Consider the following 576,716-nt stretch of genomic DNA (forward strand, 5'->3'; position numbering starts at 1 on the left):
CTCTGGCAGTATGGCCTGAGATCTGTCTGAGCCAGCCAGGAAGGAATCCCAGTCATTATCAGAATCTAATGTAACTGTAAAATATGACCTAATTAAGAGGTGTGTCAGCAACGGATTGAGAGTGTTCCCTCATACTTCTTTTAGAGCAATAAACAGAAATAGCAACTACATTCTAATGTAAGGGTAAAAATAGTAACCACCTTTTAAAATTATTACAAATTAATTGATGCACTCTCAGGACTCTCCCTGGAAAGTAGCATGCACCAAATAAGTGGCCACTATTGGTATTATTGATTGGATTTTGATTCCCAAAGTAGGTTTTCTCATTTTGGAAATCTTTTTTCTTGGGACGCCTGGTTGGCTCAGTGGTTGAGTTGTCTGCCTTTGGCATGATTCTGGGGTGTTGGTATAAGTTCCACATCGGGCTCCCTGCAGGGAGCCTGCTTCTCAGTGTGTGTGTGTCTCTCATGAAGAAATAAATAAAATCTTAAACAAAAAAAAGGAAATATTTTTTTCTTTTTCACAGGTGAAAGTCTCTCCACAGAAAGTCTTGGGAGGGAAATGATTTTTTTTCTCCTAAATCTTCAATTAATTTACACTTTTTTTTCAAAAGCATTTTATAAAATCCTCATACTTTCAATTATTATAGTCTAATGAGTGAAAGGCATTTTTCAAATGTCTTACTGTAAATAAATCTTATGTTAATAGCCAGAAGTAAAGGATCCCTGAAAAATAAGTTTCTCCAAAAAATTTTTATTCTATACCTGTGTCAGGCAAATTTATTGCCCTCGTGCAGCACACAGATGAGCAGCTGGAAAGGCATTGAAAATTTCTGCAGATATAATGGTAATAGTGAGAGGGAGCACAAACTGTCTCCTAAGGGTCCAGAGGGTTGGTTCACAAAGCCTTTTTTGAGAATGGGTTATTTACACTAAAAGCTAAAGAATAGGGTAACTATGTTGAGCGTTGGGTTGGGAGGGTCTGGAGAATTGTGAGAGATGACAGAGAAAGAACAGAGCAGTAGGGGCCTGAACATTAAGCTAAGATATTCCAGGCAAAGTCCCAAGGTAAGAAGGAGTGGGACATTTCCATGTCTGGAATGGAAAGCTTGAGGGACAGAATGACATGCGATGAACCTTTCCAACATAGCAGAAGGAAGATCACACACAACCTTGTGGCTCTTAAGGACTCAAGCTTTTATCCTAAGACCAATGGGAATTCACTGAAGAGTGTAAGGGGAGAAGAGACATAATCACATGTGCTTTAGTGGCAGGGTAAAAGATTGTCACAGAATACAAATGAAAGATGATGATACCTTGGACTTAGCAGCATTCTGTGGTGGTGACAGTGACAACTTAAGTAAGTAAATGGATTGAAGAAGTGTGTAGGAGATAGATGGGAAAGTCCTGATGGTTAATAAATCAGAAGAGGGAGCATGGTAAGGAAGAGGTAGGTAAAGGATAAATCAATGACTTAAGCAACTGAGTGGATGGTGGTGGCCTTTACTAAAACAGAGAACACTTGAGAAAGTAAATATTTGGAAGTAGGAAGACAATGGGTTCCGTTTTAGAAAACATTGAGCTTTGCATGCCTATTATGAAAAAGACTTTAGACGTATCCATTTGACCACTAGATAGATAGGAAGTTCTGGGAAAAGCCTTTACCAAAAAAATGGATTTGAGAATCACCAGCATGAAGATGGAAATGGGAACACCAACAGCTTATGAAATCCCCTAAGGAGAGCTTTTAAAGATTTTAAAGCAAAGGAACTCAGGATAGAGTCCTTAGGAACTCCCGAATTACATGAAGAACAGAGGAGAAAGAGCCATCAGAGGAAACAGAAAGGGCAACCAAAGTAGGTGGGCACCAGGAGACTGTAACGTCACAAAACCAGCAAAAGAGAAGGTGTCACAAAGGGGTGATCAGTTGCCTCAAACACACTAAGGAGTTGAGAATTAAGTCTAGATTTAAGAACATGTTAGATTTAGCAACATGGAACTCTTTATCGACCTTAATAAGAATATACTCAGACAAGCAGAGGCAACAATCTCCTAGGGAGAAGGTGAAAGGCCTCTTGAAGCCAGAGTAGTTGTTTTTGTAGCAGGCTATGATTTATCTCTAGAGTGAACCAAAACGTCACTGTGGGAGCTGTGACTACAAGAAACCTACTGACAGGGGAAATGGAAGCATGTGGACAATTTATGTAGTGGTACTGCAGGCAAATTTTATATATTTCTTTTTTTTTTAATTTTACATATTGGTTTAAATATTTTTTAAAGATTTATTTATTTATGATAGACAGAGAGAGAGAGAGAGGGAGAGAGAAGCAGGCTCCAAGCCAGGAGCCCGACTTGGGACTTGATCCCAGGGCTCCAGGATCGTGCCCTGGGCCAAAGGCAGGCGCCAAACTGCTGAGCCACCCAGGGATCCCTTAATTTTACATATTTGAGAGAGAGCATGCACATGAGCAGGAGGAGGGGCAGAGGGAGAAGCAGACTCCCAGAGAGCCCAATGTGGGGCTTGATTCCAGGACCCTGAGATCATGACCTGAGCTGAAGGCAGACATTTAACTGCCTAAGCCACCCAGGTGCCCTATGTATTTCTTTTATTGTACTATTTGTGTAATATTTTATAAAAATTTCTGTGGATATACCTTGAGGGAAAATAGTATTCCTGGAGAAAAAGAGAATGTGGACATTTGGGAGGTGAGGAATGCAGAGGACGAAATAGGTCATTAGAAATGGAGCTCTTTGGCCATGTCTGATATAAGGGATAGAGCATCAGAGCAGTGCTACATGGGAACCTGCAGTTGGGGAAAGCGTGAGTGTGTTTAATATTGATGTGAAGAAGCCGCAGAGGGCAAGAGTAGAGTCCCAGGGAGAAGAGAAGACCTGGAGAGTGCAAAGTTCCAATAAAGAGTCGGATGCTTCAAAACAGAAAGGAGGTCCAGGGAGAAGAGGAAGGCTGTTGTCATGGTAGTTTGGCGACAGGAAGTTGATAGTGATCTAGTCAAACCACCCTAGTTTCCCTGGGAGGCTACAGTGAGAATAAGAGGGGACAGCAGGTGGTTAAAGGAGGTGAAGAGAGTAGACAAGGGCTGGAATATGTTTCAAAGAGCTTTTTATTAAAGTAAGCATGGTTTGGGTCTTAGGAGCTTGTAGTCTTGTCTGTTCCTACACTTAGCAATTAAGTACCTACTCAGGAGCTTTGACATGGTTTACATTATACTCTAGAGATCAATTAAGAAAATGATATTAGTCTCAGAAAATTCATGATTGCAGTGGAATATACAAAACATTAATTACCGTTAACATATCTTTTGATTCGTTAGGTATATGTGATTACATTTTGACACTTGAAGTTATATTTTTAAAACTTCACATTGGCTTGCCACAGTTGTATGTTGGGCCTCTGTAAGAATGTTCTTTTCATCAAAGTGAATTTAAGTGGATTTTGCCCCTGTCCTTTTGCAGTATTTTATTAGTTTTCTGCCATTTTCTAACCCGTGTCATAGTACATTGTTGTATATCCAATCCTTAAGTGGTTTCTACTCTCCTACCCTTCTGAATAAACTGCCCACACTAATACTGCTTTCTTCTCTTAACTCACTAATTTCCCCTTTATTTAACAGCAATAACTAATATATATTGGGTGACAAAAATGCATTTTTCATGACCTTCATAATCACTGAAAGATGAGCAAAAAAATGGGCTACTCTCCCAGTGAGGGGATGTGACCTCAGCTAGGGTAACAGAGGTGTGTCTGGCTTTAACAAAACCTGATACTTAAACCCAATTGCCTCTCCTCTAAAAAAAAAAAAAATCAACTGAAGGGGAAATTATATTATAAAATGACCTTTTCGGAGTGCCAGGGTGACTCAGTCAATTGAACGTCTGCTTCTGGCTCCAGTCATGATCCCAGAGCCTTGGGATTGAGCCCCACATCAGGCTCCCTAGTCAGCAGGGAGTCTGCTTCTCCCTTTCCTTCTGCTTTCTGCTCTGTCTCTTTATGCTCATTCTCTCTCTCTCTCTCTGTCAAATAAAATCTTAAAAAAAAATTTTAAACCCAAAATAAACTTTCATTATGAAGATCTTTAATAATTATTGATAACAGCTCTTCCACAGGAGGCCTGCATGCCGCCACTGGGGCCACCGCCATGTCTCTAGTGATCCCTGAGAAGTTCTAGCACATTTTGTGAGTAATCAACACCAATATGGATGGGCGGCAGAAAATGGGCTTTGCCATCACAGCAATTAAGGGCGTGGGGCGAAGATATGCTCATGTGGTGTTGAGAAAAGCAGACATCTAGCTCACCAAGAGAGCCAGAGAGCTCACTGAGGATGAAATGGAACGTGTGATCACCATTATGCAGAGTCCATGCCAGTATAAGATCCCAGGCTGGTTTTTGAACAGACAAAAGGATGTGAAGGATGGAAAGTACAGCCAGGTCCTGGCCAATGGTCTGGACAACAAACTTCGTGAAGACCTGGAGAGACTGAAGAAGATTCGAGCCCACAGGGGGCTGCACCACTTCTGGGGACTTCATGTCCAAGGCCAGCACACCAAGACCACAGAGTGCTGTGTTCGCACCATGGGTGTATCCAAGAAGAAATAAGGTTATAGGCCTTGTCTGTTAATAAATCATTTATACACCTAAAAAAAATTATAGATGACATTTATGTTCCTGGTGCTTTACTCTCAATTCTCATAGGCATTAGCTCATGTGACCATTCTACCATCTTGTGAGATAAATACATTTATTAAGCTATTTTTTAAAAATTATTTTTATTTATTATTTATTTGACAGAGAGTGTGCACACAATCAGGGGGAGCAGCAGAAGGAAAGGGAGAAGCAGACTCCCCACTGAGCAGAAAGCCTTATATATGGCTTGATTCCAGGAATTTGGGGTCATGACATGAGCCAAAGGCAGACACTTAACCAACTGAGCCACCCAGGTGCCCCAGGAGACCCAGATTCTAACCCTGCTTCTATCTATCACTAGCTGAGTCACAATCCTTAGACAAATCACTTAAATTCTAGGCCTTGTTTTTCCACATCTATTAAAAAAAAAAAGTAGAATTTTACCATTCTTAATGTCCTCTTTATTTCTAAACTTTTACCCTTCAAGTTATTAATAATATTTCTATGTGTCATGTCAGGAATACATCGATTGCATAAATTGGATGTATTGCTGAGGACCTAAAGCTAAAATCAAAAATTGTTTCCAATTGTTCTGATAGAGCACCAGCCTTATAATTCCTATCACTTGTCCTAAAAGAAAGAAACTGGGTTAACTGACCTATTTCAAGTAATAGGATTGGAGCAGTTATTAATACGTAGCACTTGAAGTGATAACCCAGAAAACGAACAAACATTTCTGGAGCAAGCATTCTAGCAGGACATTCTGGGGGACCCAAAGAGATAGTTTTGTCCTTAATAATAAACTCATGGACAATTGAGGAAACAAGATCAAACCCATGAAAATTTAAATTCCTGATCGAAGTATAGAGTTGGAAAGGCCCTTTCACCTCATCTAGTCACAGATTCACAGAATGGGAGATCTGGAAAAGGATCTTCCATCTTCCGATGGGCCCACCTCTTCCCCTCCCTGTACCACCCCTCATTTGTGGCTGAGAAGACCCGGGGCAGAAGGGTAAGATCACCTGTCCACAGCCAGGCAGTGAGTTAATGAAAGAGCAGGGATTAGCCATTCAAGAGCCACAGTAGGTCAGTTTAATTGGAGTGGAGAACTCAGGCCAAAGAATGGTTGCCGATTGGGTTGTGTTATGGAGGCCTTTCTGTATCATACCTGCACACTGAGAAGACCCAAAAAGGTCTTCCTGGTGGAGAAGGGTTCACTGAACAGTGTAGACATTATTGCATGGAAAAGAGCCATTAACAATTACATTAAGCACGTCTCTGTGAGCTGATGTGGAGCAATCAGCATGCACTGTTTTTTTTTTTTTTAAAAAAAAAGCAAGGTGTACAACAGTGTGTGTGTGCACACGTGTGTATAAATGCATAAAAACTCTCTGGACAGATAAGTAAAAACATGCTTATTGTGTTTGCAGGGAAGGAAATTGGACGTCTAAAGTACAGGTGTAAGAGTTGGATATAGTTTTCATTGTATGTTCTTTTGAACATTTTATTTTGGGATCTTTTCCCTAAATTACATAAAATTATCACTTTTTAAGAAGGTATTTTTGTCCGGTCTGAAAAGCTCTTTTTTTTAATTAGATTAATTTTTTTTTTTTTTTTTTTTTTTTTTTTTTTGCAATAGATACTACCTTTTGGTAAAATAGTTGTCTGACTACAGAGTGTTAAGATCAAGGTTAATTGTACTGTTACTGCCTCATTCATATTCAAAAATGTTAGAAAGGGTGTGATATGCTGACATTAAAAGTTGACTTCTTTTCCGCTGTGCTCAGTCTCCAAGCAATGACTACAGTTGTTGAAAGGGTGCCAGATACTGTCACACACAACTCAGATGGGAATCTAAACGTAGCCATATCCTCCCACAGCTGGCTGAGGACTTAGTGTGTGCTATAAATAGCAAGGACAAGTACAATCAATCCTGCTTTCAAAATGCAGTTCATGAGATATTTGTAGAAAAGTGAACTTGATAACATACTGGAATCTTTCTGTAATGGAATTGAACTAGTTGTCTAGTTTTAAGAACACAGTTGAACCCAGAGCTCATCCAAATCTACTTCGCAAGCCCAGTTCTAACAGGCTTAGATAGAGTCTACAAACATGTGGTTCTGTTCCTCCAGAGAAAGACCTTCCCAGCTGTTTTGGTTATGGAGGAGCATCTGCTCCCTCTGAGATAATGGTTTCAGGGCTTTTGTGAATGCATCCTCAGCCTCATAATTGCATATTTTGGCTAGCTTTAGATTTTCTAGAAAGTAAAAAAGCACCTACCCAGTGGATTTATTTTTTTAAATATTTATTTATTTATTTATTTATTTATTTATTTATTTACCCAGTGGATTTAAACCTTTTTTGAGTAGCAGAGGTAGCAGCAGTGACCTGCTCCTCTAGAAATTCTGCCCAGTGACTTGCCATTTGGGAAATTTTCCTGGCCTGCTTTGTAAACCAGAGTCAGATCCTGATGCTTACAGGTTCAAACTGATCATAAGGAACAAGTTTCAGATTGGCTCTACCTTGACTCCAGTTGCTTTCAAACACGGTGGTGGTTTCAGAACGACCTAAGGAATTTTAGGGAAAAGTGGGTACCTGGGTCTTCCCTGTCTCTAATCTCCTGAGCTGTGAGGAACCCCAGGGAGAGTAGGGCAGTGGAGAGGATGGGGGAATAGTGTTGTGGGGTATAGGAGCATACTGAAGAGTGGAGCAGGGGCCTGCTCTTTCATGGCTTCCAGGCCATGGTGTGGATTTTGATCTTTAGTCTAAGAGCAGCAGGGAAACCATTGGAGTCTTAAGGAGAAGGATTGCTCAGGTTTATGCTTGCTTGTTTTAATCCACCTGGCCATAGTACAGGGACTTGGTAGAGGGGACTAAGTACATGGATGTAGCCCATTTGGAAAATCCAGGCATTCCCAATAGTGCATAAGTGTTCCTTTTACACCACATCCTCGCTAACACCTGTTGTTTCTTGTGTTGTTGATTTTAGCCATTCTGACTGGTGTGAGGCAGTATCTCATTGTAGCTTTGATTTGTATTTCCTTGATGGTAAGTGGGGATGATGAACATCCTTTCGTGTGTCTATTGGCTATCTGATTGACTCCTTTGGAGAAATGTCTGTTTACGTCTTCTGCCCTTTTTTTAATTGGATTATTTGTTTTGGGAGTGTTGGATTTTATAAGTTCTTTACAGATTTTGGATACTAGCCTTTTATTGGATATGTTATTTGCAAGTAACTTCTCTCATTCGTGGTTGCTTTTAAGTTCTGTTTATGGTTTCCTTCACTGTGCAGAAGCTTTTTATTTTGATGAAGTCCAAATAGTTTATTTTTACTTTTGTTTCCCTTGCCTCAGGAGATGCGTCCAGAAAAGAGTTGCTATAGCCAATGTCAGAGAAATTACTGCCTGTGTGCTCTTCTAGGATTTTTATGGTTTCAGGTCATAACATTTAGGTCTTTAATTCATTTTGAATTTGTTTTTGCATGTGGTGTAAGAAACTGGTCCAGTTTCATTCTTTTGCATGTGGCTGTCCAGTTTTCCCAACACCATTTGTTGAAGACATTGTTTTTTTCCCACTGGATATTCTTTCCTGCGTTGTTGAAGATTAATTGACCATATAGTGGTGGGTTTATTCTGGGTTTTCTATTCTGTTGCATTGATCTATGTGTCTGTTTTTGTGACAGTACCATACTATTTTGATGACTACAAAAGGAGGGGTGTGGGAGGATGGGTTAAATAGGTGATGGGGATTAAGGAATGCACTTGTCAGGATGAGCACCAGGTGATGTATGAAAGTATGTATGATGATGATGAATCACTATATTGTACACCTGAAACTAATATAACACTGTATGTTAACTAACTGAAATGAAAATAAAACCTTAAAAAAATCCAACCAACATGGCCTAGGAAAGAAGCAATAGAGTTAAAGAGGAGCAGATAGTTGGAGAGGTATCTAGAAGGTAGAACCAGTTCAGAGCCAGTGGTGATTGATTGGATATAAGAAGGAGGAAAAAGGGAGGAATTGAGAATAGTTCCCAGATTCCTAGGATTCTGACAAAGACAGGAAGTTCTATGTCTGACTAGTCCTTCCTGGCCTGGCCGTGCACTGGTGCTGGCTGAACTTGCCCGGGGGCCTGGCTGAAGGCCACTCCTGGCAGTGTTTCATGAATCAATGGTTCACCAACCTGTTGTGTCCTAAAGGGCTGAGTGCCCACATAACCACAACCCTGGCTCCAAAGAATAATACAGTCACCGAATCTTTTGTGCTTTTTTTAAGCTAGAGAATGCAGTTTACAAGTGTTAGAAAGACATTTAATATTTAGAGACTCAATCACCAAGTGATATTTGGGGAAGTTTGTACTACATAGAAATAAAATTGAAAGTACAAAATTTCTAGAAAATTTTTTCAAATGGTTAAAAAAATAAAAGCTATTCAGAATTCTATCTTAATTCAGTTATTTTACCTTTAGGTGTGTGTAGGTATGTGTGTCAGACAGTTTTGAAAATATGGTTGATCTTTCATATTTTTTTCTTAATCCCTGAGAAGCAACATATCACCATGATGTGTATGGTTAAGAAAATAATTCTGTCTTGATAGAGTAAGTTTGATTTTTAAGGTGCAAATCAATAGTCAACAATTAGTTGAGTCTAGACAGATTGGTACTGGCCTCTCTTCTCTTGATTCCAAGGCTGAAAAAAAAGGTTCTAAGAGATTTAGCAGCTCAGTGATGATCTTTTATAGTAAGAGTAAAGAGACCAAATCCCAGAGACTCCCCTTTGAGCTCCTACTTATTCTCACCCAGTGTTGGATAAATGCACACGTGCCCTCTCAACCAAGCCACGAAGAGATCATTCCCTTTGCAGAGGAGACTGTTTTATAAAAGAACTTAACAGCAGGCATTTTGAGTCCTCCATTTTACCTCTCTTTGTTGAAATAGCTTATACCAGTAAACTGCGGCTAATGAGGTGGTTTATCTGGTTTTATTGTCCTTAATTTTATTACCTGCCCAATATAATCTTGGCCCAAGCTTTCCCTGCTTAGAGGCATGGTAAAACCTTTATGTCTAGGAAAGCCCCACCCAAGAGGAGATTTTGCTTTCTTGAGTGTGGGCTCTGAGCCAGGCCTGTAGGCTGAGGTGCTGGTTTCTGTAACAGACTAATTTAGAAACTCTAAGCCATTCTGTAATCTTATTTTCTGGCCCAGGTGGAGGTAGAAACAATCCAGAGAACAAAGATTAAGTGAATAAGCCAAAAGAAAGAGGCAAAGATCTATTTCTCCATCCCCCAAGGTTATCAGAATCTCTGTTTTAGATTTTTACTTTTGCCTTAGCATTCAACCCCTGAGAAGGGTTCACAATCAGAAGGAGACATCAGTCATCTTAGAGTCATGACTGGGGGCTGAGCGCAAGCAAAGCCTGTCACAGAAGTCAAATAAAGCAATTGGGCTAAGAACAGTGAGGTGGGAAAAGACACAAGCAGGTAGAAAATGGAGGAAGTGAAGTCTAATTTTCAGTGAAGAAGTCCAGAGCATTCCCTCCTCTCCTTCATCTGTCACCAGGCCCAACCTTGATGTCCTGCTGTTCCCCTTCTCTGAGGGGATCTCTCTCCAACACCACCCCCCCATGTCCCCCGGACTTCTGGGGAGCAGGTTTGTCCACAGGGACCCCAAGTCCCTTCTTACTCCTCATACCCACAGACTGAGCTTTCATATGCAGCTGCAGTTACCACTTTAAGGAGCCTGGTGTTCCTGAACCCACTGCCTTTTGAACCCTTATAGAACATTCTTCCCGATACCTTTTATTTAAACACATGTAATAAAACACTTTTGGGTGCTAGCCTCTTATGTCAATTTGATTTGACTCTTGTCACTCTTTCCCAACTACTCATGGGAAATTTGTTTTCTCTTCCTTCTTTGCTACCCTCAGCCACACCCCTGCTCTCTGGGGCTGGTTTGACCACAGCCGGCCACAGGCCAAGAAAACATGGGTGGGCGGGTGCCAGTCTCTGGCTGCTAGAAGCTGCTGAGGATAAGATGGGGGAGTTCCAGGGGTGGAGAGCCAAGGACGGTGCAGCCCACAAACTTTCTCAAAAAGCTGAAGGGAGGTTTTTTTTTTTTAGTTTTTTTTTAATTGTGTCAAGAATATTATGAAGTACTCATTCTGAATAAGAACAATATAGGTTGCTCTTGGAAAACTAATGCTAATAACCAATTAATAGTATCTAATTTCATTTGCTGTTTGTTTCCAAACAAAAAGGATATGCATATATATACTTTATAAGCACAAGATTATGGCGGGAAGGGCAAACAATTGTTTACAGTGATTACTTCTGAAGAAAGGAAGTGATTACTTCTGAAGAAAGGATCAGGAGGGCACCTTTTTATTTTACATGCTTTTGTACTCTGAATTTTTTTTTACTCCAACGCATGTATTGTCACTATAATAAGCAAGTTTAAATATTTTTTAAAAGAAATGTTCATTTTCTGTCCCTTAGTGATTTGCTGAAAACCATTAATAAGATACTAAGTGGAAGTTGAGGCTGAAATATAATACCATTTTAAAAAATGTTTTTAAGAATTTATTTATTTGGGATACCTGGGTGGCTCAGCTGGTTAAGTGCCTGCCTTCAGCTCAGGTCATGATCCTGGGATGGAGCCCTGCATCCGTCTCCCTGCTCAGCGGATCCCACTCCCACTGCCTGCTGCTCCTTCTGCTTGTGCTCTCTTTCTTTCTGTCTGTCAAATAAATTCTAAAAATCTTAAAAAAAAAAAAAAATTTATTTATTTTAAGGGGGGAGGGGCAGAAAGAGAGAAGGAGTCTCAAGCAGACTCCACACTGAGCACATAGCCTGTTGGGGAGCTCAATACTACAACCCCCAAGATCATGACCTGAGCTGAACTAAGAATTGGGTGCTTAACCAACTGTACCACCCAGGCACCCCTGATGCCACTTTGAACACTTTGCATAGCTGTTATCATTGCTTTAGGTAATTAATACTTAATCAAGATCAAATAAGGTAGTACTTTACAATCCTCAGTTTATGAATGAGGAAAATAGGCTCAGAGAGGTTATATAATATTCACAAGGTCACTCTTGGGAGCTGACCATTTCAGAAGGGCAAGCTAAATAAACATATGTCTTGTCTGCCAACGGAATCCCCAAATCCTAGCAAAGTGCCTGGTACATGGCAAGTGGCATAAATATGTTTATTGAATAAATTAATGTCTAATACAAAGTTTATGCCATTAGCTAATACATCAAATTCCCCTCCAAAGTTATACTCATGTAGGCAAAAGGCGCTTTATCAGCATAGTCACAGCTTCAGGCGCAGGTTCTGAATCAGAATTGTATAAAAAAAGACCCAAAACTTAAGATAGCCCATACCTCCTAGCACTGTACTCAGGTTTGTTCTTTAAAACTTTTGCTCTATACTCTCCACCTACTCAAGCAATAAAAGACATTTTTGTTTTTCCTATTTACTACCCTAGTATTTCTTTCATTCATTCCCTCATGAAATATTTATTGAGTACCTACCACCTGCAGGGAATTGTAGATAGAGCAATGAAAAACACCTTTAAGGAGCTGAAGGAGTTTCAGCACCACTAGATTGACTTTACAAGAAAAAACTTGTTAACATTTTATTTATTTATTTATGAGAGATACAGAGAAAGAGAGAGAGGCAGAGACACAGGCAGAGAGAGAAGCAGGCTCCTCACAGAGAGCCCTATGTGGAACTCGATCCTAGAACTCCAGGATCACCTGAGCCACAGGCAGACGCTTAACTGCTGGTCCCACAAGAAATGTTAAAGGGACTTCTCTAAGCTAAGATGAAAGGATACTATTTAGTAAAAGGAAAACATATGAAAATATTAATCTCACTGTAGAAGATCCCTGGGTGGCTCAGTGGTTTAGCACCTGCCTTCGGCCCAGGGTGTGATCCTGGAGTCCTGGGATTGAGTCCCACATTGGGCTCCCTGCATGGAGCCTGCTTCTTCTCTGCCTGTGTCTCTGCCTCTCTCTCTGTGTCTCTCATGAATAAATAAATAAAATCTTAAAAAAAAATCTCCCTGTAAAGGTCAATATGTAGTTAAATTCAGAATGCTCTAATGTTGTAGTGATGGTAGATAAATAACTTATAAATTTAGTATGAAAATAGCAAAGCATTAAAAATAACTATAATTATATAGCTATAATAATTTGTTAACAGATACAAAAGATAAAAAGAGATTGTGACATCAAAAACATAAAGGGGAGAGTAGAAATGTAATGCTTTAGTATGTGTTCTAAGTTAAGTTGTTATCAGCTTAAAACAGACTATTTTAAGATGTTTTATGTAAGCCTCATGGTATCCACAAAGCAAAAATGTACAGTAGATACATAAAAGATAAAGAGAATGGAATCTAAGCATGCCACTATAGAAAGTTATGAATTTGCAAAGAGAGGAAGACAGAAACAAAGGAATTATAAAACAGTCAAAAACAATGAAAACATGGTAATAAGTCCATACCTACCAATTATAATTTTAAGCGTAAATGGGCTAAATTCTCCAATCAAAAGACATAGAATGGCTCAATGGGTTAAAAACAAAAACAAAAAACAAGATCCAACTATATGCTGCCTATAAAAGACTCACCAGCTTTAAGGACACATATAGACTGAAAATAAAGGGTTGGAAAAAGATATTCCATGCAAATGGAAGCCAAAAGAAAGCAGAAGTGACTGACTTATATCAGACAAAATAGATTTTAAGCCAGAGACTGTAATAAGAGACAAAAAAGATCATTATATAACAATAAAGGGATTAATCTGGCAAAGGGAACAGACTCAAAGGGAGAAATAGCAATATAATCGTGGGGGGACTTTACTACTCCATTTGAACGAAGGATATATCATCCACACAGAAAATTAACAAGAAAAAAATGGACTTATACTACATGTAGACTATTTGAACTTAATGGATATTTACAGAACATTCTATCCAATAGCAGCAGAATATATATTCTTCTAAAGCATACATGGAACATTCTCCATGATAGATCAAATGTTAGGCAAAAATACAAGTCTTAATACATTTACAAAGACCGAGATCAGATCAAGCATCTTTTCTGACCACAATAGTATGAAACTAGAAACACAATTATAAGAAGAAAACTGGGAAATTTACAAATATGTGGAAATTAAACAGCATACTACTGAACAGCCAATGGGTCAACAAAGAAATCAAAAGAGAAAACAAGGGGCACCTGACTGACTCAGTCGGAAAAGTATGTGACTCTTGATCTCAGGGTCATGAGTTTGAACCCCATGCTGGGGGTAGAGATTACTTAAATAAACAAGAAAGTCTTTAAAAAGAAATTTAAAAAGGGGCACCTGGGTGGTTCAGTGGTTGAGTGTCTGCCTTTGGCTCATGTTGTGATCCCGGGGTCCTGGGATGGAGTTCCACATCAGGCTCCTTGCAAGGAGCCTGCTTCTTCCTCTGCTTATTTCTGCCTCTCTGTGTCTCTCATGAGTAAATAAATAAAATCTTTAAAAAAATAATTTAAAAAATAACTTGAGAGAAAATAAACTGTAAATATATAAAACTTACCTAATAAAACAGATCCCTAAAAGAGGGATATTCATAGCAACAAATGCCTAGATTATTATAAAAAAAAAAAAAAAAAGTCTCAGGGCACCTGGCTGGCTCCATAGAGCATGTGACTCTTGATCTTAGGGTTATAATTTCAAGCCCCACATTTGGTATAGAGATTCCTTTAAAAAACAAAAATAATAGTAATAAAAGATCTCAAATCAGCAACCTAACTTTATACTTTTAAGGAACTAGAAAAAGAATAAACTAAGTGCAAAGTTAGTAGAAAGAAGGAAATGAAAATACTTTCGTTTCTCTTTGGATCATATAAATCTTTTATCTTTTACTAACAAAAAAAAAGGAAATAAATGAAAGTTAAAAAGACAATAGAAAAGTTCAATAAAACTAAGAACTGTGGGTTTGTTTAAAAAGACAAACTTTGGCCAGATTTACTAAGAAAAAAAGGACTCAAAATCAGAAATGAAAAAGACATTACAACTGATAGCACACAAATGCAATGCATCATAAGAGACTACTATGAACAACTGACACCAACAAATTAGACAACCTAGAAGAAATGGATACATTTCTAGAAACACATAGCCTACCAAGGCAGTCAGGAAGAAATAGAAAATATGAACGGACCAATTACTAGTAAGGACATTGAGTCGGTAATCAAAAATCTCCCAATAAACAAAAGTCCAAATAGATGACTTCAATGATAAACTCCTCTAAACACAGAAAAATTAATACCAATTCTTCTCAACAAAAAATTAAAGAGGAGAGGCATGTGGCTGGCTCAGTTAAGTGGAACATAGGACTCTTAATCTTGGGGTTGTGAGTTTGAGGCACATACTGGGTATTAGAGATTACTTTAAAAAATAAAATATTTACAAAAACATTTACAGAGGTAGGAACACTTCCTAATTCACCTTAAGAAGCCAGCATTACTCTAAATATGAAAACCAGAAAAGAACGTTCCAAGAAAAGTAAATTGTGGGCCAATATCCCTGATGAATATGGATGCAAAAATCTTCAACAAAATATTAGCACACTGAATTCAACAATACATTAAAAGAATCATATACCATAATCAAATGGGATTTATTCCAGGCATGCAAGAATGGTTCAATATCCACAAACAATGTGATACATCACATTAACAAAATGAAGGATAAAAATTTCTAATCATCTCAATAGATGCAGAAAAGCATGTGATGAAATTCAATATCCATTAATGATTAAAAAAAAAAAAAAAAAACCCACAACCCTTCAACTGGCTAAGAGGGAAAATACCTTAACATAATAAAGGCCATGTATGACAAGCCCACAGGGAAACTCAGACTGAATGGTGAAAAGCTAAAAGCCTTTCCTCTAAAATCAGTAACAAGATGAGAATGCCTATTCTTGCCACTTATATTCAACATGATGCTGGAAATTCTAGCACAGCAATTAGGCAAGAAAAATATAAGATACTCAAATTTGAAAGGAAGAAGTAAACTATTCACGCTATATTATATAGAGAAAACTCTAAAAACTCCACCAAAGCTCTGTTAGGGATCTAATCAACTAATTCAGGTATAGAATGCAAAATCAAGACATAAAAATCAGTTATATTTCTATACACTAGTTATGAACTATTGGAAGAAGAAATTAGGATAATAATCCCATTTGCAACAGCATCAAAAGGAATAAAATTTAACCAAGGAAGTGAATGACCTGTACAGTGAAAGCCATAAGACATTGATGAAAGGAATTGAAAAAGATACAAATAAATGGAGATATTCCATGCTCATGGATTGGAAGAGACCTCTGTACTCCATGTTTATTGCAATATTTACAGAGGCCAAGATATAGAAATGACCTAAGTATCTGTCAAAAGGTGGCTGGATAAATAAAATCACACACACACACACACAAACACAGAGGATTATTTTTCAGCCATGAGAAAGAAGGAAATCCTGCCATTTGCAACAAATGGATGGTTCTTAAGAGCATTATGCTAAGTGACATAAATCAGACAGAGGACAAATAGTACATCTCATCCCTTACATGTATAATATTAAAAAAAAAAAAAAGTCAAACTCATAGAACCAAAGTAGAAAAGTAGTTGCCAGCATCTGAAGGGTGGTAGAAATAGGATGGAATTGGTAAAAAGATACAAATTTTCAGCTAGAAGATGAATAAGATCTGAGACTCTGTAGTTGGTATGATTGTATTGTGTAATCGAAATTTGCTAATAAAATAGAATTTAAATATTCTCATAAAAGAAAAAAATGAGGTGGGTGCCTGGCTGGGTTAGTCAAAAGAACATGTGACTCCTGATCTCCGAGTTGTGAGTTTGAGCCCCATGTTGAGTGTGAAGATAAATAAATAAAAACTTAGAAAAAAAGTGAGATGATAGATGTGTTAGTTAAGTAGATGAAAGAATCCTTTCAAAACGTCTACATATGTATCAAATCACCATAATGTACACTTTAAATATCTTACAATTTTATGTCAATTACGTCTCAATAAAGTTGAAAATTTATAAATAAAAGTATCGAAATAAAAGAGACAATAACATAAGTTGACAAGAATATGAAGATGAGGAGCTATATTGTTCTGCCTTCTTGTCGGTGAGAATGTAAAATGGTGCAGCCACTTTGAAAAATCATGGCAGTTTCTTAAAATGGTGCACATTATTTTACCATATGACCCAGCATTTCTATCCCTAGGCATCCAACCAAGAGAAATGAAAGCATTGATCACACAAAGACTCACACAGGAATGTTCTCAGCAGCATTATTCATCATAACCAAAAAGTGGAAACAATCCAAATGTCTAATCAGCCTGTGAAGAGGTGAGCAAAATATGGTATGGTCACACAATGAAATACTGTTCAGCAGTGCAAAAATGCAAGACCTGTACTTGCTGCAACATAGATGAACTTCAAAAACACTGCAAAGTGAGAGAAATCAGTTACAAAAGATCCTATATTATGGAATCCCACTTAGATGAAATGTCCAGAATGGCCAAATCTATAGAAAGTAGATCAGTGGTTGCCCGGGGCTTGCGGTAGAAATGGAAAATGAGATCTTACCAGGGTGATGGTCAAGTTCTAAAATCAGATCATGGTGATAGTTGTACAACCAGGTATGTTAATAATAAAAGATAATTTTTTAATAAAAGATAATCGTGTATTTAAAACTGATGAGTATTACGGTATGTTACGTAACTCAATAAAATTATTTTTAAAATATTTTATTTATTTGTGAGAGGAGGAGAGAGGGGGTGAGGGAGTGTGAGCAGGGAGAGGAGCAGAGAGAGAGGGAGAAGCAGGCTCTCTGCTGAGCAGGAAGATGCGGGCTCGATTCCAGGACCTTGGGATCATGACCTGAGCCGAAGGCAGGCACTTAACCCACTGAGTTGCCCAGGCACCGCCCCCCCCCCCCCCCCCCGCTTCAATAAAATTATTAAGAAAAAAAGATTTGGAGACTTTTGGTCAAGATATCACGGTGAGTTCCCTCTATAGAAACCAACTCCACCATATAAGAGCAAATTAAGACAAAAAGTTCAAAGCAAAGAGTTACTAGAAAAAACCTTTTTAAACTCCTTATAGAATCCTATAGTAATTTTTTAAAGATTTACTAAGTAGATCGCTGTAAGAATTTCGAGATTTGGTTTTTAGGTTTCCATTCAGTCATCATGAGCCAGATAAATGAAGAAAATTTCCAGTCGAATTTCCAACTATATTTTCTTGATAGAGAGGAAGGGAGGGATGGGATCCCAGTGAAGGAACAGTGTTTACCTTCTGAAATGTGTTCCTTCTTTCTGCATGGGATGCCTTTGCCCTTTTGACAGATCTCTGATCTGCTCTTCTATCCCTCTCCCTAACTTAGTTCAACAGGCCTCACCCTTGGTTGGATTTTCTCTGTCCTGTGTCCCCCATCTTTCTACACATAGACCAGCTTGCTCCTCCCCGGTTAATTTGCCTTTGTTCTCTGGTTCCTTTTTTCTGTGCCTCCTTGCCTCTTCTAGTCCTTCTTTCTAGTCCTCCTTGCAAAGTGAAGAAATAGAGATAAATATCCTACTCCATTCCTTGGAGTCCTGTGTAGTTCTTCTGGCCGGTGGAAGGTGCTGGAATGTGACCAGCACATTCCAGTCAACCTGAACCCAGTTAGGGAAGAATGAGCCCTTGCACAATTAGGGGGAGTGTTTTATGGCCTGTTATTGTTACTCTTACATTGTCAGACTTTTCAAAGAAACAGAGGATTAATTATTGACAAAGTTGAGATGAAACTTTCACTAAAATACTTCACACTTAGGGGGAAAAGGAGACCTAGAAACCAAGCATTTCGAGGAATTAAAAAAAAAAAGTATCTCCCTTTTTAATTTTTCTCAAACACTCTAAAATTGAAAGACGAGCTGTGTGTGAGAGAGAACTATTAAAACTTTTCAAAGTGTACTGTAACTTTGTATCCTTTTTTCTAGCTATAAATATATAAATGAATAATAAATTTATTCTAACATCTGATCATTTTTTTGCAGCCTATAGAGGAACTTTCATGAATAATCATAAATTTCCTTCACTTCCAGTGTGCTGTGTGAAAAGAACATTCCATAAGAGAGAGATTATAATCATTTGGTGATAATTACACAAAACTCTGAGTCATTAGACTCTATTAATTGTCTGAAATATAACTAGAAGAAAAATAAACATCGGGAGGAAATCTAGCATGACTACAATTAAGTTTAATTATGATCCCTCCAGTCTATAGGGAAAAAAAATCTCAAAGTCAGTGTTTCAAAATTGATTTAATTAACTTTTAAGTAACTTTTTAGTAATGTTTAAATAGCTTTTTAGTTATTTAACCAGCTAGTAATCTTTGTTCTTTATTTAGCTGGATATGACTCCAAAACTTTTACACCGTGTTTTCTGATACCATTTTTTTTTTAAATCCGTGGTGTTCATGCAGTTAACATTTGATAGGAATCCACTCAAGTAGAACACTTCCACAGGAGCCAGCTGCTCTGACCATCATGCCCAGGCAAATGGCTGCTAAATCCACCCAAAGGCCAGGGCCTCGGATCCTTTCTCAGCAACTTCTGAGTCATCACCTGCCTTCCGTCACCTTGAGCTGCACACACCCACACCCCAGATTCTCAGTTCTTCCTGCCCTAGGTAAACATACCCATCCCCCGATTTGGGGTCCTTTCCAAATCTGAAACAATCTACGTGATCCCACCCTTCCTGTTCTCCAGGCCACCAACAATATCAACTCAAGTCCTGTGTGCCTCCCTTCTGAAATTGCTCACATCCTTCCCCCTGCCCATCCTTCCTTTGCATTTCGTCTCTGCACCACCTGATATGTGTCCCCCCCCGGTGGCTTCCCACCGAGGATTCCCACTGGTTATCTGAGACTAGAACACTCTCTCACAAGCTCACACACCATCTCACTCTTGGCCTTCAAATGGCCCATGAGGCTCTTTTGCCTGGTGGACAAGTTAACCTCCTGTGCCTGGCATCCAAGAAGTTCTGGGCTCCAGATACACCACTGTTCCAGGGTTCACTCTCATGGATCTACTACAGCATGTTCCACTTCAGTCAGAGTGGACCACACACCATGTCCCAAAAAAGTCTGTGTATCCCCACACCTTGTTTTTGCCTTCCCTACTGGGCATAGGCCTTTGTCAAGCATCTCTATCTGCTGGCTTTGACCTGCTTTGAATGCCCCTCCCCAGGAAGCATTCCAGAAGAGTTTGCCTTCGGCAGGGAATGATTTCCAGCCTCGCCTTCATTCTTTAAGCAATGAGCTTAAACTTCTCTTAGCATGGCCTTTTATTTTTAGAGCCATACCTTTCCCCCCTGAACAGACTGAGAACCCCACAAGGGCAGGCAAAATGTTTTCTTCCTCTTTTGACATAATAGATGACAAAATACAGTGGAAAGAATATAGGTTTAGAGCCAGTGGAGTATGAGTTTGAATCTTAATTCCACTACTTACTAGTTGAATTTTCTTGAGGAATTTATTTACCTACTCTGAGCTTGTTTTCTCATCTGTAAAATGGGGATGCTAAGTAATACTAGTATTAGCCTTAAGTGAGAATAAATTGGTACCATCTACATTCAAGATACATCCTTCAAAAAGCGTTTGCTTTACCACTTCCCTTTGTATGTCAGTGTCTACATTATGCTTTATACATAGTAAGTGCTCAAGTATAATAAACACAAAAGGATTTTGATATGTGTCTGACTTGGGTTGGTAGCCTTAACAGCTCCACTCTCCCCACAAATGAGGCTCTTGGCGCACCATCTGAATGGCCAAACCTGTATTCCTGTAGGTCTGCCCTAGTGGTTTTCAAAGTCCCCCAGAGTTTCTCATTTATGTAGTCCAGGGTGAGGCTGATTAAAAGCTCCCTAAGTAAAAAAAAAAAAAAAAAAAAAAAAACTCCCTAAGTAATTTTACTAGGTAACTAGAGTGGAGCATGACTGGCAATCACTCAACTTGATGATTTGAGGGGGAAAAAATCTGCCTGATTTTGGTTTCAGTTTCATTTTAGTTCCTTTTTATCCATTGCCCTCACTATAATGAAACCCTCCTCAGGGTGCCTGGGTGGCATGGTTGGATAAGTGTCTGCCTTTGGCTCAGGTCAGGATCTTGGGGTCCTGGGATCAAGTCCCACATCAGGCCCCCAGCCCAGCAGTGAGCCTGCTTCTCTCTCTCACTCTTCCTCTGTGCTCACTCTCTCTTAAATAAGTAAAATTTTAAAAGAAAGAAAGAAGGAAGGAAGGAAGGAAGGAAGGAAGGAAGGAAGGAAGGAAGGAAGGAAGGAAGAAGGAAGGAAGGAAGGAGGAAGGAAAGGAAGGAAGGAGGAAGGAAGGAAGGAAGGAAGGAAGGAAGGAAGGAAAAAGAAGAAAGAAAGAAAGAAAGAAAGAAAGAAAGAAAGAAAGAAAGAAAGAAAGAAAGAAAGAAAGAAAGAAAGAGGAAGGAAGGAAGGAAGGAAGGAAGGAAGGAAGGAAGGAAGGAAGGAAGGAAGGAAAGAAAAGAAGGAAAGGAAGGAAGGAAGGAAGGAAGGAAGGAGAAAGAAAGAAAAAGAAAGAAAAAGAAAGAAAAAAGGAAAGAAAGAAAGAAAGAAAGAAAGAAAGAAAGAAAGAAAGAAAGAAAGAAAGAAAAAGAAAGAAAGAAAAAGAAAGAAAGAGAAAGAGACACTCTTTAAGGTACTTCCCAGGCCCCACCTGAGCCTAGGCTGGGAACTATATGCTCTGGGAAATAAGATAATAAGAAACATATGTCAAAAACACAGGGATCCCTGGGTGGCACAGCGGTTTGGCGCTCCCGGTGCGTGGAGCCTGCTTCTCCCTCTGCCTGTCTCTCTCTCTCTTTCTGTGTGACTATCATAAATAAATTTAAAAAATTTAAAAAAATATTTAAAAAAACACAGAGGCTAATCAATGAAGAAGCAATGTGTTCATATTTATCAACGTATTTTTTAAGATTTATTTTTGAGAGACAGAATGCAGGAGGAGGGGCAGAGGGAGAGAGAGAGGGACAAGCAGACTCCTTGCCGAGCGTGGAGCCAGAGGTGGGGCTCCGTTCACAATCCTCCGTTCACGACCTGAGCCGAAATCAAGAGTTGGTTGTTTAACCAACGGTGCCACCCAGGCACCCCTGTTAATGTATTTTAATACAGACCTCACAGCTATTATCTTGCAGCCACTGAAGTAATACCTGCCATTAAGTTGACTGCGATGGATGATATATATTGATCTGTGTGTCCCTTTCTCTATACTCACTCAGTTTTCCTGTTTTGTTTTGTTTTTTTAAGATTTTATTTATTTATTCATGAGAGACACAGAGAGAGAGGCAGAGACACAGGCAGAGGGAGAAACAGGCTCCATGCAGGGAGCCCGACGTGGGACTCCATCCCGGGTCTCCAGGATCACGCCCGGGCTGAAGGCAGGTGCTAAACCGCTAAGCTACCAGGGCTCCCTCAGTTTTCCTGTTGTATTGGTCAGGATTTGGATGGAAAGAAGGTGAGAAGAGGGACAAAAAAATGTATCAAGCTACTTTTGAACCTCAGAGTACAGGAGAATCACCTAGAGCCTTTGCTGAGGACCCAGTAGTGAACACTGGAAATATCTGAGTTCAGGAGAGTAGTTAGACCAATAGTCAAAGTGATAGTTGAAATTATGGGGTAGGTGTGGATCTCCAAGAGAGTAACGAAAAAGCGGCTGATAGAAGATAGAGAATAGAAAGGTTCTATAACCAAAGTACTAGAAGAAGGAAAAAAAAAAAAAAAGAGTAGTGTCCTTGAAGCCATGGAAAGGAATTCCCAGATAAGTGGTCAGTGATGCTGAAAATGTAGATTCCTGGGTCCCACTCCCAGAGATTCAGATTCAGTCAATTTGAGGCAGAGCCCTGAAATTTACACTTCCCACAATGTACGTGAATTTGATGTAGATCCATTTTGAGCAGCACTGGTATGCCTTGTTTTGTAAATAAGTGAAACCTCCCCCAAAACAAAATGCTTAATGTAAGTTCATTTGATATCCAGTTTCTCTTATATATTTCTAATATTGACTTTTTTAAAAAAAGATTTTATGTATTCATGAGAGACACAGAGAAAGAGGCAGAGACACAGGCAGAGGGAGAAGCAGGCTCCCTGTAGGGAGCCCGACGCGGGACTCGATCCCAGGACCCCAGGATCACGACCTGAGCCAAAGGCAGACACTAAACCACTGAGCCACTCAGGCATCCCTAATATTGACTTTAGCATGTGGGAGATGACAAATTATCTTTCATTGCCCAAAAACTTGGCTCACATTAGAAGAAACATTAACCAAATTAATTCAAATTAACATCAGGATAACTTGAACTTCCCTTCCTCTCATTATACCTACAAAATCCAGAACTGCTCCATCAGCCCAAAAGGAGTCTATTCCAGTAGGGATGGGAAAAGGTAATTTTCTTTGATGGTATACAGGATTTAGAAGTATAGCAAACAAAGCACAGATGTGACACATGTTGTAGTACTGACTTCCTTTGCACTATTATGAATAAAGTCTTATGAGTGGCTCAGTCAGTTAAACATCTGACTCTCGATTTTGGCTCAGGTCATGGGATCAAGCCCCACCTTGGGCTCCTCGCTCATGGGGGAATCTGCTGGAGATTCTCTCCCGCTGCCCCTCAACCCTGTGCATATGCGTGCAGACTCCCTCTCAAGTAAACAAGTCTTTTTGTTTTTAAATGTCTGAGATGGTAAATACCATAGCAAAAGGGTGGTCAGGAACATAGTTTCATTCATTTATTCATTCATTCTTATCTCTATTCAACAAATATTTATTCAGTACCTATTATATGTCAGGTACTGTTAGGAGATTTGAGTATGAATAAAATAAAGTTCCTGCTGGTATAATAGCACTACAATGGCAATCACATAACAATATATAAATGTGTCAGATAAGTTTATCCAATGTTATATGTCAAATACATTTCAATTTTAAAAATAAGTGAGTAAAGTTCCTGCTCTCAGGGGGTTTGCACTCCAAATAAATCAGCACTTCCTACAAATTCTTATTGAATGCATTCAGTGTTTAGGACACCGAGCCAGACATTGGATTAGGAGGATTAGGTGAGATGCTCCCTTTGGAAGTGATGACAGCCAAGTACTTGGAAGACACTCATGTATTAGGCACTCTGCTAGGGTTTTCAGGTACAGAGATTAACATGAGCTTGTCCTGACACCCTGGAATTGGAAGCACAAGAGATAAACAACTAATTCTAATGTGGAGATATACATTGAGGGAGCATGGGCTGGTGAGAGATGAAGCTGGAAAAATACACTGGGACCAAACTGTGAAGACATTGAATGCCATGGTTGGGGGCTCAGACTTCACTTTATTGGTTGTGCAGCCTTAGAAGGTCTTGGAGTAAAAAAGTGGCATGATCAGACTTGTGCTCTGGAAGTTAGCTGGAGACAGGCCAGTTAAGAAGCTATTATAATAGTCTAGGCAACTGATAATGAAAGCCAAAGCTAGGATTGTGACAGTGAAGATGAAATGAGAAGTCAAATTCAAGCTGTCCAGAATCAGAAATGGCAAGATACATAAGAGGAAGGATGTAGGGGGGAGAGGGAGGAGGAATTGAAACTCATAAGACCTAGCTTGAGTGATTGTGTACATGGGGAGCCTATTAAACAAGCTAGAAAATAGGGGAGGAGAGCTCAGTTTGAGGCATGGGAATGAGGGTTGAAATAATAACCTGTTCCAGTTGGCTAGCTGTGAAAGGTCTAGTTGGAGGATTTATGAGCAGTTGAAAATACAGGTCAGGAGTTCAGGAGCAAAGTTGAAGCTGGACATGGAGATAGCAAGAGATAGGTGAGATTATGGGAAGAAAATAGATGTCCAAGGGCTAAGGTAAAAAAAAAAAAAAAAAAAAAACCAATGAGGGGCTCCTGGATAGCTCAGTCGGTTAAGCATCTGCCTTCAGCTCCAGGCATGATGCCAGGGTCCTGGGGTGGAGCCCCACGTTGGGCTCCCTCGCCTGGTGGGGAGCCTGCTTCTCCCTCTGCCTCTGCCCCTCCCCCACTTGTGCTCTCTCCATCTCTTACTCTCTCTATCTCGAATAAATATAATCTTAAAAGCAAAACAAACAATGAGAGAGAGTGGAGAGGGGGTCCGTGGGTGGCTCAGCAGTTTAGCGCTTGCCTTCGCCCCAGAGCATGATCCTGGAGTTCCCAGATGGAGTTCCACATGGGGCTCCCCACAGGGTGCCTACTTCTCTGCCTCTCTCTCATAAATAAATAAATAAATAAATAAATAAATAAATAAATAAATAATCTTTTAAAAAAAAGCCTATGAGAATATAGAAGCCCTCACCCAGCCTGGACATCCTAGAGGGAGCAACATCTTAGCTGAACATGGAGGAGAACAAGTTAAATAGAAAAAAGGGAAGATGGAGAGTTCTCATCTCTGGAGATGAGAGAAGGCCAGTGTTTTCTGTGAACTGGGGAACTGTAATGCAGCCAGAGGAATGGGAATAGGGTGAGTCTGGGATGTGAACAGAGGACAGACAACACAGGGATCTGACTCATAATAGTTATAGACTCATAAATAGCAAACACACAATGCCATGTGCACTTAATATATTTTGAGAATTTGAGTTGCATTAGCGAATCTTTACAATAATCCTGGGAGGTAAGTACTACTAGAATTGACATTTATCTAATGGCCATGGTGGTTCATTGACAGGTTTTGAGCAAGGAATTGGTGAGAGCAGGGTGTCCCTCCAGGAAATATGGAAGTCTTCATCATCGCTCTCCCCAGCCAGCCTCTCCCTTGACCTTCTTTACCTCACCTCTGGTACCACTGTCCCCCCAGTCAATAGGCTAGAAACTGGGGAACCCACCTGCACTACCCACTTCTAAACACTTACTATGCTTTGCCAATTTTGCCCCCAGTTCTTTCTGCTCATTTTCACCTCCTGGATTCAGAGCCTCCTGTCTCTCACGGAGACTCTACTACAACGTCCCCACTGGCTCCTGGCCTCCTCAAGGTCTATTCCCTTTCTTTAAATCTGTCTCTCTAAAATGCAAACGTGACCACACAAGGCCCCTACTTTAAACATACCACGCCTTCCCTGGCCCAGGAGTGCAGCTGCAGTCAGGACACTCCCATTGTTAGAGTGGCTCACTTCCAAGACAATGACACACCATGCAGGTGACATGTTGACACCTGGAGTGTAACCAGCACTCACCACCTACCAGGCTCTGCTCTCAGCCCTTTCCCCGAGTTAACTCAATCCTCACGATAATTGTCCATGTCAAAGTTGGGGAAACGGAGTCAAGGGAAAGTTAAAGAACTTGTCCAAGGACACAGAGTCAATAGGAACTGGGCTAGGCCCCTGACTCCAGGGTGTATGCCCTGAACCTCCACCTTAATGTGGGGAGAAGAGAGAAAAGCAGGCCTAATGAGGTGTGGGAGGAGAAAAAATTAAATAATGCCTAATAAAACTTTGAGCTGATTCTGCTCTGACAGCTGCTGCATCTTCCTCCCCCACCTGAAGGACACGTGTTCAAAGTATGGTTCCTCCACATGGCCTTTGAGGAGCCCTCTGAGTCCTCTCTGTCCTCAGCTGGCTCTGCGGCCTTCCAGTTCCGCGCCCTGTGTCTAGCGCCCAGCGGTCGGCCTGAGTACACTCGGTGGGGTGGCTCCCCCTTCCTGCCTTCCTCTACTTCTCCTCCAGGCTGGCAGCCCACTGCCTAGCCCAGTGGCCAGAACAAGATCGTACCACCAAAATCACGTGGCAGATAGACCACGGGCTTGGCCTGCTCTTGCAACCCACCTTCGATATTTTCCCCCTCTACTCAGTTTTACAATCTTATACCAGTATCACCACTCAGGTTTCTTGAGGGTTTTCTTTTTTTTTTTTTTTTTCATTGAAATTGACAAAGACAAGGTCTAAACGAGTTGGATTCATTTAGCAAGTCTATTTTCTATCTTTTTAAAAAATATTTACTTATTCATGAGAGATACAGAAATAGGCAGAGACATAGGCAGAGGGAGAAGCAGGCTCTCTGCTGAGCAGGGAGCCTGATGCAGGACTCGATCCCAGGGCCCTGAGATCATGACCTGAGCCAAAGGCAGTCGCTCAACCACTGAGCCGCCCACGTGTCCCCAGCAAGGCTTTTTTCAAGTCCTTCTATATGGTAGGTACTGTGCTAGGTGCTGGAACAAATAAATGCCATAGACTGGTAGACCATAGACATAAAAGTTGGCTCCCTTTCATGGCCAGGCTAACACGGGACCCCAGGGAAACACAGCTGGTGCTGCCCAGCCATTTCCACAGCACGCAGGGCACACTTGGTTCACTGCACAACACACAAGATTATAATTATCTGTCTACCTGTCTGTCCTCACTCTAGACCAGATCTCCTGAGAGCTGGGACGTGCTCTTTCCTCCTTATATCCCAAAGCCTAAAGTGATTATCTGTGGGATGGAAATGAATTGGAGGACTTTCCAGCAATAGGGCACTCAAGTGCTATTAGATGCGCAAGTGCTCCCGTGAGCTAACTGTGGGCCCAGGACTCCCGCCCTCATGCTTTCCTCACATGAGCTCATGTAATCGTCACGAGCGGATAAGGCAGGAACCAGTTCTAGCTCCACTTCCCAAAGGAGGAACAAGGAGATGAGAGGGTAAGTGACTTGGCCTAAGACAGTCTTCCATGCGGAACACCGTGTCTTCCTCAGGTTCCGCTGTTGGCCTCATTTTCGCCTTCATTTAGCTATAACCTGCCCCTCTCTAATCCTACCAAACTCTCCAAATGTAACCCTCTGGCACGTCGTGTGCTTGTTTGGAGAAATGTTTCCAAGCATGTTTGTCATTAGAATCTTCTACTCCCAGCAGAAGTGAGAACAGGAGAGTAAATTTCTATTTTATGCTCACACACCAGGTTTAAAAGGAGACCTGTATGTGTACATACTATGGACATGTGTGGGGAGGGGTCAGGAAAAGACATATTTTTCAAGCAAAATCAAATTTCTCTCATGTAGCCAGTTCATTTTGGAAGCATTTAAATTCCGGTCACAAAAAAAAAAAAAAAAAAAGAAAAGAAAAGAAAAAAAAAGCTTTTGTTTCTTGAGCTATTTTGTTCTTCCTCGTTAAAGGAAGAAACTCTTCCCCACACCACCCCCCACACCCCAACTGGATTTAGATAAGCCTAGAGCCAAAACCACTCAGTAGATTGCAGAACAATTGGCCTTCAGGTGGGGCCTAATGAAAGACTTGAATTCTTAGGGGTCACCTGAGTGTCTTTTGCAGCACCTCCCTCTGTTCTCCCTGGGGGGGGGTTGTTTCTCTTGCTCTCTCTCTCCCTCTCCACTCTCTCCCCCACCCTCATTTATCTATGTAAAGTTACTTCAGAGACTACTTGCTGACTCCCCCCACAGATATCCAGCCCGCGGGGCCCACCCCTCCCAGCCTCCCCCTCAGCACCCAGGATGTGTGCCCATTGGGCCTGTCACTGGGCCAGACACTGAAGACCCAGGTGGGGCAGGGCCTGACGGGCAACTCTGCTGCCTTTTTCTGGGAAATCCCAGGTGTCCTCACCGGCCTCCCTCTACCCAGTCCTCCAGCAGTAAGCGGCAAAGCAAGCCAACTTTCTCCAGCCTTGGACTTTGCTCCCGGGTGTCCCGCCCCCAGTTCCTCTCTGCCCCTTAAATGCTTTCCACTCTGGGCCTGCGAGTACCAAAGCATACCTTACATTCCATTTCCATACCCTACTTTAAAGATACTCTAAAACATAAAGTTGCAACAAACGTTTCAATTACTAAAAACCTAATATTTTCCTTTTTAAAAAAAAAGATTTTTATTTATTTATTTATGAGAGAGACACACACAGAGAGAGGCAGAGATACAGGCAGAGAGAGCAGGCTCCATGCAGAGAGCCCAACGCAGGACTTGATCCTGGGGACTCCAGGATCATGCCCTGGGTCGAAGGCAGGCGCTCAACTGCTGAGCCCCTGGGCATCCCCAAAACGAATATTTTCCAAAGACAAGCACCAGTAACTTTGTTAGTATTAACTTGAAATGTCATAGCATATATAGGTTTTGTTTAAATTTGTTCATTCACCTATATTTTTATTGAGCATCTATTATATGTCTGTCTGCTATGGTGTTACGCACTATAAGGGGCTTTTTGTTTCAAGGAGTGGGAGGCTCCCCAGGGAGACAGACGAGTGCCAACACGAAAGTCCCCAGTGTGAGATCTGGGGTGGGTTGGCATAAGGGTGAAGGCAGCCTAGGAAGGGCTTCCGAGGTGCACTCTCCCGGCAAACGCTGAATTGCACTGGGGCTTCAGCTTCCAGTGTTTCTTCCTGGGACATTTCTTATTCTATGGATTCACTTGCTGTTTGCTCACTCATCACTCACTCCCTCAAGTCTCCCCTTCAACAGATGTTCTTGGAGCCCCGCCTGTGTGCAGGCCCTGTTCTAGGAGCTGGGGAAATGGTGGTAACAGGATGGGGCTGACATTCTCATGGCACAGGAGTCAGGAGGTAGAAATGGAAACAAGCGAGGACAAAATGAGCTCAGATAGTGCTAAGTGCTAAGAAGATGTAAGAGGGCAGTAGCTGGAGAGCACCTGGAAGTAATGGGGGGGGGGGGAGTCTTTCTCAGAAAGTAGGGACAGGATGCGGGTCTGAGACCAAAGGACACGCAAGTCCCCTGTACAGAAGCAGGCTGAAAAGCGAGGCTGCGCAGAGGCCTGAAGATGGCAATGAACCCCGCACAATGGAGAAGGAAGACCAGGGCTCTGGGGCCCAGGGGGGACAGGCATGGGAGGGGTGAGGCCCCAGATGGGATGGGTCAGGTCGCAGGGGCCTGGTAGGGACAAGTTAATACTAATGGTGACAACTTTGGGGGTGTGTGTGCAAAGCTGGACATTTTCGGTTCATTTTTTGGTAAACAGATTATCAAGCTTACTCTGTAGAGGCTCCTAACTACTTTGTAATGTGTCCGCCCCATAAAGCCTGACAACCACCCTGGGAGGTGGGTATTCTGATCCATTTTGGGCAGGAGAAACTGAGGCCTCAGCTGCTGAAGTAGCTTGTCCAAGGTGACTCGGCTGACACGTCAAGCCTCAGGACTTGCAACGCAGCAATGGGGTCGTCACACTGGACTAGTATCCCAGGCTTCACAGTGGCCTGAGATCCATTATTAAATGGGGTCTCTCTAAAAACAGAAGGGGAAAAAAAAATCCCTGCCCCCTTTTGCCTCCAACAAAAGTTTTTCAAATTCTCAGAAAGCACTCCTTTGTCCAAGAGTCAGGGAGACTCTTAAAATCATTCACACATTCTTTCAATAGGTTTATCCCGAGAGGCAAACAAGTGTTGAGGCCGCCTTGCCCGAGGCCTGGGCACGTGCTCCCCGCGTAGTGTTTGGTTTTGTTTTAAATGCCGGTCAGTCAAATGCTCCGAAGACTAGAAGCCTTTCTTTGTCCTACTTGGGGACTTTTTTAGAAATGTAACTTTTGGCCTGGTATCTGTGTCCTTTGAAATTCTGATTCACCCTCACAGCGCCTCATCAGTATTCATGGTTCTCCTGAAGAAATGCACTTGTCCCCGTCCGAGCTGATCCGCCGAACAGATCTGCGGAGCGCTTAGCCCCCGGGCCTGGGGCCTCGGCGCTGCTCCCCGGGCGGCGGGTTTGAAACGCAGGCTGGGGGGGGGGGGGGGGGGGGGGCGAGGAGGGTCAGCCCCGGTGGCTCGGCAGTTGAGCGCCGCCTTCAGCCCAGGGCGTGACCCTGGAGACCCCGGATCGAGTCCCGCGTCGGGCTCCCTGCATGGAGCCTGCTTCTCCCTCTGCCTGTGTCTCTGCCTCTCTGTCTGTCTCTCTGTCTCTCATGAATAAATAAAATCTTTTTCTAAAAAAATGCAGGCGGGGGTGGGGGGTGCACCTGGGTGGCTCAGAGGTTGAGCGTCTGCCTTCTGCTCAGGGTGTGATCCTGGGCCCTGGGTTCGAGTCCCGCACCCGGCTCCTTGCGCGGGGCCTGCTTCTCCCTCCGCCCATGTCTCTGCGTCTCTCTGTGTGTATCCCACGGATAACATCTTTAAAAAAATAAAATACGTCAAATGCAGGCGGGCCCTGGCCCAGAAGGTCCGCCCTCCCCACGGGATGGGTTTGGGGGCGGCGGGTGGGGGACGCCCGGGCCCCCGGCCCTCCGACCTGGGCGCCGCGGGGCGAGGCGCAAGGGAAGGTCCCGGGGGTTCAGGGAGCCTCGCTGCGGGGCTCTGCGGCCGGGAGCCGCCGACACGAACCGGTTTCCCCGTGGGTGGTCCACACGATCAGCACGCACCGGCCCTGACGCTGCGCCCGCGTCCACGCGGCCGGGGAGCGCCCCGGATTCCGCGCGGCCGGGCGGGCGGCTCTGCAGCGCCTCCCCCGCAGCGGGACCCGGGGCTGGCCGCTGGCTCCGCGGCTGCGGGGCTCCGAGGGCCCCCTTGTGGGTGCAGAGGCCGCTCACCCAGCCGGGACGCCCCCCCCCTCCCCCAGGCCTAGCTCCTGCCCCGGGGATGCCGGCCTGCAACCCCTCCAGATCTCAGGGCACCTCCGCTCCCCAGGGGCGTCGCCAAGGGAGCCCGCTCAAAGCCCCATTTGAAATACAGACTCGACTTGAAAAGAAAGGCTGGGGATCCCTGGGTGGCGCAGCGGTTTGGCGCCTGCCTTTGGCCCAGGGCGCGATCCTGGAGACCCGGGATCGGGTCCCACGTCAGGCTCCCGGTGCATGGAGCCTGCTTCTCCCTCTGCCTGTGTCTCTGCTTCTCTCTCTCTCTCTCTCTCTCTCTCTCTCTCTCTCTCGATCTGTGTCTATCATTAAAAAAAAAAAAAAAAAAAAAAGAAAGGCTGCCCCTCTTATAAGCTGCAGGGGCTACTCATTCCTTAAATGATCAATTGGGTCAATCAGGTCTTAAAGCAAGAAATGACTGTCGCCAGTCTCCCGCGTGAGCTGGTCTATGCTCTTTCCCGTATTTGACTCGAATCCCGGGTTCCACTGGTGGCACAGTAAACGTTTTTTATAGGCTACAAAATTTAAGCAGCATAAATCAACCGTCACGGTAGAGGCATGTTCCTCTGTTATGCTGTGCTGTGCATTGGAAGTTTTTGGAAATTAAATGATTTTATCTTCCTCTCCTTCCCTCCCCCGCCAACCCCCCAAACCCAGTAGCTTGTGAGCAGCCTCCCAGAGGGCCTCCCGGGAGACTCCCTCTCACCAGTGTCCAAGCAGCCGGCAGCTGGCTCCCTGACCCCAGTCCTTCTGTCCCCACTGGAGACAAACCCTCCTCAGTATACCTTCCTTCCAGCCCTGTGCCCGCCCAGAAGCCTCCGGCACCTCCTTCCATGCCAACCAAATAAGCCCCAAACTCTGAAGCCTGCGGCTGAGGATCCCTTTCCTGGCCTTTTCTCCTGTGCTGGGTGACTTAACCTCTCTGAGCCTGCGTTATTCACTTAAAAACTGTGGCTCCTGGGATCCCTGAGTGGCGCAGCGGTTTAGCGCCTGCCTTTGGCCCAGGCGCGATCCTGGAGACCCGAGATCGAATCCCACGTCGGGCTCCCGGTGCATGGAGCCTGCTTCTCCCTCTGCCTGTGTCTCTGCCTCTCTCTCTCTCTCTCTCTCTGTGACTATCATAAATAAATTTAAAAAATTATTTAAAAAAAAAAAAAAAAACTGTGGCTCCTGATGCCAACCTATCAAATGTGTGTTTTAAGGATTGCAGGGGACCTAAGGAAAGACCACCCCACAGGCAGTCGGGCACATGGTGAGTTCTCAGAAAATGCAATAAAATGCAGTTTCTCTTTCCACCTCTTGAACAGACACTCCGCTCCCCACCACCCCCACCCTGGCCAGCCACCCATTAGATTATTTATTCCTAAATTGAGCACTTTCCTGACTTTGCCCACTTGCTGGGGTCTGCAGTGGCGCTCAGCCTTCTATCCCCACACTGTCTGGGCATCCTTTCTTTGCTTGCCACCTTCCCTTTATTTGTGCGATTGTCCCATCAATGTCCATCTCCTCCGTTACACTGAGAATTCTGTAAGGGCAGTGGGCACAGTTGTCCTTGTGGACCGTGTAGCCTCACTGGTGTCCCCAGCAGGGCCTGATGCACACAGTACATTTCGGAGGCTACAAGCCCAGTCTGACATATCATTACTTCCTAATGTTTTCCATTTTTCCCCCACCCAACTCAGCTACTGGTCTGTTTTAACACAACTCACAGGGTCTCATTCAACAGTTACTTATGAAATATTACTACCCTCCTACAGTGGCATCACATGTTTTCAGTGTGAACCTCTGTGGCTTATAAGGATCCAAGAAGAAGAGAAAGAATGAAAGGAAAATAACAAGATAATGAGCAGCGATGTTCTTAGGCAATGAAGCAAGCAAATCACCACCCCGGCTGATTGGAGTGATAATGAGTAACTTTAAGGATCCCAGAGCCAGGAAGGTGAGGAGGCGTTGTGTCTCCAAGAAATTACAGAATTAACTGCCCCCCCCCCAAAAGCCAATGCTGAGTTAGTTGATCATAAATGCAAGCACAGACTATTTTTAGACACTGATTTAAGTATTTTCAGGGGTCATTGTGACTTGGCATAATTTCTTCAAAACCTAACTACTACCAACCCCATAAAATTAAATTCCACTAAATTATAAGCACTTGGAGGCAAAATCAGGGTCTTTTAAATCTTGGTATGGTCATAAGTCATAAAGATGGAACAATTTAGAAATCAATGTATCTTCTGTGATAATCAGCCAACACTCTCTTGTAGAGAATGCTCTTTGGCTATGTATCAAAGCATACTGAATTAATATACATTTGTCAAAAATTGGTACTATTTAGTCTCATCAATGAATTTGAAATTTCAAACACGGACTTGTAAAGACTCCATTGTGCTGTAAGTATGCTATATTTTGCCAAGTGCTGATAACATTTTTGGCATAGTTTCAGTTCTTAGTGGAATTATATATTTATTACCTAAATTACATAAGCTATCCATGCTTACTGTAAAAAAAAAATAAAGGTATAGACTTACACAAAAAGAAGAAAAAATCAAATAAGATTCAATTACCCAACGATAGAGGTTATTAATATTTTGGTTTATAATTATCCATACTTTAAAAAAGTCTGTGTGCGTGTGTGTGTGTGTGTGTGTGTGTGTTCTCTCTTAATGAATACTTTAAAATTACATTGATGGTTATAAAAATGAATCAGAGAATGTTAGCAATGAGCGACTGTAGCCTAAGCCCTTCATTTGACAGTTGCAGAAACTGCAAGATTCTTTCCTGAGGGTATAACATGGCTGGACTATAATTATAGCAGCTTTGAAAATATGAGGCCTTTGAGTCCCAGAATATAATTCATGTTTTTGCTTGTTTAAATCACAGTGGCACAGGACTCCACAGACACTTACTATGTTCTGGAACAACAACAAAAAAATATACAACGGGACAGAAAGGAGGAAATTAGATCAATGAAGGTTCATGACAGTCAGATGCTCTTATCAGATTGATAATGAAGTCACTTACTTGTACTAGAAAAGTGCTTTCAACCAAGAATCAGAAAACTACATTGTAATGCCCACCCTATTAGTGACAAGACTTGTGACTTTGGTAATCTCTCTGTGCCTATTTCCTCATCTGTAAAATGGGAAGTATCCCATTTTCCATTCCTATTTTCTATAAACCAAATGAAACACAGAATGTGAAAGTATTTTTAAATGTAAAGTGTCATGCAAAGTAAGGTGTTGTTGAAAGGGAGCAGAGGAGCACTAAATGCATAGACTCGTGGTCTAACAAATCATAAATCTGTCTTCCCAGAGGCTACAAGGCTCTTCCCTGCTTGGTATCTCTCTCAATTTGAATTGATGCTGTGTGTGTGTGTGTGTGTGTGTGTGTGTGTGTGTGAGAGAGAGAGAGAGAGAGAGAGAATGGGGGGGGGGAGAGGGAGATTTTATGTCACTATATTCATATTTCCTTCACATAGTTATCACATTGCATTGTCATTCTTGGCTTCTATTTCTGTTTTTCCCACTAGATAGTAAACTCTAGAATGATGAGGAGGTTTGGGTGCACTTTAGCCCGGCTCCCCATCTCCATCAGCCTCCCTGAGACCATTTTCCTCCATTCCTTCACTCAGACTTTGCTAACCAGATTACCTCCCTTGAGCCCTTCCCACACCTATACTTCACCCCCTCAAGAAGTTTTAGGAGCACCATTAACCCTCTTGGTTTTTATATTTCCAGCATCTAAAATAGTGCCTAGCAGCGAACACTGTAGACAGTCAGTGAAAGTTGGTTAAGGGATGAATGAGGGAGAACTCACTTATTGGATCAGTCTTTAAGAATGCTCTCTTCCTGTCAATCTAGTCCTCTTTCTATTTAAATCTTTGAAATCTGATCATGGACAGTTTTGGTTTGATTGTTCAGGAAGGGCCATGACTTGCAATAACTTGTGATTTTCTGAAGAAAGAATGAAAATGAGGTGCAGGACTGGGCCGGGGTCAGGCCCTTACCTCCTGGGCTAGCCAGCCCAACCCCTCACCTCCTCAGCATGACTTTGTTTTCACAGATTCTGCCTCTGATGTGTTCAGGGAAGCTCAGAATCTATCTCTTCTGACTCCTAAGTCCAAGTTCTTTCTTCTTATAGCTCTCAAAAGGATCAGTATTTTCAAAGCGTTTTGTTATTTCATTTGACTGCCACAACCCAGTGAAAGTGGGTACTATTATCATCCCCTCTACCGATAAGGAAAGAGGCTATAATTTGCTGAAGGTCACCCGGCTAATAATTGACAGAGAGGACCCTAGAAATCAAGTTCATTGCCTCCAAATAAATGTTCATTTCTCTGTACCATAATATAATAATGTTGGACCAAGAAACCACCAATACATTTTTTAACTATATGAAGAAACAACAAAAGTTAGTGGAAGGATGGGGCAAAGGAGGCACTGGGATCAGTTATGTGTATAAAATTCATTCTGTATGGAAACACTTTAGAGACTTAATGAATATTATTTGCTGATGGTATTTATAAGCCTTTGGAGGGCATGCAATTATATCTTATAGTCTCAGAGTTTAACACAATGCTCTCCATAGTAGAGCTCAGAAAAAGTCTGTTTGAATATGCCTGGAGACCACTGGATGAGTTTATTGGGTAACTCTTTCCTGCCATGGCAGGTAGTTGAGAGTAGGCCTTGTTAGGAGAGGTCTGTATGATCTGGTGAGTGGTGCAGGGAGGCTAAAGGATGGGATGCAGTTCTCTGAAGCACAGAGTGACACATCCTGGAGACCTCATCCCTGGGAGATACCCTGGGGCAGTGGAATCCAAACCGAGGCGGTCCCCAAGTCCAGGAAGGCAGCATGGGCAAAGAAAAAGCCCTCCGGCCTCTCAGCTAGGGCCTGGCTCTCCTTCCAGCTGACTTCTTTGGATTTTAGTTTCCTCATCTGAAAAATGTTAAGATCCCTTACAGCTCCACTTAACAGAAAAATATTAACTAAAAATAGTACAGATGGTATGCAATCTACAGCTAAAGTCATTTGACAGGTGATTTCGTAAGTTAGCATTTTGGTACAGTTTACAGGCTCTAGAGACAGACAGGGTGTGTATCCCAGCTCAGCTACTTACTGTGTGTATGATGTTAGACAAATTACATAGCCCCTCGGGGCTTCAGATTCCTCTTCTGTAAAGGATAATAATTCCTACTTCATAAGGTTATTAGGACAATTAAACAACTTTCAATGTGCTTAGACCAGTGATGACATATATGATAGAGTGTTAGCTATTGTCGCTGGCATCAGACCTGTTGTAGTTTCATTATCTATTAAGGATTAGAAAAATACAAGAGTAAGAACCTGCGGTAAGTCAACTTTTTAATTAGTTCGAAGCCACAGAAGCTGATGGACATGTCTGAAGTGTTGATCGAGGGCACGGGAAAGATGGGAAGTGATAGGAGAAAAGACCAAATGCCTGACCATTGCTACAGACAGTAACCAGAGTCAGGAAATATTTATCAGAAACGCAAGAATAAATATGAACAAGTAGCTCTTTAAATAGTGTAATTTCAAAATACTGGCAAGGATAGGAAAAAGAAAATGACTTTTATTTGGAACAGAATACACTCTCCAAAAATAGACCCTCACTTATATGGTCAATTAATTTTCAACAAAGGTGCCAAGTTAGATAATTCAATAGAGAAAAGAGTCTTTTCAATAATAGGTACTGGAACTACTCGATATTCTGTATGGAAAAAAATTAACCTTGACCCTCGCTTTATACCTTACAAATATTAACTCAAAATGGATCATAGGCCTTAATGTAAAAGCTAAAACTAATTCTACTTTTAGAAGAAAATGGTTGTGACATTAGATTAGGCAAAGACTACTTAAACAGGACACAAAAGCACCAATTCTAAAAGAAAAAAATGATAAATGAACTTCATCAAGCCTAAAAATTATTGCTCTTAAGGAAAAGCCACAAGACTGGATATATTTTTGCAAAACATATATCTGACCCAATTTATGAAAGACACAACTCAATAATAAGACAAAGAACGTAATTTTTAAAAATTGGTCAAAGATTTGAACAATAACTTCACAGAAGTTACATGAATACAAACATGAAAAGATGTTCAACATCTCATCAGCAGAGAAAAGCAAAGTAAAATCATGAGGAGATATTTTGAAGGGATATTAGAACCATAAAACTTTAGAACTGCTATAAAGCTATACAGTGGCATCATTCTTTAAATTTGGGTCTTTGCATACAATGAGGTAAATATATTATTCGAATGATATTCATTAGATTTTCTTGAACACCTTTCCTCAATATATATATAAATATATTTCAAATATATATGTTATTTATAAACCTGCTTTTCTTTTTTTCTTTTTTTTTCATCTGAAGTTTTTTCTTTAATAGGTTTGCTGAGGTATAATTCACATACAATAAATTTCACCAGTATTTTTTATTAAAAAAAAAAAGATTCTATTCATTTATTCATGAGAGACACAGAGAGAGGCAGAGACATAGGCAGAGGGAGGAGAGCCCAATGCAGGACTCAATCCCAGGACCCCAGGATCATGACCTGAGCCAAAGGCAGATGCTCAACCACTGAGCCACCCAGGTGCCCCACCCTGCTATTTTTAAAATTAGTTTTAACTCCTAAGTTTTTAGTGGGAAAAAAAAATCAATGAAATACAAACCCACAGGAACAGCTAAAATTTAAAGATTGGCAATAGCTAATGTTGGCAAGAATGTGCAGCTACTGGAACTCAAACATTGCTCGTAGAATGTAAAAGGATACAGTCACTGTGGAAAATATTACAGCAGTGCTTTATAAAGTTAAATATATGCATATGAGCCAGCAATCCTACTCCTAGGTAACTACTGAAAAGAAATGAAAACATATGTCCACCAAAAAACCATATACATGACTGTTCATACAGCATTATTCCTAATAGCCAAAAATTAGGAACAACCCAGGTGTCCAGAAATGGGACAATGGAGAAACAAACTGGAATCTCCATAAAGCAAAACATTATGCAGCAATAAAAAAGGAATGAACCATGACCGTGTGAACACCTTGGATGCATCTGAAAAATGCTGAATGAAAGAAGCATAACACAAAAGGGCACATACCATAGGATTTTACTTGCACAAAGTCTAAAACAGGCGAATTTAACCTATGGTAGAAATATTTGAAATATCAGTTGCTTCTGTAGGGATGGTTAGGAGAAAAAAAACTCCCAAGAGACAGAGGTCAAAAAGTGTCTAAAAGGGATCCCTGGGTGGCGCAGCGGTTTGGCGCCTGCCTTTGGCCCAGGGCGCGATCCTGGAGACCCAGGATCGAATCCCACATCAGGCTCCCGGTGCATGGAGCCTGCTTCTCCCTCTGCCTGTGTCTCTGCCTCTCTCTCTCTCTCTCTGTGACTATCATAAATAAATAAAAATTAAAAAAAAAAAAAAAGTGTCTAAAGAAGCTCACTGTTCCCTTCTTCCTTTACCTTACATTTTAATAGCTTAGTTGCCATTCAGGTAGTTTCTTCAAGTATCTCTTGTCCTTGTCTCAGCAGATTTCACCTCCTATACTGGCATTTTGATCTTAGGGAGTTGACAGTTTGATGAATAAGGAAGGTAAAGAATTCATTAGAGAGACACAATCTGGAATAATATGTCTCGCTAACCTTCCAAATGTGTCCCAGGGGTCAGAAATCCAACTGGTCACTGTTTTAGAAAAAGTACTAATAAACTAGTACTATAATAACATCAGCAGACCTCAAAGAGATCCTGAAAGCTAGGATAAAATATATGACATATAATACCATTTTTTAAAAGATTTTATTTATTCATGAATGACATAGAGAAGCAGAGACCCAGGCAGAGGGTGAAGCAGGCTCCCCATGGGGAGCCTTGATGTGGGACTTGATCCCAGGACCCTGGGTCATGACCTGAGCCGAAGGCAGACGCACAACCACTGAGTCCACCCAGGGGTCCCACGTATGATAACATTTATGCAAATTTTAAAAGCATACAGACAACGCTGCATTTCGATTGTAGGCATGTATACTAACAAAAGTATAAACCTACAGCAGGAAGTATATGTACTAACTTCAGTACGATGGCTACTTCTGGGGAGAGAGAAGAAGCCTGGAGAATAGTACAAAGGGGATATTAGTTACATCTAAGTCTACTTACCACCTATCCGTATTAGATATCTGAAACAAATAAGGAATGTCATTGAAATATGTTAAGTTTGGGTTGGGGGGGATATTCCCTAACAGTACTCTCTCGACTTCTCCGTGTGTTTGAAAGTTTTCATAGTCAACCCCAATAGGAAGAGTGAGACAGACGCCAGTCTTGTGGGCCTGGCCTCCCTGCTCTGCTTCTGGTAGCATCTCTCCCAGCTCTTCCTGCCTTGAGGTATTTAACAGAAAAAAAGAAAACGATGTCCCACCAGGAGCCTTCTTAGTAGCATCTTTGTGAAGGCAAGTCTCCTTCCTCCCCTAGCAAGTGTTCACAAGAAAATCTATTGATAAACACATCTTCCTTTTTTTCTGAATATCAACTTCTATCAACCTATATAATTCCTAGGAGATGGAGCTCTAGCCCAGTACAGTTCAAGTCAAACTGGTCATGTCTGAATCACTTCATTCTTTGGAACTTGAGCAGAGCCTTATAGGTCCCTTCCAACCTGGAGTTTCTAAGATTGATTCTTTTTTTCGGAAGATCTTTCAACTTATGAGATGCTTTTCTCCTCAACCACCAATACAACAATACCATCGCTGACACCTCTAGCTTTGGATTTTGTTTTTAGTTTTTAATAATGCAGTCAGCAACCTAACCGTTGGATGCTACTCTTGTTGCAAACAAAACAACCATCAAAAATAAACCATTTAGGGACGGCTGGGTGGCTCAGCGGGTGAGCATCTGCCTTTGGCCCAGGGCGTGATCCTGGAGGCCTAGGATCGAGTCCCACATCGGGCTCCCTGCATGGAGCCTGCTTCTCCCTCTGCCTGTGTCTCTGCCTCTCTCTGTCTGTGTCTGTCATGAATAAATAAATAAAATCTTAAAAAAAAAAAAAAAACCATTTAGGGGCGCTGGTGGCTCAGTCGTTTAAGCATCTGCCTTTGACTCAGGTCACAGTCCCAGGTCCTGGGATTGAGTCTCACATCGGGGCTCCCTGTTCAGTGGGGAGCTTGCTTCTCCCTCTCCCTCTGCCACTGCTCATGCTCTCTTTCTCTTTGTCAAACAAATAAATAAATCTTTTTAAAAACCCATTTATCTGGAAGCAGCATCTAGAATTTTCAAGGTCTCCCGTAATTATCAGTGAGTGAGGAGATGGCTTTATCCGGGACACTGGGATGATTAGAGAAAGCACAATGTGCTATTACCAAAGAAGAGGTCGGGTTCCAAGATGGGCATTAGCTTCCAACCAAATCCACTACCAGTGTTAGCATTCATTGGTGATGGTTCAGCTGATACGAGTGTCCACGTTAAATATGTGACTTGCATAGTCACCTGAACCTCTATTTATATATTTTTTTCCGGACACATATCACGTTTCAGTTTATCACTAAAATAAACTTATCATTTACTTATGATTTTGCTTGTCTGCCTCTCTGTTCCAGAATACATCTCCAAGAGAGCAAGGATCTCAGTCTGCGCCATTCACTGATGTACACAGCAAAGATCCAACCCGGGTGTCTATGGCACAGCTGGTGTTCAACGACTAGCTGCTGAATAAATGAATGAATTTCTGCATCTCATAATCCCTCTCTGCCAAATTACGGTCTGAATTGATAAAATGAATATAACCTCTCTTTATTGAAAGCTTACTACATGCCACGCCCTGCCCTGGGCACTTTATACCTCTTTTAATGTCTCAAGGGCCTCCTGTGGACCAATGTTTTTGTCCTACTTTGCAAATCAGAGGAAACCGAGACTTGGGGTAAGTGAACTGCCTAAACTCACACAACTGCCAAGATGCAGAGCAGGGATGAATTCTAGTCTGCAGAACTGCCAAGCTGGCTCTCAAACACCAGCTTGCATGCCCACTATGTAGGAGGGCTCTGTGGACAACACCAGGCAAGAACAGATTTTCCTGCACTCCAAGTCAGGGCTAGTAACCTCCCGGTGTCCAGTCATCCCATTGACCTTTACCAGCTCTCCTTCCTTCGTTGCACATGGCATGCTCACAGGAAGAAAAATGGGGCTCCCCTCCTAGGTCCACCCGTGTCCCCACTTCCACTGCCTGGCACGGGCCTTGTCACAGCGTCCTGCTGGTTCACATGGTGTTGAGTTGTCAGACACACTCCCTTCTTGAAGTCCAGATGAAATCATGGCCTTCTTAGAAGCATGGTTTAGGGGGGAAAGCTCGAGCTTTGGAATCACACGGTCCTGGGTTCAAATGCTATTTCTGTATTTGTTACCTGTGGGACATTTAAATGCTATTTGATCCTTCTGGGCTTGGTTTTTTCCACTGGTTCAACGGAAATACTGATGTCTTGAGAAGTTAAAAACGATTCTTGCGCTAACCATGCCCCTTCTCTTTCACAAGGAGACACAAGGGACAAGCCAGCATTCTTTTTCCCTGTCAGGAGGTGGAAGTATAAAGAAATGGCACTTAAGATTTCCACAGCAATTTGCCTCATCTTGTTTGGGCCCTGCTTTGTGGGGGATGGGACTCAGGATGAGGAGAAAGGAATTGGAGTCGTCTCTCTTCAAGCTCCTTCTGCCCTGAGGTGTGAACTTCCGGTGTGAGTGGTGCAGACAGTAGTGAGGGGAGAAGAGGGAAGGAAAACTTGGGAAGACTCCCCCAGATTGGGAGTTGCCACAAAACAACCAGAAGGGGGTTCTCTTTTTCTTATTGATTTATAGAGCTATTTATATATTCTGGAATAGTTATTCTTTTATCTGTTAGAAGTATGTAAATACCTGTGGTTAAATCTTTTCATTTTTTTTCTTGGCATTATTTGTTGTTTAGTTGTGTAATTACTTATTGTTTTCCAAGTAAAGAAAAGGCAAGTAAAGTCCAGCGTTAGCTTAAGAAAAAAACCTGGGTAAGTGGGCTTTTAACTGGTAAATGAGTGTCTAGTAGGCTATTCCTTTGTAGCTATTCTTTTTTATGTTTTGTGATATTTCACAAACAAAAAATTAAAAAAAAAAAAAAAACCTTTGGCCCTCGTTCCCCTCACCACCAGGCCTAAAAGAGCTAGCTACACAAACTCCTTTTGTTTTCCCAATCTTAAACTTACTTTATTGAAGGCTATCGAACACAGGATAAGAAAACATCTAAAAACGACTTTGGAATTCTGGGGACATTCTTGGTGGAGACACCCAATCACAGGAACCGCCCCAGGCCAAGTTGTGAAAGAAGCTATGTGTCTCTGGGCGCCTCCATTCCTGAACCCCCACCCTGTCCTTTCAACATCTCCTCCCCCCAGGCACCTGGCAGCCTCCTTGGATTCCCAAAGTCACCTCTACCTGCACGAGACACACATTCTTAGTCGCACAAAAGGAAGATTTGCTAAAAGTGGACTCAGCCCCAGAAGTGTTTACATTTTGAAACCCTTTAGAGAGTGGGCAGGAAAAGTCAAAGGGAACAGCCAAGATTCCTCAGTGGGGTCTCTCAACAGCCATCACAGGAGGCCCCGGGAGACCTCTCCAGAAGGGCCAACTGGGCTCCAGGAGTGGAGAGACCCTGTGTTGTTCAACATGGGAGCCCAAGGGCAAGCCGGCCCCCCTGGTGCTTTGAGGGAAGCAAACAAAGAGGGATCGAATGAAGCCAGCGACTTCCTGTCAGTTTAGTTCTGTGCCAGGCACCCAGGCAAGCATGTGGGATGCGGCCATGAGGAGAACACAGGGACCCTTCTCCTCAGGGAGCTTCCATTCTGCGTCCGTGTTGATGAGGGAAGGGGGATGAGCGCCTTGAGAAGGTGCATACATAAAATAAGCAAACGTATGTCATCTGTGACAATAAACACCTCGGAGATAAACAGAGCAGGAAAGGGGCCCAGCAGGGCGGCGGGGAGGGGCTGTTGCACTTTGACGTAGGAAGGTCACCGCGTCATCAGAGCAAAGAAGGTGGACGTGAGGCCTTGTAGGGAAAACAGAACGGCGAGTGGGTGCATCCCCTCAGCCCTCCGACCTTCCCTGTCTTTGAAGGCCGGAACCTCTCAAGGTCTGAGGAGACACTCTGCTGTGTCCTGCTTCAGTAGTTTGCATACGCCGTGCCCCCTCCCTGCCACCCCCCGGCTGCCTTCTGCCTGGCCAACGCCTGCCCGTCCTCCAAGACCCATATCAGATGCCACGTCCCCTCCGAAACCTTCCTCAGAGCCTCCAGGCGCTTGTCGTTGCCACTTCCTTTGCACTCCCATCCTCACGTCCTACTAGACGCTCTCAGTACTTGTCCCGGGGCTGCACACGTGTGTCGCAGAGCCCTGGCCACCAGGGCTAAGCGGTCGCTATCGTCATCGCCGGTAGACGTATAAGGAAACAGGTTCTAACAGGTTGAGGAGCTTGGCCCCGGTCACCAGCCGGCTCGGAAGACAGGACGTGAAAGTCAACAACCCGCGCTCCAAAGCGAGGCCCTCCCCGCAGTGCCGGGAGCCTCACCCTGCATTCGTGTCCGAATTCGCTGCTCTAACTCGATTCACTCGAGGACAGACACCATTGCTGTCTGAACGGGGGAGGGCTTAGTCTGGGGAGCATTAGGTAAATACTTGTTCAGGGAATAGAGGGGTGAATCAGTCACCAACAGCTCAGGCGTTCGTGTGGAATGTATTTTGGAGCTGGGGCCTTCCCGTGCCACCTAATGCCACCCTGGAGGTGACTGCGTGCTCGGCCTGACCCCACCAGAACCAAGCTGTGCTGGGGCTGGGATTCCTTGGGTGTTTGGCTATAGCCTCCTTTACGGGGTCCTTTGGGCGCTCTGAGGTAAAGTGGTTTGCAAAGCTCGGGGAGCATAGGTCGGTGATGGAGCAGCGGGGTGTGTGGGTGGCAGCACAACCCTCGGGCCCAAAGGCCCCTGAGCACCCCAGACCCGGGTACTCAGCCATTCTCTCCTGTGCTTCCCGATTGTCCCTGAGTTTCTGTCCCAAACACATAGGCAATCTTGGGACCCCAGGTCTCTAGGCAGGACGTGAGGAAAAGATGGTTTCTCCCAATCTTTCTGGAAAGGTGGAAAGTATGGTTTTCTGTTGGCCGGTCCCTAAGAAAATAAAAGAGATGCCATGTCCATACTCCAACAGGGGAGAAAAGGAAAGGAAGAAGGTCTAAGGGTGACCAAGAGCAAGGGACTAGGTGTTCTTGAAGAAGGCGACTTGCTCATGGAGGATTCGTCCCGGTTCCTGGTGGGCGACTCTGAGATGTCTAGTGACTCAATCCCCTGGGTCTAGGGGAGGAAGATGCTTGTGCTTCTGGAAATTGGCGATTTTTTTCTTCCAAATCAGGGTAAGGAAATATTTCTGTCAGATATTTTCGCTTCTAAGGGGCTCTCCATAGTCAACATCTCCACGTTAAACCCTAGGTTGCTTATTGTCACTGCTCCACCCCCCTCATTCACTCATTCAACAGTATTGAGCATAAGTATGTGCGTGTGCCTCAGACGTCGAGGAACCATGGCCAGTCTTCAGAGAGGCTCCAGCCCAGACTGGGAGATGGTTGGTGAGTGTGGAAGCAGGCTTGGGTGCCATGATAGTTGTCTGTCAGGCCTCACAGCACCCGAAACAGGGGAGAAAGGCTCCAAAGATGAGTCGTGGGCGAGCAAAGACTTGGAAACATTTGAGCCATTTTTCTTTGCTGGGGGCATTGGGTGGGAGAAGAATCCTGGCCTGTTTTAAACGGCATTATTTTATTGTTTAAACTTGAAAGCAATTCATGATGTCTTTAAGGGGGATGGAAGGGCTGAGGCAAGAGCCCTGAAGGGTTCATTTCCACAGAGGCCTGGCACCCCCCTTCTGGGGTGGATAAGATTTCAGGTCCATGAGGAGTGGGGAGAAGTGGGGACACCCCACCCCGCACCCCCACCCCCACCCCAGTAGAGGGTGCCTCCCTGTAAAGCAGAAGTGTCGCGTTAGATATTCTCTCCGAGGTTAAATCTGAGTGCTCTCATTTTGCAACTCAGCGCTATCACCCATTTTCATCTCTACGTGCTTTTATGGTATGTTATCTTGAAAGTTGAGGGTTTGGGATCAGAGAGCAGGGAGTCAGTAAAGGTAGGGTGGGGGTGAGTCAGGGAGGCTGACGAAGAGGGAGCACTGTGGGGTGAGGTGGGGTGAGAAAGGAAAAACATTTGAAAGGGGGGCTCCTCCCCACTGGTGACCAACGTTTCATCCCTGGAGATGATGACGGATAACCAGCATCCCCAAGCTATTCGTGTAACGCTGTGGCCCCACGAGGAGTCCCAGGCTTCACGTATCAACCTTGAGTGTGGGCCAGCCCGTGTGTGCTTTCACATAATGCCTGCACCGAGTTTTGAAGCAGATGCCTTCAAACTGTACCCTGAAAGTATAGATAAGTAGAGTAAAAACAATTAACCTTTGTTTAGAGTCCTGCGATTTATAAAGCAGTTCATTAGCTCATTCCACCCTGGGCACGGCCTTCTGAGCTGGGCAGTGCCACTCCCTACGTCTTCTTGGAGAGGAGAGTGAGACCCACATGGAGTTAGAACAATTATCCCCGGTTCTCTGCCTGGTTGCTGCCAGACATAAACAGCGGGACGCAAATATCAAGGAAGAAAATGAAGGGAGAGTGAAGAATCCACTCCTTTTGGTGCAGGTGGGCCAGCAAGGCCCATGGTACCCACTTACCCCAACCTGCAAAATGAGAGGGTCACCCCAAATGTCTGGTGCAGTGAGTACATATCGTTCCCTGCTCTGCCACTACCCTCTTCTCAAGATCTGAAGACTATGAGGAGAATAGATTTTCTGGCCATGACTGTTCCCTTTAATTCTGCTTAGAGCCAGCTCTGCAAGACACAAACCCCCTTCTGCGGCAGTTGGAACTGGCAGGCTTTGCCAGCATAAGTTATTTTTTATTATTTATTTATTTATTTATTTATTTATTTATTTATTTATTAAGATTTTATTTATTTATTCACGAGAGACACAGAGAGAAAGGCAGTGACCCAGGCAGAGGGAGATGCAGGCTCCTTGTGGGGAGCCCAATCTGGGACTTGATCCCAGGACCCTAGGATCACGCCCTGAACCAAAGGCAGACACTCAACCGCTGAGCCACCCAGGCACCCCTGTAACAGTTATTTTAAAGAGCAGCCTTCCCCACCTAGCTCCCATGCAGGGAGGGGTGTGACTCAGCAGACACCCCAGGTGGAGCAGGGGGTGAGGAGGGCACCACAGTGTGGTTCAGGGTTTGTCTCAGGTCCCAAGGCCCTTCCACCCAGGAGCAGTGAACTGAGGCTTCATCTGTGGCCTTGTGCCCTTTCGTGGCCCCAAAGGGGCTTCCATCCAGACCTCAGGCTTGGACAGGATCCTAACTATAAAAATATAACAATTTAAAAATAGAAAAATAAATATAAACTTTCTCTCTTTCTCTAAGAAACACGAGTCTATTATATACAGTCTCTATTATAGCCTCTTTCTCAAAGAATTTTTGGAGTTTACACCCTCCCAATTGTACTACAAGGTAAATTCAAGGTGAAGTCTCAGAGCCTAAAGTGTTGCTTGTTGCTCAGAAAGTTTTTATTGACCAAGGGACCCTCCCCATCCCCAACCGCACACACTAAGGCTGAAAAGAAGTTCAGGGAGGTGAAGCAAGGAAGACTAGACTCTTCTCCAATATCTGCAAGTGGGGATTTTAGACTCTGATGAAGGCTGCTATGGTTTGGGGTATACCAGGACCCATTGGCCCTCCCTCTCTTCCCCCTCCTCCCCTCCCTCCCTAGGTTCCCCTCCCTTCCCCTCCTCCCTCCCTCCCACTCTTCTCTTTCTCTCTCCCTCCCTTTTCTCTCTCTCTCTCCCTCTCCCTCTTTCCCTTCCCTCCCTCCCTCTTTCTTTCTTAATTGGGAAAATATGAGCACATGTGGTAAACTGAGAGGGACTAGCAAAAAAGGACAAATGCTATTTATAATTGTCATATTTCATCAAACCCAATATGCTATCAATTTAAAAAAGAATATTTTATATATCACTAAGGAAAAGAAGTTGCCACATTACGACATCCCGTCCTGATTTCAGAGATGTTTAAGTGGGGAATATGTGCAATATATTCAATGCTTTAAAAGCACTACTATGTCCCTCTGAAAGTCAAGCACGTCGTCATTAACGACATATTAGCTAGTATTCATTTAACAAACCCTGATTTAATGTTACTGTGTACCAAGCACTGTTCTTAGTATCTTATAAATAATAATTAAAGTTAATTATTGAAATCCTTGAAAGAAACCTGTGAGATAAGTACTGTTATCACGCCCACTTAACAAATCAGGAGACTGAGGCATTGAGAGCTTAAGAAATTTTCCCAAAGTCCATAAGTAGCAGATCTAAACTTCAAACTCCGGTCATTGCCCTTGGGGTCTGTCTCTTCTCACCACTAAAGTATGTGTTGGCCTACAGTAAATGTTGGGTGAATAAATGAACGAGTGAGTCAGTGAATGAATGACAAAAAGAATCAACACTGGATTTCAAGCCCAAGACTTAGCACGAATGTCTCCCTCTGTCCCCTCCTCCTCTTAGGAAAAGGGTCAACCGATCTTCCTTAAGTTCAAGGTCTTAGCACATGGATTAAGTTCTAAAGGAGGTGAGAAAACAAGAGGAGGGAGTGGGATATGGTGTACGGGAGGGAAAGAAAAGTTGCAAAATAGTCATCCTGACTATTTTGTACTTGTAACTGTGCCATTCCCCTAACCGGAGCCTAATGATTTATCAGTAAGATCATCTGGGCTGTGACGAAGGATGGTATTCTGGGAGAGAGTGCCACCTATTGAATGACCATCACCACAGCTGGAGAATTTCATCCAGGCCACCCCAGACATTGGGAGAGAAGACAAAACAGCTGCAGAAATGGACCTAAGTCAAGAAAGCCAATCTCCCAACAAACGATCTTGAACCTAAAGCTAAGGTCTCTTCCAGCCCATGCAGATGGTAATACACTGGAAAGCCTTCTTTGTAAGAGGTTAAAGAATCTGGGACAGACCTGTTTGGCCCAAACGATGAGGATTCTGCTGAATTCCATGGCTTGAGTCGTACAGTGTTGAGTCCAGGTCATTTCTGAGCCACAGGCTGCTACAGTGAGCATAGAGGTAAACCTAAACTCTTGAGAAGGAAAAATACCAATGATTGAGTCTCTACCATGTGCTTTACAAAAGCGTTAATTTCACCTTTGTTCATACAGTAAATATTTACTAAGCAGTTACTAGGTGCCGAGCACTGTCCCTAGACATTGGGAAAATAGCATTGAACTTACACCAGGGCAGGAGGAGCAATGGACAGAATATAAACAAGGGCTATTGTCTTTCAGGCAGTAATAAATGTTGTCAAGAAAATAAAACCAGCAAATGGGGTAAGAGTGGTCACATCACTTAAAACTCCCAATGATCTTGTAGGACAATATTACTATTCCCGTTCCACAGGCTCCTAGAGGCAGTTTTAGTTCAAGTTCAGCTCGACTCAGGTGTGAACACACGAGGGAGCCACGGAGCTGGCAATGATTTCATTCTCTGCCTTTCTGAATCTAAAACTGTCTGGGGGAGGAGGGGTACCCAGGTGGCTCAGTCGGTTAGGCGTTGTGATCTCGGGGACCTGGGATCGAGCCCTGTGTCTGGCTCTCTGCTCAGTGGGGAGCCTCCTTCTCCCTCTCCCTCTGTCAAATAAATACAATCTTTGAAAAAAAAATGAAAAGAAAACTGCCTCTCACCACCACCCAAGGCTGTGCGGGAAGAGTCAAGATGAACCGGCAAGATACAACGTCAACCTTGGCCTGTTGTATCAGTGATCACCTCTGGTTTGTCCTAAGAGTTGTTTGCAATACCGAAGCGTCTCTAGCAGGGCGCACAGGTACACACACGTGTGGGTGTTTACACGGATGCCCAGCAGCTGACAGCCCTTGCTCATCCAGAGCGCCCTTCTGAGGGGAGAAGACATCAAAGGGCCTTCGTTGGCCTTACCCTCCGCCACAGTCGGTCAGCCAGGGAGGCTTGGACTGACCTCGTACACCCCCAAGAAATGTGTATAACTTTCCTCTGACACAAACCTCATCATGGAAGAGGATATGTGGGCTTCCTTGTGCTTGCACGGTCAAGTGTCATTTCCAAGAAGCTGGGAAGAGGAGCCCTGGAGCGCGTTCCACGGTATGGTTGCTGCCAAGGCGTCTGGAGACCGAGAATCTTGGGTTCCCTCCCCGGAGCAAGCGGCCCTTGTGTGTGGGGTCGGAAGGATGTCGCCATCTCCTCTGAATGGCCGAGGCAGGGTCTTCACATTGTCAGGGCCCCTGTCAGACAGCCCTCGGAAGCCGGAAGGGACATGTGTTTCCTCACCTCCTGCGGCTCCTGTCCTCTGAGGGCAGGTGGCCTCCCCAGACAGAGCGCCTGAAACCCCTTCAATTCACATTAAGCCTTGACAAATGTATATGGTGGTTTCCGACCCAGAGAGGACTCCGCACCCTACAGTTGGGCTGAGTCAGGAGAGAAGTGCTCGGCTTGACAGGCCCAGCTGCCAGTACTTAAAAAGCTGACTCTCGGGCTCACAGATAACAAGTAGGAAATGCACAGTTGATAGACAGGTCCTGGGCGCACGGCTGTCCTTGTGCACAACAGGGTGACCCGTACAGCCCCAGCCGACCACTGCCTCTGTCTGCCCCGCCTCCCGTTTGTTACCCTGCGGGCTGCTTTCCTTCCACAAAGTGAGACGTGATTTAATGTGTTTTTATTGAATCTGAAAATGGCTACAAGCATTTTGGAGAACTAACTCATTAGAAAATGTAAAATAACCAGAGCAGACCTCTAAAGTGCTTTTTAAAAATTATGACATGGGCTGATGGTGCCAACGCTTCACTCTGTCAGCCTCAGCCTTCTCTGGATCATTCAGGATTATCTGTTTGTGTCCTGCTGTCATCCTTGAGGAAATAGATCCATAAACATTATCAAGGCAAAACCGAGTTAAAGCCTGAAAGAACACTGGGCTCCCCTGATAAGATCTGTGCTGTGCAAAGCTGGGTAGATTGTGCTTTTGCACAATTTTCCCCCTCTCTGGCCCTACAAATCCTCAACCCCGGGACCCAGAGTTGCCTCCTGTTCTTAAACAATCTTTTTATCACTGGGTTTTGCATCGGATGCAGTAGGCAGTCTAGAATGCCCCCCAAATGTAACCCCTAAGAAAGGGCACTTTATTTCTCTCTCATATGGTCCTCTAACTGCCCTGACACTGAGAATGTTTCCAAGTGACCGTAGCTTTTATTTTTTCCTGTCATTCTGTTATCCTGGGTCTTTTAATGTAGATCTCGTGGTAACGTGGCACCTTGTTATCTCAAGGTCTTGATCTATAGAAATGTATTGATGATGACAATGACGGTATGTTTCCCCTGAGACATTTCATTTATGAAGCCAGCATTTCGTGGAGAACTGGCAGTACTTGGCCAGGAGTGGTTCAAAAATCCGTGGTAAATAGGCCAGGTGAACAAGACTGGGAAAAGGACAGTCTGAGGAAGGCTTGGAGGCACGCCAAATTCAGAGTAATGCAAGCACTCTTTTGCATTTTGAACAGAGGGAGCAATTTGAGGAAGGTCTTGGAGGCATGTCAAGTTGGAGAAACGCAAGCCCTGTAGTTCAGTGAGGCACGGATGGAAGGTACACCTGAGGAACGGTAAGAAGTGAGGTGAGGGGACCTGGGACGGAGGTTAATTCCCTCTCGTACAGCAGTAGGACAACAGAAGATCCGTTCCCTTTGGTTGCTAATCAGAAATCCTGTTAGACTGATTCATTTACCTTGGAGATTTATTTATTTATTTATTTATTTATTTATTTATTTTAAAGATTTTATTTGTTTATTCATGAGAAACACAGAGAGAGAGAGAAGCAGAGACACAGGCAAAGGGAGAAGCAGGCTCCACGCAGGGAGCCCCATGTGGGACTCGATCCCGGGTCTCCAGGATCACACCCTGGGCTGAAGGTGGTGGTAAACCGCTGAGCCACCCAGGTGCCCCTACCTTGGCATTTTAGACATGTGCACACTTGCACGCACACACACACACACACACACACACACACACACACACCCCTACGTTTCCCTACATCTCTTTACATTTGGGAGGTGAGTTAAAAGTTTAATCTTTAAAAATTTTACTTTTATTTTTAGTTTTTTGACATACAAAAAGTGTACGGAATGAATGTATATAACTCGATGAGGCTGGACACAAGTGTATACCCGTGAAATCATCACCACACTCTCTGCCATTAACCTTGCTTTCACCCAAAAATTTCCTTCCGCCCTCTTATTTATTATTATTGGTTTTATTTTATACTCCTTATTTCTGATCAAAAAATAACATGCCTTCTCATCACTAGGAATGTGATTATGGCACGTGGAAAGACTGATATTATACTTGGAACCACTTGATATATTCATATATTCATAAACTCTGTACATTTTCGGTTCTACACTTTGGCTTATAGGCTCTCTTTCAAAATTATCTTTCCATCCTAAATAGTGGAATATATAAAGCATAAAAATATATATGTATACATCTGAGTTGATGCTTAGATTATTCAGTATAAGTAGCTATGTGGATTTGGGGGAATTTTGAGAAATTTGAAAAACTAGATGCGCAATAAAATAGACATTTAATTAGCTTCTAATTAGAGAAACCAACGGACAATAGCCTGTAAAAATTGTTCATTGTTCAAATCCCCAATGTGTGAAGCTGCGGTTTACATGCCAGCCCCTTGCACAGCAGTGGTTCTGAGTAATCTCCCTCTAACTGGTGCCCGTGGCTCTCCATCTGTCGATACATTACTGTCTGAATTTCTATAGGGAAGGCATATTTTTAAAATCCTTTCTTCCCTTTTGCATTTCACTGTGATTTTCTACTGAAGTGATGTTAATTTCAGCCCAGCAAACTGTTGCCCCCAGCCTGTTAGGAATGGGGGGGCACTTCTGCAGGTCCTTTTTCTGATTATCATAAATTATGAGGTGATATGGACAAGGTCTAGTCAGATCAGTATGACCAAGACAGCTAGGGAGGGAACAAAATGGGAATTTTTTGGGTTTTATGTTTTAAATTTTATTTATTTATTTGACAGAGAGAGAGAGCATGCAAGTAGGTGAAGCAGCAGGCAGAGGGAAGAGAAAGAAGCAAGCTCCCCACTAAACAGGAAGCCCAATCCAGGGCTTGATCCCAGGAACCTGGGATCATGACCTGAGCTGAAGGCAGATGCTTACCTGACGGAGCCACTCAGGTGCCCTTCAAATGGTTTTTAATGGAATAAAGGATAAGCTAGGCATCTTAATTTCCAGACTGCATAAGGAATCCACCAAAAAAACATTTTTTTTCAGTGAAAATAATACAGATCACACACATTACTTTCCATCAATGAGAGTATCTCATAATGACCAATATATTTTTTTAAGATTTTATTTATTTATTAGAGACAGAGAGAGAGAGGCAGAGACACAGGCAGAGGGAGAAGCAGGCTCCATGCAGGGAACCTGACGAGGGACTTGATCCTGGGTCTCCAGGATCACACCCTGGGTCAAAGGCAGGCGCTAAACCACTAAGCCACTGGGGCTGCCCAATGACCAACATTTTGGTGAAAATTCAGAGATAAGCAAAGCTGACATGGAGTTTGGGTTACTGATAAGCAAATAAAGACAAGAGGTACCAAATCCAAATGCTTATAGCACAAGTAAGCAAAGGAAGAGCTGAAAGAAATCGAAATATAATCTGAAGGCTTCTAGCTTCCAAGAGAAAGGAGTATTTTTAACAAGGATAGAAAATTGTGGCAGGGGGCCCCTGGGTGGCTAAGCTGTGAGTATCTGCCTTCAGCTCAGGGCCTGATCCCAGAGTTCCAGGATGGAATCCCACATGGGGCTCCCTGCAGGGAGCCTGCTTCTCCCTCTGCCTTCTCTCTGTGTCTTTCATGAATAAATAAATAAAATCTTAAAAAAGAAGAAAGAAAGAAAGAAAGAAAGAAAGAAAGAAAGAAAGAAAGAAAGAAAGAAAGAGAAAGAAAGAAAGGAAATTGTGGCAGGTGTAGGAAAATTGAAAATGGAAAATCTATAATTGAAATAACCACCACTCACATAAAGCAAAGCAATATTTTCTTGACATGGGCAGGGGAAAAGATAATCATAAAAATAAGAATAGAAATTAAAAAAAAAAGAATAGAAATTTTTATATACCCACATTTAAATTTAAAGTACACTTTTTACAGGTACCTGGATGGCTCAGTCGGTTAAGAGTCCAACTCTTGATTTCAGCTTAGCTCATGATCTCAGGGTTGTGAGATTGAGTCTCATGTGGGGGTCCCTGCTGGGCATGGAGCTTGCTTAAGATTCTCTCTCTCCTTCTCCCTCTGCACCCCCCCCCCACTGCCCATGCAGGCTCTCTCTCTAAAATAATAATAATAATAATAATAATAATAATAATAATAATAATATACACATTTCAGAAATCAAATCTCAGCCCAGTCAAGTATTTTAGGGTTTATTAGACAGGATGTACATGCATATATACAAAGAATTGGTGTTTAATGGATACTCAATCGCCCTCTTTCATTCCCTTCATCTGATTCCCACAAAGTCTTTTTTTTTAATTTTATTTATTTATTCATGAGAGATACACAGAGAGGCAGAGACACAGGCAGAGAGAGAAGCAGGCTCCATACAGGGAGCCCGACGTGGGACTCGATCCCGGGACCCCGGGGTCACGCCCTGAGCAGAAGGCAGATGCACCTAACTGCTGAGCCACCCAGGCATCCCTCCCACAACGTCTTTTACTCCTACTTACAACAGGCACGATCCTTGGAGGGTATCCTGTAATCCTGTGATGAGAGATGCTGTGTAACGCTGGTTTTTAATGCCAGGTCGGTTCTTTCTCTCACTCTCTTCTCCAGCATTTTGCTTTCTTCCCCCTCTCACCCACTCATTTTACAGAACATAAATTATAATCTGGGGGAGATCACACAGTTAATACACGTCAGAGTCAGTTTTCGATCCCAAAACTTGTTGCTTCTTTTTTTTTTTTTTTTTTTTAATTTCAGTATATGCATCACACCTGCACTTTTTGCCACCACCTCTCAACATGGGGCTCCTCTCGAGGTACAAATACCTGGTTGGGTGCAGGTCCACCTTGTATACCGCACAATCCAGGCTCCAATCACAGCATAGTTTTTCAGAATGTCTCCCCTTGTCCAAGCTGTGCAGTGTCAACTCACTTGGTCATGCATAGTGGCCTGGATTAGGCCCCCTCCTTTGAGCCCCCCGTGGCGTCCTGTACACAGTCATGGCACTGACTGCATTATGCTGTAGGATATTAACGAGTGTCATGTATTGTATTTGATGTGTATGTGTCATCTGTATGTCCTGCTTCCCCTACTTGGGGCAGAAATGATGTCATTCCACCCAGTGTCCCATCCTCCCTTCCTCAGCCTTGTCAGAGGCCCTTGTGGGCTATGACCCTGAGTGCCTTGGGTGCACATGTGTGTAGAGAGGGGTAGCCCTGGCTACTCTCTCCTTGCTGCTGAGGCCAGAACTGAGGCTGGATGGTCCCTTACACTGATGCTGAGGGCTCCAGAGGATGCTTCATGGTACTGCCGCCGCCACCATCACTACTGAAGCCAGAGGCCTGATGTGGCTGATGAGGTCTGACAAGTGTGGGGAGAGGCTGCTGGGGCCGAGCTTCCTGCCCAGTGGCAATAGCCACCACTCACACAAAGCAAAGCAATATTTTCTTGACGTGGGCCGGTGGCACGCTACTTCCCTCAGTGTCTCACCCAGCCAAGTTGGCTAGCGATCCTGGCATTACAGCTTTTTCAACGCAGCTCTCAGGAGGCACATGGGGAAGGGGGTGTAGGTCCCATGGACAGCTGCAGATCCAACCCCCCCAATCCTTTTCTGATCCCAACTCTTGGGTGCAGAGGCCACCATACTACCTGCCCCCGTCACCCCACCCAGGGGCTTCCTACCAGGCCCATTTTCTCCATCAAACAAAGTTTAAGGAATTTGAAGTAAAAAGGAAAGGGGTCAAGCTCTTGGTCCCATTCTTCCCCAGCTAAAATGTCATCCCTCCTCTTTACACTGGTCTCCCTGGTCCAGCCTCAGTGCACAGACAACCCAGAGGAAATTCAGGAGCATTTACCATATCAGCATCATTTCCCTCCTGGTTTCTCTACATTTCTGTAATATACTGTTTAAAGTCTATAATTTCCTTTTTGAGTCAACATCTTTTGGCCATGTTGGGGGTAAAACAAGAAACTATAGTATGAGGCTTCAGGTCACTGAAGATGCTGGGATTGAGGTGGCCAGCCTGTGATCCTGGGGGCACCTGGGATCTCAAGAGCGGTCTGGGCAGGCTTTAGAATAAGTGATAGAAAACAAACTGCTGTTTAAAAATTGTAGTAAAGGGGTGCCTGGATGGCTCAGCGGTTTGGTGCCTGCCTTTGGCCCAGAGCGTGATCCTGGAGTCCCAGGATCGAGTCCCACATCAGGCTCCCTGCATGGAGCTTGCTTCTCCCTCTGCCTATGTCTCTGCCTCTCTCTGTGTCTCTCATGAATAAATAAATAAAATCTTAAAAACAAGTTGAAGTAAAGCTGAAATTACGTGGAATATTCTATGTTCCTGAAATGGCCTAAAATGACATGAAAATGCAGACAGGTATGAGGATATTAATCTGCCAGGAACAGAGGGGTGTGATTTGTAATAGTATGTGTGACAAAATGTAGGGAGAGCACTTATTTCAGTTGCTGGATGATTCCTTTTAAATCCTGAGTCCTCCAGCAGCTCCTCCTCTGGTTGCTGCCCCCCTCCCCCTCGTCTTGTTCAGCTACTATAGAGCAATCAGGGGAGCCTGTTAATTCGCACTCTGTCTCAGGTGGGTTAATACTGTTGCCTGGCATCCTGATGCAGACCAGGGTGTGTCAATTTATACTGTTCTTTCAAGGTCATGTTTTTGCTTTTGCTTAAAGATTCTGAGAAACCGGGACGCCTGGGTGGCTCAGAGGTTGAGCATCTATCTTCGGCTCAGGTTCTGATCCTGGAGACCCGGGATCGAGTCCCACGTCAGGCTCCCTGCATGGAGCCTGCTTCTCCCTCTGCCTGTGTCTCTGCCTCTCTCTGTGTCTCTCATGAATAAATAAACAAAATCTAAAAAAAAAAAAAAAAAAAAAAGATTCTGAGAAAGTACGGAAATATCTAAGCCTGAAGTAATAGATATAAGATGGAATGTGGTGCCACTGCAATAAGCCCCCCTTGGGCAGGCTTTCCTTCACCCCCCACCTAGTCTCTGGAGTTCCTGGGGTGCTATGTACACCCAAGAGGGAGCACCTTCTCTGCCCTGAAGGAGCTGGTTGAGGCTCCAGCTGGACAGACCACAGTTATGTGCCTGACATAGTTTAATAACTATGAGGCAGTGTACTGTCGCAAGTCAAACATGCAGATTAAATACTGAGAGACATGGGCACGCAGAGAAAGGAGCGGCCCCTGTGGGCTGGAGGGGTCGGGGAATGTCTCAAAAGACAGGGAAATGAGTAGGGACTTGACGGGATGGGGAAGGTTTGAGTGGCTGGGGTAATTTATGTGGGAGAGGATGTGGGGGTGAGAATCAAACAAGCAATCAATAAATATCTACCGTGGCCTCATTTGGGAGAAGGTACCTGTTCTAGGAAGTGCACCGAGTGCTCTGAAGATGGCAAGCTAACCAAGTGGTTAGATATCAACGGCTCATAGAAGAAATGGCTAGGAAGGTAGATGAAGGGCAGCCCGGGTGGCCCAGCGGTTTAGCACCGCCTTCAGCCCAGGGTGTGATCCTGGAGACCCAGGATCAAGTCCCACGTCAGGCTCCCTGCACGGAGCCTGCTTCTCCCTCTACCTCTCTCTCTCTCCTCTCTGTGTTTCTCATGAATAAATAAATAAAATCTTAAAAAAAAAAAAAAAAAAAAAGGAAGGTAGATGAAGGCCAGGGTGCTGAGGGCCTTGAATGCCAAGCAAAAAAGTGTGGAATTTATCCAAAGGGCCAAAGTTTACCACGAGTATGCGGTCACACCAATATGCCCCACAGTGGGTTATAAGTGAGTGGAGGTAGTGACCCACTTCAGGGAGGTTGGGGGTGCCTGGACATCCCAGAGTCCCAACACACTTATTCCTGTCTCTATACAGATATCATAGTCTACGTTTGCCATGGCTTGGAAATGTTTGTCTGTCACGGCCCTAGGACAATGCAACGCTGAAGATATTTGGGCACTCGTGTAATATTTTGAGTTATGATCTTATTTTCCTCCCCAACGGAACTATAAACTTCTCCAAAACAGGAACTCTGTCGTCTTTCTACTGTTGTTTCCACTCTGCTACATGGGGAGAAATTCTTGGTTATTTGGTTACATGAATATTATGGCTTTGAGACACCAAACATCGCTAGGGGTGCCTGGGTGGCTCAATCACTTAAGTGTCCAACTCTTTTTTAGACATTTATTTGACAGAAAGAGAGAGAACACAAGCAGGGTGGGGTGGGGTGGACAGTAGAGGGAGAGGGAGAAGCAGACTCCCCACTGAGCAGGGAGCCCAACGTGGGGCTCGATCCCAGGACCCTGGGATCATGAGCTGAGCCGAAGGCAGATGCTTATCGACCAAGCCACCCAGGTGTCCCAAGTGTCCAACTCAGGTCTTGATCTCAGAGTTATGAGTTCAATTCCTTTTTTTTTTTTTAAAGATTTTATTTATTTACTCATGAGAGACACAGAGAGAGGCAGAGACACAGGCAGAGGGAGAAGCAGGCTCCCTGCTGGGAGACTTGATACCACAACCTCGGGATCACGACCTGAGCCAAAGGCAGATGCTCAACCACTGAGCCACCCAGGTGCCCCTGAGTTCAATTCCTATGTTGAAAATAGTAAGTAAATAAACCAAACATGACTACTCTGCTTACTTCCAGGAAGGCCTAGAAATCATACAACTCCAAGTAGGACTAACTCAAAGTGGTGGGTCAGAAAAAAATGCTTCCAAGGAGTGTGAAAGCATGCTGGTGGCCATGTTCAGAACGGCCAAGAAAGAAAAGATCAGACGGTCTCAAGAAGTGAGTAATATAGAAGAACACTTCTCTGGGTTAAGACTTAGGCTTTTGTTCTTCAAGAATCAAGCCTGACTACTTTGCCTGTTAGAAACCTCCTGACCATAATTCTAATACATAGTGTCAGGGGAACAAAAACTTCCCCCTTAATATTTCTTTATTCTTAGGTGGGGGCGGATTATGAAGTTCCACTTGAAGGTGAAGGAATAGGACCCCCCCACACACACATTCCTTCTAAATGTTAAACATGAAGTTACCGTCTGGCCCAGTAATTCCATTGCTAGGTGTCTACCCAAGCAGAATTGAACCATACAACCAGATAAAAAATATGTGAATATTCATAGCAGCATGATGTATAATATAGCTAAAAAGTGGAAACAACCCAAATGTCCATAAACTGGCACATGGATAAGATACTGTACATCCAGACAGTGGGACATGATTCAGCAGTAGAGAGGACTTCCAGCTACAGCTTGAAACCGTGTTGGTGAACCAAGTCATTCAGAAGAGACCACATCTCCTATGACTCCATTTTTATGAAATGTGTAGAGCAGTCAGATTTATGGACGGGAAGTAGATTAATGGTTGCCTAGGGCTGAGGGGTGTGGGGGAAATGGGGCAGGCAAATGGTAATGCGCGAGGAATTTCCTTTGAGATGATGAAAGTGTTCTAGAAATCAGATTATGGAGGGGCGCCTGGGTGGCTCCGTCAGTTAAGCATCTGCCTTTGGCTCAGCTCATGCTCCTGAGGTCCTGGGATGGAGCCCCACATCAGGCTCCCTGCTCAGCGCGGAGTCTGCTTCTCCCTCTCCCTCTGCCCCTCCCCTCCACTGGTGCGCTCTCTTTCTCAAATAAATAAAATCTTAAAAAAAAAAAAAAAGTAAGATCAGATTACAGGACAGTTGCACAGCTCTGTGACTATATCAAAGGCATGGAAAACAAGTTAAGATGGTGCCACAAATGAAAGGATCCGACCACCCGGAAGGAAGAGCTGCTCCTGCTCAGCAGGCAGGGGGGCTCCCTGTATTTCTCCCAAGGAGAATCCTGGTAGGGCAGGTGAAGGAGGGCGCAGGCGGAAAGGGCTGACACTACAACTAACCTTGAGGAGGAGGATGAACACCAGGCTAGTTAGTGGGGACAAAAGGGGGGTGAATAGAGTAAATGGGTGCTCGCGAGGGAAGGACAGGGGTCTGGCAACACACTGCAACCGCCTCTCCCCTCCTTCCCTCCCCTCCCCACCTCTCTTCCCCTCTGGCTATACACTGCAACCAGCTCTCCTCCCCTTCCCTCCCCTCCCCTCTCCACCTCCCCCCCCTCCCTTCCTCTGGCAACACACTGCAATCAGCTCTCCTCCTCTCCCTTCCCTCCCCTTCCCTCCCCTCCCCTCCCCTCTCCACCTCCCCTCCCTTCCCTTCCTCTGGCAACACACTGCAAGCAGGTCCCCTCCCCTCCCCTCCCCTCCCCTCTCGGGGTCTTGGTGGGCTGCCTAGCAGCCCAGAGCTCCTCCTGGCGTGGACACCCGCTACACCGCCGTCCCCTCTCCTTGAAAGGCCAGAGGATCGGGTTTTCTGACCTGGGATTTGCAGGTGCGGGGACTGGGTTTGGGCGCAGGGTTGCGCCCTGGAGCAGTAGAGGGCGCCGTGGGCACGTAAAGCCGGGCCGCAGGCCGGGGCAGGGAGGGTGGCGTCCGCCCGCAGGGCGCCGCCGACCCCGGGCTTTGGAGCGCAGTTGCCGGTTCTTGGGTGATAACCTGAGCACGGGCCGCTGCAGCAAAGGGCAAGCAAACTCCTGCAGCACCGTCCGTCCCCAGAGGGATGATTTATTGAGCCGGTCTGGACATTTCTTTCATCCGGTTTTGTGCCGAGGGCTTTGGATCCCTTACAACACACCGGAGACCTGAGCGCTGCGCTCGCAGACTTAAAAACAGGAGAACCGTGTTCTCCTCATCCGCACTCCTCGCTGGAGCTCAGAATCCAGGAGAATCCCGCTCTAGGAGGCGGTGTCGTCAGGGAACACCTGATAGAAAAGGAGGGCGGGGAGCCTGGGTGCTTCAGGCCTTGAGTGCCTGCGGTTGGCTCAGGTCATGACCCCAGGGTCCTGGGATCGAGCCCCACTAAGGCCTCCCTCTGCTGGAGAGCCTGCTTCTGCTGCTCCTCCCCTTCCTGCTCTCTGCCCTCCTCTGTCTCTGTCTCTTAGATAGATGATAGAGAGATAATAAATAAATAAATAAATTTTTAAACAAGAAAGAAAAGAAAAGGATGGGGGGAAATTGTTGTCTTTTTCATCTCACTTCCCTGCCGGCTAAAGGGCATGCAAGCATAATAGCCAAATTTATTTAGTGCCCACAATGTGACAGGCATTGTTCTAAAAACTTTACAACCACGATTCGACAGTGTGGTCTGTGGGCCAGCCTCAGATTGTTATAGGCGCAGAATCAACGGGCACCCCAGAATCCACATTTTAAAGAGATTTTTTAAAAAAGATTTTATTTATTTATTCGACACAGAGAGAGAGCACACAAGTAAGGGGAGAGGGAGGCAGAGGGAGAAGCAGGCTCCTAGTTGAGAGCCCAAAGTGGCACCCAATCCCAGGACCCCGGCTGGGGTCGTGACCTGAGCTGAAGGCAGCCGGGTTAATCGCTTAATCGACTGAGCCACCCAGGTGCCCCCAAGGTTGGGATTTCTAACTCAGGCAAAGTAATTTCCATGCTCATGCTCTTAATCATATTGCTTAACTTTTTTTTTCTTCTTTATCTTCTCCTCTGAAATGCATAAAATGGACATAATAACTTTTCTACCTTATGGTCATCTTGATTAAATAGATACTTTATAAATACAATTGAGACACTTTAGTTAAAAGTACTTTTTATGGGTTAGTTATACAAAGTGAAGTCTAAGCATTCTTGTCTTGGGAGTGCTTTTTAACCACAAGTACGTTATATCCTAAATCTGTGTTTTAGGTCTACCTCAGGTCTGTAACACACCAGGCACACTTCCAACCCCGGGGCCTTTGCACATGCTCCACGTATCTGCACGCCACCTCTCTCACCACCTTCAAGTCTTTGTCTAAATACTATATTCTCGGGGGATCCCTGGGTGGCTCAGCGGTTTATTGTGCCTGCCTTTGGCCCAGGGCGGGCGTGATCCTGGAGTCCCAGAATCGAGTCCCACATCGGGCTTCCTGCATGGGGCCTGCTTCTCCCTCTGCCTGTGTCTCTGCCTCTCTCCCTCTCTGTGTGTGTCTCTCATGAATAAATAAATAAAATTTTTAAAAATAATAAATAAATACTATATTCTCTAGAAGCCTTTCTTGACTACCTGAAGTTATAACTGTCTCTTGTAAAAAATGATTCAGAAAGGAAAGAAGTTTTCCTAAAACTGAAGCAAAAAGAACAAAACACACCCATGTAACTGAAGCAAAAGAGAAGGCTTTTAAAGCCAAGAAAGCCATGCAGAAAGAAGTCAACAGCCAAAAGAAGAGAAAGATCTACACATCTTCCACCTTCTAGTGGCCCAGAACACTACAACTCTGAAGGCAAGTCATGTACCTTCAGAAGAGTGCTCTGGGAAGAGTAAGCCCAACCACCACGCCCCCATTGGCGGCCCTTCACCTCTGAGTAGGTCATGAAGAAATGGAGAGCAACAACACACAGTGCTCACAGTGCTCACTGTGTCAAGGGCACATCCAGACAGCTGTGAAGAGACTCTCCTACCTTGATGTGCCCAAAGTCAACACCCCAACGAGGGAAGAAGGCAAACCCTAGACTAGACCTACCATGATGGTTTCAATGCTGCCAGTGAAACAGATCATTTGAATGGAGCCCAGCTCATTGGTTTTATTTTTTTTTATTTTTATTTTTTAAAGATTTTATTTATTTATTCATGAGAGACACAGAGAAAGAAAGAGGCAGAGACACAGGCAGAGGGAGAAGCAGGCCCCATGCAGGAAGCCCCACGTGGGACTCAATCCCGGGTCCCCAGGATCATGCCCTGGGCTGAAGGCAGTGCTAAACCCCTGAGCCACCCAGGCTGCCCATGGTTTTAAATATATTTCCATTTTCTGTGACCAAAGAAAAAATTACAACCATTCCCCCTACAACACACACACACACACACACACACACACACACCCACCTTATGCCTCTGCTTTGTTCTTCTTGGTAGCACTTTTTATAGCTTGATAAATATGTTATTTTTTTATGTGCTTCATATTTCTTTTTTCCCATTAGAATATAAATTCCCATAAGTACAGAGTTTTTTGCTCATTTTGCTCACTGTGTACCCCTCCCTACTCCCTCTCTTAGAAAATTACCTGGCACAATGTAAGTGCTTTATATTTATTGAATGAATGAATAAGTGCATGGTTCCAACCTGACTGCTGTTCCAAATTTCTTTAGATGTTTTACTTTATAGATTTATATCTCAAAATTCTAGTAACGTGATTGGCAAAATAAATATTTATAGAAATGGAATTATTGTATTGACAGCATATTTATAGAAGTTTATACTGCATGTTTAGGTCAACAGCATCCTTTTTTCTGTTGCTTGGGAAAGATCAAATAAAAAAATCTGTGGATATTACACCACAAGTCATAAGAGCAGCCCACTCAGCTATAAGAAGATAATTATATATTGTGTATGTCACATCTATAGTTTTGAGAATTTCATATTTGATAGGCAATTTTTATTTGATATGTAAAAATTTTAGTAAGCTAGTAAAGGTATCACTTTTTACTTTTTTTAAGATTGATTTTATTTTTTTAATTTTAACTTTTTAAAATATTTTATTTATTTATTTATGAGAGAGACAGAGACACAGGCAGAGGGAGAAGCAGGCTCCATGCAGGAGCCCAATATGGGACTCATCATACTCTGAGCCAAGGCAGACACTCAACCGCTGAGCCACCAAGGCGTCCCTATTTTATTTATTTATTTGAGAGAGAGAGAGCAAGAACATACAGGGGGGAAGAAACAGAGGGAGAGGATCTCAAGCAGACTCCACACTGAGCACAGAGCCTCACATGGGGCTTGATCCCACAACCCTGAGATCATGACCTGAGCTGAAACCAAGAGTTGGATACTCAACCAACTGAGGCACCCAGGCACTCCAAGGTAGCATTTTTTACTTAATGCTGTTGAGTACTTAAGAAGTTTCTCTGTGTGTCAAAGTTATAAAACTGTTATTTGATGTAGTAGTTGCTACGGTAACCATCTTAATGAGAAATTAATCATGTGAAATCAGTGGAACTTATCCATGTGTAAAATTTCAACTCCAGTGGTTCAGAAAAAGACACATCATTATTTTCATGTTTTAAAATGAAATTCAAATTTTAGTCACATGGAAGGGTCAAATATGTCAAATCTCATTTCTTAATACAATATCTGATTTGCATTTTAGGTCTTATTGGGGTTTCTTGGGCACTCTAAAAAATACTTTTCTCTTTACCTTATGAATTTCAAACCAATAAAGAAAGAGATATCGAAGTCTGGCAGATAGAGATAAAATTATCCATCTTGTGATTGGCAAAACTGAATCAAGGACAATAGCTTGAGTTTTTGGTCACAATCCAGTCCATTCCAAGCCAAGATCATGGGATGACTTAACCTGGGAGAGATTCTGAAAACTCACTCAGAATCACCCCTTGGAGTGCATGTGCCTTGAGCTCTAGTAGCAGGGAGAGAGGAATGGGCCTTTTAGAAGGCAGCTATACCTGAAGTCACTATATTTACCATAAGATAGAAGTGGAAAAATGAACCAAAATACAACCATTTTACAGCCACCTGGAAGAATTAAAAATGGAGCCATGCTAAGTCAGGTCTTCACAGTCACAAACACAGAAGCCCCTCTTCATCATCTGGGGAGGATCAAGTAAAGGACAAGGAGGCAGGCAGATGTTCTCTTCTCATTATATTTTTTTACGTAAATTTATTAAAGTGGGATATATGTTAGTGTACCCTATATGCAGAAAAATACACAAATCATAAGTTCAATAAGGCTTAACAAAATAAACACACCCATGTAACCAGCACCCAGAGCTTAAAAAGAGAAGAACAATATCCATTATTCCAGAAGTCCTTCGTATGCCTACTGATCCACAGGCAACTTAAATGCATGATAAAACAAAGTTCAAAACTCCTTAAGGGACTATAACAAAATCCATCATACCAACTACAAAAATTCAACGACTAGGAGCCAATCAAAAATTATCATTCATAAAAAGAAGCAGGAAATATGATCCATGACCAGTAGATGAATCAAGGGAAAGAGATCCAGAAATGACAGACAAGCAGACACTGAGATGGAAATCAGCATGTGGATGTTTAATAGAGTGGACTTGGGATCCACACCAAGGAGGGCAGTGAAGGAAACCGACTTGGGCCAAGGGGGAGCTAGGCTGGGATGCACTCACCCCAGAGGCTTCAGTCAACAGCAGAGGGAGCTCTGAAGCTGGGCCAACTTTAAAAAAAAAAAAAAAAAAAAAAGTATTTTATTTAAATTCAATTTGCCAACCTATAGTATAACACCCAGTGCTCATCTCATCATGTTCCTCCTTAATGCCCGTCACCCATCCCCCCACCTACCTCCCCTTCTGCAACCCTTTGTTTTCCAGAGTTAAGTGCCTCTCATGGTTTGTCTCCCTCTCTGATTTCTTCCCATTCAGTTTTCCCTCCCTTCCCCTATGATCCTCTGCACTGTTTCTTAAATTCCACATGAGTGGAACCAAATGATAATTGTCTTTCTTCTATTGGCTTTATTTCACTAAGCATAGTACCCTCCAGTTCCATCCATGTGTATGTTAATGATATGTAGTCATCCTTTCGGATGGCTGAGTCACATTCTATACCACATCTTTATCCATTCATCTGTTGAACGACATCATTGGGCCAGCTTTTTTAATTGTCTGGAGTTGGGCAGAGGGGGTCAGGCCTTTATGGACCTGTATTGACCAGTCATTGGTTGACGACCGCCACTGGAAAATGGTGTAACCATGGGTAAGGAGGCGCTCTTTATCAAGGACAATTCCTAGACAGAGGTGACTCCTGAAAACTCTGGGTCACTATACCTTTCAACAATTGAGAGTCCTTTTATCTGGGAGGAATATCTCTATGTATATGACAACATCCATTACAGGGGCTAAGTTAGATTACTGGGGGTGGGGGAGGGCAGAATGGTTCCCCACCAAGAGTCTTGTCAGGGCAGAGCTCTCTTCTCTTAAATCTTTCTGCTTGGAGGAAAAATCTGTTCTTGGTGATGTCTTATGTAGGGAGAGAAGAGGCCAAGAGCCTAACTGAAGTGCTGCCAACAAAATGAGTATTTCTTAGGTAAGCAAATCTTGGAGAAGTGTCTGAACACAGCCAGGGGAAGCCTCGCCAACACTGTGTGAATACCCTATGAAGAGCTATCGCTCTGGCTATAGAAACTGAAGCCTAGAAAAAAATGTTTTCCCTTTTTTTTCCCCTCTGTCTTTTTCCCCCTTAACCTCTGGCCCCTTTCCACCTCCTTTCCGTATGTTATTTTCATTTCTCCACTTATAATTCATTTTTCTGTACCAGCTTCATCGAGATATAATTTACACACCATACAATTTGCCCACCCATTTAACATGAACAATTCAACTTTTCTAAAAATTATATTCATAAAGTTGGACAACAAATGCTGCAGCCAATTTTAGAATATTTCCATCATCCCCCAAAAAAACGCTTTGCCCTTTAGTTCTATCATTAGGCAATCCTCCCATTTCTCAGAGCCCTAGGCAAATACTAATCTATTCCTTATTTCTACAAATTTGCTTATTACAGACATTTCATATAAATGGAATCATATAATATGTGGTCTTTTGTGACTGGCTTCTTTTTCTTATTAGCACTTGGCATAATGTTCTCAGGGTTCATTGAAACTATAGTATGTATCAGACCTTTGTTTCTTTTTATGGCCAAGTGATACTCCATTATTTGGATATACCACATTTTGTGTATCCATTTATCAGTTAATGGGTATTGGGATTGTGTCACTGTTTTGCTGTTATGAATAATGCTGCTATGAATATTTGTATACAAGTTTTTGTGTGGATGTGTATTTTCATTTCTCTAGGAGTGGAATTGCTGGTTCATACAATAACTCTATGTTAAACTTCTTGAGGAATTGCCAAACTGTTTTCTAAAGTATCTTTACCACTTTATATTCCCGCTAGCTGTGTATGACGGGTTTGATTTCTCCATATCCTCACCTACACTTGTTATTATCTGTCTTTTTAAAAGGATTTTATTTATTTATTTGAGAGAGAGAAACGTGTGCATGCATGCAAGTGGGGAAGGGGCAGAGAGGGAGGGAGAGAAGGAGAATCTCAAGCACACTCAGGGCTGAGTGCAGAGTCCAATGCAGGGTTCAATCTCACAACCCCAGGATCTTGACCTGAGCCAAACTAAGAATTGGACACTCAACCAACTGAGCCATCCAGATGCCCCCTATCTGTCTTTTTGATTACAGACATCCTAGTGGGTATTAAATGGCAATTTTTCATGGGTTTGATTTGTATTTTCCTGATGACTAATGACATCAAGCACCTTTTCAGGTCCTTATTGGCTATCTTTATATCATCTTTGGAGAAATGTCTATTCAGATATTTTGCCCATTTTAAAAATTGGGTTTTTTTTTATTATTGAGTTATAAGAAGTTTTAAAAATATGTATATTCTAGATACAATTTCCTTATCTGATATGTAATTTGCAGAAATCTTCTCCCATTTTGTGTATTGTCTTTTCACTTTCTTCATTTGTCCTTTGAAGCACAAAAGTTTTTAATTTTAAAGAAGTCCTGTTTATCTTTTCTTTTCTTTTTCTTTTTTATATTTTTATTTTATGCTTTTTTATATTTTTATTTTATGCTTTTTAAATATTTCTTATGTTTTTATTTTATGCTTTTAGTGTCACATCTAAGAAACCATTGCCAATAAGTGGGAAATATCAGAAAGGGAGACAGAACATGAAAGACTCCTAACTCTGGGAAACGAACTAGGAGTGGTGGAAGGGGAGGTGGGCGGGGGGTGGGGGTGACTGGGTGACGGGCACTTGAGGTGGGCACTTGACGGGACGAACACTGGGTGTTATTCTATATGTTGGCAAATTGAACACCAATAAAAAATAAATTTATAAAAAATAAAATAAAATAAAATAAAATAAAATAAAATAAAATAAAATAAAATAAAATAAAATAGGGATCCCTGGGTGGCGCAGCGGTTTGGCGCCTGCCTTTGGCCCAGGGCACGATCCTGGAGACCCGGGATCGAATCCCACATCGGGCTCCTGGTGCATGGAGCCTGCTTCTCTCTCTGCCTGTGTCTCTGCCTCATTCTCTCTCTCTCTGTGACTATCACAAATAAATAAAAATTAAAAAAAAAAATAAAAAATAAAATAAATAAAATAAAATAAAATAAAATAAAATAAAATAAAATGAAAAGAAATCATTGCAAAATCCAAGGTCATGAAGATTTACTCATATGTTTCCTTCTAAGAATGTTGTAGTTTCAGCTCGTATGTTTAGATCTTTGATCCATTTTTAGTTAAATTTTGTATATGGTATGAGGTAGACATTTAACTTCATTCTTTTGCATGTGGATATCTTCTTGTCTTAACCTCACTTTTTGAAAAGACTATCTTTTGCCCCTTGAGTAGGCTTAGTGCACTTGATTAAAAAATCAATTAAATATAGATACAGGGGCTTATTTCTGGACTCTCAATTATATTCTGTTAAGCTATATATCTATCCCTATGCCATTATCATACTGTCTTGATTACCATTACTTTTAGTTTTGAAATTGGAAAGTATAGGGGTCCTCCAACTTCGTTCTTTTTCAAGATTGTTTTATAATTCTTTTTTAAGTTTGAAACATGCTTTTCTGTTCTATATACCAGGAAATATGTGAAGGGAATAAGACAGGACTGGTCAGCCAGGAGAAAGATACACTTAGAGAAGAATTAACAACGTATACTGAAGATTGTGATAGGACAATTAAAGATACTAATAAAAACATAACAGAGAAACTTAGCCAAATCTTGGAATTATGAAAGATGAACTGAAGAGCAGAGGTTCAGACTGAGAGCTGGGCAGGATGAGGAGACAGCCAGAAAAAAGAGACAATATGCTGCATGTCAAGTCATTTCAAGGAATGGCTTTTGTGAATCCTGGGACCAGGGTATAGCTGTAAGAGAAGACCAAAGTTCAGGAAACCTTTAGGAGAGCGCAAGAGTAGAGCAGTATAAAATGAGTCTAGAGCAGGAGGCAAAGTAAGACCTACTTTTATCTCAAGGACATGAGGAGTCTTTGTGGGCTTTGAAAGAATGTTGGGAGGGCTTTGGTTTACATGTGAAAGGACCACTGGCTGGCAGTAGGTAGAAGGGGCAACATAAAGAAAGGAAAATCAGTTAGGGGGCTTTGGAAGTGAAAGATGATATGATCCAGACTACAATGGTGCAGGGTGTGGGGGCGGGGGATTGGGAGGTGGAAAAGAAAGTAGAAAGTGTGACAGAGTCTACAGGACTCAGTGATTGCTCAGATGTGACAGATAAAGGAATAACGGAGAGACAGGAATCAAAAGTGGCTCCTAAATTGTGAAATTATGGAACTTTTGTATACCCTGAGTATCCTGTAAATACTACGTAAAAGTTAAATCCAATTAAAAAAATAATATGGGAAAGTGGAATGTTTCCTTGAGAATAGAAATCCCTAACAAAGTTAAGTTGCCTGTAATTTGTGTGGTTTCTAAGTATTGGGGGTTTTGTTTTTTTTTTTTTAAAGACCACTCTGGGAGCACTTGGGAGGTTCAATCAGTTGAGCACTTTAGCGTCTGACTCTTCATTTCAGCTCAGGTCATGATCTCATGGGTCAAAAGTCTGCTTAAGATTCTTTCTCTCTCTCTCCCTCCCCCTCTATGCCTCCCCTTGCTTGGGTATGTATATGCCCACTCTTGCATTCTCTCTCTTATATAAATAAATCAATAAAATCTTAAAAATAATAAAAAGACCACTCTGAGTGATTCTTATTTTTCAAAAAAATAAAAAAGCAGGTGCAGCCAAGTGAGAGGTTGTGACTGTAGGAGCTCCTGGATCCCTAGACAGTGTACCCCACAACAGATAAAACAACTACTCTCCAACTACTCTTGCCTCCTTCCTGTATTACCAGGACATTACCAAGTGGTCTTCTAGCTTCTGGCCTTGTCTTTCCCAATGGTCTCCTCTATCACTGCAGTGCAACTAGAATGATTTTTCTTTTTTTAAAATTATTTTTATTTTTTTTAGAATGATTTTTCAAACAGGTACATCTCAGCTTGTCACCTCCTTTGCATAAGACTTTTCAGTGACTCCCATTGCCGTTAGGACAAAGTTCAGATCTCTGACATAGTTTTATGTCTCTGCACAATCTGGGTCCTGCCTAATTGCCCTCTTGCCACTTCCTCCTTTACACTCTAAGCTCTAGCCTCACTGAATTGTCCTCAGTTCCTTCAATGTTCTGTGCTCTCTTTCTCACCTCTTGGCTTTCTTTCACATCTTTCTTTGCCTTGCTACTATGCCTATTTATCTTTCAGGTCTTGCCTCAGACGTCATTTCCTTGGGAAAACCTTCCCCTCTTCCATTTTGAATCTGGGTTAGGGATCTTCCCTTGTTCAGAGGCCTTTAATGTCTCATGTTAATTGACCTGATGGGACCCAGCTCTCTTTTGGCCTGGCTTGGTCCATGAATAAATTGTAGACTATCATTAAGCATGAATGGACTGAGTTTTCTTCAAGTACTCTACAAGTATATTGGTTTTCTCACCTGTTGAGTGATAATGAGCTGGTACCTGCTGTATAGCTATGTACCAGTAAGTATCTGCTCTCCAGTGACTTGATTTTGCCAAGAGACAATGAACCTGAAGAGGATTTTATGAAGGTTGAGGAGATGAATAGGGTGTTAGGTCTTACCAGAATGCCAACTCATATCCACTGGACAGAAGAATGGGCAGACAATCTCTAGAGCTCTAATCTGTATTTATAGCCTGGGCAATTTTTAAAGCAGCTGTATCCAAACCTCCTTGTCAATAACAAGGAATTGTTTTCAGTAAACCACTCATACAACACCCTGCACTAAGTACTGCTGCTTCCTGGCATTTCTTTCACCATAAAATCCCTGAAAAATGACTCCAAGATAAATTAATGAAGAGACCTGTTAACATGAAATCATTACTTATAAGCCAGTTAAAGGTGAAACAACCAGTTATGGCAAGCAATAAAAGTTGAGAAAGCTGATAGCAAGAACAACTGAGCTCTAATGTTCCTTTCTGGTAATAATTACCCAGCAAGCCAGTTATCTTTTTGGGTTACTTGGTCTTCAAGATAGTATTTGTAATGGAAGAACACCTGTCTTTCTGGTTTCTTTAGAAGATGACATGCATCCAGCTTCTCCAAAACTCATTATCAGTCGGTATACAACTGGTTTAAAAAATAAGGAAGTGGGAGAAAGGGAAGGAGAGGGAAAACACATAACTCACCGAAAGTCAGGACCTCCTCAAAAAGCTCTCTTCTTTGATCCCAAAACTCATGGTACTTGTGCAACTCTAGTTCCATATAATCATCAACTAACAGTGTTTTTTTTTTTTAAAGGGAAAGCATTTTTTAAAAATTTTTATTTATTTATGATAGTCACAGAGAGAGAGAGAGAGAGAGAGAGAGGCAGAGACATAGGCAGAGGGAGAAGCAGGCTCCATGCACCGGGAGCCCGACATGGGATTCGATCCCAGGTCTCCAGGATCGCGCCCTGGGCCAAAGACAGGCGCCAAACCGCTGCGCCACCCAAGGATCCAAACTAACAGTGTTCTAACTGGAGTGCATGCTGTTTCCTCAAACCCAAAAGCAGAGACCAAAAAAATGCAAGCCTCAAATAATCCAATAATATTTGTTTCCCAGGTGATGGTGAATGGTATAGCAATATTTATGATAGAACATCCATACTTAGCAAGATCTCATTGCTCCCTTGTAAGGCTGCACACACACACACACACACACTCTCTCTCTCTCTCTCTCTCTTTGAGGGTCAAACTCTGGACTGGGCTAGGCAGAGAGCTAGAAAGGATGAACAGATCCTACAGGGATAACTCATCATTAGGATAGGAGGAAAAAGTATTAATAGGCTGGCTTCTGTGCTATGGTCTGGAGGGGAAAGGGGACTATTATCGGTCTGGGTTTGCAACAAACTGGTAGCAATCTTGAGCCTTAAGGAATAGATTATTCAAGTGCGTCTAAAAGGTGATTTCAGCGTGGAGAATCTTTTTTGCTTGTTTGGTTTTTGTTTTTTAAAAGATTTATCTATTTGAGAGAGAAAGAGAGCAGGGGGCAAGGGCAGAGAAAGAGAGGGAAATCCAAGCAAACTGTACTGAGCGAGACTCCAATGCAGGGCTCCATCTCACCATCCTGAAATGATGACCTGAACCGAAACCAAGAGTCAGACGCTCAACCAGCTGAGCTGCCCAGGCCCTTCAGAGTGGATAATCTTTAACAGAGGTTGCAATGGAAAGAAGGGACTGTCGTGTTGGGTGAAAAAGAATTAGCAGAAATAACATCATCAGCAACCAGTGCTGGACAAGAGTCTGAGCCACATCCTTGAGGCTGTCTGTGTTATAGTGAGCAGCTATACTAACTCAAGCTTGAACAGTAGCAACAAAGGCACATGGGTTGAAGGACAATGAGCTTTTGGGGACAGCCATTGTGATATGGCCTGGATCAAGAGTACTTGCCTGAGTTTCAGTGAATTTGCTGGGTATTTCCATATATACCGAGACAACCTGGTGAAAGGCTAAACTCTTAAAGGCAGAACTTCCTAAACTTTTTCACATCTTGGCACACATTAAGTAACACATTTAGATAAACTTAAGATGCTACTCAATGCCAGAGACAGCCATCTTGGGAGCTCAGGCTGATTCAGATCCCACTCAATGACCCTGAGGGCAGAGGAATTCAATATTGAGGTTAACCCATTTGGGGTACACTAGTTAGCGTAATTCTTGCTTAAATGCACCCAGTAAATTATCTGTGGGGAGACAATTATAAAACATTAGAAACATTGAGTGCGGCCTAGATCCAAAAATTTGTTTAGACCTGTCTTCTGAAACTCAACTTACCCCGGAAATCATCCTATTTTCTTAAATAATGGGCAAAAAATTTTAACAGTGCAGCATCAGCTATGTCCCCATATCTCAAGAGCTTTCTAGATCTAGTGGAACCATGGCTAATGATTAGAAAGTGAGAGGGAGTCTCTTCTTAAAAGTTGCCCTCTAGACCATTCTAAATAGCCAGATACAGAATCAACCAGATAAAAAGAACCATCGCCAGAAGAACCATGAGCTCATTAAGTATCTTTGAACAATAACCTTCACTTTTGCCAGCTTCTCCTTGGCCCCTAGAATAAGAAAAGAGAGCTGGAAACACCTATCATTTAAAAGAATCTTCCTATGATTTTGTAGGGAAGGGAGGGGATTCATTGTGGTAATAAAAGGGTAAAAGCAGTTGGTTTAGAAGTGGTGCCAATAATTTGGCTGCATGCTTCTCTACTTCCATCCTTTGTCCCACTTCATTTCAGAATCTCCAAAAAGTTCACCACCATTTGCTTCCTGAGCAAGTGCTTCCTGAGCAGGGTCAAAACCCACATCATGAGCTGAGCAGTCCCCCAACATGCCATCACCACCTTCTGTCTTGTGGCTTAGCATTGACAATTTGCCTCAAATTCAACTGGAGTCCATGGGTTTTGTGGCAAACAATTTTTTAATATAAATACTAGATGGTATAGTATGTTAACACTTTTTAAGGAAATCCAATATGTTATCTTCACAATGGAATTTATGGTTCTGGAGAGACTTAACCCTTGAGTTTATTATCTCTTCAGAGGAAATTCTTTTGAGAGAATCTTATTAACTGCACCAGGGGACTTGTTTTCATGGGAGGCCAAGGGAGCAGGTGGCTGAGCAGCTGGGAGAAAGAGGTTTCTTGTTTACATTGTGAACCCTCCATGGTTCACACTCCCTCAGGCCCTGGTTCTGGCCAAATAGTTCAAAGATGAATCATCAAAAAGGAATATAGGAAAAATAAAGAGGAAAATGGAGCAATATAAAGAAGGGGACAGAAATTAAATAGATAAAACCAATAATATCTAAAATGGAACCTATAAGAGACTAAAAAGACAATAGCTCATATGGTTAGAGCTAATATTTCCAAATTCAGTTTTAAGAATTAAAAAATGAAATATTTTGGCAGAAAAATTTCTAATATCTTATAAAAATTAAGCTCCTCATATCTTTTGACCAAGAAATATACTTATTAGAATTTATCCTCCATTAAGTCCCATAAGTGTATAAAGATAAATATATAAGGATATCCAAAGTATTACATTTTTTAAAAAGATATTTTTGAGTAATCTCTACACCCAACATGGGACTCGAACTCTGAGATCAAGTTGCATGTTCCACCAACTGAGCCAGCCAGGCATCCTGAAAGTATTATATTTAAAAAATAAAAAATAGGGGCAGCCCGGGTGGCTCAGCGGTTGAGCGCCGCCTTCAGCCCGGGCCCTGATCCTGGAGACCCAGGATCAAGTTCCACATCGGGCTCCCTGCATGGAGCCTGCTTCTCCCTCTGCCTGTACCTCTGCCTTTCCTCTCTCTTTTCCTCTCTCTCTCTAACAAATAAATAAAATCTTTAAAAAATAAAATAAAATAAAAATAAAAAATAAGGAGTAGCTGAGTGAGTGGCTCAGTTGGTTAAGGTCTGCCTTAGGCTCAGGTCATGATCCTGGGGTCCTGGAATCAACCCCCACACTGGACTCCCTGCTTCTCCCTCTGCCTCTGCCTGCAGCTCCCCCTGCTTGTGCTCGAGCTCTGTCTCTCTCTTCCTCTCTCTCTCTTTCTGTGTGTGTCAGATAAATAAATAAAATCTTAAAAATAAATAAATAAATAAAAGAAAAATTAGATGCACCTAAATTCCTATAAGATTTATTGAGCACCAATTAAGTTCCTTGCTAACGCTCACATCTTTATCCATGCCTAATATCCCACCCCTTCTTACATTTCAAGGACTTTGCTCCTGCAAAGTCACCAATATTTTCCTCTCAGTTGGACCAATCCCATTCTTATAAAACATGATGTCGTCGTCACCATTTAAAAAACAGAGAACCCAAACTCTTCCTCTACTTAATTGCTTTCCAATTGCTCCATCTCTGCTTAGCTTGAAAGTGTTTTCTCTCCCAGATATTTCTATTTCCCCACCTTTCCTTTTCTCTTTAACACTCAAATTTCTTTCTTTCTTTTTTATTTTTTAAGATTTTATTTATTCATGAGAGACACAGAGAGAGAGAGAGAGGCAGAGACACAGGGAGAGAGAGAAGCAGGGAGCCCAACGTGGGACTCGATCCCGGGTCTCCAGGATCAGGCCCTGGGCTGAAGGTGGCGCTAAACCACTGAGCCACCCAGGCTGCCCTCAGTGGGATTTCAACTCAAGTTTCTATCTCCATCACTCTCTGTAGGTCAAGGTCTCCATTGGCCTCCATCTTTGCAAATCCTATAACAATTCTTAGTCCTCATCTTAGTCCTCTCCTATCATAGGAGTTTGACTGAGTAGACCTTCATGAGACACAGTCCTGTTATTTCTAATGACTACTCCTTCTTTGCCACTTTCCTGCTCTTTTTCTCTCCTAAATGTTAGAAGTCCGTAAGCAAGGGCTCTCATCTAAGCCCTCTCCTCTTCTGTATTAGTATGCTCTTCCAAAATGACCTCACTCAGTCCTATGGCTTTAAATAACATCCATATGTTGATGACTTCTACATCTGTATCTCCAAACCCGATAATCCTCTCATCTCCCCTGGGAGAACTCATTCACCTATGCAACATCTCTACTTGGATGTGTGATAGGTCACATTTTGTCTCAGCATATCCAAATCAGAGTTCTCCATTTTTCCCACTTCTTTCTCAAAACTCATCAGTGTTATCCCCAGTCATCCAAATGTTAAAGATGATACCTGGCAAAAGGCCAGAGTCGCTCATTTCTTTCTCCCTTACCGTCACCCTTCCTCCCATTCAATCCATCATCAAATCCCATGAGTTCAACACTTACTACAAAACCTTACTATATTCCCAGAACTTCAGTGAGTTATAGCTTCTCTCAGGAATAGATTGCTCTCTGGGCACCCTGCTTTTGTTCTTATTCCCCTATAATCCATTAGCTACTTAGCAGTCAGAGTGATTTTGTAACATCCTAGATATGTTCATATCACATCCCTGCTTAAATCTTTGTAGGGCTTTCTGTTGCTCCTAGAATAAATTATAAACCTCTTACCTAGTGATCTCTCATACCAGCCACTGTTCTTCCTTCCTGCTAGCTCCTTTCCAAACCCCACTTGGCTTCTCTGGGCTCCTTGAACAAGCCAAGTTTGTTCCCATCCCTGATACTTAGCACCAGCTCTACCCTCTAACTGGAATGTTCTTCCCCAGATCATCATGCAGTCTGACTTTCCTATTATTTAGTTATCTGCTCCAGTTCAAATTCTTGAGGAGATTCCTTTGTGACCAATGAAAACAAAACTTCTCCCGTTATCTCTACCCTCTTACTGGATTTTATTTTCTCGTGGCACTTACTACTTATTTACTCACTTGTTTGCTTTAAAAAAAAAAAGATTTTATTTATTTATTCATGATAGGCATACAGAGAGAGGCAGAAACATAGGCAGAGGGAGAAGCAGGATCCCAGGATCACGACCTGAGCCGAAGGCAGATGCTCAACCACTGAGCCACCCAGGTGCGCACTTGTTTGCTTTCTTAATCCCTCTTTATAATAACATACTCGTGTATGTTAAGGTTGGAACATCATCTTTTTCAATGAGGCCTCTCTAGAGCATAGAACAAAGCCTGCTACATAGTAGGTGTTAGTATTTTTTGCTTTTTATCTTTTAAAATTTTATTTATTTGAGACAGTGTGAGAGAGCATAAGCATGGGGGAGAGGCAAAGGGAGAGGGAGAAGCAGACTCCTTGCTGAGCAAGGGAGCCCAGTACGGGGCTTGATACCAGGACCCCGGGATCGTGACCTGAGCTGAGGGCAGATGCTTAACCAACTGGATCATCCAGGCCACCCAATAGGTGTTAGTATTTTTTGAATAAATGCTGGAAATTTTTTCACATTTTATATTTAACTGAATGAAGGAAATAGCAAGCTTCAAAATAATATGTACAGTCAAGTTCCAATAATATTAAAACTAGTAAATATCTTAGTATATGTTTATATTTGTATGATACATAAGATTTGAATGAATCCTTTGGAAAAATTTCAAGATGTATACTTTTATTGGGGTGCCTGGCGGCTCAGTCAGTAGAGCATGTGGTTCTTGATTTCAGGGTTGCAAGTTGGATATAGAGATTACTTAAAAAATAAAATTTTAAACAAAGATGTGCCTTTTTATTTAGATATAATTGATATATAACATTGTGTAAGTTCAAGGTATATAATCTGTTGATCTGATACATTTATATATTGCAGAATGACCAACACCACTGTCGCATTAGCTAACACCTCTGTCACATCACAGAATTATCATTTTTTTTTTGTGAAGAGAACATTTAAGGCTGAGTCTCTTAGCAACTTGGAAGTATATAACACAGCATTATTGATTGTAATCTCTATGTTGTGCATTAAGTTTGGAGAATTTACTCATCTTCTAATTGCAAGTTTGTAGCCTTCAACCAACATCTTTCCAATTCTTCTACCCACCCCCCATGTGCCTGGCAACCACCATTTACTCTACAAGTTCAACTTTTTAAGATACCACATATAACTGATATCATAGGATAGTTGCCTTTCTCTGGTTGACATTTTTTTTTCTCACTGTCTTTGATCAGGTCTTTATTCAAAATTAGCTGTCCAAAATGATTTGACTTTTATGGAATAAACAAATCTAAGTTTTTAGGCAGCAGGCTTCTTGTCAGCTGCTGGTTTCTTGGTAGCTGCAGCCTTTTTTCCTACCAAAGGTTTCTTCTGCTTTTTCACATCAACAGCCTTCTTTCCTTTCTTCCCTACCACAGCCTTCTTGCCTGGAACCCCCTTCTCATCTGATTTGGCTTCGAAGGCTGCCGCCACCTTATCCATCCAGAGTTTGTGATTCTTGGCCTGGCGAAGAATGGTGTTCCAGCGCATGGTCTTTGCATACGAGTTTAGCTTCAACATGATTCGTAGGTTCTTCAGTGACATCACTTAACATAATGCGCTCAAAGTCATGTTGTCACAGATGGCAGGATTTCTTTGTTTCTCATGGTTGCCTAATATAATGTATATAATTATATACATATATATGTATATATTTATATATATATAAAATCCGCTATGTGGTATATATATAAAATACAATGTGATATATATATATCTCCTTTGATTGACAGTTCATCCATTGATGGACATTTAGGTTGTTTTCATATCTTGGCAAGAATGAGCAAGAGAGAGAACATGAGCGGGGGAAGGGGGGCAGAGGGAAAGGGAGAAGCGGACTCCCCACTGAGCAGGGAGCCTGATGCTGGGCTTGCTCTAGGGACTGGAATCATGACCTGAGCCAAAGGCAGTGGCTTAACCAGCTGAGCTACCCGGACTCCCCTCCCATGACATATTCTTAAATGAAAAAAAGGGAAAGTTTTAAAATAGTGTGTAAAGTCCATGTCTCTTACTACTAATGTCAATAAAATATCTTGACATATATATCTATACATATACCCAGATCTAGAGAAATATACATCAATTATTAACAATGATTAACCCCCCCCCCAAAAAAAAAAACAACAATGATTAACCCTGCTGATGGGATTTGGGGAAGTTTGCTTTCTACATTACGTATCTAAGCACAGTTTTACACTAACCACGAACTTGAATCTGAAAAAAAAAGATATAATAAAAATAAAGTCATATAAAGTAGAAATATTTAGAATGATAAAGATGCTGAAAGTCAATTAGGGAAAAGATTAAAACATAGAAGTTAAGTGATATAAACTTATGTTGAAATTAAAACGCATGGGTAAAATGTCAGACTCATGGGTGGAGACAAAAAGAATGAAAAAGAGGAGGACTAGGCCAGGTACTGGCTCTCCTGGGGTAGAGGGGGAGCCTCTGAGCACAGCTAGGCTTGCCCAAGCCCTGTGTAAAGGAAGCACAAAACCCAGAGCCTAGTGCTTCTCTAACATAACCTGCATCAGAAGCATATGCCCCTCTTGACTCTTGAGGGTGAGAAAAAGGTTCCACAGCTCCAACTTCATGCATATTTGGGCAGGCAGAGGGCCTAACATTAGCCTGTTTCCAGTACCCTTGTGCTGCTACTGGATGTCAAGGCCCACGTTGGTCTCATTCCTTCCTGTGCCCAAGGTCCCTAACTCAGAGGCTGGCATGTGATATGCCAATGGGAAGTGCTGGCTGCTGCTATTGGAAGCTGTGAAGCCAAGATAACTGCTGAGCAAGATGTACCAGCCACACGGAGCTCAGCCTGGGAGTCCATGTGACTCACCTGGGGAGCCTTGAAAGCCCTACCCCCAGAAATCCTGGCTAAACTGATCTTGGGTGGTATTGAGACATCAGCATTTCTGAGTATGTTTTAGCTCTTTATTTGACATCATTTTAAATGTACAGAGAAGCTAGAAAAATTGTATAAAAAGCGCTATATACCCTTCTCCAGGATTTGCCCATTGTGGGGACACTTGGGTGGCTCAGAGGTTGAGTGTCTGCCTTTGGGTCAGGTCCTGATCCTAGGGTTCTGGGATCGAGTCCCATATGGGGATCCTCACAGGGAGTGTGCTTCTCCCTCTGCCTGTGTCTCTGCCTCTTTCTGTGTGTCTCTCATGAATAAATAAATAAAATCTTAAAAAAAAAAAAGAAAATTAATGATTCAAAGTGCCTCCTGATCCTCAGACCCTCATTCAAATTCTGAATATTGTCCCCGTAATTTTCATTATAGGTCCAGGATCCGGCCGCAGGTCACGTGTTGGGTTTAGTTACGACATCTTTTCCGCTTCCTTCAGTAAGCAATTGCTTTGCAGACCTTCTTTGTCTTTAGTTAATCTGTTGTTTTTTTGGGGTGCCTGGGTGGCTCAGTTGGTAAAGCATGTGACTCTTGATCTCAAGGTTGTGAGTTTTGGGCCTTATTTACTTATAAATAAATAAATCTAAAATCCATCATTTTTTTAAAGAATGCAGGTTAGTAATCATTTAATTATCCACTGGTTTGGGTGAATCTAATATATCTTCATGATTTACACACATCTGTAAGAATACCATAGAAGTGGGATGCCTGGGTGGCTCAGCCGTTGAGTATCTCAGGGTGTGATGCCGTGGTTGGGTATCGAGTCCTGCATCGGCTCCTTGCAAGAAGCCTGCTTCTCCCTCTGCCTGTGTCTCTGCCTTTCTCTCTGTGTCTCTCATGAGTAAATAAACAAAATCTTAAAAAAAAAACAAAACATAGAATTGATGCTATGTTTTCCTCATTGCATTATATGAGGGGCACATGGTTTGCCTCAGGGGAACGGGAGGAGGAGAGAGAGATTCTCAAACTGAGCATGGAGCCGTATGTGGGGCTTGATCCCATGACCCAAAGATCATGACCTGAGCTGAAACCAAGAGTTGGGTGCTCAGCTGAAGGCAACTTTTTTTTTTTTTTTTTAAGTAGGCTCTGTGCCCAATGTGGAGCCCAACACGGAGCTTGAACTCACAACCCCAGATTAAGATTTGGATCCTCAACTGACTGAGCCACTAGGCACCCTGATTTGTCTCATTATTGATAATGACATTTGTCACCACATTTGTCAGTGTGGTGTTTGCCAAGTTTCTCCACTATAAAGTTAACTAATGAATACTTTGTGTTCACTGATTAGTAAGTACTTAATAGATACTTTGTAGGGATATATTTTAAAACTTTTACTATAAGGTAGAACTTTCCTTTCTCCTTATTTATTTATTAAGGTTCTATTTAGGGATCCCTGGGTGGCGCAGCGGTTTGGCGCCTGCCTTTGGCCCAGGGCGCGGTCCTGGATATCCGGGATCGAATCCCAAGTCAGGCTCCCGGTGCATGGAGCCTGCTTCTCCCTCTGCCTGTGTCTCTGCCTCTCTCTCTCTCTCTGTGACTATCATAAATTAATTAAAAAAAAAAAAAGGTTCTATTTATTCATTTAAGAGAGAGAGAGAGAGCTAAAGTGGAGGTGAGAGGCAGAGGAAGAGGGAGAAGCAGACTCCCCACTGTTCAGGGAGCCTGATGCTGGGCTTGATCACAGGACTGGGAGATCATGACCTGAGCCGAAGGCACACGCTTTACCATCTGAGCCACCCAGTTGCCCATCTCCCCGTTTATTTATATTGTGATGTGTTCATGTACCCCTATTTAGTCTGAAATTCAATCTGAACTATTTTTATTTGATGTTCAAATTGTTTCAGTTTGTCAGTGGGAGCCCCTTTCAGCTGACTCCTGTTTCCTATGTTAGCTCTTCCTTACTTTGGCAAAACGAGATCACTCCACGCTCAACTTATATTTACTTTGTCCCAGATTTACATGTCCCAGCAAGACATCTCCCCAAGGAGCACTAGTTCCTTTTATTGGAGGAGGATATTTAGAAACCAGGATCTGGATGCTAAGTATGCTTGTTGCTACCAGGATGTCATTCTACCAAGAGACCCTCTAAGAGGAGCTTGAGTAGCAATCTGTTTTACTGCTATATTTCTTCATTTTGCTCATGGGCACCCCCAAGATAGCTCTCTGTACCACATATTTTCTATTTGCCCCACCATAGTTTACCTCTGCCCTGCCCTCTGCCCAGGAGGCTGAATGGTATGGACTATAATGATGCGTTCTTGGGTCTTCTGTCGCTGTGGTTGGGTTTAGCTAACGAGGAGTCCCAGTAAGAAAAGAGAAGAGGAAATCAAAGGCAGGGTATTTATTCCCTTGCCTTCCCCACTGCAAGATCTCCTGGGGTTGGCTCTGTCCCTCCACGAGAAGTCCTCATTTTTCTCTGGGATACTAACTCTACACAGTCATCTCCTAAGTGTTTCTGGCAATGGTTCCCTTACCCCTTCAGGTGGTGAACCCCAGCTCCTAAATTCATACCTTTTTAAATAAGTCTGTGTTCAAATGGCCATCTGTTTCTTGTTGGGGTTCTGACTCATATCTTTTGGGTAAAAATATGGACGTTCCTAAATTGTTCTCCCTCTTTTCCAGTGATCCAGAAAAACAAGACTCGTAAAGCTGCAACTCTGGTACTAAAGCCTTCCTTTTACCGGGCAGTGGTCAGCAAACTTTTCCCATAGGGCCAGAGAGTAAATACTTTAAGCATTGAGTTTCTTTTCCAGCCACTCCATTCTGCCATAATATCACGAAGGCAGCCACACACAACAGGTAAACAAGGAACTGGACTTTCAACTCCAGACATTCAAATAATGCTCCTACTGGATTATCATTCAGTAATGTGGTTGCTATAGGAGTTCGTCAGATAGTCTTCATAAAGTCTGCGAACACACTATTAGTAAACTCAATTTTACAGATTAGGAAACTGAAAAACATTGAGGTTATAGCTTGCCATAAATCTCATAATTATGCAGTGGGGTAGTAGCAGTAATCCTCTGCTACCAAATTCTTTGTTCCCCTTATCATGCAAAGTTTCTTTGAGCAAGGTATTGTAGAGGCAATATTATTTTAGGGGATAATAGGTTAGTGAGATTTTTTTTTCTTAAGATTTTATTTATTTATTCATGAGATACACAGAGAGAGGGAGAGAGAGGCAGAGACACAGGCAGAGGGAGAAGCAGGCTCCATGCAGGGAGCCCAACGTGGGACTCGATCCCAGGACTTGATCCTGGGACTCCAGGATCACGCCCTGGGCTGAAGGCAGACACTAAACCGCTGAGCTACCCAGGGATCCCCCAGTGAGTGAGATTTCTAAGGCTAATGAGATTTGAAGTTTACTGGAGATCATATCATGTATTTGTAGGCCTGATTCTAGACAGGCTTTCTAGCTATGAGATTGCATATTTTATGACAGTAAGACTCTAGGAAAGACAAGAAAAAGAAAAAAAGAATGACATTTGAGTTCTCCCCTAATGGGGTTCTTCTGATACCACGGAACTGCTAAATCAACCCATTTTGAAGATTTTATTTATTTATTCATGAGAGGCACAGACATAGGCAGAGAGAGAAGCAGGCTCCATGCAGGGAACCTGACGTGGGACTCGATCCTGGGCCTCCAGGATCACACCCCAGGCTGAAGTCAGGCACTAAACCACTGAGCCATCCAGGGATCCCCTAAATCAATCCATTTTGAAAGCTGTATCACCTTTAAACTAGTTAATTGTTAAACGGTTCTAGTTATTGTTAACCAGTTTGAGTTGGGCTGTCTTGCAACTGAAAATACCCTAATAAAGAGCCAAGGTTTCCTGCTGTTTATTGATTGAGAAGCCAAGAGAGAATTTTAGCAACCCCAAAGCTATTGAATTAACTTGGGCAGGGGACAGTTGACAAGGTTTTTAGTTTGTTTGCAAGCAAAGCATGACAATTCTGCGGCGAGAATACTGTTAACTGTTGCTTTCCAATAAGAAAAAAGTGGGCACTTCAGGAAGAAAATATTCCAAATGTTTTTCATACTTTGTCTAGTCTCTGAAGTTCTCTTTGTTCTGTTGGAATGCCTAAGTCAATGAATTCAGTATTGATTTATTTCAAAGGCCCTAAGTCTTGAGGCTTTGGGGGACAATGAAAAGAATGAAAGAAAGATTTTTCATAGACTGTATTAAGCCTCCAGGCGTAGAAAATGTACAAGTGAAAAGCACATCGGAGACATCTTTGTTCCTTGTTAAAACATAGGAATAACTCTATGGCCAGGGTGGAAAGGTATACTACTGATTAATGACAAGATTTATAATTTATCCAGGATTTCTTATTTTTTAAGATTTTATTTTTAAGTAGTCTCTACACCCAATGTGGGGCTCAAACTACCAACTCTAAGATCAAGAGTTTCATGCTGTACCAACTGAACCAGCCTGGCAACTCGTAACTAGGATTTCTTAATTCCACCAAGTAAACCTAGACTCTAATATTGTGACCATATCTGTTTTTCATTGTGTCCTGCTTTCAGATTGCACACTTTTCTGGCTCTAATTGCACAGGTCCTAGCTTGTGCATACTGGGCATTCAGTAAATAGTTCATGACTGACTGGCTGGCTTAATTAATGAGAGAGTGCAAAACTAACCTAAGCATCTTTTTGATAAAATTATTACTTCCATGCTACCCAGTTAGACATGTTAAATATTTTGAGTCTATGTTTTCAATTACAAAAGAGTAGGGTAGTAAAAAGTAATAAATTCCAAGAGTGCTTGTTGCTGTCATTTAACATTCTACTGGAAATAATATATCACTTTACCATCAAGAAAAATTTTAACATTTGTTGAGTTCTTACTGCATGCCTGGCAATGAGCTATATTCTTTATCTGAAAGCAGCCCAAGTGTCCATTGACTAATGAACGGATAAAGAAGATGTGGGGTGTGTGTATACATATGCACATACCTATATGTAGAGAAATATTACTTGGCCGTAAAAAAGAATGAGATCTTGCCATTTGCAACAACACAGATGAACCTAGAGGCTATACTGCTGAGTGAAATAGATCAGAGAAAGATAAATACCATATAATCTCACACATATGTAGAATTTAAGAAACAAAACAAATGAACAAAGAAAAAAAAGACAAACCAAAAACGGACTCTTAACTGTAGAGAACAGATGGTTACTAGAGGGGAGGCATGGGGGGATGGATGACATAGGTGAAGAGGATTAAGAGTACACTTCTCGTGATGAGCACTGAGTAATGTGTATAATTGCTGAGTCACTATATTTTACACCTGAAACTAATGTAACACGGTGTGTTAACTACACTGGAATTTTAAAAAAAGAAAGAAAGAAAACAGAGAGGCCATGTTTAGGACTCTGAAAATCATATTAAAAATAAAAATGAGGGGATCCCTGGGTGGCTCAGTGGTTTAGCGCCTGCCTTCAGGAGCCTGCTTCTCCCTCCACCTGTGTCTCTGCCCCCACCCTTTCTATGTCTATCATGAATAAATAAATAAAATCTTTAAAAAAAAAACAGAAAAATAAAGTAAAAATAAAAAGAGCTAGCTTTTAGATAGTTTCCCCTAGTTGTCTCCATTTAACTTGCTTCCAATTCAATTCTCGAAGTCCTATTTCTATTTCCCCTTCATGATCTGGATTCAGCTCTCCTAAACTGAACAATCTTTCAATGTCCATTTTTACATCATTAAATTATTAGAAGTCTCTAATGTACTTGGTTTCCTGGTATTTCCCTCTACATCACTATTTCTTATTCATCCTATAATCTTTGGTTCAAGTGTCATCTTCAGGAAGTTTTTGTGTATTATCCTCCCCCTAACCTCTTTCTTTTCTTTTCTTTTTTTTTTTTTTTTTTTAATTAAAAATTTTGGCACCTAGGTGGCTCCGTGATTGAGAGTCTGCCTCTGGCTCAAGTCATGATCCCAGGGTCCTGGGATCAAGTCCCACATCAGGCTCCCCTTAAATTTTTTAAAAACATTTTATTTATTTGTTTGACACAGAAAGAGAGAGAGCACAAGCAGAGGGAGCAGCAGGCTCTCCACTGAGCAGGGAGCCTGATAAGGGGCTCAATTCCAGGACCCTGGGATCATGACCTGAGCTGAAGGCAGACACTTAACTGACTGAGCCACCCAAGCACCCCTTCCCTCTACCCTCTTAAAAACATAATCCTTTTACAAAGAGATTATTTATCAAGTGACAGTATTCCTTCTATTCTTTTACTATAACAGATATTTGGAGTTCATTCAAAAACATTTCAATTATAATAGTTCAATTTGTGTGCTTTTCAGTTATAACAACTTTTCAGGAACACATTTTTTTTTTTTTGTACGTGAGAAAAGAATGGTAAGTTATTGCTTTATTAATGATATGTTTATATTTGAAAGAGAGATATAATTACTTGAACTTAAAAATAAATATTCCAGGGCAGCCTGGGTAGCTCAGCAGTTTAGCACCGCCTTCAGCCCAGAGTGTGATCCTGGAGACCCGGGATCGAGTCCCACGTCGGGCTCCCTGCATGGAGCCTGCTTCTCCCTCTGCCTGTGTCTCTGCTTCTCTCTCTCTCTCTCTCTGTGTTTCTCATGAATAAATAAATAAAATCTTAAAAAAAAATTCCGTATTTGTTTAAACCATAACTATAAAAATTTAACTATATAAGGTTTTTTAGTATGGAAATTAAATAAATTCTCTTATACCTATCACCCAGCTTCAGAACATTTTCTAATCAACATTTTCTAATCTGCAAATATTTTGAAGTATTAGTAATAAAAGGATGCCCATATAATTTATTATTCAAACCAGGATACTTTTGAGAGCCTGAGAAGGGGTGTTATTAATAATTCCACCAGGACAGCAGGCATAAACCAAATCTGTACTGGGGAAACCAGGGCATGTAATTAATTACCCTAGAACAAATTCACTTTTGTAATATTTAAGGTATTTAAAAATATACCCGGATGTAAGAAAATAGAAGACAGTTCTGACATGAAAGGAGACACACATCTCCTGTTAAATAGTTTTCTTTACTTATCTTTGTTCTGGACTCTTTGTATCGCCTTAAAATTCCTGTGGGTTGAAGCCCTAACTCTCAATGTGATGATATTTAGAAGTAGGGCCTTGGGGAGGTAATTAGGTCATGTGGGTGAAGCCTCACAATGGGATTTGTGTCTTATAAGAAGAGATACAGATCTCTCTCTCTCTCTCTCCCTCTCTCTTTTCTCTCTCTCTCCATGCCATATGAGTATCAGTGGGAAGATGGCCTTTTATGAACCAGGAAGTAGGCCCTCAACAAGGAACCGAATGCTCTGGCACCTTCATCTTAAGAGTTTCCAGCCCTAGAACTGTGAGAATTAAATGTCTGTTGTTTAAGCCACTTAGTCTATGATGTTTTGTTATGGCAGCCTGAGCAGACGAAGACAATCATGTTGAATAGAATTTGTATGGGCTTTTACTACTCTGAGGCAGAATTAAATCAAACATGTATTTTAAGAGCATGTATCTGGCAATAAATCTATTACTATAATCTAGCAGCAATGGAGTAATACTAACTGGCACAGCAGTTAAAGTGCTTGGGAGGAGAAAAACCTAAATGTGTGGCTGATGCCTGCCGACTGCTAGCTGAACACATTCCTCAGCCTCTCAGAGGCCCCTTTTCTTCCTTCACCCCATAAAATGGAGATAATAATAGAACATATTTCACAGGGTGTTCATGTGGACGAATGGGTAATGTGGGTAAAACACATTGTGAAGATTCAATGATGAGTATCTTTGTCTGCTTTCATCTCCTTGCCCTATTGAAGCTCTTCCACAGCGCAGGGACTGGCACCGTACATACGCCTGGGTTGGCGACTTTACAGGGAAGCTGGAGCGAAAGAGCCAAGGCTGCTCCATGGCCAAGACATTCAGCGGAGACACTCACCATGTACCAAGGACAGTGCGATGACAGGTCATTTATTGTCCCTAGTCAGAGGATGTTCAAAGTGTCATAACTTGAGCATTAAAAAAAATTGCAACCTTATTTGCAATCAAAGACTGGTGAGATCTGAATGTATCAAAAGTAAATAAGGCTGGGGCACCTGGGTGACTCAGTCAGTTGAGTGTCTGCCTTTGGCAGGGGTCAAGATCCCAGGGTCCTGGAATCCAGCCCCACTGCGGCTCCCTCTCCCTCTGCTCCCTCCCCCTGTTCACTCTCTCTCTCTCTGCATGCTCTCTCTCTCAAATCAATGAATAAAATCTTTAAAAAATTAAGTAAAAATAAAAGTAAAATAGGAGTACTATTCACCTCAGAGAATTGCTATGAGAATTCAAGTATAAGGTGCAGCACAGTTTGGCCTGATTCACTGCAGGCCTCAAAATGGTGGTTAATTTACAAATTTACTTCTCCTGGAAAACCTCTTGAGAAGGCACAGTGAATGGAGAAAAGTCACACCAAAGGCAAATCTTCACTGCCTCACATCAGCCCATGGAGGCTTCTTCCTGAGTGGCCAACACCTTATTTAATTAGCTCAGAGGATTAGGTTAATAACTTAAATTTAAAAGATCCATTCCTGGGGCACCTGGCTGGCTTAGTCAGTGGAGCGTGTGACTCTTGGTCTAGGGGTTATGAGTTCAAGCCCCATGTTGGGCGTAGAGATTACTTAAAAAATAAAATCTTAAAACATAAATAAATAAAAGATCCATTCTTGACCAAATGTCAACAGACAGGAATAACAAAAATGTTTTTAAAGAAAATTTCTTTTATGAAGTGTCTTGATTATTAGATTTCCACAGTTTATGAGTTTTGTTAGTAAAAAAATTCTCTTCGTGAAATAGCTACCACATGTTTCATTTCTGGCAGTGACACATGAGAAAAATGATAACATTCTGATCTTTACTCATTGCGTTAATGGTACATAAGAGAAGAGTGCTTCACAAACCTGTAAGTGCTGCTATCCAGTCGCTAGTATAGACACAAATAAAGATAAATCTTCTCAAAGGAAATTAAGTGAAGCCAGCAGGCCATTAGCTAATCCTTCTGGAACACTTTATTGTGGTCCTATAGAGAAAGGACTGGAAGATGGACCCTTAAGATCTGGCAACAGGCAAGAGGTAATTATCCAAAGGAAAGCTGTTTGTTATGTCACTCCTCTGTTTTTCAGTAGATAATATATTACTATTGGATTATATGAAGAGCTAAGCAATAATTTTTTACCAGATACAAACACCTTAACAAAATTATGAATATAGAATTACGGTGCCAGAGGTGCATAAAGAAGAAGCTTCATGTTGGCGTTGGAGTCAGGGCACTGATTGTGTTCAAAGCCATGAATATGGACAAACTGGGGAAGAAAAGCAGCAGAGAGAGAGAGAGAGAGAGAAGCTTCAGAGTCAACCAGATAAACAAATAGTGGCCTCATTATAGGTACTGCCCAGGATAGAGTACTTTCTCCTTTTCACACATGGCTTTCCTGACCCCGTCCACCCCCTGACATGTGGTGTTTTCCCAAATCCCCACCACCACCCCCTCCACCCCCGGAAGCCACCAGCCACTGACATTGACAGGAACTCATGGTGCTTCCGGAGGGTCAGCTCCTCTCCTGGGCCTAGGGTTCACTTTCCTGATCCCTGAATGGCACAAGGTTTCAGAGCCCCAGGTCCTAGAGACATGTTTTCATCCACATCTGCATGTACTTTGCGCACTTTGGAGTATCACATGTGCAATCCGAACATTCCTGAAACTGCTGAGGGAGCCGAGATTCCAGTTGTTCTCAGAGGTCAGAGGCCACTCAGCCAGCTCAGCACCTGACCGGCGGCCCTAGCAAGGCAGAGGCCTTTCTTGCCTCTCTTCCTCCTCCTCTTGCTTCCTCCCATCCCTCCTTCAGCCTCTGCTTCCAAGAATATTCTCATCCTAACTCAAGCTGCGGGGAGCAGCCTGAGAGAGTCAGTTAGCTGGTGTTAGCAGTGACAAACAGCCCTAGGACCCGGTCACCTACAAATGTCTCATTTTGGCTCCTTCTAAATTAAAACAAACAAACACAAAATATTCAACAGAGGATTGGAATTGTGATCCCATCCTTCACACCCATGGAAATGGGCAGTTACTGCTGTGCTGTGGGATTTCCTTCTGCTCCTTCTCCACCCCTCACCCCACCCCTACTATGTCCTTCTTCCTTTCTTCTCCCCTTTCCCTTTCTCTTCTCTGCTTCTTTCCTTTTCCTGAGGCCCTGCAATTGCTGAAATCTCAAATGCCCGTGTCTCTTCCTTTCCAGGTTTCCTCCACACAAGATATAAATAGCATCAGCATTTTCCTCAGAAAGCAAGCTGCTTTCAAATCTGGCAAAAGCAGGGAATGAAAAGAGGTAATGTTTAAAGGAACTAGCATGCTCATTATTGGGGGACTTGCTTATATGTCCCTCTAAATTCCCATCTTAGTGAAATGGTTCTCATCAATCTTTAGTGAGGAAAACTTGGTTTGAGCAGAACTCCTATCCACAGCAGGGATTATTGCTTGAATTCCTGTAAGTAGGCAGAAACTCCAAACTTTAAATAGAAAACAAAGTTTTGGGACCCCTGGGTAGCTCAGCGGTTGAGCGTCTGCCTCTGACTCAGGTTGTGATCCTGGGGTCCTGGGATAAGAGCCTCATCAGGCTCCTGCAGGGAGCCTGCTTCTCCTCTGCCTGTGTCTCGGCCTCTCTCTGTGTCTCTCAGGAATAAAATCTTAAAAAAAAAAAAAAAAAAAAAGGCAAGCAAAGTTTCAACCTCAATCAGTATTTTCATGAGCAAATGGTAATCAAGATAGAGTAAGTGGAGCAAGTCAACAACTCCATTGCAAAAGACTCACAAAAGAATTCCATGTTACAGAATATGCTAATTATCCTTCCCAGTGGGGGCAGCAAGGCCCACCTGGGCTTCAGTCTGACACGTATATTTTTGTACTTTTTTACTGTTGGTCTTGGAAATGGCCTCAAGGACAACATGCTCTGGGTCTTTGTTTAATTCTCTGTAACAACTGGTACATTTCCAGCTAGGTCCTAAATTTTTCTTGAAGGTGATCAGTGGGGTGGTAGACAATAAATATGGCTCCTGGGCTCAAGACAATGCACAAAATCAACTCACATCTGATCCTTATTTAGCAAATGTCGCAACCACGCCCAAAACGAAACACACTCCCACAAACCAAATGGCCTCATTGCTTCTGGGTAGACAGTAAGTGGGGAGATTGCTGTCAAGACTCAGAACCTGGGTTCTGGTTATGAAGTCCCCCTTCCCTCGTTTGTTCCACAGGCATGTATGGTAGACAGAACGATGACTTCTCCAAGAGAAGTTTCCTAATCCCAAAATCCTGTGAGTATGTTACCCTACACAGCAAACAGGGCTTTGTGGTTGTGACTAAGGATCTTAAGAGGGGGAGATTATTCAGGTGGGTGTGATGTAATCACCAGGGTCCTTACACAGGAAAGAGGGAGGCAGGAAAGTGAGAGAAGTGGCAGCAGAAGCAGAGGTCCGGTTGCAGGGGCCTTGAGCCAAGGAGAGTGAGTATTCTCTAGAAGCTGGAAAAGGTGTGGCATGGATCGTCCACTAGTCTCCTGGAGGGACACAGCCCCTGCAGACCTGTTTTGAACTTCCGATCTTCAGAACCATGAGAGAATTCATTTGTGTTGCTTTAAGCCACTGAAATGCTGGTTGTTACGATAATAACAGTAAACTAATACGGTACATTAATACCTTCCTTATAGGGTTGTGCAAGGATTAAATGAAAAGACAAGATTAATCATGAAGACTCAACACAGTACCTAGTATACAGGAAGGGTGGGAAAAATGCTATTACCAGTCTATAAAGCATTACCCAAAACCATGTTGGATTTTTCCAGAGCTCCCTGCAAAATGTAAGGAAAACAGACAAAATATCTAAAAGCAGAGAGAAGAAGCTAGAATTTATTGATCTAGGTTGGCATTTTACACAATGGAAAACCCACAAGCCTGGGAGGTAGGGCCTCCCTAAACTCAGAAAGGTTGAGTCAACTGCCCACTGTCACACAGCTAGTAAGATGTTGAATCCAGATTCAAATCCCAGTCTGAATTAAAAGCCCTGAAATTTCTCACATTCTTTTAGACTTTATAATAGAAAAAAAAAAAGTGGCATTTCTACCTTGAAACTCTTGTTTGGGTTACGAAGACATCTTAATATGCCTTCATTTTCGAATAATTATTTACTACTCATTTGTGTGGAGTCGTATCCCAAGTTCATGATACAACAGTATGGTGATTGCTGCTTTGCGGGCCCTGCAGGGTTGTAGTAATAATAATTCACTTACTATATGTGTAAAAGACTTTTACAACTTAAAAAGCACTTTAAAAAATATGTGTAAAAAAAATATGTGTAGATCCTTTCAGGAGTCTCATGATTCTTAAGAGGCAAGTTTTATTATTTCCTTTTGATAAGAACTCCGAGCATGACAAGCTGCTTTGCCCAAGGCACATGTCTACATGTCATAGAAATCTGTCTCCTGATTGAAAATTTCATGCCACGTCCATTACACTGGTTTTTGGGAGTGTCCTTCCCATCACGGTCTGAAAAATGATTTGCACACTACTTCCATCAGACCGCCTCAGCTGTGGTCAGCTGGCAAGCATGCATTTAGGCAATGAGTCCGGAAACTGTGTGCTGAGCTCTGGAGTTATTTTGAGGTCAAAAGCCAGATCTTTCTATGCTGCACATTAAGCTTCCACAGAGGGAATTGGAGATTACTTCTGTGAAGTTTCGAGTAAAGTTTTACTGAAGGTCATTGTATTTTATAACCTGCTTGAAACTCTGTATTCTGTGTAATAGCTGTAAATTTTTCACATAATCATGGCAGGCTCTTCTGGTTTATTTTTAGTTCCAACGATGTAAAAACAAAACAACGAATATTTCTCTTTGAAGTTCTCCTGTGCGAATATAGTAGTCTCTCTTCTCTCTCCAAGTTTGGCAACCTGATTCATTTGTTTCCAGGAGTTTTTCTTTATACAATATAAATTCATTCCCATGGACTTGAGATAATTACACTTTAGACAATTCCCTTCCTTTGTAATTATTTACAGTTCCCTTTCCTTTTCGCAGGATGAACATAATGAGTCAAATAAATACATTTAATACTCCCGTCATTTTCACAGAAGTTTACAGGCTGTTCTAAAATACAGAAAAATTGTTCAGGGGACTCCTAACTGTGCATTCACTTATTTATGATTGTAAGTATTATTGTATGGTCCCATTGATGTTTCTTGTATGTTTAAATCTTCATTTAAAAGAAACTATTTTGAGGAGCACCTGTGTGGTCCAGTTGATTAAGCAGCCAACTCGGGATTTTGGGATCAGGTCATGATCTCAGGGTCCTGAAATTGAGTCCTCCATGGCTCTGTGCTCAGTACAGAATCTGCTTGAGATTCCTCTACCCACCCCCCTCATTCTCTCTCTCTCTCTTTCAAATAAATAAAATCTTAAAAAAAAAAAACTATTTTGAAATTCAAAATTCATTTCATTGTGTGTTTGGGTTTATTTTGAAAAACAGACACATTTCCAGTCTCCTCCTCCCCTCCTACTTACATGTTGTGCATTCATTAAAACTAACTTCTCAGCAATTTTCTTTTTAGAAGTTTTGGATAAATTAATGATTAAAATAGTAGAATAAGACATGACTGTTTACTACATATATACACACATTTTATTTATTATGTTAAAGATTCATTTATTTATTTGAGGGGCAAAAGGAAGAGGGGAGAGAAATCCCATGTAGACTCCACTCTGAGTGCAGAGTCTGATGTGGGGCTCTGTTCCATGACCCTGAGATCACGAGCTGAGATGAAACCAAGAGTTGGAGGCTCAACTGACTGGCCACCCAGGTGGCCCTACACACACATTGTAGCTGGTCATAGTCATAATATGCTATTAGTGAAGCATTTTATAAGCAAGCCACTGTATTTCATTCATTCTAAGATATTTTTTCAGTTTTACCATTATTGAAGTTGAGACATGTCTTACAATCATGTGGTAAGAAAGCATAGTGAGTTAGCAGTGTTTATTCTCTCTGGGCTGAATGACATAATTAAGGCTAAATCTTTAATTTGGTAGCATCTTAAATTCAATTAAATACAATATATACCAACATTATTCTACATGCTTGCAGATTCCCTTGTCCAGTCCTCTAAGCAATCCCACAATATAGGCAAATTATCCTCCACATTTCACAGAAGAAGAAATAGATTAAGGAACCTGCTCCCCGTTGTTTATCAGCTATACCATGGTCTGTGGCATGCTGGTAACTAGCTCTCATAGGATTGGGCAGGGGGAGCTTTGGTTTGTAGCATTTACTAATTTCCATAGCATTAAAACTCTCATATGGTCAACTTCAAGCTACCAAGATGAACATAGAATTAGGAAGATCTGGACAAAATTGGCTTTTATGAGATGTGAGCGGGCTCAGGTGTACCACTTATGTGTTCTTCCTGGGTAACCTTAACCAAATCCATGTCTTTAATATCACTCATACACCAAATACCACAATATCCAACTCTTCATTGGTTGTCTCCACTTGATGCCCTGCTGGCTCCTCTAGTCCGGTAGATAAATTGTACCTTTCTTATTCCTGACAATCTCCTTGAGAATCATTATTGAATACAGGAGGAAATCTAGAATTTTGATAGCATGGTAGTAAGAACTGTGAAAGGCACCAGACTTTATCCCGCTTACAAGCTAGCAAATTAGCCTGCCACAGGTTTGTGGATGTTGTTAACAGTATTCCTGGATCAGAGACCAAAGGCTTTATATTATTCACAGAGAAAGAGTAGCCATGGCACTGACATTTCTTCTTCTTCAGCAGTGGCAGCAGTCTGAGTCCAGGTTTCCACTGCATGATGTAGAGGCCTGAGTGGACAGTGGGTACCATTACAGGAGAAGGAACCTGAGTTGGTGGCCCTGAGTTCAAATCTTATAGGGTAGTAACCTTACCTGACTTTTGCCTTCAAGGAAACACTATCTATCTTACAAGGCTGTAAACAAACCTGCCCTTTGCTTGAGAGGAAACTCTCTCTGTCTTCCAAGAGTGCTCACAATACAATTATCTTTGACAGGACAGTCTGGAACAAGATGTGCAGAAACATGAGAGACTCATGGAGAAGTTTCCGATGAGTATGCCACTCTGTCAGCCACTATAATTAATCTGACTTACAGAGGTAAGGGCTGAATCCATTTATTTATTTATTTTTTGAAGATTTTATTTTTTTATTATTTATTTATTTATTTATTATTTATTTATTTTAGAGAGAGAGAGAGAGCAGGGGAAGGGGCAGAGGGAGAGGGAAAAGGAGAGAAGTAGAGTTCCTGTTGATCTTGGAGCCTCACAGGGAGCCTGACACGGAGCTTGATACAGGGCTTGAACTCACAACCCTGAGATCATGACCTAAGCCAAAATTAAGAGTTGGACACTTAACCAATGGAGCCACTCCAGGTGCCCCAATGAAGATTTTATTTTAAGTAACCTCTACACCCAACATGGGGCTCGAACTTATAACCCTGAGATCAAGAGTGGCACGCTCTACTGACTGAGCCAGCCAGTCACCCCCTGAACCCATTTAATCTATCTCGCACAGCATTTAATTAAGGCTACTGTCCACAGCATTCCAGTTGTAGCAGAATAGGGCCAGACTGCAGTAGCGACCACAATCATACCCCTAGGATCCTGGATACAACTAGCTGAACAAATTCCAAAAGTCATCAGAGTCTTACATAGCTTTCTGGCTTTCTCCTTTAGTTTCTATATTGACGTTTCCACTTGGCCTGAGGTATTAATACAAGTAGTATTAAAGGGTTTTGGTTTTTTTTTTTTTTTTTTTTACATTTTATTTATTTATTCATGAGAGATGCACACAGAGAGAGGGGCAGAAACACAGGCAGAGGGAGAAGGAGGCTCCCTGCAAGGAGCCCAATGTGGGATTTGATCCTGGATCCTTGGATCACGCCCTGAGCCGAAGGCAGATGCTCAACTGCTGAGCCACCGAGATGTCCTAAGGTATAGTATTAGACACTACACAGACTCTGCCTTGATCTGCAAAGAAGACATCTGGCGATTCATCTATGACAGCCCTGGCCAGTCAATTGAAGACAATCTGAATGCCTTCCAGGGTCAAGGTAATGTCAGTGATCACTTCAGCTAGAGTCAAGGACAAATTTTGAGTCACCTTTTTCTAACTGGAGGACCTGCATCATAGGGACCACATCAATAATAAGTCAGTTAATCCTCTGGAATTTTCCAGAAGTAACCAAGCCTCATTTTGGAGAGAACTCTGCTGTTGTCTGAGGGCTACACGATCTACTTATGGTGTTTCCTTAGATACTTAAAGGTTTCTTATGGTTAACCCTAATGTGCAAGTCAACAATTTTTTTAGAGAGAGGCAAGTGAACCCCTAGTTTCCATACAGGAGGCACAGTCCCAGGAGCACACATGGTGCCCCCGGAAAGCAAGTGTTGTGTATAACTGTTAAGATCCCTAAATGGGACCACCAGCCGTCAGGGAGCACAGGTTGATAGGGCAGCCAGTGTGGCCTCCCAACTGTCTGGTGGGTTTCAGGGTTCCCAGTTCAGTCTGAGTAATTGAGGGTAGGCATTTTTGGAGGGTCTGCCTAAGAACAGTCTGTCTGGCCTATTCAGTTTGTTCATATAACCAGTCGAGTGGCATTCTTCTGCCCCACTGAATGACAGAGTGATGACCATAGAAGTAGAAGTGGAGAAGACATCCAGAGATGTTGACAGGGCTTTTTTATTTTTATTTTTCCCTAGGAGGTATAGAGACAAGCCATCTCCTGCTATTTTCAACAGACTTCTTGGCAGGATTAATGGGAGTGGTGCCCAAATAGTGGTTAGAGCTCATCAGTTAAATTTAAGACATTTGCAAAAATTTGGAAGAGGTTTTGTGAAGAAGGCTCCAGGTGCAGTTCTCAAATATAAAGATCATTAATATCCTTCCTCTTCTGAGCCCCTTGGATCTTACAATGTTCCCCCCACTCCAAAAATCAGTGTACTCCATTCTAGTAGCTACAAATTTGCCTTTATTAGATCATCCACTACTTGTATTTAGACCTCTCATCTAGAAGGGGCAGATGCAAGGACAAGAGTATTTCGTTTTTGGAGCAATTTTAGGTTTATAGCAAAATTGAGAAGAAGGTATAGAGATTTCCCATATATCTCTTACTCCCACATAACCATAGCCTTCCTCATTACAATAATTTTTTTTTTACAAGTAAATTTTAAAAAAAGATTTTAGGGGATCCCTGGGTGGCTCAGTGGTTTAGCGCCTGCCTTTGGCCCAGGGCGCGATCCTGGAGTCCCGGGATCGAGTGCCGCGTCGGGCTCCCTGGATGGAGCCTGCTTCTCCCTCCTCCTGTGTCTCTGCCTCTCTCTCATAAATAAATAAATACATAAATCTTTAAAAAAAATGAAAAGATTTTATTTACTTACTCATGAGAGACACACAGAAAGAGAGAGAGATATAGACAGAGGGAGAAGCAGGCTCCCTATGGGGAGCCAGATGAGGGACTCGATCCCAGGACCCCAGGATCACGCCCTGAGCCAAAGGCAGATGCTCAACCACTGAGCCACCCAGGTGCCCAACAAGTAAATTTTTCAAAATGTACAGACACACTATGTCCCTACCCTGGCCCACATATCTAATGTAGGGGGACATGACGAGCAGTGTACTCAGACAAGTGGTCATTAGCCTTATGGTCTAAGCCGTGTCAATCCAAAGCTGCCACTTTTTTGTGTGTAAAGTTAAGACACTACTAAGGCCAGTCTGGCTGCATTCTGAATACACGTTTTGCATGTCATCAGTGAGGCTTGTCCTTCCTACACAACATTGAGTACATGTTGATCCTCCTCAGAATGAGAAGATACCATGGGAAGAGTCCCAAGGCCTTGATAGGTCAGGCATTCAGTTTCTATAGGAGCCAAATAATTGCTTCCAGTTGCTTCTAGTCAGAGGGGCAACAACTCCATAACCAAAGTGGTATCTCTACAAAGAAGCTGCCTCCCTTTGTCAAAGGCTCCCATGGGTGAAATCTTCAAAGAAACTTAAGGCAGAAAGTTGTTATTAAAGTTGTGGGGTTCCAAGGGAACTAGTATGTCTGGCTTTTCTCTACCAAGATAATCCCCTCTGAACTTTATGATCATTTGTATTATAAGCATGAGGAATATCCATACCAATTATATAGCATCGCTGGAAAACACAACAGTACATTGAGTAGCCCAAAGGGTGCTACCCAGAAGATCACTTTAGCTTCTTTTCCCTACCTTGAGCCATGCCAAGAGCTCATTAGCTTAATCAGGACTCAATTATCCCCAAATTCTGCTTCACTCCTATTATTTCCAGTTATGTGAACCTGTAATTACCTTTTTTACTTAAACTCTCTCGAGGACTGTGGCTCTCCCTGTGTTTCCCTCCCCACCCAGCTCCCATGATGTAATTGGATAAACACACAGAATTCAATATGGCTTAAAAAAAAAAAATAAAAGGAAGATTAAGTGGTCTATGGCTTTTCTTAAATAGCCAAAATCAATAAAGTGAGATGACTTTCTGTTAACATTCAGGGACTTACATGTCTACCTTCCATTAGCATGAAGTACTCTTTCCTGCCAATATCCATTTTTCCACATTTTAAAAGATGTTTATTTCATATTCACAGTCAGTCTTTTACATAGCTGAGAATATAAGATGGTCATAATATTTTCTTAGGCAATTAAGTACTAATTACCGCATATTAAATCAACATTTCTCCAAGACTTGTTTTTGATTTCCTCGGTTTCCTGACCCTCCCCCAGTATATGTATCTAGTTTACTAGCACAGTTCAGGCATTTCTGTCTCTCTGCTGGAATATGATCACTTTTTCAAAGTCGTGGTGTCATATGCCTTCAGTTATTTGACTAATCAGGGAGCGAGAACTGCCCTTAGGAACACTTTGGGGGGATCCCTGGGTGGTGCAGTGGTTTGCACCTGCCTTTGGCCCAGGGCGCGATCCTGGAGACCCGGGATCGAATCCCACATCGGGCTCCTGGTGCATGGAGCCTGCTTCTCCGTCTCCCTGTGTCTCTTCCTCTCTCTCTCTCTCTCTGTGTGACTATCATAAATAAAAAAAAAAAAAAAAAAAAAAAAAAAAAGGAACACTTTGGGTTGAGAGAGTTGGCCAATAAAACAGGCCCCCATTAAGAATTTCAGATAAATAATGAATAATTTCTTTTAGTATAACATGTTGCTGGTATTGCAGCGGATATACTAAAAATTATTTGTTGCTTATCTGAAATTCAAATTGAACTGAGTGTCCCATCTTACCTTGCAACTCTAGACCCAAGCTACTGGGGACTCCTTCACTGGGCCCTGGGCTTTAGAAACTCCCCACCAGTGCCTCACCTCAGGGTGAGGAGTCCTTAGTGTCAAGTAGACATACTTACCTGCAGCTCCAAAATCTCCCGCCAGGGCCTTTGGTTTTTTCCCCAAGAGAGTCCTTTTAAGTGCAACCCTAGTCCAGAGGGGTGACCTGGGGTGGCTGACAGGAAAGTGTGGATAGGGAAGAGATATGTAGCTAAGCTGCTCATACAGAGAAGCATGCCAGGTCCACATGGACATAGGACAGAGCCCTAGGTGAAGAGACCCAGAAGAGAAAGCCAGGGCCTCCATTTATACCCTTGCTCTAGGCCCCACAAATGTGAAGAGTGGGTCTGCAGATAGCATCTGACCATGCATACACTTTGTGTGCTTTCTGCTGGCTATCTGATGGGTAATGGGTACAACGAGGGCAGAGTATAGAGGTTTCTAGTTATAACGTAGAGCTACTATTTCTATCCTTTCCAGTACTTTCATTTGCTTCAATTCATCTGCTGTTTCCTTGTATAAATTCCACCAATGAATGGGTATTTGAAAAAAAACTTGAAAAAAAAAATCCGTGTCACCATTAACAACAACAACACTACAAAGTAAATCTAGTGTCTTTCTCCTGTACTGAGTGAGCCTTTTAAGGGATGATTCAGCTAAATGCACCCAGGTGCTCTGTTTAAGTGCTAGCTACTCTCCAGAGATTCCTCAGAGTGCTAAAACATAAGCTCTGTTTATATCAGACGTAACACAGTGTGAGTTGCAAGTGCAGATTCTGTTTGTCAGGGAAAAAAATTTGGTAGAACGAAGACGCAAGAGAAAAACAGGCTTCTGTGGAAATATCGTGTACTAGGTTGTTTATGGTGTGAACAATGCTTATTTAACCTCATACAGAAAATTAAGTTAATATTTGCCTAAGGTTTAGGATTGCATGACCCCACCAGGCCAGATAGGGATTTTTTAAGTGGCACATTGTATCAGCTAGGATTGCTTTTGGCTCCATATAACAAGAACCCAGCTATAATGGCTTACAAAAAAGTCAGGCATCTGTTTTATTCCTGCAAGAAGCAGGAATGCCACTGCAGACCCAGGTTCTCTCTGCCTTTCTACTCTGCCATCCTTGCTAGTGGTTCTCTTCCTCATGCTTGCAAGATGGCTGCTGCCCTTCTAGGCAGGAAGGGGGAGGGTGAGAGCAAAATAAAGTTGCCAAGTCTGTTTTCTTTTAGAATGATTTCTGGAAGGTTCCAGCTAGTGAACTTTGCTCCTATCTCCTTGGTCATTTATGTGTCAGAGAGCCATGCCCAGCCGCAAGGGAGCCTGAAGTGACCATTGTTTCAGCTGGACACACTGTTATCCCAAGCACTATTTGGGAAAACTGGATACTGGGTAGGCTATTAGCCATCCCTGCCATAGATATGAATGTGCTTATAAATTCTTCAAAAAAAAAAAACAAAACAAAACCCTAGGGATTTTCTCCTCAACATAGAATTACAATGATCTAGCAAATTAAATAGCCAGCACAATTTTCAAGTGCTATTTATGTGTCCACAAGTTAGTCTATAGGTTGAGAGATTCTCTCTCCAGATTTTTATCTCTGTACAAAAGATCTAAACAGCAGTTAGTCAAAAATCCTTTACTACATTACAGAATTTTCTGCCAATCCCAAAATTGACTTCACTGTTACATTCTAAAACTCATTTTTAAAAAGCCTATGGTGGGCAGCCCCAGTGGCCCAGTGGTTTAGCGCTGCCTTCAGCCCAGGGTGTGATCCTGGGGACCCAGGATTGAGTCCCATGTGGGGCTCCCTGCATGGAGCCTGCTTCTCCCTCTGCCTGTCTCTGACTCTCTCTCCCTCTGTGTCTCTCATGAATAAATAAATAAAAGCCAAAAAAATAAAATAAAAAGCCTATCGTTGTACATCTGTTACAAACACTAGGTTGTTGGTAGATACAATATAGCTTGTTTTAAAATTTAAACCTGAAAGCTGTACTTAAAATGTTTACTAAATGCATGGTATAATTAAAGGGATGAGGAGGTGACCGAAATGGTCCTTGACTGTCTAGCCTACGAACTACTAGGTTCTAACTCGGTAGGACTGTGAAACACCTGGAGCTATGGCTGCAGCAGGCTGGCTGGAGAGGAATGCCAGGAGAGTGCACCGGGGAGAAGGCCCAGCGCCCTAGGAGCCGGAGAAATCAAACAGGAGAGCCCTCCCCTGGTTGGGGTACACGGAATACGCTTCAGGGAGGAGACGTTGCACTTACAGGCCGGAAGGAGCCACACTTCACTTACGGTGCGATGTCACCGAGACAGAAACCGTGGAGTCGCTCCAGGTGACTAGGGATGATTTTGGAAGCACATTAACAAAAGCCGCGTGCATGCGGAGTACTATACGCTGCTGAGGTGGAGGTCGAGCAGAGTGTCCGGGTACAGCACAGATGCAAAGTCGCCTCCCTCGCAGGCCTAGGTGGCTTATGCAATCGAGGCACCACTTTAGACCAACATTATTCAAAGCGGCTTCATGGAAAATGAGTTAACTGCAAAACCACTTTGAAAATGGGGTATTGGGATCCCCGGATGGCCCAGCGGCTTAGCAACGCCTGCAGCCCAGGGCCGGATCTGGAGACCCGGGATCGAGTCCCGCATCGGGCTCCCTGCATGGAGCCTGCTTCTCCCTCTGCCTGTGTCTCTGCCTCTGTCTCATGAATAAATAAATACAAATCTCAAAAAAAAAAAAAAAAAAAAAAGAAAAGAAAATAGAGTACTGATGATAATAATTCAAAGTGTTATTCCAGGAACTTCGGTGACCAGTGAATGGGAAGCCCCCAAACACATTCCCAATTTGGAGAACCCGCAGCGTCTGCGAAAAGCGAGTCTGGGCCATTTGCCCTGCGCTCTCCGGGGTCCGCGGCCGGCGGGGCGGGGGGGGGGGGGGGAGCCGCGCCGCGGGTGGGAGCCGCCTTCCCGAGCGCCCCTCCGCCGGCGCCGCGGGGCAGGTGCCCGCCGAGCACGGGGAGCGCCCCCGGCGGCCGCCGCGGAAACTTTGGGGTCACCAACACCTCGAGGGGCCTCCCCGCGGCGCGCGGCCGCTCCCCCCCCGCCGCGGAGCCCCGCCCCCCCCGCCGACGTGGCGGGGCGCTCAGGTCGGCCGGGTCAGGTGGTTGGGTGCCGCCCCGGGAAAGCGCTCCCCGCCCAGGGCGGGCGCCGCCGCCGCGCCCCACGCCGCCGGGGGAGGGGACTCGCGGGAGTCGCGGGCGGAGGCGAGGAGCGGCGCGCCGGGCGGAGGCGCAGAGGACGCGAGGCGGCGGGCGGGACGGAGCCATGGACCGCGGCGAGCAAGGTGAGGGCGCGGCGCCTCGGGGAGGGGCGCCCGCAGCAGGTGCGCGGCGGCCCCGGCGGGAGCGGAGCCTCCCCGACTGGCATCTTCCCGACCCGGCTCTGGCGTCGCGGCGGGGCCGAGCCGCGGGGAGAGGGGAGCGGGCGGCGGGGGCCGCGGGCGCGTGCATGTGTGTGTGCGCGTGAGTGCGTGTGCATGTGCGTGCGCGTGTGCATGTGTTGTGTATGTGCGCGTGTGTGCGCCCGTGTGTGTGCGCCCGTGTGTGCGCGCGTGTGTGTGCGCGCGCGCGGGAGCGGCGGACGGAGCCCCGGGCCCTGCGGGAGAGCCCGGGGGGGGGGGAGGCCGGAGGCTCTGGGCGGCGGCGAGGGGGCCGCGCGCGCTCCTGTCGCCGGTGCAGACTGAGAACTGCCGACCGCGGGTCCTCTCGCAGCTCCGGATGGGACCGGGACTCCCCCCGCCCCCGCGTCCCCAGGATGGAGACTCTGCCCTCGTCCAGTTAGCGTGCTTAGGGTCCTGGGGGCGTTTGAGCCCCGGAGCAGTGGTTTTGGACGTCTCTGTGTAAGAGGTGCCCCTAAATTCTGCCGTGGTGCCCAGGGGCTTATGGGGGGTGCGGGGGATGGAGCTTTTCCGAGTAAGGGGCCTCTTTGCCTCCTCAAGGTGAAACCCCACGGTGTCACCGCTGCTGCTCTGGGTGGACTTGTTTCTGCAAACAGTAGTGTCTCAAGTGAACTGGTCTCCGCCAGAAGGCTGGTTTAAGGGGGATGCAAACAGGAGGGCATGGTTTTAAGATCTGAATACGAAGTATTTAAAGGTTGCTTCATCTTTGTGACACTAACCCGGTAATAATACAGCCGGTGGCACGCTTTTAAAAAGATACATAAATGTCAAGGGGGAAAAAAAAGTAACACTATTAAGGTACGTTTTAGGAAGTGGGGAGAGGAACGACTCCTATTTTGAGTTCAAGCGCGACAGTTTTCATTTTTGCTTATCACTTTATATTTACCTTTAGGCAGGCTTTTTATGTAAATAAAAGCATATTCCATATAAACTATTGTGTATACAATATGTAATTGATGTGTGTGTGTGTGTGTGTGTAATAAGTAACATATATCTGAACACCTGTTGTTTAGATTGGAAGCTTGTTGATGTTAGAAGCATATACTGCATCTTTGTCCAGGGTTGGGTAACATGGTGATTTGCACATGGTAGATCCTTAAATGTTTGAATCAGAAAGCTCCCCTCCCGTCTTCTGTGTGTTGTTAGGAGAAGGCCTAGAGCCACCACGTAAGCCAGCATTGTTCTGTCTGCTCTTTCATGAGGGTGTCTGTGATGTCAAACATGTGAACGTGCGTATTTGCATATGCCTTACATTGTCATATTTATCATGATGCTGTTTTTAGAGTAGCTCTGTTTGGTACTTGTCAAACTAGATGAAATAGCTGTGTGTGACCAGGTGGATGGTGTGACTGATGTTACTAGATTTGGTTTTCTAGTTTGGTGAGAATCGCAGTCATTAGTACCTGCGTGCTGATTGCACCTTGTGTGGTTTTTGTAGGACTAGTTTTTCGTGTGTGAGATATTTTATGAGTTCTTTGGCCTATGAGGGGAGTCTCTCTGTTTCTAACTTTCCGATGTTTTCTTTGGTTAGTCATGTTAGTTCTTGTTTTTAATTATTATTCCTCGAGGGCAAGGGAAATCCATCCTCCTAAAGTGGGGAGTCTAAACTCAGCTCAGAATGAAACATGAGTCACCTGCTTTGGGAAGGTCAGGTGGCTCACTCAGCTTTGCTGTGTTGCAGCCACGTGGCCTCTCCTTAGGCTTCTGGTTCCATCTGACTATCTCTTTTGCATTTTCTTCTCTTTTCTTTTCTTTTCTTTTCTTTTCTTTTCTTTTCTTTTCTTTTCTTTTCTTCAGATTTTATTTATTCAGGAGAGACACAGAAATGGAGATACAGGCAGAGGGAGGAACACGTTCCCCTCTTTATGTTCCCATGGCACAAAGTAGGTGCTCCGAAATGCTTGTTGACTGCCAAAGATGAAAAGGAAAAGTGACCAAGAGTACGTTCTGGCTGTTGGAACCTCTGATGTCCGCCCTTGGTTCCCACTTACTACTGTTCTTTTTTCCCCTCTGTATTTTAAAGGAGAACTCTGTGGTTAGGCAGAGAAAGTTGTCGATCAAGGCTGTTTTGGACTTAGAGAGTAAGTTTACTTGTAAGGTCTTGGAACTAGCAGAGTGGATGGCTAAGTCTTGTTGAATCCGTGGTGAGACTTGCTTGAAAAAAGAGGAGGAAATTGGGATTGCAAACCTGCATGTTCCCTCCCAAACAGTGTTGGCTGAAAGAAAGTGTATGAAACTCTGATTTTCTCTTGAATTGTGTTTTTTTTTTCCAAGTACTGAAAGCCGCATGAGAACATGTTGGGATTTGTTTAACTTACTTTTTAGTGTACACGGAGTTGCATTTGTCTGTTCCCTAAAAAAAAACAAAAAAAAACAAAACAAAAAAACGACTCTAGATGCAAAATTAAATGCCCTACCTCTTGTCTTAACTGCATTTCTTTAATGTAAATGTTTCCTTATACCTTCCTTAAAGATGTCAAAATCTATCCCTTACTATTTTTTTTTTTAATTTAACAGAGCTATAAAGTCTTAGAACAGTTTTCCTTGTGTTTTATATAATATATTCTAATACTGCAAAGTGTCTGGCTCAGAGTCCGCTGTTTTCCCCACCTTCCCCTGTACCCAGACCTTGTACATAATATTCTGCTTATATTGAGAACTCAGTCCACAGTAATTCATTTAAAACATACCCCAAGGGATGCTTGGGTGGCTCAGTTGGTTAAGTGTCTGCCTTTGGCTCAGGTCATGATCCTGGGGTCTTGGGATCAGACCCTGATGGGCTTCCTGCTGGACAAGGAGCCTGCTTCTCCCTCTCTTGCTCCCCCTGCTTGTGCTCACACTCTCTCTGTCAAATACATACATACATACTTGCATGCATACCATTACCCCCCCAAAAAATAAAACCTACCTTAGACTGCGAAGTGCCTCTCAAGACTTTCTCCCCAGAAGCCAGCACATTGAATGTGTGTGCTGCTTTCACTACTTTGAAAGTGTAGTGTGCCATGCTAACTAGAGCATACATTGTGTAAAAAAACCCTCCTGGCTGCCTTTTATGGTGTCGAATAAATATTTATACTTGAGTACTCTCTTATGTTAGCAATAACCTGTACTTTGGCAGTCATCTAGCCATTAGTGCATTTTATCTGTGTTTGAATTCATACAACACACACACACATACACAGACACACACACTCACCCTACAACTTTTTTTTCAGGGAGAGAGGGAGGGCTGCTGGAGCCAAAAACCTGGGAGAGGAGAAGGCTGCAAGAAAAGTAACACAATGTTATGCCACTGTAATTTTGGCATTGAATTGTACCTTCAAAATAGTAGAACCGTGAGATGTCACTTATTTAAAAATAAAACAAATGTAGAGATGAATGGATAATAGTACAGAGGGTCGGCTCACAGATCTCAGGGTTTGACCCACCCCACTCCTGGGTGTCTTTGGTCAAGTCTCGCTTTCCATATGGTACTAATGTCTTTGTTAGTTCAAATTCACTTCCTGCATTTATTTTTATGCGGCAGCCTTCCTGGTCTCTAGGGCAAAAGCTGAGTGGTAGGAGGGGTTGTGATCTTTTAGCAAGATCTCAAAACAGCATAATCTATGCGCAAGATAAAAACAAACATACTCTCAGTTCAGGACCACAAAGAACAGCAAAATCCCCTGAATTTATTTGCTTCTAATCCTTTTGTTGTAGGTTAAGATTATTATATTTTCCTTTGGGGTTCATTATTTCTGTTTTAATTGTTGATTGCTGTAATCTTCAGAGACTCTCCCAAATTTTATTTGCATGTAGTACAGAAACCATCATCTTAGCGATGTATTTTTATTGGAAAAATATCCAAGGGGGGGGGATCAAATGATTTAATGTCTAGTTGAAGTTAAAAACATGTTTACATTAAAAATACTTTTTGGTAGCTGTGAATAGTTGTTCATTTTAGAATAATCAGAAAATACAATGAAAAAGAAAAAAATCATCCATAATTCTATTCTGAAAACTCATTATTAGCTTATTGATTTATGGGTATAAATCAATATGTATCATTTTTAACAAGTCATAAAATGATCTCTTTTTTTTTTTTAATTTATTTATGATAGTCACAGAGAGAGAGAGAGAGAGGCAGAGACATAGGCAGAGGGAGAAGCGGGCTCCATGCACCGGGAGCCCGACGTGGGATTCGATCCCGGGTCTCCAGGATCGCGCCCTGGGCCAAAGGCAGGCGCCAAACCACTGCGCCACCCAGGGATCCCAAAATGATCTCTTATTGAACATTTCATTTTATAACTCGTTTTTAATTTTTTAAAAAATATTTTAAAATTTATTTATTCCTCAGAGACACAGAGAGAGGCAGAGACCTAGGCAGAGGAAGAAGCAGGCTCCCTGCAAGGAGCCTGATGCGGGACTCGATCCCAGATCCTGGGATCAGGACCTGAGCCAAAGACAGATGCTCAACCACTGAGCCACCCAGGCATCCCTATAAATTGTTTTAAGTTTTTAAAATTTATTTGCATGATCTCTGCACCTTACATGGGGCTCAAACTCATGACTCTGAGATCAAGAGTCACATGCTCTTCTGACTGAGCCAGCCAGGCGCCCCTTATAACTCCTTTTCAAAAAACAAAACAAAACAAAAAACAAAAAACAAAACGTCAATATATTTAAAAAATATGCTTCTCCAACATCATTTTGACTACTGTGACCAGGTAATTAATGCGTGTGATCAAAATTCTAACTGACTCAAAGTTTGCAAAACATAAATCTTCCTCCCATTCCTGTCTCCTGGGCTGTTTCCCTCAGATAGCAGTACCAGCATTGTACCAGTTTCTTCTCTTTCCATCCAGAGTCTATGCAGGTAGGTATCTATACACTTATATTTGAATATATATGTATGTGGATATATTATATAAATTGTAACATGCAGATTGTTTACCACCTGACTCCCTCCACTTAAATACAATATATGTTTTAGAGATTATTCAATAGTTATATAGAGCTGCTTCATTTTTAATGGCTATTTGTGGATGTACCATGTTATGTATCCTAATAGGTGATACTTGTTCCCTATTGATGGCCATTTCACTTTCCCCTGGTATGTTGCTTTTAAAACAAATCTGCAGCAAATAAATTTGTATGCAAGTCATTTGATAAATGTGCCAGTATGTCTGTAGGAAGAATTGTTAGAAGGATGTGACTGTTCAGTTTGGATAGTGCGAAATCCTGCTCAATAGAAGTGCCAGTTACACTCTACTAGCATTGTGTGGGCATCTGCTTCCCTCCATCATTCGGCCTGGGTGTTGTCACACTTTTTCATCTTTGCTTATCCTATACGGCAGGAGGGGTTTCTTAGCATATGGTTTATTATATATATTTTTTTAATATGAAAGTGGTTTGGTAAATTTAAATCTATACTTCATTTTCTGTGAAATGTCAGATTATATACTTTGCCCAATTTTCTGTTGTGTTCTTTTTTCCCTTGATTTGCAGAATGTAGCCCTCCATCCATGATATGAATTGCTAATGTATTTTTTCCTGGTTTGTCTTTACTCCTTTGACTTGATAGTGATCTTTTCCCAAGTAGAAACACTAATTGATGGCTGCTTTCATTTTTAGCTTCTAGCTTTTGAATCATTCCTGGAAATACCATCCCCACTTTGAGTTTCTGTTTTTTATTGATTTTATTTTTTACATTTAAGTCTTTCATCCATCTGGAGTATATTTTGATAGAAAGTGTGAGGTATGAATCTTAACCACCGCTCCCAATTGGCCACTCAGTTGCCCAATACCAGTCACTGAATATTGGATTTTCTACTGATTTGAAATACTACTGTTGTCATATACTAAATTTCTGTATTCTGTTCTTTTCCTTTGATCTATCTGTGCGTTCCCAGCAACCAAACTAAGTTATCATAGCTTCATAATATGTAAAAATACCTGGAAAGACTGATCGTCCCTGATTACTATTTCTTTCCTTTTCTTTTCTTTCTTTCCTTCCTTCCTCTCTTCCTTTCCTTTCCTTTCCTTTCCTTTCCTTTCCTTTCCTTTCCTTTCCTTTCCTTTCCTTTCCTTTCCTTTCCTTTCCTTTCCCTTCCTTTTTTCTCTTTTCTTTTCTTTCTTTCCTTCCTTTTCCCTCCCTCCCTCCTTCCCCTCTCTCTTTCTTTCTTTCTTTCTTTCTTTCTTTCTTTCTTTCTTTCTTTCTTTCTTTCTTTCTTCTTTCTTTCTTTCTTTCTTTCTTTCTTTCTTTCTTTCTTTCTTTTCTTCTTTTTTTCTTTCTTTCCTCCCTCTCTCTTTCTCTTCTCTTCTCTTTTCTTCTCCTCTTCTCTTTTTTTCTTTTCTTTTCTTTTTTCTTTCTCTTTCCCCATGCCCATCATGGAGCTCAAACTCCTGACCCTGAGATCAAGAGTCACACACTCTACCAACTGAGCCAGCCAAGAGCCCCTCTATTTTTATTGTTAGAATTTTTTCCTAGCTATTCTTGCCAGATTCCATTTCCAAATGAACATTAGAATCAATTTGTCTAGATGAAAATACAACAGAAATCCTGTTGGTATAGCTTTTCTCCCTCTCCTTCTCTACCTCCCTGTCCCCCATTTCTCTCTCTTTCTTTCATTCCTCGCTTTCTTTCATGGAGGGAGGCATGGGAGGAGCAGAGGGGTAGAGAAAGAGAATCTTAAGCAGGCTCCATACCCTGTGTGGCGCTCATGTGGGGCTTGATCTCATAACCCTGAGGTTGTGACCTGAGCTGAAACCAGGATTTGGTCGCTCAGCTGACTGAGCCAGGTGTCACCCACCAACAGTTATTTTAAAGGGAGGAGGGAAGGTGTGAGTGGGGAGCAAAAAAATGGACAGAGGAGGTTGAAAGGGTTTGTTTTTTTGCATCTTCAACAACACTTGTTCGTTGATTGATTGATTGATAGAGGCTATCTCAGTGGGTGTGAGGTGATAGCTCATTGTAGTTTTGATTTGCACTTTCATGATGATGAATGATGTGGAACATCTTTTTATATGCTTGTGGGCCGTCAGTATGTCTTCTCTAGAGAAATGTCAGTTGAAGTCCTGTGCCCATTTTTGTTTGGATAATTTGTTTTTGTTACTGTTGCCAAGTTGTAAAAGTTCTTTATGTATTATGGATACTAAGCCCTTATGAGATCAATGGTTTACATGTATTTTCTCCCATTCAGTAGGTTGTCTTTTTGCTCTTGGTTGTTTCCTTTGCTGCACAAATGTCATTGCATTAAAAAAAAAAAAGAAGAAGAAGAAAAGAAAAAAGAATTAGGAACTCTATAGGAGAAAAATGCCATCTCTTTTTATTTAAAATTCCTCTATTTACTGAGAAGCTATATATGTTATTAGCCATTTTTCTTCTCCTCTTAAGGTTGTTACTCACTTTTTATACTTGGATCTTGGTGTGTCTTGGCCGCCTTCTCATCATCCCCCCCATGGTCCTATTAAACCTTTGTGTTTTGTGGCACATATTTTTCCTGTTTTTATTTTTATTTTGGTTATGTCAGACCTTTAAGATGTTGTTTTTACTAACAAAATACAGTATTAAGAGCAAATACTTTGTAGGTGACATTTTTGGGAGTAATTTGCATGGCTCTGGGCAGCTTTCAGTTCTTCCTTCCCTGGGTCTTTAAGTCTTCTCTCTTACCACACTTTTGTAATAAGTCAGTACTAAAAATAGTGGGTTTAGGTATTACTGTTAATTTACATGCCTCGGCTTATAGGCATGGTGTGTTTCATGTTACAGATAGGCAAATAATGTCAGTTTAAAAATTTATATAAGCATAACTTTGATAAAGTTTAGGATTGGGAGTTTACTGTTAGGATCAGACTTCAGCCATTGTGTTCTGGGCTTTGTTGGAGGCATTGTGGTGTGAAAAGGAACATCTGGTGCAATCAATAGGGCTATAGGAATGAAGATAGTAGTTTATCTAACTCATTAGTTTCTGTAGTTGGCTGGAAATAAAGTGTCACTAGAACAGAAAAAGGTTCTTATATTTGTATTCCTAGCACTCAGTCAGGTGTGTATGTAGTAGGTACTCCATAAATCTTTGTCCTGTTGTGCGTAATTAATTGGAAAGATTCCTAGCATAGAGTCAGATTGGGTTAGATAGAGTGACTAAGAATTAGGAAAGGATAATGGTTTGGCAGAGAGGCAAGACGATAGGTTCCAAATATTTTTTAGTTTTATATATAATCACTGAAAATCTGTAAATAGAAGAAGCCAAATTAGTACTTTACTTCTGAGGTATTATGTTAACTGTGTGTATATATGTATGTAGATAGAGAAAGAGACAGTGAGGTTGCATTTCTATTCTCTAAAGCATTTTGGATGTAGTGCTCAATAAATATTTTCACGGATGCATTTCCTATGTTGTTCTACCAAAGTTAGTTATTTGCTTCAAATGTGTCCTGGGCTTAGGAGGCATGGGTGGTCTCCGCGCATTTTAGAAGTTTTCTTTGACTGCAGTTGAGAAGGGCAAGGGGGTATGTTGACAGTGGTGTCAAGTACTGACCACTAGTTAACCAGAATGAGAATTCTGCAGAGAGAGAAAAATGCAAACATTTTGGCCTTGGGGGCAGTTAGCAAAAGGATGACCAACCTATTGTTTTGGTCTCTTGTGAGAATATCCCTTTTGGTATATCACTTTATTAGAACTCAGAATGATATTGGTGATGATGGTGATACCACCACCTGGCTTTTGCAAAACTCTTATTAATTTTTTGACGTATTATTTCATTTGAATCTTAGTGCTGGTGGGTGATAGGACTGGTATTATTTTCCCTTTATATACGAGGAAACAGAAGCTGATTGATCACGACTTCCCTACATACACTGTGCTAGATGTGGTGAGTGCTACAAAAACTTTGTCCCACACCTCTTATCTCTAAGAGAATCATCAGGACCCCAAGAAAAATTTAAGCTACACTTGTTAACCGTTTTTAAAGCCCTGGGGATACTTCATACTTCTTAGAGATGTTTTTTTTCCTCAACTAATTAAAATAAAATTGGAATCTGAAGGGACATAGCGTCAGCCTTGCATTATAATTACCTAAGTCTTCCAGCTGGGGTTTTTACTGGATCACTTATAGAAATACTCCTCCGACTCCTTCTAATACCAGCAACAGCATTTGCTGAGTGTGTTTTATATGTTAGGTTATATTCTAAGTGCTTTTCAAGTTTCATTTTTTAATATCTTTTTAAAAAATATTTTATTTATTTTTTTAAAAAGATTTTATTTATTCATGAGACACACACAGAGAGAGAGAGAGAGAGAGAGAGAGAGAGAGAGGCAGAGACACAGGCAGAGGGAGAAACAGGCTCCATACAGGGAGCCGATGTGGGACTCGATTCCGCATCCCCAGGATCATGCCCTGGGCCGAAGGTGGTGCTAAACCGCTGAGCTACCTGGGCTGCCCCATCTTTAAATATCTTCCCAAGAAACCCATGAACAGTGCTTTAATATCCCTGCTTTACAAATGAAGAAATAAGGTGTAAAGGGATGACTAGTTTTGGTGCTGAATAGTATTGATTCTGAAACTGAATATTAAACATTTCTGTAAAAGGCTACTTTGGTGGTTTCCCGTTCAAATTAAACATTTAATGTATTTGAAAGCAAACATGCTATGATGTCTGCCCTCAGGCTCAAGGCCAGTCTTGAGAAAGAGACATAGAGCTTGCTCATTGTCTTGAAATGGGTGTTGTAAGAGCTTGCATAAGTGATGGAGGAGGAAGTGAGCAACTCTGGCTGGGTCATCAGAAAAGATTCTTACAGTACATGACCTTTGACCTTGGACTGGATGGCTAAGTAAGAATCTTTGTGAGGGGTGAGAGAAAGACGAGGAAAGGAGTTTATGGAGGCAAGTCAACATGTACAATGAAGCAGTGGCACGGATGGGCAAAGGGGTGTTTGTGAATCCTCAGAATTTCCCTGGATCCGGAACCTCAGGTAGTCATCTGGGTGTGGGGAGGGGGTGGTGGTGTGAGCAGTCTTGTGTGCTAGGATCAGGAATCCAGACGGTATTCTGTAGGTGGTTAGTAGGTGGCAGGTGTGGGGAGTTCAGTTTTAGGATATTATTTTGGCAATTGAATAGAAGGTACTAGCAAACCAGGTAAAGCGTGTCTCTGTATTCCTAGCCAGTGTTAACCCTAAGAAGCAAAACTGCCAGTTATTTTACCAGCAACAGATGAGTTTCTTTGAGAATAATGGAGAATTGCAATCCAGGACAAGAAAACTATGGCAAAATCCACAGGCAAGTCCACCGAGCACAGGAGAGGAATCTTCTTTTGTAGAAGAAAGTGGGAAGCTGGGAAGACTGTCATAAACAAAGACCTCATTGGAGTCAACTGGGAGGGTTTTTATTTTATTTTTTAATGATTTTATTGATTTATTTGAGAGAGAAAGAAGCAGCAGGATAAGCAGAGCAGGAAGGAGAGGGAGGAAGGGGATCTCAAACAGACTCTGCCCTGAGCGTGGAGCCCTAGCCAGGCCCGATCCCACGACCTTGAAATCATGCCTGAGCCAAAGCCAAGAGTCCCACGCTCAACAGACTGAGCCACCCAGGGGCCCTAAACTGGGGGTTCTAAGCCTAGTGGCTTTTCATTAGCCGAGCTGGGACTCTCTCTCATTGGCTGGGCTGCTGGGGCAGGAGGAAGTCTCCTTTCTTCCTGCTAGAATTGTAAAGTAGTATCTGTGTGCAAGGTCCTGTCTCTCTTCCTGTTGGGTCTGCAATCCACTACGAGTGGTGGGGCAAGAGAGTTCCCCCTCCCCACCCCCCCAACTCCATTTTAGTGAGGTTTCCTTTTTATTAGTTTTCCACACCAGAGGTGGGGGTGCTGGGTTCCTGAGAGATGGCTGGGCTACCGTGTGTCATGTCAGGGGTGGAGGGGATGTGAGGGTTAGAGAAGAGTAGAGAGAAGGGCTTTCAGGTTGCATGGAAAAGGAACTGGGATGGAAAATCTAGAAAGAAAAGCAGATGCAGGGAAGCAGATAATTATGTTTGGAGTATGGCACACTTGAGGCCTTCCCAGTTGTCCGAACTGCATAACACACCATGGTAAAACCCAGTGGTTTACAACAGCATTTGTTATGGTCACAGATCTGTCACTTGGGCAGCGCTTGGAGGGGACAGCTTGTCTCTGCTCAGCCTCAGCTGGGGCGATTTGAAGTGTGAGGCGGAGATCATCTGAAGGCTTACTCACTCCCATGAGGGGTGGTGGTACTGGGAAGACTCAACCAGCTGGGGCTCCTCAGCACCCGTCTCTGTCTGCGTGGCCACCAGAAAACCCCCCCCAGCACGGGCCTGTTTGATGGTGGTTATTTGGTTGCCTGTGTTGAGTAGTAGTTTATGCCGGAGACTGTGCTGTAGACCTGACAGTGGGCAGCCCCGGGATGCCCACCCTTCTTGTGTGTTCCCTAAGGGCTCCCAAGGTGTGACTCTTAAGAGAGAGGTGGACAGAAGCTGTGTGGCTTTTATGACTTCGCCTCGGGCATCACTTCGTCCTCATTCTGTTAGAAATGTGCCAGCAGAGGCCAGCCCATACTCAAGGAGAAGGAGGTGAGACTTGCCTCCACTTTGGGAGGGAAGAGCATCAGTGGCTCTGGGCACATGTTTTAAAATCACTACCCAGGTCTCATGGGACGTTTATGTGGGTAGGTTCAGGGGTGAAATACGGATCTCTAAGAGAAGGAGCTGGGCAGGATGTTGAGGTTTGGGAGACTTGTGATCTTGGAAGCTATTAAGTTGCTGAGATGGCCCAGTGGGGGGCGGGGGGAGCGGGGGAGGGCTAGGAAAGTGGAGTGAAAGGAGAGCAGAACTTGGATGTGAACATTTCAGGGCAGAGAGAGGAAGGTGGAAGTTAAGACAGAGGGAGTTCAACTTTCAGGGGCGGTGGAGAGGCAAGTGGAAAGAGCCAAGTGGATGGGCCAGAAAGAGTATTGGGTATTGGCAGGTGCTGAGGACCCATGGTAGGTAATGCTGAGGGGTTCAGACTCCATGGGTTGGGGTGGGGTGGGACTGCTCACCAGTATCCAGTGTCAGGTTTTGTTTTGTTTTGTTTTTAATTTTATTTATTTATGATAGTCACAGAGAGAGAGAGAGAGGCAGAGACATAGGCAGAGGGAGAAGCAGCCTCCATGCACCGGGAGCCCGATGTGGGATTCGATCCCAGGTCTCCAGGATCGCGCCCTGGGCCAAAGGCAGGCGCCAAACCGCTGCGCCACCCAGGGATCCCAGGTTTTGTTTTTGAACGCAAAGAGGGTGGTAGTTTGACCTCTGTGCGCATTTGTAAAAAGAGAGAAGCCAGAAGCAGGGGGAGAATAACTGGCTTTGCTATTGCTGTATATGTCACTGGTTTTAGTTAAGATGCTTTTAATGCAAAATGTATTATAATAGTCATACCCTGGAGTTTGACCTTCAAGGAGCTGAAGTCTATGAGCAATAATTCACTTTAATGGTAACAGCTTTGCAGAGAGTAAGTACTTATTAAATACTTGCAAAATGAAAGTGCAGTATTACACATTCTCTGGGTGGTATGAGAGCCAGAGAAGCAATTTCGCCTGGAGGTGACATTTGAGCCAAATCCTAGTGAAGCTGTAACTTGTTTTTTTTTTTTTCTTTTTTCTTTTTTTTTTTTAAACTGGTGATTTCTCAGGGCGAATCTGAAGTTGTGAGAGCTCACTTCCATCATGGAGTGTCTTGGCTGTGGGATTCATTTGTGCAGCGTGCCTGGGTTTGTCAAATATTCTCTTGAAGGCTCTCTTGAAAAATGATTTGCAGTCCAGAGTGACAGGTCCCAAACAGGAGTCCACCAGCTATTTCTCTCGGGTCACTGTTGGAAGGGAAACATACCTTTCAAATCTATTCTGATGATGATGTTTAAAATGGATTGCCCATTGCTTCAGGGATTAGATAAAAATTTTGACTAACAGTAAAGATAATATGACAGATTGCTCTTGGTTTAGGGGCTTTTATTTTTTCCCAGAATTATAATCCAATTTCAGACTTCCTCTTTTTTTTTTTTTTTAAATATTTTTATTTAGTTATTCATGAGAGACATAGAGAGAGGCAGAGACACAGGCAGAGGGAGAAGCAGGCTCCATGCAGGGGGCCCGACGTGGGATTCCTGGGATGGGATTCAATCCCCAGACTCCAGGGTCACGCCCTGGGCCAAAGGCAGGCTCCAAACCGATGAGCCACCCAGGGATCCCGCAGACTTCTTCTTTTTAATCTCCAGAAGGGACTCCAGTCCTGGGAGGGGGGTTGCTGTTTTGCTGGTTTGCCTCTGGCTGGGGCTGTGGTCACTGCAGCTGGTCTGATGATGTTTTCCTAGTCTGATTATTCTATTTATAATAGCAACCGTAGCTGTTAAATTTGAAGAGGAGTGAACTCTGCTCAAACACCCAAGTGCACTTGATAGCTTTGATAATTCCTCAAAATCCAGAGTGAAGTGTAAACTACAAATCACACATCTGTCTTTTGGCTCCTGTCAGTTTTCTCTTTTGCACACCACACTTTCTGTGGGTCTGTCATCCAACTTTGCTCTTCCTCCTTCCTTCAGCTTTCCTCTCTTTTCCTGTCTTTTATCTCCACCGAATTTCCATTTTCTCCCGCTCCTTTCTATCTTTCCCCATTTTGGGTCATAAAACAGAACTCAGGACTTTTGTTGTTCTTTTTTTTTTTTTAATTTTGCTTTTATTTCATGGATTTATTCAAGATATTTTATGTTTCCTATTAGTATTAACGTTTTTTTCTGAGGGAATAAAAAAATCCCCGAGTAACATATTTCCTAGTTTGTTCATTTATTATTAATTAATTTCATTGCTATTGTGACATTAATTTTTTTTTAAGATTTTATTTATTTATTCATGAGAGACACACACAGAGAAGCAGAGACACAGGCAGAGGGAGAAGCAGGCTCCATGCAGGGAGCCCGACGTGGGACTCGATCCCGGGTCTCCAGGATCACGCCCTGGGCCAAAGGCAGGTGCTCAACCACTGAGCCACCCAGGGATCCCCTGTGACATTAATTTAGGGCTCTCTCTCTCTCTCTCTCTCTCTCTCGGCATGTGTGTAATGATTCAAAGCTTAGACAAAATATTTCAAATTAGTCGTTAGAATCTTCAGAACTCACACTTTATTTAACTCTTTGGGTCTCTATGCATTCTGGGCAGAGTGGAAACACTAAGAGGCTGCATGGTTTTTAAAATTTACTGGAAGATGAAGAGGAACTTTTGATTTTTCTTTATCAATTGAAGGAATTGAGGGAAGTAGTCAATCGCATTTCTAATCCCGTGTCATCCCAGAGTATGGACACTTGTCATATTGTCACTTCCACCTTAGATTCTGGACATGTTGGCCACCAGCAAGTGTTCCAGCTCCCTAAGTGGAGGAGGAGGCTGTGCGGTGGGCAGTCCCTCCGGGCTGGGCTCCTGGGGCTTTCACCCACATTTGCACACAGAGCACTGTACCATGAGCCTCCGGCACTCAGACTGTCCTGCTTCTCCTGACCCGGGGGCTTGTTCACCCCCAGTCACCCTTTTGCTTTTGACAATAAAATGCAGTTTTGGGGAATTTGTTTTTAAGTAGGCTCCACGCCCAGCATGGAGCCCAGTGTGAGACTTGAACTCACAACCCTGAGATCAAGACCTGAGCTGGGATCAGGAGTCAGGACCACAGCCCATGGAGTCCCCCAGGAGACCCATTGGGGAATTTTTAACGTGTGTCCATTGTGCCATTAATACCACTACCTCACATCTGTGTTTTCCATGCTGATCAAAAGAATAAAGTTCGTGGGCCCTTCACGAGGCGCCCTGCCACAGAGTGTGGCAGTTTTGGTCTTTTCTCTAGAGGTTGCAAAGGTGACTGGAAGGATGCAGAAGGTGAGATGGGGATGGTTTGGGCCTTTCAGCTTTGGAAGAATGTGAAATTCTTACTTATTTTCAACCAGTACCATGTGGGAAGGAGGAATTTTATTTGGCAGGATGCTCACGATGTATTCAGTATATGCCTGGTCCTGGCTCCAGCCAAGCAGTTCAGGGCAGCAGATGCCTTCTTTGAGCTTCTCTGCATCTCTGCTCAGATGGACTCTTCCTTTTCCATCTTACTGATAAGGGGGAGTGAAGTGTGGGGGACTTAAAGAACTACCCAGTATCATACAGTTTATAATATTTTGCCACCTGTCAGTCATGTAGAGAGATGTGATTTTATTTTTATTTTTTAAATTAAAAAAAATTTTTAGAGATTTTATTTATTTATTCATGAGAGACACACAGAGAGAGGCAGAGACATTGGCAGAGGGAGAAGCAGGCTCCCCGTGGGGAGCCCCATGTGGGATGCAATCCCTGGACCCCAGGATCATGCCCCTGAGCTGAAACCAAGAGTTGGATGCCTAACTGATTGAGCCGCCCAGGTACCCCAAGAGTCCTTATTTTAAATGGATTTGTTACAGACATACATTTGCTAAAATGGAGCAGATTTATTTAATAAAACCAAGTCTCCAGCGTACGGGATTGTGCTTGTGAATCCTTGTGTTAACTGGAGATGAGTCACGTTTGGATGCCAGTAGAGCCAGAGTCCTTGGGTCCGCAGTTTAGGTCTTGCGATTGCTGTTTTGGGGAGAAGGCCGTGCTGAGGTGGGAGTGGAAGTGCTGGAAAAGAAGCATTCCCTTCACCCCTGTAGGACTCACTTGAGGGAACTTCAGCACCTTTTGAGGAATTAGTTTTTCCTGCTGAATACACCTCTGCTTATTCCAGCCAAGCCAGTGGGCAGCTCCCTTGGTGGGGGGGGGGCTTTTTAGGAAGCAACTGTGGCTGCCATTAGCTTCCTTCACTTACCTGGCATCTCCAGCTTCAGGCAGCCATAAATGTGTATAGTATTTTTCAGTGCTTTGCAGTAATTCTTTATCATTCCCGCCCCCCCCCCCCCAAGCTAAACATAATCCTCGGGGACAAAAATGTATAAAAACAAAGCAACGTAACACGTCTTTTAAATAAGAGGGGCCTAGAGACCTCTGTCATCTTAAGCACCCCGCCTCCCACATTTATTTGTTTGTGTCTCAGCATCATCCCTTCTTTGAAAATACCTGTTAATTAAGGGACAGATGTGCTAAGGGAAACATAAACACGTTTTAATGAAAGTAAAAACCAAAGCCCAGGCCTCATTTCCGGTAGTCACTCATACTCCTCCGCCAGCCCTCCTGCCTCTCCCCTGCACACACCCTGTCCAGTCACTATTCAGGTTCCTAATCACAAGCTCGGACTTGAAACACAGGCTGCTTTCTTTGGCAGGCCTTCAGGATATCAAGTTTCCTCTGTTCAAAGGGACCCTGAGACCTGCTTGTGCCTGACTTCTCTCATGGAAGAGATCTTCTTGAAAGCTGGATTTGCCAGTCACAGTTTGGGATAGTAAATGTAATTGGTATGGGGGGGGATTGGGGGGGCTGGGGGTGTTGAGGAAAGGTGTTCTCATAGCAGCATTTCATTTCATTCATTTCAACGTGCTGCTCAGGTTGCTTCATGCCAGCCCAGGTGGAGTTGGCTTCTGCCCATGTGATTCTGTTAGTCATGGTTGCGGGCTGGCCTGGTCCTCCAGCGTCCCTGGAGAGCTGGGGTGGGGAGGAGGGGAGGAAAAAGATGCTCAGGATGGGCCTGCTTCTGAGGTGGGTGGCCGTAGGGGGAGGTAGAGGCAGTATTCAGAAGTATTCAGAAATGTCTGTTCTAGAAGGGGGCGCAGGAAGGTAGAGGCTCCCCAGGGTTGCAGCATTCTGTTATCGACGTAACAGAGAGGTACAAGGGCTCTTGTTTATACTGAAAGCTGCTTATCAGTAATTGCTTCGTCCTTCTCTGACAGATGTTGACATAAAGGCAATTCTATCCTGGCTTTTCACTTGCTTCCTGACTCATTTGGGAATGGATCTACTACAGTGGACATATTACAGGATGATCTCTTAATATATCTGATGCCTGACACTACGGTCTTTTTCTTAAGTTTTAAGTCTTTTTCTCTCCAGAGCGAAATCGTATTTTTCTTTATTATTCTTGATGTAGTGTTAAATCTTTTCTTTTTTAAAAACTTGGAAATTTCTATTTTATGAGGCTGTAACTTTTTGTTTCATCTTCGCTAGGTAAAGAACCTAAGCTTCTTAAATGGATGTGGCTAAAAAGTTGGCCTTGTTAAAGGAAAAAAAAAATTGGCTAAATGGTGGGAGATGAGAAGGAAAACTATGCATGCTTTCAGGTTAAAAAAGAGATCATTTTTCTCTGTACCATGGAGAAGCATGGCCCAGATCATTGAATGGCACACAGCTGTTCCTTTGTAGGTCTGCAGTCACTTTAAGCATGGGGTTTTGCTTGTGTCAAAGAACAAGTGGGTTGTGATGACCTCGCAATATCTAGGAGAATAAAGCTTGAAACTGAAGGAGCTGATGTTCCCAAAACCCAGGAGTGAGAATGTACTCTTATTCCTTTTTTTCTCTTCAGTGAAACTTGAAGAGTACTTGTTTTAGAGAGAGAAACTTATACTTGATCTTTTATCGCAGAGTTAAGGTAAGAATATCTAGGCTGTGTTAGATGTTGGCTTTTTAAGCTGTTGTAGGATGTGTGTCAAGGGTGATACCTGCATTTTGGACATCAAATGGGCTTCTCGCTTAAAAAAATTTGAGTGGAAAATTCATAATTCTTTATAAAGTACCAGTTATTTTTATTCCTAGTTTGGAACATGACTTGTAGCAATAATAGGGAGATTAAAAGGTTATCTCCTACTTGCCATTCTCTGCTGAAAATTAACTATAGCTAATCCTATTTTTATATTATAGTTTTCCATAACCTTAGTTTATTTTTTAAAAGATTTTATTTATTTATGAGAGAGAGGGAGAGCACAAGAGCAGGGGGGAGGGACAAAGGGAGAGGGAAAAGCAGGCTCCCCTTGCGGGCCTCCATCCCAGGACCCTGAGATCATGACCTAAACCAATGGCAGACACTTAACCAACTGAGCCACCCAGGTGCCCCCCCCCCCATAACCTTATTTTAAAGTGGATTCCAGACTACACTTGTGCATCTTTGTTTATAAATATTGGCAGTAATGGTCCATTTTACTTCTGTGAAGTTGGTGAGAAATAAAATACAGGTGTAGGTGTTTGCTTGAGTTTATGCATTTCCAGACCCCACAACCTGGAAAGGGATGTCAGGGCTAAGAGGGTTACATTTGTTACTTAGATTTCAAAGCCCTGTTTCCTGTCTCCTTTTCCCTGCTGCTCAAGGAAGCAGCCCCAGAAAATATAAAGATGACAGCAAAGCCTGGGAGCAGCATTGTCCACCGCAGAGTATAGTGCAAAGGAATCAACAAAACAGGACAACAGAAGATTTTGTGAAACTTCAGCTTTTCCAAAACAATGTTTGCATTATTCTTTGGTAGCTAAGTGTCCATCGTGTACATTTTCTGTGGGAGACGCTAGTAAGATCAGCTGAACTCACTGATACACTCCTGAGAATTCTGGAGTAAAATTCCTAACTTGGCTTGTTTTTCATGATGTTTGTGAGCTCCAACATTTCACTAGCTCACAGGGAACCTCCATTCTCCTATCCCATAAGCTTTTCCTCTACTGTAATTGCATGGTTAACCATTTCTCCAATCCCCTCCCAGTAGCTGTAGTATCTAAAAAAAAGTTACTTTTAATTTATAGGAACAGTGCAACAATGCACGAAAACACTTCTTGTTAAAAAAAAAAAAAAAAGGCAGTATGGGGGGGTCGGGTCAAGAGAATATGGATAAAGATATTTGCTCAGACACCTCATTTGGTGAGAGTCTTGTCCTTTTCTTAGCGACCTGAATATAGACCTGTGTAGACTAGCAGTTCTCAAGCTTTTGTTTGCATCTGAGGGCTTGTCTAAACATATTAGTAGACTCAGATTGCTGATTCAGTGGGTCTGGGGTGGGGCCTGGGAATTTGCATTTTTAGCGAGTTCCCTGGTGATATCAGTGCCTCCGGTTCAGGGACCACACATTGGGAACACTCATAGAATTGATTTTTGCATATGTGTGCCTTTTAAAAGGGCAAATACTATTGTACTATAGGTGCTTCTCTAGTTTTTATCAGCTCTGTCTTGTGCAGAGCTTTTTGTGGTAGTACCTAGCAATCACTTCCTCTTTTTTTTAAAAGAGTGTGGAGGGCACGAGGGGCAGAGGTTGAAGGAGAGACAGAAAATCTTTTTTTTTTTTTTTTTTTTGAGACAAAATCTTAAGCAGGTTCCAGGTTCCATGCTCAGCTCAGCGCAGAGCCCTATGTGGGGCTCTATCTCACAACCTGAGGCAAAATCAAGAGTTGGATGTTTCACCGACTGAGTCATCGGGTGCCACTGTGATCATTTCATTCTTTTTAACTGCTGCATAGTGTTTCAGAGTATAAATATGCTTTAATTTAACTTCTATTAATGGGCATTTGGGTTCTTTACAGAATTTTGTAAAACTATTATAAATAACTGCAGCACTGAGCGTCTTTGTTTATCCATCCTTTAGGCAAGCATGTTTGCCTAGGGTAGTATGGAGAAGTGAAATTGCTGAGCATTTATATATTTTATGTTATTTTTGTTTTAGTTGGTAACGTCACCCTGACTCCTTATGATGTTTACCACATTAACACCTAGCCCTGAGTAATTCATTATCCTCCTAAGCTGGGCCTAAACCGGAGTTGCTAGGAAAATTGTAAAAATGTGCTGATTGGGCTCTTTGGAAATTCAGCTTGAAATGGGCTTTGGGCTGCTGGCCAGTCTTTTTTCATTTTTTATAGACTTCCTAAAACTGATAATCCAACCATTTTTTCCACTCACGGTACACTTGGTGGGTAAGCATTGCCCTTGGTAACAATGGCTCGCTTATGTCAAGTTTATAGAGGATATAGGTCCAAGTGTATCTTGTAATGTGAAGTCATTGTTAGACTTCTCCATTCTGGGTGTCCTTCCTTTTGTCAGACTCTACATATTGGTAACCAAATGTAGCATTTCTTGTATCCTCCACTTCCTAAACCAGTTATTCCTCTTTTTCTTTTCTGCCCTGGGCAACGATATGTGTTAAGTGAGTCTGGCAGGTATTAGGTGGGGCTACCGTCTTAGGTAGGTTGTGGCAAAGTAGGTGGGTGTTACATCTCAGCACTACCATTGCAAATAGGTTTGATTTCCTAGGTAGGTAAAATCAGAATTAGAGGTGGGGAGCTCATGCTGGCTTGTCAGTTCCTTGTTTTGCCAAGTCATTAAAATCAGCCAGTATAAAGCCACCATCTTTTTATAAGTGTGAGATTTTTAACACCCCTCTCCACCCTCTCAAATCAGGAAGATCATAATCTGAGAATAAAGGGCATTGCTTTTAAGTTCAGTTTCAGAAAAAAAAATTTTTTTTTTTCTCCTTTGCCTCTGGCAAGTGAAAAATGTTGATTTAATCTGGCGTTGGCCTACCATATAGAGGAAGCTGCTATTCCTGGAGTAAAAAATGTAATGTCTGTACTAGGTTTTCCTAGTTTGCCATGCTGTTGGTTAATGGTGCTCCCAAAAGTGACTGGACGTGGAGGTGGTCCTATAAAGTGCAGCTCTCCTGAAGGAGAAAAATTCTTAGGATTCTTAGTCACCCATTCCTTGGAGCACTCGCTGTGTGTCAGGCATTGAGCTACGTTTTAGATAAAAAAGAAGCAGAGGAAGGAGTTCTTGCATTTCAGCAGCTCCTTGGTAGTCCTGCTTTGTCTGTAGCATGCAGACTGTTTTCCCATGAAAAAGTGTTAAAACTTTTATATATGGGACACCCAGGTGTCTCAGTGGTTGAGCATCTGCCTTAGGCCCAGGGCGTGATCCTGGAGTCCCAGGATCGAGTCCCACATCGGGCTCCCTGCGTGGAGCCTTCTTCTCCCTCTGCCTGTGTCTCTGCCTCTCTCTCTCTCTGTGTCTCCCATGAATAAATAAATAAAAATCTTTAAAGAAAAAAAAGACTTTTATGATGACAACTGCCATGTGTGCTCAAAGATCATCACTTGCTGTCAAAATCTGCTTATATTGGTCACTTCGGGCTACAAGCTGTGCTTTGCCAATGTTGTTGGTGTATCTTTGAGCTTCTCGGGAGCATCTCCTTTTAAAGCCAAGAAACTTTATTGTAAGGAAACCTGCATATCTATTATTTACTTTTGTGCTTTTGCATGTGAAAGTACCCCATAAATGGTAACAAAACTTGTTCCGATTTTTTTTTTTACTTGTTCCGATTTAACACCGGGGCTCCCCACATACACAGTGAACCTCTCCTCCTCCTTGTCCCAGAATACTTCAGCAGAGCCTGAGACAGTTGTGCATTTGGAACCTCATGTGGTGTGTGGAAACAAATGAAAAAATAACCCACAGAGTGACCCATTACAGTGTTAATTCTTTCCAAACAACCAAGATCTAAGGAGCTTATTAGGGTTTAAATAGGTACAGTGCTTTATTAGATTTTTTTTTCTGTTACAACTTATTGGATGAGGTGCCAAAGGGGTAGAGATGACCTAAAAAAATGTGGAACTCCTTCGATTTGATTAAGATGGGCACCGAACACCATGCTGAAGGCAGTTCCGCAGTCTCAGGGAACCAGTTGTGGGCTTATTTCCGTGAATCTGACAGAAAAGGTATTTTGAGAAAAGGGTGGCGGTGGGCTCTGAGCCACATGAGCATCCCATGAACTCCCTCCCAAGAAGACCACTATCCTGAAGCCTACTACATATTTAATACAAGGGGAGGCATCTGATGCTTTTCCTAGTGCTACAGGGCTCGCTGCAGTTGCTATGGAGAAGCTGGTGCTGGTCCCAGCTGTGTGACAAAGGCCCTTCAGGGAGGGGAGCAGGAGCGGAAGGTCACTTAACCTCGATTAGCTTGGAGAGCCCTGCTGGTTCTGATGACTATTGATCAGTGTCTTTATGGCCTCCTGTATTGTAAAATGTCTGCTGTTTTTAACTGTTGAGTGTTTTTTTAAAGTACTGTCTTATTTTTCTTGGGATTTGGCTTCCCATTGCAGAATCCTAAACTTGTATGTTGGCAACATTAAGATATAATTTACTGACTAATTATTTGTATTGTTAATGTGATATTCTTCATAGTAGAGAAGAGAACAAGATATTACAAAAAAACATGTGCCTGACAAGGATGACTTTCATTTGAAGAAGGGTAAATGACCTGGTTGGTTCTGACCATTCCTTGAACTTTTTTCTTTAAAACTAATTATAGAATTTGTTATATATCTATATAACTTAAATATTGGAGTCTTTTCCACGGATTTAATTTTACAGATTCGTTCACAAATAAACTGTGATGTTTATGATTGTTTAAAAATGTAATGTGTATATTTCACGAATGAGAGCATAAATAACACTTTTTTCTTTTGAAAAGCGTGTTGTTTTTGTTTGCTTTGGTGCCTAATACGGTGGAATGTACTAGAATCTTAATAAACATTTAATGCATGTGCTTCATGTTGAAAATGGAACTATCTAGTCCTTAGTAGGTTTTTTAATCTTTATATACTTCTAGTCCCCAGAGTAGGTTTTTGTGATACTTGTAAATTCTAGAAATGATAATTTTTTAGTTGATTGATCAGTTGGTTGCTTTTAATGTGGTGGACATTGTGTTAACTATGAAACTTAAAAAAAAAATTAGCGTGGACTATGCTTATGGGTGGCCACTTGCTAAGTTTTAATGAGTTCTGGTCAAAGGGAAAATGTGTTTTCCAAAGTACCCATACTTTTAAATTGGAAAGGTTGTCTTTCCAACAGTAGGGCCTCTTTTTTTTAAAAGATTGATTTTTCTTTTTTTTTTTTTTTAGAGAGAGAGTGGTTGCCTGTGAGTGGGGAGAGTGGCAGAGGGAGAGAGAGAATCCTCAAGCAGATACTCCACTGAGTGCAGAGCCCAATGTAGGGCCTGATCCCACGACCTGAGCTGAAACCAAGAGTTGGCTGCTTAACTGACTGAGCCACCCAGGCGCCCCAGCTAGAGCCTCTTTTGGGATTTATAGCAACAAAGACAAATAGAGATGACTTGACTGTGTTAGGGTTTAGACCCTTCTCTTTGGGGCACAGATTCTGAAGGTTGGCTCCAGTAAGGGGAAGAGAAGGGGATGAGAGAACATGCAGCCTTCTAGATGTTTCATATAAACTTGTAGATTGTCTCATTTAGTCCTTTCAAAAACTGCCTTAGTAATTTGTAGTAATTTACAGGTGGGAGATCTGAAGGCCCAAGAAGTGGATGCTTTGTTCCTTGGTCTTATGGGTCCTAAATGTGGAATCAAGATGCAAACCCAAATCAGTCCGATTCCCAGGTTCATGCTCTGTGACCACTACGATAAGGTGCTGGAAGCCATTGGCAGCTGACTTGGAGGGTGTTGTTCTCTTGACTCCTGAACCACCTGCTTCATCTCACTTCCTCTGTGAATGTGCAAATACGATGTTTCCGTCAATTATCCTCCTTTTCCATTCTCTTCTGATGCGCTTACAAGAGAAAGTGTAGGGGTAGAGAAAGGAAGGAAAAATTGAATTCTTCTCAGGACCAGTCTGTGTTTTGTTTTATTCCTTTTTCCTCTTTCTCTGATTCTCCCATTTTCCAAATGTGGTCCCTGACTACAGCAAGCTTCTCCACAGTTAATCAAGTCTTTATTACTGGGGATCATCCCAACCCTAACAAATGTCCAATAATATAACTTTCTAGTTTTTTTCTGTTTATGGATGTGGGATGGTGGAGAATCCTTGATTTGACTAGGTTAATGAGAGGTAGAGACCTAATCTGTGCCTTGGGGAGTTGCTGGCTTGTGTGGGATGCAGGCCTGTGAGCCTTCACTGCACCAGAAGATGCACTGACTCCATAGTTAAAGTGATCCATACAATTTGAATTAAGGGAAAAGAGTAATTCTGGTGAGGGAGGATCCAAAGCATTTTCACTAAAGATAAGCGTCACTGGATCTCAACCTCGAGAAGTTAGAGGTGGGCCTCAGAATATTCTAGATGAAGGTGGTATGGAGATTGCTTTACATATGGTAACAAATTCACACGTTTTTGTTGTTGTTGTTGTTGCCTAACATATCCTAAAACTTATCAGCTTAAAAAATACCCAAACATTTGTTATGTTACAGAGTTTCTAAAGGTCAGGAATCTGAGACTAGATAGCTACATAGTTCTGGCTCAGGGTCTTTCCTGAGTTTGCATTAAAACAGTTGACTGGAGCTCTAGTCATCTCAAAGCTTGATTTGGGTAGTCTTTGGCAGGAGGTATCTGTTTCTTACTCCCTGGGCCTTTCCATAAAGCTGCCAATGACCCGATTTTCATCCATCCTACAGAGAGAGAACCCAAGAACTGTATTTTATTGGTCATACAGATCATCCCTGGTACAGGTGTGTGACTACGAGCAATCACTGAAGCCATCTTGGAGGCCATCTTGTGGATCACATCACCATAGAGATGACCTGGTGTGTAATGTGTGTGTGGAAAAGGTGCAGAGCCTCTGTACCTGGGACTTAGGCAAGTGAGGAGTGATATCTCGGAGGTGAAGTTGATGTTGATATGGTAAAAGTTCATGAAATGAATGTGATGTGGAATCAAGCTTCAAACAGCTTAGTCTAGTAGGAGAGTTATATTTTGTACTTAAGTATGATCCCAGGTAGAAGGCAAAATGCGTACAGAGGTAGGAGTTATAAATGTGAGAGTTCAGGGATGCCTGGGTGGCTCAGTGGTTGAGCATCTGCCTTTGGCTCAGGGCGGGATCCCTGGACCAGGGATCGAGTCCCACATCAGACTCCCTGTGAGGAGCCTGCCTCTCCCTCTGCCTATGTCTCTGCCCCTTTCTCTGTGTCTCTCATAAATAAATAAAATCTTTAATAACATGTGAGAGTTCAGAGTTATTGCTAGCAGGGGAGCAGAGTGAGATTTGTAGGAGAGGTGGGGTTTGTGTTAGAAGGAAACCGTCCAAGTGTTGCTCACATTGAGGTGGGGTCATGCGGTTCACCTATGCCTTATAATGCAGTGCACTGCTGTTAACTTTTTATTGGTTATCCTTCCTGCCAGGATGATAGAACCTGTAATGAATATTGGATTTTAGGTTAAATTTGAGGTAACTTCACTCAGTTGGTTTAGTACTTGGTTTAGTAGTGTTGACCTCTCCAACTTTTTTCTAATTTTTGAGCAAGAATGGCAGATGGTAGAAATGTTTAATTTCTTAGAGTACAGTGCACTAGCCATTTTATTTATGTCATATAAAATTTGTTACCATACGTCACTAGTGCATATAAAAGTAGAGTACCCGTGGGGTATTGTGTGTGTGTGTGTGGTATATCTAAGCGAGCACCAGTGTTATATGTCCTGCATTGTGGTGGTTTTCTGTAGCTATAGGAAAGCCTTCAACATTATAACCCACAATAGATTACTTTTCAGAATTCGTTAATCTCTTTAAGGCCATTAAAGGCTTAGCGACTAATGAGCAAACCCACTAAATACTACCTTATGTCTGAAAAAAGAGTTAATGTTCCTAGAAAAAGTGAGCTGTTTTCTCTGGTTAACAAGGTGGAGCCGGGTGTTCCCAGCGGTTCAGGCTATAATAAGCACTTGGTGAATAAGAAATGATGTTATTCTGGAGACAACTATTAAGTAATTAGAATTTTATCTCATTTTAATTAAAATTTTCTAACTCTAACCTATCCACCCAACCGTTGAGCAAGGCACAGGTACTTTTTGTCAGATTCCATTCCTAACTTTGAGAGTGACCTCAGGAGAACCTAGGATTTGGGTTTAGAGAGGGCTCACGTTCTCTCCCCTGAACAAAGAGCATTTACATAGGCCATTGAACCAATGTCTGTGTGTCACAGCTGGACCAGTGCTGACAAAATCTCCAGGGCCTTCGCATAAGACAAAGGCGTGTTTTGTTGCATGGAGAGCACAAATAGGCTTCTTTTCTTTTTTCTCTCTCTTTTTTTTTCAGTCAGATATGAAATTGGAATTGCTTAATGGTAACACAAGCCTGCTCATCGAGCTGCTTGTGCACTTCTCCCGTGACAGAGTAAGTGGAGAAAGTGTGGGTCCAGGAAAAAGACCAAGGGCCACATGAACTGGGCTGGGGGACCCCTAGGTGACCTCATTGTGCATCAGGCATGTGTCCCTGAACTTCTTGTCCAGGCTCCTTCTTGTAAATGCTCTGTGTGCCTATCTAGAGGCTTGGGATGAGAGAAGAAAGCCATTGTATCCAAGTGCATTTAAAAGCCATGAGGCGCTATCCAAATACAAACTGCTCTTTATTGTTGCTTGTTATTTTAATAGTTGTGCTGGATTTTTTCCCCAAGGGAAAACTTTACCTCTGTCCTTTAAACTGCACAGCCCCAACAGTGGATAATTATTAACCATATTAATCTCGATCTCATACTGTACAGTCTTTGGATAACATGCACATTTTATAATTTTAAGTATTCTAAAAGTTCGCAAATCTGAAACTGCAAAAAATTTCTTTTTTTTTTAATTTCTTTTTTCACAAAAACACTACTCTAGATGTTAATTTCTTTTTGGAATTTCTTTTTGGGGTGATAGAAAGTTCTAAAATTAAATCGTAGTGATGGTCGCACAACTGTGAATATATGAAAAATGTTAAAAAGTGGTTTTTAGGGGGCAGCCCGGGGTGCTCAGTTTAGCACCGCCTTCAGCCCAGGGCCTGATCCTGGACCCGGGATCGAGTCCCACATCAGGCTCCCCACATGGAGCCTGCTTCTCCCTCTGCCTGTGTCTCTGCCTCTCTCTGTCTCTCATGAATAAATAAATAAAATCTTTAAAAAAAAGTGGTTTTTATTGTGTCAGTGAAGGTGCTATTAAAAAAAGGAAACATTGTCCTAAATGTTAATCTACAAAAATATCATCATTTTTCCTCCTTCCCACCCGTGTCCTGGACATAGCAGGCACGTACATATAGGTGACTGAATGTTGAATAATGTAGTTGAAATCTATGTGCCAAGTGCCAAGTAGCACAGTAAGATGAGGGTAGAAATGGGCACTGCAGTGGTAGGGGTAAAACTCCAGGAGGTGAGCTCTGCGGGGAGGGGCAGAGGGGGGTTTGGTTGTTACTTGGAGGTGGGGGGGCGCTTGTGGCACGATGTGCTGGCTGTGCTGGTGGATGTTTGTCAAGCATGGCTCTGGAGGGAGGAAGACGATGCTCCACATGCCAGTGAGGATCTGGGTGGGAGGGGCCACAGATAATTTCAGATGCAGTTTATATGTGAGTCTTGGGTGTGAGATTGGGAACGCTAGTATTTTGTGGTCCAGATTCTGGTGACATTGGCTTTCTAAGTCAGGAAGCCCTGTGATGAGAGTGGACACATGGCCAGAGGACGGCTGCATTTTGGGAAAGTCGGGCAGAGGGGGATTCAGAGAGCCACAAATTCTTAATTTTCAGAGTGTCTGTGTCCTTGAGTAGCAAGGTAAAGCCCCCATCAGGTAGTCAGTCTAACAAAAGCCAAGAAATGAGGTGTGAGGCAAGAAGACAAGCCAGGCCCAGATCTGGGCAGCTACCCAAGATCTGGTTACAGACTTTGGGAGTGTGGTGTTCAGTGGTCTTTTGGGTTTATTTTTAGTTTTTTCACTTGTGTATTTGTTTTATTTTTAGTAAATTTTGTTGAGTATAGTTTCAGTTTTCTGTGTGCATCTAGTCTTGTAGTTGGTCAGTATGCATTGAATGCCTTTTCCCATGTATCATTGGAAAGCATAGACCATTCTCTTTTGCTCTAGCATCTGCAGAAGCTGACTACTAAAAGTCAAGAAAACCACATTTGCTCCTCAACGAGCATTCAGATTCTCTTCCTGTTGGGTTATATGCAGTGAAGTTTCAGGCTGAAGTTTCTGTCACGTAGGTATCTTATTGTCCAAGACAATCACCATTTTTTTCCTTTTTTTTTAGCATAGTCTTCTGAGAAATATTTGAATTCTGAGGGACAGGGCTGGTCCCTTCCTCAAAAGACAATGGTAACTAGCACCGTATTTACTATTGTGAGGGTCCACTTTCTGAGGGCTCCTAACCAACTTATCTTCATATTTATGAAAAATAATACACGCTCAGCAAAATAATTCAAATAATAAAAAAGGCAATGTAGTTAAAACCAAATCTCTTCCCCTTTGACTAATTTCCCAGAGACACCTGTTGTAATCAAGCTCCTTGGATGATCTTTAAGAAGTGTCCCTTCTTAAAGAGTAGTAATAGTAAATGCATAACCATGTAAAAATCCAAATGAGGGGGGGGCACCTGGGTGGCTCAGTGGTTGAGCATCCACCTTTGGCTCAGGTCGTAATCCCAGGGTCTTGGGATCGAGCCCCCATTGTCTCCCTGCTCAGCAGGGAGTCTGCTTCTCCTTCTCCTCCACATTGTGTTCTCTGTCGCTATCTCTGTCTCTCCCTCTCTCAAATAAATAAATAAATAAAATCTTAAAAGAAATAAATAAAAATCCAAATGGGAACATGTCATGCACATACTATTCTGCACTTTGTCTTATGTGTCATGTATCTTCTTAGGTGTTTTTCCCCATCTAACACAAATGGGTAAATCTTAAAAAAAAAAAAACACACACACAGGTTTATTAATTAAGAAAAAAAAACCAAACAGCCTTATTGAGATATAATTTGCAATAAATAATTACCATATAACTTACCTTGAAATTCAGTTGTTAAAAGTGTACAATTCAACTTTTAGTAAACTGACAGAGTTGTGAAATGATCACCACAATCCAATTTTAGAACATTTCCATTAGCCTTATGCCTATTTGCAGTTGCTCTGCAGTCCCACCTCCAGGCCACCACTAATCTACTTTCTGTCTCTCTAGATTGATTTTATTCTTTTTTGACTACAACCAGTGGTCCATTTTGTGGAAGTAGAAGAACATGTGTTTAAGGTCTCTGTCCAAGCAAATCTAGATTTTTGCTGATGTTTTATTTTGCTGCCTTCTTATTTCCTTTTTAAAAATTTGACAAGGTTGAAAATTTGTCTTTGGTCCAGACTTGGGAAGAGCGAGAAGGGGATTTTAGTGCAAGTTGTTTGTGGAATTTCCAGTGATTAGCTGTAGGACTGGAAGAATTTTTAGGGCCTTAGTAATTATCTGTTTGAATAGAAACTGCCTGAGGTCATCCTTGATTAGGTGGAAGCCTAAACATTAAGGCATATTTTATGGATATGGGAAAGTGGAAATCTTATTTACATAAGATTGAAGGGAATTGATTATTATTATTTTTTTTTTCCACTTTGTCCATAAGTAGGATTTCAGGCGTAGCTGAGTATTCAGGAGTATGTCTTAGGATATATTTTCAAACTATATTTGGGGACCTATTATTGGATCGTGGATTCTAACCAGCATTTTTTTTTTTTTTGATGATGTAGAACAGAATAACCAAAGTGCTATAGATGCTCTCAAATGGTGAGCATTGTTTTCTGAAAAATCTGTTTTTGTTTTTTGTTTTTTTTTTTTTTAAGATTTTATTTATTTATTTGAGAGAGAGGGGGGAAAGAACAGGAGCTGGGGTGGGGGTGCGGAGGGAGAAGGAGAAGCAGGCTCCTTGCTGAGCAGGGAGCCCGACGCAAGCTTGACCTTGGGACTCCAGGATTATGACCTGAGCCAAAGGCAGACACTTGAACTGTCTGAGCCACCTAGGCGCCCCTGAAACGGCAGTTTTTTTTTTTTTTAAAGATTTTATTTATTTATTAGAGACAGAGAAAGAGAGAGAAAGAGAGAGAGAGAGAGAAAAGCAGGCAGAGGGAGAAGCAGGAGAAGCAGGCTCCATGCAGAGAGCCCAATGTGGGACTCGATCCCAGGTCCTCAGGATCACGCCCTGGGCTGAAGGCGGCACTAAACCGCTGGGCCACTGGGGCTGCTTGAAAAGTCAGTTTTAATTGTAAATTGTATATGTATGTGTGTTTGTGATATAAACATTATTAGAAATATTGCAAAGTTAGTGTCCTAGGAGTTAGTTTCTAAGTCTGGGGAACAAATAGATTATATTCAGGCTTTCTCTTCATTTGAGCTGTACTAGAGCTCTTCCTAGGGGCAGGGAGAGTGAGAAGACTGAGGAGGGTGGTTCATGGAGTTAAAAACATTTGTTGGAAAAAAAAAAAAAACATTTGTTGGGTATTGGCTGGGAAGGGGGGCCAGCAGTCTGGGAGAGGGGGAGGTAGAAATGAAAATGTTCAGGGAAGCTTCCTGTGTGACCCCATTTCTCTATCAGAATATTGAATTATTTCCAAAGTTCTAATGAGGAGGCTTTGGATACATGTTAGTCTACCAGCTATTCCATTCTGGCTTTTTTGGGACCAGTATATATATCTAGACTGAGAAGAACTTTAGAACAATTATATCTGGGTGCCTGGGTGACTCAGTTAGTTGAGCCTCTGCCTTCAGCTTGAGTTGTGATCCTGGGGTCCTGGGATCCAGCCCCCCCATTGGGCTGTCAGCGGTGAGTCTGCCTCTCCCTCTCCTCTTTATCTCTCTGTCTCTCTGTCTCTCTCTCTCAAATAAATAAATAAATAAATAAATAAATAAATAAATAAATAAATAAATAAAATTGAAAAAGATCAATTTGTTGGATCTGGTGGTTGGCAGTTACTTGAAGTTACATGCATCCCTGCTGTGATCTCTCTGATGATTCTTCTCCCTACACCTGTCTACACCTGCTAAAATAGGGAGTTCATGATTCTCTCCAGGCATCCCAGTTTTCTCCGGCTTCTTCATGGTGAGGACCTTCAGGCTTCCTGTTTCTGTGGTTTCTGGATTGGGCAGCTGTACTGTTCTCTCTTGTTGCATGACACGTTTCCTCAGAACTTACCAGCTTAAAACAACAAATGTTTATTAGGTCAAGAATAAGTCAGGAACGTTGGAGCAGCTTCTCTGGCTGGGTTGCCTGGCCTAGGTCTCTCATGAGATACATGAGATGTGGTGAAGTTGAGGATTGGGGCTGTAGTCACTTGAAGGCTGAGGGACCGAAGGATTCACTTCCAGGATGGGTCACTCAAATAGTTGTGGGCAGGAGGCCTCAGTTCCTGCCGGTGTGAACACCGGTGTGTGGATCTGCTTGATGGTCTGCAGGACAGCCTTCTGTGGGATCAAGAAAAGCAAAAAGGCAAGATGTTTTTATGAGTTGTGGTAGGGACCAAGGGAGAGAACACTTGTAAGCCACATAGCTCAGGGCTTGGCGCATAGTGAGTACACAATTAACAGCTACTGTTAACTATTCTTGAAATAATTATGATGGTGGATTAGGGTCCATATGTGTCTACTGTGTCATCAGCTGCACGGAATACTACGTATAGGGAAATAGTTTTAATTTGACAATTTTATGTTTGGATGACTTTCCCAATCTCAATTCCAACCATAACTTCTAGACCCTTACATCTTCATCCTCTTGTGCTAACACAAGATACAAACTTAAGTCTTAAGTTTGTAGGATACAAACTTAAGTCCTAAAAAAATAAAAGTGGCCCCATTGTTCTTCTTTGCTGTAGTTAGCTATCCCTTCCCCTCATTGCCCAGGTTCCCCTAAATGTACCAATAATGTAGATCCATTTTTTAAAAATATTTATTTGAGAGAGAGAACAAGGAGAGGGAGTGGCAGAGGGAGAGGGAGAAGCAGGCAACTGCTGAGCAAGGAGCCCGATGCGGGGCTCCATTCCAGGACTTTGGGATGATGACCTGAGCTGAAAGCAGATGCTCAACCACCTGAGCCAGCCAGGTGCCCCAAGGGTCCATTTTTTTTGTGATATTGTCAAGTTCTTGGACTCCAGGTTGGAAAATTGAGACAGTTTTTAACAGGTAAAATTCATTTACAATTGAGAAGGTGAACAGGACTAGGATAAAGGTGTGGTAGGAGGAATGGAAGGAAGAAATGGGCCTGAAAGAGCCTGAAGGAAGTGAATTCACCTGATTCACCAATTCACCTGAATTGGTGAATGGCTAGAAAGAAGTAAAAAGTGTGAAAGTTTTAAACCTAGTGACCAGAGAAAGTGGTGGTACTATTAATAAGAAGTCAGAATTGGGGTACCAGGGTGGCTTAGTTGGTTGAGCATCTGACTCTTGATTTCAGCTCAGGTCATGATCTCGGGGTTGTGAGATCAAGCCCCACATCAGTCTCCATGCTCAACAAGGAGTTTGCTTGGGATGCTCTCCCTCTCCCCCACCAACCCCTGCCAAATAAATAAATAAAAAAAAAATATTAAGATGAACAAAAGAGGTCAAAAGGAACACAAATGAACAGAGGAACTAATATATGGTTTTGGAGGGAAGAAGTAAAATTCTGTTTCAATTTTGAATTTGAGGGAGGTTGGTCTCCATCAGGCAGTTATACTCGGCTTACCCATGGTTGGCCACAGTGCTCCTTGCAGCCATCCCTGGAACCTCTCAGAGCCAGACACAGGGTGTAAAGTCTTTGTTTGCCTGAGTGTGTTACATTTGCAGTGATTCAGGAAGAGGGACCTATAGTTTACTGAAGAAAAGTGAAGGAAACAAACATTGAGTGTCAGGGACGGTGCTTTTATTTTATTTTATTTTTTAATTTTATTTATTTATTCGTGAGAGAAACACAGAGACAGAGACATAGGCAGAGAAGCAGGGTCCCTGCTGGGAGCCAATGCAGGACTGGATCCACCCTGGGATCATGACCTGAGCCAATGGCAGATGCTCAACCACTGAGCCACCCAGGTGCCCGGGACTGGTGCTTTTAAATGTCTTATTTGTTCCTAGTAGCACCTATGCTAGGTATATGCGGTTATCTCAGTCTCCCAAATGCAGCAGAAAAGGACCAGAGAGATCAGCTGATCTGTCCAAAGTCACATTGCTAGTAGGTGCTGCAGCTGAGATTTGAACTTACCTTTATGAATGAAGGTATCTTCTTTTTCCATGAGCATCAGAGGCGTATGTATGGCTAGTTTTAATCGCTAGAATCTGAAAACTAAAGTAACTCAAAAGTGGCATGGGCCCACTGGTAACAATTAGTAGCTCAGGGTAACGAACTGCTGGGTTATGTTTTATGCCTCTTCCCTTCCAGCCCATTGTTTGCTCCGTTGCTGGAGAACTTCCTCATGGGGCACTGTGTCTCCTTAGGGCACAGTTGTCTCAGAGTTACTGAAGCAGGAGGCCTGTGTTTGTTGCTCTGAATCAGTAGAGGGTGGCAGAGAACAGCAAAAAAAAACCAAAACCAAAAACAAAAACACTTTTTTTTTTTAAAAAAGATTACAGAACATGTACCATGCACTGAATGACAATGACTTGCAAACAGAGAAATTTGATCCTTACGACAACCATATGAGATAGGTTTTTATTCCAGTTTTATTATGAGGAACTTGAGGTTCAGAACATTTAAGTTTTAGAATTTCACATATCTAGTAAGTGGTAGAGCTGGGTTAGCATTCCTGGTTTTTCTGACCTTACAGCTATGTTCTTAACTAGGATGCTGAATTGCCTGTTCACACAAAACCTCTGCCCAGACAAAAACTTTTCCCATCCCATCTCTACTCTTATGCCATCTGGAATAGGTGGTTGCCGCATGGAGTAGCTGTAAGGGGATGTATGGCTGTGAATAGTTGGCCATGGGGTGTCTTGTCTTACTGGGTTAAGTCTTCTCATAGGTATCACTGAAGGATACCTGGTCCCAAAGAAGATTGGATGTGGCCAAATGTTAACACTGTTGTATGGGGCTGGAAAAAATGAGCAGTTTTTCCAGTGGTCTAAGGATTCTTTTTTTTTTTAAGACGTATTTATTTTATTAACTCTTTGGCTGTCACATAGTCCAAATACCCATCCAATTTTATTTGGCTTTTGGCTTTGTTTATGGTAGTTGTTCCCAAATAGAAGTTTTAAGTCTTCATGGACTAACGTTTGTCTGTCTTTTCCGTTGTGGCTAATGGGTTTTTGGTCATTTTAGAAAGTGCTTTCCACTCCAAAGATTAATTTTTTAAAATGAGAAAAAAAAAATCCACCCATAATTTCTTTTGTAAATGGAAGAAGTGTACAATCAAATATTTTTTCCATCTGGAGTAATTTTGAGTGTAAGGAGTTATGGAAGTAGGGATCAAGCTTAATAATGCAGTTTTCCCTAATGGCTAGCACATTGTTCCCAGTAATAAATACTGAATCAACCATCATTTTTTTACTTCTATAGTTAGCTATCTTGATGGAAACCAGTAACTTATCTTTAATTATTGATGAGACTCCTTTAATGAATTTGTTTGTAGCAGATTGAAGTTGATTTGAATAAAATGTATATTCAGGCCTAGCATGGCTCCATTATATTAAGTAGAGAATTTTCGTTGCAGAATTTGAGAAAAAGAACCAAGAGCTCTGTATTCATGCTGTCATGCATATCTTCTTAATTTATAAGTAATTAGATTTTGTGACTAAGTGACATTCTGTCAATTTTTTTGTCAGTCAGTTTCATTTCACAATTCTGTTCATGCATTTATGAAATGATTGTCAAATTACCAAAACATATGTAAATGAAGTGAACCTGCAATAAGCAGGAGGAATATAATCTATTCAAAACATCCAAGCCAGAAAATACAAGAAAAAACCCACAAAAAATCCAGGCTATCACATTGGAATTGAGAACTAAGAAGTATTAAAATGTTTCAAATTGTACTGAAAAAGACTTTAAATTTATAGTTAGCGAGTGAATCAGTTAGGTTAGTTGATAATGATTTCTATTTGTGAATTTCTTTTATTTAAAATTTCTTTTAATGTGCTGTCTTAAAATGTTCTAAAGAATTTGAAAGCAACATTATAAAATTCTGTCTTCAAAAACAAGTATTATTTTATTGTTTCAGCCTAGGAGAAATAATGACTATTTAAAGTCCATTTGGAATGAACAGAGGATGTTTGGGGGAAAAAAAAATCTCAAAAGGTTTCAACATAAAAACAAAAACAAAGAAAAAAACCTTTCCCTTTCGGAGAAAATAAAACCTGAAATAATAATAAATTTGGCATTTTAGATATGACATTTTCCCTTTCTCAGAATAGCGCAAAATTTATAGTCTCATGCTTGGATTCTACTTCAGTTTTCAGAAATTAATTAGAGCTAAATGGAACCAAAATCAGAATTGCTTAAATGAAAAAAATACAAATTTTAAATGAAGCAAGTGTCAAGTATGTATGAGAATTTTAGACTTCATAAGTAGGAGTGTGGGCATTTGATTTTATCAGAACTGTGCACAACTGAGCTTATCTGTAATTGTGTGGCACATATTGATATCAGCTGGCTCTGTTTACTTAGTGCGATCTTCACAGTACTCCTTATTTCCCAGAGTGAATATGTGCCAGTTGGTGTGACCATTCAGGACAGTCAACCAGAAGTGCTCTTTCCCTTCTCACATACTCACTTGAATGGGGGTGGTGGTTCTGGGATAGAATCTGGTAGCTGACCTGATAGATGATAGAGACTATGGCCAGCAGTGGTTTTATGTAGAACTCTGCTAGATCACCTTAGAGATTGGTGATATTAAACAGCTTATCTTTACAAATTTTGTACTTTGGTTGCATTCCATATTTAAATTTCAATCATTAAACAGCCTTAGAACCTGAAACTAAAATTGGACGTGGTGTTGATGCTATTGGGATGACATGATGGAAATGAACACTTACAAAAATACGTTTTTTTATTGATTCTAAAATTGATCTGGATAGGTACCGTAGTAGCATTTGAGATTAGATGGAATGCAGTAATTTTTTTGAATCAAAATTTCATAGAACTTTTGGTTTGCATATTAATCATCATTTGGAAAAAGAAACATCAATATCATGTCTCTCTTCCAATTGTAGTAGATTTGCATCTTCATCTCTACCTGGGACTCTGTACTCTTCCAGATTCTTTTTCCACTTCAGCCTCTCTTTCTTGAGTCTTTGTTCTTCCATTCTTCGTAAATCTCTGAGTCCATTGGTTTTTTTTTTTTTTAATTTTATTTATTTATCAGAGAGAGAGAGACAGAGAACGAGTATGAGCAAGGGGAGGGGCAGAGGGAGAGAGAGAATCTTGTGCAGACTATGCAGGGCTTGATTTCACCATCCTGAGACCATGACCTGAGCCGAAACCAAGAGTTGGGCACTCAACCAACTGAGCCACCCAGGCGCCCCATGAGTCCAGTGGTTCTTAACACAGTTGTATACTAGAATCACCAGGGGAGCTTTTAAAAATGATTGGTATCTGGCCCAGGTTGAAAACAATTGCCTTAGCCTGTGAAATATACCTTTACCTCTTTTTTGCTCATAGGTCCCTGTCTAGTATTGTCTAGATGCCTCCCCATCTCCTGCATGATTGTCTAGAGTGGGCAGCTCTCATAGTCTTTACCTCCTCACCTTTTGATCATGTTCAGCCCATGTAATGAGGCTTCCTCCTTTCATCACTTGACTGAAGTGCCGTTGCTGATGTCACCCGTCATCTCTTGCTTGCCACTGACTTCTTCCTTATTGTACTGTGTATTTCTGTTGTATTTTGCGCACTCTTGCCCATTCCTTGTTGTAAAACTCTCCTTCCCATTCTTTCCAGGATTTGAACTTTCCCCATGTTCCTCCTCATACCTCTTTCACTGGTGCTTAAAAACTCAAGATTCTCGTCCATCTCTTAGAGATACCTGTGTCCCCAAAATAAATGAGCTAGGGGAAAGAGAGAGAGAGAGGCAAATCAAGAAACAGACTCTTAACTATAGAGAACCAACTGATGGTTACCAGAGGGGAGGTGGGTGGGGGCTGGATGAAATAGGTGATGGGGGTTAAGGAGTGCACTTGTGATGAACACTAGGTGTTGTGTGGGAGTGTTGAATCACTATATTGTACACCTGAAACAAGTTATGTATGGTAACTAACTGGAATTTCATAAAAACTTAAAAGATAACTGTTTTCTGCCACTTTTGCATATTCATCTTCAGAGAGCTTATGCATCTCAATAGCTCCCTTACTGTGCCAACGATTTCTTGGTTATTCCCATCAGTATCAGAATCTTGTTTCCAACTTCCCATGCCACATATCTACTTGGATAACCCATGAACTTGACCAAAATGGAATTTATTTTTCTGCAAAGTTGTTTAATCATCCACCCCATTTTCTATGTTAGAATCTGGGAGTCATCTTTTTTTCTTTTTCTCCCTCTATATACAGTCCACTAATTAAGGGCTGCAAATTTTATGTCATAACTATTTCTCAGCATTTGTCTTTTTCTCTCAAGACCACTGGGGTGCTCCCTAGCTCAGGACGTTATCCTCATGTGGATGCTGCAGGGTCTCCTGACTGGTCTCCTTGTCTCTGGGCTTGTCCCTCTCCAACTGCTCCTTCCTAGTCGCCAGAGGGACTCATCTAAGATGCAGATCTGAACTGTCACCGCTCTGCCTATATATCACCAGCATTGCTCTCCTTTCCTCTCACCTCTACTGCCCTTATTTTTCTGGATTCTCAGCTGGTGCCCTCTTGCCCAGAAGACCTTACCAGGTCTTCCAGACCACTTGCTGTGCTTGCTTTCCCTTTAATCCTGCCCTTTGCTCCTGACCTGCTCTTCACTGGCCTTTGGCAAAAGTCCCAAGGCTCCCTAAATCTTACTTTCTGACCTAGCTAATTCACTTACTGTCCTCAGAACTGTCACATCCTTGTTTATTGCCATTCATTCAGCCCCAGGCTCTGCTTCCTATTCGATGCCTTACTCCTTCTGTGCACTCCAACTGGGTGTAATCTTGTTTTCTGTTTCATTAGGAGATGCAATGAGTTGCAATTAGAGAAAGCCCTAGTCATGGTGCCAGACCTGATTCCTAGTTCGTGTGAGGGGGACTCGTGAGATTTTAGCTAAGTAATTTATTTGATTTTCAGTTTTCTCATCTATGAAATGGTAATGATGATAAAACATCACTGGCTAGGAATTTTTTTTTTTTTTTGAAGGTCTCTGTGGGATAGTGTATTGAAAGCACAAAAGGAATATGTAAAGTAAAAATAATAATGATAAACCTAATTCTTTATTATTAATTATATAATAATTGAAGAGAAAACCTTCATGGTAAATTATTACCCATAGCTCTAGGAACTCAACAGGAAACCAGTGAAAATCTTCCAAATGAATAAAAAAAGGATAAAGTCAGACTGAAGCCTCGTCTGTAAACCAGGCTGCCGGTCTGAAAGGAGACAAAAAGTGATCAACCAGTGCACTTTTAGTGTCCGTAATGCAACAAACATGGTTAGGTCTGGGCTTAGTGTGTTTTGAAATGAAAATCAGGGGTTTATACTGCAAATGCAATCCCAGTAGGAACTCCTTGTAACAAACATACATAGTTTGGGGGGAGATTATTACATTACATTATATTATATTATATTACATTACATTACATTACATTACATTACATTACATTACATTACATTTTTCCATGTGGCTCCTGAAGCTTCAGAGGATTAGTTTGGCTGGTCTGTTTGGAGTTGACTACTTACTTATTAGTTTTTGCAGTAGGGTATTCATGAGGATTAATGAGTGCATTAAGTAAGACTAAACCTAAGACTTTCTGAGAGCTTATTATAAAAACATTCAGTCAAAACCTCCATTCTGTGTGACTGTAATCTTTGAATTGAGTTGAATAATGTGGTCTCTTATCCTGTAGGGAGAGGAGAAGATGTCACTTCATGTATACTCGGGGCTTCTGTCATGTCTTGCCTTTTCTCGGGCTGTGAAAGGGTGGTAGTTTTGCTATGTTCACCTTAAATAATACTTACACTGATTGATTTATCTATTTGTCTGTCTATGAGAGCATGTGCACACGAGAGAGAGAAAGAGAGAGAGGGAGAGAAAGCGTGTGTGAGTGCAGGAGAGAGGCAGAGAGAGAATCACAGGCAGGCTCCATGCCCAGCAGAGCCAGACTTGGGCTTGATCTCATGACCTTGAGATCATGACCTGAGCTGAAACCAAGAGTTGGATGCTTAACCAACTGAGTCACCCAGGTGCCCCACATAGCCCTTAGTTTTATTTATTTACTTAAAAAAATATTTTTATTTATTCATGAAAGACACAGAAAGATTTAGAGGCACAGGGAGAGGGAGAAGCAGGCTCCCTGTGGGGAGCCTGATGTGGACTTGATCCCAGGACCCCAGGATCACAACCTGAGCCAAGGGCAGACACTCAACCTCTGAGCCACCCAGACATCCCACCCTTAGCTTTATTTTATTTAAAAAAAATTTTTTTCCAGCCCTTAGTTTTAAATTAGTTATTTGTTTTTAGTGGGAAAGAGAAGAGTGTTGATCTTAGTTATCTTGGTAATAATCTTGTACTTAGCTGGATATATTCATAAATTTGTGTAGATAGAGGAGAAAACCAACAGAAATTTGAATGTTTATTTAGTGCAGATTTTTGGTGTTTAACACCGCATGAGTTATATCGCTATATTATTAAGCATAGGATAATTGAAGAAAACCTGCTTCCTGAAAAATATTTGTCTTACTTAGGTTTTTTAGCTGAAGTGATTATAATAAACATTGTTTTATGTTGCTTACTGAAGAGGGTCAGATGAGTGTTGATAAAAATACAAACCATTTTTAAGATTAATAGCTGTACTTCATTTATATACATATATTGCATTTAAGTCCCATCAATAACTTTTACAATGAACCTGTAATTCAACCCATCCATTTTGTTTAAAAATATTAAGTAATTTCAGTTTCACTATGTTAAGGTACCATCTGCTGAATTTTTATTGTATGTATGTGCAAAGAATGTAAACTTCCATCTTTTGTAAATATTTTCTTGCAGGCTATGACTTGTCTTTTAGCTTAACTATCTTATTATAACAGAATTTAAATTTGCACGTAACCAAATTTGTCAGTCTTTTAGTAACTTTTGGATTTTGTATCTTAGAGAACCATCAATTATTATGAAAGTAGTCCATAGTTACAGGGTAGATTGCTACTCCCTACAGTTTTTCTAGCATTTTTATTGGGCATATTTCATCTGGAATTTCTGGCATGATTTAAGGAACAGCTTATCTTTTCTCTGCTGTACTATTGTCCTATATTAAATTCCTTTGTGTACGGAGATAGGTTTTTGGACTTCAGTTTGTTTCATTAATCTGTTTATTCTTATGCCCGTACTGTGTGGTTTTAATCACCATGCAAAACTCATACTCTTCTAATTTTAAAAAGTTTACATTTTCTTTTATATGGTATAAAATGAATTTTAAATGAACAGCAAGGGATAAAATGAAAATTTCTTGACTTTCTCCCCAGAAATCTTCTGTCCCTGTTCCAGCACACAGACTTATCCATGAGTAAAAATGTATACAAATGGAATCATGCTATATGTACTATATATTCTTTACTTTGCTTTTTAAAAATATAACAGCTTTATTGGGGTAAAATTCTCATACCATACGACTCACTCATTTAGTGTACAATTCAGTGTTTTTTTAGTATATACTTGTGCAGTCTCTAACACAATCCATTGTAAAACATTAACGCAGAAGATACCTTTTACCTATTAGTAGTCTCTCTTCACTGCTGCTGCCCCAGCCATAGGCAGACAGTTATCTACTTCTACAGATTTGCCTGTCTGGACATTTTATAAAAACGGTTTTATGCGTATGTGGTCTTTTGTCTCTGATTTCTTTCTCTTAGCCTGTTATCAGGATACATGCATGTTATAGCATGTATCAGTACTGAATTTCTTTATTGTCAAATAATATTTCATTGTAGGGACGTACCACATTTTATTTATCCATTCATCGGTTAATGAGCATTTGGGGTAGGTTCCACTTTGGGCTATTTTGAGTACTCTTGTATATTTGTGTGAATGTATGTTTTCATTTCTTTCGGGGATATACCTAAGAGTGCAATTGCTGAATCATCTGGTAACTTACTGTTTACCGTTTGGCAAACTGCTAGCTGTCTTCTAAAGTGAGTGCACTATTGTACATTCCTCCCAGCAGGGTATGAAGAATCTGGTTTCTCCATAGCCTCACCAACACTACTTAGTATTATTCTTTTGATTATACTAATTCTAGTAGGTCTAGTAGGTTAGGTTATACTAATTCTAGTAGGTTATACTAATTCTAGTAGGTATCTCCCTATGGTTTTAATTGCCATTTCACATCACTAACGATCTTGACCATCTTTTTACATACTTATTGGCTCTTTTTGTATATCTTTTTTTGAAAAATGTTTATTCGGATACGTTGTCCTTTTTTAAATTTTTTTATTTTATTTTTTTAAAAGATCGATCGATCTATCTATCTATCTATCTATCTATCATCTATCTATCTATTTTAGACAGAGAGAGAGAGAGAGAGAGAGAGAGGCAGAGACACAGGAGGAGGGAGAAGCAGGCTCCATGCCAGGAGCCCGACATGAGACTCGATCCCGGGACTCCAGGATCGCACTCTGTGCCAAAGGCAGGCACTAAACCGCTGAGCCACCCAGGGATCCCCCTTTGTCCATTTTTTAAAACTGGATTGTCTTCTCATTTAGTTATAAGAGGTTTTTATATATTCTAGATACAAATCCTTTATCAGGTATATTATTTTCAAGTACTTCTTCCCATTCTGTGGGTTGGCTTTTCACTTTCTTGACCATGTTCTTGAAGCATAAAAGTTTTTATTTTTCTATTTGGATTTATCTTTTCTTTTTTTACTTGCACTGCTGGTGTCTTATCTACGATACCATTGCCTAATCCAAGGCCCTGTACATTTATGCCTGAGTTTTATAGTTTAAGCCCTTATATTTAAGTCTTTTATTCTAAGTGTGTAGTTTGAGGTGAAGTGTCCATCTTCATTCTTCTGTATGTGGATATAGAGTAGTCCCAGTACCATTTGATGAAAAGACTGTCAGATGCTCCTGTTACCCCAATCACTCAGGAAATTACAAGGAGCTCTGTGGCAAAAACTGAGGGTGGGGACCAAATATATATTTCTTAGTATATCACACAGCCTTACCAGACTAATACACTATCCTTATGTCCATATCACACTATCTTGGTTACTGTAACTTTGTAGTAAGTTTTGAAATTAGAAAGTGAATTTTCCAACTTACTATTCTTTTTTTTTAAGGTTTTATTCATTTAGAAAGGGGGGGTAGGGAGAGAGGGGCGACAGGCAGAGAGGCAGAGAATCCCAAGCAGACCCCATGCTGAGCTCAGAGCCTGATGAGGGGCTTCATCTGATGACCTGAGATCATGACCTGAGCTAAAAATCAAGAGTTGGGCACTTAGCTGACTGAGCTAGTCAGGTGCCCCTATTCTTCTTCAAGATAGTTTTGGCTGTTATAGGTGCCTTGGATTTCCCTATGATTTTGATAGGGATTGCATTGAATTCATAGATTGATTTGGGGAATATCACCACCTTAACAATATTGTCTTTTAATCCATGAATATGGGATATTTTCCCATTTACTTAGACTGGCTTTAATTTCTTTCAATAAATTTTTATTTTTAGAATATAAATTTTATATTTCCTTTGTTAAATTTATTATTTCTGCTATTACTTTTTTTAAATGGCATACTTTCTTTTTAATTAATTTTTTTTTTTTTTAGCGATCTCTGTACCCATCATGGGGCTGGAACTCACAACCCTGATTTCAAGAGTTGCATGCTCTTTTAACTGAGCCAGCCAGGTGCCCCTCTGCTGCTATTATTAAATGAAACTTTTTTCCTTAATTTTATTTTCAGATTATTCATTGTAATTATATAGATGTGATAATTTTTGTATATTGATCTTGTATCCTGAAAATTTATTGAACTCATTTCTGCACTTTAATAGTTTTATAGGCAGTTCCTTAGTTGTTCTATATGAGATCACATCATTTGTAAATATAGATAGTTTTACTTCATTTTCAAGAGGAGTGCCCTTTATTTCATTTTCTTGCTTAAGTGTCCTGGCCAGAACTTCCAGTAGAATGTTGAATAGAGATAGTGAGAGTGGACATCCTATGTGATTCCTGATTTTAGAGGAAATCATTCAGTCTTTCACCAATAAATAAGGTGTTAGCTGTGGTTTTTAATAGATACTCGTTATCAGGTTGAAGTTCTGCTACACTCCTAGTTGGTTGAGTGTTTTTATTATAAAGGGGTTATGAATCTTATCCAATGCTTTTTCTGTATTTCTTGTGTCTGTTGTGTTGAATATATGTTTTTTTAGGCTTTTTTTGTGCTGTCATAATAATATTACATTGATTTTTGGTTGTTCAGCCTTGTACTCCTGGAATAAAACCCCACTTATTAATGTTAAATGATTCCTTTTGTTTGTTGCTAGGTATGGTTTAGTAGTATTTGAGGATTTTTGTGTTGTATTTATTCTAGAGATATTGGTCTGTAATTTTTTGGTGATATCTTTGTCTGATTTTGGTATCAGAGTAATATTGGCCACATAGAATGAGTTGGATAGTGTCCCTTCCTCTTCAGTTTTCTTTCTTCCTTTTTTAAAGAAAAATTTGTAAGAATTGGTATGAATTCTTTAAATACTTGGTACGGTTCACCTGCGAAGCCTATCTGGGCCTGGGGTTTTCCTTGTGGTTAAGTACTTTTGTTTATGAATTCAATCTCTCGTTAGAGTTCTTTTCATATTTTCTATTTATTCTTAAATCAGTTTAAGGATTTTGTGTCTTTCCAAGTATTTGTTCATTTCATCTAAGTTCTCTAATTTGTTGGTATATAATTGTTTGTAATATTCCTTTATAATCCTTTTTATTTTTGTTGGTAATAATGACCTTCTTTCATTTCTCATTTTAGTTCTGCCTCACTTTTTAAGCAAGCTTTTTAAAGCTTTATGTTTTAGAAATTTAAAAAGATAGAGCAAAATTTTTAACAACTACATAGTATTCCATAATTAACCTATTTATGATCATTAACATTTATAAATAAAGCCTCAGTATTTTTAAAAACATATTTTGGTGTATTTTTGATAATATTGTACAGCTGAGGGGAAATTTTTACCAGTTGATTTGCTAAGTAAAAGGCATGTCATGTTTGTTATGATCAATATTAGTAATTAACAAATTGCCCTTCCTTGAGTTTGCACCAGTGTGTATGAGAATTGTTTTCAGTCTTACAAGCACTGAGAGTAATGTAACTTTTTTTATATTTACCCCTATGATTTGTGAACATTTTTGCCTTATTTTGATCTATACTCATTAATGAGATTAAAGATTTTTTTCATATATTGGCTATTTATATTTATCTAGAACTAATTTTATTTATTTATTTAGCAAATTCTTTTTTTTTTTTTTAAGATTATTTATGATCGACAGAGAGAGAGAGAGAGAGGCAGAGACACAGGAGGAGGGAGAAGCAGGCTCCATGCCGGGAGCCTGATGTGGGACTTGATCCCGGGACTCCAGGATCACGCCCTGGGCCAAAGGCAGGTGCTAAACCGCTGAGCCACCCAGGGATCCCTAGAACTAATTTTAAATCCATTACTCTTTTTTATTGGGTTATTGATTTTAACACGATTTGTTATATTAAGGAAATTAGACTTTGTTAAATGACTTCTAAATGTGTTTTCCCTGTTTATAGTATCTTTTAACTCATTGGATATTTTTGTTCTGTAGAAGTTTTCTATTTTCATGTGGTTAGATTTATCTACCTTTTCCCTTTCTGGCTGTGGCTTGTATCAAGTTCATGTTCTTAACTACTGTTCATTGCTGCCTCTATGTTATTAAGCTCTGTTAGCTCTGAAGAAACAGATATGCTTGGTTTACCTTTTGATGGCTTCTCTTGTAAAAATTCATAGAGAATAGGAAAAATAGTATCAGATAGGATTGGCCAGATAATCAGATTGTGGTGTTGGGACATAGAGAGTCTGGGAATTAATCCACAGATCACTTCTCTGCAGGTAAATGAATATCCAGAAATTGTCTCCTTGGAATGAACTCAAGAAAATATTTGAAAAAGACACCACCACTTCAGAGGCCTCGGAGAATGGCTGAAACATGTGGGATGTTGATGGATGAAGATGTTGTCGTATAGGGGGCATAGGGCAAGGCATTCCTGGAAGGAGGGGTATATGAACAAAGACAACAAATGAACAAAGAGAATGATGGTTCCCTGGATTTCTGGGTCTGATTTAAGAGGATTAAGATGAGGAAAGGTCAGTTAGTGTCCAGAATTCTTGAGAGGGTGTTTGGACTTTATTTGATAACCAGTAGGGAACTATTGAAAGATTGAGAGTTCAGCATCCATTTAAAAAATATTCATTTGTGTCAGGCACTGTTCTAGGCACTTAGGGATATATCAATTTGCAAAGTAAACAAGAAAAAAAAATTGTTCCTCCTGTGTAATTTATGTTCTTGTGGGGGAAAATGATCGATAATCATTATGCATGGTAAGTATATTATATAGTGTGTTAGGTAATGTATGCTATTGAAACATTAAATACAGCAGAATCAAAGGGAGTTGTGTTGTGTGTGTGGGAGAGGTGGGAAAAGGCATGGTTGTGATTTTATTTTATTTTATTTTATTTTATTTTATTTTATTTTATTTTATTTTATTTTATTTTATTTTTTTATGGTTGTGATTTTAAATGGGTAGTCAAGGTAGGCTTCAGTGAGAAGGTGGCACATGATGGAATCTGGTAGTACATTAGAGAGAACAGTCTAGGAAGCCAGGTTCTTTGGTATTGAATGGAGAGAGGGGATGGAGAGTCTGGAGGCAGGGAGCCCACCTGTATGAACTGATTCAGATGCTTCAGTTGGAAGTGGAATTTCTTTTCTACTTGGTTGTGTATCCTTGTACCTTAGCAAAGAAGTCCAATAGTTAACTAGCTTGATAAGCTCTACTTTTTTTTTTTTTTTAGGTTTAGGAGAGATACAGTTTCTAAACTGTTATTCTTTACTACCAGTAGTCCAGTGTTTCTTTAAGTATATTCCTGAACTATCCACATCAGAATCACTTGGGATGCAAGTTAAGACTGTAGATGCCTGGGGCCCTGCCCTACCTAGATTAATCTTGCAGGTAGACTGCGGTAATGGAACACAAGCTTAAGGTAGTCTGTTTGGGTTCAAATCCTAAATCTGTCTCTTACTTGGCTCAGTGATCTTGGGCAAGATATGTAACCTTTCTGTGCCTCAGTTTCCTGATCTGGGAATAACGATCATGGTAATGATAATATCTATTTCATAGTGCTGTGAGGATCAAATACATTAATTTATGTGAAGTGTTTAGAACACTGCTTATTACATAGTAAGCATTTAGTTTTCGATATAATTATTTTTATTTTTACTGAATTGTAATCCCTGAAGTTGGGGCAAGTCATCTTCATTTTCAGTAGTCACCTTGGGTGGCTCATTTGCCCATGTTCCTCAGGATATAATGTTTTTTTTTTTTTTTCCCCAGGATATAATGTTAATACTTCCAAAGCTATAAAAATATGTATGGTGATTGTTAAAATATGAGTCAATGTTTTAATTTTCTAGATGGAGTGATTTATTAGCAACAATTTCCATTGTTTACTGGGTGTCTATGCTCAGCATGTTCTAGGCTGTTTGCAGCAACCCTGTGGAGATAGGTAGATATTAGCCCACTTTTACAGATGAGAAAAACTAAGATTTATGCTGATGAATAAATTTGCCAAAGATGAGGAAGCCAGTGAGCTGTGGAATTGTCACTAATGTCCCACTCTGCCTAACTTCAGACCACTTGCTCCATCCATGACATCATCTTCTAGTTATTAAGCACTTTTATCTTGAGAATGTATACTTTAGACTCGGATGCATTTGTGTTGGTTCCTCCCTGCTGTCATACTGGAGATAAATCTCATTGGGCATACTGTATTTGTGGTAGATGAGTTGCATCATTTCTAGATGATTGAGAACTTAAAAAAACAATTTGTCTTTACAAGATGTGCTAGAAGCTTTTCCATTTGCAAGTTTCTCATGTCACAACTCATTACGGAGGTGTTTTTCTGCACCCCTGGTAAAACCAGCATGTCCTATGTGGTAGCCAGCCTCCAGGATGGTTTCCGGTGATCCTGGTATTCAGTTTTTGTATAGTCATCTCCCAGATGGTACCAGGTTTAGCATATGGCAGAAATGATGATATGTGATGGCCCTTCTAAGATTAGGTTGTAAAAGACTTGGGGCTTCTCTTTCTCTCTCAGTCTTTCTCCATCTCTTGGTCTGGGGGAAGCTGGCTGCCATGTTGTGAGTGGCTTTGTGGAGAAGCCCATGTGGGGAGGAACCAAAGTCTCCGGATGGCAGCTGTGGGAGAGTGCTTGGGAGCCTTTCCTCCAGCCTGTAAGGGCCTGGGAGGTTGCAGCCCTGACCAATGCCTTGCCTGTGATACCCTGAGTCAGAAGCAACCAGCTAAGCTGCTTCCAGATACCTGGCCTTCCCAACCTGTGACTAACAAATGGTTGATGTTTTAAGCTGCTGAATTTTGGAATAATTGTTAAAAAGCCTTAGATAATTTTTAGTCTGAAGTTCTGAGTTATTCATTCCCAACATCCTGGAGCCTCTCAGCTGTCACACACACATTCACACGCACATATTTCACTTAGTTGTCTAATTTACTTCTACTTTATGTTTATTTGTTATCTAGATCATCTCTGCTTTCTTTCTTTCTCCCCAAATATGTTGTTGACTGGCTTCCTGGTGCTTAGATGCATATAATAGAAAGTATATCGTTGTAAAACTCAGCACAGCACTCAGTAGACAGCTGGCTAGCCGCCTGGAAGGAGGTGACTCGTACCTATTTCTGAGATGCCACATGGTGAACCGTCCTTTACCCAGCAGCCAGAAGGAGCCCTGATTGAGGCAGTTTGTCAGTGAAGCAGCTTCTAGTTTCTGTTGTGAAAACTCTCTTGGTTTTTAGATGGAAGTGCTGAAGGCATCGCATTGTCTTCTTGCTTTTCTCTCTGCTGGTTCTTAAGCAGCAGAGTAAACTCTATAAAGGGAAGTCAGTTGGAACAGTATTTCTGTTTTTGTTTAAAAGTAAGAGAATGTGGCAGGCAGAGAAAAATCGCTAGGGCTCGGATCAGCTTATTTAAAGCAATCGTCTTCCTATCAAGACAAGTGTTACCATGGTGTCTGGTCTTTCCCAGCCTGTTTTTGTGTGGCATTATGCCTCTGTGCAGTGACTGCCTTTATTTAAGTTCCACCTCTCAAAATTTGGAGGCCAGATTTCCAGAGGATTATCTCCCTAAATCAAATCCTCTTATGGAGAATCTAAATTTGAATTGCTCTCTCAGTTTTGATCAACATGCTGGTTCAATGTTTAGAACCCTACTTAATGGAGATGCTGGGGCCTCCCTTGCCTCCTTAGAGACCCGCAGGAAGCGGTAAGGCTGCCAGTATTAATTGCATCATTGGGCTGTGGTGGGTCTGCCGTCTTGCTAGGCTGTTTCCACTGAATTTTGCCAAGAAACAAGACTTTGAGGATCAAGTGTAGGCCTCAGACTTGGTGCCCTACATCCGTATTGAATAGATTGCCTGTTTCTATTTAGTTTTAGAAAGATGTCAGACCACTAGCCAGTCTGCCAGCCAACTTCACCTGTGATGGAAGATCTTTGAAGATGAAAGTACTCCATAAATTTGTAGCATTGTTGGCTAGGAAGCTGATATTCATACCACTTTGTTTTTGTTTTTTGTTTTTTAAATACATGAGGGGAATTTATCTAGACTGCTCAGGTGATTGTTTACTTTGCATTCATAATGGAACTTGGTAATTAAGTCACTTCTTTTATCATGAGCTCAGACCTGCCCTGGAAACTATATATAAGCATGCTTTCTGTGGCGGGCCTTCAGATATTTACGAAGCCTTGATAACAGCCTAAGCAGCTGAATTTCAGTGCCCTGGGTGTTTTCCCCTGGACAGAATAGCAGAGTAAGTGAAACGTGTTTGTGTGTTTGTTTTTTAATTTAAATTAATAGATTATTTTTTAGTGCAGTCCTAGGTTTAGAGAAATTGAGCAGATAGTGCAGAGTTCCTCTGTCCACCCTCCCTTCCAGTTTCCCTGATTATTAAACATCTTACATTTGTGTGCTAACATGTTCTAATTGATTAACTGATATTGATACGTTATTAGTAACTAAAGCTCACAGTTTATGTTAGGGTTCAGTGTGTTGTGCAGTTCAGTGGGTTTGGACAAATGCCTTCTGTCCTGTACCCACCGTTCTAGCAGTGTGCAGAGTAGTGTGGCTGCTCTGATGATCCTCTGCGCTTGCCTGTGTATCCCTGCCTCCTCCTGAGCCCCTGGCATCCACTGATCTTTTGACTGCATCCCTAGTTTTGGCTTCTCCAGACTATGATGCACTTGGAGCCATACAGTCTGTAGTATCTTCAGACTGGGTGTTTTCGCTAAGCGATGTGTATTTCAGGTCCCTCCATGTCTTCTCGTGGCTTAATAGCTAATTTCTTTTTTATTGCTGAATAATACTCCAGTGTCTGGATGTACCACAGTTTATCCACTCACCTATTGATGGACATCTTGATTGCTTACAGTTTTGGGCAGCTGTGAGTAAAGCTTCTATAAACATCTGTGTGCAGGTTTTTTTTTTTATTATTTAAACAAAATTTTTAGAATTTAAATTCAGCTTGCCAACATATAGTATAACACCCAGTGTTCTTCCATCCCATCAAGTGCCCTCCTTCCTTAGGGCCCATCACCCAGTCACCCCATCCCTCTACCCTCCTCTCCTTCCGCAACCCTTTGCTTGTTTTCCAGAGTTAGAAGTGTCTCATTTTTTGTCTTCCTCTCTAATTTTTTCCCCCAGTTTCCCCCCCCTTCCCTTATAGTCCCTTTCACTATTTCTTATATTCCTCTTATGAGTGAAACCATATGATGATTATCTTTTGTGTGCAGATTTTTTGTGTGGACCTAAGTTTTCACTCTGTCCAGGTAAATACCAGGGGACATGATTGCTTGATCTGAAACAGGTTATTGGCCTGGTGATGATGCACTCTTGTTCCCTAGTGACTGTTCCCTTGCTGACAGTGGCCTCCCTACTGTGACAGTGAACCAGGCTACCTCTGCCAGGGGCTTCTTTCTTTTCATCGGGAACATTTCCTGAACAAGTGTGGACACAGAGGTCCTGCTTGTGTTCTTAGGAACGAATATTTAAAATGTTTAAGAGCAAATACTCCTTACTCATGGTTCTGTGCTCCCATCTCTGCCCCTATTGTTCCAATTTGAACTTTGTATTTTAGTCTTTTGATAGTAATTTAAAGTGTGAATGACTAATGACTATCTCAACCCTTAAAATTATATGATCTTTTTTTTATTTGTCACATTTTTTTAAATAATAAATTTATTTTTTATTGGTGTTCAATTTGCCAACATACAGAATAACACCCAGTGCTCATCCCGTCAAGTGCCCCCCTCAGTGCCCGTCACCCATTCACCCACCCCCCGCCCTCCTCCCCTTCCACCACCCTTAGTTCGTTTCCCAGAGTTAGGAGTCTTCATGTTCTGTCTCCCTTTCTGATATTTCCTACCCATTTCTTCTCTCTTCCCTTCTATTCCCTTTCACTATTATTTATATTCCCCAAATGAATGAGAACACATAATGTTTGTCCTTCTCCGACTGACTTACTTCACTCAGCATAATACCCTCCAGTTCCATCCACGTAGAAGCAAATGGTGGGTATTTGTCATTTCTAATGGCTGAGGAATATTCCATTGTATACATAAACCACATCTTCTTTATATGATCTTTTTTATTGTGATAATATGTATCTATGGAGATCCCTGGGTGGCTCAGCGGTTTAGTGCCTGCCTTCATTCAGCCCAGGGTGTGATCCTGGAGTTCCAGGATCGAGTCCCAAGTCGGGCTCCCTGCATGGACCCTGCTTCTCCCTCCGCCTGTGTCTCTGCCCCCCGCCCCTCCCCCCACGGTGTATCTCTCATGAATAAATAAATAAAATCTTTAAAAACATATATCTAACACAAAATTTGTGATTTCTGTTAACCATTTTTAAGTGTACGGTTCTGCAGCACTAATTACATCCATATTGCTGTGCAGCCATCACAGTGTTTTCCAAAACTTTTTCATCCAGGGATAGGGTCATTTTAAAAGAGAAACTTTAAAAATCCATCTGAAGCTCTGTTTGGCAAAATATTTTTATCATTCAGCTTCTAATTTTGCTGCAGTAAAGACCTCCAAATCTCAGTAGCTGTCAACAATCTTTATATCCCCCTTATGTTAAATATATATCATTTTTGTTTGGCTGGAGCTGAGTCACATGGCCACATCTGACTCCAGGGGAAGTTAGGAAATGTAGTCTCTGTGTGTGTGCAGGAATAAGGAAATTTGTTCAGTGATTATTTAGTAATCTTAGCTGTATTGAGTACAATTATTAAATTACACATGTAGCTCTTTATTTTGATATTTCACGGACAAAAGAACAGAAATTGCATGATTTCATAGTTCTGGATACTTCTCAGGAAGGCATTTCTCTACTCAGTGCTCCTTTCTCATTGCACCTTGAATTATCCTGTCCTTTTACCACTGAGAGGGCTAAATGGAATAAATAAAATTGTATGCTGCTTTGATAAATACCTGTTTGGTAATGACTTTTTCTAAAACTCATTTTCTAAACTCAAACAATTCCTACTGACTCAGGAAAGTCAGTAGGAAGCCTTAACAACAGTAAGTATGGTTGTTATTAAGTGAGATATTTTAAAAAATCCCTAGTTGGCCCTAGTCTTGTATCAGAAGACTGGCTTATTTTAGAAGCCTTCTGGCTACTGATTTCCTTTCAATATAATGGGCTTTTCTTGAGTTAACACTGGTATTCGAATATTGCCTTTAAAAAGGAAAATATGTGAATTTGACTTTTCTTAACCAGAGTAGCAGGTTCGGCTAGAAATGCTACAGGTTTTATTTTATGTTTATTAATTTGTTGATGTATTTTTTTGCTGAGTGCTTTTATAATGGTCGATCCATCGGATATACGTAATTAATCTAAGCTAGAAGCAAGCTCAGCTGCCTGAATGTGCCTTGGTAATAGGGTATTTTGAGCATGTTGGTATGCCTCAGCTTGCTGATGATTGAAGTTCGTACTCAAATATTAATTTTCAGTAAGTGCCTACTGTTCTCAAGCAACTCTCATTCCCTTAAGGAGAAGTGTTTCCATTGAGCCTCTCTCTGGTTGCTGAGAATAGCTGCGTAAGCATTGTAGAAGTTTTTTCCAAATTAAAATTTGATCCACTGTTCATTTATTTCTTTTAGGGTTCTGACAGTCTGTGTTTATGGACCCCTACAGAGCTTTCTTTAAACTCTGTCAGCAAATCGGAAACATTTAGCTCGGGTGCAAAACCTCTTTATCTTCCAGTATTCTGACCATGGAGACCACTGCGCTCTTACAATACATGCTTAGTACTTACTTACTTACTCTAAGATGGAATGGCCTTTCATTCCCTTATTACTGAGCCATTGTTCTAGACTGTTTATACCATTGTAATTCCAGACTCGAAGTAATTCTATTGAAAAGGCCGGGCAGGTGTACACCCTGCTGTGACATAGCCAACTTTGTCTACTGTCCGAGCTTGCTTGCTCTGTGCACTGTTAGAATAGCAGCAAAACAAAAATCATCACCAAAAAACCAAAACCCCTTTGGCTACAAAATCTCTTATATTTAAAAAAAATGTATATTTAGAAAATGCTAGGGCCATGTAGAGTGACAAGTGTTTAGAATATGTTCAACCTTTTAAAGTTTTTAAAAAAGATTTTATTTATTTATTTATTTATTTAAAAGATTTTATTTATTCATGAGACACACACACACACACACACACACACACACAGAGGCAGAGGCACAGGCAGAGGGAGAAGCAGGCTCCACGCAGGGAGTCCGACATGGGACTCGATCCCCGGTCTCCAGGATCACGCCCTGTGCTGAAGGGGGCTCTAAACTGCTGAGCCACTGGGGCTGCCCCAGCCTTTTTTTTTTTTTTTTTAATATTTATTTAAGAGAGAGAGCAAGAGAGCACAAGCAGAGGGAGTGGCAGCAGAGGGAGAGGGAGAAGCAGCTCTCCGCTGAGCAGAGAGCCAGATGCAGGACTCGATTCCAGGACCAGGGATCGTGGCCTGAGCTAAAGGCAGATGCTCAACTGCTGAGCCACTCAGGTGCTTTTTATCCTAATGATTTATCCTAAGGCAAACTTAGCAGCTGCTGTCTGAAGCAAGCTTCAGTAAACACCTGAAGTTGTCCAAAGGGCAGAGTCTGGGCCCCACCCAGACCATTCTAAGTCAGAATCTGTAGCTTAACATGGTCCCCAGGTGGTTTGTGAACATAGTAAAGTTTGAGAAACACTGGTTGGAGACCTTTTACCTGAGCCTGTCATCACGGAAACCACCAATCATCATGAGGGGCCATAAAACCTTTGCTCAAACTGTATTTATAAACTGAAAAGCCTGTACATCAGAAATGAATTATCTGGATACATGATGCACGTTGAGCTATTTTCTATTGTTCTCTGGTGTGCTAGCGAAACCTCTCCAGGCTAAGAACAGTAGTGGCAGCAACACGTCCTGAATGGATGAGAGGTGACCTCATTGAAAGAGTGAGACCAAAAAAAAAAAAAAAAAAAAGAGTGAGACCTTTTTTTGTACATTTTTGAGTCCAATTTCTGACTCCTTTGTGATAGAAAATTCAGGTATGCTTAAGATTTCTCAACAGGTTATGGTGTTCCCAGGGAAGGGCTCACCCACAACATATGTTTGGAAATAGGTTGGAAGAGGAAATAAAGTCTCACTGGCACTGTAAATGTAACTCTTGCTCTTTTCATATGTCAGAAAACATTTCTTAGGAAGAAAGAAAAAGGTCCCTGGCTTGTCTGTCGGACACCAACTTCAATTTCAGTTATTTTGAGAGAGCAGAAAAGTGTTCACGTAGAATATTAGGAGCTCCTGCTACGTGAGAATTTCTTTGCGAGGCAGTGGGTCAAAGACATGGATTTGTACTTTATAGGAACTTGTTTATCACTTAGAGTGTTTGCTTTTAGGTCTTGATAATTTGAATATGTTTGCTAATGTATGCATTTTTTTTCTGGAGAGGAGGTGTCAGAGAGGATAGTGTTTTCTTGTACTATGCTACAGCCAACTTTTTCCCTCTTGGGGTCAAAAAGTAAAGGGGGAGAGTAATAGCATTTCCATAGGGGAGTATATTTCCTAAAATTCTCCTGTGGTTTCCAATCTGAGGGCTGACTCCCCCCACTGAGGGCTAACATATGTAAAAAGAGAGTCGAATGATTTAGTTTAGAATTGAAGGCCCTTCCTCATTTGGGGACCAATCCCTGAGCTGCCTTCTGTGTCTCTCCATCACCAACACTACAAATGCACAAGCCCTAACCTTGTCTCCACTGAGTCCTACCCATTTCTTCCCTCCACTGGCCTCTGCTTCCCTTTATTGTCTGGCACTATTGCTGTGGCTAAAATGTCTTTGAAAAATCACAGGACACCAGGTCCAGTGATTTCTTGGTAGATCTCTGTAGCATTTAGGCTTGTCCACTCTCCTCCTATTGTCCTTGTGATATTGCTCCCTGGAGTTTTTCTTCCATGCCTTTTGCTTCCACCAAGCATTTGAGTCAGACTACCCAAGTCCGAAACCAACCTTCACCACTTACTAGCTTTGTGCCTGGGGGAGTTAATTAACTTCCGTGTGTCTTAGTTTTCCCATCTGTAAAATGGGAGTCAAGAAAAAAACTCCTGTACCATAGGGTTGGTATGAAGGGCAAAGAAGAGTTTCTGGCACATATATAGTAAAGGTTTCTAGGGATGAGTTATAACGTCATTTCTGCCATCATCATCGTCATCATCATCATCACCACCACCACCACCATCATCACCATCATCAAAGAGCATTTCTTGCCATTTTCAGCCTCTTTGACCTGTTTCCCAGTTGTAGGTGTTCTTGCCTTTTTTCTTACATTCATTGGGCTGCTCTTCTGAGTTTTTCCTTGACAGTCGTGGGATTTCCACATTGATCTCTTTAGCCCTGACCTTTTTCTGAGCCCCAGACTCTAATGGCTTACATTCAGAAATCTCCTGAGCTTTACAAGCCAAAGTGCCAAAATGGAATTCATTCTCTGGTTATCTGAAGCCTCCCCTCCCTCGTTCCATGGCTCTTCTTTTGTCACCATCTCAATGCAGCCCCCAAATCTCACAACTCCTGCTGGGAAGTCATAGAGTTTGGTCTTTTCCCTTGCACTCCGGTCAGTCATCCATTTGGATTGCAGGCTCTGTTTATGATCCCTCTGTGGGTGTCTTGCAATACGTCTCTCCTTTTCTGTTCTCACTGTTGTTCCCTGGAACGTACGCTTTGTATTAGTTTGTTTAGGTGGCCATAGCCTAACAAAGTTTGGCATACCTCCACCTGCGTGGCTTAAACAGCAGAGATTTATTTTCTCACCAGAGACTGGAAGGGCAGGATCAAAGTGCCCGCAGAGTTGATTTCTGGTGAGGTCTCTCTCTTGGGCTTGCAGATGGCTGTCTTTTTGCCGTGTCCTTATATGAGCTTTCCTCTGCACATAGGAACTTTCCTGGTGTCTTGGCCTCTTCTTATAAGGATACTGTTCCTATCAGATTAGGGCCCTATGACTTCATTTAACCTTAATTAGTTCCTTCCAGGCCCAATATCCAAGATACTATTAGATTGGAGATTATGGCTTGAACATAGGAATTTTGTGTGGGACACGATTAATTTCATAACACCCTTGGTGCTGCTGATGGTCTCCCTGAGTCCCATCTTCCCTCTGAAATTCATCTTCATATGGGGGCAGGAACGAATGATCCTTCTAAAGTACAGCTCTGACCATCTCCCTCTTCACTGCTAATAACTTGAGATGGTTCCCCATTGCTTTGATGCAGTATGAGGAGGATTACTGCTAGGAGACTTTTGGGCACTGTCTTTTATTTCTCAGTTCCCTGCATTCCCTCATATGCATATGGGAGATAACAACCTAGGCATGTTGCTGTAAGGATGAAATAAATGCAAACTGATAGTTGTTTTATTGTTATTAAAAATCGTTCACATTCCTCGGCCTGCCATTTATTATTCTTTTTTAAGATTTCATTTATTTATTCATGAGAGACACAGAGAGAGGCAGAGACAGAGGCAGAAGGAGAAGCAGGTTCCCCTGAAGGAACCCCATGCAGGACTTGATCCTGGACCTTGGGATCACAGCCTGAACTGAAGGCAGGTGCTCAGCTGCTGAGCCACCCAGGCGTCCCTCTCAGCCTGCCATTTAAGTTCCTCCATCACTTTATTACTTCATGCGTGGTCCTGGGCTTTTTTAGGTTCTCAGATCCCATTCCATTTTGGGTTAGGTTCCCCCCACAAATGCCCAAGCAGTTCTCAAACGGCAAGGTATCCAAGAGTTCAAGTCAGCCCTGATGCTTTCTACCCAGAGGTAGAATCAGATTCCAGGGGTGAAGGGCTCAGTCCTACAACACCATGAGTCCAGTCACTGCAACCCCCCTCCAGATGCCAGTTGCAAGCCCAGGCTGTTAGGTGTGCTTCTGACCTGGCTGGCTACGGATTGGAGGTTCCACTGACCTCCTTCGTAGGTGTGGATAATGTGCTAGAGCAGCTTACAAAACGTAGGGAACCACATACATTCATCAGTTTATTAAAGGACACAATAAAGGATCTGAGTCACCAGCTAGATGATGAGATAAATAAGGCGAGGTATGTGAGAAGGGCATGGAGCTTCCACGCTCTCTCGGAGTGTGCCACTCTCCTCAAATCCACGTGTTCGCCAGCCTGGCAGCTTTCTGAGCCAAGTCCTTTTGGGTTTTTATGGAGACCTCTTTGCATAATCCTGATTGGCTAAGGCTGCCATTATCTGATTCTAGCGCCTCCCCCCACCCCAGTGGGTGTGTTGGGGTGCGGGTGGGGCTGAAAGTTCCAAACCCTCTGATCACGTGGTTGGTCCTTTTGGCAACTAGCGGCCCCCTTGGTTGGGGTCCTAAAGTCAACCTTCATTTTTTTTTAAAGATTGATTGATTGATTGATTGATTGATTGATTTATTTATTTATTTATTTATGATAGACATAGAAAGAGAGGCAGAGACACAGGAGGAGGGAGAAGCAGGCTCCATGCCGGGAGCCTGACGTGGGACTCGATCCTGGGACTCCAGGATCGCTCCCTGGGCCAAAGGCAGGTGCTAAACCGCTGAGCCACCCAGGGATCCCCTCAACCTTCATTAATAGCAAGAGATACCGATTTCCCCTCTTTGGCTCTGTCTGAAGTGTTTGCAGGAACAGTGGCTGAAGACCAAATACACCAACCTGATCGTGTGAGGGACCAAATATAGATTTCTTATGTCACCCGGACTAGAAGGACCGTCACCTAGAGCTTGGGAGTGATGCAGACTCTGCCCTGTGATTAGATGCTCAGGTCATTTGAATGTGATGTCCTGGCTCATCATCTGATTCTTAACTATAGTCCAGCTTTCTCCTGCTACAGAAAAGACACAGGCTTTGGAGACAGATCACTCACTTCCAAACTCCGGCTACTTCACCAACTAGCTCTGTGTGGGTATGGATGCTTACAGAACCTGTCTTTGCTTTGTTGCCCATCAGAAAACTGGGCACAGTCCATAACACCCACCTCACAGAGGTCTTGAGGCTTACTTGAGAAAGTATGTAAATAATAGAATGTCTATCTCTGTGATTTTAAATTGAATTTCATATATTTTTAAAATATATATTTTTTATTTATTCACGAGAGACATAGAGAGGCAGAGACACAGGCAGAGGGAGAAGCAGGCTCCATGTGGGGAGCTCGATGTGGGACTCGATCTGGGACCCTGGGATCATGACCAGAGCCAAAGGCAGATGCTCAACCACTCAGCCACCCAGGCATCCCTGAATTGCATATTTAAGTACTTTTCTTGTTCTTGGTTCATGGTACACTCTGCGTGTGTTTTGGGATCCAGGTTTGCTTAGGCGGCACTGTGGGGGAATGAAGATGGTGTTCACTGACACTCCTTCCCCTCCCGCTCACCTCCCTCACCTCCCTCCTCTCTATCCTGACTGTGGAGCAGGACCTCCTGGCGTTCCTCAGGAAGGATGGGCCCTGGCCCTGCAAAGGCTGCGATGGTGAGACTTCTTGTACGGGGGAGGGCCTGTCAGCTGCTTCCATAGAAGATGGAGAGTCCTTCCAGTTCTCAGAAGTGGCCAGGAACCAGGAAGGGCCTGGATATCCAACCTGTGACCGTAACTAAGTCCCGTTATGCCACCTGCCGTTCCATTGTTGTGAGAAGGGACCTACTCCTTTCTGCTCCTGCTCTCTAGAGGCTGCTGAATCCTGTGCAGAGTTCTTCTCAGCCATTAAAAAAATTTTTTTCAAAGCTGCAGAAAGGTTGCAAGAATAAGAATGGCAAAAACAACACTTGCCTACTCTACCCATATTATTCATTCGCTGTTAACATTTTGCCCCATCTGCTTTATCATTCTTTGTGTGTGTTTGTGTGTGTATGTGTACACACACATGATATTTTCTGAATCACGAGAGGAAGTTGCAGACGTGATGGCCCTCTACTTCTGAATCTTTTCAGTTTGTATTTCCTAAGAATAGGGATATTCTCTTACATAACCGCAGTGCAGTTTTTTAAAAAAGATTTTATTTATTTATTCATGAGAGACACAGAGAGGGAGGCAAAGACGTAGGCAGAGGGAGAAGCAGGCTCCATGTAGGAAGCCCGATGTGGGACTCAGTCCCGGGACCCCGGGATCATGACCAGAGCCAAAGGCAGATGCTCAACCACTGAACCACCTAGGCGTTCCCCCCGCCGCCCCCCAGTACAGTTTCAACTTCAGTAAATTTGATATTGATAGAATGCTTTTTTTTTTTTCCTCATCTGCCTCTGTATTCCAGTTTTTCTAACTGACCCAGTAATGTTCTTCATAGAATTTCTTTTTTCCTTTTGGTGCAGGCCTTCAACAAGACTGGCTGAGGCACATCCATCCTGGGGAGGGCAATCTGCTTTACTCAGTGTTTACCGAGTCACATGTTAATCTCATGCACAGACATCCTTGCAGATGCACCTACAATAACATCTACCCAAATCTCTGGGCATTTTGTGGTCCAGTCTGATTGACACACAACGTTAAGCATCACATATGGACTCCTGGATTCCTCTTTTCAGTGATTTATAATCCACCGCTATCCTTGATTATATTGGTGATTAAATTGCTGTATATTTGGCCAGCTGGAGCTCCTTCCAGCTGTCTGCTGTGTCATTGTGACATGTCCACAGTGTCTGGTGTCAGTGGCCTGCCTCTCCTGTTGGTAATTACGTCATCTCTCTGTGTGCCCCTCCCAGGCCTTTCCACGTAAATTGTCGTATGGGTCAGGTAGCTTTTATATCAGCCTCTACCTTAAATATTTCATAAAATTAGGGAGAACTTACCCTGATATATTTGTGTGAAGTCTTAATAAGCAGGTAGAAACTGAATATTTTTGTAATCAGTTTTTCATACTCCATTTCTATTTGTAATAACATGAGTCATCTAATGGGTTATTGTTCTGTAGTATGCATTTTACTGGCTGTACTAAATGAACTTCTGAGCTGCCCATGGACTCCCTCTGCTGGCACTACAGCACATAAACACTTTTTTTGAAAAAGATTTTATTTATTTATTCATGGGTGGGGGGAGGGAGGGAGGGAGAGAGGGGCAGGGGGAGAAGCAGGCTCCATGCAGGGAGCCTGATGTGGGACTCGATCCCGGGACCCCAAGATCACGCCCCGGGCCGAAGGCAGGTGCTAAACCACTGAGCCACCCCTGGATCCCCACGTAAACACTTTCTGAGGTTGTAGGATAGACTTCTGCCCATTTTCTTTCTTTTGGTTGGTTTGCCTCTCTCCAATTATGACACAATTATAGATCATACAGTACAAAGAGTTTTGTATTTATTTGCTGAATGTATCAAAAATATCTTTCCTTATGACATCTATGCATTTCTACATCATCATGTTCATGTTTGGATAGTTTCCTGTAATATGAATTAAATTTAGCATTTAAATAAATCAGTTTTTAGTAGGCATTTGTATTTATTTTTTCCCCATTTTATATAGCACTAAAATGAACATTCCTCATATGTGACGTATTAAGTTGAACTTGAATAGTGGATAGGAATTTGATAGGTATAAAAATATAGAGAAAAGACATTCTAGTTTGAGAAAATTGCCTAGACCAAGTTTAGGATGTTTCTGAGAAACAGGAAAATCAAGTTTGGTGGAAACATGGTGGGGCAATATTGGGAAATGGTTGGAAAGTAGGTATGGTGAACTCTTTCTAGTTCCAACCATAAGTGAAACAAAATAGAAATGTACTGGTTGAATGGGAAGCCCGGGGTAGCTGGGTCAGGGGGCTCAGATGCTGCTTCTCCATCCCTTGTTTCATGTCTTCTTTCCTCTCTTCCCGGACTTGGCAGTGGTTCTCTCATCTTTAGGCAGGAGGATAGAAGAGACCCCTGCCCTCCCCCACCCCCCCAAAGCTTAGGTTACAGGAATTCTCACTTTTGTCTATTACTCATCCAGTAAACTTCAGGGAATACCTGTTGTTGGCACTGTTTGGGTCAGACATCTACCCTTAGGCCAATCTCTGTAAGCAAGGGGGCCAGGGTACCTACCTGGGCCAGATCTAAAGCACAAGCCCAAGCCTTAAGCAAGGAGTAGGTGGGAACTCTGATAGGCTATCGCCCCACGGAACAGACGACATGGAATTCCTCAAGAGAAAGAGACAGGTCTTCACCACAATGGTGGCTGGTCTCTACCAGAACACTCCAGGGATGTCTGAAGTAGGGCATGGTCAGTGAGAGAAGAAAAGAAAAAGGCAGACAGTGCAAGTTGGAAGAACAGCTTCTGGTGGTGCCTCTTTACGTACAGCAGGAATACTTGGCAGTGACTCCTGGGAGGTGGGGCCTTGGGATTTAGGACCACGCATTTAGTGATGGGAATATGGTAAGGAAAACCAGTGAGTTCAGTCTTAGGCTTGTTGATTTTGAAGTTCTTCTCGAATACCCAGTGGAAGTGTCCAGCACGACAGAACCAAATCTTACCTGGTTTTTCCTTCCTTGGGCCAATAGCTCAAGCAGGAAATAAAGAGTAGTCATTGATACAGAGGCTTCTCTCCTTATTTGGGCTGTACCAGTAGATGCTTTCTGAGTCCCTTCCCTTTTAGCCTCTACCTGCAGGGCATCCTGTTCACCATTTCCAGAGTCATCTTTGTAAAACTTTTTATCCTGTCTTGACCTCCCTCAAACACCTGTAGTGGGTGTTTTTGTTGTTGTTGTTGTTGTTGTTGTTGTTTTTTGTTTTTTTGCATATCCTATTAAGTATAAAAGTTGTCACTCAGGCGCTTTAATGGTTTGTCCTCAAGCTACATTTCCATCTTTTATATCTTACAGCTTCCCTCTCTTGGTATGTGAATCTCGAGTCAGCTGAATTTTTGCTGTTCCAGTAACATATCTGATGCTTTTCCCACCTCTAATCTTCCAGTCTGACTTTTCTTACATGCTAGCGTGCCTTGACTGGGATCTGATTGGAGAACTACAGCTGGTTCAGAGAGACGTGATGTTACCCCAAGATTGTACCTAAGCAGGTAGTGTAAAAAGTTTTAGTTGTCACTTAAAGTCTAAATCCTCATATTTATAAATAAGGTAAGCAGTGTCCACAAGAGCTATTATTTGCTTTCTTCATTCCACATTGAGTAGAGCCAGAACTTCTGGCTAGGCATCACAATAGAAAATACAGTGCCTGCCATGAAGGGGAGGATGGGGAGGCACTGGAGGATTGGCCGATGGACATGTTGCCTTCTGTGTGCCGCTGCTGGAGTGAGTGCTGGCCACGAGGGACAGAAACTGGGAGCGCTTCTGAGAGAAGGTGGCATTTCTGCCTGAGTCTTGAAGGATGAATGACTTCAGCAGGCAGAAAAGAGGCAGCATGTCAGGCAGAGGATATAGCATGGATGTCAACACTGAAGGTCAAGGACGTGGGATTTTTGAGGGATAGTGAGAAGTATGGAGGTGGCTGTGGCTTGCATTGTATGTATGTCTGTATTTTATCTTCTGTCGTAGTTTGGTCTGCTCTAATAAATTACTGTAGACTGGGTGGCTTATATCAACAGACATTTATTTCTCACAGTTCAGGAGGCTGGGAAGTTCAAGATCAAGGTGCCAGTCGATTAGATTCCTGGTGAGAGCCCTTTTCCTGGTTGGCACATGCTGTCATCTTGTGTCCTCACATGGTGGTGAGAGAGAGCTAGAGCTAGCTGTCTTCTTACAAGGATGCTAATCCCATCCTGGGGCAGCCTCCTCCTGGCCTCATCTGAACCTAATCACCACCCACAGGTCCCACCTCCTACAACCATCACTTGGGGTGAGGGGTTCAGCTTACAAATTTTGGGGAGCCACAGACACTCAGTCCGTAACACTTTCTAATACTTGCGGTTCTAGGGGGAAGAATAAATATTGAGAGGGAGAACTGTTTTTTCTACCAATTATTTAGTGACCAAATACAGAGAGTATTGAGAAGGCCAGGGGCCCCATCAACCACACTCTAATACAAAGACAAGATGTCCATCCCACTGAGATAAGGGAGTAGATTTCTTGGATTTCAAAAAACCAGAAAATTCATTTTTTCATATAATAATAAAGAAGCCTTTATATTCTGTTTCCAAAAATAGACTTAATAGGATTTACAGTTGCTCAAATTTTGGTAAGTTTTAGAAGAAAAAGGCAGATTTCTGTTGTTAAAAATAAACTTTGGGACACCTGGGTGGTTCAGTCAGTTTAAGTATGTGCCTTCAACTCAGGTCGTGAGTCCTAGGATAGAGCCGTGCATCAGGCTCCCTGCTCCGTGAGGAGTCTGCTTCTCTCTCCCTCTCCCTGCTGTTCCCCCTGCTTGTGCTCTTTTTCTCTCTCTGTCAAATAAATAAAATCTTAAAAAAAATTAAACTTTTAAAAACTTCAGGAAGATAAAGGCTTGCCAAAAATAGAGTATCAACCTGAGAGGAAAAATAGAAAATGAATCCTAAGGTGAGATGAACAGAGGACTGTCTTGGTGCAAATATGTTGTATATGCTAGACACAGAGTATTTTTTAATGCCTAAAATATTTTAGGTTTTATATTTGCTTCCAGTCGAGGGAGAGCATATTTTTTATCGGGTCGACTTGTAGAGATAGAATACTGCCTTCTTGGTTGTGTGGTGATAGACCATTGCCTACGTAGGAAGAGGGGTTGCCTTTATTTTTACCTCGTTCAGAGTAGGTGAGCCATTCACTCAACAGTGGCAGAAACTTCCAGTGCTATCTCTTGAGCAGAGGCCATGGTTAACATAGAAAGGGTCTGCTGATAGACTTGTGTCAAAGAAAATAAATTTGATGACTTAGAAATTTGGCTCACAGGTACCCGAGAGCAGGTCAGGTCACTCTGCAGTGTGTGCCCTGAGGGGGCCACTCTGTGGCTCCTGCGTGTTTGCACACAGGTTAATTGCAGACCTGGCAGGGGCATGGCCTAAACCAGGAAGGGGCCCCAACACCTGGGACCTTTCCCTCCAGAGCTGCTGCTTCTCTTCACAGGATATGTCACGAAAACACCATCTTTCCAGAAAAGGAGAGGAAAGGGAAAGAAAGAAAAAAAGGAGGGAGGGTGGGAGGACAGACAAATTTTTGTGACACTAAGCCAGACATTAGATAAGGTAATAATGGAAACGCAGCTTTATTTCTATACGAAGTCATACTTAGAAAGCTGATCGCTAAAGCAGGAAGCTTGGCTTTTAGGACTCTGTTGTAATCCTGGGTGGAAAAAAGTATCACCCAGATGGCCTTTGGAGGAGATTACTGACTGGTAATCCTTCCTTGTCCTAGAAGATTAAGTCTGCCCTGGTGTAGTTGTGGTCAGCTGACCGGTTTAGAAAAAAAAAAAAATTGTGGTTTCTTGTAATTGTGCCAGTGCCTGACGTTGGCTTGAACTGTTTGTACATCTGGGAGATACTGCGGAACCCGGCCCTCCTCTGTTGACCAAAGCAAGCTCCGCGCCCCTGTGCCTGTTGTTCATTGTTGACCAGAGTTAACAGCAGGTGGTGAACAGAGAACTAGGGTTGCTCCAGAGAAGTCATTTATCGAACAGGCCAGCTTGTCCTAGGGGTGTGAAGGCTCTGAGAAAGAAATGTCACACCTGGGCCAGGCAGCCAGGGACTTCAAACCCCGGGGTTGACTCCTTCAGCACAGTTGCATGGTATTATGCCCAGAGCGGCGCTCAACCGGAGAGTATCAGGTGGTTATAAAACCACGCGTTCTTGATTTGTCCGGAGTGGACTGTAGGGAGATGGAGTTTTATGAAGATTACCAGTCCCCGTTTGATTTTGACACAGGAGTGAACAAAAACTATCTTTACTTGTCTCCTAGTGGAAATTTGTCTCCATCTGGATCACCTACTCTTCAGAAGTTTGGTAACTATTGATTTTCTTTTCTTTCTTTTTTTTTTTTTTAAAGATTTTATTTATTTATTCATGATAGACATAGAGAGAGGGGGAGAGACACAGGCAGAGGGAGAAGCAGGCTCCATGCCGGGAGCCCAACGCGGGACTCGATCCCAGGACTCCAGGATCATGCCCCGGGCCAAAGGCAGGCGCCAAACCACTGAGCCACCCAGGGATCCCCACTATTGATTTTCTAAAGTTAGATTTGCTGTAATAAAACTTGGACACAACTCGGGGTTTGCTTGGCTTTAAAATTATGTAGTGTAAAGAGGTATTGTGTTGTTGTGTTGAAACTAGTGAACAAAGCTGTTGAAGAATCCAAGCAGAGAGAGAGAAGTCACTAAATATTTAGAATATGTTTTTTATATACAAAATAGGAACTTTGATTTTTTTTTTAAGACTTTATTCATTTAACAGAGAGAGAGAGAGAGCACAAGCAGGGGGAGCTGTGGGTAGAGGGAGAGGGAGAAGCAGGCTCCCCACCAAGTAGGGAGCCCGATGTGGGGCTCCATCTCAGGATCCTGGGATCATGACCCGAGCCAAAGGCAGACGCTTAACCAGGTCGACTTGCAGAGCCACCCAAGCCCCAGGAACTTAGATTTTAAAAGTGGTACTATTTATATGAACGCTAGAGTTCCTCTGATCACTTTGAGTTCATTGAGCTGATAAATAACAAAAAAAGGGAGAATCTGAAGGTCTTTGCTTGTGGCCATCTACATGTAATTTTTTAAGAGCCACCCCTGATTTTGTCTTTGTTCAAATGAGGCTGAAATATCTGAAGCCTTGACTTCATTTAAGGCCCTGCTTGTGGACATCCAGGATTTTGTTTTGGAATACAGAGACTAACATGCAGAAATACACAGGCAAGAGACTTTTTTTTTAAAAAAAAAAAAAAAGAAGAATTCAGCGTTGCTGTCCCTTGGGCAGCAGTCATTCCTTCTCAGATGGCAGCACGATGCCAGGTACCAGCAGGGAGAGGCTTAGGTTATGGGCACGAGGCAGCACGGGTCTGGAAGCAGCCCTTGCACATCAGGCCATTTTAGCTCATTTTACAGCTAAGGCTTGGAGACCCCTAGATGACTTCCTCTGTAACTTGCCAGAGAAGTAAGCAGATTTTCCTCAAAGTTAATTTTTTCCTTGTTAATGATTGGTCACATTTTGCTTTTTTTAAGTTTACAAAGTGGGTACTTAGGTGTGAGTATTTTTGGTTGTATACTTGCTGAGAGCAGAGAGCTTACTGAAGCAACGTTACTCCAACCCGTTGGTTGCAGCCACAGCCAGCTTTGAGGTGTAGTTGGGATTTCCAGGCAGGGAACAACGGTTGACAATAACAGGTTAGAACTGGTTTCTAGAAATGGAGACTGGGAGGCTGCCGTTAGATGTCTGCCTGGGGTGTCAGGCTGCTTCCCTTCCCCCATCTCCGGGGCCCACCTTGGGCCTCTATTAATATAGGGGATCTCCCCTATGCCTGGCCCCTAACAGGATGGCACCATCCATCGTAACTTCTAAATCCTCCATATAGGAAATGCTTCAAAAACAACACACGGTAGGGAGTTGAAGCTCGATGGCAGAGTAAAGCCCGACAAAGGTCGGGGAAGTAGCAGCTGAAGTTATGTGACTTCACGCAGATCTTGGTGATCAGTGTGTGTGGGAGTGTGAGATTTGTGGGAGGATTTACCTGGCTTTAGTTCTCTCTTCACCTCCTTTCACTTTTCCCAGTTGCAATAATTGCTGCCTTTGGATGTTTTCTATTAAAAATAAAGCAGTGGGGAAGTTTGAATATGTCTCGAGGCAAATTTTGAACAATTATCTTTCCAAATCCTAGCAGCAATGTGTAGGAGTCTGGGCTCATGATATTTAAAAACAAATTTATTGGGAAAAAAAAAAAAAAGAGAGACAAGTGAACAATAAAAACTAAAAACAAACTCATGTACCCACTAGAGTTCCAGTTCAGTAGTTTGCCTTCATTGGAAAAAAGGAGGGGGAGAGAGCGTTAAAACAAACAGAAACCACCCTAAGCAGTCATTTAGTAAGAACATGGTGATTCTGAAATATCCAAATAAAAGGATCTAGAACAGTCATCAGTAGTCCCTGTGCCTGGGACCCCTCAGGGCATAAGAAGCCTGCAAGTCTGTTTGAACATCAAGCATGGGGCATAGATGGAAGGAATGCTGTGTCTTGGGTGCACTTGTACTCCGTGTATTTCTCAGTAGGAGCTCTCAGGACAGATACATTCTAATTACATTTAAAAGTTCATGTGGCTTTTGGTCACTGGGCATTTTCTTTTTCTTTTAAAGATTTATTTATTTATTTGAGAGCGAGAGTGCACATGTGAGCGTTGGGGGTGGGGGGGTGCACAGAGGGAGAGGAAAATTCTAAGCAGACTCCATGCTAAGTGCAGAGCTCAACACAGGCTCAGTCTCATGACCCTGAGATCATGACCTGAGCCGAAATCAAGAGGCGGCTGCCTAACCCACTGAGCCATCCAGGCAGCCCCACTGTGCATTTCCTTAATCAGCAGACAAGTAGTGTACAAAAGGGACTGGTGTTAAAAGGAATCCTACTCAGAAAGATTGGGAGCACTGATCTGAAAAACATACTCTTTGATATTTATCCAGGCCATCGTGGGGCAAATGGGCGAGTAATGGGATTGAATCTATGGGCAGAATGTCCCTAAGAAGCAGTCTAAGTGAAGGATAGGATGAAGGCCTGTGGCTAGGACAAAGAGAGGTCTTCTATTAGGGTTTTTTTAAGTGCTTTGGTATAACCAACCCACATTCAGAATACCTTATATGTCTTGACCCACAACCCTCATCAATACAAATAACAATCATTGAGGCAGGATTCTGTGAAAACAGAACGTATCTTTACTATTCATGGTGTATTCTGATATATCATTCCATTTGTTCTTTTTAAAATGCTCGTTTGGTACTGCTAAATGGATTTTCACAGTCCATGGTTTGAAAAACTGACTTCTAATTTTCAGAATCTGGAATGTAAGTTCCATTAGGGATGTGAGTCTTTTTTGATCACTGTTCTTCCCTACGACCTGAGGCCAAGAGAGGTGTTGTAAAGCCCCAAATCACAAAGCTCAGCCCCCATTGGGTCTCACACTCATCCCTCTGCCGCCAAGCTAGTGTTTTTTTACTTCTTGATCTCATTCTTTTGGCATCTTTGGTGATGGATATTATAGAACAGGTTAATCATTCCAGGTGTAAGCTCTCGTCCATCAAGGACTTTACCATGGGGGGTAGCGTGTTGATTGCTTATGCCCTACTTTGACATGGACTCCATTGGTTTTTGCACTTGATGGTCAGCACAGCCGTCTCTCTCTCTCGCTAGTGTCCTGTGCTGCATTTTCTCATCCCTTCAGTGAACACCTACAAAGATAATTTCCCAAGTCCTTTTTATGTAGAACCACTCTTCCTCTTAATTTTTTTTTTTTTTTTAATTACAGAAAGACGCAGCCCCGTTGTATGAAACACCTTTGGTTATTTCTAGTGACTTCAGGAAATAGGAGTAGAAGCCATTTAAACATCTGACATTTTAGTTTTATGCTGTCATATTTGAAACTCTAAAACCAAACTAGAATTCCTTAGCTCAGAGTCCTTCTTTTCCTATCTGTCTTATTACCTTTTTGGTTTCTACTCTGTGTCATTCTCACTTCTTTTTAGGGAAGTCATTATTACTTCTTGAAAGTTACGTGTAATTACTTGTGAAGGTCTTCAAGAGCAGATAACGTGGTTTACAAAGTAAAAATCAGAGCAGAATTGAAGTTATGAAGAACTTATTCCTACAGAGGAAATTTAAGAATGGAAATGACACCCTCCCTGGGGACCCCTACATTGCTCCATGGCTGACCTTTGATCTGTCTTTTGTTGAGTTGTCCTAGTTACTCATTTTACACTTGATTGGGGTTGGGAGAACAGATGGTTCTGAAGTAATCACCTGAAGATCCCTCCCCCTCTTTTTTTTAAGATGAAAGAGACTTAAGGGTCAGTTTAGGAATTTCTGGAGGAGGTGAGTAAAGCATTTGAAAATACTGATGTGTTCTACCTTAGTGATCTTTCCTTCCTCCTCCACTCTTTCTGTGAGGTTTTGGGAGGGTGACCTTTTTGGGTTGCAAGTTGACCTCTGACCAGGGCTCTGCTTTCAGAGCCCTCTCTGCCCATCTGGGTCCCAGCTCTCTTTTCCCTTCTGGCCTGAGAGCTGCCTGCCTCCCCTCCTCAACCCACTTCCAGTCCTCTTCAGTGGCCCTGATACTGCCCAGTTCATCTCTTGGGTTCTGGTTCTTTTTTTTTTTTTTTTGGTTCTGGTTCTTTCCCCAGATGGAGTGGGTCAAGGTTCCTCAGCTTTTTGTTCCTTGCTGCCCCAATGACAATTAGTAGACTCATTTTTCTCTCCTACTCTTGTACTGTATCACCACCGGCAAATATGGAAAGATTATATCCTTAAGAAATACAGCGTTTTCATGGCCTGTGCTTCTGAATTGCTTTCTTCTGAAGATAATCTGTGTCAAATAGCAGGTACTCCCCCCCCCCCCGCCTGCAGGCCTTCTGGCCATGCCTAGAGCCAATTTTGAGATGATTCTGGTTGTCACAACAGCACTTATCTTGGGGGACGTCAAGTGGGTGAATGCCTGCATGCCACATGGGGTGATGCACAGGACAGCCCCAACCACAGTGCTGCTGCTTGAAATGCCCCCTTGTGCTATGCTTGAGAAGCCCTGTGTTAAATAGATCTTTTGTGTTTAGGGGTTCTTTCTTTCTTTCTTTCTTTTTTAAAGATTTTATTTATTCATGAGAGACACACAGAGGCGGAGACTCAGGCAGAGGGAGAAGCAGGTTCCCTGTGGGGAGCCCGATGCAGAACTCGATCCCAGGACCCCAGCCAGGATCACACCCTGAGCCGAAGGCAGACATTCAACCGCTGAGCCACCCAGGTGCCCCTGTGTTTAGGGTTTCTTACGAGAGAGAAGGGTCTTGCTTGTTTAGGATCTGACTTTGTTGTGAGGACTTCCAAATATTCCTCCTGCCTCTGCTGGGATTTTATTACATTTGGAACAGAGAAGACCCAGAGAGCGGAGTCTTCTCTGCACAGACTTCTAACAGGGAAAATATCTTTGTCTTGTGATCTTTTTGGATAGTACCACTAAAGACATTTTGAACTGTGCGTTGTATCTCTTTGTGTGTCCCTAGGTTTTTTTTTTTTTTTTTTAAAGGCATATATTTATTTATTCTTGCTTGTGCTTATGTAAAACAACCCTTAGAAACTAAAATTTCTTATTCCTACCTTGGTCCTAAAGCCTTTGTAGCCTCTTTAAAGGCTGTGTAAAGAAGGTATATACGTCCATATAAATAAATACCTCCAGATTTATTTATTTATTTATTTATTTATTTATTTATTTATTTGGGAGAGAGAGCAGAATGAGAGAGGGGGCAGAGGGAGAGGGAGAAGCAGACTCCCCACTGAGTGGGGAGCCCCATGTGGTGCTCAATCCCAGGACCCTGAGATCATGACCTTAGCCAAAGGCAGATGCTTAACCTACTGAGCCACCTAGGTGCCCCTATTTATTTATTTTTTTGAAGATTTTATTTATTTATTTATGAGAGACAGTGAGAGGCCGAGAAAGAGGAAGAAGCAGGCTCCCCATGGAGCAGGGTATCCCATGTGGGACTCGATCCTAGGACCCTGGGATCGCAACTTGAGTTGAAGGCAGATGCTTAGCCAACTGAGCTGGATATCCAGGTATCCCGTGTATACAGTTTTATTTCGTAGAGAAGCTTCTAGGGCTCTTGTGTAGTCCTCATGTTAACTAAGTAAGCAAATATCTCAGCTTACTTCCTCTGCATCTTCTTCTCTTCTAAGTGTGTATCTTGGGAGCAGCTGACATCATATTTTTCCCTCTGTAATATCACTTGTGCTCCCTTCCCCCCCCCCCCATAAAGGTATGGTGCGTTTGGCTGTGAACACACTTTGCCTGTAATAGTGAAGGTATATGACCTCCAGATGTAACAATCTTGGTATAGATTATGTGTGAGACAGAAGTTGTATTTCTTTAGAGAATGACATTTCATGTGTTTTATTTTATTTAAAAAATTAAAAAAAATATGTCTGCTTTAAATGGAAAGCCTTGTGTAGGTGAAGCAGTGAAATAAGAATGAGGTATAAAATAAAAATCTTGGGACGCCTGGGTGGCTCAGCAGTTTGGCACCTTGCCTTCGGCCCAGGGAGCAATCCTGGGGCCCCGGGATCGAGTCCCACGTCGGGCTCCCTGCATGGAGCCTGCTTCTCTCAGCCTGTGTCTCTGCCTCTCTCTCTCTGTGTCTCTCATGAATAAATAAATACAAATCTTTTTAAAAAAAATAAAAATCTCAAGATACAATGACAGCGTAGGGACACCGAGTTCTTATCTCTAACTCAACTGTGTACCTTCGTGTAATTTATTTATTTGGAGCATGCTAATGAGTGTCTGTGTACCAGATACAATGCTGGGCTGAAGATGCAGGACTGGAGCACAGTGCTGAGGTCAAATGTTGCCCAGCCCATCAGGCTGTGTCCTAAGTGCAGTAGACATTATAGCATGTTGTACCCAGAGCGGAACCTGGACACAGGATCCAGGGAAAGCTTACAAGAACAGGAGACACTTAAAACTGATTTATTGAAGTGAATATGACTTGGAAATAAGGAGGGGGTTTCCAGAAGTGAAAATAAGATGTGCAAACATGTTTTTTTAAAAAAAAAAAAAAAAGAACATGATTTGGGAAAGAGACAGTGGAAGTTGTGTGTGTGTGTGTGTTTTGAGACAGTGGAAGTTGTTGTACAACATTGTGAATGTTGTTTGTGCCACTGAATTGTATGCTTAAAAATGGATTAGGATGGCAACTTTTATTTTCCATATTTTACCATAAAAATGGGCAAAAAACGTAGGGGAGGCAGTTTTACTTTTTGAGTTGATATGTTGCTTTAAAAAAAAAAAAAAAAAAAGCATGTCTTCATAGGGACTGCAGGTTGGGAAAGGTAGTGAGTGTGTTGGGTGGGTATTGTCAGATTGTCAAGATTGTCCAGAGCAAGATTGCCCTAGATTGTCCAGAGAAATAAGAGGTGGGAAGCCCTGGAGGGATTTAAGACAAGGGAGTGCCATGGTCAGAGTCCTACATTAGAAGCTTACTCTGATGGCAGGGTGGTGAATGGATTGGAGGGAAGGACACCATCAGGGAGCTTTAGGGGCAAGAATCTGAGCAAGGCATCGTGAGAGCCTGAATCAAGGCAAGAGTGGTAGGTTTGGAGGGGAGGCATGAAGGAGATGCCTGGGGGAGTGAGATGAAGCCATATCTCAGATGTAAGACAAATCTGGGGCGATTGGATGGGGAGATAGATAACACAGGAACGGAGATTCCAGACCAAGGTTCAGTGCTGATGCCTTGGAGACATCAAATGACATCGCGATTGACAACTGTCATGTTGAGGATGCAGAGGAGAGGCAGATGCCAGGTGATGGGGTTGAAGAGAGATGGGGAATGAGGGGACCTGTGAGCCATGCTTCATGGGTGAGGAGATAGGAAGTAACTGGGAAGACTTGTAGCACATGGAGAAGTGGGGCAGTAGTACATCCCTACTGAACATCTAACATGTGCCCGCTCTCCATGTTCATAATCCTTTAAAGTGTTCTTAGAAAACTCTGGAGAGGCAGGTGGTATTTTGTGTTGTTTTTTAAATATGCAAGGGGTTTTTTGAGGGCTCAGCTTCCTAGGGCTGCCATAATAAAGTGCCCCAAATAGAGTGACTTAAGAGAAATGTGTTCTATCTCTGTTCTGGAGGCTAGAAATCCAAAATGAAGGTGTCAGTGGGGCCATGCTCCCTCTGTAGGGAAATTCTTCCTTGCCTCATTCTAGCTTCTGGCAGTTGCTGGCAGTCCTGGCATTCTGTGGCTTGCAGCTATATCCCTCCAGTCTGCCTCTATTATCATGTGGAGTTGTCCCTGGGCCTCTATGGGCTCATATATTTCCATGTTGTTTGCTCTGGGTTTCTGTGTCTAGATTTCCTTCTTCTTATAAGGACACATTGGGTTATGGCCCACCCTGATATACTGTGATTTCATCTTGACTATATTTGCAAAAACCCGTTTCCAAACAAAAACACATTTGTGGGTCCTGGGTGTTAGGAAATGAAATGTGTCTTTTTGGGGGACACAAGTCAACCTACAGAACCATCTAATTTCAAAGTTCCTGCTTTATCTACTCTTTAAAAAAAAATCTCTGCCCCATTTCCTCATCTTACTTAATAAAATGTTTAAATAAAATGATGCAAAATTTCTCAGATCTGAAATTATTAAAAAAATGGCTAAGGAGTTTTTAAATGATAGTTGTAGAAGGTCTTGAGGAGAAGCAGTTGGTCTTAATTGAGTCAAAGGTCAAAGGTGAACCAAAGGGAAATGTTTGGGTGGGTGCTCCAATATGGGGTGGCATGGGCTGCCTCCATAGCACTTGAGCAGAAAGATACTCACCAAACTCTTAATCATGGTTTAATTTTAATTGTAGGTTCAAAATTTGTATTTAAAAAAAATACCTGGTTGACATTTTTGGCAGTATTTGTCAAATAGATGGGTATGCATGGGAACGTAAAGAGAACTTGATTTGAATAAATCTTTAACCAGTCAGTTCAAATAAAGCATTAACATTTGCTCTGTTCTTGGCACTGTGAGCACTGAAATGAAAAGATACGGCTGTGACATCAGGACTTTATAGTGTGCACCTAGAGACATGTTCAAGGCTGAACTCTTTTTCCATTGATCTTTGCTCTTCCCTGTCATGCTTGTTCATCACACACATTTCCACTAAAGCCAGACACCTAAGCACTTCGTTTTCCTCAAGTTGCTAACAAGTTCTCAGGAGTGTGGAGTATCATACTTCATTTCTTCCAAGACACCATGGATGTTAGGATGTACCACTATAGGATTTGTTGAGGAAGGGGGAAAATTGCTGCAAGTTAAAAGACTAAAGACACTGCTTTAAAATTGTTTTTAATGCAGGGCAGCTCTGGTGGCTCAGTGGCTTAGCGCCGTCTTCAGCCCGGGGTGTGATCCTGGAGACCCGGGATCGAGTCCCACGTCGGGCTCCCTGCATGGAGCCTGCTTCTCCCTCTCCCTCTGCTTGTGTCTCTGCCCCCCCCACTCTGTGTGTGTCTGTCATGAATAAATAAATAAAAAATCTTTTAAAAAAAGATTAACAAAAATAAAAAATTTTTAATGCTTATTGACATCCTTTTTGATTTACTCAGACATACATGTTGACCGTAACACTCCTGTGCTTATTTTTTAGAGTAAAACCAAGTTTACCTCCAGAAACATCTTCAAATGCATTATCTAACTTAACCAGAATTGCTTTTCACCTGGCAATAATCCATGTCTTGCTTTATTTTTCTCAGCATGTAATGTTTGTGATGCAGACTTTGCTGAAGGAGAAGTGTGTGATTTTCTAAGCCCCTGACACCCATTTTGCAAGTTTTGGAGCATGTTTACCAGTGATAAACTGCTATGCCATAAGGACCGCTTAACTGGTTGGCTGTTCAGTGCATCTCAAGTTCAGAATTTAATTGTGTCCTCGGATTGAGGGGGCATGGTCTCCTGGTCTCTGATTGAGGGAGCATGGTCCTCCTGGTCTCTGTTCCTCTTCCCTGTTGCCCACTCTTGACAGTGGGACTCTCACCTGGGTGCCCGACCATTGGCCTGCCAATGGGCTCCCAGCTCTCTCTGCTCCATAACTCCTCGGAGGGGAGGCAGGTGGGCTATCTGTTTGCACAGCTACAGGAATGAAGGAGGTGGCCAGAATAGTAATAACCAGAAGGAACAAATTATCCCCAATTTTTAGTCGCTTGGGCTGGATAATGGTACCTGTGACTTCAGCTGGGGATCCACATGTGCTCTTCCACCCTGGGGGAAGTTGGAAGTCCCTGTGTAGAAGGCTCCAGCCCTCTGCCTACTGCTTGCCCGTCGTGGCTTCTGTGACCTTTGTCCTCCCTGCTCATTGGAATTTCTCTAAGAAAAAGTGTACGTGAAAGAGCAAGAGTTTGGAGTCAGATAAACCCACATTTTAATCTCACCTGTGATTCTGGGCAAATGACTAACCGCAGAGGGTCTCACTTTCCCAGTGGAAATAAATAATCCTCCTTTCATCAGGTGTTGGTTATAAGATGTTTTTTCAAAAATGAGGTAATGTGAATCTCCCTGGTTGGTGTATTAGATCTCAACAAATATCAATCATATTTTGTCCTTCTTTGTCATCTTTTAAAAATGGTTTCTCAGGGCAGCCCTGGTGGCTCAGTGGTTTAGTGCCGCCTTCGGCCCAGGGTGTGATCCTGGAGACCTGGGATTGAGTCAGTCCCACATCGGGCTCCCTCCGTGGAGCCTGCTTCTCCCTCCGCCTGTGTCTCTGCCTCTCTCTGTCTCTGTGCCTCTCATGAATAAATAAATAAAATCTTTAAAAACAATAAAAATGGTTTCCCATCAGATTCTGAGGAGAAACATTAAAATTAATGATTGAATAAGAATTGTTTTTGGGAGTATTTATAGTTTTAAGGAATTATATGTTAAAATGCTCCCGTTTCCCAACTTGTGTTGTGAATGAGAAGTTAATTTTTTTTTCTCCCCAAAGCCAGACTCTGCCTCTACAATAAATATTGCACTCTTACTGAACATATGGGAAATTGGATAATACTTAGAAAAACTTGTAAGGCTCCAGGTTTGGAGAAATTGTACATTTGGAAATGAAGAAGATTGCTTTTGATCTGGTTGGTCAGGTTCATTTCCTTTGTACAGGGTCTTTATTATTGCTTCTAGATATCCTACAAGTTTGAGCTTCAGCTCCCTGCTCTTTTCTTCATTTGTATTATAGAAATCAGTGATTTTAAGCATATACTTTCACATCAAGCTGTTGAGGTTCAGAATTGTAACCCCACCATGGATTCAGGTGCTGCCATGGGCAAGTTGCTTAACCTCTAAGCTTGTCTTCCCCTCTGGAAATGGGGATGGGGATCCCTGCATCATAGCAGTGTTGTACACAAATGATGTAATATATTTGGACTACTTAGTTTAGATTTGAATATATACGGAATGCACTCTGAGGGGGTGGCTGTGGTTATTAATAATTATCCTAAGTCATGATTGTCATGTTTTGCCAGTGATTTTGACATCTACCTTTCTGTTCTCCCTTTGTATTCTTCATTTTCCATCCCCCCCCAGTCTGATTACCCTAAAACAAACCACACCTTAAAATTGTAATGTTGATAATTTGCTGCCACCTACAGGCTAATATGGAAAAAGCAGAACCTGTAATTCCTATGTTACTAATGATTCCTAATATAAAATCTCAAGGTCCGAGCCAACTGTGGACAACTACATGACCCCCTTTTCTGAGACATTTATTTTCTCTGCTAGCCTAACTAAATACTTGAATAGTATCAATCCCCCCTAGATTCTTTTTGGAAGTGGGCATTTGTGCCTAAAGCATTATTAGTAGTTAGATATTCCATTTTTTCCCCTTAAGCAGTTTTGCAAACTATTAAAAGACATGAAAGAGCCCTTGCTAAAAAGCAACAAAAAGCAGAGTTTTGTTAGATTTTTTTGAGTCCTGTTCTAGTTGGAGACTTGAAAAGTTAGAACAAAACCTTAAAAATGAAGAGTATTCATAATGAACTCTGTTGTAGTTCTGACTATATTGTCTTATGTGCTTCTACTATATACTCCCCTTCCACCCTCAATCTTGGACTCTCTTGTCACATAATCTGGTATAGGGGATAAATTTGCAAGTGTACATGGACCCTCCTCAGTGATTTCTGACTGTACGTACCTTATCTGTAGTTTGATTTGGCTGGAGTTGGAGTATGAGGGTTCCAATGACAGATAGCAGGGGATGGGTCCAGTAAGTCCTGCGTGCTAAGCTACGGGGTTGAGTTTTGTCTTGAAAACAACAGGGAACCAACCACTAGAGGATTGCAAACTAGAGAGTGACACGATCAGATTTCTAGCACAGAAATATGACTTGGGCAGCCTGAAGATATTTTAGAGGGGGCCTACAGAAGCAATTACTCATTGGCCTTTTTCATCTACTGATTGTACCTGTCACGTATTGTCTGTGCATTAGAAGACTCAATCATATTTTGTTTGCTGCTCCAGTTTGTGGTTTTTTTTTTTTTTAGTTGTTTTCTTTGTATTGCTTTTATTCCTTTTACAGTTCTGTAAACGCCCCTCGAGTGGGCACTGTTTTGGCATGTTATGCTCATGATTGTTGCTGTTATGATTATTAAGGGCCATTAGCAGTTTATATGCAACAGACCCCGTAAAGGGTGTCTCTGTACCTTTTCCACAGTGTGCATACACATTGTGTCATTGATTCATATACTTCTTTTAGGCTTGCCATGGCACTGGCTGCTTGTTGAACAGCGTGGTTTATTCTCTCTCCTGCCTTTCTGCCTGCCCGTGAAGTCTGTCATCTGCTGCCTGGCATCCTGATTTGGGCGTGATGCCACATTGCTGCTATGGCTGAACTAGCTCTTCTCAGAAATGGGTGTGGGGTGGTGGGGCTCTGCGTCTGCTGTAATGCCCACTGGCAGAAAGAGGCGAAGAGCAGGAAAAGGAGGAGACTTTTCCCTGGTTCCCTGCGCAAAAAAAAATCTGTTGCCAGAGGAGACTGTGAAAACCCAAACCTCTGTGATATAGGAATGTATGGGCAGAACTGTGACTAGGGTAAGGCAAGGGGGGCCAGCAGCCACCTGCCTTAGCTGTAAAAAATTTTTAAAAGATTTTCTTTATTTATTCATGAGAGACACACAGGGAGAGGCAGAGACATCGGTAGGGGGAGAAGCAGGCTCCCTGCAGGGAGCCCAATGTGGAACTCGATCCCAGGACCCTGAGATCACAACCTGAGCCAAAGGCAAGACGCTCAACCACTCAGCCACCGAGGTGCCCCTAGCTGTAAATTTAATAGGGCACCAAAATGCTCTGCAGTCGAGACCAATAATATGTTAACATAGTATTCAAAAAAATTAAGATGAAATCATGATGAACAAAATACGAAACTTTTAAATAAAGACAAGATCAGGAACGGTACTGTGCAAAGCCAATTTGGAGGCTGAGGTGGAAGGAAAAAGTCAACAATACTGGGCCTGTCTATTTAAAATTGTGATATTTTGGGGCAGACTGGTGGTTTAGCGCCGCCTTCAGCCCAGGGCGTGATCCTGGAGACCCGGGATCCAGTTGCACATCAGGCTCCCTGCATGGAGCCTGCTTCTCCCTCTGCCTGTGTCTCTGCGCCTCTCTCTCTCTCTCTCTCATGAATAAATAAATAAAATCTTTAAAAAGAAAATTGTGATATTTTGTTCGTTATAGATTCTTTGAATTAACTTTTCTAAAAATATTACATGAAAATATTATTTATATTGAGTTTTTTGGTACCACCTTAAATTCTGCACCCAAGGTTTGTGGGTAGGGGTGCCTTGCTGGCCTCTCACCCTAGCCTTGAGCATGGGTGGTTGGGCAGAAGAGAAGGGAGAATTGCAGAGGGTCAGATGCCTCCTTGGCCACTTGAGAAATACCACATTCTTCCTGAAAGACCCATAGTGGTTGGCTTCATTCAAGGGGAGGGGCTGTGGCCGTATTGTTCTTAAATAATATGGAAAACTTCTGTGTTGCTGTTGGTCATTTCTGTATACATTAGGACTTTTTAAACGTTATCTGGATGATATATATGTAATATATATATTAATATATTTATTTTAAAAGCCACAAGGTGGTGTTTTCTATCTCCACTAACAATGGAAAGAAATGAAATACAATTTCTTTCTTGTTTTGGGGGGAGGAATAAAATTTCTGTAGGCTTTGAGTTTGTTCAGTTCTTGACTTGAGGTTAGGTGCTGGATTTGATTAGCAGAGGAAGCTAGAGACATTTACAAACCCCTTTCACTGTTAGTGTGAGTTACTAGTCATGCTGATTTACTAGCTTAGCATTTTAAGCCTTGCCAAGAGCCCATTCTTGGCCTCTTAACTCTTCTGCTTTGGAGTAACTATATTGTGACTGAGCAAAGGGACAGAAGCTAAGCAAATATGAATTCTAAATTCATTTTTGGCAGAGTATAATTTGGTGGTTTTTAGCGGTAGGTCAGACTTTTCTTTTGTCCTTTCCTGGGAGAGCCAGGTCATTTGAAGGTACAGAAAGTTGATGTGTGGATCCAGTCTAATTGGTTTTATTCTCGCTGGGGCAGTTAGAGGAGCCTAAGGGAGAATCTTATTTAGTTTTCATACTTTTTTTTTTTTTTTTAATCCTCAACAAGGTCTGCTGAGAACAGACCCAGTACCCGAGGAAGGAGAAGATGTTGTTGCCACAATTGGTGCCACAGAGACCCTATCAGAGGAGGAGCAAGAAGAGCTAAGAAGAGAACTTGCAAAGGTAAAGAAGCCTTCCTTTTGGAACTTCACGCTTTGCCCTTACAATGTCACTTAGATTTCTAAAGCACATGGTCACATCTCCTCATCGGTTCCAGGGGAGAGAAAGCAGCATGCATTTATGTCCAAGAGGTCTTGAGGGGGGGAGAAGAAATAGAGGAGCGTGATACCAGTTGGTTTTTATATGGAAAAAGGTATATAACGGGTGATGTGGGTCCGAGAAGTAGGATGTGAAGGAGGACCCAGGCAAGAGGAGTGCTAGAGATCACCTGAGGGGCTGCACCGAGTCTAACACACTTGCCTTTTCAGCTGCATCAGTGACTCTGTTCTCCCCTTTGCTGTGTTGTGGGTATAGGCACTTTAAACCTTCTTTCCCTCCCTCCCTCTCTCTCTCTCTGTCTTAAAATTCACTGTTTAAAAGTGCACAATGCAATGGCATTTAGCACATTCACAGCCTTGTGCAGCTGTCATCTTTGTGTAGTTTCAGAACATTTCCATCACACCCAGGGGAGACCTATACTCATTAAACTGGCATCCTCAATCAGTCGCCCCTCCCTCATCCCCTGGCAACAATAATCTGCTTTATGTCTCATCTCTATGGATTTACTTATTCTGGATATTTTATTTAAGCAGAATCATATAATATGGTACTTTTTCTTTGTGGCTTCTTTCACTTGGCATAGTATTTTTGAGGTTCATTCTTACAGCATATATTGGCACTTTACTGTTTTTCTAAAAGAATGTATGTATGTATTTATTTATTTATTTATGAGAGAGCGAGCACACATGCATGTATGCACACAAGCATGAGTGGGGGGGAGGGGCGTGTGGGGGGAAGAGGGACAAGCAAACTCTGTGCTGAGTGTGGAGCCTGACACGGGCTTGACCCCACGACCCTGAGATGGTGACCTGAACCGAAATTGGGCCGAACTGAACAGCCCAGGCATCCCTGGTGCTTTATTATTTTTTATGGTTGAATGATACTCCATTATATGTATCTTCCATATTTTGTTTATCTGTTTGTGGTTTCCACATTGTAGATACTGAGCTAGGAACATTTGTGTAAACGTACTTGTTGAATACCTAAGTTTAGTTCTTTTGGGTATATACCTAGAACTGGAATTGCTGCATCAAATGTAATTCCATGTTTAACCTTTTTTTCCCCTACATTTTAAAAAAATTTGCATTCGATTTGCCAACATATGGTATAACACCCAGTGCTCATCCCATCAAGTGCCCTCCCCATGTTTAACTTTTTTGAGGAACTGCCAAACTATTTCCCCACAGCAGGGACACCATTTTATATCCCAGTCAGCAATTTGTCTACATCTTTGCCAACATTTGTTATTTTTGATCTTTCGAAGGAAGATTATGGATTATGGCCATCCTAGTGAGTGTAAAGTTGTATGTCATTAGTTTTGTATTTCCCTTATGACCAATGATATGGAGCATTCATGTGCCTATTAGCATTTGTCTATCTTCTTTGGACAAATGTGTATTCAAATTCTTTGCCCAGTTTTTCTTTTAATTGTTTTTTGTTTGTTTTTTTGTTGTTGAGATATAAGAGCTCTTTATGTATTCTGTATATTGGACCCTTATCAGATATATGATTTGCAAGTATTTTCTCCTATTCTGTATGTTGTCTTTTCACTTTCTTCATAGTGTCTTTAGTTTTTTAAGATTTTATTTATTTATTGGAGAGCGAGAGAGCAAGCATGAGCAGGGGGAGGGCTAGAGGGAGAAGCAGACTCCTCTCTGTGGAACTCCAATCCCAGGACCCTGGGATCCTGACCTGAGCCAAAGGCAGATGCTTAACCACTGAGCGACCTAGGCACCCCTTGTTGAAGTTTTTTTTTTTTTTAATTTTTATTTACTTATTTATTTTAATTTTTATTTATTTATTTTTTCCTTGTTGAGTATTTTTGCATCTATATTCATGAGAGATATTGGCCTACGATTTTCTTTTCTTGTGATGTTTTTGTCTGGCTTTTGTATTAGGGTAATTCTAGCATCTTAGAATGAGTTAGGAAGTTTTCCTTGGTCTTCTGTTTTGTGGAGGAGTTTAAGAAGGATTGGCATTAATTCTTTATTTATTTTATTTTATTTTTTAAAATATTTATTTTATGATAGACATAGAGAGAGAGAGAGAGAGAGAGAGAGAGAGAGGCAGAGATACAGGAGGAGGGAGAAGCAGGCTCCATGCTGGGAGCCCGACGTGGGACTCGATCCTGGGACTCCAGGATCACGCCCTGGGCCAAAGGCAGGCGCTAAACCGCTGAGCCACCCAGGGATCCCTGGCATTAATTCTTTGAATGTTTGGTATAATTCACCATAAAGCCATCTAAGTCTTGAACTTTTCTTTGTTGGGAGATTTTTGATAATTAATTTAATCTGTTTACATATGATAGGTTTCTTCAGATTTTTCTGTTTCTTCTTGGGTCAGTTTAAATAATTTGTAAATTGCTAAGAATTTGTCCCTTTTTTTTTTTTTTTTGAATTTGTCCCTTTCATCTAGGTCATCAAGTTTGTTGGCATACAGTTGTTCATAGTTTTCTCTTATAATCCTATGTCTAGTCTTGGCTTCTCTTCTCCTGGCTCTATGCCAAACATGGGGCTTGAATTCATGACCCTGAGATTGAGTTGAAAGCTCTACTGACTGGGCCAGTGAGGTGTCCTTGTCCTTTTTATTTCTTTAAAGTTGGTAGCCCTCCTCAGTGCCTGTCACCCAGTCTGAGGGGGGCACTTGACGGGATGAGCACTGGATGTTATGCTATATGTTGGCAAATTGAACTCCAATAAAAAATATACAAAAAAAAGGTGGTATCAATGTTGCTGCTTTCATTTTTTATTATAGTTATTTGTATCTTCTATTGTTTTTTTCTCTGTCAGTCTAGCTAAATAAAGGTTTACCAATTTTGTTGGTCTTTTTAAAGAATCAGGTTTTGATTTCATTGATTTTTCTCTTATTTGTGTTTTCTGTCTTATCTTCACTCTAATCTTGATCATTGCCTTCCTTCTGTTAGCTTTGGGGCTAATTTCCTTTTCTTCTTCTAGTTTGTTAAAGTGTAGAGTTAGATAATTGATTTGAGGTCTTTTTTTAAAAATATTTTATATATTTATTTGAGAGAGAGAAAGAACATAAGCAGGGAGCCCAATACTGCCAGGTTCCAGGACCCTAGAACACATCTTCAGCCAAAGGCAGATGCTCAACTGACTGAACCACCCAGGTGCCCCTACTTTCCAGTTTATATTGTGATTTCTTCTTTGCTCCATTGGTGGTTTAAGAGTGTGTTGTTTAATTTTCATAAATTATGGTATTTGCAGCTTTCCTTTTTTATAAATTTCAAGTTTCATTTCTTTGTGGTTGGAGAAAAAACTTCATATGATTTTTTTTTTAAATTTACTTATGATAGTCAGATAGAGAGAGAGAGAGAGAGGCAGAGACATAGGCAGAGGGAGAAGCAGGCTCCATGCACCGGGAGCCTGACATGGGACTCCCGGGATCGCGCCCTGGGCCAAAGGCAGGCGCCAAACCGCTGCGCCACCCAGGGATCCCCTTCATATGATTTTAAATTTATTGAGATTTTTTTTTTTTTTTTTTTTTTTTGCCTAACATATACTCTGTGCTGGAGAATGTACATTTGGGGAAAATGTATATTCTACTGTTTTGGGGCACAGTGTTATATATATCTGTTAGATCCAGTTGGTTTATGGTGTTGTTCAAGTCTTCTGTTTTCTTATTGATGTATATGTTCTGTCCACTTGTTTACATAAGATTTTACTAACAAGTGGGGATAGGATGGGTAGGTTAGAGTGGTGATATGCCTTATGGAGGAGTAAGAATTAAAAATACCGTGTATTTAGTACATGCTATTTTAAAAAGAAGAAAAACAAAAGTACATTTTCCACAAGTTACATATATTTATTGTAGAAACATAAAAGAAAACTGAAGAAAATGAAAATTACTCACAGTGTGAAAGTTTAGATGATCTGTTTCCAGACATTTTTCTAGATATGTATTGTTATATTTCTGTACTTTTTTTTTTTATTTCTGTACTTTAAAAAGCCTTTTTAAAAAAAGGTCTATAACTTTTCCCCACTTAACTGGATTTCATAACAGTTTTTCATGCCAATAAAAAATTAATTTTAATTGTTGGATAGCCCATTTTTTCATTGCTGCAAGCTCATTTTTAATTAATGGACATATTTATAAACATTTAGGTTGTTTCCATTTCTTGCTATTATGTAATATTTTGGTGGAAACGTTTGCACATAATCCCTTATGCACTTCTCTAATTAGTACTCCTACAAAGAGGGTTCCTGGGTCTAGTAGTTTTTTCTTAAGGACACAGAGTCATTCCCATGTACACTGGTAGTACCAAAATGCTATTCAGAAAATTTCTCACAGTATATGAGAAAGCCATTTTTCCAAATCCTTGCCATTCTTGGTATTATTATTTTATTATCAGTAATACTAACATAATAGTAATAGTGCCTAGTGTCTTCAGATTGCTTGCTAAGCTGAACTCAGTGCATACATCATCTCATTTATTATCACAATAGTGTGAAGAGGCACATGCTATTATTTTTTATTTATTGAAAAAATTCTAGTATAACATGCTGTATCATAGTTTTAGGTATACAATATGGTAATTCCACAATTCTATACATTACTTAATACTATTAGTTATCATGAGTTGATTGAGGAGGAAACAGGTTCTAAATCTCCGAGTAGATTATGTTATTGAACAATTCTCACCACTATCTAATTCTAAACATTTTCATCACCCAAAAAAGAAACCGTGTTCCCATTAGCAGTCACTCCCAGCCCTTTCCCTCCAACCCCTGGCAACCCCTAGTCTACTTTCTATTTTATAGATTTGCCCATTACAGGTATTTTGTATAAATGGAATCAGATAGTGTATGGTCTTTTGTGACTGGCTTCTTTCACTTAGTATTTTTTCAAGGTTCATCCATGTTATAATGCATATTAGTACTTCATTCTTTTTTATGGCTGAATTGTATAGCTATCTACCACATTTTGATTATCTATCAATTGTTGGATACTTAGGTTGTTTCCACTTTTTGGCTGTTATGAATGATGCTCCTGTGAATATTTTTGTGTACAGGTTTTTGGGTGGTTATATGCTATGTACCAGGGAATGGAATTCCTGAATCATATGGTAACTCTATGTTTAACTTCTTGAGAAACTGCCAGACTGTTTTGCTGCCAAACTGCACCATTCTACCTTCTCATCAGTAATGTAAAAGGGCCCCAATTTCTTTATGTCCTTGTCGACACTTGTCACTGTCTTTTTTATGATAGACATCCTAGTGAGTAAGAGTCTCTTTGAATTTTTCTAATTACTAATTAATGGTATTGAGCATTTTTTCATATGATGATTGATCATTTATGTATCTTTGGTGAAATGTCTATTTAAATCCTTTGTCCACTTTTATTTTATTTTTTTTTTCTTTGTCCACTTTTAATTGGATTATTTTTCTTATATTATTGAGTTATATGTGTTCTTTATATGTTATGAATACTAGATCTTATCAGATGTATTCTTTGTGCTTTAAGGTCGTTCTTTTATATATGTATTTTTTCCATATTTAAAAATATGTATTTTATATATATATATGTCTGTGATATGTATATATTGAATTAAGGAATTGTAGCTATGATATGCTGAACTAGGTATGTTGGCAGCACAATCTAACCAACAAAAGTGGGGAATGCATTGGGTCAGATTTTTAGTGGTCTTTTCTCCAACTGTCATTAGGGAAAGGGAATCTTGAGAGAAGTGTCAAGGGGTAGAATATTTTATCTTTTAGGTCTGTTTTTTGGAGCATCTGAAAAATTGGGAGTTGGGATAGAGAGGGAGGTGTTGGAAAGCTAATAGTGTGCAATGAGAATTAGCCAGGAAACTGAGAAATGGAGCCCCCAAAACCTGGGTTGAAATTCTGGTTCCTACATTATTAGTTTGATGACTTAGGGCAAATCATTTAATTTACTTGATTTTGAACCTCATTCATTCGTTCTTGCCTTTTTATTTTCATATTCCACTTAAGTGACTTCCAAGACTAGCACAGAATGAGCGGTTCTTCCTGACAAGCACAGAGGGTTGTCTTTGTTCTGGACCTACATTCTAATTAATGCCATCTTAAGAACTGTGTGTGTTTTGCTAGCCACTTCACGTGTGATTTGTTCTTCTCTCCTTTTGTTGAGTACAATTTTTCTTCACTTTGTGTTCTGTAAAGATTTAATTGGCAGTGAGAAGAGTTTATTTAACAACACTAAATGTTGTTATTTTATTTTTTTAATTATTTACTCCAGGGAGGGGGAATGCAGAGGGTGAGGGACAAGCAAACTCTTGTCAACACAGGGCATGATCTCAGGATCCTGCTATCATGCATGACCTGAGACGAAACCAAGTCACTTAACCAACTAAGCCACCCACACGCGCTCACTATAGGTTGTTTTTAAAGGCCATGCTGTCTTTGAAATCTTAGAAATGAGAGGTCAAGGTTGAGAATATGGCTTTGCAACAAGCCAAGAGAAGCATCTTTCTAAGGGTCTTGAGTATTAATGACTATCCCACTTTTTCAACTTTCCAGGACAAAAGTTCTCTTCGTGTGAGGTCTGTCTCTGTGGGTCTGTCTCTTGCGCTCTGTTTTTCTGTTGCAGGCTTTTCTTTTGCTCTGTAAGTCTTTTTTGTTCTTTTTAGTTTCTGCATGTAGAGTTTTGGCCTCCTCAAATATATTTAAGCTTCCAAATCTCCTAATCTCACTTCCTCTTCTGTATTTTAGGGCATCTTTATCCAAGTCTTTTCAGCTACTATTCTCAGTGTTATCTCAGTTTCTCAAACTAGATTCCTGAATGACAGAGACTGTGATAAGTGGAGCATCTCTTTTTTCCAGCAGGCATATCCCTGGGTGGTGGCCACTTGACGGATTGGCTGTCCTTGGGTCAAGGGCCTATCTCTAACTGTCCAGCCTTAGCTGAGGTCCACATGGGACTTCTGTGGTGCTCTTTGTGGGGGGACAGTTTGATTCATTGAGAGCTGTGGTTTTGGCAGGCTCTGGGACAGACATTTCCAGTATAAACTTTTATGAAATATGTAGGAAGGTTGGATTTCGATTTGGCTTGGATGCACATGTTTTAGTGGGGAGTAGAGATTTGGTACACAAATATGAGATCTGTGGGTACTCAGGTGGACGTGTCCAGCTGGAAATGCAGACGAGAGGTCAGAAGAGTGGATGTTAGAATAATTTGAATATTATCTGTGTGGAGGTTTGAGCCCTAAGCTTCCATGGGATAACTGAGTAAGGAAGTATAGAGAGAGAGAGAAGAGAAGCCTAAGGACAATTCAAGATAGAAATATAAAGAAGAGAAAAGAGGGGTGCCTTGGGGGCTCAGCTGATTTAAGTGTCGACTCTCAATTTCTGCTCGGGTCATGATTTCAGGGTCATGAGATGGAGCCCCACGTCAGGCCCTGCACTGGGTATGGAGCCTGCTTGAGATTCTCTCTCTCCCTCTGCCCCTCCTGCCCACCCCCACTCATGTGTGTGCTCTCTCTCAAAAAAAAAAAAAAAAAAAAAAGATAAAAAAAGAAGAGGAAAGAGAAGCTCTATAGTAGAGTTCAGCATGTAACCAGTTTACTAAACATGCTGTATGTTGTTTTCAGAGACGGATAAATGAATCAGAACATGTTTTTAAGTGACTCTTATAGAAGAATATTGAGAATAGTTTTGCACTAATAATCCTCACTTACTGAAGGACTCATGCTGTATTTTTACCCCAACCTCCTTCCTCATAGGTAGAAGAAGAAATCCAGACTCTGTCTCAAGTGTTAGCAGCAAAAGAGAAGCACCTAGCAGAGATCAAACGGAAACTTGGGATCAATTCACTACAGGAACTAAAACAGAACATTGCCAAAGGCTGGCAGGATGTGACAGCAACATCTGCGTACGTTCCCTTGATCATACATTTTTCTAGAGAACAGAGAACGTGAAGGACACTTCTGCTCCTTTTGTGTGGGGAGGGGAATTGAAAGGGGATGAGGCTTCTGCAACTTTTCTTTGTACGACACAGGGCCCTCCCAACCCAGTTCTCCAGTGTACCTGCTAACTCTGGTCTTCCAGACTGTTCTAGGGGATAGAAAGAAAACCAGCCTCGTCTGTGAGTTGAAGACATGGCATTTAAGTTCCCACAGTGTTATATATTGACTTGCCAGAAATGCACATGTGTCACATAGTCTTCAGAATGATCAAATAGGGTGGTAGGTGAGCTAGCCCGAAATAAGGAAGCAGGAGCAGGTGAGTCTTGAGGTAACAAAACTCAAAAATGTGGGGGCAGGATTTGAACTCAGGTTTGACCTGAGCCAGTCTTTCTTCATCCTGCTCTATAGGGAGCATAAGACTCGATTTATCGCCTCTGATAGGTGCTGGTGGCGAGGCCCACCCCTTAATCATCTTGTCTTTTTGATCACACAGATTTTGGTATGGCATCATCATGATGCAGTTTTGTTTCCCAGCATAAGGAGGAGCAAGCTTGTGAAGATTCTGAAGTGTGTTCTTTATCATTCTGTTCAGTCCCACTTACTGAGCTGGTGACCAGAGGCATTGAGGCTGCTGGCATCCTTACGTGACAGCACTAGGGTCTTTCCACCCCCTTCGGTCCACTTTCTACCCGTATAAGTCCAGGAAACTATCCTTTGACTGTATATCACCATACATTTTTTGTTTTTAATATTTCATCTTGATGGGATAACTAAAAATGCCTGAGCCTTCCTTTCTGTAATGTGGGGATCTTAACCTCTTGGTAGCTATTATCATATTCGCTTATTTTTATTTTCCCTTCACTAATCCGTGGGTAGATGGGAAGAGGGAGGTGGTAAATGGTAGATTTATGTTATAGCAAATACCACACTAAAGTTATCTTGAGTGTCACACCTTTTACATACTCTGCTGAGAGTCTACAAGTCCTTATTTGGTAGCTCTGCAGACATGCGAAATTAAAAAAAAATTCTTTATAGCCCATACAATTTATTTGAATAATAAAGTACATGTGGGCCTTACCTTGCTTCTGGTCCCTTTTTAGGAGATTAAGTTATAAAAGGCACGTGAAGAATTTGATTTCATTTTTGTCTTGTTTGGCTTTGGTGGAGAAGAAGAAGAGGTATAATTTCTTTCAGCCTCTGGCTCATTTTCATCTTTTCTTCATGATTGTTTGCCCCTCACCCTGATTTCCTTGGTCCTGCCTTTCTAGGCCTCTGCAGAAGATCGTGCCTGAATGAGGGGGTAAGCATCAGGTGAAGTGATGATGCCAACCTGGTGGTTGTGAAGCAGATTGGATGTTCTGAAAACAAAATCATTTTAATTTTCGAGAGCTCTCCAAGAGGTGGTGATTATGCTTTAAATAACTATTAGAAAAGGTTAGCTTAACTTTTCTTTGTTCTGTTCTTTTATAATTTAATGTAGATACAAAAAGACTTCCGAAACCTTATCTCAAGCTGGGCAGAAGGCGTCAGCTGCTTTCTCCTCTGTTGGATCAGTCATCACCAAAAAGCTGGAAGACGTAAAGTATGTCCTCATTTCTCCTTGCTCATTAAGTAGCTGGGGCAAATTAAAGTTATGTTGTGGTTGCATTGGTTTCCTGAGTTTGGCTGTGGATGATGCCGGATTCTTTTCAACTGAGGGGAGCCCACTCCTTCAAAACAGGAGAGGGGAAATATTGCCTAAAGTATCTTAGGGGTAGCTTTCTGACTTTCAGACATAGCGTTCAAAATAATCATCTTATGAATACATTTAAAGTTGCTGGAAAATTCTGGTTGTGCACTTCTATCCTTCTAGTCCTTCCTGGTCATGCAGGGTAAGTATATCTCTCGCAGTTGCAAGTTTGTGGTTGGGGGCTGAGCCTGTGATCCTACTGGGGACACGTCCAGGAGCATTGACTGCACGCTGGGGCCAAGACCTGCCTTCAGCTCTGTGTGTTACATTGTTAAACCGTGGTGTGATTACAACATGCCCATCTGTGTACTGACTTGTACTCATTTGTAAGCTCTCTCTACATTCATGCTTAGGCCCAAATCTTGATATTGAGCTTTGCTTTTTATTTTGCATTTATATTTTAGATTAGTCTGCAGAGTTTTTGTGGCAATTTTGATAAAACCACTTCACGGTGCTTCTGTGTGTCTCCCCTGCCCTCCTCCCCTATGTTGATTAGAATAGCGCTGAAAGTGAGAAACATGGTTTAAATTTTCTGTGCTTCTGTTGGCATGAAAGTTATTTTGTTTTACCAACAAAACCCTCAGATTGCATGACTTTGTGTTTTTCATTTGTGGGGAATGTAGCTTTTACAACCAGAATTTTGTTGGTTGAATAAGTTTGGCAATCAAATGTATTATACATTGTACCAAAAAAAAATGACTTGCTTATTATATTTGGACTATCATCATTCTAAGCATTGTGTAATAAACATAGCTTACTTGGATTCTTCTGACAGTTTATAGACATCTCGTAGGTGTTCTCATTTCTTTTTTTGCCAACTTGACTGTATAGCGCTTTGGAGTCCAGTTAAAACCTTACACAACTTTTAAACAGGTAATTTCATTGTTTTAGATTTACCAGAACTTCCTTTCTTTTTTAATGCTTACTGCGGCTTCTTGCAGATTGCAAGCCTTTTCACATTCCTTTAGGTAAGGAGAGCTTGAACCATCCCTGCAGCTTAGCCGGTGGTGTCTAAGACAAGTGTGCTTAATTAGATTATTATGCCACGTTGGATGATTGTGTTTGTCCACTACATACTTTTCTTGCATCTGGAATATCTTTCTCTAGTGCATACCTATTTCTAAGGGAGGATTTCTCGTATACCCGGGGTAATGGATAAATTAAAAGAATAATTTGACATTGTGGTTTAGGGATATGGAAATGATTTTGATGTTTCTTACTTTTTTTTTTTTTTTTTGGGAAAAAGAAGCAGCTTAACCATGGCATACAGAATTCCTCCCTTTTAATGTCTGACTTTGTTTGTTTTTGATGCTTTAATTTCTTTGGTGCTTTTGTCAGGATGTTGGAATTCTTCACCTGGGTCTCATTATGTATCTGTAATAGACTGCATATGTCCCGCCTCGTGATGTTAGTCTCCCATCTTATACAGGTTACTCTGGATATTTTTTTTTTATTGTGGTAAAATATACACAAAGTAAAATATACCATTACTCTGCACTTTTCACTACTTGCTTTGTTAGCGTATAATTTTTACTATCCTTTAATTTCTCTATACATTATATTCTTTAAGTGTACATGTAAAGAAATTTCATGGTTGCAAAAGAAAAATAATCTCTTAGGCTAAAAAACAAGCACATTAAAAAGATGTCAGTCCAAACCATGCCTTAGAGAAGAAGGAATCTTTGTGATGTTGAACAAACCTCTTCTCTGTCTCCCATACAGACTGTGTATCCAATTAGTTGAGAAAATGAAGTTGGAGCGAGGTCTTTAGAGTATAAGCAGGAAAGACAGCATTGGTAGTCTCCACACCTGTTCCTATGAAGGCAGATTGTCTTCTCAAGCAGTCATTTGTGGTAGTCTGTCTTCTTAAGTAAGGGAATATGTACTTAGAGCTGAGGTCTTTCTGCCCTACTGACACTTGGCCCTGGAAGTCAGAGTAAATCATAGGGATGTGTCAACTCTAAAAGCTGAATTATTTAAAGTTAAACCTGTGCTTTAAAAAAAAAAAAAATCACTAATAGGAGGTGATACTGTATCTTTGGTATTCAATTAAAAACGTCCTAAGTGGGATCCCTGGGTGGCGCAGCGGTTTGGCGCCTGCCTTTGGCCCAGGGCGCGATCCTGGACACCCGGGATCGAATCCCACGTCGGGCTCCCGGTGCATGGAGCCTGCTTCTCCCTCTGCCTGTGTCTCTGCCTCTCTCTCTCTCTCTCTGTATGACTATCATAAATAAATAAAAATTTAAAAAAAAAAGTGTATTTAAAAAAAAAAAAAAAACGTCCTAAGTGATCTAGGCAACTGTTAATTAAGACCATTTTATCTAAGGTTGTCTGTGAGTTGTGTGTGAACAGGTATTCAGTCTCATAATCCATCCTGCTAACATTAGACTGCACTTTGTGGGCAGGTCCAAAGAATAGAACCATAAAACAGATCTGCTTCTTGTACGGAAAGACCTTAAAAATCTTTGAGTGGATGGAGTGGGGGAAAGAAGCAGGGACTAGGAACAAGTTAAGGTGGAAGAGCCCTGTTAACACTGGATTATATAAAACAGTTTTAGATGGGATATAAACAAAAATGCAAGAATATTTATGTAAGTGCTATAGAGGAATGACTCATTAGTATGTGTCCCTATTCTCTATGTGTTTAAGAAGATTAAGCAAATGTCTTATTAATTGGCCGGGGACAGATTGAGTATTGCCACCCTTTTTCTAGCTCCTTAGTCCCTTTTTTCATTTTATTCATTTAAAAAATATCACTGAGGGGCGCCTGGTTGGCTCAGTTGGTTAAGCGTCTGACTCCTGGCTTAGGCTCTGGTCATCATCTCATGGGTACCGGGATTGAGCCCTGTGTTGGGCTCCAGGCTCAGTGGGGAGTCTGCTAGAGGATGCTCTCCCTCTGCCCCTCCTCATCTAAAATAAAGAAATATTTAAAAAAATATGTAATTGAGATTATACTCTACCACTTTTAGTCCTTTTTTTTTTTTTTTTAAGTCCTGCTTCTAATAACGTTCAGGATTTCTTTTTCTTTAGCACCCATGATTCGTTCATACTGCTTCAAAGAATAAGAGTGGAGGGCAGCGTGTATTGAGGGATAGGACAAAGTTCCTGAAGAAGAGGGAGGGGACCTAAGAGGGATACCCTGGGAGTTTTTTTTTTTTTTTTTTTTTATGATAGTCACACAGAGAGAGAGAAAGAGAGAGGCAGAGACATAGGCAGAGGGAGAAGCAGGCTCCATGCACCGGGAGCCCGACGTGGGATTCGATCCCAGGTCTCCAGGATCACGCCCTGGGCCAAAGGCAGGCGCCAAACCACTGCGCCACCCAGGGATCCCTGCCCTGGGAGTTTCTAAGTCTAAGGGTTTTTACAAGAACGTTGGTGAGAATGTTAGTGGGCTGTTTTAATCTGATTAGCCCTCCACGTGCCTGTCACCCAATCAGGATTTTGTCCACACACTCATCTACCTATCAGGGAGTTGTTACGTGGGAAAGGGTGTGGAGGCCTCCTTCCAGGATGGTGTAGGATAATCCTTTTAGGACAGGGCCCCTTGACCCTGCCTGCCTTTCTTCCTACTGTCCTCCAGGATTAATAATATGTATTGATACATGGAGGTTAAAGTAAGGCTTTTGATGAGAACTTGGAAATTAGAGACAGGAGATCATCTTCCGAAAGCTAAATTTTATAATTCTTACAGATTAAAAGTTGACTGAAGTCACTTAAGTCATTTCCAGGCCAAGAAGCCCTGATCGTCATCAGATTTAATGTGCTCATATATTATAAAAATATATGAAAACATATATAATAGAAACACATAAAAACATACATAATAGAAAATGTACATAAAGAAAGACCACACCTCTAAGATCAGTGACTCAAGGGAGCCGGTACTGGCCCCAAAAACTGTTCAAGGAGAGGGAGCTTAGAGCATAGATTTTGAGGGTTTCATTCCCAGCCAGGCCTTTGCTCCTGTGGAGATGGGCAAGAGGTCTCTTTAGCCACGTCCTTGAAATAGTTGGTTAATCCTGTCAACTACCTTTTGTTTTACAGAGTCCATGCTAACCCAGCAAGCTTGAGGCGATGATTTCACTCTCTGACAGGATTGTGGATGATTTGCTGACGTGAATTGTTAGATGCAGCCACAGTTTTCATGTCACATTGTCAATTAATAAATAGGCACTTGGGATTTAGATATTTGTCTTACACCTCAAGTGGGTGGGTAAGAAGGAGGAAGCAGAAGAGACGAGAGACAGAGATCTGTTTTTATTTTTTTAAGATTTTATTTACTTATTCATGAGAGACACACAGCGAAAGGTAGAGACATAGGCAGTGGGAGAAGCAGGCTCCCTGCAGGGAGCCCAATGCAAGATTCAATGCAACTTGAGCCAAAGGTAGACGCTCAACCACTGAGCCACCCAGGTGTCCCAGAGATCTGGTTTTATTTTATTTTATTTTTTAAAATATTTATTTATTTATTCATTTATGATAGAGTGAGAGAGAGAGAGAGGCAGAGACACAGGAGGAGGGAGAAGCAGGCTCCATGCCGGGAGCCCGACGTGGGACTCGATCCTGGGACTCCAGATCACACCCTGGGCCAAAGGCAGGCGCCAAACCGCTGAGCCACCCAGGGATCCCCCGAGATCTGGTTTTAATGCCCTGAGAATTAGGTGTCTGAGGGCCAGACGTGGGACATGGTAATGTGAACTGTCCTGAGAGGCCCAGTAGGGGCAGCCAGCTTCCCCCTACCCCCAGGTGGTGTGTTCATATCCACCTCTCCCTCTTTGCTTATTTTCTACACATACATGCTGAGTATTGACTCATGCCTTTAATTTTTTGAGAGAAACTTTGAAGGAGCTTTCTCATTTTCCTTGGTGCCAGGGTTAAACATCAGTTTTAGTGTTAAAGCATAGTAAAATAACACAGCAGCTTCATTGGTCAGATACTTTTGATATATTTAGGAGGAAGGGCTCATTAACTTTGCTTTTATTTCCAAAGGAAATTTCTCCTCTTTATATGTATACTTCTTTATATAACCCTCTGGATATTTTTGTTTTGGGCTCATTAAAGTTACTCCAGACCATTCTGTCTTGATGCAAATTTCTACCACTTAATGAGGAAAAAAAGTGATGTCTTTTCTTTCAGAGAGTACTTCTTGATTTGAATTCGGAAAGCTTTATTGAACTTTTCTACCTTTCATGCCCATATTTCCTAATTATAGTTACCACAGTTGTTCATCCATTCATTCTTTCATTCAGAAGTATTTATTGAATGCTAACCCTGTGCCAGCCCCTGGTCTAGACTGTGTGGTTCAAGTTACCAACTGAAATAAACAAACTGGGTGCAATATGACAGTTTTAAAGAATATAATCTAATGTAAATTAAATGTTAATGTATGTTTCCATTAAAAATATCCCTAGTACTAATAATGGTGAATAATTGCCTTCCAGGCAAGGCTCTGTAGTTACTCTGAAGTAGGTGCCTTTGTTTTTTTTTTTTTTTTTTGATTGTACAGATGAAGAAACAGCCACAGAGAGATTAAGTGACTTCCCCAAGGTCACACAGCTAAGGGGCTATGGCCAAAATTTGAACCTAAGCAACACTATTTCTGGAGCCTAAATTCTGTTTCTCTGCATTGTTTTGCGCCTCCTCACCACCCCCAAAGCAGTTATAGTTAAAGAATATGCCCCTCTAGGCACTGCCCAGCAGTTACTTTGGTTTCTCACCTACAAGAAATTACTGTGAGGGCAAAATGGAATAATGATGCACAGATAGCGTGCCTGACACTCAGTAGGCAGGTTAACCATTAGCTCTTCCCCTCCTTTCTCCGTGTACCACCTCCTCCTCCTTTCCTTCCTCCTTCCTCCCTCTGTGCCTTCTCCATTATTGTGATTAGAGAGGTAAAGAGATCAAGTAACTGTGAAAGAAACAAGAAAAATATTTAAAAATCAATTCAGCTTCTTAAAAGATGAACTTCTCTAAAGTAAGTGTAAGATCGAGAAGCATTTAGTGAGAATCTGGTTGGCATGTGGTTTCTTTTTTGGTCAGTGTTTTGAGGAACCCAGACTTGTATTCCTACTTTTGATACCATATTTAAGAGTTACAAACCAAGCTGGGAAAATTTTAACAAAATTTGCTGTATTGCTAATGAATCCTCACAGTGTGACTATTAGACGGTTCTGGTCCAGCAGCAGCATGGCTTTTTCTTTCCGGAGTTTCCCATATTCTATTTGAACTTCAGTGGAATCGGAGATGTTATGTAAGTTGAGGCAAGGTGAAGCTTTGTGTAACTTTCCATAGGGAAGCTAGAAGTGTGAGAACAGCCGCCCTATAGTTGAGTTACAAAACTAGCCACCAACAAAATTGAATTTCACCTAAATACGGATTTTGCGGAGAAGTTCAAATACCTGAATGGACTAGAAATTGCTAGGTACTCCTTGTCTCCCTACTAAAATGGCTATCTCAAAAGCAGGGAGACCTGTACTTTTTTTTTTTTTTTTTTTAAGATTTTATTTATTTATTCATGAGAGAGAGAGAGAGAGAGAGAGGCAGGCAGGCAGAGGGAGAAGCAGGTTCTGTGCAGGGAGCCCGATGCAGGGACTCGATCCTGGGTCTCCAGGATCACACCCTGGGCTGAAGGCGGCGCTAAACCACTGGGCCACCGGGGCTGCCCGAGACCTGTACTTTTTGAGAATTTGTATTAATTTGATTTCATTCTCTGTTCAGTGAGTACATTTTTAATCTTATTGGGAAATATGAAACCTATAGAAGCATTCACAATCAAATTCAAGTCAGTGATTCATCACAAAGTAAACACCTTATTGTTACCACTTCCTTGCTTTTCCTTATCTATTCCCACATAAACATTTAGTGTGTGTATTCTTCACTTTGTCTCGGCTGCTAATTGAAGTTTAACAGTAGCAAGTGTGATTATGTCATGATCCTGTAAAGGACTTTAGGATCCTTTGAAGGCCCTAAAGGACTTTATTTATTTTTTATTATTGTATTTTTTAAAAAATATTTTATTTATTTATTCGTGAGAGACACACAGAGAGAGGCAGAGACACAGGCAGAGGGAGAAGCAGGCTCTATGCAGGGAGCCCGATGCAGGGACTTGATCCCAGGACCCCAGGATCACAACCTGAGCAAAAGGCAGATGCTCAACCACGGAGCCACCCAGGTGCCCCCCTAAAGGACTTGACTTGCTACATTGTTTCTTAGATTTCTCCGAGTGATCATTTTTAACATTCTTCTTTAAATCACATTGCAGAAATCACTGGGGCCTGGGAGGTGCCCCAAATTATCAACTTCTGACTTGATTTTTTTGGAAGCATATTGGTAGTCCTTTCCTGTAGTAATGCTGTAAAAATCAAACATTTAAAAAATTATCTGTATTTCCAATATTACTGCTTTCTCCTGACTGCTGACCTTATTTGTCGGTTTCCCCTTTCTTCCTGACCTCTCCTTGCACTGATGGTCCACTACCATCTATCTCTTACCCGATCAGGGGAGCCCCCTTGATTAGATTCATGCATAGCTCTCCACTGGCTTCCTGTTTCCATTCTCCACCCCTTGATAATTTCAGGTGATGGTTACAGTTTAGTTTTTCAATTTTTATGACCCCGGAGCTTATTTCTTACATAGAGTAATCCTGAAGTAATTTGCTCCCCAGATGTTAAATTTACGACAGTCTAGTTGATGCATTTAGAATTCATTTTATGATGGTGTCTTCCACTTTGCCTTTGACCTGTTCCCTCTTAACTGGCCTGTATGCTGGTTCAAGGGGCACAGAACTCCCCAAATGGCTGTTGGAAGGAATGAGGTTTTATGTGGGTGCTTAGGGATAGTGGCTAGAAATTTGTACTTTCTTCACTTATTTCCTCATTTTGTTGATACTGTTGAATTCAATCTGTGAGTCCCATGAACAAGCATTTTATCACACATTCAGCCATCATTCTCCATTCTTTTGCCAGAATTTGGTCATTTCTGCCAAAACGAATGTCCTAATGAAGAGTCTTGGTTATAAGGAACAAAAATATTATGTAAATTACCTGACCTAGGAATGGGCATGTATTACACAGAAAAAGAGTTTTTTTTGGGATCCAAAGAGAGGAGAAAGGAAGCAAGCCCTGGATCCACCCAGACTAGCCCTGCTGATTGGAAAGCTGGTAGAAATCAAGGTCACTTCCCGAAGCTAAGGAAACCACCCTTCTTCTCCATTTCTGTTCTCTCCCCTGCATGGTTCTCTCTGCCTCCTTTCCTCTACGTCTCTCTCTGCTTATGTTCAGTCCTTTCTTTGGGAACTGGCTTCCTCTGCATTCTTGCAGCTTACCCTTCCTGGTCCCAAAAAGGTCTTCCTCAGCATCTAAGCCTACATTACCTTTTAGCTCATGCACCTAGCCACTAACTGACCAGTGGCTTAATGTCCTAATTATGAATTCCCATCTTAATTGTCCTCTTTTTTTTTCTCTTTTCATTCTTAATGATCTTTTTTCCTTTTCATTCAGTCCAATTTGTAGATCACCAGGTTAGTTGCGGTGGGGTAGAGCTCTCCTGATCCAGTTAGCATTGTTGATGATGATGGAAAGTGGCTGTGGAAATGTGATTATGCAAACAGCTTCTTTAGAAGAGTCTAAACTATTATAAACTATTGTAATTAATACAATTAGTATTATAAACTAAAAAGGAGGATTTTAATTAATCTCTGTCCTTCAAATATGGATCCAGCCCACTGCAATAGATCAAGCAGGAAAAGAATGAACAAATCCCTCCTGGAATATAGTCTTATACCTGAGGTTATCTACCTGAGGTTATAGTATAGAGAGAATGGTGAGGAATATGGATATTTTCCTGTGTTAGGTACCTCAAGTACAAAGATGTCTACATATTTTACTATCTTGCCTATGTGAACTGCCAGCCTATTTTGATTCCCATCAAGATCATACTTCATGTCATTACATATTAGTGTGAACTAGATTTGGGGAGCTTCTCTTGAAACACATTGTCATTTGTAACAATGGAGTTTTTAAGAAAACTAAATCACACAATATTCAAATATATAGAGAATACTTTGGACTGTCCAGCATAACTGAAGGAGAGATTTCCTATCAAAAAAACTGTGTCAGTGATCAGAATATTTTAAGCACAGTAACCATATCAGCAATTTATAGTGACTTTGTGAGCCTCTAGATTAAAGTACTTTCATCTTGCGAGGTGGTCTCTATGGGAGATGGCTGAGAGTAGATAACCTTGAACCTGAATGGTCAGTCAACTGCATTGCCCTGGAGTAGTTGGTCCTAGTAAAACAAAGGGCCAAATGTGATTTGAATGACCATTAGGAACAATTAGGATGAAGTACAAGCACCTCTTACTAGAAAATTGTACTACTACTAAGGAGTGATCTGTAAATCTCACTTAAAGTTGTCAAATAGGTGATTTATTTTGGTCTGGTCACAAATATGTGGGAGAAAGGCAGCTGCTGGAGCCTTTCACTAGCCTCACGTGTGTGTGTGTGTGTGTGTGCGCGCGCGCGCGCATGCATGCGTGCCTGTGTGTGTGCTTCGTTTTTTGAGGGGAGGTGGTGAACATTGATTAGGAGTCCAGAAGACCCAGGTTCCATTCTCAATTCTGCTGTAACCTTGGGTAAATTGTCTAACTTCTGAGCCTTGGTGCTAGATGCAGATATAAGTGAAAGGATGATAGGGTTTTCAAAGTGCTATAAAATGCAAGGCTGAATTATTAGCTCTATTTACCACATAGGTTACATTGGCTCATGAAGGGGCACCTGGCTGGCTCATCAATGAACATGTGACTCTTGATCTTGGGGCCATGAGCTCAAACCCACATTGGGTGTAGGGATTATATAAGTCAATCAGTCAAACTAAAAAAAAAAATAAGAAAATATTAAATTAAAAGAAAGGCTCATGAATAAAAGTAAATTATGTTGAAATAACTTTGATCCCCTCCACCTCAAAAAGTAGATTAAGTCTTCATGGTGCCAAAAGAATAAGCCCCTAGAAAGCAAAGTTTTCTAATGTCTAATCACTGTACTAACTTCATGTCTGTCTCTTTTTAATGCTGCCTTAGTATCCGCTCCATTCAACATTCAATTAGCATGCCTGCTATGAGGTAAAGTATATTTTTACAAAATGTAGTTGATCTTATGCTTTCTTGTTCTTTATTTAGATGTTTAACTCGAACATTTCTGCAATAGGGAACTAGGGTTCTGCTCTAAATAAGCTGCACATCCACACTGTATCGGTGTTTAGTTGCTCTTCATATGATGTTAAGTTGCATCTTCCTATGATGTTAAGATGGGTTCAAGAGATCCGTTAGAGATTTGTGATTTAAAGAAAAGAATTCTCGAATTTATTTTGTAAACCTATTAAATTGTTTCATATCTTCAATCTGCTTAATTGAAAAAGTGACCACTTCCTAATAAAGCTGCTTTTCCCCAGCTGTATAGGTGTCCCACCACATTTGTCTACATTAGTTTTAGTTACACTCTGCTTTTCTTCCATCCTCCCCATTTCCACTTCTCACATCCCATTGTGCCGTTTAGAGTCCAATGTGATTGAATTCTACTCTCCCCTTTTACCAGGAAATTCGTGCAAGTGGTGTATGTTATTAAGTATGTCATTACCCCACTTAACCACTCTAGAGAGGTAGAGAATTTCTAACAGTATATGCTTTGCTTCACCTTTAGTAACAAGTAGAGCTTGTTAAAACCCTCTGCTTGCTGGGCCCCACCTCTGGTTTCTGATTTCTGTAGGCCTGGGGTGGGACCTGAGAACTTGCATTGCCAGCAACTTCCCAGGAGCTACTGATGCACCCGAGGGGCCACCCCTTGGGACTGGCTGTGCATCACCACTGTGGGAGGGAGGAAAACCCTTGTTCTTTCTTTACCTTTTTCATCTAGGTAATAGGAAGGATATTTGAGGTCAGATGGATAGTATAGAAGCTATGGAAACCCAGTTGTGAACGACATAGGTGCTGTGATCCTTCTCAATTAATATAGGAATGTGAAGGCAAGGGAGCGGCTTTTCATGGGGTAGCTTTATGTAGACAAAATCACATTTCTGTGTGTCTCCCTTCTGGTCTCTCTTTCCTCGTCTCTAATGCTGTTCCCTGAGAACCAGGATCCCTATTATGGAATCTTATGTGGTCTGCTTGTCCAGCTTGGCGATGTGGATTCATGTAGGGCTCTCTTGTCAGGCAACATGGGAATTTAAACACAAGTTTTAGAGTATAGTACCTTAACCAAAATTAAAGTATCATGACTAGATGGCTGGAGAAGTGACCGAATTGATGTTTTACCTGGTTTTGTTCCCTCTCCTCATACACATACTTGACTAGGTCTGTTATCCCATTTGTCTGAGATGGGCTGTCTGTGGAACTGGAAGCGTCGTTGTAGAAATCTTAGAACAGAAATTGATCATCTTACCTAATAATGTCGATTTGTGTGTGTGCCTGAACGCATATGTACAGTTAAATAGATCTGTCTCTTTGGCTCACTGAGAAACGTGGTGAAGAGGAATACAATTAATGATGTTTGCAAAATTTGTGAAATGTTTTTGTGTTTGTAACTCTTTTTCTTTCTCTCCATAGAAATTCCCCAACTTTCAAATCATTTGAAGAAAAGGTTGAAAACTTAAAGGCAAGTAGTGATGAATAAGATCTTAGTGATGTCTTACTTGGTACCTTGATTTTCTTTGCTGTGGGTAAATTATTCTCATTACTCTATCTTTCTAAAAATACTTAAAGAGCTTTAATAACTTTATACTATACATTATTATGGGTGATATGTACTTTTAAGCAAGTTTTTGAGTGTATGTTGTAGCATGGTAGATGCTAAATGCTGAAAGGATATGTATAATTTAAAAAGCAATAGTACTTGAGAACTTTGTGCTGCTGAAATGTTTTTTTGAAATACTTTTATAATTGAACAAAACTTAATATAAATTTTGTTGCAGAAAATTAACATTGTGAAAGCACAAAAAATAATGCAAAAAAAAATTGGTCCTACCAGCAAGAGACAAGCCATACATACATAATGGAACTACATCATTATGCTTTAAGTAAGAATTAACCAGGGATCCCTGGGTGGCGCAGCGGTTTGGCGCCTGCCTTTGGCCCAGGGCACGATCCTGGAGACCCGGGATCGAATCCCACGTCGGGCTCCCGGTGCATGGAGCCTGCTTCTCCCTCTGCCTGTGTCTCTGCCTCTCTCTCTCTCTCTCTGTGTAACTATCATAAATAAATAAAAAAATAAAAAAAAAGAATTAACCAAATACAACATAAATATTTTCCTCTGTCATTAAATATTCTTCCTCAATACTATGTTTAATGGTTTCTTGCATGTACCATATGAGATATTGTTTGTTCAGTCCTCGGTTATTAGACATTTTTATGATGATGATGATGCCGTGGTGATCATTATTGATGATTCATGGTTTTATTTTTTGATTGCTTTGATTTCAGTGAAGGTGGGCATTTTTCCATGATTAGCTTTATTATTTTGTAAATTGTAGTATTTTCAAGATTATATTCAAAATGATAATATTATCAACTCTTAGGATCACAAGTGACTAGAAAGGGCTGTCTAGTTCCCATCCACTGCCCAGTCTTCTCTACAGTTTGTGCAAAGCCAGTATTTCATTTCTTTTTAAACTAAATCTGATCATTACTGTAGATGTTTTTTTTAAGGATTAAAAGTATTATCTTAATCTTAAACATTCTATATAAATTACTTAAAAACAAATATTCAGATTTGGTCTCTCAGAACTGTGAGTCACTTATTTCTAAATGCACCTTTCTTAAATTGCAGAAGCAGGGGATGCTTATGGAAAGAAAACCAAACACTGTACCATGATCTGGACCTTTTTTCCTTGCACAAACATGTATACATACCTTTTCTGTTTCTACATAACTGTATAAACACTTTTCAGGAAGGAATCACCCTGCACACACCATTCTAGAGCTTGTTCATTTAGCTCCCACTAGCATATGTGCTCTATGATCCCTCAGACACAGGGACCCTCTCTGCTTGCTGATGGTTCTCAAGGGCCTAGACTAGTCCTTGGCACATTGAAACTACTTAGTACATATTTGATGAGCAAAAATACATCCTAGTTATTCTTCCAGGTCAGTATGAGACCTGCTTTATTCTTTTTAATGCCCAGTCACGTATTTGAAAACAAATGGTAGGAAGTCAAGGCTTTTACTATGATTTGATTCTCACTTTTGAGGACTATCTTAAGCCTCTCCTTGAAATCAGCCTTAAGCATTATTTTTTGAAATGTCTGGTTGGAAAACCAGACAACTGTATTTTTTTGACACTGAAGATGAGGAGAAACGTCTAGCTCATTCAGTGTATACTCTCCCTCTGAGTATATTTGGATTCTATAAATTGTGGTGAAACTTGCTTTTGGGGATCCCTGGGTGGCGCAGCGGTTTAGCGCCTGCCTTTGGCCCAGGACGCGATCCTGGAGATCCGGGATTGAATCCCACATCGGGCTCCCGGTGCATGGAGCCTGCTTCTCCCTCTGCCTGTGTCTCTGCCTCTCTCTCTCTCTCTGTGACTATCATACATAAATAAATAAAAATTAAGAAAAAAAAAGAAACTTGCTTTTGAAACATGATTAGGCACCATACAAATAAAAACTTTTAACTTTTTAAAAGTAAAGTTAATCAAACAGATATCCTCGCCCCCCCCCCCAAAAAAAAAGCTATAAAATATAGTTTTATGCTTGGGATATGATTTTGCTAAATTACATTTATATTAAATTAAGCATTAGGTCTACATGCACTTATGTTTAGATTTTGGATTGATTCATCGATCTGTGATTATTGAGCATTTTCCATGTGCCAGGGGTAGGCCCTGGGGATACCACAGCGAGCAAGAGACACAGACCCTTTCTGTAAGATGTGTAGATAATTTAATGGCCATTGAAAATAAAACGAGGTAAGGTGCCATGGCAGGGAAACTCAGGGATGCAGTGGGGACCAGTAGCAAGAATGTCTGATCAAGCCTAGGAGGAAGGAAAGAGTGTTTCTCATAGGATACTAATATAAGTGGAGGCCTTTAGGTTGAGGTGAATATTTGAAGTTTTGGAGCCCTTTTGAGGACTACCAGGAAGTTTGCTGTGCTATAGGGTAGTGACTAGGAAATGAAGCTAGGGTGATGGGTAGGCCACACTAAAGAATTTGGACTTAGGGCAATGGAAAGCCTTTAAAGGATTTTAAACAATGTGGGTAGTGTATTCTGTGCATTTTAGAAAGATCACTGGTGCCCTGAAGATCTGAGGGGAGAAAGACTGGACTCGGGGAGACTGGTTAGGAGGAAGGAGTTGTAATCCAGGCCAAAGATGGTGGTGGAGTGAATTCAAGGTAGTGCTAATGGGACAGGGTTGAGAGAGATTTAGAATTTAGAAAACCCGACAGCCAAAAAAGTCAGTGATTGATTGGATCTGGAACAAGATGAGGAAGGATCCAAGGATGATTCCCAGCTATCTTGACTAGGCCAACTAGGTAGACGTTACAGCCATTTAAAGTCTTTAAAGAATAGAGAAGGGACCAGTTGTGGGAGGGGTTCAGCATTAGACATGTTGAATTGCAAGGGTCTTAGTATTTTCCTATAATTAAGAAATATGTTTTAATAAATTTAATAAATACACAGGGGACACAAGTTGTACAGATTTTTCCAAACTATTCAGACATTATGGATGGGAGACCAAGGAGAGTGAGAAAAAATTTCAACTAGATTCCAACTGTTAATGTGTCTGTAGCTAGTTAAGACTGAGCTAAGAGCAGGGTCAAGTTAAATCTACTGAGTGGCACTGTGAAGTACTGACTGTTTTTTTTTTTTTTAATTTTTATTTATTTATGATAGTCACACAGAGAGAGAGAGAGGCAGAGACACAGGCAGAGGGAGAAGCAGGCTCCATGCACTGGGAGCCCGACATGGGATTCGATCCCGGGTCTCCAGGATCGCGCCCTGGGCCAAAGGCAGGCGCCAAACCGCTGCGCCACCCAGGGATCCCTACTGACTGGTTTCTTAATGTTAGCTGTCCTGTTGGTCAGTAAGGAGATGTAACAGAGTGAGCATAGATGTATCAGTGTTATTAGGGATGAAGTGACATAGTAAGCATTTTGAAAAGCATAAAGTATTATACAAATGTTAGGCCGACTTATTTCTGCAGACAAATGTTTATTGACAAAATTTCAGGCCAGATAAATTGGAGTAGTGCTTCACAAACTGTAACTTGTCGAGGAAGCCCTGGAGATCTCTGTAGATGGAGTGGGGGGAGGCTGGTCTGAGTCTACATTTCTAATAAGCTCTCAGGTGATGTTGAGTCCACACTTGGACTCAAGTCCTCGCACCACACTTTTAAGTAGCAGCGGGTTAGGAAGTTTACACTGTAACTGGGAAAAATAGATCTATTTCTTTCGTTATATGCAGTATTTCTTGCATGCGTATAGCTGAATGAACAATCTGATGGAATACAAAGTGGTACGTAAATATAGAGAGTCTTCCAATAGATTTATTTTAGAATAAAAGGTCCTAAAGTTTTTCAGACAAATTTTCCTGTGAAGAACTATGAGCAGATGGGAAAGAAGAGGGTGGGTAGAATTTACCAATCTGAATATTTCAGCAGAGAAGCCCACATGGTTTTCTATTAAAGTGCACGGAACACTGCAACAGAACTAACTTCAGTACAAATATAATCGTCACTGGGCTATTGGGTTCCCGACTGATTTGTTCTTCAAAGTAAAATTTGAGTTACTTTTTTTGCAGAGTCAGCTGAGTTTATGTTTCATGATGTCTTGTCTTTTTTGAACTTTTTTTAAAGTCTAAAGTAGGCGGAACCAAGCCGGCTGGCGGGGATTTTGGAGAAGTCTTGAATTCAACTGCAAATGCCAGTGCCACCGCCCCAGAGCCCCTTCCAGAACAGACTCAGGCGAGCCCGTGAAGTTCTTACCTTTGTTCTGCTACCCACTGCCAGATGCTGCAAGCAAGATCCAAGCACATCTTGTCAACATTCATTGCTGTGAATTTCTACCAGATGTGCTTTTACTTAGCTTTACATATTCATTTGACCAAATAGTTTGTGGGTTGAACAAAATAAAAGTATCTTCACCTCTGTTCCTGGGAAACACCCTTTACTGTGCATTTAAGGGCCCCAATTTAGGAAATATCAGTATAAAAACACACATAATTCCTGGGGATCCTCATTAGAATGATCTAAGAAGCTTCAGGTTATCGTAATTGCTTTCCTACTTCACAAAATTGCTCTGGATCTGGGATGCCAGTTTGATCTTTGTCTTCAATATGATTTTGTTTCTTTCTTGAACTTCTGTGTATTTGATTGCTAACTAAAATTTTCTTTAAAATTTCCTGAATCCTGGTTATTAAAAGTTTTGGCATAATTTTCTTTACCTCCGAGGAAAGAAAGACCAGCTACAAAAAAATATTTTTGAATAAACATTGTTCTGATAGAAGGTATCTTCTATTTGTTTGTCGGAGACAGCAGACTAAGTAAATCCGCTCTACATCCAATTTGTTATAGTTTGGTAAGTGACCATGACAACGTGTGCAGCGGTTCAAAGTCCTGGGTGACTTGAGAGTAGAACCCTCACATCCTTGTCACCATTTGTGACAGTAACCATTTCATTGTATTTGTTATTATGGCACTTCTCTCAGCTTACTTTTCATGAGACTGAATTTTTGGTTTCAGAGTAAGTTGCAAAATCACATTCTGAATCGGGCATATTGTAATTACCAGTCGGTTGAAATAGGAACACTCTCATCACATGTTCCATTCAAAAGCCTGAACGTTTTTTAGATCTCAGTAGCTGTAAAAATGCTAAAATCAATCACATTAGGGGATACATTGCTGTCTTCATTTAATTCATTTAGCAACATTTAAAAAAATAAGCACACAAAATTGTATGACTAATATAACTTGAAAAGATTTGATACTAAGGTGTTGGTGGTAATTCCTGAGGATTTAATGCATTAATGAAAATCAACTCATTGTTTTCTACTTGTTTTCGGTGTGTTAGAAATTATAAAATGATACTGTAGATGTTGCCCTACTTTGAAAAAATGGCAGGGCTGAATGAACCAAAGCCTCTAAAAGTATCTGCATGGAGGCCAAGGTACTCTAATCTAATAGCTACTTATTCATCACTATTACCTTTTCACTATTCTGTGTATGGTTATGGCCTATAATGTCGTATTTGTTATTTATCAAGTTGTGATTGTTTTATTATTGTTTATGCCAAATGTTAATTGCCAAGCTTGGAGTGACCTGAGGCTTTTTTTTTTTTTTTTTTTTTTTAAAGCATGACTAGATTTACTTCAGGATAAATTATCTTATGAAAACCAAATTTGAAAAGCCACAAGTGTTGATTGTTCTAAGTAACATGCTGCCATTCTTGATTGCTAGAGCTTTTGTTATAGCACTTTAGATGCAACTGAAAATATGCTCTAATTAAATGTAAAAAGCCTAATAAATTCTGTATATCTGTAGTATAGGTCTCAATATTTATTGTGAGACCAGTGGTCTGGAAACAGCTTGTATTAAATAATCAACTGGTGTTTATGCAAAAAAAAAAAAAAAAAATTTTTTTTTTTTTTCTTTTTTACTATCTGCTTTAAATCACCACTTAACCATGTCAGACTAACATATAAATTATTTCCTTGAAGAGGCTTTATGGCTATTGCCCCAGTTGCTGAAGCACTGTCTGGAAGAAGTGGATCTGTAGAAATTTGTCTTTTTATAGAAATACTGTGGTTACTCAACATAAATTATTTTTTTCCAACTAGTCTTTCATTTAAAAAAAAAAATCACATCATCTTTTTAGCACATTGTTTCTTGGATGTCCTGCCCTCTCACTATCTTTCAACTTTAGCTGAGTGAAGTATATTCAGATCTCTACTTTATAATGAGAAATGATAGAATAAGGAGTGGAAAATGGTATGGGGAGTATGTGGCTATTGGTGATGGTTGTGAAAGAAACTGGAAAAATTGCTTTTCCAGACATCTGCCTATACTTATTTTAAATAATCTATTGAAAAGTACTCTGCATCTTAAAAGTAGTAGTAAAAAGTAGTAAGAGATTGAATTTAGAAAAACAAACATATGGACTTAGAAGTATTATTCAAAATAGTCTTTGTGGAGGATTTAATATTATGAATTCACAGATAGTTAAGAAATTTGGAACACAATAATTACTAAAAATACCAGAGGGATCCTGGTCATTCTTTTGAATTTTGTGTCTGACACTGTAGGAAAACAGTAATCTAATAGGGAAATCTCAGATATTTAAGAGTTCAAGAACTGTGACAGAAGAAAATAATCCCAAAATTAACCCCTTTTTACAAAGAAATATTTTCAATTTATGGAGTTTGTGGGATATAGCAAGAATTCTCATGTTTGAGGCCAAAGTAATCAATGGAAGAGAGAATTCACTGGATTATCCTTTTAGTACTACTCAAACTACTGACATTGAGAACAAAAATACCTTTAATTTGGAATCACTGTTTCTGGATCTGTTTATCACGAAATGCACACTGTATTTTTTTTTTTTTTTTTTGTATAGTATTTGAACACAATAAAAATTCTGTAATTTGGGTATGGGTTCTTTTGTATGTATTATCTGTCAAGGAAAGAGGTGAGTCCATTAATAGAACTTCTCTCCAGACACTTCATGTCCTAGGTATGGGAAAAAAAAACCCAACCCATTAGTAGCTATATGGAATTAGTGTATTAAAACTGAACAAGCTACATGTTGACAGTGACAATTTGTTTATATATGTAGAGGAGATGCTGCACAAGGTCCTATGTCAACTTCACCCATGTTTCTTTACAGCTCTTAAGAGCCAGATGAAAAATCAGATTTTTTGCCCATAGCGAAGAAACACTTGGCAATAAATTAATGACTGTCCCCTTGTAATTGGATTAGTTACACAGACCATGTTGGGTTAGAGTTAATATAAAGCATTATCACTTTTAAGTATGCCTGCAAACCTTATGCAAATAATTTCCATATTCTGACTCTGAAATTAAAATGAACCAAAATCAGAATGAGCCAAAAGAAACCCACTCTTAGTTTATAAGCCCCCAGAGGGGCAGGACCTACCTATACCTAACACTGGCCAGGATTTCATATTTACATAAATGATGCTTGGTGACTAAATTTCTTGCCAACTCTCCTACAGAATTTTGAATACAGAATGAGGTTGGTTGGTAGTGTGAATCTTTTTTTTTTTTAATTTTTTAAAATTTTTATTCATTTATGATAGTCACAGAGAGAGAGAGAGGCAGAGACATAGGCAGAGGGAGAAGCAGGCTCCATGCACCGGGAGCCCGATGTGGGATTCGATCCCGGGTCTCCAGGATCGCGCCCTGGGCCAAAGGCAGGCGCCAAACCAAACCGCTGCGCCACCCAGGGATCCCGGTAGTGTGATTCTTTAAATTTGGTGGTCTCCCAACCATACAGTAAAAACCTAACACAATTTTGTTGTTGGAATATTTATAAGTGGGTATGATCTTTCTCTTTAACATTCTCCTTTTCAGCATGCTTTGGTCATCTCCTTGGTTTCTAGGATCAATTCTCCATTCTTATTTTCCAGTTTGACTATTTTCTGATATTCTCTTCTTCCCACTCCTCAAGTGTTCTTGCCTGTCCCTACTGATCTTTCATATGATCTCCTTAATGATCTTAGTCATTTCAGCCACAGAGATAATATCTTTAGGGTAATACTATTATCTCCCAAGTATATCACTAGTCCTATCCTTTTTTCTAGGTTTTTATGCATGCTTTAAGAGACATGAATTTCTAATCACTCCATCCAGACATTAATAGCCACTTCTTATTAAGCTTTCAGTATGTGTTGGACATTTTCACTCATTTCTCTTAAGTCTCTGCTCAAGATTGTGGCAGGGTAACCATTTTATAAATGAGATTACAACCATTAGATGTGCAGCCAGGACTTGAACTATATTCTGTTCACGTTCCTTGCCGTCCACCATGGCTAATATTTTTACAAAGTGTCCGAATAATTTGCAGGCTACGGGGGAAAAGGACTGTATTTTTTTAATAAAGCAGGAAGGAAGGTGTAATGCAAGGAGCAGAACAGGATCAGACTCCCTAAGGTGCCATCAAGATGTTAAACATTAGAGCTGATGTTACAACTGGTGTTGGTATAGGACAAACTGTGTAGGTATCTCCTTGTTGATGGTATTACCGAGTCCTTTACAGTCCCTCTCAATTCATACTTCTAATGTTCTACCAAAGATAAAGAACTAAGTAAGCATAACTTGAAGTCAGTTGACACAAGCTTTTATACATTAAAAACCTCAGGATCTGTCCCAAAATGTCAGGGAGTTTATCATCTGGGTGAGGTAGGACATGAATATAATAAATACATCTACTGAATTTTAGAGCTGGGACTTTAGTAATCCCATTTGTTCCATAGCTATTGATTTAGTTAAATTTACAAAGCACTTAAAATTTAGCAAGGGGCCCAATGGCTTGGCTTTACAAGTGAAGAAGCCAAATCAACGTTACATTGGTTTTGCCTGAGATCAGTATTACAGTCAGAACTAGAACTAAGGGGTTCATAAGGTCACTAGCCAATGCTCTTTACAATTTACCACTTTTTCCTGAAGGGAAGTGTTAGTAGCAATAGCCACAGATAACAATGCAAAAATGTCTCCGGTCAGACTTCATTAATGGTCAAAAGAAATAAACTGCGAACGTGGCAAGAAGAACACCCTGGAGTAGAATCTATCTCAAAGCCCCCTAGTGAATTTCTAACAGTGACCCTACAGTTGGCTATGGTAATAAATTGTGATTCCGACAATCAGGCACGGTCCCAAGGTTAGTATACTTCTAGTGTTCTGTGTATCATCTAACCATGCAATCGATGAGAACACCAGAGAGATTCAAAATCCATAGTCAGGTATTCTTAAAACGGGCTGTGGTCATACATAAAAATTCCTTCTATCAAGGTACTTGCAAATGAACTGTAAAGGGGCTTGCCTCCTCCTCTAAAATAACTGGATTACTATAAAACTGGGTAGAGGACGGACGGACGGACAGCTTAGTTTGTGAACGGTTAAGTATGACGTTAGGCTCAATTTTGAGAAGGGGGGGCAAATTCTGGGAATTAACATCGGTGGGGGAAAAGGGAGGAAAGCATGAGTGAGGGTGGGGGTCTCTGGTAGAGTCTGTCTAGGCCCGTTCCGAAACGGGATTCCTCGGAAGGGACTGGAGCTATCTACAGGTGACAAAAACCTCTCAGAAGGGTTGACTTTTGAACATCAGTGGACTGACCTCAAGAAGAGGTGACGAGAGACCACCTTGGACCCAGGATTCCACAAACGTTCGCTGAACCGCACTGTGTGCCCGACGTCAGGGATCCAACAGCCAACCAAGACTTCACAAAGCTGGGGGCGCAGACGCCAACACAACCCTGTAAATAAACCAGGCAGCAGTACTGAGGGTCGCTGAACGGTATAAAGGGAACCCGGGGAGTCCGGTTGAGTGTGTCTGGGGTTCCAATTCTAAATATGGTATAATCACGGAGAACTTCGTATTGGAGCAAAGACCCGAAAACAAGTCTTTAACGGCCCTTTGGGTTTGTTTCTTTCATTCATTCATTCATTCATTCATTCATTCATTCATTCAGACAGGGAGAGAGGGGCAGACACACAGGCAGAGCGAGAAGCAGGCTCGGTGCAGGGAGCCCGACGCGGGACTCCATCCCGGGTCCCCAGGGTCACACGCCGGGCCGAGGGCGGCGCTAAACCGCTGAGCCACCCGGGTGCCCCCTCTGGGTTTTCTAAGAGCCCAGGCGGCGGACCAGCAGGCGGCGCAGGGCCGGGACTTGCAGCAGGACAAGGACGAAGCTCACAGTCCCCCGCGGAGCCATCTCTCCCACGCCGGGGCCCACGCGCGGTCCCGACGCCCGCCCCGGCACCGCCGCGCCTCACCCGCGTCCCGCAAGGGGGTGGGCCCCTCGTTGCTCCGCCCCCTGACCTGCACGCTGACGGCGAGGTCCAAGGTCAGAGGTCGCGGGGCCGTCATGGCGGCGCTGTGTCGGGCCCGTGCCGCAACTGCCGAGAGTCGTTTCCTGCGAGGGTTTCCCTTCCGTCGGCCCTGCCGAGGCACAGGCACCGGGAGCAGCTCGGGGAGCGAGAGTCCCGATGCCGCGGAGCCTGAAATGCGCCAGGGTGGCTTCGCGAGCGCTTTGGAGCGGCACTCGAAGCTGAGGCGGAAGGCGGAGCTCGGGGAGAAGCCGGTGAGCGAGCCGCGGCGGAGCAGGCTGCGGTGCGAGGGCAGCCGCGGCGCCGGGGGGGTGGGGGTGGGGGGGCGCGGGAGTCGAGGCGGAGCCTGGCGTCGGGGTGGAGCTGGGAGCAGGGGTGTGTCTGGGCGCTGCGGCGGGCCGGTCGCAGGAGACGCGCGGGTCCCTAGTCTTCTCCGTCGCTTGTGCTTCTGTGCGGCGTGGACGTGCTGGACCTGCCTCGTGCACGCTCCTCTGGGTGAGTGCTGCGGGGGCGGCGGCCCCGGGAGGGCCTCGCAGACGAACCGGACCCCACCCGCCCCCCGCCACCGGCCCAGGAGAGGCTGGGCTCTCTGCCCTCGAGTTCTTCATACCCAGGAGTTGAGCGCGGAGCTTGCGGTCCGGCGTGCAAGGCCGGCTCCCTGTTAATGTTTGTTAATTCAGCGAGTGGGTGAAAGAGAATTACTGTCTCTGTGAACTTGGGAAAATGATTTGACCTGTCAGTGCTTTGCTTTCCTTTTCTGTAAATGACCAAAAAAAAAAAAAAAAAAAAAATTCTACGTGTCTCAGGCAGTACTATGTAAAATAGGGGAAAAATGGATAGACGTAAATACGAATCACAATTTTGTATTAGATGCAGCAGACATGGGATTGGATGGATGTCTGGACACGTTAAAAACTACATAAAAATAAACGTTCTCGGGATCCCTGGGTGGCGCAGCGGTTTGGCGCCTGCCTTTGGCCCAGGGCGCGATCCCGGAGACCCGGGATCGAATCCCACGTCGGGCTCCCGGTGCATGGATCCTGCTTCTCCCTCTGCCTGTGTCTCTGCCTCCCTCTCTCTCACTGTGTGCCTATCATAAATAAATAAAAATTAAAAAAAAATAAATAAACGCTCTCAACTTCTGTGTTTGTGTCTTTGGAGACCAGTACCAAGCGGTTCGCAGACTGGTAGTGCCCTGGAGTAGAGAAAACTACCTGGAATTTGGTAATTGTTGATAGTTATTATTGACAGAATGTCCTTGACATCCAAGGATTGGGAGAAGCCTGCTGCGTTAGGTTTGTCTTTGCTCTTCTAACAAGTTACCATAAAAAAAAATTTTTTTTTAAAGATTTTATTTATTTATTAGAGACACACAGCGAGAGAGAGAGAGAGGCCGAGACACAGGCAGAGGGAGAAGCAGGCTCCATGCAGGGAGCCCGACTCCATCTCGAGTCTCCAGGATCACGCCCTGAGCTGGAGGCAGATGCCCAACCGCTGAGCCACCCGGTCCACCCCCCCTTTCTATCATTTTCAAAGCCAGCAACAGCAAATTGATTCTTTCTCACATCATATCATTCTGACTTCTCTTCTGCCTACCTCTTCCACTTACAAGCTTCTTGTGATTACTTTGGACCCACTCAGGTAATGCAGGATAATCTCCCTGTTTAAAGGTTAGGTAATTAGCAACCTTAATTTCATTTGCAGTTTAATTTTCCTTTGCGGGCACGTGAGTGGCCCAGTGGTTGAGCGTCTGCCTTTGGCTCAGGTCATGATTCCCGGTTCAGGGATCAAGTCCCACATCAGGCTCCTTGCAGGGAGCTTGCTTCTCACTCTGCCTATGTCTTTGCCTCTCTCCGTGTGTCTCTCATGAATGAGTGAGTAAAATCTTTAAAAAAATTTTTTTCCTTTGCTGTGGAAGGTAACATATTCTATTCGCAAATTCCAGGGATTAGGATGTGGACATATTGGGGGGGGGAGGTGCATTATTTGTCTATCTTACCTGGAGCAGTCATAAAATCCTGAAATGTTACCAGCGACTGACCAGAAGCTGACTAATAAATGGATTTTGATCCATCCTTAGTGGATGGCTTTGAGGATTAAGTGCAGTTAAGTAGGAGATGTATAAATATAACTCAGGTATTTGTCACTTCACCCCTTCCTGCATGCCTTTTCACTGAATTCCAAACACAATCAGAAACTGCCAGAAAATAGTTCTCATCTGCTGAATTAATTGGGCAAAAATGAAATTGTAACATCATAGGTAGAGTGTTTGAAAGGCCACATGGCATCATACTTGGGGGTTTCACATGGTAAGCAATGTTTGTTTATGAAGGAAACAACCATGATATTTGAGTGTGATCAAGATTCCATTGCCTTCCTTTCCTCCAAGAGGATACAGGAGTGTTTCTTGAGGTCCCAGGACATCTGTTAGAATTGGTCAGTCCAGCTCAGGCTTAATGGAGTCTCTCTGGGCAGTTGTTCTCTAACGCAGTTTAGGAAGTATGATTCTACTAGATGGAGGTGAAATGCATTTGGTTGTGGGGTGCCTGGGTGGCTCAGTCTATTAAGTGTTTGACTCTTAATCTCAGCTCATGTCATGATCTCAGAAGGAGTTTCAGCCCCAGGCTGGGCTCCACGCTAGGTGTGGAGCCTACTTAAAAAAATGTGTTTGGTTGCAACATGCAGTTCACTTACTATTCAAAATTTTTCAACATCTTGGTTTAGTGGAAGGAAGGGAAGTTCCCTGGAAAGGAGGGTGTCAGAATGCTGGATTGTAGTCTCCATTCTAAGAGCTCTTAGCTTTGGAACATTTCCAATTACGTGGACCCCTTTACTCATTCTTTCTTTCTTTCTTTTTTTTTTTTTCCCCTTTACTATTCTTAATTGATGCCACTGACCCTCAGTTACTCTTCAATCTAGGTCATTATATGCAGTGGACAGAGTTTATCTTCCTAAGTTGGGCTTTGTCATCAGACTTAATGAGATGCTTTTTTTGCTTTGCTTGAAAAACTTAAAAACCTTCCTTCACACTGCCTACAAGATTAAACTCACACCTTTCCATCATCAGCCTGCTGCCATTTAGGACTGAGGCCAGTGCAGAGATTAGAATTTAGATTCAGTTTCAGAAGGCCAGGACTCAGAGACTGGTGCAGTCATCTTACTAGTTAACTTTGGGCAAGTTACTTAGCCTGTTTTAGTTTTTTTCTTTCTTTCCTTTCCTTCCCCCCACCCCTTTTAAAAAAGATTTTATTTAATTTGACAGAGAGAGAGCACAAGCAGGGGGAGCAGCAGGAGAGGGAGAAGGAGAAGCAGGCTCCTTGTGGAGCAGGGAGCCCACTGCATGGCTCCATCCCAGGACCCTGGGAACATGACCTGAGACGAAGGCAGATGCTTAACCGACTGAGCCACCCAGGTGCCCCCTTAGTTTGCTTTCTTATCTTAAATGAACATAATACTCTGACTGGGATTATGGTGGAATTTGCATGAATTAATACATTTGAAGTGTTCTCAGCCCAGTGACTGTTGTAGAATAAGCTTTAACTTGGTACATTTTAGCTTTTGTATGTCCTCAGCTATTTCTCCTCCAACCTCCTGCCACAGAGAGAGATGCTTCCAGGATTGCCCAGTTCTTAGAATGAAATCCCACTGCTTTCCTAAATAATTAATAATAATTAAGCTCTAATTTAAAAAAATGCACATGCATTCTGTTTAATCCTAATTTAAGGACATTTGTAATCATTAATATGTTAACTTGTGATTCCAGAATAACGTGTGCATACTTGAGAATAAAGCTTTTTCTGGCTTTTTCCCCCACAAGAATATAAATTTGAGAGAACAGAGACCTTGTCTGTCTTGTTCTGTTATATCCCCAGCAGCTAGCACAGTGCTTGACCTTTAGTGGGCACTAATAAATGTTTGCTAAATGGCTGAATAAATGAATAGTACACATAGTACATATTTGAACTTCATTATACCTGACAGTCTTTGTTTTCCTTCCACATTTTTATTTAAATTCTAGTTTAGCATGTGGTGTAGTATTGCTTTTAGGAGTAGAATTTAGTGATTCATCATTTACATATAACACCTAGGGCTCATCATAACGAGTGCCCTCCTCATTACCCATCACCATTTAGCCCACCCCCACCCACCTCCTTGCATCAACCCTCAGTTCTTTATCATTAAGAATCTCTCATGGTTTGCCTTCTCCTCTCCTTCTCTTTTTTTCTTCCCTTCCCACACATTCATCTGTTTTGTTGCCTAAATTCCACATATGAGTGAAATAATATAATATTTGTTTTTCCGTGACTGGCTTATTTTGCTTAGCATAATAAACTCCAGCTCCATTCACATCCTTGCAAATGGCAAGATTTCATTGTTTTTGATGGCTGAATAATATTCCATTGTGTATGTATACTGCATCTTTATCCATTCATCAATTGATGGACATTTGGGCTTTTTCAATAGCTTAAATTTTGTTGATAAAGCCTTTTATCTTAATTTAATTTAATTTAATTAATTTGATTTAATTTAGCTTAAATATTGATAAAACATCGAGGTGCATGTACCCCTTTGAATCTGTTTTTTTTTTTTTTTTTTTTTAATCCTTTGGGTGAATACCTAGTATTGAGTGCAATTCCTGGATCATAGAGTAGTTCTATTTTTAACTTTTTGAGGAACTTCCATTCTGTTTTCCAGAGTGCCTGTACCAGTTTGTGTGCCAACCAGTGGTGTAAGAGGGCTCCTTTTTCTCCTCATCCTTGTTGTTTCCTGTGTTAATTTTGCCTGGGCTGTCTTTGGCTTGAGATCTGTGTGTTACTGCTTACAAACAGTTGTATAGCTAAGAATAGTACAAGTTTCAGCATATCAGTTAAGTGTGCTTGTCTATAATAATGATTGAGCAAAAGTAATTTTAAGAGTGATAAAACTGAAAATACCACATTAGTTTTGGTTTTAGTGCTTTTTGGAAGTTTTTAGTGCTTTTCTGACTAGTATTTATGATGAGGAATGTGAACAGTTTTGAGGTATTGAAAGAGATTCAATTTTGTGAAGAAATGTTCACTTTTTGAAGTTCCTGGATCTAATTCATTGGAGAGTACCCTGAGTTTATAAGATGAATGAAATTCACCTTGGTCATATGGTTGAAATTTTTGAAAAGTATAAACATAATATTGCTTACTTTAAAAAGGAAATTTAAATAGCATTGAAGGTTATTATGGGAAATGTTAAAGCCCCCATTTCCTTTCCCTAACTTTCCAGATGGGAGAGTGTGTTTGTGTGTGTATGTGTGCTTGGAGTTGTCACACAAAGGAGACTATTTGCAACAAATAAGGAGATCATAGGGAATAACTTGAGAGTGCGGCTTTTTTGTTGTTATTGGTGGTGGTTTTTTTTTTTTTTTTTTTTAAAGAGAGAGGGAGGGAGGAAAGGAAGGAGGAGTAGGGGAGGGACAGAGGGTGAGGGAGAGAATTTAAGCAAGCTTTGCCCAGCATGGAGCCCATTGTGGAGCTTCATCTTATGAAGCTTCATCTGAGATCATGACCTGAGCCAAAATCAAGAGTCAGACATTTGACTGAGCCACTCAGGTGCTCCTAAGGATTTTATTTTTTAAGTAATCACTATACCCAAACACAAATTGGTTGGTACTGTTTTGAATTATTACTGTTTGAAGAGTGTAAGCTCTGGATTCAGATGGTCTCAGTTTGAATCCTGGTTCTTCTATCATTTTCTGGCTATGTTTTCTTGGAAAATTACTTAATATCTGTTTATCTTCTCTTTTCTGTAAAAATTCTTTATCATGAAATTATGATGAGATTAAAGAACGTATTATTTAAATACTTAGCACAAAATGCCTGATGCTAATAAGCACTCGGTATATTTTAGTTGATGCTGCTGAAAATTGCTGTTTTCAGGTAAGTATAACTTTGTTATACTTTGTTATATTTACCTGAAAGTATATTTTTCCCTATTGCATATGTGTAATATGTATATACTTCATTGAAAAAAATTTGCTTGGTATTCCATGGTATGGGTGTAGCATAATTTATTTAACCAGGCCTTCATTAATGAGCTTCTAGGTTATTTTCTGTTTTGTTCCTTTTTGATTTTTAATATAAATACAGACCATGCTACAGTGACCATTTGTATATATTTTTTTGCATACATGGGATATGTGCTGGGTCAAAGTGTATAGGCAATTTGAGTTTTGAAATTGGGAACTGGGGTTGTTATTCCTTACCACTGATACCTACTTGTAATTTTTATCAAAATATCTATGTTCACATTTTTGACTTCATAGTAAGCAAATGCTATCAAATTGAACCATAAAATACCCTTATCCTAACAAAATACTACATTTATTTTGTATATATTGGGGTTCTATGCAAGATTTCATTTATAACATGGTTTCTACTCAAAAAATCTTTCTGTGTGGAAATAAATAGTTCACTGTTGCCTAAACAAGTCATTGTTTCTTTGTCTTTCCCCTGGAATTAGCTTCCCTGCCTGCAAATTCCATTATAAAAATCATCTCCATTAGGCGTTTATCGTCTCATCAAGCAGGTGAAACTCCTTTTGAATATTCTGGAGCTTTATTTTAGATTTCCTTAATGGTACACACACCACTCTTTAAGCTATATTGAAGTCATTTGAGAACTTTTTCTATCCTATTTTTTAGATTGTAGTTCCTGAAGATTAGGGATCATTTTTTATTTACTCTTTACATAAGTTAGCGGTTGAATATATATTTATAGACTTAAATTGGAATTAAACTTACACAGTTATAATATCTTGAGTGGCCTATTAGATTTTTTTTCGACCTATTAGATTTAACAATATGTATGTATAGTCAACAACATAGGTTGAAATTGTTCTCAATGATTTCATTCTTATCCTTAGAGTGCCAACATAGGTATGTGTATGGGCACCTCGGAAATAAGTGATAGTAAGAGCAAGGCCAGTTATCCTCAAAAGAAACCTTCCCCTGCAGGCAGGAATTTAATCAAGGGCAGTTCATCATGAAATACGTATCCTAAGATTTCATTGAAGTTGCTAGTTAAAGGAATCTCAAGTTTGAATGAACTGAAATGCCATTGTTTGATATAGGGGTTTGTAGGTACCATACTCATCCCATGCTCACATATCCATTTTCGTTTTTCTTTGGTTTATTACCTAATACCGGTTTATGCACCTATCTCTGCAACAGTTTTTTTTTCTTGTTTTTTTGAGGGTAGGGACCAATTGCTTTCATTTTTGTAACCAACATAACACATTCTTACGTATAGAGAACAGGTAAATGTTTGCTAAGTATATTTTTTAACTTAGACTCCTTTTCCTCTTTTTTAAAAAAATAAATATTTAAAAATCTCTGACACTGTTATGTCACTTAGATAGTAGAGATTTGTACTCAACAGATAATGTTAAGCCAATTGGAGGATGTGCAATTGCAGATGACCTATCTTAACAGCCACAAGATGGCAATAGTTGAGCAAATAATTGGTTTTCTGCTTTGTGAATAATACTGTTTTTTAACAGTAGAGGGTAGCATATGACTTTTCAACATAGTCAAAAATGGTTTGCAAGAGTTTTTGAGATGACCCAGTAGAACATTTTATTCTTTTAAGATTTTGCTGCTTTGGTTTATTTATGCAGAATACTGATGGTATAAGACAGTTTATATTTTTATTTTAGCAATATATTAGGTTTCATACAGATTTTTAAAAATGTTATTTTTTACTTTTTCATAAATATTTCTTATTGATATTTTTTATTTCAAAATGCTGGAACATTCCAGAAGGCAGAAGATATAATCAGACATTTTGTCTTTTCAGAATACTGGAAAAATCCAGAATATAGTTTTTTAAAGGGTTTGTTTTAATATCAAGGAAAAAATTCATTATTACACATCATTTTCTGTAAAATGATTTCTTTGGTTAGAAGATGCTGTGTGGAATACCATGACAGTAAACAAGAGATTCTCTGAGTTTATGGATGATGGTTTTGATAGGAGCTTTGTGGGTAGGAAAGGCAAATCTATATTTAGAGTGTTTATTCCAGTGATAATATATCACAATCCTTTCTATAAAATGGCCCAGTGTAACCTGCCACCAGCTAGCTATATGATCATTTTAGGAAATGACGCTATATTAGAAGCTTATTGTTGGTCTCTGCTGTTGGCAGATTGGTCATTTAGCAGTGGTTGTAGCCAGATCCACATGGGTGAGTAGAAGTGAATGTTTCTGAATCCATGCATAACCTCCAGCCCACAAAAATTCAGCAGCCTGCCACCTTGGTGAAATTTTTCATTGACTAGCAATCTGGAACATGTTCAGATAGCCCTCCTATTACTAAGACAGAAGTATGTCCCTGCTGCTGTGGCAGCTTTGTTCTTGAACCCATTTGTGGTACAGGAATAGCTGGGGAAAGAGGTTGACATCCACTGATAAAGAAATCATTTACATGTGATTGATTTATTTTCTCACTCTGCCCATTCAGAGAAGTCTGTCTGCATATCTCTTTCCCAGACCTTGTCATCTATTTCTGAATCATGTGACTTCCAAATCCCTGTGCATCCAGCAAAATCATTAGTCACTTTATACAAATGAATACAGATCCGTTCTTTAGGCTGTCTTTCCTTCCAGGCAAGGTCATCAGGTGCACTGCTCAAAGTTCTGCCTACTGAGGGGCTATTCCTTTACCCCTGTCCTTCCGGACCACTCTAGCTCTGCATTAAGATTCACCTACAGAGAGGTCTGATGACGTCTCCATTCTACATCTTTATCTGCTACAGATACTTGAAATACTCAGGTATAGCCTGAATCTGCCAGGCTATAAAGCCTGGCTAGTAGAATAGCTTGCCTGGTAGTCTGGACCTGTTGCAGAACTTTGTCTTATTCTGGGCTTCCCTTAAAACTGGCAGCTTTTTGGGTTACTTTGGTAAAAGATTTGGAGAAGAATGTCCAAATAAGGTATTTGTTCCCTCCAAAATTCAAAGAGACCCAGTAAGTACTGTGTGCACCTTTCTTAGTGGTAAAAATGGCATCTCAGCGTGTCCTAGACCACTGGCCTCTTAAGAATTTCATCAAAGCCCAGCATTTTTGTGAGATTTCCCACCCTCTGGAATACATGTGTCATACCATGTGTCTAGAGTAGTTGAAACTTTTATTTCCAGTCCAATCAGTATGTATAACAGACCAACATGATGTCCAGCAGAGTGAAATGGCAGTCTTTGTATACCAGTTTATGACACAGAGCTGGTGAATTGATGTAACCCTGAGGTATATAGTCTTTACTAGCAGATCTAGAAAAAGAAAGCATTTGTTAGATCAGTTAGCACATACCAGGTGGTGGGGGATATTTGATTTGCTCCAGCCGTGAAACCACATCTGGAACAACAGCTGCAGTTGGAGTTACCACTTGATTAAATTTATGATATTAAATTGTCATTATGTAGGACACATTTGTTTTCTGTAGGGCCACATAGGCAAGTTAAGTGGGGATGTGATAGAAATCACTACTCTGCGTCTTCTAGGTCCTTGGCACTAATCATTGCAGTGCCTTCAGGAATGTAGTATTGCCTTTAATTTACTTGTTCAGTAGGTAGGGGAAGTTCTAGTATTTTCCACTTTTCCTTTCCTACCTTAATAGCCCTCACTCTGCAGATTAAGGAACTAATGTGGGCATTCTGCCAGTAAATCTATTCCCATTATGCATTCTAGAACTGGAGAGAGAACTACAGTAAGTTCAGAGGATAGGCCTAAGCTAAAACTCCCATTAATCATGTGACCCCCCACCATAAACCTGTTCTGACTAGAAGCACATTGAGTCATCAAGAGTTATAGAGGTTCACATAATCCTTAAAAAGTGTGATTATTTCTCCTTCCCCAGTGGACACCTTGGTAAATAGTTTTTTTTTTTTAATATTTTTTTTTATTTATTTATGATAGTCACAGAGAGAGAGAGGCAGAGACACAGGCAGAGGGAGAAGCAGGCTCCATGCACCGGGAGCCCGACGTGGGATTCGATCCCGGGTCTCCAGGATCGCGCCCTGGGCCAAAGGCAGGCGCCAAACCGCTGCACCACCCAGGGATCCCCACCTTGGTAAATAGTTATGACTCTCGTTAGTAGGAAGATAGACAGTATAAATTTTTAGCTATGTGTAGCAGGATCCTTCCTTGATCTGATCTTCTCTTCATTTAGAGGACTCCGTGTCTAGGAATTGGTTCAGTTTTGGGATTTTGTTGAGTGGCCCTGACAGTCATTTGTGGTTATTCAGTCCAGACTTCTGTTCATTAGAACGACAGACTTTTCCCATCTATTTCAATTCTACAAAAGAGCTCTTCAAGTCAGACTGTTTGGATTACTGCTTACACTCTATTACTTTATGATAACCATGACTATCATATTGTTGGCTAGTAAGTGCTGACTTGGCTCCTGCCGCTTCAAGATCTCATTATTTTAACTGAATTCAGAGAGCTCCTTTTGGAAGCAGTTCCTACCGATCAGTACTAGTGCGGAGAATAGTCACCACACAGCAATTTAGAAATGCTGGTGCTCCCTTCACCCCATAGCTTTGGTGAACTGAGTGTTACAGATCCTGCTAGGGACCACAGTAAGGGCTAGGTGAAAAGGTTGTAAATGATATACTTCAACATTCTATTATTTTCTCTAAACATTTGGATTCTTTTCTCTGTGGTGTACTAAAGAAGTTCTAGTGATTCCACTTCATGTGGTGTAGTCTATCTTTGGGTTTAGGTTTTATTCAGCCAACCAACCAACCAGTTAAGAGCCATGCCTACCTAGTCTCTGAAGCTAACTTTTGTATCTGAATCTTGGCTTAGTGAGCCCGTACTAGTAAATTTGGCCCAAGGCAATACTGTCTTCGCTTCACTTTAACCCAGTACTCTTAGGATCCATTCCCTTACAGATCCTTTGTTTATATTGATATGAATTAACAAAATCATTCAGTTCTTTTGGTGTGTGTTGTACCTCTTCATGGACCATACTTTGTATCTCACCCCCTGCGGTCTGCTGAGAGTTGAATTTGGTTATAGATCTAGTGCTAAAAGTTATTTTTAATTAAATTTGAATAGCTACATATGTCTAGTGAATACCATATCAAACAATGCAGGTCTACAAGCGATGAGAAGTGGAAGAGATCAGTGCTTAGGAGGATCAGTGGGCTCTTGCAACTACTCAGGTAGACCATTGCAGGTACTTCAGGAAAGGGAAAACTAACCTCAGGTTGGGATAGAAGGGCTTCTTCTAATGGCGAAGGACACTGGCAGAATTTAGGGGCTAAGGGTCTGCAGGTTCATTAGCATCTGCCCATATGCCCCATTCTGATTTTCAGAATTCACCACCACCTTCTTAATGCCCCAATTTTAACACTAGAGGACCTGTGAAGTTGGGAACTCAGTTTGCATTGCTATTCAGCCATCTGCAGAAGTAGATTTTGTTTTTGTTTTTTTTGTTTTTGGGGGCCTTTTTTTTTTTTTTTTTTTTTAGATCTTGGGCCTGAAGCTAAAGGAGATAAAGATTTCTTTTAGGAGAGTTATAGATGCTTTCAGATCCCTTATGTTAACCTTTAGCTGGGAATTTAAACCCCCCGCGAGGTTAATCATTTTCCAGTGCACTTAACAGCAAATGACACTTTTATACTTCTGTATTTTGACCTAATTGATAATGAGGCAGAAGATACTTCCCATGACAAAGCCTTGCCTTCTATAGGCACTTGGTTATAGGTGTCCACAGATGTTAATTTAAGAAACTGCCTTGCCAATGCACATTGTGGACCATCAGTGTCCCTTATCGTGGAAATGGGTTCACTAATCCCTTTAGGTTCAATCAATTTAGAAAACAAACCCCAGATAGCCCAGAATTAATGTAGACAACCCATCTTACAGTTGTATTCTTCTGGAACCATTTTGGTAGTCTCATCTTCTTGTGTTCACAGCCTTAACCTAGGGACTTTTTTGAGTACCTATTTATGAGACAATTCCTGTCCTGTACACTTCTTCTAGGCTTTATTTGCTTGTTAACCCTGTGCTTTTGTTGTGCAGGGTTAGAATAAAAAAGTAGAAGTAGATAGCAGTGCATTTTATAGCAGATCCCTAAAAACAATGTTTTGACTATTGAGTTTGTTAATTATTGGTACTTGGATAACACAGGAAGGGGTGGTGCCAAGGATAGGGTGGAAATTGATTTTAGAAGGTTCATTTTAGAATAGTCAGTAAATATATCCATCCTGTTTTTTTATTTGTCTTCCAGGAACTAAGATAATATATTTATGTAAACTTTTTTAGTACTGAACAAAACAGACCTCTCCTTTTCCATCTTATTTTTTTTTTAATAAATTTTTTATTTATTTATGATAGTCACACAGAAAGAGAGAGAGAGAGGCAGAGACACAGGCAGAGGGAGAAGCAGGCTCCATGCACCGGGAGCCCGATGTGGGACTCGATCCCGGGTCTCCAGGATCGCGCCCTGGGCCAAAGGCAGGCGCCAAACTGCTGCGCCACCCAGGGATCCCCTCCTTTTCCATCTTAAAGGATTATAGCAAAGAAGACAAACTTTTAACAATTGATTTTAAATGTGATGAATGTTATTAAATAAATTGCATAATATTAGAACTAGAAGATACAATGCTGAGGCAACCCGGGTGGCTCGGTGGTTTAGTGCTGCCATCAGCCCAGGACTTGATCCTGGAGACCTGGGATCAGGTCCCACGTTGGACTCACTGCATGGAGCCTGCTTCTCCTTCTCCCTGTGTCTCTGTCTCTCTGTCTCTCTCTCTCTCTCTGTCTCTCATAAATAAATAAATAAAATCTTAAAAAAAAAAAAAGAAGATAATGCTAAGTGAAATAAATCAGAGAAGGACAAATACCATATGATTTCACTCATGTGGAATTTAAGAAACAAAACAAATGAACAAAGGAAAAAGATACCCAAAAAAACCCCCAAACAAACCCAATCTCCTAAATATAGAGAGCAAACTGGTGGTTGCCAAAAGGGAATTGAGTGAGGATGGGGGAAATAGATACAGGGGATTAAGAGTATACTTAGGATGGGCACTGAGTAATGTATAGAATTGTTGCATCATTACATTGTGCACCTGAAACTAATATAGCCCTGTATGTTAATTATACTTCGATTAAGAGAAAAAAACTATGAGTAATTATAGTAAGATCTTAGAACATGACAATTTAATTCCGTTTTAGAAGTGTCCCATATCCCAGAATGGTTTGAAGTACTGTTCCATGTGTATACCTGCATGCTTTATCATTTAATCAGATAACTTATGTCTTACTAGAAATCTTTAAGGGACCCTTTGGTCCCAAGGTTTTTTTCTCTCTCTCCACTTCCCTTCCATCATCTTTAAGGGTGTGACTCAAGCTCATCTCTGAAAGAGAAGGCTACTGATTATCCAGCCTCCTTTTGTAAATCTGTTTCTCCCTACTTAGCATAATTATTTTCCTACTATGATGATATCTATTATAGAGGTTTCTAAACTTATTTTTTTTTATCATGCTCCTTCACTAAAAAATCTTTGAGCATATATTCCAGTATTTACTAGAAAGTTGCCTTCCATTTATGTTTATTACTTTATAAAATCCTTTTTACATTTTAGAATATTTAATAATTCCTGTTACTAAATTTGTAGTTATCCAATCCATTTTTTTTTCTTTTACAAATGAGAAGACAAATTTAAGACTTAAATGACTTATTCAAGATTTTTTGGCTATTTAATGGCAGAGTTGGTCATAAAACTGAGGTTTTCCTCAGTGTTTCTGTTATTTTGCTTTATGTTTCCTTCAAGTTTTAAAATACTATTTCTATATACTTTTCGTCTTCTGAAGTAACTTGTATTTAAGGGTCACTGTTCAGCCATATCATGTAGTTTTGAATAACAGGTATGGTATTTGCATGTAAAGTGAGATGGTTGAACAAATTGATATTTCATGTTTTTAGCACTAATAGCCTCTGATTCCAAGCTGTATATTAAATGTCCTTATATGCGTGAAAGTTATATAAACTTAAAATTCATTGAAACTTTAAAGTAATACATAGATTTCATGTTCTAGATTTTCCATAATAAGTAATATAAAGAAATATTCCTACATAGAAATTATTACTGTTAGCATTTAATAGTATTTCTTTAGAAGGAATTATATTTGTATATATCACTATAAATGTATAAATTTATGTTAGTATGCATATAAATATGGGCACCATTCTTTTTTTTAAAGATTTATTTATTTATTTTGGTGGGGGCTGGAGAGGAGGCAGAGGGAGAGGGAGAGAATCTCAAGCATACTCCCCACTGAGTATGTGCTGAGGGCTTGGTCTCATGATCATGACCTGACCAAAATCAAGAGTCGGACGCTTAACCAACTGAGCCACCTGGGTGCTCCTTTGAACCATAATTTTTAAGTATGTACTCGATAGCCAGTATTCCCTGAAATATTATAGGTATCACAACCTAATATGTGTAGAACTAACTTACCCTCTTACTTCTCCTGTACTGCTCTTACATCTTATTCATGGTTGCCCTTCTGCCTTACTTTCTGTAGCCAGTTGGAGATCAAGTCTTTGCGTACTGTTTGGTAAATAGCTCTTTATTCCTTCTGCTGTATTCCTGTGGCCACTGCATCAGTGTAGGCCTTATCATCCCTGTCCTAGCTAATTGGAGGAGCCTCTGAACACTTTTCTTTTAATTTTTCCCCCTCTTTCTGGTCCATCTTGCATACTGCTGTCAAAGATTTCTTTTTAAAAGAAGGAGCAAGTATTGCTACCCCATTAATGACAGACCTCTTTTGAATCTGACTTCACTATGGTACGAGACTCTTTACGACCTATGTGAGGGTAGCAGTTGTTTACAGCAACTTTTTGGACTGTTGTCATATTGGTTTAACTCTGTGTTTTCCCTGCTATTTTACATATTTTTATATCAAGGCTAGAATAAGCCTAGTACATGACAGGCACTCCATACTGAACACATTTGGAAAATGAATAAATTAAAGTGATACTGTTCCCTATATTTGTGATCCCTTCACCTTCCTCTATTCTACCTGGGCAGTCTTGTTCAACTTCTAGACCTTAAAGGGAAAAGTAGTACAGTAGTATAACAGGAATACTTAGGGAATCTAAGCCCTGTGACCAATTCTTAAAGGAAGCAGTCAGCTCTACCTGCCTTATCTATGATAACTGTATGAATGAGCTTTATGGGAACATTTCCATCATCAGGGTTAGACACTGAGCTCCATGGTATACCCAGCAGGTGACAGTGTACCTACTATAATCTCTGTAGTCTGCATCAGCATAAGAGGAGCTAACAGTGTTATTGTCAACGTGGGTTGATGGAATTGCTACACTTATTTTTTAAGAAGACATTTGGCAAATAACGAGGAATTCAGGGATCCCTGGGTGGTGCAGCGGTTTGGCGCCTGCCTTTGGCCCAGGGCGCGATCCTGGAGACCCGGGATCGAATCCCACATCGGGCTCCCGGTGCATGGAGCCTGCTTCTCCCTCTGCCTGTGTCTCTGCCTCTCTCTCTCTGTGTGACTATCATAAAAAAAAAAAAAAAAAAAACAAACGAGGAATTCAGAAATAGTTCTAGATTATGATTTTTGAAGGAGAGCTTTTGTCTGATTACTTGAATAGTGTCCAAACAGTATAGTGAGTGTACAATTTAAAAGCAAATTTCAGGTGTTAATCCAGGGGTTTTATGCTTGTGGTAAAATCATTTTCAGTCACTGAAAATACATTGATTTCCATTGTAAAATGTAACAAAGTGTAGGCAAAAATGATGGAATAAAAAACAATAGCATTCTATTACTATTTGAATTTTAAATCTCTTTTAAAATATAATTTTTCATACCCTGAATAGCCAAAGTAACCTTGAAAAAAAAGAACAAACCTGGAGATACCACGATTTCTGATTTCAAACTGTATTACAAAGCTGTAGTTGTCAAAACAGTATGTTATTGGCATATAGACCATGGAACAGAATAGAGAGCTTAAAAGAAACCTACATGTATATGTTAAGTTAATTTATGACAAAAGAGCCAAGAATATACGTGGGGAAAGGGCAGTTTCTTTAATAAATGGTGATGGGAAAACTGTATAACTGCAAGCAAAAGTATGAAACTGGACCACTGTCTTTCAGCATATACAAAAATTAAAAATTAACTCAAAATGGATTAAAGATTTGAACATAAGACCTAAACCCATAAATCTGGAAGAAAATGTGTGGTAAGGTCCTTGGTAATAGATCTTGGTGATGATTTTTTGAATCTGACACAAAAGCAAAAGCAACAAAAGCAAAAATAAGTGGGACTACATCAAACTGAAAAGCTTCTTACAGCAAAGCAAGGAAACCATCAGCAAAATGAAAGGCATCTACTGAATGGGAGGAAATATTTATAAATCATCTATCCAATAAGAGGTTAATATCCAAAATATTTAAATAATCATATAACTCAGTAGAAAACAAAATAAAAATGGACAGAAATTCTAAGTAGACATTTTTCTAAAGAAGACATATGGATAACCCACAAGTATGTAAAAGATACTCAACATCATTAATCATAAGGGAAATACAAAGCAAAACCACAGTGAGGTAACCTCACCTGTTAAAATAGCTATTATCAAAAAGAAAAGGAATGACACGTATTGGTAAAGATGTAGAGAAAAGGGAATGCTGTACCACTGTTGGTGGAAATGTAAATTTCTTATAGTCACTATGGAAAACAGTATAGAGGTTTCTAAAAAATTTAAGAATGGGGGCAGCCCGGGTGGCTCAGTGGTTTAAGCACCCCCAGGGCGTGATCCTGGAGACCCAGGATCCAGTCCCACATCAAGCTCCCTGCATGGAGCCTGCTTCTCCATCTGCCTGTGTCTGTGCCCCTCTCTCTGTGTCTCTCATGAATAAATAAATAAAATCTTTAAAAAGATGTATAAAAAAAAATTAAGAATGGAACTACTATATGACCCAGCAATTCTATTTATCTGAAGACAGTAAAAACATTAACTCAAAAGGTGTATGCACCCCCATGTTCATAGCAGCATTATGTATAATAGCCAAGATATGGAAATAACCTAAGTTTTCATTGATGGATGAATAAAGAAAATGTGTGTATATATACATATACATAATGGAGTATTGTTCAGTCATAAAAAAGAAGGAAATCTTGCCATTTGCAAAAATATTGATGGATGTTGAGGGCATTGTGCTAAGTGAAATAAATCAGAGGAAGACAAATATGTATGATATCACTTACTTGATCATTAAAAAAAGTTCATGGGGATCCCTGGGTGGCGCAGCAGTTTGGCGCCTGCCTTTGGCCCAGGGCGCGATCCTGGAGACCCGGGATCGAATCCCATGTCGGGCTCCCGGTGCATGGAGCCTGCTTCTCCCTCTGCCTGTGTCTCTGCCTCTCTCTCTCTCTCTCTCTGTGTGACTATCATAAATTAAAAAACAAAACAAAACAAAAAAAACCTGAGAACAGGTTGGGGGTTGCCAGAGGTGGGATGGGAGGTGGGAGAGTGATCTGAGGTCAAAAACTACAAACTTGCACTTATAAAATGGGGGGAATGCAGCATGGTGACTATAGTTGCTAGTACTGTGTACTGTGTTTTGTATTTGAAAGTTCCTAATGGAACAGATCTTAAAAATTCTCATCATAAGAAAAAATACTTTTTTGTAAGTATATATGCTGATGGGTATTAATTAACCAGGCTTATTGTTGTGATCATTTCACAGTGTATATAAATATCAAATCATTGTTATAAACCTGAAACTATTCTGTCATATTATATGTTGTGATTATACTTCAATATAAAAAGTCACTCATAATTTAATGAAATTTATAATATAAATATTTTACAACAGATTTACTAAAAGGCCTTAAGAGATCTTATTAAATAATTAGTCATTAACACTTAATTATTTTCTCAAACTTAGGAGGAAATAGTTTGTCATACAATCTTAGCCCAAACATCTCTTTACAGTTAAAAGATTGCATTATTTAAGGAACAGACTCTAGTGATGGCTAAATTATCTTTAATAAGTGTTTAAAACTATTGGATTTACTACTTGATCTTCCTATCACCTAAAGCTGTTTTGATTAGACTGTAGCTTCAATGGAAAGTCTTCCAAAGGGGCTGGAGTGGGGGTGGGGAGAGGGGAGAAGAGGAGGAAGAGGGAGGAGGAAGAGGGAGGAGGAGCTTTCAACCACAGGAGTAGAGTAATGAGAAAGCAGGTCATAGGAAGAAGAGTCCAGTCCAACACTGGACTCAAATTGTACCTGTAGCTCTTTGACCTCTTTGACTGCAAGCAGGATGAGGCCTAGAAGCTGATACTCTGCTTTTCCTTTGAGCAGTGCTCTTTTCATCTGCTCTGGTGGCAGCTGTTATGGAGGACATAGTGGCTCCCAGTGGAGTGTCATAGTAGCTACTCTTATCACTGCTGGCTTGGTATTACTCTTTGTGCTACCTCTAGAGGACAACTCATAGCCCATGTCTGCATTGAGCCTGTAGAATGTATTTCATCCTTGGCTCTCTGCAAGAAATAACTATTTGTTTGAGGTGCTTATTTAAGGATCTTTAATATTATACTCTGTGGAGTTATAAAACTAGTAGTAAGGCTCAAAGCATAATATTCCTGGCTACCTTTTTAGTTTTATTTGACATCTTGATATACGGACTTGTTTTGGTTTAGATGGACACTTCAGTCCTCAGGATTCCTTCCCAGTGTGTTTCAATTCACTGAAACAGATCCATCACCATACCCTCCTTCCCGCATCTAAGGGACTTGGCATCAGCCAAATATTTTGACTTTTTTTTCCTTGAGGCAGAAGTCACAGACTTTTGGTCTTTGGGCCAAAGTGTGTTTTACTAGATTGATAAAGTAAAAGACTTTTTAAAAAATAAACATGGAAAAATTGGAAATTTTTTTAAAGTAGTTTTTACCCTATAGCTTGGTTACACTTAGTCACTTCTTTTTTTTTTTATTTTTAAGATTTATTTATTTTTATTATGATAGACACAGAGAGAGAGAAAGAGGCAGAGACACAGGAGGAGGGAGAAGCACCTCCATGCCGGGAGCCCAACATGGGACTCGATCCCGGGTCTCCAGGATCAGGCCCTGGGCTGAAGGCGGGTGCCAAACCGCTGAGCCACCCAGGGATCCCCAAAATTGGAAATTTTATGTTACTACATGGATTTCTGTCTTTTCTTGGAGAATCAAAAGATGTGGCAACACTGAACTCAAATTGTAACTGTAGCTAGAGCTGAGTAGTGGCTGTATTTTTTAGGCATTTTTTTTAGAAGATTTTATTTATTTATTCATGGGAGACACACAGAGAGAGGCAGAGACATAAGCAGAGGGAGCAGTAGGCTCCATGCAGGGAGCCCAATGTGGGACCCGATCCCCGGACTCCAGGATCACGCCCTGAGCCAAAGGCAGATGCTCAACCACTGAGCCACCTGGTGTCCCAATGGCTGTACTTTTTAGACTGGCACATATTCTGCTTACCAAGTCCCCACTCAGCCTAGCTTTTGAATTTGTAATCCTTGGAGTACTACATGTATTAAAATGAGTCATAAATATGGTTTTATAATTTTTAGAGTAAGTTTACTATCAAACTCTTAATAATTCTCCCTGAAATAACAGATGTAAAACTTATTCCAAATACAGGGTGTAGGTAGATTAAATTGTTACTATTCTTCTGTAATTAGTTCTCAAAAACAGAAACTTAGTGCTTCCCTTAGTTTGAGCCAAAGAATGCACATACCACAGCAGACACAAATTAAAGATGAGTAGAAGGTACAAGTCTGTACTCATGGATTTCTGAAAAAGCATGTTTGGAAAAAATTTGTAAGTTAAAAAAAGAAGGAGCCTGCATTATAGGCTCAGTCATACCTTAAGTAAATTCAGTATGTAAAAAAGACTCCTAGAAAATGAGCAGCACAAAACAAGGAGCTGTATTTAAATTTTAAAAAGCCCTTTTATTTGGCTATTTTTTAAATTAAAGTATAATTAATATACTGTGTTACATTAGTTCAGGTATATGATATGATTCAACAATTATGTACATTAATGCTCATCATGGTAAGTGTATTCTTAATCCCCTAGGTTTCACTCATCCCCCCCCTCCCCATTTCCTCTGGCAACCACCAATTTGTTCTCTTTATTAAAGAGTCTCTTTTTGGGTTTGTCTCTTTTTTTATTTGTTTTGTTTCTTAAATTTCACATGAGTAAAATTACTAAATTCTACATTCAGATGAAATCGTATGACAGTTGTCTTTCTCCATCTGACTTATTTCATTTACCACTATATGCTATAGGTTTCATCCATGTTGTTGCAAATGGCAAGATCTCATTCTTTTTGTGGCTGAGTAATATTCTATTTTGTGTGTGTCCTCTTTATCCATTTATGTATCACTGGACACTTGGGTTGCTTTCATACTTTGGCTATTGTAAGTCATGCTACAATAAACATAGGGATGCATATAATCTTTTCAAATTAATTTTTTTCATTTTCTTTGATTAAATACCCAATAGTGGGATTACTAGATCATATGGTAATTGTATTTTTAATTTTTTGAGGACTATTCAGTTAGTCCCACTAAACTTGAATTTGAAAGATTTTTTTTTGGCAGATAATCAGTATTAGGAATAAAGTTAATCACTTTCTTGAATGCCCACATGCTCAGACCCTGACCTCCCTCTGTCTCCATGGTAGGAGGTTTTGTCTTATAGGATACTCCTTACTTTTCTCACATTCCAGATTCTACACTGAGCCAACACATCAGCATCATTTCCCACTAAACACTTTTCTTGGTTTCTTCTTGAAGAAGGAAAGGGAGGAACAGGAGGTTGAAGAGTATATCGATTTTTTTAAGCAAAATTCCATTTAAATTTTTTTTCTTATTGCTATAAAATGTAAATATACAGCATATTGACTTTTAAAAATTTCCCCTGTAAGATTTTATTATATCATTCATACCTTTATATTGAATTATATGCTTATAAATCTCTCCTCTTTTTTTTAGGCTTCTCCAAAAAATATGGAATCCTTTGCATCTATGTTGAGACATTCTCCTCTTACTCAGATGGGACCTGCCAAGGATAAACTAGTCATTGGACGAATCTTTCATATTGTAGAAAATGATCTTTATATAGATTTTGGTGGCAAGTTTCATTGTGTATGTAGAAGACCAGAAGTGGATGGAGAGTAAGTAGAATCATTTCCAAGTTTTTAAGAGTACTGATAAAAGTTAAGATACCTCAAAGTATTATTGAATTTTAATTGGTGATTTGCTAAAAGACAGAAAATATGCTTTATTTCTCTTCATTATGCTAATTAGGGAAGTTAGGCTGGATTCACGTCATGTCATTTTAATCACATTAGGCTAGATTCGTATCTTCTCAAAGCAGTGAGAGCACTTTTGGGGGAGATTTTGATGTTCATCTTGGTAATCAGCTATTCCCCACCATAAAATTAAAACTAGCTTTATAGTAATATATGCTACTAAGGCCATTTTATAACTTTTTTTTGGTCTCTTCTTCTGTTTTACAGTCTTTTGCTTCTCAGAGAAGCCTCCCTTTCTACTTCTTCATTCTCCTTTCCTCTCCCACTATCAAATTCTGATACTTTATTATCTTCTTTTCTTATTTTGCACTACTTTCAGAATTATAATTTTTCTTATTAAGAACAGAATTCATTCTGTTTATAGCCTATAAGTAAAGATATTTGTGAATATAAATATGCACTGGGGAAACCATTAAGGTGGAAGATCTAGGAGTAGAATATCAAGAGAAAGGAGATGTGGAAATAAGATTCTGGGATTGGAAAACAATAGTAAGCAATATAGAAATGATTTTTTTTCCCATAAGTTTTTAATATGCACACTTTTAAAATTTCAGTATTTCTAGTACCAGGATGCATCTTAGAGTAGATGTTATGTCAATTCAATTGGCAGTGTTTTTTTTTTATTCTTAATAGTACATAATGGTGAATCTAGTACACAGTGGCGTCTTAGGATGAAATTACAGTGATTAAGAAGTTTGTGATGTTTAAGAATGAATCATATTGTAGAAATGAATAGGGTAAGAGTAACTCTAGATCTAAGTGAGCAGTTATGAAAATTGGTTGCCTCTCTCCTGAGAGCTCTGGATATCTAGAGGTCCAAATGATTAGGAGACATGAACTCATTCTACCTGAATCTGAATTAGACCTGACAAACTTAGTATAAATTTCCTCAGATCAGTGGTGTGTGAGTAAATATTTAACAACTAGTTCTTCAATAAAAAAAGTCCCAGATTGCCAATGTCTGTGGTCTAAAACACTCTCACCATGGCCAATCTTAAGTTTCCAATGTAATGTTAATCAAATGCAGAGTTGGGAATATATATACATACTCAGCTCCTATAAGGTGGCGTAGTCTGGCTCCAGCACACCTCTACCTCAGATAATCAGAAGCTAAACGGTGTCTTGCAAGGTAGGTGCCATGAACCAAGTGATACCTGGAGGAGAAAATGGGCTTCTTATGCTGCCTGGCACTGAGAGGTAATAGCTCAAGATAGCTGTCTTGTTATATCAAATAACATATATGCTTAATCAAAAGTAGTAAGACCTCAAGAAATTTCTAAGTAGGATAAGTCTGTCAATCTAGATATTAATACTATCTATTGTGTAATGGGTCATTGAAGGGATTAAATCAGATAATGTATGTAAAGATTTAGAACAGTGATTGATATATAATAAACAGGTACTGTTATTACTATTCTTGAAATTGTAGTGATTTGGATTTTTGTGAACCAATTATAACATTCCTCAAGAGTTCCTATCAATGAGGGTTTATGCAGGAGGCAAGTATGAAGATATGCAGTCCCAAAGTTATCCTTTAAAAGAGGCATCCTAAGCTCTTGGATACTGTCAGTAGTATCTGTGGCAGATCATTTTTCATTAATAGAGAATATATCAGTAATTTAAAAATGAAGTACTGTTTTATTTTATACAAGAAATCTTCTCAGGTGCAGTAGACATCTTTATTCTCACGAGCTGACCTTTCTTACAGCCAGAACATCAGGTATTAACTTTACAAAAAATGTATTTTACAGATAACACTGCTGAATTATGGATATTTCACCTGCTTAGTCAGATTTATTATAAGTTACAAGTATAGTAAACACAGTTCCTTATGTTTTTGAATGGCAATTTTTTATGATATTTCTTTTTTTCTTTTTAAACATTTATTTATTCATGAGAGACACAGCAAGAGACATGGGCAGAAGGAGAAGCAGGCTCCCTGTGGGGAGCCCGATGCAGAACTCGATCCCAGGACCCTGGGATCACACCCTGAGCCAAAGGCAGACTCTCAGCCACCAAGCCACCCAGGTGCCCCTCTTTGTGGGTATTATTTTATGTATACTGTTCTTTATTCTCATTTCATTAAATTTTTAAAACATTAATTTTGTCATTATGTTATATTTTTTAGCATAATATTACAGAATGTCTTAGAAACTAGAAATTCTGATTTGATTCTTAGGCCTTACTGCATCACAGAATTTTAAGTATCAGTATTTGTGACTAGATATTTCTCTAGTAAGTGTCATAATATGGTTTAAGTTTATTTTATGTACAGTATAGCTTTAAATGATTAAATACTAGAATTTGTTGCAACATTTATTAAGTCTTAATTTTTCATTGAAAACTATGCACATACCATAGAAGCACATATTCTGTTACAGAAATTACTGTATGGTTGAAGCTCTTATCTTCACATATATTCCTGCCAGTGAAGCAGTCTATTTAACAGAAGTTTTTGGGGTGAGACTGATGGCTTATAATAATTTTGCAAGGAAATTGTCTAGTCTGTGGAGCAGTCACTGTATTAGAGTCTTTTTTAAAATGTATTTAGCAGAGTTAAATGCCTGCATCTTTTTTTTCTTTTTGTAGTTATCTGCAATAGTTATTTTTCAACTCCTGCTTTTGAGTGTCCCGTATCCAATTACTCTTACCAGAAATTTTCACTTCAATTTCCAAATCACTCACAAAATCAATATATTCATGACTGAGGATCATGAAGAGGGGGGGAATCATGCTGGTGCAGAATTTGATTTGTTCATTTGTTCATCCATTCATTCATTCAGCAAATATTTACTGGACCTCTTCAGTTTGGCAGGCACTGTTGTAAGGGCTGGTAAACTATCCAGACTAGCTCTCTGTCTGCCCTCATGAAGTTGGGCAGCAACTTCTACTGGAGAAAGAATGTATAGTAAACAAGTACAGAAATCAGTTTTTAAAATTGGTAATTACATGAGTAAAAAAGGGCTAATATGGTGACAAAATGTCTGGCAGGTAGAAGATAATAGTAGTTAGGAAAGGGCTTTGACTTCTATTGCTGAAAGTCTGAAAATACTCTGAGTGCTTTTTTTTTTTTTTCTTTTAATGATAAGCAAGAGTCAAGGCTTAAATTCTATTCCTCTCTTGTCCTACAGACTGGTAATGTTATTTCTAATAATGTGCTAAGGAGAGTAGTTCACCTTAGCCAAGATTTGACCTGCTAGTTTGGTATCTTTTGTTCCCTTCCAATCTATGTGTATACATACCCTAATGGCTATGTAGGTAGCAACTATAGCTCCATATCTACATACATTGTTTTCTGGGGAGAAACTTTCTATATTAGCAAATCCTTTGTTGTCCAGTTTTTAATTCATCATGGAAAGAAGGTTTCTACTCTTCACAGAATATTTATTGAATTTCTTGATCTCTGTGTGAAGAAATACTTAGTTTCTTTCCAAAACCCTTCTCTAGGTCTCTTACAGCTACCTGTCACTAATGCTTTGAAAGTATTGGTGTCCCTGGGTGGGTCAGTTGGTTAAGTGTCTGACTCTTGATACTGGCTCCGGTCATGGTCTCAAGATTGTGAGATTGAGCCCTGAGTTGGGCTCTGTGCTCCCTCTCCCTGTAGCCTTCCCCCCTCACTTGTCACTTGTCCCCTCTAAAAAAAATAATAATAAAGAAATAAAAAGTATTATAGAAGAGTGTTAGATCAGCATAATTACTACTTACCTATATTTAAGACAAAATTTGTAGGTGGGAAATCTTTTATTTAGATCTTACCTGTTGTCTTTATAGTTGGTAGAAAGATAATAGTACCAAATGAGAAAGTAGTGAGATCCAGCTAGATCTCTGGTCATACCTTTTCATACCTACAAGTTTAGTTTATATGATTAGATAGAACAGCTTTTTGGGCTGGACATGTTTACTCCCTACCTCCATGTTGTCAGGCTGCCTCTGAGCCGATTTTAGAAGGGTAACTGAGTAATGGCAGAACTTCTTGCTTTGATACATTTACCTAAGAGACTACAAATAAAATGTAGATATTTACGTAATTTATTCATCATTCATCAGCCTGGTTTGCTTTTTTAAATTTTTTTTAAAAATTTTTTTTATTTATTCATGATAGTCACACACAGAGAGAGAGAGAGAGAGAGAGAGAGAGAGGCAGAGACACAGGCAGAGGGAGAAGCAGACTCCATGCACCGGGAGCCCGACGTGGGACTCGATCCCGGGTCTCCAGGATCGCGCCCTGGGCCAAAGGCAGGCGCCAAACCGCTGCGCCACCCAGGGATCCCTGGTTTGCTTTAAATCCCTTTTGAGAACCATTTTTTCTCTTCAGTTTGACTTTTGTGTCATTGAATCTATTCTACTTTAGGACGGTTTAAATTAATTAAATGCAAAGAAAAATAGCTCATTTAATAAATACTCAGTTTTGCAAAATGTTTTAATTTTTTCATTATTTTTAAGATTTTTTATTAAGTTTTAATAGGTACAAATGTAGTGATCCAAAGGGGCACCTGCACCCCAATGTTTATAGCAGCAATGTCCACAGTAGCTGAAGTATGGAAAGAGCCCAGATGTCCATCGACAGATGAATGGGTAAAGAAGATGTGGTGTGTATACACACACACACACACACACACACACACACAGGGATATTACTTAGCCATCAAAAAGCATGAAATCTTATTTACATTGATGTGGATGGAACTGGAGGGTATTGTGCTGAGTGAAATAAGTCAGAGAAAGACAATTCAGAGGATCATGGGGAAGGGAGAGAAAACTGAATGGGAAGAAATCAGAGAGAGACAAACCGTAAGAGACTCTCTTTTTAAAAAAAAATTATTTATTTATTCATGAGAGACAGAGAGAGAGAGAGGCAGAGGGAGAAACAGGCTCCATGCAGGGAGGATTGGATTCCAGGACTCCAGGATCACACCCTCGCGGAAGGCAGGTGCTAAACCGCTGAGCCACCTGGGAATCCCCACCGTAAGAGACTTTTTTTTTTTTTTTTTTTTTTTTTTTTTGAGACTCTTAACCATACGAAACAAACTGAGGGTTGCTGGAGCAGCGGAATGGGGTAATTCGGGGATAGGCATTAAGGAGGGCCGGTGAGGTAATGAGCACTGGGTGTTACATGCAATTGATAAATTACTGAACTCTACATCTGAAACTTATGATGTACTACTATAAGTTAGCTAATTGAATTTAAATTTAAGAAAAAGAAGGAAAGTAGGGGATATTTTCCTTACTTTCCAAGTGAAGAAAGTGAGTCTCCATGCATAATGTATTGCATGTATTACAGTGACACAACTGGTAATTAAGGCAGGGATTCAAACTTTAGGCTGTGTGTGTCATACACAGCCCATGAATGTTCTTTTCAACTCTACTATGCTGCTCTCTAGATCCCGCAGCATGTAGTTACTTAGTATCATAAGACCCTCCTAAAAGGATCTCACATAGGAGCCAGTTTTTATACCAGCAACCCTGAAAACAGTGTGATAGTAAAGCTCTATGGAGGCCTGTTAAAGAATGGTAGGTAGCCTGTTATAATATCTTTGGTTATGGTATCCATAGTCTAATATGTTTGGATAGTGTTACCACTAATAAGCTAATGACCAGTGGGTCCAGGCTTTGTTTCAGAATGGATGTGTAACAATCATGGTGAGACTTGTAGTTACAGGAGCTGATTAACTTCTAACAACGAGTTGTAGCTTAGAGTCATCTGGCCTCGTGTTATATGAGAAAGCTTTATTTCAAGAAAAGTTTATTTTGCAAATTGTAGAAAGTTGACTCTATATATAATACTCAATTTTTAATTCTTTGATTCTTTTTATAAAATATGTCATATACTTTGCTTGAACTTTGTCAGACCAAAATGGTTTAACCTGTTTTTTTGGTCTTTGTTTTTGATGAACCAAGGTCATAATTACAAACATTAGTGTCTGTGGTGTATCATAATCCAAATATATAGAATTATTACTCCTTAGCTGTACAACCCCTCTAATTCTGTAGTTTTTGTGTTTCACCTTTAGATGTCATCATTCTTTCTCTGCTGTTGTACTTATGTATGCATTTTTAGCTTTCTTGAAATTTTAATTTTCTTCTTCTAATATTCTGATGCCCAGAAAATTGGTCACCAAATTTGTTGTGCTTAAAATAAGATAATAATAGTAGTGTTTGTGAGTAATGACCTCTCAGCCTCTTCTATAAGTAAAGTGTATGTACTTTAATATATGGACTTCAACATGTATTTTAACAGCTCCTAAACTCCTTTGCTTAGTTCTCATTGGGTTCTGTGGAGACTTGATGTCACCAGATAACTAACTTCCTGATAAGTATAACTAGGTAAGGGTCTTGCCTGCATTGACTGCCTGTTCACTGATGCCTTTGGTAGGGATTGTCACATCTCAGGACAGTGTTTGTTGAGCCAGTCAGTGTGCTATTGTCTTGCACATGAGTATTTATTGTGGTTGAGAGTTTAACAGTAGGAACATTAGTGAAAATAAGGTGGGATTATTGGACCACAAATACTATTTGAGATAGTATCAATTCTTACAGTAAATTTGTAAGTAAATCAGTAAATCCCTTAAGAACATTATTAAGCCAAGGGTATTGTTTTATAGCATTGATTAGTTTGATTGGCTTGGAATGTACCTGTAGTACTTTTTATTAGTCTCAAGAATTGAGCTGTTGATTTTATTATTTTTTTAATTAAGGTTTTATTTTGATTCTAGTATAGTTAATATACCGTGGTATATTAGTTTCAGGTGTACAATATAGTGATTCAGCAAGTCCATACATAACCCAGTGCTCATTGCAACAAGTGTGCTCCTTAACCCCCATCATCTGTTTCACCCATCCCCTCTGGTAACCAGTTTGTTCTTTATACTTAGGAGTCTGTTTCTTTCTCTCTTTTTTCCTATTGCTCATTTGTTTCTTAAATTCCATGTATGAGTGAAATCATATGGTGTTTGTCTTTCTCTGACTTATTTTGCTTATCAAAATGCCCTTTCGCTCCATCCATGTTTTTGCAAATGGCAATACTTCATTCTTTTTTATGGCTGAGTAATTTATATATACGTATGTGTGTATATATATATATAATTCTATTTTTAAATAAACTAGGTCATGGTGCAATTTTTCACTGAGTCAGGAAACAATGAGTAGCTATCATGCGTCACCTTTGTGTTTAATGCTGTTTATGTTCAGATTAAAGACAGGATATTTCAGGGAGTTGATTGATTCAGTCAGGGGGATAGAGAAGTAAATCGATACATATTACACTGTATAAGTTCTATTGACTGTCTCCAAAAGGAATGGAGAAGAGGGGAATCCCTGATTCGGTTAGGTTGTCAGAGAAGGTTTCCCAGAGGAATTAACAATTGAATTGAGTTGTAAAGGATGGATTGTAGGAGATACAAAGAGCAAAAAATGGCTGTACTTGTAAAGTTTTAAGTGAGGGAGAGCCTGGCTTTTCTGGGAACTCAAATGGCATAGTTGGTTTAAGTTGAGAAGTGATGAGACAGTGGAGAGATGGGCAGGAGCCAGACCTTCAAGGGATTTATATACCATTCTAAAAAATTGGGACTTTTTTCTGAAAGTGATAAAGAGCCATTAAAACAGACCTGGTTTGTGTTTCAATGAGAGCATTCTGGCAGTGTTGTGGAGCATATATTGGAAGAATGAAATGAGTCAGGCTAATAAAGAAGCTTCTGGAAGGAAGTAATGAGACCATTAATTAAGTAAGACAGTTAAGAGAGGAGACTTTTTTTTTTTTAAGATTTATTTATTTATTTATTCATGAGAGACAGAGAAAGAGAGAGAGAGAGAGAGGCAGAGAAACAGGCAGAGGGAGAAGCAGGCTCCATGCAGGAATCCCGACGTGAGACTCCATCCCAGGTCTCCAGGATCATACCCTGGGCTGAAGGCAGCGCTAAACCTCTGAGCTACCCGGGCTGACTGAGAGGAGACTTTCGTTAGCAATTTAGGAGTTAGCAGAAACAGGTCTTGGTAACTAAGCATGGATAATGAGGTAGAAGTTTGGTGTTTGATTTAAGACATGAATGACTAGTAGATAGTAAATCTGGTCGTACTGGGGAGGTAGACATGGGGAATGGATTATATTGATGAAATGCCCAGATTTAGGTCAGTTTTGATTCTCTCATTCCCACTCATAGTCATACTACTTCTGATTATTATTAGTTAAGGAACATTTGTCTTTTTACTGAAGTATAAAATCCTTTTTATTAAACTATATTTATCTTGTTGGTTAAAGAGCCAAGTTCTCTAAATCTTATTTCATTGTTATATTTTAATTTTGATTTTTCAAGAATTGTATGTATTTCTGTAAAATCATATAGACCAGTTTTACAAATGAGGTCTATTTATTTATTAATGTGTTAATGAAGATCACGTCTTTTAAAGCATTGTTTCTACATTGGCATCTCTATCAAAACACACATGATTGACAGTTCTGAAAATCGAAGAGTTTCAAAACAAGCATGATTGGCAGGTCTAAGGTAACTAGCACGTGCACTGAATATTATTTGTACTTTTGTTTGACACTAAGGTAGAAAAAACGAGCTAATTTCCCAGTCTTTGTTTCTATTTCAGGTTGTATGATATATAGGGTCAAATAGAGTAGGATGGATATTGCATGTTTCAAAGACTGAAGTTTTCAAGGCGTGTTGGTGGGAGAAAAGAGAAAAAAAAGAATTTGAATTAAGTGGTTCTCTTTATTCCAGAGGACATGGTACACAATTTAAAAATATGAATTTTTTTAAAATAGATTTGTGATTGAAAATCATTCTATCATGTTTTCTTAACAGAGCTCTGATTATTTTTCAGGATAAAAGAGCATCTATTATATTTAACTTTTTAGTAAGAAGTCTTAAGAATATGTGTAAATTATAAAATATCTCAGAAGTGTTCTGAGTTCATGAAACACATGTAATCAGACTTCTGAATAGCATTTGATGTAAAAACAACAATAACAACAAAACTAAGCTCACAGATAAAGAGAACAGATTGATGTTTGCCAGAGGCAGGGAGTAGGAGGTGGTCAAAATGGGTGCTAGGGGAGCAAAAGGTACAAAATTACAGTAGTAAGTCTTGGGGATATGATGTATTACATGGTGACTATTTTTAATAATACTGTATTACATATTCAAAAGTTGCTAAGAGTAGATCTTAGAAGTTCTCATCACAAGAAAAAGAATTTCTTGCATAATTGTATATGGTGACACTAGACTTACTCTGGTGATCGTTTCACAGTATATACAAATATCAAATTGTTATGTTGTACACCTGAAATTAATGTTATATATGTCAGTTATACCTCAATAAAAAACATGTTTTTAATGAATAGCATTAGAGGTTATTTTTCCCCCTCAGATATATGGCATAGCATTCTTCTATTTGATTTGTTCTATTGGATTTTATTTTGATTGATGTACAAAATTGATTTACTTTATATAGCATATTCACATGCATAGCTGTATTAGCACAGAGATTGTGTAAATTTATATGTCTAATACATTTGCCATATATGCCTTCCCAGGACTGTAAAGGTTAAAAGTGAATCTGGAAACTACTATGGTGGCTGCTTGTTAAGGAATGCAAGCAATTAAGTGTTCCTGCAAAAGCTTTGAAGTTAATATCTTAATAGGATGAAGAGGAGAAAAAGTCAAGGCTGCACTCCCTACAATTGGTTCAGGCTGTAGTTCTATTGACTTAAGAATAGACTTTAGAAAAATTAAAAGCTCTCTTAAATAGAAAGTATGAGTTCTACTTTAGTTTGTAGAATTTTGTATTAATTTAGATTGGCACTTTATAATATCTACAAACTCTCAGGGGCCCAGGATTTCAGTATGTATTCTGTAATTTGTGGTTAATAATAAGAACAATAATAGCTAACATTTGTTGAGTACTCTATGCTAGCATATTAAGAGTTTTGCATGTAGTATTTTCTTTAATTTTTTTATTACTCTATGGTAGATACTATTAGAATCTTCATTTAAAAAACACTGAAGAAACAAAGGCTATAGAGATTTTAAGTCACTTCCCCAAAGATAGCAGCTAGTAAGTAAACAGACCTGAGACAATGTGGCTCCATATTATTAACCACTACTCACTACTTTATACTTATCAGATATATTTCCAGGGTGTGTGTGTGTGTGTGTGTGTGTGTGTGTATGATTTGTTAATTTTTTCAGCAAATGTTTATTGAGTATCTTAATTACAGTATGCTGAATGTAGTTTAAATGAACTGTGTGATGTCTTTAGGAGGGAGGATGTGTAGAGCACAGTAACTCAGAGGAATACAGGGATGAATGCCTATGTACATGATGTGGTCAAACATTAGAAATCAAAGGAGAAGCTAGAGAAATGAAAGTTGAAATGGTTTCATAAACAACAACAAAAAAGGGCCTCCTCAAAGAGATGAAACTAGCTAGATTCTGGAGGATAAGGATAATATCCATACTCTGTTAGGAGATGGATATTAAGAGGACATCCATGGGGAAAAGCATGAGTAGTGGCATGGAACTAAGAATGAGCTTGGTGGGGTTATGTTAGTTATCTCTACTTGTGTAATATGTTACTCCAAAACTTAGTGGCTTAAAACAATAAAAATTTATTCTATCACATAATTGGTGTGGGTCAGGAATACCAGAGTGTTTTAGTTGAACAGTTATGGCTCAGAGTTTCTCATGAAGTTCAGACAAGATATTAGCTAGGGCTGCAGTCATCTGAAGGCTTGACTGAGGCTGGAGGATTTGATTCCAAGGCAGCTCGCTCATTTGCCTGGTAGGTTAGTGCTGGCTGTGGATAGGAAGGCCTGAGTTTCTTCTCACATGAACCTCTCCATTGGGCTGCTGAGGATCTTCACAGCATAGTAGTTAGCTTCCCCAAGAGTGAATAATTTAAGAAAGGTTGAGGTGGTTATGATACCTCTTATAACCTAGTCCTGTGCATTGTCACTTTTGCCTTATTCTTTAAAAAAAAAGAAATTTAAGATTTTATTTACTTTTTTGACAGAAAAGAGAGAGAGCAAGCACAAGCAGGGGGAGTGGCAGAGGGAGAGGGAGAAGCAGGGTCCCAAACAAGCAGGGAGCCAGATGTTGGGCTCCATCCCAGGATCCCAGGATCATGACTCAAGCCAAAGGCAGACACTTAACTGACTGAATCACCCAGGTGCCTGAACTGCCTTATTCTCTTCATTAGAAGCAAGTCACTAAACCTAGCCCTCACTCAAGGGAAGGGAATTAGTCTCCACCTTTTAGAGGGAATTGTGTACAAAATATGTGTACATATTTTAAAATCACCACAATTGTCAGGAGCCCATGGCTTGGTGAAATTTTAGGGATTAAATACTTGTTTTGCTAGACAGGCAAGAGCCTGTATAGAAAACTCTGAATTTCAGGGTAAGAACTTACAACAATGGAAAGATAGCAGAGTGGCATTTGGGAAGTGATATTTATGTGTAATGACACTCGTAATAAGGTGTGAGATGGGATGGACACCGCAGGGACAGTTTTGAGACCATTGTAGTCCAGGCCGGGGACTCATCTTCTAGGAGAGATGGGAAAGGAAAGCTAGGAGGGACTGTTCCCGGAAATGACCGGTGCTTGAGGTTTCCAGCCTGAGTGACTAGAAAAATAGAGGTCACGGCAATAGGGAAGGTGGGCAGAGTTGCTGTTCACAATAAGGTAGCACATGGAGCTCTGTTTTAGACATGTTGTGGTTTTCTGTAGGTATTTGGCCATGTGGGATTGGATTGATGAAATGATGAAAAATTAGGCTGTAGAATAACAGCAACCCTGGAATTAGCAAGTTCATATTGGACTGTAAGTTTCTATATATTCTGCTTGTATCAGAAAAACAAAACCAAACCAAAAAAAATGAAGGCAACGGCATCAGTGCAGATTTGTGTTTGTGCATTAGGGAGAGTGACTGATTTGAAGAAACCTTGCTGCGTTCGGCTTCAGGCATCCTTTCAGACCTGAAATCGCTTTATTTCTCACAGTAGAATACAAATGTAGCAGTAACTGATGAGATCATAGGGAGGTAGCCTAACCTTGCCAGGTGTATTCATTAGAGGTTCTTATTATTCAGCTGCTACCGAGTTCTCAAAATGTCTTTCACTCGCTTTTATTTTATTTATTTTTAAAATAGTTTATTTATTTATTCATGAGAGACAGAGAGAGGCAGAGACACAAGCAGAGGGAGAAGCAGGCTCCACTCTGGGAGCCCGACACGGGACTTGATCCTGGGTCTCCAGGATCACACCCTGGGTGCTAAACCCCTGAGCCACTCGGGCTGCCCTCACTTGCTTTTAGAAGATTTCTTATTACTTTCTCTTCTTCACTCTTGTGTCCCTTATTCTCCTCGCCCATCTCCTCAGCAGGTAACCTGATCCCCTTCTTTACTGAAATCAAGTTCCTACATTAGTTTAATCCATATGAAATTATGATTTTTTTCAAGTAAAAAAAGTTGAATATCTGATTCAATGTAATACCCCCATATTTTCTATTCTCTACCTTCAGTCATCTTTCCTAGAGAATCTGATAACATTTGAAACAGTTTTACCTTTTTTCCTCTTCAAACTATTGTCCTCTTCCTCCCTGTCCCCCCAAGTTGCCCCAGTTTCCCAGATTTCCATACATACATCAGGTCAGACCACCTGGCTCTGCCCACCCATCCAACTCATTGAAAAGCCCCTTTAAACTTGGCAGTGCCCCGGGCGTCCTCCCAGCAGTTTGTGGAAGCTGTCCTGTGGTATTCAACACCCATGGCTCATCCCCCTTCTCAAACTATCATATACCTTCATATTCATGGTGCTCCTTCTACTTCCCTGTTCTTTTTATTCATTCCTCTCAAAGGGCTTTATAAAATTTGGGGGATGAAACACGGTAAAGGAGGAGACCCAGAAGTTCCTGGCATGTGCAGGGAAGTTAAGAAGAACAAGAATCAGGAGGAACATGGGAGTGGAGGACAAGAGGCCTTGGTTCTAATTCTGTATCATCCTGGAAAAACACTTTATATGCCTATAAATGACCCTTATAAGTGTCTCCATTTATATGTATCTCTTTTTCTTATATTTTAATTATGAGTGAATTAGGAATTCAGGTTCAACATAGTCCTGTACTCAAAAATAAGATGCTTTGTTTTCAGCTTGTTTTAATTCTTAGGGAACGATTTTTCCATAAATAAACTACAGTTAAACTTCTTTTAAAGTTTTAATTCAGAACTTTAATTTTAGACCTAAAATAGAATACTTTGTATTCTTTTTTAAAATGCAAATTAGTATTAAATAGGTGTAATTAAATCTTTAATTAGTACTGATTGAGCACATTATAATGTTCATGTGGATTGTATGCTACTGGCTGTGTCATTTTTGAATTTATTAAGCAATGAATCTTTCCTGGATGTATTATCCTTAAAAGCATTTTCCTTCATGTACAGTACTTTTTCTGAAAATGGAATTATCAGTTACTTATTATGACATGTAGCAGAGAGAACTATACCTCTTTCATTGTGGGGTATATGATTTGAAGTTGGCCTCGGAAACATGTTGCTGTGAATGTATACATTTTGAAGCTCAGCATTTTTGCTTGTTAACCTTACCTCAGAACTTTTGTTTTACCATCCATTTTGTTTTGGCCTTTACACTACATTTACTTTTATTTACTGGGATGATATGTGCCAAACTGTTCTCTAAAGTTCACAGCTAAACATAAACTCTTTAATTCTCACAATCTAATCCAGAAACTAAATATCTTTTCCTAATTGCAATTGCAAATATTTTAGCCTGCCTGTTTCCTGAATGTAATTTATTTACAAACTTTAATTTTGAATTTAGCTTCTTTTTCAAATACTGTGCCTTCATTATGAATTTTTTAAGTTCTTTGTTTCATTCATTTCACTGAAGGAAACATCTGAAGTTTGAAGGAAAATGTTCCAGAATTGAAGCTTAGCATATGCTGATTTGTGATATAAGTTCTATATATGTTAGTAATGGTGATGATGGTGGTGATGATGATGGCTGATTATAGCAGCAGCCACTTCCTAGTTCTTAGAACTGTTAGGAAATTCTCTCTCCAAAGGAATCTAAAGTCACTTTAAGAAAGAAAACATATGCTATATCTTTTGACAGAAGTAATTTTTAAGTGCCTGGCATATTGCCTTGCAGTAAAGTAAATTCACCGTAAATATTAAGCATTTAGCTAACAGTAGGGAGTTGCAGTTATTGGTGAGGATGTACTGTTCTTAGTTTTCCATTGGTGTTACAAAGGAACAGAATTGCATTCGTTGAGGAGGAAGTGTATTTCTGTTTCAGTAAAGTAACAAGAACTGTTAAGAAAAATGAAACTGATGTTGAATTCAATGAGAATTTAGTATTTTCCAGAATTAGAAATTAATAGATATCTGCTCTTATCTTCACAGTTGTCTAATATTATCAGTCATTATAGACAGTAATTATCAGCTGTTAGCTCTTGCCTTGTTTAGTCACTTCTAGGTATCATTGTGGTTTAAGCTCATTGCCCTTGAAATAAGAATTCCTGCATTTGAATCTTGGCCATATTTCTTATTGGCCATATTTCTTATTGTGTATCTTATTGTATATTAAGTATCTTGGGCAAGTTACTTAACTTATTGGAGTCTCAATTTTGTTGTCTTTAAAATGGATGAATGAATTGATAGGACTTCCCTCAAATGGTTAGTATGAGCACTAAATGAGGTGGTCGTCATCGTCATCAGTAGCTGACATTATTGAACCTTTTCTACATATCTGACATACATATCTTACTGTCTGTCATTATACCTACATTACAGATGAGGAAAGTGAGCCTCAGAGAATTTAAGTGACTTTCCAGATCACTTGGACTTGTGTCAACTGCACATAGCAGGAAACCTAACAGTTTGTGGCTTAAAGTTACAGAGACTTACTTTTTTTGTGTAACAATTCTGGATGTTAATGGCCTTGGGGCTTGCTTCAGTGGTTACACAGCATCAGCACCAGCTTCAGGCTTCTTGAATCATGGGTGTGGTAAGGCTCCTGGATATCATATCTGTATTCAAGAGAAGGAAGAGAATGAGGTAGGCCAGGTTAGCTTCTCTGCCTTTTTTTTTCTAATCAAGAAAGCAAAAGCTGGAAAGCTCATTTAGAAATCTCTTCCAGACTCTTTCTTTGATCAGACCTGTATAAATTGGCCCCTCCCTAGCTGCAGGGAAAACTCTGAAAACAAGCATTTAATCTTTTCATAGTACAGTGCTGCAGGGGAGAAGGAAAGGGGAGTAACTCTATTACCTAAGCCAGTGGGCTCGACCCCTTTGCCTAAGGACCAATTCTTGAGGGACAGAACTGAGATACAGATCCAGGTATGCTGCACTTCAGAAGCTAACTTATTTCTCCAGTTCTGCCCCTTAAAAAAAAAAAAAAAAAATCCAGACACCCACATTACAAACATTTTGAAAAAACATTATCCCACATCTACATAGGTACAGCTTTTCTTCTTAAAATTTTGTATTTATCAGAATAAAACTATGTACTTCTTTAGCCTGGCTGAATTTTGAAGTTATAAGTTATGTGTTTCTCCCTGTCTTCAAATAGAAATATAAAACAAAACAAAAATTAGTGACCAAATGTTTTTTTATGGTAGATACGACTACTAAGATATGTTTGTTTCAGGGGATTTCTGATAACATTTTTCAACTTTCTATAGTAAAAAAGAACCCCGTAATACATAATTAAAGTAATAAGTTTTTACTTCTTTCCGTTCTAATTATTATGTTTTAACTCACGGTAAATGAGTTTGTTCTATGCTCATTTCCTAAGGGGTGGTTATCCACTGATTTCATTTTCTGGAAAATAAAATTATGTCACAATTCTTGGAAACTGCATATTTATTTTTTTGTTATGTTTTTTCAGAGATGGGGGTGGGGTGAAGAATGGGTGAAATTAAGGTCATAATTCAAATTCTCTATTCAGTCCTCAGAGACATAACTATTGTTTACTCTTTTATTCTGTCTTGTTTATATTTGAGGTAAATCACACTGAATTTTGTAGAGGAAAAAGGGATAAGATAGAGTAACATTTTGCGCTAGGCAACATTATCCACATTTTGTAGGCAAGGAGGCTGAGGCCTAGAGAAGTATGAAACTTAGGCAGAGGCAATAAGCTAGGCCACAGCAGGGTTTGTTTTAGAGCATGATCTGTTCCACAGCTCACTGTGAGCCTGAAATCCTCAACAGTCTCCCCTTAAGACAGATCTTTCTGTTTCTTTTAAAATATTTAAATGACATGTTTATCAAACATGATATATCTCTACATATCACTTTTTTACATTGCAACAATTTTTTGTTGCAATAATCTTTTATAAAATAAATAATTAAGAGACATAAATCAGTGTAAGTCATAGTTTATCCATACTTTTTGATTTCTGTTTTTACCAGATCACTTATCAGAGATGTTATCAAGTAATACATATCTAAGTTAAGCTAAAGTTACCCACATCATTGTCAACCATGAACTATCATTGACTAATAGAACATATGGACTATTCCTGTTTGAGCTTTCTAGTCTGAATTTCAAAATATGTCTTTTTAACTAATGACATTGTGGTATGGTCTATCCATATTTCTGTTTGTAGAGCTCTATTTTCAGGTTCATTTTTTAAAAACGGATAATTAACCAAGGAAAATATTTCTAGTGCATTTTTATAAGAAAAAGGAAAGTTAAGAAAAGTATTTATACATTTATCATTATAAATATCAAATATATTCTTTTTTTATTTTTTTAAAGACGGAAAATATTTCTAGTGCATTTTTATAAGAAAAAGGAAAGTTAAGAAAAGTATTTATACATTTATCATTATAAATATCAAATATATTCTTTTTTTATTTTTTTAAAGACTTTATTTGTTTATTCATGAGAGATACAGAGAGAGAGAGAGGTAGAGACACAGGCAGAGGGAAAAGCAGGCTCCATGCAGGGAGCCCTATGTGGGACTCAATCCCAGGACTGGGATCACACCCTGAGCCAAAGGCTGAAGCTCAACTGCTGAGCCACCCAGGCGTCCCCACTGTTTTCATAAATAGCACTTCAGTGACAGTTCTGTTCATAAATCTTGGTATGATTATCTGATTTTTTTTGGATTAAATTCTTTGGAGTAGAGAACTAGAAAGGATATACATTATTTAAAAATGTATGCATATTTGCAATTTGCCACGAAGTAACTATTTCTCCTTTTAATACTATGTGCTATTTTATTTTTCATGTTAATCAATCTAATAGACAAAAATATATCATTGTTTTAATTTGCATTTTTGAGACAATGATGAACATTTTAACATTTAATTCTGAAATGAATTTTATATTCTGGTTTCATTAACTCATTCTAGTTGCTCATTAATCTTTTGGATTTATCACTTTATTAATTTATACCATTTTTCATAATTAAAACTGTTTACTTTCAGTTTATTATAGATTACCTTTGCCCTACAAATTGTATTATATAATTTTATGTATTTTTTTCATTTACAGTTTCTAGTTTGGTTGTCATACCTAGACCATTGCCTCCATGGAAATATTGGCATGATTCCTTCTAGTATTTTATAGTTTTATATTGGTTTTAACTTACTTTACACTATTTGAAATTTATTTTGTACTAAGTCATCATCTACCTCCTCCAGCCCATCATAATAATTGCTCATAGTCACTGAACTCTTAATACCTTCTTGCATAGTTTCTATGACACACATTTCTTTGCATGTTACTCTCTCTTATCTCCTTGAAGTCACTGTTTGGCCAGGTGACGTTTGTGACATAGTTGTCATTGCCTGTCCATATGCAGAGTTAGTCTTGACTATATTACAAGTTTCTCCCTGCTACCTGAATGCAAATTGTTTCTTCAAAACCTCCTGTAAGCTGAAATGATGTTAAGTGAGGAAGCAATTACCATTTCATAAAACTGAAAATCTTCAGATTTCTTTTGATTAGTGAAAACGGGTACTAATGTAGGTCTTTGGTAAAAGTGAGGTGGTGTAAGGCAAATTTTTGCATAGTGTAGTGGGAGGAAACCTGTTGTTTCCTATTGGTGTTTTGTGTTATTTTGTTTTTGAGATAATGTCCTTGATAAACTGTATATCGCAAGTATTGAGTCATTCTCTGCTTTGTTTTTTAGTAAAATAGATTAGAAAATCTTAGCATGCAGTATACAGAGCAAAACTAATTACTGCTTTTGGGAAACTTAGTTGTTGTGAATATGTGTATGTAAAGGGATCTTTGTTAGGGAGCTGGGTTATGCTATAACTGTTTCTTACTTGGGTATCCACTGTTGTCCAGAGATTGTAAAGGTGAGGCCAAAGGCAATTATGGAAGATTGTAACCACTGCTGACAAGAAGGGACAAAATGGCTGGTACTGGGATGTGATGAACGTTTGTATTTCTGTACCAGCTGCCTGTAACTTGTATCTTCTGAGGATCTTCAGCCTCTCTTTCTACTCGGAGTCACCCTTCTTGGCCATTCGTCTGCCTGCTGCCCTTACCAAAGTTCTGGACTGTGTTTGGGAGAAACACTGATGGGGGTAGTGATGCTTGGCCATCTCAGCTCTGTTTCATACTTAGTACTCATAGATGCTGACTTGCCTTAGCCTTCCTGAAACACACCCAATAGATAGAAGCAAAGCTCCTTACTGTCCAGAATACATAGTTTATAGCATAGTTTATAAAGCTGTTATTCCCAAATGCTTACCACGAACCCACTGGGACAATAACTCTTGTTATTATCTTTACAGAATAGTTGTAGAAGCTAGCTTTCATTATCTTTTCCAAATCAGCATATGGCGTTTACTTTGCCATCTTGAACACCCATCAATTTTCCCTCTTAAAGATAGTTTTTCTTTCTTCTAATGAAGGAAAGTATATAGATATTACCTAATTAGGTAAATTCTAATTTAGTTTTGAGAAAATTTAATATGTTCTTTTTTATTCATGTTTAAGATTTTCTAGTATTTTAGAATGCTTGACATATATATGTAGCTCATGACTACTATTTTCATATGGCTTAAATAATAAAGGGAATATTTACTACATGGGAACCCTTTTAAAGCTATCTTTCTGTCTGAACTCTGGATTTGAATTTTATGTACTAATAGTGTGTGGTTTTTAAAAAACATCAGTACTTGAGTTTTCAGTTAACTATTAGAAGAAAATAAGGAGTTTGTATTTATGATCTGATTGATTGTTATGATTTTAAGACTTTAAATAATTTCTACACCCAGTGTGGGGCTTGAACTTACAACCCCTAGATGAAGAGTTGCATGCTCTATGACTGAGCCAGCCAGGTGCTCCTGTTATATCTTAAAAGCAAGAAGTCTTTGAATAGTGGGAATGTAAAATGATTCAGCCACTGTGAAAAACAGATTGGCAGTTACTAAAACTAAGCAGAGTTACCATATGACCCTGCAATTCCACTCCTAGGTATGTAACAACAACAACAAAAAACTATTATTCATAATAGCCAAGAGGTGGAAACAACCCAAGTGTCTACCAACTGATGAACTAATACATATGTATGGATCCATACAATGGAATATTTATTACTCAGTTATAAAAAGTAATGAAGTACTGATACATCACGATATAACGTGGCTGAACCTTGAAAACATAATGCCAAGTGAAAGGACCACATTTTGCATAATTCCATGTATATGAAATGTCCAGAATAGACAACTTTATAGCAGCAGAATGTAGATTAGTTGGTTGCTTAGGAGTGGGAGGATGAGGAGAGGGTAAGGGAATGATGGCTAGTAGATACTGAGTTTCTTTTTGGAGCAATGAAAAACATTAAAAAATTCATTGTGTTAATGGATACACAGCTCTTTAGTGAGTAAAGCCATTGAAGTACTTGCTTTAAATGGGTGAATTGTATAGTATGTGACTTATATTTTAATTTTTTTTAAAAGATCTTTTGGAGGGGTGCCTGACTGGTTCAGTTGGTAGAGCCTGAGACTTGATCTCAGGGTCATGAATGAATTCAAGCCTCACTTTGGGTGTAGAGATTACGTAAAAAAAATAAAAAAAATAAAAAAAAACTACAAGTAAAAGAACTTTTCTAAGAATGGCAATATAAGGGAGTCAAAAGATGCAATTTCTTTGTTCTGCTTTGTGAACTTGAGCAAGTCATGCACCCTCCGTGGTTCTCATCCTGTTGTCTTGTTGATTTTTAGAGCCTTCCCAACTCTAAAAGCTCTGATTTTAATTTTGGGGAAAATGATCTGATTATAGCTGTCAACAAATATGCACTTACACACACTGATTGCTCTTATTCAACGGTTTCCCAAATTGCAGGCATGCTGATTTAGTAGGACTAATCCTGCTGTCCTCCTCTCCCTTATCATGGCTTCTAAAGGAAAGTCCATTGTTTGTTTATATTAAAGGCAGCATTTTCCCAACATTACTATACAGTGCAGTTTACCTCATTTTTTAGCCCAAACAATACATGTGGTGCCACTGAGTCTACTGTGTAATAGCTTTAGTTACTTCTTTATAAAACATGCTAAGAGTAGCCCTTGTCGCTGAGATGTTAGAGTATCTCAGCAAATAACCACAGACTTTATTTATAGCAATGTATGTTTTGGATTTATAACATTTTATCTGTTATAGACATAGTATATTATTTGCTTGGTTACTTTATAATTGTGATAGTTTCATGCCACCCACTATAGGTTGTTCTGCAGTGGTTATTCTCACCACAAATTAAGGAGTTATTTTTCTGTGGCTCAGTTATACACAAGGATTATATTGCAAGAGTTGCTGGAGCCCAAGTTCTGTAAACAATTTTTTTGGAAGAAGTCTTTGTCTGAGAGACTGACTAGATTGTTGGTACTCAAAACATTAAAGGACAGACTTCAGAGGAGCAAACACAACTTGTCAATGGTGACATTGTCGAACGTTATGCAGTAAAAGGTCAGAGGAGGAACTTGCCAAGTAGTCTTGGTGTTGGTATATGGCAGCAACCTTTTCAATAGGACAGATTTTAGAAATTTTCTTACACCTAACGCTTATTATGTTTATCCTTTTTGAGGTAATAGGCCCACTTGAGAGTGCACTGAGGCATGTATCTAGGAAGATTTGTACATGTATGTACATGCATACATTTTATATTTAATATTAGGGGGTTCACACATTCCCACAGCACACCCATTGACCGTTAGGGACTCATGAACCTAGGTTAAAACCTATCATCTGGAGGTTTGAAAGCAAGATAGGTTTTCTGTTCTGGAGTCACTAATGGTGGTAATTCAGAGGTGGAGCCATCTGTTCCTTATGGCAGTGTATAGGTATCCACAATGTTGCTGACCTTGTTAGAAGATAGAGGTTGTTCCCATGATAAGCATCATAGGAATGCCTCACACATGCCTGGCTCTTTTGTTTACTGCTGTGTCCAAGCATGTATAAAAGTAGGTGCTCTATAAATATTTATTGAAGGAATGAATGGGTTCTGCTGAAGAGCTAATTTCACCGTATTTTGTTTCTTCCCTTTCTTAATAAGTGATATTTTAGAAGCAGAATAAGAAAAACAGATAGGAATGCATCTAGTAATAATGTAACATTACAGAAGATGCTCATTTTGCATTTGAGCACAAAATTAGCTTTCCTATTTACTTTTCACCTTGCACAACAGTTATTTGTTTTTCTTTTATTGTAGACAATTATTCTGTCCTTTCCATGTCAGGTACTACTTTTGTAGTTAAAGGAAAAGCAGACTTCATAAATAGTTTTTGTATCGTTTCTAGTTATTTTGAACATTGCAGGATTTCTTGAAATATATTTTTGCCTAAAAGTTTGGATTTATAAGTAATGGAAATTTTGTTCTGAGATTTCATTCCAGAGTTTTCAGTTCTTTTTCTATAATTTAGGAAATAATGGCCCTCAGCTAGGGTCAATATTTCCTTTCTTTTTTGAAATTCAAATAGGCTCTAAGAATCCCAAGTTGTTTCTGCCTCCCTAGTGAATGACTTCAAAAGACAATCCTTCCCATATAAAGGGCATTTTTTTTCTTAAATAGTTTTAGTACACCGTCTTTAGTCACGTTTTGAAAAGTTATATTGAAGCTTATATGTAAACTACTTTTTTTCTTTCAGTTTTGTACCACAACAAAGAAAGAAAATTCTGTCTTTCTTTATCTGACAGAGAGAGAGAGAAAGAGAGAGAGAGAGAGAGGACAAGCAAGAGGGAGCAGCAAGCAGAGGGAGAGAGAACAGCAGACTCCCTGCTGAGCGGGGAGCCCAATGTGGGACAGGATCCAAGGACTCTGGGATTATGACCTGAGCGGAAGGCAGATGCTTAACCAACTCAGCCACCCAGGTGCTGCCCAAGAAAGAAAATTCTTAAAAAAAAAAAAATTATTTATTTATTCATGAGAGACAGAGACACAGAGAGAGAGAGGGAGAGAGAGAAAGAAGCAAGAGACACAGGCAGAGGGAGAAACAGGCTCCATGCAGGGAGCCCAACGTGGGACTCGATCCCAGGTCTCTAGGATCATGCCCTGGGCTGAAGGCGGCGCTAAACCGCTGAGCCTCCCAGGCTGCCCAGAAAGAAAATTCTTAAATTGATTGGCTTAATATAAAAGGCTGATTCATAGTCTAAGAGATAGAAATAAGTTTTAAACAGGAAGCTGTTTAATGACCAATTGCTATAATTCAGGGAAATGCTTTACATGCATTAACTCATTAACTCTCACAATTATGTGGAACACATACTGTTTTTATTCCTATTTTACAATGATGGCAGCTGAAGGCACAGAGAAGTTGAATGACTTGTCCCAGGCCACGTGTTCCTCACTTACTCATTAGTAATTTGCAGACCTTGGATTCAGACATTTGCAGGCCGGTTGTAGAGCCTGTACTTTTAACAACATCACACTATACTACCTCTTAATCTCTAGAATCAAGAATGAGTACATGTTAGAGACAGTCAAGGAAGGCTTCATGGAGGAGGTCACATTTGAACTGATTCCTAAAAAATGAGTGGAAGTTCCCAAAGTAGAGGAGAGTTGACGAAGACAGATATATGGATGGCCAGCAGTGTGAAAGGGTTGTGTTTTGAGAGAAAGGCCAGGAAGGGAGAATTGCAGGGGATGAGTAGAGAAGGGGATAGGTTGGAATCAGGTTGTGAATGGACTTTTGTTCTATTCAGGAGCTGGACTTTGTATTATAGAGCAGTTCTGTAATATAAATCCAGAGATTGATGCTGGGCTGGTTACCTCAGAATGTAGTAGGGAGTTCATTAAAAAGGCAAATTCCTAAGCCCCACTCTAGAAGACGTTGATTCAGATTAGGATGAGGACTAGGAATCTGGGTGGCTCTGATGGACAGGCATGCTTAAGAGCTCTGCTATAGGCTGTGAGGAACTAGTAGAGACTTATAAACAGGTGTGCCAAGGACAGTATTTTACTTTAATGGAAATTATTGAAGCTAGTACAACATATACTGGAGATTTAGAAGCAGGAAGATCAATTAGGAAGCTATACTAAAAATTCAGAAAAGAGATAAGATTTTGAATTAAGGTTATGGTATTGTTGATAGAATTGAGGGGACTGATTAGAAATTATTTCAGAATAAGAAGTGATAGTAAACAAGCAGGAAGGAGATAGAAAAGAGGTAAAGGATAATGTTAGGATTTATAGCAAATGGGTGGATAATCATTCTTTACCTAAGACATGAACAAAATCATTTTGTCATACTAACTTTTGCTCATTTAATTCTTCACAATCACAATATTATAAATAATGTGTATCAAGTATATGAATTGAGGTGAAGCACAATGTTGAGCATAGAAAATTAAAATTCAGGATATTAGTAAAGGCCGCAGGGAGAAGAGGCTTAGCAGTTCTTTCAGAAAAATCTCTTTCCTAGCCGAATGTAGAGAAAGTAGAGAGGAAGAATTGGCAGCATCTTGGGGCATAGCACTTATTTCTTGCTCGTGGTGAGTGCCTTTTGCAGTTTCCATTATAAAACAGCATCTTTAGCTACCCCCTGACCACCCAAGCAGTGGTCTGTGGGCAGCCATGTTGAAGCCATGTGGCCTTTTCCATCTGAATTAGACCAGAGTAGGTACCCCAAGCTGGAACCAATCCAAGTTTCATCCCCTGGAATTTGGAATTGGCAACGAGAGACAGATAATTGGTTTCTTCACATGTGGGGCTTTACCATGTAAAATCAAGGGCTTTGAGTAATCATACTATATGCCACTAAACTGGAGAACAGAGAAAGCTGATTCAAAGAAAGGAATGTGCAGATGTGTGAAGCAGAGAGAGGTGAGAATCAGAAGAGAGAAAGAGCACTGTCCAAGTCTTTCATGGCTTCTCAATTTCTGGGCCCAGCCCTTCTTGAATCTTCTTCAGAGTTTCTTAAGACACTTGTGAATCCTTATAATGAATTCATTTTCTCTCTCTCTCTTAAGCTAGTTTAAATTAATTTCTATTTCTTAGAGTCAAGAGTCAATATCTACACACCAGTACTTCCTGCTCTCATTTTCCATCTTGGTTGTTGTCAAAAGATGTTACAGGATGTGATATCACACATAACCAGGCCTATCATTTTTGAAAAGTATTTAGCCTTTAGACACATACTTGGAATCATTGATTCAAAATATAGGTCAGGCCTCCATATTTTTAGTCCAGTTTAAGTGTTTGGATTGAACATGATCAGAATTAGCACTTTAGAGTGGGAAATGTGTTGGTATGCATTCCAACACAAATTTTTAAATTCAGGTACATATATGATATGTCTCTAAAAACCTTAATTCCAGGTTCTGAATTTTACTGTTCTTTTTCTACTTTTTAAAAAAATATATATATATATTTATTTTAATAGGGGAGGACACAGGGAGAGAGAGAAAGAATCTTAAGCAGTCCCCTGCCTATCACAGAGCCTCACGAGTGAGTGGCTCAGTCTCAAAACCCTGAGATGATGACCTGAGCCGAAATCAAGAGTTGGACGCTCAATTGACTGAGCCACCCAGGCGCCCCTGTTCTTTTCCTTATTTTCAAATGATTCTTGCCAAGTATTGTAGCCAGTTTATGAATATAGAGAAATTGGAACTTATTCAGTGTCATAGTCCATTGGGGCTACTCTCACACAAATACCACAGACTGGGTAGCTTAAACAAAACATTTATTTCTCACAGTTTTACAGGCAGGGAAGTCCCATGATCTAGGTGCTAACAGATTTGTTATCTAGTGAGGGCCTGCTTCCTGGTTAGAGATGCCTGTCTTTGTGCTGTATTCTCACAATGCTGAAGGGGCAAGGGAGCTCTTTGGGGTTTCTTTTTATAAGGTCAGTCATACCCTTCTTGAGGTTCTACACTCATGACTTAATCCCTTCCCAAAGGCCCCACGTCCTACTGCCATCACCTTTTGGGCATGGTTAGGATTTAACATATGAATTTTGAAGGGATAGAAACATTCAGTCTGTTGCATTCAGAAATCAAGGTTGCTTTTAAATGCATCTGTGTAATTGCTCAACAATATTTAGAAAGGAGTATGTACATTGGAGTAAAAGAATCCTAAAGGTATACCTTCAAGATAGAAAATTTTAAGATGCCAAACTTAACACAAATTCTACTTTCGGATAGCCTAGTTGAGGAGAGGTATTTTTGGTTTTTTTTTGGATTTTATTTATTTATTTGAGAGAGAGAGAGCATGAGTAGGGGGTATGCAGAGGCAGAAGAAGAGAAGCACAGTCTCCGCACTGAACAGGGAGCCCATCCAGACTGGATCCCAGGACCCTGGGTTCATGACCTCAGCTGAGGGGGCAGATGCTTAACCAGCTGAGCCACCCAGGTGCCCTGAGAAAGTTTCTTAATGAATAGAAAGTGAGATAGAATAGAATTATGATGAAAAAATATTGGTCACATGTTTATACCTAGCATACATGATTATACTGTGCTAACCAGATATTCTTTTTAGACAATAAGATAACTAAAGACAAACTGCAGGCTATTCAGTAGATTACTTCACAAGAGTTTAAGATGCTCTGCTAATATATATTATGCTATTACGTAGTACATTTAAGCAACTTTGCTAATTTATATATTTTTCATATACTTTTTCATGCAATTTTCTTTTTTTCATGCAATTTTCTAAATTCCATTATTTCTTCTTTGACTCATGAGTTACATAGAATTTTTTTAAAAATTTCCAAACAAGTGAGATTTTTTTATTATTAATTTTTATCATAATTATACTGTGATATAGGAAGTAACTCCAATTTTTAAAATTTTTTTAAATTTAAATTCAATTTGCTAGCATATAGTATAACACCCAGAGCTCATCCCATCAAGTGCCCTTCTCAGTGCCTGTCACCCAGTTACCCTATCCCCCCCATCCCACCTCCCCTTCTGCAACCCTCTATTTGTTTCCCAGAGTTAGGAGTCTCTCATAAGTAACATCAATTTTTGAAATTTATTAAAACTTCTTTTTTAAGTTTAGTGTCTGATCAATTTCTGTTAACTTACCCCATTTACAAAACAATTTTGATGGTGGTTTCTCTTGTCTTTCAATTTTTACTATTTGTAATGAGACTGTTTTACCACTTACATACAAGTTTAGAATTTTCCCATCTTCTAAGTAATTTTCTCCTTCTTAATCATGTAGTGACCCTTTATATCATAGAAATGTTAAAAGAATCTCAAGTTCTACAAAATCTGACTTCAGTGGTCTGTTTATTCTTTGAGCTCTAGCTCTCTCTTCATTTTCTGCCTTTTTATAATCATTCCTAAATTACTGGTTCAATGATACAATTAAAGAAAATATCTTTTGGTATTTAACAAAATATTTTTAAAAATTTTGTGGTATTTGTATCACACTATGTTTATTTCCTTTTAGCAGAAGCTTTGGCCCGTTTACTCAATGTAACATACTGCTGAATATGGAAGTCCATTACCTATATTTGTAATTTAATTACAATTGTCAGCATTCATGAATATTTGTATATGTTTACAGGTTTAGATTTTAAGAATAAATTAAATCAGAGCCATGGAGATTAACTTTTAAGTAAATGCAAAATCTTACTTCAGCTTCTAACATGGTTCTTGCTTGATATTGATGTTCCGTAGACCAATACCATGAGAGATTTAAATACGGGAAGGCATTCTAAAAGTATTGAAACAAGAGACTTTTATTTTTCTGAGTAATCAGTTACATGCTTAAAGTGTCTATCCTCAAGGTGTTTTTTTTTTCACTAATTAACTTCTTTGCATTCTTAGAATCAAGCAGATATAATTAACATATAAGATTAAATTCACAAGCATGAAATTAATTATGGTTGTGTGGTGATAAAGAATTATGAAAGCAATTAAACAGAGCATTTTACTTTCGACTCCTACTAGCCTGGCTGTGGTCAGCAACTGCTTATCTTCAGAAATAATAAAAGGATATATCTTAAGCATATTTTAATTCATAGCATATTATTATTTATGAGGCTACTGTGGATATATGGTTTGACTGTATGCCAGAGCCTTCTAAAAAAGTTTGCTAACTGTAAGAACAATGATAGTACTACTTAGCAAGTTGTTAGAGATGCTCTCATAATATTAATGAGATAGTATAGTGTCGTGTTTATGGATGTAGGATCAGAAGCCAAATTGCCTGGGTTTGCTTATTTAACAGTGTAATCTTAATTGAGTTGCTTAATGCTCTGTCCTTCAGTTTCTTCGCTGTAAAAAATAATAGTACCTTAGGTAAATCACTTAGAAGACTTACCTTGCTCCTGGAATAGCAAGCAGTTGTTTGCTATTGTGTTCTTCTATGTAAATTTGGGGAAAAATTCCAATCATATACATTTTTAGAAGTTTTAATATTAATAGGTTTGTATGTCATATATATGTTACCTATATAGCATCCATAAAGCTTGAATTTATCTATTTATTAGAGACAACTAAAAACAATTTCTGGGTGAAGTGGATATCGTCAGGGACTCAAGGATGGGTGATCTCAGTCATCTAGTATGAATTTTTATGTAGAGTCGTGAATATAGCAGTTAACCTCACTATGGGAGTGGTAGTGGTATTTGTAGTTTTAGCAGTAGTTGCAAGATTGTTATAGTGGTGCTAATAGCTATTGGGGCTAATGCTCACTATAGGCAATATTTTTCAAATGCTTACATGGTACCAGGTTCTCTGCTAGGTATCTTGCATATATTAACTTCTTCTATCTTTACAGCAACCAGTGAAATGGGTCCTGTCATTATCTCAGTGATTATTTTTTGAATAAAGAAATGGGTGGACATCCCATCTTACAAATGCAGATAACAAGATATGGAGGGGTGGGTTATACAAAGTCACAAAGCAGTAATTGGCAGAACTAGAATTTGAATACACTGTAATGCTAAATTGTGTCCACTTAAATGTAGATGCAGTTCTGTCAACATGTTTTAACTTAGGGAAATGACATTTCACTCAGCACTGGAGCTTATCCCTTGCTTTAGCTGGCTAGGTTTTCTTGGACAGTATCAAGCTAAACAGTCTTTTAAGCCTATGGAAGCTGTCTGTTCATAGTCTCCACTGAATTGTCTTAAAATTCTATTTTTTCCCCTGGGTTCAGTTCTTTGTTGTTTACCCCCATTACCTTAGGAAGTGGCCATAAGAAGAGATGTGTATCTACTTGGGACAATATGATATTAATATATACAAGTGAAATGGAGTGAAATGCCACTGCCAGTCTTGCTAATGCTGTGGACACCCTGTCTGGATCTTGCCTGTTCACCTGCTTTCTGGCCCTGTTCTAATGGTCTCTGTTGAGTCCTGATCTATATTACTTTAGATCTCTACTCTAACCCACTTCTAATGTTTCTTTGCCCTTAACGAAGCCTTTGAAAGATCAGTATGACAGAAAAGAAAAAGCCAAACAATAATTTGATCAATAACTATATTAGTAGCAAACTAATGATGACTGTCCTAGACACTCTAAATAATGCCTTCTTTGTATTTTAACTCCGAAATCACTTTACTCGTGTAAGCTGGGATTGGAGGAGTTTTATCTAGTGACTTTCCAGTTCTCACTTGACCTGTCCTGTGCATACGGATACAACTGCTGGCCACAGGGAAGAGTGTGGAGCATTCTTCCGCCTTCACTTCCTCGGCTCTTTAGCCCCCATTGAGCTGTGAACAGTGGCTGAGGACAAAAGCTGTATACACTGTACAAACAGAGCACCAAAGCAGCAGTACACTGAGTCATTCTTCGCTCTGTGTGAGAACTGAGGGGGACTCTATTCATCCCCTTTGTGCTGGTGTCTGTCAACAGCGCTGTTTGAGGCAAGGCCTATTGTGCTGGCCAGTGTTTCTTATTGACCTAAGTCTGTGCCTGCTATGTTCCCAGGGTCGAAGTTGCGAGTGAGAGAATGTTTGAAAAGGGGGTAATCATAGGCTAAATGCATTTTGCTGCATTGTCATCTGACCTATTAAATCTAAACTGTGGTCTACGTTAATGCAAACAGGTAATTATATAGTCACAGCTGCAGCTATTGACATCTGGTTGCCGCCCCATAGGAAAGAAATATGCGGGGTTTTTTGTCCTGTGTCTAAGTTCTTATATGCTGGACATTAATGATTTTTAACTGAAAACAGATCATGGATCAGGAGGACTAAAAGATCAACAAGGTGGATACTTTAAAATAGCCTCTGCCACAGCTGGTGGCATCTATTTTCCTTTGATGACACAGTGCTTTCCCATGACTCCAGATTGGGTAATCTTGGTTTAGTTTTAGTTTTTAAGGAATATGAGTAAAGATAATTTCTGTGTCTCCATCCTATATGATCTTACCATCATACTAAGTCACTTTGAAAAGTTTGCCTCTCATAACTTCATTTTGCTTGCTCACCTAGTCACTTTACCTGTTGTGTTTCATGGCCCTGCTCCCCCAGCATAGGCCGGTATTTGCAAGAGATCCATGGTCCCCAAGTCCTGAAAGGTACATTGGAATGAATTGAGCCTTATGGCTATTGATTATGTTAATAAACTCTATCCTTTCTAGTTTTAGTATTCTAAAGAGCAAAAGATAGGAATGAATGAATCCTGGAGAAGCAGTACTTTTCTGTTAGTGGAACAAAATGTTTAGAAATGTGTTCCCACCACCCATGAAAATCCATTTACCACAAGAGCACTCTATTCATATATTTTCTTCACCTCCACACTTTGTTATTTAACAAAATTTATTAAAAGCCTGGTAGGTGATAGAGTTTGTGCTAAGTATCAGGTACAATTTAAAAATAAAGTCTGTTGATTTAGTTTTTCTCATTCAGATTGTCACTAGTAGTGTTATGAGGTATATCAGGAGTGGAACTGTTGTAGGAGATCAAGGAAAGCAATTTTAAGACCTGTCACTTCAAGGTTTTTATGTTTTGGCACTTTTTATCTCCTAATGTTTTGCTGCAGTATCTATCTTACTAAGTGGAGAGTTACAAATCCCACTGGGACCTTGATGAGAAATCATTCAGGATGGCTAAGAGCCCAGATCATGCCGTCTTTTGAGTCAGAGTCCAGTCAGCTGGGCTCAGTTCATGCCTTCTTTTTTTTAAGATTTGATTTATTTATTAATGAGAGGCACAGAGAGAGAGAGAGAGAGGCAGAGACACAGGCAGAGGGAGAAGCAGGCTCCACGCAGGGAGCCGGACATGGAACTCAATCTTGGGTCTCCAGGATCAGGCCCTGGGCTGAAGGTGGCGGTAAACCACTGAGCCACCGGGCTGCCCAGTTCATGCCTTCTTGCTGCTGTGTGCGGCCCAGAGTGTACTAGGGCTGGTTGCTCTGGGCTCTTTGTGAGCTTGTGGTATTATTAGAAGGATGACAGTTCATCAGCACTTCCTGCATCCTAGGTACTGGAGATACAATGATGAATAATATAAAACTCTTACCCTCAGGGAACTCAGATTAAATGCCTTTTTTTTTTTTTTTTTTACCATCCTCCCTGTGACAAGCACAATTTTGGGGTGGGAGATGGGGGCGGGGGGGGGGGGGAAGCATAGTGATTGAATTTAAAGGAATAAGTAATATAATAAAAAATCAAGTAATAAATAGGTTCTAACTCTGAAAAGTGGGCCAATAATGAAGAAATATTCCTTCCATCTTAAAAATGTTTTCCTTTAGTGTTCCTAAGTAAATTTGGCATGTTCTGCATGGAACAGTATATAGAATTAAAGTATTTACTAAAATGCATGCCAGTCATTGTCTTAACCCTTAGAAGTGAAATATTTTTTACAAATAGGTTTTTTTTTTATTTTTGTGCTGCTGTTTCATACACAGAATTATTTTAACAGATACTAAGTATAATACCTTCAAAAGGCTTTTCATATTTTTGAGAAATAACAAACCATATGCCATCTTGCAGAAGCCTTGATTTGGAAAGAATGTGGCTCTTGGCCAGCAATTAATTAAGCATCTCTTTTGTTTTGGCCATCTTGTGGTGTTGCATAGGTGTGAAATTTTCTGTCTTCATCAGATAGGAATAATTCTATGTATCGACCATAGTCACTAGGGAAAGCAGGTAACTTCAGTGTTACTTTCCTACAAAATAATAGGAATTGCAAATACACGTAATTGAAGCACAAGAAGAAGGGGGAAAGCTATTGGGATAAAATGTAAATGTGAATTTGGCACTGGATAGCTAAAACTGACTCCTGTCACTTTTGGTCCATTTAGAATTGTCTCACTGTTGACAGGAAGACGAAAGCCGAACATCTGTAGCAGATGTCTGTTGCTAGAGAATCTAGATTGAGAAAAAATTACTTAACTCTGTGTTGTGTATGTAGTGGATACCCTGCTGTCGAAAAGAGAAAATAATTAGCCTGACTAATCCATTTCCGGTATTTTTCCTGAATCCAGTTTAGAAATTCTTAAATTACCTTCCAATACAGATCTTCCCTGATATCAGATTGTATAGTCTCAACTAGCTTACTTAGCGTTCCTCTTAGGTAACTTTACTTGCTTCTCACTAGAACAAAATTAACTTTTTATTCAGGATATAGTAGTTAAACAGAGTTATGGGCCTTGGGTCTGAAGATTGCAATCAGGGAAGGCTGGCCACAACAGAGGGCTTCCTTTCACCCATTTTGACCATTGTCACTGCTTCCCCTCATTCATCCTCTTTGCTGTTGATCTTAGCAAGAGACCCAGAGACACTATTGCTTTGCTTACAAATAAGGTTTCATGTTTGATCTTTTCATTTTGTAAAAAAGATAAAGCACCTACATCTTAAAAGGGTGCTTTCTTTTTTTTAATGAACAGCAGTGGCTCTGGGAATTTCAAAAGCTCTATAATGTTTTGTTCATACAGTAAAAAGGATTCACCACACACATTGGGATCAAATACTTGTTTTCTTTTTCTTAATGGAAAATTATTTCCCTAAGATGAAACATGACTAAAATATAGGATTATTTTGCATGCGACTCCAAAGCCTAATAAATAAAATCAGAGTGCACATATATTTTGGAGAGGTTTTCTGAATGCTAGCTTCAGGTATTGAGTTTCTCATCTTTTACAGTGGGTACTGGTAGCAAGTCCTGGACTGTGGGTACCTGCACGCACTCTCTCCCCCCATCGTACATTGGTATAGTCTGGTACAGATCTTTATCTTTGGGAAAAGTGAAAGCATATCAGAGTGCTTTGCAAATAATTATAGGTGGGTGTAGTGCAGAGAGGGTTAACCATCCGGCATTTTCAGTGGCTTAATTAGGCTCTGGCGAAGAGCCAGGATCAGTAGAAAATGGGACAACCACAGAAACCAGTGGGTTTCAGCATCTTGGCAAGGTCTGGAGCATTCAGCAGCAGTCTGTGCTTGTGCCTACCTGTTGTGGGAAAGTGAGAGGCTGTCCAGACAAGGGACAAAGCAGCCAGGCATTTTCCCATCCAGCTTTCCTATTGTATTTGTCTCTTTAAAAAGGAGGCAGGAGTACCTGTCATCAAGCACGACTTCTGTAGTGATTCACTGCTCAGTGCTTTTGCTCCATTCAGGAAGGGCTCGTTTCAACCCACTGAGGAAAGCCCTGTTGTCTCTCTGAGACTGCATCGTGTGGAAAGCAGTATTCCCTGTAAAGCAGGATATTGTCAGGATTTGAGGTTTGGGAATGATCTGTGGGGAGATTTGGCAATGTTGAGAAATTTCAGTCACTCAGTGTTTAGACTCCATGTTTTTTCATGAAAGGAAAGTACTGTAGTTTTATTGTTGCCATTATTGATAATATTGGTCATAAGATTAGGAACCTTTGAAATAAAAATTTATTAACATATTCTTTTTTAAACATCTACACTAGATTTGTGAAGTATACAAATCCCAAAAGGTCAAGGATCATAATTCAGTATTTTCTATGGGTCTTACTAGGTAAAAGTATAAATTGATTTCCTATTTGATGGTTCATAACCCAAGTTTTTAGGAATAAAGCATCTAGAATAACCTTTCTTTATACCAAAAGCCCATATTGTAAACATGCTTGAATATCTGCTGAAAGTTTTTTTAGATAAAATTATTTCATTTTATATTAGAGACCCCCATCTGTCCCATTTATTTAGAGTTGTACTATTTATTTAATCTTTCAGGATAAAATCCAACTTTCAAAGACTGTATATATAACAAAATCTTGGAGTTCTTAGAAGAAGCTTCATTAGTCTTTTTATTTAAAAAAAGCTAATTTTCCCATAACTCTTAAAAATAGGCGGAATATCTCCCTGAGAATATTTTTTTTCATGTTTTATAGCCTTTGTATAACAAAGATTTCTAGCACTTAGCCAGTGACCTGTTTTCTTTTGAAGCATTACTTAATATTGTACTGTTTCACTACCATAAGAAAATTAATAACAGTATTTTGGAGCTGATTTACTGCTACAATTAGTCAGGCTAACAATAGAATATTATTAGTTCAGTAAGGTTTTTTGCACTAAAATAACATGATCCTGTACATTCTGATGTTTTATATGCTCACATATGGAAATAGAAAAGCATTTCATTTGAAAGTCTATTTTGTAGCTGCAGTTGTTAAAGTGGATACTGCTATTGTTCATACCACACATTCATTTTGGTACTCATTTTTAGACAACCTTGTATTATTTTCTTAACTCACATAGTCTCCAAAACTAGATTGTAACCCCATGTTTATGCTGAAGGCAGTGGTTATTAAGACTCACAGTGAACCCTTATTAACTTCAGTTGTGTAATTTGCTTGAATCAAGTGAGCTGAACAAATCCAAACTAGTTTTGGTATGCCCTTGGGGGTTAAATTTGAAACATTTCTTATAAGATCCTAGAAAAATTCACCTGATTCTTTTTACTAACAGGAATCCAGCTTCTGTGGAGTAGAGTACACGTGGCATTTGTTATTAGTTTACTTGTGTGGACAGAGTAGATAAAGTAACAGGGTACCTGTCATTCTCTAAATCAGTTTGTGTTGATATATGCTCATCAGCAAAGTCTCCAGCCTCCCTTTTTTCATTTAAGAAAAACTCAACAAAATCAATTAGTGACTCTTTCTCAGTAAATGTCTTTTAAAAACTGTTTGGTATAACAAAATTAGTAATACAAATTATTTTTATTCCTATTAAAATTTTAAAATTTTTATTGAAGTACTGTTGACATATAATTGTATTAGTGTTAGGTATACAACAGTAATTTGACAATTATGTACATTATAAAATGCTCATCATCATAAGTGTACACCATACAAAGTTATGACAATGTTGACTATGTTCCCTATGTTGTACTTTTTATCCCCGAGACATATTTATTTTGTAACTGAAAGTTTGTACCTCTTAATCTTCTTCCCCTATTTCACGTATATCCTTTACCCTCCCCCACAGTAAGTACTAGCTTGTTCTATGTATTTACCAGTCTGTTTCTATTTTGTTGTTGTTGTTTTTACTTTTTAGATTCCATGTGTAAGTGAAATCATTTGATATTTGCCCTTCTTTGTCTCACTGACTTCATTTAGCATAATATCCTCTAGGTTTATCCGTGTTAAAAATGGCAAGATCTCATTCTTTTTTATGGCTCATACTCCATTGTGTGTTGATACCACATCTTGTTTACCCATCTATTACTTGGACTCTTAGGTTGCTTCCATATCTTGGCTATTGTAAATAATAACTGCAATAAACATAGGGGTATATATATATTTTTTGAATTAGTGTTTCTGTTTTTGTCAGGGAAATATGTCTTTAGTTTTTAAGGAACCTGCATGCTGTTTTCCATAGTAGCTGCACTAATTTACATTTTTATAACAGTAAAGTTAGTAACTTAATAGAAAAGGGTTTCCTTTTCTTCTCATCCTTGTCAACAGTTGTTACTTACTGTCTTTGGGCTAACCATTTGGACTGGTGTGAGATGGTATTTCATTGTGGTTTTGATTTGCATTTCCCTCATGATTAGTGATGTTGAACATCTTTTCATGTTCCTGTTGGCCATCTGTATGTCTTCTTTGGAAGAATGTTTATTTGGGTCCTCTGTCCATTTTTAATCAGATTATATGTTTTTTTGGTGTTGAGTTATAGGAGTTCTTTATGTATTTTGGATATTAACTCTTATCAGATTATTTACAAATATCCTTCCCTTCATTAGATTGCCTTTTTGTTTTGTTGATGGTTTCCTTTGCTGTGCAAAAGTGTTTTAGTTTGCAGTAGTCCCAACTATTTGTTTTTGTTTCCCTTGCCTGGGGAGACATATCCAGAAAAATACTGCTAAGGCTGATGTCCATGAGTTTACTTCCTATGTTTTCTTTTTTTTTTTTTTTTTTTATTTATTTATTTATGATAGTCACAGAGAGAGAGAGAGGCAGAGACACAGGCAGAGGGAAAAGCAGGCTCCATGCACCGGGAGCCCGATGTGGGATTCGATCCCGGGTCTCCAGGATCGCGCCCTGGGCCAAAGGCAGGTGCCAAACTGCTGCGCCACCCAGGGATCCCACTTCCTATGTTTTCTTTTAGAAATTTTATGGTTTCAGGTCTTACAGTTAGGTCTTTAATCTGTTTTTGAGTTTATTTTTGTGCATGGTAAGAAAGTGGTCCAGTTGTGTTTTTTTTAAGATTTTTATTTTTGGGACACCTGGGTGGCTGTTGTTAAGTGTCTGCCTTTAGCTTAGGTCATGATCCAAGGGTTTTGGGATTGAGCCCCACATTGGGCTCCCTGTTCAGCACGGAGTCTGCTTCTTCCTCTCCTTTGCCCCTCCCCCTGTTCGTGCTCTCTCTCTCTCTAGCTCTGTGCTCTCTCAAATGAATAAAATCTAATATATATATATATATATATGTATGTTTAAATATATATATATATATATATATATATATATATATATATTTAAATAATCTCTGCACCCAACATGGGGTTTGAATTCAACTCATACTCCCAAGGTCAGGAGTCCCACATTCTACCAACTGCACCAGCCAGGCACCCCAAAAGTGGTCCAGTTTTTAAAAATTATTATTTTTTATTTATTTTTTATTTTATTTTATTTATTTATTTATTTATTTATTTATTTATTTATTTATTTATGATAGTCACACAGAGAGAGAGAGGCAGAGACACAGGCAGAGGGAGAAGCAGGCTCCATGCACCGGGAGTCCGACATGGGATTCGATCCCGGGCCTCCAGGATCACGCCCTGGGCCAAAGGCAGGCGCCAAACCGCTGCGCCACCCAGGGATCCCTAAAAATTATTTTAAAGACAGTTCTTGAGTTCCTCTGAATCTCAACATTTTCTCCTTTACTCAGGGATCTCTTTTCATCTTATGCTAACTGGGGGAGATTTTCAAAAGTGATGACAACAGGTTTCTCTTCTAGATCTTTTGAAAATATTACAAAAGAAAGAAGTTGTAATACAAATGGCGGAACCGTGAAAACATAATGCTAAATAAAAGAAGCCAGTCTTCAAAGACTACATATATGATTTTATTTATATGAAATATCCAGAATAGGCAAATTCATAGAGGTGGAAATTAGATTTGTCATTACTAGGGGGCCAGCAAAGAGGGAAATGGGGAGAGACCATTATAGGGACAGGGTTTTCCTTTTGGGTGATGAAAATGTCTTAAAATTAGGTTGTGGTAATAGTGATATAACTCTGTGAATATACTAAATCACTGAGTTATACATTTTAAATGGGTAATTTTATGATATGTGAATTATATCAAAAAAATTTAAAAGTTCTAGTAATGGGAAGTACTTTCAGTTAAAGTTTTTAAAAATTACTAATATTCTGTGCTTCTAAACCATTAGCCTAGCTTGATTTTAATCTTATAATAATACCCACAATATAACAATATTGGGGTGCCTGAGTGGCTCAGTCAGTTAAGTATCTGCCTTCAGCTCAGGTCATGATCCCAGGGTCCTGGGACTGAGCCCCACGTAGGGCTCCCTCTGCCTCTATCCCTGCTTGTGCTCTCTTTCTCTCTCTCTCCAATAAATAAATAATAAAATCCATTAAAAAAAAAAATCTTAACAGTGTTAATCTGAATAGTCCTGACGGTTGACTGTTTAAAAGACTTTGTGGTTTCTCGGGCTACATTATTAAAAGAGAATGCATTTATTTAGCAAATATTTGTTGCTTTTCTAGATGTTCTGGAACTTTACACTAGAACCAAACCTTTGTCCTGAAATGATTTTATTCCAAGCCACTAAGTTTTAGAGTGGTTTCTTACATAGCAATGGAACTGGCACAGATTTGAGTACCTAGAAGTGGAATGGTGCTATAAAATAACCTAAAAATATGGCATTCACTTTGGAACCAGCCAGTGGACAGAAGCTGTAAGGACCTTGATATATTAGTAGAAGCCCCAAGAGGATCAAAAAGGCTTAAATGTTATTGGAAGTTGAAGGGAAGGAGGTATATGTTATACATTAGAGGAAAGCTTGGCAGTATAATCATCTACAATAATATGGAAAGTAGAAAATGTATCTTTTGAATCAGATGATCTTGTTAAGGAGATTTCCAGGCAGAGGAGACAAGCTCCACCTGGCTCTTCTACCTATCTATAATAAAATGAGGAGAGAAGGGAGATGAACTGAAAAAACAAGATGTTAAATATAAATGAGCTAGGACTCGCTGGGTTCAAATATAAGTTCATTTTCTCGTTCCAAGCCTCTCTGGATGGTAAATGATTCTAATATTAAGAGATGGCTATGGGTGAAGACGAAATCCAAGGATGCTATCAGGAAAACATGGTCTAAAGATGAAGTTAAAGATGTTACTGTAAAACCCTTTGTCAAGACCTCAGAGTGATTTAAGGTGGTGTCTTACAGACTCTTTCAAACAGATGAAAGATCTTAGAAATCTTACGGATGTGCCTCACAGATTGTCTTTCATTAGATATTAAATAGAGCTTCTGATGTTTTCAAGGACATTTTTCCATTGCAATTTTAAAGGTAGAGAAGGGCTAATTTCAACAAGATTTGTATATGTTAACTTTGGTATAATGGAGTGAGCTCCTCATATGACTCATAGAAAACTCATGGAGTCTTTAAGAGAATTGCAGTGGAGAAGACAGTGCCAGCTTTGACTAAAAGGTACAGAGATAGTCTTAAAATGAAGATGTATTTGAATCCCTGGATTTCTAAGGAGAGGAGGCAGGCTGAGAGAACTACTACTCAGGTGTATATGCAGGGTGCACTTTTTGAAAAAGGAAGTATAATTCATAGGATGAAACCAAGAACCCAGAGGGCAGAGGAAAGCTTTAGAGAGTCATTCATTCCTAGACAGTAGGACCAAATCCTAAGCAAGCAGCTGGCAACATTGGCTGGATTTCAGAATTGTGGACTAGAATCTGCCATGTGCCTCCTGGTTCCCCCTTTTTAGAACACTGTCTTTAGCAGTTGTCCTCTGTCTGTCCTACCATTGTATGTTGAGTGTTCATGTATGCAGGCATGTAATTTATTTTTTTAGTTTATAGATCTTCATATCAAGAAGAATAGTAATAAAGGATCCATTCCCATAGAACTGTACTCAGGGAGCCTCATCTGCACCTGGACTTGATTTAAATTATAAGATCTTGGACCTTGAACCTTAGTCTGGTGCCATCATAACAAGGAGACTTTGCAAAGATCTTGGAAGAGGGAATGAGTACATTTTGCTCCTGAGAGGAATAATTTGTGAGCAGTGTCAGGCTGTGGTGATTTTAAAACATGTCTACAAATTCTTTGATGTTCCTCCCATCTACAGGTGGAGTCTAATTTCCTTCCTTTTGAATATCAGCTTGTTTTACTCTTCACAAACAAAATGCAATGGAAGTGACATGATTTCTGATGCCAGGTCATAAGGCAGTGCAGCCTTTGCCTACTTTTTGTCTTCTGTGATTTAGCTACCATGCTGTGAGGAATCCCAGACCACATGGAGAGGCCAAATAAAGGTATTCTGGGTGACAGCCCCAGCTGAGGGCGCAGCCAACATCCAGTATCACCTATCATGAATGTGTCAGAGGAAGCCTTTTAAATGACATTAGGTCCATTAAATCTTGCTAGTCTTTCATTGATAAAATGCTTGGGCAGAGAAGTTACTAGTTTTGTTAGTAGTTATTAGTTCTTGGCAGTTCATCTTTTCTTCCCCTTTTCTGAACATTTTAAGAATATCATACAAACAGAAAAGTGTACCAATCCTAAGTATCTAGCTTACCAAATTATCCCAAAGTGTGAACACACAGATGTTACCACCACCCAGTTTAAAAAATAGGACATAACTAGTACCTCACATGACGTGTATGTGCCCCCTCCCAACCACTACCTCTTTCTCCTTTGCAAAACTCATCCTTATCCTGACATCTAATAACATAGATTAACTTGGCTGGTTTTTAACTTTATTTAAATGGAATCATTATAGTAGTTGTTTTTTATATCTAGCTTATTTTGCTAGCCTGTTGAGATATGCCATATTGGTGTGTATGACAGTAGTATATTCATTTTTATTACTGGATAATATACTATTATATGAATATACCACAACTTGATGAACATTTGGGTTATTTCTTATTTTGATTATTATTGCTGTTGTACATGTTTTTTGGTGAATCTGTAGCCATTTCTATTGAGTATACACACAAATGTGTGCACATACACAGAGTAAAATTGCTGCACCATAGGGTATGTATATATACAACTTTAGAAGATACTGCCAAACAGTTTTTCAAAAAGGCTGTAGCAGTTATACTCCTGGAGTATACTCCTGGAGTGAATGGGAGTCCCAGTTACTTCACATAATTGTTATTATTAGTCTTAAAATTTTTAATCATTCTGATGGATGATAGCGTTATTTCATTTTAGTTTTAATTTGTATTTCCTTGAGGTTGAGAACTTTTCATATGTTTATTGGCCATTTTGAAATTCTTTTTGTGTATATGTGTGTGTGACACTTAAGTCACTTGCCCATTTTTCTATAGGATTTTCTGTCATTTTGAAAAAAAATTGTAGGATTTCTTTGTATATTCTGGATATCATCCCTTTGTTGGATATGTAGGTTGAAAATATTTTCTACTCTGTAGCTATCCTATTCACTCTTTTAATGGCATCTTGGTAAATAGAGGTAATAGTTCAATATATTCACCTTCTGTGTGCAGTACTCTTTGTTTTATTTTAAGAATTGTTCCTTACTCTGAAAGATACTATTATATGTTCTAGAAGTTTCATTGTTTAACCATTTACACACAGCTCTGAAATCCACCTGGGATTGATTTGAGTATATGGCGTGAGTTTGAAGTCAAATTTTATTGTTGTGTATATTTACCCAGTCACCTCAGAACCAATTTGTTTTATTTATTTATTTATTTATTTATTTATTTATTTATTTATTTATTTTTTCAGAACCAATTTAAAAACGACTTTCCTTTCTGTAGTTCTATGCAGTGTTGCCTTTTTCAGAAATTAAATGCTGTAGTTGAGTGGGTCTGTTTCTGGATTCTCTAATTTGTGCTGTTGATCTGTTTATATGTCTTTGTACCAATACCATAGTGTCTTAAATATTATAGTTGTATTGGTTGAAACTTACTTTATAGCTTAGCATGTGGTCAACTTTGGAAAATGTTTCATGTACATTTAAAAAATGAATGTGTATTCTTAACTCCTTGGGCATGGTGGCTTGCTTATGTCAATTGGTAAAATATTGTTAATTATGGTTAGATCTTCAAATCCTTAAAAAAGGATTTTTAATTTTAGTTGATTGGTATTTTAGGTACTGATAAAATACCCTTATTTTGTATTTGCACATTTCTCTTTTTATTTGTGTCAGTTTTGATTTACATAGTTTGAGAGTATATTATTAGGTGCCCCAAAATTAGAACATTATCTTTCTGGTAGATTTGGTACTTGTCATTATGAAATATTTCCTTTTATCTCTACTAATGCTTCATATATTAAAGTCTATTTTGTCTTTTATTAATAGGCTAAATCAGTTTTATTTTAGTCAGCATTCTTGTGGTATATCACTTGCCATGCTTTTACTTTCAACCTTTCTGTGTCTTGTATTTATTTAAGCATTTGCTTGGGATTTGTTTATCCAATCTGCCAATCTTTGCCTTTTAATTGGAGTACTTAGACCTTTTACATTTCAAGTAATTACTGATATATTTCTGTTTAAATCAACATTTTACTATTTGCATTTCCCTCCTCCCTTTCTATTTTTAGATATGCTCAACATAGAAATTTGACATTTCCAGTAACCCAGGAAATTCAATTAACTAGAGGGCCCCATCCTTTAAGTTCTTGATACACCCACGGTTTTGCTGCATATATCTTACTATTGTATTTTTAAGAAAGAAAAGACAACGTACTCTGTATGTGTGTATATTTTTTAAAGTAAAAAATATTAAAAAAATACGTTTAGTTGACCCTTGAAACAGTGCAGGGTTTAGGTTGCACCTCTGTGCAACTAAAAATTGATGTATAACTTTTTACTCCCTAAAAACTTTACTAGTAATCTATTGTTGACTGGAAGCCTCACTGACAACATAAACTGTCAACACGTATTTTGTATGTTACATGTATTACATACTGTATTCTTACAATAGAGAAAAAATGTAATTCAGAAAGTCATAAGGAAAAGACATATACAATACTATATTGTATTTGTTGAAATAATCCACATAAAAGTGGACCCACATAATTTAAACTGGTGTTGCTCAGTGGGTCATGTGTATATTATATCTATAATATATAGTTAAACTTAAAAATGTATGGGGCATATATATTTTTAGCTTTAATTAGAATCAAATGTAGCAAAGGTTATGGAGGAAAGGGGAAAGCAAAGGCCCTTCTCTGCACTTCTCCAGCCAGGGGGAATCCAGCTGGGATGGCACAGAATGGAAAGCTGCCAGTCAGACTTGAAAGGTTCAAACCTTTGTCAAGCCTTAGGGTAGTGAACTTAGTCCCCATGAGACCAGGAAGCCTGTGTGCTCCCATGTTCCTTACAGCACCCGGAATCAGTATCCCAGCCCTGTCAGGATACCCAGCATAGATTGGAAATTCAGGTTTTCCACTCAGAAAATAGAAAAGTTGGTGTTATCATCTCTACTAGTCAGGGTTCCCCAGCAAAAAAGAACCAATAGGAGATACAGATACAGCTATAGATGATTTATTTTAAGGAATTGGCCCACACAGCTGTGGAGGCTGGTATGTCTAAAATATGCAGAACAGGTCAGCAGGCTGAAAACTGAAGCAGGAGTTGATGCTGCAAAGTTGATCTGGAGGCAGAATTTCTTCAGGAAACCTTGGGTTTGTTCTTACCATCTTCAGCTGATTAGGTGAGGCCCCCTCCCATTATTTTTTTTTTTAAAGATTTCATTTACTTATTCATGAGACACACACACACACACACACACACACAGAGGCAGAGACACAGGCAGAGGGAGAAGCAGGCTCCATGCAGGGAGCCTGATGCGGGACTCGGTCCTGGGTCTCCAGGATCACACCCCTGGGCTACCCGGCCTCCTCCCATTATTGAGGGTAATTATAAATTGTAGGCTAACCCAGTCTACAGTACTTTCACAGCAACACCTAGATGAGTGTTTGATTAAATAACTGGGTACTAGCGCCTGACCAAGTTGACACCTAAAACTAGCCGTCATACTATATGTAGCACCAATCAGTGTAGAAGAAGTAAAGCCACAGATATTTTTAATAGCATTATTGTTTACAAGATAAGAGAAATGACCACTTGTGGGGAGGCAGCAGTGAAACCTGGGAAGGAGACCCGTGGAGCAGCCACTCTGGGTCAGGCATTTGGAAGGGGTTTGTCAGTAAGAGTTCACAAGCACACTAATTCCATTATTCTTCATCATGACTTTCTCACCTTCAGCTGACAAGTACAAAAGGGATGGATCAGAGAGAAACCACTGGAAATGTTGCCAGTGGGGAGATCTTACTCAACCTAGCACTCTTACATAAATGACCATCCCCAAATCAAAAGAATGTATCAGCATGTCTCTCTCATGTTTCTCTAAATTGATGATCTCTGTTTCTGTCTTTATATGTATCGATCTGTCTGGCTCTCTATCTTATATGATCTGTCTTCTCTCCCTCCACCTCCTTTTTTAAAAATTTTATTTCTTTCTTCAGTTGCCCTAAAAGAAATTTTAAAAGTCATTTTGTTTCAGTTGTGTAAATGGGATCAATGACTATTAATTTTGAATTTCCTGGGAAAGGATAGTTCTGTTACTACTCACTATTCTATAACTATATGCATCTGTGCATGCAGATGCAGCTCCAACTCCTGAAGCGATTCTGGTAGACACCCTGTCCTTGAGAGTAATATACCAATGGAATTGAAAACTCACTGTCCTCTGCAGCAGGGAGGAGAACTGTGCACACCCCTTGTATCATGAAATACACACCCAGAGTGGCATTGTATTTTCTAAAAGGGAGCGAAACCGCTGCAGCCCGCTGAGTGCAAGCAGCTGCTGTTCGTTGTCTTCCACTGTGAGAGCACCTTTCTGACAGGTTCTCAGGCTTGACTCTGAGGTCAGAACAGGATTATAACAGGAACCTCCTTTGCACTGACAGCTGCTCTGTTAGTCAGTGCACTGACTTCAGCTCCATGGCTTCTGAAGAATGTTTAATAATTCTCTCACTACCAGAAGTTCTGTCTTAGAAAGCTGTAATCATGAGTTTTAACTGGTTTGGTTTTTGCAACAGATTATAATCCCCTTCCTCATCAGATGAATTTTTGTCCCTGGCCTGCTCTTGTGTGCTTTACCTAACAAATTTATCAATTTACCTAATTGTAACTATTACTATTTAGTCTTCTTTTTATTCTTCTCCTGGAATAGATAATTTGCTTTACAGAACCAGGCAGGTCTCAAGAGAGGCCTAATCATTGTATCCAACAGCTGGTTCCTATAGTGAGAAACTCCCCATGGGAGATAAGGAACTCTGTTGAAGGTGTAAGACCCTTCCTCATGTCAAGGACTCTGATGCAAAGAGATAGGAAAAAATCCACTAGTGAGAACTGAGATGTCGCTTGGTGTGCTTTCTCTGATGGTTATTTTGCCATGAGGTGATTAGGTTCCAGCCCATTTGGATTTTTTTTTTTTTTTTTTTTTTACTTTCTTGAGATTTTATTTATTTATTTTGGGAAAGAGAGAGAGAATGCAATCATGCAAGTGTGAGAGAGAGAGAATTCCAGACTCCATGTGGAGCGTAAAGCCCAACTCAGGGCTGGATCTCACGACCAGAGGTCATGACCTGAGCCAAAATCAAGAGTCGGGTGCTCAACTAACTGAGCCAACCAAGCTCCACCAAGCTCATTTGAATCTTGAAACCAGAATATGCCATAGGGAAAACATTTCTACCTCTCCATGAAAACTATTTAATGTCATTCTGTTGCCAAATAGAGTATGATGACATTTATATTTCCAGTGGAAATATATTTGTTCCTATTCTCCGTTTACATGGTATTTAGCTCATATATGATGAGCTGGATATTGGAAGTCCAGGTAGGACAAGAAAGAAAGTAGATTTCCTAGAAATGTAGTTTTCTTTCTTATATTCAATGTTTATCATGACAATATATCTCAATTTGTATGAATAAAATTTTTTCTGTGATCATGGGAACTACTGAAAATAATCTTTTGTATTTATTTTTTACTACTGAAAATAATCTTAAGTTTTGAAAGGGTATAAAATGGGCTATGTAATATATAACATTCATTTGGGGAAAGGGAAGCCAGGAACATGTCAAAGGGATGGACAGTTGTTCAATTTGCCAATATATAGCATAACATCCAGTGCTCATCCTGTCAAGTGCCCCCACCTCAGTGTCTGTCACCAAGTCACCCCAACCCCCCGCCCACCTCCCTTTCCACTACCCTTGTTTGTTTCCCAGAGTTAGGAGTCTCTCATGTCCTGTCATCCTCACTGATATTTTCACTCATTTTCTCTCCTTTCCCCTGTAATCCCTTTCCCTATTTTTTATATTCCCCGAATGAATGAAACCATATAATGTTTGTGCTTCTCCAGTGGACTTACTTCACTCAGCATAATACCCTCCAGTTCCATCCACGTTGGACCAAATGGTGGGTATTCATCGTTTCTAATGGCTGAGGAATATTAATATTCCATTGTATATATAGACCACATCTTCTTTATCCATTCATCTTTCAGTGGACACCAAGCTCCTTCCCCAGTTTGACTGTTGTGGACATTGCTGCTATGAACATTGGGGTCCAGGTGTTTTGGTTTTCCACTGCATCTGTAGCAAAGATAAATTTCTTAAGAATTTCGGGTCAATGACTACAGAGCTTTAAACTCCAAAGCATAGGGCCCTTTGGCACATGACACCCAAAGTGACTGCGCTGGTCATACTCCTCTTAAACTAGTGCTAAAATCTAAGGGAGACTTTTCATCAATCTCCTTTACTCTTATTGTAAAATGGGGCTTTATATTAATGTATCTTATGGAGTTGTTTTAAGGAATTAATGACTTGGTACTAAAAATACTGACTTATAATTGGCATATATTAAGTCCTCAGTAAATGTTAGCCATTTTTCTTCTAAATTGCAGAGGATTGCATGCATGGACTTGTTCTTTCTTTTATTCTCACATACCTTTTTTAGACCATATGGTTTTTTCCTATGTAGTTTTGAAAAATATTGAGTCACTCATTATTTTTACAATTAATGTGGTCTTTACATTTAGTCAGATAAACAGAAGTAAAGGAGGAAAGTTCTGGAGCTGCATAGGTGCATTGAGTTGAATCCTTTACAATCTGGGGAAAACTGGTTTAGCTACAGCAAAGAACAGAACTTCTAGGATTATGCAGCACTGCAAATGTAAACTGCAATAAAAATACAGTGTTTCTATAAAATATTAGAGGAACGGCTAACTCTGTTAAATCTTTCTTAATAAAATTTCTTTTTAGTTGCAAAACTACAGGAAATAGTGTAACAGCTTACTGAGTGTCTACCTCCTAGAATTAAACTCTGACATTTGGTGGAGGTGGTTGTGGTAGTGGTGATGATTTTACTTCGGACTTCTTTTAAATCTACAGAAACAGGTATCAGTAGATTTAAAAAAAAAAATAAAAGGAATCCCCCTTTTATATAGTTGGATGAAGTTAACTGAAACAAATCCGAGAATTCTAATGGCTTACCACTATTTCTCGCTAACATAACACTGCCACGCAACTATTTCTGGCTGGTAGCTGGGATTCCATGTGGGGATATAAAGATCCATACTCTTCCTTTTTAGGACTTTACCATCTTCAGCACATAGTTTCCAAGGTCACAGTGCTTGTGTATAATAAGCAGATGGAAAAGGAAAGATTGTGGAAGGCATTCCCACTGTTTAAGGTCCATGGTCTTCATGTGACTTGCCTCATTTCTGTTCATACTCCATTGGTGAGACAAAGTCACATGACCCTATCTAGATGTAAGGGTGCTTGGAAATAGAATTCTTGGCCACCAATCAACAACTTATAAAGAAGGCACACTAAACTTTGATGAACAGCGAGTTTTCTCTGGTATCTTTACTTGGTTCAGCTTCCTGTACTATTTGCTTTTCTCTCCAGAGGCAACTACCATCTTGTATATATAGCATATACTCCAAGTACTATGTGTATACATAACCATATTCTTTATGGTTATTCATTATTGCTTTGTTTGTGTTTACTTTTATGTCACTTTGTAACATTTTGATCAACATTTTGTTTTTGTGACGAATACCCACCATTTGCTTCGACGTGGATGGAACTGGAGGGTATTATGCTGAGTGAAATAAGTCAATCGGAGAAGGACAAACATTATATGGTCTCATTCATTTGGGGAATATAAAAAGTAGTGAAAGGGAATAAAGGGGAAAGGAGAAAAAATGAGTGGGAAATATCAGAAAGGGAGACAGAACATGAGAGACTCCTAACTCTGGGAAACAAACTAGGGGTGGTAGAAAGGGAAGTGGGTGGGGGGTGGAGGTGACTGGGTGACAGGCACTGAGTGGGGCACTTGATGGGATGAGCACTGGGTGTTATTCGATATTTGGCAAATTGAACACCAATAAAAAATAAATTTATATAAAAAAAACATTTTGTTTTTGAAATCTGTTTAAGAATCTACACTGAGATCTTAGACCTTCACTGTAACTGCAATATAAATTCCATTCTATAAACATACTCCAATTATTTTTTATACTTTTCCCTATTGATGAACTTTTAGGTGGTTTCTAGTTTTTAATTATTATGAATATTATGAGCATTAGCATTCTTTTTATATACATCTCCAGGGACAAATGCATTTGTTGCCTCATATTACCCGAAAGCTTAAATGTTGGGTTGACGACTGTGTATACATATTTTATTTTATTAGATATTGCCAAATTGCTCTCATAATGTTTTTACTCCATTTTACACTCAAAGTTTATGGCAGTCCCAGATTTTCTCACATATTCACCAAACTTGGAGAAATTTTTAGACTTTATTTTAATAGTATCATATGTGAGATACTTTGATTTGCTTTTTTCTAATCACTATAAAGCGATATTGAACATATTTTTTCATATATCGGCCATTTAGGTCTCTCTCCCATGAACTGACTGTTCATATTCTTCATGCATTTTTTTATTTGATTGTTTTCCTTTTTCATACTGATTTATAGTTCTTTATGTATTCTGTATTCTTTCCTACATGTGTTAGAAATTCCCTCTTTTCAATTTATCTCATGTTTTTCCTTTTTCATGGTAACTTATGCAAAGGTTTTAAGTTTCGATATGGTCAGCTAAGCCTATTTTTTCTTTTATGAGTTGCTACGTATTCTTAAAACATGGCCCCCAAACTCTTTGACATTCCTCCATCAAGGGGGTCTGTATCTTAAATCTGGGTTAAATGATTCCTTGAACAATAAAATATAGCAGAGGTGACATTGTGCCAGATACAGGGGCCCGCCCAGGCTTGCCCAGGCTTTAAGAAACCGGCCCCTTCCACTTCCTGCCTCTGAGGATGTTTTTAGAATATAGCCATCATCCTGTGAGGGAGCCCAAAACCTTTAGAAAGGTACACATAGACAGCAGCCAACAGTGAATACTAACTTACCATGTACATGAGTGAGCCACCTTGGAAATGAATTCTCTGGTTCCAGTCAAACCACCCTAGCAGAAACAGCATGGAACAGAGATGAGGTGTCCCTGCTGAGCCTTGCCCATATTTCAGATTCTTGAACAAAATTAATGATAATTATTCTTTGAAGTCACCAAGTTTTAGAGTAGCATTATCATGCAACTGGATTAATAGTATTTTGTGTCTTATCTGGAAAAGCTTTTCCTACTCCGAGGTCAAACAGATATTTCCCCTGTTTTTGTATGTTACATTCGAAGCTTGATTTTTCATTTTGTAATGTATCTGCAGCTTATTTTTATTGTAATAAAAATATAATAGAATTTAACATTTTAATCATTGCAAAGTATACAATTTAGTGGCATTTAATGTATTCACAATGTTATGCAGCCATTTCCACTGTCTAATTCCAGAATTTTTCATCACCCCAGAAGGAAACCCTGTACCGATTATGTAACTTGTTTTTAAGGATGGTTTGATATAGGGATCTAATTTTTTTCCAGATATATAGCCAGTTTTCCTCATATAATTTATTGAATTAGCCCATTCTTTTTTTTCACAACTGTAAAATACTTTCTCAAAAATTTTAAAAGATTTTATTTATTTATTCATTTAGAGAGAGGGGGAGAGTGTGAGCAGAGAGAGAAGGAGAGAGAATCTCAGGCAGACTCTACGCTGAGCATGGAGCCCATTGCAGGGCTCCATCCCACAATCCTGAGATCATGAGAGCTGAAATCAAGAATTGGATTCCCAACAGACTGAGCCACCCAAATGCTTTCTCTGTTATATATGAAGTTTCCTACATAAACATAGGTGGCTTTTTAAGAGCTATTTTTTTCTCAGTTCTCCAATATTTATAAACATACTGCCTTATTGGCCAGGCTTTATCACTTTATCATCCATTAAGTTCTATGTGTATGTATGTGTGTACACACACACTCACACACACACATACACACACACACACATATCTCTCCCCCTCCTCCTCCGAAAAACTAAGATCTCTGAATGGCCTTCCACTTGACCAGGATGCTAGGACTTCCAAATTTACATAACTGGCTTCATTGAAATATATTATGCTTAACATGTTTTGGTGTAAAGTCATATGTTCCTATGCAGATCAATCTAATTATATTATTAATAAATGTACTTTGATAGTAATAATCATATATTGATTTGAAATTTTGTATTTGGCAAGATCATGGCTTTAAGTAGGATTATTTTTAAGCATTTAATATATATCTTACTACTGTTCTACACTGACCTGAGCAAGTGTGGTCATGCCTGTTTTTAGCAAAATCTCAGACAAATTCTAAAAAGAAATCTCAGACAAATTCTGTTGCATATATGGACACATATACATATATAGAGATTTATTTTTTTAAGGATTTTATTTATTTATTCATGATAATCACAGAGAGAGAGAGAGAGAGAGAGAGAGGGGGGCAGCGACACAGGCAGAGGGAGAAGCAGGCTCCATGCAGGGAGCCCGACGTGGGATTCGATCCTGGGTCTCCAGGATCACGCCCTGGGCCAAAGGCAGGCGCCAAACCGCTGCGCCACCCAGGGATCCCCATATATAGAGATTTATTAACTAAATGTTAACAAGCAGGCACAAAGCAGTTTTTGGAACCTGAGAAAACCCCATCTCTGAGTCCTCGGAGAGGCTCTGACCAACACGTGGCAGAAAAGGAGTTACATAAGGGAAAACTCTGCCCGCTTCATACCAGCAACTGACAAATAAAATTCTCCACATTCATGGCTGGTTAGAGAAGTATTTCATTAAAGGGGGGACAGCATCCATAAGGGAAAAGTATCTATGCCCCAGTGTATTCCTGTGCTTTTTTCATGAAAGGCTAGGGCAATGGTTAAAATACTGTTTAGCCAGTGCATATTTCTTAAATGCTTTTTTATTCAAAAAATGGGGCCCTATTTTTAATATTCATGCTAGTTATAGCCCACTATTTTCACTAGTGAAACCTTCTCTGACATTTAATGTAGTGATTAGCCAAGGGTCAGTTGTCTACCAAAATACCGACAATAGTGGCACTTATAGTAGCCATCCCTAGAATATGGATTTTTTTATTATGACTACAATTGACTACCCTCTGAAATGTATATATTTTAATATTTCAAAGTAAGTCAGAGACATCATGATAAAAATAATATTTTTTCAGTAAAAATATTTCCTAAAAGAAATATAAATATCAGCTCTGCCTACAAACTATTTAAACTTTTAACCCATTCTGAATGTATGCAAAGAGGTCCATTTTAATGAGACAGAAACAGTCTTAGAAATGTTAGTTCCCACCAAATCATTGTCAGTGTCAAATTCTGTTGTATCTTGTTATGATTCTCAGATTTTTGAAGCTTTATAACAATGCTAATGTTAGAAAAATCAATTGCTGTTGGTAACTTAAAATTTTGGATACAAAACCTCTAGATGCTTTTCCTTAGTTTGTTAAAGTAGAAATTAGGACATACGTAACAATGTTTATAGTGAGGTTTTGCTTCTGTGCATAGAATGCTGAGGAATCTAAAAATAAAATCATCAAAAATAATGTAATATCTCATAAATAAAATAATTTCGAAATGTGTTATCCATAAAAATTAGTTGTATTCATACATTCCTTCATTTCTTGTAGCTATTGTCACATAGCACACTCTATAGCAGTATGACAGGCAAGCAGCTGCCTTCACAGCTATTGCCAGTACTGGAGACTTTTCTAGGCCCTTAGCACTCTTCTTTCATCTGTAAGGACAGGCAAGGCAGCTGTCCTTATGTACTGGTGTAGTGTTGGCATGGTTTGCTAAGGCAGCTGCTGGTCTGACTTCACAGCTGGGGAAATAACACTTGGTATTAGCAACAAAATTTAACAGAAGTATGAAAAAGACAATTTGCAGGAGGAAGTCTTTTAATCTTAGAGCTTGGCCAGTTCAAATGAAATAGGGTTATTGATTCTTCCTAAAAATATAGACAATTAATGGAAGGGTATTGAAGTAGTTTTAATTGAGTTTCCTGGTTAACCTTCTTTTCTTTTTCTTTTCTTTTCTTTTCCTTCCCCCCCCCCCCCCGAATCTCCCCTTCCTGACTAACTTAGAACAGGGACATACAACTCGGGATTTTTTTGTTTGTTTTATTCAAAAGTGGGCTACACAGTCAAAATTCCTTTTATCTACAGACAGCATATGAGGAGTTTTTCATATATTAACCATGTTTATAATAGCTTATTAGAAAATTTGAACATAATTATTCTTTAATGTTTTAAGAGATCAGTGTAATTAACTTTAAATTATAAAAGTGCATAAATACAGGTCTAGTGTTAACCAGAGATCAGTTCTGATGAAATCTCTGAACATATTTGAGAACTGTTGGATAAACAGTTCACATTGACCCTGTAACAGCTCTGACTTTAGGCTTCTAGGACTGGTCCTCTCTCAGCTTTGTTTACAGAAATTTCATGAGAGAACCGGACAGATGCAGGCATTGCCTGCAGTTGGTCATTTAGCCAGAAACTTGGGTATAATTCTGGGATTTTGAGACTCCTCAGAATACCAGAGATGTCAGTCATGGTTTTACTTTGAGTGGAGTCAGGTCAGGTCTTAGAAACTGAGCTATCCTGAGGTAGGTAGAAAGCACTGTCCCTCCTGTTGACAACTTGTGAACGTCTTGAAATGGGCTTGATTTGCATTCTTTTTCTACCACACTTCCTTGAGTGTGCAGCCTGGATCAGCCAGGGAGTCAGTCTGGACTCTTGGCCATCTATTTATCAACTTCCTGTAGGGTTAAAATATAGTCCCTGAACTTCCATAAGCAAATCAAATATGTTCTAGTTTTTACCCTGCAATTTTAGGTTCACTGTGCTCAGATATCTTGTCACCTCAGTAGGAAGCTGTGTGCACTAGTTGAGTCTTAGATCTCCACGTGATTTATCCAATTTAGCTTACATATTAACCTCCTCCACAAATTTCCTTGCCAGCTGACCACATTAAAATAAGTTAAATGGGGATCCCTGGGTGGTGCAGCGGTTTGGCGCCTGCCTTTGGCCCAGGGCGCGATCCTGGAGACCTGGGATTGAGTCCCACATCGGGCTCCCGGTGCGTGGAGCCTGATTCTCCCTCTGCCTATGTCTCTGCCTCTCTCTCTCTCTCTCTCTCTCTCTCTCTGTGACTATCATAAATAAATAAAAATTAAAAAAATAAACTTGTTTAAAAAAAATAAGTTAAATGCGCATACTATGCTTTACCTTCTTCTAAAAAATTATTTATTTATTTATTTATTTATCTATCTATTTATTTATTGAGTGTGCACACATGGGGGGGCAAAGGGAGAGAGAATCTCAAGTGGACACTTCACTGAGAATGCGGAGCCCATCCCATTCTGGACTAGATCTCCCAACCCTGAGATCATGACTCTGAGACCATAACCTGAGCTGAAACCAAGAGTTGGATGTTTCACCAGCTGAGCCACCCAGGCTCCCCATATGCTTTACCTTCTTCTGTGGAAGCTGGTCAAAGTAATCAGCATGAGCATGAACATGCAAAATGTTTTTCATCTTAATCTCTTTCTCTCTAATTTATAATATTCAAGTCATACATTTTTATACTGGGTAGTAAAATGGAAGATATATGTATCTGTCTCTTTAGATCTGATTAAATTGTTGAAAACATTTTCTCTTTCATTCCAAGTGACTTGTCTTTCATAATGAACTTTTAACACTTAAAACTAATACTTTCAAAATCATACTAGCTAATTTAACTTAAAAAATTTGAGTCTAAAATCTTGGGGGGATGGATAAAATCTTGGAAGAGCTGCATTTCATTATAAGCAGCATGCTGATTTGAGAGGACTAGGGGCAGGAGGTTTGACTAGGTGACTTCTCAGAGAGACCCAAGAATGTAATTTTTATACTCCATTAAGTTCGTTTTGTTCCGCAGATGTCATTCTTAACAATTGTTCAGTGTGGGGAAGTGAATGTTGAAGGTCTCTGGCTTTAAGTTTATACAAACACAATGTGTTATATACAGAGAAAATAGAATAGTAGTTATATCTTTGTACTATTGGAGCATCTTTTTTCAATTGGTAATCTGAAGAATAGAGGAAGTAATGGATCAAGATGTTATATTGCCACATTTAGGATTGTGGAAGGACTAGAAGATTTGAGGATTTTCGTGTGGTTTTTTTAAAGATTATATTTATTTAGATGGAGAGAGAGCAATTGTACGAGCAGGGGAGGGTTGGATGGGTGGAGGAGAGAAAGAATCTCCAGCAGACTCCATTCTGAGTGTGGAGTGTGATGTGGAACCTGATGTGGGGCTCAGTCTCACGACCTTGAGATCCTTACCTGAGCTGAAATCAAGAGTCTGAGGCTCAACTGACCTACCTACCCAGGCACGCCCCTTTCATGTATTTCTCTAAATGATTAAATGTATAGATTAATTACCAGAGATTATATGTCTTGCTTTTTCTTAAAGACAAATTTTTTCTAGCATTTCATTAATCTGATTTAAAATTTAAATTAAAAAAATTTTTTTTAAGTTTTATTTTTAAGCATAGGTTTATATCACTGATTTGTCTATTACTAGGAAAAAGGGATTATACATATTTATAAACTATGGCTTCTTTTCAGGTATTTCAATACCAGGTCCAAAAAAATCAGGAAATATAATCAATGTTGTGAGCTTCATTGCTTTTTCATGTGTGAGAAAACTCTTTTCAACAATTCTTTCTACCCCAAGGGTACTATAGATTGCTTGTACTGTCAATACTTTCCTCCATTTCTTTTGTCCAGTACAATGCACCTCCTTGTCCCCCTTTTTTTGAGAGTGGTGGTAGAATTTCACCTACCATTTAAAATGTAGATGATGCATTGTTTAGAAAAGTCGGCTTTGAAAAAAGTAGTTTAAATCTAAGTGAATTATCACCTAGGTTGTGTGTGTACCTAGACCAGCAATCCGATACTGTGGGAAAACTACCCCACAACTTTGGAGATGGTGCAGAAAGAAAGGCTCTGCTGTATAGTTTCTTTTGCTGTGAAATAAAGGCAGGGCTTCTTAATCACTTGTCCGTTGTTCTTTCAGAATTTGTAGTATATAACCCATCCTGCAAGACTGCTGTCAAAAGCATAATATATGAGAAACCTCAGAAATCATTTGCCTAGAATAAGAGTCTTATAATGACAGCTCTCCAAAACGGAGGAAAGAATCTGAAAATAACGTGGCGTTCTAAAAATAGTGGCCACAGAACCTCTGAATTAAAACCTGCTATCTTCTTACCAGACATTTCTGCTTGATATCCAATCCGTTAATCTCACTCCAAATGTAAAGAATCAGAATATCTGCAGAAGAGTCCCCAAAATCAGCCTTTAGTACATCCCCCAACTACTTCACGTATGTACTAAAAATGAAGAATGGATGTTTCTGGCCTTATAAAGAGCTTCATAAGCCCTCATTCCAATGTATTCCAATGTATTTCTTAATAAGATTATTTGGTTTCCCAGCAAAGAGGTGATTAGAAGTGGTTTACTTCTAAAAACCATGTAGCAAATTGAGGCAGATTCTAGTGTGGCAGGAGGAATTGATAACATTGTGGAAAGAGACCAGAAAACTAAAAGGTGCAGGCACTTCTTAAAAGAAATTTCCTTAACAGAATACTTAGTTTCTTTTTTTTTTTTTTTTTTAAGATTTTTAATTTATTTATTTGAGAGAGAGAGAGAGAGAGAGAGAGAGAGAGAGAAAGGAGCAGGGGGAGGGGCAGAGGGAGAGGAAGAAGCAGACTCTCCCTAAGCAGGGAGCATAATCTGGGACTTGATCCCAGGACTCCGGGGTCATGACCTGAGCTGAAGGTTGATGCTTAACCAGCTGAGTCACCCAGGTGCCCCTAGTAACAGTTTCTTAATGATGATGGAGACAAGGCTGATTTTTAAAATTTTTATTACAGTAATAATTTATTGCTTGAGCAATAAATTTTTACACACATTTATGGTCACAATGCTCTAAAAGGGCAAGTAAGTATGTGTATCTCTGATTAGGTATACTTTCTATCTTAAAACCTTCATGTAGGCAAAGGGATTAAAAAAAATAATGGGTGGGATGCCTGGGTGGCTCAGAGGTTGAGTGTCTGCCTTTGGCTCAGGGCGGGATCAAGTCCCATGTCGGGCTCCCTGCATGGAACCTGCTTCTCCCTCTGCCTGTGTCTCTGCCTTTCTCTCTCACTGTGTCTCTCATGAATAAATAAATAAAATCTTTAAAAAAAATAATAATGGGCTGATTGATGACATAGAAAATGTTTGATTGCATGATACTCAAGGAATCAATATGCCTCTCAGCCAGCAACAACTTTGTCAGAAGAGCATGTCCTGCTTCCAAATGTGTAAGAATGTGGTGTGACCACAAAAAAGGTTTTGTTTTTTTCAGTCTGAGCAAAATTTTCTTGAAAGGAAGGATAAAAGTCATTAGTGAAATTGGGTGAGGTAAATGAATCCATTCTTAGGAATTTGTAGAAAAACTGCCCTGATCTTGGAATAAGTGTCTCTGAAACTGTGATTGCTAGTGCATGTGGATAGAAACTGAAAGTCAAAGCAGTAACCAACACAAAATACCCCAGCACCCTCCTCCTCACTCTCAGAGCCAGATCAGCATATCCCAAGAGTCCTCCACTCATAGATTTTATGTCAGATGTTTGGTTTCACTTAATAAATATTCACAAATTTTTTAAAACATTATTTTCTTTTTTAATTTATGTATGTGATCAAATCAGAGTTCTCTGAACAGAAAACCCACTTATATCACTGAACTAATAGTCTAGCTTCTCTAGAAATCAATTAGGTCATAACTTGACAGTCTGATATACCTTTTTGACATATTTGTAAAAAAAAAAAACTGTCCAGCTTTCTACCAATTCTCTTCATTAAGTTATTAAATTAAAAAAATTATTTAAATTTTAGTCTAGAGTTAATACCGGTTTCGGGAGTATAATTTAGTGATTCACCACTTAAATACAGTACCCAGTGTTCATCACAACGAGTGCCCTCCTTAATGCCCATCACCCATTTAGCCCATCCCCCCCATCCCCCTCCCACTGTCTACCCTCAGTTTGTTCTCTATAGTTAAGAGTCTCTTATGGTTTGCCTCCCTCTCTCTTTTTTTTTTTTTTTCCATGCCCCCTACTAGTTTTCTTATGTCAAACAGTTTGGATCTAACTTGTCTGAATAAATGGACATTCAGTGTCTTTAAGGAGAGAGGAAACACAACAAGTAGAGTATTTGTAGTCTGGTGGCATTCACTGCTAAAACTTCAATCCTTAATGTATCTTGTAATTTTAGCTTCAGTCATTTTACTTCTCTTGACCCAATAACATAGTGAAAAGAACACAGATTGGAATCAAAGAGATCAAGGTTTGAATCTGAGCTGTACTATTTTTTAACTATATGACTTTGGGAAAGTTTTTTCACTTGGAGAGTGGTGATATTGACATCTACCTTTGAAGTTGTGAGAATAAATGGAATAACATGTAAATAGTAGGAGTTAAATAAGCTCCATTTAAAAAAAAAAAATCCAGTCTTCAGTGCAGGCATATGTGTTTCTGTGGCATATCTCCCACCTGGGTCTTGGTAATATGGCATTCACATTTCACTTAATAGACAAGCATTCCCCCCCACACACACACACATACATGCAGTACATTTATTTAGTGATTAAATCATAAGAACACTCTTAAAAATTGTATAATTTTTGATAGGCCTTCATTTATCTAGTTTGCTAGTTTGCCTTTAATCTTATTTAAGAACATGATTTAGTGATACAATGCTGAATACAAAAAACATTAATTGGTTTCTATAATAATAAAATATAAAAATATAATATGAACTCTGTATACAGTGAGAAGAAATCCAGATTTTTAAAAAAAACAGGCTTTTTTTAATCACTTCTGGGGATAGGGTTTGTTTTGTTTTGTTTTGTTTTGTTTTTTGAAAGAGAGAATGAGTGTGTGTGAGCAGGGGCAGAAGGAAAGGGAGAGAATCTCAAATAGGCTACCCACTGAGCATAGAGCCCAACAAGGAGCTCAGTCGCAGGATCCTGAGATCATGACCTGAGTCAAAATCAAGAGTCAGACGCTTAACTCAGGTGCCCCTCTGGTGATGGTTTTTAAACACCATGTAGTAAACCTGTATCACTTAATAGAGTACAACTCTGTCTCTCTCATTTGGAAACACTTTTGAAAGGGGAGATTTTAAACTAATTATTTTTTACAAAAGAAATACATGGACCAGTTAGCAGAATCACAAATAGCTATGTGGTTTAAAACTAGTTTACAAAATGTGTCATGGAAAAAGAATAATGTAACTCAAGGAATGGAATCCATACTTTACATAGAAGGACTCTGGGATCATGACCCAAGCTGAAGGCAGACACTTAACTAACTGAGCCACCCAGGTGCCCCAAACACATAATATATCTAAGAAATGAGTTCCCCTTTATTTCCTTAATGATAATAAATTAAATATTGGCATCATTTAAGAAACAATAACTTACAAGCTTTTTACTGATTCTGAAACTAAGAACATATTTGTTATAAAATAGAGAAATTTGTCATATCACCATAATACTATTATTAACATTTTAATTTTTTCTAGGTAAGGATATTATTTTTATAAGATTTTTAAATTTAGGGAGAGAGTGTGTGAGTAGGGGGAGGGGCAGAAGAGGAGGGAGAAGGAATGGATCCCAAATGGACCCCCTGCTGAGCATGGAGCCTGATGTGGGGCTTGATCTTGTAACCCTGAGATCATAACCTGAGCTGAAATCAAGAGTCAGATGCTTAACCAACTAACTGAACCACCCAGGCACCTTGGCAAGCATATTTTTTAAAAAGTCAGTTGCCATCCTATCTCAAATTTTATAGCCTATTAACTTTACAGTAAAAATATTTTATTATTTAGTCTCTCAAACTATATTTTTCTTGGCTGTATAGTACTCTTTGTAGAGATGTATCCTAATTTATTTAACAAATCCTGTATGATTAGATATTTGGCTGTTTCTAAATTGTTTGTTTTAAATACAGCTATAGTAAACATCTTGATGCCCATCTCTTCTCACATTTATTTATTTATTTATGATTTTATTTATTTATGAGAGACAGAGAGAGGGGCAGAGACACAGGCAGAGGGAGAAGCAGGCTCCACACAGGGAGCCTGATGCGGAACTCGATCCCAGGACCCCAGGACCATGCCCTGGGTCGAAGGCAGACGCTAAGCCGCCGAGCCACCCAGGGATCCCCTCTTCTCACTTGTTTTAGGTAAAATCCTAAAAGTAAAATTGCTGGGCCAACTGGTATAAACACTTACATTGCCAGATTGCTCTCTCGAAAGGTAGTACTAGTTTAAAATCCCAGCTAGTCTATTCCTTTGTAAACATAGGTACTCTGTTTTCAAATATTAATCATATTAATAAGAAAAGTATCTAGGTTTAATTCGCATCTATTTGATCATTAATAAAATTGAACATTTTTTCTTTTGTTTGAGGAGCAGATAGATGTTGTGGGCCTAACATGTCATTTATCTCTGGGAAATTCCTAGTTACATTCTCTGTTCATTTGTCTCTCAGTGTGCCTTAATTTTTTTTTAACTTCTTTAAGCCCAAATATTGATTTGAGATAAATGTAAACAAAAAAGTCTTTCATGGTATAAAATACCAAAATGTAATATTCTTATAGAACTAATAGCTTATACTGTAAATTTTCTATAGGGAATGTATAGTTTACAGGTTTTTTATTCTTGAGAGTATATAGCCATTCTTGAGTATTTTATTTGAATGTATGACTTCCTAAATACAAATAAAGTTCTAGAATATTCTGAGAATTGAATAGCTTCTTTTTCTTAGTGAATCTCATCTTTAAAGTCAGCAATTTTCAGATGATCACAAGTCTGAGATCAAGTGAATCAAAAAACAAATTAACTTTACTATGTGCTCAGGATTTGGACTCCAAGTAATAATAGATGGCAGATGTAGTTGTTTGACTGTCATGTTAAACAAACAAACAAACAAATAAAAGGGAAGAGGAAAGGAATGAAAGACAATTTCCTTACCAAGCAATCACACAGTTTATTGTCTAGGAAATAAAAAAGGAGAAAACAGAGAAAAAAGAGCCAGTTTTGTGTACTGTTGAGCACACAGATGTTCCTCTTGGCAGCCATACAGTACTAGTCAGGATTGGGGTTTTTGCAGACATAGAATGTGAGCCTTCTTTGTTGGAGACAAAGTGTTGCCTGTGGTGGGAATTGCTGCAGTGATGGGAAAGTATCGTCATGTATTGTTGGATTGCTGTGATTTTCAATAGAGACAGTACATTAAAGTAGCTTTGTGGGCAGTGGATTGTTTCAGCCAAGCCTGGCTAATAACACACTCATCTTGGCAAACTCTATTTAAAAGGTAGAACTGGCATAGTTTTGTGGTCATGGAGCCTGTCCCATACTTGGACATCAGAGTTACTTTTTGCTAGCCCTATTTTTTGACAACCAATTTATTTAATGTGATCTAACAAAGGAGTTTGCCACTATAAAGTTAGAACTGTAACCACTTTTCAAGTGGACCTATTTCTTTTTTTAAAAAATTTCTTTCATTTTTACAATTACTAAATTAGTCTATTTCAGAATTGTTGGAGAAAATATCTTTTTAGTTGAGTTATTTCTTCGTAGCCCTCCTGTTTGTTTAGGATAGTGTTTTGTTACAAAATAGAAGGTGCAAAACTTACATGTTTTACATTAGCATTGGAGTATTTTTTGTTAATACATAAATACTATATTGTGAAATGTTTAAACCATATGTTTAAATCTAATCACTAGAAAGCAGAAGTGAGTGTTTTTTAATTTGCTTGCCAGTGTTACCTGTCCTAGTCTTCCATATAGTTTACTTGAAGTAAAACAACTAGATGTTAACATAGATTTTAACTATTTTAAGGTTAAAATTTAAACTTACAAGGATTGATCATTGAATTCTTTTTAGTTATCCCTCTCTTTTCCCTTTTTATGTTAAATACAATATTGAGTGACTTTTTATGGCCTTCTAGTTGCTTATATAATGTCTGAACAAGAAAGGAGACTAACAAAAGTAGTAGAGACTAGAGCCTTTATAGTCACCCCTAATTTGATGGGGTTGTTAAAGATTGAACTAGTATGTTCATGGAGGCTTAGAGCTTCTAAGAGCCAGAGTTATCTAGTCAACTCTCTCTTTTGACAGAGATAAGTGAGACCCAGAGAAATTAACCAGTAATACTCTTTTCATTAGTGAGGAGTCAGACCCTGATTAATTATAAAGCTCTTGATTCTCATATTTAAACTCTCTTCTGTATCCTTTAGTCTCATCAAATCAAAGCAACATTCATTTATTAGGCTCCTAATCTGCACGATTCATCAGATGTAATCCTTACCTTAAAGAAACCTACATTCTAGTTAGAAAACAAGGAATGCACTCATTCAAAGTTGTTGGTAATGAAAGATTTAAATAGTTCAGGACAATAGTAGAAGTCATACCTCAGAGCACCACTTCTTTAATGGCCGAATGAACTATGTAAATAATAATTATTCTTGAAACTTGGTGAAAGGATGTATATCTTTAGGCTGGGGTAGTCAGAGAGAGACCCTTTCCATAGAAATTGGGTTTTGCGGTAGGTCTGGATTTTGTCTGCCTCACTGGTGAATTTCCACTTTATAAAATTTAACATAAATATCAGTTATCCCTAGGGTCCCCTGACATTTTTTGCCTAATAAAACTATTTGCATTTACATATAAGTCTAGTATAGTATTCCACATTTCGTTATAGTTGTTTATCTCTCTTGCTAGACTTCTAAACTGCTTAAGATCACACTTATTCTTCACATCCTGAGTATGTGTGTGGTATGTAATTATCACAAATATGTTTTCAAGTAACTTAATATTTGCATGTACTTAGACAAATAGGAATTCATATGACAGTAACACACTGTTATGGACTTAATTGTATTCCGCCAAAGTTTATATTTGAAGCTCTTGGCAATAGGACCTATAAGAAGGTAAAAAAGGGTAAGTGAGGTCATTGAGGTGGGATCCTAATCCAACGGGATCGGTGTCCTTGTAGAAGAAGGAAGAGACACGAGACTACTCTCTTGCGCTTCTCACTATGTCCTTACAGGGCCATGTAAGGACATAGTGAGAAGACAGCTGTCTGCAAGCTAGGAGCAAAATTAGCCAAACATCTCTCCCAGGAGCCAAATTAGCCATAACATCAGTCTTGGACTTGTAGCTTCTCAAACTGTGAGAAAATAGATTTCTGATTCTTAAGACACCCAGCCTGTGGTATTTTGTTATAGCAGCCCTAGCAGACTAATACACATATATATAAACAAATAAATGCAGGAGTAAATACTGCTTTAGAAAATTTTAAAAGTCCTGCATCCCAAGATTCTACTGCACATCTTTGAAAACTGTCAGCTGCTGTCTGTCTTCATAAGGATACAACTCTATTGTCAATTTGCCTGCCCCAGAGAACCTTACAGCCAGGCTTATGTCCATTATGATAGGAAATAGGTAGTTCAACACCTGCCTAAATTGTTTGTCAAACCAAGAAGAATACAAGCAGCGTATTAAAGAATTGGCTCAGTTCTACTGTGATCCTGAATGACTTATAATCAAGACAGACAGTATTATCAGCAGAGTTAGATCTGGCTGCTGTAAGTTTGCAATTTGGTATGCCAACACAGCCTATATCTCACTGTAATGCAACTGCCCATGGATAAGGTCCCAATTAGCCCTTGAGTCCTCCCTACCCAGCATCTTTCCATCCCTGTCCCCTACAATTCATTTTCCACAGAGTGGCCAGAGTGGTCTTAAATTTGATCATGCATTTCCCTTCTACTTAGGCTTTCCATGAACATCTAATATAAATCCCAAATCTTTTACATTGGTGTATGAAGCACTATGTGGCCTACCTCCTACCTTCCTCTCTGCTTCTCGTGCCTACCCATCCCCCTGTTACCCAGGGCTCTCCAGCCATGCTGGCTTCCTCTTGCTTGTTCAATCGTACCAACTTTGTCTTAGCTTTGAGCCTTTGAACCAATTGTGCCTCTGCCTGAAATGCTCTTGCCCCCATCTTTACACAGCTGGCTCTTTTGTCATTCAAGGCTCCACTTAAATGTTACTTCTTCAGAGATTCCTTCCTTCACCTCGCAGTCTAATGTCATCCCTCTCCATCATATCATTTTATTTTAATTTTCTATACAGCACTTACTCCTATGTAGTTTGTTTATTGTCATTTTCTCCCTATTGCAGTGGAAACTCTGTGAGTGATGGAACCCTGTCTTTCTTATACATTGGTTACTCCAGCACCTAGAAGAGTACTGCCACAGATGCGCTCTTAAGAAATATTTGTTGAATGAATAAACCAGTGAACAGAGTGACAGGTTGGAGCCCCAGATCCAGAGCAAGCAGTCACACCAGGCCCATCTCCCTCAGTGCTCATACACTGTTCCCATATGCTTAGTCACTTGGGTCCTGCTCTCAACAGGCCCTTCAGGGTCTAGAAACACACTTCTTCACAAGTACAGCTGCTGGGGCACCTGGTTAGCTCAGTCAGTTAAGTGTCTGCCTTCAGCTTAAGTCATGATTTTAGGGTCCTGGGATCGAGCCCCATATCTGGCTCCCTGCTCTGCGGGGAGCCTGCTTCTCCCTTTCCTTCTCTCTGCTTGTCTTCTCTTTCTCTCTCTCTCTTAATAAATAAAATCTTAAAAAAAAAAGTCCAACTGCTATTGCTTATCTAGTAGATTAGCTAATTGACATCCATCAAAAGTTAAACCCAATTTCTGTGAACAGGGCATCTTTGGAAACTTTTGCCAATTGCTCTCTTCCCCAACAGACATCAACCCCCTGCCATGTCAATTTGTCAGCCGCAGTAAACCTTATAGCCAGACCTACATGAATTGTGACAGAAAATAGCTAGTTATAGGCCTGTACCATTTACTTGTTAAATCAAAGTGTGTCCTGACTTTGCATTCTCTTGTACAATCTTGCCAGAAATCTAGGAGATAGTACTATGGTGATTCCCATTTTACAAAAGATAACCTTATCCAAGATTGTATAATGATCATAGAATTGGTCATATAAAATGAGAAAATTGGGAGACGGAGTTGTTCTTAGACACTTTTGTTTTTTGTCAGTTTGTTATCCAAGGTTTTAGTTTACCTGGTCAGTAAATCATGGCTTTCTTTAGCTTTCTTTCTTTCATCATATGACATAATACTTGTTCTTTGAACAGAATTTAGCTGTTCATTCATCTTTTCTTGGCAAGTTAAGAGCTCTAGGATCTTGGGATTTTTTTTCCACCTGTTTTATAGGCAATGATTTAGGAAGTCCATTTACATGGGCAAGGGAAGCTAGATGCAGGTAAATAGAATCTGAGAAGGAAAGTTAAGAATTTCTTATTAAGGACACTAATCCCTTTTTGTTGTAAAGGACAAAATTAAATCACTATTCTATCCTATTTTTCTTTACTTTAAAAGCTAAGAACTTATTTAGAGATACCTGTATTAGTCAAAATGCTAAACTAACACTGTTCTTTGGGAATTTTAGTACGTTTTGAATGTTGTTTTCTAGGTAGTAAGAGCTTTAAAATAATATCAGTATCTAACCCCAAGGAAATAGCCATAGCCTTCTACTAAATCAAAGCAAAAGCAAACAAAAAGCTTTTATTTATAATTTTAATCATAAGTAGATGTTTTGATTTTGATTCTGAGACCATAAAGTATGTAATTTTTTTTCATCATTCCATTCCCAAGATTTTTTTTTACTCTTGACAATATTTTACTCTATTAGTATTTAGAGCAAAGTCACTCTAGCGATACCAATGGTCTCAGAAACAATTTCTTTTCTTTTTTTAAAGATTGTTATTTATTTATTCATGAGAGACACACACAGAGAGTGAGAGAGAGAGAGGCAGAGAACCAGGCAGAGGGAGAAGCAGGGTCCACGCAGGGAGCCCAATGTGGGACTCGATCCCGGGTCTCCAGGATCAGGCCCTGGGCTGAAGGCGGCGCTAAACCACTGACCCACCCAGGCTGCCCACAATTTCTTTTCTTAAACCAGAAGGAAAACGTTCTGGATTGTATGATGTCTGCAGCATGGATCCGATTCTCTTATGGAAGATTTTTCTCTCTCACCCTTGCCAGTCCACATAAGCTATTGCAATAACAATCTCTTAAGTATTTGACTTTCCAAAAGGCATCTGATAGTCTCCTCTCTTGTTGAAAGGGTACAGAAATCAGGACCAACCTGCTAAAGTAGGTCCTATGTCCCACCAAGGTGGAATATGGCTCTTCACTCCATTTTTTACTCTGTGGGTTAGGGGGACAAGATAGTTTCTCTCTTTCTTTTTGGTATGCCCTTACTTCATACAGATGTAGAATAGGTGTTTGTTGAAAATTCAACAATATTTATTTAATAAGCAATTAATATAGAGCGATAGAAATAAGACTAAAAGAAAAGAAACTCTGAAAATGGGTTGGTACAATGAATTTAGAAGTCTTCTGTTCTCTTAATGTGGTCGAAAGTGCAGGGAATTAGGAATCTGGAGACAGAGGTTCTACCAGTAGAGGAAATAATCAAAGACATTTAGAGCTGAGGTAATGAGGAGATAACATCTGCCGTAAGGTAATTTTCAAGCTAAATTTGATTCTTGTTGCCTAGGCTAGGAAGTGTTAGGTTTTCAATCACTGTGGAAGTGACTTTGGAAATATCTTGGTCATGAAAATGCATCCTTAACTGCGGTAAATCTTATATAGCCAACATAAAATGATTTAGCTCTTTGTTTAGATGAAAATATATATTAATCTCTTGAGTATTCATAATGGAAAAACAACTTTGCTCATCTCATATTTGACATTTAAAAGTACAGTTATAATTTTGACCTTCTACTCAGTGTCTGTACTGCATGCACTTGTTAGGAAATTAAAGCTTGAATTGGGCAAGATTCAGCTTAGCCCCAGAAACTACCGTGAACAATTGATTTAGAATTTGATTGAGACAAAGACTCAGAGAATCTAACTTAGGAACAAGCTTTTTGACCAAGGTTAGGGGATCAGACCCATTTAAGGAGCATTTTCCCAAATGTACAGGAGTCTCCAGCTCTACCCCCACTGATTTTTATGGAGTAGGTCTGGTTTGGACCCCTGGTATCAGTATTTTTAAGAAAAGTGAGAAGAGAAGAAAAAAAAATTGTAAAAAGCTTCCACAAGCAATTCTGTTACAACTTCCAGTTCTGACTCCCTATAGAGTCAACATATCTATTCCTATATATTATAAAGTAATTTCTGGATTTTATTAGCTCCCTCCCTCAGCTCCAAATTCAAACTCAAAAGAATCCCTTCAGTGAGTTTTGTTTTCCTTTTGTTTCTTTCATATATACTGGAGATTGCTACTAGACTTGTTCATTTGAACAGTGTTCTAATGTCTTTTTTTTCTAATGTCTTTGATAAAACCATATTTGAAGTTACTATCCTTTCAGTTATCTGTTATATAAAGTGTGAATGTGGTGAATTCATAGTAGCTAGTATTTACTGAGTATGTATTATCACTTTCCATACCTTATAATGTGTGAAGCTTCACATCAGCCTTGCCAGGTGGTATTTATTACCCTCCTGTTAATTCAAAGTAAGTTTCTTGCTCTCAATCACAGTCAAATCTAGATCTTTCTATAATGATTGAAAGCTCATACTCCTTCCTCTGTTCTACACTGGCAAAACTGTTCTCTGACAATAAATACATATATTTGCTTTAAAATTATATACCTCAAAATATATCCCCTTTTGTTTTGATGCCATAATACCAGCTCCAAGTTTGATCCCAGTGCATCTCAGGTGTCTCATATTTGATACATCTTATTTTTTAGCTCTGAGAAAAGATTTTAACTGTCATTATTGATTCTGTGTGTACTATATTACATTATATGCATATTCCACATTATTAAAAAGTGAAGCTATTATATATTTTTAAATGTGTCATTTTCACATTTCATAAATCAGTGCTTGAATGAGACAAAACTTCAGTTTATCATGACACAAAATATTAACTAACACAGTAAAGGCTAAAAAGAACTTGGTTTAAGGGAAAAACAAAATCATACATTTATATTAGAATTACAGGAAAAAAAAAGAAAATCAATATCTAGGATGATTGCAACTTGAGCAAGGAATGCAGTTTGGCATTATGAACAATATCCAGTGGCTCATTGCCGCAATGGCCTGTAGGTTTCCAGCTGCCAGTTGATTTGCATAGTTTATTTTGGCCTATTGGATAAGTACTCTCTCTCTAGTGTTTTTAAAGATATAATCATTAGGTTTTTTTCAAAAGGCTTTTGATAATAATTCAGGTAGCAGAAGTTATGGATATAATTTTGTTTCCCATTTACATCTTCTAATGACCTAGGATAATAAATTAGAACTTAAGATTTGTGCTGCATTTTACATTTTAATGAGTGTAAGTATTGGAGAGCTATAGAACGTTATGAACACTTTCTACCTTTATTTTGTTAACTATGGCTGCTGTGCTTGGTAACACAGTATGGATAGTATGGTGGTGAGAAAATCTTGAAAGACATCTGACAGATTGGACAGAAAGAAGCAAGAGACCAGATAGGTCAGGGAAACATGGCAGATGGTATTTTGAAAAAGTGAGACAAATCCAGAGTGCATCAAGTAGTTTGCATAGGGTTCATTTGTTAATTGACTATTTAAGGCTATAATAACATTTTATATATTTTATATAGCTAATAAAAGTTATTAAGATCTTTCATTTCATATATATTTAATCAGCTTTGCACTTAAAATCATTTTACATTATATCAGTTTTCAAATACTTAACATTGTATAAAAGTAGAACAAAATCATAGGACTGCAAAAGACCTTAGGTCTTTTCTAACACTGTGCTTTTTTAAAGACGAAGAAATTGATGTTCAGACAATTCATTTGAAGAAAAAAGTACACACATTTCCACATGTGCTCTCACGTTTGCGTGTATGCTCTTGTGCTCTCTGTACACATGCACACGCACTCATGCACATACACACACACATGGACAAGTTGCTGGATTTACATATAGATCAACATTGTGAACACTTGTATAAATTAGAAAAAATCAAATAGATGTTAATTGAACTGTTAGAAACATTTTAACTTTTTCTCTTCAAAAAGGAGAAGAAAAATTTACTTCTAAAGTCTTAAAACTTTAAATGAAGAATTGTATGAAAATCAGAATTTGAACATACAAAAGTTCTAAACCATTTTAACTCATTGGGGTAAAAACATAGATGTCTAATGATTTGAGGGAAAAGAACTATTTTTAAACCTCTGAGAATTATGATTACAGCAAGATAGCTAAATTGACTAGCAAAGTCAGAATTCCTCCCAATATTCTTTAGATATTGAGGTTTAATCCATGCCTTATATTTGTCAGCTTTGGATTATTAATATATTTATATCAAAGAACTAGTCAGAGGGATTCTCTCTATTTTAAGTCTATGAGAACCATCACTAGCATGCCCTGACAGATGTTAAAGAACGTCTGTGGAAAGAATGTCAAAAACCTCTCCTAAGGAAAGTCTTTAAACCATGTCTTTAATAAAGAAATGCAAAACCAGATTTAATTGCCCTTTTCCTAAACAGCTCAGCCATGCAGGCTCATTTACTGCAGCATATGGTCCGAGAAAGCACACAGTGGAAGAGAGCAGTCATGGTGAAGGCTGGGATTGGATCCGTTTAGCCTGGAGTTCACAAAGATCACAAGGAGGCAAGCACTTGAAGTTAAAAGAAAGAAACGTACCAAGCAGTAGAAACACAGGCTATTTTTATTTTGAATGCGCTCATTGGAGACATCCTATTTGCCTTTCAAGACAGCAGTATTCAGTGGTTTTCATATGAAATATAAGATTTCTAAAAAACTACTACCTGGAATGTTCTTCCTAATTAAAAAAGTAAAAAAAAAAAAAAAAAAAAAAGAGAGAGAATTGTATAAAGCCATGGAGATTTTTTTTTCTGATGTTGCTATTTGTTACCACTGAAAGTAATCATTTTTCTAATGAGAGAACAGTTAAAATAATGAGTTGGATGACAGCAATGTGGCCTACATTTTATTTAAAAGGAAAGATAGTATAAAATTATATGAAGTGGTAAATTCTTACCACCCCTAGGGGATTAAGTTTATAGTTCTTGCAAGAAGTCACAGGTAATTGAGAACTTGAGAAAAGGAAGAGGTAAAAGAATCTGTGACTCCTTTCTTACCACTTTGCAGCATTAGGCAAGTTATTTCACTTCCATGTATCTTAATTTTATGCCTGTAATAATGGGGAAGCTATCTTTCCAGAGAACTTAATTATAACCTCAAAATATCTAATAAGACAGTTCAGTTGCTATAGATCTAGTACAATGTCCCAATAGAATTGAGGAAGAGCACCAAAGGTAACAGGAAAGAAATGTTTGAAGGGTTAGTAATGGCAAAGAAGTATCAGACTTTATCATTGCTAGATGTAATTAGTGATATTTGTTATAACATATTATTTTTTTAAAATATTTTGTTTATTCATGAGAGACACAGAGAGAGAGAGAGAGGCAGAGACACAGGCAGAGGGAGAAACAGGCTCCATGCAGGGAGCCCGACGTGGGACTCGATCCCGGGTCCCTCAGGATCAGGCCCTGGACTGAAGGTGGTGCTAAACCGCTGAGCCGCCCGGGCTGCCCAACATATTATTTCAAATTGCTATTTTTCCTGCAAAACTAGCCTTTCTGCCACAATGTATATTTATGTATTGTAGGACAGGTATGCTTACTTGTCAATTTGAAATTGTCTAGAGCTGCACTTTGATGTGGCTTTTTAAATTTTAAATTTAAATTAATTAAGTATAATTTAGAAGTTTAGGGGACGCCTGGGTGGCTCAGTGGTTTAGCGCCTGCCTTTGACCCAGGGCATGATCCTGGAGTCCCAGGATCGAGTCCTGCGTTGGGCTTCCTGCGTAGAGCCTACTTCTCCCTCTGCCTGTGTCTCTGCCTGTCTTTCTGTGTCTCTCATGAATAAATAAATAATAAAAATCTTTTAAAAAAATTTTAGAAGTTTAGTTACTCACACTAGCCATATTTCAAGTGTTCAAACCTTATCTAAAGTTATTTGTTATCATAGAAAGTTATGTTGGGCTGTGGTGTTTGGTATTACTGATTTTTTTTTTTTTGAGATCTTATTTATTTATTCACCACACACACACACACACACACACACACACACAGAGAGGCAGAGACATAGGCAGAGGGAGAAGCAGGCTCCATGTAGGGGGCCCGATGTGGGGCTCAATCCTGGGAATCTGGAATCGTGCCCTGAGCCAAAGGTAGATGCTCAACCACTGAGCCACCCAGGCGTCCCGGTATTACTGATATTTTAGTTAAGTTTTTATCAGTGCATTTCATTGAAAGGTAAGAACATAAATCATGTATTTTATTTATTCATGAGAGACACAGAGAGAGAGAGAAGCAGAGACATAGGCAGAGAGAGAGAGAAGCAGGCTCCATGCAGGAAGCCCAATGTGGGACTTGATCCCTGGACTCCAGGATCACACCCTGGGCCAAGTCAGGTGCTAAACCGCTAAGCCACTCAGGCGTCCCAAAAATCATGTATTTTAGATGACAAGTATAAAGAGGACTGATCTTCTACCAATGCAAGGAGTAGGCCAAAGGTTAAATTATAAAGAAGATACACTTACCACATGGAGCAGAACACAAAAATGAAATGGTGGTATTGTTTATGGTGATGTGATTTTTCTGAGACAGTGAACATTCTGAACAAAGTCAGTCTTCCATTCATTTACATAGTAATCACATTTTTGGAAATTTAGTGTATACTTTAACTTTTATTTAAAAAAACAACTTTTTATCTTTAGCAGAGCTAGTTCTAGGCTTAGATTAGTAGGTTTTCCACCCACATGGGTTGTCTAGCACAGATGTAGGGCAACTTTGTTGTGCAGAAGAGTTCTATATCTTACAGAATATCTGCATTCTACCCACCCTCTGCTAAATGTCAGCCTGATCATTGTGACCATCAAAAAGTACCTGTAAGCATTTCCAACACATTTTAGAAAAGCTGTGCTGAGCTGGGAGAGCCACTCTGGAAAACAGTATAGAAGTTCCTCAAAAAGTTGAAAATAGAGCTACCCTCTGACCCAGCAATTGGTATTTACCCCAGAGATACAAATGTAGTGATCCAAAGTGGCACCTGCACCCCAATGTTTATAGCAGCAATGTCCACAATAGCTAAACTATGGAAAGAGCCACAATGTCCATCAACAGATGAATGGATAAAGAAGATATAGTATAATAGAATATGATTCAGCCATGAAAGAAAGAAAGAAAGAAAGAAAGAAAGAAAGAAAGAAAGAAAGAAAGAAAGAAAGAAAGAAAGAAAGAAAGAAAGAAAGAAGAAAGAAAAGAAAAGAAGGAAGAAAGGGAGGGAGGGAGGAAGGGAGGGAGGAAGGAAGGAGAAATGAAAAGAAAAGGAAAGGAAAGGAAAGGAAAGAAAAGAAAATGAATCCTGCCATTTGCAACAATGTGGATGGAACTAGAGGATATTATGCTGAGTGAAATAAATCAATCAGATAAAGACAGTTATCATACGATTTTACTCATATGTGGAATTTAAGAAGCAAAACAGAAGAGCATAGGAGAAGGGAAGGAAAAATAAAACAAGATGAAATCAGAGAAGGAGACAAACCATAAGAGACTCTTAATCATAGGAAACAAACGGTTGCTAGAGGGAATGGGGTAACAGGGTGATGGACATTAAGGAAGGCGTGAGATGTAATCAGCACTGGGTGTTACAGAAGACTGATGAATCACTGACTTCTACTTCTGAAACTAATAATACATTATATGTTAATTAATTGAATTTAAATTAAAAAAAAAAAAAAAACCTGTGCTTTATGCTGGGCCCAATATTCAAGACTATGGGCCCATCCATCCTCTTAAAATAATCATCTTAAGCCTGTTTCTTTGTTGGATACTTTTTGTTGATTTATCTTTTTCTTCCATATTTTTAAAATTGAAAACATAATGCTACTGTGGATATGATTCTTCTTTTAACACCTGTCCTTATTCATTCCTAATAGGGTAGACTTAATTTAAGTGACCATAGATAATAATATTATTTTCTTTACTAATTTATTATGGACTTTTATATCCATGAGAAAATGAAGCTTTATGGCTTTGAGCATTAGCTCAGTGACCTTGTTCAGTGAAGTCCTGGGTTTCCTTAAGAAGCACTTTGGAAATAAATCAGAAGTAATTATTACAAGGCCATGATGTGTCCATAAAATGAGAACTCATTTCTTTTACTTCAAGAAAGATAAACAGACTTAAAATCTAGAGTGGGGCTGCTTAATCTCAGAGGTCCATGGATAGCCTTCATGTAATCTGTGAACCCCTTTCACATTGTAGCAAAATTTTGTTACAGGTATTTGTGCAATTTTGGAAGAGTTCATTGATACAGTCAAAGGAATGAGGAAAAACTAGATAAATAAAAGAATAATAAAACCCCATTATAAAAAGAAGAAATAGATTCAGGTTTAGAGAATCATGAGGGACGCCTGGGTGGCTCAACAATTAAGCATTTGCCTTCGGCTCTTGGCGTGATCCTGAAGTCCTGGGTTTGAGTCCCACATCAGGCATCCTGCATGGAGCCTGCTTCTCCCTCTGCCTCTCTCTTTGTGTCTCTCATAAATAAATAAAATCTTTAAAAATAAATAAATAAATAAATAAGAAAATCATGAAAGGGGGCAGTTGATTAGGTTAGAGGTTAAGGCTGCTATTGAATTTAAAATGAAGCTAAAGATTGCTTCTTGGAAGAACAAATTATGAATCCATAGAAATTGTTATCTTCCTCTTCTAAGAAATGGTGTGTGCTAAATATATAAGTAGATTTGTCAGAGGCTTACCTCCATCAAAAGTTAATGAAGCAAGAGGGATAGCAGACAGGCAAAATGAGACACCTTTCCCTGCACCTCAGTCTTCCTGAGCCCCTGCCAAAAAGAGTATGAGAGTAGATAAATCACTGTGACCCTTTTGTGACTGATGGTATACGTGGCTTTCTTGTTTCTAGTTATGTTGTGGTCAGTGCTGGGAAATGCGGACCACTCAGTGTGTAGTTCTCTGAATTTCACTTGCTTTTGTTTGGAGCTGTTTTGTCTCACATCCTCATTGGAAATTCAACATTCATTTCAAAAGAAATGGTTTTCATTTTTGTAGAATATTTTTGTTATATTTTAAGAGAAGAGTGTTTATACCATGAAAATAAATAAAATTTGAATCATAACAAATATGGGAAGAACCCCCCCACCCCAATTTTCCTTCTGTCGGCATCTTTTATTGATTCAATTGTAACTGGATTAGAACTGAAAGTGCTCTTGTACTCTCCATCACCCAACGTAGAGTATCAATTTTTACTGGATTTGTGTTTATGATGATGATGGTGAGCGACAGTGATAGCTAACATTTATGAGTACTTATAAGGGCTTGGCATGAGTTGATTTCTTTCATGCTCATAAGAACCTAAGTCATGGGTATTCCCATTTTACAAATAAGGACACTGAAACAGAGATAAAGTAGCTCAGAGTTGTATATTTATGTGATAAAACTGCACATGTCTAGTCATCTGGCTCCAGAGCCCACATTCTCAATCACTACATTGCCTTCTCTGGATTTTTATACCTAGGCCAAAATCTTTGAATAAAGTGACCATTTAAAGGCTGCATAAACAATCTGGGAAAAGAGTTTACTGGCATATTCATTTTAAATCTTGTTATGTGGAACAATGGAAACCCAAATGAGAAGACTAAGCAGTATTACTGATTATCAAAGAAGTTTCACCTAGAATTATATTGGAAGAAATGGACTTCTCAGAAATACATTAGTTATTTCTTCTTCTTTTTTTAATTTAATAAAGTATTTCAAAGTTAAAGCAAGAATAAACTCCATGTTAATTGTATGGCTGCTATTTCTGTTGGAGAAGTATGCTAACCTTTCCATGTCCTGGATATTCAGTGCAAGCAAGGCAGCCTCACCCCAGACTATCAGTGAGCTTTATTCAAGCGATTCTTTTTAGATGCATTTGTCCATGATATATTCCTAACTTTTTCTTTTTTCTATCTAAATTACCCTCAGAGGCTGTTGTCACTTAGGAAAACATCTGTTACTCTTGAAGCTTGTTAATGGTGCCCACAAAGTTTTGTCAGAGGTCCTCATTTCACGGGCCTTTTGTATTTATGTAGACTATCCTGTCCTCCTGCACTTGATTGTATATTAACAAAGATAATTCTAAGCCAGATTTTTTCAAGTGGTGACGAGAGGAGCCTGAGTCAGAATCACCTAGGAAGCTTGCTAAAAAGGTTAATTCCTAAGTCCCACCCCAGATTTGCTAGCTCACTCTCAGGGTTGCTTCCCTCCATTTGCCTTTTTTATCAGTACCCCAAGGTGTTTCTGATATACTGGAAAGTGTGATATACTGTTCAGAAGGCTATATTATGTGAAGTGTGTACATGGTACTATAAGAGACAGATATGAAATCCCTGCCCCTAAGGATCTTACAGTCTGATAAAGGAGATAACACTTATATGGAATTAGCTGTACTAATACAAAGTAAAAATGAAGTACCGTAAAAGTAGAAATAGCTACTCAAGATAGCAGAAGTAAGAATTTTTTAAAGGTTCTGTTTCGTTTTATGTAGTACACAATGTGTATATTTGGATAATTCTTCTTTCAACACACATAAAGGCCTGCAGTTTGCTTTTCATCTCCATTTCCATCTCACTGGGTAATTCTCAGAATTTCCATACTTTTTAGAGATGAAGGCAAAGCTTTCATACTATTAAAAGCTACTGTATCTGAGGGACATAGTTGGTTAAACCATCTGGCTCTTGGTTTCAGCTCAGGTGGTGATCTCAGGGTTGTGAGATTGAGCCCTGCGTCCAGCTCCATCCTTATTGTGGAGTCTGCTTGAGATTCTCTTTCCCTCTCCCTCCCCCGCTCCCACTAGTTTTTTTCTTTTTCTCTTTCTCTCTAAATAAGTAAGTTTTTTTTTTTAAAAAAAGCTACTGCATATAAAAATGGGGACAAACTTTTGCCTTCCATAAATTACCAACCATACTGGTCACTCATGATGTTTCTGTTTTTATTTTTTAATTGGACACTTTCATCATTAATATGACACAGAACCACTTAAACTGAGAACTTCCTTTCACTATGATACACCCAGAATTTTTGCCTCTAGTATTTGTGACATGTTCAGCTGTATTTATGAAAAGTCACCGTTCATCTCCTCATGATTAGTTTATAATCTACCTATAAATACTCCTAAAAATAAGTAAAAAGAAATAAGCCAACAATTAACAATGGAAAAAAGAAAGCTAACTTTTATTAACCGCTATATGCTAGGCACAGTGCCAGGCAGATTTCAGAGAGGTTAAGTAAATGTACCAGTCTACACAGCTGCTAAAGCCAAGAAAATAGAAATTCTAGATAATCTGTGACCTGGTAGCTTTTATCAGCAAGTGTCATGTTAATTTATTGACAGATGTTTGAGTACCTGCTGCATTGGTTCTAGAAGGATAGAGAGAGAAATAATAGTGCCAGATCTTGGGGGAGCATACAGGCTAATGAGAAATCAGAGACTTATATAGATAACCAATACAAGTATGTGAGGGGCACTAACATTTCCAGTCACGTGGTAAGCATTTTCAACATATTATTTCATTTAACCTTCACAGTGAACCTGGAATCACCATTGTTGTAGATGAGGAAATTGTGGTTCAGAGAAAGCAAGTTACACAGGGTTACCCAACTAGTAAATAGTAGGGCTCAGATTTGCATCCAAGACTCTTCATTCCGACAAGGAGAATGTCAAGGTTCTCAGGAGCTGCATTTGATGTATTCATTCTATCTGGACCTTAAGATTATCTATCAATGGATAGATGATAAGTTCAAGCAGTGCTGGCAATAGAAGCAAAGGTACAGAGGGAATGAAGTATGTGGGAATGAACATTAGGCCAAGATATGGAACCCATCCTGAGAAGCAAGTAGAAACATGAGCTCTGAGAAGATCACGTTGGACCTCAAGCTTCAGCTAAGGGGTAACGAGACTTGAAGGGTTAAGTTCAAGAAATATCTGTTAAAGAAATGAACTAAACTTGCTAAGTGGATGTTGCAGGAAAGGCGGGGAGGAGAGGTCAACACAAATCAAAGCTGATTTAATGAATTAACTGTGTGTCATGCTGTGAGGACAAATGAAAGAATCTATTAGAACATAGGTTACAGCTCCAAGTAATACAGAAAATAGTGTTCAGGGCAGCCCGGGTGGTGCAGCAGTTTAGCATGGCATTCGGCCCCGGGGCGCGTGATCCTGGAGACCTGGGATCAAGTCCCACGTTGGGCTCCCTGTGTGGACCCTGCTTCTCCCTCTGCCTGTGTCTCTCTTTCTCTCATGAATGGATAAGTAAAATCTTTAATAAAAAAAAGTGGGGAAAAAAAAGAAAAAATAGTGTTTAGCTTTATCTTGTTGATGCACTAACCTCCTTTTCCGAGTGGTTAATTCATATAGGGTATGTCCTATAATTACTGTTTTCTAAGACTATACAGCTATGCCTCAATATTCTAAGATATCCCTTTATTTTTTAAACAAAGATAATAAGATCTGTGCTGTCAAATACACACTCATGTCTATGTACATGTAAATACACATGTAGAAGGACAAGAAAATATGACTGATTTCATTATTCTGCAGTTTTACAAAAGAAAGTTTACTTCTGTAATCAGAAAGAAAAATATGTTTTTTAAGAAATGAAATAGCCTTCATGTTTACTTGATGGAGCATATGTAAATTCCTTTAGAATACCTAGTCAAACATTGTGTGGAGACTGTTCATCAGATGATCTACAAAAATCCTTTTCCAGTGACTTTTTTTGAGAACTGTGTTTCTTTACCTTCCATTTATATAAAATTACTTAATCTTAAAATTAACTTAGAATACTCAAAAGTGCACAGGCATACCTCAGAGATAGTGCAGACTTAGTTCCAGACCACCACAATGAAGCAAATATTGCAATAAAGCAAGTCAAATGAACTCTTTGGTTTCCCAGCACATATAAAAGTTATGTTTACACTGTAAACACTTTAGCCCATTAAGGGTGCAACAATAGCATTATTTCTAAAAGAGCAAGGTACAATTCTCCCTTGAACGATGCGGTGGTTAGAAGCATTAACCCCCATGTAGTCGAAAATCTTGTATAATTTTTGACTCCCCAGAAACTTAGCTACAAATAGCCCGTGGTTGGCAGGAAGCCTCAATGATAATATAGTTAATTAATGTGTATTTGAATGTTATGTGTATTATATACTATATTCTTATAAAGTAAGCTAAAGAAAATGTCATTGGGATGCATGGGTGGCTCAGTCGATTAAGTGTCGAACTCTTGATTTTCGCTTGGGTGGTAATTACAGGGAGGTGAGATTGCAGAGCCCCACCTCTGGCTCCTTTCTGGGTATGGAGTCTACTTAAGATTCTTTCTCTTCCTCTATCTCTGCCCCTCCCCTGCTTGCACTAGCACTTTCTCTAAAAAAGCAAAACAAAATAAAAGGAAAATGTTATTGAGAAAATCATAAGGAAGAGAAAATACATTTATAGTACTGTACTATATATATTGGGGAAAAATCCACATATAAGTGAACCTGGGGAGTTCAAACCCTACCCAAAGGTTATTAACTGCATATACTTTGATTAAAAAATACTTTATGGCTATTGGGACTACAGCAAAATAAAAAGCTTTTGCATGGTGAAGGAAATCAGCAACAAAACAAAAAGACAACCTTGTGACTGGGAAAAGACATTTGCAAATGATATATCTGAGAAGGGTTAATATCCAGAACATGTAAAGAACTTAACAACTCAACACCAAACCAAACCAAACAAAACAAAAAATCCAAGATAATTTGATTTTAAAATGGGTAGAGGACCTGAACAGACATTTTTCCAAAGAAGGCATAGAAGTGATAAACAGATCATCAGGAAAATGTAAATCAAAACCATAATAAGATGTCAGTTGATACTTGTCACGGCTTGTATCAAAAAGATAAAAAATGACAAGTAATTTTGGTGAGGATGTGGAGAAAAAGGAGCCCTCATATGATAGAAATGTAGAAAACAATATGGAGTTTCCAACATTAAATATAGAAGTACCATATAATCCAGTAATTCCACTACTGGATGTTTACCCAAAGAAAATGAAAACCCTAATTGGAAAAAAAATATATACACCTACCTATATGTTTATTGCAGCATTATTTACAGTGGCCATGATATGGAAGCAGCCCAAGTGTCCATCAATAAAGCAATGGATAAAGAAGATGTGGTGGGTGTATGTATTAATGGATGGACCCAAATATGGACAGACCTAGAAAGTATTATGCTAAATTCAGTAAGTCAGAGAGACAAATACCACATGATTTCACTTATACTTGGAATCTAGAAAACAATACAAATGAAGATAAAGCAGAAACAAACCCGTAATACAGAGAACAAACTCATGGTTGCCAGAGTGGAGGTGGTGGGAACGGGCAAAATGGGTAAAAGGGAGTGAAAGGTACAGGCTTCCAGTTATGGAATGAATGAGTCCTGGAGATAAAAGACATAGGGAATATAGCCAAAGGTATGTAGCATTGTATGATGACAGATGGTAGCTACACGTCTTGGGAGTTAGCATTGTCAAATCACTATGTTGTACACCTGAAACTAATGTGACATTGTGTGTCAACTACACTTCAATTAAAAAAAATTGTTTAATTAAAAAAATACTTTATTGCTAAAAACTGCTAACCATCATCTCAGCTTTCAACAAGTTGTAATCACTAATCACAGATCACTATAACAAATATAATAATAGTGACAAAGTTTGAAATATTGTGCAAATTATCTAAACGTGACAAAGAGACACAAAGTGAGCAAATGCTGTTGGAAAGATGGTGGCAATACACTCATTTGACACAGGGTTGCCACAAAACTTCAATTTGTAAAAAACGTAAAATTTGCAAAGTACAAAGTGAAGCACAATGAAACAAAGTATGCCTTGTATATTTAGATCTTTAAAGATTTTTGGATTTCAATCTATAGCAATATTTGCACTCTCCTGCACCCTTTCATAATTTTGGTATTACACTCTTAAAATACTTGATTGAGGAAGAAGGCAAATGAGTCTAAGTTTTCATTTGGTATTATAAAATACGACTTTATTGACCAAGTGAACCATCAGGCGTGTTATGGCTATCATTATACTTAATTACAGGGCAGTCAAGCCCCAACACTAAACATTTAGACTTTTTTCCATTTTGCTTTTGTAAAATTTCCTTTACTTTAAAAGAAGATTCTAACTTTTGAAGAAAAAATATGTATCTGAAAATCGTTTTTTCCCTTGATATCACTCTCTGATTTAAAAAAAAAAATGAATGACATATTAAAATAAATGTCAGTTTCAAGAATTGACTTGTTTGCATTTTAGTTTGGGCTATGTTTTTATTTTGGTTATAAAATCTTTAAAAGTCCCCTTAAGATGAAAATTCTGATACAACTAAATTATTTTTCTGTCAAAAACAACTATATCTCAGATACTACTATAAAGTTCTTTTTAATAAATGATGTATTAACTTCTTTATTTTGAGCCACCACATTTAAAATTAGAATTTGAGTTTTCCTTTAAACTAGTTGTTCATACTGTGATATGCCAAATTCATGGAATTGTTTTTCTTACTATTTAGGAAATACCAGAAAGGAACCAGAGTCCGGCTGCGACTGTTAGATCTCGAACTTACGTCTAGGTTCCTGGGAGCGACCACAGATACAACTATACTTGAGGCGGATGCGATTCTCTTAGGAATCCAGGAGAGTAAAGACACAAAATCATAAGAGGAACATCATGAATAAGAAACAGACTTTGCTTAGTGCATTCCTTTTTGTTGTTGTTGAACCTACATATTCATCGAGAATGCAATTAGAAAATTGTGAATAAATGATTGAAAGAAGACATAATAAAGGAAAGCCATAATTACAGCTGTTATTCATTAGAATTTTTTTTAGTTGTTTCTCCCCTCCTCCCTCCTTTTACACCCACTTTCCTTTGTTGAGGTAATATAAACTGTTCCTAGGAATTCTGTTTTTCAATAAATATGTTTTTTTGTTTTTTTTTTAAAGATTTTATTTATTTATTCATGAGAGAGAGAGAGGCAGAGGTAGAAGCAGGCCCCCACACAGGGAGCCTGACATGGGACTCGATCCCGGGACTCCAGGATCACGCCCTGGTCCGAAGGCAGGTGCTAAACTGCTGACCCGCCCAGGGATCCTCTCAATAAATGTTTTGAGTGCTTGCTGTGTGCATGGCACGATTCGGAACAGGAGTATACAGACTAGACAAAATTGCTTGCTTTGGGGAAATAGAAAATAAATGGGTAAAATATCTAGTATGTTAGACAGTGATATGTGCTAGGGACAAAGTAAAATAGAGCAGGGAAAGCAGAGGATCTGAATAGACATCTTTCCAAAAAAGCCATACAGGTGGCCGAGCAGGTACATGAGAAGATGCTCGGCATCACTAATCATTAGAGAAATGTAAGGTGTAACCCACAGTGAGATCACCTCAAACCTATTAAAATGGCTGTTATCAAGAAGATAAGAAATAACAAGTGCTGGTGAGGATGTGGAGAAAAGGGAATCTTCCTGCATGTTTGGTGGGAATTTAAATTGCTGCAACTACTGTGGAAAGCAGTATGGGGTTCCCTCAAAAGTTTAGAAGTGGAAATACCATATGATCTAGTGATTTCTCTTCTGGGTATTTACCTGAAGAAAACAAAACTACTAAATTGAAAAGGTAGCTGAACCCCCATGTTCTTTGCAACAGTATTTACAGTAGTCAAGATGTGGAAGCAACGTAAGTGTCCATCAATGGATGAATAAAGAAAATGTGGTGTGTGTTTACATATATAAAAAAAATTAAGCCGGGATCCCTGGGTGGTGCAGCGGTTTGGTGCCTGCCTTTGGCCCAGGGCGCGATCCTGGAGACCCGGGATCGAATCCCACGTCGGGCTCCCGGTGAATGGAGCCTGCTTCTCCCTCTGCCTGTGTCTCTGCCTCTCTCTCTCTCTGTGTGACTATCATGAATAAATAAATTTAAAAAAAATAAAAATAAAAATATTAAGCCATAAAAAAGGAAATCTTGGTATTTGCAACAACATGGATGGACCTTGGAGGTATGCTAAAGAAATAATAAGAAAAATAAGAGGGACGCCTGGGTGGCTCAGTGATTAAGTGTCTGCCTTCTGCTCAGGGAGTGATCCTGGAGTCCCCGGGGTCGAGTCCCACATTGGGCTCCCTGCATGGAGCCTGCTTCTCCCTCTGCCTGTGCCTGTGCCTGCCTGCCTTTCTCTCTCTCTCTCTCTCTCTCTCTCTCTGTCTCTCATGAATACATAAAGTTTTTAAAAAAGATAGTATTTTATCTTATATGTGGAATCTGGAAAAAAAAAAAAACACTGATGGATACAGAGAACAGATTAGTGGTTGCCAGAGGTGAGAGTAGGGTGTGCAGAATGAGTGAAGGGAGTGGAAAAAATACGTACTTCACACTTTAAGCTATAGAATAAGTCATGGGATGTAATATTCAGCACGGTGGCTCCAGTTAGTAATATTGTATGTTTGAAAGTTGCTAAGAGAGTAGATCTCAAAACTTTTCATCACAGACAAGAGATTTTGTAGCTATGGTGATATTAACTAGACTTATTTTACTGATCATTTTGCAGGAAATATCTATATTGTACACTTGAAACTAATATGTTAACTGTATCTCTAAAAAAGTAAAGCAAGTAGTGGGATTGTGAGGTGTCAGTGAGAAACTGAAATTTAAGTTTAGTGTCAATGGAAATCCTCACAGAAAAATCTGCTTTTTTGTAATATATAATTTCTATTTTAACACTGATAGACTATTTAGAAAAAGCTCTTGGGGCACCTGAGTGGTTCAGTCATTTAGGCATCCAACTCTTGGTTTCAACTCAGGTCATGGTCTCAGGGTTCTGGGATTGAGCCCCGCCATCGGGCTCCATGCTCAGTGAGGAGTCTACTTGAGATTCTCTCCCTCTCCCCGTCCCTATGCTCACATGTGCACCCGCACTCTCTCTCAAATATAAAATCTTAAAAGAAAAAGCTCTTCTAAAAACTTACCTTTTTGACACATGACATTGTATCAATTTCAAATGCGCAACATAATGATTCAATATTTGTGTATGTTGAGACATGACCACCACAATAAGTCTGGTTAATATCTGTCACCTTACATAGTTTCTAGGAATTCACTTTTGAATAATATTTGAAGGAAATGGAACTAGCACATGAATCTCTGGGAAAGAGAATTCTGATAGAGGAAATGGCTAGTGCAAAGGCCCTGAAGCAGGACTGTGCCTGTACAGCTTAAGGAACAGGGAGGAAGTCATTGTAGCTGAGTGTAAGAGGAGTAGGAGATGAACCTGGAGGGTAGAAGAGACCTTGTAGGTCTTGGTATGGACTTTGGCCTTTATTTACTCTGAGCTGAAGGGTCTTTGAGAAGTCTAAGCAGAGGAAGGATATACTCTCACATAATAGCAGGATACTGAGTAGAATGAAGATGAACAGCAACAGCAAGATCTATGGGGAGACTTGCGGGTAATCCAGATGAGAGGTGATGGCAGCTTGCGTGAGTGTGGTAGCAATCTGGATGTATTTTGAAAGTGGAGACCGTGGTATTTCCTAACACTGGATATGGATTATGAGATAAAGAGAGCAGTGAGGGATGATAGCAACATGTTTGGCCTGGGCAACTGGAAGAATGGAATTGCTGATAAACAAGATAGGGAAAAGCAGGAGGGACTATCAAGAGCTCAGTTTTGAATATTTTTAAAAAATATTTTATCTATTTATTAGAGTAAGAGAGCATGAGTGGGGTAGGGGGATTGGAGAGGAAAGGCAGAGAGAGAAGCAGACTCCCCACTGAGAAGACAGCCAGACTTGAGGCTCAACCCCAGGACCCTGAGATCATGACCTGAGCAGAAGGCAGCCATTTGACCAACTGGTGCCCCCAGTTTTGAATAGGTGCCTCCAGTACCTATTCGGTACTATTAGGTACCGATTACCTAATCGGTAAATCCGACTTACCTATTAGTCATCTAAGTGGAGATGTTCTGAGGCAGTTGGCTATATGGGTTTGGAGTTCATGGGAGAGGTCTGGATGGAAAATAGAAACTTATACATCACAAACATTCTCTCATATTTCACAATCTGTGTAGCTCAAGAATCCAGGCGCTCTGACCAGGCACTTTTGTGCTTTGTGGCATCAATTGAGTCCCTCAGAGGTATCTAGCTGGCTGGTCTAGGAGGGTCCAGACAGATTGACTCCCTCATCTGGTATTTTGGCAAGGTTGGCTCTGTGACCAGAGCACCTATGTGCAGCTTTTGTAGCATGGTATGTGTCAGGGTAGTCAGCCAGTGGTGGCTGGCTTTTCCCAAAGTGAACATTCCAGAAGAGTTGGAAAGAAACTACATGGCCTTTTCTACCTAGCCTGGGAAATCATGCCTCGTCACTTCACTCGCTGGGTTATAAACAAGTTAATAGGCCAGCCTGGATTCAAGAGGGAAGGAATGAGCTTCCACTTCTTAATGGATGCACGGCGGTGTCACACTGTAGGAAGCCACACAGGATGAGAGAGATCTTTGGAAGATGATTGACCACATCCCTCTATGGCTCACACCCAATAATAACCACCACCTCCAAAAAGGTCAGATCCGAATTATAAATGCCTTTTACTCTTTGTCCTCCCTGCTCGCTTCACTTGTATGCTCAATTGAACACTTTTTCAAAATCTTTGAGGCTTCAGTCCAGTGACCTTCAGTTTTTCACTCTTACCATCTCCTTCATGTTCACACTATCCTAGCTTTAAAGTCCAGGGTGCATGCCATGATTATTTCCTTGCAAATCAAGTCTTCTTAAGTCCTGTCACCTTGCTCCCTCCTTTTCTTAGCTGGCAAAACTCTAACCTTAATTCAATCTGTCAACCTCACATCTGCACCTGAGGAGTTCACCGTTTCAGGAGAAATGTGCAACCATATTGATTGGTATTGCTTTAAATCTGGAATTCCAGATTTACATACCAAACGAACATACACATCTTCACTCCCAACGCCTCACTAGGACTGCAATAAGGAGTGGTGGTTGGGTGGGTGACAGAAGGACAGGCACATGAGAACACCTCACACACAAAAACCTCAAGTAGAAAATCAGGGAAAGACAACAGCAATAAAACTTTGCAGTCTAGAAAGTAAATGGATGAAAAGCAATTAATTTAGAACAGAGAGAGACAAATTCTGTGCTGGCAGTGGGGAAGGTGGAGAACCAACCTGCTTTACTGCAGAATCCTCAGGATGTTCAGTAAGTGGCAGTCCTGGGTACTTACAGATCTGGGAGTGAATTGGGGGAGGGGCAAATGACAAAATAAGGAAGACTGGGTAAAAGCTATTTGCGAAATAACGCAGATTCCTTTTTCACTCTCTTCCAATGATGCAACCGCCTGCCTCCACCCAAAGTGACTTTCTCCAATGTCAACAGAAGTCTGGCAATTTCGTGTTTAGATTCTGCTGTCTTTATGGGAGAGGATGAAGGTGAATGTGTGTTACAGAGGCAGGCAGAGTTGGGTGTAAAGGAGTAAGGTGAATGCACATCCGCAAACGCACCAAACCAGACTATTTCACTGTACCCTGAGATGTGAAAGGCAAGAGGAGTGTTGTCTCAGTTGTAGAGGAGGTATGGTCAAGAAAGAAGCTATACCCTCTGATGCTTCCGATCCTACGACCAGACCCTATATTCATTCCTGTTTTCAAAGGCTCATCACCAGAAAATGCCTTCTCATCTCTTATGACTACCAGTCTAAAAGCTAGTTGTTGGTTTTTTAAAGATTATATTTATTCATGAGAGACACACAGAGAGAGGCAGAGACACAGGCAGAGGGAGAAGCAGGCTCCCTATGGGGATCCTGATCCAGAACTTGATCCCAGGACCCCAGGATCACAACCTGAGTCAGAGGCAAATGCTCAACCACTGAGCCACTCAGGTGCCCCTAAAGGCTAGTTTTTAATCACTTAAGTTCCCAGTTATACCAGGTTGAATGGTGCCTCCCCCAAAATTCATGTCTGTTCAAGACCTGCTCATGAAGGTGATATTTTTTGAAATAGTCTGTGGATGTAATCAAGTTAAGATGAGGTCATGCTGGATTAAAAGTGGGTCCTAAATGTAATATGACCGTTCTTCTTATAAGAAGAGGCAAATTTGGACACAGAGACACAGAAACACGGGGAGAATGTCATGTGACAACTAAGGCAGAGATTGTAGTTAGGCTATCACCAGCTAAGGAATGCCAAGAATTCCTGGCAACCACTAGAAACTAGGAGAAAGGTATGAAAACAGATTCTCCGGCTGAGGTCCCAAAAAGGGAACAACCCAATGACACTTTGATTTCAGACTTCTGACCTCCCAAACTGTGAGAGAATGAAGTTCTGTTGTTTTAAGTCACCCAATTTGCGGTAACATGTAATGGCAGCCCTAGGAAACTGATACTCCAAGCACATATGAGAAGCTGGATGCCAGGCACTAATTTCCCAGCCTCACTCAGAGAAAGCTATACAGTGCTCCTATGCTTTGACCCCACGATCCTATTGACAGCCTGTATTGTACCTCTAGTTGCTCTGCTCCATGTAATATTCTTTCTTGCTTCACTCCTTTATAGAGCATGTCCTCCATTTGCAGCCTTGATGAAAATCTCCATGAGGATCTTAACCTAGAGAATCAGTCCCCGCCACCATCAGTCACCTAATTAAAATCACCCAGGTTGAGATGTCCAAGAAAATCAGTTTTCAGTGGACAATCTTTGTTCCTTCCATATTAAAGTAAGTATTTGAATCAAGTCAATGCTCTTTTTATAAGTCAGCTAACCGTGCCAAACAAGTGAACAGAAAAACTCTCTCATAGCATTTGTGTCGGCTCAGGTCCTCTGGGAAGCAGACGCTAAGAGTAGGAAGGGAAAAAGGCCCTGTGAGGGATAAAGGGTGAAGAGGCAAGATTTTATAGATCTTAAGGCAAGATTTGGTTGTGTAGACATCTATATATTCCTTAGCAGCTGATATCTCTCTGATTAATCGAGAGATTATGTCTTTGATCAATAAAACTTTAAAAGAATTTTCTCTAATATCGACCATGGTACATCCTTAGCAAAATAGTAGATTATATTTTCTGTTTTCCTGAAATTCTTTTTAAATACTAAACCTGACCTATACTGGGGAAAGCATTTTGTGTAGAATTTATATAGATGGAGAGATGCGAGGGAGAAAGGTGACAGCAATAGAAACAGTATGCAGAATATGTGGTGATTTGGCATGTTTGCTAATGCTGGTGTGAACTGACTGCACAGAGATTTTGTGGTGGAAGGGGGAGGCAAGACACCACAGGAGAGGCCATGGGCACGGAGGGGTTTGGAGAACGTAGGAGAATAACTTCGTGCCTCTGTCTATCGCTCTGCGATAGAAGTGAAGACTAGTGTTTTGTCCCAATATGCAAGTAAATCCTGCTCAGACCCTAGGACAGGCCCTGTCTTTCATCTGGAGGGACACGGAGTTGGAATAGGAAATCGACCCTACAAACAGGACCTTACAGAGGGGAGGGAGAAAACCTAACTTTGTCTGGACCTTGACTTGGAGCCATCTAGATATGCTTGAGGGAACACTGGGGAAAGCAGAAACTGATCTCTGCCTTGAGGCAGGAGGGCAGAAACAAAGTCAAAACAGACCCTAGGGTCCTGGAAGGATAAGCAAGCCCTATCTAATTAGCCAAAGCTCTGTGTCTGTTTCCCTTAAAAACCATGGAAACCATAGAGTCTTCCTTGCACATGACAGTCTTTTCTCAAGTGGTCATCCAGTCCACACTATAAACACCCATGACAGGTTACTTCCTACCTCCTGAGGCAGGCTTATAGAGAATGATTTAGAAGACAACCAGTGTAAAGTTCATTCACCTCACATCAGTAAGTCTTTAATTTCTGGTCTGCCAGAGGATCAAACTTTATAATCACTCTCCTTTTTGCTTTTTGTGGGATGTCTTCTCTGGTTTTTCTAGTTCTTGCTCCCTACCTATCAAGTAACATTTAAGTTAGAGTATGTGGAAGCTGATTATAATATCCATTTGATAGATTTTCCAGGACCTTTTTTGGTCCATCGGTCATTTCAAATTTCATTAACACCTGCACCAGAGGGTGAATGGGAAAGGGAAAGGTGTTAAACAAAGATAGAAATGACTAATGGACCAGACTTCTTCTTTTTTTCTTTTTAAACAAAATTACAGGCATGGAATTACCCTAAATTGTCATCCATTTTGTGGTTCTGTTTGGAAATTTACTAGTATATTGGGCATCACTAAATATATCTAAAAGATAGTTAGGCAGTAACATAACTCAGACATACCATTATTCCTGAGCAATAAGCTTGCAGCATTTACCCACAGTCCTTGTCTCAGCTGCCTGCCTGAGTGGAATTCCCACTCCTTTTGGTATGGTTTTGAGAGTTGGGACATCATCTTTATCTATTGGCTTCTGTGGTATTTACTGCATCTAAAATGAAAGATTTTGCATTTAAATGTTGCCTGGAAAAGACACAATATCTTGCTTTCTTGTATTCATTCATTCAAAGTAATTATTGCTGTCACGGTCTCATGTGCATTGTTTCCAAACCATAATGATTTGAGACTTATAGAGCATGGTAAAAGAGTTGAATTGTTTTTTCAAGCAGGCAATTTTGTGAAGCAAATGGTAGTAATCTGAGCCACTTCTTGGTTTCTAAAGATTTCATCTGTCCGCAGGATGATTTCAGGATCCATACAGTTCCTTACCTGGAGGTTAAAATCCTATGTTCAAAATCCCATTTTTCCATTTCCCACATGTAGAATGCAGGTGTGAGAATGTAAAATAAGTCAGGTTCATTCACAGAGTTTCCTACATCCTTTGGCTCAGAGCATCTCTGAGTTCTTTGTAATTAGTTTAAAAGAAACATGGGGGGAAAGTTAAAGTCTTTTCAAATAAACTGTATGTTTCCCTTAGGAATTTATACTAAAATGTGTATTTATTTTTAAAAACCAAATGATATGAATATAAGAAATGCAATACTGGGTCAGCCCAATGGTCTAACCAGCTGTGGTTTCAAAGTTTCATAGTATTCCATTAATGTTGGCCTCAGAAGTTTGGGGATTTGTTTCAAACTCCCTGGGCTTTTTTTAATATGCAAATCTGTATTTACCATTCATAGGTTAATCTAAACCTTTCCTGAATTTACTTATATCTTCAATGTACATCAACTAAAGAAATAAGCTCCCCAATGGCAAGGGTACTACACCTTATCAATCCTGAGCTGATAGCAAGGGTTTTACTACAGGGCAGTGAAGAAATGAGATGAGTAATGCAATCTATCACAGTTATCTTCTTGGTCATACCTATTTACATCCCTGCCACATGCAAAATTCACTCAGTCCCATCCTATGACACTGTCTTCCACCCCCTAAATGCTCATTTAATCATGATATCTGCCAGAAGTCCAGGATCCTGTGATCCTTTTTTCCCTAAGGATTTTATTTATTTATTTGCAGAGAGAGAGAGAGAGAGAGAGCACAGCAGGGGGAGTGGGAGAAGCAGGCTCCTCAGAACAAGGAGCGCCACACAGAGCTCCATCTAAGGACCCTGGGATCATGACCTGAGTTGAAGGCAGACGTGCCTTCAGATGCCCCACCAAGAAAGAAAACTCTTAAATTGATTGCTTAACCAACTGAGCCACCGAGGCACCCATTGGATCTTGTGATCCTCATCAGTATAGGTCAGCTTCGTATTTAAAAATAATTATAGGGGGCACCTGGGTGGCTCAGTGGTTGAGCATCTGCCTTTGACTCAGGTCGTGATCCCGGAGTTCTGGGATTGAGTCCCGCATCGGGCTCCCCACAGGGAGCCTGCTTCTCCCTCTGCCCATGTCTCTGCCTCTCTCTGTGTCTCTCATGAATAAATAGATAAAGCTTTATAAATAAATAAATAGATAAATAAAATTATAGGGATATATGGAAAATATAATCTACTATTTTTCTTTTTAAGATTTTATTTATTTATTCATGAGAGACACACACACACAGAGAGAGAGGTAGAGACACAGGCAGAGGGAGAAGCAGGCTCCATGCAGGGAGCCCGACATGGGACTCGATCCTGGGACTCCAGGATCACACCCCGGGCCGAAGGCAGGCACTAAACCACTGAGCCACCCAGGGATCCCCAATCTACTATTTTTCTAATGATATAGCATAAGCCGGTATCTATTAGAGAAAATTCTTTAAAAATTTTATCTATCAAAAACATTGCAAACTCTTGAATAATTAGAGCAAGCTCAGCTGCTAGGGAATATGCAAATGTCTACCCAACCAAATCTTGCCTATAAAACTCTAAAATGTATTACTCAGTTGCCTGTCCTCAAAACATTTCCTGCTTTTTAAAATAGAGAATACCGAACAGGATTTAAAGCTTTCCTTGATGACTCAGGGCTACTATTATGGAAAACAATTTCATAATGATGTGATTTCCTAAAGATTTTTAAGGTGGGTAGAGCGGCTTGCTCCTTTGAATGGCCCCAGAACTTGGCAAAATTTTTTTTTAACTCGTTACCTATCACCTCCCTTTGCATATCAGCTGATACTTTTTGCTTCTGTTGTACCTGCTTCTAGTACTTCCCTTGCTGCTCTTAATTGGTGTTACTCTAATTTGGGATTATATCCTAATTGACTCTCAACAAGTCTTCTTTTTTAGTTTTTCTGCCTTAAACATTTCTACCACCTCTTTTCTCTGCTGTCAGCTGCCACTTTTATTGGTGTCTGTATGCTTTTCTGTGCCTAACTTAAAAGCTTGTTTTATACTAGCTTCTGGGAGAGAATTGAGAATCATTGGGTAAATCTGTAGAAATGTGCATGAATTTTGCGATATCTGTTTTCTATTTTGGAGCCTTTTGTCCATTATTCTCAGAACTATGGCCGAGTTTCAGATGTTAAAAGTTGTGTTCAATCTATCACTGAAATGAAAGGTTTTAGAAAGAAAAATAAGAAAATAGACTATTTAAAAAATCAGTTTTAAGACTGTCCTGATAAAATTTCCTAGACCTTGAGTATCTAAACAAAATGATAGATGAAAGGATGGTGGGATTCATTGATTGTTTCTTTGAAGCCAATGAGTGCTCTTTCCTATTCAATTGTAAGTATCTCCAAGAAAGGAATTGTTTTTTTACTCATTTTTGTATCTTCTGTGCCCAACAGTGTCCAACACATAGAAAATATTCATCAATATTTGTTGGGAGTAATTTGCTTGATCCAGCGGCCATAATTACAAAAGATTATCTGTCAGTAAGAGAAAGATTAATTGTTCTGCAATTCTGCTGCCTCAGGTAGAAAGCAGACGTCTTTAGCAATGAGATAAGCCCAAATCTCCTAAATGACCTCCCATTTCTCTCTTCCTGTCTTCCAGTCTTCACACCCAACTCCTCATCTCTACCGCCACCCCAGGATTTCTGAGTAATGGTGTTTCACCACTTTGGTTTAGAGCTTTGAACAAAAATTAAAAAGTTGTGCTACATGAACAGATTTTATGCATACAGATTTCAAATATCTGAGTCTGGTTCATATCTCCTGGTAATTTTATAGCAAAAAGCTGGTTGCTGAGCCCGTGTCTACACGTTTAGCATTTTGCTGACCTACAGGGAAGGAGCAGGAGGTGACTATGTGTATGACTTGAAAGGATGCCTCATTATTTTATGTTAACTGTGCTCTTTTATTTCTCTGTTCGTACAAACATTAGAGTATTCACTATATTCACTGCAGCCAAGAAAGAATTTCTTGAGTCTAAAGACTGTGGGCAGTTTGAGGAAACCAAAGAAGGGAATGCACAGAATTCCATTTTCCTTCTTTTAGCCTTCTGGTTTTTTCACAAACTGCGTGCAGGTTTTACAGCCTACCAGTGCCCACTGCTTTCCTGCCTCTGAGTTCTTTTCCTTCCATCACTCATAGATATTGTTCACCCAAATGTTAATAGGCAGCTTTTTCCTCAAGGATGCTGGAAAGATGGTTACATTGAAGCTAAACATTTAGCTCCCTGTCCAGTACCACAAAGAGTAGACCAGGGGTGCATCTTAATCAAATTTGTCCTCACAAAGAGAGAATCTCTGCATTTTGGCTTGAGAACCACTCATATGCCCCCGTTCTCATAGTAAATCATGGCTTGTTAAACTTTTTTTTCCATGTATATACACAAAACAGTGTCACTCAAACAGAGTGAAAAATCACATTGTCCACTCAGTAAAACTTCCATCAATTTCATCTGTTTCTTCTAGCCCAAGCCCCACAGATTAAACTGTGACATCACAGGTGAAATATTTCTATTTACCTAAGGATGAAAACACAAGCAATGGAAACTATGACAGAGGCCCAGCTAGACTCAAGCTCCTAACATTGGGCAGCCCTCTTATGTATGTTTTCATGGGAAAGTTCTAGGGATTTATTCGTTTAGTTACTTATTAGGACTTAAGAATAGACAAGTAGAACTGCTATTTGCTCTGTCCACTCCCAGTTATAGTTAAAACAGCAACAGTGATTTAAAAAACATTTTCAACAGTCATCTATACTTTATTAGCACCAATATAAGCTCTATGCTGGAAGCTACTCATTTTTCTGACCTCCAGTTCAGCTTAATGAGGCTGATTCCCCAAAGAATAGATAAGTGAAGGCACCGGTACACCTTGTTTTTGTGGACTTGAAAGTGACATTAATTATAAGTCATCACTTTCAGATGGATATTCTGGCCTCAGAATTTTTTTTTCCAGTGGAATAGCATTCAAAGATAAAATTTCTGTCTGGCAAAGGTAACACCTATCTAGATCTAAACCTATTACCCTTGTTATCGTGACACACAAAGTACAAAAGTATATAATTATCTTAGATTTATTAACTCCATGTTTCTGATATTTTTTAGTCCTTTGTTTTTTCTTTTAAACGTTTTTTATAAAAGATATTTGTTTATTTATTTAGAGAGTGAGCATGAGCAGAGGGAAGGACAGAGAGAGAGGGAGAGAGAATCTCAGCAATGTGGGGCTCGACCTCGAGATCTGGAGATCATGACTTGAGTATAAATCAAGAGTCGGATGCTTAACCAACTGAGCCACTGAGGTGCCCCTAGTTAGTTCTTTATAATGCGTTGCCTCTGTGTAACCTTTCAAAGATCTTGTCTAAAAGGCACGAGAAGTATTATGAATTTTTTAAAAATGACATTTTTTGCAGTACTTTTAGTATATTGAGGTTATATTAAAAGCCAGGAATATATATATATATATATATATATATATATATATATATATATTACATTCCCCCATCCTTAAAGCAGGTATTTCTCAAATAATGACTAAAGGATTGTTAAGTTCATTTGTATCCTATCGCAGTCTACTTTTATATGAATTTTATTTACTAATTTAAAATATTCATTTTTAAGGATTTATATCCTAACTCCAGGAGAAAACGAGTAACTTATAAAAGCTCTACTTTCAATTAAATCAACTGCTGAGTCAGAGATTTATTTGTGCAATAGAAACCCTTCTACCTGACTCCTTTGGGACCCGAGTAATCTGGGTATATAAGCACCCAGATATTCCAGAAACCTTGTCTCCACTGACCTCATGTTACTGAGACTGCAGAATATCCCAGTGTAGCCTGTGCCTGGAAATGCTTCTAGCCAACCTCTCTCTACCTCCCCACCTCTCTTATCCCACTTCCTGCCTCCATGTCATTCAAGCCCCAGACAGTCTGGCTTAACCAGCTTTCCGGGTAGGCAGGACTCACTACAGGCATTTCCATTGTAAGAAGTGCTTAAAGGAAACAAATAGAATAAGCAGCAAACGGTAATATATTTCACAAGCGGGTATTATATTTTCGATTTTTCTTCTGACTTGTTGGATTTCTTTCCAGTTTGTCCTGGTTTTTTCATTTTGGTTTGCCCATGTTTTAATAGTCTCAAAATAGCTTATCTTGAAATCTTGCCTTCCGTTTTGTATAGAACTCAGAAGGAGAATGGCGCCTTTCTGAAAAGCCAAATAGCTTTGTGTCATATTGTAACAAACAGAACCTTTACTTGGGAGCAAAGTATCACCATAGTTAAATGCTCTCCAGATGCCTGCTTTGCCACCAGAGTGTAAACAGATATTTTCCAGTCTGTATTTACCTCTTCAAAATGCAGCCCTTAAAAAAAGGGGTGGAGCATGAAGAGGCTCTCGCCTCTAAATATGGACAATCTGTATATCCCTCTATTTAAGGTGACTAAGAAGGATTAGAATCTGGCCTGTCATTCTGGAAACTCTATTGATCGGCTTGACAGTGTGAAAGTTTGTCTGGACTGTGTGGGGGGAGGTTGCAATCCCTGGATGCATTCTTGCTCCCGAGAGGCTTCCAGGGAGAGAGAATGACAAGTGAGAAACAAGTAGAAGAGCGTTTAAATGTTTAAATTAGCATAATTAAGTATTGGGGATCATCTCTGATAATATGTCAATTCTATAAATCCTTAGAGCTCTCCACTATGGACTTTCCAGGAGCTCCTTTAAAGACACTGTGGACGTAACATTTCATCTAGCACCATTTCGGGGCTGAGGAGTAAAAGGGTGAACACAGCCCTGGTCTCCCTGAGCTTACACTTCAGTGGGGAAACAGATACTATACACTTACTCTCAAAAATAAATACATAAGCAAAAATTTGCTAAAGTTCCAGAAAGAAAAAGCTCAGTCTACATGGGAATGTAACTTGGTTTAGATCAGAGGAATCAGGGGGAAGTTGGGGATGGAACAAGCAGAGGGGTCAGACATCTAGTTAGAAACACTGACATGATGTGAAGACCCAGAAGTGTGTGATAATTTGGGCAGTTGCAAGGACTAAAGAAAATGCTAATATGCAGAGGTGTCAGGACCATCATGGGGCTAAGTCAACAATGATGGTTTTACAAATTGGACAACTTTGAAACTGCTTCTTTGAAGACAATGAAAAAATTTTAAATTTAATTTTTTAATTTGTTAGTTAAATTAATTTAAATCAGTGCAATAAAATTACCACTTGGTTAGAGATAACCTAAAAATACTTGTGTGAGCTGTGTTCCCTAGGGATTGAGTTCAAGTGCAAGTAAGAGAAAAGCCAAAAACAGTGGCTAAAGCCACAGAGTGGCTTCCTTTTCTCACACAAGGATGAAGCTAACCAGTGGCTGACTGTGGATGACCCAGAGTCTCTGCGATTTTCTTGGCCCTTGCCTCATGACGACAAGGTGGCTACTTGGGCTCCAGTGTCAGTCACTATCTCAACTTCACAGGGAGTGACAGGAGTCAGGTGTGTGTCAGGAAAGCAAAATCTTGGAATTCGTTAACAGACTTCACATGAATATTATTGGTCAGAAGAGTGTCATATGGCCATTCCAAGTTGCCAGAAAAGAGGAAAGTGTTTTTCAAGCTGGGAATCAAAATTGCTTACTGTTAATAAGGAAAAAGGGTGAGTATGGATGTTGGATGGGCAATTCGTTGTCCTTGCAACTTAAAGTTTTTTTAGCCTATTCTGTGGTTGAAAATGCTTTTTTCCCCTTGTCCGTGCAAATGATTTTGTTACATGTGTTTTCTTTTTTACTTATTTTTTCAAAGATTTTTAAAAAGATTTATTTATTTTAGAGAAAGACAGAGAGTGCATGGAGGGGCAGAGGGAGAGGGAGAAGAAGAGAAACAGACTCCCCACTGAGCAGGAAGCCCAACGCCAGGCTCCATCCCACAACCCATGAGATCATGGCCTGCACCAAAATCAAGAATAGGATGCTCAACCGACTGAGCCACCCAGATGCCCCTTGTTGCATATGTTTTAATAAATCATGACTTTGGGGAACGTGTCCTTCATCCCTTATATGCTGAAGAAGTCTGTTGTAATATTAACTGCAGTTAAACCAAAATGAATCTTCTTATGATGAATGCATTTGATTGACATTTGTGTTTAACACAGATTTGTTTCACTTAGGGCTGTATCTTGCCTATTCCATAAAACTGGAGCATCTGATCTGTTCTGCTCCCCTGTTAAAAGGGAGACAGTCATGTGTTGGCTTCTGTAGCCTGTCTGTTGTGGTTTGGGGGTGAAAGAAAACCAAGAAATAAACTTTCTAAATGATTTAATCAGTCCAAGATGTATACCACTTTCAGATCATCTATTGTACTTGTGTTTTAGAACTCTAGATTAGCTTTTCCCATCAGTATTTTCTGAGATCCTCATTATTTAACATCCTCCTAGATTGAACTTAAGGAGCCAAGGAAATGATTGGGTATGAATGGTAAAAAGCATGAAGTGGGTGTAGCTCAACCAGGCATCTGGATTGCCATGACTTACATCTTCATGTATTATTATAGCTATTGTTGGCGTACATGGTTCTGTATGGTTTTTGGCACATTTTGTGCTGACAGTGCCCCTTTAGCACATACCCACATATGGGTATGTGTGATAGCTAGCCTATATGATAGCCCCCAAATATCTCTACTTTCTTATATTCCCATTCTCATATAGTCCCTTCCCACATTGTGTCAAAGGTTGGTTTAAGTGACCAATAGCATAGATACTATTGCCTAGGACATAAAAGACAATTGTGGCTTCTGCTTGCTATCTTGGATGGATCACTCATTCTGGGAAAAGCTGGCTGCCATGCTGTAAAGACACATAGGCAACCCTGTGTGGAGGCCCATGTGATGAGTGAATAAAGCCTAGTGTGAACCTCAGCAAAGAACCAAGATGTTCTGCTATCAGCCGTGGGAATGGGCCAGCTGGGAAGCAGACCCCCAGCCCCAGTCAAGCCATCAGATGACAGAAGCTCAGGTTCATATGTCATGAGTGAACCCTGAGCTAAAATTACCCAGCTGTTCCTATATCCCTGATGATCCATGGGAACTGGGAAATACTTGTTTGTGGTTTTAAGCCACTAACCTTAGGGTTATCTTTTATGTAGCAATACATAGTATATCACATGTTTGTGCTTCCTACCCTGTGCCACCTCAGATACTGATGAGTGTTGGCTTGGTCCAAGCATCTGCATAGATCAGAAAGTTAACACTCCTGAGGATGACCTTGACCAATAAGAGAGAAGTCAATGGATATATGGACTTGCTTCCTAGCTTTCAAGAAGACAATTCTGGAAGGCATTAAGTGGGCTTCTCAGATGGCCCTTGAGAAGCATCAAGCCCCTGCTTCCCATAGTTAGGGTGTTTCTTTCCTTTGCTGTCCTACTCTCTCTGACCTCTCTTCTCCTCCCAAGAATTGCCAGATGATCTCATCTGCACACAAGGCCTGATATCAGCCCTTCCTTCAGGGAAACCCAAGCTAAAACCGTGAGTGTGAATAAATACTACATGCCCCCAGGACTGCGCCAAATGAGAATGTGAACATTTAACTTAATAGATGAGAGCAACGGGCTCAGCCTAGCTCAAGTGGAATGTACAAAAAAGAAGCTCGTTTTATTGGAAGACTTCTTTAGCAGTATAATGCTAAATTCTTTCTTTCTTTTTCTTTTTTTTTTTAAAAAAATGTGAGCATTTTAGATGATGTCAGCTTTGAAAGTTTCCTAATTAGACGTTTACATGTCAAGGGCCCTTATAAGCCCTTTTCTCTTGCCATTAATGAGGAATAAAATAGCTCGTGAAGAAAAAAGGTAAATTGTTCATATTGCATTCCTTGGTCCTCAGAAAAGAAAGCTCATTCACAATAGGCATGATTGCCAAGTTCAGGCACAGTTAAGAAGTTCTTTAGGGCTTTGGTGTTCACAAAGGAAGCACCCCCACCTGCCAGCCTGCATGGTGGTCTGCTGAAAGAATGAGGGCTCATTCGAGAAGTATTTTAAGGATAAGGAATTCAAGCTTGTTTCACTGGATAGGGGTATCTTTCTTAGTCTCTGTCCACATACAGTCATTCTGTATATGGCATGTTTTGGGGTAACAGTGGAATGAGTTCTTTGAGTTTCACACCAGCCATAGAATTCTAACATGGTGGGAGACAAAGGCAGGTTTCTTAATGGGTGTTTCAATCCATTCGTCCCTTTCTGATGAAAAGAATTGTTATTATGCAGTAGGATTTCTTTTTCTTAACTAAAAGAGTTCTCTTGCATTAATCTAATTTCACCAACGATCTGAAGCCTGAAGGAGTACCTTAAAGCCATTTGACTTCAAAAATTAAGGAAGCTTTAAGGGCTGGATTCTTTTGGCCAAGACCGCATTCTTCACCTGCATGAGAGATGGTCTGCAAGTAGAGGACAGAACTTCAGTCCAAGTCCATTTCCACCTGACTCAAGCCCAAGCTTACGTAGCAACCATTTACTTTTCTTATTCTTTTTTTTTTTAAGATTTTATTTATTCATTCATGAGAGTTAGAGAGAGAGAGAGGCAGAGACCTAGGCGGAGGGAGAAGCAAGCTCCCTACAAGGAGCCCGATGTGGGACTCAATCACAGGACCCCGGGACCATGACCTGAGCCAAAGGCAGACGCTCAACCACTGAGCCAGCCAGTGTCCCTCCATTTACTTTTCTTAACCCTAACCAACCTTACAAGTTCAAATTTAGAGCTGTGATGAAGCTAAAAGCTATTGTGGCCATGAGCAAAGTTTTACCATAAATTTGGGTTTCAACATGAAGATGTCAGAATGAGGGACCATCAAGTGGGAATGAGACACAAGTGAGGACCACAACAGAGGATCGTGGACTTTGGGATTACAGAAACTGAAAACTTACCGAAGAAGGGCTATTGGTCATTCATTGAACATTTATGAGTGCCACTCAGTGCCTGATGCTAACCATGTAAAGATGACAAAGGCATGGACCCTAGCCTCAAGAAGTTCATCCCAGCAAAAATAGGACTTTGTTTTTTAGAAAAATAAATGATTCTCAGTTCGTATCATATGTGAAAAATTTTCAACGGGGTATTTGTAGACAAAGGACCCTCAGTAGAGTTAGAGATCCATATGTTCCTATTTCATACTCCTCTTGCCTCGTGAAATAATTGTATAAGATAATGTAATTGAAAGCTTTTTGGAGAGTGTCTGGCAAATGTGAAGACTCCACCAAGTTAGGTGCATATAATGGCTCAAGGTCACGAATTACAACTCAGTTATTTTCCCTCAAAACACAAAGCCTAGTTTCCTAGGACTTACTTGCTCTCTTCTCCTTATCATTCAGTGTTGTCATCATGACCCCCACCTTTACTTGTTTCTTCTGCCAGCAGGGGACGGGGGGCTGCACTGGAGCTTGCCCATGAGCCGAGACCCATTGAGAGCTGATCTTTTTGACCAAAGTATCAAAGCAATCCAGCTGCGGATTAAGGAAACAGAAGGCTCTGAAGCTTTGGTTTAAGAGTCAGGTCATGGAACTCTTTGAAGAGCTTGAGTTTTTGGAGAAAAAGTGCCGAGCAAGTTCCAAATGCACATTCATATTTAGATAGAAGACACAGAAATATAAAGCCACGTGACAGATTCCTTAGCAAATATAACAGCATACACATCTTAATGAGCAGTATATCCCTTGATGCAAGTTTCCATGGTAGACAAATGCTTATTTCAATTGCTTGAAGCAATTTCCTTTAAGAATTTCCTTGAAAGTTGGCAGAGCATTCTTTTGAATATCCTCAATAGAAGGAATTTTATCCTTTAAGAGAGGACTTACGTTTTTGTTTAAGGAGTCAAAAAGCCATTTAAAGCCAAAAATGATGACCCCCCCCCACACACACACACACAAATGATCAAGCAGAGAAGTATTGTTTGTGACTATAAAGTAATGAGGCTGGTTTTGGTGCATGGCCTTAAACTGATGCTGAGGCCATTCCACAAAAGCACCCCAAATGTTTTTTTTTTTTTTAACATTTAAAAAAAAATTTTTTTAATTTATTTATGATAGAGAGAGAGAGAGAGAGAGAGAGAGGCAGAGACATAGGCAGAGGGAGAAGCAGGCTCCATGCACCGGGAGCCCGATGTGGGATTCGATCCCGGGTCTCCAGCATCGCGCCCTGGGCCAAAGGCAGGCGCTAAACAGCTGCGCCACCCAGGGATCCCCCCAAATGTTTTTTATAGCAAGTTACATTAGTTTGCTAAGGCTGCCATAACAAAATATCACAGACTAGATAGATGGCTTAAACAACAGAAGTTTATTTTCCCACACTTCTGGAAGCCAAAAGTCCTAGATCAAGGTGTTGGCAGGGTTGGTTTCTCCTGAAACCTGTCTCTTGGCTTGCAGATGGTCATCTTCTTGCTGTGTCCTCACATGGCCTTTTCTTGGTGTGTACATCCCTGGTCAGAGACATCCCTGGAGTCTCTTTGTGTCCTGTTTTTTTTTAATTCTTATGAGGATAGCAGTCAAATTAGATTAGGCCCACTCTGACACCTCATCTTAACCTAATCACCACATTAAAAGCTCTGTCTCCAAACACAGTCACATTCTGAGGTACTTGGAGTCAGGGCTTCAACATATGAATTTGGGGGAAACATGATTTAGCTCATAATACAACTCATCTCTGAGAAAGTGTATAATCTTCCAAGTGCCCTCTTCTGAAAGACAGCATCATTTTTATGTGTAAGTACTGGTGCACTTGTTAAAAGGTAATTTACTTCCAACCTATGGATGAATGGATAAACAAAACGTATATATGTACAATATCACGCAGCCTTAAAAAGGAAGGAAATTCTGACACCGGTTACATCATGGATAAAACTTAAAGATACTGTGCCAAGTGAAAGAAGACAGACACAAAAGGACAATATTATATTATTCCATCTATATAAGGTACCTAAAATAATAAAATACATAGAGGCAGAAGGGAAACCAGTGGTCACCAAAGGCCAGGGAAGAGGAGAATAAGGAATTATTGTCTAAGCGGTACGAGCTTCTGTTTGGGAGGATGAAAAAGTTCTGGAGATGAATGGTGGATGGTTGCACAACAATTTGAGTGTCCTGGCATCCCTGGCTGGCTCAGCGGTTGAGCGCCTGCCTTTGGCCCAGGGCATGATCCTGGAGCCCCAGGGTTGAGTCTCTCATCGGGCTCCCTGCGTGGAGCCTGCTTTTCCCTCTGCCTCTGTCTCTGCCTCTCTCTATGTGTCTCTCATGAATAAATAAATAAAATCTTTAAAAAAATTTTTTGAGTGTACTTAATGCCACTGAACTGTTCCCTTAAAAATGGTTAAAATGGCAAATTTTATGATGTTATGTATATTTCACCACAATAAAAAACATTAAAAAATTAATCTGTAGTTGCTGGTCAAGAAATAGAGCCTAGGCTTTTCAGGAATAAATGTGGCTTAAAGGGCCTATCCAATGAAACAAAGGGTAAATGTATTGACCGAGGGGTATGGCTAACCCAGAGCTGCAAGAAGTGGAATCGTTGTAATTTAGTGTGCAGTGCTTTAATTCTTTCTGAGCAATAGTTATCTCAATCATGCATAATAATAGCATTTAAGTGACTTCTATTTCTTTTTTTTTTTTAAGATTTTATTTATTCATGAGAGACACACAGAGAGAGGCAGAGACATGGGCAGAAGGAGATGCAGGCTCCCTGCAGGGAGCCTGATGTGGGACTCAATCCCAGGACCCTGGAATCATGCCCTGAGTCAAAGGCAGACATTCAACTGCTAAACCACCCAAGTGTCCTCAATTTCTGAGTCAGTCAGAAAAAGTCACATGAACCTTCCTACCAGGAGTTGGCCACATCTCAGGTTTGTTGTATGACATTGCTGCCCACACCCAAGACCTAATCTGGTTACACCATAAAGCAAATTAAATCTACTTCCCAATTCCCTTTTCGTGCTCCTTATCCATTGGCTGAAATCTTATTTCCCCTTCCCACTGGGCAGTAAGTGCCTTCCAGTCCTGAAATTTTGAAGCTTTAATCCTTCTGCCATCAATCTCCACCCCACCCTCATGCTTGCTATCCAGGGAGCCAGGCACAATCAACCAGAATCATCCCTACTTTCTACCTCTTCCCTAACCCATCAAACCTTCCAGTGATCTAATGACAGTTTTCAGAGGGGCTGTGTGTGGATCGTGGAAAGAAATCCTAACAACCAAAGAACATACAGTGATTTGTAAAAAAAAAAAAAAAAAAAAAACAAAAAAAAAAAACTGTGGGAAAACGCAATTATTCCATCCCTCACTTAAAAGGAAAACCAATTCATACTAAGATGTAAATGACTATTTACTGGAAGATTCTTTAGGCCAGTACTATAGTTATCATTTCTTGTGCGTGGCTGCTTTGGGTCTTGTGCATCATTTTTCTTTTTGAGAAATGAAGGTCAGAGAGGAATTTTATTAGAACTTGGCAGTCCTCAGTTCTTAGCTCTTTACCACAATCAACTAAACCCACACAAATGTTACTAGAAAACGAATAGGAAATCATTGCTTCTGTTGTCCATATGTTTGACCAAGATAAGGCTTCTCAATAGGATTATTCTTTCATATATGGAGAAATGTAATCAAGTTCCTGATCAATCTGGACTCCCTGAACTTATTTTTCAAGTAAATGAGAACCATACCAAAATGGCATTCTTCTGACACATTAAACAAAAATGTTCTCTTAAAGAAATGATTAACTTTACAAAAATATTTGTATAAGTTGCTTTTAGTTATGAGAGAAACTTACTCTTTTTAAAAATATTTCATTTATTTATTCATGAGGGGTACAGAGAGAGAGGCAGAGACACAAGCAGAGAGAGAAGCAGACTCCCTGCAGGGGATATGGGACTCAATCCCCGGACCCTGGGATCATGACCTGAGCCAAAGGCAGATGCTCAGCCACTGAGCCACCTAGGTGCCCGAAAGGAATTTTTCGAATACAGTTCTCTATAAAGTAAATCTTTGACTTTCCTGAAGAAAGTTTTGATTTTTGAAGTGTCCAAGGCATTGCGATACAGCAATTCCATTCTGAAGGGGGTCTCATGGTATCAGACCCAGAAGATGGCACCAAGCTTCAGTTAAGGTATATGCAAAATAATGAATACTAAGTCAGACATTCTAAAATATGAAATTATTCTATAGCAGCCACAAGGGCTTGGTTTTTGTTCTCTCCTTTTGACTCCTACCCCATTTCCATTAATATCAATGCATTAATCAATATCTGTTTGTTGCTGTTGAAGGTACCACAGCTCTGGATTTCAGAACTGTGCTGAATTTTTCACCTTTCCCATATTACTAGTGGACCTTGGACCACATTGTGTCTTCTCTTTTCCAATTCATACCCCCAGCGGGACTGGACCTAGAGATAGGGTCTTTAGAGGGTAAGGTTAAATGAGGTCATAAGGGTGTGGTCCTAATCTGAGGTCCAGGAGTGGGACCTCATGAGCAAGAGGAAGACGGAGTTCTCTTCCTGCCTTGCAAGGACACAAGAATATAGCTGTCAGCAAGCCAGGAAGAGAGTTCGCAGGAGAACCCAGCAATGCCGAATCCTGATCTGCTGATCCGGCCTCCATAGCCGCACGTTTCTGTTGTTCCAGCCACCCAATCTATGATATTTTGCCATGGCACTCGAGCTGACTAACACAACTAGTTTTACCCTTTTTTCACTAGCTTCTCTGAATTTTGGGTGAATTTTGGGATCTTCCCTGTTGAGCACTTAAGAAACAGAAGCGCCTCTGATGAGGGTTAAACCCTCAAGCCTTTGAGAGACTCCTTTAGAGGAAAAAGCTAATGCAGGGTCCCTCTAGTGAGAATGTAAATATTGCTTCTACAAGCTGGGTTTCTAAAGGAATAGCTAACAAAAAGTAACATGCCTTCTCCCTTCTTGCCTCCCGTTCTGGTTTCTCTGCTGCTTTACCACATGCAAGATTGATTCTACTTTATCCGGCCGGGTTGGTGGAACCCTTTGGAGCACGGAGTCAAACTTGACACCTACCAGCTGCAGCTTGGGCAACTCTCTGAACCTCCAGAAGCTTGCTTTACCATCCTAAGGTAGATTGTGCTGGGGAAGAAATAACATAATAATAGTATATGCTCGCGGCTCGGTAACTAAGTAAGAGGTGTTGCCCTGTGCTTATTACTAGATGTTGCTCCTTACTAGGTGCTGCTCCTTACTAGGTGTTGCTCCTTACTGGGTGCTGCTCCTTACTGGGTGTTGCTCCTTACTGGGTGCTGCTCCTTACTGGGTGTTGCTCCTTACTAGGTGTTGCTCCTTACTGGGTGCTGCTCCTTACTGGGTGTTGCTCCTTACTGGGTGCTGCTCCTTACTGGGTGCTGCTCCTTACTGGATGTTGCTCCTTACTGGGTGCTGCTCCTTACTGGGTGCTCCTTACTAGGTGTTGCTCCTTACTGGGTGCTGCTCCTTACTGGGTGCTGCTCCTTACTAGGTGTTGCTCCTTACTGGGTGCTGCTCCTTACTGCGTGTTGCTCCTTACTGGGTGGTGCAGAGTCAGGGGCCTCTCTTTGGGAGGAGCCACGGTGTACCCAGGCCCACCAGCTCTGCCCTGTTCCCGGGGTCATCTCACAGGTCAGCAAGCCCAGACACCACGCAGCAATTAGTCGTGACCCCTGGAGCCCCAAAGAGTGAGTGACGTTGAGAGGGGCGAGGATCTCCAGTCTCTCCCAAGAGCTCAAGCCTCCGGGTCCTGGAGCCCCACGAGGACGAAGGTGAAGGCAGTTTGCCGGTGCGGGGGCCGTCGGGGGTCCTGGCAGCTCCCTAGTCCGTGCCCGGGGAGCAGCAGGGGGGCCCCGGCGGGCCGGGCTCGGTCAAGGTGCCCCTGCTCGGCTGTTGCCCACGAAGGGCCGCAGGAGGAGCGCGGCGTCCGACAGGGCGAAGGCTGCCCGTCGAGGCGCGCGTCCCAGGGAGAGGCTAGTGGCCGCGGAGGCTGCTGTCCTCCTGTCCGCGGGGCGTCCTCGGGGCCCGGGGTCCGAGCTGCGGGTCGGGCGCGGCGGCCCCGGGGCGGGCACCCCAGGCGGCGGGGGGCAAGGGCTGCGCAGGGCCGGCTGTGAAAGAGCAGCGGCGGCCGGCGGGCCTCGCTCCCGCTCCCGGCTCGGCAGCCGCCGCCCCGCACACGCGGGATCACAGGGGAGCTGACGTTTCATTTACCGACTGAGCGACTCTGAAAAAGGCCCCTGTGCCCAATTACCGCGGCGCGCAGCCTGCTCGGCGGCGGGCGCCCTCGCGGGGAGGGGGGCGTGGGGCCCTCTGAGGGCAGCTGCCGCCCGCCCGCTCCGCCGCCCCCCGCCGCCCCCCGCCGCGGGGAAGCGCCGGCCGCGCGCCCCCGAGCCCCCCCGCGGCCCGCACTCCCCGAGCCCCTCCTGCGGCCCGCGCGCCCCCCGAGCTCCCCGCAGCGGCCCGCGCCCCCCGGCGCCCCCTCGCGGCCCGCGCGCCCCCCCGAGCCCCCCTCCGCGGCCCGCGCCCCCGGGGTTCCCCACCGCGGCCCGCGCACCCCCCACCTCCTCGCGGCCCCCCAGCCCCCCCAGCGGCCCACGCCCCCCGAAGTCCCCCCCGCAGCCCGCGCCCCCCGAAGTCACCCCCCGGCGGCCCGTGCGCCCCCCACCTGCCCGCGCGCCCCCCCGAGCCTCCCCGGCCCGCGCCCCCCCGAGGCTCCCCTCCAGGCTCCCCTCCACCCCCCCCCAGGCCCGCGCGCCTGCCCCCGCCCCCCCCGCGCCCTCTGAGGGCACCGTCTCCCTCCGCGGGCCCGAGTGCAAGCGCCAGCCGTCTCCCGGGACCTCTTCTTCCCTTTCCTTTTTAATTTTTTTCCCTTTCCTTTTCCTTTTTCTCTTTTCCTTTTCTCTTTTTCTTGTTTTCTTTTCTTTCTTCTTTTCTTTCCTTTTTCTTAAAGGAATGCGCCAGTAGCCTATGAGACTACCAAAAAAAAAAAAGAGAGAGAGAGATGTATGAAATGAGGCTGGGTTTTGTATTTCGGCCGCCCCCGCCCCCGGGCTCCGGCCTCGCCCCACGCCTGCCCCCTCCCGCCCGCCGCCCGCCGGCTCCCACCGCCCCGGCTGCGGCTGCGGCTGCGTTGGGCCAGTTTCCTTTTCTCCGCTTGGAGACGATATTTGAGCCCGGAGCCGCGCTGCTGTGTATTTGCGAATTTATAACAAGGAAATGCTGCCTGCCACAGGTCACTGCACGTAAGCAGGCGGCCGCGTAATCAGCAGATCGGTTAACCTGTTTACCAGGCACCTGACAGGAAGGTGGCGTGGTCCAGGGGAAGGGACAATGGCCTGTATGTCGGGGCCCCGGGTTAGGTTTCCAGCCTTAGCGCGGACTTAACCAGCTCTGCTCGCGGTGCCTCACTTTCTCCATTCACCGGAGCCTGGATAAAGCCGCTTTGAGAAAGCTCCACTGAGGATTAGTGAGATGATATCTGTGCAGGGCTCTGCGGTTCTTGAAGGAAGGCGCTGTGCAAATACAACTTGCCGAGCTTGTTGTAATCATCACCGTCCTCGTGGCTATTAATCTCGACTTCCCTTCCTTGTCTGTTTTGGCATCATTATATAACCCGCTGTGTCTGTGCGTGTGCCTTGTGTGTGCGTGTGTGTGTGTGTGTTTGGGGACGTGGGAGTAGGATTTAGACTCAGAATAAGAGTCAACCCCTCCAAAACTAGTAAAGCCAGGTGAATTCCAAGCTGGGAAACCCCTAAAGTTTGACAGATTACAGTAATGTCTTAGTTTCAACCCGGCTGCTCCATATTTCACATTTTTTCCCCTTCTGTGCTACCTAAGGAGACTTCACTGCACGATCCAGAGCGTCAGAGTGAAGTCTTTGTGCTTGCTTGCCCATATCCAAACACATAGGTCTATGTTTAAATAATTGTAAGAGACTTGAGTGGAATTCTTTTTTTTTTTAAATTTTTTTTAAATTTTTATTTATGATAGTTACAGAGAGAGAGAGAGGGAGGCAGAGACACAGGCAGAGGAGAAGCAGGCTCCATGCACCAGGAGCCCGACGTGGGATTCGATCCGGGGTCTCCAGGATCACACCCTGGGCCAAAGGCAGGCGCCAAACCGCTGCGCCACCCAGGGATCCCTGGAATTCTTTTAAAAAGTTTTATTTATTCACTCATGAGAGACACAGAGACATAGGCAGAGGGAAAAGCGGGCTCTCCAGAGGAGCTCTATGTGGGATTCCATACCAGGACCCCAGGATCATGACCTAAACCAAAGGCAAACGCTCAGGCACTGAGCCACCCAGGCGTCTGGAGAGCAGAATTTAATGTTGAGATAAATAATTGCACTGAGTGAAGCTAAAAGTTCACTGGGGACAGTGTTCTTTGGGGACAACAAAGAGTTCACCAGTTCTCTCTGTCCAGGACCAAAAGTTTAGAATGGGGCTGAGGGCAAGGAGATCCTCTTATCCAGAAAGTGTTCCACTCAGCCCCCTGGGGGATCTCTGACCGGGCTCTCAGTAGTCACTTTGCTTTCAGCTCCCCTCCCACTCCTGGAACCTGGTGTTTTCCTGCCCACCCACACTCTAAAGCTCCCAGGTCAGAGTGGTGAAGGGCAAGGAAGAAACCTCTGGATTGATAATGTCTTTAATGCATATTCCTGTTGTGGCCTAAGTGGTTGGTGCTGGTATTTAAAATAAGTTTTAAAAGAAAATATATATATATACACACACACACATATATATACATACACACGTACATACACAAGCAACCTGGTAAATCTATATAATCTTATATTAATACTGCTTCATTTCTAACAAAAACCGTTGTGTCCTAAAGATTTGGGCTAAAAGGACTGTTGAGGGCATCTGGATGGCTCAGCTGGTTAAGCATCTGCCTTCAGCTCAGGTTATGATCTTGAGATCGGTCCTGAGATCCTGAGATCTCAGAGGTCCTGAGATCAAGCCACGCATCCAGGTCCCTGCTTCTCCTTTCCCTCTGACCCCTCCTACTGCTCTCCCTCATGGGCACTCTTTCTCTCAAATGAATAAATAAAGTCTTTAAAAAAATTTTTTTTTGAACTAAAGGGGCTGTTGGTTTTTGTGATGGACTTTATCCTCCTAAAAATCAAATAAATCAACTTAATGCCTTCTATGTATCAGGTGAATTATAGGCAGCTGACAAGAAATAGATCTCTTTTTACTTTAATACATATTTTTGAAGAGCCACATGATTAGCAGTAACTCTCACTTTTAAAAAGTCTAAGTTGGGTTCAGATCCCTGAGTCCCAAGTGGCAGAAACAGGCACCATTGAGGCATCCAGTCCATCAACTCGACTGAAAAAGTTCTATCCTCTCTTCTTGCAAAGCCTCCTTCAGCCTTTCCATTTATGAAAATTAAACATTTAGGGAAATCCTTGAATACAGCGTCATGAACAAGTACCATTCTATCCATAGCATTTGATTTACCCAAAATACTCAATTGAAATTTGAGGTGAGTCGTATCAATTATTTTGGGCTTACTGAATTGATCAGAAAAGTTAAAAGATAACATTGTTGTATCTAGTTCTGTCCCTAGCATTACCAGTCTTGTACAAGTTGCCTCACTGGTCTGTTCTCAGTAATAAATACAAAAAAGCAGGGCTTGTCAAGAACCTGGCTGCAGGTGATGAGGACTAAATTCTTTATGTTCTTTTATAAGGAAATGTTCTGCTGCAGTAACACCTCATTCAAACAATGATGCCAACCTTAACTCTCAGACACACAACTATCAAATTAGGAGGCATTAAAAAAAGGAAGAAAAGCTCAAGAAGGCTGAGCACTAAAGGTTACATACCTTATTATTAGGAGATTCACATAGGCTTCTGCTTAGAGACTATTTGCTTTTTCTTGAAGCATGATTCTAATGGTCTTGGGTTTTTTTGATTACCTACCACACAATAAACAGAATGGGGAAGGTACAATACTGACTGGAATTGAATTCTGAAGGGACATTTTAAGATGCAAGAAAGAAGTGATAAGTAATTTAAAATGCAAATAGGGGATCCCTGGGTGGCGCAGCGGTTTGGCGCCTGCCTTTGGCCCAGGGCGCGATCCTGGAGACCCGGGATCGAGTCCCACGTCAGGCTCCCGGTGCATGGAGCCTGCTTCTCCCTCTGCCTGTGTCTCTGCCTCTCTCTCTCTCTCTCTCTATCATAAATAAATAAAAAAAAAAAAATAAATTCTCTAAAAAAAAAAAAATGCAAATAGTCATCTAGAGCCTTTGTGAATGTGAGAAAACTTTTCAGCACAAAAGATATGGAGTTCATCAGTATATATCAATAAAAAAAACTTTAATAATTATGTAAGACAAGGTGAGATGATGCCTATTGCACTCTGTTTAGAAAGACAGGGAAGTAGATCGTAATTTTCCATGATGGTTTTGATTTAAAATACAAAGTTTTAGCACTTAAAGGAATAAGCTTCAGTTGGTCGTGAAATATATTAGTAGAATTCCTCATTTTTCAAGAATGTGAGACAAAAGAAGCATTGCAACAGGGAAAACTAATAGTATCTTAGGTTTACATGTTATTCCAAGGGATGCCCTCCAGATAAACTTCAGACTACAAGGGGTGATTGGTTCAGTGATGATTTCAGGAAAGATTATCATCTACTAAATAATTCAGCTCACATCCTTTTCCCCTCTGGTTTTCTATCCAAGAAGCATCAGGCCTGGTTTTGCTTAGTTTGTGAGATCTCAATCCAGAGGAGGTTGGCTAAAGACCATGAGTGCTAGGCATGTTAAATGTGGGTCACCAAGTTGTCTGTGCAAGCCATTAAGGGTTGGGAGGCAGTTTGACAAAACTAAAGAAAGCATCTGGAAAATGCAAATTAAGATCTACCCACAAGAATTACCTGGATAGTTACCCTAGAGGTACATAGAACACATCAGACCATTACAGGTCATGTTCCAACAAATATGAAAAAAGCATATCTGGGTTTCTCTAGAGAACACAAAAATAAGGAAACAAGATCAGAAGAACTTGATATTCCTGAATTCATGTGAATGGAAAAGAGGAAAATGATTTATGTGAATGGAAATATGGCTTCAGAAATGAAATTCTGAGATTAAGATTTTATTTGGATTAGTTCAGTTGTACGCATAGCTGATGGATGTTTCTAAAATCGATTCTAATATTTGAATTGGGAACTTTTTGTTGTTGTTTTTACTTGACATCTAGTTTAGAAGGGAAAGAAAGCTTATAGTTTGCCCTGGAGCAATAATCACAAAGCTATTAGTTTCACTAATGCCAAAGGTTTCCTTACTTCAAGAAAAGATAGATGCAAACCACAATCTATAGTCACTTAAAAAATTATTTTGAGCTTTCTCTTTAGTAGGTGATGTCTGTTTCAAAACATACTCAGAGGGCAGCCCTGATGGCTGAGTGGTTTAGTGCCGCCTCCAGCCCAGAGCGTGATCCTGGAGACCCTGGATCGAGTCCCACGTCGGGCTCCCTGCATGGAGCCTGCTTCTCCCTCTGCCTGTGTCTCTAATAAATAAAATCTTAAAAAAAAAAAAAAATACTCAGAATATCTCCTTTCTCCAGTAACTATGGCTGAGTTGATTTCTCCTCATTGCTAAAGTGGTAAGGGTTATCACATTTGTTGAGCACCAGCCCTGTTATAGATGCTCATCTGAGCTGGTTAATATTCACAATATTCTAATGAGAAAGGCATTATCTTTTTTTCTTTTTGACAAAGAAGCTAAAGCTTAAAGAGAAAGGTAACTTGTCCTCGTTCACTTGGGTAGTAAAGTGTTGGAGTTAGTCTTCAAACTTAGGTCTGTGTTTTTTCAAAGCCAGCGTTCCACCATCTGCCTTACTGTTAGAATGAGACTCCATTTGCTTGCACTGGCTTATTCATTCCCAGGTCTGGATGCATACAAGTCTTGAAGCATCTAAAACTAATGGAATATGTTTTGAGACTCTGAATATCAGTGAAGTGTCAGAAATTTGGAATGCTGTTTTTCCTCCTTTTCCAGCAAAGATTCCAACTTTTCAAAGCAAAGCTCAACCCAGAAGTTAAGCCAGGTGTCTGCTTCCTATTTATTATTGCTAAGATGCTTAAAATGCAGTTAGATTTGCCTGATGAACATAAGCACAAGTTAAGAAACGTGATTGTGTTCTTTCTACGACTCAAAGAGGAACAGTCCCATGTAATTGGACTAGTGGTTGGTATTGTATTCTGACATAGAAAAAGGATTTGGAGTCTTTTGTAGTTGTGTACTTTCTACTCCTTTGTTTCGAGGTTTGAGAAATTCTGAGAGGTACAATAAGGTAATAACACAAAGTTTAGGTTTGCGAAAAAGAAAATTAGGAAGCACTTAACACACCGTATCAAATTTCCTTTTTCAAAAAATAAAAACAAAAAAAAACCCCCACTACATTCCTCATGATTTCTTTCTAGATAATAGTTTTTGTTCTTCAATGAGCTAACATTTTAACTATTCATACCTCAAAAATAAATAGGGCTCCTTTTCTTTCCACCTCTCTTTCCTTGTGGTGTGTGATGAGGAGGAGGGAGCAATCAAAAAATAGCTTACACATTTTATTTAATGTAATTTTTATATGTAAGAAACTATCTCATAGTTAAAACTGCAAGAGTCAAGCATAAAACACATTCATGAACAAATACATTTGAAAAGGCCTCCTTTGGAATAAGAGAATTTCTGGTTTGGTTAGGAGCTTATTTTTTAGTAGGAATATTGATATCTATAATACTACATGGGGAAATAAATACTTAAAAAAAAAAAGGCATGACAATATATAGCTCTGAGAGTAGAGTGGATAAAGAAAATGCTCCCCCTAACAATGGCCAAGAAAAGCTTTATGTGAGAACAGACATTTGAGATGAGCCTTGATACATGGTGAGGATTTGATAGGTAGAAACAGATAATGAGGTACAGAAAAGCTATTAGCTGAATTTGTGAAAGTTTATCATCTTTAGAAAGTTTTTCTTTGGTGGGGAGCAGGGAAGAGTAGCTTTGTTATGTTATAGCCATCTTTGCTTTATCATAAGTTCAATTGGCCACAAAGGATTATCTTTCCTGAAAAGTAAGTTTTTCAGTAAGAGACATAGGGTTACTTTCAATAACATAAAATATAAAATAATTCTTGAATAATCAAAAACTCAACTCTACAAATGCTTGTGCAGTGCCTAATCTTCACAGGGCTCTGTACAGAACAATTCTTCCAGGAGCCATGGGATTAGTTTACTCTGAGAAGAGGAAGTCACCTATTATAGAGAGGTAAGTGTGCAAGACAAAGCAATTAAGGTGCAAGGGAATGGTGTAGAGGGAGAGACAAGGCAGGCAGACTGGCTTTCCCCAGACTTACATGAGTGATGGGAAAAAATTGGTTTAAGACAAAGTAATAGGTGGAGAAGTTAGCTGGCTTGATTGGGAGCATTTTCCCGGAACTATCCTATATATACATCTATCAATCTATTTATCAGTCATTCAATCTATCTATCTATCTATCTATCTATCTATCTATCTATCTATCCATCCATCTAGCTGTCAAGATAGGAGAGGAAGGAAGAGTGAGGATGGGGGAATGGAAAATGCAGTGTCAGAGTATCTGATCTTAGAGGTTTTCTACATTCCCCGGAGGCTAATACAAGTCACTGCCAAGACCAGAGAGCAGAGCAGAGCGGTGGTAATATATGTCAGAAGCTACGACTATATAAGAATAGTTTTCATCCCTTCCCTGTGGAGTCATCATCAGAACATGTTAAGACTAGAAGAGATATTAGAGAACATCTACTCCAGTCTCCTTCCCATAAATAGGGAAATGGAAGCCAGTAGTAAAGCCAAATGGCCACCTTGCTGGAAAGGACTTGGGTGTCTGGCTATAATTGCTGCTGTTTCCCCTGCACTGTTTCACAAAAGCTGTAAGCCTCACTTCATATTTTTCAGTCATGAGAGTTTTGCCTTCTGCTTCCCAGCATACACATTTTTGTTTTAATATTAAAATATTTTAAGTTACTTTAGTCAGTAAAACTGTTGTTCATAAAGATCGTGTGGTTTCACATAATTCTAACACATTGCTGCTGCTTTGCACCCCTGTTTGAGAAGCCTCGCTCTACACCAAGACACTACTTCCTGTTCTGCAACTGGAGTTCTTACTTAGGCTCTTACGCTGTCCATGAAAATGAAGAATTCTTCTCTTGTTGGTGAAATTTCAGTTTTCATAAAGGCCTAACCTTGCCTTTGAGAGAAAAAGAGGTTCCTATTCTCTCTGTATGGCATCTGTTCCCAAACATTCACTCTTCCATTCAACATTTATTGAGAAACCACTAGGTAACAGGCACTGTGTAGTGGTAAACAAGATAGTCAGGGTCCCTGCTTTTGGGGAGTCTTCATCCTTGTCAAGGGAGAAATAATAAACTATAAGCAGACACTCCTGCCTTCTCATCTCATTCTGCATGAACTCCACATCATGAAAATTTTATGAATCCTTCTGTTTTTGCAATTTAGTTGGAAGGCAAGATATCATAAAATGAAACCCTCAAAAGTAACACATTGATCTGGATGTAATTTTTACTGTCAAGACAATTGAAGCTTTGAGGACTTTGAGATAAACTATGAGAGGAGACGGTACACTCCATTTCATTCCGTGTTTGGAAAGATGAGACCCATGGCTTCGTAACTTACTCAAGGTCACTTGGCCTATCAGAACTAGGACTAGAACACGGGTAGAGTCTTCTCACTCTATCTCCCTTTGGAATTCTATGGCCAACATTAGGCTTGGGGCCCTCTAAACACTCTCTGAGTCTCAGGCTTACAGTTGAGGATATGCTGATTCTGTAGGTGGGGGTTGGCGAAGAGTGGGCCATTGCCTTGATTTCTTTAAGCAGCAGGAAGACTTCCTCCTTACGACTAGAATCTGAGCTGCTCCTTTGAATCTTGAATCCCTGCCTTTTCCTTTTAACACTGTGTTAGGTGTCAAACCCATCACCAGGAGTAAACAGCTACAGTAGGTGAAGACGGATTAAGATAGCCCAGGCAAATCCTGAGGCCGGCACTTTTCATGGCTGAACAGAAAAGTAGAAGGGAAAACACATTGCCTAATGCTGCAGGAGCTGCCTAATGCATTATCTATAGACTGGATGCTTATCTTTTCATCGAAGTGTGGAAGATAAGTGTCTCCAAGCACAGAGTACAGCCTGTGCCTGGATACTCAAAGGCTGGTTATTGTTGAGGATTATGTAAAATGGCTGTTGGGAGCTCAAAAAAAAAAAAAAAAAAGAAATCATAGAGTTCTGTTTGTTCCTGGTGTCAGACTGAGATATGAGTCAGGGAAAGAAGGAAGGAAAGGCTAACACCCTGCCAGGTAGCACTTGAGTACGCATATGAGTCAAAGTGCTTGACCTTTTAATTACCACAGACCCAGCTACTGTCAGTGTTTGTACCTGAGGAAGCAGTGTTCTCACTGTGCTACGCAGGGCTGGATTGGGGAACTGGCCTAAGATTTTTGGATTCATGCTTAGCTACTTCGTAGCTGGAGAAGGAGTTCCTCCTCCCATGTTTCTGTCTAAACTGATGGCATGTTGTGCACTCACTCACCTATTGCCACCTGCTTCTTGCTCCTCTCCCCAACGTGCCCATTAACTGATCCTGTCAGTCTCCCTGCCAAACTTCTCCCAAGCCCATCTGCTTTTCTCCATCTCCAGGGCCACATCCAGTCCAAGCCACCCTCATTGCTCATGCCCAGTTTCTACAATATCCTCCCAATTGGTCTTCCAGCGTCCAATCTTGACTGCATGTCAAATGCATTCTCCACTCTGCAGAGTTACCTTTTAAAAGTGCAACCTAATCTGTTTAAAGCCATCAGTGACTTTTCACTGCTCTTAAGATAAAATCCAAACCCCTAATGTGGCTCACAGAGCTCCCCATCAGGTCAATCCTCATCCTGCTGTCACTGCCCATGCTGTAGGTATGCCAGCTACTACTCTGGCATCCACTCATTTTTCTCAATTGTCCTACTCTTTACTGTTTCAGAGCCTTGGGCATGGACTTCTCTCTGCCTAGGAGGCCTATCTCACTATCTATGTGGCCTAAGTAATTCCTTTATATCCTTTAATTCCCTAGAAAGTATCTCTGACTGCCTCGCTAGGCCTATTACATGCTTTCCTAGCACTCAATTTTTTTCTTTTTCTTTGTGAGTTTGTGAGTTTATAATTAAATAATTGGTTGGTATTTGTTTAGTGTCTTTCATCTAAGAGACTTGCACTCACAGTGAGGACACATACTATCTCTGATACTATGTCTGTTGCAGACAAGATGTTGCATCAAGGGCAACATGCTTGGCACACAGTAGCATGCAGATTTAGTTGAATTAATGGAAAGCTATCTCTTTCAGTATGCATCAGTAGTTTTTATACTTTTAAGGTTGGAAGGCCCCTTCTATTCTAGGCCACCACAGGACCTAGTATATCAGAAGCACTAGATAAAATTTCCCTAATTGATTTTAGGTCATCAGGTACTGATTCGGAAGCTTCTCCCAGAGGGCTGCTTATATTTTAGGAAAACTAACTTAGTAAGTGAAACTTCATAGTGACTTTTTCATAATTACTGGTTCAACCTGAGTCTATGGGTTCTAGGTCTTAAAGTTGTCTCTTTAGCTAGTTTTGTTCTTTATTTGGGATTGTGTAATTAATATGGGCTGGGGGAGTGTTTCTGGGGAGGATAGTTGAGAAGGACCTCACAAGGTCACTTAACCTCTCTGCAATCCTTTCCTGCTCCACTGACTGCTCCAAATTCCGCCCCTCCCCCCCTTAAGCCCTCTAGGACTTCTCTTGACTTTTCTACTTCCAGTTGAGGCTGCTTATTAAGAAAGTATATTATTTCCACTCAGTTGTATTTTCACTATTCTCTTCTTTCTTCCTCTTCATTTCTTCATCCTCTCCTTCCTCCTACTATTCTGAACAAGTGGCATTTTATTTTTTTCCAAAATTTTCCCTCCAGCCATACTCTTAATCCCAGCTCCTCTATCTGGGTTAAGACTTTGATCTCTTCACTGTGACTTTTCTCTTTTATCTTCAGTCTTTCTCCACTGGTCCCCCTTCAGAGCCTACATACATGCTCAGTCCTCAAAAATCCCTCAAGCCTTTACTTTTATCCAAATTCCTTCCTCCACTTCTCTTTAGTCTTCCATCTCTCTCTCTTTTTTTTTTAACAATGAATTTCTCAAAAGAGTCGTCCCCCATTACCATTGCTACTTCCTTTACACCTGCTACTCTTGTACTCATTTTGTTTATGATTTATGATACTCAATATTGTTTCAGACTTCTCTACTTCAGAGAAAAACAAAACAATGTCCATAATGACCTCCAAAAAGATAAGTTCAATGAATGTGTGTGTGGTATTTACTGTATACTCCATGTAAAGGGTTGTATTGAGTATGCAATGGGGCAGAGACATCATTCTTGCTCTCCCAGAGACCAGAGACAGGAGCAAATAAGTATCTATAAGAAAATAATTGCTTTATGGAGATATCCATGAAGTATGATGAAATTACAGGACAGTCTACCTAGAAGAGGTATATATGTGATATATGCTTCACTGAGAAGTCAGTCCTTCAACTGAGAGTTGCAGGAAGAAAAGGTGATTGATAAAGTTGAACATGTGAAGTGTTCTCAGAGAGTAGAGCCCAAATGTAATGATAAGAAAAGCAAGAAAACGTTCAAGATGTGCAAACAAAAGGGGCCGGTCTTGAGTGAGGTGATACTGGATCAAGAATCCTGAGGCATGGGTAGAATGTGGACATTTTGGAAATAGGTGGCTAAAAAGCTTGAAGGATTTCATCTCTAAAAGACCAAAATATGGAAGGCAAGAACAGAACTGATCTCCCAGCAAGAAGACCCCATTGGTTTTAAGGAATCAGGGTGGATGGTTACAGCAGCTGTACCAAAGGTGTTACAGGGGATTATCAATTAGGTTGTTGTCTACCTTTAATCACACTTGTTTTTACTGAATGGGGAGCACACACCAAAGGTTAGAGTGGTGGTCTCAGTGTTAGCTCTTCCCTTGCAAACTGTTTCCATCTGCTCCATGTGATTTAATCTGCCCTAAATGAGGGAGGAACAATGTAACTGAACAGGCTTCCCCCCCCCCTTCTATGTATTTTAACACATAAAACAAACCATTTTATAAACCCTTCCCCTGCCCCATTTCTTAAACTCTCTGTCTCCTCTCCCCTTTGGGTTTGTTGGCAGACAGAAAGGGAACAATATTCCATTTGTGAGTGAAAAGAGGACACCGATAGAATGGTTTAGAAATGGAAACAATGCCCCAAATAAAGGACTTGTTCTTGGCTTCTCCCTTTCTGCACCCCACAGAGTATTTTTTTTTAACTGTGTCAGGACACTTCCCTTCATCCACTGACCCAGGGAGCCAGGAATGGTTTCTGATGAGTGGTTTTTAAGTTTCGGCCAATGTCACTATCAATTAGAACATCACAAATTAGAAGAGCAGGATTGCCCTGAGATACAAATACAGAAAGCTAATATAAGAGTAAAACCGAGGGGCGGGGGGGCAAGAAACGATTTGGATTTTTGCTTTCTGGGCCCAGGACGAAGAGTGTGAAGCATTGGGGAGGGTGGCTGTTTTTATTAGCCATATTGTGACCATGCTAGGATCAGTAGTGAAAACATGACAGAGTGTTGAGTGAGGGCTAATCCCTGGGGGGAGTAGAGGGAGGACAGAGCCTGCCTTGGGCTGGCAGCCACAGATAAACAAGACAAAACAATAAACAGTAGAGGTGAACAGGGCCGGAGGAGGAAGAATTTAATAACCTAGGGCTCTTTTGCCCAGAGGAGAATGGCCCCCTTCACAGGCACCTGCCAAGTCCTTTTCAGTAAACCACAAGAAATAGCGGGAGTGAAGGCCAAAAGAGGTTCTTTATGCACTAAAGCCCCGTCCAGATCACACCCTTTACTGGCTTCACAGGAAACATTTTGTTGTGTGTCATGCAACATGCTGTTTGAATGGACTAGACTTCACAGATACTTTATAAATGTAATTTAATTTCTTTGATAATCTAAATGGAGCAATACCTTTTGTCCTCAGCACGGGTGCAAACTCTGGGAGGTCAGGGACTCAGTCACTTGGCCTTGTGTGTGAATCTGTGTTGAGATGAGATACTAACATACAGAGATCTTCAGTGCCCAGTCTGTCGAGTTTTGACAATGGTGTACACTCATGTGACAACCACTCAAAACAAGATATAGAGCATTTCCATTATTCCAGAAGTTCCCTAAACCCCTTTTCGGCCTTTCCACATGCCCCCATTCCCAACAAAACCACCGCTTTCTGACTTCTGTCACCATGATCAGTGTTGCGTATTCTTGGGTTTCATATACATGGAATCAGATGGCACACAGCCTTTTGTATCTGGCTTCTTTCCATTCATATGATGTTTTAGAGATTCATCCACACTGTGCGTGTGTGTGTGTAGCAATAGTTTGTTCTTTTGTGAGTAGTATTCGGTTGTATGAGTATATCACAGTTTATTCATTCTCCCGCCGATGGTCATTTGGGTTGATATGCCAATGACGAGAAAAGCTCTTTTTGTGGATATATGTTTTCATTTCTCTTGGGTAAATACCTAAGAGTGAAACTGCTAGTACATAAGGTAACTTTAAAGTCATAAACTTCCAAACAGCTCTTTAAAGTGGTTGTAACATTTTGATTCCCACTAGCAATGCATGAGAGTTTCAAGGGGTTCGCATCCTCAACAGCATGAATTGTTGGTCTGTTTTGTTCTGGCCTTTAGTGGCTGTGACATGGTATCTCAGTCTGGTTTTAATTTGCATTGCCCTGATGACTGTTGACATGCACTTTTACATGTGCTGATTGGACAACCATATTTCTTACTTTGTGAAGTGTCTGTTCAAATCTTTTACCCCTTTTAAAATAGATTGCTAAAAAAGATAATAATAAAATAAAATAAAATAGATTGCTAATTTACAGGGGTTCATTATATATTCTAGATATGTCTTTTATCAGATATGTGTATAGTTACTTTTGCTCTTCTGTGGCTTGTCTGTTAATTTTCTTAATGGTATAGAAAATTTTAATTTCAATGTAGCCTGATTTATTATAGTCAGTACTTTTTATATGCAGTCTAGGACATCTTTGCCTACCTCAGAGTTATAAGGATATTCAGTGTTTTCTTCTAGATGCTTAAGGGTTCTAGGTTTTATGGTTAGGTCTATGATCCAGATCAAATTAATTTTTGCTTATAGAATGAAACAGATTTAATTATTTTCATATGGATATTCAGCTCTTCCAACAACATTTATTAAAAAGGCTTTCCCCATTGGATTCACTTGGCACCTTAATTTGGAAATCAAATGTCCATATATATGTGGATCTATTTTGGGACTATCTTCCCTGGTGCCTTGATCCTTCTACCTATCCCTGTGCTATTACTTGTGTGTTTCTAAATTCAGAATTGCATTGCCTAACCAATTGCATTGCACGCCAAACCCAAACATATGATCATCGATAATATTTTACATTTGTCTAGGGCTTGAGACTTTTCAAAGCCCTTGGTGTACTTGCAATAGTATATTAGTAGTAGTAATAGTTATTAAATGCCTATTATGTGCTAGGATTGCTGTCTACTCCTATACATTTTTGTTCATTTAATTCTTATGAACCCTATTACATAGGTATTATCTCCATTTTATTGAAGAAAATACTGAGGCATGGATAAGCTGCTCTAACTTACCTAAGATCACATAGCCACTAAGTCTTAAAGCTGGATTTCAAACCAACTCTGACAGTCTTAAGAGTTTTTGGTACTACTCTCCACTGGGGGCACAATGAAGTATCAGAATTTGCTTTTAGCCAAAATGGGTTTCTTGTAGACCACTTAGCGTATTGGTTTTAGGTAGACTCTCAACTATATATTTACTTATTTTGGCAAGTGCAAATGCTGTTGTTTCCATCTATACATTGGTAGAACCTTTGAATTCATGAGTAAAACTATTAGGCATGAAATCTAATTGTTTACTATGTAGCAAAGAATAAACAGAGCAGCAAATGGGAATTGGTGAAAAAGTGAGAACTGCCTGCATTTCTCAGGAATCTTGCTGATGTTAGAGAGTTGGAATAGTTTCCTGGGGGATCCTTGTTCAGCCTGGTTGAGGTCCTTGTTCCACTACCCCCCACTACCAGTCTGCACTTAGGTTGCCCAATAAAATGAATAAGTGCTCTGAGATCTCCCTGGCTTTCTTGGGTTTACAAATGCCTCTAGTGAGGTGGAGAGTGAGGATCTTAATCGTCTCCCCTTGGAGATACTGATTTTCAAGTTTTCATAAAAACAAAATACAAATAGAGCACCAAAGACACTTTCAAGAGAAGCCTTCTGTAGTTACGGGAAGTACCATAATGAAGAGTTTGCCTCCTTGCGTTCTTTGTGACTTTGGTTGCCTAGAGAAAGAGTTTGGCCGCCTTGGGGTTCATCGCTGTGAACAAACAGCAGCTAGGGTAGGATTGCTCGCACCTCTTAATCAGTTCCAGCAGCCAAGGAGGGCAGGGGTCAAGTGCACAGGAGGGGAAAAACCAACCTGGTCGAACTAGTTTGACTTTTTAAAGGAACCTGAATCATATGTTTCTTTTCACTTTGAAAATTATTTCTGGACTGTCATTTAAATGCCACCTTAGAGTGAGGAAAGTCTCCTGAGCTACCAGATTTGGGGGGAGGGGGTGAGGGGAGAAAAGATTAGGTACTGGTTTAGAATTTTTTTTAGTAACAATCACAACAGTTGGATTGTCATCCATTCATTTATTTATTCACCCATTTATAATTCAACAAGCATTTAATGAATAGTTTGGTGCTAAATGCTGTCCAGTAAATAGGATCTCTGTATTATTGTCCAAGTTATTTTCTTCTATTCTTAGGGAAATAACATTATCACCTTGAATGGAATTCAACTGGGGGATGGAGGAAGGACAGATTGGTCAGGATGTTTGAACTATAAAATATATCTCGGAAGCAGAATGTAATTCTTATGGTTCTATTTCTTTTCTTATTTTTTTATGGTTCTATTTCAATGTTAAGTTACCTTAGAGTAGTATCTCATAGGTTTCGATGATATCTTGATGATAGAAAGTTGCTTTATAACTCATCAATATTTTTTCACTAAATAGATTGTTACAGTACATTTTGGCTAAATTTGAGTACATCATAATTTACTGTTTATGATATGGTGAGTAGTTGAGGGTACTGCAAGGCGAATATTTGCAGACACTTCATTTTCTAGTTTAAGTATTGACAGTATTCTCAATTTTATATGCTGGTCAACTGTATATATATGAATGTAAGCCTAGCAAATAAAAATACCTGATTTTTTTTTTTTTTTTTTTTTTTTGGCAGAGAAGAGGCAGGAACAGACTTAAAAACTTGTGCAAAGTTTCTCCTAAGTTTCATCAAATAACAGTATGCCAGGTCTGTGGGTCAGCATCGCTGGTTTGTGGAACTGGCTCTACTCTTTCATATCAGCTCACAGTCATTTTCCAAAATACTTTTAGGTTTCTAGTTAAAGGACTGTTGCCATGCCAGGACCCTGAATTGTGGCAGATACCGGAGGCCAGGACCAAGGACTGCCAAGGCTAGGCCGGGAATGGAATAAGGGAGAGCCAGACCCAGGAGCTGGCAAGACGTGGGAGTGCTTAGAAACTAGCAGTTAAAAATGGAGCCTGGGGAGCAGGGATGAGTCGGGGAACCCACGAATGTTAGAGGTGCCCCGGCCTGTGCCAATGACGAGGAGAACAGAGAACTGGCTGCAAGGAGCCCTGGCAACGGAGCCGATGTCTTCCTCTGCCAGCAAGCGTTTCCTGCACTTCTCACTGTGCTGAGGCTGTTCTCAGGTGGACAGCACGGGGGCTGGGGGTGGGGGGACGGCCAGCCCGTGAACCCCTGGGGAAGGGACACGTAGGAACCTGCCTGGGGCCACAGGGCAGGTGTAGGGTGGGCAGCAGCTCAAGTCCTTTACCTTCTGCTCCTGGCGCCTTTCAGTATACGGTGCAGGCTGCAGCATCCGACCTGGAAATGTTTTTTTCTGGTACAATAGTGCCCCTCATCTTCGTCCAACTCTAAGTAGATTAGTTAGTTACAGGGCAGGAAGCTGAATAGCTTCGGGCTTTAATCTCCTGGTTATTCTGGGGCCGTTTGATGTTAGCCCTTCCTTCAGACCAGGCTTTGAAAAGGCCTTATTCTTCTTCTGTGACAGAGAAATGACCAGGACACAACCATATTTTCAGTTCCAAGGGCTCTCATGTCTGTTGGCTTCATGCATTCTCTATACAAATACACAGAATGATTTTTTAAAAGAACATTTCTCTTTATGCTCTCTCTTTAGTGTATTTTTGTGTTGTTGTTGTTTCTTCCTCCTATTCCCTCGGAGCTCATTTTTATTCCATTAGGATGTCATTGGGCTGATACTTCAAGTGTGCTTACTCAGCCTGAGGGGTGAATATAGGATTAAGAACCCAGGCAGAGCCTGACAGCCACATTAATTGTTTACGTATTTATTACTTAACACATAGTATCGGTCGGCTTGCTATACTTAGTGGGAGCTGGCATCACACATCCTCTAGCTCCACTGGAAAACCTGCCTGACTTGGGCAAATCCAGTTGCAATTGTAGAATCTTAAAAAAAAAAAAAAGTGCAAATTTAATACTTTGAAGAGTATCCAGCTACAGTAATAAAATATTATTTGGGACAAGTTCTTAGGGGATCTATTTTACTAAAAGGAGAACAAACTTCTTAATCAGCCTATCAATAGTACTTCCATGGCACATCAAAGACGTTCACAGCATTGAGAATTTCATGCTTTTACTTGTTTTACAAATTCTGTGATCAATTTTATATTACTCGTTTGCTTAGTAAATTCTTTTCTCATCCATCATACAAAAGTAAAATTCACTTCTATTGCTATGCACATCCCACATAACTTGATTATAAATGTGATTGTGTCTTTAGTTCCCGTATGTGTGCTATACCCAAGGTTTTCTTTACAAACATGACCTTTTCGTGGGCGGTCATACTCTCCTAAATAATCAGTTGTATCTTTGCACCGTGCAACAAAGACAAACACCAAGGAACTTCGCTTGGCTGAGTAGACGCAGTAGGATGTTTGTCTCATGGGCTTCCAAGTTTCAACTTGATATTAATTTCAAAAGAGGTGATGGGTATACGGTTCTGGGCTTCACCACCTCTATCTTGCAACATTTCCCTTAGGTTGTCGGAGAGCTCCAATCTGTTTTTTCAATGGGGGACCCGAAGGAATGTCAGCGCGTCAGCCTGGGGCTTAAATCTGAATAAGACATTTTAGAAGGAGAGGAAAGAAAAAGTCGTACAAGAATGCAGATTCAGAAGAGGAAGAGTGACGTGCGAGTTGGGGGCAGTGCTGGGGGAACCCTGAAAGTCCCACCACAAAAGCACGCTTCCCCAAAGCCTCCAATTAAGCCTCAAAGCACAATCAATTTCCCTCTTACCCAGAGACAATATTATGTCGTTCTAAGGAGGTGGCATATGGGAGCTACTGGGAAGGCCGTCCAGTCCAATTAAAAGGCAGATAGATCAGAGAACCCGGGGCTCCTAAAGCTGTCTGATCTTTTGCCTATGATTTGTCTCAAGTGCAACTGACAGCCCCCACTTGCAATTACAATGCTGAGCCTGGGATAGCCGGAGACTGGTCCAGCAGCGAGGGAGGGGTCGACCATTTACATGCAGTTAATTATTAAGGGCTGTCAGATGTCAGAATGGGAATTGGTAATATTGTGGTTAAACGCCCACCACATGTCTAATTTGAGTTGTGCCCACTACCTCCAGCACCAGTTCAAATTAAGTCCACATTAATGTCTGATGACTCACAGCTGTGCAGCACACAACTTTGTGCCTGGGGCGGGTGGTGAGGGTGGGTGCAAGGGGGGATTTGTATATCAGTGCCAGATAATGATTATGAAAGATGTGGCATTTCTCTTTGTTGAAATAGGCATCCGGTAAGCTCGAGCCGTAGTCATTATTACTACTTTTGAAAACCGTCATCCCCCCCAAAAAAAAATAAAATAAAATAAAATAAAATAAAAAAAAAAAGAAAACCGTCATCCCGCTTCCAAAAATCCTGCTCTAAGTCAGCTTCTCGGGGCACTTAATCAAGTTTTAAAAAGGCGGATCCAGGTGAAACCATACGCATGTTGTCATTGGGTCCCAAATAGGCCCTAAAGAGATCAGAATCTGGCCAAATGAGAAGTGAAGGACAGCCTGTCTTTATAATCATTCTCTATTAAACTTGATGAGAGTTTATATATTGGGCTGCCAAAATGCTTTTTTTTTTTTAGGATTATGATTTTGAATATAGTGCTCCAAGTCAGCCCCTGGAGCGATGGCCTTGATGCCCACCTGCCTACCATTTGGTTAAGGGAGTTCTCCGGGGGTCTTCCACTGTGCCAGTGATCTCACAGCAGGCTTCCACCCATCCAGACAGGCAGAGAGCAGGTGTCACTCGGCTTGGAGGGGCACTCTGATGGTGTCCAGGGACTTCGGAAGCTTTGAGAGTGATGGCCGACTTCCAGCAATCCAGAGGGCTGTGCAGGGAACCCCTCATGCAGAAATATTTTGGGGTCCTGGGCATACATATGGTTTTGTGATACGTGGTAAGCGGTAAGCAGAAGGAAATGGAAACTGGGGGTTGTGGTAGGGAGCCAGGTGGGCATATTGGCATCCTCGCCCTTGGCCATTCCATGGGCTGGCTTGCAAGAAATGGCACGCTTAGAGTGAGGCTAGGGTTAGGCACTCTTTCTTGACTTCCGAGAAGAACCAGAACATGAATGCTTTATTTACAAAACAGATGGTATAGACTCTTTAATCAGAAATCATACAATCTCACCATTTATAAGCAAATCAGCATGAGATCATTCCGTAGAAACAAAGCAAAGCTTAAAAAAAAAAAAATCATGCTCATTCTTGGCACCAGAGGTGTTTCGTTTCACTGCAAGAAAAAAAAAAAAAAGATACTGTGAAAGACAGATGAAGGGAAAACAGGACTTTGATAATATTTAAGCATTTTCAACACTGGCCGGAGAAGCATTTAGGAAACACAAGTGGATGTGAGCGTGTCACCCACTTGGGTTTCTTGCTAAACCGATAGCAGTAGCTGTGGAATGGAGACCTCGCTAGGGGCCAAGAGACTATCAGACTTGTTTCCATTTGGAGTGCCTAAAAAAAGGCCTGCGTGGGGAGGCGGCCTCCGAACAGGAGCAGGGGGCCAAGTGCAGGCCACAGCCTGGTCACTCTGGTTAGTGTTCTCTTTCTGTCCTCCAAGTGGCCGGTTGGGAAGCCCAAACATAATGATCTGTTAAGGACAGAGATCACAGCTTCTGCGGTTTCCAGAAGCTGCTGCTGACATCGTTTTGACAAGAGCCCCGGCTCAGGGGTCACTTGAGTTGGAGCTGTGGGCTTTGTGTCCTGAGAAAACTTCAGAACCCGGGACCGGTGGGGGTGATGCAGAGTGTGAGGTTGCTTGCTTTCATCAGGTTTTTGTGTCTGAGCCCCGGGCCTGTGCTTCCCTGGTCGTCACTTACTGAAAGCAAAGTTATTTTGCGCCGGTGCCGGGAGAGTCGGTGGTGACTGTGCAAACTGCAGTGCTCCCTGAGCACTAACCGGGCGGAATGACTGTACAGTCATAACTCTGCCACTGGGGGCTCGTCTGAAATCACCCGGGCGTGGGATGACTAACACTCGGCTGACGGCACATCTGGGTGCGAGGTCTTTTTTCTTTTCCGTCTATTTCTCTGGTTTCCTGTTTTCAGAAACCTTGAAAAGCCCGGCCTTTCTGCTTTGATAGCAGTTTCTCTGCCTTTTGAAACCCTAAGTTCGACGAATTTTTCTGTACTCGGGATCACATTTCTTAAAAGGCCTGGAAGGTAGTGCCGTGGACGGATTGGGATAGAAATTTGTTGTTATGACATCTACTGGGTCTTATGAAAAGGGTCTTGTGCCTGAGAAAGTGTTATAAGTCTTCTCGCCCAGTGATAGAAGCCAATAACTCTAAGTGGAGAGGTAGTCCGCAGGAGCCCCAGAACCTTCGGTCAGGTTTGTTCTGGTTCTAGGCCTGGCCAGGAGCTAGTTCCCTAGTCCTGAAAAATGAAGTCTGCGGATGGGCTGATGCACATGCCCATGGGGTTGTGTTCTTGGCGGGCGGAGATGGAGTGAAGCTGTCACCCTCAGCCCGGGCCTAACCATTCCCCCTCTTTAGTGAGTTAATTTTAACTCTAGCGTCTCAGTACTTCTTTGGCAAAATAGGGGAAATGATGATACCCTCATAAGTTCATTATGAGACACCATTGACAGGGTGCATGTAAGGCACTAGCCCGGTGGCAGACGGACAGCAAGAGCTCAACCCCGGTGCCCTTCTTTCCTGTCTTTTCCTCCCATGACTTCACTTCACAAATATCTTCATGACAGTATCTTTCATTTCAGACGTTATATATAGCTTTCAACAGTTTCATGCCGATGATTTTTGATACTGCACTTCCTAATTGATTAGCACTTACTGCACGACATTGATTTTTTTTATATAACCGTCGGTTTCATATCTGTCTTCTTAGAATATACTAGCTCTTCGAAGGCAGGGGCCATGCCTGCCTTGTTCACTTCGGTATCCTTGGTGCCTCCCATCACCTGGCACAGAGGACACACTCAACATTTGTTAGATAAATAAATTCATCCTTACGAAAACCCAGACTCACATGTGGTGGGGGGAAAGGGAGTCCCATTGGAGAGCGAGATAGTTGGTGGCAAACAATTGTCCTTGTCTACTGTCCCAGGTCTTCTGATTGCTGCTCTCATATCCAGTAACCATATGGCAGTTTCCCTGGCATGGTCTTGTCCAGTGCTTAGGTACCTGGTGTAAGGTCCTGTAGGATGATAGGGAGAGCAAGGATGAATAACAAAATGTCCATTAAACTAGAAGCCTTATGCTTTTTTACTTGGAAACCCTTGGGATGAATTAACCATCAGCCTTAAATATCGGCCTCATCTGGGTCGTGCCGACTCTAGGGTTCAACACTGCTGAATGCTTTCCCACATTAGGCTTGGGGTACATGACATTTCCTTTATCTTTTCTATTGTCCACTGTTACCCCCTCCCTCCTGTGCCTGCCTACATCCTGTTTATTCAGATCTCAGCCTGGAAGTCACTTTCCATACCACGCAAATGTAGGTCAGGTCCTCCTTCAGGTGAGATCTTGTATTTCACCATAACTAACGTGGAGCATGCTATGCTGTAATTTCCTTCCTTATCTGTGTCACTCTCCAATGCTTAAGCTTTCTAAGAGCAAGAAACGTGTCTATCTCATATGTCCAGAACCCAGCACAGTGCCTAGCATAAAATAAAAGGTGCTCAAGGGGCGCCTGGGTGGCTCCGTCATTGATTGAGTTAAGCATTGACTCTTGATATTGGCTCAGGTCATGATCTCAGGGTCATAAGATCAAGCCCCACAGAGAGATTCTCTCTCTCCCTTTCCCTCTGCCCCTGCTCCCCACCTCCCACTCGTGTGCATGCCTATGTGCGCTCTCTCTTACTCTAAGAAAAATAAAATATGCTCAAAACATGTTTGTTGACTGAAAGTAGAAAGGGAAAGTCCTATATAAATCGTTCTCCCCCGTTAATAATCACTTTTATTATTGGCAAGGCAGATCCAATCAGCAACTTTAAGACAGTATGCCTGTGTGGGTCACTTACTATAGAGATTTATGAATATTAGAATATTTTAAAATAAGTTAAGGCAGCACGCTTTTGAGTCCATTTACTGACCTTCCCCACTGTGAACTGGCTTTTTGAAAGCGAGGTGAATAAAGTTGGTTTGCCCTTCTTAAAATCCCCTCTTGTACCTACATTGGTTATTTGGATTTCCCATGACTCGGTCATTTTGGCTCCATTTTCACCAGGAAATAAGCCCCACCCTCTGCGATATCTTTGTCTTTGGTCTCCAGCACAGTGAGGGGCACAAAATACCTGTGTTGGGTCTTAGGACATTTAGGAACCTTTCTCGGGGTATGAGAACCTTCACAGTTTCTGGGATCTAAGCAACCAGGAACAATTCCCCACTGTTTTCAACTAGGACAAACAGAAAAAAAAAAAAAAAAAAGATTGGAGGGAGGAGAAGAAAACCCTGGTCTCTGATATATAACCCTTCCATATGAAGTGCACGTCAGTCTGACATAAGTAATTAGCTGTCAGGTGCTGGGCTTTGCCATCAGAGGCCAATTTTCAGATTAGTGTTAATTGCAGGGGGGCCTGATGGCCTTTGCTCCCACCCCCTCACCCCTTCAGTGGGCTCCCTTCCCCAGCTTGCTGCCAGTTTGACTGGAGCCTGGAGTAATGGAGCTGGCAGGGTGGAATCAATTACTGGCCAATGAAGATTTTCCCACAGGTCTGGGCTTGGGAAAGGAGGGCTATTCCTGCTGCCTAGACAGCTGGCCTGACTGTCCACTGGGAAAGGAGCCTGCAGAAGGAGAGGGAGGGGCCACGCTCGGTGATCAACTGCTGACACCCCATACATTATTGACAGGGTTTGGCAGAGGTGCCGTTGCTCCTTCTCTACTTGTCCTCTCTCCCCGTGTTGTGCCTGTACTGACTCCCAGTTTGTCCCAACACCCTGCTGTCCGAGTGAAAGCACAGACAGACAAAATCCAAGTCCAATTTGTTTATGGGTCTCCACGCAAGAGGAAAAAGAAAAATGAAGATGGCATAGCATTATTATAGTCTAACGGCAACGTTTGGACATCAATGTTGTTTGCGTGATTTTTTTTTAAATTTGAAATTTTTATTTATTAGGGTTGCGCTTTGTATGATTTTGGTTCAGTGGTGGTCACCACAGATGATTCACGATGGCACCTGGGTTTTATTGTCACTTCCAAAGTTTCGTGACAATTTCAGGCTTTGGTCAACATAGGGACACATTCTGAAAATCCATTCCCCACTTCCTCATCTGAGGTTTTCTGCTCTGCAACAATAATAAAAGCTACATAAAGATGTTTTGCTCTCAGAGACCTACTATGGTTTATGCCTTTAGCTGAAATTTTGAACAAAAATAACCCTTTGAATGCTGGCAAATTGTGCTTTGTCTTTTTTCTTCTGCTAATGGTTTTTTAGTATGCAGGGTTAATCAAACAAAAAAATCCAACATTGTCTTAACGGTATTATTGACTTTTCAAAAGCAAAGAATTTGTATTAGATAATTGTGCCAAAATCCATTAGCCATTGATGTAAACATTTCAGAGAAATTTTGGCATTTGAAAGATGCATTTAACTATTCAACTTTCTGAAAAAAGGCATTAAAACAAGACAAGTACACTGGAAGAGTGATGTAGAAACTAGTGCCACACTATACAAAATCAAAATATTTATGCACGAAAATATTTTAAGAACCTTCCACTTAATTTTCCTTTTCTTGTTTTTCTTTTCCTTTTATGAAACTAACGTTCGGACTAAATTCTTTTTCTCTGTGTGTTTTGTATGTAAAACTTATGCGGATTTTAGAGGGAGTTTAGCTGTATAATTAAAATAGTATTTGGTGACTATTACTCAGTTTAAAATTAAATAAGACGTGGATATTACAGTTAAACAGGTTCCATAGCCTTTGGATGACAAGTTTCGGATACTAGGCCTGAAAGGTCTCTTGGAAACATAACAGTTGGGATGAGAAATACAAGTCTGAGATCCACCTGGCCATACTTCCTGTAATCACAGGAATGTGATCGTGGGAGACTTTCCTTTCTCCCTATTAGGATAAGTGGTTCCCTGCTCTTTGCCCTAGAGGAAGGCTAGAGGCTGGGGCATAGGAGGTGGAGCGAGAATCACAAATCCTCCCTCCTATTTTCTATTTGGGGCTGAGATGGGAGGGCAAGCATGCGACTTCTTTTAAACCACACCTGTGACAATGTTAAAGGGTTCTAAATTTCACAATGACTGATTTGTGACCAAAGTCCTGTGGCGAAATGTCCTGGTCAACCTCTATGGAATCTTGAATTGCTGGTCGCTGAAATGTAAAATAATATCAATACTCATTTTGTCGGAGCCACTACCAAATTATCTCGCCCTATCTCTAGCATGGAGCAGTCTCATATTAATTAGGGCAAAGTAGTTCTGTGATGTGATTCACTAATCTGATTTCTGCTTTTAGAACATTCACCAAGTTTGTCTTCTGATTTTGTTGCCTGGAAAATATTATTCTCTTTATTTTGAAGAATGGAGTTAAAAGGCTGGGCTAAGGGTTGCTCCTTTGTGCTGTCATGGTGTCCTGATGCATTTATCACATTCTAAGTTCTTTTTCTTCCTATATCTCTGGTTTGTAGGGTCCCTAAGACTAGAGATTTCCTATTTTATTTTTCTTTTTAAGATCTAGCACATAGAAGGCTTTCAATAAATGTTCAGCAAATTTTTAAAAAGAGGGAAGAATGAGGAGTGAAGACAAAATGACATCGAAAGGTAGAACTCGCCTGTTCATCAATGATTGCAACTTGCAATGTGTAGACCAAGTCATCATGAAGATTGAGATTCTTAATGGTCTTTGTACTCCCAGTGTTGCCATTCGACAAAGAATTTAAGCTTAGCTCAGAGAGACTCATATCACATATTTAAAAGACAATAAAGATGGGACACTGGGTGGCTCAGTCTGGTGAGCTTCTGACTCTTGGTTTTAGCTCAGGGAAGAGCCTCCCAGTCTTCAGCTTAACATGTTTGTCATTATTTAGGCCCTTCATCTTCTCAAAGAAAGTTGACTCTCCTTATGTGGGGCCAAGTAAGAGTCTCAGATATGAACCACAGCTCCCAAAGCCAGGAGCTCAGTGTTGGGTTCCCAGCCATTCATCCACTCTGTCAGAGGTACTTCTCCCTCCTGTGGCCACTGTTTGAGGTGTGCCCAGTATCCATCAAACTAGCCATTGGACAATTTGTCCTCTAAATTTCAGATGATATTGGGGGACATTTTTCTTCCCCCCACCCCTTTCTGAGATCAAGAGCTATTACCTCTTGGGCTCTTCTTTCAATAAAGAAGGAGAAATTAACTTTCATTCACATATTTAAAAAAATCCTTTGACATGCCAAGTACTCTAAACTTTGATTCAAATGATATGGTCCTGTACAGAGAGAAGCTAAGTGAAGGAAAGAGCTGGTCTCCAGAAATATTGGGTAATTGTGGTAACTGGGATGCATTTTGAAGCAGAAACTGTCTCTGATGGAGATTTATGTAGGTCATTTACAGTGTGGCCATTCAGCACCATGAACTCATCTACATACAAGGGAAATATTTTCATAAATATTAAATGGATGCATCTCAATTTTCCTCTTTGCATTTCCCACTATCTGATAGCTTCCCAACCTGTTAGAAACCAAGCCAGGAGGGTAGATTAAGGTGAGACTTCAACAACAAATTTTACAACCAACAGGAAAGGAAGGTCGTTCTAGGTTCTTCTATCAGTCGGGTTATCCAGAGAAACAAAATGATCGGTTATCTATCTATCCATCTATCTATGATAAAGAATCAGCTCACACAATTATGGAGACTTTAAACCCCAGAATCTGCAAGGTGAGTCAGCAGGTGGGAGATCCAGGAGAATCAATGGTTTAGTTCTAGTCCAAGTCTGGGGACCAGGAGAACAGATGGTGTAGTTCAGTGTGAAAGCCAGCAAGGTTGGCGACCCAGGAAGAGTCAATGTTAAAGTTCAAGTTCAAGGAGGAGTAAACCTGATGTTCCAATCCAAAAGCTGTAAGGCAGGAAGAATTATTTCTTATTGGGAGAATTGGCCTTTTTGTTCTATTCAGGTCTTCCACAGACTAGAGGAGGCCACCTGCACGCATTAGGAAGAGCAATTTGTTTTACCCAATCTACTGATTAAATGTTAATCTCATCCAAAAACTCCCTCCCAGAAACATTAAAATAATATTCAGTCAACTATCTGGGACCCTTGTAGTCCAGGTGCAATTCTTGGCCCCCATATGCATCTTCTCAAACCATGCTTAATCTCCAAAAAAAGGCAATGACATCATAATCCTGCCCAACATGACAAAACTATCCCACATACAACCGAAAGCATACTAACTTCTTTCTCAAAAGAGGAAGTAAAGTTCTTGAGTGATGTTTATTCTTCTCCTTAATATCCCATAACTTAAATACTATGACATAAAGTTAATGAGACTTAAATACTATGATATAAAGTTAATACATCTTGTTACATGATAGGGGATAAAAGAGAGAGGAAAAACCCCAAAGATATTATTTGTAACAAAACGAGAAGGAAATACCCATGCAAATTATAGTCCTCAATTCTGTAGCTGGCCTCAAAGTTGTAGCTGGTATTTATAACTATCTTCTACTACCCATTCTATATTCTCTTTGCCTTCAGCAAGCACCTCAGTTGATCATGGCTCTTTACATGGTGGAATGACCATAGCCTTTATTCCTAAAAGTTCTAGGCCATTAGTAGTGTGGATTGGATTACTATAGTTTTCCATTGACCTTAATCACAGGGCGTGATGATACTAAGAGATTTCCTAGGAGATCTCCTGTATTCTAGACACGCTCTTCCTTGTGGAAGTGTGGAATAGTGGTCCAATACCACTTCCATTTGATGATGGAGCACTGCTGTGCATGCCCAACTTTATGGCGTAATGTTCAGATAACACCCCGTTCATGATGGGCAGCTCGGCTTGCCTGGTAACTTTGCAGCCCATGGTCAAGTGTTCAGTCTCTCTGCAGGCTCAGTAGCAGGCCAAAATCTGTTTCTCAAAAGGAGAGCAATTGGCTTTGCTGCAAAATCCTAAGGGCCTGCACTGAACTTCCTACGAGGGCTTCCCAAAGGCCCTAAACAGCATCCCTATCTGCCACTCCCACTTGGTTCGGCTGGCCTGTGTAGCAGAGCAGCTGGCACAGCAGTGTGGACCTTTTGTGGAACCTTCCCTTGTTCTGGGCCCCACTTAGAACTAGCACCTTTTTTGGGGGGTCACTCAGTGGTTGGGCTGAAGTAACACAACCAAATGAGGAGTATGTTGCCTCCAAAATCCAAAAAGGCCTAGTAGGTGTTGTACTTCTTTTTTGATTATAAGATGGGCTAGCTAGATACAACAGCTTATCCTTCATCTTAGAAGGGATATCTTGACATGCCCCATGCCACTGGACCCCTAGGAATTTCACTGAGGTAGAAGGCCCCTGAACTTTTGTCTAATTCAATTCCTATTCTTCAACATGCAAATGTCTCTCCAATAAGTCTAGAGTAGTTGCTACTTCTTGCTCACTAGGTCCATTCAGCATAATTTCATCCATGTAATGAACCAGTGTGATATCCTATGGAAAAGAAAGGCAATCGAGACCCTTGTGAACTAAATTATGGCATAGAACTGGAGAATTGCCGTACCCCTGAGGCAGGACAGTGAAGGTGTGTTGCTGGCCTTGCCAGCTGAAAGCCTACTGCTTCTGGTGGGCCTCATGGACAGGCATGAAGAAAAAGACATTTGCCAGATCAATAGCTGCATACTAGAAAGTTTGTTACTGTGTTAATTTGCTCAATCAGCAAAACCACATTATTGTAGCAGCTGCAATTGGAGTCATCACCTGGTTAAGCTTATGATAATCACTTGTTACTGTCTATGATCCATCTGTCTTCTGCATAGGTCAGTGGGTGAGTTGAATGGGGATGTGGTGGGGGTTTTAAATCTTTGATGGTGGCACCAATCTCTACAGTCCTTCCAGGAATGTGGTATAGCTTTTGGTTTACTATTTCCTTATGTGGAGGTAATTCTGATGGCTTCCACTTGGTATTTCCCACAGTGCCACTCCACAGGTCAGGGGACCAATGTGAGGATTCTGCTAGCTGCCGAGGAGGTCTACTCCAATTACATATTCCAGAACTCGGGAAATAGCCACAGGATAGCTTCAGAGACCCACTGGGTCTATTGTGAGACTCCATTGATCTGACCTCCATAAGCTTTTATTCTGACCAAGAGACCACAGCAACACTTTGGGTCTCCTGGAACTAGGGTCCAGAGCCAGCATTCAGTACCTGGAAGTTCTGATTATTTCCTTTCCCTCAATTCACAGTGACCCTAATAAAAGGCATAGGTCCTGCTGGGGAAGAGTGTGAGAAACATTAATGGTCTACATTTTTGGCAGTGTATTGGGATCCTTTTTTAAGGAACCCTGGCTTCTCCTTCATTCAAGGGGCTTTGGGCCTGTATAGCAGCTCAAGTCTGGAAATTGATTGAAGGGCTGTGACTCTCTGTTTTGATGATTCAGGTTAGTCTTTTGTTTACTTGGCCTAGAACTTTTCCACTCTTACAGATCAAGTAGGAATTTCGTAGCCTTCTGTATTAGGCAGGGTTCTCCAGAGCAACAGAACTCAGTGTGGTTAGAGTCTGCGGTACACCCTGGAGCTGCCCTTGGCTCGCACATCACATGGATGTTGGGAGTTAGTGCATTCGCACGGAGCCTGCTATGAGAGGGTGAGGTGGCCTTGCAGCAAAGACTTGGTGGGGCCAAGGACTGCAGGGCTAGAAGACCAGATGGAGGATGGGGCAGAAACTCAGAGGGGTCAATCGCCAGTGAAAGCCAAGGGGAGGCCAAGCCAGCAGGGAGGGCCCCACACTCTGAGCTGACAAAGAATAGACCGCAAGTTGATCAGCTGCAGGATGTTAGCAACAGACACCAGCTGAACGCTCAGGAACCACTCGAGCCAAAGATTCCCCGGTGGAGTTCAGAAGAGCCACTCTGCAGCTGGTCCAGAGAACAGCAGGCCAGTCCTAAGACCCAGTCATCCTGCCTCTACGAGGTCACTGGGCCACTCGGAATACCTAGCTAACCTTCTGGAGAGGATCGAGGGAGGAGAAATATAAAGGGAGAGACTGAGCATCTCCTAAAGACCTGTTTGAGGACATTGCATTGGATTAAAAGTTTAAAACAGAGACTTGCTTCTTGCCTTCTCACTTCTTGGCTGATAGAGCCAAATTAAACGCAGAGCAAAAAAATAAACTCATTTTCTCTGCATAACTGAGTCGAGTGTGAGCATCTGTGGTCCCTCTACGCCTGTGATTGTTTTCTCTCAGTAACTTACATCCTCTAAGCTGTGATCAGGCCCATAGGCTGTGGTTGGAGAATGCGGAATCACTGCTGTGGGAACGTGAGCGTGGCCCTTCACTTCTTGGGGCCTCTGTTTCTTCATTTGTAAGATGACAGCGGGGATTAAGATTTTCTCTAATGTTTCTTCCACCCCCACAATTCCATGACTCAATAAGAAAGGGAAAACAAGCTCATGGTACTCTATGGACTATGCTAGTGCTTTTCAGATCTCTCCACTACAGTTTTCTAGTGGCAGAGAAGAGAGAGCTTGCACCTCCCAGGGTTGTGATGGGTTTGGCTTAAAGCATCCCATTGCAGGTTGCAAAGTTCCATAGAGTCCTGTGTGTTTTTTTTTTAATGCACATAAATTTTATGTTTCATAATATATCCATGTTTGTTTTAATATAAAAAGAGTGCTTTAAATTACTTATCATTGACTAAAACTTAGGGACTAGAAGACATACCATGTTTCCTTTATGGCTTGAACTACTCCCTAAGAAGCCCAGGATGGGATTTACTGAGGCTGGCATACTTGCCAGTATAGACATTCAAATCGTAGACTTAGTGACCAGGAAGTCCCACCTGCCTGCTCCAATGAGGGCTTTACTTTCTTCACGTGAAATAGAGTGTCCTAACCAAAACCACAATGAGATATCACCTTGCACACATCAGAATGGCCACTAACAAAAGAACAGAAAATAGAGGTACTTGGGTTGGTTAAGCGTCCAACTCTTGATCTCAGCTCAGGTCCTGATCTCAGGGTCATGAGTTTAAGCCCTGCACTGGGGCTCCACGCTGGGTGTGGAACCTACTTTAAAAAAAAAAAAAAAGAACAGGAAATAACATGTGTTGATGAGGATGTGAAAAAGTTGGAATTCTCGTGCACTATTAATGAGAGTCTAAGATGATGCAATCACTATGGAAAACAGTATGGAGGCTCCTCCAAAAAAATTAAAAATAGAATTACGATAAGACCCAGCAATCCAGTTTCTGGGCATATATCCAGAAGAACCCAAAAGCAGGATCTCAAAGAGATATTTACACAGCTACGTTCATCACGACATCATTCACAACAGCCAAGAGGTAGAAATAACCCAGGTGCCCACTGACGTACAACTGGATAAAGAATATGTAGTATATATATGACAATGGAATGTTACATGGTCTTTAAAAAGATGGACATCCTGTCACGTGCTGCAGCATGGCTGAATCTGGAGGACATTGGGCTAAGCCAAATAAGTCAGACACAAAAGGGCAAATGCTCTATGATTCCAATCCCACGAGGTATCTAAAATAGCCAAAATCAGAGAAACAGAAGGAAGAAAGGCAGTTACCAAGGGCCAGTTGGGGGAGGGCAGAGGGATTAGTGTTTAGTGGGTTTCAGTATCATGTGATGGAATAGTCTGGAGATCTGTTGCACCACAATATGAATACATTTAACACTACTGAACTGTATACTTAAAAAGAGTTCAGACGGTAAATTTAAATTCTGTTTTTTTTTTTTTTTACTGCAGGAGGGAAAAAAAAGTCTTTCTTTAAGCGGCAGGGTTACCTTTGAAAAAAAACAAGCACGAGACGGGATACTGGCCCACCACATGGCAATGGCCATCCTCTCCCATCCAAACCCGCTTTTCGTCCCCGCAACCGCATCCTCAAGAAGCCAGAGGACGTGGTCTTCAGCCCTTTGACTACTGTGCGCTCTCCAAAGGTTAGAAAGTATGTGCGTGCAGGCAAGGGAGGCTGGGTTACTGCCTTGTGGGAATTCGCTGCCAATTTTGCCCTTGCATTTCACATTTTCCAATTCGTTATTTTTGTTGATCAAATTCCAGTCACTTCAAAGGATATACTGAGGATGTGTATCATTTTCCAGAATTATTTTAGGTAGTGTCAATGTGACTTTACTAAGGATGTTAGGGAATCAGCGGGGCTATGCGTGTGCACGTGCGTGTGCGTGCACACAACACCCTGACACAGTCCCTCTCACATGTGCCCTTCCCGCCGCCCCAGTCTCACCCCACAGCAAACACGATGAATTCACATCCTGGGGAGGGGGGGTGCACCACCAACAAACTCCGACCGGAGGAAACAATTTCAATTCAATCAGAGGCCTCCTGCGGTTGGAGTTTACGAGGACTGCTGCCAAATCCCCCTCTCTTGGCGGACAAACTGTGCAGACTTCAAGCCTGTTGGGAGGGTGAGGCGAGTTTCTTACTTTCAAAAGAGGGTCGATCCAAGATGTTTGTATTATTTCAACACTGTTTTTCCTATGGAGCCGGGGGTTGGCGGGGTGGGGGTGGGAAGTTCTTTCCTTGTTCCTGATATTTTCCAGAGATCAAAATTAAAACACAATGCGCTGAGGGTAATCAGCAAGGCTTCAGAAGAATTGCGTGTACTTTTGATTTCTATAACAACCCACACAACACGTTTTTAACCTCCAATTATGTGCAGAGGTACACAGCTGAGCAGGGAGGTCTAGGTCTCAGCCCCAGAGTTCTGCTTCCGAATCCTTCCACGTGGTTGGCAGGTGTTTTGGAGGCTCATCGACACCAGTGAGGGTTTTTCCTTCACCCATTTGCATTGGGTTCTCAACCAGACACGGCCCTGAGGAGTTAACGAAAGTCATTTCTTGCCCTTCCAGAAGTTCCATGGGAGATCCACAACATGGACCCCCCCACACACATTTGTGACACATTTAATTCATCATGAATCCTTTTTGCTTAACTCAAACAGTAAGTATTGGGTTCTGCTCTGGCCCAAGCAGTGTGCCTGGTAGGAGGCACAGCGAGTTGTACCAGCAAATGGTGCCAGCAGCGAGCTTGTAGGCCCAGAGGGGGAGAACTACAAGCGAGAATGGCAATGCGTGGTGGTAGGTGCTGGGAGAGCTTGTGTCTGTTAGGCTTTCTTCCAAGGAACAGAGCATCCCTCCTGTATCTCATCAGGAGGCTAGGGACGCTAGGTATGACAACAGCTCTACCTGCCAGCCTCTGGGAAGTTGGGACAGTAGGTAAATGTGGGACAGGAACCCTGGGCAGCTTTCATAACCACTCCGCTCAGCAACACCTGCTGGGGTGACTCAGTTCCTCTGTGCTCCTCCCACTCCTGCTCCGTAATCTCCCTCCCCTCGTGTAGCTTTTCTCCACCTCAGGGCTCCTACTGACTCATCAAGGCTGCCTACCAGTGACTTCCCACTGACTGCCTCAGGAAGTCTAAATCTCCTCTCTTGTCTTTCAGCTTCTTCCCCTCCTGCCAAGTGCCCAATCGGATGTTTCAATTAGGAGGATGCTATAGTCTTGTAAAGCCCCTTTATTTCTCTCACCTTACCAGTCTATACCCACTTCTAGACCACCTACAGATTGGATCTCCTTGGCCTGATGCTTCTGTGGTCTTGTTCACCGTGGCCAAGGGGCAGGGCATCCGGCATGTCAAGCTTTGTGTGAGAGGCACCCAGGGAAACTCCCTGCAGGGGGCTCCTGGGCAGACAATCAGAGGGGACTGTCATCAGAACAGTCACTGGGGATGAGGGCATAAAGACACAGGGTTATGGGAACACAGAAGGGGACAACCAGCCCAGCCAGCAGGCTCCAAAGAGACTTCACAGAGGAGGCTACTTTTAAGCAGAGCTTGAAGGGGGAGACAGAGGTTCTCCGGAAAGGCTCTTGGGGTCCTGGGGACAGAGATTGAACAACAGTATCCCAGATAGAGGAAACTTTAGTGTAAAGGTCACCAAGTGTGTGTGTGTGTGTGTGTGTGGTATTATAGTTGTTGGATTGTTTTGTTTTGATTCAGTTTTAACTCAAGCTAAGAATCTCTGCCTTTACTTTGTGACATCAGTAACCTTGATTGACTATGATACTGATACCTTTGGATTTATCCCTACCTATTATTCTATAATTTCCATTTTAAGTCAATTTGGACATTTTCAGATACAATAGGGGAAAATCAGACTATAACTCATCCTCGTCCTCACCCTCATTTTGAAATGGTCCATCTTTTACTAGAAACCACTCTGGAACAAAGCAAAGATTATGACAAGCCATGGTATAACCCAGGGAAATGCTGGGGTTGCTGTCCCTGGGTCTCTGTAAGCCATTAAGAAATTAACTTGTAGGGGCGCCTGGGTGGCTCAGTCGGTTCGGCGTCTGCCTTTGGCTCAGGTCGTGATCCCGGGGTCTCCGAGCTCCACGCTGAGCCGTGGGGAGTCTGCTTGTCTCTGCCCGTCCCCCTGCTTGTGCTCTCTCTCTCTCAAATAAATAAAATCTTAAGAAAAAAAAAAAAAAGAAATCAGCTTGTAGCATAGGAGTGAAAGACTTGGATGTTTGGTTACGAAAGCACAAACATTAAGCTTTTATTTTTATCAAAGTTATACATATGCATAGTTTAAAAAGTCACCTAGCTCTGTACGGTTTGCTAAGAGAAACAACTGTCCTCCAACCTCACCCCCCACCCCTTCCCCAAAGGCGACCACTGCCCTCTCCGGCCTACTCTTGCTGTGCTTGCCTCTGTGTCCCCCAAACAGCGTGATGCCAGAGCCACACCCTGATTCTCCCTTCAGTTTGAGGTATTATTTGTGAACTTCCTAGTACAGAAGATGAGAGTTTAGTTCTCTTTCCTCCTCTTTACTCTCAGAAACATTTCCTAGTCCCCATGCCCACCTTTCAAAATGGTTATATGGCCATACAATGAGTTCATAGTTGGGACCATTTAAGATGAATTTCCTGTTTTCACGGGTTGACAAGTATTTTGCTTTTCTCCTTTGCTTAGTTTTTAATTTTTTTGGGGGGGGGAATGGATTTAGGAATTCAACCCCAGAATCTCCATCATTTGACTAGTTGCCTCCCCAAAATATTCATTCACATTATTCTATGGAGTTTAGGTTCTCAGAGAAGTTTCTCAGGAAGCCTGATCTGATCGATCCCATCTGGACAGTGCTCTCTGCTGCTGGTGCACAGTGATCATCCTAGATCTCCTTCCTTCCAGAGTCTTCGTTACCTCTCCTACATTGAGACTCCTGTTTCCCGACTGCTGTTTCTTCCTCTTCCTCATTTTTGCTCTCTTGCTTTGCTACAGCACATTTTCTAGTAGCTTCCAGAGAAAGGGTGAGTGGGAGGTAAATTTTAGTGTTGTATTAGTCAGCTCGGGCTGCCACAACAAAATATCACAGACTGGTGGGCTTAAATAATAGAAATTTATTTCTCACAGTTTTGCAGGCCGCAAGTGTCATATCAAAGTGTCAGTCAATTCTGTTCCCGGTGAGAGCTCTCTTCCTGGCGTGTAGATCGCTGCCTTCTTGCTCTGTCCCCACATGCCTTCCTCCCTGTGTGTGCAGAGAGTGCAAAGGAGCTCTCTGGTGTCTCTTCTTATAAGGACACTAATCCTATCAGATAAGAGCCCCACTCTTATGACCTCATTTTGCCTTAATAATGTCCTTAGAGATCCCCTCTTAAATATAGCTATTTTGGGAATTAGGGCTTCAGCATATAAATTTGGATGTTGGAAGTATAACGGGTATATTTTAAAACATATTTCTTTTAGTTTCACATTTGGTATTTGACACGGTGGGAGGTAATTTAGAAGCCATTATTGTTTGGGGTTCCTCCCATGGTTGCTGGTGAGAAGTCTGACGTCATTCTGATTTGTGATCATTAATACATGAACTGTTCTCTCGCTTCTCTCTCTCTCTCACTCTTTCCCATTTGTAATATCTTTGTCCTCAGACTAAATTTAAGTATGATATGTCTGTATGGTGGTTTCTTTTCATTTATTGTGCTGGACCCTTGGCAAACCCTCCCTATCTAGAAAAACAGGTAAATTTTTTTTGAATTATTTCTTTGTTTTCTGGTCTCTATTTCTGGTGTTCTATTCTAGAACGTTTATTTTTCACATTATACCTCCTGAGCTAACCTTCTAATTATCTAGTCTTTCCCTTCTATCTTCCATTTCTTAGTATTTTTGCACTACTGTTTGAGAGATTTGCAGTTTATCGCTTAAACTTTCTGTAGATTTCTTCAATCTGCATTAAATATTTTTTAAGACACACTTAAAATTTTTTTTCAAAGATTGTATTTATTTATTTGAGAGAGAGAGCAAATGAGAGAGAACATGAGCAGAGGGAGAGGGAGAAGCAGACCCCCTGATGAGGAGGGAGCCTGACACTTGGGGAGATCATGGCTCAAGCTCAGTGGAAGCAGACACCTGACTGACTGAGCCACCAAGATGCCCCTAAGGGCATTTTTTAAGGCTTCTTTTTTTTTTTTTTTAATCATTCCTTCCTGTTTTGCAAATGTGATACCTTAATTTTTAATTCTCAGAAGGTTTGTTACCTTGAAATATAGTTGACATACAATATTATATTAGTTGCAGGTGTACAACATACTGATTCAACATTTATATACACTATGAAGTGATCACCATGAAGTCTAGTTACTGTCTGTCACCAGACAAAGCTATTACAATATTATTGCCTATATTCCCTATGCTGCAGTTTACATCCATGATTTATTTGTTTCTCAGAAGATTTTAATGATAATTTTTAAAGGTTGTTTCTGGTTTGTTTCCTTTTCTTCTTTTTTTCTTTTCCCCCTTCCCATATGTTCATCTGTTTTCTTTCTTAAATTCCATATATGATAGAGAACAAACTGAGGGTTGATGGAGGGAGGTGAGTGGGGAATGGGCTAGATGGGTGATGGGTCTTAAGGAGGGGACTTGTGATGAGCACTGGGTATTGTATGTAAGTGATGAATCACGGAATTCTACTTCTACTCCTGAAACCAATATGGCACTGTATGTTAAGTAACAAAATTTAAATAAATAACTAAAAGTTGTTTCTGCAGTTTTTCTTTTCTACAATCATTAATTGCTTTATTATTATTATTAAATTATTTAATGGCAGTCTTGAATTATTTTAATTGCTTTTCTGTTTGCAGACTCTCTGAAAGGATCTAGTCCTGGGTCCCCTTCCCCACTTCCTTCTAGGGTTTGCACACTTTTAGAACAGCTGGCCTTATATCATTGGTGATTTCAGGGAGGGAAATTTTAGTAGAATGAGGAGGTGGAAGGAGGCAAGAGGGCAGAGGATGAGGACTACATGGGAAGGTGAAGAAGTGAAGGAGAGCAAGGCAGGCCTTTTAGTGCCCTTGTCTATAGCTGATAGTAATTGGCAACTGGCATTATATAATTAATGACAAATTATAAATGTTCATGAGCAAATAACTCCATTTAGAACAAAGTATAGGGAGAAAGACACAATTTGATACCTGCATGAAATCCAACTGTGAGTTAACCCTGCCTGACCTAACTCTACCTTCATCTCAGACACTGAGTAAACAACCTTCCTTGTGCCTTATGGGCATTTCATATATGCTGTGAGCATCCTTGGCTCACTCTGGGAACTTGCCTTTCCTTTTTCATAAAGGAGGCTCCATGTTCTGCTATACGGTCTATGTCACATGAAAAATTAGAAGGGAAAACTACTTTGTGCTTGTTCGTTATCTGCTATCTCACTTAATCCTTATACAACTCTATGAGATAAGTATTATCACCATGTTTTTTTTAAGACAGGGAACTGAAACTCAGAGAGGCCAAATTAATTGAATAAGATCATACAGCTAGTTGATCCCACACCAAGTGTAAAGCAGATTCGTCTATCAAGGAAGTTAATACTCCTCTAGCGCCTCGGCCTTCGCACAGCTGGAAGGAATAAACTAGGACTGTCCCTATGTTTTTATGTCCCTAATCCTCTTAACTCTCAATTTTCCCCAGTCTTTTCCTTCTAAACTATTCTGTTTTAAAACTTGATTTTATCTAGAAATTAAAGTTGAGTTGCTTAATCATAGTCTTTAACCATGTCAGGTAGGTTTTTATTTATTTTTTATTTTTATTTTTTATTATTTTTAAAAGATTTTATTTATTTATTCATGAGAGACACAGAATGAAAAACAGAGACACAGGCAGAGGGAGAAGCAAGCTCCCCATGGGGAACCCGATGTGGGACTCGATCCCAGGACCCTGGGATCAGGACCTGAGCCAAAGGCAGATGCTCAATCACTGAGCCACCCAGGCACCCCAGATAGGTTTTTAATATAGTGTTTTTCAAGCTGAAGATCATCACCCGTTAGTGGGTTGTGACATAAATATAAAGGGTTGAAACTAGCATTTCAAAAAAGATAAAATAGGAAATATTCCTACTCCTATGAATGCTTGTGTTCCTATGAATTCACTGCATGTAGAGAGGGATAAGCCTGTTATATATGTGGGTATTTGTGTAGTGGGTCATGAGGTAGAATGTTCTTCCTATGCTGGGTTGTGCTCAGAAAAGGATTCCTGATTTATTACACATTGTCTTCCATAAATAGCCTGAGCCATTTTTTGGTATATACATTTTAAAACATATTTTAAACAAAATATACAATTTGTGTGGGATGAGAAAAACATCATGGATCCACTTGCTGCCACCCTATAGAGCCTTCTTTGGTGACCATTTTGTCCATGAACATTTTATATTTTAGCCACACCAAGTTAATTTAACCAAATAACTTTATTTACTTATAACATGTATCTAATAAAATGTGCTCATTCTAAGTGCATGGCTGGATGTGTTTTGTATACACTCGTTTAACCACTGTCATAAATCAATACGTACAGCACTTCCATCAAGCTAAAAGTTCCCTTCTTCACCCCTACTCCTCAGTCTCAGCCCCAGGCAACCACTGAACTGCTTTCCAGAACTTCACATATATCATATAACATATGTAATCTTTGTGTCTGATTTTGTTCACTTAGCATAATGCCTTTGAGACAATGTTCCTTTTTTTTTTTTAAAGACTTATTTAGCTTTTATTTTAGAGAGAAAGAGACAGAGAGTGTGGGGGGTGAGCAGAGGGACAGGAGAGATGGCATCTCAAGTAGACTCCGTGCTGGGCATGGAGTGGGTCTCGACCTCAGGATGCTGAGATTGTGACCTGAGCCGAAATCAAGAGGAGGACACTTAATCAATTGAGCTTACCCAGGAGCCCCGAGACAACAGTAGGCCATTCTTTTCATTGATGAGTAGTATTCTGTTGTATGAATGTAGTACAACTTGTTTATGCATCTGAAGGTCAGAGTTTGGTTTGTCTCCAGTTTTTTTTAAAAAAGATTTTATTCAGGGCAGCCCGGGTGGCTCAGCAGTTTAGCACCTGCATTCAGCCCAGGGTGTGATCCTGGGGTCCCAGGATCGAGTCCCGCGTTGGACTCCCTGCGTGAAGCCTACTTCTCCCTCTGCCAGTGTCTCTGCCTCTCTCTCTCTGTGTTCCCATGAATAAATAAAATCTTAAAAAAATTATTCATTTATTCATGAGAGACACAGAGGGAGAAGCAGAGACATAGGAAGAGGGAGAAGCAGGCTCCCTACAGGGGGGCCTAATGCTGGACTTGATCCCAGAACCCTGGGATCACGCCCTGAGCCAAAGGCAGACGCTCAACCACTAAGCCACATGGGCGCCCCTCCAGTTTTTGATTATTATTAATCAACTGCTATGAACATTTGGGTAAAATTTTTTGTGTGATCATTTACTGGAGGGGTGGTTAAATACCTCAGACTGTACTTGCTACATTCATGATACATCTATGTTTAACTGAATAAGAAATTGGCAACCTGTTTTTCAAAGTGGTCTACTATCACAATGCCTGAGTGTTCAAGCTGCTCCATGTCTTTGGTTGTGTCAAACTTCTAAATTTTAGCTATTCTAGTAGAAGGTGTATAGTAGTATCTCATTATGGTTTTAATTTGCATTTCTCTATTAAGAACCTTGAACATCTTTTCATGTACTTATTGGCCATTTGTTTATTTTCTTTTGTGAAGTGTCTGTTCAAATCTTTTGCCCATTTTTTGTCTAGGGTGTTACCTTTTTGTTACTGGATTGTGTTTTTATATTCCAAATAGAAATTCTTGGTTAGATACATGCAATTGCAAATATTTCCTTATGGTCTTTGGCTTGTTGATTCATTTTCTTGATAGCACATTTGGAGGGGAAAACATTTCGAACCTTAAGGAAGACGATTATGTGGATTTTTATGATTAGTGTTTTTTGTATCCTCAGAAATCTTTTTTTTTTTAAATTGAGGTATAGTTGACACACATTGTCATATTAGCTTCAGGTGTATAATACAGTGATTGGACAACTCTACAAAAGGCTATGCTCACCACAAGCTACCACCTGTCACCATATGAACAGCATGAAAATACCATTGACTATATTCCCAATGCTCTACCTTTTATCTCTGTATGTGTCCTCAGAAATCTTGCCTATCCCAAGATCAAGAAGGTTTTCTTGTATGCTTTTTCCTAGACATTTTATAATTTTAGATATTACATTTAGGTCTCTGATCCATTTCAAGTTTATTTTTATATTTAACAGGGGATGTGAATTGAGGTACTATTCCCCCTCCCCCATATGGATATGTAGTTGTCCCAGAACCATTCACTGCAAAGACCGTCTTTATCTCCATTGAATTACTTGTGCACCTTTGTCAAAAATCAATTGACCATATGTATGTTGATCTATTCCTGGACTTTCTTTTCTATTCTAGGGATTTATATGTCTATCCTTAAACAAACACCATACTACCCTGATTACTGTAGATTTAGAGGAGGTTTCAAATCAGGTAATATAAATTCCTAATTTTGCTGTTCTTTTTAAAATTTGTTTTGAGCATTCTAGGACCTTTCCATTACTATATACATTTTACAATCTGTCTGTCAATTTCTACCAAAAACTTGCTAGGATTTTAGCTAGAATGATTGATCTGAAACTGCAAGTCAATGAAAGGAAAATTGATCTCTTATTCATATTGATTATTCAGTTTGTGAACAGGGTATATCTCTTGATTAATTTAGTACTTTCTCAAAAATGTTTTCTAGTTTTCAGAACACAAATATTGCACTTATTGCACTAGATTTATTCCTAAATATTTCATTTCTTTATGCTTTTACAGATAGTGACTTTAAAATTTATCACTTACCAATTCTTAAAATAGGCTTTATATTTTAGGGAAGTTTATGTTCATAGCAAAATTGAGGGGAAGGTATGGATGTATTTCCCATATATCCTCTACCCCTACATTTGTACAGCTTCCTTCACTATCAAAATCCAGTAGTACCAGAGTGGTATTGTTCTTACAACAATAAACCTACATTATCATTACATCATTATCACCCCTACTCCCCCTCCCTGGCCCTGCCCAGTCCACAGTTTACATTATGTTTCACTCTTGGTATTGTGCATGACAAGTGTACAAAGATGTGTATCCACATTATTGTGTCATACAGAACAGCTAAAAGTCCTTTGACCTTTGCTTATTTATTCCTACCTTCCTCCTTAACCCCTGGCCACCACAGATCTTTTCACTGCCTCCATAGTTTTGCCTTTTCCAAAAGGTCATATAAGTTGGAATCATATCAGCCATTGTAGCCTTTTCTTTGCTTAGAAATATGAAGTCAAGTTTCCTCCCTATCATTTCATGGCTTGATAGTTCATTTCTTTTTAGTGCTGGATAATACTACATTGTCTGAATGTACCACAGTTTTAAAAAATCTATTCAACTACTGAAGAACCTCTAGGTTGCTTCCATGTTTTCACAATTATCAATAAGGCTGCTATAAATATACATGTGCAGGTTTTTGTATAAAGATAAGTTTTCGGGATGCCTGGGTGGCTCAGCAGTTGAGCGCCTGCCTTTGGCTCAGGGTGTGATCCTGGGGTCCTGGATTGAGTCCCACATCGGGCTCCCTGCATGGAGCCGTTTCTCTCTCTGCCTGTGTTTGTGCCTCTCTCTCTGTGTGTCTCTCATGAATAAATAAATAAAATATATAAAAAAGAGATAAGTTTTCAACTTATCTGATTAATACCAAGTTGCATAATTGCTGGATCTTATAAGAGTATCTTTAGTTCTGTAAGAAATAGCCCAATTGTCTTCCAAACTGACTGTACCATTCCATATTCCACCAGCAGTGAATGAGAGCTCCAGTTGCTTCTCATTCTCATCAGCATTTGGTAGTATCAGTGTTTTGGCTTTTGGCTATTTTAATAGGTATGTCGTGGTAGCTCGTTGTTGTTGTATTTTGCAATGGTTATTGATTTTTTTCAAGTGACTATATTGTTTATCTCTCTTAGTTTGTTAATACATTAAATCATACTGACTGATTTCCAAATGTCAAAATAGCCTGGAATACCCCCCCCCCAAAATAAATCCCTCTTGGACATGAAGTATTACCCTTTTTATATGTTGCCAGATTGAATTTGCCTTATTTTGCTAAGGATTTTTGTGTCTATATTCATGAGAATATTGGTCTATAACTTTTTGTGTGTGATATTGGCCTAGTTTTGGTGTCAGGGTAATTGTGAACTCATAAAATGAACTGTTAAAAGTTGTCCTCCATTATTTTCTGAAAGAGTTTGTACACATGGATATTCTTTCTTTCCTGGATGTTTGATAGAATTCACTGGTGGAGCCTGTGGACCTGGAGTTTTATCTTTAAGGAAATCCTGAAATATTAATCCAATTTTCTTAATAGATACAGAGCTTTCAGATTAACTATTTTGTCTTCAGGAAGCTGTGGTAGTTTGTGTCTTTCAAGGACTTGTCTATTTCATCTAAGTTGTGATATTTATGGATATGACACTATTCATTATATTCTGATATTATTCTTTTAATGTCTACAGGCTCTATTCACGCATCTATTCCTGACATTGGTGATTTGTGTTATCACACTTCTTTCCTTGTTTTCAATATTATTGGTCATTTTAAAGAATTTGCTTTTGATTTGATTGATTTTCTCTATTGCTTTTGTGTTTTAGATTTCATCAGGTTCTACTGTTACCTTTATTATTTCCACCCTCTGAATGATTTGAATTTATTTGCTTTTTTTTTCAAATTTCTTATGATGGGAATTCTGCATTCTGCACTTTTGATATGTTGTACTGTTATTTTCATCCATTTCAAAATATTTTTAAATTTTGCTTATGTTTTTTTTTCTTTGACCCACTAATTATCTAGAAGTACACTGCTTAATTTCTAAATATTTGGTAGCATGTATATAGCTTCTTGTTATTGACTTCTAATTAATTCCACTTTGGTAAGAAAAATATTTTTTAACTTATTTATTGCTGCTTTATTTCTCTTTTAAAGTGATTTTGGGGCAGCCCAGGTGGCTCAGCAGTTTAGTGCCGCCTTCAGCCCAGGGCCTGATCCTGGAGACCCAGGATGGAGTCCCATGTCGGGCTCCCTGCATGGGGCCTGCTTCTCCCTCTGCCTGTGTCTCTGCCTCTCATTAATAAATAAATAAAATCTTTAAAAAAAATAAATAAAATGATTTTGCTTAAGAGGTGCCTCAGTTAAGTGTCTGGCTCTTGACTGAGGCTCAGGTCATGATTTGAGATTCTCTCTCTCTCTCCCTCTCCCTTTGTCCCTCCCCTGGCTCACATGAATGCTCACACACTCTTTCTCTCTCAAATAAATACATAAATAAATAAATATTTTAAAAAATGATATTGCGTAATTCTTCTCTTTCTCTCTCTTGACCAGCTTGCTCTACTTCCGAATGTTTATGGCATAAAAAAACTGCCCCAGCCCTGGCTCTATATGACCTCTCAGCTCCAGGACCCAACACTGGGTAATTGCTGGGACCCAATTCTAAATTCTCAGGAGAGTGTCTGATTGAGTCAGCTTGGGTCAGGTCTGATTAGCTATGGTCAGGGCAGTTGCTGGCACATGGAATGAACAAGACAGACTAGTCTATCTCTTTAGCAGGACTATGGATAAAAACATCATAGAAAGGATGGCACATGGACTGGATAGCATTCCAAAAGTTCTAGTATACATATTGAACAGAAGCATTTCTCAGATTTTAGAGTTGATGGGGGAAAAAGGTTAAGAATAAAATTGGAAACCAAACCTCCAAAGAGCATGAGTCTTTCAATGGTTCTCTTGATGGCTAAGTTTGATTTCTTTTATTGGAGTAGGTAGTAGTATTATAGGGGCTGTTAAGAATCACAGAATAAACATGGTGCATCTTCTTAAAGTGTCCGTTTCATTAGAACTTGTGGGAGGATTTTATATTTAAAAAACATGAATGTTTGATGGAGTAAAGTGAAAACCATCAAGATTTTTAAAGACATGAAACGGAACTTGAATTTCATGCTGGTGAATGGATCCTTTGTGGAAAAGATCCTGTAGGTCCTTTAATAGAAGCTGTGGAAAACTCCATGAATAATGTCAAGAATCCTATCTGGAATCATAATCCTCACCCTTGTTAGCATTTTTTAAAGATTTATATATTTGAGAGAGAGAAAGAAAGAGAGATTATGTGCAAGTGGGGGAAGGGCAGAGGAAGAAAGAGAATCACAGACTCCCCACTGAGCGCAAAGCCAGACACAGGACACAGGGCTTGGTCTCAGGACCCCAAGATCATGACCTGAGCTGAAATCAAGAGTTGGACCCTAAACCAACTGAGCCACCCTGGTGCCCCACCCTCCTTAGCTTTTAAGCAATATTTCCATGTATGACCTACATGAAAATCTGACAGATTTCCCAAGATTTCTTGATTCATAGGCACAGAAGAAAGGATTAACCTCAGCGTGCTTATTGCATACCTGTGACATGCTAGGTTAAATATGTATTCCAAAGAGTTTCTTTGGCATTTACCTTGGTAAGATAAATGGGAAGGAAGTGAGGAAGACGGGGATAGAGATAAATAGAAATGGCAAAACTATTTCCAGTTCTTAAAGAAGAAAGGATGGGGATGTGAGAAGAGAGTGAGCTGGTGTTCAAGAAGCAGTGCTTACTACTAGGCATGCTGACTCTCTTGCAATCTAATTAGGCTGCCCATAGGAAATGGCTTGACAATCACCAAGGTGAGTAAACACAGACATCTCCTGGGTCCAAGCTCACATCCACGATTTCACCCACACCTTTAGTCCCTCCTCCTGCTCAAACTTGAAGCTGAGCAATCACTAAATTGGCAACAAAATACCAAGAGCCACTGGAAAGTGATATAAGAATCTCTTATTAGCCTCACTTTTCTCTGGGGGGAAATAATGTAGATGATTGCACATATAAGAGGTAGGATCAGGTTATATGATGGATTTAATTATGACATGTAGACTGTGCAGCAGGACAGCATAGTTTCTGTGTGTGTTTTCCTCTCCATCTAGGACAGCATCGTATTTCACAGAGTTTAAGAGACAACGAAGCCATGTATAAATGTTAGACCTCTGTGATAGTAAAAGAGATGCATTCATGAGGGTCCCTTCATGAATAGCTAGCCCGTAAACACATGCTCTGCTTCGTCATCGATCCCTGATAGTCGACCCTAAGGACTGGGTTAACTTGATTCCTTGAACCCTGTTAAAGTGTAACCATCTCTGGGAAGGATATCAATTTTTCTTCATCGTTGTGTGGTTGTGAAAGCAGAAAGGAGGGTGAAACGCCACAGATGATCTTGGTTCTAGTATGGCTCTGCCACTGGATTTCTGTGACCAAGGACTAGCACTCTTTGAATTTCCATGACCTCATCTGTACTTAAAGGGCTGACTTAGAAGACCTCCAATGTTCCTTTCAGGTTCCACTTTCTATGAGTCTATACGGAAAGACTATGTGGGCAGGAACATTTTCAGAATAGGGATCTGAGTGAGCAGGTTTCTATCTTCAGGGGGAAGGGCCCAGAATGAAGAGGCAGGCAATCAAGGCCAAACTTCCCTTAATCATGTTTTTGTCAAGGAAAATCCATGGGGCCATGACCATAACAGTAACAAAAACTATTATTAGTGCCTATTCTATACTCCTGCTGTCTTGGTGTCCTTTATCTCAAGTACAGTTGACCCTTGGACAACACAGGGGATTACTCCTGTGCGGTTGAAAACCTATGTGTAACTTTGACCCCCTCCCAAACTTATCTGCCTACTGTTGACGGGAAGCTTTACTGAAAACACACACAGTCAATTGACACATATTTTATATGTTATATATATATTATATACTGTATTCTTAAAGTGAGCCAGAGAAAAGAAAATCTTGTTACAAAAATCAGAAGGAAGAGACATTTACAGCACTGTGCTGTATTTATTGAGAAAAAAATCCACATATAAGTGGACCTGTGCAGTTCAAACCTGTGTTGTTCAAGGGTCAGCTGTACCCCTGACTCAGGACAAGTGCTGATGCGGGACCATGGCACACACATCTCTGAGTCGGTCTGCACTGTGACCTGAATTCTAAGTCCTATCAACATCCTTGAGAATCAGCCAATGTGCATCTGTCTCCATGGTGTGATGGGACAGATGTGTTTCTGATTAGCCAGCCTCCTAGTCTTCCTCATCTCAAGAACTTACCAGGAAGAAAAGGTGACAACAGACATTCATTGGGAGGAAAGCAAATTCAAGAACAAGGAGTTGACAAGTTAGGGGATACCCCGGTGGAGATGTCCAGTAGGCAATTGGAAATATGGGGCCAGGGCTGAGGAGAGATCTGGATCTAGGAGCTATTTATAGGTAGTTGTTGATGGCCGTGGCCTCCCAGCTTGTTTTTTTTTTTTTGTTTGTTTGTTTTTACATTTCTTAAATTTGTTTCTTATTTTAGGATCTAGATTCTTTTTTATAATAAATTTATTTTTTATTGGTGTTCAATTTGCCAACATACAGGGTAACACCCAGTGCTCATCCCGTCAAGTGCCCCCTTCAGTGCCCGTCACCCATTCACCCCCACCCCCCACCCTCCTCCCCTTCCACCACCCCTAGTTTGTTTCCCAGAGTTAGGAGTCTTCATGTTCTGTCTCCCTTTCTGATATTTCCTACCCATTTCTTCTCCCTTCCCTTCTATTCCCTTTCACTATTATTTATATTCTGCAAATGAATGAGACCATATAATGTTTGTCCTTCTCCGATTGACTTATTTCACTCAGCATAATACCTTCCAGTTCCATCCACGTCGAAGCAAATGGTGGGTATTTGTCGTTTCTAATGGCTGAGGAATATTCCATTCTCTATCCATTCATCATTCGATGGACACCGAGGCTCCTTCCACAGTTTGGCTATTGTGGCCATTGCTGCTAGAAACATCGGGGTGCAGGTGTCCCAACGTTTCATTGCATCTGCATCTTTGGGGTAAATCCCCAACAGTGCAATTTCCCAGCTTGTTTTTTAAGAACCTAATAATTATACTTTTGTATTTCCTATAATCTATAGCATAAATCAGATAATGTGATGCAGAACGAGAAAAAAAAAAACAATTTTTTAAAGGATTTTTGTGTTTCAAAGCCCTAAACATGCCTACTTCTTGTCAAGTGGTTTAGGAGAAGGTAAGGGCTGAAATCAGGGTTGTGCCCTGGTGAGAGCAGTTTCGATTCTGTGTTCCTTGTACAGGTCTCCACTTCTCAAATGGAGATAGTTTAGTTTCGGTCTCCTTTCAGTTGAGACAGAGGTCCCCTGTCAGTAGGAGGTTTTCAGGGTCTCTGGCATGCAGGTGCAGGGGTGAGAGGCAAGCAGGATGAGGGGGTGAGGGGACCTGATGCCAATTTCTCTCCTCTCCTCGGGAAGGTTAGCGCTGGGAATCCTCCTTCACATTCCTGGCCTTTTCCAGCCCAGCACCAGTAAGCTCCAGGGTCTCCTTGCAGAAAGGCTGGAGCTCTCTGACTTAGAGAGGCGTCCTGCTGGCTTAGAGACACGCGGAGATAATTAACTGGTAGTTTCTGCCACGACCCGCTGACCCCTTATAGGAACCACTGTAAAGATAAAATGACTTACTGGCTTGTTTTCCTGAGTGTCTCTGGTGCCTGTAACGTTCATAGTAATCATGGCATTTTGTGTTTATCCTTAATATTCCAGCTGAAACCACCCTCTTTTCTCCCCTCTTGTCCCTGCCACGATCCATCTGCCGTCAAGTTATCACCTTTCTCAGAAAATAAAGCCAGAACGTTGGCAAGTCACACGGGGCCGTTTTCAGCACCCAGCGCCTGTGCCCTGCGGTCTACTTCCCATTCCAGCTTGGGACCGAAGGTTCGAGAAGGATGGGTTTTTTGCCACAGATACCTCATTCATCAGCGCTGTCTTCTGAATCTCCATCCTCACGTCTGTTATCACAGACCCTGAATAATTGTTTTCATTCAACCATTTAGCACATGACTTTTTTGACCGGCAGCTAAACCTGAGTATCTTCCTGCCTCCCGCGCTGTCATTAACATGCTTCTTGCTTAACTCAAAACAGCTGTTCCTCCCCCACCCCTAATCTTGCCTCCTTAGACAAACCTTGCTTATCCAGAAATTTTGGGAAAGAAGTATTTTTGAATAAATGAGATAAGGATTCCTCACTTCCAGTACAGAAACTCCTCTCATTTTAACCATTTTAATGGAAATCTTTCCAAAATGCATTGTGGAGTACCTTCATCAACAGAGCATGGAAGATGATTGAGCTTTTTCTTGAGGTGTTGGCATCATTGCAGTGAACAAAGGTTTTGTACTCTGCTGTTGCACACAGGAGCCCAGGAGGCCTTTGGCCTTTTTTTCCTTTTTCCTTTTTTTTTTTTTTTTGGTTTGGGGTTTTACTGGGTTTTTTTCCCTGTTTTAAGTCATGACACTTGGCGGTATTGCCTTTTTCAATGAGCGCATAGAAGCACTTGGTTTTGAGCAAGGAATGTAAAGGGCTGAGTTTCGCACATTTCGCCAAGGCAGGAGTACAGAGTTGGCCAGATGGTCACACACCCCTCTTTGGTCACTCAGAAAAGACGGTGAAGGGGAGGATTCAGAGTCAGGAAAGGATTTTCCTCACTCCTGTGCCAAGCTTGCCAGAAACACCGAAGGGTCCTAGATTTTGGTGATTCTGAAGTTATCTTGTAAACTTTTCAATAGACTGTCTTCCTGATTTTTATCAGGCCATTACCTGCCACTTCTGGTTATCGATGTACCCGACTTCAGAAATGCTTCTACCCTGATTTTCTAATTCTCGGTGTTTACTGTGAGCACAGAAACCCAGTACGCACACACGCATATGTGCATGTGCTCCCATGTGGGTGGAGGTAGTGAAGATGGACCTGAGAGTTTTCTATGAGTAAAGTGAATAGATTGTGAGTTCTTTTTTTTTTTTTTTTTGTTTTTGTTTTCTTTTTAATTTTTTTTTTTTTCTGATTTTAGAAATGGAAAGTTGCAAGACAAAGGAGTTTAACATTGGTAAAGAGTCACTTTTAGAAGGGTGCCTGGGTGGCTCAGTTGGTTGAACAGTTGGCTCTTGATTTCGGCTCAGGTTGTGATCTTGGGGTCCTGGGATGGGGCCCCATGTCGGGCTCCCTGCTCATAGGGAAGTCTGCTTCTGCTTCTCTCTCTCCCTCTGCCCCTTCCCCCATGTGCTCTCTCTCTCTCTCTCTCTCTCAAATAAATCTTTTTAAAATAGTTACTCTTAGATTTCTAGGAGCCACCTCTAGAAACTTCTTCCTCAGTTTCATTCTTTGTTTTCACTTAATTCTAGAGTAGATACTCTTTCCTGAAAAGGGATTCTTTTTAGGAGAGGTCCTCCATTTCATTATCCTAACTTCACTTGTGAACTCTGTCACTGATTATCTTTAGAAATATTATCATGATGCTCTCAAACTATTGTCATTAAAAAAAAACACAAAAACAAAAAACCACAGGTGCAAAAACAAACTGCAAGCACAAGAGCTAGATCTCTCTCTCTCTCTCATTGTCCTCTTTTGTCACAGTTCTATGGAAAGCTGAGTAAATGAACAGGGCCATTTGACAGAGTGTAACCCATACCAGCCCCATTGTGCAATGCCTTGAACGTAAGTCCTTTTCAACTAAACAGAGGTATATTTTCTTTTATATTGTTGACTTTGACCCTGCAGCTTAGCAAAGAACACTTGTGCAACATTTTCTGGATCAATTTATCATCTGCTCAGAGCAGACATGCATTTTTCTCATCATTAAAGGGAAACCAAACCCATCTACATAATCCCCCATTCTGCTTTATTTCTTTCCAGTACTTCATGTCGTAGATTCTGAAATATTGATGAAGGGATGTGAAAGTAATGTGCTCTCTTCTCACACCCAGGCCCAGTGGGAGCATGGGCATGGTCAGGAAGTGGGAGGTTGAGAAATGTCCCCATTTTGCAAAATGAAGTGTTTCTCAAAGTTGGGTTGCTGATCTGTCTTCCACTCTCCAAGGGGCTTATTTAAAATGCAGATTCCTGGGCAGACTCTACACCTACTGAATCAGAGTTTCTGGAGGATGGGGCTTTGCAATATGCATTTTCTTTATTTTTATTTTTTTTGCAATATGCATTTGTAAATCATCTAGATAATGTTTAAGTTTTTTGCTTACCTACCAAATGTGTCTGACTCTTATGTGAAGACTAGCAATAGTTAAAATTAATGAAATACTTACAGGGTACTGATCATAGTTAAACTTTATTATTGTAAGGATAATACCTTTCATTTGTATAGCAGCACTTTTAACCTTTCAAAGTGTTTTCCTAAATACAACCCTTCGAGTTGGGCAGTGGGGGACAGGCATATCTCATTGTATTGTGGTTGGCTTTATTGCACTTCGCACATATTGTGGTTTTGTTTTTTCTTGCAAACTGAAGGTTTGTGGCGACCCTACGTCAAGTCTATTGGTGACATTTTTCCAGCAGTATTTGTTCACTTCATGTGCCTGTGTCACATTTCAGTAATTCTTGCAATATTTCAAACTCTTTCATCATTGTATATGTTATGGAGCTCTGTGATCAGGGATTATGACTCACTGAGACCTCAGATGACGGTTAGTATTTTTTCAGCAATGAAGTATTTTTAAATTAAGATATATATACATATATATATTATTGTTGTAGACATAATGCTATCATACACTTAATAGATTATGGTACAGTGTAAACGTAACTTTTACATTTCATTTACATTATGCACTTCATTATGATATTCACTTTATTGAGATCATCTGGAACCGAACTCACTATCTCAGAGGTGTGCCTGTATTATTACCTCCATTCTAGAGGTGTAATCGGGACCCTGTAAGCCATCCAAGAGGGGAATGATTAATATAGGCTGAAGTGATTGGGGGAGGCTTTCTGGATGCTTTAGGATTTAAACTGACTTTGAAGGTAGCTCGAATTCAAATGGGCAGAGAGTGGGATTTGATGAGTGGTAAGCAGCTTAATGACTTGGACCAACCGCACTATACCTTAGTAGGCAGGAGTTAGGAGGGATGGGCAGGTCTTCTAGCCTCATTTCACTGCACATTTATTTCTAGGACCTGAGACCCAAGAGAAAGCTTTATCCAGGTGCCCCTTAAAAATAGACCTGAGTTGGGGATCCCTGGTGGCTCAGCGGTTTAGTGCCTGCCTTTGGCCCAGGGCGCGATCCTGGAGGCCCCGGGATTGAGTCCCGCCTCATGCTCCTGGTGTGGAGCCTGCTTCTCCCTCTGCCTGTGTCTCTGTCTCTCTCTCTGTGTGTCTATCATGAATAAATAAATAAATAAATAAATAAATAAATAAATAAATAAATCTTAAAAAAAAATAGACCTGAGTTGAAATCAGTACCTTCCGAGCTATTCCATATGCTGTTGAATGTGCTGTGCATTTGCTCCCAAAAGATGAAAGCATAGACAGGAGCCCTGGGCGTGGGGCTGGGGGGCGGGGTAGGATGGGGGGGTGTGGAACGGGAATCTTCAAAACAAAGAAAATCTCATTCCTCTTCTGCTCATCCCCTTCAATTTTCTGATCTTTTTCCTCCACTCCCTCTTTCTTGTAAAGACTCAAACTCTGAAATAATTATATGAAATTAAGTCGGTAAAAGCCAGGCTTGTTTCCTTAAGATTGATGTGTTAACATTTTGGGCAGTTTTCTCAGGACTCAGGCAGACTATTATTTCTGAGCCTGGCTGTAGGAATCTTCCTCTTCTCTGGGCAGGGAAAAATCTCCTCCTCCAGCACCATGTTTCTTTATTCCATGGCACCTCCCTTCATGATGCAGCCTGTGCGCAGAATAAGTTAAAAAAAAAAAAAAGAATTGCTAATGCTCAAGATTTCTCTTACTCTGGTCATCTCCACCTCTCTTCCCAAGAAAGAGAAGGGAGGTGGGTTGGGAAACAGAGACCCAGGAGTCTCTAAACTTGCTCCCAAAAGATTGTGTTCAAATAGAGTGTCTTTCTTCCTATGTAGGACATTAAATTTTGGCGTTCCAGGATAGCACGACCCAGACTCTGGGAGTCTGGAGGTGAGGGAAACACTTTCCAGCATCACCTGCCTGTTCTTATCCATATATCAAGATAAGCAAGGCGGTGTGTGATTACCCAAGAGAGATCCTTTCATGTAAATTGTGTTGCTCTTAAAAAAAAAAAAAAAGTAATAGTAAAAATAAGCAAAATACAAAGGTGTGACTTTGCCTGTCACTCTTCCCACTGTGTGCAGTACAGTGAATGAAGGACTGAAAGGTCAGCGGGCTTCTTTGCCTGGAAAATAGCTTGGTGGCCCCGTGCTGAAGAATGTTCCCGAGGCCGCCTGTGCAGAGAGGGGCAGGGTCAGGTTCAGGAGGCGCTTGCTTGCCTTGACACATCATTCCTAATTAGGACGCCTTTATAAACCCCTTCCCTTTAGCTTCATAAGGCTTGTAAAAGGTGCCCGCAAACTTCTGCCTTCCTGTGACTCTCTGCCCCGAGGTAGAAATCCTCTTCTTGCAGGAAGTGCAAAGCAAAGTTCAAAGCCTTCTCCATCAAAAGAAAGTGCGCTTGATCCAGTATAATGTGATTACGTGACAATTAAAGGGGGGGGGGGGGGGATGCCAGGGCCACTGCCTCCCTGGCCAGCGCTGGCCCCTTGCAATCTCCACCTTTTCTAAAAGAGGTTTATGATTTCCCTGCTCAGGATAGAGACGCACACGGAACCTGAACGCCGTTTAGGGTCCAAGGCACTGGTCGCTTGGGGCCACCTGGGGTTGGGACGATATGAAGGGGTTGTGGTGGGGTTGTCCCCATGAAATGCGGAGGCTAAGGGATCAGGGTGCGGGGACAGAGGGTGAAGAAAGGAAGCTAAGGGTTCACAGACCCCGTGGCTCCGGCGATCTGCGCCTGTGACTGCCAGGCTGGTTCCCTCGCTCTAAAAGCAGCCCGGCTCCCCCTCCGTTAAAAGAGGGTTAAAAGGGCCCATAAATCTTTCCGGGCCTTGAAGATGCACGGGAGGCTCAGCCTGATGGCTTTCACATCTGTTTCGGGTTCTCTGCCTCCCCGGGCTCAGCTGCCTCTTTTCTGCGGCGATAACTCCCGCGCCCCCAGCGAGGCTGCCGAGCTGCAGGTACAGGGTGGCTCCTCCTGGGGGGGTAGGGGGGGGCCGGGCTGCAGGTACAGGGTGGCTCCTCCTGGGGGGGTGGGGGGGCCGGGCTGCAGGTACAGGGTGGCTCCTCCTGGGGGGGTGGGGGGGCCGGGCTGCAGGTACAGGGTGGCTCCTCCTGGGGGTGGGGGGGGGGCCGGGCTGCAGGTACAGGGTGGCTCCTCCTGGGCGGGGATGGGGGCGGCCGGGCTGCAGGTACAGGGTGGCCCTCCTGGGGGGGTGGGGGGGCCGGGCTGCAGGTACAGGGTGGCTCCTCCTGGGGGGGTGGGGGGGCCGGGCTGCAGGTACAGGGTGGCTCCTCCTGGGGGGTTGGGGGGGCCGGGCTGCAGGTACAGGGTGGCTCCTCCTGGGGGGTTGGGGGGGCCGGACTGCAGGTACAGGGTGGCTCCTCCTGGGGGGGTGGGGGCGGCCGGGCTGCAGGGGAGCCCCCCCCGCCAAGGCCAGCCCACCGGGTCCGCGGGTCCGTCCGCAGGGGCGGGGGCGGAGGGGCCGGGAGCGCGGGCTGACGTCGGTCACACGGAGATTGAATTTCAGCCGAGTGAGATCAGAGCTGTGGGAACCGGCACCTCCTTCGCGCACCGCCGGCCTCCCGAGGACGAGGTGGGAGGGCGGGCAGCTGCCGGCGGCCCCGGGCCGCGAACCCGCGGCGTCTCCCCGCGCGGAGGGGGCGCAGAGGCGGCGGCCGGCAGGTGCACGCCCCCCGCGGCGGGGCGCCGGGGCAGGGCAGGGCAGGGGCCGGCAGCCGCAGCCGCAGCCGCGCGGGCGCACCCCGAAGGGGCCTGGGTGGCTCTGCCCGCCGCCTTCGGTCGGCCGCCAGCCCTCCGCCCGCTCCGCCTGCTCGCCGCGGGAGCCCGCAGGACGCCGTGGGCCCGGGAGGGAGGCTGTGCTCGGGCAAGCGCGGAAACGGGGCGGGGGGGGGGGTTCAGAATTGAAACGGGAGCACTTGCAGTCCTAGCAAAAAAAAAAAAAAAGGGCGAGAAGTCAGCTGCTTTGAAATCCACCCCTCAGCAGGGGAGGGGAAGGCCTTTCCAGGAGACAGTGGGGACACATTTGTTCCTAAGCTGGCACCAGAGCGGCTTTCTCCGGGGCAGCGAGGGCCTGGCATTCTGTCCGCGCCGTTTGAATGGGGGGAGCCTTCAAATGATCCTTTTTTTCTTTTCCTGTCACTCAGCGAGAGGCTGGAGGCAAAAAATTCCTCCAGCGGCTTCCCTTGAACCAGACAGAAAACAACCCTCGAGGCTGCCCGGCGCGCCCTAATCTTTGGGTTTGCACATCAGTTCTGAGTCTGGCTAGAAAATGCCCCGAGCAACTGCTCACCAAAGGGCCCCGCTGACTGTAAGGCCGTGTGCTTTCTGCACAACGCGCCTGTTCTTGGACGCAGAAGCTTCTGGAGTTGGCACCAGGTCTGGGCCTGAGGAAACCCCCGCCAGGATGTTCCCAGTGGGATGAATGATCACCCCTCTGTAAAAGAGAGGGACACCCAGAACAGAGACAGTCGGCTGCGCAGGATCCCACTCCCTGTTTGAATTCTTTAGGGGCTCACCACTTTGGTGGCTTTCTTGAGATTCACAAGAAAGAGACAATTAGAATCCTGAGCTCTATTTGGGATTCTATTTGTTATTCTCCTAGATTAGGGGGTTACCCCAAAGGGTGCATGGAAGGACTGCAGGGAGTCTGTGAATCCTCTGAAACTGTATTAAAAATTTATACATGGGCAGCCCGGATGGTTCAGCGGTTTAGCGCGGCCTTCGGCCCAGGGCCTGATCCTGGAGACCCGGGATCGAGTCCCTTGTCGGGCTCCCTGCATGGAGCCTGCTTCTCCCCCTGCCTGTGTCTCTGCCTCTCTCTCTCTCTCTCTCTCTGTGTGTCTTTCATGAATAAATAAATAAAACTTAAAAAAAATGTATATGCAAAAGCGTTCTATGTTCCACAGCCCCGGGAAGCCAGCTCTGTGTATTTAACAGATTTTTCAAGAGTCCAAGACTCCCTGAGATTTAAGAACTACAGTTTTAAAGGTTTTCCAAAGGTGATTTTATTTATTGGCCAGGGGGTGGGGGAGGTACTTGGCTTCCCTCAACCACAGGCCTTGTGAAATCAAATGCCTTGTCTTCTGTGTGCTGGGCTGTCGTGCATCCTGGGCGCCTGATTCATGCAGCTGAATGCAAACAGGAACCCAGAGAGGACACACAGAGGCAGGTGGGGGTGCCCGCATGGCGCTTGCCCGGAGTACCTGGCAGTGCAGTACAGATCTCCCTGGGGCAGGTCTAGCCGGGGGGTACGCCGGGCCCAGAAGCTATACTCCCAAGGCGGTGGTCTGGGAGGACAGATGAACAAAGAGAGAAGGCGTGAGAACCTGAAAGAGCGTCCATTCTAGTGCAGGCCTGATGAACCACTTGGATGAGGAAGTTAGAGCAGGATTTGGTTCCATCACTTGGGAAGAGTGTACATGGGCAGGTGGTGGTACAAACTCCTTCTGTAGGGCAGGACAGGACTCCTGGGGGACAGGTGGCCTTCTTAATACACATCTTGAAAAATGACCAAGTTGCCAGAACTCCACGGTCTTCCACTCTGGATTTGCTGTTTCGTTGCAAATCATAGGCATGTTTTGTCTTAAGAAAATCTCTTTTTATAAATAAGCTGATCCCCCAAAGCAGATAAATTGGGGCTGCTAATTATTGACAGTAAATAATACCTACTGTTGATGCCAGACTCTTGTGAAAATGGCTTTAAATACATTATCTCCAATAATCTTACATCTCAACATGAGATGTACTACTCCGATTTTTCCGACGAGGAGCATAAGGTTGAGAGTGCGTGAGCAACTTTCTTGCCATCACTGCTTTACTGAGTGGCAGAGAGAACCTGTGCAGAAAGCCAGATGAGGCCATCTCCAAAGGCCATGGTTTTATTTTATTTGTTAAAGATTTTATTTATTTATTCATGAGAGAGAGAGAGAGAGGCAGAGACACAGGCAGAGGGAGAAGCAGGATCCATGCAGGGAGCCCGACGTGGGACTCGAACCCGGTCTCCAGGATCACACCCTGGGCTGAAGGCAGCGCTGAACCGCTGAGCCACCCAGGCTGCCCATAAAGACCATGGTTTTATATTCCACTAGACAGCTTCTCAGAGAAGTAAGATTTCATGCTTTGCCAGAAATATCGAGACCCCAAATTCTTCTTAAACAGGACTTGATTTTCAAAGGTAGGAAAAAAAAGGATGTTTACAGAGCGCCTGCTATATTCTAGATACAATGCCACGGAGTGGGAGCGTCTCGTTTTGCCAAAAATTAAATTTTATTAAAAATTCAAGTCTTGTGAAACTTTTTCAAAAGTACTCTTTTCATTTAAAGGTAGGCACATACATGCAAATTGTCTCCCACCAGGAAATCACCAACTAGTGAAAACTTTCCCAGGGCACAGGGCAGATTGTGCTTTTGTATTTTATCCCCCTTTGCTTAGTTGAATGTCTGCCCTAGGTCAATAAATAATTACTGAATGAATAAGCAAGTATGAGAATGAACCTATTTTAAGGACAGTGATCAGAAAGTCTTATTCCTGAAAATGGAAGCAGATCGCCCTGGGCCGCAGACATCAAGATATGGGTATAGCTCATTACACGCCCCAAGCGAGTTCACATGAGGGAGACGAAGAAAGGTAAGAGAGGAAAATAAGAGGATATGGAGATCTCAGTTTTGAAACTTGAAAAACTATACTTTGTTTTTCTAACATTTAATTGTTTCTATTCAGATTGGGGAAATTAAAAGCTCTTGCTAGTTGAAATTTCTATGCCAATGAGCACAATGCTTGCCCTTTTCAGAGATCTCAGTGAACGAGTTCTCAGTGATTTTTGTTTTATCGTAGACCTCTAGTCCATATGATATTCAAACAGAGTATTTCCCCTCTCCCCTCTTGGCACGTGAGTGTTTAGAAAATGTTGACATGCCTGGGGTCTTTGGTGTTGGGAAGTTTTTTGGGGTTTTTTGTTTCTGTGTTTTTTTTTTTTTTTTTTTTTTGGTTGGGAGTGTGAACAGCTCATCAAAATGTTGTACTGTTGGTGAACCAGAAATTGGGAAGTGAACTAATTTTGAGGACAGCAATCATGGGCTTAAATTGCACCTTAAGAAAGGTCACTTCTGTTGAGGAGTATCCCAAAGCAAGTGCTAACCAAGGGGAAATGTGCACTTTCCAGACTTGAAAAAAGCGAAGGGTAACCATCCCTCCTGAGAAATGCAGGGATTCATGTGCTTAAAGACAGAGGGTTGGTGCAGATGCTATCTTAAGACTGCCTGTAGGTCTCTGGTGTGGTCAGAGTTCGTGGAGGGTAAAGCCATATAAAAAGTTAGCTACTTTCTGTTTTTAGCTCTATCTCTGGTTGCCCTTATGTCTTCAGGCCAACAGCAGAGCACTGTAGTCTGGAGGAGGCAATAATCATCAGGCTCCGAGGTTTTCAGGGAGCTTATCTCACTGCCTGCTCCAAATGTTACAAGGTCTCGATTAAGTTATTGTCCTTCCTTCCTCCCTTGCTCTCTTCTTCCCTCCCTTCCTTCCTCCATCAGCTTACTTACTAATTCATTTGCTCATTTTTTAAAAAGATCGATTTATTTATTTGAGAGAGACAGAGTGCGCAAGCAGGGGGAGGCAGAGGGAGAGAAGCTCAAGCCAACTCCAAACTGAGTGTGGAGCCCGACGCGGGGCCCCATCCCGCAACACTGAGATCATGACCTGAGCCAAACTCAAGAGTCGGATGCTCAACTGACTTAGCCCCCAGCTGGCCCCTCATTTGTTCATTTAACAAACATTGACTGAGTCTCTCCTACGGCTTCACAGCAGCCCCCATCTGGTGGGATGGAACACACAAGCACTTCAAGTCCAGCGTGCATCAGAGAATTAGAATTATGCACAGCTGTTTGTTGCGCAGAGCAGAGGGGCACCCAACCGCTGGCAGTCAGGGTAAGGAGACTTTCCCAGAGGAAGTGAGCTTGAGCTGAGTCTTGGAGAACACAAGAAAGGTCTTTTGCTGGGAACAAAAGACACACTAAGGTTCCCCCGGCTGATGGAATACCACATGTACAAGCATGGAGGAGTTGTAGGGAGACGGCAGATGAGGGAAATTGGGCAGATGTCAAGGATGGAAGTAATCCTGCCTGGACCCCAGGCTGTGTGTGGAGCCCTGACAGGAGATGAGGTCAGATATGAATAACAATTGCTAGCATTTATTGAGCACCTGCTCTTTTCCAGGCACTGTTCTAACCGCTTTATATGTTTTGACTTAATCATTAAAATAGCCCTATGAGGGGGGTATTAATATGGCTCCTACTTCACAGATTTACAGGGAGATCAAGTATCTTGCCAAAGAGCACACAACTAGAGAGTGGAGGCCAATATTCAACCCAGACAGTTTGACTCCAGAGCCTGTGCTCTTAATGGTTATGGCAGGCTGCTGCTCTGACAGCCTTAGATTTGCTTTTGACGAGTGACAGAGTAGACTCGTTCCTACCTATTGGCCCAATGTAAGGTGCAAGTTACATGAGTGTGAAGATAATTTTTTTTAATACTAGTCTCTCTTTCCTTACACCAAAAGGAGTGAGGCTGCACATGCTGTCGTAATATCAGTAGGCCAATGCTGAGGGCTCGGACCAAGTCTGTACACGCACAGCACTTGGTATACTGTAAGCGCTCACTAAATACTTACGGAATGAACGATAAGTGGATGCACTGATTTTTTACTCACTAACCTTATGAGAAAGTGCACTCAGACTTCTTCAGGGTTACGCATGCTTATTTTCTCATTTGAGATGTAAACGAACTTAACAAAAGCAATACGTTCCACTAAACCCTTGTCACATACATTATACGTACTTGGAAATTTGAACTATTTAACCCCAAGTCAAAATTTACAGAGATTAGCTTCTTTTAAAATCATTAACCATGGGTTGTGGGGTGTGCGTGTATCCCATTAATATCATCTGTATTTGTTGTATCGAATATGTGCAGTCTTCAATTCACAGATTGTTCAGACTTCTCCCTTTCCAGTGAAATCGAAAAGAGGGGCCTGTGTGCCTACGATTTTCATAAAAGCTATGCCATTTCTTTTGAAGATGATCAAAAGTTGACTGTGTTAGGCTTTGCAGCTCCTAAGAATCGAGTAAGTAATTAGGTTAGTGAGGTCCAGGGCTGGAATTTGCCCATTGACATTAATGCATTGATCGTGTCCTTCTTCAGTGTCATAAATGGAATTGCTCTTTCCTTGGCAAGAAGAGAAGAGCCCGGTAGAAATCGAGAAGTGTGTTTTCTGTTTGGTCAGCGAGGCAGGCAGGGCCTTATGTATTCTATCCGTCAACACTGATAAGCTGTGACACCAGGAGGCTGCGAGGATCTCCAGCTGTTCCACCTACGCTGGACCCCAGAGTGCCATAGTCTCTTTCAGGAAGCCAAGGGAGCCCAGAGAAAGATGAGTGCCATGAACACAAGTTAATTAATGGAGTTTCATAAATTATTTGGGTGTCCATATATTTTGAACTTCAAGAGACCTTCCTTTTCTGGATCTCTTCCCTGTAGCTCAAGAGCACGTGCTTTGATCATCTCAGTTGGCACAACTTCTCTAGAAAAGCCTTCCCCAGAAGGAGTAAAAATTTCAAGAAAACCAATCAAAACTAGAACCAGATAGCAATAGAATTGCTTTCTAAGAAATATTTTTCTTTGATCTCTGCAGTATGTTTGTGGTTTCAGCAGTGTTCAATGTATTGTGTTCAATTGTGAGGAAACTAATGATTATAATTAACAAGATTTATGTGCTTTACAGTTTATAAATATACAGATGCCTATTACAAGACTTACATTGTTCCTTAGGCTCTCATCAGCCTTTCTGAAATGAGGAGAGATATCTTTATCCTCTCTTTATAGATGAGGAGACTGAGATTAAGGGAAGACGCCAGGCGAAGGGATTTGTCAGGGGACACCTCATGAAAAGGAAGGCAGCCAGAATTTGAACCCCGTTCAGATTCTAAAGCCTGTGCACCTCCTCTCCATTCTGTGGATAAATCCAATAGAGCAGGGAACTTGTTGCGTGTCCAGCATGGGAGAGGTAATTTCGCACACACTATTTTTCATTTGCAAACTGCAGGGTAGGGAACGAGTATTAAAGCTAAAGAAATTAAGGTGTGAAGAGGACCAACAACTTATTAGATGCATAGTAAAGGCCTGAGCCCCGTCAGGGAGAAATAATAGATCGCTCTGGGAAGAGACGTGTTGTCAGGTTACGGAAATTTCTTGAGTGTGCAAAAGCAGGCAGAGTATCTCACAAAAGGAAGCTCATTTGTAAAAGGAGAGTTTTGGAGGCTTGTTTGCTATTCTGAGGAATATTTTCTTTTCCTTTTCAGCAAATCTTTATCAGCAACCGAATCTTTGCTCTGTCACCTGCAAACAGACATTAGAACAATGAAAACCACCCTCTGCAGGATATTGATTCTGATGGAGCAAATGTTGATTAAGCAGAATGGTGGGCTTTTTTTAACTGGAGGAATTCCAGATCTTTCCTTAGGCCTGTCTCTCCAGGGAAATGAGCTCTATCCTAAAAAATCTTAAAAAAAAAAAAAAAAAAACCCAAGTAAGAATGCAGATTTACGATGGGAGACGCTGGGCGGAAGGTGGCTATCTTGGCGGCCTATCTAGAAGCTCATCTTCGTGTTATTGGAGAAACACTCTCTCTCTTGACAGGATATAGTCTGGTTATCACATAATCTTCTCGGGTTTCATTCCCATTCTGCTTACAAATGCCCCAAATATAAAGAGATGCATTGCATTAAGACAGCCTTTTAAGAGGCAGTTTATCCCAGCTGTTGCAGTCCGTCTTAAACACCTACCTTTTCACCCTCGTGTGGAGTTTACACGTCGATAAGGGACGTAAAAAGAAAAAAGGGAACTTTAGAAATCTCAGCAAAGGCAAAACACCAAGGCTGCCTTTGGGAATCCGAGTCCCTGAGCCCGGGAAGCTGAGAGTTCCAGAAGGCCGGCCCCTCCTGCTCGGCTGCCTTGGGGCTTGGGGCTGACCCCAAACACCGGGGACTGTAAACCCTTCTCCAGTCACCCAAGCGGCTGGATTCTGTGCCTGCTACTTTGGCATTTTCTCATTAAGGGCCAGTGGCAAAACAAGTGAAAAATAGGGGGTTGGGGAAGGCACTGGAGAGCCAGACCCCTGGGCTCAGGGCCCCCCCAAGCGGTTTCCCTGCTGGCATCGAGCACATTCTCCAGGCCCCAAGTCACTGCAGGCGCGTGCGGACCTGCTGTGTGCTCCCCCCCTGGCCCCCGGGGATTTGCTGGCAAGTGACCTGTGAACTGTCCCCCACTCCTGTGTCTGCCAGCAGACCCAGAGGCTCCTGGAGGCGACAGAGATGAGTCTGGAAGGCTTTTCATGGAGGGATGGGGAGAGGTTGGAATGAAGTGTGAAATGGGGAAGACAGGGGGAGTGGCCCCCAGGCCCAGCCAGCGGGGGTGGGGTGAGGGGGTAAGCTCATTTTCACTGATGGGGGCTGGGGTGGGGGCGGGGAGGTCCTCTTGTGGGAGAGGAAATAAACCTGTGACCCCCCCTTCCTGGTCCCACAGGCCGGGCTGCCTGTGTTTGAAGTCAGGACTGGCGGGTTGCAGGAAGCTGGCTGCATCAGGTTCCCATTAGCTCAGGCAGCGACACGGTGGCTTCACACCACGACATGGTAACAATTAAGCCTTCTGCTACTGGTCCTTACCCTGGGGTGAGGCTCTTTTCTTCCTTACCAATGTGGCTTCAAGTCGCCCTGGTTTCCTTATGGCTCGATTTCCTGCAGATTCCCATTACTTCATGTCTAATCTTCTGAGACCGCTTATTAGACCACACAAATTGTAGCAATTGTCTCCAGCATGCAGACCCCGTCCCAGACCCCCAGTGTGCCTAGGAGAACTACAGTATCTGTAGCTCTCTGAAATGTGAGAGTTACTTCCTATGTAAATCGTCGGATTACCAAAAATCAGAGTCATAAATATTGGGAGAACATAAACTAATTATACACGTCTACCCTGAGGCATGCTAAATTACTTACTTTCTTTTTTTTTCTTAAAGAGTGGTTTAGAAGAATTATCGCCATCTTCGACGATGAGAGAGATAAGATGCAAATGAATGACTGTAATATGAAGCAAAAAAAAAAGGAGATATAAAGTTATGGTTCTTCCAAGGAAGGAAAATACTATACACAGAGAAGTTCATTGAAAATGCTATTTAAGCCGAACCTTGAAAAAATAGGTACAAGGAAGTTGATGGGATAAAGAAAAGGGCATGAGCACGGGCAAGTACTAAAATAAATAAAATAAGTAAAATAAGACATAGTTCCTGCCTTCAAGAGGCTTTCAATTGAGGTGAAATGATACAACAGACATGGGTAAGAAAAAATTTAGAGGCCAGCATAAGACACAGCATGCTCAAATCACATCAGATATAGCTAACACTTAATTGTGGTATGGAAAGGTTAAATGCTATTTCAAGTAAGGAATTTGTCAATGTTTGATGAGGTACTGGGCCAGCCTTGAGGAGGACTAGGATTTATGGCGTTAGCAGGAAGGAAAAATGAGTGGAGTGAGAGCATCAGGTCGTGTGCTGAAGACAGTTCTCAAACTGCAGAGAGCATCAGAACCACCCAGAGGACTTGTCACAATACGGGTCCCTGGGCACCTCACCCGCATCTCTGATTTAGTAGGTCTGGTGTAAGATGTGGCAAGTGGTATTCTAGCAAATTCCCTAGTCATGATGCTGATGGTCCTGGTCCAGGAAATCACACTTCGAGAACCACTGCTGTGAATCCGTCAGCATGCCCGCAGCACTAGCATTTACTTGGGGGAAATACTGGAAAGTCAGATTGGCCAGGGAAGGCTACTGGAAAATATTAAAAATGAGTACACGTTAACTCTCTTTGTTTTCCTCGCTGAGGAGTCTCCATCTGAGTAGAACAATGAACATTCTTGGGTTTTTGTTGGGTTTTCTTTTTTTCCTATTCACCAATGGCTTCCTGGTTTAGAATAAATTATTGTGAAAGAACAAACTAATGCTTTTTTGACTCCAGAAGAAACTGCTATGGTTAAAGCTGGATATCCTTTCAAGAGATGGGTTCTGTTGATCCCTTCTGCAAGCATATTTCTTAACGGCTTTGCCCCTGCCGTCTACTGTGGGATTAGTGTTATGGAGTTTTATGTAGTGGATGGCCACCATCACAGCCAACCCTCCTTAGAATCCAAGTATTAAAAACATGGACCAAAGCTACTTTGCAAAATAATATATTTTCTGATGGCTTTGATTCTCAAAGATTCACATCATTTATTGTCTCAAATATTATTTAAACAGAAGCTATAATCTTCATTCCATGATCCTTTTGCTTTTGCATATTTAAATGAAAACTTACCACCATTGTTTCCTCGCATGTTAACAGAAAATAGTTTAATCCAGTTAATGTGAAAAAAGAACTCTACATTTAAAAATGTTTTAAAAATATCCTCATTCTGTCTGAAATGAAACAAATTCATAATCTTCTTTCTAATGCATGAGGTTATTTATGAGTTTCTCCTGGAGTTTGTAGGCTTGACTGAGGTGGGAATGGCTAGAAAGTGGAAAGTCTCTCCTACATATGTTCAGGATCGAGTTACATATGTTAAAGGATCGGGTTGTAGCATGCTGGACTCTGCAGCCAGAAATATGCAGTGTACTTTCCAAAATTCCCTTTAATCTTTTGACTTATTTAAGAGTGGTGTAGTATGCAAATGACAGTAATTAGACAACATTACAATACACACAGTTAATAGCATGATTCATATTTATGAAGTACTAATTTTATGTGAATACCAAAAATATAAGCTGATTATACTGTTCAAATTTTGAATTGAGCAAATAGACAAAAGAGCTCGGAAGGGAGTTTATTTTATAATGGTGAACCAAATTCATTATCGTTTCTCATGATTTAATACACGAAGGACAACTAAGGTATATAACTTTTAAGGTATTTCTTTATGTAACAAGAAATGACAGACTTTCATGTAATTAGAGGCTAAACGTGCTCATTTCTCCTTAAAGCTCAGAAAAGGGAATTTTTTTTTTTTTTTTTAGAAAAGGGAATCTTTGCAGCACAGTTGAGAGAGAGGTAAGGAGGGGTGCCGGGCTGGCTCAGTTGATAGAGCATGGGACTCTTGGACTGATCTCAGGGTTGTAAGTTCAAGCCCCACATTGGGTGTAGAGATTACTTGAAATTAAAAACAAAGAGAGAAAGAGGTAAGGAAACATTAGGTGAGTTGAAAGCTGAAGAGGGTCTCTGAGGAACATGCCTAAGAATACACGATGACTTAGTGACCAGGAAAGACCAAACTTTTGGATGTGTCAAACGTCCTGACTCCCTGACCAGGACTCTCATCATACTTTGATAAGAAGGAGCTCCTTCTTAGTGGAGTAACTTTACCTTAGACTTATTTCCTATTAGCTTTTATTCTCCTCTCCCCTATGCTTTAAGCAACTTAGTAAAAAAGTATCTTGAATGAAAATGAGTTGAACATAAGAAAGAACATTTTCTTTCTCCTCTAATATTCAAGATGGAATTTTAAAGGTTTTTTTTTTTTTCGTGGTCAGATGTATTTTTCTGTGAAGAATATTTATTAAATTGAGATCATGTTTCCCTTCATCTCTGACATCTGGTGCATATTGTCATTCGTGTTTTGCTGTTAGTGCATTTGTACATTGTGGTTGTCAGCTATAGACACGGGCTTCTCCAGTCTGATGTGTGAGGTTGTCGATGCAGCATGTCGTGTGTCACTTTGAAGAAAAGGAGACGAGGTTCTAAGCAGAAACAATAGTTAATGTATTTAAACGAATGTTGTCTCTTCCCACCCTCGCCCTGGAGAGCAGACTCCTACTTCACCCTGTCCTGCTCAGAACTGTTCCAGAATCCCTCCAGTATTCGTCCTCAAGTAGTTGGTGAGTCCTCTCACCCCGAATTTGGTCCCATTATTTTATTCTCACTTTGATTTTGACCAAGAGTACAATACTCATCTTGGTCAATGACCTCATCTGTCAGATGCTGCTTAAAAGATTGTTGATGATTTCTTAAAAATGAAACCCACCCAAGTCAAATCTACAGAGAAAGAATGTTGGTGGGGTACAGCTGAGAGAGGACAGTGCAGGGAGAAGGTAACAAGGACCGTGGGCAGCCGCAGCAGCACCCAGGGGCAGGCGTGGCCCCCCCCCAGGAGACTGCCTTGACCATAGGAGTTCTCATGTCTGTGAAATCCACACACCCCCATCGCACCTTGTACCATTGGTGCCCACCACGTATTCTCAGCATGGTTCTCAGCTAAGCACGGCCACAGACCAAAATCTGGCCTGTGCTTCAGGTGCCTGTGAGTCTCACTTTTAAATATCTGTGTAAAATAACACAAGAGAAATGCCCAGTGAGTGATTATTTTTTAAAGATTTTATTTATTTATTCATGATAGTCACAGAGAGAGAAAGAGAGAGAGTCAGAGACACAGGCAGAGGGAGAAGCAGGCTCCATGCAGGGAGCCCAACATGGGATTCGATCCCGGGACTCCAGGATCATGCCCTGGGCTGAAGGCAGGCGCCAAACCGCTGTGCCACCCAGGGATACCCCCAGTGAGTGATTAACGGGGACATTGGCGTGGCTATTGCTTAGTTCTGGAAACTCTCCTGCTTTTCTGATGCCATCTTTTGCTTCCTTACTCTCCTCACTTCCCTAGCCTGGGTCCCTCACTCAATCCCATCAGCCTCTCCCCTCCTGACTCAGTTCCCTGGTCCCCTTGACTTTGCCCCCCTACGCCCCTCCTTCCCATGTGCTCCCTCCGCCCCTGCACCTGGGCTGGGAGCCCTCAGCACAGTCACACTTTCTGTGCGGGGCTGACTTCTTTGCACCCTTTTTCTGGTGCTCGGCCTCTCTGAGGTCTCCCCCCCCGCCCCCCGGCCACCTCCCCAGGCCTTGTGCTTCACAGAAAACTGAACCTCAGCCCCCCTCCCCAGACTTCATAACTCCTCTGAGGTCTCCCCCTCCCCTATCACGTCTCCAGGCCTTGTGCTTCACAGAGAACAACACCAAATATGAAAATATATACTAAAAGCAATTTTTAACAGAGGAAGGAAGGAAGGAAGGAAGGAAGGAAGGAAGGAAGGAAGGAAGGAAGGAAGGAGGGAAGGAAGGAAAGGAAAAAAGGCAGGCAGGTATGCAGGTGGGAGGGCAGACGCACCATGAACCCTTTGCCCCCCTAACTTCTAATCTCCTCCTTTGAGCTCTTCCTCACTTTCACTTCGGAGGAAACCGTGTCCCCTATTTCTTTCCAAGGCTGGCCTCGCCACCCCCAAACTCCCCCCAGCCCCGCACATGCAGGTAAATCTGAGCCTTCTGCTCTCCTTCCAGAACTTTCTTTGCTAACGACCTCCTTCCTATCTATCTTCAGTATCTCCTTCCTCTTTCACTTGCAATTTCTAATCTTCCCTCTTCTCACAAGTAACACCAACGTCCTTCCCCTCTCTTTCCTTCTCGAGCTTCTGTGTCGCTCTGCCTTTGCATTCCACACACCTGTCTCCAAAGGGGAATCTCATTCTCCCCCTGTGCATTCTTCACGGGCTCCTCCTGCACCCGCGCTGCTCCTCCACTGAGCCTGGTGTCACTTACACGACCGGCGGAGGGGGAGGACCGCCGGGGGTGGGTCTGGCTCCACCATTCCCTGGGTGTGGGGCTGGCCCGGCTTCACCCGCCCGTGCCTCAGTGTCCTCACCGGTAGAATGGGCCACAAGGCTTTGGCCCCTTAATGAACGTCACAATACGGGAGTGCCAGCACGCTGATTTGGACAGAAACTGGTAAGGATAACACATAAGAGGGACAAAGAGAGTGACCTAAAAATAGAAGAAGGGTGATCCGTGCTGGCCCACTTCCCTGGGATGCTTTGGAGTTCCCCAGACTGAACCCCTAGTTCCGCTTTGCGGCCTAACTTTTCCTGGGGTCTTCCCCACTGTCCCCCATGCTGAGAGAAATGGGGGGGCGTCATCTGTGGTGTCCAGGAACTTAACCTGAGCACTTCTCACTCGGCCCAGTCTTGCCGTGTGTCGCATGGCACTTAGTGTGAACTTGCCCGCCCTCAAAATGCTTCCAGGCCTTGCACGCCAGCGGTGTTTCCCTCAGTGTGTTAGTGTGCCAGGGCCACTCTGACGGCCACACCCACAGACTGGGGGGTTTGGCGACAGAAAGTTATCTTCTCACGATTCTAGAGGCCGCAGGTCTGAGAGCAAGCTGAGGACCGGGCTGGTCTTTTCTGACTGAGGCCTCTCTGCTTGGCTTGCAGATGGCCACCTTCTGGCGGTCTTCACGTGGTCCTCCCTCTGGACCTATCTGTGTCCTGATCTCCTCTTGTTTTTTGTTTGTTTGTTTGTTTTAAGATTTTGTTTATTTATTTTGAGATAGGGAGAGCATGAGCAGGGGAAGGGGAGAGGGAGAGGGAGAGAATCTCAAGCAGACTCCACACTGAGTGAGCAGCCCGACGTGCGGCTCGATCTCGTGACCCTGCGATCACGACCTGAGTGGGAATCAACAGTTGGACGCTCAACTGACTGAGCCACCCAGGTGTCCCCTAATCTCCTCTTCTTATAAGGACCCCAGACACATTGGAGTAGGGCCATCCTACTGACCTCATTTTAACCTAATTACCTCCATAAAGGCCCTATCTCCAAACGCAGTCATTTTCTGAGATTCTGGGGCTTAGGACTTCAACCCTGTGAATTTTGAGGGGGCCACAATTCAGCCCACAGCACTCATGTTTGGTACCCACAATGAGCTAACATGGGGCCTGTCACATTTGTGTCTTTGGTTAAACAAAGGAAGAAACCAGGGAAGGGGACACAGGGCAGGATGCAGAGAAAAACAATCCTCACAACCTGTTTCTGATAGCATCTTGGGGAAGTGGTGGAGAAAGCAAGGAAGGTTAGTCATCACCTCTAATGTTTTCCTTTCAATAACATGTCCTCACACCCCAGGATTATGTCACTAGAGTTGGGTTTCTTTCTCCTTGCAAAATGATACCGCTGGGAAGGATGACATAATAGAACTACAAATTGGAGTAAGACAGATTCTGCTTTTGTTATTTACTGCTATGAAGCCTCCAGAATCTGGCATGTTGTAAATACATGTTGGCTACTGTTGGTTTTATTATTATTATTATTATTATTATTATTATTATCATCATCATCATCATCATCATCATCAACTTTAAGCTCTATGAAGACAAGAACATTTTGTATCTTGTCCATGGCTCTACTCCCTGGCCTCACGTGGTGCTGAGCAAATCGTAGAAGCTCAATATATTATTTGTTCAATAAATGAAGATAGTTAACCTCAGAGGCTCTCTTTTCTCATCTCTGAAAGGAACTAATATTTACTGAGCACTCACTATGTGTGATGCTTGTGTACCTGTTTTATGTGGATGATTACACTTTCCTCCTCACACCAATCATTTGAGGCAAGTACTTTTTTTTTTATCCTCATTTTTCAGATGAGGAAACAGAGGCAGAGAGAGTTCAATAACTGGTCAAGGTTCCAGCAGAGCTCAGATTCTCTTGGACTCAAACCAGAAATGCCAATCAGTGTACTCTACCGTGTCCCTCGTGTCCAGAAAGAGGGTGGAAAATAGCTACTTGACAGGCTCGGTGGGAGGACTGACTGAAATTTGTAGGGGGAACTCAATAAATATCACACACACCCTGGCACTTCACTCCATTTACCTTGCTGTCCAGATAGAACCTGTCTTCTAACCAACAGCTCTTCCCAGACCATCCATTGACCCTAACACCCTGTGGCTACTGCTCCCTTTTCCACTTCCCTTCATCGCAGAACTACTCTGGACTCAAGCGAGGTCTGTACCTGGTGTTCTCACCACCCATGTTGTCTTGACCCCACTCAAGTCAGGCAGGAGCCTCTCCTCTCTTCTGCAACGGCTCTTAGCAAGATGACCAAACACATCCGATGAACAAATCCAACTGTGTCACTTTCCCAGGCTCTTGGCATCATTCAGCAGAGCTAATGACGGGTCCTCAAAACACCCTTTTCTCAGAGCTTCCTGGCTTCTGTCTCAATCTTCTGGATTCTCCTTCTGGGTCCCCCCCCACGCCTCCCCGGCTGGCCTACCCACCTCCATTTTGCATGTAAATGTTGATTTACCCCAGGCTGAAATTTCCTTCTTTATCTGCATTCTCTGGCCAGGAAATCACATCCAGAACCATGACTTAAATGCCATCTGTACGTGGATGGTTCCAAATTTCTAACTCCAGCCCTGACTCCTCCCTGGAGTTTCAGATTTATGGATTCAGCTTCCCATACAACATTGCCACTTGCAGCTCTAACGGGCATCTCTAACTTAACATGTACACCGTCCTCTGTACTGCATTTCCTTCCCTTTCTCACCCAGACCTTTCACATTCTCCCCCACTTGAGTGATGCCCCTATTCATTGTTCAGTATAAAAATCTAGGAGTCACCCTTAATTCCTTATTTTCTCTCATCATACTTTGAATCCATCAAGCCCTGTGGAAGGCTTTACCTCCAAAACGTAGATCAAACTCATCTATCTTAAATCCCCTTGGAATTCAAGTAGAGCTTTGACATGACTTACAAGGCTCTGTGTGGTCTAGCTTCTGCCCGCCTCTAAGACCTCCAGTATGGCCACAACCCCCATTGTTTGGACACATTGAAATCTCGTCCTTGAACACAACAGGCTTATTTATGTCTCAGGGCCTTTGCACTTGCTATTTCTTCTGCTTGGATTTCTTTCTCCCAGATCTTCACATGACTGTCTCCTTCTTATCACTCAGGTCTCAACTAAAATATCACCTTCTGAGAGAAGATTTTCATGAGCACCTTGGTTAAGGTATCTTCCCAACCACAACTTCATGTCCCGCTATTAGTTAGGAAAGTGGCTTCAAATAAGAATAAATCTGGGGCAGCCCGGGGTGGCCCAGCGGTTTAGCGCCACCTTCAGACCAGGGTGTGATCCTGGAGACCCGGGATCGAGTCCCACGTTGGGCTCCCTGCATGGGGCCTGCTTCTCCCTCTGCCTGTGTTTCTGCCTCTCTCTCTTTCTCTCTCTCTCTGTGTCTCTCATGAATAAATAAATAAAATCTTAAAAAAACAAAAAAAGAAAAAGAATAAACCTGGTACAGGCCTAAGCTGGTAGACCTTTGTCTCATATATTAAGATATCCAGGGTAGTTAGGTCAAGGCTGTTCAAGCCTCAGTGGTGCTATCAGGGACTCTGGTTCTTTCTCACATTTCTGCTCTGCCCCCCTTAACATCTCAACTTTCTTCCTTGTGATTTCACTTCAAGGTCACAAGACAGCTGCTGCACCTCTGGGCATTATATCTGTGTCCCAAACAAGGAGAAGGGAGAGTTCAAAGGATCAAAGTAATTTCTTATGTGGCTCTGCATTTTATTGGACCCGAAGGCCTCCTCAGAGGGTTCAACCTGGAGTCTTGGACTTGGGTCCCACAGTCCCTAGCACCTAGCAGTAAGTGATGGTGGAGACACAAGCATTTTATCTTCCCACCATGTATACTAGAGAATGCAAGGCAGAGGGGGGTATAAATGATTGGGGTCAGCTAATCCCAGTCACCTTTTATGCCATATTGTCCTGTGTACCTTTTTCATAGAACTTATGATCTGAAATCACCTTGTTTTATTTATCTGTTTTCTTACTGTGTCCTCTGATTTCGAGTAAGCTGCATGAGACGGGTGACCTTGTATCTTTTCTTTAGGACTATGACTAGAAGCGACTCTAGCACACAGTAGGAAGGCAGTAGCTAGCGGTGGATTCTTGAATAAGCCATCCAAAAACAGCTAAGATTTGCCTCTGTTACAAATGCATTTCTATTATGCACAAAACACTCACAACGCACTAGATCATTAAAGCTTAATTGTTAAGTGTCCTATGCAGATTGACTTGCATGCTGTTGGGACACCAAAAGCTGAGTGAACTGTCCTGATCTGAGGAGTAACAGTGGGTCTGTTCACAGCAGCTGCATTGATAGGATTGATGGTATCGTCTGTTAGGTCCACACTCCCTCTCAAAGCTGCCTTTGCGATGATAGCTCCATTGGCAGACTCTCCACGGGCTAGAGAGAAGCTCAGTGTCCTCCCGCAGCACACAGCCACTGGCCATATCATGTGGATTTGTGACCTGCTTCACTAAACTTACTGGCCGCACACAAGCTCTGGGATATTAAATAAAATATGAATGGCATACACACAGGCTTGGTCAGGCTCATGGGAAGTTTCTATGGCAGCCCAAGTTTCTATTTGAAAGAAGAGATTCAGTGGTGGCTCTCAAGCTCAGGGTTGAACATGGTCACTGGAGTCTAGATGTGCCTGGCAGTGCCTGATGGGCTAACCAAGCGGTCCTTTCTGCAGGGGGCACTGAATAGTGATGGAATCCCTCGCCCTTACAAGTTCAGCCCAATACCAAAGTCTCGAAGCTCTGCAGAAAGAAGAGAAACTGAATACTGCCCCTTGCCTTCAGGTGAGCTCTTCATGGACTCGTGTCTGAATCTAGGGGAAATAAGGGGCTGTAAGTACATATTGATGTGTTTTGTTTTGTTTTGTTTTTTAACAAATCTTCCAAATCTATGGCACAAAGCTACATTGCTTTGGTGTATATGTAATGGAGAGGAAGAGGTGTTTCTTCCTCTTCTTCATGGCTCACAGCTATGGCCCTTGCATGGAGGGCGTAGAGAACACAGAACTCCCTCAGCTTGTGGAGGTCTCTAATGTGGTGGCCACACCTACAGGAACTTATTCCTGAGCACACTACAGACATTTTCGAGAATGCTCAGAAACAAGCAGGAGAGACCTGGTGGGGATAGAGATATTGCAATGGTGGGTAAGAGTGAGGGGGTCTGTTTCATTATTTGTGAGAGGAACTCTTATTTTATTTTATTTTATTTTATTTTATTTTATTTTATTTTATTTTATTTATTTTGTTTCAGGAATTTATTTTAAACATTAGTCCCAGTCCCCACTTTAGTCCAACAAAGCCCAGGGAAAATGAGCCACATACATTTTTTTTGAGCAAACATTTACTGCCAGGTACTGTACTAGACATTGAAGAGCACGGGAACAAAATAGATAAAGCCCCTACTTTCACAGAGCTTATTTCTTTGTAGAGGAAGAGATGGAGAATAAATGAACCTCAATAATGGAATTGATGGAAGGGCTAAAAGTTGGATATAAAAAGAAAAATCAATTTAGAATATTGAACCGGACTCACAAGAGAAGTTTAGGGAAAATTACTTTTAGGGGGAAGATCCTAAGACTCCATCCCCATTTCCATCTCCAGTAGGTCATACCCAGCATCACCATGAGCCACAACAGTCCTCCTGAGGCCAACACTTTTTGCTCCTTTCCCATGCACCAAAAAAGTCCCATTGTCTTCATCACACAAGTGACAGCCTGGCCTGGGGATTTATGAGCATGATGTCTCTGTGGCTGGGCTGTGAGCACCTGCACCCTGGGTTCCGGAGAGCCTCGTGCAAGGGTGAGCCCACGGCGGGGGGTTGAAAATATCTGTTGACCGTGTGACAGAGCGAATGAATGAAGTGGAGTCACGTTGCAACAGGTGAGCTTTAGGTCAGACATAAGTGTTTCCTGTCAGGCTCATGAAATGCTCAAACAGCTGTAAGGGGGAGCTTGTGGTTTGCACCATGTCAGGCTTCAGCTCAGGGAGGATTAACCCATTGGCTGCAGCAAAGTTACTGGGAGTGGATCTGTTTCAGCCACTGCACATGCTAGAGAGCCATCAGGTCAGTCCGGCTATGGCCACCGAGGGCCTTTGCAAATGGTTCTGGAAGCCTAAAAACAGTGGGTGCCACAATGCACGGAACTCTCATGAATATCAGGCCAAGTCCTAAAAACATTCTACTATTTGCTACCGTGACCAGAGAAAGGAAAAAAAATTGTGTGTGTGTGTGTGTGTATGTGTGTAGTAAGTTTGTTAAGTTCTGCAAAATGTTTGGAATCTTGTGAATGACACTCATTTTCCTAGGCTGATCTCATCTTAAACAGCAAAATATGTCTTGGAATCACCTCTTCAGAGCACGTAAAAATCCTGACCAGGTAGGCAGAGACTGTTTGACAGTCCTGGGGAATATGAATGCAAGAGAACGAGAAGTGAAGCACACTGTTTGTTCAGCAACACTGAAAAAACATTTGGAAATAGCAAAGTGGAAAAAAGGAAGGACTCAGTCGTAAAGAGATACGGATCCAGAGAACAGACTGGTGGTTTCCAGAGATGAGAGGTTAGGGGAGAGTGGGCAAAAGGGGTTGAAGAGTTAGAAATTTCCAGTTATAAAACAAGTCCTGGGGATATGATGCACAGCATGGGGTCTACAGTTCATAATACTCTACTGTATACTGGAAAATTGCTAAGAGAGTAAATCTTGAAAGTTCTCATCATAAACAAAAAAAAAATTGTAACTGTGTGTGCTGATGGATGTCAGCTATACTTATTGTGGGGATCATTTTGCAGTGCATGTAAACACTGAATCACTATGTTGTACACCTGACACACGATGTTTTATGCTAGTTATATCTTCATTCAAAAATAGTAATGAGAGCACACCTTGCCCATCGTCTGTTTACTTTAACCAGGCTTCTCAGTAGAAATGCCCTCTACATTATGACCCAGCCCACAATAATGACGAATCACCTACCTACCTACCTACTGAGACAAGAGTTTCATAAAACAATACTTTCCTTACCATGTGCAATGCACTCTGGTGTCTTCCAATATATTCTTTTTCTTTTTAAAAAATGCTGGTGAGGGGCACCTGGGTGGCTCAGTGGGCTAAGCATCTGCCTTTGGCTCAGGTCATGATCTCAAGGTCCTGGGATCCAGCCCAGAGTTGGGCTCTCTGCTCAGCAGGGAGTCTGCTTCTCCCTCTCCCTTTGGGCTTGCATGCAAATAAAATAAAATAAAAAATAAATAAAATAAAAAAAAGATTTAAAAATGCCTATGAAGTTCTGTGGCTTTGGGCCATGGCCCCAGGTAGCTTTGGACTGAGTGAATTATATGGTGAACTGAGGTGGAAACTGCATCTGGCAGTGTGGGGGCCCAGAGCCCGCCAGAGCCTAAAGTCTTGCACGGCGCGTTGATGTCCTGTCTCTGTGCTGCTCCAGGCAGGTGTAACCTGTTAACTCTCTTCCAAAACCACGCTGGGTGAGGGATCAGGAGATGGGGTGAGCGGTCACCTCCTGCAAGTCTCTCAGCCTTAATGAGCCTCTGGCATCCCCCCCTATGAAATGGGAAATTCGGCGAAGCTCATTGATTCAGACTCTGTGACAGAATGGAATTTGTTCTAATTTGTTAGGGGTTATTACAATTGCTTCTCTGAGAAATGTGAATTTAATCAAGTGATGTTTTTTAAAATGTCAGTATCTTTCCATTGTCCATTAAAATGCTGATGGAAGTCACCCCACTCCCAACTGCTGCTCTTAGCTCCCTTTGGTCAGATAGATAATCTGAATCAAAAATAATTTAATTGGAGTGCCATTTTCTTGGTTATTTAGAGAGGCAACACTTGGCCCCAGGCTAGCAGGAAGGAGCCCCTTGCATCTCCTTGCCCGGAAGGGCAGCCTGGAGTCCTGCTAAATGGAAAAATATTCTATTGTCAGTGTGTTATCGGAGAGTGTTGTGCGGAGAAAAATGAATGATTTTACTGTTCGATGTTAGTGTTCTTAAATAAGAGGTGCCCTTTAAGATTCACAAATGAGGACATGGGGGTTCTAGATCCCTCACTTGTCAGGAAGCTTCACCTTGAGGGGACAGTTCCTCTCACTATGGCTCTGGGACCGGGACAGGCATGAGGTCCTTTTAGTCACTGATATAGGTCTAGAGCCTACAAGGGGCTGGCACATTGTAGATGCTTAAAAAGTAGTTATGGGACAAATGACAAGGGACATGCTGGAGGCGACCCTTTCCTGGGAGGCCTCTGCCTTGAAGTTTTTTCTGTCTATGACAAGAGCCAGCAAGTCCACTGTCCTCTTACACTGTGAGTCTCCTCAGAGATGGCATCAGCTTCTCAGGCCCCAGCTGGGTGCATGCACTGCTATGCTGTGTAGCAGGTTGGGGGGCGGGTTCTGCTGGATGGGTGGCCAGAGACGGGGTGATCATGTGCTCTGCCCCTTCCGTTCAGGCCCCGGTGTGGATTCTGGCGTAGAATCCCCTGGAGACTCCCAACTAGAAGAGGCACAGAAAACAGGAGAAAGACTCAGCCCCTTGATGGTGCAGCATTCAGCAAAGGCACCCGTTGGGAAGGAAAGCGGGGTGCATGGCACCTCGGTCGTGGCACCGATGAGGTCTTGGAGAAATCCCAAAGAGATTCTGCTCTCAGTTGTTCAGTTATTTAGCTGGTTTTCCTTCTGGTCGGCTCTAAGTACCCAGGGCACCCAGTCACCTATTGCCTTAAAGATAGAGTAACTGCTGGGATTTCTTTTATAGCATTTCCGTACCTCATGGTTTTTTCTTTTTGTTTCTTCCTCCAAAATGCTGGCTATGCTTTGAGAAATTTAGACTTTCTTTAAAACCTTAACATGTTTAGTTGTTTATGTTGGTGGAGACATGATGTTTGCAACATATCTAGGAGACTGGCTGAGATTTCTGTGCACTTGTATCTATAAGATCAGAGACGGCTGCTTGAAGGAAAAGCTCCTGGGGGGGCAGGGCCATGCTTTCCACCTGTGAGATACACGAGGGTTAGCAAGTGCACTCAACAAAGCAGGTGTGGGCAGTAGGATAGACTGAGTGATCTTGCTAAGGGGACAGGGTCCTTATGATGCACGGGAGGCTCATTTACTGCTAGAAATGATGTAATTACAAGGAATCTAAAATGAAACAGTTGTGTGTTTTTAGGGCAAAACAACCATATTGTCTCAACGGGAGAACACAACAAATGAGTTTTCCTGTTTTCTGTGGATTTAGAAAATCCGTAACAAGGCATAAGGTCCAGAAGAGTTTTAACAGAGTATGAGCTCTAAAGAGGATTTCAGTGCCAAACTGTCAATTGTGAAGATAAAAGAGAGTTTTCCCACGGCTATTGTTTGGCATTTTTTTCACCTATTTTTCATCTCGCCATCCCTAAGAGCTTCATGAGTAGCTTTGAACATTTAACGAACGAGGAAACTGGAATAGGAAAAGTTGAGAATTCCAGATTATCACCTGACATTTTTGGAGACTTCAAAATGTTTCCTCTTGTGCGATCTCATTTAATCATCATCATACTCCTAGAAGACGGCGCTCTTATTAACTAGGAGTAGTTTCGTTGAGGTAGCAAAATTGTCAATTGTCAATATTGTCCTGCCCCTGTTCCTAGATCTATATATGCCGTAGCCAAGTGAGGGCTAATTCAAAGCCTTCGTTAGCACACGCCTTTTGCCCCTGAAAACCAGGGCGTCCCCCAGGGAGCCAGGCTGGACCGCCTGGAGGGCTCCTTGTGACCAGGCCGAAGCTGCAATGTGACAAGTAGGCCAAGGCTCTTTCTCAGTGCTTGCCAGCAAGCCGCATTTAATTCTCAGCCCTCTGTTTTCCTGCTCTGCTCCAAGGAGAAGATGGTCCAAGAAAATGGGAGATAAGTAAAGGAGAGGAAAACGAGACTCCTTGTAAGCCTAGAGCAGGCCTGGCTCTTCTCACCTCATCAGAGCAGAACAGCTCCCAGCAGCCTCAGTAGCCTGGACCTGTCCTGAGTCTCTGGCCATGAGGGCTTTGAAATGTAAAGATCAGCACCCTTTAGAGAGTGAGTTACTATTACTTACTATTACTATTACTTACTATTCAACACTCAGCCCAGGGATGGGTCCTTGATTCCCCCATATCTGCCCTCCTCCTCCTTTGGGAAGAGGCGGGAAGAGCTAAAGGAAGAGAGCCTCCTTGTGGGATAATAATCACTCCTGTACTGCGGCGGCCAGATTGAGACCCAGAAGGTTAAGTCGCTTGTCCTACGTCTGCAGCTGGAAAGAGCTAGAACCAGGTGAGAACTGCATCCATTCAAGCCTTCTGTTTGATGTGCATATTGCCGCATGCCTCACTTCCTGCTGGGACTCACACGTCCAGCGGGCCCTACACAACCGGTGGGCCGCTGCCACTCAAGAGCTGCGAAATGCAACCGAGGGAACCGTGAGCATAGCTCCTTCTATGCAGAGGAATTAAAAGCACTGAAATATTGGGGCGCCTGGTGGCTCAGTGGTTGAGCATCTGCTTTCAGCTTGGGTCGTGATCCCGGCACATCGGGCTCCGCGCAGGGAGCCTGCTTCTCCCTCTGCCTGTGTCTCCACCTCTCTCTGTGTGTGTCTCTCGTGAGTAAGTAAATAAATCTTAAAAAAAAAAAGTACTGAAATATGAAGAAAGATTTAAAGGAGCTAAATACATGGAACTGGGCTACTTGATGATTACTGGGGATGTGATTTCAGGCTGCACATTTTTGAAGGATGGAAACATCTGACAGGATGAGCTATGTAGCAGGGGATATGATGAAGGAATGAATAGTACAAAGTCAAAACCAGAAGTTGGATAATGGAATAATATCTAATAACTCTCTCTTCTTTCGCTTCTTTTCATAGGGAGGAAAGGGATAGACTTTGGGGAACTGATGAGCTTAAAAGTGATTTTTCTTTTCTTTTCCTTTCTTTATTTAAGATGTTATTTATTTATTCATGACAGACTCAGAGAGAGAGCCAGAGACATAGGCAGAGGGAGAAGCAGTTTCTATGCCGGAGCCTGTGCGGGACTAGGTCCCAGGACCCTGGGATCACAACCTGAGCCGAAGGCAGATGCTCAACTACTGAGCCACTCAGGGGCCCCAAAAGTTATTTTTCCAACACAAGCATCCATTGCTGTAGAATGAAATAGAACAAATGATGATTTCAACCCCAGATGAATTTCCTAGCGCATTTTAAATAAACTTTGCATCAATGCCTCTTCTTCCATATCATCTCCCCCTATGTCCACTGTCAGAGCTTTAGTTCTTGCTCCATTAAGTCTCACTGGGCCTCCAGCCATCTCTCTTCCTCGAGATTCTCTAACCACTTTACCCTCCACATGGCCACGGCATGACCTTTCTAAACCACTTCCCAGAATAATACTTTAAAACCACATGACCTAATGAAAAGACTTTATGAGTTAGCCCTCTTTCTATTGCAAATAATAAAAAACCTGACTCAAGCTGCTTAAATAAAAAATTTACTCTTTAGGTTCATGTAATGGGAAGGTCCAGAGATGGGAGGACCAGCTATGGGATGGTTTAATCCCGAGGCTCAGTGATGTAATTCAGGACCCGGTATCTTGCGTCTCCCTGCTGTGCCTCCTGTGGTGGGGCCAGCTGCCTTCTGTACTGGTGTGGGCTGGCCTCGGGCTTGCAAGAAGAAGTCAACAGCTTGTAGGAATGCGAACTTCCCTGCCTACTTTCAAAGGGAGAGAGTGCTGTCCTTGGATGCTGGGCAAGAATCCTGAGATTCCCTTGATCGGGTAGGCTTAGGTCATGGGCCCAACCTGGAACTCATCTTTGTGGCCAGGGGAATGGGAAGTGTAGGTTGGCTTAAATAAGTGAGGGACTACCCTGCACATGGGTATTAGGTAAAGCTCACCTGAAATACTTGGGTTGAATAGCATTGGAAGGTTCCAGAACAAATGAGAGACTGAAAAGAAAGGACGGAAAGCTGGGTGTGCCACTAGCTCTCTCCTCCACAATTGAGCTACTCACCATCTATCCCGTTTCAATCCTCACCATAGCTACCTCCTTTTCACCTCCTATACTCAGCCACGTGGGACTATTTGTTGTTCTTGGAATATACCCTGCAATCTCCACCTCTAAGTCTTTATTCATGCTGTCCTTTAATCCAGAATATACACACACACCCCACCAGGATGTTGAAGACCTACTCATCCCTGAAGATTTGGCTCAAAACCCATTTTTCCATGGGTGCTCTTTCGGAGTCCCAGCTAAATAAATATTTTCCTTCCCTATTCTCCAACTTTTCTTCTTCACGTTACCAGCTATGTGATTCTGGGCAACTTTCCTGACCTGTCTGAGCTTCGGTTTCTTCCTACGTAAAGTGTGGATAACATGAGAGCCTATGTCAAGAGTTGTGCCGATTATTTTTTTTTTATATTTTATTTATTCTAAGAGACAATCAGAGGGGGGAGGGTAGAGACATAGGCAGAGGGAGAAACAACTCTCTGTAGGGAGCCTGATGCAGGACTTGGTCCCAGGACGCCAGGATCACGACCTGAGCCAGGAGACACTCAACCACTGAGCCACCCAGGTGCCGCAAGAGTTGTGGAGAGTACATAAGTGAAGACATGTCAGCTCTTAGAACATTGCCTGAGTCTTACTGGACTCATCAGCGTGGGTTATTATTTTTATTTTTGCATTTTATATACCAGTGAGCCTTGTGGTAGCCTGACTTTGGGTTTATCTCTTCAATCAATTGTGAGCTGCTAGAGCGTAGGCTGAAACGTATTCACCATTTTATCTTTATTTGATTCATTTAAATATTTTTGAGCACACCGTGTGTCAAATAGTGAGGAACACAAAGCAGGACATGCTCCCTATCTACCCTTTTAAGACCTAGCATGTGCCCAGCACAGAGAAGGCACTCCACAAGTGCTTGTAGAGTTGAACAGAAGTTAGGACTGACAGAAATAACTACATTTCCTGGCTTCATGGCCCTGGTGTCTATGGGTGAACATCCAAGTGAGGCCTGACCATACACTGTTCCTAGTCCAAAGGCTGGCAAGAACCATAACTTGGACTAGCTGAGGTTGTGTCATTTGGGGTTACTACAGCAGACAAACTGTGGACGGGAGATAGCACGGATAAGAATATGAGTGAAGTGATGGGACCAGAGGCAGGTGGTCTTGACACCCACTCAGTGCAAGGCCCACAAGATTAGAGACGCTCAGAATGGAGGGTTACTTCCTTTTATGTCTTTTGGGATGGGCCGAGGCATGGTAGTCTTCAAAGTTCGCTCTATGACCAGATGAGGAAAAATCTCCCTGTGCCTGCCATAGCCTCAACCTTCGCTTTGTCTTCAGGCCTATTCAGATTTTACCAAAATTCAGGATTTTGGTAAAAGGAGGCTTCGCAGTAGTTCAGATGAGACGTCAGTGGTGGCCTGAACAGAATCATTATTAGAAATGGGGGTGGGAAAAAAAAAAGAAATGGGGATGGGAGGGTAGTGGGTTTTGAAATATTGAGGAAGGAGAACAGACTGGACTTGATGGTTTGAATGTGCAAAATAGATCAGTGGGGATGATTTCCATCACAAATAATTGACACCCTTCCTCATGCTGGCAAAAACAAAGGAAACGTGTTCTCTCAACAGAAGACTTAAGATGAGGACCCACTGTAGGGTGAATTCAGCAGCCCAACATTCCTTGCCTTTCCACTCTGCCATCCATAGCATTGGCATCCTATCACATCAACTGGTGGCCATGCCCAGTGATGGGTTTTTGTTCATATGGAATGAGAGGGGAAAGTTGGCTTCTCTTTCTGAGAAGTCTGAAACAAGCCTCTTCTGTTTCTTTGGTCTAGATTAACTTAGACCTGCCCACTCACAACCCAAACAATCACTAGCACGGGGATGAGATGATCACCCCAGTGGACTTATAATCATAGGTGTGGGGGGTGAGGTCAGGTGGAATGGATGTTGGGGGGGGCGCCAAAAATGATGAGGTCCAGTAGCCGAGGCCACCAGGTAATGGTAGTGCCATTTACTGATTAAGAGATCTGAGAGGAAGAACTGGTTTGGAGAGAAGATGATGAACTTATTTTTAGACTTGCATCCTCTGTGTGTTCCACGCAAAACAAACTCATGAATTGAAAGGACAAGAAGCCACTGGGTCCCATGAAATGCAGGCATGGGGATTGAAGGCAGGGGCAAAGCAGAAACCAAAGGAAAATTTAGTCCATTGCTTTCCTTTATCTTCATGTCATGGAAGAGTCTAAAGGATGCTTAGGTCACTGGAGAATTTCCGAGGACACGTTGTTAGCCAAGAAGAATACGGGCTCAGGGAGCTTCTACACTCTTTTAGGAGCCTTCCTTTACTGCCAGCCCAGACTCCATCCTAGCTCTGATAGAAGGGTCTTCCCACACTGTAGCCAAACCATGTGTGAACATTTTTTTTTTTTTGCTTCCAAAAGGGTGTTTGCTTAATTGCTCCTCACTAAATCCTCTCACTGTCGTGCTCAAAGCTCAAATGAGACGGCGCACGGCTAAAGTGTTTGTGACATTTATTGTCACCTGGTAATTTTAGGCTTGCTGATTAGTCTTTAATGGGCTTTTTCACTTCCCAAGTGCTGCTTCTGCAAGTATTATGCTACCATGAGGAGGTAGGAATGTCCTGCAGATGGTTGCTCCAAATGCCAGATCTAGCCTATGGTATGTTTGGAATTCACAATTAATTAGTAAAGCATAACTCGAGCGAGATCTTGAGAAGTAGCATAGTGTAGTGGTTAGGAATGTAGACCGTCTGGGTTCAAGTCCCACCTGTACCACTGCAGGCTGTGTGACCCAGTCAATCTTACTGTGTGCTTCAGTTTCCTCATCTTCAAACTGGGGATGATTATGATGATACTTAACAGAATCTACCCCTCAGGCTTTTTAGTAAGTCAATTATATGTGAAATGCTTAGAAAAGCACTTGGTGTATAGGAAATGCTCTTTACTTGCTTGGTTATTGATTTTTTTTTTAAAGTATTCTTTAAAATGTTTAATTTTATACTTTTCTTCCTTTTATGAACATGTTCTCAACCAAATCGTACACTCAGGATTTGATTGAATGTTTCTTTGTGGCATAGTCTTGAGTAACTTGATATGGAATCAAAAGCCCATCCCAGCTGACCTTAGGGCAGCTCAATGCCAAAGCTGTGGTCTCAGGGGCTCTTCATGACTTGGCTCCATCTCGGCCACAGGTGGTCTATTACCTTGTTTAACCGATTACAGCCAATTAAAGGGAAGGGCTTAATTTGCCTTTCTAGCACTTACAATCAGCTAAAATGTTCGACATCACTTCCTGATGCTAAGATCTCCTGCTTCCTCTTTCCCACACAAGAGCAGCAAAAAGAAAAGGGTATTCAAATGGAGGAGTTTTCAAAGTCTAAGTTTTTACCGGATGATCATTTCTCCTTCCTTTTGGCTTTTGACACATTTATAAATCAGTTATGTAATAATCTCTTGCAGCTTTGCCAATCTATTGCAGCTAAATGCAAATCACCTCTTTTAAGGTTGAAGGAATCAGAAAATTTTGCAGAAAAAAAATAGGGAGATAGAAGATATATAGGTTACTTTCCCATTATAAAAGAGTATATGCTTAATATGGAAATTTGGAAAATATATAAAAGTAGGTGGGGAAAAAATCACCAATGGCCCCAACCAGAAACAGCGACTATAAATATTTTAGTATATTTTCTTCCAAGCTTTTATTCTGTGTATAGATTGTGTCTGACATAGTTGTGATCAAAACACAAATACAATGCTGTGTACCAAATTTTGTTTCATTCAATCCTTATAAGTATTTCCCATGTGGCTGTATATTCTTTGTAAAAAATTTATAACAGTTGTATGGCATTTCACTATGTCTGTTTTTCTATTATTAAATACTTCATTTAAAAATTACGTCTAATATTTTCATATTTTCTTCTAGTATTTTTGGTTTCTTATTTATGACTGATTTCAGACAGTAGAATATGTAGATCATAGGGCATAAGCATTTCTAAGGCTCTTGATTTATATTGTCTATTCTAGAATGTCTGTTTCAACTTGACCTTCCCACCAAGAATGGGCAAGGGTGCACTAGCAGAAGATAACAGGGTTTTAGCCTAGTGCCGTCCAAAGGAAGCTGATAGGGTTGCCATCTCCTTTCCTCTTGAGTCCCTTTTAAAAAACTATTGTGATTAAAAAATACAATGAAGTTTATCACCTTCGTCATTTTTTAAGTGTATGGTCCAGTTGTGGGGAGTATGTTCATTATCGTCATGAAATGGATGTCGAGCACTTTTTCATCTTGCAAATCAGAAACTCTATACCCACTAAAAGACAACTCCCCCTTTCTTCTCTCCCACCTCCCACCAGCCTCCAGCAACTGTCATCTACTTTCTGTTTCTATGAATTTGATACTTTACATGCCTCCTGTAAGTGGGATCATACGGTCCTCCAAAGTCCCTTTTGGAATAGCACATCTAGAAACTACTTGCCGAGAAACTGTGAGTGAGTGTGACCTCTGTGAGTGAGAGGCCAACCATGCTGCCTTCTTGTCCCTTACTGCTACGTCGTCCACCCCGGCCCCAAACTATCCCCTTTGAGCTCCGTAGTCATCATAGAACCATCTGCCCCTCAGATGTCACTACTTGGATACCCCCACAGTCACTTCTCACATAACATGGCCAGAACCAAACTCAATACCTCATTCCATTTTAAGCCTCTTCTTTGTCCTCCCGGTTGCCTGTCCCTGGGGAATCCCACCATCGTTCAGCCAGTCGGATAAGACAGAAACTGAAGAGTTGTCTCAACTCCTCCTAGGTGCTTATGGCAAAGTAACACTGGTCTCCTTCCAGCTCTTCTAAATATCTCTTGAACTCGACCATCTCCTCCATCCTGTTCCTCATTTCAGTATCTTATTGTGTCAGTCCCTAACCTCTTCTCCCTGCTTCTAGCCTGACTCCCTTTAATCCACAGTCCAAACTACTGCCCAAGTTATATTCCTAAAGAACAAATCTGATTATCCTATTCCCTTGCTTAAAATTTCCATGGTATTTAGGATAAGGTTCGAAGTCCTCAACCAGACTTTTCATGACCCTCACCCCTCCAGCGTATCCATGCCTACCCCTCCAGCCTTGTGCACACCTGTTTGCAGAGCACCTCATTCTCTGTCAAGACCCCTGGGTCTTTTGCATGTGTTGTTACCTCTTTTGGGAATGCCTTTTTCTGCCTTCTTCTCTTGGCCATGTGTTATTCACCATTTAAGTGTCAGATGAGTCATCCCTTCTCCAGGAAGGCTTCCCAAATTCCCCAGCCTGGATCTGGTGCCCCTCCTCTGGCCCTCACAGTCCCTAATACAGACCTCCACTTCTGAGTCATCCTTAATTACTGGTTTACATACTTATCTGTCTCCTCAACTAGATTTGTAAGCTGCTTAAAGACAGGTTCTGGATGTTTCATCTCTCCATCTCCAGCCCTAGCCCAATGCCTGGCACATATGAGATGCAAAAAAAAAAAAAAAAAAAAAAAAAAACAAACCCTTGCTGAATGCATGTTGAATGAAGTCACCCTTGATCTTATTCCTCCACCACGCTGCCGCTTTCCAAGGAAAGGGCTGAACCTTCTCCCTGTTGCTACAGTCTATAAGGTCACACAGGGAGTCCTCATAAAAGGGCAGCTTTCCTCTCATTCACAGGGAAGAAGAATGGATAATATTGTATTTTCAAAGTGGAGACTTCCATGTGAGAATCAAAGCATTACTATATCTTGTAACCCAGTGAAGAGCCAAGAAACATAGAAAGTCCTTTTCTTTTAATTGAGCCCATGTGTTTTGTCCAGCCTCCCCCTGTCCTCTGCCAGTGGTCTCCAACACCTCCCCGCACCCCTTCTAACAGCTCAGTACCCAAGCGCAAAAAACTCAGAGGTTTCAGTCCAAGGACAGGTTACTGGCTCCAAAGTCATGACTCAACTATATTTCCCCCCTCTTTCCAACTGTACACGGATGCAAGTGCTGGTTTTATTCAGTGGGGACACTTTTAAAATTATTATTATTAAATCAACACTGAAATACCTTTCGTCCAGTATCCCTTTCTGGCAAAGACTCTCTGAACAAAACTGTGAAAGTGATTCTGTAACGCATTTCTTAATCAGGTTAGAAGTCTAAGGAGAATTTCTCCTTCAATCCTTGGTCCACGACTCCCGCCCTTGGTACCCCCCCCCCCCCCCTTGGGTTGCCATTGCAATTCAGCGGCATCTGCTCCACAATCAGCGTTTCTTCCCCTTGCCTTCCCACTCCCGCCCTCCCGGGAGGCAGAGGAGGCGGCGGGGAGAGAAAGAGCCCCAGTACTGTTCAGCGGCCCGGCTCCCTACAGGAAGTGATCTTTCTGCTCTGAGGCCAGCCACACGCCTCCCAGCCAGCCAGCGGCTCTAACTAATTAGCACACGTGATGGGAATTGGAAACAAAGTCGCCAACAATAGGAGCGTGGGAACCAGGACCGCGGCGCAATTACAGCTCCCCTCCCCCGCTGCCCGCCCAGCCCGGCGGCGCGAGGCGCGGGGTCCGCCCCGGCGGGGGGGGGGGGGGGGGGGCGGGGCCTGCGGGGTCCCCGGCGTCCCTCCCTGGCTTCTGGGGCGTCCGCACACGGTAGGGGGAGTCTCAGCTCTTGCCGGGTCACAGGGCCGGTCAGTTACCCTTTGTTGGGGGAAGAGGGAGGGAAGAAAGAGGCCACTGGAGAGCCTCCCTGCGGCAGCTTAGGGCCGCGCCGACCTCTAAGGGGAGGGGGCGCCCCGGGGTGCCGTCCTGAGTGCCCGCAGCCGCCCCGCCTTTCCCGCCGGTTAGGGTTAGGGTAGGGTTAGGGTTAGGGTAGGGTTAGCGTTAGGGTAGGGTTAGGGTGTGGGTGGTTAGGGTTAGCGTTAGGGTAGGGTTAGGGTGGTTAGGGTAGGGTTAGGGTGTGGGTGGTTAGGGTTAGAGTTAGGGTAGGGTTAGGGTGTGGGTGGTTAGGGTAGGGTTAGGGTTAGGGTTAGGTTTAAGGTTAGGGTAGGGTTAGGGTGTGGTTGGTTAGGGTTAGGGTTAAGGTTAGGGCTGTTTCAAGGCCCGGCACCTCCAGCTGGTGAGCCGCTCGCCCTGGGAGCTGGCCTCCGGCTCTGCCCGCCTACGCCCGGAGGTTACGTTTAGTGTTAGGGTTAGGGTTGTTAGTGTTACGGTTAGGGTTAGGGTAGGGTTAGGTTTAGGATGGTTAGGGTTAGGGTTAGGGTGTGGTTAGGGTTAGGATGGTTAGGGTTAGGGCTTTAGGGTTAGGGCTAGGGCTGCTGCAGGGCCCGTACCTCCAGCGGCCGACCCGGCTTCCCGGCGTACTGGCCCCCGTGCTGCCTGCCTGACCCCGGAGGTGTGCTCCCCCGTGTTTTTAGGTACGCCTTGATGGAGATTTGCTTCCGCCTCTCCCTGCGCCTGGCATTCCGTGTAATTGCCTTCATGACATAGAATTCACACACCGCACAATTCGCTCATTTAAAGTGGACAGTTGTATGGGTGTCCATATCTGCACCAGAGCCAGTCTGAGAACATTTTCAGGGCCCCGGGGTGGCTCTGTGGGTCTCTCCGTTCAGGTCGAGATTCGGGATCCTGGGACTCAGGCTCAGCCCCTGGTCTGGGCTCCCTGCTCAGTGGAGAGTCAGCTTCTTCCTCTGACCCTCCTCCCTACTGGTGTGCGCACCTCTCTCTCTATATATCAAACAAATAAGATCTTTAAAAAGAAACAAACATTTCCATTCTCTCAAAAACAAGAAACAGGGGATCCCTGGATGGCTCAGCGGTTTAGCGCCTGCCTTCGGCCCAGGGCATGGTCCTGGAGTCCCGGGATCGAGTCCCACGTCAGGCTCCCTGCCTGGAGCCTGCTTCTCGCTCTGCCTATGTCTCTGCCTCTTTCTCTGTGTCTCTCATGAATAAATAAAGAAAATCTTTAAAAAAACAAACAACAACAACAACAAAAAACCAAGAAACAACAGCCCCATCGTTTAGCTTTCACTTCCTCTATATCTATCTCTCCACTACTCCCCAGTTCTAAGCAACTCCTAATGCCCATTTTGCCTCCTATAGATTTCCCTATTCTAGACATTTCATCTAAATGGAATCATACCCTGTCCTTTGTGGCTGGTTTTCTTTCGCTTAGCATGTTTTTTAAAGTTCACCTATGCTGTAATACATATAAAGGCTTCCTTTTCCTTGCTGAATAATATTGCGTGAGCTATAAACACGTTTTGTTTATCCATTCACCAGTTGACGCACATTCGAATTGTTCCCACCTTTTAACCATTTGTGAATAATGCTGCTATAAACATTCACATGCAAGTTTTTGTGTGAACATGATTTCATTTCTCTTGGGTGAATACCTGGGTACAGAATTGCTCAGTTATGTGGTCAGTTTGTGTTTAACTTTGAAGGATACTGACAAACAGCTTCCAAATTGGTGGTTAATTCCCAGCCAGTAGTGTATGAGGGTTTTACTTTCTGTAGATCATCCCCAGTACTTGCTATTGTCTTTTTTATTACAGCCACTTTATTTTTTTAAAGATTTTATTTATTTATGCATGATAGACATAGAGAGAGAGAGAGAGAGAGAGAGAGAGAGAGAGAGAGAGGCAGAGACACAGGCAGAAGGGGAAGCAAGCTCCATGCCAGGAGCCTGACGCAGGACTCGATCCCGGGACTCCAGGATCATACCCTGGGCCAAAGGCAGGAGCTGAACCGCTGAGCCACCCAGGGATCCCCACCACTTTATTTTTAAAAAAGATTTTATTTATTCATCACACACACACACACACACACACACACACACACACACGAGACATAGGCAAAGGGAGAAGCAGGCTCCATACAGGGAGCCTGATGTGGGACTCGATCTTGGGACTCCAGGATCACACCCTGGGCGGAATGCAGACTCTGAACCGCTGAACCACCCAAGTGTCCCTATTACCGCCATTTTAATTGGTATGAAGTGGCTTCTCAGCCTTTCCTGTGCCAAATTTCTAAAGTCTTTCTGGGTGTTAAGTGTGGACCTTGCATAGTATATCCTAGAAGGGTCCTGAGTGGTAGCTTAGTGAATCAGCTGCTAAAACACAATAGGTATTACTGTTTCCAGTGGAAGCTGAAGTAGAAAGTAATTATTTACAAACAGGTATCTGATATCATAAGGCTGGCCAAGAAAGCTCTGCTTAACAGTTGACTCCATCTGCTACTTCTCCATCCACACCCCCACCCCATTTACAAATCTTAGCTTCTACTGTCTGTAACAGACAAGCTATTCTCATACTATATGATTAAGAATGACCCTGTATATCCAAAAACTTCAACTGGCAATAAAACGTTATTCTGGTTTGTGTTGTCCAAACCCAAAGTTATTTTCCTGGAGCCAGGGTGTTTGATCAGGTTTCAAGTTTATTTAGATATAAGCATGAATTCTCATTTATAGGAAACTGCTTTTATAATAACAGTTATAATGTTTCTGTTTACATGACTAGCTACAGATCACCAAAGGGGTGGGTTACCATGTTACATTAAAAAAAAATTCAGAAAAAAAAAATTCAGACAGTAGGTTGTATTTATAGCAACCAATGGCGGGGGGGGTGGGGCGGGGAGGGAATCCCTTCCTGGCTTAACCTAGTTATTTCTCAAATTCAGAAATGACTGTCATAATCTTCCATTTATTTCAATGTAGTATTTTTCTTAAGCAAAGATACAGGCTGCGTATAGTGATTACAGCAGGAATATGTTTTAGCTGGAAGAGGTCATATTTACCCAGATGAGCAGCAAGCGTTGCAGGTGACAGACACATACACTGGTACATCCTCACCTTTGCTTGGTTTAGCAGTGATTCTCAGTCTTGGCTGCACCTTAGAATCACCGGGGAGCATGGACAGCACACTTATGCCAGACACCATCCCAGAAGAATTAAATCTCAATGCTCAGTTTTTGTTGTTTTTTTTTTTTTTTTGGGGGGGGGGTGGCGGCGGTGGAGGGGAGGCAAACTTCAGTATTCGGTACCATATCCCCTAATAGATTCCAAGTTCAGCCAGGCGAAGTCCATCTACCTCATGGTTCTGAGTATGGTTCTAGGATCAATAGCATCGTCCCCCTGGGAACGTGATTGAAATGCTGATTCTTGGGTGCAACCCAGACTCACTGAATCAGAAAATCTAGAAGAAGGGCCAGTTCTCTAGGATTTAACGAGTCCCCGGGGTGATTCTGACATGCGCCAATCGTTGAGAACTACTGCTTTAACTGGAAGTTCTCCACTTTGGCTACACATTGGAATCACCTGAGAACTTAAAAAAACAAAAACAAAAACAACAACATACTGATGCCTGGGGTCCATCCGCAGAGATTCTGATTGTGATGGTTTTGAGGTGTGGTATAAGAATTGGAATCTTTAGAACTAGCTTCCCAGAAAATTCTAATATATGGCTAAGTTGGGAACTATGGACCTAAACCAGCAATTCCTAAAGTGTGGTTCTGAACAATCAGCAGCAGCTTTGCCTGAAAACTTGTTTAAAATACAAATTCCTGAGCCCATTCTAGATCTGCCGAACCAGACACTCTGTGGGTGGGGCCCAAGACTTTGTTTTAGTAAGCCCTCCCTGTGATTCTGATGCTTGCTAAAGTTTGAGAACCACTGAGCTAAACATAGATCTGAAGTTGGAATATATATATTTTGGGTGAATCATAATTCAATACAAAATGATGGAGTAGGCCCTGGAGGAGCACAGTTTTCTTTGTTTATATAATTAATATGTATTATTAAGTTTTATTATTACCACTGTAATGTTCACCTAGTTTTTAATTATTTCACCTTTGTGGATTTGAAGGATGATCTCCTGTATGCTTTCATCTTTTATTTGCTCATTTATTTGGGTTTCAGATGCCTGTATATTTCAGTTGACATGGGGGGAACAACAGCTCCCTTTCTTCTCTATGGAGCTCTTCCCATGGGAAATTTATTTTGAGAGACCATGGTTTCTCAAGTAGGCAGTGACTTTCTGAAAACATCAAACCTTTACCACTGCCAACAAAACCATCCCCAAGTCCAAATAGCTCCATTGGGGAGTTTAATGTATACCTGATTAATTAGAAAAGTATATAGTTCTTATCATTTGAAAGAGCCTGGCTGACTTCCGAGACACATTGCTGAATACTGTATATCCCATCGCGATCTTTGGATGGACGAAAACAAGCAAATTTCTCTCCGCCACTGTTCTCTGTTGGAGTCGAGTTTCTTTACTAGCAAAGACAAATGGCTTCTAAATTAGCGGTTCTCAAAGTGTGGTCCTTGGATCAGCAGCAGCAGCAGTAGCACCAGGCCCTCCAGATAACTGTAGTTCGTGCTAAACGTTGGGAATCACCATTTTAGGGCAAGAAACCTGGGACTGGTTCTGGATTCGCTTCCTGGCGGGGCTCTATCATCTCTACCAACTGGCACGCCAAGTATTGCTCCGTGTTATTTCAGAATTCCTTTCTTGAATCCTCTTTCTTGCCCTCCCTGAAACCCTAGCTTTAATCCAGTTTCAGTCCTAGTGGAATCTCCAACTCTAGACTCTCTTTCTTTCTGTATCACCGCAACTATGTGTGATGGAATTCAAAATCCCCCCTTCTGTTTCTGAACCCATCTAGATTATCTTACTCTGTTTCACTTTCTTTGTCCTCCTGGAGTGGTAATCCCATTTCCCTGCACTGTCCCTCTGCCACCCTGTTTCCTTACACGGGAGGCCCTCTTCCCCCCCCTCAGGCACAGACACCACACCCTCTCCTGCTTTCTCTCCTAAACTCCATAAATGCCACAAGCATAGGTAGAGGGAATAAAGGCAGCCAATTGCTCTTGACCCATTGCATTGAGTGTCTACTTCACAATTCTTTCTGTATTCACCATCCACATAGTCTTACTTCCCGGCCTCCACCTGAACATGTTAGTCCTAGAGACCAGATTTCATGAAGAAACAAAAATGAGGAAGCGATATGAGAATTCCTCCTAGAGAACAATATGGATGGCCTTTCACAGAGGACAAAAACTTTTAATTCCTTACCTGTCGATCTTGTTTCCGACAGAAAAAGCTAAAGGAGAGGACACTATGACGTGCTCTTGCACAATCTTCTCTAAGATTTGTACTGTGTTCCCATAGTTTAGTGCTGTGGGCCAGACTGTCCAATTGAAGAAAGAAAAATATTTATAGTTTATAATATGGTGACTTGTGTAGAAAACTTTTTTTTTTCCAGAGAGAGGGAGGGAGAAGGGGAAGGGGCAGAGGGAGAGAGAGAATCTTAAGCAGACTCCACATCTAGCATGGAGGCTGACTTGGGTCTTCGTCTTAACAACCCTGAGATCATGACCTGAGCTGAAATCAAGAGTTGGTCGCTTAACCAACTGAGCCACCCAAGTGCCCTGTGTGTAGAAAACTCATAATGTTTAACAACTGTAAAGCAAAATCGCGTGTGTATGTGTGTGTGTGTGTGTGTGTGATCTTTTTTTAAAAATTTTTTTTAAAGTTTTTTTATTTATTTATGATAGTCACAGAGAAAGAGAGAGAGGCAGAGACATAGGCAGAGGGAGAAGCAGGCTCCATGTACCGGGAGCCCAACGTGGGATTAGATCCCGGGTCTCCAGGATCGCGCCCTGGGCCAAAGGCAGGCGCCAAACCACTGCGCCACCCAGGGATCCCCTAAATTCATAATTATAAGATCCAAAGAACTATTAGTGAAATTTCTCTTTCCAGATACTCTTGCCCTCCTATCTGTACCTCACTCACCATTTAAGCATGTATGTCTACTAGGTATTTACTAGCACTATGTCAACCGCAGGAGCTCCGTGAGATGTCATAGGGATGTGCTGTACTATAAAAGTGCTGTGGGGCAGCCCCAGTGGCCCAGTGGTTTGGCGCTGCCTTCAGCTCAGGGTATGATCCTGGAGACCCGGGATCGAGTCCCACATCGAGCTCCCTGCATGGAGCCTGCTTCTCCCTCTGCCTGTGTCTCTGCCTCTCTCTCTCTCTCTCTCTCTCTGTGTGGGTGTGTGTGTCTGTCATGAATAAATTAAAAAAAAAGTGCTTTGGAGCTTGTCAGTAAGGATTGAGTTTTGGAGAAAGAATAAAAGAAGGTAATATTTAATAGTTAGAGAACATTGATTTAAAAGCTAATTCTTCTAGTCAAGTTTCAAGAAGAGGAACTAGATAAATGTTGCAAATCAGCAATAAGTGATACCAGGAGAGTATGATAAATTTGTGTGTGTGTGTGTGTGTGTGTGTGTGTGCATATTTTAAGTCTGTGTTTTGAATGAAAATTTTAGACACTAAGGTGGTATGAATTAAGTACTAAAAAAATTTAACATGGGCTGATTCCGGAAATTTTGGTTAAGCTCACCAGTTAAAGGAATAATTGAAGTGTCTTAGCATTTTGGGTTTGCTTCACCGACATCAGCAAAGTGTTAGATGCACTTTTAAAATTGGGTGTGAACATTTACCGAGAGTCATACATTTCACAGAGGACAAAACCTTTTAACTCAGAGCTGTAGATTCTTAGAAAACTGCATCTGGAGATTGTGTACTTTTTTTTTTTTAAAGATTTATTTATTTATTTTAGAGAGAGAGAGGGAGAAAGTGAGTGAGTGGTGGAGGGGTGGGGGGAGAGAATCCCAGGCAGACTGCCCGCTGAGCACAGAGCGCAACAGGGGCTTGATCCCAGGACCCTGAGACCACGACCCAAGCCAAAATCAAGAGTGGTCCACCCAACCGACTGAGCCACCCAGGTGCCCTGGAGGTTGTGTACTTTCGATAAAAAGTTTTAAGGACTTCAGTATGTATTATGATAATTGCATATGAACAGAGGTAGTGAAGGGTGACAGCACATAGAAGCAAAGACAAATCAAGCTCCTTAAGAGCTAAATACATTCTGCTTTTCAAAAATTATGGCATATGTTAAACCCTAGGACAAATACTGCCAACTCATCCTTCTATTTCTATTATTTTTTCTCCCAAGTGGAAAAAAAATGCATTAATTTTATCCTACATACTATTATTGTCATTACTGAATACAATGGAACAAGCGTAAACCCCAAACAGCCAAAATAGTTAAATATTTTATAGTGTTTTCTGATGGTAAAAGAAAAGTTCATTCAGTTGTACATTTTATTAAAATCCAAGGAGGCAAGCTCTGTCCTCCAGAGTGTACTCTCAAGGAGCTCAAGCCATCTGCCTGCTGCACTCTGGAATGTTGTTCACAGAGGGGTGGCCACTGTTGCAAGACTGGCCAAAGGAAACTTCCAGACCCCTTCTGGGCATTTCACATGACAGGGAGATGAGGTAGAGGGCTTAAAGATGGGTTCATTTGGGACACCTGGGTGGCTCAGTGCTTGAGCATCTGCCTTTGGCTCAGAGCATGATCCTGGAGTCCGGGGATCGAGTCCCACTTCAGGCTCCCTGCATGGAGCCTGCTTTTCCCTTTGCCTATGTCTCTGCCACTCTCTCTCTCTCTCTCTCTGTCTTTCATAAATTGAAAAAAAAAAAAAAAACAGGTTCATTTGTCTCATGTGCCAGCGAGAGGGTCAGTAGGGCCAGCTCCCTACAGTGACAGCTTGCAGCAGAGAGACAGTTTCATTGTCATTTGATGAGTATCTCAAAAAGCAGAGGGACAGGAAGGAAGATTCCAGGCTGAAAACCCAAGCTCTTGTTAAATGGTGATACTAACTAACTAAGGTCTTTGCCATTTGTTTGGGGGGTGGGGGGCAACTTGTCCAATTTCATGAACTTACAATTAATAAGGCATTCTATAAAGACAAGATACTGAAAAATAGAAAAATATCTTTGATGCTGTAAAAATGGAGCCTTTTAAGTGGGAAAAATTTGTAAAAAGCTTTTGTTTAGCTTCTTAGATCACTGAAAAGGGAAAATATATTATAAAAACTGTGAAACAGAACACATCTATAACAGAAATGCCTACTTACAGAGATATATTAACATTCTATACGTTTGAAATAGGAATTTTCTTAGTTTTGGCTGCCGTAGCAAAATACCGTAGGTTGGGTGGCTTAAACAATGCAAATTTATCTTTTCACAGTTCCTGGATGGCAGACGGCTGCCTTCTCAATGTGTCCTCACATAGCAGAGAGACAGAGCAAGCTCTCTGGTGTCTCTTCTTATAAGGGCACTAATCGCATCATGAGGACCCCACTCTATGACCTTATTTAAACCTACCTATATTTTAAACATCTTTATTTATTTGAGAGAGAGCGAGCGAGCAAGAGAGAGCACAAGCAGGGAGAAGGGCAGAGGGAGAGGGAGAAGCAGACTCTCTGCTAAGCAGGAAGCCCGACGTGGGGCTGGACCCCAGGACCCCATGATCACCACCTGAGCCAAAGGCAGATGCATAACCGACTCAGCCACCCAGGCACCCCAACTGTCTGACTTTTGATTTCTGCTCAGGTCATGATCTCAGAATCGTGAGATCGAGCCCCTTGTCGGGCTCTGCACGGGCATGGAGCCTGCTTAAGAGTCTCTCTGCCCCTCCTCCCCCCTCCCTCTCTAACCGCCCCCCCCCCCAACAAAACCAACCAAACAAACAAACAAAAAAAAACCCTAATGACTTCCTAAATGCCCCATCTCCCAATACCATCACATTGCGGGTTAGGGTTTCAATATATGAATTTGGGGGTTGGGGACACAATTCAGTACATAGGAGGGATGATATCTGAATACCCGTCACTTCATTCTCCCCCTTGTAATTGGAATGCTGCCTGGCCTCCTTAGGCTTTGAGTACAGACAAAGTCACATGAATTTCCAGATTACAATGTAACCCTTTCTGCCTGTCTGTCAGATTTTGACCCCTTTCTCAATGCTCAGCCCTACCTGGGCAGTGCCTCAGTGATGGTCAGGTCTGAGTTCACCACTGCCAGGTCCTTAAGGCCGCTGCTTTGCAAAGCCTCCAGTCTCTCCCTGGTGCATTACCCTGCACCCTCACAGTGCCATTTGGTGGTAGGTGTGAGTGTAGAGGTGGGCCAGGGGTTGCAGAAAGAGGACCCTGTCTGAACCCTGAATCGTGTTATTACTGGGGTGCTTGGTCAGCATTATTTTTTTTCACCAGAATAATCATGCAAACAGCTCCCTCAGCTTCTGGTCCTAATCCTTTGCTCTACTGAGACTCAAAATCTATCCCCTCAACTCTCTTCTTTCTCATATCTGCCCTGGGCTCCTAAATTGAAACGTAACAAAACAAACCAAAAAGCAACAGCATTCTTTTCAATCTAAAACCAAAGCTCTAGGGATGCTTGGGTGGCTCAGGAGGTTGAGCGCCTGCCTTTGGCTCAGGGTGTGACCCCCGGGGTCCTGGGATGGAGTCCCACATCGGGCTCCCTGCATGGAGCCTGCTTCTCTCTCTGCCTGTGTCTCTGCTTCTCTCTCTGTCTCTAATGAATAAATAAATTAAATATTAAAAAAATAAATAAATAAAAATAAATAAAACCAAAGCTCCAGTGTATATCAAATCAGACAACCTAGGCGGTTAGCAGCTCGCTATTTTCAGAGACAGAGTCTGTGAGTTTCGGTTTGGGGTTCACCTGGAACCTCCTGCCGCACTTTGCATTTTAATCATTTAAAGTCACTTAGATTTATTCATAATAAATATCTATGAACACAAAGTGCTCAATTATGAAATACTTAGAATCAGGATCTAGGGAAGTTGTGAGACACACACTGTGGCAGTATCGTATGAGCATCTGGGTGACGAGGAAAACAGGCGTTCACTTCCATTGAAGGCAACTCCGTGCACGTTCAGAGGAGTACTGGTTCACCAACTTGCTTTTGTAATACCCTAAGATTTATCTGAATTCTATCCAGAGGTGCCTTGAAAGTTTGGAAATAAAAAGTAGTTGAGTTATTTAAATCGTGAAAAGAATACATACAAACACAAATTTGTATTTGAATTACTTTAATTGAGAAAACAATATCATTTTAATTGGGAAGAGAATACTCTAAATTACTCTTTTTTTTTTCTAAATTACTCTTTGAAAAAAAGAGGGCATCATGGAATCAAGCCACTAGCAGGGATTCAGATATGACTTTGGGCAAATTTCCTACTTTTCTCTGCCTGGTCCTCCTCCTCCTTGGTTTAGTGTGAGGATTCAGTTAATTATATTTAAACTCTTTAAAACTGTGCCTGGCATATAGCAAGCATTGTAAAAATGTTTGTTATTAAAAAGAATTTATACAGAGAAGATTAGCATGGCCCCTGCACAAGGATGACACACAAACTCATGACGTGTTCCATATTAAAAAAAAAAAAAAAGTATTTATACATTTCTTAAAGAAAGTGGTCTCTCAGAATAGTTAGCAAAGAGCTTACAAAGCAGAAGTTTTATTACCAGAACTCAACAACGCTTTTTATTAAGTTGCTTTCAACTTAGGCTTAATTTTCTTATGGGTCAAAAGCAAAATGCATCTGTCCTTATGCTAGGACAGAATTTCCCCAAGTCTGTTTTCTGGGGATGCTTTTTCAGTGGCCCATTAGCAGATGTATGAAAAAAGGGTTCTGTGGCCCATGAGTTTGGGAAGTGCAGAGACACATGTAAATGAGGATTCTTTACTACAGACCTCTCGGTGTGCTCTCCAGCGTCCCCACATCTCCAAGAATCTCCCAATGCATTTGAAAACAGATTCTTTTATTTACGGAGTCTTGAGAGATTAATGGTCTGTGAAATGCATTTTAGCATTTTAAATACCCCCTCCCCCCTTTTGAAAGACAGAGTGGCCCATCCTGCAGAAATTCACCGGCAGGAGCAAGAATGCATTACAGAAGCATCCTCCTAGGTGGCCCAGCAAAGCTCAGGCTGAAACAGCCCGTGTTCTTACCATCATCATCATCATCATCATGCACAAGGATAAGACATAACATTTGTGTAGTATTTTATAAAATGCTTGCCTCATCACATTAAAAAAAAACCACCAAAAAACAAAAGCTGAGGGATTATTCTTATTTACAGATGATGAAACAGGCTCAGAGGAGAGGTATGGTCGTGGGCTCCAGGGCCCACAGCGAGGAAAGGGTCCCTCAGAACCAACCCTCCCAGGCAGCTTGGAACCCTCTCCTCCTCCCACTGTACCCACTGCTGCCTGCTGGGTTTCCAATTAAGCGATTCCTCCAGGGCGAGCGCCAAGGCGTCTTACATCTGACCTCAATTAGGGGAGTTGATAGTGGAAGTGCACTTTTGCGTGGCATGACATGCCACAAGGCAATCTGGCGTTTGAGACCGCATCTACGGAAAGCAGCAAGCATGAGGAACGGAGGGTAACTGGCATTTGGTCAAGCTTTTGCTCTGACAGTTTTGGGCGACTCCGTCTTGTGGTGTCTGATTTGGGGTGTTCTCCTAAAGAAGCCGTCTCTGAACTGGTAAGCATGCAACTTATTCATGCCCATATTTAGATCACCGCATGCTCAGGGGATGTTCCTTAATAAGAAACTCAAAAGCGCAACTTTCACTAATAATGAATAGCAGATGCTTATTTTTAAGCTCTACTCAAAATAACCTAGTGCTCTTAGCAAAAAGCCCTGGTTCTCTCTCGTCGTCTTTAAAGGATATGACTTTCTAGAGACTTTTTAATATATCCAGTTTCTAGATCATTATTTTTCCCCCTCCTTTCAACCTCATTAGATGTGTAACAGAGTATCACCAGAAAACGGAGGGGTAACCCAGTGCTCAGTGTATTCATTGGTAAATCAGGTATATTAGTAGCTAGTAACGACAGCTACTGTTTATTAAGTACTTACTCTTGGCCAAGCGCCATTAAAATAAATGCTTTATATAACTGATCTTACGTAATCTGTGACATCAGAAAATCATTAGTATTAACATCCCCATTTTAAGTTTAAAGAGATTGAGAGGCGAGCCCACTGGCATGCAGCTAGGGCTGATCTGACTGCATCGTTGCCACGCGCTCTCGTGAGCAGCTTGATGAAGATTGTGGCTTTTCAGCTCGTTGCTCCAGGCCTGGCTCCGTGCCCAGCACGTAGTGGGGGCTTTACATACCTGTGTCAAGTGAATACATAAACACGCAAGACTCAGAAGTCTCGAACACGGGCTGGCTTCACCTCTAAGTGGTTTTAACAAAGCTGTTCTGCTTCAGACTGGATAAAACGACTTACGTGAAAGCCCAGAGTGAGGCAGCCCCTCCCTTTTACAGGGGTGCTGTGTGGTCTCTGGCCTTCCTGCATGCCATTTCCAGCACCTCTCACCATGATCACCTGCACTCACTAGCAAGCTGGTGTCCTGGATGACACCAAGGTAGGGACCTTGACAGTGACCAAAGCTCGTGATGGACAGACAGTTGAAGATTCAGGGCTTTATCCTGGGTGGTCCCCTACCCAGCGACTGTTTGTGTCCCTTCCAGCCAATTGGCCACCCTTAACGTTCTTTCATACAGAAATGCTGGAACTGCAGTTTGAGGGCGGGTTCTTTCTCTGGGGGTCTTGCTGGTTCACCTCTGGGAAGGCCTCACCTGGCCCCGGCCCTGTGAGTGAATTCCTTAATAGGAAGTATCTACTGCTTCCAGCGTATCTGGAACATCCTTTCTGCAAGAGAACACAGAGAAAGGCAGCCCACTGGATATGAATGGGTAAATAAACCCAGATTCCACAGGCAGGCAAGGAAACGGGCCTGTATGCAAATCTGAAAAGGCTGGTATCACAGGAAAAACACCCCCTCCCCACCTATGTCTGAAAAAGGCCCTTTCCTACAGGGCTAGGTCTAGGCAGCCCCACTCTGGTTGGAAAAGGGGTTGCTTTAGCAGGTTGGGTCTTGCTCAGGGGACTGCTAAGAAGTCTAAAGCAGTTCTTGACTTAAGGCCTCCAGGGATAAATCCCCTCTACTCTGCAGGTGGTGGAAAATTAGGCCTCATACTCAGTCCAGCTCTCTCCTTGATTCTAGGAGGCCTATGGCAGGGCCTCAGCCCTTTGTTCTGTGGCTCTAACTGAGCCACCTCGTTCTGAAGTGCCTTCCCAAGCTCAGAGAAGTCCTTCCCAGACCTCATGAAGTATCCTTGTTTTTCCCTAGCAAAAGGTACTTCCAAGCTTTAACACATCTATAGTGATTTTATTTTTTTAAGATTTTACTTATTTATTCATGAGAGACACACACACAGAGAGAGGCAGAGGCACAGGCAGAGGGAGAAGCAGGCTCCATGTAGGGAGCCCGATGTGAGACTTGATCCTGGGTCTCCAGGATCAGGCCCTGGCCTGAAGGCGGTGCTAAACCGCTGAGCCACCTGGGCTGCCCTCTATAGTGATTTTACCTGTGCCTTGTCTAGCTCCCCTGCCAGGATGCGAGTTCTAGGAGAGCAGGGGCCATACCACTTTTGGGTCAACACTGCAACCTCAGGCCCTAGCACAGGGCCGGGCACACCGAAGACACTTGGGTGTTGGATGGATGGATGGATGGGAGTCAAGATTGAGAAGCAGGAGAAATCTAACACTGTAATGTAGATCTCATTTTTGACAGAAAAGTCATACTGAATGTGGAAGAAATAGTTTGCTTAGGTACTGTGGAGTTCGGAGTCCTTGACCCCAACTTTGTGTCTTCTTCTCACCCACCTATCTGCAGCTGGTCCATGCCCCTGCGAGGCAGCAGGGATCGGCCAGAGCAGGAGAGGCTCACTCACTGTAGGTTCAAGGCTGGGGAGCACAGAATCACAGAGGGGGAGTGGACACACTAATTTCTGGGGTTGGGTGGACTGTCACCTTGGGGGAAGAAACTGAATGTCAGAGGGACTTCTGGAACGCAGAAGGGAGTGAGGGGAGGGTCTCCTATGTCTGGACTATTAGGTTCTGGGAACCCGGGAAGAGGCAGGTGACAGTGAGTGAAGTGTTTGAAGACTGTGGAGGTTGGAAAGGAGCTTGGGAGGCCGAACCTCTACAACCCCTCAAGAGCTGTTACCTGTGAGTAGGGGCAGAGTAAACAGATAACGGGATTGATCGTGGGTGGACAACTGACACGAGGGGGACAAACAGGGAGCAAAGGCATCTGGTGTGCCAGAAAGGAAAAAAAAAAAAAAATCCAACCTGGCTTGAGCGAGGGCCTCAGCCTAGACAAGGAAGCAGAGGAGGCCAGAAGGAAGGGCTGAGGGGCTGGAGGTGAAGGTGAAGTGAAGTGTGAGAGCTCAGTGGGAGCCAGGAGGTGGGATAGTGCGTGTGTGGAGGCGAGGGGTTAAAATCGAACGTACACACCAGGCTCAGGCCATTCAGAGGGTGTGGCGTCAGAAGTGCCTTAAGACTAATGGGGGGGGGGGGGACAGACACAGAGGCCGCAGTTTGCTAAAGTGAGGACAATTTTGTTATCCTCAATATCTATCAAGGGCTCCCTCACTGACAGGACTGCAAGGTCAGCAGCCAAAGGAGGGACCCGAGAGGAATACCAAGTGCTCTGCTCCTTTGTAAGGGACAGAGAATCCTGGATTTCCAAATTCAAAACACCCATCCGGCTGCTGCTCCTACAAATCCTCGAATAGGGCAGCAAGCCAGGGAGACACAACCACCTCCCCGCCCCCCCCCCCCCCCCCGCATCTCCTGGAGGACTGGGGTAACTTCGCGGAGCTCCCAGGACCCGCCGAGAACCCAAGCCAGAGGTGTGCCGTGTGCGCGCGTGTGCGTGCGTGTGCGCGCGTGTGTGCAAGGCCCAGAGACGTGCATTCCCGCAGCGAGGGCGGCCCTGGGACGCAGGGGCCCGGCCCCGCCACCCTGTCGCCCGCTGAGAGGATCTGGCCGCCAAGGCCTGGAAACAAAAAAAACAAAACAAAAACCCCATAATGGATATCCCCAGGGGTCTTTTTTTTTTTTTTTTTTTTCCTTCTCCACCTAGTCGGCCGGCCGAGAAAACAAGCGTTCCACTCGCCCGGAAATTAGATGCACGGGGCACTCGGTCCCCGCCGGTGGGAAGCCCTGCGGAGGCGAGACCGGCTGCCCGGGGGCCGCGGCCCCTGCAGACCACGGAGGCCGTTCCAGGGGCCGCGTGCGCACGGCCCCCCCACCCCCGCCCCGCCCCGCCCCGCCAGGTGCGCCGGGCCCGGCCCCGCCAGCCGCGCGCCTCCCGCCGCCGGGCACGGGCGGCCCCGCAGCCGAGCCTTCCCGCCCGGCGCCCGGGCTCCGATTTCAGGTTCGCCCGGGGGGCCCGGCCCGCGGCCGCCCAGCCCCCGCCGGCGCGCCCTCGCGCGGCCCCGCCGCCCCGCCTGCCCATTCTTCTCCATTCATGCGGACGCCCAGCGCCGCCGCCGCCGCCGCCACCAGCGCGCCCGCCGTCGCCGCCGCCGGCCGCCCGGATTGGCTGGCGGCCGCGGCGCCGGCACTTTCCCACGGCCCGCGGCGCGTGCGGCTCACCGGCGGCGCTGCAGGCGCGGCCCTGGCGCGCGGCCAGGCCAATCGGGGCGCGCGGGGCGGGGCGGGGCCGCGGCGGGCGGCGGGCTCGGGGCTCGGGGCTCGGGGCTCGGGGCTCGGGGCCCGGCCCGGCCTCCCCCGCCTGCCCGCCGCCGGCCCACAGCCGCCCGCCCCGCCCCGCCCCGCCCGCGGAGCCCCGGCCGAGCCCCCGCGGAGCCCCCGCGGAGCCGACGCACCGCCGCCGGGCAGGGGCCGGCGCGCGGGGCGGGGGCGGGGCGGGGCGGGGGCGGGGGCGGGGCTCGGGGGCCGCGCTCCGGGCCCGCCCCGCGGCGGCTGCCAATCAGCGGAGCGGGAAGCCGGGTTGGCGGAGGGGAGGCCGTTGCCCCGGAGCCGCCGCCGCCCCGCCCCCCGCCCCCTCGCCCGCCTCCTCCGCCCCTCCCGCCCTTCCCCCGGGGACCTGAGTAGGGGCGCAGCGTGGGAAAGGGATGGTTGAATTTTAGCCGGAGGCAGAGCGGGAGCGGGCGCAGTGTGCGCGGGACGCGAGCCCCCGAGCGCGCAGAGGCGCCGCCGCTGAGAGCCCCCCGGCCCGCCGCGCCGACCCGCCCGCGGAGCCCCGGCCGCGCAGCCAGCATGAAGCGAGCCCACCCGGACTACAGCTCCTCGGACAGCGAGCTGGACGAGACCGTCGAAGTGGAGAAGGAGAGCGCGGATGAGAATGGGTGAGGCCGCGGGCCGGGCGCGGGGCGCGTCGGTGCCCTCCGCTGACCTCTGCGCATCCCGGGGGCGGGGGGGGCAGGCACCGTCCGGGCCGAGGCGCCCCCGACGCGCTTTCGGCCCCAAGTTGCCAAAACAGCCTGAGTGCGCGGAGGGCGTGGGGGGGGGCACCCCTCCTCTCACCTCCTCTCGCTTAACAGCGATTCTTGTTCTTTTTTTTTTTTTTTTTAATCCCCCCTCCCCCCTCCTCATTCAGAAACTTGAGTTCGGCTCTAGGTTCCATGTCCCCAACTACATCTTCACAGATCTTGGCCAGGAAAAGACGAAGAGGCGTGAGTCTCTTTACAGTGCTTCTTGGTTTTTGTTTTTTTTTTGTTGTTTTTTGTTTTGTTATTAATTAATGGGAAGAACTACCTTGCTTCATTTTGAAATTTACAGCCTTGATGGAAATCTCCTCCTTTGTTTTGCCTGCTTGCCACAGATCATTGAGAAGCGCCGACGGGACCGGATTAATAACAGTTTGTCTGAGCTCAGGCGGCTGGTACCCAGTGCTTTTGAGAAGCAGGTAATTGGAGAAAGTGGGTAGAGCTCTCAGGGTAGCTGTCCACACCTTCGGGATCCTTCCCCGCATTAATCTGAACCTCCTCCGTGCCTCGAAAAATAACCGTATTGCTGGTGCCGGAGATGAATCATAACGCGGATTCCAACATCTTTCGCGAAGGCAGCTCGTTTTGCGTTAGCTCGGACCCTTATGATTTGCAAAGCCTGTACCCGCATATCCGTTTTAGGCAGTTCCTGGTGCCCAATCCTTTTCTTTTGATTATCGTTATCATTATTTGCTGTTTTCTTCTCTAGGGATCTGCTAAGCTAGAAAAAGCCGAAATCCTGCAGATGACCGTGGATCACCTGAAAATGCTGCACACGGCAGGAGGAAAAGGTACTCGTCGTCCAGTGGTGGCCCTGAGTGCTCTGGGTGGAATGAGCAGCTGCCGGAGGCCAGCATTGGTGCAGTCACTGCCTTTTTTTTTTTTTTTTTTGCTGTGTGCTTTGGGGGTGGGGAGAGAATGTGCGGTGTGTACAGTTGCCTGTCAGTACGTTTTGAAATGCAGAGGGTTTTCCCCAGTGACTTCATCACCCCAGTCCTCTCCGGACTAAGCTAATGCACCTTCTTTTGGAGAAGACCTTTTACGTGTGAGGTGCCCTGAAGTTGTGAGAGTCCTGATCAAATCCAGGTAGCTCTCACCACATTTGCTTATTGACGTTTGGAGGAAAAGCCTTTAGAAAAAAAAAAAAAAGTAGATGGTCTTAATTTTATCGACAGGATTAAAAAAAAAAAAAAAAGCTCCCACGTGACTCTTGAGGAAAGAAACCTGTTGTGGTTAATTAGAGGAGCCCTAACAGAAGGTGGGAGACCGGGGTCTGTGTGTCTGTCTCCAGCCGGAAAATGCTTTACTCAGGACCAAGTGCCTAAAAGCTGCATGATGATAACTTACATCTGTGTGTCTAATGAATTTCACTGCTCTGTGGTTTCTCTGTCCTTGATGTATTTTTTTGTTGTTGGGGGAAAACATTAAAGGGATGAACGCAGTTTCATCTGCTGGTAGGGTATAATTCCACTTTCTGCTCAGCAGCTTCTAATTGTGCTTTGAACTTGCATTAGCAAAGACATACTCTCCTGTCCATTAATGCAGAGGCTTTGGTCGGCCCCCAAATACCAGGACCTGCATGGGGAACCCGTCGGGTGCCGTTTGTAGGGCTGTGGGTATTTCTCTGCTGGGAAGGGCCGCCTTTGGCGTGGAAGGAGTGCGGGAAGTGAGCAAAGCCTTGAGCTTTTTTTTTTTTTTTTTTTTCTTTTCCCTTTTGTTCTTCGGCTCAGGCTATTTCGACGCGCACGCCCTTGCTATGGACTATCGGAGTTTGGGGTTCCGGGAGTGCCTGGCGGAGGTGGCCCGATATCTGAGCATCATTGAGGGACTGGATGCCTCCGACCCGCTTCGAGTTCGGCTGGTCTCCCACCTTAACAACTACGCCTCCCAGCGGGAAGCGGCCAGCGGCGCCCACGCAGGCCTGGGACACCTCCCCTGGGGCAGCGCCTTCGGACACCACCCGCACGTCGCGCACCCCCTGCTGCTGCCCCAGAGCGGCCACGGGAACACTGGCACCAGCGCCTCGCCCACGGACCCGCACCACCAGGGCAGGTTGGCTGCGGCGCATCCGGAGGCGCCCGCCTTGCGCGCGCCCCCTAGCGGCGGCCTCGGACCGGTGCTCCCCGTGGTCACCTCGGCCTCCAAGCTCTCGCCGCCCCTGCTGTCCTCGGTGGCTTCCCTGTCGGCCTTCCCCTTCTCCTTTGGCTCCTTTCACCTCCTGTCTCCCAATGCACTGAGCCCTTCGGCACCCACGCAGGCCGCAAACCTTGGCAAGCCCTATAGACCTTGGGGGACGGAGATTGGAGCTTTTTAAAGACCCGACGCTGTAGGATGGAGGGAGGGGAACACCTAAAGGCCCAGCTGAGCTGGGCTGTGGCCAACATCACCTTAAAGTCCTCAGTAAAAGTAAAGAGGAGAAAAGGTACACGTTCAGATCAATTTTGTTGAAAGACTAAAGGTTTGTTGGTTTACTTTTTCTTTTTTAATGTTTTTTTTTTTCTTTTTTAAAATCAGGTCCCGTCTTAGCAGTTTTTAAAAGCTAGTTGTTAAATTTTGTTCCAAACATTACATTGAAATAGTGAGTATAAACCAACACTTGGTAATAGATTTGTTCATGGCTAATTACTTTGTAAACCTCTCTAAGAATGATCCCGTTTTTTTTTGTTTTGTTTTGTTTTGTTTTTGTTTTTTGTTTTGTTTTGTTTTGTTTTTTGCCTCAAAGTTTTGGGGATTTTAACATTTCGTATTTTGGTCTGTTTTTCCTCTTGTATAGTTGAAGTCTGTTTTTAGAATTAATTTTCCAAACCACTAAGTTCAATGTTAACATGATGCTATTTGTTAATATTTCGACAATTAAGATGTTGTATAAATAATATTCTTCTGCTGGGGTGGGGTGGGGAATCTATGTTGAATTTTATATTTCTGAACAAAGCGTTGACAAATCAGATGATCAGCTTTACCCAAGAAAGAAGACTGAGTTAATTCTCTGCCTCCTGCAGCAGTCAGGTGAGTGTATAAATCATCAGGGGCCCTGCTGTCATCTGCCAGGATTTGGCAGTTCTGGCTTAGTTAGGAGAGAGCCACTTGTAGGTTAGATCCCCATTTGGAGTTGGTGGGGAGGAGACTAAAGGTAATTGCATAGAATATGCCTGCATTTCCCAGCCCCAAGCAATGCAATGAATTTTCAATCTCACGGATCTCAAATTCACAAGTGTTAACATGGATAAGTGATCGTGGGGTGCAAGCCGTCAATGGAATAGTCCAGTGGAACCTGTTAAATGCATAACCTACTTCTTCCCAGAACCGCTAGGTTTTCTCTTTTCATTGGAAATTTTTATGTTGTATTTTCCTCTTTGGTGCATGGAAACGTGGTTGTTGAGATATTCAGAAGGGCTTTGCTGCCTTCTTTTGGTTTAATTTGGTTCAGGCTATCAAAGCATCATTTTACAGGTTTATTCTTTTAGCAGGTGTAATTTAAATGACCTCCACTGAACTGGGTTTGACCTCTGTTATACTGATGTGTTGTGACTAAATAAAAAAGGAAGAACAAACTATTCTGCTGCCTATGTCTTACATGCCTTGGCCTTTCCCCTTCTTGGTTCAGAAGAGATCAATTTTTCCTCTCATTTTCCTTTTACCTGGTCACCAGTTTTCTTGTGTTTAATAACTTCATTATTTTGGGAATCCTAAACCGTGTGCATTTGCTATTGAATAAAGTGACTCCATTACAGCGCAGAGCTGTGGCCTGACTCCCACTAGGAGATGCAGCCCTTTGACTGTTAGGTCAGGTGATCTGCCCCACGCTGGCCTGGCCATCTGGGGCCTAGGAAACCTCAAGTCACAGTGGGAGCTGCAGGGTGGGAAAGAACCCTGATGAAATCTTTTAAAACCATGTTGACCACTCAACAATTTTCTTTCTCTGAGAGCATCTACTCTGTGCATAGCTCTGTGCCGAGAGAACAGAAAATTTATTTCATTTTCTTTCTCTCTCTCCTTCTTTCCTTCTTTCTTTTCCTTTTATTTCTTTCTTTCTTTCTCTTTCTCTCTCTTATTGCAAAACAAGAAAAGCCAAGCATTGCTGTCTCTGAAACCCATGCAGGGGCTCAGGATCTCTGCATGATGAGCAGTGGCAGGCTGTAATTCTGCACCTGCACAGCTCCAGGAGTCTTTCCTTGCCTTGTTTCAAGGAATTTGCTTAACCCTTTAGTTGCTGTTGACTCCTGAGCTGTGGAGTGAAGAAGCTGACAAATGCTTTAGGTTAGAACAAAACGCTGCCAGAACAGAGGCAGTCCCCTGGGCCCCAAGGGCAGAGCGGTGCCCTCCCATTGCATTAAAAGTAGTCCTGCCAGTTAAGGGGTGCTGTCTCCCGACTTGCAAGAAGTTTGCCTTGGTCCTGAGGTTGATGGCGAGGAGAGGGAGAAATCCTTCTCTGGCAGATGACAAAAGAGAGCCTGCCCTTTCCTTTGCCCAACCGCTGAGCTCCTCCTCCCTGCTCTGATTATAAAACAAGAGACAGGAAGGCAGAAAGAAGTTTGGACTTTGAACTTGAGAGGCGGCTTCTGGGTCTCTCTGAAGGGAATGGAAGCTGCAGCATTTTTGTGATTGTGGGTCTCAAACTCGAGCTCCCACTCAAACTTTTCTCTACGTGGCCTCACGCTTTGGTCCCTCTTGGGATGCGCAGCTCTGTTCTTAGCACTGCCTGTGCCACGCAGACACTTTCTGCCTGTCATAATGCTGTGATGGAAAGTGTTATGGTAATTTCTGCCAAGTGTCAGTTTAATTTTAGCAACCGTGATTTCAAGTGGCATTAAAGCATTACTGAACAGCATTGTGCTCAGACTGCCTTAGATTCTCTTACTCGTACCTAGGCTTAGATGGTTGCTAATGTAAGAAGTAAGGCCTGTCATGTTGCTGGCCCTGCTGCAAGCGCCGTGGAACTGTGAGACACGTGGCAGGATCCACTCGCACATCAATGATCCCTGGATCTTAATCTGGCTAGTAATTTTTTCTTTTTGTTTGGAGGAGGAGTTGGGGGGGGGGGTCATTTTCAAGATTACATAATCTTCCATAGAAAAATTTCGGTTTCTTTTTAAACCCTTTCAAGGTGACAGGTTTCTGCATATGGTGCAGGTGGAATGGGATCTTCCTGGGAACCAGGGTGGAATTATAATGATAAGCCAGTGGTATGTAGAAAAATGAATGTAGGAAAACTCATTTCTATTCTGAATTGACACAGTAAGTAAAAGAACATCAGGGTCATTAGCACCAGCATACTTTTTTTTTTTAAAGATTTTATTTATTTATTCATGAGAGACACAGAGAGAGAGAGAGAGAGAGGGGGGGGCAAAGACACAGGCAGAGGGAGAAGCAGGCTCCATGCAGGGAGCCCAACGTGGGACTCGATCCTGGGATTCCAGGATCATGCCCTGGGCCGAAGGCAGGTGCTAAACCATTGAGCCACCCAGGTATCCCCACTTTTTTTTAAATTAAAGATTTTATTTATTTATTCATGAGAGACACAGAGAGAGGCAGAGATACAGGCAGAGGGAGAAGCAGGCTTCTCACAGGGAGCCCGATGTGGGACTCGATCCCAGGACCTCGGGATCACGCCCTGAGCCGAAGGCAGACGCCCAACCACTAAGCCACCCAGGCGTCCAGCACCAGCACACTTTTATACTATACATGCATTTATAATAATTCTACTCCTGTAAACAAAATTTTTTTATATGGCCCATAAATCTCCCTTATGAGGTAAATAATACCATTCATCACAAAGAATCTTGAAAGGTCCCAATACTCACGTATTCTCATTCTATGTATTACCATGAATTAATGACATGAACCATACATAGATGGGCAAAAATTCTTGCATTAAAAAACACTTTAAAAAAATCGAAGAAGTGTCATTTTTAATTTATTCAGTATAGTTAAATTAGGATGTGATTTTTATTCAGTTTTTTCCCCTTGCTCTGTTACTCGCTAAAATCATGATATTTTAAATATAGATTACTTATATTTAAAATCCCCCAGGAAATGTTCTATCTCCTAGTTATACTTTTCCCCAGCCCTTCTGGTCTATACCCGTATCACAGCTTTGATGCCTTCATTAGTTTCCAGTGATGATTTATAATTAAAATAACTTCAGAGCTAATATCATCTGAGACACTGCTTCAAATGTGGCCCAATTTCTTTGACACCCAGAGCTCTGGGGGATGGGGGCGTCTTGGAAACAGGACCTAAATTCTTGCTCTGCTTTTACCTAATCCAGTGACCTTTGAATTTAAAATTTAAAATTCTCTGGACCCTGCTTTCCTTATTTGTCAGATAAAGTGGTTGGACTAGGTGGGGGTCCTGGGCACATACACACGGGGACGGCATTTAGTGGGGAAGGATGCAGGGGCATCAGCTTGGTGGGTGCTGACCCAGGGAACACGTGCTCCCAGCACCGTCTCTCTGAAGGGCTACGCCAGTTTTTCTACGCTGGAGTTTTGGTCCAGTGTTGCCAGGTCTTTCAAGCTTTCGAGAACATGTCCCATTTTATATTTTTAGGCTCATTTACATGGGTTGGTAAACTGGCTCACGGAAGCCTGTCTGCAGGTAAGAAAGGCTGGGCCAGGGGGCAACAGCCGGCTCTCAGGTTGTAGGGCTCTAATCTGCATGGCTCCCCGAGGGCTAGAATGTTCTAGTATCTTTGCCATCATGGCCTATGAATTTGCTTAATGGATCAACACCCACCTAACATACACAATGTAGGAATCGGGAGCTGAAGGTGGTTTCCTGTAAAGAGTATCATGTAAAGATAAGGAAGGGGCAGAGTGTTTCTTACTTACTTCTGAGTTGTCAAATTTCCTCAAGGAGAGGGAAGGTAAAACCACTCTTCTTGGTCTAAGTCTGGTCACTTCACAGGAACCACTTCAGAAGGGGCATGTGGGGGGGGAGGGGTCCGTGTTCACTTTATACCGGGGGGGGGGAAGATGGGGTCTCGGCCTGGTGGCCTTGATGAAAGAGTGAGCGTGCAGCCAGCCGTGACTCAGCACCCTGAGGTCCTACAGGCGCCATCTGATTTCAGGAAGTACGAAGGCCCAGCGGAGCGAGCTGCTTTGAACCTCAACTTGAAACCTGACGCCTGCCTTGATCTTGATGAACTGCAGGGCTTTGCACTCAGAGGCTTTAGGGTTCCGCCGAGGGGCGGGGGCGGGGAGAGGGGGAGGGAGCAAGGGAGGAAAGGCCAGGCCTCCGGGGAGCTGTCCTGGGCGCGGGGCGCGGGGGCGCGGGGCGCGGGGTGCGGGGCGCGGGGCGCGGGGGCGCGGGGGCGCGGGGCGCGGTCCGAGACACCCGGGGGGCGGGCCCCGAGGTGGGGCTGCGCGACAGCTGTCTGGGTTCGGGCCCGCGGGCTGGCAGGCGGCGCGGCGCGGGGGGAGGCGCGCAAGGCCCCCGTTATACACCCTCACCTCAGTGTTCCTCGTGGGGCGCTTTGTGTCGGGGTTTGACAGACCCTCGGGTTAGGAGCCCCTGCGAGGGGGAGCATTCCGGGCAGCGGCCGAGGTGCCGTCCAGTGGGCCGGGCCGGGCCGGGCGGGGCAGGAGGCCCCCAACTTACCGAGGATTTGCTGGAGCCCCCTCCAGCGGCGTTTGCGCTTGGTTTTGTGCGTGTTGGTTTCCAGGCCTCCCCGGGCCGGGCCGGTGCCGCTCCTGGTGCGTAGGAAGGCGCAGGAAGGCGGACTCACTCAGAGATTAAAGGGTGCCCCACCTGAGCCTCTCAGCAGCCGCCGCGGTTCCCCCGTCGCTGTCCCATGCCCCGCCTGCTGGAAGGTGCTGGAAGGTGCTGGAAGGTGCGGAGGGGGCGCTCACCTCCAGGCCCGGCCCCTCCCTCTCGCCCTCCCCCATCACCCCCGCCCGCCCGCCCCCTCCCCACCCCTCCCCCTCCCTCCCCCTCCCTCTCACCCTCCCCCTCCCACCCTCCCCCACCCCTCCCTCCCGTCCCCTCCCTCCCGTGCCCACCCTCCCCCATCTCCCCTGCCCACCCTCCCGTCCCCTCCTTCCTGTGACCCCCGCCCCCTCCCCACTCCTTCCCCTTCGCCCCGCCCCCTCTCTCCCCCACCCTCCCTCTTGTCCTCCCCCTCCCCTCCCCCCTTCCTCCTGTCCCCCCCTCCCCACCCCTTACCCACCCTCCTGTCCCTTTCCCTCCCTCGAGGCCCTTGCACGGCCCACCCCCGCCCTCCCCCCATCCCCCGCCCTACCCCCGCCCACCCCTCCGTCCCCTCCCACCCGTCCCCTCTCTCTCCCCCTGCCCTCCCCCGTCCCTTCCCTCCCCTCCCTCGTCCCTCCCTCCCTCTCCCCCGTCTCCCCCCTCCCCTCTCCCCCCCTCCCCTCTCCCCCCCCCTCCCTGGGCACTGGCCACCGCTTGGGGCTCCCCGCAAAGCCGCCTTCCCCTGTGGTCTCCCTCCTGCCCGCCGCCGTCTACTTAAACCTCAGCCCCGGGCCCCCTCCCGCCGCTCCCCACCCCCTTCCCCCCTTTTGGTTTCTCCAGGCTGCTAAATTCGTTCCCCACGAAATCCTCAGCTCATCAGCTGACTTGCTTGCTGTCTGCTTCGCCTGGTGTGGTCACCTCCGGGGGTGGGTCCCTCACCCAGCTCCTAACATACAGGAGGCCCCGAGACGCGTGTGTTGGACGAATTGGTGGATGCGATCCTCTCCTCTGTTACCACCACTAAGCCGAGCCCAGCAGGTTCACGCAGAGAGGTCTCTATCCACCCCTCCCCCAATCTTATTTTAAAAACTATCAGGGAAGGCAATTTCATGTTTCACTTCAGCATTTTCTCATCACTGCTCTAAAATTATGCTTTAAAAGAAATCCAGCTTGACCACCCTACTTCAGGGCTATTTCCTTTTGTGTGTGTGCTTAGTCGGGATTGAGGGACATTGGTCACTTTTTTAAAAAAGGATTTATTTTAGAGAGAGAGAGAGAGAGAGGCGGGGGAGGGGCAGAGAGAGAGGGAGACAAGCCCTACATAGGGCTCTATCCCAGGACCCAGAGATCATGACATGAACTGAAACCAAGAGTCAGTTGGTTAATCAACTGAGCCACCCAGGTGTCCTATGGTCACTTTTTAATATTCCCCCAAAAGACCCTATTCTCCACTGAAGACGTTCAGTTCTGAACTCATCTTCACCTTTTCACCAGTTAGGGGGTTCCAGCATTTTTTATCTTGCCACATTTTAGCCTAAATGGTTGGGTAGGGATGGGGGCGCACAGTATCTGCATTTATAGAAATGGAGAGAATAGAACTTCTACTATGGAGGTACCTGGAGGGCACAGTTGGTTGAGCATCTGACTCTTGGTTTCAGCTTAGGTCATGACCTCAGGGTCATGAGGTCGAACCCGCCTGGGCCTCTGCACTCAGCAGAGTCTGCTTGACTCTCCCTCTGCCCCTCCAGCTCGTGCTCATTCTCTCTCATAAATAAGTGTTCTACTGTGGGGACAGACTATAGCCACACAGGGTTCACAGGAGAGCAGCACAGATGGAGTATTTAGGCTCAATGTGACAAGTTTTTTATTTTTATTTTTTAAGATTTTATTTATTTATTCATGAGAGACACAGAGAGAGAGAGAGGCAGAGACACAGGCAGAGGGAGAAGCAGGCTCCATGTGGGACTTGATCCGGGTCTCCTGGATCACGCCCTGGGCTGAAGGCAGGCGCTAAACTGCTGAGCCACCCACCTGCCCTCAATGTGACAAGTTTAAAGGAAGTTCAGTCTGGAGCAAGTTGAAGGCTGAAGAACTGATACGGAAATTACTGCTTTACGTATGTAAAGAGAGAACTTTATATAAGTAGAGGCCAGGGAGTTCTCAAGAGACTGACACATTCTCCTAGAGCACAGGACAGTGTAGGATTATGATGGGGGAGCGGGCTTCATTCTTGACCTTGATTCTGACCATCAAGCGCTAATGGGTTTGTAGCAGATTTTGAGGGCAGCTTTTTCTGCTGAGGGCTCAGAGCAGCAAGTACATCACTTTCTAAAGAACCAAAGCCCACCTGGGGCCCAATACCCTCCGTGATTTTTAATCGGAGGCCAGAGGACCCCCTGCTATGTTCCACAAGAGCCTCCACAGCCGCCCCCCATCCCGGCTTACATCAAAAGGCTCGGGGACACAAGTGATAAATTACTGAACACTGCGTCTGAAACTAATGATGTCCTACATGTTGGCTAATTGAATTTACTTTTTTATTTATGTAAATATTTTTGTTTAAAGATTTGTATTTATTGGGCAGCCTGGGTGGCTCAGCGGTTGAGCGCCGCCGTCAGCCCAGGGCCTGATCCTGGAGAACCGGGATCGAGTCCCACGTCTGGCTCCCTGCGTGGAGCCTGCTTCTCCCTCTGCCTCTCTGTCTCTGTCTCTCATGAATAAATAAATAAAATCTTTAAAAAGAATAGATTTTTATTTATCTATTTGAGAGAGAGAGAGAGTGAGCTTGAGCTGGGGGAGGGGAAGAGGGAGCAGCAGGCTTTCCACTGAGCAGGGAGCCGGATGCGGGCTCAATCCCTGCACCCTGGGATCAGGCCCTGAGCCAAAGGCAGCTGCTTAACTGACTGAGCCACCCAGGCATCCCAAGTTCTGGATCTTTTAAAGAAGATGGATTTTCTATGTGCAAATCACTGAGCTTAATGTTAATACAGGGCGACTTTTAAAGACAAATTACTCACATTGGCATTTGGAGCACTTACAGGAAGTAAATAAAAACACTTGTTCTTGTGCCTTGTGCCTTGCACACCTCCATTCCTTTTATTTTATTTTTAAAAATATTTTATTTATTTATTCATGAGAGAGAGAGAGAGACACGCAGAGACACAGGCAGAGGGAGAAGCAGGTTCCATGCAGGGAACCCGACGTGGGACTCGATCCCGGGACTCCAGGATCACGCCCTGGGGCAAAGGCAGGCGCTAAACCGCGGAGCCACCCAGGGATCCCCCTCCATTCCTTTTAAAAAGGCTTCGGCTGCTGGGCCCTCGGGGCGCACTGCAGAATAACGTATCTGGGCCGCAGCGAGTCATTTCATCAAGCGTCTCACTCACTATCTCCCGGAACAGTCAGAGAAACGTGAGCGGGATGATGGAGCCGTGGGAAGGCTCAGGAATCTGTTGAATGACAACCGTGCTTTATTTACTGCTTGCAGTATGCAAGCCAGACACTGGGCTAGCGCACTTGCATACACCATCTTCCATCTTTAACAGTGGTTATCCCGAAAGGTCAGCGTTGTGATCTGATCACGAGATCTTGCAAGATGAAGACACTTGTCCGAGATCCTATGCTAAGAGGCAAAGCCAGGATTCAGTCGGGCAGCTCAGAAGTCTGTGTCGTCCTTGTTGTGCAAGCCCACCAACTCCTTTCGTCAGTTGACTGATTTCAACCTGGTAGGGGGTCTCCTTGCCCCTGTAAAGACTTCAGTAACCTGAAAATGGAACCAACTCCTTTGGGAGAGGATGAGCTCCGTGGACAGAGGGCAGAGAAGCAGAGGGATGTTGGATGTTGTAAAAGATACCCCGGATGTTGTAAAAGAGCTTCAAGTGGGAAATTGACTAGAGCTTCTAGGACTTTCCAAGGGCCATTGGATATACAGGTACATGTTTTATAAGCATCGATCCCCAAGTGCTAAACCACCACACGTATGCAATTCTTGACGTGCAACTTTTCCACCTCCCCAGCCTCGGCAACCCCCTAGAGTACAAAAGAAAGCCATGCCCCTCACCCATCCCAGGCCCAGGGACTCAGAAACCCCAGGACCCCAAACAAACGAACAATTCTAAAACTTGGTTTCAGGGAAGTCTTCCCTAATGATAATTGGGGAACTATACATTTACCCTCTCCTTCCTATTTCTGCCTGTCTTACACATATTTTTGTTGTGGGCAAAACATGGGCTATAGGAGCACCTGGGTGGCTCAGGCGGTTGAGCATCTGACTCTTGGTTTCTGCTCGGGTCACGATCTTAGGGTCCTGGGCTCTGCACTCAGCAGGGAGTCTGCGTGAGGAGTCTCTCTCTCCCTCTGCCCCTAATCCCCACTCTCTCTCTCTCTCTCTAAAATAAATATTTTTTAAAAAGACCTATAAAATAGGGTGTTTGGGCACATGTTCAAAAGTTCTGAATTTAGAAATATTGACAGTGGTATGGGAATGATGGCAATGATTATTTAAGGGCCTTTCCTCTCCATCCTCAGCATGCTGCTCAGGACTACACCCTCTCTGAAGAGTCAAGTCATAGCAAAGCAGAGAGGATGGGTAAGAAATGTGAATGGTTAGAAGGCTTTCTTTCTCCCCTCCCAGGGTAAAGTCAATGAGTTCTTTCCATTTATTCTCAACACTCTTCCCTTAGGTCGCCCTAGGTAGAAGAGAAACTGGTATAATTAATAGTTCCTTTAACAAGACTTGGTAAATCTTTTTAGTACATTTCCCAGAAATTGGGAAAGAGACTGACTAATGACTGTGTAACCATTTTTTTTTTGAAAATTAGGTACTTTACAATTCTTTCCTTTTGTTAAAATGAAGACTGACCTAAATTGTCAGATGGTAGACTGTTACTAATAATTTTGATGATGAATCATCAGAACGAGACTTTTGGCAATATTCATTCATTTATGCATGAACTACTTTGGGGGGGGGAAAGCCTTATTCATTTTATGATGAAGAGATGCACTTGCAATAACGTTTTAATAATAAAGTATTCAAAATAGTGTTTAATAATAACCAATAATAACCCAATCCAGAGTTTTCCTTCCTTGTGTCCTTTCTTCCTGCCCTCTACACCTCTCTCTCTCCTTTCCTTCCTTTCTTCTTTCCACTGTTTCCATAATTTAGAGCCTTATGGTACCAAGAAATAAAAACTAAAAAGAATTTATGTACATACCCCCTATTGGAGAGAACTAGGATAGGAGATCAAGAAAATACTTTCAAATATAAAAATGTTACTAGGATAAAATTCTGTAGGGAGGTGAGATGGCAATAGGAATTCAAAGAGAAAGAGGAATGATGTAGAATTTCCCTCTGTTCAAGAGGGACTTGCTCTGGTATTTCCAACAAAGGCAATGGCTGGTATCAAGCCATCATAGCATCTTGCTTTCTCTAATGGCCTTTAACACTTCATTAGACATCAACATTATACCATTGCAAAATTTGCCACTATTTAAACTTGGGACAAATTTTAGATAACAGTTTTAAAATGTGGTGGAGATAATTTTTCAAAATTTTTCTGTGGAGTATACAATCTACAGTGTATGTGTTTTCCACACCATCAAGCAATTCTCCAATTCTCAGGGGGCACTGCCTGGGTGTCCTATAATTTAAGTCAATTCTGACAGGTAGATAGTGTCAGATCCCACAGGTTAAGGGCTCATTCCCAAAAGGGATTGCAGTCCCCCACCCTGCTTCAGATGACAGTCACTAGTCCAGGTTGCCACCTTGCTTCTGATCTGGTGGTATTGATTGGAGGTTCCACTGACCTTTTCTGGTTCCATTAATTTGCTAGAGTGGCTCACAGAACTCAGAGAACCATTTACTCATGTTTACCACTTTATTATAAAAGATATTATAAAGGATGTAGTTCCATAGCCAGATGAAGAGGTAAAGAAAGGGGGCACCTGGGTGGCTCAGTGTGTTAAGTTTCTGACTCTTGATTTTGACTCAGGGCATTGATCTCAGGATTGTGGGATAGAGCCCCATGTCAGGGCTCTGCACTCAGCAGAGTCAGCTTGTCCCCCTCCTTGGGCTCCTCACCCTGGCTCTCATAAAAAAAAAAAAATTTTTTTTAAGCTACAGAAGGGTCCCAAGTATAGGAGTGGTTGTCCCAGTGGAGCTGGACTGCATCACCCTTTCAGCACATGGATGAGTTCACCAACATGGAAGGTCTTCCAAACTCGCCCTTTGGGTTCTTTGAAGGCTTCATTATTAGGCATAATTGATTACATCATTGATCATTCATGATTGAACTCAATCTCCAGGCCCTCTCCCCTCCTTGGAGATTTGGGGATGGGATTGAAAGTTTCGACTGTCTAATCGCCTGGCTGGTTCTGGCAACCAGCCTCCATCCTTCAGTGGTTTTTCAAAGTCATGTTATAGTTGTAAATGCAGGCGTGGTTGAGAAGGACTTGTTACGGTTATCAAAAGACATGTTTAGTGCACTTATCACTTAGGGAATTCCAAGGGTTTTAGGAGCTCTGCCAAATATAACAAGATATACATGTATCTTATTATAAATAACAATATCACACAATCCAAAAACCTTCAATACCACTGGTCTACCTGGTCTTAAGCCTGAAACTCTTTTATTATAGAGAAATGTCTGAAATTAAATTTGGTTCAAATCCAGATTACCAGCTGAAACACTGGGTGAGTTACTTAAGCTTTTCAAGCTTTAATCTTCATCTGAAAAATGGGGTATCTACAGAACCTTCCCCATGGAATTGGGGTAGGTGTGAGGATAAATAGGGATGATGCTGTAGCTGACATATCATAGGGATGTCAGGAAGAAAAATATTCATCGAAGAAGTTATTTGTGTTTGATCTGGATGGCCTCCAAGGAACACCAGATTCCACCTAGGAGAGGCTGTAATTTGGTGTGTAGAGCATGTTGGTGGGTGTGTGGGCTGTGAAAGTCGAGGCATACTGGACATGGAGGTGTAGATGTGCTCTTCATAACAAAGAGGGTAACCAATGCCCCTCTTCTGACTGCTAACCTTCCATTGTCTCCTGGGCCACCCGAAGTTCTCAGCTTTTGTAATGGTTAGGACTGGGGAGAGAGGGTAAGGAAGTAGGGGCTAGGAAAGTAGAGGGGTAGGGGACCTGGGAGCAGGGACAACAGATCAGGAAAGGGTGGGCACCTCATTCTGGAATGTTGGTAAGTGAGGGTTTCGTGTGTTCTCCTACCTAATCTCTCCAGACTGGAAGAAACAGTTGCCAGCTACCTGGAGTTCTTATAATCCTAGTGTAGCCTTGGAAGTCCTAGCGGACAAGAGCATCCAGAATTATCCCTATGGATATTGTAGCTGGGCCATTAAACCACCAGCAGGTGGAATGTCTTTGGAAGGCACAGCCTGATTCCCAGATTTCCAGATTCCCAGCTGGCCAAATACAGAGGTTCAAACAGTCACTTCATTAACCTCACAGTCTCTTGCAGGTTTTGGGGACACCGCTTATCATATTATGGCCAAGATCTGTGTGCAGAAAAGCCAGGATTGGAGGCAGGGTGCTTGAGTGGGGAGGAAAGAGGACTTGCGGGGCAGAGAAGGGCCGGTGGAGGTGGAATCAAGTGGCTGCTGGTGTTACTCTCTCTCCAGCCAGGATAAACTTCCAAAGAGAGAAAACAGCCTGAGAGACTTTTTCTTAAGGGCATAAGAATTTAAAATGTATTTTGAAATTATTTTTCATCTTCTACCATAATTTTGTCTTCATAAACCCCCAAACTTCATCTAGAACCTGAAAAACAATGACTTCAGGTAACAATGCTTTAGGATGGTGGACCTCAACTTGCCTGCAGGCGAAAGTCACCTGGGAGGTTGAGAAGATCCCGGTGGCCAGTCCACACCCATGACTGACTAAATCAGATGTTCTAGAGGTGACACCAACCGATGTTTGTAAAAATTGTTTGGGTGGTTAGAAAAATGTGCAGCCAAGGTTGTTACTTGCCGCCTTAGGAAAATGGAAGGGGAGTCGTGTGGAGCTTGACGTGCCTCTTTGGGCAACAAGGGAGAGGCTGGATGCTGAGAGAAAGGTTGCTGGTGGGGGTGATCGCAGGTGCACCAGTGAGCCTGCAGACTTGGGGCTTTTACCCAGGAAACTTGTAAAAGAGTGGGAGCCTTGGTCTAGCAATCAAAGAGAGTGGGTGGGAGAGAGACTGTGGTCCTCACTGTCAACATGGATTTTCACTAGGATCGCCCCTGAGCTGACCTAACTTTCCTCTCTCTGTCCATTTGGAGCTTGACTTCCTTCCAATGACAGTGAGCTCTGGCTGCTGACCAGGAGCTGTGGAAATGCCCTTCTTCCCCAGCACCAGCCCTATGGCTTGTAGACACCTTCCCCCAGGGAGAGGTCAACAGTGACCCTCCTGAGGAAACAGGGCAGAGAAGGCACTATGTGTAGCTAAGCCTCACTGGAGAGATAAGCTGTCAGAGTAAGAGAGTGGGGCCAAGTAGTAACCAGCTAACAAAGGAGTCACACAGGGTTGGTCCACTCTTAATGAAAGGTCCCAACTGCACTGGGTTCTCCATAATCGGGCCTAGAAGATTTGCCTCCTTTCTTGTCTCATCCAACTTGCTACTTCACCCTCCTCTGTGCTCCTGTAACACTTGATGTCCAGAGCACTCTCTTGGCCACTTGGCTGGGTATAGGAAGGTGTGACCTGGTTAATTGATCACTTGAGGTGAACATGCTCTGTTTCATCATTGGACTACAAAGTTAACTTTTCTGGGGACTTGGGGTTTGCAAGACCTCCCAAGAGAATGACATCTCTTTATTAGTATTTTTTCTCTCCTTCTTCTGTTTACTTTCTTCCCTCTGTCTTCTCCTTCCTTCCTTCCTGAGGACAGTGCAATGCGTGGAGCACCAGTGAAAAATGCATAAGGGGGGAGAAAAAAAGGAGCAGGGGTGCTTTGGGAAATTTTCTTTGTACAAATTTATGCTTATGCTCCCTATTGCATTGCTCTAAAAGCACCTCATTGTTCCTGATGGGGTGGGCTGAACTGGGCAGATACATTGCAAACACATGGTGGCATGGAGGTGGGGAGAGGACAGGGTCAGTTTAAGTGAGAGGGGTCACAAAGAAGGATTGGAAGCTTATTCATTAAGAAAGAGCCAATGTGACATCTGAGCAAACAGGCTGGGGTGTGAAGTATAAGGGGCAGGGGAGGTCAGAAATGGGAGACTGCGAAGTGACGTTCCTTAGAAGCCAGGGCCATCAAGAGCCACAAAGCACAGACCCAGGAGAGGGTTCAGCACCAAGCCTGTGCGTCGGGAGAAAACTAACCCGAGTTCTCTGATCTAAGGTGGGTCATCTGGCAGCGGATCAGCCCATGGGGCCCTGCAGAGGCAGCCAGCGCATTCATGGATTATGGGTTAGCACCCCTGGGGATCTGGGGATGAGGAAGTTAATAGGATGAGAGGGCTTGGCACCCTGAGAGCCATGCAGAAGAACCTGAACCCCACCATGGGGTCGGGAGTAGTTCGTACGTGGTCTATCATCCCTGCTTCCCGTCTGACATCCCTTCAAAAGCAAGTGGCTCCGTACAGTGTGGTCAAACCCTTACTTCTGAGTGACTGCATTTGGTATTTGGTGTTTGAGCGAAACTTGCAAAGTCTATCGTGGGTTTTCTTTATATTCATAGAAATATTTTTATGTTAATAAAGATACTTCCATATTCTTGCTATTTTGTATCAGACACTCCGAGCAATTTAATACAATTAGATTAATTATTTTGGAATTAAGTGAGACAGTACATAGGCATCTTCTTTCTCATTTGATTAAAAATTGGATCTCTAAGTGAATTTTGAGGGGTAGTGGTGACAATGTCCTTAGAATCTTCTATAATCACCACCTTCCCCTTTCCAAGGCCCAGGGTCAGGCCTAACCCTGTGTGGGAATTGGAGCAGAAATCCTACAGGTTTTTCCAGCAGAGAGGTGACCTACACCTGAGCCAGACTGGTTCATGGGCCTGCTGCATCAGCCACTGTGGTGCTGGTTATAAGTAGAAATGCTCACTGCTGAGCCCAGATCTACTGAATTAGAATTGGAGTTGGAGGAAGAATTGTTTGAAACCTGGAGATCTATGTGTTCAGTCCTAGAGGATTCTGGAATTCTGATCCTAGCTCTGCTTCAGGACTCTTGCCCCTGTAGTCTTCCATAACAGCTGTGACACTGGGGACTCGAAGAATCTCTGCCTTCCGCCTACTTCCCTTTCCCAGAGTCCTGTCTTTTGTAATAATAATATCAGCACTTATACCTGTGGCAAAGATTACTATATGCCCATGACGTCATTCGCTGTCTCTTTCTCTTTTATTAATAAAATCTCAGTTTACAGGACAGCACCCAGTCTTTTAAGCCTCTAGGTGTGATGTGATCATGAGGCTAAATTCCACGCAGGGTGCTATAATCAGAAGTGCTGTGCAGAGTTTTTGAAAGTAAAGGTAAAGGTGCCATCTTTTTATGCCATTTCTGCTTCTTGCATGTGGATGTGTTGGCTGGAGCTCCAGAGCCACGTTGGCTCATGATGCAAGGAGCTAAGGGCAGTTGAACAGAAAGATAGAAGGACTGGGGTCCCCAGTGGGCCCGTAACTGCTAATCCAGTCATGCTCTGGGCTGTCTCTGGACTTACACTGCAGAAGAGGAAAATAAACATTTATGTATTGAAGCCATTGGTAATTTTGGCTTTTTGGTTATTCACAGCTAACTCAAAGCCTGTAATAATATGTGAGACGTTTATTGACGACATCTCATGGGACAGACACCACGCTAACCTGTTTATTTTCTAATTTAACCCTCATAAAAGTCATTTGAGAGATTCTACTATTATCCCCATTTACAGATTTAAATTAGGCATAAAGTAGTTAAGTCACTTGTTTAATATCACTCAGCTGGTATGTTCTGGGGGCAATATGGATTTTAGGTAGGCACAATTCGGGAACCCGGCCCTCATTTCCGTATTTTGAGGACACCCCTCTATGCAGTTTCCTTGACATCAAGGGCTGAGGAGGTTTATGGTCCTCTGCAATGAATGACAACTCTGTTCTCTATTTCTCTAATATTATTAATGGGGTACAGACTTTTCTAATCTACTTTCCTCAATCCTCCTTCCTCAGAGGAGGGAAGTCGGGGAGAGAAATAAGGAAATGACCTAAGGTGATGCTCCTAGACTTTTGAATTTGAAGGATCAGGTTAAAAAAAAATCAGGTGACCCACATAGAGTTCACAATTTTTTACTTTTTACAGTAAGGGCATTAATAAAATTATCACCCGCCTTGAGCAACATTTGATGAAAAAGCAAATGTTCATGTGAGAGAAAAGATGATATAATCGCGAAATAAAGGGCAGTCTTTTAAGTAAAAAAATTTAATTATAAACTTAGTATTTGAAAAGTACAATGCGTTAATTTTTTTTCTCTTAATCATGTTTTTCAAGGACTGGTGCAAATGTCAACAGGATTTGAGATACCTTTATTTAAGATCTTAAAGAAGGGGTAGCTACTTAGAGAGTGGAAAAGGTGCCTCACATTGCAAATCAGGCCAAGCAGAGATGAACAGGTATGGCAAGATTGCTACTTGACACCAATATCCATTCTACCTTTCTTTCTTAGTCATACAACCCTAGTTCTTATTTGGGGCAATATTGTGTTCAGCTAAAAGAATATCTATAGGTCCTTGCAGGTAGGGTTGGCCATGTGACTACATTTGGGCCGATGAGATATAAATATTTTGTTGGGTGATATTTTCAGGAAGGTGCTTCATTGGGGCTCAGCTGCAAAGGGGGCCCTCTTGTCTTCCTATACTCTCTATTCTTGGTGATCTAGTAGGAAGACACGGTAGCTATAGTATCTTCCTTAGACTGAGGATGGCAATGCAGAAAGATGGTGGCCCGTGTTCCTGAGGAGACCTTGGAACTCTGAATGGCCCACTTTTCTACTCATTTTACATGAGAAGGAATTTCATCTTATCTGAGATACTATCTTATTTTTTTCCTGCTACATGCATCTAATCTCAACTTACATAAAGAGGTCAATTCAAATCCATTTGAAAGAGCAACATAATAGTGTTAGACAAAAATTCGAGGAATAAGGGGTGCCCTGAGATGGCTCAGTCTATTGAGCATCTGACTCTTGGTTTCTGAGCAGGTCATGATCTCATGGGTTGTGAGATGGAGCCCGGAATCAGGCTCTGCGCTCAGCAGGGAGCCTGCCTGAAGATTCTCTCCCTCTCCCCTCCCCCATGCACACGCACTCTCCCTCTCTCTCTCTCTCGCTCTAAAATAAATAAACAAATCTTTAAAAAATATTTCAAGGAATCATCTGTCTTTTTTATCAGGAAGAAAATCAGAGTCAGGGCCCTGTAGTGGCTGGCTCAAAGTCACATCATTTAACATTCATCCTACAAATACATATTGAGCAGGTCCTATGTGTGAGGCTCTTTGCCAGGATCTGGGAGCACAGAGATAAAGTGGAGTATGATTCTGGCATGATTCATAAAATGGAATCAGAGGGAGCCACTGCCTTTCTCCTGTATTGTACACCCAGCACAGTCTATGGGGTTGGCTTTATGAGAGGTGCTGTCCAGAGACTCCAAACCAGGAGCTGAGACTGGCCCTGGGGATAGAAGTGCATGGGACAAAGAAGTGGGAGGCATAAGTTGCTCAGCATCTGGGGCTATCTTGTAACTTGGAGAAAGGCCAAGGTAGCAGAAGAAATGATCAGATTTACTTTTGTTGTATTGAAGACTAAAGAGAGAGGAATATAAAAAATAGTGAAAGGGAATAAAGGGGAAAGGAGGAGAAAAAATGAGTGGGAAATATCAGAAAAGGAGACAGAACATGAGAGACTCCTAACTCTGGGAAATGAACAAGGGATAGTGGAAGGGGAGGTGGGTGGGGGGTGGGGGTGACTGGGTGACGGGCACCGAAGGGGGCACTTGATGGGATGAGCACTGGGTGTTATGCTGTATGGTGGCAAATTGAACTCCAATAATAAAAAGAAAGAAGAAGACTAAAGAGAATGCACAGAAAAAAACACAGACTCAACTTTTTCTCTTTTGTAACATTCACACATATGTACACACATTCAACCCCCCCCCACATGGACACGCGTGCACGCACACGTACATACAGACACACACATACGCAGGAAACCTTTCCAGAATTGCATTGCTTTTGCTCCTTTAAAAACATCTTGTGTGTTTGGGTGCCTGTTTATGTGGCTTATGTAGAATGGGGGTGAGGTAAGGTGGGAGCAATAAAACAATACAGTCTCTGGGGGCCCCAGGGGAGAATCTCTGAATTCTCTGGGATAGGAAGTTCCCTTAGAAAGCAGGAGCCACTAAATTCCCACCAAACAACAAAGGCCGTGTAGCCGAGATAAAAGGACAGTGGGGGTGGAGAGGAAAAAAAAAACAAAACACCTCACCCTGGTTTAGGGAAGCAGGTGCACCCAATACAAACAATATCATTTCTTCTATTATTTGTAGAGTTTAGGAACAAAACAAAACAAAACAATACCGCACTCCTCCCCTCTGGGGTGGGGGGACCTGCAAGGATGCTCAGTGCAACAAGATAAAAAACACTGCTTCTCAGCACATATAACAGCAAAGAAACTAAATTTAAAACTAATAAACAAAAAAGAAAATTTCCAGACTACCAGACAGTTAGGGAGGTTGGGCCAAATCAAGTTAAAATGACACAGAAATGTTACCTTCGGGTGTATTTGTGGTCAGCCTCCATTCGGCCATCAGAGCTAAGGATAGGGGGCACCCCCCCCCCCATCCAGCTACATATAAGGCTATCTCCAGCTTTAAAACAATCAGAGGACTGAATGTTTCTGTGTTTACACGGGGGTGGCTGCAAGGACTGGCAGCAAGGACCACAGAGGCAGAGGCAGATGTGTGGGGGCTTCAGGGCTTCCCACTTGCACGGGGCCCTTCTGGAGCCAGGGGGGCTGCTGCAATGTGTCTTCCCTGGTCGTGTAATTTTGTAAAGTTTGGAAAAAGAAATTCTTTTTGCATGCTTAAAGAGGTCTCCAAATGATATAAGCTTCAGGCCCCATAAACTCTGGCTCGACCCCAAGTGGGCTTTATTAAGGTTCCACTACGAGCCCTTTCTTACTGGGCAAGTACTGCCTTGGGCTCTCAGGATGCAAGGACGACGTGGCCTAGGCACAGTGTATAGCCCCGGCTGCAAGTCCTAAGGGCAAAGGTGTTATGTGGGGAGTGAGACGATTGAAGAGCTGTAACATGGGGGGACCCCAATGAGTTGGGGATGGGGGTCCCCTTGCATAAGAGTAATAATGTTGCCAAATGGGATCTTCCACTTGCTAAAATCTTCTGCAGCCTATGCAGGGACCCCAGGCTAGCACTTCGGTATTTTCTTGTGTAGTATTTAATGATATTTTGGCCAAATAATTCTGGCCTTGAAGAATTGTTCTTCACTGTGGCTTCAGGATTAGGTTGGGGTGCTAGGTATCAATCGGGGTCCCCAGGCTGGCTCTGCCTAAGTCCAGTGGGTGCTTGTCTGGGGAGAATAGCCGGTTTATAGGAAGGACTCAGGTGACTTCTGGGCAGAACTCAAGGGAAGAGGAAACCAAAAAAAACAAAAACAAAAACAAAACAAAACCCAAGGGTAATGGCCTTGGAAGACAAGGGGTTGTTTTGTACACAACATGGTGTCTGCTATCTAGATTTTCTCCCAGGTCCATCCTAAAAGACCCACGTAGGGGGTCTATAAGAAAAAGGGTCCCGAGGGGCGCAGTCGGTTAAGTGTTCGACTCTTGATTTCTGCTCAGGTCATGACCATGATCTCAGGGTCATGAGATTGAGTCCCCTGTCGGGCTCCAAGCTCAGAACAGAGTCTGCTTAAGATTCTCTCCCTCTTCCTCTGTCTCTGTCCATCCCTTGCTCTTTCTAAAAAAAAAAAAAAGTCCAGAAATTTAAGAAGGCATTTCACTAAGATGAGTGTGTGGCACTGGAACCCCAGGCTGAACTACAGCCCAGCATGACTTGGAATGAAGAATGTTTTCTCCACAGGTTGCTGTCAAAGCGTGATGGAGAATGGAAAAGTCCCCGCCTCTGCATGGGGAGCCCAAAGCACAAAGCATCTGGAAAGGATGCAGGGAAGACATGATGCTCCTGTGGTCTTGGCTGCTCTGAGGTGACATGGACAACTTCGGTAGCAGCTGTTAAATAGGAAAGAACAACGTCATCTTGAGGCCAAAAGTATGCGTGAGCCCTTCCTGAGCCACTAAGACAGACTAGCCAGGGAGGATTGGGCTTGAGAGTCGCTGCCATAGCACAAAACAACAACAGGTACAAGAACAACATAACAATAATGACGACAAGAGTTTAATAATATGTCATCAAATGTATAATAATGTAATAGTTTCTAATAACATGTGATTACAATGGCCAGGCGTGTGGTCGAACCTTCAACACCCTTCTTTCCTTTAATGTTCACAGCACGGTGAACTAGGGTCCATGATGATAGCTGCTTGACAGATGAGGAAACTGAGTCTCCAGAGAAAGTAAGTAACTTGCCCAGGACTAGCACACAGTGAATAAGTACTGGTCTGATCAGATTAGGAGACCAGCTTCTTAAATTTTACATGCATGGGGGTGGGAGCAAATAGAGCCAAAGAAGTAGCATTTTTCTGCTCTTATTGTGAGTCTGTTTTAACCACCGGATTGCTGGTGTGACCTGGAGAACATAATATTTCCGCAAAAATTAATCAGATCATGCATTCATTCTTCATTTATTCATTCAGAAACATTTCTCAAAGGCCTGGAGTTGAGCTCTGGGCTATGCTGACTAGTGTCCTTCTACTTTATGACGTTCTCATGTTAAAATTCTAAGAAGTCTGCATGATGATAGGCTCTTAAATGTTTCCTATTACTATTTTGCTACATTTCCCCCCGGTCTAGGCAGTCATATTTCTCATAATCTTAGCTTTCATCTAATTCAAGCTCAAGTAAGGACTACCTTCTTCATGAGGTATGTTTACGTAGTTGGACGAAAGGCTAACCTTAGTTTATTTCTAGAAGGTCCGGCCAGATTGTGAAGGTTGAATTGTGTCTCTCTGACTGAAGGGAGGAAATTGGAAAAATGTTCTGCCAAAATGCACTTGCTGATTTACTGCTGTTGCATGTACAGGAGTCAAGGTTTATTGTCTGCTCAGAGAGGCTGACCGTATATAACGAAAGGCCTTGGCCTCTACAGGTAACTTAAACTGATAAGTAGATATATGTGAGCTTGTTCTAGCCAAGAGGAAGAAATTCAATTTCATGAAGGCCGAGGATCCTTTTCTAGGCACCATATCCGTTGAGAAGATAGGATCCATCGAAGATACAATGGTTGAACCAGAATTTCCACAATTCAAAACGCCATGGCTGCTAAAGATTAGCCTGCTGAATGAGAACATAGTTTGGCATTTAAATTTGTCTATTGTTTATAACTTATTTCATGGAACTGTTTGACTTTGGAAAGGTACATGTTGTGATTCTGACTATATATAAAACTCGTTGGGGGTGGGGGACGCAGGAACCCTAAGTTTAGGGGGAACCTATTCTGTTCTGGATATAAATAGTTCCACTCACTCTATTGCCTTGCAAGGAAAACATCAATTAGATTGAACAATGTTCCCTGCAGAATGTAGATGCCGCGTTGTCTCTGGACACCTCCTTTGAATTTGGTTTGGACTGCGTCGTGTCTTCTGTTAGGAGGAAATTATCAACAACAAGAGGAAATCCTGTACTAGTATTGAATAGTCCTTATTTTAAAGGTACTTCCCTTCTTGTGGGAATTGTATGTAATCAGAACAACACTATAAAATGTCTGAATTATTTTACAAGGTTTGACTTTCAACCCCGTTTTTTTTTTTTTTAAAGATTGACTTATTGTACTCAAGATACAGTCAATTGTTGGACTAGAGTACATTCTTCTTGAGCTCCATGAACCTCACCAAGGTGGGGTGGAGGTTACAACATGGGTGCAGGAAGCAGGAGGTCCTTAGAGACACCCGAGTATTCTGGAGCTCACAATGACTAATAAATGCTAAAATTACTCTGGAAAGAACCCTTGAGTCACAAACATTTGCCCCTTTCCAAACAGAGTTGACCTGTCTTCAAACTGGAGGGAACTGGGTGAGCCTGCCTGTGATCCTCCACCAGTTCATTGAGCTCGGCCAATGATGGGAGGGGAGGGATGACAGGGTCCTGTCATTAATTTTTATTTATTTATGATAGTCATACAGAGAGAGAAAGAGAGAGAGAGAGAGAGGCAGAGACATAGGCAGAGGGAGAAGCAGGCTCCATGCACCGGGAGCCCGACGTGGGATTCGATCCCGGGTCTCCAGGATCGCGCCCTGGGCCAAAGGCAGGCGCCAAACCGCTGCGCCACCCAGGGATCCCGGGTTCTGAGATCTGGAATAGAAAAAAACTGTCAGACTTACTTTTCTGCTTCTGAAAGTAGCTGATTATTACCTGTGGGCAGGGAGCTGCTTAGGAGCAGAAGGAGCCCAGGAGAATGGTCTTTATTTCAAAATCTTGCTTTTCCTCTGGTTCACGAAACCCATAAGTAAGCAGTATATCATAGGTTCCCGATGCAATGTTCCAGGTGCTGCCCACCATCCAAGGCTCCTCAGACGTTCCTGCTGAATTGCTTCCAGCAAGGAGAGGATGGATTGGTACACCTCGAGGCCCTGGGGGCTTAGCTCAAAGCAGCCGGGTGCAAGCACAAATGTTCACTGAGTTCCTGTATCTTGTCTTAAAAATTCATGAGACACTTGTATTCTGTGCCATTTATATATCTATGTTGGTTTCAATATAAGTTTAATAGAACTTTCTGCGATGATGGGAATGTTCTATATTCAAACAGTCTGATACAGTAGCCACTAGCCACGTGTGGCTCTAGAGCCCTTAAAATGTGGCTACGGTGGCCGAGAAACGGGTTTTACATTGAACTTGAATTAATTTGAATAGCTACATATGGGGAAGAGGCTGCTCTAGTGGGCAGTGCAGCTCTAGATGGAAACAGTGCATTTAAGCCCCTGGCTTCATGGATTTCCTGTACTACAGTATTATTTCCGGGGACAAGTACAACCCTAATCGCCCAATTTGGGTTGTCCATGAGTAAATCTAGAAGGCCACAAGGCGGCTGTGATGCTGGCTATCGTGCCATTCTCTCTGGGGCTCTTGGGCTCCCAGGAGAGGTAAACACCACTGCCACTGGGTGCTGCTCACCTGCCTGCAGCTTCTCTGTCTTGGTCAACAGGACCCTTTTGTCCATGTCTGGCCCCAGGCAGCAAGCCTGTGATTTCAGGAAAGCTAAAGTTTCCATTTCTCAGGCTGGTGGTGCATTGCATCTCTACCAGGGAGCCCTGAGAAGGATGGTTCCTGCTGCCATTGTCCTCTGCAGGGAGCATCCTGCGGTTCCCAGAGTAGGACTCGCTCCAAGCTCAGCGCTTGCCAAAATTCTTCTGGCTTCTGACCTCTTTCGAGCAGCTGTATTGAAGTTTCCCCTCACATCCCTTTGCTAAGGGAACTTGACTGTCCCAACATCGCATCATCTGTAGACGGGACAATTCCCAGCTTCTCTGGAGCCACCTTTGCAGGATTTCTTTCTCTTTTTACCAATTCCATGAATTCTCTCTCTCTCTCTTTTTTTTTTTTTTTTTTTAACTACCAGCCCCCACATCATAAGGGTAAGCTTAGCATAAAGAGCCCAGAGGCAGTTCATGCTTTCTGCTTTTGGAACAATTTTCGGTGAATATATAGTGCCCTCCGGTTTATTCCAAAGTATTAGGGAATAGGGTATCCTGATGAACAAACAATTTTAGCTTCCTGAAAGGAACTTCACCTTCCAAATGTAGGTTAGCCCATTTTCAGAGAATTCAGCACAAGGAAGCAGTCTTAACAATGAAGCTATTCTAAATGTAATGCAATCTTTCTTCGGTGACTTAGGACATATTTTGGCGTCTTGCAATGCCTTAGAGTCATCATTATGAACAGTAATTACCCTTCAATTGTACAGCATGGAATAATTATGTTTATCTTACTTTTCTAGTAGACTGGATTCAAGATAAACAGACTTTTGCTGCAAATAAAACAATTTCTAATTTATCTTTAATAATGATCGCATTTTAATTTTTTGGACTCCATGTGAGTTAAATTTATTATGTTACATTATTAACATAATGCTGTCCATATGGAATGCGTAATGTTTAGTTATGTAATTCTGTATATTCCAAAAATCTGAAAGCATTCCTCTTAAATAAAGGTGTTTTTGAGGCAACAGGTGCAATCCAGGAAGTTGAGTACAAACCAGGTTCTTAAAGAATGGACCTTGTATAAGAAAATTCATGTATACAAACATGAATGTATTCATCATAATAAATACGGAAAGCACAGACTTAAATCTATAATCTCATCACAATAAATAGTAACTGAGTGATTTTTATCCCAGTCCTTTTTCTGTGCATGTGTATGTAAATAGGTTTTTCATATTTATAAAACAGAATTATACAAAATATGCTTTCATATCATGCTTTTCTATTTAAGATTTTGCCATGTCACTGAAGTCATGGAAAACAATTTTAAATTGAAACAGTATGACTTATGTAACCATTTCCTTTCTTTGACATGGAGTTGTTTCCATTTTCTCACCATAATATATAATGATACTGTGAACATCCTGTGCGCAAATTTTTGAACAAATCTTATTTTCTCAGCATGTATTCCTGGAGATATTACTTGCAAAGAATGGGGACATTTTTAAAGCCCTTGACATGTACTGCACAATTGCTTTCTAGAAAGATTGTATGGGTTTACACTTCCCTCAACAACACATGCTTGTGTCTCCTAGTGCCCTCTGCAGGACTGTGCTTCCGGAGGCAGTCAGTATACCTGGTGATCCCAGCTGAACCTGTGGAATCTGAGGGGTCTGGGTGGGCCTGGTCTCTATCACATCCTAGCTGTGGGCCTTGAAATAAGTTATTTAATCTTGCTGAACCTCAGTTTCTCAAATGTCAATGAGATGGCATGAAGACAAATTGAAGTGGTAGAGAATCATTTAGCATATTCAGTACACAGTAGATACTTAATAAATGTTAGCTTTACGGATAATTGATAGTCTATTCCTCTGTTGTAACAGATAATATGACATCTCAAGTCCTTTTATTTTGTATTTTTAAAAAACTTTAAGAATTAGTAATAATTATCTACTTCTTTTACTATTGCAAAAGCTATCCTAGAAAAATGACAAACTACACAACAGCACTAGAGGGAAAAAAGATGCATAATCTCAACAATTTCAGGTTCTCGATGTCTTTGCTTTTGCACTTTTTTGGGGGAAGGGAGTGTTATTTCAAATATGTTTTCAAATGTTTTTAGTCTTCGGCCTGAAGAAAAGTGCTGTAAAAAGTGCTTTCTTAATTTATTCCCTGGTTGTTGTTCCTTTCTTTTTATGTTGTTACTTTTGTTCTATTTTCTCATAATCTGTATATGTGACCATGAATTAGAAGGTGAGAGGGTTAAAAATCTTCCTACCTTCTTCCAGGTGGGCAGGTTTATGTTTTGAGTGGTCTTGCATTTGTGCCTCAGGACTCATGTTTCTTTTTTTTTTTTTTTTTCTTTTTTTGGTTAGGACTCATGTTTCTGCCTCCAGTCTTCCTGGTCCTGAAGTCGATGAAAATTCCTTTCAGTTCTGATAATGGCTTGAATGCACCCCGATCTTCAATGTATTGTCCTTTCCTTTCCTCCCTATTTCCAACAACCTTCCGTCACCTCCCGTGACTCACCTCCCAGTACTTCACTGCCTCTAACTTAGTGCAAAGGGGCCCGTGGTGGGCTGGAGAAGTGTCCCAGCTAAGGGGCTCCCTCTCCTCAGCTCTAGCTTATCTAGTTGTGTTTGCCATTCAGGAAAACAGGCTAGTTTTCAAACTTTATAAGAAGCTGGAAATCTAGATTTGTGTGTGCAATTTCATGATTTTAAAATGTTGACTTAAATATATTTAAACATACGATTGGTGATGGCCAAATAAGATACATCTGTGGGCCAGACGTGGCCCACAGGCCATGGTTGGTTACGGCCAGATGAGTCTGGGAAACCACAGTGGTCCAGGCAGGGAGTCATGAGGGTCCAAGTCCACATCCTGCGTCCTGGGGAGGAGAGCTGTGCTGTCTGTAAGGAACCTCCTTCATGTTCTCAGCATAGGAGAAAAGCTGGGGCAAAATGGTATTGGATTCTTGTGAGATGAGATTGTTCTGATATCCTTACACAGTTGAGAAAATATTTTTCTCTTGTCAGATGTCATACTTACCCAACTGCACACAGACCGAGCCAAGAGACTGGATGATGGACACAGACAGAACAGGGACTTTGCACGTCTACATTTAGTGCCATGTTTTGAAGCATTGGTGAATGGGAGCCTGTGTCCGTCCTCTTGGTTCCCATGGGATTTTAATTTATACAAGTGACTGAGTGACAGCACAGACAGCCTAATGGCATTGAAAGAAGATTTTTATTACTTACATTTCCCAAGAGGAGGCGCATGCCACGCCATGGAGAAGCACCAGTGTTGGTCAGGAGACAGAAAGGAGAGAGAAACCTAGGCCAGGGTCTTTATTGTGTTTTCTGTGGGAAAGGCAAGGCAGGACAGGGGAAACAGTTTAGGATTGCCTAGTTCAAATATTTCTGCCGGGGTTTGGGGTGTGTGAGTTGTCCTTGGTTGTCCGGTACCTGGCCCAGGGGTAATTCAGGATAGGAGAATATTGACTTAGATAGAGGAGGTGGTTGGGAGTGTGGACTCAGGGTTGGGTAGTTTGCATATGAAAGGTGTGTTCACAGGTAAATTAGTATATTGGGAATTAACCATCCCAGGGAGGGAGGGGCCATCTCTCCCTGGCCAGCAAGGTCCCTCAAGATGTCAAAAACATCATAAAATATAGAAAACAGAAAATACGATTAATAGAGCATTGCATCAGTTCTAGGAGAAGCCTAGATTGACAAAAAGGTTAATTTTTAAAGGGGGCCCAAGTGTATTGCGTATCTTGTCTTGTTTCATTTAGGTTTGCTCACGAGAATAGATCAGTTCCTGTGCAATTTGGAGTCAGCTTCATTCCCTGGTTCTCACACACCAGCCTGACATTATTGTGTTTGGATTCCCAACTCGGCCAGGGGATGTTTACATCCTCACCCGGACAGCTGTGCTCATTGAAAGAGAAGGAATGGTGATGGTGTTTATTTCTAGAATGGTAAAACACTGAAACCCCTGGTCTCTAAAAATAGGTCACTATTTTCCTTGGAGGTGAAATGGAACTGTTTACCCAAACTCAGCACTGTCTGACAATGCTTCTCTCAAGTTAACATAAGTGGAAAAATGGTCTTAGATTATTTTGAGCGTATCAAAAATGGTAGGTCTGAAATTCTGCAGATTCTAATTTTATTTTCTTTTCTTCTTCTTTTTTTTTTTTTTGATTCTAATTTTCTAATAAAATTTGGAATTGTGGTCAAGGAGAGTTTTCATGTATTTACTCTAAATTGGCTGAGTCTGGGGAGTCATGGATACAGCTGGCTCTGTTCTCATGTGTTCTTTAAATCAGATTTTGCACAGATAATAGCCAACCTCTGATCTTGAAAAATTTCCTATGCCACCTTAATGATAACCACAGTGGCCTATTTAGGCATAAGATAAAGGGTACAGAGGAGTCTACTTTACCAAGAAGAGGCCGTTTCTGGTGGCTAGGCAATCAAGATAACCCTCTTTGGGGTTGATTTTAAAAATATTCCACAATTTTCACATGGCAAATCTCAAGATAAAACAGTTCTGTGAACAAGCTGAACTCTCAGGGAAGACCTCAGAAGGCCTCTAATGATTTGCGTGATAGTGGTGTCTTTTCACCGTTTACCACTCCCTAGACCCAGCATCAACCTTCCTAACCCCTCTGGTTATATTTCTCATGTTTCTTTTTTTTTAATATTTTATTTATTTATTCATGAGAGACAGACAGAGAGGCAGAGACACAGGCAGAGGGAGAAGCAGGGTCCCTGCAGGGAGCCTGATGTGGGACTCGATCCTGAGGACTCCAGGATCACACCCTGGGCTGAAGGCAGGTGCCAAACCGCTGAGCCACCCAGGGATCCCCCTCATGTTTCATATATTGCCCTCATTCTTCTAAGTGCATACATTGGAAATATAATAAGAGAAAATTTTGATAGATCTCAGGAAATTAGGCTTACTTGACAGGAATACCTCTTTCATTAAAACATCCGAAGTCATGAACAAAATTAAAAGCAAACTTTTAAAGACCCTCAAATATGTTTTCAAATGTTTTTAGTCTTCGGCCTGAAGAAAAGTGCTGTAAGAGGTTCAGATTTCCATTATTCACATGCAAATGGAATCCTAGAATACTGCCTGAATTTAAATTAACTTTTGGCTTCCTTGCTGATTCAGGTTATCTGAGTGGCACAGACTGTTAGTTGCCTACTCAGTATCTGTTCTCGCCTTCTTCCTGAGTGACAGATTTTTAGCTGAGCACATTGCTGCCTAGAATAAGCCACATTTCCAGATCCCCTTGTGGCTTGGAATGGCCAATTAGCTCCAAGTGGAATTTGTTGACAGGGACTTCTAGAAAATGCCCCTTATGACAGGGACAGATGGAGGTGGGGCATTTTTCCTTGCCCATCTTTACCTCCTCAGATGCCTACCTGGATCATGGACTTGATGGCTAGAGCTTGGGCAACCATACTGGACCCTATGGTGACTTAAAGATGGAAGCTCCTCTGTTAGGAATGGTGGAGCAGGAAGACAGGAATCTGATGATCCATCCGGTGATGCCACTGTCACCACTCTAGATTGCTTATTCTTGGATTTCCTTCCTGTAAAAGAAAAATAAGCTTTTATCTGGTTTAAGCCACCAATCCTATTCGATGTACTGTGCTAATTAGTGCTGGCCCTGTTCATAGGATTGAGGATCGAATATAACCGAGAATTTCACTTGTCTAATGTGTAATTAATGCTTGTTGAAAGCAAATGCTTCCTGGACTAAATGTGATGCTGTTATAAAAGAATTTTAAAAACCCAGGTGCCAAGTAGAGAACTTGACTTTTAAAGCCTCTGCTAAGAAATCATACTCTCTAATTTCCCTAAATAGCAGGAGGACTGTTCACACACATACAGGATTGTGGGGCTTCAGCTCAGCAGACCTGAGTTTGAATTCGGAGCTGTGCCTCTGATCAGCTATTTGCCATCAGCCGCATGACCATGGCAACTCACTTCACTTGCAAGTAGCCTCTGTTCCTCACCTACAAATTGGGAGAAGAGTAAGTAACTCATATTTGTTGAACAGTTCAATGAGATAATATGTGTGTAGCAGAAGCCAGTAAAATATAGTGGGCTGGACTGACATAGTAGAGCATAGGAGAAACATTTTAGAGAGTTGAGGGGAAGTCCTCAAAATAGATTCAATCACCCTTTCCACCAGACTTCAAAATATTAGTTGTTCTCTCAGTTCCAGTGAGTGACACAGCCTATGCACTGTTACCATGTCAGGCTTCTGAGGCCTTGTTCTGCTTCTGAACCTGCTGTAGCCTGGCATTTCAGACACTGAGAGATCTGGCCAGGTCTTTAGTCTCCAATATCATCCAGTACTTCAAAACCTAAACTTTCTGTTGTAAGTGTTCCATCTTTTTCCTGGTTCCCATATATTTTCATCCCTACCCAGGATCCCTTGGGCCAGTCCTCTGTCCTTGTCAACCTACAAAGCTAACTGAAGCCCATTGTCAGCTCTTCACACTTTCCTGCTCATGAACTACACAATCTAGTTATTTGTTGGTTTTTATTATTCTCTGAAGTATGGAAGTTCCCCGGGACCCCCCCTTCCCGATGTTCCCCACCACCACGCTAGCCAACGAGCTGGTTTATGTGCATTGGTCTATGTTAGAAACATGTTAGTTGCATGTTTGATCAAGGGGCGATTATGGCAGTCTTGTTCATAGCACCGGAGAGGCCAGCGGGGTATCTCTCCAGCTGCTCACAGAGAGGCGTTGCCTACAGGGATTTCCCATGGCTCAACGACAAACCTTCAATCTTGCAGGCAAAGAAGCCTATTTTTTTTTTCAGTTTCTCAAACAGTTAATGTTGACTGGGTTTACCACAGGCACTAAATTCTTCAGCAGACCCAATGTCTCAAAGGCAGATTTATAGTAACCAAGATTATTTGTAAATTAAGTAACCATGTCCATTAAAATGAAGAACCAGACCCACCAAAGGAACTAGAGCAGTGCTCTTGACCCTCAGCCGGCGTGCTTTCCCACCACGGGCCTCCAGGAGGATCCTGATTATCAGCAGAGATTGCTTGGTGAGTTAAAGGAATGGCATGTTTCATGCCTTGGGCTTCAGTTGGCCTGATGCACCTGCCTTCCCATGGAGCTCTGCGTGGTATTGGATCACATCAGCCAGTGCTGAGTACGGGCCACCCTCTCCCTTGTCAGGCATTGCCATAGTCCTGTGGCTGGTTGACCAACCCTGCTGACTCTTTAGCCCACCCACAAATGATCAGCATATTCGGGGAGCTCTTCTGACTCATTAAGGTACTTGGCCTATTTTTCCAGGTACTGGTTTTATATTTTGTGTCTCAGGGTGTATCTTACCTGTTTGTTTTAAAGTTTCTTGGGTGTGGCTTGCTTGCTGCATCTAAGGACTGCCAACAGCCTTCTGCTTCCTGCCGCCCTGCGGAGAGCATGGTGTGTTTAACAACTGTAGGCCACCAGCCTGAAGACTGGATTGCAGAAGGGCAGCTTGCAGAAGATTTACACCCTGAAGACACTTGCATTTCACCCGAAAACTAGGTTATTGGTGAATTCTAAACTATATGAGTTGGAAAGGGGAGCTATGATACCTTTGCTCACTCACTGGCTGTTGTATTACAGCTTGGGGGTGGGGAAGGAAGGTGTCTCCACTTTATGTTCTGGGCCACATGTTCCGAAGCAGGGGTTAAGGATAAAGGAGCCCCCGACACCTCCTCTTGGGTTGTTGTATCTGCACTCAGCTCTCAAAGGAAACCCTTGTGGCAGCATCTGTAGTAAAAGGAACATGTGCTTTAGCTGTGGTGGAGGTGGAGGCAGCTTCTCCACAGGAGCCTGGAAAGCTGATTTGTGGGTTCACGCCTTCACTATCAGGTCATCCCGGTGGCTGGGGGCCCCCAGCGCGGCCTGGGCGGGAGGCTGTTCTCTTTTCTTGCCCTTTCAAACAGGACATGACCTCCAGTAATTTAAAAAGCTGTTTTTATTTCTTCTTCCTTGAGACAGCTCATCCAGCCTCTGGCTGGTTGCCTGTGAGGAAAGAGAGAGGAAGGAAAATAAAGAATGATGGACGGAAGTTCCAACGGCCCCTCTTCTTCCTCAACCCCCTGGAGGCTGGAGGATGCGTGGCCTCTCCGCCTCCCTCCCTCCTCCGCCAGCCCCCCTTACCCCCACCCCTCACGTTTCCCCTGACTCAGCCTCCTCCTGCCTCATCACAGCTGGCCGCACAGACCTCCCACCTGCAGCTCTAGCCCAGCCGGGCCTCCTTCCCAGACCAGTCTGGGCTGTAGGCAGGAAACGATTAAGCAGCACCCCCACCGGTGCCCGCTGCCCACAGTGTCAGGGGACATGTCCAGACGCCCTCGCACCGCTCCCCAAGCATGCCTGTCCCTCCGTGGACCTGAACTGCTGCTGCAGGGCTCAGGCTTGCAACGTGCCCTCCCTGCCCTCCTGCCCGCTGGGACCTGGCCTCAGCAGCTGACTTTTGCAGCCTCAGTCTATCCTCCACTGTGTGTCCTGGTTTCCTTCTTTATTTTCTTAGAGATTTTTATTTATTTATTCATGAGAGGCACAGAGATAGGCAAAGACACAGGCAGAAGGAGAAGCAGGCTCTTCGCCAGTGGGGAACCCAATGTGGGGACTGGATCCCAGGACCCCCCGATCAGGACCTGAGCTGAAGGCGGGGGCTCAACCGCTGAACCGCCCAGGTGCCCCCGTGCCCTCCTCTCTAAGCCTGCCATCCTGCTTGGGACCTTAGAGCAGTGACCTCAGAGGGTTCCGAATCCAGAAAACTTTGGGGGTCTGCAGTGTCAGGGGAGGCTTGCAGTGTGTGGTTTGGGAGGTGTCAGCTTTCCTTCCAACTCTCCATAGCACTTATGGGTTGTTTTTTTTTAAAGATTTTATTTATTATTTATTTATTCATGAGAGACACACAGAGAGAAAGAGAGAGGCACAGACACAGGCAGAGGGAGAGGGAGAAGCAGGCTCCACGCAGGGAGTCCGATGTGGGACTCGATCCCGGGTCTCCAGGATCACGCCCTGGGCTGAAGGCGGCTCTAAACTGCTGAGCCACCTGGGCTGCCCACTCATGGGTTTTGCTATAGGTAACTGACCTTTCCCCAGTTCTATGGAAAGTGTTATCCACATTCAGCTTTTCTAGTCCTCTTCTGACAAAATTGCTGCCTCTAAGTCCTTCTTAAACTCTGATTCTGGGGTCGCTCCTTCTGAATGGGACTTTCCCTAGACCCAGGCCTTGACCCCTCACACATCAACTGGCCTGGCACCGGGGCTTTGGCTGGGATGGGCCCTGGCTTTCTAGTTTTGGGCTCTGCCCTGAGATCTGCTGTGGGATCATTGTTCTGATCACTCCTGTTTATCAGACTTGGTGATTTGCCGGAACTTTCCCCGCTGTATGCTCAGTCTTTCCATTCTGAGACTCCGGAACAGTTGCCTGTACTTCTGGACCAACTGGATGGAGTGGCATTGGAGAGCATGGGAAGGATAGAAGTTTGGCATCCCTTCAAGCTGACAGTCCTTAAATTCTGTTCAACATGTATTTGGTGGGGACAGGGAGAGTATGGAAAAGAACCGTTTCTAATTTTTACTTCAGAATCTTGTTTCCCGTTGTGGCAAAGTTACCCATTCACCTTTGACCATTCTGTAATGAGTTCTGGGTGGTGATCTGAGTTACAATGGGCCAGACTTTCAGATAAATTCCAGTGAGAGCTTAGCATTCCTTGTAGTTGAAGCTCCAGACAGCTTAACAGGGCTCTGGGCCTTTCCAAATATCTTTGGCACCTGGACATACCTCACCCATCGCCAGGCTGTCTGCAATATGTCATGCCAGCCTCTGTCTGTGACTCCAGCTTGTTGAGTTTTCCTGTGTAAAACACCTTGCCAACCCGCTAGCCTTGAGATACAACCAGCACTTTGCAAAAGAATTGTAGCTGTTAAAAGTGAGGAAAAATTTCAACATACAGTCTGTCCTCTGGGGCCCAGTGGAGTTTCTTCTCCAGGGCTTTCCCTGGTCCAGATAAAAACGACCTTTCAAATGAGCCTTCCAGCTGATCCCTCAGGACATGCTTCAACTCTCATAAATTTTGCTATCAAGACAATTTTAGGGGGGAAAAAAGCCATTTTTTTGTTTCCTCTCCAGGAAATTGATTTTGACATTTCCACTCTCACGGGAAGATTCTGGTGGAAGACATTCTGTACAGCTGAGTGGTGGTGTGACTTGATGTGGACTCAAAAATCCTCAAGAAAATAAATGAAGTGACCAAGGTCCTTTGAGGAAGAATCTATTTTATGATAGTCTTCCCGACTTGGAAGGAGGCACAGGTATGACTGGTTTTGGTGGGCCCAACGGGGTCAAAGAAAGTGGCCAGCTGTATTTGGAATCTTCTCACGTTGAATGCAAGGTTGGGAGTCAAATTGACCATCAGCATGCCATGTCCTTGCTCCAGGACATGTGGACATGTCCTCTCCTGTGGGATGTGATGAGAAAGTGCAGGGGACACCTGGGTGGCTCAGCAGTTGAGTGTCTGCCTTTGGCTCAGGGCATGATCCCAGGCCCAGGATTGAGTCCCTCATCGAGTTCCCTGCAGGGAGCCTGCTTCTCCCTCTGCCTATGTCTCTGCCTCTCTGTGTGTCTCTCATAAATAAATAAATAAATAAATAAATAAATAAATAAATAAATAAAATATTTAAAAAAAAGGGAAGTGCAGAGGTCCTGGGATGAGACTGTCAGCATCTGCCTCCTGGCTCCACCAGGAAGATGTCCCTTGTTCTGCACTTCTGGAGCAGTACATCCAACCACTGCTGAGGCAGGTGTTGCATTATATTGTAATTAGACATTTGCACTTTTCTTCGTCACTAGGTTGTGTGCTTCTCGAGGGCAGTCACCATTTCTTTTACAACTGTCCATCCCGTAATGGGCACTTACGAATGTTCGTTGCCCTACCTGTTCTGTATGCAACGCAAAGCTGTCAGTTCAGCTCACTGCAGCCCTTTGGAAGAGATATAATTAGCCCATTTTGCAGAGGAAGAGACTGAGGTTTGAGTTCCAATGTGGCTCACCCCACGTCCCACAGTTAGCACGTGGGAGAGCCTGATTAAGAGCCCACAGCAAGAACCCAAAAAATGACCCCCACATCTCTTCCAAAACTCAAGCTCTTGAGCCTGATGCTGTTTTGCTTGTCTAATCATGAGCAGCGCTTGGCATACCTTCAAATCTTGTGGTTGACTGATGTGATGTATTTCTTTGTCAGAAGCTTGGCTAAAAGTGTTTCATCCATCGCCTTCTAACTTCTCTGATAATAAAAATGTATTCCTTTCATACTGCTGTCTTCTGAGGCCTAGAGATTTTTTTTTCCCCACCAAATGTATCTCTTTCCCAAGAAGTACTGTTACCAAGTAAAGGACATTTAGTTGTTTTTGCTTCTACTTTTCTGATCATACTTTAAAAAATTTCTTTCTCCAAGCATTTCAAATCAGTTCTGGATAAAAATATACAGCTTTCTGAGAAATATGGCAATTTTGGCCTCTGTGGGAAAGTGTGACTTTGGCCTCCAGTCACGTCTTTTATGGCCTCAGAGGGATGCTAATGTGGGAGGCAGCAAAGGCTATTGCTCTACTGAAAATATAATCAGGTGCAAGTGGGAATTAAATATGACTGTATTGTTTCCAGACCACCAGAGACAGCTACACATGTCTTTATTAATAGGATCTATTGGGGTTGTGAGTTTGAGGGGGACAGTGGGGTGTGGGGAGCCAGCGTAGGGGATGCTGAGTTAGCAGACCCCAGTTGTACATGTATTTTAATGAGTTCGGAAGAGTTCAGATCGTTTGGCTCTGTGTACTGACACACCCCAGGCTGAGGTGTGGAAAAATCATCATGGCTCAGTGGCTGGGGGTTTCAGAGGTAGAATGAGACACACGGGCCTGCTGACTGGAATCCCAGAAGATCTGGAGCTGAAAGATGTGATGAGCCAAACGGGCTGGGTGTGCGTGAAATCTGAAATCCTCCCAGGAGATTGGGCAGGCAAGTCTGCCACCTAGTTAGTGAGTCTAGCACTTGTCACTGGTTGATCCATTAAAATGATGTTAATCTGGTTCAATGGACTCACTTGGCTTCTCAGCCAGAGAGAGCTCACAGTCTCCAGTGATGTTGGGAGAGGAAAGCAGAGCCCGGAAGTCCAGTTATTTCTGAAGTAAATAGAAAAAGGAAGGTCAATGTTGAAGCCACCTGTGCAAATCTGTGAAGGGATGTGAAATACTTTTAGTCAAGGGACTACTAAATTAAAATGATAGCATCACACACACACACACACACACACACACACACGTATAAAACCAAATCCAAATGCCTTATGGTGAAGCCTGAAACCACTGGCAAACTCCTGGCCACGTGTAAATTATTTCACTTTTCACAATGATCGATTCAAAACCCAAGTGTTGTTAAAGAAATTGGGTGGGATCTTCATCCTCTCTTTACTTGAGTTTCACTGAAGTTCTGCTGGTATTAGAGGGTTAGCTATTTGCTAGCTAGCTGGTCCTGAGCAACTGGTTTTATTTTTTATTCTATGCATCATATGAGCCATTTAAGTGATGACTCCTATTAAACATCTGCTGAATGCCAAATGTTCTATTAGATACAGGCATATCTCATCATATTTTTCTTTTCTTTTTTAAATTGCACTTTGCAGACATTGTAGTTGTTTTTTTTTTTTTTCACAAGTCGAAAGTTGGTGATCTGAGTTACAAGGGGCCAGACTTTCAGATAAATTCCAGTGAGAGCCCCTAGTGTTTGAACCCTAGATCAAACAAGTCTATTGGTGCCATTTTTCCAACAGCATTTGCTCACTTTGTGTCTCTGTGTTACAATTACAATTTGGTAATTCTCACAATATTTCAGACTTTTGAAATTATTATTGTATTTGTTATGGTGATCTGTCATGTTACCTTAGTAATTGATGTGCAATGAACCGTGCCCATATAAGATAGTGAACTTAATCAATACCTGTTGTGTGTTCTGATTGCTCCACTGACTGGTTGTTTCTCTCTCCCTTTCTCTGGCCTCCCTTTTCTCTGAGACATAACAGTATTGAAACTAGGCCAATTAATAAGCCTATTATGGCCTCTAAGTGTTCCAGTGAAAGGATCACATGTCTCTTACTTTACATCAAAATCTAGAGATGATTAAGCTTAGTGAGGGAGACATGTCAAGAGCCAAGATAGGTTGAAAGCCAAATTTCTTGTGCAGAACAGTTAGCCAAGTTGTGAATGCAAAGGAAGAATTCTTGAAGGAAATTAAAAGTGCTACTCTAGTGAATACAGGAATGGTAAGGAAGCAAGACAGCCTCTTGCTGATATGGAGAAAGTTTGAGTGGTCTGGATAGAGGAACAAACCAGCTACAACAATTCGTTAAGCCAAATCCAGAACAAGGCCCTAACTCTCTTCAATTCTAAGAAGGGTGAGAGGGGTGAAGAAGCTGTAGAAGAAAAGTGTGATGCTAGCAGGGGCTGGTTTATGAGGCTTAAGGGAAGCAGCCATCACCATAACATAAAAGTGAAAGGTGGGAGGCAGCAAGTGTTGGTGTAGAAGCTGCAGCAAGTTTTCCAGAAGATCTAGCTAAGATAATTAATAGAAGAACTACACTTAACAATGGAGATTGGACAGCCTTCTATTGGAAGAAAATGCCATCTAGGACTTTCATAGCTGGAGAGGAGAAGTCAATTCCTGGTTCCAAAGCTTCAAAGGACAGGCTGACTCTATTGTTAAGGACCAATGCAGCCAGGGACTTGAAATTGAAGCCAATGTTCCTTGACCATTCCAAAAATTCTAGGTCCCCAAATGCTAAATCTTCTCTGCCTATGCTCTAAAAATGGAACAAGAAAGCGTGGATGACAGCACATCTGTTAATAACATGGTTTAATTTAGAGCCCATTGTTGAGACCCACTACTCAGAAAAAAAATTCCTTCCAAAATAAGACTGCTCATTGACAACACACCTGGTCACCCAAGAGCTCTGATGGAGTTGTACAACAAGATTAATGTTGTTTTCATGCCTTCTAATGCAGCATCCATTCTGCAGCTCATGGATCCAGGAGCAATTCCATCTTCTTTTTCCAGATCTTATTATTTTAGAAATACAGTTTGTAAGGTAGAAGTGTCATAGATAGTGAGTGATTCCTCGGATGGATCTGGGCAAAGTCAAATGAAAATTTTCTGGAAAGGATTCACCATTCTAAAGGCCATTAAGAATGTCCACGATTCACAGAAAGAAGTCAAAATGTCAACATTAACAGGAGTTAGAAAGCAGCTGATCGCAATCCTCATGGATGATTTTGAGGGGTTCAAGATTTCAGTGATAAAACTGACCACAGATGTGGTGGAAATAGCAAAAGAACTAGGCTTAGAAGTGAAACCTGAAGATGCAACTGAATTGCTACAATTTCATGATAAAAATTTAATGGGCGAGGAGTTGCTTCTTGTGGATGAGCAAAGAAAGTTGGTTTATTGAGATGGAATCTGCTCCTGGTGAAGATGCTGTGACAATTGTGGAAAGGACAATAAAGGATTTAGAATATTAAATAAACTTGATAAAAGCAGTGGCAAGGTTTGAGAAGACTGACTCCAATTTTGAAGGAAGTTGTACCATAGGTAAAAAGCTATCACACAGCATTGCAACAGAAAAATTGTTTGTGAAAGGAAGAGTCAAATGATGCAGCAAACTTCACTGTTGTCTTATTTTAAGAAATTGCCACAGGCATCCCACCTTTCAGCGGCCACCATCCTGATCAGTCTGCAGCCATCAACATCAAGGCAAGAGCCTTCACCAGCAAAAAGATTCCAACTTGCTGAAAGTTCAGATGTTGGTTAACATTTTTTAGCAATCAAATATTTTTTTTTGCAATCAAACATTTTTTAATTAAGGTGTTTACCTTGCTTTTTTGGACATAATGCTATTGCACACTTAATAGACTACAATATACTATAAACATAACTTTTGTATGTCCTGGGAATCCAAAAAAAAAAAAATCATTTGGCTTGCTTTCTGGCAGTGGTCTGGAACTGAACTGGCAATATCTTTGAGATATGCCTGTACTTGACTTTTGTAGCTTGTAACTAAGGGGTACTTATCATCATTCCTATTTTATAAAGGAGGAAACTGAGGCCCAGAAGGTTTGGTGACTTGTCCTCAAGGCCATAGAGCTGATTAGAGCTGGGAATGAAATGTAGGTTTCTCTGGTTGCAAGGTCTTCCGTGGCATTGATAAGGCTTTTTGGATCAGGTTTCTTCTGTATTAGCTGCTAGGTTGCTAAACCCAAATTATCATATATGATATGAAATATTTTATAGGTTTTATATTATATTACATGTGTTACTTATGTAATATATAATATATAGCATATTTCTTGTATTACTATATATATAATGAACTAAGATTTTTTTTGCAAGATATTTAGAGAATGTGATAGCAGTTTGGAAGGAAATAGCTATATAAATACATGACAATTTAATACTTGTTAATAGTTTTCCACAGAGTCTTAATATCTAGCATGTCTCCCATCTCCTATTTCTTTGCCACCTTCATTTCTTCTCCCCCCCCCCTTCTTCCCTCCTTTTTTTTGACTTGTAAAAGCCTAAAGGTACCGCCAGACTTCTGGCTACATGCAAATTATTATTATTATAATTTATTTTAAGTAGGCCTCATGCCTAGTATGAAGCCCAATGCAGGGCTCAATCTCACAACCCTGAGATCAAGACCAGAGCTGAAACCAAGAGTTGGAAGCTCAACCGACTGAGCCACCCAGGCACCCCTATTTTTTCTATTTTAATTGATTGACTCAAACTCAAATATTGCTAAAGGAATGTTTGGGAGATTTTCCCATTCTTTATTCTGGTGCCACTGAAATTCAGTTGACTTTGGTTGCAAGAACTCCAACTGTTTTATAACACGCTGTTTTCCCAGGCAAAGTAGCCAATGAAACACATTATATGAAGCTAGTGAACAATATCGTTTTATCTCTTTGTTGAGGGAGGGAAAATGACCACCTTGGTCACTTTTGGGCCTTTCTTTCAACCAAACACATTCTCTGAGCCCAGAGACAGATTTAAATCCTTGAGGTTGCTGAAACAGCCTCAAGTTCTTCCTTAGTAATGAGACAGTTCTGTCCACCAGTGTTTGGAAGATCAAAGCCTTAGCCCACTGGCAATTCCAGTCAAAACAATGCTTCCTGGTAGTTTTACCAGTGGGCGCACAGAATGTGTTTAGTTTGCACAATGGGGAACATTTTATTTTTAAAGTTTTATTATTTTATCATGTATTAGGAAAAGTACAATCAACCCATTAAATCTGCTATTTTCCTTAAAATCTAGTTCCTTAATGTAAATTTAAATTTTAAAAATGAGTTGCTTTTTTTTCAAAGCTTTTGTTTATTTGAGAGAGAGAGAAAGAGAGAGAGAGCATGAGCAGAGTGGTGAGGAAGAGAGAGAGGAGAAGCAGACTCCCTAGTGAGCAGGGAGTCCAATGTGGGGCTTAATTCTAGGACCATGGGATCATGACTTGAGCCAAAGGCAGACACTTAACCAACTGAGTCACCCAGGTGCCCAAAAAATGAGTTGATTTTTAAGACAATAATAAAGTATTCATCTTGGTGACAAGACACAGGGAAAAATTTATTAAGATGATAGGGTAACAACTAATGTCTTGGGAGCCTTGAGTGGGACAATCATTCATGGAGAGATAGAGGATGAAGGATGGAAGGATAGAAATTCTACTCTGACTGAGACTATAGTGCATTGGAAGGTCTCTGATGCCTTTCTAGGAGCCATTCTTCACCTTTTGAAACTTTGCCAAGTGTGACCTTTCTGCACTGAATAAAGGTCACTTTGATTTCTATGGTTAGTGTGCTATTGATGGATGTTCTGTGTATCAGTTTCTCTATACAGCAATAAATCCCCTTTTTTTCTCTCAAGTCATAGTTTTTCCATTTGAGCACCAGTCTTCAAATATTGGTTGCATATACTCCATGAATTTTGAACATGTAAAAATAAGGGTCTAACGTTTTTCATTACAATTTTAAATAGGTGTCAAAGATTAGTTACTAGTATTTTATAAATATTGATTATAAATATCACTCATTTTAATGACTCCAATGGAGTATAAGGCAACAAGATCATGACTCTCCTAAGAAAATAAGAAGCATGAATAGTTTCTTCATGCCAATTAAAATTCTGACACCAATGCTTCTCCTAGAACTTCACTCTTCTAAGGTCTGCTGATTTCTTTTGTATGGATCAAATTAAAATTCCCTATTACTCATTCATTAGAAGCAACAATACAATTTGCTTCGACGTGGATGAAACTGGAGGGTATTATGCTGAGTGAAATAAGTCAATCGGAGAAGGACAAACTTATGGTCTCATTCATTTGGGGAATGTAAAAAATAGTGAAAGGGAATAAAGGGGAAAGGAGAAAAAATGGGAAATATCAGAAAGGGAGACAGAACATGAGGGACTCCTAACTCTGGGAAACAAACTAGGGGTGGTGGAAGGGGAGGTGGGTGGGGGGTGGGGGTGACTGGGTGATGGGCACTGAGGGGGGTACTTGATGGGATGAGCACTGGGTGTTATTCTATATGTTGGCAAATTGAACCAATAAAAAATAAATTTATAAAAAAAATAAAAAATAAATCTCAGGTCGAATTCGTAAAAAACAAAACAAAACACAAATTGAAAGTCCCATTAATAGAGGAACCCATTGGGTTCCTAATCCTGTAGATGTGCCTCTGGAGAAGTGGTGGAGCTCTAAATTGGGCCTCTTCGTAGGCTACTGGTCCTCAGAGCTGCTCACCAAGCTGTGGTTAGGTGGGGTCTTCTGTAAAAACTGTGGCAACCTGTTTCTAACAAAAGAGTTGGAACCTGTCTGGAGCAGACTGAAGTAGAAATATAAGGGCTACCACAATAGCTAAAGATCTTAAATTGAAAATATCTGTAAAAAATACCAACTAACTTTACCCTGCTCAGATAATAATGGATTTTGGACTTCTTTTCTTCTTCTTCTTCTTCTTATTATTCTTATTCTTATTCTTATTCTTATTCTTTCTTATTCTTATTCTTTCTTCATTCTTCTTTTTTTGCTTTCCACATTGTATCCTGGACATAGAAAATGCCTAGTAAATAGTTTCTGGTTGGCTATCTTTATATATTATCTGTTAAATAGCCACAGCTTATAAGGGATCATAGTAGAATTTTGTGTTGTGATTTGGCATGGATAAACCTAAAGGGATCCCCCACACACTTCTCCAGATGTTTTGACCTTAAGAGCTTTTGATCTATTTTCCTGAACAGAGTTTGAGAAATTGAACTATCCATGCTCTGAATAAAGAAGGAGGTGGGGGCAGGGAGGAGAAGAGAGGGAGGAGGAGGAGGACAAGGATGAGGATGAGTAGGAGAGAAAAAGAACAAATGGAGCAAACACACTTTTTCAGTTAAGACGTTTTGAACTCTGAGATTACCCAACAAAAGTGGCATAAACAGTAAGAGGGTTGTTATCTCACATAGCAGGAAGTCTGGAGCCAGAGAAGTTCTAGGGTTGGTTTAGTTACAAAATGATGTCACCAAGGTGCTTTCCAGGCTTTTGCTATGCCATCCTCAGCATTTCAGTGCTGTCTCCTCTGGTGGCTGTGAGACGGCTGCCGTGGTAGCAGGTATCGCATGCAGACAGGACAACATGAAAGGAAGAAGAAAAGCGGTGTTTGCTTCAGTAAATATCTTTTTATTAGCAAGGAAAAGACCCCAAAGCATATTCTCTCTCAGTTCCCATTGGCTGAGACTCAGTTCCGTGCCCAAACCAGTCACTGCAGAAAGAACTAGAGAGGCGCCCATGAAGCAAAAGGTCACTTAATTCCTCAACAAAGAAGAGTTATAAAAGCAACAAAGGAGGAGGAAATGCCTAGTGGATTAGGCGTCAACAATGTCTCCCACGTTATAACATCAGACTAGGCTATCTGCTTCCCATCTTGTTTCTTTGGATTTTCCTTCAGGGATCTACTTCTTTGGACATCTTCTTTAAGGTGTAGTAGTTTTGTACTTTGGATGTGCTCTAAGTTTATACTCTGTTATAGGTCAGTTAGCAGTATTTTATCCCTGTGCCTCAATGATTGATTCTGGGTATGTCCATGCTTAGTTCATGGCCATTAGCATGGCCAGCAGGACTGGTTTAAGTTGATGTCATCAGAACGAAACTCCAATCCAGCTACGGAAGTTGATAGTTGTCTCTTTCTCCCACATTTAAGTGAGCTTGCAAGTAGCTGTGGCTGCTCCTAGAAGCCGTTTTGATCTCTGAAAGAGTTTAGCATGAGATGAAGTCAATATAGACTGTGGAACAACCAGGAGAATCACACAGAAAATGAGTTTGACCCATGAGAGAACTGTGCCTGATTTTATTCTATCTCTGGATTTTTACACAAATCATACATCTATGTTATTGGTTAAGCCGGTTTGGATTTTATTTTATTTTTTAAGATTTTATTTATTTATTCTTGAGAGACACAGGAGAGAGGCAGAGACTTAGGCAGAGGGAGAAGCAGGCTCCATGCAGCGAGCCTGATGTGGGACTCAATCCCAGGACTCCAGGATCATGCCCTGAGCCAAAGGCAGTCGCTCAACTGCTGAGCCACCCAGGCGTCCCTAAGCCAGTTTGAATTTTAAAATAAACACTTGTGGGCACCTGAGTGGCTCAGTGGTTGAGCGTCTGCCTTTGGCTCAGGTCGTGATCCTGGGGTGCTGGGATGGAGTCCCACATCAGGCTCCCTGCATGGAGCCTGCCTCTCTCTCTGTGTGTCTCATGAATAAATAAATAAATAAATAAATAAATAAATAAATAAATAAATCTTTAAAATAAAAAAATAAACACTTGCTGAATAATACATTTAAAGAAAAATCCTAATTGTAGCTTTTACTGATTTAAAACTCTTTATTGTCTCTCCATTGTTCTCAAGATAAAGTCTAGAATATCCAGTCCCAACCCCATCACAGCCTCTGCTTGCCTGCAGCTTACATTTCACTGCAGTATATGTATATATGTATATATATATATATGTATTTAAGATTTTTTAATTTATTTTAGAGACAGCAAGAGAGAGCATGAGCAGGAGGGGCGGAGGAAAAGGGAGAGAATCTTAAGCAGACTCCCTGCTGACCTAGGAGCCGGTCATGGGACTCAATCTCACAACCCTGAGATCAAAACTGAGCTGAAACCAAGAGCTGATCACCTGACTGGGCCACCCAGATGCCCCTCACTGCCTTGAAATATTGTTATTTCCCAGGTTGTGGTCTCTGTGCCATTTGCAGATCTTTGCACACCTTACTTTCTTTGCCTGGAATACCAATCACACTTTCCCCCCCCGACTTGTACCTACTCGTCTGTTGCAGATATTATTATCCTCTAGAGAAAAGGGCTCTAAAATAAAAGTAAGAGTAGAGGATACCTCTGTATCTCCTACCTCTTTAACCACACCTGCTGTTCTTACAGTTAATTTACTAAAGAAGATCACAACCTCCGTGGACTCTTGAATGGAGAAGCCTGCCTTAATTCTCAAGAGCCCTGTTGGCAAACATCTTCATATCTAGTGGCTTAAATTGACCTGAATTTTTTTCATATATTATTCAACTGTTGGTTCAAAACTTTTACTGAGCGTAGGTACACAATCTCCTCAGCTAATTGGATCTTGCCTTTAAAGAACCCAACTCTTCTGCATCTGAACTCAAACCCTGAATATTTAAATTTCACTTGTTGCCTTTTTTGATTATTAGTGTATCATCTGGAAAAATGTCTTTGCCTGCTTGTATGTATTGTGTTGTATTTCATGGGTATTGAAAAAACTTGGTATTTATTTATAAAACCCATAGTAACTCTGTACTAAGGTAACTTTTTTTTTTTTTGTACTAAGATAACTTAAATGGAAAACACAAAATACCTTCTTGTTTAAGGGGTTACTCTGTCCCGCGCTGTTGTAAGTAACGTGCGTGCGGAGGAGAAAGAGGGAGGACCAACAGTTGCTGGCAATTTCAGAGCAATGAGTGATGTGCTGAATCACTGCAGAGCATAGAATTTGCAAAGTAATGATTCACTTCTAGGAGCTTATGGGGCATAACCTCTCTGCCTGGGGTAGCACAGAAAAAGTGACCAAGAGCATTTGTCGACCCTTTTTATAATAACCCATAGTTGCTTTAAATATTCCATTTTGTAATCCCTCTATGGAAAACCCGTAGAATCAAGACATCTATTGGTCCCAATTGCGGAAGAGCCAAACCTTAAGTATTTCTGCAGTTTCTGGTCTGGTAAATGTGTCGTGCAGTTTATTTTTCAAAAAGTGACACATAAAACACTTAATTCAATTTAACAACAAGGTTTGGCTTCTAGGCAGTTTCTCGTGTGTGACTTCAACAGGTTTTCTTGGGTTGACCAGGGGCATTTGTAAGGAGTATCACATGAATTAATGATGGTTGTGCACAGAAAATTAAGTGTTACCTTGCTATTTATGCCGCTATATCCCTTGGTGCAAATCCCTACGGAAGACCTACTTCTCCATGAACAATTCCTAGCAGAATATCCTTCCAGTTCCATGATACTAGAGAGAGAACTTAAAACATATGAGGGGGGAAAAAAAGCACACTTGGGCTTTTCATTCTTTATTACCTTGGTGGTGTGGTCACGCACTCCTTTTTTCAAAGCTGTAAAGCTTTTGCTGCAATGAAAATCCTTCCTGCCAGGTTGCCCAGCAACAGCTGAACCTCAGTAAATGAGGACTATTTCACACTGTTACAAAGACAATCCCGTGTGGAATGAGATGGTACTCTTAAGAATCCTCTATTTCATGTGTTTATTGAGATTAGTAGCTTTAGCCTGCTCTGGTTTATTGGGAGGCAGAAGGCCTTGGGTTAGTCCTGTCTGGTCTCTATCTCTGATTTGTCGGGTGAAGGCACATATGGGGGAGATGGCCCCATGTCACCTTGGGAGCGAAACTGGGAAGGAGGGACAGGTTTGTCTTCAAAGCCAGCTCCATTTTAATCTGTGATTTCTCCTCACAATTAATTTTTAATTACAAATGAGACAGGAATACGTTCTCCTTATAAAAATAGAGTGATATAACGAGTCGAGTTTCCCTGGACTGCTCTTTTCAAGCTTAACTCATTCCCAGAGATCACCGCTATTATCAGTGCATGGAGGATCCATCTGAGAACGTGTCCTGTGTATTCACATACTTGTAAATGCACACGTAGGGGTCCTGGGACGTTGTTTTGTGTGTTGATAGGTGGGTTGGCTTTAGAAAAAGGAAGGTCACACTATGTGTTTTGTTTGGTCACTTGCTTTTTTCAATCAACAATATTTCTGGGAGATCTTTTATATACATACTTTTCCTTTTAACACCTGGCAGTATTCCTTGGTTTGGTGTACACACAAGAGTTGACTGAGCCCTTCTGCCCTTTATGAAAAGGATGTTTCCAATTCCCTTTCACTTTCCCACCTCCTTGGATTGGCCAGTTCCTCCCACTCTCGGTCCACCAAGGTCCATGCATTGTTTCCATGATGCCAAGCAGTACTCACTGAACCCACTGGGCCACCTGCTGTCATGTAAAGTTTTCTTTCCATTTTTTTTAAAGATTTTATTTATTTATTCATAGAGACACATACAGAGAGAGGCAGAGACACAGGAGGAGGGAGAAGCAGGCTCCATGCAGGGAGCCCGACGTGGGACTCGATCCCGGGACTCCAGGATCATACCCCAGGCTGCAGGCGGCGCTAAACTGCTGTGCCACGGGGGCTGCCTGCAACGATAGTTCTTAACCTGTATAGTTGTGCTTGTGCTTCTGAACTTTGCTTATTTTGTTTCCTCCACTTGGATATCCTTTTTCATTCTTCCCTTCTAGCCCTCAGTTCCACCTGGCTGATTTCTACTCATCACTCAAGGCCCAGTTTAAATGTCACTTTCTGTACAGTGTCTCTCTGCTCTCTCCCTGCGCCTCTCTTTTTACTTGGTTCTTTATTCCATTACTAATAAAATGTGTGCTTTGGTATATGCACACACTCACACACATTCATGCACACATGAATTATTACATTCAGTTATACAGGGTCCCTAGGTATGGTTGTTCAGGCTGTGTACTGCACAGGCCTGTGGGGCATCATTCACATTAATAATTGTTGCATATTAGTTTTGTAATGTTTATTTGAGGGGCACCTGGGTGGTGGTTGGTTAAGTGATTGACTCTTAATTTTGACTCAGGTCATGATCTTGGGGTTGTGGGATCGAGCCCTGCATCAGGCTCTGCACTGAGCACGGAACCTGATTGTGATTCTCTCTCTCTCTGCCCCCCCTGCCACATGTACACGTGCTCTCTCTCTTTCTAAAATAAACAAATAAAATCTTAAAAAATATATATGTTTATTTTAATTATTGTGTTTTGACCACAGCTTAATTTATTTACTTTTCTAAGATAATAATTTTAGGCACTCCACTGTGTTTGTATCCTTTGGCATGGGGGGGGGGGTTAATAACTGATATGTGTATAACCCTTCACATAATTACAAGGCATATTCACATATAACAATACTAGTAGTTTCATTTTATTCCTTTTGTTAAGTGTCTCTTATATGCTAGGAATCTCTCAAGAAGATTTCTTTTACATGCATTCATTATTCCATTTAAAAATCATAATTACAGGGGCACCTGGGTGGTACGGTCGGTTAGGCGGCTGACGCTTGGCTTCAGTTCAGGTCTGATTTCAGGGTCCTGAGATCGAGCCCTGAATCAGGCTCCATATTCAGCGCAGAGTCTGCTTCAGATTCTTCCTTTCCCTCTGCCCCTGCCCCCCTCAAATAAATAAATCTTAAAAATAAAAAATCATAATTGCATGCAAAAAATAGATAACATTAGTTCCACTGAACAGTGAAGGAAACTGAGGCTCAGTGAAGTTGAATAACTTGCCCAAGGCCATTAGCACTAAGTGCAAGTCGTAATGCCCGACTCCCTACCCCTTGACCTGCCATTACCCATTTTATAGAGGAGGAAACAGAAGCTAGGATGATAAAGGGCCTTAACTTTATCCATACTAAAAAGCTCATATGCTTTGCTCTATTGCATATTGGCCCTTAGGTTATCTTAATATTGCAACTGAAATGCTCTAATTGCAGTTTTTTAAAAAATTAACTGTGGGTTATTGGCAAAACTTGACAATAAAACCACATCTTGGAAATGAAGAGACTGGAGCTGAGAAAGTTTTAGTGACTTGCCCAACATATATCTAGTAAATGGCTAAGCCTGGACTAGCCCCCAGGGATTCTAACTTCAAATGTATCACAACATATCACAAATCAAGTTATGGACTGCAGTGGGCTCCATTCCCTGGAGCCTCACGACAGCATCACTCCGGAGCTGGTACCTCCATGGACAGCCAGCTGCCCCCATCACCACCCCAGAGGACATGATCCCTTTTGAGCTTCAGGTGATAAGAGCAGAGCTATATATTGCTGTTCACCTGACTAGGATGCCAAGGGCACCTAGCTGGCTGAGAGTCATCTGGGAAAACCGGAACCTGCCCGTGGAGTGGGAGGGGCGGGGATCTGAGGGGCCCTTGGCTGGGCTCCCGGGAACCCAAGGAGAAGCAGGGTGACATCTGTGCTTGCAGATTCCGGCCAGTGGCTGATACCTTTGCATTTGCTGTGAGAGGGATGAGACGGTGCTGTTTTGACAGGCATAGCACTAGAAGCTGCTGAGTCACTGCTGCTACATCCTTGGGGGAAGTGGGGGGGGGTCACTCAGCTCCCCACTCGGCCTCACTCGCTCCGGGATTGGTTAGCCAGGGCTTTGGGCATATTGTAAGGAATGCATGCATGGAGCCTGGGAAACCAGGGCTGGTTTTGAAGGAGGTGGTATCAGTTAGGGAACAATTGCCAGGCTGGAGGGAAAGGAGTCCCCCCCTTCTGCATGCAAGCCTGCCCCATTCGCAAGTCCACGCTGTGGTCCTCAGAACCCAGCCCCTGGCTCCCCTTACCTCCTGGGCTGGGCATTGCTTGAGCCTCTCTGCTGCAGTGATGAGCTCACCCTTGCAGGCCGCGAGTCCCCGTCTGTGGGATCAGGCCATACTCTTTGCCCCCTGGCCTACTGCCCTTTTGACAGGCTTGATATGGGAGCCCAAACGGATTGCTTTGCGAATTGTTGTTTTGCTAATTTCATTTCCTATGAAACAACAAGTGATCGCGGGCTCATTAACCAGTTGTGGGCAAATGGCTAAGTGGGCCAGGCCTCACCTGTACCGGAGCCGTTGCATGAGGTTTGAACTTAGTGTGGCGCCGTGGGGAGCGGGAGGCAGGCACCGGCCGCAGGTGCCAGCGCAGTCCGGGCTCGTGGTGGGTTTGAGTGTCCAGGTGGGCTTTGCGGGTCTAGACAGGATGCGTGCAATCAGGAGGGCATGTGAATCGGTGGGGGGATAGTCCTCGTTTCCCACCAAGGGAGCTTTTCTCTGGAAACCTGTTTGCTGGGCACGGCTCCGTGTGCCTTTGGTTTTTGGGTTGCCTGCGCTGCATCTGCGAGCCGCACCGGGGACCCCGGGCTCCTCCCTGAACAGCGGGGCTCGGGGGCAGTGCCTGCCCGGGGCACAGGCCCTGCGGAGACCGAAAAGTGCCCAAGTTTTTGCAGCTCATGTGACCCAGGCATCCAACTATTCGAAACACAGTAGCTCTTGGAAGACAATCGTGACAATGTGGAAAAACAATAAAAAGCAAAAAACAAAACAATCCCCCCCGCAAGCACCCTCCCCCCCACCCCCCAAGAAAACAAACAACAACAGCAAAAAAACCAAAATGAAAGAACTAGAGCTGAGGCGAGAGATGGAATAGTTCCTACTTTGGGGCACACACAAAGGCGGGAACCTGGGACAGGTGGGTAGAGCAGAGGCATGGCAATCGCCACTGGAGGAGTAGTTTCCAGATGCCGGTCATTCCAAGGTTGGGGAGGAGATAGGATAGTTGCCTGGAAGGGAAAGGAGTCTCCAGGAAGAAGAGTTTCTGGAGGGCACCTGGGTGGCTCAGTCGGTTAAGTGTCAAGTCATGATCCCCGGGGCCTAGGATCAACCCCGCATTGAGCTCCCTGCTCAGCGGGGAGCCTGCTTCTCCCTCTCCCTCTGCCACTCCCCCTGCTTTCTCTCTCTTTCTAAAATAAGTAAATACATAAAATCTTAAAAAAAAAAAAAAAAAGAATTTCTGGAATCCAACCCCTGCCTGTGAAGGGGGACAGTAAGACTGTGGGGTCAGACCGTCAGAATCAATGTCTGTAAGAGACAGGCACCACTGGGTGATACTTGAGTCTCATTCTCCACAGCACTTATTGCCATCAGACAGCAGAGCTCACAGTCTGTTGTAGAAGGTGCCTGGCACATGCTCATACTGGCCCAGGTGAGTCAAGAATTGACAACATCTATTAGGAATTGGGTCCAGCCATGGGTCAGGGTGAGCTCAGTTTTCTGAAGGCACTGCTTGATTCCCGCCTCATTCCTAAGTGGACATTTAGGTGTGTTCTCATACACACCAGTTTCTGTAGGTCTCCAAATCACCCAAGTAGGAGTTAGGACCCACAGATCTGAAACTTTTTCTCTGATTCCCTCAGGGATGATTTGGACATCTCTGAAATAGCTTTGGAAAATTCACAGTTGATTGGTGGCTCATGTGACCCTAGAAAGCATTTCTTAACTCTTGATATGATTGTACCAATGGGCTAGGAATGTTCCTGTGTGCTTACGCTACTAAAAAGACTTAAGGCACGCCAACTTCTCAATTAACAATTGGAACGGGTAGTACTATGGACTTGGTAAAAATTATAGACTAAAGGTGTTTTGTCACAGGCAGAGATGAATTTGGGGAAGAGTAGATTTGATGCACGAAGAGTGTTCCCAGCCTGGGTTTACTTACCTTCCAATTCCTCGATGTCTACTGACAAAGAAGTCTCTTCCCATTGGAAATTCCAGACTGCAGAGAGTTTTCCCCTCAGAGCCTTACACATCTGGATTGGAGATTAAAAAAAAAAATCATACAGTTACTTCTATATAGTTGGAAGTTTAGCATAATATAGCCACAAGAGCCAGCTTTGTTCCTTCCAGCTCAGAGGTCTTCCCATTTTACCATGCTGAGCCCCAGGTCAATTAAATCAGAATCTTATAAAATTGAAACCAGGTCACAGGTGGGATGGGATATAGATCCCCTCAGCCCTTAGCATGACCAGAGCTACTGGGCAGGGCTGTGTCACCTCTGTCCTCAAACCTCCTCACTTAGGTTGCTGAGGAACATGATCATTTTCCATGTGACACAGGCTGGTCGTTTAAAATCAATTCTTCCATTTACAGGAAATCAGTGTGAGTACCATGATGCCAGCAGCAGTCAACGTAAGCAGCCATTTGGGTCAACTCTGTAAGCTGGCAGCTTCCAAGAGAGGGTACCCGCTATATGCGTGCTTCGTGTCTCTCTCCCTCACTCCCCCCACCTCATCTGTCGGTGCTTCTGCCTGTCTGCCTGCCTGCCTACCTGTCATTCAATTTACTTATTTATATTATGTTCCCAACCGTTCTTAAAAGGGAATCCTTGAAAAATAGTATTATAAATCTTTTAGTAGAAGACATTCATGAGTAGTGGTTTCGGTTCCTGCTCCTCTGGATTTATTTACCTGGTCTCATATTCTGGAGTTCCCTCATGTGTGCACTTGCTTGCATCTCAGGATTTGCTTACCTCGTGTCTCACCGGCATCCCCTTATTTACATTTCCCCATTCAGCTTTTCCATTCTTCACAGCCCACCACCGGTGTCATCTTCTGGGCATAGCCCTGCCATCAGAAATATAATCTCTTCCATTTCTGAGCTGCTGTAGTGCTTGCAGCCGAGGTCTTAAAGCATCTATCACTTTGCACAGCAAGCAGCTGGGTGTCCGTAGATATGTCTTATCTCCTGGTGGTGGATGTTATTGGTGGTCTATCAACTAACTTCCCATTCACCTTGGGACGGATGGTATTTTCCACAAAGAAGTCGCAACAATAATTCCAGTCTCATTTTTTTCCACATAAGGATCCAGTCTTGCCACGGATCCATCAAGATGCAGAGTTTATGTTCCCTCCTCTTAAAACTGGGTGGGTCTTTGTGACTTCCTGCATAAATAGATGTGAACGAAGTGAGGTAAAGTTAGTAAAAGCAACTCCTCGACTCTTTCTAAGGACATGTACCTTCAGAGCCCTGTGTTGCTATGTGAGAAATCCAGCAACTTGCAAGCCTCTGTGTGGGAGAGACGATGTAGAGGGTCATATAGAAATAAACAGAGATGCCGTCGAGTGCCCTGGTGATCTTCAGGGTGCCCCTCCTCCAGCTGATGCCATATGCGGCAGAGATGAGTTGCTCCACTGAGTCTTGGCCAAAATGCAGACTTGTAAACTAAATAAGATGGTTTGTAAGTCACCAAGTTTGGGTGGTTTATTGTGCTAATAAGCAACCAGAGCATTACTCTTCCTCCTTCTTAACACAATTTCAGTTTTGTTTAGCTTTCTAGCCCTTTCCCACAAGCTCGTGTATGTGATCTAGAGGGAGGTGGCCCCATCACCAGTTCTAGGGATGGCTCTGTTTGGGCTAAGGGTATTCCTGTCCACTTGCAAATGGAATTACTTGCAATTGTTTCAGGATTCAGTTCAGGCCCACGGACAACAGAAGAGGTTTGTTGAGGATTTCTTGGCTTGTTCTTTTTTCCCCTCTGGGAAAACTTCTGCAAGCTACTTTTTCCCTCCCTTTTTAGATTTTTGTTATGTGCAGACTGAGGTCCAGAACCACTACACCTATATTCTTACCAGCCCGAGATGAGTCTCCCTCACGGAGAAGAGCAGAGGCCAAAAGTATCACAGGGAAATGGAGCCAGAGACACCATCCCTGAAGCCCACTCAATACATGAGTATGTCATTAAGGTCAGGTTTTGTTGAAAGTCATGCATTCCTAAAGCAACAATGATTTAAACAAGATAGATGCTTAACTCTTTTTCATGTAAAAGGAATGCAGGCCAGGGCTAGTGTGGTGACCACATCCTATGGAGGAGTCAGGGAGGGACCCAGGATTCTTCTAGATCATCAGCCCACTATCTCTAGGATATGATCCTATCCTTAAGGTTCAAGATAATGGCATCTGTTTTCCAGGCGGCTCTAAGGAGGAAGGCATAAGGAAGAAGAAGGCAGAGTGTTATGTACCATCTGTCTCTTGGGGAAGATTCTTAGACACTGCCAAATACACTTCTGCTTATATCTTTTTGGCTAAAACTTAGTGTGAAGGAGGCTGGGGAAGTAGTTTTTATTCTGGGTAGCCAAACGCTACGGTAATAATGGGGGATGTATGACTATGGGATATTAGGGGACAACTCAGTCTTTGACACAATGAGGCAATAAACTTCATTACCACTTAAGGTGAATTTACATTGGATTTTCTGTTAACTTAGAACTAAAGACATCTTGACCGACACACCCTCTTCCTCATGTGTAATCTACCCTTTTATTATCAGTCTGTTTACTCAGAGTTTCAAGTCCTGGTGATCTCGAGTTAATAGACAAGAAGAGTCTCTCATCTTATATCTTCTAAGGGAAAAGGTGTCATAGCGCAAGGAATAGTCCAAGTCAGGGATGGAAATATCTTTCGTATTGAATGCCAGCCTCATCACACACACCTTGCAGGAGGACAAGCCCATATTCTGTAGTGTTTGCTGTTACAACCCAGCACCTATCACAATGCCTAGCACATAGTAAGTGCTCAATAAATGCTGTTGACTAAGTGAACGCCCAGATGAATTCTGACAGATTGATATAGATTGCCTAAGGAGCTATGTTGAGGAAGATTCCAGGGCTTCATCTTGGCTGAGCTCAGAGTGGGGGATGCCACATTGTCTGCCATCGCTGGTGATTGATGCAGAAATACCTCAGATGATTCTTAACACCAAGTATCTGTTATGCATATTTATTTTCAATTAAAAACTATCTTTTCCCATAAAATTACATTTTTTCCACATAAGGAAACCTGCCACAGTAACTTGCACGTGGTGGGAATCAATGAATATTTGTTAAGTATTAGTCATGTTTTCCAAAAACTGTGCTCTGCAGTCAATGGGCAATGCATCAGCTGCCTACTGACTGATATGTTTCAATTAAAAATTCCTACATATGCCTTCACATGTATTTACCCAATCAGTACTTTTTTTAACCTAAAAAGAAATATAATCAGTATATTGCAACTTGTAGGTGATGTTAAAGGAATAGCAAGCACTCATGAAGGGCTTGAAGCAATAAAAAAACCTACGTGGAGATGGTTTTTGTTTACTTTCAAGGAAAATAATTCAAAGTACATATTAAGCTCTCGGAGCAATGACGAGAACAAGAATGTCAAAGTAGTCACGGTAATAATGGGAAGCTAATGAGACCCATGTGTGCAATGTGATCTCCCAGTGGGAAAGAGCAGGGCTGTTTGGGATGGAATGCCTCATGGAGAAGGGAGGGCCAGTCCCTCTCTAAGAATCTTCTAGGTGCCAGGGCATTTAGAATGCTAGGTCCAGCTTTCAGACTTACATGCTCCATCCTTGAAAAAGGCTCGTGTCCATGGAATAAAAAGAGAAATGTACACAAATAAAAATTATTAATAATAGCCGGTACCAAGAGAGGTCTTTTTATGCATTGGACACCACTCTAATCACTTTATATTTATGCTTAATTTAGGACTTATAACAAGCCTACTACTATTTTAATGAGGTAGGTATTGACTTATGATCAGAAATGTAAGGGGAGCCTTGTGCATAGCTTAGTTGAGAAGGAATAAAAAAAAAGTCAGAGTTGTTGACTCTAGAATACACTGCAATTATTTAGGAACAAACCACGGTCACTCATATTTGACTTAGAACAAGGGGAAAAGAAATAGAAAGAGGAACCCAGGGGAATCCCTGGGTGGCTCAGGGGTTTAGCACCTGCCTTTGGCCCAGGGCGTGATCCTGGAGTCCCGGGATCGAGTCCCACGTCTTGCTCCCTGCATGGAGCCTGCTTCTCCCTCTGCCTGTGTCTCTGCCTCTCTCTCTCCTCTGTGTCTTATAACCTCCAGTGTTATAAGTACTAAATTAAGCATAAATATAAAGTGATCCTCTGAATAAATAAATAAAATCTTAAAAAGAAAAGAAAGAGGAACCCAGGCTGTGTGCCGAAAACAGCATTGTAATGGTCATGGGACAGTCCAGACCAGTCCTTGGGGTTGTGTCCTTCTGAGACGCTGGACAGTGTTAGTGTGGACAGAATGGGCACCTTCTCTGGGCATTTCAGTAGTAATCACACAAAAGATATGGACCCCTTGGCAGAAAAATGGTAGAAGAGATGGTACAATGTTCTTGGAGGAGGTCTCTCTTTTTTTTATTTTTTAAGATTTTATTTATTTATTCATGAGAGACAGAGAGAGAGAGAGAGAGAGAGAGAGACAGAGAGAGAGAGAGATAGGCAGAGGGAGGGAGCAGGCTCCATGCAGGGAGCCTGATGTGAGACTCGATCCCAGGATCTCGGGATCATGACCTGAGCCGAAGGCAGATGCTCAACCACTGAGCCACCCAGGGGCCTCTGGAGGAGGTATCTTTCTGATCTTTCTAGCCCTCAGAGTTTGTACATTTAAATTAGAGTATATCCAACGCCAACTTTTTATTAAAAAGTCACCTTTTCTTCATCTTCCTTTTTTCTCCTTCCCTTCTATGCTTTCTTCCTGAAAAAGAATTAGATTACAGTGCTAGGAACTGGAACGGGAACATACCAGATAAATGCACTGTTGCCATCTCTTCCATCTTTATGACGTTCGTGGCCTGTGAATTGCTGGAATGTTACAGGAAAGCCGACTAGGATGTTATCTTAATAATGGTAATGAAGGGGAGAAAGCAAGCAACAGAGAGCCTCTTAGAAACCCTCTCATTACTAGCAGCTCTTTCATCTCCCTAGGTCTCTCCTGACATCCTTCTGCCTGGAAACTTCACGAGGGACCCAGGGTACACTTTAAACAAAGCTCGTCTCCCCAACTCTGTGATGGAGTGCTTCTGCCCAGAGGTCTCGGAACATTCCTAAGATGATTACAAGGATGAGGGCAAGGCCTGGCGAGTGCGGGTTGTCCAGGTTGAGGTATGATGAGAGGCAGATCAGGAATGGTGCCCGAAGCCCCCTTCCCTTCCTCAGGGGAGCTCTGGGATCCTCTGGGCTGAGAGCCCTCTGAGAAAGTCTAATTCACAGCTGTAAACGGGCCCTGAAGAGCAATTTCAGGGAATGGAAGAAAATTGGGCGCCTGTGATGAGTAGAGGAAATGACACAGTGCCCAGGAGGAGAAGGTGGGGTAAGAATGTAAATCCTGCTTCCGTGCTTGGGTATTTGCACTCCAGTTGTCCTAGCATCTGCCAAGTGACCTGGCCAAGCAGGGGCTGGGGTTCCCTCTCAGCGTTGGAACCTGGGATATTCTTTGGCGGAGATGCAGGGACACTAATGTGAGGTGGTGCTTGTTCCACGTTGTCATAAGTGATTAAATGAAGATTTCTGGAAAACGAGGGGGTGATGGAACAAACCTCTGAGACTGTTAAAGGACTGGAGGGTTCGGGCCCATAGGAGCAGAATGAAGTCAGGCTGCGGGGAGGTGGAAGCAGAGAGCGACAACAGCGCCTCCTGGCGAGCGCGGACCCCGGGGAGAAGACCACGGGCTCCTTCAATTATCCGGGAAGCCACTTTCCAGCTGCACAGAGCACCCTGGGATTTTCCCCTTCTGTCATTAGGACCCCCAATCATTCGAGATCAGATATCTCCAAAGAAACCAAAGAATGTTCATGGACTCTGGGACTCTCTGGCCAGAGACTAAAGTGTGATCTTGGGCGATTTGTCAAAGCTTTGACATCTTCCTAGGCCTCGGGTGCAGAGCTGCAAACCTAAATGCTCTGAGGGGGTTGGAGGGGTAAGAGATTCATTTTTGGCAGTGGAAGTGCTTCCATCTCCTGGAGCTGTGTCCCCCTGGAGTTCCTGTATATTGCAGGAGGAGGCTGTCAAGGCCTCAACACTGAGAATAAAATCGTGGGGCCCGCAGTGTTTTTCCTTAGTGATCTCAGTCCTAGGCCTGAGTCCTGCTTTTTCCTCCCTTCTGCCTCTCCTTGAGCTTCGGGCTCAACATGCCATGGAGTGATAACTTTAGGAACACTGAGCCTGTCTCACCTGGGGGTGTGGAGGGGGGCGGCGGGTGGAGGGGCCGTGCAAAGTGTCAGGGCTCCCAGGGGCAGAGCTAAGGGCTGATGGATTGCCTGTCAGCCGCCTGAGCTGGGACTTGTGACCTCGCCCTGTGACCTGGCCCTGTGACAGCCACACTTTTACAAAAACTGTTTGAAGAGCCTGCTGTGCTCACTTCCAGATTGTTCTTTAGGCCCAGCTCTGGTTCGTCAAAGTCTGAATGCAAGGGCACATTCTGGCTCTCTAACCTGGCAGGAGCGTGGCAGGGAAGCTCCAGTCTTTTCCAGCCTCTGTTTTTTTTTTTTTTTTTTTTTTAAAGATTTTATTTATTTATTCATGAGAAACAGAGAGAGACACAGACAGAAGGAGACAGGCAGAAGGAGAAGCAGGCTCCACGCAGGGAGCCCGACGTGGGACTTGATCCCGGGGTCCCCTGGATCATGCCCTGGGCCGAAGGTGGTGCTAAACTGCTGAGCCACCCAGGCTGCCCCCAGCTTCTGTTTTGTCACTGGCATCACAGAGGTCTCTATGGCTCCCCCATCACGAGGGCTCTAGCTCCCCTTCCTCCGTCCCTCCTTCCCTCCCTCCCTTCCTTCCTTCCTATAGGCACCACGTTTTACATTAGGACCTCAGGCCTTATTCACCTTATAGCTGAAAGTTTGTAGCCCTTTACCAACCTCTCCCTGTTCCCTCCTAGATAAAAATCTGTTTTCTTGTCCCATTTTTAGTTGCGAAGTGGGTAAATTTCTAACTGGATTAATGTCCCGTACACCTGCACTTTTTAATCAGGTTTCCAAACTGAAACCTGGCCCTGATTCTGTGGCCCAGGTACCAGAGAGGCAACGGTTAGGGATGGGAAGCAGCTTCAGTGGCAGGAGCTCAAGGACTGAGAGGAATAATGAGTTTGACACCTGGGGGCTCCTCTAACGGAAGCAAGGAGCTTGTGTTTCTTGGAACTAAACCCTTGGAGCTCCACAAGAAGCAGATGGGTGATCCAGTGACTATTTCTCCTGGGAATCAATAGATTTATTTTTCTTTAAAGAATTGATCCAGTTCTCAAAACAATAGATCTTTTTTTGTTTCTTTTCTTTCTCTTTCCTTCTTTGCCTCTTTCCCCTTTTCCCCCTCCCTCCCTCCCTTCTTGCTTTTTTTCCCTCTCTTGCCAATCTCTCCTAATATAAAGAATCTAAAGAAAGTTACTGCTTTGTTGAAAAGTAAAGGATGTGCACAAATGAACCATCACACTTTACGATGCCCTGCATGCTCTATTCACAACCACACTGCTATTTTATGGTGTCTATCCAGGATTATGGGGGTAGGCATTAGGAAAAATTGCCTTTTATGTTTTTCATTTCATCGTGATGCCATCTACTGCCTTGGCTTCCACATTAAGAGACCAGAGGTAATGTACCAGGCTTTTAAAACTCAATTAAACCACTTGAGGGGACTCTTCATTCTGTCTTTGCCAGCAGAGACCCTACTTCCTGCACTTTCATGTCCCATAGCATGTGGCCTAGTGTCTCCCGCAGAGCAGACGCCCACTCAGCTCTGACTGTGGAAACAGAGGGTATTAGTCTGAACTGCCTATCTCCCTCACTCTGTTGTGACCTTCTGGAAGGCGGTAACCATGACTTGAAAAAAGTCAAAACTTTAGGTCCCACCCAGATACTAGAAAGCACAAATAACTAAACTACAATATATGATTTGTACTCAGTAAGTGATGAGAGTGTTTATTTTTTAGGTGTGTAAGCAGCTCCTGGATTGCCTTTAAGAATGTGTATGTAGGGGCCCCTGGGAGGCTCAGTCGGTTAAGGTCTGCCTTCAGCTTAGGTCATGATCTCAGGGTTCTGGGTCGAGTCCCACATCGGCCTAAATAAATACAATCTTAAAAAAAAGGGCAGCCCGGGTGGCTCAGAGGTTTAGTGCTGCCTTTAGCCCAGGGCGTGATCCTGGGGATCCGGGATCAAGTTCCACGTCGGGCTCCCTGAGTGAAGCCTGCTTCTCCCTCTGCCTGTGTCTCTGTCTCTCTCTCTGCCTCTCATGAATAAATAAATAAAATCTTTTTTTAAAAAAGAAAGAGAATATGTATGTAAATGGAGGGGGGTCAGAGTATAAGGCGGTCTGTTTATCCTGTGATAATTCTTTTAAAAAGGAATAAAAGGACACCAAGATAGTATAGCTCCGGCTATCTCCATCCGAATGCATGCTACTAGCTGGGGGAATAGATCAGTTACAACCCCATTGTTTGAGACAGTCGCTGCTGCTTATTGCCTTTTCCCTGTGGAATTCTCCAGAAATCTTTCGGCTGTGATTATTCACCAGCATGTGACCACCAGCACTGAGTGAGCCTCTGTGTGCAGAGCCTGCATTAGACATCGCATTCGAGGAGTGAGCAAGGCAGGAAGAAGAGCAGACAGCAAAAATGACAATCACAGGACAGGTTGTTTGGCTTCAGGAACTTACTGTCTTGCTCAGTGAACAGAAAATGCACGCAAACCCACGTGTTTACTCCTTAGCTCCTCGACGACTCCAAAGAAGCTGTTTTGAGGCTGTTAGAATGTGTTTCCCTGAAGCACCGAAAGATAAACGAAGTTTTTCCAAACAGAACTGGTATCCACAGGGTGGATGGCCACACTGTAAATCATCTTCCAGAACGTCTCCATCCTCTTCTCGAGGAGCCACTTCTAAGGGAGGGAGAGCCTGGCAACCCGTGTAGTACTTTCTACCAGCAAGTTCAAAGCTGTTGCAAACAAGGCCCAATTGATGCAGCACACTTTTTCTTGGGAGAAAGGTAGGGTGTCCTACATTAAGGGAGGGAAACTAAGACACCCGGGTGAGGTTACTTTCTTGAGATTGTGGAGAGCTTGTGACAGACAGGGATGGAAACTTCCAGCAGCTGCTTCTCGGTACAGCTTCCTGCCTTCAGCTGTGGCTGATTTTGCTTCAGAGCTGATTTTGCTCTGATCGATTCTTTACCTGACAACGGACATGAGCTCTTCTTATGCCAGCCTGCTTTTCTTGCAGTCCAGAAAGAACCTCCACACTTTGGGGCTTTTGTAGAACGAAACACAGGGGCCTGTTGCAGGCGAGCCGGTAGCCAGAGCAGTGGGGCCTCTTAGTAGCCACGTGGTCTTGGGAAAGTCACTTTTCTATCAGATTCGGTTTCCTTATGTGTAAATGGGGATGCAATACTAATGACAGGGCAGGGTTTCTGTGAGGTCCTCATGCACCAGAAAGTGTTTTAATAAAAAAAAAAAAAAACCCACGTGTTTATTTTTGTAAATTAAAAACTTTATGCAAACTGAAACTCTATATATCAAATGTTGACATTCTATAAGAATCTGCTTATCTATTACTTCCTGTGGCATTTCTTGTTTGTTTGTTTAAGATTTTATTTATTTAGTCATGAGACACACACAGAGAGGCAGAGACATAGGCAGAGGGAGAAGCAGGCTCTCCGCAGGGAGCACCATGCGGGACTTGATCCCAGGACCCCGGGACCACGGCCTGAGTCAGAAGCAGACGCTCAACCACTGAGCCACCCAGGTGCCCTTTCCTTTGGCATTTCTTAAAATCAGGAATCTTCCAGCTGTCTGCCTCATCCACTGACTCTTCCTTTCCTAAATTGTTTTCCTAAAGAATTTGTTCTCCTTATTGTCATCTCCAGGGGAGTTGTCTTCATGTTCATTATTCCAGAAGAATGTGGCTGCTGCTTCTTCTTCTTCTTCTTCTTCTTCTTCTTCTTCTTCTTCTTCTTCTTCTTCTTCAAGATTTTATTTATTTATGAGAGAGAGAGAGAGAGAGGGAGAGAGAGAGAGAGAGAGACAGGCAGAAGGAGAAGCAGGCTCCATGCAGGGAGCCTGATGTGGGACTCGATCCGTCGTCGTCGTCTTCTTCTTCTTCTTCTTCTTCTTCTTCTTCTTCTTCTTCTTCTTCTTCTTCTTCTTCAATTTTATTTATTTATTCATGAGAGACACAGGGAGGGAGGCAGAGACACAGGCAGCGGGAGAAGCAGGCTCCCTTATGGGGAGCCCGATGTGGGACTCTATCCCCGGACCCCGGGGATCACGCCCTGAGCCAAAGGTGGACGCTCAACCAGTGAGCCACCCAGGCATCCCAAGAATGTGGCTTCTAATACATTTCAAGTTTTCTTGATTACAATCATTTATTTGGATTAAAAAAACCCACAACATATATGGATGTAGAAACAGATCAGATGATATCCAGAAGTAGGGAGGTAAAAGTGAATCAATTTCCCTTTCCTCCAATTCCCATCCCACTGCAGTAGCCAGAGTTAACCCTTCCACGTGTATGCTGCCTCTTTCTCGTGCTTATGCAAACACATCTAACACGAGTGGATATGGGTTCATCTCCCCGATTTTATCCTCTACAGAAAGGGGATCATACAATAAGCATTAGTCTGCAACTTGCCTTTTGCTTTAAAATATAACATATTCCTTCAGGAATATTCTTTTTATTTTTGAAGATTTTATTTATTTATTCATGGGAGACACACATGCGCACACACACACACACACACACACACACACAGAGAGAGAGAGAGAGAGGCAGAGACACAGGCAGAGAGAGAAGCAGGCTCTATGCAGGGAGCCCGATGTGGGACTCGATCCCGGGACCCCAGGATCACGCCCCGAGCTCAAGGCATACGCTCAACCACTGAGCCACCCAGGCGTCCCAGGAATATTCTTTTTAATGGATCTACTGTATGTCATAGTATGGATATGCCATTTCTTCAATTCTTGTCTTATTTATCTTGATTCAATTTTTCAAGTTTTCCTCCCCCTGCTACCAGAGGATGCTGCCAATAGTCAAATGCAAGTATTTTAAAGCATATTGATGCTTTTATTGCTATATGGCAGGTTTTCAAAAGTGGTGTCATTTGGTCAAGGGGAATGTGCATTTTGAAATTTATTAAGTGTTGTTAGATTGTTGTAAAAAAAAAAAAAAAGGTTTAGCAATTCATGCTTCCACTTGTATGAAAAAGCCCGACTGCATCCTGGCCACCATGACTGCCATCAACTTTTCTGATCAGTTTTAATTTGTTTCCTTGATTATTGATGAATATGAGTATTTTTTCATATATAAACTGGCCATTTCTAATTCTATTTCTGTGAAATTCCTGTTCATATTCTTTGCCTTTTTTCCTATGGCAAATTCTTTTCATATTAATATTAACTCATTTGCCATATAGAGTTTAGACACGTCCTTCTAGTCTATTATTTGCTTTCTGCTGATATTTATGGCTTCTCCTGTCACACAGAATTTTTAAGTAATTCAGCCTCTTTTTAGAAATCTTTATCTTGTTTTCTGTGGTGCTACAGTGGTCCCTGGTTTTCCCCTTCTTTCCTGAATGATTCTTTTGCCATTTATCTCGTTTCCTCTTCTTTTTCTTCATTTTGCCCTATAGCTATGAGTTCTTCCCACTTAGTCTTTCTTTTGCCTTCTTAAAATCTTGGAACATTTATCAGTTCCTTTTCATTTCTCACCTTTATGCTGATGATGCCCTGATCTATGTCTCTGGCACCAACCTATAGTCTCAGGTGTCCGGTTGGCCATCAGACATCTACACTTGGATCTGGCTCCCTCACCTCACATACAACTTGGGTAAGAAAACATTCTTTGTTTTAACTCCCCAAACCAGTTCTTCCTGCCAACTTTCCTGACATTCTCAATACATTAGTTATCTGTTACCTGGGCTTGAAATTTTGGGTTCACCTTCAACCCTTACAGCAAAGCATTCATCCAAGTTTTGTCAAGTCCAGCCCTTTCCTCTCTATGCCTGATGGCCCTTCCCTGGTCTAACACCTGTCACCTTGTAAGGAAATACTCCCATATTTACGGATGTGTAGTTCCTCCCATGGGGACACAATGATGTAGTGTATTAGGAAATGCTCTTGCGCTTCAGAGAGTGGAGACACACTTCAGGGGAAAAGTTGAGAACATGGGGGTGATGGACAGGAAATCTCACTGGTAGAATGAAGTCATATGTTATGTCGATCACTTGAGGAACAGGTGGTCCCTGTAGGTAAATCAGTGGAAATGAGGAAAGAGTTCCACTAACAAAGATCTTCTTGGAGTTAGATGTCCAGGTAGTTGCTCAGTATCACATGTTTTGAAGATGGTTTAACCATATGGAACAGGCTAGAAGGTGAGAGTCTCCGGAGAGGCGTATAGGAATATCAGCTTTTGGGGTAGTGTAGTGTTCCGGGGAGATCATGAAAACTGGGGCAAGCTAGCTGTAAAACAATTAGAGACTTGAGTTTCATAAGTCAGATCAGTTTTCTGAGTACCCTTCCTGCGTTTCTACTTTATTCTCTTTCATAACACTGAAAACTTTTCTAAGTTTTGGCTTGTGTCAGTGCTACAAGGGGGCAGAGCAGACCTCTCACTGGAATTAGTGCTGGTGGTGGTGGTGGGTGGACTCAGAGGGAAGGAACTGAGTCGAGCCGCCACAGTACTTGGGAAGCAAGGTGGTGAAGTGATCGGAGATGTGGCTGCAGGGCCAGACTTCTTTCCACCACTTACTAGCCGTGTGACCTTTATCAAGTTACTGGACCCCGCTGTGCCTCTGTTACCTTGGCCATAAAATGACAATAATAATGATACCACTCAATATGGTTGCTAGGAAGATGAAATATATTAATATTTGTAAAGTGCTTAAAACGGTAATAAATAAATACTATGTAATAAATACTTAGTATTGTAATAATAAATAAATAATATAATAAATACCATGACAATCTCTGCTTTTCACCAGGAAACTACTTTAGGAACTAAAATTTGGAGTTTCTGTATTTTACTTTATTAAAGGAAAGGACATTATCTTCTATTCTCCCTGCCCTGAAAAATTACTCATCCCCCCTTTGCCTCACCCCACTTCCACCATGAACTTGGATTCATTCTGTCTGTGGGACAATGCCTTTTATTTTTACCCTTTGCTTTGTGTGAGTTGGTCTCTTATACTACCCTTGTTCCCACCTCTTTGACTTCATTAAGAATATTACCTGGTATGTCCTTTCTTCCCAACTCTTTTCCTCCCTTCCACCTCCACTCCACAAATGCTGCCTATTCTTCTAGATCTAGATTAATGCAAATGTTTCCGGGATGAATTCTCTACCTTAGCTTTCAACTATTTATGGGTCATCTTCGTTAGATGTTTCACATGTACCTTTGACCCAAGATACTTAGATTTTAGCTATTTATTTAGCTCTCATTCTTCCCACTCACTTTCTTTTTTTTATATTTTATTTATTTATTCATGAGAGACACACAGAGAGAGAGAGAGAGAGGCAGAGACATAGGCAAGAGGGAGAAGCAGGCTCCATGCAGGGAGCCCGACGTGGGACTCGATCCCGGGTCTCCAGGATCACACCCCAAGCTGAAGGTGGCGCTAAACCGCTGAGCCACCAGGGCTGCCCCCCCCCCCCCCCCGAACTCACTTTCTTATAGTTTCTCTCCTATTGCTGCCTACCAGCCCGTGAGTTGAGAACACCCAACCACAGCCCAGTAGAATAAAGAAAACCCAGTAGAAACACATCATCACTGACACTCCTCATCCCTTATTCCAAATGTCTATTGGTTATCATGTTGTCTTGGTTCTACCTCCTAAATCATTCTTTGTCCCAGCCCTCTCATTAGCTTTGTCTTGATTACTGAAATAGACTCCTAATTATTTCCTTGGCTCTAATCTTATTCTACTCTAAACCATCCTCCATGCAGCAATTATAATAATTTCTCTAATACACAAATGAAATTGTCCTAGTCTCCTCTTTTGATATTGTAAAGACTTTCCACTGTGGAAAGATAAAATCCCTTTCCCCTCTGCCGTCTGCTGTCTGTCCTTCTACTATTCTCGTCTCTCATCATTGCTCAACTTTTACTCTGAGTTTCAGCCATTAATGAATCATCATACCATTTCCTGACTCTCTGCTTTTGCAGGCTTAGTTCCTTCTACCTGGAAGGTCTTCACTCATGAGTCTACTTGGAAAACATCTTCAAAACTCTCCTTAAATGTCGCCGTTTTGTGATGGTTTTTCTAGTTCTTATGCTGATTTTATGCATTATCTTTCTATTTATCTCTATTATATATCTATAAATAATTCAATTTTCTTTTTTTTTTTAAAGATTTTATTTATTTACTCATGAGAGACACAAGGAGAGAGAGAGACAAAGACACAGGCAGAGGGAGAAGCAAGCTCCATGCAGGGAGCCTGATGTGGGACTTGATCCCGGGTCTTCAGGATCAAGCCCTGGGTTGAAGGTGTCACTAAACCGCTGAGCCACCCTGGCTGCCCAATAATTCAACTTTCATACATTATAATATATTATAAAATAATAAAATAAAATATAAATATAACATAAATTATATATATATTTTATAAATACACAAATCTCTATACTGTATAATAGAAAGTAAAATGTGTACTCTATAAATTAGAAAGTAAAATATAATGTAAAATAATTCCATTTTAATATATAAATTCTATGTAATATATAACATACATATATATAATTATATTCACACAGTACATTGAAAGTATATTATTGGTTTGTTTACAGGTCCACTCCCCTCAGCAGACTGAGTTCCCTGTGGGTGTGATTGTGGGTTATTCAGATCCCTCTTGTTTAGCGTGATCCTTTATATGTTATAGGTGGTCTCTCAATATTTATTGAATAAATACACAGAATAACTCATACTCTTTACAACTAGAGAGTAAAGTCTGCAAAGGCAAGTACAGTGCCTTTTATATATACTCTTGTATTTCATTTATGTTTGGAAATTAGGAGGCAATCAACAAGTATTTATTGACAATCTCTGTTGAGCTCTGCCACATAGGGGTAGAGTCTGTTTTCTATTATTATTAACAAATGTTGTTACGCATATATGCCATGCTCTCATCATTAGATTTAAGTTCCTTTAGGGTAAGGACCATGTTTTATGCATTGCTAAGCCCACAGTGACTCTTGCAGTACTGTTTAATGAACGTCCATTGATTGAATAACCAGGTAGCCAAGCCTGGATTATTTTCTTCCAACATTTATGGCTTTTTATTTCCTGGAACAGTATCTGGCCTCTCCTGTGAATGGTTCCTAGTGAAGATGTTGCGGAGGCCTCTGGGAACAACTTAGTTTGGGCCAAGCAAGGGCTCTAAGCTCTTTATACACGTCCTGATGTGCTCTGACAGGAATAATATCACTAGGTGTCTCAAATAACACACTCTTGAAAGCACCTGGTCGTTGACTTTTGCCAGGAAATGGCACTGCTCCAGGGGCCTGTTCATTCTGGCTGGCGGTGAGTTGAGTGAATTCTGGGCAGCCTGTCAAACTTGGGTGGCCATTTTTGATTCTGCCCCAACCAGCCGAGAACTCTTCCATGTTTCCTCATGTGCCAAGCAAAAATGATAATTGCCTCTCATCTATCTGAATGAGTTATGATGAGTCTAAATAAGATTATTCAATATGAAGGAAGCAGCGGTTGGAAGTGCTTGAACAGCATAAATGCAGAGGAGAAACCGGAAAACTCCTTCCCACCCAGTATTAATACCTGCTGTGACCTATAGTTGAGTGATGAAAATTAGAAATGATTAGGAAGTGGGGATTTGTTCCATTAGATAAGGATAATTATAAAATTATGAATATGAAACGCCTCTTTTTGTCTTCCATTTTAATACATTTTAATCTAACGACAGTATTTATTATCTTCTAGGAATGCGTATTTCATTATTAATGTAAAACAACAACAACAACAACAATATTTTATGTTCAAGTCCTCTGTTTCTTAACAAATGGAGCAGAAGAGTGCTCCTGAAATAAAATGATTGCCTGGGTCAAGAGTTGTTCTCACATGTGATCAGACATTGCCCCCTGGTGGTCCAAAGTGATCACGTATTTCCTCCAGAAAGAGAAAAAGGGAAGGCAACATGTCCCAGGCTGAGGTGCCTGAGGACCTCTCTCCCTCTCTGTCTCCCTGCTTCCCCACACACTTCCTCTTTCCTTACTGTCCTTGCCTCTCCACCATGTTATTTAAACCACTGTAACTAAAAAAAAAAATAAATAAAATAAAAGAAAAAAATAAACCACTGTAACTGTCACGTACACTTTTATAATTCCAGTGTAGTCTTACTTGCTCAGTTTGATAGTCAAGGAAATATATATTGAGCACCTACTATATGCCAGGCATTTGCTACCACCAGAAATTTTTGGACAACTTTATCTTATCTGTCTCTTTATTTTAACAGAGTGTGAAGCTCATCATTTTCCTAAGTGATATGAATATATGCATATGTGTGTTTACACTTAATTGTTGTTGACGACTTGTTGCTGTTGTGTGTTTAGCACCCAGCCACGTGTTTGGCACTTAGTAATACCTAACATTTGTGGAGTGAATGGATGAAAGTTAAATCATTTCAGTTGAAAGAAGCAACCACATAGGGTTATAGAAACAGAGAGGCGAGCCAGCAAATTTGGGGAGGCGGGACAGGGTGGAGGTGTGTTCAAGAAGCGTTCCTTAAAGGAGACTTTGGATGCTTGAGCTGCACAGGGAGGTAAGGCACGCAAGCAGAGAGAACAGCATGACCAAAACCATGGGCCTGGGAAGGAGCATGGAACGTGTGTTCAGTAATGTTGGAAGATGCCAAGACTAAGACTATCCAATGGACAATCGGCAGCCACTGCAAGAGCGTGAGAGAGCTATATTTGACTTTTAACCAGATCACCATCTGGATGGCCCCAGAGCTGAGGATAAGTTTCTCTTATATGCTGAGCCTGATGTGCAGGAACCACTCCACAAAAGTTAAATGCAAACACGACTCAGTAAGAATGGAAGTAAAATAAGGACATTCCTGAGGGTGGTTGATGCAAGTAAAAGATAAGTGAAGAGAGTGGGCATATGTTTGTGTGTAGAAGGGGGAGTAAAAGACTGAAAATGAATGTGACAATTTCCTCAGATTGTGTAAACTGCACAATAGATCTTCAATGAATGTTTGCTGAATGAATCAATGAACCTTAGGGCTAGTTGCCAGAGCAATAGTGAGCGGAAGTTGTGGCAGTGAAATCCTACAGATTCTGTGGTTTCTTCTGTGTTTTTAGTTGCATTAATCAAGCCCTACTTTTGTTCTGTTTGGTGTTGCATTCCTTAGTGTGTGCCACATACAGACCTAGACTATTGATGTACTTAGGTTTTTAACCTACATTTCATAATGTTTCAATTCTAAAATGATTGAGGAAATAAACCCTGAAATCTGGGTATCACTCCTAAAATTTGACTCCCAATTCAAACTGTATAAGCTTTGTTCCTGGTGTGCTTCCATGAAAAATATCTGCACACTTATTCATGGAATAGGAATCTACCTTAAACTTATACATATAGCAATATCCATTTTGCAGTAGTTTTCCTTACATGCTGTTCTCTTTGCAGAGACTAACTGAGATTCATGGGCCTTTTAATGAGTATATTACTCTAAATGAGTTTCACTGCACGGCAAAATCTTCCTAGAATTTATCGTAGTTTCTGGAGATCATGAGAATTTAAAAGTCTAGCACAATACTTTGTCAGTATTCTAGATTTTGTAAGCATTTAAGAAATAATCTATTCTTCAGATTTCATGTATTTTTTAAAAGACTTTATTTATTTATTTATTTATTTATTTATTTATTTATTTATGAGAGAGAGAGAGAGAGAGAGGCAGAGGCAGAGAGAAAAGCAGGCTCCTCCCAGGGAGCCTGTGGGACTCGATCCTGGGACTCCAGGATCACGCCCTGAGTCAACAGCAGATGCTCAAACGCTGAGCCACCCAGGCATCCCAAGGTTTCATGTATTTTTAAATTTGCTGAATTCTTTTTTTTTTTTTAAAGATTTTATTTATTTATTCATGAAAGACACACATACACAGAGAGGGAGGCAGAGACACAGACAGAGGGAGAAGCAGGCTCCATGCAGGGAGCCTGATGTGGGACTCGATCCCAGGTCTCCAGGATCACACCCTGGGCTGAAGGCGGTGCTAAACCGCTAAGCCACCTGGGCTGCCCAAATTTGCTGAATTCTTAAAGATGAGATAGGATGTGAGTAGCCTGATCACAGGCTTGAGAAGAAACCTGATTTGAACTTGAACTCCAGACAGTTTTACTTTATGAATAATACTTTTCTGGATAACATTTTTTTAAGGTTCCAAATTGTTATTACTTTTAAAAAGGGCCATTATTGGTCAAAATTCAGTCAGGAACCAGTTCTGTCAAAGGGAAAGAGATTTAAGGGAATTCAGTGTTTACTTGAACTTTGGAAGACCTGCAAGAATGAAAGCCAAAAGGCCTTTAGCTGTTTTGTCCAGAAAGCCAGAAACTTGCCACTGCCACCCAGGAAACAAGAGATGGCAGGAAGGGCCAATGTCCGTGGTCACAGTTTTCCTGAAGTGGGGCATTGTCAGGGATATGTGACCGCTACAGAAGATCATGTTTAGCCGAAGCCCACACATCCACTGCTAATTCCAGAGGGAAAAGAATGCCTTCTTCTCTTCCACCTTCCAAATCTGATATAAGTGCATATCATTGGCAGGATCTATAGAGTATCGAGAACTCTGCTGGCAAAGGAAATGTGGTTCACAAGTTTCTAGTCTCTGGGGATGGCACAGAGGGAATGAGGAGGATGCTGAATGATTTTAGATGATATCTAGCATATTCATTGACAATAATCAGACTATCCATACATCTTACTGGTTTCTTGTATTGGCAGAGTATATCCTTGAGTACTTTTTTCAGAAATGGACAATGACTCTTATGGTTTTTATATCTCTGAAAATATCTTTATTTTGCCTTCACATTTGATTGATTATTTGGTGATTATAGAATTCTACATTATTTCCTCAAGACTTTAAAAATATTCCATTAGCAAAAAAAAAAAAAAATTCCATTAGCTTTTAGCATTCAGAGTTGCCAACGGGAGGTCAGAGGCAATCTGATTTTTATTCTTATGTAGGTAAACTATTTTTACCTCTCTTGATAATTTAAAGGACAGGATGTTTCAAAATTTCAGCATTTGTATGGGTCCAGTGTTTTGTCATTCACCCTATTTAGCACCCTGTTGGTTCTGACGAGAACATTGTAGGTACAGTAGAATGGGAGTAAAAGCCTCCTTGAAGAGGCTCATGAGAGAAGAAAGGGGGAGAAATAGTGCGCAGGGAAAATGCTTTGGGAATTTTGCTGCAAGGTGAAGCAGAGAAATATGTCAGTAGCTGGTGGAAAATGGAGTAGAAAACATTTTTATGATGGAAAAGGTAGTAACATGTTTGTATGCTGACATTGTAGAAAGAAAAAGAATGATGAAATAGGAGGGAGAGGGGAGACTTCTTGGAGCAATGTATCTGGGTTGGTTGGAGGAGATGGACTCTAGTGCACCAATGGAAGGCTTGGCTTTGGAAAGCTCATCTGTAGTAATGGACTGGAAAGCAGAACATAAGCGTGGTAGGTGGATAGATGCGTTGGTGGGAGTTGATGGATATTATATTCTAATTACTTCATTTGCTCAGTGAAGTAGGCAGCAGAGTCATCAACTAAGTGTGAACATAGGAGAGGAGATGTTGGAGGTTTGAGGCAGTGTCAAAGAACATAAAGATAAAACCAGAGAAATAAAATGTGATTGTCAGAAAAAATTAAGGACTCCACTGAAGATCATGTCCATGAATTTAAAGAAATGTCAGTCAGAATAGCTGTGTGATTCCTGCAGTTATGTCCATCTGCATGGGTACAAGCATGGACCATATGGAGAGTTAATTTATCTGGAGTTACAGGCTTGGCCAACTAAGTACAACACATTCAGGGAGGGTAAGGATATAAAAAAAGAGAGAGATGGCAAGGATTGCCCATGGAAAATAGGCTGGTAAGGGGGAGAGAAATGATGACTAAGGAAGGAAAAGTACATGAAGAGTTACTGTCAAGAGACTGGAGTTCCAGTGTGGTTGAAGGGGAAGAGTCAAGTTTCTAAAGAGATTCAACTGGATACAGCAGGTGGTGGTCAAAGAGATGCAAGGAATGGAGACAATGGTGGGATTTGGATTATTGATAATGAGAAGGTCTAGGGAATAACCACAAGGCTGAGTGATGAGGAAAAGTGAGAGACCAAGATCACTCGAGGAGGGGAGGCCAAGCAACCCAAGCAGAATGAGGAAGCCTCAACTGTGTGAATATTAAAATTGCCAATCACTAGAACAGAAGTAGAGTTGAAGAGAGTTACTACAGTGATTCAAGAACTAAAAATAATGGAAAAATGAGGCAACATCACCTGGAGGTTGGTAGTGAATGCCAACGATGAAGAAGTTGAATAGTAGGGTAACATGAGCTTCAAGACTGGGTGTTTTAGGGCAGCCCCGGTGGCTCAGTGGTTTAGCGCCACCTTCAGTTCAGGGTGTGACCCTGGAGACCCGGGATTGAATCCCACATCGGGCTCCCTGGATGGAGTCTGCTTCTCCCTCTGCCTCTCTCTCTCTGTCTCTCTCTCTCTCTCTCTGTGTCTCTCATGAATAATTAAATAAAATCTTAAAAAAAAAAGACAGTGTTTTAGGGAGGAAGTGGAATGATCTAGATATGGCAAACAAGAGCAAGGTTGATACTTAGCATGTCTTCTTGAGACACCAGCAGAGGAAAAATTGTACTCAGGAGAGAGAGGGGTTTACATTGGGAACAGAGGGAATTTGTGATTTGAAGGAGACAAAGCACGTCCAGTGTTCAGGACACAAATGCCAGGGGTTTATTACCAGACCCTACGAACTGTGCTGATGCGATACTCTCCCATTTCCGATGATAGTTTAGTTCATCTAGACTCCATTTCCTCAGCAACAAATGGGATCTTGAGGCTTCAGAGACCTGGACTAGCAGTAGCCTGTAACGGCATGACCTGCAAGCAGAGTCAGCAGCCCAGGTGGTGTGGTCTGTTGGGACCAGTATTAGTTTGATGGTGTGTGTAGCTGAAGCTTTTGGTGGTAAAGTTCTGGTCAAAGAGTTATCCCCAAGTGATTTTATTCTGCTTTTCTTTGTGGTTAGATGTAAGAAAGTTTTCCATTTTTCACAGAAGTTGGTTTTTCTGATTATCTAAATTGGTCCTTTATATGACATAAATAATTTAAAACCAAACAGGCACTATCAAACTACAGAAGGAGGAAAGAGACGGGAACTAATATTTATTAAATGGCTCTATATACCAGGTACTGTGTAAGTATTTTTGTCAATGGGTTCATTAATTCATTTTGTTCATTCATTCACTAACTCACCAGAAATGTGTGTGTGCATGTGTGTGTGTGTGTGTAATACTTGCTAAATACTAGGGATTCAACAATAAATTAGAAACTCTATCTTAGAGGAGCTTATGGTTAAAACATCTAAGCAAACAGAAATTATAATGTAGTGTGACATAGGTTAATAATTAATAGTTATTGGGATATTTACTGTGCACCAGGGGCTGTGGATGATCTTTTATATTAGCTCATTTAGTCTTCTCAGCAATATTCTCACACATTATATTAATCATCTTGTAATAATGTTGTGTTACAAACCATTTCAAACCTCAGGGACTCATAACAGCAAATATTTACTTTTCTTGCATATTTTTTTCTGTTTTAGGGGCTCAGTTAGCTGGCCTTGCTCCAGGCTTTTGATTGGACTTAAGTCTGCTCATTGTCTCCACATTCTCGTTACAGCAGTTTTATTGTGACATATTTTCATGACAGATTATAGGAGTATAAGGTAGCTAGCCAGCCTCTGCACATTTAGAGAATTTACTCATGTCAAATTTATTATTATTCAATTGGCCAAAGTATGACACATAGTCAAACTCGACATCAGTGGGATAGAAAAACATATTCTCTCTCCTGTAGTGGGAGGTCCTGCAAGTCACATGGCAAATGTCAAGGACACATGGGGAGAGTAACAAATTGAGAACAGTGATTCAATCAGCCATTTGCATTTAGTATTATATTATCCCAAACTGATAGGTGAGAAATTTAAAGAAAACAAGCAACTTGCCCCGGGCCAGAGAGCCAGGAACCTTTAGCCCCAGTGACCATGCCCTTGCCCACTACACTATTTTGCACAAGTGCTTTGGGATGGGGGAGGGTGGCTTGCTAGTCTAGTGGAGTGTGAAGGAAGGCTCTTAGAGAAGGTAAGACCTGGGGGTGACCTTAGTAGTATTTGGCCAGTCTAAGAGTTTCTATTTGGTTTAACATCACAGAGGGCATTAGGTACTTTTACTGGAGAGGTGAGAACAGAAAGCAAATGGTAGCAGGCTAAGGGGTGCATGGGAAGTAAAAGAGAGGAACAGCTTCTGGAAGCTTGACTGAGATGAATAGGGAAAAATAGGATTGGAGTAGGGTAGAGGATAGCATTTTTTTTTTTCTTCAAAGACCTGAGTGCTTAAGGCTAACATGAAAGTTAGTAGAGAGGCACCATTGGATTTGGATTTGACCTCTAGAAGACATAGACATGGCCAACAAGCACATGAGAAAATGCTCCGCATCACTTGCCATCAGGGAAATACAAATCAAAACCATGATGAGATATCACCTCACAGCAGTGAGAATGGGGAAAATTAACAAGACAGGAAACAACCAATGTTGGAGAGGATGTGGAGAAAGGGGAACCCTCTTGCCCTGTTGGTGGGAATGTGAACTGGTGCAGCCACTCTGGAAAACTGTGTGGAGGTTCCTCAAAGAGTTAAAAATAGAGAAAACTCTAGCATACAAAAGCTTCACATGCATACTTGTCAACTACCTCTAAAAGTTATAATTTCCTAACACACCAAATCCAGTGACTGAGGTTTCAATAGATCCTTTTGTGTATTAAAGGGAGACACAAGGTGTACTAGCATTTCATTTAAATCCATGGATACTTCTGGAAAGCCTTTTCACACCTACTTGTAATAAATATGTTATCACAGATCCCGAATGCAAGTTAAATAAATGTATCAGTTCAGTTCTATATGCTATGTCACAGATGCTAAGCTAGATCACATGTTAGTGTGCAATGGCACACACAATCATGGAAATTATTGCTTCTCCCTCTTTTTTGAGTCATATCCAACTCTTCTATCTTCCTTACTTACCCCCCAATAATCTATCTTGTAGCAAGGGGCAAGGATATGGTGGATATTCTAGAGGCCAAATCCTTCTCTTCTTTTGTATATTTTTTATTGGAGTTCAATTTGCCAACATATAGAATAACACCCAGTGCTCATCTTGTCAAGTGCCCACCTCAGTGCCCGTCACCCAGTTACCCTCACCCCCCGCCCACCTTCCTTTCTACCACCCCTAGTTCGTTTCCCAGAGTTAGGAGTCTCTCATGTTCTGTCTCCCTTTCTGATATTTCTCACTCATTTTTTCTCCTTTCCCCTTTATTCCCTTTCACTATTTTTTATATTCCCCAAATGAATGAGACCATATAATGTTTGTCCTTCTCCGATTGACTTACTTCACTCAGCATAACTTCACTCAGTTCCATCCACGTCGAAGCAAATGGTGGGTATTTGTCGTTTCTAATGGCTGAGTAATATTCCATTGTATACATAAACCACATCTTCTTTATCCATTCATCTTTCGATGGACACCGAGGCTCCTTCCACAGTTTGGCTATTGTGGACATTGCTGCTAGAAACATCGGAGTGCAGGTGTCCCGGCGTTTCATTGCATCTGTATCTTTGGGGTAAGTCCCCAGCAGTGCAATTGCTGGGTCGTAGGGCAGGTCTATTTTTAACTCTTTGAGGAACCTCCACACAGTTTTCCAGAGTGGCTGCATCAGGTCACATTCCCATGAACAGTGCAGGAGGGTTTCCCCTTTCTCCACATCCTCTCCAACATTTGTGGTTTTTTGCCTTGTTAATTTTCCCCATTCTCACTGGTGTGAGGTGGGATCTCATTGTGGTTTTGATTTGTATTTCCCTGATGGCCAGTGATGCGGAGCATTTTCTCATGTGCTTGTTGGCCATGTCTATGTCTTCCTCTGTGAGATTTCTTTCTTTCTTTCTTCTTTCTTTCTTTCTTTCTTTCTTTCTTTCTTTCTTTCTTTCTTTCTTTCTTCTTTCTTTCTTCTTTCTTTCTTTCTTTCTTTCACTTCTTTGCTCTCTTACCCTTTAAAACAATGCAGGTGATTCTAGTTATCATCATAATAAACCAATGAAACATTCAATTTGCCTTTTATTATCTGATATAAATAATTCAGTTGGTTAGATCAGGTCTCCCTCCCAATATCATGACTTTAATTGGTTTCCTTGGCATTTAAGGGTTCAGATGAATTGAAGATATGGAAGCCACTCAGAAGCTGCTGAAACATTCAATTTCAGACTGAAGATGATATGGACCTGATATGGACCTAAGAGACCTGTGTGATGGTGAAAAGAGTTTCAATCCACTAGTCCTTGTTAATGAATAACAACTCCAAAATTCAAGACTTTAAAAAGAGTTCATCTCACTCATGCTACATGTCTCTCACTGATGGGGCTGTGCTCTCCTTCATCTTTATTCCAGGTCGTAGTAGTGGAGGGAAACAGGTTGGTGAATCATGAGTTTGCTCTTAAAGCTTTCACTTTCAGGGGCACACGTTACTTCTGCTCATATCCCACTGACCAATGTAGTTCATACAACCTTACCTAACTCCAAGTGTCAGGAAGTACAATCCTGAAAGGAAGCCAGAAATATTTAGTGAACAGTGCTAATGACAAATAAGTGAGAAGGCATCTTAGCTGTCATCAGTGCTGTCCGCCAAGTCAGACTGTGATCTGTGCTGCAGGTGGCCACACTCTGTTTGCCCCTCCACGGTCTTTCTCTACCTTTCTTCTTCTTGCTCAGCCTCAGAGGTTGACATCTATGCACTGTGTTGACTGAGCTCACTTCCCCTTTGGTTTCTGGTTGCATTTGGCCAATGTGAGGCCTTGGCTAGAGATTGAAGGATGAGAGTAGAAAGATGTTTCCCCAATCCTTCCTTGACAGGCTACTTTTGTTAGAGGCTAAATTCCTTTTCAGAAGGTCATAGCCTCTCATAGCCCCAGATTAGGTAGCCTTTTTCTTTAATATTATTTATTTATTTATTTATTTATTTATTTATTTATTTGAGAGAGAGAGAGAGAGAGAGAGAGAGAGAGAAATAGGCAGAGGGAGAAGCAGGCTCCATGCAGGGAGTCTGATGTGGGACTCTATCCCAGGTCTCCAGGATCAGGCCTGGGTAGAAGGCGGCACTAAACCGCTGAGCCACTGGGGCTGCCCAGGTAGTCTTTTTCTATAGGAACAACTGTCTCCTGGGTCTTTAGGAGGTGTTTGGAAATGGCTTCTCTCTTTGTTAGTACACCTTCGGTGTTTTACCATCCTTAGTTGGTTTCTTTCAATATGTCCATACTATCCTACTGCAATAGAATCTTCATTAATTTCTCTTCATCTACCTATTTATAGTGATGTATCATCTGTTTCTTGCCAGGATCTGGACCCATATGATGATCAGTAAAAACTTAGCAACTCTTGAATCCACATGGAGGGTAGCCAGCTGGTTGAGAGGACTGCTCAGATTCCAATATTCCATTGGCATATTCTCCAGTGCCCCTGTGGATGTGGCCAAGGAGAATAAAGGACAAGCAGATCTATTTAGAGCCATGATCCAAGAGCCATAGATGAGAGAGCTTCTTTCTGGGTATCAGAATAGAGATAGGAACAAAGAATGTTCCCTATTTATCGCAAAGGTAGAGAGCACTCACAATATCTCGCCAGAATTTCTATTGTCAGTGAATGCTATATATCCTCTATCATTTCCTCTTAAAACAAGGGTGTTTAGGTGTTTATTGTGATCATCCTATCCCCATTTCATCATTGCATATTGAATTTATTGAGGAAAATAACTTGTCGTCTTAATTAACTTGTTTCTGTTCAAGAGGGCTCACATCCACATCTGTCAGAGAGAGTACTGTGCATCACCCAGAGACCCTGGATATTGAGCTTGCTGCTATGGTCAAATGGACCTGGGGATTTTATCTTAGGGACAGTAGTGAATGTGGGAAGGAGAGTGATTGAATGCGTGGTAACCAGTAGGGTGGTAGTCACTGGTGCTCTTCATTAAATATTTCTGACTTTCCTCCTTCTGAGCTTATGTTAGGATTGTACTTTCCTTCCCGTTTGGAGTTAAACGTGGACATATTGCTTGCTTTGACCAGTGAAATATGATGTGTGCTGCTCCTGGGTAGAAGCTTTAAGAGGGCCAGTGTGTGATTTGCCCACTTCCATTTTTCTTCTTCCGTAGTGACCAGCAGTGTGACCATGGAACTGCTTGGCCTTTAGCGCAGAGTGAGAAATGAGAGTCCAAGTGGCCCATGCTGGACATGAATCAGGAGTAGGAAATAAGCTCTGTGATTTACTAGCCTCACTGAGGTTTTGTAGGTTTTATGACAGCCTGATCTAGCATCTCTGTTTGAATTTGTAGCAAAGATAATTCTAGACAGAGTATGTAGCATGTTCCAGAGACCATAAGTTTCTTGTCAAAGTGAATAGTCTGGTGTCCAAGAGGAGTAATGTTCTTGAGATATTGAGGGGATAGTGGGGCACTTGAATGCCATGCATAGGAGTGCAAATTTCATTCTGATCCAGAAGCAGGAAGAGATAGTAGAGGACTAGAGAGACAGAGTGTAGAGGAGCCTGCAGATTGGAGCGAAGGTTGTGTGTTGGTTGCTGTAAAATCTAATAAAACCTAAAGTAGGGCAGTGATTGTGGAAATAGAAAAGAAGCGAGAAATGAAGAAAAATTGGGAGGTCAGATTGATGCTATTTGATGACTGATTGGAGGTGGGTGGTGAGGACAGTGAGGGATCCAAGATGACTCTGCAGTAATTTGGGGGAGGAGCTTGGGAATCTTAGTTTTGTTTTGGACTCTGTGTTTGCCTTAAGAATTTCCAGCAAAGCACCTGATTAGAAGTCAAGGATAATTGCTTTTTTAGGGCTGGGAACACAAAAGGTGATCGATTATTTGGTAGCTAAGGTCAAGGGTGCCATATCTCCTCCTTCTTGTTCTCTCCCTCACTGGGATGGGGGTGGATGTGGTGCAGTGTAGCTATCAGTACATTTTTACTTCTGTTTTCTCCTCAGAAGTGTTGTAAAGGCTGGTGCTTGCCTCCAGAGAAAACATTTGTCAACCTTCATGTGTTCTGTGTATTTTTGAGTATAGAAGAGATAGGAGAGCAGGGTAAATCGTTAAACCAATGAGAGTATGTGAATTTTCTTCAGAATGCATTTCAAAGTCATATATACAATTTAAACACAGTCCCGAAGAAGCCAGACTCCGTGAAATACGTTGTGTCAGAGATGCAAGACTATTGTTTCCTTGGCGTTATCCTTCTCTTAGATGTTTTCTTTCTATTGTTTTATTAATCTGCAAGATGTAGTTGTTCATTTTTTTTCTTGTTGGGTTCCTTTGGGTTCCACTTCTACTTTTTTGAATAACATAGTATGAGTTTCTTTTCAAGCCCCACCCCAATGGAACATGCCCTGACAGAAACACCATCACCATTGTGGCCATCACCAAGAATCCACATATCTGTATTGATTCTATTTTGTAGTGGGGTCTCTCAAGTGAAGTTGCAGATAAGTTGTGTTAGTATTACTTGGGAACATGATAGAGACGCATATTCTCAGGCTTCCACACAGACCCCAGGAATCAGAAATTCTGGGGTTGGAGCTCAGCAAGCTTATTAAAATCTCTCCAAATGACTAGGAAGCACACCAAAATTTGGGAACCACTAGTCTAGAGGAGCTTCAAAGACATAACATATCCTCACTGGTGTGGTAAGATTTGAGGATGGTCTGCTGATGAGCTATTAATAAGGAGAGAAATCATGATAAGTGGGCATAGGGTGACCTGGAACGAAATCACTTATCCTTCTTCATCTCTCTGTGTCTTAGCTTCTTCACCTTTGGGATTAGGCAGTTGGATCGGTCAGTATTTCCAATTTTGGGACTCACAAAGTAGCGTGAAATGTTTGTCAACTATTTCTAATATTTCAGAAAGCTTCACAGAAGTTTTATGTTCTCCCTTAATTTGCTGCAAGGACAGACCAAAATATCCTGTTTGCTAGTTCTGAGCCAAAAATAAGCAAGTAGATTGTGAGCTTCTTGTGATCATTCATTTTCATGTTTCCAGGGCTTAATCACAGGGTCTGGCCCAATGGGAGCCATTCAAATAATGTTCTATCAGAAACAATTATGAACTAAGTTACATAAAAATCAGTATGAAAATGCAGAGTCTCTTACGCTAATCAGAAGCTCCGATTGACTTCCCAAAGGAAGATCATGGAGCTCACGTCTGTAAGCATGTGTACTGATCATTGCTGTGTTAGATTCCTACAAATAAAGGATATTTAGATAGGGACCAGGTGGCCTCACCTCCAAACTTGGCTTGGATAGTGCTTCTATGGACTACAGCCCAGTGTACTTACTCATAAGTCTGTGTGGTTTCATTTATTTATGATTTTCTGCTAAAACTGGACGTGGTTCCTTTGGTCCTGTAGGATCCATCTGGGTCATTGACAGGACCCTGCTGTGTCCATGTGTGCAGTGTGCTTATCGGCAGCGCAAGATTCAGCAGTATGGCAGGGCAATCACATTTAACAGGCTGGCAAAGGCGTTCTGTGGCCACATGGGAGAGTGTGAGGTGTGCCAGGAACCTTCCAAGTGCTCTGAAAGGGGGTCTCTTTCTCCGAATTATTAGTCCGAACCTATGGTTATCTCCTTCAGTCCTGAATGCTTTTAAGGGGAACAGATTGAAGACCTCTCCTGCCGTGCTGGCCTGTCAGAAGGAGAGAGAAAAGAGATGCTGCCTGCTGTTCCAGAAGGGAAGTGAATCAGCAGGGCACTGGTTTCCTTCAAACTCTAATTATTGTCTCTTTGCTTAGGAGATTGGCTAATCCAATGGGCACCCTTTAAAAATCTGAACTCCGGGGTCGGGTCCATGAAGGGGCAAGAGAACAGACGGCACCTTTATTAGTTCACAGAACTCCAATTCTTTATTAATCACAGCTTGCTCACAATGACATACAGGAAAATAGCACTAATGAAGAGTAAATATGCAGGCAGCAACCTTCAGGAGTTGGGATTTGGGGGAGAAACGACTTCAAAACTGCGATAGGTACTTATGGTGGGTGTCTGGTGATTCTTAGTTGGCACAAACGCCCTGCCTACCCCCCTTAGCTGTATCAGCCCTCACAGATGGAGTAATTTCTTTTTATTTTAATAGGCAGGATTGCCTCACACTGGGGAAGAAAGACCAGCTTGAGTGAAAGTCCGCAGTGTTTTTGATCTTGTTTGTACGTGTGTTTTAATGCAACAACCAGCTCACAGTTTCCAAGTGGAAAAATATTCAGTAGCATCATGTACTTGTACTATAGGTAAGAGCTTAAAATGAACATCATCAATCATGGCATCCACAAATAAGCCACCTGACACATTAATTAATTCATTCCATCAAAAGAACTTAAACTAGAGAATTAAGCCCACTTCATGAAGAGCGATTTCACGGCTGCTTGAACCATGTGGATTTGGATCTGTGTTCAGCAGTTTTAAAAGGTTCAGCTTTCTGCTTCTACCCAGACTGATCTCAGATCTGTCTTCTCATCCATCCCTTTCTAACGCCAAAGCACATTTGTAGCACATAATCCAGTAGAAGCAGAAGTAAATGCTATGATTGGTGTATTTTTCTTTTCTTAGCCTGGTTTTGTGGTTTCTAGGCAGTTAGTAGATTATGAGTGAACAAATGTGGAGGTTTGCGTGGAATCATAATACCTGTAACCTAGGTATGGTCTTAGTCAAATTCAGAGATTACAAAGCCGTCTAGGTCATTAGGCAATGGTGGGTTTCTAGCACCATAGACTGTCTACTGACCTCATTTTTCTGTTGGAATGAAAAGGGCAGGGAATGGAGTTCAACATGAGGGCTTCAAACAGAACAGACCTAGCAAATTCATTTGAGTGGAAAGACACGACATCAAAAGCCTGTTACAGGACATGTAAGATTATGAAATAACTTGCATAATGCAATACTTGTATTTTTTAACAAAAATGTAAGTATTTACAAAATAAGATCCAAGGTATTTTTTAAACATCAAGCAAAACATTCTGCAAAGAGACCGCATTGAATTTTTTTTTTAATTTTTGATTCTGTTTTTTGTTTTTTATAATGAGTTCTTTTTAAACCATGTCATACATTTCCCATACTGATATCGCATGATCCATTATAATATAGGCAGGGGGATTTCCTAATGGTAGGGCGTGCCATACCCTCCATCGCTTCAGCCAGACAGTTCCACCTGGAGCTCCTTGTTCCTGCGCACCTCCGCAGCATGCCTCTCCTGGAAAACACCAAAGGGAGAAGCAACGTCACAGAGCCTGGTTGTCTGCTCCGCAGAGAACCAGGAAGGCCTGCTTACTCCTGTACACGATACACATTCTCCCTGGAAATCACCCAGGTGTTTGGTGTCTCCCTTTAGGGACTGTTCTCATTTCACGAGAAATGACAACAAGAGACCCAGGAAGTGTTACGTTACAGAGGATCTTGTAAGCCTTACAGAGTCTAAAAAAACCTTAATGCTGCATTTGATCAAAACTGTGATCAAGAGGTCATATGATTCAGAGAATTTTCAATATGACGGCTACTGTATAAATCTAGGAAATAGCACTAAAATATCACATTGTTGTTTGCCCTCTCATTTTAATGGTGTTTTTCCTCCTCCCCAATATTTTAAGGGCTTTTTTTTTTTTTTAAAAAAAGATTTTATTTATTTATTCATGAGAGACATAAAGAGAGAGGCAGAGACATAGGCCGAGGGAGAAGCAGGCTCCCCGAGGGGAACCTGATGTGAGACTTGATCCCAGGACCCTGAGATCATGGCCTGAGCCAAAGGCTGATGCTCAACCACAGAGCCACCCAGGCGTCCCTTAAGGGCTTTATAATTGCCAGTGGACACTTTGAGAGGATTAGATGCGGGAAGATGACTTTTTGTATGCCTCCTAAATGCTTGCTCTGATAGTCAAGGCCTTTCAAAACTTGACTCCAAATGACCTTTCTAGCCTTACCCTCCATTCTTCTCTAACACACATATACTTGATGTTTCCATATAATGAAATTGTCTTTTCATGCAATTTTTAATGCTTGAGATTCCTAGTCTTTTGTCTCTATTTGGTCAGGATCATAACTTACTCTTTAAAGCATGTGGTTGTTACATCTTCCTCCATGAAGATTTTTAGGAGACCACAAAATAAAATTAACCTTACTTTCCATTTGAACACCTGCACAAATCTTTGCTTATGTGGCAAATAGGTGGCAGCCCTTTTATTTTAACTTCTGCTCTGGGTATTTCTGTTTTTGTCTCATCTTCCATATTAAGTAGATGCTTATATATAAACTCACTCAGGGGCAGGACTGCATTTTCTCACTTTAGTTATACTTGCTGGGCATAGTAGAGTGTTTTGCACTAAGCCCGTGATTGGTGGATGTTTATTTACCTGAGGAACTGAGGCACTAAGCTTGGTTTGGGAACTGAACTTTCTGTGGAGGGAACTGAGAGGAAAGGTAGATGTACATAGTTCTGTACTAAATGACTATATGCCCATTGTGTTGCATACCATAGGTACTAAATAATTGCTTCTTGAATTGAAATTTCAAAATGCTGATGATTATTAGTATTACTTTTCTACTTAGTGTATTATTTACACAGCTATTTTTTTCCTCCTATAACTCCAGAAATTTCTTGTAGATTCCCTTAGTTCAGGGGCAAAGACCTTGACCAGCTATAAAGTAAATCTTATCATTAAACTCTTAATCTCAATGAGTCTTTGTTTACTGTGTTCTTCATAATGCTGAGCATTGATTAGGCACCTAACATGTGATCAGTTCTGCATGAATACAGATTTTTACCTGTTAAATTCCCTTCCTCCTCACAGCAGTCCCATGGTAGAGGTGTAATTCTGGTTCCCATTTGACAGATGAAGTAACTGAGGCACAGAAAGCGTACGTCATTTGCCCAAGATCACAGAGCTAACAAGCGGCAGAGCTGGGACCCCATGACAGCCTGGTTCTACAGCCCACTCTGCTAATCACGGCTATGTAAGCTCAATGTTAGGGGAAAGAGAAAATTTAATAGTTGCATGGAAAATGTGTCTTTTCAAATGTAGGTGCTGGGAGAAAAAAGGCATATAACATCTTATATACTTCCTTGAAAGACAGAATTGGAGTTAAGCAGGAAGTTGACTCTAGAGAGTTTAAATGCAATTTTATTTAATTGTTTTAAAAGAGCTTTTTATGTATGTTTAAAAGCCATGTCGAGAAGGGGATAAAGACATATAGGGAAGTTATATGTGTCCCATTTAGAAATGTCACAGAGAAAGTAGTGTGGCTATAGCTGGCTCTGCCTTCTTTTTTGTCCTGCCATTATGAGGAAAAAGATGCAGCAAAATCTTTCTCACAAAGAAACTAATTAGTGAGAGCTGAGTTCTGACAAAAATTAGGAAAAAGCCCAGGCCATCAGTTTACTAGAACAAAATAACAGAGATCTACGTCTAAAGATTGATACAAATTCAAATTTATAATATAGTAGGGAGCATTAAAATTAGTATTATTGGGCTGCTCTGGAGCACACTTCTTATTAAACTCAAAATTAGTCGTAAGGAAATGGGTTTTGCTACAGAAAAGAACAAATAGATCTGTGAGCTTGAAATAAACATAAAAAAGGGAAATTAAATACATTGACTTTTTAGGAAAAATATTGTTATTTCAGGTATTTTGGTAAATCTATTATTTGGAAAACTTTGCAATCATCAAATCACCAAATAAATAACCATGAAATTGCAATTTGACTTTATGATATGAACGTGGGAGAATCAAAGGGCAGACATGCAGAAGGCATGTGGTTTTCAACATAGTCTTTTTCTTTTTTTAAATCAGGAAATTGCAGTTGACAGAAGTTACTAAGGTAGTTGTGATACTCTGAGAAAGCTCATCAAACAGTCAAGGCTAGTCTCTGATAACATTCATTTCATTATTGAGCTTCTACTATTCATCAGGCGCTGTCAGACACATGGCGAGACAGTCTAAAGCAGATCTATATTCACGAAGTTCTCTGCAATTTCCTTCCTTCCTTCCATCAATATAAGGGAGGTGTAATAAATCATATTTTAGCATTGCATGCAACTATTCCCTCGACATGCAAAAGTGTATGAAAGGTGGTTTTAGGAAAAATTCTGATTCCCTAAGAAAATGTGATTAGAGAGATTTCTGGGTCAAAGCCAAGGAATATGAGGTGTTCTTTTTTTTCTTTACCTTTTAATGTCTCCTTTGCCTTAGGTATCAAACACAAACCAGGGACTTGAATCAGATGACCTAGAGTATCAGTTCCATCTATGAAATTCTGCTACATGAGTCTATTTCAAATGCAAGATGAGGTCAATCAATATCATCAAGAATTCTTTTTACAAATGACCATGCACTTGCAAAACAAAAGAAGGGTCAGGAGTGAGCTGTTAGTGCCAGGAAGGCACATTGTCATATATCAAGATGACAGTGGTCACCGGAATAAAAACTTCCAGTGGTACTGCCAAGCCTGCTTACTGAGCAGTGCTTGAAGATTGGCAAGGAATTGTAGCTTTAGCTTAGTATAAAGGGTGAGAATCAAAAAGGCACAGCTTCAAATCCAGACTCTGTGGTCTACTTGGCTTTGTGATCTTGACCAAATGGCTTAACCTCTCTAAGGACAAAATTCCTTAGATGTGAAATGAGGACAATAACAGTATCTCCTTACAGGGTTATTGTTTGAATTAAATACATTAGTACAGGCAAAATGGCTGGCCCACAAGGAGCTATCAGTAAGGGCTAGTTTTAACTCCTCTTTTCCTTTCATTATTCATTCATGAGACAAGCTCAATGGTAAATAGTTACGTAAATGGCACTCATGAATGAGAATGACCCCCCCAAACAAAAATCAGATAAGAGAATAAAAATTGATAATAGATGAAAATTAATAATGGTTGAGATCTCTATCTAAAGAGTTATACAACATCAAAATTGTGCCTTAAGAAAAGAATCACAGAATCCTAGTCCCTCAAATTATTTTTATTATTTTAAGCTATATCATATTATGCGATGTGATAATCACTGAAGTAATGGCTACAGTGTTTTCACTCCAACTTTTCTGTATCAGAGGTGAAATGATCAATTATACTAAAACAATGTCTCTTATTTCCTAAGTACTGTCCTTTGTGGTTGGCTAGGTAAAGTAGCTGTCAAGGTGGCCTGCGTTTTTTGGTTCTCTCACTCCTGAACACTATGGAAAGTTCCTTTGGTCTTTGTTACAATATTATGGTCTGGGTAGTCTTGGCAGTGGCTAGTGAATGGTGGGATACAGCTATAAAAGCAAGAAGATGTGACACCATTGAATTAAGTGGATAATTCAATAAGAATTCAACTTCTATAAGAGTAGAAGTCCTTTTAATTGACCTGCTAGGTTAGCCAACAATCTCCATCCCCCCCATCATTCTAGTATCTCCTAAATGTTGGGTTGCTTGTGAAGCTATAGGCTCTTCCTTTTTATTTCCACATACTTTTCCCTTTCCCTAGTTGAATTACATATTGCTTGTGGTCAATGATATTTCCAGCCTGTTTGACTAGCTAGTTGAAAATTTAATTACATAATTTAATTAAATATTACAGTAATAGAAAATTGTCAGGGTGGAGGGAAAGCTTTGGAAATACTTGAGAAAGGGTATTATGATCAGATATTGGATCAACTACAAAAGCCAGGGGAAATTGTAAAAAAGAAAAGTTGTTAAGATCTTATATATATCCATATGATTTTGCAGATATCTTTAGTCCTCATCCAATTTTACAGAAATTGAAACTGTACATCATGGCTAATATGATATAGGTGGAAAGTGGGGGGGAGGACAAGGACTAATTCATTTCTCAAAAAGGTCTTGGCCTATATCAAAAGATTGGTAACTGGCTGTACATTTAAATGTTTGATATTAAAGTTTTTTGTTTAATGAATGTATGTATTATTGTTAAAATGATTATATCTGCTTTAGCTGATTTTTCAGAATTATCCACTACAGATCCTGGTTGAGTTTGATGGACAGCTGTTGCTACTCAGGGTTTCTGATGGGCCAGGGAGTGAATTTTCTACAGGATACTGTTGAGTGTTAGGAGAGGAAGGACACATTCAGGGAGGAAGAAAGTGTCTCTTTAATCCTTTCTGCATGGAGGAACAGGTACTTTTCTTTCTGTTTCCATCTCTGTCTCAGTGTCTGTTTCTATTATACTATGCCAAGAACAGGAACATTGTAAACTTCACCAGAGTGTCAATCATAGTCCACAAACTACACTTTTGAGTCCTGGGCATGACTATTTATGTCACTCAATTTGAAGACTGTTGGGTATGTGTAATTTCAATTTGAGTGACATAAACAGATCAGTCTAGCGTAGCTCTTTCTGTCTAGACATTCCTTTTTCTACACCTTTCTCCACATTTGATTCTTTTCTATATAATAAGCTGGAGTGTTGATATGAGATGCTATGAAAACAGATATTGAAAAAAAAAGTGTAACCCTCGTTTCTGAAGGAAAAGGGACAGTTTTATAGCACAAAGATAAAAAATATTTAAATATAATTTGTGACAACATAACAAAGCATATTTAAGAAGTCTTTAGCTCAGTGGTTCTCAATTCCTGCTAAATATTAGCACCTACTGGCAAATATTAAAAGTAATACTGATCTCTGAATTCCACCCCAGACAATCACATCAAAATCTCTTAGTTTAGGGACACCTTGGTGCCTCAGTATTTGAGCGTCTGCCTTCGGCTCAGGGTGTGATTCCGGGGTCCAGGGATTGAGTCTGCGTCAGGCTTCCCCCAGGGAGCCAGCTTCTCCCTCTGCCTATGTCTCTGCCTCTCTCTGTCTCTCATGAATAAGTAAATAAAATCTTTAAAAAAATCTCTTAGTTTAAAGAACACTTCAGTATGTTCTAGAGTTCAACTGAGATTGTTTTCGCTTTAGGCTTTCGGTTTTAGCTAGGGACTTTGAGCTAACATGGCTGGGTTTCCAAGAAGTTTGTGGGAATTTATCTGTGAATGACACTAAAAAAACATGGACATCATGGGAAGACATGCTCTGCTTGGATGCTCTGTTCTCCTACTTGAGTACAAGAGGGGCATGGGGAGCAGATGGAGGCAGAGTGCTGGCAAAAGCTCACATGAAATTGTATCACATCTCTGGCTAATTGATAGGGTTAGTGAGGCCTGTCAAAATGGTGGAAAGTGTGTGTCTTAGCCTTGACGTGGATTTATTTTTACCAACATTTTCCAGTGCTTTTGTATTTACTATCTATATTGGTCCATAATATATGTTAACTTATTCTCTAATTTTTGCCGCTGTTATTTTTTGCTGGGCTTTATATTGTCTGCACGGGGAAAGAGATGGTTAGTAAATGCTCTTTGATATTACATCCCCTTCCAGATTTCTAAGCACATAGTCAGTACTCCATAAATACTCAGTGAATAACTAACTCATTAATAGATCTCATTTTCAGTGGTAATCATCTTTTGATGCATCAGATTCCGCAACAGCTTATGTGTATTAGCAATATCACGTATTTTCAACATTACTATTATTATTGATTCTTTTTAAAATTTTAATCTCATTGTAGTAATTTCATTCAGACAAAAGGCTAGATATTGGTCATAATAAGAAACTTACTTTGTCTCATTTTAGCAAAAAGAAAACGTAGGAAGTAACGGAAGTAAATTTGGTATCCCCAAGGAATCTCTCTTCTTTATGGAGAAGGCAATAGATCTTGGCTAACTCTGGCCAAAGATCCTATTAGATTTGAAAAACGTCTCTGTGGCAATGAAATACCAGGGGAAATGTGGTCTTAAAAATGATCTGGGCTGCATTATTCAGCATGAGATAGAATACTGTCAGCTGAGATTTAAGTCAGAATGGGCTATAAACCCCTAGTTCTCAAACCTGGAGTCATCTGGAGAGTTTTTAAAAAATGTAGGTGCCTGGGTCCCACTTGTGGAGATTCTGCAGCTTCATGTCAGGAAGGCTAAACTGTCCACAGGTTGATTATTTCTAGGACAAATTGCATGTCTGTATGCATGTGTGTCTGAAAGGGGGTGGAGATTAAATCTGGGTGAGAATGGGGAAGAAGGCAACAAGGTGCTGGGCAGGGAGGGAGTGAAAAGAAACACACAGTAAAAAAGAAATTGCTTATTAAAATCCAACACTTCTGGAAATACTAGTTAAAACATGCAAATTTTATGTACCATTTTATAATTGAAATCAAGAGGGACGTGCTGTATATTTACATGTGTGTAATTTCAAAACCAATAATGGTCCTTATTGTCAATGATAGAAATCTTGTACTCAATACTAAGGCCTAATTGAAAATCCTGAAATATGACCAGCACGCCCCATTCCTAGAAGCTCCACTCGATTTAATTTTTAGGGGCCAAGGATATGAGATGATTGAGTCATAATTATCCAGAACAGAAGACATGGTGGTCTTCTGCTGTCCATGGTACCAGTACCAGTCAGCAAGAATCTCCTTGGTTGGGCAGAAATGTGTGAACGGAGGGCAAATGGAGGAAGACTGAATGGTTCAAGGTGAGGGGCATAAGTTTTAGCCAGTGGACCTTTGCTCTCCTGCATCTCAGCAAAGCACTTCCTGTGGTACCACCGTGTGTAACATGCAGAGAGCCGAAGTGCCACCTTCAAATTCTGACCTGATGCACTTAGATGAAACACAATGTTCTGAGAGTATGGAAGCACTAGCTTATATAAGTGAATTACATTTTAACTTTAAGGTTCTGACTAAGGCTTGAAGTGGATTTCCCAGGTCATCTAGCACTTTCTCTACACACATCCGAGAGCCTCAGTGTCCTACTGCTGTCTCAGAGCCCACACATGCTTCCCCAGCAATGCTTTCACAAATTCCTCAAGAGCTCAGATGCCCACAAAAATCTCCATAGAATTAAGGGCATATATTTTTAGGTCTTGTACCTGATTTCCTTTGGTTCTGGCCTGATATTTGTAATCAGAGAATGAGATCGAAAACAGAGTCATCAGAATAGATGCAAACATCAGAGTAGGGCTGCCTGATTCTTAGATGAGATGGGCTAATTCTAATAGAGGACACGAGTCTTCCTAAGAAATACTTAGAAAACAGGAGGCTGATCTTGTCTAGACTGTATATGCTCTGACAACAGGGACAGTCCTACCTCTCTCTCCATTGCCAACATGTGATAGCACTCACTACTGGCGCAGGAGGCAACTGCTCAGAAAAGGACCGAGACATCGTTTCTCAAAAATCATATTTCTTCATGCTTAATCCAATTTCTGGAGATAGACAAAGCTAAACTATTCATAGCTATACTATACATTTTCAAAGGAAAGTTTTCTGGGTGGTGGTGGTGGATAGACAGCAGTAGAGCCCACACAAGGGAAAGAGCGAACATTTTCCAGAGGCTCTCCAGCACTGCTCATCCCGATGGAGGGGAGTGGGTATATGCTAGGGCTGGTGAGCAGAAAGGCACCAGGATACTAGAACTTGAGGAAATGAGCATCCTCTACTAGGTCCCCTTTGCTTTGGGTCCATGCGATCATCATACTCTAGTTTGCCAAGTAGATTTTTCCTACATGGAGAGTATCAGCTTCCCATTTTTCATAGATATTCTGTTCTTTTCTGACAAGCACATTTTTCCAAATTGTTATGTATTTAATATTACATCTAAATTAAATAGTAAATATTGAACATACTGTTTTATCATATATTATCACTACTTATTAATATTATATATTTGTATGGCATGGTTCATATTTCCAATTTATTATTTTCCTAATAGATCGGCTCTTAAGGTTTGCACAGAAATCTTTTATGTACTTGAAAAGCATGAATCGGCCTCCCTGAATCCCTTCACCACTAAAAAATCTGACACGATTCTAGCTCTAGTGTTGGATCCCCATTCCTCTACCATGTTGCAGTGCCCATGAAGTCAATGCTATGAAGGAAGAACCTGCCCAAGGGGTTGGCTGTCTCTGCACCTGAAGCAAGTTTTGACTAAGTCTCTGGTGCCCGGGGAACTGGAAAGCCACCCAGCTGTGTTGCATGTGAATGCATGCTAATGCCCACTTTGTCGGGATTACCTTTTCCTGCAGACGTTCAATAATAGCAGCTAGATTAGCCTCACGGTTTTCTTTAATTTGTTCCATTTTCAGGATCAGCTTTTCCTCCGCCATTTTGCTGAAGTTGTTGTTCTCCTCCAAAGCCTTCTGAAGGACTTCTCGCTCATGTTCCCTCTTCTCTGCCAATTGTTTCAGCACCTGGGCCTCCTGAGACTGGGGAAGAAAAACAAATCCATCTTATGGTCACCCAAATGCCAGCCTGGTGGAACAGTGGTCTGTTGATTCGAGAGTGTTCTTTTCAAATGAACACTACTTCTAGCCTTGAGCACTGTTCAGTACTCATCTGCATGGCTTAGAGCTTTCTGTAGAATGTGGTTCGCTGGGAGATGGGGTTTGCTGAGATTTCAGCTGTGAAATTTTTGGATGCCCCATCTTAGAAGAAGCATTTAATCCCAATGAAGGACTTTTTGGTTTTGTTTCTGCTAAGCATTTATGCAACCCGGAATGCTGCAGTTAATCACTGGATAGCAGCATCCTTTGAAGCCTGAGGAGAATACGGGAAGATTGGGGCAAGTTCTAGTGTTTTCCCTGCCCCATTTTTTGATCACCTGTACACTGAGTTCTTTGCAGTAAGCTTTTCATCTCTAGCCAATCAAATTGTCAAATTCATTTTCTCAGTTCATTCCACCACCTATACCTCCCCGCCCCAACCCCAACCTGCCTGTTTTTCTTTCTTTAGCCAAATTTTCTTTGGAGACTTGTGAGCAGTGCAAAGTTAATGTCCACTTGGCCACAGAAAATAGAAAGTCTCTGTTCTGGCCTCCACTTGAACATGCTGAGGTCATCTGGGTCATCTTTAAAACCTTGTGGTTACTTAGTGATTAGAGCAGAAGCATCAGAGCCAGATGAAGAAAGTGTTAACACAGAATAAATTCAAATTCAGACAGAGCCTTTTGGGAAGAAATGAAAAAGTATTTTCTAGCTGGTTCATCCTCCCGCCTCTAGGTGGGACTATTGGTAAAGCATCCTACATTGATTTTGCTTCTTTACAGCTCCAGTACTACTGAATTTTGACAGAGACAGACGGACTAAAGATGTGTGTGTGTGAGTGTGTGAGAGTGTGTGTGTGTGTGTGTGTGTATGTGTAAAGTTTCTCTCTGATGGATCCAGGGCAAGGGGCCTGGAACATGCCTGCTGTTCCTCACTGTAGCAGCTCACAGAGAGAGTTACCATGGGTCATTATCAAGGGGCAGCTGAGTAACTTAATTTTCAGGTGCTCAAATTTACTGTGGCACTTTTAAAACTGTGTTTTAATTTATAGTTTATATTTGCATTCTTAATTTTCTTTTGCAAAAGACCTAAAGACAGCTAGGAGGGGCACCTGGGTGGCTCAGTGGTTGAGCGTCTGCCTTGGGCTCAGGTCATGATCCCGGGGTCCTGGGATTGAGTCCTGCATCAGGCTTTCCGCAGGGAGCCTGCTTCTCCCTCTGCCTGTGTCTCTGCCTCTCTCTGTGTGTCTCTCATGAATAAGCAAATAAATAAATAAAATCTTAAAAAAAAAAAAAAAAAAAAAGACAGCCAGGAGACAGCAGGCGAATGGAATTGAGAAGGGAAGCCCTGGGGTCTAAAAGGGCAATATTGCAGCACATGCCTTTTCAAAACGTCATTCTTTGGTGGGGCACATTTGGTTTGTGGGGACAAACACTCCCACAGGCCCCATCATCAGTAATGGAGAGAGGCCTATTGCCTTACTGGGTGCAGCATTTGGCTGCGTTTGAAATGCCTCCGTTAATGGCGTTAGTACTTTTGCAGCCATTGGGGCTAAATGAGCTTACCCAGCATAGGTGTCAAGTGTATTTCTTTAGCACAATTAATGGGGTGAAACAGAAACAGAAGGCAGTCCAGAGCATTCGCATGTGAGGCAGCTGCTAAATGACGAAGACCTGCCAAACCATGCGAGGCCACTTCAGGGCTGCTCCTGCCTCTAGTGCCTGTTGTCATCCAGAGGGAACACTGTAGTCACCATTGTCTCAACTAATCCATTTTTAGGACTTAATGATTACCTGTGTTTCAAATATTTGAGCCTCATGTCCATTTAAAAAAATACATGACATGAAGTTGATTATGGAAAGAATGGCACACTGAGGAAAATATTTATGGTGCCCTATCTTGGTTTCTCCTCACAAATACTCAACTTTTACACACATTCTTCAGCAGAGCTAACAGTCTTGGGGTCTCTTGCTCAGCTTGTAAGGTCTCCGTTACGCCACTGCTGAAGACAATCATGCTCCTTTTCCTTCCTTCACAGCCTAGCACCCAGATATTACTGCTTACAACTTCTCTGACTTTATTCGTGAGAAGAAATTGATTCTCTCATAAATACACCTTAATCTCCCAGGGGCACCTGGGTGGCTCAGTTGGTTGAGCCTCTGACTCTTGGTTTCAGCTCATGTGGTGATCTCAGGGTTGTGAGATCGAGCCCCCCCCAACAGGCTCTGCGCTCACTGGTGAGTCTGCTGGTGATTCTCTTTCTCTCTCTCCCTCCCATTCTTGCTCTCTCTCTCTCAAATAAATAAAGAAATCTTAAAAAAAAATACACCTTTATCTCGCAGTCACAGCCTCAAGGAAGAAAATTGGTTATGATTCTAATATTTCTCAACAAATGAGCATTTAGTTCAGAAAACTGCCCTAAAATATAATGTGCATGTGAGGATGTAGAATAAAAATATGTGTTAGACAAAAGTGGAAGCATTTCCCTTCATTTTGGCTGGGGTACAGTTCTCACTACATGGTGGAAAAGGTGTTTTTATTTTATTCCTTGCTTGGGCAGATTAGCAGAAAAGAACTCCCACTGGGAGGCTTGAAAGGTAGGATTCGCTAAAAGTTGTTAAAAATAAATTGTTTGAGGGAAAAGGGCCTGACCATGGAGGACCATCTCTGAACAGTATGTACCTAATATAGAAGATCACTGAAACACTGAAATGGAAAATTAGGGCATGATAATCATCAGCTGATATAATGCAAACGTCAAGACAAACTATTTATAGAACTGAGACATCCAACATGACATTCTGGGAGATTAGGGATCCTTCTCCACCTTGTTATTATAATAACGGAGACCGAGAATTGGTGAACACCTTTTCTACGCATAAACCTCCTCAACTGAACTCAGTATCACTGAAATGATTGCATGAGACCTACGTGAAGGGAAAAATAATGAGACAGAGAGAAGAGTTATTATACATTTAGGAACACTTTAACATTTTCCAAAGGGGTTCATTACTATTCCTTGTATTACCGAGTATGAATTTAATTACTATACAAATGAAATGGAAGATAAATTTGAGTTAAGTGGTATATAAAACTCACTTTATTTTACATACACATAAGAGATTTAAGACTATATTTTAGATGGTGCTAGTGTTTCATTTATTTTGGAAGTGAACACATTTCTAGCCCTTCATTTTATTGTCCCCCTTCATCATTTGGATATATTACTTGCCATTAACTAGAACCATTTATCAGACACTGGATCCCCTAGTACCTGAGCATCTTTACAATGTTAGGTTAGAGGATGTGTCTTTACTTATTGGCTTTACTGTTAATGATGAAAAAACTTTAGTGACCCAGTTGGAACCATAAATAATGTCTTGTTAAAATAAGATAATTGAATATAATCATGTAAAACAAAAGGGTGCCATATTCACTTTGTATTGAAGAATGAGAAGCATAACAAACATTTAAAAACGATTAAAACCCAAAGGCCTTTAGAATGAGCTCTTCTGCTAAAGCGTGTAATGTGTTTACTTTAGTGAGCTCCTAGGACAAGAACCACGGGGGGTGCTCTTCACTGAGGGGAGAGCACCCATGAGGGTTCTGTGGACCAGGTGTCCCATTCTCCAAGGAGCAGATGCTTTCCCGAATGTTGAACTACAAATAGTCTAACAATTTAGTTCATAATCCATGGCTGTACAAACCACCTTCTCTTTTCCTGGATGCAACTTCAATTGTCATCTATGCGATGCCAACAAACAGAAAATGAAAGTTTACCAAGTTCTGTGACTAATGGTCCGCTTTATGCCATTTTGTTAAAAATAAGCATCATTCTTTTAGAGATTCAGAGACTTTGGAGTTGATATGTGCCAATATTGTCAGTATGCCAATTATCTCGATGAACTGGTTTGAGTAGTGCTCTTTGTGATTCAACCTATGTTAGGGTGAGATGTTATCCGTGTCATTAGAATGCTCACATTTTCATCATTTTTTCCTAATACTCATTTTTTTTTCAAGCCACTGGTAGTTTCGGGCAGACCTATTTATATACTTTGGTACCTATCAAACTGTTTCTCCTTCTTTGTAACCTGATAAATATTTTATAATATTTGAAAATATCTATGAAATGTATGGTAATATTTCAATATCTTTGTTAATAATGAACTTCTTTTCTTTATAAAATTGTGAGTTTTGAAATCAGAGAGGGAGACAATAAAAGAATCTTAACTATAGGAAACAAATTAAGGGTTGCTGGAGGGGAGCTGAGTGGGGGGATGGGGTAGCTGGGGGGATGGGCATTAAGGAAGGCTGTGTGATGCAATGAGCACTGGGTGTTATATGCAACTGATGAATCCCTGAACTCTACCTCTGAAACTAATGATACATTATATGTTATTTTATTGAATTTAAATAAAATAAAATTCTAAAATATTGTGAGTTTGCTGGACTATACAGTCTCTGTGGGCAGGAACCAGATGTGTTTTTGCATAATAATAGCTAAATGTCCCACAGTGCTTGTCATGTGTCTTCATGTAAGATAAGACTTCTGTTTCTCACGTTAATTCCATGACAAGCATCCTATTTTTGATCTTATTTTATAGAAGGGTAAAATAAGACATAGACAGGTTCGTGACTTGTCCTAGGTCACACAGCTATTATGTGGTAGAACCAAACTTAGATCACAGGTATTGACTTAAGCATACGTTCTTATCCACTGTGCATTTAAAGATGCTTTTAAACACTATGCTTGGCTTAGGATGACCATATAATTTACTGTGCAAACTTGGGCACTTATGAAATTGAAATAATAATGATATCCAACAAGCAGGAATAAGCTGGAGTTGTCCTGGGCCAACTGGGATATGGTTAGCTTAGCTCTGCTGTTTCTTGCTAAACGTTTGTTGAATGAATAAATGGCCAGCTAGCTGGCCAGCTGGCTGGCTGGCCAGCTGGCTGAATGGATGGATGAAAATGTTTATATTGTTTCACCCATGTGGGTCAGTTGCAGTATGGAAACTTTGATTTCAAAATATGAGCTTCAAGCTGACCTCATGAGATAACACAGTCTCATGGCAGCAAACACTGATTCCCAGAGATAATCAAAGAGAGGAGAGAAAGCAGGAAAAAGGCTCATTTCTTGTATAACAAATTTCTTTTATGAACCAATCAATGGGGCATTAATTCTGGTTCAAAGGAGGATTGTCCAACCTAGTAACCAGATGGTCAATGCTGCATTAGTGTCCACAGATGAAGTGAGGAATTGGGGACACTGCCAAAATGTTTATGGTGAAGTGAGTTTGAGCCCATGTGGAGATGACTCGGTGGTAGCCCTCCAGCTGAAAACCCAGAAGGCCTCCACGACATAGCCTAGGTCACTGGCTCCCATATGTGGTCCCTAAACCCCCAGAAGCAGGCATTTCGATGGTACCAAAGGAAGGGAGAGGGGGTCATAAGCTTTTTTAATGTTTTAAAAGCCTTATCAGAAATCATATTTCGCCTTTATGTCTATGTCTAATTTTATATTCATATTGACTTAGAATTAAGTCAGTGAGAAAATGCTTATTTTTTATGATAATCAAAAATATTAATTGGCAGTTGTAGATTCCATTGATTATAACCATGACAAAAGGACTTTATTAATACTATTATATTAATTTATTAATACTATTAATATTAATATCATTAGTATGCTTGCTAATAATTAATATTAATATTAATATTAACATTAATAGTATGCTTGATAGGCATAATCTTTTAAAAATTGTAATTATGAGAAAGGAAATAGATCCAGGACAAAATGTTGCTGACCACTGGGTCAGGTTGGACATCTGTGTATTTTTGAAAGCCTTTGGCGATTTTTTTATGTTTCTTGTAATGGAGTTTGAGTATGCCTAATCTGGCATTCAAGGCCCTCCACAACCTTACCTCACTACTCTTCAACTCCCTACCCAAGTCCACTAATTCACTGGTCTATCCATTGCCCTGAAAATACATGTCATGTATGTATTCTTACCTCTGAGTATCCTTAGTTTCAGAACCATTCTCAGTCTAGAACACTTTCATGTCTTCTCTATTTATCTAACACTATTTATTTTTGCAGTCACTCAGCTCATTTAAGCAGATTTTTCTGAAAAATGCTGTGATTCACATCAAGTAGTGAAATGGTTTTATCTATCTCAATGGTCTCCCATTTCAGCTGAAGTCAAAGTCAAGTCATTAAAATGTTATCTGCTGACCTCAATTCCTCCTACTAGTCACCCCTTGGTCCTTCTGCTTCAGAGCCACACTGAGCTTTGTATTATTTCTTAAACTGTCCTAGCACACTCCTACCTCCGGGCCTTTGTACTTGCTAGTCTCTTTACTTCAAATGCTCGACTCTGGGAGAAGAGCTGTAGAGCTTAATCCTTTCCTTTATGCTTTTTTCCCCCCAAATGTTCTCATATTTAAGAAAGATCACCCCATACGAATAGTGCCTTTCACTCTGCACTACTAATTACCCTTGCCCTGCTTTATTTGGTGTCATCTGATGTATTATATACTTATTTATTAGCTATTTATTCGCAATTGGAATAAGATTGATAAAGCATCTTTAGTAGCTAGAACAGTGCCAGTTAAATAGTAGGTGCTTAATAAATATCTGTTAATTGAGTGATTTTTCCCAGACCAAGAATTCTGTGGATGGTAGAGTTTATTTAGGGCCCTTCAGAATATATCCTTTGGAAATGTATTGACTATAATTTTATTTTAGGATCTGAAGATGAAATAAAAAGTCAAAACAAGTTACATATTGCTACTTTAATGTTTGGCTCTGAAAATTATCATTTATTTATTCATTTAAAAATATTTGTAGTACTATTCCTTAGGGACGAATAACAAAAGACACAATTCCTACCTTCATTGAGTTTATAATCTAATGGAGGGGAATACAGGACCTAATAAGCATATGCTTACTAATTGTGCTAAGTGCTACAAAAAAAATAATAAAGTTGAATACCAGAAGAGAGACCAACAGGTGAAAATTGGGTCTGAGAAGCTCTCTCCTCACCGTGAGGATTGACAAGCAAATGCAGAGCCAATGGAAGCCAAATAAGAAAGTGTGAGTGAGATTTAGGAGATCCTGGTACTTAACAGTAGGTCCTAAACTTCACCTGGGTTGGTTCTGATCATGTACAGATTGAAATCATAGCATGGAAGTTTCTTTGTATCTTGTGGAGTTTCTCTGTCAATGTTATTCTTAGAAAACATGTAAAAAAATAGTAAAGTTGAAACCGAATAATTATCTGGTACCAATTTGAAAAAGTTAGGCCTAAAATGCCTCCATAGTTCACTAACATTTTCCTGGTCTAATTATCTGTATCTGTGATGTCCAGCTTAGTAGCTACTAGCTACATATGGCTCTTTCATGTTACTTTTCACTTTTTAAAAGGTGACTGCTAGAACAATTTAAAGTACATATGTGGCTTACATTATGTTTCTGTTGGACAGCACTCTTCTACATAGCTGCAGAGATTGTCTTTTTTCCTGTTGGCAGGGCTAGAAGAATCACCGATTCACTAGTGTATGAGCTAAATAGTTATTGCAATTGTTATACTAACACTAAACCCCTACAGATAAAAATTGTAGATATCCGTAATTTTGCTTGTCTAAGTCCATTCTCCTCCTTTGGATAACACCACCTCAATTTTCTTTTAGGGCTCTACTCCTCCACATATCTCCGCAGGGACTTACCTCACCGCCTCTGCAAGTCATGTGATGCAGGCTGGCTAATCAAAGTACTGCATCCCCTTGGCCACAAGGATGGGCTCAAGGTTGGGTGTGTGACCCGGGACAGGACACTGAGGCTCAATCTCAGGACTTTTGTTAGAACTCTTGGAAAAGAAAAACCTTCTTCCTGTTGGAGTGGCTAATTTGTGAGGAAAATCAATTGGGAGCCACCACCGGAAACTAAACGTTCTGGGTCTTGAAACCCATTAGATGCAGGAAGAGATGGATGCTAATATAAAAAGGTTTTATCTGACCATATTGCTTGATCTGGATCCAGCTGTTTTGGAAGCAGTAACCATTCCTAGATGTTTTAGTCACTCACCCACTTGTGCTTTAGCTAGTCGAATTGAGTTTTGGTTATATGCATGTCCTCACGAAGGTAATCACTGAGATATATGCACTGGCTGGAGGCTCTTTGAGGAGAATTAATAATTCTTCTAATGAGCACTAATTAAGTTGGCACAACCCAATAGAATAAAATCAATTAATGATTTTTTAAGTTGGTACTTTCCGTTAATTAGTTATATTTTCTTCTAATTAAAACCCTACTACCAGGACATAATCTATATAATGATTTTTGCCTTGAAAATTGTAACAAGTAATACCAGATGTGTGAAGGAATACTGATTCTAAAGGCTTTCAAAGAACTTTGTTCCTGGTGTCATAATGCTGGATAATTATATTTGTAAAACATCTTTTAGTCATGTGACCAATTTCTAGCTCAATTCAATTGTATTCAATTGTATAAATGTGTAATTTTTGATACTTTATCATTGTCAGAGTGTAGGAATTTTATCAGAATTAGCTAACTCAGGGAGTTTTATGAGACTACCTAGTTAATTTTGATAATCTCTGTGTTATTCTTTTCCTTTTAATAATATCCTTCAAATTAATTACGTTACCTAGAAACACCAGCAACATTCTGAGCCATGATGTTGAATTTTCATCTCAAAGTTTTAATCTCAGCTCAGTCACTGACTTTATATTCTAACCAGGTCACAGCATCTCTATATGGCAGCCTGGGACCTGCCATTGCCTCTTACCTATAAGAGAACTTGAACTGCCTTGAAAGCAACATACTTCATTGTTGTATTCAGTTACTTATATCTGTTGGCAACAAAGTCTTGATGGGCTAACTGTAAGTTATTTTCCTTTACAACTGAGAAAAAAGCTATAAATAACAACAAAAAAAACCCTGTTAAAATTTTTTAAAGCAACTTCCTGTACATAGACTTGGGTTAGTAGCTCAATTTCCTCCTTTTAAAATCCACATCTGTGATAACTGTAGTTGATCAAATATAATAAACATATACATAAAGAAATACTTGTCAGATGCTTGAAGAATCTCACCCTTTGGTGAAAATTGAAATTGTGTTTTGTATATTTTTCTGACATAAGAAGATTTTTCAAGTATAAGGACCAAAACATAAAGTATATTCTAGTTCAAGAAATTTAATCTGAGGACTTCCAATCTTCGAGTCTTTCTTGTTATCTGATATTACATACGTATGTATATATGTGTGTGCGCATATGTGCACACACACGTTATACACACACATACATGAAGAGACACATGTTTGGCTTTGTCCCATTTTGACTGTTAGAGAAATCAGTTTTTAGGAGAAAGACTATTTTTGTTTTCTTTGTAACTATTCTATATAAAGGTGTTGAATGTATTCGCTTTTTATAGACAACATATTAATAAAAGAAAAGATTATTATAAAAATGCAGTTTCCATTCATATAAACCTGTGCATGGAGCATATTCTTAGTGACTACATGCTCCCTAAAATGCATTACGATTTTCAGTGGAAAATACAATATAGGAAAGAATTACCTAAAAATAATTCCATTTGGGTGGATCAAGAGCATCTTGGTGGGATGAACTTAAACAGTCACATGGTCATGAATACATGAATAGATGTATTCAGACCTCTATCTTTATGTGTAGAGTCCTTGGGATTTCTGATTGCACTCCTATTTTTTAATACCCTTGGCTTCCTAGTCATCTAATTGTGAAAAATTACAGATTTTGGAAAAGAAAAGGGCTCTAACACAAACAACGGCCAATGGAAAAGAGAGAAAAATGCCATCAAGGCTTAGATAAGGCCTTGAGGAGGATAGAGCAGTCTCAGGGCACTTATCGTGGGCAGAGCAACATCTGGGCAGAGATATTTCAGAGGGAGGATCTGATGGTCTATAGTTTCAAGGAAAATCATGCACTACACTGGGGATGGGACATAGACCCTGAGAGGGAGGAATCATCACTTCTGCATCCCTCACCTCCAAACCCTGGAGTTAAGTTACCGAAAGCTATGCTTTCTTGGATATGCACCATGGACTAAGGTAGGGCAATTTTTTATGATAAGGGATCCAAGGGAGGGAGAAGGGCACTAAGGTATTGAAGCTCTTTTAGTGTCTAAGATCTTTGGTTCTAAGTAGTTTAAAAGCAGTATTTACTTGAAATAGCCTGGCTGTATGTCTCTGGAAGATGTACATGTGTTGGGATGTTGCAGATTCACACATAGTTGTCCCCTGGAACCTCTGCTAGGATGTGTGGGTGGTGAGGGGAGGAGGGAGAGAGGGGGAAGAGAGGGAAAAAAAGAGGGAAGAATTTAAAAACCTATGGGAAAAGTTACCTTTCTTCTTTCCTCTGCAGCCTCCAGTTTTTTCTGGATCTCCTCCAGAGACAGATCTTTCTTCTTCGGGGAAGCTAAAGTTCGTGGGGCTTCTGAGATAGGAGATGGTGGTTTCAGGATCAGCTCAAAAGCCTGGCCAGAGGCACGTTTGTTGATTTGCTTCACTTCCATATCTGAAAATGAATATTTGAGAATGTTAAGCATACAGAGAGGTGAAGCATGGGTTTATTTAAACAATTTGAATTCTGGCATTTGAAGGTTGCATTGTTATTCTGGCAAATAGGTATAAATGCTGCATGTGATTATCTGTTCTACATTGATTTGAGCATACAAGACCTCTTTCTTTTGTATAATTACAGATATATTCTAGAAGAATAAATACTTACAGTGTTGGGAAATTCAACATGTCCATGGGGAATTGAATAATGGTAGGCCTACTTAGGAAGAAATAGCCTGGATTGATTTTAAACTAAACTTTTTATCTTTTGAATAAACATGAGCTTCACATGAAAATAAAGTGGCACAGATTTAGATTTATCTTATTTTAAATTACCAGGGCTGGAGGCACTTTTAGGCTAAATGACGGAGAAAAAAAAATAACAAAGATTTATCGGAAATTTGGAATTCTCTACCAATTCTAGAAAGCAATGCATGAGCAATGTTGAATGATCTATTTAGCATCTAAGACTCAGCTTATACATAACTTCTGACTTTCTTTTCCCTCTGTCTTCAATCCCTAAAGCTGCAGAACCTGTCACCGTCTTCCCTGTCTTACTAGTACATTTTGTATAATCTGCAGTTTTTAGCATTTAACCACACTGGGTTCTGTTTGCTGATTGTTTGTATGTTGTACATATGTCTCTTCTCATAGGCTCTAAGTTCCTCCAAAGAGAGGCCTGTTCCGTATTTATCTTTGGAGCCTCTGTGGCAACACAGTGTGAGATATTGGAATCCCAGAAGAAACATGGCTGGATCACTCCTCACAGCTGTATCCAGCAGAGGAAACATCTTTCTGGTTGATCTGTTGACTGAATGAGCTTATACAAAATGGGCATGGGCCTGCATTCTACTGAACTTTTGGTTGGAAACTGAAACCCTTTCACACGAAGGCTGTTGCCTTAGAAATGGTTGCTTAGCATTTAGGACATTTGTGTTGTGTTAGCATAACTTTGGAAGGAAAAAGCCTCTGTGTCCTGGAGCAGGCTTTATTTTTTAAAATACTTTATTTATTTGTTCATGAGAGACACACAGAGAGAGGCAGAGACATAGGCAGAGGGAGAAGCAGACTCCTCGCAGGGAGCCCGTAGTGGGACTTGATCCCAGAACTCCCGCAGATGCTCAACTGCTGAGCCACTCAGGCATCCCTGGAGCAGGCTTGAAAGGCACAGACAGGGTTAAGTGCTACAGATGCCTTCAGCTTGTCCTCACTATTTGTCTTTACACGTATGGAAGAGAAAAATGATAAGCCAGCAGGTACCAAAATATACCTTGGCTCTAACTGTTAGACACATCACTCTATCAAACATTTTGATATTGAATCAAAATGGATTGACTGGATTAAGTGACGATAATCTTGTTGGTAATGACAGCTACCATTTTCGATTGCTTACAGGGGTCAGGCTTGGTGTTAAGCATTTGCCTTCCATAGACCATTTTTTAAAAAAGATTTATTTATTTATTAGAGAGAGAGAGAGAGAGAGAAAGAGAGAGGCAGAGACACAGGAGGAGGGAGAAGAAGGCTCCATGCAGGGAGCCCGACGTGGGACTCGATCCTGGGACTCCAGGATCACGCCCTGGGCCAAAGGCAGGTGCTAAACCACTGAGCCACCCAGGGATCCCCTCCATAGACCATTTAAACCCTACAACTACACTGGGAGGAAGATACAGAGTTAAATAAGCCTGAGAAAAAATCTAAGTAACTTGCTTGAGGTCATGCAAATATGGTAGAGCCAGGAAGAAAACCAAATTGAGTAGAATGAATCTGGATAAATCAAACTGAAAGTGTTGCACTCCAATGAAGTTTGTAGTCATGCCAATTCTTTAGGCTTTCTTTTTCAGATTCTCATTATTGGGGGGACGCCTGTGTGGCTCAGTGGTTGAGCGTCTGCCTTCGGCTAAGGGCATCATCCCAGAGTCCTGGGATCGAGTCCCACATTAGGCTCCCTGCATGGAGCCTGCTTCCCTCTGCCTCGGTCTCTGCCTCTCTCTCTCTCTCTCTCTGTTTCTCATGGATAAATAAATAAAATCTTTAAAAAAATCTCATTATTGGGGCCTCCGTCATAAGTCATTTTTATCATGGGAACTTGTTAGCTTGTTGACATGCATATTCAAAATATGGGAACTTTATTAAGACTATCATAAGGGGAAAACAGTGACGGTTGTTGATGTTTTTTCTTTTGAGTTTTCGAAGTATAAAGCATTTTCTTGCAAATTATGATTTGGTCTAGCTAAAGCTTAGCATATTATATTATTTGCAAAGAAAAGCCTTAGACATGTTATCGATGTTGATATGCTGGATGTGGGTGCTAACAGCAATCTAGCCATGTTCCTTAAGAGACATTAATGTGCTGTTGTTAGCATCAAACTCAAACTCTTTTAGGGGAGGCAGGCTTGTCAGTCAGTAGAAGGTGTCCTTTTTTTTTTTTTTTAAAGATTTATTTATTTATGATTTTAGAGAGACAGAGAGTACATGGGGGGAAGCTCAGAGGGAGAGGGAGAGAGAATCTCAAGCAGACTCCCTGCTGAGCATGGAAACCAATACGGGGCTCGATTTCACGACCCTGAGATCACTGCCTGAGCAAAAATCAAGAGCCCAATGCTTTACAGACTGAGACACCCAGTGCCCCAAACGTGTGACTCTTGATCTCAGTGATGTGAATTTGAGCCTGACGATGGGGTTAGAGTTTACTTAGAAAAAAAAACAAAACACAACACCTTGAACTATTCTGAGCAACAGGCAATCAATAAGACCTTAATAGCTAGACACGAAAGTCAATAGTGAGATCTACAAGATACTGACTTAATTATATCAGGAGCTATGAAAGAGAAACAAGTGTATCTAAGCTTTTTCAAATTATGTTAGCAGGAGCATTTCTGTTGTAGGCAACTCACCATCATAAGTATAGATGTTGATGTTGCGAGGTTCCGGGTAAAAGCAAGAGCAGATCAGTGACAGCATGGACAGCTCCTTCATTTTTTCCTTGTAGGCTAAAATAAAAGACTGAAAGTTAGTAGCATTCATTTTCTGAATTTCCTCTTAATGCTTCTTTTAGTCTGAATAATAATGACAGCCTGCTGCAGAATGAATATTGTCAGGGGCATAGCTTTGCAAAATATAAATAAAAGGAAGATTGAAACAGGACCCTCAAGTGCATATTCTTTATTACGGAGGCCATGAATTACACATTATAGCCCGTTAGATAAAAAATGAGAGAAAGGGAGTTAGAGAAAGAAAGGAAAGCAGGAGGAACTAAGATCCAGCAGGACAGAGAGAGGAGAGAAAAGACACGGAAGAAGCAAAAGCAGACAAAATTAGTAGAGAGATAGGTCCGTTCGAGTATGTGTGTATGTTGGTCTACTGGGCATACGTAGGATTCAGGAGGTGTCCCTTGCTGCTTGGGCCCAAGTGGCCACATGTTCAGTGGGGGACAGGCAGGGAACCCATCAGGATGGTTCTCAAGCAGATACATCCTCCAAGGACCTATGTTACTGCTTTCTCTTGATCCCAAGTGCACTTTTTGGTTGCAGCTTCTTTCCACACACACAGTAATCATAGATCTGAGATCTGATTAGGCTCTCCTTTCCTCTACAGAACCTGGTTTGGGTGCCCACCTTGCCAAGCAAGCTACAGGAGTTCAGTGAGTGATCGCCTTCCTCCTTCACCCCCCCTCCCTATTTCATTTTTCCCTTTCTCTGTCAAGAGGCCTCCTGCCCAGGTAACCTTGGAAGGCATCTCCTCAGTGCTGGTTGTCACCAGGACAAGAGATGACCAGAGGGGGTATAGGGAGGTGGACTCTTCTCACCATTGTTGATCATCAATAAATTAAGAAAAATGGAAGAAAAATGATAGGTTTATTTTGCACCAACTTGTGGAAAAGCATAAACTTGTGATGATGGCCTAGCATGTTGAATCTCACAGGTAATATTTACCTCTTGGCAGGGCTTCTGATCATTACGATTACTCAAGGGAGGGTGAATACATTGGGAAGACAGGAATTCCCAGAAGGTTATTTTGGGCATTATTGCCAAATCCATCTTTTGTGGGCTCACTGGAAACAGCATCAACACCCAGATGCTTTAGAGCTACAGAATGTTAGATTAAGAGGGTCCTGAAAGATCATTTAGCTAACTGTCCACCCACCCCACCACCAATTTTGTAAATAAAACTGGCCCCAGAGGCTAAAGTTGTATGTGGCCTCCAGATAAAAATGCAGTAAATGGATCAATATTAAGATTGCCAAGAGGCCTTTTTCTATCTCTGCTTTCAGGATGAGGTTCAATGTGTCAAGGCTGGACATACTTGATATCACTGAACCACACGCAATGATCAAATATTGCCATATTGTATATGGCTCAATGTGACACATCCAGAGGGTCTAAGAGAATTTCTCTCCCTGTTTAGCTTATTTCCTTTAAAATAAGCAACACAATTTGCCTTTTGCCATAACAGTCCTGCTGACACCTACTTTGAGAGATTATATTGGAGGCCTTCGGAATTTTAGAAGGCTGAAATTGTATTTCTTTCTCTTATTTGTCTATTTAGTTAACAAAACCATGTCACTTGTATATAAAGGTCCAGGCAGGTCTTTACATGGATGCTCAGTGTGAATCACAGTTTCTGATAGGTAGAAGCATTTGGTGGTTTAATACATTTAATTCCATGAAGAATAAAACCTAAAACAGCAAGTTTTTGTAGGCTGGTGCCTTTTTTTTAAATAAGAGAAAGCACTATGATATCCAAAATATTTTGCAAAATTAAGCACATATTAGGAGCACATACATGTTAAAGATACCAACTTTATTAGACAGGACCAAGCCAAAAATAAAAATAAAATAAGATTTTTCTATCTCATAGATCAGTAACAGATTACAGCTGCAGGAAAACATGAATTTCTACTGAAAATAATACTCCCCAACATTTGTCTTCAGTTTCTTAGAAACGAAATTCAATAATTTTTAGTAAGGCCACTGCTCTGTCATGCTTGATAAGTTAATGAAGGCAGGAGATACAAAGGTTGTCACGGACCAACACTGTAGAGCCCTATGTGTAATGTTTAATGTATAACCAAGATTGACAAAAAGTTTGTTCTTTCCTCTCCTGGATGGTTTGGGGACAAAACTCAATCGACCTCAGTGAGTGATTACTTAAGAGAATCCCTACATTGTTTTGATAGAGGGCCACGACTCTCCATGGCATGAACTCACCCACAGCCACTGCATTGATTCTCACTCACATAGTTGCTCTGAATCCTAGGAAGCTCCTTAAAACCACTTGGCAACCACAGCTCAAGCAAATCTTGACTCTCTGCAACAAAGTCATGCTCTCCAGTGAAGGGTTTCCTCTTCACTTGGTGCAGTTGCCCAAACTTTTCTCAGGAGGCACTGCCTTTCCTAAACCTCTCCTCTCATGGAGATTCTTGCCAAAATTTCAATCCCAATTCAGATGCTTCCTCCTCAGTGTTTCCCTCTCTTGGGGGTACTCCCCACATTGATCTCTTATTGCCCTTAGTTAGGGCAAGGGCTGTATAGCATGATTACTATACAATCTTGATTATATACTCTTAAATGTGATTCTATACTGTCTAGGGTCAGTCACTACTGGGTTTTGATGTGTAGTTTTTGTTTACAAAACTATAGGCTCTTTGGAGGCAAATGCTACATCTTATTTATCTATGAAAAAGTTCACAGGGCAGGTCTGGATGGAGCAGAAGGCTATTGCTTAATAAATAATTGTTGGCTATCTTGCTCACTGATTTTAAGTCACTCTCCCAATTAACAAATATTTATGATCACAACTTATGGGCAGGCGTTCCGTGAGGCATTATGGAGTTACGAAGAGATATATAGTATCCTCATTCTCAAGAAGCTTTCAAATCTGGGAAGTGAAGTAGATGGATATAAAAACATGGAATATATGGATAGAAACAAATGTGAAATAGGGTGTTGGATGGAGGTGCAGGTGACTTGTATTAGAAATTGAGAAGAACCTCAAAGCCCTTGGTGCTATGGGGAGAGTGGTTAGGAATGGCTTAACGGTTAGGGTTGCCAGATTGGACAAGTAAAAATACAGGATGCCTAGTTAAGTTTTAATTGCATGGGACATACTAAAAATAATTCCTTGCTTTTCTGAAATTCAAATTTAACTGGGTGACTTGTATTTTATACAGCAACCAGAGTAAATGGATCTGGATGGTAAAGACTGAATAGTGTTAAGGAAAGCAAGGAAGGGAGAAGGTATGTTTATTCTTGTTGGCATGGAAATGGGGTTCTGAAGAAGCTATCTGGAAGGTTTTTATGGGTGGACAGTGAGTTGAGTTCATGCAAGATATGATCACTAAACTCTAGGGAGCATCATTCACTTCACGGTCTTTAAGAATGCGACTGTCTATCTAAGAATATCATGTGTCTATGTGATATTTCATGGGCTGCACTACAATGAGGTTTTTAGGAGTTGTGTCCTGATAGAAAGACTTCCTGGGGATCAGTTTTGCTCTAAGACATTTGGTAAGAAGTTTTGAATTTTTGTTCATGTGAAAAAGTTATGACTTAAGTAAGATATTGTGTTTACCTTAAGAAAACCATAGGTATATTTTTTATGTATATTTATATGTCAGGTATATGATATCCTGACATTCCAGAATGTCAGGATATCATAAATTTTCAACATGTTACTTAAAAGAAATATTAGCTTGAGTGTTTGGTTTTGAATCCACATTCAGGTATGTTTTTGTGGAAAGTCTGAGAGGCACAGAGGTGAGAATGAGTTAGCTGAAAGTCCTGGTTTGCTTGCACAGTTCTGGTTGAAGCCCATTAACAATATCGTTTTTCACTGTCAGAATTTGGCCACTACAATGATCTTAGCAATAGGGAGCCATTGAACATTTTGAAAGGGGGGTTACCTGGTGAAAGCCTCTTCTTAGAAAGATTTATCTAGCCGTTTGGTTGTGCAGGAGATACACTTAAGACACAACTGACTGAAATTCAGCAAATAATGTGGTATGGCTTAAGAAAAGAGTAAGGAATGGCAAAGGGAAAAGAAAGGGAAGAAATGAGACTTAACAAAAGAAGAATGGATAACTGTAAACAATAACTGTATTTAGAGTCAAGGGCAGAGGGAAGAGAGCAAGAAATCATAGACAGGCGGCCAAGGAAGCTTTCCAGACAGTGTCACTAAAGCTTGAGTACCATAGGATAGGTTGGCCTACCAGAAAATAGGGTGTGGGTTGAAATATATGGAATTTGGATAAACTTTTTAAAAAATCAACAATGAAAAATCCCAAGCAAATGTGAAGACTATTAGAAATGTGCTAATAAGATTTTACTATTGATATTTCATATTTTGAATTCACAATCCCTTTTATTGGTTTTTGGAACTCGGCATATACTCATTTTTTCATTATGCTCCAACACCAAGTAGAGTTCTGTGCATGTTTGTAAGGATGTGAGAAGTAACAAGTAATTCCGTGTAATCTTTCCCATAGTTGATTGCATTTGCTATTAACTATTAATGTTTGCAAGTTAGTGATTTCTCTAGTGAATTCATTTAAAATTCAACCCATATGATGTATGGGTATAATGTATACCCTAATGATGTAAAATGATTCTAGAGCAATATCCATTTAACCTAATGATGTATGAACACCCACTGTTTTTCCATTCTTCCAAAGGGCTACCATGAACTATGAATAATGGTAGCTAGTTGCTCTTTGGGTTTGGAGCACAAACGATGTATCAGGCACCGTGGTAAGATATTTGTATGCATTTTCTCATTTAATCTTCTCAATCGTGCTATGAGAAAGATATAATTAGACTAGATTTACAGATGAAAGAAAGAGATGCAGAGAAGTGGAGTAGTTTGCCTGATATCCAATAGATCATAAAGTGTGGGGTTCAGTTGGAATATAGGCCTGTCTGACTCTGTGCCTTGCTCTTAATGCCATTCTCTTCCTCCAACAATCTGTTCAGATGCATCATACACACCTTCAGCATATACATATTGTTTTTAGCAAGAAAGTAATGTGTATTACCATTGAGTTTGAAAATAGAGAACCAAAAACCTTTTTCTCTCTCTTCCCATTTTCCTTTGGCATTTGTTCTTTAATTAATTCCCATATGTGGCTTATTGACTACATGACTATATGTTAAGTACAGAGATTTACAGAAAGAAAGTATAAGTGTTTTTTTTTTTTTTAACATGTTTTACTTGGATAGTAAATATTGATGCAGAGATGGCTAGAAAACTCAGGGACAGTTTCTCAAAAGGATCCCTGAGTATATATTCTAATATGACTGAATATATCCTTATACATTTATATTACAGCTAATGAGGTAAGTGGAGAAAGTGGTAATTACCTAAGTAATTTCCCTAAGGGGAAAAAAACCTTTGCATCATTTATTTCAATATTTTAAGAGTGATATATTTAGGCTGGCAATTACTTGAATTTTCTCATTCTTTTCCCTTTTTCTTTTGTGTTTGTGTGTGTGAATCTGAGGTGTATTTTTTGTTTGAAGAAAAAAGAGCATCGAAGAGAATAATACAATCAGTACTAAAAATTTAATAGTCAAATTAGATTGTGGATTAGATTAGATTAAAGCAGCAGAGAGGTTATGTGTACTTAAAAATATGAAATAGACAAACAAATAGAGTAATTATTTCCTTACTATTCTAAACATGTAATCCTCACATAGATCAACATCAGTGATCTTACATCTTTCCTTGGCATCTTCTTTTTCCATGTCATAAATTAAGCTTCTCATCCTCCTTTTAACTTGATTTTGAACATATTGTGTATGTGTGTGTGTGTGTGTGTGTGTGTGTGTGTGTATTACATTTGGTAGTTCAATTGCTTTGGGGTCCTAGGGCCTGAAGTCAGATTATTTTCTGAAAGTCAGATCTGCCATCCCATTTAGAAATACTTTTGGGAGCTCTATTAGAGTGATTTTTTTCTTGAAAGATGAAATAGAGAAGAAGGATTTTATTTAAAACACTTGTATACCATGTTAGCTTGAATTTGGACCTTAAAAAAAAGGCTGATGAATATAGTTGATGAATGTGTAATTGAGGACTCAACATTTAAATGAAAAATATATCTCACATTTTTGAAGATCTATTTTAACATCCCAGAAGATCACTGATATGAGGTAATGTTCTAGATATTTCTGTTAAGATGATGTAATGCTAATTGGCTTAGTACAAAAATGGATTCAGTCTACATTCATTCTACCCACCTCCTCACCCCACCGCCAAAATTATGGTTTCCTAAGATACAATGACCAGGGAGGGTCTGAAAGATTAATGTTTGATCAGCTGAAGCAGTATACTTTCCCTGCAGAAATAGATATCAAATCAAATTAAGGGGCATTTGAGAAGGTCAAAGCTGTACAACCCATTCATGTGTTGTATAGAAACATATGAGGCTCTTAAATTTCAATTCGATTGATTCTTGGCAAAGCAATTGTGACAAGGAAAAGAAATTGGATGGATGACATGAATCAGTTCTTGTGATCAAAACTGTAGTAAGAGCAGTAAATTGTACCAATCTGAGACCTCACCTTACCCTTGATTCCAGTTAAAGCTCCTGCTGAGTTTAATGAGAATCCCACTATATCATGCAGGGTCTTGTCCTTTTTTTCTTTCCCTCTAATGAAAGAAATTTTTACAGTCCTATGTGGAGATCAGACTACACTGGTTTATAGGAGTAATGAAAGCACTTCTGTTTATATTTCAAGACTTTATTGCCAATCTAATTTTGAGTATTAAAAGACATTTTTTTTTCTTAAGCCCTCAACACTACCAGGTAGTAGTGTGGCCTAAAATGATAGCTAGATTGGTTAGGACTTAAATGAGAGAAAGCCATCTCAGACACTGGAAAGTCTGTCGATCTGTCTGAGTAGAGGTCTCAGGTAGGAATGATTCTTCTCTTCGGTGTAGCCTCCTGAGCTGGATGCATCTGTCATCTGAGGTTGCCACGGTGTTCTCTGAATGGCTTCCTCTTCATCCAAGTAATTTAAATCACTCCCCATTATTTTTTTCCCTTCCCATTACTTTTAAATTTTTTAGCTGATGACTGGGAAAATACTTGCCATCCATTCTTAATTCAGCAAAACTCACACTTCCTATGTATACTAATGATTGCATTTGTGGGCTCAATTTCTAGAATCAAAAATGTTTTAGTTATCAATGATAAGGATGTTGGATTTAGAATTAAGTCTATGACTTGTGTCTTTGCATTGAATAAAGTGGTATGAAACTACAATACAGTAAATTACCTACTATGTTCTCAGTGAAAGCAAGAACTTTCAGAAATAGAAAATGCAAGACTTTTTATCACACGTGCAAAAAAAAAAATCTGTCATATAAGATTCAGATGACTTTATCTCAGTTAATGGGCCAATTGACATTCCTCCTGAATGGACCAGTGATTTAGATACTGAGGATATGGAAAATGAATTCAGAGAAAATCCTATCTGTCAATCACAAGATGGGGCTGCATGTCTTCATATAATGAAACATGTTAATTTATATAAAACATTGTGAAGAAACAGATCAGGATTAGGCACAGATTCCACAGCAATTTGGGTGACAAACCCTAGAAGTTAATCTTGATTTAACTCTTCTATTGGTCTGAAAACTTAAAAAAGTTGAAAGCATATTTCTCGAAGAGTTTCTATGTAAACTTCTACTTCCTTGGAAAGGTGCAAAGTTCCTATGCATTCAAAAAAGCTCTATATGTTGTTTTAGTTCTGAGTGTGTCCTACAAAATACATGCTACTTAGAATAGTTACTAGCATCGACTGCTAATAAAAGTATTTAACTGGGTGCTATTGCCAAATATTTCTTAAGGTTCCACTGGATAGAATCTTTATCTGGATAGTATACAAACTGCACTCATACTAGTCTCCCTAAATGTTTTCTTAGGAAATAAATGGTACGTAAATAATGAATATAAAATATTGCAGTCGATGGCCACAAAAACCTCATGTAAGGGCAAGCATTTTGCTTGTTTCCAAGAACCTAATGAGAGTTCCAGGGTCTCATTTAATGAAATTTTGTAAAATGCACAGTACGTAACATTGGTTAATAGTGGCCTAAAAACTCAGATTTTAAAATCACATTCAGTAGAGTTACATTTCAGCTGTCCATTCAGAAGCCACACATTAAATGCTTCTGTAATTGGTACAGTGAACAAAAACTGAACAGGCAGGTAATTTTGCTCTCCGACTCAAAGTAAATCCCTGACTTTGCCCTTCACACTTCATACATGCTACAGAGAATAGAATAAACAAATATATCTTTTAAAAATAGGAAATATTCATATTGTTAAGATTTAGAACTACTTGCTATTAAAAGAATTATGATAGCACTATTATTTTTGAGTTGCTGTGGGGGTTTGGGGGGAGTACCAGAGCCTTGGAGATGAGTGTGAAGCACCTTTACTGTTGCAGCGTCCACAGTGGGATCTTCAGTGGCCATTCTCAAGGCAGCCAAGGAACATGAAAGAAACCTTTCACGTTAATTGAGCTATGGGATGAACATTGCTTTTTTTGTTTTGGAAATTAAATGCTACATCCTCAAGATCTGCCACATAAAGACTCGTTTGCTCAAATAGGATTCATCAGAGTGTACACTACAACTTGCATTAGTGTAGTTTTCTGCAGGGAACGTGAAACAACACACAAAGTGAGTGCATAACGTGTCTGAAGCCACTGCGGCCTGCAGTCACCTGGTGTCATCACTGGTACAAAAAGGATTAAAATATAAAAGACAATTTATTCTAACGCAATTAGAATTAGTAGCCACAGCGTTTTTGGCCTGGAAGGAACATTTAAAATCATTCAAGTCATCTGCTATTTTCATTTTATAGATGAAGAAATCAGATTTAATAACCTTTATTTCTCCGAAGGGCCCCCTTGGGGGTGATAGGTGGTAGAGTGATGCAGGTGGCAGAGACAAAGTGGAAAATAGAAGTGGGACAGGAGTGTCCTAAATCAAAGTGGTGGTAGGCTTTTAATAAATCAATGGCTTCCTTCAATATTTGAGTCTTGCGTTTCTAAATTGTCCGTACATTTTTGATGTTGGGCAATAAAAAACAATTTATTTTGCATTGTGGCAGGGTTTTTTTCCCCCCTCTGAGACCTGGGAAGTCTTTAATCTCCTCTTTCAGAGCACTTGGGTGCAGCATTTCAAAAATAGCCGTATATTTTAGTTCCTCTTGGGAAGCAAAATTTTCTGCGTGTGAAGCCTACCACTCAGGTGTGGATACAAAGCCTGGGATATATCATGTTTATAGCTGCTTCTACCCACCAATGCAATATGTGTACTCCGTATTACTTCCAGAATTCCTTCTAGTCACAGAATTTTTAGGAAGAATTGATTTTCCTTTTGCTTTATAAAATTATGATATGTGTGGAGACTCTTTCGAGTGCAACTATCATCCTGTGCAGTAGCACTTGGCTGAATCAACTACACCCGAAAGGGAGGAATGACTGCATTATAGGACCTTAAAGATCTTTCTGGAACTTTAGTTTTTTTTTTTTTTAATTTTTAAAAATTTTATGACCCTGAGAAAGAACTATTTTGGAACTTTTCCTCATCTATAACTAATAGCTCCAGGCTCTGAAATTTTATGATCCTACAAATTTAGCAATTTTGCCTTTAAATAGAGTAACTTTCTCATTACCTGTAGATTCATCTTTTTGTATCTTCTGTAATAAGCATTTTCTTTACCTACATTTTTAAAAAACAAATTATTTTAAGGCATTACTAAATTTTAAAGAAAAGGAAAACAAACTTACCCTTTCTACTTTTAAATTTCTACTTTGCAAAATTTTTCCTCTTTTCAAGTTTTTTCTACTTTGCAAAATTTTTCCTCTTTTCAAGTTTTGGTATTTCATAATAAACAATTATATGATATAAAATACTATTAAATATATAACGTGCTTCATAAGGCGATTCATGTTTTAAATTGTCAAACTATTAGAGTAAATTTCATTTTTCCATATACTACATGTTAAGATTCACTTTTGCCTTTAAATATATAATTTTCATTTTTAGAAGCAGAATAAATGATGCACATAGTGTAAGCTTTTTGGATACCATCTAAAACTCCTTTGGAATTTGTAATACTCATTTTTGAGTATTACAAGATATGAGAAGGATTACATGTTTTTTTGCTGACTGAATAAGTTTGGAATAGCCTATATATTTTATTTATTTTTGGCAGCAAATGCCATATGATTTGGTGATAAAAATTCCCAATAAAAAATGCAAGCAAAAATGGAGTCAAATGTTTGATCTGCATAGACAAATGTGGATTGGAATTTGGCATAAGTTGCTGATATTATTTTAAAAATCATCACTTATATATACATAATATATAAAGGCACAATGTTGACTTTATTTTATGGTCTATTTCCTCTAGATTTACTCTGCCTGAATATTATTCATAAAAGAGTGGACTTGGGGCACCTGGGTGGCTCAGTGGTTGAGCATAGTCTTTGGCTCAAGGCTTGATCTCAGGGTCCTGGGAATGAGTCCCACATCGGGCTCCCCATAGGGAGCCTGCTTCACCCTCTGCCTGGATCTCTGCCTCTCTCTCTCTCTCTGTATGTCTCTCATGAATAAATAAATAAAATCTTAAAAAAAATAAAAGAGTGGATGTATGGTTGGGAATGTGGCTCACATCTTCAAAACACTTGCCAAATAATAACAGAGCAGGTTAGAGGATCTGCGTACTAGCATGTGGTGCCAATTCAGAAATGTCTCCAACAGTTGTGAGTCATGAAATTCCATAAGGCTGGGTTTGTATCTCCCTAAATACAGGAATGAATTAAACCTAATGGTTTCCATCACAAGGGCCTTTGGGTTTCTTCTCTTTTCAAACACAATAATTTCCCTGGCTTGTTTCACAGTGGTTAGCCCTTATTCCTCTACTGTTTTGTTTGCTGCTAATTGTTTCTTCCCAACTATATTTAAGTTTTTTGAGGATGAGTGAAGGTGTCTAATTTACTGTTTTCTATATCTTCCTTCCACATGTAGGAGTGTGTATGGCAGTTAGGCATTCTGTGAACACTTCCATTGGTTGCCAAGCAGGGTGGGGCTGTTCATCAGCTGCAAATGGTACCTGAAATGATCAGTGGCCCAGCTGGCTTTCCCACTGAAACTAGGTATAGAGTGGGGTTTAAAGAGACCAGATGTTAGAGCCAGGTTGAGCTCAACTTTTCTCTCTACTAAATATACTAGCTTCATTTTATGCTACAGACTGGTATTTCTGCATCTTGAAGTTGTTTGCTTCTCTCGCTTAGCACTTATCCCCTAGCTGTAGCTGCGTGGACAGTTTCAAAATGGCACTAGCTAATGGCACTAGCTAATGGCACAACTATGATTGCTTGGTTCCCTAGCAAAATTTAAGAAAGCCCTACCACATTTATGCTTCACAACAGCTGGTAATCAACTATCTCTATTCAAGGAGAAAAAGGTAGCAAGTGAATGTTTCCTCTACATTTATATGCTGTGTTGCTCCCCCCCCCCCCCTTATGGAAAGAATATGAATAGGAGCTGAAGACTTATGCTCTTTTCAACTTTAAACAACTTATTAAACCTGAACAGGAGTTTATTTATCCACAAAATGGAGATAGGGTATTGTTGTAAGGATTGAATTAGAAATGCTGTACTGATACAAGATATTGTTAGTGAAGATGATTCTTCTATAAATTGATCTTTAGTCTTTGAGTGACTATTTAAAAAAATTTTATTTATTTATTCATGATAGACATGGAGAGAGAAAGAGAGAGAGAGAGAGACAGACACAGGCAGAGGGAGAAGCCTGCTCCATGCAGGGAGCCTGATGTGGGACTGATCCAGGGACTCCAGGATCACGCCCTGGGCCAAGGCAGGCGCTGAACTGCTGAGCCACCCAGGGATCCCCTTTGAGTGACCTTTTGAAGTTTTACTGGTCTTGGCTATAGTGAGATGTCAAGGAGCCTTATTTTGTACAATTTTGCCATCTTCTCTTTGTTCATCCTTATTTCATCCATCAATGAACACAGTCAGAGCTTCTATGATGTCTAAGAGAGACACTGGTGATTAACCAGCTGAACTCTGGGACTCAACTGATTTGTCTTAAATCCTGGCCCACCACTCATTGGTTGTCTGTGACTTTTTCTCCTTCCCTCTCTCACCTGTGAAAACTGAAAGATAATACCTCTGGTAAAGTGTTTGGCATAGTCGCAGAACCCGACAGATTACGTACTCAATACATGTTAGCTGAGAGTAGTAGTATTAGCACCAGCCACAGAGGTGCTATAAGGGGAGACGAAGGAAGTGGAACATGGTTCTGTACTAAAGGAAGCCCTCAGCATAGATGGATCGGAGCTGACTACCCTACATATTTCCCCATTCACTTCTAAAATTTATCAGAAGTGATAAAACGTGTGTTTTTTTTCGATAGAAAAACTTCAGGGCTATTTGTTATTTGTCAGAAGTGACGGCTTCCCCTTGCAATTAATTTAGATGAGTAAGCTTTCATTTCGCCAGGCAAACAGGACAGTGTTCTCTGCAAGTTACAGTTTTCTGTATTTCTTCTCTTGGATGTTGTAGCACAGCTTACGGCAATTTGTAACCAATATACACTGCAACTGTGAACACTATTTTAAGATTTCATCTTAAGAAAAATTGCAGTGGGCGAAATCCAATTCCTTCAAAGCTACTTAATTCAGTATTTCTTCCATGTTAGTCTTGAACTTAGAAAAGATGTTCTTCCTAAATAATGAATTTTATTTTCTTTTATTTTTTCTACTACTAAACTTTTTTCTTTCTTTCTTTCTTTTTTTTTTTTTTTTAGCCAAGTTTTTGGTTGATAGAGAATGTGAAGTTCTTTTCTCTCTACTTTGTGTTTGGTATTCAGAACCCTGCTGGGTGTTTTCAAGTGAGGAAATGTCTACATTTTCTTTAAAACTGATCTTTTCCTACCGGGTGCATGTATTAACGAACTTGTGAGGATTTACATTGTTTTAATGCTTTCCATATGAAGCTCCTCCTTTGTCATTATTCTTTTTTATGAGAAAGTAGGAGTCTATCATTATCTGTATTTTATGGCCTTTAAATGGGAAAAAATATTGAGTATTTTTATATGGAGATTGCTATAATCAACAGTGTCTAATTTGAAAAAGACCTATACAACACTTGTAAATGTAAGCACATATCTCTATTAATATATCTGCAGTTATGTCATAAATATAATTCCTAGTTTATGTACCATACATTTATATGAAATTTTGGAGGTAAAATATTTAAAATGCTCTTTTATACTGGTAGTCAATTATCCTCCCTTAAGCCTTTGTAAAGTCAGACTCGTGATGAATGCTAATTTGATTTCTCAGGGTATCTTTATTATTCTAACGATTACAGTCTGCTAACCTCTTCCAGATTCACATTGACTGGTACCTGAAACACTATTGATTGAAAAGGGGTTACAGTCATGAATGACTGAAGAATAACATGAAACTCTACTTAGAGTAGAGTAGGCTTAAAAAAGCCATAGGCTTTTCCCACCACATTTGTGTCTAAGGAATATTATGTTTGTACTGTTTGGCTCTAGTATCTTTATTGTGCTTTGTTGTGCTATCTGCTAATGGATGGAGCGGAGGAAGGCTGAATTGATCCAGATAAGAAAGTACCTAGAGTTATCTCTGAAAGAAAAAATCTCGCTGGAGGAAGGGGGTTGGAAATGGAAGTAGGACACCAGGAGAATGCCAGGTAGGGAGGAGACTGGAGAAGCAGCGAGGAGGGATTTTGCAATGGTGCAAAACTCAAGTGCTTTTGAGTTCAGATGAAACTGATGGTTGATAAGATTGCAAGAGACTGTGTGTGTGGCATGTGTGTGTTACATGATACAATTCCCCCTTTCCTGCTTTTTCTTTTCTTTTCTTTTCTTTTTTTTTTAGGAGAGAGAGAAGAGAGAAGGGCAGAAGGAGAGGGGGAGAGAGAGTCCCAACAGGCTCCCTGCCCAATGCATGAGCACCTGCTGTGGGGCTCGTTCTCACAACCTTGGGATCATGACCTGAGCTAATATAAAAAGTCTTGAGACTTAAGTCACTGAGCCACCCAGGTGCCCCCTTTTCTGCTCTTTAAGAGACCTCAGTGTAGACTTTTACATCTTAGTGTTTCTGGAATCAGTTTTTATTTCTATTTCTTATTTTAATTCTAATGAATTTTATGTAGTTGGGCCTTATTGGGCAGATAAGAATGGTCAATTTTATTGAAGTGTTATATGTATTTGAAGTAGGATGAGATATGAAATATGACTGTGAAACATGAAATGAGAAATAAATGCAAGAGAAGTGTACTTTGAATTTTGGCATGACCCAGAGTGGATTTGTCTTGGAGATATACTATACTTGCAGCTGCATCATAAATATAATATCAGCTCTCCCTCCATCACAAAGAATTGTTGAATAGCGATCATTTTTTTAATTTCAAGTAATTTCTACTAGATTTGTTGCTGCTACTAGATGTAGAAAATCACAAAGCACAAGAAGTTAGATGTTTACTTTAAATAATTCCTTTAAAAAATTATTCTTATTTAGTATTTTCATTATCTATTTAGGGGGTCTTGAAAAGAGATTCATTTTTTTATTACAGATTGCTTACCATTCAATTGTTTAATTAAGCCTCATAACAACCATGTGATTTAGGTAGCATTATTTTCCCCATTTCATAATTGAGAAAACTGTGGTATAGAAATTATCATTTGCTCAAGGATTATCTGATAGTGAGTATTGGGCCAGGATTCAAAACTACGTCCATTGAATATGCAACCCACCTCTAATCTGCCAGAGTGCTCACTTTCATATAATAGTAATGTTGCTGACCTAAGCTTTTTTTTGGGGGGGGGGGGATTTATAGTATTGTTTTAAATTTTCATAGCATTTTGCACTCCTTGGAGTTCCATGACAAGTTGCTTTTTCTTTATCATACAAAGCTTTTCCCTTTTGTTTTTAACTTTTGGAGGCCACTTTAAACCAAGCTTTCAGCAAACCTGAATGTGTGCACTTGGGTTGCTCTGTCTAAGGTGGGCTTATACAGTTGCTCAATGGTGCTGACTCAGAGGGTAGAGAATGTCAAGGTGGTATGGCAAAGGGCAGAACAATTTGTACTGAGTTTTACCTTTTCCTTTTCAACTCTCTCACATTTTTAATTTCTATTTGCAAGGGTATCCCTTCTTTGCCCAGTAATTCTCTTAGCTTGATGGTTGCCATCATGAGCCACTTCTCACCATCCTTCCCTTAAAGAAGATTGGGTTGGGGAAAAAAAAATGGGGATTGACTGTGAGAGATTAAACTTTGGATGAGTTGCTTCTTCTCAGCCAACATTCACTGAAGAAGAATTTTAAAGAAGAATCTTGGGTGGGACCTAAGCATAAGCCCTTTGAAATATCAGATACTGTTGCCCAAGCAATTCACTCAACATTTTATTTCAATTAATAAATTGAACTTATTATTTAAATTTAAAATTATTTAGGAAGTATTTTTTTTAAACAAATGACTCAGTTTCTGTGCTCCCTGTTTCCTCATTATTCATTCTAAATGTGCATGGGTACATGAGTAAAATATCGAGTTGTTCTATCTAATGACAAAAAAGCTACAAGTTGCATTTATATAGTACTTGACAGACACTAATCACTTTCACATTTGTTTCCTTGGTTCTGAAAAGGACCCTCTGAAACAAACACTTGCCCCTTTACAGAGCTACAATAGAGGCACAGAAAGAAAAGGGACCTGACCAAGGTTGGCTAGCTGAGAGAGTCAAGACGAGGGCTCAGGTCTTCAGAATCCTGTCCTTGGCTCTTCCAGCAATGCAGCACCAGCAGCATGTGGACAGGGGCGGAGCTGTTAGGGCTTAAGTCCTTTATTCTTTTGAGTTCCTAGTTGCAGAGCTGGTCAGAGGAGGGAAATTACACTAGAGGACCATGCTACTCCCCACACTGTTCCAGACACCCCACTGATCACCAGCATTAGATTTAATCCAAGTGTGGTTCTGGACCAGCAGCATCAGCACCATCCAGAAGCTTGTTAGAATTGCAAATTAATGAGACCCACCTCAGACCCATGGAATCGGAATCTCTGGGGTGGGATCTGAGTGCTGCTGATGTGCAGTAAAGGTTGAGAGACATTTTAACTAAGGGATTGGATTGGTTGATAGAAGACACTAGTTAGATATTTCAAGTTTGTATCCTCTGGGTAGATCATAGTACTTCCTAACTGATGTTCTTTGTGTAGCACTATGAGCTGTCCTGTAATATTGTAGTGTAGTATAATAAAATTTTTTAAATGGTGGAGACTTCCAGTTACGGTTATAAATTATTACTATTAGTATTCAACTTTTTTGTATGTATAGAGTCTTGTCTTCTACAAAAGACTAAATTCCTCCAGCAAGAGAATCATATTTATTTATATTCTCATGACACTTAGCATAGACATAGACTTCAGAAGAGAATTGGTGTTTGAATCTATTTTATTTTGATAAGTCTTGTCATTAACTATTAACTATTAATGACTTGTGACTAAAGGCAAATATGTTTAGTGTGTGACTTCCCTCCTGAGTGCATATTTGATTCCAGGACTTACAGGAGTAAGTGCTAAACTTTATTAGTTTTATTTTTATTACATGCATATATTATACTATTATAATCAAATAGAATGCTTATCTAATATATATTATATATACCTGTATATCTCTCTATATATATATCTTCATTTGACATATGTTCTGGCCCTGGCCTTGAAGCTTACCACATATGAACTTGACTGAGTAAATTCTTTGAGCTTAACTTTACTCATTTTAAACAGAGCAACATGTATACTAGGCCCATTTCATAGAGACTATATCCAGATTAAAAAGGACAGAGCAAGTAAATATTTTCTAAGAGCTACAAGGTCCATTATAGAAGATCATGCTATCTAACTTTTCTTTTGAACATTTTACATTTTTCAATCTATGTTTGTCTGCTCTCTTTTTTTAATATAAAAGGAAAAGATAAGCCTGAAGTAGAATGAAAAGATTTTTAAAGTGACAGGACTCTTGGGTCATATAATTTGTACATCAAAAGACTAGAATTGACTCTGGTAATTTTTCATGTGTTTGAATGAGGATAATGAGAAGGATGTTAACTGGCATTTCTCAGATAAAGCTGCAAGACTTAAATTACAAAAAGAGATATTAGTGTTAGGAATAATAAAGAACTTTACACTCATAAGGGCAATATGTTCCATAGCAAGGTTCCAAAGGAAACAGCAATAAATTCTAGTGTCTGCTCAACTGCCTGACTAGGTTGGTGCTCTTTCCCGTGAGAGACTGGAAGTGATAACAAGTAACGTCTAGATGAGATTTTCTGGTCTCAGTTTTGCAACAGTCAGTATATTACGGGCTGAGCTTTGTCACGTGAGTTAGGCTTCTATCTAGGAGGAATCTGGAACTGAAAGATTATTGTTAGGTTCACCGTGGGTGTTGTTGTTGAATGGAAATCAGACTGGGACTGCAGTGCATGGGAAAAAAATCTTCCAAAAGAGGAAGTGAAGAGTGCAAACAAAAATTTAAAGTTTAAAATGCTCTCTTGTACAAGTATTTGTAGAACTAGGTTTAGATAAAGTTCATCCATTTCTTTTTATCCTGATACAAAGACCCAACTTGAAAGGTTGAAAGATTGACAGATTGATATTCTGATGATCTACTATTACACTAATCATTTGTATTATGGATGGTGTACACTCTGAACTCAAAAGTACAATTATTCCAAAAGAATAACTGCTAAATAAGCACTCATACCAGCATTGCTTTATGATTTTGTATGAAAAAAAAAAGAGTCCCAGGCAATGTTATATTTAATGTACTATACAAAAACTGTAATTATCTATTTCTGGTCAAATTTTTTGAGTTTTGTACTTTTTCCAAGTATTAAATATTTTAATCTGGAGGTCGACAAAATTACAAATGAGGAAAGTTTAAAAATTTTTTGTTACAGTTTTATAGTATAATGTATGGCTGCTTCTCTTAAGTACAATTCCTAGAGAAGCTATATTTCCAGATGACTAGCAAAATGATTGCCAGAATGCATTAATTAACCTTTATATTCACATAAAAGTGTTTTGTGAGAACAAATGTACACAAAATGTTATCTTTAATCATGGCTAATAAAAATGGGTTATATAAATACAGGTTTTACTACTGTAAATGTCTCCTTGACAAATGACAAGACCCTATTCCTTTATTAAAAGATAATTAAAAATGTTTCACAAGGGATTCAGAGCCTTCCTCCTACCTGCTTGCTTTTGAGGTAATAAGGGGAAGAGTCTTAAAGTAATATTTAAAGATTATACTAAAGGTGGATGCCTGGGTGGTATATCTCTTTTAGTTCTAGGTTTATTTCATAAAACAAAATACTAAAAAAAGTTAAATATTAAGTATCTATGGAGGGAGGTAAGGGTCCATTTTAAAATATGATAAACACAATGCCATTGATTAAGTTTTTTTTTTTTTTCCCAGAACCAGTCGTCATGGTGTGTCCACATCAGAATTTCCTGCTGCTTCCTTAGCTGAGCCTTTAGACAGCCATGTATTCCATACATTACAACCCCCAAGGTCTCAGAGCTCTTGTTCCCCCAAAGCCTAAATCATGGCAATTATTTTAATAAGTCCCAAGTTAGCAATTAAAAGTAGTCGCCAGTTTGAAGGTATCTCCTCTTCAAAGTGAGTCTGTACTAAGAAAAGATAAGACCATATCAGGCTTGTTAGACAAAATGGTGGTCTCACAAGTTTGCCCTCCATGGTGGGAACACCTCTGACATGGAGCATATATAAGAGTAGCTGGTACTGGTTAGAGAGACAGATTCTGGAACCAGAAGGCCTGGCTCAAGTTCTGTATCTAATGGTATGACCTTGGGTAAAAGTCACTTCGTCTCTCTGTGCCTCAGTTTCCTTATCCATAAAAGTATTTACTTTTTCAGATTATTGGATGATTAACGTGACTAATATCTGTAAGGCGCTAGTGCCTAGCGTGTTATATATGCTATATAAGGATTAAATCAATCAATAAAAGTCATTTCTTGCAGACACTCTAAAATTTATGTCTATGCCAGAAAAATGAATCTTGAAAGAGAACAGTGGCAGAGGAAAAGTGTTGATTGACAACAACAACAAAGGAATGGATGACCCTGGGCTTAATCCCACTTTAGGTTGCATAACGTTATATCCTACCACTCTGTGGCCAGTTTTATTTGGGACTATGTTTTTAGTGCCCTATTTGGGAAATGTTGTATTTCTAATTTGAGATATTTTATGTATAGTATAATTTTGTAGGACAGCATTTCCAGAAATGTGGTAATGCACCCACTGGATGGGAACACTGACATATGGTATTTTTGATGTTATTCTTCGAAGACCAGTTTTTGTTTTTTTCTTTTGGCTAACTTTCTTAAAAAGTTAATATGGAATAAGAGAGGTCTTTCATTGGCTGAAGTAAAGAGAAAACACATTCATAATCTGTTTTCAAGATGCACCCATACTCAATACATTATTAATAATTTTCTCACATGGAAGAAATTGTCTGTTAGAATAATTTGGTAAGTAACAAGTATGGGCTATGTTTAAAGGCAATTTTAGTGTTGTTCAATCTTCTGTTTTAGTTTCTACAGTATGTGGAATATTTGTAGCGAATTTGCTATATGGCAAATGGAATTAGGCAAATTTTAGATTATTCCATAACTAAAAGGTTTGAGTTGAACTCTTTGTTCTGCATGTTGTTTTGTAAATAACAGTAAGCTAGCAATATTGATTCATCATCTTGCTCAACTGTGCCACAAGCCATATCTGTTTTTTTCTTAGACACACACACACACACACGCACACACACAGAGCCAAATTCTCATTTTCCACATTTCTCTTGAAGGTCTTCTGCTGAGTCCTACAACATGAATATATTTTTAAAAATCCAATTAAGAGCGTGATGGCAGAGAACACATAACTCCCAGAGGAATAAAATCCCTAAGAGTATGAGTTTGGAAGTGAAATATTTTGTAAAGATTGCCATGCATTTGAAAATATTAAGACCCGATACCAAACCTTAGTATGGGAGGAACATGCCTATCACAATTCTCTATTTCTAAAACTGACATGTTTGGTGGTTAGAATCAGCATCAACTGGGAATTTGTTAGGAATGCAAAATATCTAGCCTCAACCAGACTTACTGTATCAGAATTTGCATTTTAATGAAAATCACAAGTAATTCATCTGCACATTAAATTTGGGGAGCACAGTAATATGAGATTATTAAATATCTTACAGATGGATTATAGTTACATGAAACATAAGAGAAAAAAAATCCCTGCCAGTGCAAACATGGAAATAAATCCACTTTTGATGATCCTAAAAATTAGTTCATGTTTGTTTTTGGAACTCCTCCCTCAGTATCACTTTGTATCTGTGTTTTTGCTGCTAGCCTGCAAGCTCCCTGGAGGTGGACATTGACATCTGGGTATGTCCCCAACATCTCGGGCACATTTTAAATAAATGAATAAGTAAACAATATTTTTGTTAATTTATTCCTTTATTTAAACATTAAAATATTCTGTTCCTATATAATTTTGCTGTTACTACTGACCATTCTCTACCATTCATCCACTACAAACTCCCCAAAGTAACATCAACGATAATTATAATAGCAATGGAATGAAACCAGAAAGTAAAATCATAAGAGAACAACTAACCAGGATTTACACCCATTTCCACTCATTTTATCCATCTCCTTGAAAAGGTCCACAAATCCTTTTCATCCACTAGAGTAAAGGATGGCATTAATTTATTGAATAAGCAGTTGAATGTTACAGATTTTTTAAAAAAGAGATTTTATTAAATAGTATTTGAAACTGGCTTAAAAAAATCACCTATTTCCTAGGAGAACTTGATTGCCCTCTAGTGGGGTGAAAGTTAATGTGAACTCCAAGATTTTCCAATTCAGAGAACCAGGAAAGAAAACCAGCCTCTGTTCTGGAAACATCTGGGGCATCAGCTAATTTGGTATTTGCTTCTTATCTGGCAAATATCTTGCATTTTTCATATAAGGTCACAGGTCCTCTGACAACAGAATAGTGTGCGTTTCTCCAAGGCCAAATAGGAAATTGGTACGAGCTGGAATTAGATTTCTGCAGCTTGGGAGTGGCCTCACCCGGAGTGGGCAGTCACCTGCTCAGGGCCGGCATCAACTCCTGGGGTGGGATGGGGCATATAGTCAGTCCTACTCAGTTGGAGTAAATAACAGTGGTGATTGACAAATCAGGAATTTTCCTAAAGATGGTCTGGATTCATTAATGACAAAAATGCTCAACTACATATATGCTTGATTCATCTCCAGTTTCATTTTAAACTGTACAAATTTAACTTGAAATTCTGGATGATAGTAACTACTAGATATTCAGAGAATTAAGTAACTATTTTGATCCTAAATTGTAAGGTGGAAGATTATCATGTTGTGTGAATCGGATTTGTGGCAAACTGAAAGGACTGATAGGCACTCTTGAATCTGAGTAAAATGTAGCCTCTTGCAGCCTTTTTCCTTTTTTTTTTTTTTTTTAAACCATAGAGAAGAGGCTATTTGATGGAAGGCATACCGGGCCAAATGACTGAATGCTTATTGTATAATCTCTCTATTAATAATTTAAAAAATCCCCAAAGTAAATGTGTTTTTAGTGCAACAAATAAAATCCCGCTAAAAATGTAAATGCCTAAGAGCAGAGGCAATCATTCTAACAATAAAAATACTCCCTTCCCCCTTCCTTAGGATAGAATAGTTTACTAAAACCTGTAGGTCACTTCACAAAACCATTGCAAATTGTGACTGAACAAAATTCCAGACTTTAATGCTAAAAACCACTCCATCTTCTTTATTTATTATTTTAAAATATGCTTTCAGAGAATTTTAACCTGTGTAGACCAACACCACCAGGTATATTAATTCATACCATCATACTAGCTATTTGTATTGGCTACACTGGCTCACATAATGCTTACTGCAGGCTCAGCTTACTCCGCTGGAATTAACCATATATAGAATTGATTGATAAGCTACTGCTATTTCTCTTTCAGCTTGATCTTGCAATCCTGACCAAATTCTCATTTTTCCGCTTCCGGCTATTTATATATCCATTTAGAAGGCACCCACTTCATTAGAGAAGATAATGGGGAATACTATATGCACCTAGCACAATCATGCTGAATAATTGTTTAATGAATCAGGAAAAAGCACCCACCCTGGTGATTAATTGATTATGCTTTGCAACTGAAATGATTTCAAAATCCATTATTTTAGCATTGCAGGGGTTGTACTTCTTCTCATGATTTGCAAATTCAGCTTACTCATGGCAGAAAGGACCCTTGCAACTGTCATATTTTGGGTGGGATTTTTATTAATGGGATGGTGTCTACCATTTCACGATCCAGGTTTCTGTGTAGAATTGAGACTGTCAATAATCAGCAATTGGAAGAACAATTCAAAAAAAAAAGAAAAGAAACGGTCACATTTTGTGCATCACCTGTTATTTATATACTTATTGATAGATATGACCTTATGGAATATGCAGTGAAGATCCTAACATCTCAATTATATATGTATAATTTTACCCATTGCAGTCACAAACAATTATCTGCGGAGAATTTTCCAGCAATCTTTGGCACACAAACTCTACCCTTAGTAAGCACCTGCACATAATACGAGACCCACAAGAACATATGTAATCCCGACAGGAATTGAAAATACATTCCGCTTTATAATGTAAAATGAACAGGACAAAAAAAAATTCTTGGTTTTGAAGGCTGGAGGGTAAGGAACGTAGGAGTAGGAGGAAGAAAAGTGAGTGCAACAAGGGTTAATGCTGCTTAATGAAATTCAATCATTCAAGCCTTTTGGATCAATAAGGCCACTGAGTCACGAAGTAATAAGAATAATTAGAAAGATTTGACATAATACTGATAACGATGAGTCCGCGGCCGCCCTCCTGCAGCGGAAACCTCTCGGCGGTGGGGGTGGGGTGGGGTGGGGTGGGGTGGGGTGGGGTGGGGTGGGGGTGGGGGTGGGGGTGGGGGTGGGTGGGTGCAGTACGCAGAGCGAGATCGCCCCGCGTCCCTCGGCCTGGGGACCTCTCTGGACTCGGGGTGAATCGCGACCTGCGAGACGCGGGGGTAGCTCAGGACACTGCGCAGAAGCGCGTCTCCCCGGCTGCCCCGCGGGGGCGGGCGCCCAGCTCGGGGGAGGGGAGCGCACAGGGCGCGGCGCGGGGCTCTGCAGGGCTGGCAGCGCTCCACGCGCCGGCTCGCCAAGCGCGCCCCCCAGCGGCCAGCGGCGGACCGGGCCGGGCCGGGCCGCAGCCCGGAGGGGAGGGGAGGGGAGGGGAGGGGTGGGGTGGGGTGGGGCGGCGCCGCGCTCGCTCGGCCGCGGTCTCCCGCAAAGGGCGCGCGTCCCGGGAACCGAGGGAGAACCCCGCGTGGGGCCCGGGGCTTCAGCTGGGGGGAGAAAGCGGCCTGAACTCCGCGGGCCGCGGGAGGGCGAGAGGAGAAACCCCGCGGCCGCCCCTCCGGGAAGGGGTCACCTCTGCGGTCCTGCGGCCGGCTGGGGCGGGGCGGCGCCTTTGTATGGCCGGGCGGGGCTCAGCGGCCTCTGCAGAGCCACCCCTGGGCCGGGGCCCCGGGCATCACCGCAGAGCGCGGGGCGTCTGGGGGGTTCCGGGCTGCGGGGCTGGAAAAAGGGGCCCTGGGTCTGCAGAGCGCGTAACTGCCCCTCCCCGGCGGGGTTCGACGCCCAGCCTCGGAGCCCGAGGTCCCCCCAGCGCGGCAGAAAGGGTGCGGCAGGGCGGAGCTGCGCGGGGCGCATCCCGCAGCGGTCCCCGGTCCCCGGGGAGGGGAGCCTCAGCAGCCGCCCGATCCGGGGCCCCTCCCTGCCCTGCACCCCAGCGGCCGCTGGAACCGCGGGGGCGCTTAGAGGCGCACGACCGGCCGGGGAATCTCTGTGTCTCAACTGTCTCTCCTATATGTAGTATTTAGGTTGAGCCCATAGAAATTGTGGTGATTTGGTCCCGTTTGACCTAGAAGACGGTATTTCACGTGGCTCGATCTCAGAAGTTGGCCTCTTTTGTAACTGTGTTGTTGCATCTACACCTACCCAGGTTCCCGAAGCTTTTACCCCGAACGATCAATGGGCTCAAAGAAGCCTTTCTCCGCGTCAATGTCTAGTCACCCTCTGTGTGCAATGTGGGTTTTTGAAAAGAAAAAAAAAATGTTAACCCACTTTTGGCCTCCTCTCCCTTCAACAGAACAATGAGGCCGGGGTGGGGAAGGCAGGGGCAGTGGTCAGGGCTCGCTGGGAAGCCGAGGCTGGGAGGCAGGAGCGACCAGCGCGGGGCGTGGCTCTGCTGTCCCCCCCCCCCCCCCCCCCCGGCTGGGCTCCGGGGTGTCGCGCTGCGCTCCCCACCCCGGCCCTGTTTCGGCTGAAGCTGCTGCACCCGGCAGGGGGGAGGAGGGAGGGCGCCGGCGCGGCTTCACACAGGGTGGGGCCGTCCGCATTGTGCGCCCAGCGCTGCAGGTGCCTCCCCCGGGGACCGCTCGTCCTCACACAAAGAAACCCCACCCCAGCGCCTGCGAAACCGCTGTCCCTCCACCCCGCCCCGCCGCGCGCTACCCCGCCCCTGCAGCTGCCCACCCGCGCCCTCCTTGCCCTCCCCGACTTCCTCTCCCCTTCCCCTCCCTTTCCCTAAAACAAAGGAGCGTAGCACCCCCACCCCCCGCCCTAACCTCCCCGCACCGCGCCCCAGGACTAGCGGTTTTTCCGACGAGACAATACCATAAAATTTGCCCCGTTCTCCGCCCGCCGCCCCCCTCCCCCCGTCTCCACCCATCTTTCAAACAACCTTAGAAGGGACCGATTTGACTTCGCGTTTTTCTTTTTTTCCTTTTCCCCACCTCCCTCCCCTCTTCCCCATTTTCTTTCTTTCTTTCTTTTTCTTTCTTTTATTTTTTAAACTAGAGAAGAAATAAAGGATGTTAGGAAGCACTTTCCAAAAATGTCCCTTAACCTCATTTAAGGCAAACAGTAAAGGTAGCTCCCCCACCCCACCCCCCAACTATTGGGCCCTAATTTTAAACATAGAAACAGAACAAATTCTCTACCCACGGGAGGGCAACTTACCTGCTTCTACCTTCCAAAAGAAAATTTTAGTTTTAGATTTCCAGGGACCCCCCTCTTTGCCCTTCCCAAACCCGCAGAACTGCCTTCGTCCTTCCCGGTTCCTGTTTTTTTTTTTCTTTTTCTTTTTTTTCTTTTTTCTTTTCTTTTTACCATTAACGTCTTTTTCTCTATAAAATATTTCCGAATGCCTTCAAAGCTCTAAGAAGGAAGGTGAAAGGTGGGCTCCAGGTCGAGCCGAGGGAGAACGGGGCGCGATGCCTTACCCATTGCTGTTTTAGCCATTGTAGGGATGTGCAGATGCTGAGCGGCGGCGAAGGCGAAGGGTCCAGCTACAGCAGCGGAGAGAGCGAGAGAGAAGACTGAATAAGGCACTGAGTCTGCAGAGTGGGACCGTGCGAGAGAAAGAGCAAGAGGCAGGAGCCCATGAATAATTATCACTCAGAAGCTCAAGCAGATTGGCTCCCAAGGTCCCCTGACATGACTCCCGCAGAGTCAGAATCTCCAAGCATTAAATATTGATCGGCCAATGGTGCTGGAGTACAAAGTACCAGAATGCAGTTTGAAATGGAAATCCGTCCTTCCCTGGCAGCTCCCCCCCGTTTTGGGGGCCTGATAGTACAGTCCAAGTAGAGTGGAGCCTTAGCCCAGAAGCCTCCTAGGAGCTAAGAACTGGGCTGTGCCTACCTGGGAGCCAGGAGGATTGACTTTGTTCACACATGTTTTATCGCACAAACAGAAAAAGGGAAAGGGGTTTAGAGCTTTGAGAAGTCTTCACAACATGCTGACTATTGGAAACATTTGTGGTTTTACTTGCTCATGGTTTCTCTTTCACCCTTGGCCCTGGTTTGGTAGTTTGTGGTATTTAAGCTTGACCCCATGCCTGGCTATTGGTGGCAGATTGAAACAGAATTGCATTGTCGTCCTTTGTCTCTCAGCACAGCTTGGTCTCTTGAAGGTCTCTCAGTAGAGTGAGGCCTGGTGTTTTCTACTCTTGGCACAGAAGGAAGAGGCTGTTTGGGCTGCTGAGGTATAGGTACATATAGTTATGGTCTACTTGGGGACCTTATGGAGGAGGACCTGTGTCTGTGTCTTGTCCACGGGCTTACAGGGAGGAACCAGGTTGGCTGACTGGCTTGAGTGTTGGAGGAACCAGAGGTGGGTAATGCCATTCTGCCTTGGAGATGTAGGATAATATGGATTGAAACCCCAGTGACTCTTGCAGGTCTCAAAAGAGAAACCTTTATACTGAAAACCTATCCGAGATGAAAGGTGTGATCTGGAGCATGGTTTTTCAGAGATCCAGAGACTTCATTGATATAGGCCAAAGAAAGATGTGTTTGGGATTCAGGCTGAGCAATGTGGTGTGTGAGGAACTCCCAGGTGCAAAATGTGACCTTTCGGTAGAGAGAAGATATTCACTAATTCATTCCTATTGACTTAATGAACTTCATTCATTAATTCATTCTTTCTTAGAAGACTCGCATAAATATTAATTGAGCATTTATCACATGCCAAGGTTTGAGGACAGAACAGTGAAAAAGATTTTAGACCTTGTTCTCATGGAGATTTTAATCTCTGTTAAATTCACACAGTGATTAAATTAACTCAGTGATTTCACTGAGTCTTCCTCCCTTCTAGATCCATTCAGAAACTGTGGTTTTTGACATTTGAAAAGAGAAAAGGCAAAGGATTGTTAATTCTATTGCATTTGAAAGCCAAAAGAATAGCACATTGTTGAAATCATGAACATATACAAAATCCTGGCAATTTTTAAATTTTATAGAAATGATTGGGATTATTCTAATGAATGAAGTAAATTCTTAGCAGCTTTCTATTAAATCACATTTCAAAATTTTTTTCTAGCCTCATGAATAATAACGCAGTTTTGAACACATAAAAAACCGTTTGAAAGTAACAGGCACTCTCCTTGGTGCTGAAATAAATTTCTTCACCTCCTGTTAACTTGTAAGACATTTAAACCCCATAGACATCTTGCTGAGTGATGGAAAGTACTGGAACTAGAGCAATTCTGACCTGCTGAATCATAGGAAAAATAAAACATAAAGTGGTGATCAATAAAATTACTTCTCGAACAGGAAGATTAGAAATTATTCCTCTCGTCATTGTACAGGTCTGTGAGTATGACACAGCAATAGAGCAGCATGGAAGTTGCCAGCATCTGGAAATAACCGTTTTCTCCCTTTCTATGGTCATTGTCCACTTTAAACGTGAGAGCTAATTCCTTCTCAGTGGAGTACTTATCAGCCATAAGATGAAGGACCTTCAGCATGTCTGTGTGACTCATATTTTTAGAGTATTCCTCTTCTCCCCACCACACCCTTTCCCCTCAGGCTATGTATCATCTTTACATATTCTTCAGCTTCCTTGGAGAACAAGATCCCTAAGTCATGGCATTAAGGACTTTAACAACTACCACTAGTAGTTGAATAAGATCTTTTGCACTTTTAAATAAACAAAACAAAACAAACACACATTCTACTATCTAATTTCTAATCCTATGGTGAACATTACTTACTAATGGATAGGAATATGAGAAGGAAGTCAGTATATATAGGGGCAAGTGTTAGATGTGTGTCTTTTTTTCTATTTCTGACTTACTGGGCATTAGTCTCCTAACCTCAGCTGTGTGTGATTTTCAAGTAATGCTAAGCAGGGGAGAGGGTAGGTTAGTGTGTTTTACTATACAATATAGGAATAGTAGGCTGTCATCAACTGGCTAAGAACAATTAAATAAATTCAAAGAGCTGACTTATAATCAATTCCTGTTCTTTCTTTTAACATAACAATTTCAATCATGGATCTTGGCCTGGGAGGGTAGGGATAATCAGGAACAGGGAATTATTTTATATTTAATAACTTATTCATTATATGTTCATTTGTTCAGGTATTCATTCACCCAACAAATATTTATTTAGTGAAATTTTGGGCTTCTATATTATGAAGTCATCCAACCTTCACCCTAATTTCTAAAAAATATGCAATGAAAAAAGGTAACCCCCACTTCTTCAAGAAAATGCTATTAATTTTGGAGGGCAAATATTATCCTGTGTATCAGTTAGAGCATTTTGGTTACAAAGTATAGAAAAAACAACCAAACTGGCTCTGATAGTAAAAGATCCTTTTTTCTTTTTGTTGTTTTATTTTTGTTTTTGATTCATCTAACTACAGAGGTAGAGTAGGCCTAGCACTCCGGAAATAAGAATCAGCTTTTCCTGAAGCAAATGGTTTGGATAAGGATGAGGGGACACCTAAATTAAGAAATAGGTACTAGGTTTGTAAAATGTAAAATAAAGCCAAAAGTACCTATCTCCCAGGATTTGGGGTAGACTAAAGGGTTCATGTATAAACTGCCTAAATCAGTATGGATACCTTTTTAAAAAATATTTTATTTTATTTATCCATGAGAGACACACAGAGAGAGACAGAGACACAGGCAGAGGGAGAAGCAGGCTCCTTGCAGGGAGCCGGATGAGGGACTCTATCCCAGGACCCTCACACCCTGACACCCTGGGATCACACCCTGAGCCAAATGCAGACTCCACTACTGAGCCACCCAAGCACCCCTCACTATGGTTACTTAATAACTGTAGCTGCTATGTTTATGGTTTCCAACAAATTTAAAATTTTTAAGAGTAGACACTGAGTAGTGTATATCTTTATATCCTTTTTGGTGCTTGGCTTCATGATTCACATGGTTGAAAGTCAACAAATGCTTGTGAACTAACAACAGCAATAATAAAACATTTGAACATAATTCAAAATGACTGAACCCAGTGAAGTAATAGTGATACTTTCAACCACCTTTCTTTGCTTTGTGCCAAGTTTTGAGGACAGAATAGTGAAAAGGATTTTAGACCTTGTTCTCATGGAGATTTTAATCTTTGTTGATTTAACACTTCTGTGATTTCCCTGAGTCTCCATTCCAGAGCCATCCAAAAACTGTGGTTTTTGACATTTGAGAAAAAGGCAAAGGATTGCTAATTCCATGTGGGAAGCAGTGAATAAGATGTTTACTCTTATTTCTTTATTTATATACTGCCCATTCCCTAAAGGACATAGGTAGATAGGACTCAATCAGTAGAAGACCCTTGCTAACCTTTAAAAATCTTTAACAGCAGTAAGAGGAAGTTGTAGAAGTAAAAAATGTGCTAACAGAGATTTTAATTACTGTGGGTTACAGTGTATTGTGTATTATCTCTGTGAGGCCTGAGGTGTTGATTTCTGCCCAAACTGGAGAGGAACAGTTGCTTTGGAGGATTAGCTGATGTAATCTAATGTAGTCATATGATTTTCTGCTATTAATAATCAAGTGTCTGGGAAAGAATCCTAAAGTAATTATTAAAAGTTAGTAAGATATGAAAAATACTGTTAGAGCTGAATTAATTGTTTTGATCTGACCTCAGTTGATTACAAGGGAAGCTTGTGGGAAAAAAAAGGCCATAGAATTTTTTTTAGGTGGTTGGGAATGCAGTTATAGCTGAAGATATTAGAAATGCATTTAAAATAGTAAGATGAAAAAATGGCTAATTGACTAACATTTTGACTATTTTGCTATATTTAACCTATTATAGATTAATGAAAAAAAGAATCAAACATCCTTTAATAGCATTGTCCAATATGTCACGGGTTATTTAAAAAGAAAGTCATTTTGAGGAAGAAAAGATAGTTTTCCTTCTTAACAGTGAAATCGATATTGTTCAGGAATTTTCCAACATGTCAGAGTTGTTTTCTGCAATGGTGAATGAACATACCTTATTGTTTCTTCTTTGATCAGTTGTTTAAAGATGAAGAATGGTTAGTTAATTATTATCTCCTTTTTTTTGTACCTGGGGTTTTCTGAAAGTTCAAATGGGACTTGTACATATTAGTCATTTGTATAATTTACCCGGAAGCAAAATGGACTATTGAAATTAGTAAATCCTATTGATGGTTTTATAATTGAACTCTTCTCAAAATGAATTTG

At 41.5% G+C, this 576,716-nt stretch overlaps 4 protein-coding genes, 5 long non-coding RNA genes, 1 other non-coding gene and 1 pseudogene across 33 annotated transcripts; 8 read left to right on the forward strand and 3 right to left on the reverse strand.

Moving 5' to 3' along the window:
- The first annotated feature begins 4,141 nt into the window (after positions 1-4,141).
- Positions 4,142-4,630, forward strand: LOC140619956 (small ribosomal subunit protein uS13-like; annotated as a pseudogene).
- A 10,809-nt stretch (positions 4,631-15,439) lies between these two features.
- LOC140620215 (uncharacterized) lies at positions 15,440-101,289 on the forward strand. Its single transcript, XR_012019984.1, has 19 exons — positions 15,440-17,053; positions 22,021-22,228; positions 27,118-27,389; positions 32,461-32,510; positions 33,016-33,197; positions 40,874-41,193; positions 41,803-41,986; positions 44,495-44,696; positions 50,960-51,058; positions 58,339-58,479; positions 79,468-79,530; positions 81,715-81,891; positions 86,357-86,451; positions 86,909-87,054; positions 89,357-89,446; positions 90,372-90,431; positions 92,188-92,315; positions 94,194-94,295; positions 100,577-101,289. It is a non-coding gene; the product is annotated as an uncharacterized lncRNA (long non-coding RNA).
- Positions 101,290-101,672: 383 nt separating this feature from the next.
- TPD52 (tumor protein D52) lies at positions 101,673-209,148 on the forward strand. Of its 10 annotated transcripts, none has more exons than XM_072804133.1 (8): positions 101,673-101,823; positions 180,675-180,790; positions 188,607-188,755; positions 190,270-190,371; positions 191,460-191,486; positions 200,596-200,637; positions 202,117-202,165; positions 206,361-209,148. In XM_072804133.1, exons 1-8 carry the CDS (start codon positions 101,805-101,807, stop codon positions 206,478-206,480), a joined length of 624 nt encoding a protein of 207 aa, XP_072660234.1. In that variant the 5' UTR covers positions 101,673-101,804; the 3' UTR covers positions 206,481-209,148. The 10 variants fall into 10 exon arrangements, with proteins under 10 accessions (XP_072660234.1, XP_072660235.1, XP_072660236.1 ...); XM_072804132.1 differs by lacking the exon at positions 101,673-101,823 and adding an exon at positions 111,757-111,890; XM_072804127.1 differs by lacking the exons at positions 101,673-101,823; positions 206,361-209,148 and adding exons at positions 165,912-166,319; positions 202,482-202,606.
- Positions 209,149-209,241: 93 nt separating this feature from the next.
- LOC140620220 (uncharacterized) lies at positions 209,242-212,557 on the reverse strand. 3 transcript variants are annotated; one of them, XR_012019992.1, is made up of 3 exons: positions 212,435-212,557; positions 211,855-211,993; positions 209,242-210,804 (listed from the first exon to the last, which is right to left on the reverse strand). It is a non-coding gene; the product is annotated as an uncharacterized lncRNA (long non-coding RNA). The 3 variants fall into 3 exon arrangements; XR_012019991.1 differs by having other exon boundaries at positions 209,243-210,804; positions 212,384-212,521; XR_012019990.1 differs by having other exon boundaries at positions 209,244-210,804; positions 212,234-212,507.
- A 9-nt stretch (positions 212,558-212,566) lies between these two features.
- On the forward strand, positions 212,567-328,863 carry MRPS28 (mitochondrial ribosomal protein S28). Of its 10 annotated transcripts, none has more exons than XR_012019985.1 (5): positions 212,567-212,821; positions 233,619-233,800; positions 235,822-235,978; positions 319,360-319,519; positions 328,380-328,863. XR_012019985.1 is itself a non-coding variant. In XM_072804137.1 (4 exons), the coding sequence occupies exons 1-4, from the start codon at positions 212,606-212,608 to the stop codon at positions 313,381-313,383; spliced, it is 615 nt and encodes a 204-aa protein (XP_072660238.1). In that variant the 5' UTR covers positions 212,567-212,605; the 3' UTR covers positions 313,384-313,615. The 10 variants fall into 10 exon arrangements, 8 of the variants coding, with proteins under 8 accessions (XP_072660238.1, XP_072660240.1, XP_072660241.1 ...); XR_012019986.1 differs by having other exon boundaries at positions 235,837-235,978; XM_072804137.1 differs by lacking the exons at positions 319,360-319,519; positions 328,380-328,863 and adding an exon at positions 313,324-313,615.
- A 5,207-nt stretch (positions 328,864-334,070) lies between these two features.
- LOC140620221 (uncharacterized) lies at positions 334,071-414,892 on the forward strand. Of its 2 annotated transcripts, XR_012019993.1 has the most exons (5): positions 334,071-334,425; positions 336,529-336,652; positions 409,521-409,629; positions 410,446-410,643; positions 411,151-414,892. It is a non-coding gene; the product is annotated as an uncharacterized lncRNA (long non-coding RNA). The 2 variants fall into 2 exon arrangements; XR_012019994.1 differs by lacking the exons at positions 334,071-334,425; positions 336,529-336,652 and adding an exon at positions 408,331-408,621.
- LOC140620219 (uncharacterized) lies at positions 355,107-371,195 on the reverse strand. Of its 3 annotated transcripts, XR_012019988.1 has the most exons (5): positions 371,037-371,195; positions 369,933-370,321; positions 364,163-364,376; positions 359,358-359,525; positions 357,457-357,598 (listed from the first exon to the last, which is right to left on the reverse strand). It is a non-coding gene; the product is annotated as an uncharacterized lncRNA (long non-coding RNA). The 3 variants fall into 3 exon arrangements; XR_012019989.1 differs by lacking the exons at positions 357,457-357,598; positions 364,163-364,376 and adding an exon at positions 355,107-355,253 and having other exon boundaries at positions 371,037-371,194; XR_012019987.1 differs by lacking the exon at positions 364,163-364,376 and having other exon boundaries at positions 371,037-371,194.
- On the forward strand, positions 390,698-392,975 carry LOC140619957 (uncharacterized). The gene is made up of 2 exons (XR_012019714.1): positions 390,698-391,024; positions 392,232-392,975. It is a non-coding gene; the product is annotated as an uncharacterized lncRNA (long non-coding RNA).
- A 19,166-nt stretch (positions 414,893-434,058) lies between the features above and the next one.
- On the forward strand, positions 434,059-434,161 carry LOC140620460 (U6 spliceosomal RNA). Its single transcript, XR_012020245.1, has one exon. It is a non-coding gene; the product is annotated as a U6 spliceosomal RNA (small nuclear RNA).
- A 5,532-nt stretch (positions 434,162-439,693) lies between these two features.
- HEY1 (hes related family bHLH transcription factor with YRPW motif 1) lies at positions 439,694-443,660 on the forward strand. Its single transcript, XM_072804146.1, has 5 exons — positions 439,694-439,965; positions 440,217-440,292; positions 440,442-440,525; positions 440,816-440,897; positions 441,837-443,660. Exons 1-5 carry the CDS (start codon positions 439,877-439,879, stop codon positions 442,418-442,420), a joined length of 915 nt encoding a protein of 304 aa, XP_072660247.1. The 5' UTR covers positions 439,694-439,876; the 3' UTR covers positions 442,421-443,660.
- A 78,762-nt stretch (positions 443,661-522,422) lies between these two features.
- Positions 522,423-572,281, reverse strand: STMN2 (stathmin 2). The gene is made up of 5 exons (XM_072804147.1): positions 571,996-572,281; positions 546,398-546,493; positions 543,287-543,459; positions 532,633-532,824; positions 522,423-523,789 (listed from the first exon to the last, which is right to left on the reverse strand). Exons 1-5 carry the CDS (start codon positions 572,012-572,014, stop codon positions 523,730-523,732), a joined length of 540 nt encoding a protein of 179 aa, XP_072660248.1. The 5' UTR covers positions 572,015-572,281; the 3' UTR covers positions 522,423-523,729.
- Between the last annotated feature and the right edge of the window lie 4,435 nt (positions 572,282-576,716).

Source organism: Canis lupus, chromosome 28 (assembly GCF_048164855.1).
Source record: "Canis lupus baileyi chromosome 28, mCanLup2.hap1, whole genome shotgun sequence".
Classification (NCBI taxonomy): Eukaryota; Metazoa; Chordata; class Mammalia; order Carnivora; family Canidae; genus Canis; species Canis lupus.

Bases quoted from the DNA above. Each gene is read 5' to 3' on its own strand.
- STMN2 (XM_072804147.1), bottom strand. The intron at 543,460-546,397 runs GTGAGTTGCCTA...ATTCATTTTCAG, and splicing joins CAACATCTATACTTATGATG to ATATGGAAGTGAAGCAAATC. The intron at 523,790-532,632 runs GTAATCCCGACA...GGTGTTTTCCAG, and splicing joins TTGAACGTCTGCAGGAAAAG to GAGAGGCATGCTGCGGAGGT.
- MRPS28 (XM_072804136.1), top strand. From the start codon at position 212,606: ATGGCGGCGCTGTGTCGGGCCCGTGCCGCAACTGCCGAGAGTCGTTTC. The intron at 212,822-233,618 runs GTGAGCGAGCCG...TCTTTTTTTTAG, and splicing joins CGGAGCTCGGGGAGAAGCCG to GCTTCTCCAAAAAATATGGA. The intron at 233,801-235,838 runs GTAAGTAGAATC...TATTCATGAGAG, and splicing joins AGACCAGAAGTGGATGGAGA to ACACAGCAAGAGACATGGGC.
- TPD52 (XM_072804125.1), top strand. From the start codon at position 166,103: ATGGTATTATGCCCAGAGCGGCGCTCAACCGGAGAGTATCAGGTGGTT. The intron at 200,638-202,116 runs GTAAAGTATATT...TTCTCTCCATAG, and splicing joins ATTAGCATGCCTGCTATGAG to AAATTCCCCAACTTTCAAAT. The intron at 202,166-206,360 runs GCAAGTAGTGAT...CTTTTTTTAAAG, and splicing joins AAAAGGTTGAAAACTTAAAG to TCTAAAGTAGGCGGAACCAA.
- HEY1 (XM_072804146.1), top strand. From the start codon at position 439,877: ATGAAGCGAGCCCACCCGGACTACAGCTCCTCGGACAGCGAGCTGGAC. The intron at 439,966-440,216 runs GTGAGGCCGCGG...CTCCTCATTCAG, and splicing joins GAGAGCGCGGATGAGAATGG to AAACTTGAGTTCGGCTCTAG. The intron at 440,898-441,836 runs GTACTCGTCGTC...TCTTCGGCTCAG, and splicing joins GCACACGGCAGGAGGAAAAG to GCTATTTCGACGCGCACGCC.